The sequence below is a fragment of the Doryrhamphus excisus genome, linkage group LG11 (genome assembly GCF_037039965.1).
Source record: "Doryrhamphus excisus strain RoL-2023G ecotype Guam linkage group LG11, RoL_Dexc_Guam_v1.1, whole genome shotgun sequence".
Taxonomy (NCBI): Eukaryota; Metazoa; Chordata; class Actinopteri; order Syngnathiformes; family Syngnathidae; genus Doryrhamphus; species Doryrhamphus excisus.
The window spans coordinates 14,268,950-14,803,389 of NC_136367.1; the positions used below are offsets into that span (position 1 = coordinate 14,268,950).

General features: G+C 40.7%; 15 protein-coding genes and 3 long non-coding RNA genes across 33 annotated transcripts; 6 read left to right on the forward strand and 12 right to left on the reverse strand.

Annotated features, from left to right (window-relative positions):
* Window positions 1-17,940: 17,940 nt before the first annotated feature.
* astn1 (astrotactin 1) lies at window positions 17,941-293,032 on the forward strand. Of its 5 annotated transcripts, none has more exons than XM_058065280.2 (24): window positions 17,941-18,555; window positions 56,318-56,499; window positions 77,354-77,604; window positions 77,693-77,835; window positions 79,132-79,281; window positions 85,885-86,034; window positions 114,638-114,790; window positions 118,138-118,305; window positions 122,658-122,742; window positions 123,277-123,351; window positions 130,764-130,901; window positions 144,537-144,687; window positions 150,031-150,197; window positions 158,144-158,338; window positions 163,912-164,039; window positions 186,835-186,939; window positions 193,550-193,738; window positions 257,734-258,011; window positions 264,757-264,890; window positions 266,131-266,282; window positions 278,882-279,017; window positions 282,756-282,856; window positions 283,774-283,957; window positions 289,820-293,032. In XM_058065280.2, exons 1-24 carry the CDS (start codon window positions 18,255-18,257, stop codon window positions 290,055-290,057), a joined length of 3,954 nt encoding a protein of 1,317 aa, XP_057921263.2. In that variant the 5' UTR covers window positions 17,941-18,254; the 3' UTR covers window positions 290,058-293,032. The 5 variants fall into 5 exon arrangements, with proteins under 5 accessions (XP_057921263.2, XP_057921264.2, XP_057921267.2 ...); XM_058065281.2 differs by having other exon boundaries at window positions 114,641-114,790; XM_058065284.2 differs by having other exon boundaries at window positions 85,885-85,992.
* Window positions 293,033-294,037: 1,005 nt separating this feature from the next.
* pappa2 (pappalysin 2) lies at window positions 294,038-333,728 on the reverse strand. Its single transcript, XM_058086583.2, has 27 exons — window positions 332,840-333,728; window positions 328,317-328,549; window positions 326,708-326,929; window positions 326,008-326,606; window positions 325,643-325,791; window positions 324,653-324,792; window positions 323,847-324,000; window positions 323,499-323,691; window positions 320,884-321,017; window positions 320,203-320,385; window positions 319,482-319,788; window positions 318,594-318,722; window positions 318,422-318,507; window positions 316,784-316,980; window positions 316,015-316,128; window positions 315,045-315,180; window positions 314,718-314,892; window positions 314,494-314,559; window positions 314,336-314,432; window positions 313,058-313,235; window positions 308,185-308,398; window positions 307,468-307,636; window positions 306,568-306,700; window positions 306,148-306,269; window positions 302,647-302,718; window positions 300,241-300,339; window positions 294,038-295,641 (listed from the first exon to the last, which is right to left on the reverse strand). The coding sequence occupies exons 1-27, from the start codon at window positions 333,552-333,554 to the stop codon at window positions 295,531-295,533; spliced, it is 5,127 nt and encodes a 1,708-aa protein (XP_057942566.2). The 5' UTR covers window positions 333,555-333,728; the 3' UTR covers window positions 294,038-295,530.
* A 6,611-nt stretch (window positions 333,729-340,339) lies between these two features.
* Window positions 340,340-358,014, forward strand: cop1 (COP1 E3 ubiquitin ligase). Of its 2 annotated transcripts, none has more exons than XM_058090988.2 (20): window positions 340,340-341,052; window positions 341,565-341,624; window positions 342,978-343,075; window positions 344,712-344,776; window positions 344,845-344,967; window positions 346,628-346,696; window positions 346,777-346,836; window positions 347,138-347,217; window positions 347,935-347,998; window positions 348,101-348,215; window positions 349,249-349,384; window positions 349,704-349,847; window positions 350,301-350,409; window positions 351,113-351,194; window positions 351,305-351,421; window positions 352,754-352,871; window positions 354,297-354,421; window positions 354,508-354,668; window positions 355,989-356,033; window positions 356,308-358,014. In XM_058090988.2, exons 1-20 carry the CDS (start codon window positions 340,703-340,705, stop codon window positions 356,323-356,325), a joined length of 2,139 nt encoding a protein of 712 aa, XP_057946971.2. In that variant the 5' UTR covers window positions 340,340-340,702; the 3' UTR covers window positions 356,326-358,014. The 2 variants fall into 2 exon arrangements, with proteins under 2 accessions (XP_057946971.2, XP_057946982.2); XM_058090999.2 differs by having other exon boundaries at window positions 344,848-344,967; window positions 356,308-358,013.
* Window positions 358,015-359,872: 1,858 nt separating this feature from the next.
* xrn1 (5'-3' exoribonuclease 1) lies at window positions 359,873-384,356 on the forward strand. 3 transcript variants are annotated; one of them, XM_058088203.2, is made up of 40 exons: window positions 359,873-360,077; window positions 361,063-361,295; window positions 362,078-362,175; window positions 362,993-363,102; window positions 363,209-363,319; window positions 363,395-363,480; window positions 363,863-363,950; window positions 364,772-364,940; window positions 365,607-365,674; window positions 366,659-366,796; window positions 366,873-367,042; window positions 367,130-367,219; window positions 367,876-368,032; window positions 368,364-368,483; window positions 369,218-369,387; window positions 369,478-369,595; window positions 370,798-370,893; window positions 370,980-371,083; window positions 371,850-371,984; window positions 372,059-372,221; window positions 373,333-373,446; window positions 373,522-373,620; window positions 374,339-374,454; window positions 374,561-374,707; window positions 374,783-374,872; window positions 375,258-375,393; window positions 375,489-375,545; window positions 375,965-376,097; window positions 376,796-376,865; window positions 376,958-377,153; window positions 377,219-377,290; window positions 377,379-377,462; window positions 378,585-378,680; window positions 378,760-378,900; window positions 379,582-379,711; window positions 379,895-380,067; window positions 380,870-380,983; window positions 381,101-381,206; window positions 381,849-382,027; window positions 382,715-384,356. In XM_058088203.2, the coding sequence occupies exons 1-40, from the start codon at window positions 360,003-360,005 to the stop codon at window positions 383,024-383,026; spliced, it is 5,064 nt and encodes a 1,687-aa protein (XP_057944186.2). In that variant the 5' UTR covers window positions 359,873-360,002; the 3' UTR covers window positions 383,027-384,356. The 3 variants fall into 3 exon arrangements, with proteins under 3 accessions (XP_057944186.2, XP_057944195.2, XP_057944204.2); XM_058088212.2 differs by having other exon boundaries at window positions 379,898-380,067; XM_058088221.2 differs by having other exon boundaries at window positions 370,798-370,885; window positions 370,978-371,083.
* A 1,152-nt stretch (window positions 384,357-385,508) lies between these two features.
* Window positions 385,509-388,746, forward strand: LOC131131253 (uncharacterized). Its single transcript, XM_058075777.2, has 2 exons — window positions 385,509-385,976; window positions 387,346-388,746. The coding sequence occupies exons 1-2, from the start codon at window positions 385,781-385,783 to the stop codon at window positions 388,287-388,289; spliced, it is 1,140 nt and encodes a 379-aa protein (XP_057931760.2). The 5' UTR covers window positions 385,509-385,780; the 3' UTR covers window positions 388,290-388,746.
* Window positions 388,747-388,902: 156 nt separating this feature from the next.
* On the forward strand, window positions 388,903-407,189 carry LOC144901294 (uncharacterized). Its single transcript, XR_013629468.1, has 3 exons — window positions 388,903-389,257; window positions 389,445-389,535; window positions 406,739-407,189. It is a non-coding gene; the product is annotated as an uncharacterized LOC144901294 (long non-coding RNA).
* cntnap2b (contactin associated protein 2b) lies at window positions 389,306-428,074 on the reverse strand. Its single transcript, XM_058074037.2, has 25 exons — window positions 427,505-428,074; window positions 423,644-423,754; window positions 421,590-421,783; window positions 420,242-420,389; window positions 419,544-419,747; window positions 419,277-419,461; window positions 419,048-419,191; window positions 417,470-417,728; window positions 416,578-416,727; window positions 415,427-415,589; window positions 414,141-414,247; window positions 413,952-414,071; window positions 412,705-412,820; window positions 411,636-411,720; window positions 410,775-410,931; window positions 409,393-409,520; window positions 409,129-409,299; window positions 408,804-409,022; window positions 407,030-407,266; window positions 406,718-406,951; window positions 404,988-405,121; window positions 403,902-403,995; window positions 403,527-403,754; window positions 403,376-403,450; window positions 389,306-391,292 (listed from the first exon to the last, which is right to left on the reverse strand). Exons 1-25 carry the CDS (start codon window positions 427,575-427,577, stop codon window positions 391,093-391,095), a joined length of 3,936 nt encoding a protein of 1,311 aa, XP_057930020.2. The 5' UTR covers window positions 427,578-428,074; the 3' UTR covers window positions 389,306-391,092.
* A 27-nt stretch (window positions 428,075-428,101) lies between these two features.
* On the reverse strand, window positions 428,102-434,231 carry ccr12a (chemokine (C-C motif) receptor 12a). Of its 2 annotated transcripts, XM_058074061.2 has the most exons (3): window positions 434,152-434,231; window positions 433,228-433,368; window positions 428,102-430,163 (listed from the first exon to the last, which is right to left on the reverse strand). In XM_058074061.2, the coding sequence occupies exons 2-3, from the start codon at window positions 433,335-433,337 to the stop codon at window positions 429,068-429,070; spliced, it is 1,206 nt and encodes a 401-aa protein (XP_057930044.2). In that variant the 5' UTR covers window positions 433,338-433,368; window positions 434,152-434,231; the 3' UTR covers window positions 428,102-429,067. The 2 variants fall into 2 exon arrangements, with proteins under 2 accessions (XP_057930044.2, XP_057930054.2); XM_058074071.2 differs by lacking the exons at window positions 433,228-433,368; window positions 434,152-434,231 and adding an exon at window positions 432,986-433,089 and having other exon boundaries at window positions 428,103-430,163.
* A 28-nt stretch (window positions 434,232-434,259) lies between these two features.
* On the reverse strand, window positions 434,260-436,990 carry coa1 (cytochrome C oxidase assembly factor 1). The gene is made up of 5 exons (XM_078794790.1): window positions 436,950-436,990; window positions 436,276-436,396; window positions 435,521-435,672; window positions 435,378-435,454; window positions 434,260-434,625 (listed from the first exon to the last, which is right to left on the reverse strand). The coding sequence occupies exons 2-5, from the start codon at window positions 436,367-436,369 to the stop codon at window positions 434,529-434,531; spliced, it is 420 nt and encodes a 139-aa protein (XP_078650916.1). The 5' UTR covers window positions 436,370-436,396; window positions 436,950-436,990; the 3' UTR covers window positions 434,260-434,528.
* Window positions 436,991-437,967: 977 nt separating this feature from the next.
* On the reverse strand, window positions 437,968-447,926 carry blvra (biliverdin reductase A). The gene is made up of 7 exons (XM_058074391.2): window positions 447,752-447,926; window positions 444,438-444,557; window positions 444,225-444,344; window positions 443,522-443,619; window positions 441,888-441,995; window positions 441,400-441,568; window positions 437,968-440,459 (listed from the first exon to the last, which is right to left on the reverse strand). The coding sequence occupies exons 2-7, from the start codon at window positions 444,554-444,556 to the stop codon at window positions 440,204-440,206; spliced, it is 870 nt and encodes a 289-aa protein (XP_057930374.2). The 5' UTR covers window position 444,557; window positions 447,752-447,926; the 3' UTR covers window positions 437,968-440,203.
* A 1,331-nt stretch (window positions 447,927-449,257) lies between these two features.
* Window positions 449,258-459,610, reverse strand: tgs1 (trimethylguanosine synthase 1). The gene is made up of 15 exons (XM_058091325.2): window positions 459,371-459,610; window positions 459,181-459,248; window positions 458,289-458,413; window positions 458,082-458,163; window positions 456,698-456,790; window positions 456,094-456,543; window positions 455,115-455,238; window positions 454,705-454,791; window positions 454,451-454,598; window positions 453,980-454,256; window positions 452,555-452,710; window positions 452,319-452,465; window positions 450,962-451,178; window positions 450,243-450,321; window positions 449,258-449,539 (listed from the first exon to the last, which is right to left on the reverse strand). The coding sequence occupies exons 1-15, from the start codon at window positions 459,475-459,477 to the stop codon at window positions 449,426-449,428; spliced, it is 2,274 nt and encodes a 757-aa protein (XP_057947308.2). The 5' UTR covers window positions 459,478-459,610; the 3' UTR covers window positions 449,258-449,425.
* A 389-nt stretch (window positions 459,611-459,999) lies between these two features.
* tmem68 (transmembrane protein 68) lies at window positions 460,000-469,486 on the forward strand. The gene is made up of 9 exons (XM_058091674.2): window positions 460,000-460,145; window positions 460,501-460,653; window positions 462,161-462,334; window positions 462,827-462,926; window positions 463,252-463,419; window positions 464,501-464,694; window positions 466,762-466,822; window positions 467,152-467,291; window positions 468,238-469,486. Exons 2-9 carry the CDS (start codon window positions 460,594-460,596, stop codon window positions 468,340-468,342), a joined length of 1,002 nt encoding a protein of 333 aa, XP_057947657.2. The 5' UTR covers window positions 460,000-460,145; window positions 460,501-460,593; the 3' UTR covers window positions 468,343-469,486.
* On the reverse strand, window positions 460,108-463,754 carry LOC131142464 (uncharacterized). The gene is made up of 3 exons (XR_013629469.1): window positions 463,668-463,754; window positions 462,218-462,327; window positions 460,108-460,620 (listed from the first exon to the last, which is right to left on the reverse strand). It is a non-coding gene; the product is annotated as an uncharacterized LOC131142464 (long non-coding RNA).
* Window positions 469,487-473,478: 3,992 nt separating the features above from the next.
* LOC144901295 (uncharacterized) lies at window positions 473,479-477,644 on the reverse strand. Its single transcript, XR_013629470.1, has 2 exons — window positions 477,102-477,644; window positions 473,479-476,506 (listed from the first exon to the last, which is right to left on the reverse strand). It is a non-coding gene; the product is annotated as an uncharacterized LOC144901295 (long non-coding RNA).
* A 10-nt stretch (window positions 477,645-477,654) lies between these two features.
* xkr4 (XK related 4) lies at window positions 477,655-485,605 on the reverse strand. The gene is made up of 4 exons (XM_058074280.2): window positions 484,439-485,605; window positions 481,173-481,372; window positions 480,011-480,365; window positions 477,655-478,401 (listed from the first exon to the last, which is right to left on the reverse strand). The coding sequence occupies exons 1-4, from the start codon at window positions 485,125-485,127 to the stop codon at window positions 477,804-477,806; spliced, it is 1,842 nt and encodes a 613-aa protein (XP_057930263.2). The 5' UTR covers window positions 485,128-485,605; the 3' UTR covers window positions 477,655-477,803.
* An 89-nt stretch (window positions 485,606-485,694) lies between these two features.
* Window positions 485,695-508,175, reverse strand: rnf31 (ring finger protein 31). Of its 7 annotated transcripts, XR_013629472.1 has the most exons (25): window positions 508,047-508,175; window positions 507,159-507,357; window positions 506,809-506,955; window positions 505,743-505,898; window positions 504,631-504,687; window positions 503,891-504,092; window positions 503,435-503,621; window positions 502,196-502,329; window positions 501,758-501,930; window positions 501,154-501,387; window positions 500,928-501,083; window positions 500,392-500,832; window positions 498,383-498,589; window positions 498,110-498,283; window positions 496,694-496,792; window positions 496,533-496,622; window positions 496,156-496,270; window positions 494,590-494,702; window positions 493,875-493,985; window positions 493,668-493,716; window positions 492,161-492,257; window positions 490,635-490,800; window positions 489,578-489,719; window positions 489,408-489,484; window positions 485,695-486,252 (listed from the first exon to the last, which is right to left on the reverse strand). XR_013629472.1 is itself a non-coding variant. In XM_058074260.2 (24 exons), exons 2-24 carry the CDS (start codon window positions 507,354-507,356, stop codon window positions 489,669-489,671), a joined length of 3,267 nt encoding a protein of 1,088 aa, XP_057930243.2. In that variant the 5' UTR covers window position 507,357; window positions 508,047-508,175; the 3' UTR covers window positions 489,545-489,668. The 7 variants fall into 7 exon arrangements, 4 of the variants coding, with proteins under 4 accessions (XP_057930243.2, XP_078650917.1, XP_078650918.1 ...); XR_013629473.1 differs by lacking the exon at window positions 489,408-489,484 and having other exon boundaries at window positions 485,698-486,252; XR_013629471.1 differs by lacking the exon at window positions 485,695-486,252 and having other exon boundaries at window positions 489,289-489,484.
* A 1,775-nt stretch (window positions 508,176-509,950) lies between these two features.
* Window positions 509,951-526,057, reverse strand: kcnb2a (potassium voltage-gated channel subfamily B member 2a). The gene is made up of 3 exons (XM_058087693.2): window positions 525,802-526,057; window positions 522,419-523,134; window positions 509,951-516,364 (listed from the first exon to the last, which is right to left on the reverse strand). Exons 2-3 carry the CDS (start codon window positions 523,001-523,003, stop codon window positions 514,508-514,510), a joined length of 2,442 nt encoding a protein of 813 aa, XP_057943676.2. The 5' UTR covers window positions 523,004-523,134; window positions 525,802-526,057; the 3' UTR covers window positions 509,951-514,507.
* A 1,484-nt stretch (window positions 526,058-527,541) lies between these two features.
* dnajb6a (DnaJ heat shock protein family (Hsp40) member B6a) lies at window positions 527,542-533,962 on the reverse strand. Of its 2 annotated transcripts, none has more exons than XM_058073069.2 (8): window positions 533,787-533,962; window positions 532,453-532,558; window positions 531,500-531,609; window positions 531,335-531,400; window positions 530,378-530,488; window positions 530,152-530,292; window positions 529,868-530,075; window positions 527,542-528,548 (listed from the first exon to the last, which is right to left on the reverse strand). In XM_058073069.2, exons 2-8 carry the CDS (start codon window positions 532,515-532,517, stop codon window positions 528,443-528,445), a joined length of 807 nt encoding a protein of 268 aa, XP_057929052.2. In that variant the 5' UTR covers window positions 532,518-532,558; window positions 533,787-533,962; the 3' UTR covers window positions 527,542-528,442. The 2 variants fall into 2 exon arrangements, with proteins under 2 accessions (XP_057929052.2, XP_057929046.2); XM_058073063.2 differs by having other exon boundaries at window positions 530,152-530,298; window positions 533,787-533,960.
* Between the last annotated feature and the right edge of the window lie 478 nt (window positions 533,963-534,440).

The following is a 534,440-nucleotide window of genomic DNA, read 5'->3' on the forward strand; positions in this document are numbered from 1 at the left end:
ATATTTTATTTTAGTATTAATGCAGATAATGTCTTAATAAAGCTGATTCTTCAGCTTTCAGGATGAGGATGTTGAGTCCGAACGGGCTGTATCCTTGGCTGATCTGTGGTCACAAGGCAGTGTATGCCAGGCATGACAGTACCGCCCCAACTTGATAGAGGACACCAGTGGTTGGGTGGGAAGTCTTACTGAGCATGCATGGTCTGTGGAGCAAGTGGTACCTTTGCATCGGTCAAACTTGTACCAACTCGGGTGTGAGAGAATTTTGGTAAGGCCACCATTTTCAGCATCATTTTCAGTTGGCTCGCTGCAAACCGTCCGACCACTGCTCTGTCCACACTGAGGCCTACTGATATGAAATGGGGTTAGAATCCAGTGATGGAAGGACTACTTTAAGGCCCTTCTCTATCCCATTGACATACTAGTCATAGACAAAGCAAAGTCTGAGTTAGTGAAATAAACTCCTGAATGACAAAGTTCTGTGGGTGGATGAGTTTTGCCCTGAATTTGTTAACACTATAAATGTTGGCGGACTGCCTTGTTGACACATCACAACATTGCGTGGAAATCGAGAACAGTATCTTTGAATTGGCAGACGATGTGATGGACCCTTTTTTTTAAGAAGGATGACCGGACGTGGGCTGCACGGCGGTCGAGTGGTTAGCTCTCAGACCTCACAACGAGGAGTTCAATCCCACCCTCGGCCATCTCTGTGTGGAGTTTGCATGTTTTCCCGTGCATGCGTGGGTTTTCTCCGGGTACTCCGGTTTCCTCCCACATTCCAAAAACATGCTAGGTTAGCGACTCCAAATTGTCCATAGGTATGAATGTGAGTGTGAATGGTTGTTTGTCTAAATGTACCCTGTGATTGGCTGGCCACCAGTCCAGGGTGGCGACCCCGCCTCTCGCCCGAAGACAGCTGGGATAGGCTCCAGCACCCCCCGCAACCCTCATGAGGATAAGTTGTAGAAAATGAATGAATGAATGACCGGACGGTTGTATTACCGAGAAGGATATTTTTGTATGTGAAACCTCAGCTACAGAAAATGAAATGTGGTTTTCATCCTGGTTTAGTAGAACACTCTACAATCTTGAAAGGGTACTGGGGGGTGCATGGGAGTTTGCCCAACCGGTCCACATGTGCTGTGTGGATGTGGAAAAGGCATTTGAATGTGTCCTTCTCAATGTCCTGTTGGGAATGCTGCGGGATTAGTGGGTTTGTGGTGGGTCACTAGGGGCCATTCAGTCCTTGTACAGCTGGAGCAGGAGCCTGGTTCACAAGTCCAGGCTCCAAACAGTGAACACTGGCCTCAATCAAAGCTGCTCTTCTGGGTTGTGGGTTCTGGCTAGGTTCTGTCCATTCTTTTTATGGGCAGAGCCAAGGCGTTGGGGCCATCTTTAGGCTCTCATCTCTGCTATTATTGTACTGGTAATGGTTTAATTTCATTTGAACATGCATCAGATTACAATTGAATGCATCACATAATCAGTTCCCAGTTCCACATGTCCAAAAGGAGTAGGAAGAAGCAAAGCTTATTAAATCCTTCCCCTTCATCTGATGTGGATTATTAGTGGATGTTGTGGTCCGGTGGCCTCAACAAGCTGTGCCCTTTAGCGTTTATCGGAGCAGCTTACAGCTGAGTGTGAAGCTTTTGGGATGAGACACAGAACTTCCATATCTGAGACCATGATTCCCGGCCAGAAAATGGTGGATTGCACCCTTTGGACTGGGAATAATGGGGTGTTATGGTTTCAAGCATGTTGGGCTCGGAGCAGCATCAGCAGTACTGGACCATCGTGGTGAAGAAAGCGCTGTGCTGGAATGTAAAGCTTTCGACTTATTGGTCGATCTTTATTCTTATACTCAACTACGGTCATGAACTTTGGGTTGTGATCGAAATATCAAGATGGCACATACAAAAGGCCAAAATAAGATTCCTACGTAAGGTGGATGGACCCTTGTTCATCCGTAGGGAGATCAGAGTAGAGCTGCTGATTCACCACATTGATAGCAACCAGTTGAGGGGGCTCGAACACCCAGTTCGGATGCTTTCTGGGAGCCTCCTTGATGAGGTGTTCAGACATAGGACATGCTAGAGGGATCATATCTCACAGCTGGGCTTTCCAACCGCTGGTGGAACTGAAGTGGCTGGAGACCTAGAAGTCTGGGCTTCCCTCATGAAACTGCTGCACTGTTCCTAACCCGAATAAGCGGAAGAAAATGGAAAGTGGTTATTATATTGTTTTTTTACAGCAAAAATGACTAAATGTTATATCTTGCTAATGAAAAGCATTATTGCGATGCATATTATTAATAACTGTATGCACAAAAGTGTCTTCTTGAAATTATTCACATAGTGCTATAAAAAGTGTTCATGGACGTACATTCTCTTTGCAATCGCCATTTTGCACTTTGACTTTAAGTGACTTAAGTGTATTTATTGTAAAAATCCTATGCTTCCTTGCTGTTTTGCTATGGACTACGGCCTTTTCACATGTTCACATGTTTTTCACATAAACTGAGCAATTTTAAGTATAAAAAAATATACATTCAGAAGATTACAGTAAAGTCTCGTTATATCGATATCGGTTATCACGAATTACTGCTTATTACGATACTATTTTCATTTCCCGACAAATTTCTAGTCTTTTATGATATAATTAGTTCCGTTAGTACGATACCCGGTTATTATGATAATCCGGTTACTACGATGCCCTTTTCAACTCCCGCCAGCCAATTTGGTCTGCTTATATCGATACAAAAGCATCTTAAATCAATCTGTGCTTAAGGATTTCAATACCAAAAAAGAACACGGCGAATGGCTGCTTCCAGTCAACTTTATTTTCTATTTATTTTCTATTTATTTTTGTATTTTTTTTGGAATAGGTGTGTATGCTATGTCAGTTGGTTCTTCTGTTGCAGGCATGTGTTTGGCCAGCTATGTGGGGCGGGTTGAGCATGACCTGTGAACCAGGAAGTGCGGGAATCGGTGTGTGTGCTGTGCTCTGGTGGTGGAAGTGTGAAAAATAAAGTTGACTGGAAGCAGCCGTTTGCCGTGTTCTTTTTTGGTATTAAAATCCTTAAGCAAAGATTGATTTAAAGGGAAAGACCAACGGATTTTCACCAGCTTTCAGTCTTTTCGAGTTGTTTTTTAAGGTATATTCGTGCCAACGACGCCAGAAAATAATTAACCTTAACTAAGTAATCATTTTAATTACCTTCCGGAAGTGACGCACTGGGTTCATCTCGCCCAATACAACAACAACTGTCCGCCTCTTCAGCCGCTCTTCTCCTGGCTTCTACTTCTTCTGCTGTCAAGTTTGGCTCAAATTGGTAAGGCCGAATGGTTCCTCGATGAAAAAATTCATCTTCAGAAGACGAACTATTCCCAGAAGACGCCATAGTCTCATATGGCAAGTGAAGTTGGTCGGTCGTGTGTAGCGTGTTAATGGCAGTCAGTGTGTTATGTTGTTGTTGTATTGGGCGAGATGAACCCGGTGCGTCACTTCCGGAAGGTAATTAAAATGATTACTTAGTTAAGGTTAATTATTTTCTGGCGTCGTTCGCACGAATAGACATTAAAAAATAACTCGAAAAGGCTGAAAGCTGGTTAAAATCCGTTGATCTTTCCCTTTAAGCTGCTCGACATTGTTCTATACTATAGAACAATGTCGAGTGCATTATTGCCCACTTTTAATGCAGTTCGGCGCAGGATCAGATATATCGACAGTCCGGTTATATCGATATTTTTTCAGACTCCCAACAATATCGATATAACGAGACTTTACTGTAATTGAAAGAAGTTGTGTGGATAACAGTATTCTTTGTGCTTTTACCTTGTGTTTCTGTTTGGGGGTACGTCCGGTTTCTGTTGTTATTTGGACTCTTACTGCTCTCTTTGTGTATCTTCAGATGTGGACCTCCCTTGAGTCGGGCGGAGCTACCTGACGGGCGCAGCTGTTGCCAATCGTCCTCATTTCCGGTCTCCTTCTTAAGGCACTGAGCTGCGGCAGGAGGGTGCTGGATTATTTCTTTGTGGACGTGACAGATCAGGTCCTAGCTGTGGCCCTGCTTCTGTGCTCCTCCAGCGCTGCTCACGCCTCGGCCACACACCCTCCTATCCGTCCGGTAGCCCGCTGGCCTCTAAGACTGCTCACTGTTCTTTCTGGTAATTTTCTGGTAATTTGTGTTGTTGAGCCCCCTTTTTTGTGCTCCGTCTCCTTTAGTTAATTGCGTCTCGCTCACCTGGACAATTAAAGCTGTAAAACCTTACCTGAGCGTGCTGTGTCCTGCATCCTGGGACCATCCGACCTCTCCGCCACGCGGCGAAGTCGTGATAATTCCAGACTGGTCAGCTGTCAGCAATGTTACTGTGATGTTCACGTTCCACCATTACGTCTTCATATCAGCTTATATTGAGCTCAGGGTTTGAAGGTTTATTTTTATTAGTAATTGTGAAGATAGTGAAGAGGTGTTTTTTTTGGATATTTCCAATATTCTGTTCATACAGGAAGGTTGTGTGATGGAGACGAAGCACAAGGATAGAGAAGGACAAGGCAGAGGAGCAAGTGGGATGAAAGTCGAGTGAAAGATAAAGGCCAGTGTGGCAGAAAAAGAATAAAAGAGTGTGAGACGGTCATGACGTGTGTGAAGCCAAAGGAACAGGCTGGATGATGAAAACCATAATCTTTGTTTTTTTGTTTCCTTTCACTGTACTTTAACAAATACGTCTAATGTACTTTCATACTGAAATGTCATCACTGACTGAGCAGAGGCATCTCTTCTCCTTCTGCTTTCTGTCCTGCTGGCGCGGCTGTGATGAATAAGTAAGTGGGTGCAGGGAGGAGATTGGAGTGTGTGTGTAGAATCTGCTGCCTTGGGCCGTTGGGAGGGAAATAAGTACCAGCAGCAAATGAGAAGCTGGGATATTGCTGGATATCTTTTGCGGCGCAACCGCACGCGGTCGCACGAGAAGGCAGACAAAAATCACATGGCAGCTCCTCAGAGAGTCTTTGATTGATGGCGACGCTTGAGGGAGTATTTCAATATGAACGTGGTTTAACTCTGAGCCACATGAGGCATTCATCAGCAGCTGCCATGCAGGAGTGAGATGCTGACTAAATAGTCTTTGATTTGTAAACGCCACCAGGGGAACCTCAACGCAGACACAACTCTACCTAGTTCTACCTCATTCCAACCTCTCATCCATAAATACCCAGCCCACTACCACCGGGTATTTCACAAGGATGAATGATCTGTCAATATTCGACTGTATATTCATTATGAGTCAACTAAGAACCTCGACCCAGCAACTATTCTTTTTTTTTAATGTCACGTCCTTGAACTTAAGTAAAACTAAAATCATGCTGTTTGGTAACAAACAGATACAAATAGACGGTGTCGACATTGAAATGGTGAAGGAAAATAAATTTCTGGGGATCACAATAGATAGAGCTGGAAACCTCGTATTACAAATATACAACATAAGGTGGCCAGAAATATTTCAATATTGAAAAAAGCAAAATTTGTTCTCAATCAGAAATTACTCCACACTCTTTATTGCTCTCTGGTTCTACCATATCTTACTTATTGTGTGGAAATATGGGCTAATAACTATAAAAGCAATCTTCACTCGCTGAATGTACTGCAAAAAAGGTCAGTAAGGATAATTCATAATGCCGCCTACAGAGAACATACTAACTCCTTATTTCTAAAATCACAAATACTTCGACTAGCTTACAATGACAACTATATTAAAGAGGAACTGCACTTTTTTTGAAAATTTGCCCATCTTTCCCTTTTCTGTGCGTTCCAGCACAAGAAAACAAGTTAATATGAGCTAGCTAACAATGGACATCATGGGAAGAACCTATATTGACACTAAAGCCCTCACAAAAAAACAAACAAAAAAATGTGAACAGTGTTCTACTTACATAAAGGACTCCTATATTATATGGGGTAATAACTATAAAAGCAATCTTCACTCGCTAAATGTACTGCAAAAAGGGTAGTAATGTCGCCTTCAGAAAACACACTAACTTCTTATTTCTAAAATCACAAATACTTCAACTTGCTGATATAGTTAATTTTCAAACAGCTAAAATAATGCATAAGGCTAAAAATAACCAATTAGCTAAAAATGTCATCCAATACTTCTCTACAAGAGAGGAGAAATATGATCTCAGGGAAGAAGTACATTTGAAACACTTCTATGCTAGGACTACGTTATGCTAGCCATAGCATTTCAGTATGTGGAATCAAACTATGGAATGGATTGAGTAAGGACCTCAAACAATGCACAACGATGAGCCAATTCAAGAAACAATACAAGCAGTTGATGTTTGCTAAATACAAGGATGAAGAGTCTTGAACCAGTCATGATGTGCTATATATATCACTATATTGACACTTACTATGGTACCCATTATGTCATTGGATGCTCATATCACCTTGTACTTCAGTACATGAAAAAAGACAACAACAAAAAAAAACTTCAACTATATTAGGAAAGCAGGAAGTGAACAAATGTAACAGTTACTGATTGTAAAAGTACCAGATGGAGGGGTAGGATTTAATAAGGATGAAGAGTCTTGAACCAGTCATGATGTGCTATATATATCACTATATTGACACTTACTATGGTACACATTATGGCATTGGATGCTCATATCACCTCATACTTTGGTACATGAAAAAAAAAAAAAAAACCCTGAAATTATATTAGAAAGCAGGAAGTGAACAAATGTAACAGTTACTGATTGTAAAAGTACCAAATGGAGGGGTAGGATAGTTTATACCCGATGCCTTACATGCAGTGCAAACTGCGCGTCTCCCATGATTTCGATTGACTGCCAGATTTAGAAGGAATTTTGGGGTATCAAAGTAGTTCAGAGGAGAAAAAGCGGAGTTGATGGAGTACTCTTGCTAATATAGAAGATAAATGTACATACTATATACTATCTGTGTATATTAAATTTGAACTCATGTTCGGGTGTTGAATACTCAAGCATTGCTAAGGGATCCACAACAAAGACGGTGAAGAGCCACATGCGGCTCTGGAGCCTTGGGTTGCCGCCCCGCTGGGTAAATGAACTAAACCACCACCCCACACTTTTATTGCAGGTGTTCCAACCTTCTACATGTTCGGATTGGCCAGTCAGGTGCGTAGCCTGAGGGTAAAGCAGCAGAGGTGACACGGCAGAGCACCACAGAACCAACCACAGCGTATTCGCCACACTACACCGGCTGAACCATCCTAAGCACGCTTCTTTCATTATGGACTCGGGTGAAGGTCACTTGTTGAATTCCTGTTTAACTTATTGCCAGGGGCTAAGCCTTTTTTTTTTCATTCATTTTCAGGTTTGCTATGCTAGCAAGGAAGGAATCCTACTACTTTGCAGAAATTCACTTCTGCAACCAATTCATCACAATAAACCAGGGATTCATAATTAAGAAATGCATTATATATGTAATAATAAATGGCATGTGTGTGGAGTTTGCATGTTCTCCCAGTGTGTACGTGGGTTTTCTCCGGGTACTCAGTTTTCTTCCCACATTCCAAAAACATGCTAGGTTAATTGGTGACTCCAAATTGTCCATAGGTATGAATGTGAGTGTGAATGGTTGTTTGTCTATATGTGCCCTGTGATTGGCTGGCCACCAGTCCAGGGTGTACCCGGCCTCTCGCCCAAAGACAGCTGGGATAGACTCCAGCACCCCCACGACCCTCGTGAGGATAAGCGGTAGAAAATGAATGAATGAATGAATCCTACTACTTTGCAGAAATTCACTTCTGCAACCAATTAATCAAAATAAACCAGGGATTCATAATTAAGAATTGCATTATATATGTAATAATAAATGGCATGTGTGTGGAGTTTGCATGTTCTCTCCGTGGGTATGTGGGTTTTCTCCGGGTACTCCGCTTTCCAAAATTTCAAAAACATGCTAGGTTAATTGGCAACTCCAAATTGTCCATAGGTATGAATGTGAGTGTGAATGGTTGTTTGTCTATATGTGCCCTGTGATTGGCTGGCCACCAGTCCAGTCCTCTCACCCAAAGACAGCTGGGATAGGCTCCAGCATGCCCGTGACCCTTGTGAGGATAAGCAGTATAAAATGAATGAATGAATGAACAAAAATATATATAGATCATGAGATTACATGCAGCTAGATCCTGGTGAGATTGAATCCACTAGTGTTTTCACCTTCTTTATGAAGTTGCTGGCACTCCTGACTTTAATATTGCCCAATGGCAAGTTATTTAGTTGTCACACACACACACAAAAATAATAAATACACAGTGAGTCAGCAACACTTAAGATGCATTGTTTTTGCACTGGGTTTCGCGGAATGATAATGTGCAGAGCATACAGACTAGTCTGTTCCGTGCAATATCATCCTGAAGGCCAGACAGTGTAAAGGCAAAATATTTCATTGGAAGTCAGCTGGGATAAACGCTTGATGACAAGCGCTTTCGAAACATTCCAGCATCTTCTTGCTCCTCCTACATGTTCTTCTTGATTTATAGTGTTTGTTGGAAGCGTTAAGAGTTTCTAGTTAAACATGTTTACTTGACTGACTGTCTCATTTCCCCCTTAAACCAGACTTCACGGCCATAACCATAGTAACTATTTTACACCTTTCCAATGACTGCCACTCCACCCACTCTTCTTTTTATTGGTCTTTCAAAGTGACTAGCAGAGGTGAAGTTATTTATTTGGGGCGACTTTAGAAGAACAGTCCATGCTTGTTTGGCAGAGCAATAAATAAATGGATTCCTGCAGCAAAATGTTCCAGCTAGAAAGAGATCAGTCCATGTCAGTCGGGTATTGGGTAGATTCTTGGGCTTGTTTGGGATCACGTCAGCGGACAATTCATTCATTCATTCATTCATTTTCTACTGCTTTTTCCTCACGAGAGTCGCAGGGGTGCTGGAGCCTATCCCAGCGAGAGGCGGGGTATGCCTTGGACTGGTCGCCAGCCAATCACAGGGCACATATAGACAAACAACCATTCACACTCACATTCATACCTATGGACAATTTGGAGTCGCCAATTAACCTAGCATGTTTTTGGAATGTGGAGTATGTGGACTTCGGAGTACCCGGAGAAAACCCACGCATGCACAGGAAGAACATGCAAACTCCACACAGAGGGTGGAATTGAACCCTGGTCTCCTAGCTGTGAGGTCTACATGCTAACCACTCGACCACCGTGCCACCCATCAGCAGACAAAGGAGTGAAAAATTTTTTTTTCAGAAACCAGCATGCTGTTTTTCGTACTTGTACAAAGACATGATCCTAATATTCCATGTGAGCATTCACACTCCACTTTTTTTGACTATGATAAAGCTAAACTCAACGTTCCAAAGCCCAAAAACAATTCCTAATGGCATTTATATGATTATGAAAGTCCTTTCATCACAATGCTTTTCCACTTCCTTGCTTTCCAAATAAATGACGGATTAAAGTAGACACGTCCAGAAGAAAGATAATGACTGCATTTCACTCAAATCCTTCAGCGTGTATGGATTGATGCTAAAAAGTGCAACATCCACTCAGTCACTCTTCCTGATCTCTCATTTTTATTATGGATTGAGTTTGTAAATGCTTTATTCATCTGGGAGCGTGTTTTAGCATACAATGCGTAGCCTCACATATATTTCTCTAATACACTTCATCCCATGGATGCTAAGCTCGGTCGGAAATAACTCGACAAGCACTTCACACACACTGCTAATGGTTTATTTCAGGAGTGTCCAAAGTCCACACACACACACACACACACATATCTTCACTCCGCCTGGGGCATCATTCCAGCCAGGAACGCCACTGCTCCCATCATAACATGCTCACACATCCACCTCTATACCAGTACTGACGCTGATAGCCATATCCTATTGATTTTCATTCATTCATTTTCTACCGCTTTTCCTCACGAGGTGGGTGCTGGAGCCTATCCCAGCTGTGTAGGTATGAATTGTCCATTCATACCTATGGACAATTTGGAGTGGCCAATTAACCTAGCATGTTTTTTGGAATGTGGGAGGAAACCGGAGTACCCGGAGAAAACCCACGCATGCACAGGGAGAACATGCAAACTCCACACAGAAATGGCCGAGGGTGGAATTGAACTCCGGTCTCCTAGCTGTGAAACCTGCACACTAGCCACTTCTTCACCGTGCAGCCAGCTTGTAATTATTCATTCATTCATTCATTTTCTGCCGCTTTTCCTCATGATGGTCGCGGAGGGTGCTGGAGCCTATCCCGGCTGTCTTCGGGTGAGAGGCGGGGTACACCCTGGACTGGTGGCCAGCCAATCACAGGGCACATATAGACAAACAACCATTCACACTCACATTCATACCTATGGACAATTAACCTAGCATGTTTTTGGAATGTGGGAGGAAACCGGAGTACCCGGAGAAAACCCACGCATGCACGAGGTGAACATGCAAACTCCACAAAGATTGAACCTTGGTCTCCTACCTGTGAGGTCTGTGCGCTAACCACGAGTCCGCCGTGCCGCCCCCTTTTGATTTTCATTCATTCATTCTTTTTCAACCGCTTTTTCCTCACGAGGGTCGCGGGGGGTGCTGGAGCCTATCCCAGCTGTCTTTGTGCGAGAGGCGGGGTACACCCTGGACTGGTGGCCAGCCAATCACAGGGCACATATAGACAAACAACCATTCACACTCACATTCATACCTATGGACAATTTGGAGTCGCTAATTAACCTAGCATGTTTTTGGAATGTGGGAGGAAACCGGAGTACCCGGAGAAAACCCACGCATGCACGGGAGGAACATGCAAACTCCACACAGAGATGGCCGAGGGTGGAATTGAACCCTGGTCTCCTAGCTGAGAGGTCTGTGTGCTAACCACTATACCACCGTGCCGCCCCCTTTTGATTTTCTGTTAAGATAAAAGCAACAAAACCAGCAGTTGTCAGAAATATTAAAAATGTTCAAAGTTTGGAACGGCTTCCTCTATCTGTCAACGTCAAAATGAAGACGTTATGAAGTTGGTCCCACCAACTCGCTGCTCAGTTTTATTTACAAGCGTTCGTTTCATTTTTATGTGTTCATACATAAGCCTCCAAAAGTAACATTTTATGTCAACCTTAGTCTCGCTTTTGTTTTATATCTTCTGCAAAATACACTCAATGTCAGAGCAGCAAGGCAAAGACAATTAAGGTGTATAAATATGTAAATATGGTCTCGCCAGCTCCGTGTAATGACATTTTCTGCCCTCATTTGGCTAATCCCCAAGACACCTCCAAATTAGAAAGCTTAATGACAAGCAATAACGCACAGATGGTCAAACTCTGGGGGCACCCTGGCACTTCTGATCCTGGCCTGGCTCCTTGTAGCATCGCTTCTGTTGCCAACAACAACAACACACACACACACACACACACACACACACACACACCAAGAACACATATGAGAATGACACGTGTCACCCCATGCAAACAGGCAAGCTGGTACTGGGAAGCAAACTAGCGTGATGCAGAACACAGAGACGTGCACGACCTGGCCTAGCCAGATGCCACTCGTGCCCATGGGGGTGATCACCATCGTAACTAGAAGGTCAGGTCTTAGCAGGGCCACATGACCCGGGCGCTTCCTTCAGTGTTTTTTCACTGTATGTGTCTGGGGGTTTATCTTGGTGTCTCAGGTAATGTGTTCATCCATGCTTTGGTGCAGCTGCTGTCCATCCATCTTCTAAAGCTGACAGCCTGTGGCCACCTCTCATGAGACAAAAACCACGTATACATGGACCCAAATATTCCAATTCCATTCCGGTTATTTACTCAAACGGAAAGAATGTAACCTTTGTATACACCTCATTCCCAAAGAAAAGTGCCAATCCGAATGAATATATAATGGGATTCACAGGGGTGGAATATTCCTTTCCCCAATCCGATTGAGGTATCTTGTACCCGCTCAATCGGAAAGTTGTCAGACTGCGTTCTTCTTCGTGGTGTTTGTCTTTTTCTGTTGTTTATTGGCGGTTGGCAAGCAGCTTTCGTGTGCATTAGCGCCATCTGTGGAACAGAATCTAAACCCTCCTGATGTGCTGAGCTTAATTTGAAAATATTAGCATCAAAATATGCAATTCTCATGACGGCCATTGTTAGCTAGCTCATATGACGTCCATTGTTAGCTAGCTCATATTAACTTGAAGATAAGGGAAGGAAATATGTCTTCTTGTTTCACATAAGGAGTGCGGATGATGGGCAACATTCCAAAAAAGTGCCGTTCCCCTTTAAGTCCAGGATTAGTTGGAGGTTTTAGTCGGCAGAATTGCGAAATAGAATAGCTAAAAGCCGTGCTAACCAAATATTTTATTTAATAGCTGCTAGCCAAATACTAGCTCTTGCTGTGGCTTTGTGTCAATTTTGTTTAAAATTTTATTAGAAAAAAGAAACGCAGCTGCAGTTGGAGGTCGTTTATAGCAAGTAGGTTTGTAATTACCTCTTAAAAATAATGCTGTAAGAAAGAGCAGTGTTTGCTTGTAAAAAAAAAGGCACAGAAAAAAATGTATAAAACTTATAAAGCTATAAAAGCAATTAACAGCGGTGGGTGGAGAAGCGGATATTATCCTCCTCCTAGCTGTGAGGTCTGCGCACTAACCACTCAACCGCCGTGCCGCCCCTTTTTTTAAGTTCATTCATTCATTCATTCATTTTCTAACGCTTTTCCTCACGAGGGTCGTGGGGGGTGCTGGAGCCTATCCCAGCTGTCTTCGGGCAAGAGGCGGGGTACACCTTGGACTGGTGGCCAGCCAATCACAGGGCACATATAGACAAACAACCATTCACACTCACATTCATACCTATGGACAATTTGAGTCGCCAATTAACCTAGCATGTTTTTGGAATGTGGGAGGAAACCGGAGTACCCGGAGAAAACCCACGCATGCACGGGGAGAACATGCAAACTCCACACAGAGATGGCCGAGGGTGGAATTGAACCCTGGTCTCCAAGCTGTGAGGTCTGTGCGCTAACCACTTGCACACCGTGCCGCCCCGCAGGTTTGAAAAAAAAAAATAGCGGCTTATGGTCCTGAATTTATGGTAATATCTTGTAGATCTTTGTTTTTTGTCCAAACCAGACTTGAAATCGGTCCTGGTTCAAAATAGATTCACTTATTTGTGAATCCATCCCATAAGTGGCAGATTGCATACTTCACTGCCTAACACTGCTTTCATTTAAGCACGTTCAGCAGCTTTTGACGACACGACCAATACCGTCCAATATGTCCACATGCACGTACAGTATATTTATATGCTTTAAGAGGCTCGTTGAGCTGGATGAAAAGGTGGAGGACATGAAGAGGCAATCGTAACTGCAGGATGATTGGAAGTCCGAGAGCATGATGACAAAGGCCTTTTCTGGGCCGTAATCAACGGTGCAACCCACGCAGAGTCTGATGGGCGAGCAAGCTGAAAAGATGAATCTGTCTGGTCCTGATCACAAAACAAGTCTTCCAGCGGGGCCCAAGCCTCGCCAGTTTGGCAAAAGGAAGACTGTGAAGATGAAACAGTGAGATCTTTCTCTTGATCACAGCCCTCGGTCTACCCTCCCCGCCATCCTCACACCTGCTCGTCACATCCTTGATATATGCTCTTTTCTTGCACTCGCTCACTGTGTCTCACAACCTTCACTCAGTGTCTTTCTTCTGCTTTCCTCTTCACACCTTTTCACTGCTTTTGATTACCCACATGTATTGGAATTTCATCTCTACCTCGCAATCACTTTCACACTTCCTGCATGCATTAGATGGCTGGTCTTCATCTTTTCTGGAACACACACAAGTTTGTCTCTTAAAGACTTTTGTTGGCTCTTTCATCAAAACTGTTCATCCTACTAGACTTCTTGCTCATTTCCACCCTGTGCCCTAGCAAGGACAAAACAATACCACAATAGAAGTTGTGTTAGAAGACATTTTTAACTCAATTTAAAAATTAAAGTGGTCTAATTTCGTGGCGCAGCGCAAGGAGGCGCAAAGTGGCACAGTGTGGCGGAGTCAACTGCCGCCCACGCAGTGGAAATGTGTTCCACTGCACCACTATGCGCAGCCCATTTGGTCATTTAGTAGACTGGACTGCACCCAGATGAGCATGGCGGTGCACCATGATAGGAGTCTACATTTTCAGCTTGGCGCAGTAACAATTTCGTGACAAAACAGGCCACCAAAAGGGGCGACCTGGTCTATTCAGGGTACAAGTGCGGCCCACGGCTGTTTTTTTATTGGCCCTAGTCACATTGTAAAAATATAACAGGAAAAAAAATACCATCAAGAACAACAGCAAAAATGGAAAAATCAGCAATAAATTCACAATAATAGCGCACCATGGCGCACCATGAGAGGAGTCCACATTTTCAGCTAGGCGCAGTAACAATTTTGTGACAAAACAGGCCGCCAAAAGGGGCAATCTGGTCTATTCGGGACGCAAGTGCGGCCCACGGCTGTTTTTTCATTGGCCCAAGTCATAAAAAAATACTATCAAGAACAACAGCAAAAATGGAAAAATCAGCAGTAAATTCACAATAATAGATCAAAATTGTTGGAAAAAAAGTTGGAATCTAAAGAAAAAAAGTCTTCAATTTTACAAGAAAAATTTTTATTTTTACGAGAATAATGTAAGGGAAAATCAGTAGCATAATATTATTAAAAACAACCAAAACAATGAATAACATTGTATTTTTGAAAAATTATTCATCATTGAGCTAGTACAGCCCTCTAGAGATGGAATAACACTAATAATAGTCATCTTTCATTCAACATTTCAACATTCATATTACCCAATAATGTAAAAATATTAAGTGAAAATAAGATATAAGACATAATATAGACACACAATGCAAAAAAGGGCTAGTCAAATGTAATGGTAATGGTAATGGTAATGGTAATGGTAATGGTAATGGTAATGATTTTATTTCATTTGAACATGCATCAGATTACAATTGAGTGCATCCCATAATCAGTTCCCAGTTCCACATGTCCAAAAGGAGTAGGAAGAAGCAAAGCTTATTAAATCCTACCCCTCCATCTGGTACTTTTACAATCACTAACTGTTACATTTGTTCACTTCCTGCTTTCCATAATACAGTTTAAGGTTGTTTTTTTTTTTATTTTAAAATTTTGTAATTTTTTTCCCGTACTGAAGTACGAGGTGATATGATACATACAAACGTAACATAAAACATTCGATTTTTGGAAAACAAAACCACTTAAATTAAGATTTGTGAGAAGAAGGGCTTGCCATATATGAGATAAACTGTCAGGATGTAGGCGTTACCCACTTGTGACAGCTCTTTTAGTTTCCTTTCCTGCCTTAGTTTCTGGTGCATGCCCTTATTTTGTATTCACTTCCTGTGTTGCTCTGTTTTGTTGTCTGTTGCGTTCCATTATTTCACGCACCTGTTTCCCATTTTCTGTGATGCCTATTTAATTCAGGTGCGCGCTCCTTTAGTGTCGTTTTTATGTTGGACATGCTAGTGTGCTAGTTGTGCTGCTGTATTGCATCTGCAACAAATACGTTTTTACCTGCAATTGGGTCCTCATCTCTGCATGCTGGGGTCGCTACACTACACGGCCATGCTCGCACGTGACATAAACAGATGAGATATTATGAAAAATACAAAAAAAATTCCAATACAAAATATCAGAATGATGTACATATGCAGCTCATTCTCATTCTCTTAACTCATACTATTAAAATCACAAGTGCTAATTGTTTGTGTAGCGCTTTTCCACCTCCAAGACACTCAAAGCACTTTGACACTGTTAGCACACTTACCTACTTAACGTAACATCAGGGGTTTCACTATCTCAATGGAGGATTGAACCCGCAACCTCCAGATTGTGAGTCGACCACTCTACCACCTCATTGATATTTCCTTTCTTTAACCAGTATACCAGTTTGCCCTACAAAATCTGTCCTGTAGTCATTGGTCTGTACTGGTCAACAGAAATGGTTTGTTTGTCTATATTATTATCTATAATATTGTTATCTATAATACTATGTTTCTGTTGAATAAACGTAATGTTAAAGAATTAAATGAAGCATCCCGTAGATATTGTAGAATCTTTTAACAAGATTTTATATTTTGGGAAAACCAAAATAACTTATTTGCTAAGCCTATTCTATAACGGCAATAATTACATACGTAGCTATTAAAACCAGGCAAATTATCCTACATGTCTATAAATATGATTTAACATTTTTGAAAGTGGCAAATAATTTGCAGAGTATAAAAGTCAGTCTCATGTGATTACATATAAATGTGCTTTCTTGAGGTCAACATGAATAATGAATGTAAGATAGTTGATTTCACTCCTCTCCAGTCACTGCACGCATTTATTAATATTTCATTGTGTGCCCTGCTGCTGTTTTTTAGGGAAGCCTCCGTCCCAAATGTTTCCAACTTTAGGCTTTATTCCTGCTGGACTGACGGAGGAGCGAAATGGAAGTTAATGAGAACACGGAGCTTAAATATTCAATGTGGTGACACAAAAACACAATCATCTTTTCTTATGGATTTGCCTCCAAATCCAAATGGCAACAAAACTGTCACGGGATTTAAAGTGTCTAAGCTCCATGCAATTTTTAGTCTTAATCCAATTTCACTGAAGATTTGCTGTGTATTTGTGTTGTTGCTATGGAAAAACATTGAACATTGGAAAAAGAAGTCCAGCCACAGTCCAAAAAAGTGTGTGTGTGTGTATCCCAAACATTTGAGCGGTAGTGTATATATATATATATATATATATATATATATATATATATAATGTGTTTGGGATTTTGGGATCACTTGCAAATGTCTTTGCATTTCACAAACAATTTCCCATATCACAAACGTTTTTATTAATTTCCCAAACAATTAAAATGAATCAGATGATATTCAAAGAAGGATGTACATTTTTGCATAGAGGCCTACTATCAACAACTGACAGTCCTCTGCATCAATCTCCTGGTATGGCTGCTAATCCAAGTTCATCATTTTATAAGACTAATAGATGATTAGAAAACCCATGTAAAAAAATCTCTTACCATGCTGTTAACTACTCCCTTCAGAGAGCACAAACTGGGTCTAACAAGGACAGAAAAACGATGCACAACTGTGCAAGAGGACAAATATCCGAGAGTGTGTACTTTAGTATAGTTATAGTATGTATATATATATATATCACAATGTGAGTGTGAATGGTTGTTTGTCTATATGTGCCCTGTGATTGGCTGGCCACCAGTCCAGGGTGTACCCCGCCTCTCGCCCGAAGAAAGCTGGGATAGGCTCCAGCACTCCGCGACCCTCGTGAGGATAAGCGGTAAATGAATGAATAAATGAAAAGTAACTAGGTGGGGAGGGCAGGAATTGAACTACCAACCTTCCACTATCTAGACAACCTGCTCTACCTCCTGTTCCACAAACTAACATTTTTTTTGCACATGTTCATTTTCCAACAAATCTCTGGCGAACAGGAAGTGGGAGGTTCAGACATTATTGCAATCTAATTGATCTATATCTAAGATAGGAACCATGTATGCTACACACAACATAACAACATGAATCAGGAGGAATTACAAACAAAGATAACTTCATGTTATGCCATGTTACTTTTCTTCATTAAAACACTACAACTACTCCAGTGCAGGTAAAACGGTTACATATTGTAATGACTCTTAGGGGTATTATGTGTTGTATTTGCGCATGTGTTGCAATGGAGAGATATGTTCCGGGGTTGGGAAGGAAAAGGGGTGACGGACAGGAAGTGAGGGAGAACCCGCATGTTGGAAAGTTGTAGGCGTAGGTGACGAAAGCGACAGTAGCCCTTGTTAAGGATTAATGTTCTTGGACCTTATTAAAAAACCCGGCTGAGCGTGGAGTGTTGTATTTAATTATTATTAATGTTATTAATTGGTAAGATAACTCTCGTGAAGTCTTGTTATATTTTACTAATTGTTACTAAACAACGTACTTCCGCGAATGTGAATGCTATGATGTAAAATATATTGTTAGTATATTTTTTCAAACAGTCAATATTTCAACTTCAATGTCATATATAACTTTAACTTTAAAGTTTAGAATATTTGGAGACGTAAAACTGGACGTGGCGAGTACATTTCTCTGTATTGGTGAGTGTAAAAAAAGAAGCGTTTGTTTCGAGCACCGTGAGAGCCCGCCGCAGCATCCCCCAGTCCTCCGCACCCTGCTCGCTTCTCTACCAGGAAACATCCATGATGGCGCGGACAGAACCGGTACCGAGGCGGCAGCTGCTGATCTGGCTGTTTGTCGGCGTCCTTTGGGCCGGCGTCCAGCGTGTGAACGGGGACGAGGACCAGAACCAGGACACGGACTGTAAAATGAAGAGCGTGACCGTGTCTGCGCTGCCTTTCCTGCGTGAGAACGACCTGAGCATCATGCACAGTCCTTCCGCATCCGAAGCCAAGCTGCTCTTCTCCGTCACTAACGACTTCCCTGGGAATGTCGTCGTGGTGGACGACCTGGAAAACACCGAACTCCCCTTCTTCGTCCTCGGTGAGTTGGTCTCAGCCAGCCACATGTGTGTTCCTCGATGAAGCCATAGCTTAGGCCTGCTAACTACTACCATAATACCGTTACAATTCATATACTATCATGACAACAAACACTGAAAACATCGTGACAACCAAATGATAACACAGTAAAATACCACATAATTATACAACAACATAATTGTAATGAACTCATATCGCTTTATAATACAAGAAAACATAACATTATTGTCATAGGAATACATTAAAAATGTCCACAAACAATACAATAAAACAGTACAGTACATAATGTCATAATTATATATCCTAAATGTTGTTACTGATTGTAAATACACAAGTTTTCAGCATGCAGATCACTGTAAATCATATTTATTTACAAAATGTACATACATCAGTCAATGTTATAAATGATTGCATATTTTAGACATAGGTATCATAACCAGTGTTAATAATTAGATATTAAAACTTTCATAGCTTTTGGCGACAACGGGGGTGTCCAAAGTGCAGCCTGGGGGCCATTTGAGGTCTGTGGCTGATTTTTTATTGGTTCTTGATGAAACAAGAAAACTACAAAAAAAATAATAGTCCAAATTTAAATACTCCAGTAAAGGCATAATGTTAAGGAAAATGTCATAATGTGACAACAAAAAGAATAAAGTTGTAATGGATGGGGAAAAGTTATAAAATTATGATAATTAGAAAAGTAAAATATTCTGAGAATAAAGATCATTTTTTAAAAATCTTTATAAGTATCTGCAAAGAAGTTAATTTAATGTGAAAAAGTTTATACTAATAATGTGTTTCATTACTGATAACAGAAAGTTAAGATGCAAGCAATTTTTTTAAAATAAAAAATAAAAATTCTGCATATCTATATTGTCTTTATTTAGTAGTTTTTAAGGGTAATAATCTCGCATGGCGACTTCATTAAAGTCTATAAAATGCCTTTTACTGTTCCTACTGCCGATGCTGAAGTTGGAAGATAAGATGGTAACTGAAAACTTTTATTGGTAGCTGTCCATGGTGCTGAAGTCCACACTAACATGCTAGCTGTATGTCTCGTGTGACTTGGTTGATTTGGCTTGTGGCAGGCTTTTCCTCCTGTATGAAATCAACACATCCATGTGGAAGAAGATGTTGTGTGTGTCTGATGTCACTTGTGTTGTTATTGTATATTCTGCTTTCTTTTGGGTTGTTGAACCCCAATACCACAATATTAAGTACACTATTATTAAACTATAAAAGACAATGAGCTTGTTCCAGTGTACACGGTGTTGTGGTTAATGTTGATATTGTCTTCAAAGGGATTCGGAGCTGATTGTTTCAGAGACCTAAAATGATATTGAATCCCAGTGGGGTAATATAGTATGTTTATTATTATAAAATACAGTCAAACCTCATTTTTTGTACTCCCCGGTTTTTGTATGATTCGGTTTTCATACGCTGTCTTAGTTTTCACACAATATTACAAGTAACAAACTAGTCCGTTCCCCCTTTCCTGTATCATTCTGTGAAATTGAATTCCCAAACAAAGCACCTTACGTGTTGCTGTTTGTGCATTTTTTGTGCATAACCCACCATGGGGCCCATGAAAGTTGATCCTGCCAGGATATATGGGAAGTTCATCCATTGCTCAATTAGAATTATTTCACATTGCTTTTCCTCATTTCTGTGTTTATGGAATGGATTGCAATCATCCCTTGTTCATTGCTGTGAATTGGTTCCAGAATCGAACATCGAACACATAATAAGTGAAAATAAGTCATATACAGGGCTGCACAGCGGGCAAGTGGTGAAATTCCACCCTAGGCCATCTCTGTGTGGAGTTTGCATGTTCTCCCTGTGCATGTGTGGATTTTCTCCGGGTACTCCGGTTTCCTCCCACAGTCCAAAAACATGCTAGGTTAATTGGTGACTCAAAATTGTCCATAGGTATGAATGTGAGTGTGAATGGTTCTTTGTCTATATGTGCGCTGTGATTGGCTGGCGACCAGTCCAGGGTGTACCCTGCCTCTTGCCCGAAGACAGCTGGGATAGGCTCCAGCATCCCCCACGACCCACCAGGATAAGCGGTAGAAAATGAAGGAATGAATGAATAAATTATGTACAGTACCCCTTCCATCGGCTAATAAACAACCGGTTGTTTTAATTTTTATTGTAATTGTTTGAATTCATATTGTGCATAGGAACAAACTGTATTTTCTTGAGTCTGCTAGACAATATGATAGTGCTTTTGTACTGTAGATTTAAAGTAGACTGTAAAAGTATGTAGTAGTTGTACTTTGATCAGTATCCACTGATATCAGTGAAAAAAAGCATGGTATCGACATTGGATGTTTCTGGCTAAAATGCAGATCCCCTCTGCCGATCAGCTCCGCCCCCACTGCTGCAGCATCCCGAACAAGCACGTCTGCCATGTGTCGGATTTCCTATTTTTGTGACAGTGCACAAAAATGTCTCTTTGAAATGTCGCTTTGAAAAGCTTAAATTGGTGCGCCATTTGGGGGTGAGCACTTGGCAGGGTGTGGTGAGTTTGAGGTTGGTGATGTGATCATCCGTCAGGCAGTGGCTAAAGACCCGTCCCAACTCGCTGTACTTGCTAGTGTGGGCAAAATTTGGGGATGAGTACCACCTCAGTACGGATTTGGGAGCATGCAGACACTATGTAGCACTTTCAGGCTATGGATGACGTGTGATGCGCGTACCCTCTGTAACCACTTCTGACTCTGTGAGCACTCACGAGGTGGTCGGCCGATTTCACTCATGGATTATCAGGATCGGCATCAGAGATCGGTATCACCTCCTTGTTCCATCAGACAGTATTGTCTCCTAAAAATGAGCAGCTACTAATTAGTGAGATAAATTGTTTTTATTTTTCATCTTCGTAGTTCACAGCACAGTTACTATCGGAATAAACTGCCACACATTCAGTAGTCATAATTAAGAGAAAGCCAGCCCTCCACACAGCTAATGTTATCTTCGTAAGGTACTGTATTTTCCGGACTATAAGTGTCACTTTTTTTCATAGGTTGGCTGTTCCTGCGACTTATACTCCAGAGCGACTTATAAATAAAAAAAGTGTTTATGTTACATAAACACTGGACACCTTTTCTGTTCATGTTTATTTTTTGTGTGGCTGAATAAGCATTGTGTTAGCATATCTTACACCTATTCAGCCTATTCTCTATTCTTTTATTGTTAGAACTTGCCTTCCAAGAGGACGTAATGTCTGTTTTGGTCAAGTAGTTTGGAAAATAAATTACCAGCTAAAAATGCGACTTATAGTCCGGTGCGACTTATGTATGTTTTTTTCTTCCCAATTATGCATTTCTGGCCTTGTGCGACTTATACTCCGGAGCGACTTATAGTCCAGAAAATACTGTACATAAAATTTAAAATCAAGACAGTAACATGTCAGAGCAACATGCAACAACAACAGCTCATTGAGGAACAAAAGAAGAAAAAATAAATGACAAAAAATAACGTCTTTCCTAACAACTACAGACCATTTGCCTCATGGATAATGGACAGCTGTACTCGTTTCATACTTGTAATCTGCAAAAAAAATGCATTTTCCGTAATGGATACTCGTTTATAATATCTACTGTGTCTACAAATATCATTTAAAATTTTGGCAAGTGAAAAAAAAAAAATTGCAGCGTACAGCTTGATGATTTACTTTCCAAAAAATAGAGCTGCTGCCCACATATTTTTATTAAGCCGTCTCGCTCAGAAGGATCAAGGCAAACAAAAAGTCATCCGTATCTGTATGCAGGCTCACAGAACCCAGTGGAAGCTGAACAAACAGCTGGAAAAATATATATATTTATATATACTTTAGCTTTAAGATTACCATCTGGTAATGTATGGCACGGCATGGACATGCTGCCTTTGAGAGTTTGTGAAGTAAATCCAGTGAAAAGATTGAGAATTGTCATTATTTTGTGCACACAAGCATATGGCAAGTGTTAAAAAAAGCATGAAGGAAAAACTGGCCAGAATTACATACAGCCTCATTTTAAAGATGCAGGCAGCGTGGCATTTCTATGTCGAAAGCAGCAGAGCAGTTTGTTCGTTTCGCCTTCTAATGCCCTGATTTCATCAGGCTGCAAAAAGCAATATATCTTAATTTTCTTCTGTCATCACACGCTGCCCTCGATCTGTCAATTTGTCAACCTTGGAGAGTTTTCACAAGAACAACATCAGTTCAAACGCAATGCAGCTCTCAAGCACACAATAGCTCCGAGCTTTTACTTCTTGACTTGTGGGGGTTCATGGGTGAGCATTGCCTGCCTTTGTTGTCATATACAAGATTAGAGGCGTTGTACTGTAACTGGATTTTTTCAGTACAGAACAATTGGTTCTGTAGCAATTTTTCACTCATTAAATGTGAGAGACACTAAGGGCTCTATTTTCGTGGAAGAGTGTGGTGCACTCCATGCATTGGTCATTTTTTTCCAGTGCACCACAAATTGAGTAGCCAATTTGATAATCTGGTAGACTGGGCTGCTCCGAAATAGGCATGGCGGCGCACCAGGTGGAGGTGTCCACATTTTCAACTTGCCGCAATGAACACGCCGAAAGCTCACCAGCTCCGACCTGGACTATTCTCGGCACAAGCGAAGCGCACCCGGCAGTTGTTTACCAGTGGTAAATTGGCACCAAAACCTCACAGGCAGGTTTTTCGGATCGTCAGGCAATAATGCAATTGTTTCAATGCAATAAACAATCACAGCAACCAACGCTTTAATGTACCCGCCTGAACCAGCATGTATATTTTTGTATGAACTGTTCCATCACATCTCATGTCAGATCAAAGGCGTCACACATAATGGGCAATTCAATCTGACGGCAGGTTTAAATTATGATGCCAACGAATTAGTTCACATCTCTCAGCCAACCACAAACAGCCACAACATCCAATATGGAGGATCCATTATAAGAGATAAAAAAGAAGAAACAAGAGAGAGACGCTTGTTGAATAAATGTAAGTCAGTTGGTGTCTTAAGTATTGACCTGTGATTGCCCATATTTCTGTTTTATTATCGTGACCTGAAAAGATGGAGTACATTACAATAAGGACGGAGAGGAGGACATATCGGGATAAAATATAGCATCAAAGGCTCTCCTATTTGGGGACAGCAGAGCAGGAATGCAAGTGGATCACAAGCATGACACCTGGATTAGCCTACTGCTGTGTTTAATAAAAAAATGTCACTTAATTACAGTATGTACTCTAGGGGTGTGCAACGCAGCCCGTATTTGTATTTGTTGAAGTCGTAAAAGTATTTATATTTGTCTTAGAGTAAAAGGCAACTCCCCCCCCACCCCCTGGAAAAATATGAATAATAATAATAATTACAATAATAATAATTATGAATAAATTAACCAATGTTTTTGTCATAAATCCACCAGATTTAACCTGAAGGAAATAATAATAATAGCCATAACCTCATGGATGGCTTAACCAAAAACTAATAAAATATAATTGTGAACATGAACCCCCCCCCCACTTAACCTCACACTAACTTAAAGGTACCAAATACCACCCAGAAGTGCATAGAATTCTACACAAGTTCACAAGCGTTACTTACTTAACCGTTTAAAGCCAATGTGAACGTTACACTGTCAACAGCCTTAACGTTAGCAAGCTAACAAGCTAATGCTAACAGAGCCAACAGGAGAACGGCCAACTGCAGAAGTAAATAGCAACTAAATGCAGCCCAATGGAATCATCTCCTGTTGAAAACAGCATCTGAAACCCAGTTGAGGTGAAAGGTAGTGTGTTTACAAAGCAAAATATGGATGCTAACTTCAGCGTCCTCTGTTGCTGTGGGGGGCGGACGGACTGCTCTCTGTGGCTCTGCTGAACACCAGTCACTCATTACATTGGCTGATCCGGACAGAGAGTCCCACAGAGAAACACAACTTTCTGATATGATGTTTGAATTGTTTCTGAATGCAAATATATATATTTAAAGTATTTGTTCTAATAATTTTTTTGTAAAAAAGTCATTATTTGTGCCGTTCTGAATACCGAATATTTGTGTTTGGCTCCACCTAATGTACTCCTATTCATGACAAAAGGACAGATTACATGTGTTCTGCGAGGTGGTCCACGTGGTGACGGGCATTGTGGCTTCTGATGTGCAGTCTGGTGGGCCCTACGCATTTAAAGGCAATGACAGGTGTTGATTTGATCGGTACACTTATACTCATACTTAGATGTGTTAAACCAGGGGTCTCAAACACGTGGCCAGTTCGTGACTAGTTTGAGGCCCCCGCCTTGATATGAAAGTTTAATGTCCGCGTCCGTGCAAGTTTGATATGGATGCTGTATGGTATCATGTACCCAGAAAAAAATATTACATTTGATTAATGTTCATGTTAAAGGTTAAATAACTGTTAATAGTTATCCTCCCTATCCGTGTGGAAGTGGTAAGTTTTTGGCTATTTAAGTTTAAAGGAAATAACTTGAAGGCTACCGTTTAGGTCGCTAGCTCTCTAGTTTGCGAGTTAGCATGTGTTTCAAGACCCTGCAGTTGCGCAATATGTTGTAAATAAAAAGAGTATAAATGTGACGTGTTTTGTCATGTCTACAGGGCTCTAATAATGCTTTGTTCATTTTAATCTGAAAAAAATAATTTGTCTACTCACCAAGTATGTGCGGTTTCTTAAGTTTTTATTATTTGCCGTTTTATTATTATTATTATATTTATTTATTACTGATTGATTGATTTTATTTTTTTATTTGTTTATTTATTTTTCATCTTATTTTGTGCAGAAAAATAAAAATTAAGATATTTGAGAACAGTGGAATGTTTTATCAGAGCTTTTATTGTAGAAAATCGGAAGAGCCAGAACTGGAAAATCCTCTCCTGTGGTTAAAGACTTCTTGGTGAAATCTGTCTCTACATATACCGTTAAACCCTTGCTGCTGACATGTAGACTGTTAGCAAGTTGTTGTTAAGGAAGATGACACACACACACACACACACACACACTGACAGTGTTAAAGATATATTGGCCTGCTTGGGGTTTCTGTCGTCAATTTGCCATCACCGTTGTCGTTGTTTGTGTTAGATTTCCAAGGTTTTCTGTTTGGATGTGCCGTGTACGCTAACAGATGCAATCGTCTCGGCCAAGAGGAAGAAGACAGACGACCTGTCTTTTCAACTCAAGCTGAGATATTGCTTTTTTTTTCTTTCAAATTTGCACTTTCTACTCCAGTAGCTTCCACCAGAGCAAGGCCTTTTCTCTCTGACACCGTCAGGAGAGGAAATGTTTAAATGCCACTTTCAAGGCTGACAATGTGCTCAGATTCCCACAATACATCGTCTAATATTGCTTGAGGCAGCTAAAACAGAATTATTTTCATAAATGTAATTATCATCAAACACAAGAAGGCACTTATAAGTCCCTCGCGTAGCTTTAATAATATGACACAATCTCCTCGCGTTATTTCTGGACACGATGCCAACACTGCTTGCTTTATTTACAAGACCATCATGTTTAATTAATGTGCCAACAATTTAGAAGCACAAGCTCCTCTCAAGGAAAGAACTGGCACTGCTTAATTACTGCAGGAATGAAATTTTAATAAAGCTAACAGAAGAACTCGACACGCAATCAAGCCATTAAATAGATGAAGGTAATCCAGCAAGACTGCACTCACATTAGAAACAGGCCATGCAACACAACGCAAGCGAGCAACAAGGTCATGTAGAATGGAATTTGCATTCAAACTTGCCATGAAAAGTCTGTGGCTTTGTGTGTCTATATTCAGGAAAAAAAAAACAAACTTGACCACTAATAAAAAAAAAAAAACATTAAATAATAAAATGCATTATGTCATTGTATGGTCATATCACTTCGTACTTTGGTACGAGGTGCATAATTTAAAAAAACAAAAAAAAACCACTTTAAACTGTATTATGGAAAGCAGGAAGTGAACAAATGTAACAGTTACTGATTGTAAAAGTACCAGATTTAATAAGCTTTGCTTCTTCCTACTCCTTTTGGACATGTGGAACTGATTATGGGATGCACTCAATTGTAATCTGATGCATGTTCAAATTAAATAAAACCAATACTATTACCATCTCGAAGTTTTTATCAGCTTTATAGTTTTGCAAATTATTGGTGACTATAATCTATATTTTATTGAAAACTCTTCATGTTTCTAAAAAAAAAAAAAAAAAAAATTCAGTGTTCCCAGGTCAAGTGCAAGACATAGTCCCTCCAGCGTGCCCTAGGTCTGCCCCTGGGCACCCTCCCAGCTGGGCCGCGTAGGACACCGCACCAGCCTTGATGACCGAGCCAACTCAACTGGCTCCTCTTGATGTGCAGGAGCAGTGGCTTTACTATGAGCCCTTCCCGAATGAACAAGCTAGGGCAGGCATTGACCCAAAGCTCATAGCCATTTGTTTGTGTGACCTAACACCGATAGAAACCTTCTGGATCGGCCACTGTTTGCTAGCATGAACTAACTTGAAGTTTGTGCACAATAACAATAACATCAACATTCATTAATTTATTCATTTTCTACCGCTTATCCTCACGAAGGTCGCAGGGGTGCTGGAGCCTATCCCAGCTGTCTTCGGGCGAGAGGCGGGGTACACCCTGGACTGGTGGCCAACCAATCACAGGGCACATATAGACAAACAACCATTCACACTCACTTTCATACCGATGGACAATTTGGAGTGGCCAATTAACCTAGCATGTTTTTGGAATGTGGGAGGAAACCGGAGTACCTGGTGAAATCATGCAAAACATTTAGGCAATTATCAAGAACACCATGGAAGTGGGTAAACATCAGCTCTTAAATTAAACCCTTATGAGCCATTTTTGTTATTGAATTTGTCCAAATTGTATTTTGTTTAGTTATAGTACTAATATTAAAATGGATGAACTCAAAAAACAAGGGTGGTCTAATAATTTTTTTCCATGGCGGTAGATTAGAATCGAATCGTCCATCACAAAGGGCTGTTCCAACCAAGGAACAGCCTATAAAACACGCATTCATTGACATGTCAAATTATCCAGTCCGGCAAAATCATCAACTTTGTTTTTCATCGTTCTATGATCGATTTATCGATGATTGTGACTACCGTACCTGACATTTTTTCCATTTCCATTTCCTGTATTTTTTAAATATTACTTCTAAAATCTAATTTATCATTATTGCTGTTTAATTAATTCATTTTTCTTCTTTGCTCCACTGGAAAGCACTGGATGTATTCCTCATGCATGCATGCATATTTCAGTCAATTAAATGTTGAGTCATTGTGTACAAATTTGATATTCATTCTCTTTGTCATTTCCCTTAATAAGCAATGAGGACACCAGCAGTCTGAGTATCTGATTATTAACACTAATTAGTCATCCTGATTGGCTCTAATTGGCTGAGATTGGGACGGCCATGCAGCTTCATGAGGTCAGTGACATGCAAAGGCCAGTCAGCGCTGCCGGTCAGATAATAACGTTTGAATGTTAATCGATGCAAGCACATACTGGCACACATTTATTGAGGGAGAAACACAAGTCATTTCATTGCGTTGAAAGACACTTTCTCAGTATTATCCAGAGCAGAGGCCGGGAACCTATGTTCGAGCCTTGCAAGCCATATGTGGTTCTTTTGATGTATCTGTCTGGTTCTGAAACATTTTTTAGCCTAATTTTCAAGTTCAATTTCTTAATGTTTTTTTTTTTTTTGCCAACAATTTCAAGTAAAACCTTCCGAATATAAAACATTATCATGTATTTTAATCTCTCTTATGTCTATTTTTTTTACTGGCAGTGACTGTTCTTCATATTTTAATACATGATTATAGTTGGATAACGCAATAGCCTACCGGGTCATTGCGTGGTCAAGGGGTGATCTTCGCGCCTAGCTAGTGCAAGCACGTTAATAATAATAATTATTATTACTATTATTTTATTATTATAGCTATTATTATAAATTATTATTATTGTTATTAAATAATTATTAAATAATAGTAATTATTGTATTAATTATTGTTAATAATCAATAATAATTATTAAATAATCATTAAACAATTATTATTATTAATACAATAAAAATGACAATTATGATTAAATAATTATTAAATATTAATTGTTAATATAATAATAACAATAATAATAGTAATAATTACTACTATTATTATTATTCTCTTTATTATAAGTGGGTAGATAATAATAGTAATTATAGTAGTAATTATTGTTATTATTATTATTATTATTATTATTATTATTATTATTATTATTATTATTATTATTTTATTGTTATTATTATTATTATTATTATTATTGTTATTATTATTATTATTATTATTATTATTATTATTATTATTATTATTATTATTATAACAATGTGGTGTACCAGTGTAAAATACACGCAGTTACACTGTGGTACATCACATTATTATAAAAATTATTATTATTATCATTATTATTATTATTATTATTATTATTTTTATTTTATTTTATTGTTATTATTATTATTATTATTAGTAGTAGTAGTATTAATTATTGTAAGTAAGTATTGACTCTTCATGCTCTGTGATTGGCCAGTGACACACAGCGGCGGCCCCTTCCCTAGATGAAGGAATCCAACTTTTCGGAAAACCAATTAGGCGTGATGAACAAGGGATTACTGTATAGAATAAGGTACAAAGAGAAATCATGACAACCTGACTTAAAAAAAAATACAGTATGAATAAAGATGCATCCATCATATCACTTCTGTGTTGAATATCCCTCGGTTCAGAAAATCACAGAAAAAAAATGCTACCATAGATTTGGATTACAGGAGGACTTTGCATTTATTTTTACATAAATCGCTTTGTTAAATGTGGGCCAAGCTTTGTTTCTCTTTTCAAGATTACAAATGTGACTTGGACAGAGTGGGTGTTATTTTTGTAAGGGGTATTAGTGTTTGAGCATGTCGTCATGCAGTCTTTGTCATTATCATGATTGTGGCACATCATAAATATGGCAACAACCCAACAAACTCACAGTACTTGCTTGTTAACAATTTGCTGTGTGACTGTGCTGTGAACACAAATGCCATTGTTGACTTAACATGTTTAGATATGGTGGGTCCGTGCATCTCCTTCAAATAGATTACTATGAGCCTGGATTAGCTCTTACACAATTGGTCACAAGATTCTTTTCAATTTGCTCATGTAAATACGTTCAGTGACATTCTAAACCTGTGCAGTAAACAGTTAAAATTACAGTTTTTTCCTTTGGATTTAGGCCATGTTGACGCATACGTGTATATTTTCAAAAACATATTTTTTTATGTCTTTTAGTCTTTCATCCACATCACAATTAGTTTTTTGAACAGGAATTACAGAACTACAGTTTATTCAAAATATAATTTCTTTATTTGTTAAATAATTTTTAGGTATTTTTTCCCCCCAAAAAATAATTAAAAAAATAAAAACATTTTAAAAAATGTTCTATTATTTTAAATACACCCCCACAACCTCTCGTAAGGAAAAGAGTTAGAAAATGAATGAATGAATTTTTCTTGAATAATTTGTCTAATTTTATCTGTAAAAGTGTTATACTATCAGCTGTATGTTCTTGTGCCTTTTTTCAGGAGCACTTTAAACATCAGACCACAACTATGTCCTTTAATTTTACTTTTTTTTTTTTTTTTTTTTTTTACTAAATAAGACATCCGACTTGCAAGTTATGTTGCCAGTTTGTATGTTAAAAGTTGAAATACTTTTGAAATAGCAACTGGCGGGCCGGATTCAAACGTTTGGTGGGCCGCATGTGACCCCCGGGCTGTAGTTTGCCCACCCCTGACATCGTACATACACATTGTCACACCTTAGGTAGGTTCCCGTGTAACAGTTTGTTTATGTTCCCTTTTTGGGCTTTAGTTTCTGTTCGGACGCTCTTATTTTGTATTCACTTCCTGTTTTGCCTTGTTTTCCCTGTGTTGCAATTATCACCACACCTGTTCCTAATTTCTGTTGTCTATTTAGTTCAGGTGTGTGCTTCTCCGTTTTGTGGGATCATTCTCGTTTGTTTGGTTTGCTCTACTCAGTTGCTGTTTCCTGTCGCCGCAGTTATTATTAAAAATAAACTCTTTACGTGTACTTGGTTCTGCTCTCTACATTCTGAGGTCGCATCCCAACGCCTACAAGCCAGACCGTGACACACATGTCCAATAAGAAGTAGGAAGAATCAAAGCTTATGCAATCCTACCAACTACCTGTTTTACATCAGTTGCAAAAAATTAGTTTATTTTGGGGGTAGGATTTGATAAGCTTTGTTTCTTCTATTGAATTATATCATGTATTTCATTGCAACTTGATTAATGTTAAAATAAAGTTAAACCATTATCAAAATTGGATATTACTTCATCAGAATAAAATAATTTTTATATTTTATTTTGGCTAGACAGTGTAATAATTATATCCATATTTGCCTCCACATTTTACCTTGTACTGTAAAAAAAAATATATATATATATATAACTTGAAAAAATGTGCAAACTTGCTGCCTCACAAAAAGTAATTACATAGATGAAATTACATAGATTAAATAAATGATTGTATGTATTGTATGCAGTAGTTAAATTAAACTAAATAAAGTATTATAGTAACTTGCTTATTTTAAGTTTGTAGTACTAAATTATCCTAAATATTGTGATTAGAGTAACTAGTTTATTTTGAATAAGTAGTACTCAAATGAACTTGAATGAATTAAATGATAGTAACTTATGCATTGTGTGCTGCCAGTATTCAATATCAATATAAATATTTACCCATATATTAAATTCTCTTTAGTGTTGCTCATCCATCATATTCAGATCAACCTAATGTAATCTATTGCATGGTTTACAAAGACTTTCAAAATAAATGTCTTAGTAGGTAAATATGGGACTTAACTCAATCATGGCATGGGAAATAGATCTTTTCTGTTAAAAAACGTTACAGGAAACCATCTTACGAGAACAATACAAACATGATGTTCAACGCCTTTGTCAAAATTTAAGTTTATGTAGTTTAAAATGAAAAACATTTTAAAAAGCTGGCCCCAACAACATGGCACGTTAAGTTGTTGAAGTTGTTAATTGTTGAAGCTGATTAATACATTTAGTGACAAGTGATTTCCCTTGATGAACCTAAAGGCGCTGATTTATTTTGGGCTTTGTGTGCTTAGCAGCAGGGAGCGCTCATTATTGGAGCAGTTTTGTCTTTTCTTAAGACCTGTGTCACATCCAACTCCATTACCGACTTTTCTATCACCTTGAATGTGAAGCCGAGTTGAAGAGGGTATCTGATGATTAAGGTGTAAAAAAAAAAAATAAGTCCAAACATCAAAGCTGTTGCAATAACCACATTATCCATGATGATGATGATGATGATGATGATGATGATGCCAGCATCCTTTTTTTTTTTTTGATGGCACAGTGCAGTGGGCTGTTATATCCTGTTTAAGATGTAAAGACATTCAGATAAATAGGTGACATTTTTTGATACATCTGCATATACATACACATGTATACATACAGTACACACACACACACACACACACACACACACACACACACATTAAATGTGGTCTACAAATAAGTCTGACTTGGCTAAACAGTTGAAGTCGGCAAATAAATAAATCAACATTTACCGGTCAACACACATACACATTTGGAGGTATATCCTGACACGGCGGCACGGTGGTCGAGTGGTTAGCGCACAGACCTCACAGCTCCTCCCACATTCCAAAATCATGCTAGGTTAATTCCTCCAAAATTGTCCATAAGTATGAATGTGAGTGTGAATGGTTGTTTGTCTATATGTGCCCTGTGATTGACTGGCCACCAGTCCAAGGTGTACCCCGCCTCTCACTCAAAGACAGCTGGGATAGGCTCCAGCACCCCCTGCGACTCTCATAAGGAAAAGCGGTAGAAAATGAATGAATGAATGAATATCCTGACATAGTCAGGATATCTGGAAGACCCGGGTTCGATTCTCCGCTTGGCATCTCTGTGTGGAGTTTGCATGTTCTCCCCGTGCATGCGTGGGTTTTCTCCGGGTACTCCGGTTTCCTCCCACATTCCAAAATCATGCTAGGTTAATTAGCGACTCCAAATTGTCCGTATGTATGAATGTGAGTGTGAATGGTTGTTTGTCTATATGTGCCTTGTGATTAGCTGACCAAGGTGTACCCCGCCTCTCACTCAAAGACAGCTGGGATAGGCTCCAGCACCCCCTGCGACTCTCATAAGGAAAAGCGGTAGAAAATGAATGAATGAATGAATATCCTGACACAGTCAGGAGATCCGGAAGACCCGGGTTCGATTCTCCGCTTGGCATCTCTGTGTGGAGTTTGCATGTTCTCCCCGTGCATGCGTGGGTTTTCTCCGGGTACTCCGGTTTCCTCCCACATTCCAAAATCATGCTAGGTTAATTAGCGACTCCAAATTGTCCATAGGTATGAATGTGAGTGTGAATGGTTGTTTGTCTATATGTGGCCTGTGATTGGCTGACCAGGGTGGACCACGCCTCTCACTCAAAGACAGCTGGGATAGGCTCCAGCATTCCCGCCACCCCAGTGAGGATGAATTGATGGATGAATATTTGGAAAACTTTTTGGCAGTCCGAAACAGATTAATAAAATTTTCAGTGCATGATTATGTTCCGGTTTGAGTCGGACCTTAATGATGCTAAGCTACTCGCCAGTGGTTTAAAGCACTAACTCCTTAGACTTATTTCGTTCTGGAAATTTGCATAGAAATGAGGATAGTCAAATGAGGATGCTACCCAGCACAACTACTGGTTTCTCAAAACCCAGTCAGGATAAAAATGCTATAAATATTAGAAATGTAAATGCAACTTAGAACAGAAACTGTAAATCCAATCATGGCAAAACGTTTTTTTGTATCATGAAATTATGCATGAACTGCTTACATCTTCTGTACTCTTCTAAATTAAACAGAAAGGAAAAGCCGGAAGGCACAATCTGTAATTGTGATACTTAGGTAGTTGATAAGTTATAAGCTAAGATGAAAACATAGTCTGAGATGTAAGGCGAAATGAGCTCATTTAAATTGCAAAAGCAAAGGCTGGGAAACAATTTCTATGTAACAAGCTGACGCAGATCCATTTAGGGGCACAGTGTGTTCCGTGGTCTTTCTTATTACAGTCTGTCAGATGGAGAGAATGAAGACTTGCATTTGCCTACTGCAGCCTGTCAGTGCAGTTATTGAAAATCACCTTCAATTTGCTACAGATTGTGAGGTGCAAGACACTGTGTTCTGTTTGATGTGACGCCCAATCCCTCTTCTCCATTTGACAGCATGGGTGAATCAGGGAGTATATAGCAAAATGGTATTACTAACACCTTCATCAAACTTGGACTGCTCTCAGCGCTTATCTGATGGTAGGAACAGTCACAGAAAGAAAATTGTGCTCCCAAAATCCCATTATAGTAGGCTTTAAACGCTTTGCTATGTCTCATATACAGCCGGAATGATTTATTTGCTGTCTACAGTGAAACATCTCATCTAATATCTGTGACGTCAAATGAAGCACAAAGCTGTTTTGTTATTTCGGTCACTCCCGTTTCGGGAAATTATTCTGCATACTTTAGAAATGACCCTTTTTTATAGTGGCGTTTAATCTTTCACCGTCCAACACAAGGAACGCAAACAAGAACGCCATCTTGATTGGGGGGCAATGATGCAGAAAATTTGTGGTTCGGTTGGATTTGATACTTGCGTGCATGTGTGCTATGGCATTTTTTTGATCCAAAAATAACCTTTCATATCCATAATATTAATAATAATTAATATTTTTCAAGCATTTTTTGGTTGAGGGTTTGCATAGAAGAATGGATACAGATTGAATGAGGATTTTTAGATGGATGGATGGATGGATACTTTATTTATCTCCAAGAAAAAATCACAAATGGTAATGGTTTTATTTCATTTGAACATGCATCAGATTACAATTGAATGCATCCCATAATCAGTTCACAGTTCCACAGTTGCCTTTCTGATTTCCTTTTTTTTTTTTTGCATGTTTGTCAACTTTTATGTTTCACAAAATGCAGTTTTTAAATGATTTTTTTTATTCTTAAAGGGGAACTCAATTTTTTTTTATTTTGCCCATCATTCCCAATAATTAATACCGAAACGTGAAAACATGAACACGTGCTTATTTCCCTTTTCTGTGCATTCTAGCGTGAGAAAACAAGTTCATATGAGCTAGCTAACAACGGATGTCATGGGAAATACTTATTTTGAAGATAAAGCCCTCACAAATAAAACAAACAAAAAAAAATACAGTGTTCCATTTACATACCTGACTTTTATATTAACCAAGCTACAGCCATGTTATTGTTATTATTGTAATGGTTTAATTTCATTTGAACATGCATCAGATTACAATTGAATGCATCCCATAATCAGTTCCCAGTTCCACATGTCCGAAAGGAGTAGGAAGAAGCAAAGCTTATTAAATCCTACCCCTCCATCTGGTACTTTTACAATCAGTAATTGTTACATTTGTTCACTTCCTGCTTTCCATAATACAGTTTAAGGTTTTTTTCACATATTTTTGTATATATTAAATATATATTGTATATATTACAATATGTACAGTATAAGGTGCACTTAAAAGTTTTTACCGTATTTTCCGTACTATAAGTCACACTTTTTTTCACAAGTTGCCTATGTTCTGCGACTCTTCAGTCTGTTCCTGCGACTTATACTCCAGAGCGACTTATAAATGTAAAAACTGTTTACGTTACATAAACACTGGACAACTTTTCTGTTCATGTTTATTTTGGTGTAGCTGAATAAGCATTGTGTTAGCATATCTTACACCTATTCAGCCTGTTCTCTATTAATTTATTGTTAGAACTTGCCTTCCAATAGGATGTTATAAAAATAAATAAATTACTCACAAAAAAATTTGACTTATACTCCAGTGTGATTTATTTATGTTTTTTTTCTACCTAATTATGCATTTTTGGCCTTGTGCGATTTATACTCTGAAGCGACTTATAGTCCAGAAAATATCGTAATTTACTGAGTTCCAAAATCTGTTGTTGTTGCGCTACTTCGGTACCACATTAATACTGCGCTGATGGCGATAAACCAATCAGAGAGCAATAAGTAATAAGCATAATACATACGCTAGCAGATGTCCGCCATGCCTCTGGAGCTGCAAAACAACATTGTCCCTGTCCTTCTGCTACTGTGAAAAAACAAGTAAAGCCAATGAATTGGGAGCTCGTCATAATTTCAGGAGGATTAACTAAATAACTCTAAACTTTACCGTATCCACTCTGGTTCCCAAATTCTAGCCAATGGCAAACAGCCAAAACTCTCTAATAGGAATATCCGTGACAGGAAAACCATGGAGTTTATAGGGTGACACAGCCCGGATAATTTCAAGTACCTAGCATTTTTTAAACCATTACAGCTCTCATGTTGTCCTGATCCGTGCATCTAATAACTGTGACCTAGGTCAGCCTTCTACCGGCTGGGCATGCCCAGAACACCTCACCAGGGAGGCGTCCAGGAGGCATTTGTACACAATTCCAGAGCCACCTCAACTGGCTCCTCTCAATGTGAAGGAGTAGCGGCTCTACTCTGAGCCCGTCCAGGTTCACTGATCTTCTCGCCTTATGGAGGAAACTCATTTCAGTCGCTTGTATCCGCAATCTTGTTCTTTTGGTCACAACCCAAAGCTCATGACCATAGATGAGGGTCAGGACAAAGATCGACCGGTAAATTTCAAGCTTTACCTTCCGGCTCTGCTCTCATGGTTATCTTGAACTACTTGAATTATACCCACAATCTTAAGAATATGTGGTTCGTAGTTTAGAAGCCCTTTGGGCGCGTGGCCATTCACAGCAGAGTGGGCATGCCTGGAGACGGGCCGTGGGTGGAATAAATTAAAACAGACAGTTTTGGCTGGAAGCACAAAACCAAGGAAATACAGCCGGATAAAGTTCAGATTCTGTTCTGCAAAATCTAAAAGTTTTTCCTGTGCTGGTTATTGTGTGTAGCTGCTCTATAAGAGCCGAAAAAAAGGGTGATAAAATTAGTATAATAGGTCCGCTTTAAAGCTAGTAACTGATGAGATCTGCTTGGATATCAGGTGAAATGTCTGTTAAGACAACTTGAACAGTCCAGTTGCGATCAAGTCAATGTTCGGAGAAGACAACGGCCTGGATAAATGACGATATTCGATTATTTTGACACATGAAATATTAATGAATGGGGTGCAAGCAAATGTTATTGACCTGCTTTGCTTTTCTGCAGTGTATGACTGGGTGTGGAAGCTGAACCCCACCCGGACAAAATCTTTTGGGGAAGCATCATGACACTGTACTAGTGATGTGGTACACTTTTGATGCACACTGTTTATGTTTTTCTTCATTGCTGAAATCATAAAACCTTAGAGATTTGCTCCAGAAAGTTTTTTGTCCTGAGTCTCCTGTTTAAACTTGTAAGTATACTCCAGTGGCAGGATAACTGATTTGCCAACAAAGCAAAAGGAAGGAAGAGAAAAGCCTTGCTGCAGGCTTGAGTAGAGCTTCAATCAACTTCCTGGAAGCTAGTTGACATGCGGGGTGTAGAGGTCTTTGCAAAGTTATTGAACTTCTCTCCATGCATTTTCCCTTTTTTTTCCACCAGCAGCATTTTATCTTACACAGCTAGCTCATTCTTTCTTCCTATGCCCTTTCTCTTTTCCAAAGCACAGGCCCGAGGTTTGACAAGCTCAGTGTTCTCAGATTAGGTTCTGCTGGTGTGCATGGCCAATGAACCAGAGCCGCCTGGCGGTCATGGCAGCACAACCGGGTTGCAGCTACGTCCCACCAAGTGGCCAGATGATAAGTTTATTGTTGTGCATCCTGCTTGCCCAAGATAAAACCCAACTCGTGAGGCGCTCGTCACGCCGAACAACATCGGCAGTCCCGGTCTAAGCCTGTTATGCTGGACAGACTACAGCACCCCTGCCGAACCACTCCCGCCTCACGGGGTATTAGTCCTAATTTACCAGCCTGATTAGAGGTTGCATTTAACACACTGCATCAATTCTGTACACTCTTTCATTCTTTATGCATAAATATGGCATAAAAACATCCAATTACTCACTCAAAAACTTTTTTATGCATGATAGAAAAGTCTTACCTTTTTTAAACCTTTAATGTTTAAGTACACCCTTGGGGCTGCTAATGGCAAAGTAGTCTTCACTCAAGTACTTTAATAAGAGAAACATAATGTCAAACGTACGTCTGCATGGAGGTACATGTACAATGGACAATGAATGAAAGTTGTAAAGGACACTGTTTTAACATTGTCCACATAGCATTTTGATTTTACAACCATTTTAAGCTGTCTCTCTCGGTAATGGCTATTTTTGATGATTTTGACAGATTTTTCAAGGCGTACAGAATATTGTGTTCTTGGGTTTTTATAGACACGGAATATATAAAAAAGAAAGATTAGACTCTCATCTTTCATCAGAAAAAAATATATATTTCTATATTTTTCTGTTCTTTAGTAATCAGCGGTAGAACATAGGTACGTTTTCAACAAAAAATGAAGAAAAAAGGCTTTCAAGTCTAACTTCTACTTGAACACCAATGTAGCTATATATTATATTTAGCCAAAATGTCTAAACAATGATGCCACAACATAAGCAAAGCATGCTTACATCATTCATTCATTCATTCATTTATTCATTTTCTACCGCTTATTCCTCACGAGGGTCCCTGACATCAACGTTAAACAAACCTTTGGACGGATACTGCATTATCATGATTGCTAAACTTCCCTCTTCAATTTGGTGTGAAATGAATATGCAGACTTAAACCATAGCCATCCTGAGAGGACAAACAAGTGAAACTTAAATTAAATCCATTCAAATTAAATGGAAGGATGCCAACATCAAAGTGGAAAGAAAAATATGTAGGATAATAACTTATCTATTTATAAGTGCTCATGGTAAACTTTATCCTAATATCACCATGTAAAATAGACATTTTTCACCCAGAATTATTATCAAATAAATGTTCTGGGTTGTTGTGACTGTTTGATGAAGTTTAGAGCGATATACCGGATCAGTAGTCACGTTTACATGGACCCAAATATTCCAATTCCATTTGGGTTATTTGCTCAAACAGAAAGAATGTAACCTTTGTATACACCTCATTCCCAAATAAAAGTGCCAATCCGAATGAATATGTAATCGGATTCCCAGGGGTGGAATATTCCTTTCCCCAATCCGATTGAGGTATCTTGTACCCGCTCAATCGGAAAGTTGTCAGACTGCGTTCTTCTTTGTGGTGTTTTTCTTCTTCTGTTGTTTATTGGCGGTTGGCAAGCAGCTTTCGTGTGCATTAGCGCCATCTATGGAACAGAATCTAAACCCTTCTATACGCCTTTCACAAGTCCAGTTTTATTAAAAAAGAAAATACATATCTATATAAAACATGTGCCGAGCTTAATTATAAATTATTAGCAAGATTGAACTTTATCTTTTTCTGTTCCCGGGTGCGTTCTTTCAGCGAATGCTGACATATGACGTAACACGCAGCTCGATTTATAAAATGGAGGCGAGCAATCGGTACTGGACTGCTGTGGAAAGTTTGTTTTTGATTCAAATTAAATTCCAAGACTTGACGAACGGACAACTGGCAATACGGAGTTATTCCAACAAGTGAAAGAAAAACTCGAGGAAGTCGGTATCACGTGATGTTGGTGTTTACGTTTTACTGGGCATGCCCCATTGACTATTCTGGTTGATTATAGCGGCACATGTAAACACAGGATTGGAATATTCTTTTCCATGTATACCATTGCTTTCGGAAATGTCATTCGGAAAGATTCCATTCGGAAAGAGAAAAACTCAGCCAAGCATTCATGATAATAATTGACTGTGTATGTGAAAGCATGAAACTAAGGTGTAATTTTTTTTATATATTTAGTTTGTTTTGTGTGTGTTTCACCCAAGTGATGTATTTCAATACAGTATCACTATTCTTAAGTTTTTCAATTTTCTTGTTTTTTTCCTATTACACTGTAAATTAAATTGGTACATTCTATACTGATTTGGAATTATCCACATATCCGAACCCAAGCACCTGACATTTACTACATACCGTCGAGTGGCACGGAATTATATGACGATATGGCCCAGTTGCATAATAAAGAATACATTTCCAGTGGAGGCCAAGTCTTTTTCAGTAGTATAATTCTGCTGAGGTTGTTCATGCCCTGCTACAATGTGACTTGTAAGCTTCTGTTCTTCTACCAATGTTTGCCTCCTGGCTTCGTTTGTCTGACTTTCTTTCATCAAATCTCTGAGTGAGCAGAACATTTGATTAGCTGCTGTTACTGTGCTGGATGTAGACCATAACAAGGATTACCCAAAGTGTTATATACTGTATATTTCAATGTGTTTGGAACTGCTTTTGTACTGTAGTACTAGTAACTAGGGCTGTGTTCGAAAGTGCATACTTAACGAGTACTCATATTAACTTTTTGAGTATGCAGTGTGTATACAGTTCCCGGATGCATTCTGCATTCGCCAGAAATGTTGAGAATGCATAATCAACTTACTACTCATACCCAAATTACCCAGGATACAACGCAACGTGATGTCACGTGATGTTCGTTTCTCGTTTTCAGAGTAAAAGTGTGTTTTATTTTGTTAAAATAACCAACCGGAAGTGCGTTGTTCATTAGCTAGCTTAAATTTTGCCGGATTTGTTCGACCGAAATTGTAAACGGTTGGTATTTGGACAAATAAATGGAACACTTGGGATCTAAACGGCCACTTTCTCGGCCGATTTAAAAAAAAAAAAAAAACTTAATAAAGTGATGTATCTAAAGAGTTTAGAGCTAAAGTGAAATCAGTCGATTTCAGCTCGGGTAGGCGTGCAATGCATTGTGGGTTATCATGTAGTACTCTGTAGTGTAAACGCTTTGGATACTGTCTGATGGATTGGGTATTCAGTATAGAGTGTGAATAGTATGGGCATGGAAGTATGTAGTAGTTAGTATGCGGTTTCGAACACAGCCTAGGTCTAGTAACAGTACATGACTGGAACTTGTAACTTGAATATGCTCAACACAGCTAACTCCATGTTTTAGGACATTTTGGATAATAGGAAAAACACAGTCTGGTTGAATTTGATTCCATTATGTTAGTGTCACAGTTCTCTATGTAAAAAAAAAAATCTTTATTAACTTAAAAAAAGGAGTGGTTAGCGTGCAGACCCCACAGCTAGGAGGACCAGGGTTCGATTCCACCCTCGGGCATCTCTGTGTGGAGTTTGCATGTTCTCCCCGTGCATGCGTGGGTTTTCTCCGGGTACTCCGGTTTCCTCCCACATTCCAAAAACATGCTAGGTTAATTGGCCACTCCAAATTGTCCATAGGTATGAATGTGAGTGTGAATGGTTGTTTGTCTATATGTGCCCTGTGATTGGCTGGCCACCAGTCCAGGGTGTACCCCGCCTCTCGCCCGTAGACAGCTGGGATAGGCTTCAGCACCCCCCACGACCCTCGTGAGGAAAAGCGTTAGAAAATGAATGAATGAATGAATGAACTTAAAAAAAGGGGCGGCACGGCGGTTGAGTGGTTAGTGCGCAGACCTCACAGCTAGGAGGACCAGGGTTGGATTCCACCCTCGGCCATCTCTGTGTGGAGTTTGCATGTTCTCCCCGTGCATGCGTGGGTCTTCTCCGGGTACTCCGGTTTCCTCCCACATTCCAAAAACATGCTAGGTTAATTGGCCACTCCAAATTGTGAGTGTGAATGGTTGTTTGTCTATATGTTTGTCTGTGATTGGCTGGCCACCAGTCCAGTGTGTACCCCGCCTCTCGCCTGAAGACAGCTGGGATAGGCTCCATCACCCCTGCGACCCTCGTGAGGAAAAAAGCTGTAGAAAATGAATGAATGAATGAACTTAAAAAAAAACAACAACATTTGTTTCCAATCAAAAGTACCGTTTTCCATTAAATGAAAATGGCGCAGCTGCCTCACTTTCTGCTATGCATGCTTAGAATCATAGAAGAAGCGTATAAGAACCGTATAAAGAGGGGAAAAATTGTTTAAATTATTTGTAAGAGCTAACTCAGCCACTTTGCCAATGTTTCATCAGGTCAAGCTAGAAATGGGCTTGAAGTCCATTTAGGGAAAAAAAAAAAAACCTTTGCAGCTGAGAAAACAGCATCAAGGTGACCCTGCTGACTGACGTTCCAAAAACCACATTTAGCATGCAAGGACTTCAGCAGTGCCTGAAAACTACTCTACCTTCATCGTATCAAGCGTTCTATATTTTTTAAGTGCATGAAGAAAAACAATTATGGATTTGAAGCAAAGAAAATAACTCATTTTTTTGTGTGTGGTCTTTCTACATCACTACACACATGAAAAAAAGTGAACACTGAAAACATCATTTTATATCAAACACTGAGAAGACGTGCTTTGCTAAGCGGTGTTGGCGAGGTCTAGTGTGTAGAAATACACATTATATAACATCCATCTCTGCCCACTCCTACCTCCTACCACCATAACACTTATTTATTCTACACTTTTTATTATGTCCTTTCCCCAAAAGTAACATCTGACAAGTTTCGACTGGCTTTTTATAATCATAAAAATATCTTTTCATGTATTACCCAATGTGTCACTCAGTAATACTAATAAAAGTGTGGGGAATTTCCTTCATTCATTCATTCATTCATTTTCTACCGCTTTTTCCTCACGAGGGTCACGGGGGTGCTGGAGCCTATCCCAGCTGTCTTCGGGCAAGAGGCGGGGTACACCTTGGACTGGTCGCCAGCCAATCACAGGGCACATATAGACAAACAACCATTCACACTCACATTCATACCTATGGACAATTTGGAGTGGCCAATTTGGGTAACCTAGCATGTTTTTGGAATGTGAGAGGAAACCGGAGTACCCGGAGAAAACCCACGCATGCACGGGGAAAACATGCAAACTCCACACAAAGATGGCCGAGGGTGGAATTGAACCCTGGTCTCCTAGCTGTGAGGTCTGCGCGCTAACCACTTGACCACCGTGCCACCTGTGTGGGGAATTTATAAAATAAAATAGCGGCACGGCGGTCGAGTGGTTAGCGCGCAGACCTCACAGCAAGAGACCAGGGTTCAATTCCAACCTCGGCCATCTCTGTGTGGAGTTTGCATGTTCTCCCCGTGCATGCGTGGGTTTTCTCCGGGTACTCCGGTTTCCTCCCACATTCCAAAAAAACATGCTGGTGGTTGTTTGTCTATATGTGCCCTGTGATTGGCTGGCCACCAGTCCAGTGTGTACCCCGCGAGGCCCTCAAACTAATGTTTGAGACCCCTGATCTAAAGGAAAGTTTTGCTGCTTAAAAATTCAAAGTTATGTGTATGAGTGAGTAAAAATGCAGTCTAAATACTGCATAAATTATAAATCATCTAATGACTCAACTAAAAAGTCCTGCGGGAGCATAATGCATGGATAAATAGCAGCAAGATATTAATGAGGCAAAATGCTCAATCTAGAACAATCCCTTGCAGTCGGTGAATGGCGAATGCTTTGACGACACGGTGCTAACATCAGGTCATTTGCAGTTCCCCTTTATATTTGTTTGCCGTGTTATTTTTTCCGTTTTTTTGGAACGTTTCTGTACTACACCGATGCATTCCATCTGCTGTGACTGACTGTGTTGTTGTTGTTGTTGGGATTCGTCTGTGTAATCACATTTACAGAAACTCAGCAGGGTGTAGACGTTGCTCAAGTGGAATTTCTCATCTCAGTCAGCCGGGTCAGTCTGGTTGAATCTCATCACACTGAATCCTCCATGCATTGCACTGCAGCTGCTTCCATAATCTCCTATCATCTCACCTTCAAGTGGACCATGGTGCCTGTCGTCTGTGTACAGCATCCTGTGTCGTACTCCGTTCTGAAATGATAAGAAAACAGAATGCAGACTTCATGATTCATTTGAGAGCCAAATAGAGTGGCGTCCCAGGTTTTGCATGATTGTTTTTCGACAAAAATGTTATTATACAATCATACAATAATGTGTGTAGTAACCGAGTATGCTAACTAGTGCACTTCGGGGAAGAGGCGGGGTACACCCTGGACTGGTCTATTGGCCTATGGACGATTTGGAGTAGCCAATGAAGCTAACATGTTTTTGGAATCTGTGATTGGCTGGCCACTAGTCCAGGGTGTACCCCTGCCTCTCGCCCGAAGACAGCTGGGATAGGCTCCAGCACCCGGCGACCCTTGTGAGGACAAGCGGTAGAAAATGAATGAATGTTTTTGGAATGTGGGAGGAAACCGGAGTACCCGGAGAAAACCCACGCATGCACGGGGAGAACATGCAAACTCCACACAGAGATGGCCGAGGGTGGAATTTGTGCAGTTTTCCTCACACACATGCAAGAGGTTCTTGACTGTATCGGAACAGGAAGTTCAAGTCCTTTATTTTGGAGACTCAAAATAAGTATGACGTTTGGTAATGTTAATGGTAATGGTTTTATTTCATTTGAACATGCATCAGATTACAATTGAATGCATCACATAATCAGTTCCCAGTTCCACATGTCCAAAAGGAGTAGGAAGAAGCAAAGTTTATTAAATCCTACCCCTCCATCTGGTACTTTTACAATCAGTAACTGTTACATTTGTTCACTTCCTGCTTTCCATAATACAGTTTATATGTGTTTTTCCACATATTTTTGTAAATATTACATATTTATTGTATATATTACAATATGACTGTATTTTCCGCAGTATAAGGTGCACTTAAAAGCTTTTATTTTATTTTATTTTATTTTATTTTATTTTATTTTATTTTATTTTATTTTATTTTATTTTATTTTATTTTATTTTATTTTATTTTATTTTATTTTATTTTATTTTATTTTATTTTATTTTATTTTATTTTATTTTATTTTATGTACCGACTATCCAGTGACATAATGGGTACCATAGTAAGTGTCAATATAGTGATATATATAGCACATCATGACTGGTTCAAGACTCTTCATCCTTGTATTTATTATATATACATTGTATTTATGAATGTTTTTGAAATATTTATGATATTTCTGAATTTTTGTAGCAAAAAGGTGTAAAGGAATTGGTCTCATGGTTCCATTACTTCTGGAACCAACATCATCCATGTACACCTTGTGCATACTCAAGTATATATAGTATATATATATATATTTTTGTTTAACCGTTTCTTTCTCAGATTCTTTGCTTAATGCTTATCGTTTTCAGGCAAGGTTTGCTGTAATCTTCGTCCACTTCTGTACGCCCGCATTCCACATCTAATCCTCCATCTCTACCATCACCATGCCAAAGCTGCTTCTTGCTCCAAACCTCTCTAACCCAAAGATATGACTGCAAGAAGTTTTAACAAGCGGGGGGGAAGCTTCTCCCTCACACTGCATGAGGATGTGATTGGAATAATGTCAGCGTTAACCCTCTCATCGCTTCATGAATGCACGCTCTTACAAGAAATCTGATGTTAGAAACCACAAAATCTCCATGGATACTCAGTTACTACAGCTTTTTTTGTTCTCCCACTATATAGTTATGACCTGCCTTACCTTTATGGTAATGGTAATGGTAATGCAAATTACACTGGAATACATCACATCATTCACTACACACTTCCTCATGTCCAAAAGGAGTAGAAAGAAGCAAATTATTTAATCCTACCCCCTCAACCCCCATCTCTTCCACGTCTGTTGCAGTACATTTATTCACTTCACATATCAGTGTAATAATAAACGAATAACAATAAATTGCTGAACATAACAAAACAAGTTATGACCTTGACCTGCTTTTCACAGGGCTTACATACAAACAGTGATTGGCGAGAAACCATGGTAGTTGGTGCTAGTTATGGTTGGTACTCTAATGGCTAATATTATAGCTGGCACTATTTGAGATTATTTTTAAATTGTCAATTTATCTGAACAAATAATTTCAAAGACCGGTTCTTGTATCCGTGTATTAGTAAGCTGCTAACTAGAGACTTTTGGGTGAAAAAAACAGAATATGGAATACTAAATACAAATTTGTATATTATATAATTGTGTTTAGAAGACATTATGCAAACAAGACATGATTTTATCCAGGGGTGGGGAAACTTTTTGACTTGTGGGCGGAATTGAGTTAACATTTTTTTTTTGCATCTGCTCTCTTCTAACTTGGCTGGTAAAATAAAGTCACTTGGAAAACTTTGATTGAAGTACTGCATGCTGTGTTTTTAAATTTTTTTTTTTTAAGTAAAATAGGTGAACAGATTATTTCCCTGTTTGTCATCATTGCATGTTTGCATGAATCACCAACTTCACTCAAATGATTGAAGTCTTACAGATCACTTACATACATACACAGTACACATCCATCTATTTTCAATGCCGCTTATCCTCATTAGGCTCGCAGTGGTATGCTGGAGCCTAAGTACACATTATAGTGGAATAATACATATACACAATACAATACACATAATACAATACATATAATAATCAGCAATAAACATTTGCTATATCGATCAATGCATGTCAATTTCAGACATAAGTTGTTCAGTTGTCCACTCATTTTTCATTTATAATTATTTTTGGGGGCTGCACGGTGGACGAGTGGTAAGCAAGCAGCCCTCACAGCTAGGAGACCCGAGTTCAATTCCACCTCTCGGCCATCTCTGTGTGGAGTTAGCATGTTCTCCGTGTGCATGCGTGGGTTTTCTCCCACATTCCAAAAACATGCTAGGTTAATTGGTGACTCCAAATTGTCCATAGGTATGAATGTGAGTGTGAATGGTTGTTTGTCTATATGTGCCCTGTGATTGGCTGGCCACCAGTCCATGGTGGACCCCGCCTTTCGCCTGAAGACAGCTGGGCTCCAGCACCCCACGTGACCCTCATGAGAATAAGCGGTAGAAAATGAATGAATGAAACTATAAATAGTGTCCATGAAATCTGTTTTGTGTTTACATTGTTGGTGTCCGGAACAGATTTACATTATTTTCTATGGGAAAACTTGCCTTGGTTAGAGTCCATTTTGCTTTGAGTTGGACGGAATGACAAAACTTTCATTCATTCATTCATTTTCTACCGCTTTTTCTACAGTTGGAGCCTATCCCAGCTGTCTTCAGGCGAAAGGCGGGGTACACCCTGGACTGGTGGCCAGCCAATCACAGGGCACATATAGACAAACAACCATTCACACTCACATTCATACCTATGGACAATTTGGAGTCACCAATTAACCTAGCATGTTTTTGGAATGTGGAAGGAAACCGGAGTACCCGGGGAGAACATGCAAACTCCACACAGAGATGGCCGAGGGTGGAATTGAACCCTGGTCTCCTAGCTGTGAGGTCCACCGCTAACCACTCCTCCACCGTGCCGCCCATGACAAAACTTCAGCTGCTTTAATTGTGAGAGGTTGTACTGTCCTTCAGCATTAAAGAGACCTTGAACAGCCCACTGACATTGAAGCCACAGTTATTAATGTAAGACATTTACAGCGCAGTGCAAACAAAGTGCTTGACAAATGACAAAAGTACAAGAATGAAATGGAGAAACACTAAGCTGGAGCCTGAAAGGTCCCAGTGGGCTTGTAGGAATCTGCTTCAGCTGCAGCTTAACATTCTTTTTTTTCCAGAAGCACTCTCCTATAAAAGAAATGATTTAATCCCATAAATAACACTTACTGTGATATTATTGCTTGGAACCCAACACAACCTTCCCTATGGGTGTTAAAATGTGAAAGTGTTTACTGAGCAGCTTTGCTATTTGAATGTATTTCATCATCAAATGTTCATCTTGCCACACGAGCTGAAAAATCACTGTCCTTTCTAGTCCCTTTGGACGATTCTCTTTTTTTTTTTTTTTTTTTAGTTGTGCTTGAATAAACAAACAAGTTGCTTCTGACTGAGTCACATAATTTTTTTTGTTAAATTTTATCAAACAAGCCAGACATTTTAATAGCGTAATGTGCACGCAAGCGAAAACACGGTGCCAGTTCTACAAGTCTATTACACTAAGTGCCCTGTCAATCAATTAGTCAATGCTGAAATCAGATCAACTTCTCCAAAGAGTCTTTTTGTTCTTGGACTTTGTGAAGCATCTTGTAGAGGCTGCTTGAATTTACTTGTAAAGCAATTTCAGTTTTGGACAGGGAGTGGGGGGGGGGCTCTTTCACTGTAATTTCTCTTTTTTATGCTCGCTCATCCTTTTTTTTCTTGTTTTTTTGTTTTTTTATGGGGCTCTATTCTGCTCAATCCAAGGGCTTTTAATGTGATATCAGATCCCAGTCAGGTGCTATAGTAAGCTTTTTTTTTCTTAATAAAATACTCCATGAACAGGGTAAATCGTCATTGTCCACTCGGCAAAATGTCGTATATGGACTTCCTGACTTCCTATAGTTGCACGAGAGATGTTCAAAAGGTGTTGTCGAAATCACATTCTCATGTTCTCATACATGAGTAATAATGAAAGCAGTCATAATTTAAAACACAACAAGATCTATGGAACTTCTACATCATGTACAGCAAGAGTGCAACATTTGAAACATGTACATTATGTAAGTAGTAGGATAACACTTTTAAGTATATTACATATTTAAGGATTAAAAAAGGATTAGAATTGTTTTGATGTAGAATGTTCTGTATGTTACACAGGATCAAGCTTCAAGTCTTCACGTCCTCTGAACCTGCTGTTTAAAAACCTGAATTTAAAGTTGAGGTGGATTAAAAAAAACTATTATTCTTAAAAAAATAGTGGCAAAATATTTGCGATAACAATTGATATGATCGGACACCAAATGATTTAAAGATATTAAAGAAGACCTATTATGTTTTTCCACTTTTCTAACCTATAAATGTTGTATTATTGTGTTCAACAATGCCAAAATTTCAGATAATGAGGTTTGCACATTTAGAAGAAAGCCCAGAACGCTTGGTTTCAGGAGGTTTTTTTTAACACAGACTCTTTGTGATGTCACAGTGAGCCTTGTGAGAAATCACCACTCCATCCAGCCAGTGACTTCTTCACAAGCTGTACAAGCTGTGAGCTGTCCAAGGTGAGTGGGATCAATCACAGTGGATGTTGGGCGTTGGTGAAATAAATTAAAACCGACAAAATACAGCTGGAATAGGTGCGGATTCTGGAAGATCTAGAAAGTTTTCTGTGCCGGTTATTGTGTGTAGCTGCTCTTTAGGAGTCCACAATGCAATACAAAAGGCCAACAATGAGCACAAAAGGTCTCTTTCAACATACAATTAAATAATGTAGTCAATTGACCCTATAATATTATATATATATATATACAGTAAAGTCTCGTTAGATCGATATTCTCGGGAGTCGGAAAAAATACTGATATAACCGGACTATCCATATATCCGATTCTGCGCCAAACTGCATTAAAAGTGGGCAATAATGCACTCGACATTGTTCTATACTATAGAACAATGTCCCCACATAGCTGGCCAAACACATGCCTGCAACAGAAGAACCAACTGCGTTCGTGGTTTCTCTCGTGTGTATAGATTCTATACAGGCATGTGTTTGGCCAGCTATGTGGGGCGGGTTGAGCATGACCTGTGAACCAGGAAGTGCGGGAATCGGTGTGTGTGCTGCGCTCTGGTGGTGGAAGTGTGAAAAATAAAGTTGACTGGAAGCAGCCGTTCGCCGTGTTCTTTTTTGGTATTGAAATCCTTAAGCAAAGATTGATTTAAGCTGCTTTTGTATCGATATAAGCAGACCAAATTGGCTGGCGGGAGATGAAAAGGGCATCGTAGTAACCGGATTATCATAATAACCGGGTATCGTACTAACGGAACTAATTATATCATAAAAGACTAGAAATTTGCCGGGAAATGAAAATAGTATCGTAATAAGTAGTAATTCGTTATAACCGATATCGATATAACGAGACTTTACTGTATATATATATATATATTTTTTTTTAAATTAATTTATTTATTTTCAAAACAGAAGGCGTTCAACGCACTTCCCACACTAATTAACGTTCAGCGAAGAACACGAACGGTACGATTGTCATTGGATTTTTAAAGATCCTGTACTTGGTCATTAATATTTGTGTATTTTGCAAAATGCACATCAATAATGCAGTTTTCTGTAAAACATTTTACTGGATACAATTATATTTCAGACAGACAGAATACTATATTAATCCCTTTGAGATTCCCTCAGGGAAGTTTTATATCAGAAACACTCAATAAAACCATACCATCTGTCAGGTTTTTGTGTCCTTTTTCCCCACAATATCCAAGATGAAATCCTCACTCTAGAAAAGAAGAAAAAAATTAGACATTATTCCTCAATAATGTAACAATTACAACCATGCAATTTCCATTTTACCTACAAGGGACAATTTGAAAATACCGGTATACATACAATAAAAGATCCTTGTACAGATCTTTGCAGGTTCGGAGTATGTGTTGTTGTGTAATAATGGGCCCTTTAAAACCAAGGTATGAACCACACCGTGATTATAGCACACTGCCACACACATCCTTGTTTTCTTTCCTTCCCACTTTGGTCTATCACAGTTTTACTTAGTTTGTTCTTCTCACTCTTGGGCGACTGATTAAACCACACGTACTGGAACTCTCCTGCTATAAATCTCATCAGCTTGTACAGTGAATTATTCCTGCACTTCCTACACAAACATTTCAATGTTGGCAGCATTTGCATGTAAGGTAAATCCAAAATAGGCAGTTTTCACTGTAGCATGAAGCCATCAGCTAAATCTTATTACAGATACGCTGTTTTGTTTGTAGACAGGGTCTAATCTTCATAAGGTTCCTGATGATTTTCCAGCAAGCCTTTGACAGTTATCAGTATCATCTAAAATTATTCTGATGCATAAACCTATTCAAATAAATGTCACGTTCTGTGCTTTAACTCTGTAATTTGAATTACTTTGCATTTTACCAATAAAAATCAACACTGCCAATCCCAACTTTAGAATGGTTTTTTTTTTCGGTGTAGGTGTTGGTTGGACTAAGCTTTTCCAACATATGATAGTGCTTAGTGTATGGACTGCTGTGAAAAAAAATATAGTTTAGATTTAATTAAAGCATTATAATTTGATGACACAATTTTGACAGTGATCATCATTTTACAATCATTGATTTATGAACGCAGTCATATCCAAGGTGCAGCAAGCTGTGCATACACTTTGATCAATTATGGAATAGAGAGTCAGTGTAGCTTCAATGGATTTTTTCATTAACAGCCGAACTACACCCGTGTTCAATCTGACATGTTGCTATGTATAACGTATAGAACTAGGAGAACATAGAACATACATCCTGAATACATACAGTACATCAGTGATCAGTTGGTATGGACTACATCTGAATTTGTCCCGAATTTGACCCGAATTTTGAAATCATCATTCTTGGACAAATTTAGTGAAAAATCCTGCTTCTCCTTGAATCATCACGTTATCCTAGTGGAGGGATTTGAGTGCAGAAGTGATCCTTGTAGCTATGTAGTCTGGAGATATATGCCAGATGGTAGGGTCTCCCAAGGCAAACAAGTCCTAGATAAGGTGCCAGACCAAGAGACCAACGCAAAAACGAGGGACTGCACCACGCCCAGAGATGGGATACCGTGGCTTCACTCTGGACCCTGACCACGCCTAGCCCTAACATGCCACACAAGATCTCCCCCCCACCTGCGGAGGCAAGCATAAGGGTCCAGGGCACTGTGTTTTGGGTGGCGGTCGAGAGCGGGTGCCTGGGCGACTTGGTCTTTTGCAGTCAAATTGGTTTCTTAGGACATGGAATGTCACTTCCCTGGTTAGGAAGGAGCCCAGACTAGTGTGAGAGGTTCAGGCATTCGGACAAGACATAGTAAGACTCACCTCAACTCATAGTTTGGCTTCTAGAATCAAACTCATCGAGATGGGTGGGAACTTATTCCTCTGGTGGTGCTGCAAGGGCGAGGTAGCTAGCTGGTGTGGGCTTAGTAGTAGCTCGCCAGTTCAATGCCTCTGTGTTGGAGTCAACTCCAGTAAACAAGTAATTTCACTAGGAACTAGGAACAAGAGTTCTGAGTACCCAGCCTTCTTGGAGTCCATCCAAGGTGTGCTGAGCGCACCTCAACTGGTGCCTCTATTCTCCTCTAGAGGTGCTGCAAGGGCGAGGCAGCTAGCTGGTGTGGGCTTAGTAGTAGCTCGCCAGTTCGATGCCTCTGTGTTGGAGTCAACTCCAGTAAGTAATTTGCCTAGGAACTAGGAACAAAAGTTCCGAGTACCCAGCCTTCTTGGAGTCCATCAAGGTGTGCTGGAGCGCACCTCAACTGGTGCCTCTATTCTCCTCTAGAGGTGCTGCAAGGGCGAGGTGGCTAGCTGGTGTGGGCTTAGTAGTAGCTCGCCAGTTCGATGCCTCTGTGTTGGAGTCAACTCCAGTAAACAAGTAATTTCCCTAGGAACTAGGAACAAGAGTTCCGAGTACCCAGCCTTCTTGGAGTCCATCAAGGTGCGCTGGAGCGCACCTCAACTGGTGACTCTATTCTCCTCTAGAGGTGCTGCAAGGGCGAGGCGGCTAGCTGGTGTGGGCTTAGTAGTAACTCGCCAGTTCGATGCCTCTGTGTTGGAGTCAACTCCAGTAAGTAATTTCCCTAGGAACTAGGAACAAGAGTTCCGAGTACCCAGCCTTCTTGGAGTCCATCAAGGTGTGCTGGAGCGCACCTCAACTGGTGGCTCTATTCTCCTCTAGAGGTGCTGCAAGGGCGAGGTGGCTAGCTGGTGTGGGCTTAGTAGTAGCTCGCCAGTTCGATGCCTCTGTGTTGGAGTCAACTCCAGTAAACAAGTAATTTCACTAGGAACTAGGAACAAGAGTTCCGAGTACCCAGCCTTCTTGGAGTCCATCCAAGGTGCGCTGGAGCGCACCTCAACTGGTGACTCTATTCTCCTCTAGAGGTGCTGCAAGGGCGAGGCGGCTAGCTGGTGTGGGCTTAGTAGTAACTCGCCAGTTCGATGCCTCTGTGTTGGAGTCAACTCCAGTAAGTCATTTCCCTAGGAACTAGGAACAAGAGTTCCGAGTACCCAGCCTTCTTGGAGTCCATCAAGGTGTGCTGGAGCGCACCTCAACTGGTGGCTCTATTCTCCTCTAGAGGTGCTGCAAGGGCGAGGTGGCTAGCTGGTGTGGGCTTAGTAGTAGCTCGCCAGTTCGATGCCTCTGTGTTGGAGTCAACTCCAGTAAACAAGTAATTTCCCTAGGAACTAGGAACAAGAGTTCCGAGTACCCAGCCTTCTTGGAGTCCATCGAAGGTGTGCTGAGCGCACCTCAACTGGTGACTCCATCGTTCTACTGGGAGACTTCAATGGCCATATAGGCAATGACAGTGAGACCTGGAGTGATGTGATTGGAGGAACAGCTTCCCCAATCAGAACCTGCGCAGTGTGATGTTATTGACTTCCATGTGAACCACAGTTTCTCCATAACAAACACCTTGTTCAAACATAAGTCGATCATAAGGTCTATGATCGACTTCGTAGTCATCATCAGACCTGCATTTGCATGTTCTGGACATGCAGGTGAAGAGATGAATGGATGCTGGACATACCTGGGAGACCAAAACGTGTGGTGCGGGTGTACTAGGAACGTATGCCAGAGTCTTCGTTCGTCGAGTCTTCAATTCCCGCCTCCGGCAGAGCTTCGCCTGCATCCTGGGTGAAGACAAGTATATCTGAGTAGCCGGTCGGAGCTGTGGCCGCAAGGTGGTCAGTACCAGGCATGGTGTCAAGCCCCGAACGTCTGGTGTCCACAATCGTGTTCGGGGCTGACATCAAACTGAAGAGTCCTATCAAGCATGGATGGCTTGTGGGACTCATGAAGCATCTGGCAGGGGATAAGCGGCTTAGGCAGTGGTCAAGGCCAAAACTTGGGTTTGGGAGGAGTTCGGTGAGGCCATGGAGCGTGACTTTTGGTCAGCCTTGACGAGGTTCTGGCATACCATCTGACACCATAGAAAAGGGAAGCAGTGCCAAGTCGATGTTGATTACAGTTGGGATGGGGGCATGCTGACTTCGACTGAGGATGTATTTGGACGGTTGAAGGACTAGGACTAAAATTTATGTCACTTTTTTTCTGACTTGTATTGAATTTTACAGTTTTGGTCTTTTTTTGCACAAACAGTGTTCAAATGAACACCAGTGACGACACTGCAAGACGCAAATTTACACGATAATATGCTCCAAATTGTACGAGCATCGAGGCATTTAGAAGATACAAAATCCTCCACTTTCAGTCTTTCAATTAGAATAATTCCAATCAGTTATGCAGACTGAGCGTTGCTTTTAAATGTTTTCTCCGACAGACTTTGCTTGATGGGAAAGTTGTGCATGCAAAACACCGCAAAATCAGAAATGCATCTTCTTCAGTCGGTACGTGAAGGTGAAACTGATTTATTTTAGAGGTCTGCGTGCACTCTGTGTGATCCTGCCTGTGAATTGATGACTTCCTGTCACTGCACTGACTGCTCTTGACGTACGAGCTTGCTACATCTTTGCACGTTTATACAATCTATCTCATAAAGCCTTGTCATGCATTTCTAATGCTTTTTATTTCTGCGACATACATCAGGAATATGTCCAATAGTTTGCAAAGACATTTACTGTGCACAGTGCATGGGAGGAATATTGTGTATTTTTATGCTTGATCTATTTCATCATATTTTTACTGCCATGACGTGTATTTGACCTCTTTAATGTGCAATTGTGAAGCAGCAATTTTGTTTTTTTCTTTGTTAGAAATAATTTACTGGGGAAAATATAAAAATATAGAATGTACTGTAATTGGGGCTGTCAGATTAATCACACTTTTCACATTCATTAATCATGATTAATCACCATCTATCACCATTTATGTCTGAAATATGCCTATCAAAATAAATGACAGGCCAGGATTAATATACACTCCTGACCTTTTTTTTATTTTTATGTCATTTGGATACACCTACTTCGACTATGAAGCTATGAAACTTTTAACTACGTTGCAGATACCTTTGATATACCTGCTGTGACCATGCATCAACAGGTACACTGATGATAACCTGATACTTGCAGTATCTTGCCGTATTTTGATGAAAATATTATCTGCGTGTTGATACACATACTTACGCTATTTCTGTCACCTTATTTTTTACTGTGCTGTTTTTGTTGTTTCATAGAAGTCAACAACCTTTCAGATGTTTGAGATGTCACTACATCACAAAATATCCACACCAGTCACCGTTCTGCTTGAAAAACGTAATTTTTTCAGTTTTTTTTTTTGTCAAAATCAGGTATTTTCCCTGAAACCACTCTTTATAAAGACCTACATAGTCTAGATACAAACTCTCTTTTTTTGGCAGTCTAAAATGTCTTTATATAGTTTCAATGTTTATGTAATATCCAATGTCAGTGTTCTGTGGGTCATGGAAGTACAGCAAATATTCCCCCAAATTTATTAGAGCTGTCAAAAATAACATGTTAATGGCGGCAACTAATTTATTTAATTAATTAAGTTTGATTTTTCAGTGTAATTAATGTATGCGCACCAGAGCAAAGTGTGCCTTGGGTCCGACGTCATACACACAGTGGTGCACGGAGCACAGAGTGGGAGGAGAGTGGAATGTCCTCCCACAGTCACACAGAGCTGGCACTGTTTAATATCTTCATACGGCAGTACAATTCCAACATTATATACTGGATGTACCTCAAATATGTTGGCGGTACGATGTTCTTACCGCTCACTTTGTAACTCCTAATGAGTTAGTGTTACATGCTGCTTAATGCCATTTAATGTGCCGCTACACAGAATATACATAGACTTAATGGTTGCTGTGATTAATCATGATTTATTAGTTAAAACTGTGGTTAATCTGATTTAAAATAATTTGACAGCACAAACATTCATTTAAAAAAAAAAATCATCGCAGTTTTGTGGTTGACTTTTACCTAAATGTTAGCCTGGTTCAGGCTGCACGGCGGGTGAGTGGTTAGTGCGCAGACCTCACAGCTCGGAGACCAGGGTTCAATTCCACTCTCGGCCATTTCTGTGTGGAATTTGCATGTTCTCCCTGTGCATGCGTGGGTTTTTCCTCCCACATTCCAAAAACATGCTAGGTTAATTGGCCACTCCAAATTGTCCATAGGTATGAATGTGAGTGTGAATGGTTGTTTGTCTATATGTGCCCTGTGATTGGCTGGCCACCAGTCCAGGGTGTACCCCGCCTCTCGCTCGAAGACAGCTGGGATAGGCTCCAGCACCCCGCGACTCTTGTGAGGATAAGCGGTAGAAAATGAATGAATGAATATATAGTTTAAGAGTTGATGTGCTATTAATACAAAAAGAATATAAGTTAGACAAAAATATGCTTGCTGACTATATTGCATTATATATTTATATTGTTTGCTTGTTTATGTCTGCGTTAAATGTGATTAATTGACTCTTAACTGTGGCCAAAATGCGATTAATCACAATCAAAAAGTTATACTCATAGTCTCATAGTGTCAAAGATGCTGTGATGCAGTTGATGTTGATGCTGTGATGTGATACACTTCTGTTTTTTTGTCTCCGGCCATAGCTTGTTACAGGGTGGTTGGGTGGATTTAATCAAAAAGCTGTTTATTTAACTGCCATCACAACATGGAAAAGCATGTTTCACAATTTCTTTTGTCAATTTTTGCACCAACATTTTCTCTTTTCCCTTTCCTGTGCCCTTAGAGATTTCTGGGAACTCTGAAGACATACCTTTGGTGCGATGGAGGCAGCAGTGGCTCGAGAACGGTACTCTTCTCTTTCATATTCACCATCAGGATGGCAGCGTCAATCTTCCAGAACCAACTGATGATCCAGCAAACAGTTCTGCCAAGGAGGAGATCCGCATTCTGCACATCTCCGTCATGGTAAAATATATCATTTATATATCAAGCAAAGCCATTTGCATGGGATTGTTTATTACTAAACTATAAACAATAGTAGATTCTTTGACGGTTATTGTAGATGTGGACAAGAGTAAATTAATTTCCATAATTCTTGTACACATCCAGTTTGCTATTAAACATTACTAATTTATGTATCTATAATCTATAAATGAAAACAATTATCAAAATGACAATATAGCCAAAGTCAAGGCAAAACCATAAACAACTCATAGATAAGAATGAGAATACTTTATAAGAATATTTTTTTCAATTAATTCATTAATTCATTTTCTACCGCTTTTCCTCACGAGGGACGCAGGGGGTGCTGGAGCCGATCCCAGCTGTCTTGGGCTTCGGGCGAGAGGCGGGGTACACCCTGGACTGGTGGCCAGCCAATCACAGGGCACATATAGACAAACAACCATTCACACTCACATTCATACCTATGGACAATTTGGAGTGGCCAATTAACCTAGCATGTTTTTGGAATGTGGGAGGAAACCGGAGTACCCGGAGAAAACCCACGCATGCATGGGGAGAACATGCAAACTCCACACAGAGATGGCCGAGGATGGAATTGAACCCTGGTCTCCTAGCTGTGAGGTCTGTGCGCTAACCGCTCGACCGCCGTGCCACCCTTTTTCAATTCAATATAAAATATACAGTAAAGTCTCGTTATATCGATATTCTCGGGAGTCGGAAAAAATACCGATATAACCGGACTATCCATATATCCGATCCTGCGCCAAACTGCATTAAAAGTGGGTAATAATGCACTCGACATTGTTCTATACTATAGAACAATGTCGAGCAGCTTAAATCAATCTTTGCTTAAGGATTTCAATACCAAAAAAGAACACGGCGAACGGCTGCTTCCAGTCAACTTTATTTTTCACACTTCCACCACCAGAGCGCAGCACACACACCGATTCCCGCACTTCCTGGTTCACAGGTCATGCTCAACCCGCCCCACATAGCTGGCCAAACACATGCCTGCAACAAGTGGTGGAAGTGTGAAAAATAAAGTTGACTGAAAGCAGCCGTTCGCCGTGTTCTTTTTTGGTATTGAAATCCTTAAGCAAAGATTGATTTAAGCTGCTTTTGTATCGATATAAGCAGACCAAATTGGCTGGCGGGAGATGAAAAGGGCATCGTAGTAACCGGATTATCATAATAACCGGGTATCGTACTAACGGAACTAATTATATCATAAAAGACTAGAAATTTGCCGGGAAATGAAAATAGTATTGTAATAAGTAGTAATTCGTTATAACCGACATCGATATAACAAGACTTTACTGTAAATTATTATACAGTCATTAAAATTATACATTATACACCATTTTCTTGTCAGTAGGAGCTTATTTTGTTTTTTTTTTATTTTGCAATAATATTGACACCTCAAAAGAGTCTCACTGAGTCCGCGGTGCTGGAACTGTTTATGTTGGAACATTTTCAGCGCATGGTGTGAAATCTATCCTGTTGTTTTGCCAGCTGCCCTGGAGTATGAACCCATACCATATGGGGTATGAACCCACACCACACGTAGTGTATAACAAAAGGCTTGGATTAAAACGTCTGACTTTGGATGACTTGTCCACCTTTCCTTTCAGAGAAATATATATATTTACATATTTCACAACGGGCATTTGTAGCAGCCTACAATGTATCAAAGCTTATCTTTTATGTTGGCACGGTAGGAAATGAATCCTTAGATGGCACAGCTTCTTGCTCTTGCCCAAGGAAATGTATATTTATTAGATCTTAGATATGCCACATCTACTCCCGGTGCCCTTTTCCAACCCAAAGACATTGCAGTTGCGCTTTGATGGATGATCTATATTTCCACACATTGAAAGCAAATTATAGCTGCATATAAAAATGATTAGTCAGCTGGAAGAGAATTTTGCCAGCAGCTACATCTCCTTAAGAAAGAGTTGTTGACCTTGGGATGAATAACCGCCTTTGAGGATCACCGGAAGGTTTTGCATTGAGAATTGCTTGAATGTGAGCGTTAGTTTTTGTCCATTCGTGATGGCATGGCGATGTTTTCCGACTGTGGAGATGCTAATAGCCATTTCCGACCACAATCAGCGGGTCTACTCAAGTTTCTTAAACACCGGTATCCCGCAAAAAACATTAAAATGACCACATTACACGTTACTGAGGTTGTACGCTAAAATGTTGCTTACCATTCAGAGTCGTCTTGAAGTAACCTCTTTTCTCGAGAAACTTCGGATTGTCCAGTCTCTATTTCCGGATCAGATTCGGGACCCAACACGTACTTTATTGCTGTATGTTAAAAGCGGACATATAAAAAAAGCAAAATCGGCGTTTATTATCAATTCCTATAAAGTTGGGTTCCACAGCAATCCAGAAGTCCTCATGAGTACTTGGGAGTGTGGCCAACCACAGCAGAGCAGGCGTGCCAGGAGGCAGGCCGTGGGTGGAATGAATTAAAACAGACCGTTTTTGCAGGAAGCACAAAATCCAAAGAAATACATCTAGAATAGGTGCAGATTCTGGAAGCCCTAGAAATAATTCTGCACTGGTTATTCTGTGTAGCTGCTCTATAGAAGTCCACAACTTAATACCAAGGGTTGAAAAATGAGCATAATAGGTCCCCTTTAAAATCTGATGTTGCAACATATGTTCATGTAGTGTGATGCGGAAATGAATACAGCATGCTGATACATGATTCTAATAATGAAGTATTTTTTCAATTAGTCGAGTAATAAAAAAATAAATAAAAATTGCATTGTTAAATAGCAATTATAAATAAATACACAAGAGAAAATAAATCCTTTCACAAAATCATGAACAAACATTGGCTTAATTTTTTGATATAATCAACTGTTTTGATGCAGACCTCACAGCTAGGAGACCAGGGTTCAATTCCATCCTCGGCCATCTCTGTGTGGAGTTTGCATGTTCTCCTCGTGCATGCGTGGGTTTTCTCTTGAATTGCCAACATGACAGGACATGCCCCAATAATTCAGGCTAAAAAAAATAGTTGCATGGTCAAAAACTAGATAAGTAAGGAGCATACACACTGTTTATCTCGGTTCCCCATGGGGGCAGTCCCGGGATTGGAACATGTTTTTTTTTTTTTTTTTTTATAGATTAAAGACACCTTTTTAATCAGGCTTTTAACTAATATTTTTAAACTTTTCTTATATTTGTATCTTTTTAGTTATATTTTATGCTTTTAGTCTTTAGCTTTTAACTCCAGTGTGTTTAACTCCAGGGTCCTCCACACTGGGGGCTGTGTCGGGTCTGTTGAGGGGGTGCCATTCTTGGGTCCCTTTGACCCGGCTGGCTGGGGGTTCCTCCCTTTAATGTGGGGGTCCGCCCGCTGTCGGAGTCGGGGGGCCCGGGTGCTGGTCCCCCAATGGTACGGCCTGCGGCTCCTCCCAGTGTGGACGGCCCCAAAGGTGGCGCGTTTCCTTGATCCTCAGTGCTATGCCATGTCTCCCTACTATGTGTGATTGTGTGTGTGTGTGTAGTATGGAGGGAGGGGCTTTCTTAGTAATTGTTTTTCTTTTTAATTGTGGTAATTGTTTTTAATTCTGTAAAGCACTTTGTGTTGCATGTCTTTGCAGGAAAAGTGCTATACAAATAAAGTTGATTTGATTTTGATTTGTTATGCATCCTTGTGCTTGCATGGAATGGGCAGATTATGCATTTCCCAGCATGCTTTGGTGTTGTTAAAACAATCACTTTTGACTCTTACTGTGTTATTTGAGGTGTTATTTTGTACAGAGTGTGATAGTTAACTGCCCTTTTTAACTGCGTAGAGTTAACTTATTGTGACTTTTGGTCTGAATGTGGCACCTTCATTAAAAAACGGCGGTGGATTTCGTGCTTTACACAATATTATTTCCACTTTCATACGTTTAAACTGGAAGAATCGCTTAATTACGCAGAACTTTGACAAGGTTTATGAGGCGCGCCAACTCACTGTTATTTTCCAGATAGTTCCACAGGCCATATTTGGCTCCTCTGCCCGAGTTTGACACATGATGGTGCTTTTGTAGATTAATTAATTCATCCCAGAGTGTAACTATTTACTGCAGAATGAGAGAAATGATAATGACTTTGCTAAGACTAAATTGCATATTACATTATGTTGACGGATATGCATTTATAAATCCTAAATGTAGACAGGCTGACTAGAAATAAGACTAATATTTTTTGTAAGATATTTTGTTTTCAAAGTAAAATAAAGCCATCTTCTGTAGTGGAACACTAAGTGATTTAGTTGAGAGTAATACTTTGTTGTGAAAGTAATACCTGTACTCGTTCCATTACAATTCAATGTTTTTACGTTCCATCACAGCGCTGTGTTTTGGCACATGAAATACCCTCGTATGAAGTCATATTACCATCGAAATAAACTACCACACATTTGACAGCTGTCATAATGAAGAAAAAGCTAGCCCTCTACATGGTTAATGTTATGTTCATGAGGTACATTAACCTTAATCTCACTGATTTGCGCTACGTTAATTTAACTTTGTTGTGGCTCTATCCGCTCTATCCGGGAGGAGAGTTAGTGGCGTGTTACAACACGTACATGTCAGGGTGTTCAACGCTTTCTGTTTTTATATTGTTTGGCGACAAAATTGCAGCATAATCTGTTTTTCCTTCATTCCTCTTGTTGCCTTGTCGCATTCTATCACCTTTCAATCTTCACGTGTCATCTACTTCCTTCTTATCCTCTGCGTGGGTAACATGAGTACGTTGGTGATGGAAGTGAAAAAAAAATCCTCCATTATTTTTTGTAATTGAAGTACTCCAATTATTTAAGCATTTTTTGTTGTTGAATTAGGTTTCAGGCTGCACGGTGGACGAGTGCACAGGCCTCACAGCTAGGAGACCAGGGTTCAATCCCACCCTGTGCATGCGTGGGTTTTCTCCGAGTACTCCGGTTTCCTCCCACATTCCAAAAACATGCTGGGTTAATTGGCCACTCCAAATTGTCCATAAGTATGAATGTGAGTGTGAATGGTTGTTTGTCTAGTATATGTGCCCTGTGATTGGCTGGCCACCAGTCCAGGGTGTACCCCGCCTCTTGCCCGAAGACAGCTAGGATAGGCTCCAGCATCCCTGCGACGCTCGTGAGGATAAGCAGTAGAAAATTAATGAATGAATTAGGTTCCGAGCTGCACGGCGGTCGAGTGGTTAGCGCACAGACCTCACAGCTAGGAGACCCAAGTTCAATCCCACCCTCTGCCATTTTTTGTGAAGTTTTGTGAACATGCTAGGTTAATTGGCCACTCCAAATTGTCCATAGGTATGAATGTGAGTGTGAATGGTTGTTTGTCTATATGTGCCCTGGGATTGGCTGGCCACCAGTCATGAGAGGAGTGGAGTTGGAATTGGAGTCACCAATTAACCTAGCATGTTTTTGGAATGTGGGAGGAAACCGGAGTACCCGGAGAAAACCCACGCATGCACGGGGAGAACATGCAAACTCCACACAGAGATGGCCGAGGGTGGAATTGAACCCTAGTAGTGAGGTCTGCGCGCTAACCACACGACCGCCGTGCAGCCGAGTATGTTTATAAAAACAAAAAATATATCTGTTGTGATACAGTAGCCCTGCCCCGCCCTGCCCCGCCTCTTTATAAAATGGTAGCAGGAAGACAAGTTTTATGTTTAAATGAGTTTGCTAGCATGTCAATTATGTTTCTTAGTACCTCTTTGATTTTTTTCTTCTCTAATCTCAGACGTTTGCTCCTTTGTACCCTTTTTAATCCGCATTCCACCGACCCCAGGTCTGCCTTTGTGTTTGCAAATTCGTCATCCTGAAAGACCCGCAGTCACCTGGGTCCTTTGATAAAGGTGTGGGTACAGAAGGATTAGTATGCAAATATGAGCAGACGGTGACAACAGATGGAAGCGGTCAGACCCCTCCGTAGCCTGGCACATGGTGGAAGGCCCTGACCTATAAATCCAAATTCATGTTGCGTTCAAGCTCCTGGTGGATGCAAAAATATTCTACAAAGGTTGTTTCATGGCTATTTTAGCTGAAGCACCTCCTGTCGTACGATTTCTCTCTGCTGTCTGAGGTTGGTTGCTGGCAACACAAGACGTCGTTCATGGTTGTTCCAACGCATTGTCCTGAACAACAGACGCAGCTGTTGCTTTGACTTACAACGTCAAGTGTATTCTCCAATAGATTGAGTAAGGACCTCAAACAATGCACAACGATGAGCCAATTCAAGAAACAATACAAGCAGTTGATGTTTGCTAAATACAAGGATGAAGAGTCTTGAACCAGTCATGATGTGCTATATATATCACTATATTGACACTTACTATGGTACCCATTATGTCATTGGATGCTCATATCACTTCGTACTTCGGTACGAGGTGCATTATTAAAAAAAAAATACCTTAAACTGTATTATGGAAAGCAGGAAGTGAACAAATGTAACAGTTACTGATTGTAAAAGTACCAGATGGAGGGGTAGGATTTAATAAGCTTTGCTTCTTCCTACTCCTTTTGGACATGTGGAACTGGGAACTGATTATGGGATGCATTCAATTGTAATCTGATGCATGTTCAAATGAAATAAAACCATTACCATTACCATTACCATTACCATTACCTCTTACCTGCATGTTACCTGCATGTTAGCTTGATTGGCCACTCCAAATTGTCCATAGGTATGAATGTGAGTGTGAATGGTTGTTTGTCTATATGTGCCCTGTGATTCGCTGGCCACCAGTCCAGGGTGGACACAACTGGGATAGGCTCCAGCCTACCCCTGACCCTGGATGGATGGATGGACAAAGCATACAGCCACTTTTCTTTATTCTTGCTGAGCTTGACTTGCTGTGGTGACCCCTAACAGGGAGAAAACTGAAAGTGAAAAAAAATAAACATAGTGCAGTGAAGTTCACACTTTGAAGTGTGCCGGAAGAATATTTATTGAATATTTTTTTTTTTTGCTTTCCCTGACTTCATAACTAAAATCCATGCAGTGCAGTTCAAAACATGCTATTCAACAAAGCCTTCTCTGCTCTCCTATGCACGATTAGCAGCACTAACCTACAACTTCAATTTCAACGTCAGTGTTTCTTGGCTGCAGTGCTTCCACTAGTATATGTTTTTCAGCTTCTATGTGATCCCATATCTATGTAATCTGACCAGGGCCTTCAGAACCACGACTGCTGGCCCAGGCACATATCACATATAAACTGTTAGCAATGGAGCTGTTTTTATTTTGCCAATCATTATTTCAGATTCACCTTACAAGGCCAGCAGGCAGGCAGACGGTCACATCAGCATTTTCCCGTCCTGTGAAAGCCCGTCCTTACAGTTACCAGTGCCCTTGAATGTATCATCACATGAACAGCGCAGTGCATAATTGATCCTGTTCGGACAAAATGAAAGGTGACAGGCATGGTGTTGTTCACTGCTCTGTGTGCGGGTACGTAAACAAATACATGAGTTTATTTTATTTTTTAAGTCAAACTGGGAAAGGGTTTGTTCGCCTCTTCCACTTCAGATTGATTATAAGTAAGTGGTTGTCATGTTATTGGATAAATATTGATTCAGAACTTCTCATGATGATTCTAGTGTAGAGGTTTGTATTTTAAAGTAGGGTATAAAGGGTTAACTGGTATCTGTAGTAATTGCTCACGAGGGTTGTGGGGGATGCTGGAGCCTATCCCAGTTGTATTTGGGCGAGAGACGGGGTACACCCTGCACTGGTGGCCAGCCAATCACAGGGCACATAAAGACAAACAACCATTCACACTCACATTCATACCTATGGACAATTTGGAGTCACCAATTAACCTAGCATGTTTTTGGAATGTGGGAGGAAACCGGAGTACCCGGAGAAAACCCACGCATGCAACGGGAGAACATGCAAACTCCACACAGAGATGGTCGAGGGTGGAATTGAACCCTGGTCTCCTAGCTGTGCGGTCTACACGCCAACCACTCGTCCGCCGTGCAGCCCATCTGTAGTAATAATGTAATATCACGTATTGCTATATTGCCTTTTTGTATGCATTGATAGTTTGTGTCATTGTGACCTCATAGTTGTGGTATTACAGTGTGGGTGCATGAATCCTACACTGAAGTCCCAAGTATGAAATGCACCGCCGACCACAGGTTGTTAGCTATTTTTAACTTTGCTGTAGCTGACAGAGCACATAGTTTGTAATTGTCAATTTTGTGTTGCTGCGGGCTGCAAATGTCCCCCGGGTCGCACTTTGAACACAATTGAAGTCATGCTTCTGTTGTCCAATATGCTTCAAGCCTGGAGTCGATTCCTTGCCACCATATTTTAAAATGATGGTGTTTGGTCATTGGACAATGGAAGCATGTGATTGATGGGAGTCCACTGACAGAGTATTTACAAAAAGCTGCACTTTGCACCTTTCACTCTCACCAATGAGTTCCATGAGTAAAATATAGACAGGATATATTTTATATATGTATCAAGATATTAATATCAATACATGTTGTACAGTGGATCACCTCACAGTTTTAGCATCTAATCTGAATGAAATGGCCAGCATGGTTGATTAGTGGTTAGTATGTTTGCCTTAGGGCTGCACGGCGGTGTAGTGGTTAGCACGCAGACCTCACAGCTAGGAGACCAGGGTTCAACTCCACCCTCGGCCATCTCTGTGTAGAGTTTGCATGTTCTCCCCGTGCATGCGTGGGTTTTCTCCGGGTACTCCGGTTTCCTCCCACATTCCAAAAACATGCTAGGTTAATTGGCAACTCCAAATTGTCCATAGGTAATGAATGTGAGTGTGAATGGTTGTTTGTCTATATGTGCCCTGTGATTGGCTGCCCACCAGTCGAAGTCGGCTGGGATAGGCTCCAGCATACTCGCAATCCTAGTGAGGATAAACTGCCCTGTGATTGGCTGGTGACCAGTCCAGGGTGTACCCCGCCTCTCATGCGAAGACAGCTGGGATAGGCTCCAGCACCCCCGCGACCCTCGTGAGGATAAGCGGTAGAAAATGAATGAATGAATGTTTGCCTTAGCTATGATTGGCTGGCCACCAGTCCACAGTGTACCCCGCCTCTCGTGCGAAGACAGCTGGGATAGGCTCCAGCACCCCTGCGACCCTCGTGAGGATAAGCGGTAGAAAATGAATGAATATTTCCCTCACAGTCAGGACATGAAATCAGTTAGAACACCTCTGTATGGGGTTAGCATGTTAGCATGACGGGGGCCCCACACGCCCACCCCGCAACACAGCTGGGGAACACATGACACATGCTGGGGAAAACTATGGGCTGCAGGGCCCTCCACAGGCCCGACCCGGCCCGCCATGGCAACCAGTCCAGCTCGCCCAACCCCCCAGGGGTGGCCCCCCAACACAGGGGACCCCACCAGAGATCACGCCGGACACTCTCCCCCACGTTTTTTCTGAGAAACGTGCTAGCCATGGCCGCCGCAATAAAACACGCAGAGCGGGTTGTGACCCCCGCTTTCAGAACATTCCGGGCAGGCACCAAAGCATCTGATCTTGAGTTTAACTTTATTTCCTCGCCTCCATCATCTGCAGAGAAAAGAAGCATGAACTTAAACAGTTTTCCTGTCGTCAACTATTTCCAATAAACTCGACCCAAAGAGAACCAAGATGATAAGAACTTTTTGGATAGACAAGCCACACAATTATTCATGCCGGTTACATTTAAGCCCATGGTGTACCTTTGAATCTCATCAATTTTCAACTCGTATTTTTGTGTTCCTGTCATAAAGTTCCAAGTCCCTTTTCCAGCAAGGTGATCGTGCTGTTGCCTCTGGCGATGGCTGGTCATCCATAATACATGACCAACCTTGTGCCAACACCAGGTGAGAGACTTGGCAGTTCAATCAATCCGACATCAACTCAGACCTGACATAACAGACAATTAATCCCAAGCCTCTGTGATGTTAAAGTAATTCTGTAATCTCATCAATTTTTATGTGATGTATGATGTCTGACTTTACACGGGTTGGAATTTGCTGTTGTTTACTCCCATCTGCTCAATGTAGGCAACACCCTGCCTGTTTGTTTTCATCATGTGTGTTTGATACGGTGTGGTAGGGGTGTAACATTATGCTAGAATCAGGGTTGGGTACGCATTTTAAGTTCAAGGTTTGGTTAGTTTTGGGTCAGGAAACAAAATGCAAAATTATTATAGAATTTTATTTTTATTTTTATTTTTATTTTTATTTTTATTTTTATTTTTATTTTTATTTTTATTTTTATTTTTATTTTTATTTTTATTTTTATTTTTATTTTTATTTTTATCGTTTTTATCATTTTTATCGTTTTTATCGTTTTTATCGTTTTTATCGTTTTTATCGTTTTTATCGTTTTTATTTTTTTATTTTTATTTTTATTTTTATTTTTATTTTTATTTTTATTTTTATTTTTATTTTTATTTTTATTTTTATTTTTATTTTTATTTTTATTTTTATTTTTATTTTTATTTTTATTTTTCAATGCAAATTGCAAATGCAATTGGAATATTTGGGTCCATGTATACATGGATAGTGATAACATTAACAGATTGACTGGCCACAACATTAGGTACACCTGCACAGGAGCAGCATCAAACATTTCTTCTACGTTCTCTTTCTGCTATTCCAAAACAAATTATACAAACACAATATATAAAATACAATATGCAGGGCGACTGAAGAAGAAACCAAATCAATAATATATATTTTTTTGATACGATGGTTTATTGCTCAAGATAAAGATTATTTTTAGCAATAAATTTCAACTCAAAACTGAAGGACATCCCTTTACACCGATCTTAGTTTTAGTGAAGGACAATATTATTACAAGAGTAGTAAGTTTTCATGGAGTGAAGTTTTTCGAAACATCAATACAATCCACACACACACACACACACACACACACAGCAGTGACAAGCATGGGTTGCCATAAAAGGAACGGTCTTTGTGACACAGCTCATGTGATATTGATATTGATGTTGCAAACATTCCCTCCTAAAATGGCTGTTGGTTGCACTGATGGCGTAAAGCTTAAATCAATGTGACCCTGAGTGTTTGTAAACCAGCAGTTCCAATCCCTGATGGCAGAGCAGCTCTGCTTTTTAAAAAAACCATTCGACCGAAACATGCCAATCTATAGCCTTCACATTTTTCTATGGGCTGTGAGCAAGGCCGTGTTAACTTCTTTATAGCATTGCTGCAGACTTCATGCCACGACTTAATCACTCAATAAAAAAAAAATATCCTCGTTTAATAGTGCTCTGGGTTTGTATAACAGCATTGAAACATGTTTAGGTATTGGGTAATGGGAATGGTTTAATTTCCAGTTCCACCTGTCGAAAAGGAGTAGGAAGAAGGAAAGCTTTTTAAAATGTTGCCCATCATTCATAATCCTTATGTGAAACATGAACACATATTTATTTTCCTTTTTTCCGCCGGGAAAATAAGTTTGGGTAGTGTTTTAAATCATCAAAATACAGCAAGATACTGCAAATATTACATGTTATGATCAATAGCCACGTATACATGGACCCAAATATTCCAATTTCATTCGAGTTATTTGCTCAAACAGAAAAATGTAACCTTTGTATACACCTCATTCCGAAGGTAAAGTGCCAATCCGAATGAATATATAATCGGATTCACAGGGGTGGAATATTCCTTTCCCCAATCCGATTGAGGTATCTTGTACCCGCTCAATCGGAAAGTTGTCAGACTGCGTTCTTCTTTGTGGTGTTTTTCTTCTTCTGTTGTTTATTAGCAGCTTTCGTGTGCGTTGGAGTTATTCCAACAAGTGAAAGAAAAACTCGAGGAAGTCGGTATCACGTGATGTTGGTGTTTACGTTTTACTGGGCATGCCCCATTGACTATTCTGGTTGATTATAATGGTACATGTAGACACAGGATTGGAATATTCCTTTCCATGTATACCATTGCTTTCGGAAAGGTCATTTGGAAAGATTCCATTCGGAAAGAGAAAACTCCTAATGTAAACGTGGCTATTGACAGCATTCTAAGTTTGTTGAAATAAACGTATTTTCTTGTGTTATAAGGCACAGAAAACGGAAATAAATGTGTTCATGTATCGCATAAGGATTGGGAATGATGGGCAAAATTCCCCAAAAAGTGCAGTTCCCTTTACATCCTATCCCCTACCTTATGTTACATTTTGATGCATATGGACACTTTTTGTCACTTACTTTTTATTTGCAAAATATGGGAAATTGGTGTGCCTACAAATGACGAGTGGGTACTAAAAAGTCTAGTGAAAAATACACATAGTATTTTATCAAATTACCATCATCTGATACTCATGGCACTTATTATTTAGGGAGTAGAGAACACTCATGGTGAAACAATTCTTTCTGTCTTTCAGTGGTGACCAGATTGGAAAATTGAGGTCAAATAATAGATAAAAATGACAAACTGAAGAAGGATCTCGGGTAGACAGACAATGGCCAACCACAATGAATAATTCATAATAAATCGACTTTAATCCATTGTAATTAATGTAATAGGAACATTTAGCGCTCGTCTGCGCAGCTGCACACTGCTTGGATTTGTCTTTTTGTTGAAGTATTTTGGAGCTATATGCAAATTTTGGGGGGTGTTTCATCATATACGATGGCAAGGAGTGATCACATTACAACAGTTGTATGACACATATGCGTGTCATAAGTGTCATATGCTCTGACCAAGCATGACGGAACATGGCCTACTTCTTCTCAGCATCCCAGGATCAGGAAAGTGTACCAGACATGAACACAGATAACACTCACCCAAACCAAAGTGGCCCAAGCATGACAGGATTGCAGACTGCACACATCGGTAAAGTACGGTTCTTTGACCTTTTTAGCCGTCCTGCCAAAAAACAACCAATGATGCCAATGATTTATAATACTATTTTTAAAATACCAAACGTATTGAACCATTTGTGCTAGCTGAATAATTATGTCGGCTTTGATACAAAGTAGAGTGGGGGTTTGTTTGCAATAGAGGGTTGCAGTGAAGTGGTGGAAAAGTGGTATTACAATACCCCTTTTTTTTGTCAGCACATCTTCGACATGTTTTTGTTTGATTGCCATAAGAAAGTTGATACAAACTGTTGAACTGTATTATGGAAAGCAGGAAGTGAACAAATGTAATAGTTACTGATTGTAAAAATACCAGATGGAGGGGTACGATTTTTAGTTTTCTTTACTCCTTTTGGACATGTGGAACTGGGAACTGATTATGGGATGCACTCAATTGTAATCCGATAAGATAAGAGATTAGATAAGATATGCCTTTATTCATCCCTCAGTGGGGAAATTTGCATTGCACAGCAGAGTACAGAATCAGTTAAGCAGTACAAAATACACAATATAGAAAAACAAACAATATAAAGCCCAAGTTTTTTCCAGAGTTATATACAAATACAGTATGCATATAATATGAAACGAGATTAGATATATGACCAGTCTATACACTGAGATCTTGAGTTAAAGTGAGTTTAAAGTGAGTTAATATGAGGTATTATGGAAATACTTCACATAGAACTTAGAATATTGCATTTAGAGCCCTTAATATTGCACATGCATGTTCAAATGAAGTAAAACCATTACCATTACCGTTACCATTACCAAAGCCAATTCAAGGACTTATACTCTGTAGCCCAGCCAAACTATAGAATTGTAAAACTTTACAACCCATTGTGGCCTGGGAGTTACCAAGTCTGCCCACCTTTGGGCGGGTTTGAGTACATGCTTAGTTCATGTTCTGTATTGCGTGTCAGTGAGCATCACTTCTGCTCTGTTGGGTTTGAAGCAGTCTGTGTCTTATGAAGCAGAAAATAAATGAATTTTGCTCAGGAAATGAAAGGCTATATGCTGCTTGGCTGCTTTAGTGTCCTTTTCCAAATGTGAAAGGTATCAACCTGGCCCCATACTGACAGAGAGAAAATGAGCTTCGGACTTGAGATGAATGTAATTTGTTGGACAGAAACTATTGAAAGAAGGTAAAAAAAGCAGAACAGGAATGTAAGTAAAAGTTGACTTAAGTCGAGTTGACTTAAGTCATGAATAATACAATATAGTAATTATATTTTTGTTTCTAAAGATATGTTTAACAGTGATTTCCCGTTCATCAGACAAAGGCCATCATTGTATCCGTCATATCTGAACCACTTCCCCAGTGGTAATTGAATATCCTGCCTTGACTCGCTATTATTTTCTTTGCAATCTACGGTATATATTCCTAATTTTCTCAAGTATTTGGAGAAACATGATGAATTGCTGCTACACATTCTATGCCACCAAATGAATTAGTCACACCTGAACAAGTACAAAAATGAGTTTTGCAGTTGTGCAAATGAAACTCTAGAAATGAAAGCAACTTGAAACCAGTTTAGTTTTGTGCAGTGTAAGGCTTATAATATGAAAATATATGCATGAACCAGCGAAGTGTTTAGAAGATATTTGAAACCTGCAGGTACAGAAAAAAAAGAGTTGTTTTACAATTTAAATGTATTTATTTGTGAAAATAACATAACTTTTTTTGGCAGTAGCATTAGGTTTTATTAGCATTGATGACATGTTAAAGCTGTGGGCAATGGAGGCAAATGTCTAAGCCTTATCATCAGCGCAACATATGACGTGCTTCCTTCTCCTATCAACTGGAATCTCTGGTTGGGAGAAAATCCAACTTGCCCTCTGTGCTCTGTGTCAGCGTCACTCAAACGCATCTTGGTTGTATACAAGACCAGCCGGCTCAGGGGAGACGCACCTGGTAGCACAACAAAGTTCTAAGATGTTCTAATGTCAGTGGAGCCGGAGACCACAAGATTAACAATTAAAGCCATGCCTGTCCATACCCGAGATAAGATCATCCAGGTGATACCATTTGTCCGTGAGGGAGAGAAACAAACATCAAATCCTTCCTGATGCTGGGATCCAGGTTTTGGGAATAGCATGTAGACTTGGATAAGTGACTATTATTTTTGCAACCACACTACGAACAGATCCGGTCTTTTGGTTAAAGTCACGTCAGAGGACCTTCGTTTGTAGTGGTCCGCCGTAGGACCTGATGTCAGACAGCTGCTGGGATCCAGGTTTTGGGAATAGCATGTAGACTTGGATAAGTGACTATTATTTCAGCAACCACACTACGAACAGATCCGGTCTTCTGGTTAAAGTCACGTCAGAGGACCTTCGTTTGTAGTGGTCCGCCGTAGGACCTGATGTCAGACAGCTGCTGGGATCCAGGTTTTGGGAATAGCGTGTAGACTTGGATAAGTGACTATTATTTCAGCAACCACACTACAAACAGACCCGGTCTTCTGGTTAAAGTCACGTCAGAGGACCTTCGTTTGTAGTGGTCCGCCGCAGGAGAGACCTTTGAACAAAAACATGAGAGTGACTTAGAACTGGTGGCGGAAGCTGCAGCAAGAAGACAAGCTGGAAGACTGAGGTGGGGTGCAGAGGCTTTTTTCAACAGTTCAGCCAGAAGGCTCCTGAAGGACTTGGCAATCAGTGGGCGAGCCTAAAGGAAAGCGATCAAGGTACTGGCGGGTGTACCAGAAATAAGTACCCACTGTCAATGAATATGGAGGAATTATTCCTTCTGGGTACCCAAGATGACTGAGAGAGGAACCAACAAGTCCACCACAAATACAGGTCTGATCAGTGGTGGTCCTCATCCTCATCGGAGGTTGTATTTTGATCATGGATGGGAATTGAACAATAACCGGTTCCCATTCCTTGCCCTGCCCAACTCAGGAGAACCAGTGTCTGAGAGACCCAAAACAGAATAAGCCGACAGAGCTACAGTTGCGTACTCCTTTCGAGCAGCTAAACACGAAAACCAACACAGAAAGCTTTTTAGATCTTCCAGAATCTGCACCTATTTCAGCTGTATTTTTTTTTGGATTTCTTGTTTCCGATGAAAATTGTCTGTTTTGATTTATTCCAGATGATGATGCAATGATAAACAGTATAGGAGTTGATAATAAATTATCTTTTAAGAGTTGGATCCCAAATCCAAACTGGAAGTACAGACTGGATAGTCCAAAAGTTACTGGACCTTACCTGGATTTGACTCGTATTTGCATCAATTCGGAAAGATTGATGCAAAGACGAGTCAAATCCAGGTAAGGTCCAGTTAGTCTGCCCAACTCAGGAGAACCAGTGTCTGAGACACCCAAAACAGAATAAGCCGACAGAGCTACAGTTGCGTACTCCTTTTGAGCAGCTAAACACGAAAACCAACACAGAAAGTTTTTTAGATCTTCCAGAATATGCACCTATTCCAGCTGATTTTTTTTAGATTTCCTGTTTCCCATGAAAACTGTCTGTTTTAATTTATTCCAGATGATAATGAGATGATAAACGGTATAGGAGTTGATAATAAGTTATCTTTTAAGAGTTGGATCCCGAATCCAATCTGGAAGTAGAGACTGGATAGTCCAAAGTTTCTCAAGAAAATAGGTTACTTCAAGACTTCTCTCAATGTTAAGTAGCTTTAGCATTTTTGCATTTCTACAACATCTGTAGATTTTTGTGGGACTACCAGACTCTGGTGGTAAAATCTGGTATAGCCAATGATTGTGGTGAGAAATGAGAAAATCACAAAAGAACAGTTTTGCAACACCCCCTGAAACCGAACGTTTTGGGCCATCCCAACTTATTTCAGGGTTCACCCCCAAATGCGAAAAACTAGAAATTATTTGAAACTTTGGCATCATTTAAAACGAGAATACAACATTTTAACTTCATTTATAGGTCAGAAAAGTGGAAAAAGCACAATAAGTCCTCTTTAAGCAATGCATGTTTTGTTTTCCTAGTAAAATATTGAATGGAAGTGATCTGCTGTTTGTCGTTATATCCAATAGAACAAGTAGTCATTTCCTGTTTGTCTTGTTGCTGTTATGGAGTCTCTGGAAAGAAGAACAATGGAACCTAAGTGACAGGTTGATAGCTCAGCTCTCATATCATGGCCGCTCTGTCACACTGAAGGAAGCCATGTCTTCTGTCTTCTATTCAGGACTTCCATGACAGGAGTATAAATCTCAAGGAGCCCTGCTACCATTACAACGTCATCCTTATCTGTTAGAAAGTCGATTATGGGGCTGGAGCACTGGCATGGTTTGATGTGTGGTTGGGTTTTATTGGCTCTATTAGCAGATATGAACCACTTAGTCCTCACTGTGATTCCAAGTAATGCTAAGGCATTAAAGTGTTTTTTTTTTTCCACATCTTCTTTTAGTCCTCGCTGTTCGAGAGCGCTGATGTTGTTTGATGGGGAAGAAGGAAGAACATTTGTCCATTTGGTTTACAACTTTGTCAAATATTTGACATTTTTATGTTATTCCTATTTCATCTTGGATGACAGGTACATTTACTACGTTCTCATTGAGATACTGCGTGTATTTGTAATTAAGGTGCTTAGAAATCCAATACTAACATTTTAAATCTGTGATAATTATTTTGCACACAGACAATATTGTATAGTGATATACTGGAAGTGTGTGTGTGTGTGTGTGTGTGTGTGTACAGTCACCCCTCATTTATCACAGTTAATTGGTTCCAGACCTGACCGTGATAAATATATTTCCTCGAGGTAGGGTTCCTTTTTTTTGTCCTTTTCAGCCATTGGGGATGTTACATGCTAAACAGATTTGTTCTCCTCTGTTATATACATTTATATTTGACTTTATTTGATGTTTTGTTTTTGTGCAAATTGAGTGGAGTGGCCGTACCGGAGCAGGAGGGGATAGAAAAGAAGCGAAAAGAAAACAGAGAAGGGATTCAGGGACAAAATGACAATAACAAAACAACAAAAACCAAACAGGAATACGTCAGCAAATGTCTGTGATGGGTATAAAAAACATAAATATATAAAGCATAAAAATAATATCAACAGTTGCAGTGATAATACTGAATTGAAGGAGACAAATATATTAGTGGTAAGAGTAGTAAAGAAAATCTTAACCATGACAGTTAATAGAATGACAATAACTGTAATGCACACAATTGTAATAACTATAATATTAATACCGGCTTCACCATCACTGTAATAAAAGTAATCATACCATGGATAGGTCAGAGAGTTAGAAGGGGAAGTACTTATGTACTGTAAGTGTGTACATAAATGTGCTCAAATGTGTAATTGTCACAATTACTGTACTTCACATCGAACAACAACAATTATTTGTCCGTGGTTGATCTTAAGGGTTGGTGACTGCTGTATCAGAAGTTCTGAGAAATTTGACAAAAATTATTAATAAATTACTACACTTCAGTTTGATAGCGAGGAAATTTAGATTTATGACTGGCCTCCTTTTGTGTACAGATCAATAGTTTATTATTATTAAATAGCGCTTAATTACTCCATATTGTTGTTAGTTCTTTCACTGTACAATGTCGATATATATAGTCCAAATGGGCACTGTAACTATTATCAGTTTCTTGTATTGATATGATGATGATATATGATATGAGAGTGCTCCGGTGTCTGCAAAAAAAAAAAAAAAAAAAAGACCCCAAACAGATTATTTTCGTTGTGTCGCACAGCTGACAGATACAGAGCTGCAAAGCACGACCCGAGTGTGAGCCTACAACAGGATTTCAACCTTAACTTCCTGATCAGCTCCATCAGTGAAAGCAACCATAAATAACTGGAAATGGACGAATACCATCATGTTGCATCTGACATTCCACATGGAATAAGTCTAAAACCATACTGCATTTTTTTTTTGTGATCTTGTTATTTTCTGTGCCCTCTATTGACCTTCACAGCTGAATAGACACTAATCTGCCATTTTTATATGTGAGCTGCTGTAGATCCCTCGGATCCAAGAAATGGCTCATATGTCACTAAAATTAGAGCGAAAGGGAGGCAAAATAAAAGTGACCGAGCAGCCTGACCTAGTCATCCGCTATCAGTGCCTGCTGGGATACATGCCAGCAGATATTCGTCACAGTTGACTTCTGTCTCGTTTCCTTTGGCTGTGAACTGTTCTGCATCACGTGCGACTTTTACACTTCGGTGTTGTCGACATGTATGCACGCTGTGATCGTTGAGTAATCATTGTTTGAATATATGTGCCCTGTGATTGGCTGGCCAGTCCAGGGTGTACGCCGCCTCTTGGCCGAAGACAGCTGGGATAGGCTCTAGCATGCCCACCACGGTAGAGAATGAAGAGTGAAGCTGTTCAATTTGAAGCAGAAAGTGGCGAGGAATTACTATATTCCCAATATTGTTGCAAATTATATTATGATATAACAACAACACACTAACTCTAAAAAGACAAAATGTTTGCCGTTATATAATGTTTTGTTGTGTCATTTTCTTATGAAACACATAATTTTATAAAGTAGTCCCTCATTTATCGCAGTTAAGTGGTTCTTAACCCCATCCTGCAAACGAGGATTCCTTCTTTAAAATTTGAATACTTTTGTAGATATGGCATAGAAAACCTGTTTACAACATTGTAAATGTGCTTTAACAGCTTTGCATTCATATTACCCAATATGGCAATATGAAATATTACTATAATAAGTGAAAACGAAACAAGGTGTTCATGCAAAATGAATAATCTATATGCTGAAACTCAACCAGAAGTGATAATTTTATAAGATGTTAAATTATTGGGAGGGCTGCGGGGGGTGCTGGAACCTATCCCAGCTGTCAATATCAACAATTTGGAGTCGCCAATTAACCTAGCATGTTTTTGGAATGTGGGAGGAAACCGGAGTACTCCCACACACAGGGAGAACATGCAAAAAGATGGCCAAGGGTGGGATTGAACTCAGGTCTGCGCGCTAACCACTCATCCACTGTGCAGCCCTTAATATTAACACTTCTGAACTAAACTAAACAATGAATAATTCCTCAGTCTAAAGGTTATACTATAAGGTTATACTATAAGCATTTTTTCTAACATATCTAGAAATATGATTTCCATTTCTAAACACTTTTTTCTCCCACAGCTTCCATAAAAATGACATGCGCATGCGTCATGGCCAATTATCCGAATTATACGCTATTAGCTTGACACAACATAGTCAGAGGCAAACGGCAACTAGCTGGAGGAGGTGTTCTTTATATGCAGTGAAACAGCTTGATACTTAACACTCTTACTCCACAATACACACCAACAATACACACCAAGAGCTTAGCAGCCCAAATGCCTCCCTCATGCATGCAACCAAAAATAATACAAAAAAAACACACAAGAAATACACAATGTCACTGTAACACACAGATTATGCATTCATTCATTTTCTACCGCTTTTTCCTGGGTGCTGGAGCCTATCCCAGAGAGGCGGGGTACACCCTGGACTGGTGGCCAGCCAATCACAGGGCACATATAGACAAACAACCATTCACACTCACATTCATACCTATGGACAATTTGGAGTGGCCAATTAACCTAGCATGTTTTTGGAATGTGGGAGGAAACCAGAGTACCAGGAGAAAACCCATGCTTGGCAGAGGGTGGAATTGAACCCTGGTCTTCTAGCTGTGAGGTCTGCGCGCTAACCACTCGACCACCGTGCCACCCACGGTTTAGAAGCCCAACAGGAAGCTACCCATCATGCCTTGTGTGTTTTGAATTAGTATATAAAAGTAGTACACTCTATGGATGAGTATTTTCATGTATATTAATGTGTAAGCATTTCTTTAAAAACCAACATCATATGCGTGGTACAGTTACATTGCATGCTTCAACTGTGTTATTTTTGTTGCACCGTGAGTGAGGTAGGCATTTTAATTTTTGGGGGCTATCCAAGCAGGCATCCTTAATACCGTCAGGTTTCTATCATTTATTGCTTTGTCTATAAATATGCCGCTCTGTCCCTCAGGGTGGGATGATCGCCCTCCTGCTGTCCATCCTATGCCTGGTACTGATCCTTTACACTCGCCGGCGCTGGTGTAAGCGTCGCCGCATCCCTCAGCCTCAGAAGAGCGCAAGTGCCGAAGCGGCAAATGAGATCCATTACATACCCTCCGTGCTGATGGGAGGCCAAGCCCGAGAGAGCTTGAGGAACTCCCGGGGTCAGGGCCCAAATTCCAGCGGAACTCTCAGCATCCGAGAGACGCCGATTCTGGATGGGTACGAATCAGACTGGGACACATGATCACACATACGAAGACAGTTGGGGATACTTTTATCTGATTTGTGAATGTTATGATATCTGCAGGTACGAATATGACATCACAGACCTTCGCCACCATCTACAACGAGAGTGCATGAATGGAGGTGAGGAATTTGCCAGTCAAGTCAGCCGAACGCTGGACTCTCTGCAGGGCTGCAATGACAAAAATAATATGGACCTCACTCCTGGTGAGTTTAGCGTTAGCTCTTTTCCTTGTTTTGTCCAAGTCAAGTGAAGATGAATGGAGCACAGATGACAATGATTATTCGTTATACCGCTCCTCACGAGCCTATCCCAGCTGTCTTCGGGCAAGAGGCGGGGTACACCCTGGACTGGTGGCCAGCCAATCACAGTGCACATATAGACAAACAACCATTCACACTCACATTCATACCTATGGACAATTTGGAGTCGCCAATTAACCTAGCATGTTTTTGGAATGTGGGAGGAAACCGGAGTACCCGGAGAAAACCCACGCATGCACGGGATGAACATGCAAACTACACACAGAGATGGCCGAGGGTGGAATTGAACCCTGGTCTCCTAGCTGTAAGGTCTGCGTGCTAATCACTCGACCCTATTCTGGATTTTTTATTATCATTTTATTTATTATTTAAAATAAATAAAATGAAAATATAAAATAAAAATAATAATATAAATAAATAAAATATAAAAAATTATATGTATTCATTATCAGTCAAAATATTGAACTTTTTCTTTTGCTTTTTTTTATCTCCTTTAAAAGTGACGCTCAAACCCACACATGCACGGGGAGAACATGCAAACTCCACACAGAGATGGCCGAGGGTGGGATTGAACTCATGTAGGATCTGCATATGTTTGGCTAGTTTATGGCCAGTGACTGTCAGCTGAGGCCACAATATTCTTCCAATCTCAGAAAAAACTGAAAAAATTGTTCACTATTTAGATAACAGTTATACACCTCTTCACCCAATGAAATTTGTCTTTAGAGCTGTAAAAAAAAAAAAAAATTACAAAAGGGTATAAAAATCCCAATAATCCATGAGTGAAATGGACCGATACCAATACCGATACAGATACCAGTGTAAATGTTTAAATGTACTACTAGCTATATTAAGGGCCAGCAAGCTTTTTTCTTGCCAGAACTCCCTTTAATCAATGAAAATGGCCAACTTTGCTGACAAGAACTAATACCATCACACACATTCACAAGACAGAGCTTCACGGCACAACACGTCACATTGTTGTGACTCAGCAACCCTACAGCCGTATGCTACAATTGCTACTACATATCTTTGGCTTTCCTGGTGGGTTATTTTGCAGTTGCACTAAAAAAACAAACAAAAAAAAAACAATTTTCAACACTCAGTGACGCAGTGCACTTGATGCTTCATGAAGTGTAAAGGACTATTTTATTCTATTCTATTCTATTTTATATAAATTGATTGATGCTGCTATTTTGTGTATCCTTGTTTCTAGCATTTGTTCTTTCTCCTCTGCAGTGATTGACAACACAAAGCTGGCGCTGATGAACAAATACAAAGACAACATCATTGCCACGAGTCCAATTGACAGCAACCACCAGCAGAACACCTTGCTTCCCCACAACACCTCCACCAGCCAGCGCAAACGTCTCTCCAGCAACACTCGGGGTGAGTCACTCACTCCCACTGATGTCGCTTTTTCACGGAGAGAAGAAAATATCTGCAATCTCACACCAGCATCCACCACAATCTTATGTGCTATACTGCCATGTTTTTATACTGTAACAGTTGAGGGCTTTATTTTGGCTTTTGTCTGTGCTTTATCCAAAATTGAACCATCATTTGGTGCTTTTAAAACCTTGGAGAAATAAATACAGCTCTCTATTTTGTTGATGCTTAAAGCGGTGGCCATATTTTGTGTTGCTGTGGAGATTATAAGGATTGCACAACATTGCATGAACTTAGACAGACGGCTGAGAGACTAATTTCCATGCCATAAGAATGGCCCACATTATTTTCCAGACAATGCACATTCCCAATGCTAACATGAGTTACTATAGCTTACGATGTCAACTATATTAAAGATGAACTACACTTTTTGGAAATTTTGCTCATCTTTCCCTTTTCTGGACATTCTAGCACAAGAAAACAAGTTAATATGAGCTAGCTAACAATGGACCTCATGGGAAGAACCTATATTGACACTAAAGCCCTCACAAAAAAAACAAAAAAAACGTGAACAGTGTTCTACTTACGTAATGGACTCCTATATATCCTATATCCTATATATCACGATATTGACACTATATGTATATTATTATATATTATTGACACTATATTGACACTATGGTACCCATTATGTCATTGGATGGTCATATCACCTTGTACTTTGGTACAAGGTGCATTATTAAAAAAAAACAAAACCTTAAACTGTATTATGGAAAGCAGGAAGTGAACAAATGTAACAGTTACTGATTGTAAAAGTACCAGATGGAGGGGTAGGATTTAATAAGCTTTGCTTCTTCCTACTCCTTTTGGACATGTGGAACTGTGAACTGATTATGGGATGCATTCAATTGTAATCTGATGCATGTTCAAATGAAATAAAACCATTACCATTACCATTACCATTACCATTACCATTACCATTACCATTACATTACCATTACCATTACCATTACCAAACTGCTGGTAGGTAGGCCTCCAATACCTACAATTCCAATCATCGTTTATCAATGCTGCTTATCCTTATTAGGGTCGCAGTGGGTATCAGGGTATGTTTCAGCTGACGTCAGGCGAGAGGCGGGGTACACCCTAGACTGGTGGCCAGCCAATCACAGGGCACATATAGACAAACAACCATTCACACTCACATTAAAATCTAAGGACAATCTAGAATCGCCAATTAACCAAACATACATGTCTTTGAAAAGTGGGAGGAAACCGGAGAACTCACGCAAAAAACCCACAAAAACCCACGCATGCGAGCTGAGAATCGAACCTGGGTCTTCCCGATCTCGATCCTGATCTCAATACAATTCTCAAATACAAATACAAATAAAATACAAATAGAATACATACAAATTAAAGGATGTCATCTCCATTATAATTAGTCGACCGCTGCCTGCCTGTTTTCGTCCTGTACCGGTCTGCCTACTCTGTTTTTCTGCAAGTCTGTCCACCATGGCCCCACTCACCTCTGCTTACAGCTGCCCTAACTGTTGGATTCTCCTTGAAAAAAAATCCACAAAGTGAAGGAACACATTTCCACAATATGCAGGGTCTGTGAGGCTGAACTCCTAATGGACGCCATCACCTCCCGTCTTCCTTCTCCACGCTCCGTATCAAACACTCCTCCAGCCTCCTCCGCTGCCTCAACAGAAAGTTGAGGCTTTTGATCGGCGGAGTAAATATTAAACCGAACACCACAAAATGGTCTGCATTCATAGTGCCATGCACGGAAAGTCTCCACGTGCGCCTGACACCATTCCTGATCAAACAGACGCTCCTCACGCTGTCTCCCGACACCCCAGGCACCCTGCTGAAACAGGGGGATAAACCAAAGTCCTTGGTGACCTCCACTCCAGCTAAACTGCCATCCTGGCACCAAGATTATCCTTGCCTCTTCATTGTGAGTTTCACCCCTTGCCCCGCGGCGCCATCCTGCTTCCTTAATGCCTCCACCCCCTCGTGGCCAACATCTCCTCACCTTCTCTTTCATGCGACTGCTTGGATTATTGGGGACTCCGTGATTCTTCTTCAACGTGATGTTATCCAGGAGCCACTGTCACCGACATTGTTGAACCATCTCTTCCCCTTCCATACATAGAATAATCAATAAATAAGTAATAAATAAATAAATAAGGCCGCATCGATGGCTTCCGCCGCATGAAATCACCAAAGCACAGCTCAATAATGTCTTTCGGTTCCTTCACAATACTGGCAAGGCCATCTTCATTAGTGGCCCTCTCTCACCTCACAGCCCTGTTTATGGTATATTCCATCATATTGTATCCCTTCATGCATTGCTTTGGTCTACTACTAACACTTTCTATATTACATATACAATTTTAACATTTTGGGGGGCAGAAAATCATCTTTTATTCCTTACGGCCTCCATCCAAGCATGTTGGGAATTTTAACAGTAAACTTATAACATGCATCAATCCATTTTCTGTACCACTCGTGGATATGCTGGAGCCTACACCAGAGTTCAATTCCACCCTCGGTCATCTCTGCGTGGAGTTTGCATGTTCTCCCCGTCCCTGCGTGGGTTTTCTCCAGGTACTCCGGTTTCCTCCCACATTCCAAAAACATGCTAGGTTAATTGGCCACTCCAAATTGTCCATAGGTATGAATGTGAGTGTGAATGGTTGTTTGTCTATATGTCTATATACCCCGCCCTCTCGCCCAAAGACAGGTGGGATAGGCTCCAGCCCCCCCCCCCCCCCCCCGCGACCCTCGTGAGGAAAAAGCGGTAGAAAATGAATGAATATGTAAACTCATCATTCAGACCGCATAGTAGATTTATTTGTACTGCTGCACGGTGTTAGAGTGGTTAGCGCGCTGGCCTCACAGCGAGGAAACTCGAGTTAAATTCCACCCTCTGCCATGTCTGTGTGGAGATTGCATGTTCTCTCCAGGTACTCCGGTTTCCTCCCCCATTCCAAAAACATGCTAGGTTAATCAGCGACTCCAAATTGTCCATAGGTATGAATGTGAGTGTGAATGGTTGTTTGTCTATGTGTGCCCTGTGATTGGCTGGCCACCAGTCCAGGGTGTACCCCGCCTCTCGCCAGAAGACAGCTGGCATAGGCTCCAGCACCCCCGTGACGATCAGCGGTACAAAATGAATGAATGAATTTGGCCTAAGCCACATTTGAAGTAGTATGTGGTTTTTGTTTTCCATCTATTATTTCATTTTCTATGCCGCTTATCATTTTGAGTTAATTTATTCATGTTTCTTATCCCATTTTAATTTTGACACCAGGTCATAAGTAGATTGCAGGTCTGCCTTGTAACGTTGAAGAATCTCACCACAAAATTAACAGATTCCACATGCACTGTTAAATTGATGACATGTTGATGGTAATTTGGTGTTAACTGTCCACAAGTTTTAGAGTCATCTCCCCATTAATTAACACCCTCAGGAGTGGCTTGCTTTAATGAATTTATTTTTATGCTATTCTCTAACAAGGGTAGGACTTGTCAGCGCCTTGAATCGCAGTTTTTGTGTCGGAAGCTGTCACCCGGCAGGGTCCTTTCTATTTGAAGTGTTCCAGGCTTCAGTGTGTGCCTGCGTGGGTGGGTGTGCTCTGAAAGCACTGGCTTCTTCCCACAAGATAAATTGTAAAGTTTAAAGTTGTAAAGTATTGAAAATGTGACTTGGTTCTCTGGTAAGATGTCAAATTTATGGAATATTATAAAAAGACTCTCATGTGATACCCGCTGGGATAGGCTCCGGCTCTCTTCAATCCTGCCAGGTCAAGCTGGATAAAATAATTCATGGACAGAGATTAGGTTATCTTGTACTGATTAGTTTTATATCACTGAGTTTTCCAGATTAAAACACATAATATACCTCTCAAATTTGACTTCCAGTAAATAATGGTTGCTGTGATTGTGTATTGCATTCAAATGTGTCTAACACTGAAAAACCTGCCTGTGACGTTTTGAATAATTGGCTGTCAACCAAATTACTACTACGCCGGGCACGCTTTGCCTGCGTGGAAAATAGAACCACGTCGAACCTGGCAAAATTTCAGCTCACCTTCCGTGCACTGTTTTGTCACGAAATCGGCACTATGCCAAGCTGAATCTGTGGACTTATTTCTAGATAGAAATCTTACTTCATTTGATTTGTTATCAAGTCAAATGAACGATCTGCGTAGACAGATCAATTCACGGTTTTTGGAATATTATTTCCTCATACTTAGTCTGTTTATTTCATATTTGGAAAGTCCTTCTTTCATTTAAGATGGATTTAGGCTTATGTCAATGTCTGTCAACTAGTTTCAGGATACTTGTTAGGTATTAAGAGATGCCTTTATTAGTCCCTCAAAGGGACATTTCAGATAGATTATAGTCTGATGTAGTACAGTAGATGTAGTACATGAGCGGGACGTGGTGCAGGACGTAGCAGGTTGTCCAGGAAGTGGAAGGTTGACGTTTGAATCCCCGCTCTACCCACTCAGTCACTGTTGTATTTCACTTGCTTATTGGTTGTAACAAAGTAAAAATATTGGTATTTTATTCTCAATAAATATTTATTTATTTATTTATTTATTTATGTATTTATGTATGTATTTATTTATTTATTTATTTATTTATTTATTTATTTATTTATTTGTTTATTTATTTATTTATTTGTTTATTTATTGTTTCATACATAAAATATTCTTAATAATACTTAATAAGTATTAATTCTTAATAAGTATATAAGTATTCTTTATAAGTATTTTTTGCTTATGTTTAGGTGTAAAAATCTTAAATCAAGGATTCCGGTCGTGATTATTTCTAAATCTAGAAATCTTAATTGAAGATTTCTTACCAAGTAAAATTTGCTAGCTGCAAGGACAGATAATTTCACAAGTTTTAAGTATTTTTTTTTTCTTTCTATCTTACATTTTGCCAGCCCCTTTTGCAGTGTAGGCTGTGTTTGTATTAGGGATTATTGTGCCTGATGGGAAAAAAATGCAAAAAAATCCTGTTGTGGCTGGAAGTGGCAACTATATAGAGTTTTGCTTGTTGTCGTATTGTTGTATCAGTAATATTTACTTTTTGATGCGTACTGTAAGCACATTAACCACATAATGAAGCTGCTGTCATGAAAACGCACCTCTTTGTTGTCAAAATAAATCTGTTGCCAACATTGTTTGGCGTCTCCCATTGTTCCAGAAGGATCTTGTCAACTTTAATCAAGCTGTGTCTTGGTTTAGGACTTTTAAAGCTTTTGTCATAGAGCAACATAAGCTTGAGTTTTATTTTGTGTCACACGTATATCTCACTGAGACAGCAAATCATTGCTGCTTTGATGGATTCCCCCCTTAACCTGTCAATGGCAGTTTGTTGTATGAATGCCTCTTTCAGTTGGAATGTGTTATGGTAATACCGGAAGAGTGGTCTGATCATCATAATGCATGTTGGAAGATTATAGTTTACTTTGACGCTATTTGCTTAGTCCTGCCAGGAGAAAAAAAACAACAAAAAAACACACATTTGCTGGATCACACTAATGCAACCTCAGCAACATCCAAATGGGATGAATATTCATGACAACACACTGGCTTATGCAGTATTTAAGCTTCAACTTATACTTGCTTTTGGGAAACTATAGTCACAAAGTCACTGTAGTGACATGTTAAATAACAAAACGTATAGTGTTACCTTTGTTTTTGTTATTGCAGTCATCCCTCATCACTTCGGTTTATCAAAATACATATTAATTAATTAACCATTTTGTTTCATGGTTGAATATAGCCTATCCATAGTCATATTTAAGCAAATGGTTAAAGAAAAAGACGTCATGATAATATGTAGTCTTCACCATTGGTCACTAGGGGTCAGTAATGTTACTAAAATTAAAAAGTAATAAAATGTAATAAAACATATAATTATAATTTTATTATAATATAATATAATAAAAACTAACTATTACCTTATTACCTTTACACGGGGCCGTTTCTGGTTTAAATTGAAATACAACAGAAAATGAGGCTGCATTATATACATTTCATTGAAAAACTCTACTTTTCAGTTAAAACAAATAATAATAATAATAATTAAAATAATTAAATAATTAAATAAGAATATTAAAAATGAAATACAAGTTTTTAAAAAAAAGACAAAAAAAAGTTTTGTATTGAAAAATTATCGCACTGTGACACTAGAGTACTATATTCACGCTGTATTTTTGAGAATATAATTATGCTGGTCCAGTACTTAGTCATAATCGGCAGTGTAGAAAATGTAATTTCCAATTCTGTATTTCATTTGCCTTTTGCATGCCAGCTACTGACTGCAGTCAAGTTGGAAGTGAAGTCTCACCGAGGGTTCATTCAGATGCAGAAACTGCTGCAGCGGCTGCATGCTCGCACCCGCTGAGCTACAGCAGCGTTAACTGAATTTCTATTCGTCTTCACCTTGTTGGGGGGAAACATTTCAAGACGAGTTTGAAAACTCCACCTGTGGCTTCAGCTTCCTCTCACAAAGTTGAGAAGAAAATCAGGACTATTTTTTTCATATGCGATTTACTTTGTGTGAATCCAACAGCGGGTTCAACCTTCTTGAACCCAGACGGAGACTCTGGCACCGAGGCCGACAGCGAGCCTCAGCTGGCCTTTTACACCGACCCGAACCGCAGTCGCCGCCGGAGTCGAGGTATGAGAAACGGTAACGCCAACAGCGCATGGGGCTCAGGGGGTAAGGAGGAATTCTACTTCAATTTATTCCGCTGTTTGATGGTGTTTCCACCTCCACGACGCATGCCAAGTATCCTGAATGGTGGTTGTGGAGCTGCTTGGCTGCGGTGTTGTGTGCTCGTGTTGAACAAATACATCGCTGGTTTCCGATGTTTTTTGGATGTGAGCATGCACCCATTAATCTCATTGCATCAACACGCTGTTGTTCAGTAAAATAAAACAGAACAAGATCAGTGCTTTCATATTTGAAAACACATTGCATTTTGAGACACCACGTTTGGAAATAATATCACACGTGAATATTATTTCTACCAGGTTTTTTTTTTTTTTCAAATGCAAGTGGTGCAGCACGCTTTTTTTTTCTGTCAGCATGCCGTCGTCTTGCAACTTTGATGTACGGTAATGAGGTGTGGAAATGACGGAGAAAAAATAAATAAATACAATGATAATGCTCTTAAAATAATAACTGCTGTCAGAAGATACAAGCCTCTTCGGCGCTTCCAAGCCAATTATTCCCGTGTAATGTGTCACAAACACGGCAACACTTTTAGACGTACAGCCAACACCTTTAATTAAAGCAGGCTTTAAGGATGGAATAAACAACTCACAGTGCGGCTTTTCATACATCTAATTTTCTTTTAAAAGATGGATTCAAAATATTGTAATCTGCGTTATGTAAAAATGCAACACAAAAGTGAGGAAAGAAGAGTGCTAAATCAACACTGACCTGGAGTAAACTAGTGTGTAGACTGAACAACACTTTTATTTTCGACCACTTTTTCCTCACAAGGGGTCGCGAATAAATAAATAAATAAATATAAATATAAATATGAATATAAATATAAATATAAATATAAATATAAATATAAATATAAATATAAATATAAATATAAATATAAATATAAATATAAATATAAATATAAATATAAATATAAATATAAATATAAATATAAATATAAATATAAATTCATTCACTCATTTTCTACCGCTTTTTCCTCACGAGGGTCGCGGATAAATAACATTATTTATATATACTTGCATACAATATATTTTTATTTAATACTAACCTTTCATATAATTATAAGTGTAAATAGAATGTTTTACTATACCAACACTCAGCAACAGGTGATTTGAATCATGTGGTTTGACTGTGATTCTGTGCACCCAATCAGGATTTCACACCTTGATCACATGACACACAATAACCAATAAATAGCCAACAGGAAGCCACTCACCAAACACACATGGGGAAACACTTGCTACACCGGTAGGCTTGCAAAATTATTTCTAAGCAACAATATGTTTTAACACTGCTGCATCTAAATATGTTATAGGCACACACTACCACTGGGAGTACCACCTAGGAGTATTTCATGTCTTATATATTGAAAGGAACTGGTAAGTGTTGCTAAAAATTGGCTTCACTTAGCTTAGCCACCTAGCCTCATTGTGTGGGCTGGTTAGCATGAACAGCAAATAAGAATTATGGGGTGAATAATATAGTACTATATTATGTCATAGATTTAAATATATTGTTATATTCTATATACCTTAGTAACATTTGATTTGGTTAACTGATGTGGCCCTGTGTTTATATCAGCTAGTTTTTGGTACAGAAAAATAATGGCGAGCTAAGCTAAGCGAAGGAGGCCTAGAGCCTAGCTTAGGCCTAGACTCCTTGTTAATGAACTGACGACCCACCTGCTCCTTCAGGGCTGGTAGGAGGTTGACTGCACTGCAGCCAACCTGAACTGGTCCCCTGTTTTTTCCCCTTTTGGTCACTACCTCTGACACAAGGTTCTCATTATCGAGTCACCAAGACTCGATTGGGCTAGTTATCAGCTAAAAGAAACAATTGTGAATCTCACACATTGCATACCTTGTATATTCTTGTAAATGGCACCCCTTCGGTTGTTGGTTCCTTGACCGATTGTCCTTAGTTTGACGCTAGTTATTTTGCAAATCTTTATTAAAATCATTATTTTTACCTGCAAATGTTCCTGTGTCTGTATCTTGGGGTCACGACCATGCCGGCCCCTTAACAGATAAAACTCAGTAAGGTCGTCAAATCTGACCTTTAATCATTCCCACATTGTATCGGCATTTTGAACCAGAAAATGGGTTATAAAATAAAGAACACAGTATAGTAGTAGCAGTACTGTGCAGTGTGGGACAAAGTTAGAAGGTGCATTCAAGGACTGAAATGGGGAAAAAAACACTGCTTGAATTAATCATGCCAAAACTGATTTGTAATAGTATCAATATTCAATTCAAACACTTGGTATCCGTGGGGGGGATTTAAGACACACAAAGAGCAGCATACACAATAAAAATTTAAAAAGACAGACACTACTGGACACATACCCATAAAAAATAAATAATATGAAGAGGGAGGGGTCCACACTCAGAAGCCGGACTGCTGTGGAGACAAAGATTGCCTTCCTCCTTTGTGTTTTGCAGCATGGGCATCTTAGTCTACGACCTGATGGAACCCACTCAAACAAAGAGTAGTGGATGTCAGGGGTCCTGTATGGTCCTATGAGCAGTATTTGCTGATCACAATATAAAGAGCTCTAACAGGATGGCCAATGATTTTGGAGCAAACTATTATGATGCTGTATAAGTGTGTCCGGTCCTGAAGATGTAGTGAATAAAACTATGAAATGAATGAAAAGGTCAATCTGTTCTCAATAAAAGCGTGGTAGAAGGTCAGCATTTGTTCACTCCAAAGGAACTCAGCCTCCTTAAGCGGTACTGTCTCTAATGGCACTCCTCTGTATTGGAGGAAAACCTCAGAAGGCCAGCAAATATTGTGCCTAGATACCTATACCCCTCAACCGTATATTATTTTTTGAATAAAATAATGGCCCATATTTCCAAAATTGACATCCCTTTACATGACATTTTATGGAGTTATTGTTGTATATTGAATCTATTAAGACAGATTTACATCCCTACTTATGATAGATTCTCTGTCATAGCCGCACCCAGCAGCCTCGCCTCTGAAACATCTCCCACTGACTTTCACTAGCCACTTGCCTGGCAGCTGTAAACGCAACATCCTTCTACCAATATATTCACTATCTCTCCTCTGGACATGTCCCAAACATCTCAGTCTGGCCTACAGGACTTTGTCTCCAAGGCCTCTAACATGTAATGTCCCTCTGATATACTCCTTCCTGATCCTATCCATCCTGGTCACTCCCAGTATAATACTTCCTGTATTTTCTTCAGTGGCACTGTTTCTAGACCAAACAACATTGCTAAGTGTCTATGCTACCAAAATCTGGAACGGTCTTCTAGATGTGCCACAATCCTCAATCTTGGCAAAATTAAAATCTAACCCGAAAACACTTCTGTTCAATTCAACTGTGCATGTAGCAACAGAAAGTACTTTATCTGCGCTCTTCATTTTTGTTTTATGGAATGATTTGTGGAAGTTTGTTTAATGATTTTAGCATGATTTTATGAAGCGATTTTACCCTTTTCTGTAAAGCAATATGAATTAAAACTGCAAGCAGTGATGAGCGGGCTCGAGCACCCCGACGCGCTCGGGGGTACGCGCGGGTCGGGGGTACGCGCGGGTCGGGGTCGTGTGCGCGACCGGACGGGCGCGCGGACGCGCCGTACGAAAAACCGCGGCGAGCGGATAAGCGGTAAGGGAGTCACGGCACTTGCAATTTTCCGCCAGGAGGGGGCGACAGCGGCGGCGAGGCGGGTGCGCGGTCACGTCCCGTCCGACGCCGCGAACCGCCATAAAAAAATTCACGACGATCGGACCGCGCGGTAGGTCCTTGCGGCGGATATACGTTTCCGCCTGTGGGTGGCGCTATAGAGTGGTTGGCCCACACGGTAACGGACCGGAGGGTACCCCGAACCAACAGAAAAAATTAGGGGCCGATCCGACCGTGCGTAAGGAAGTTACGGCAGATATACATTTCCACCAGTTGGTGGCGCTATAGCGTATGTACACACACAGTCATAGACCAGAGGGTACCCCAGACCACCAGAAAAAATTTGGGCCTGATCCGACCATGTGGAAGGAAGTTACGGCTATATACATTTCCACCAGTTGGTGGCGCTATACAGTCTATGTACACACACAGTCATAGACCAGAGGGTACCCCAAACCACCAGAAAAAATTTGGGCTTGATCCGACCATGTGGAAGGAAGTTACGGCTATATACATTTCCACCAGTTGGTGGCGCTATACAGTCTATGTACACACACAGTCATAGACCAGAGGGTACCCCAGACCACCAGAAAAAATTTGGGCCTGATCCGACCATGTGGAAGGAAGTTACGGCTATATACATTTCCACCAGTTGGTGGCGCTATACAGTCTATGTACACACACAGTCATAGACCAGAGGGTACCCCAAACCACCAGAAAAAATTTGGGCTTGATCCGACCATGTGGAAGGAAGTTACGGCTATATACATTTCCACCAGTTGGTGGCGCTATAGAGTCTATGTACACACACAGTCATAGACCAGAGGGTACCCCAAACCACCAGAAAATTTTGTGGGCTGATCCGACCATGTGGAAGGAAGTTACGGCTATATACACTTCCACCAGTTGGTGGCGCTATAGAGTCTATGTACACACACAGTCATAGACCAGAGGGTACCCCAGACCACCAGAAAAAATTTGGGCTTGATCCGACCATGTGGAAGGAAGTTACGGCTATATACATTTCCACCAGTTGGTGGCGCTATACAGTCTATGTACACACACAGTCATAGACCAGAGGGTACCCCAAACCACCAGAAAAAATTTGGGCTTGATCCGACCATGTGGAAGGAAGTTACGGCTATATACATTTCCACCAGTTGGTGGCGCTATAGAGTCTATGTACACACACAGTCATAGACCAGAGGGTACCCCAAACCACCAGAAAAAATTTGGGCTTGATCCGACCATGTGGAAGGAAGTTACGGCTATATACATTTCCACCAGTTGGTGGCGCTATACTGTCTATGTACACACACAGACATAGACCAGAGGGTACCCCAGACCACCAGAAAATTTTGTGGGCTGATCCGACCATGTGGAAGGAAGTTACGGCTATATACACTTCCACCAGTTGGTGGCGCTATAGAGTCTATGTACACACACAGTCATAGACCAGAGGGTACCCCAGACCACCAGAAAAAATTTGGGCTTGATCCGACCATGTGGAAGGAAGTTACGGCTATATACATTTCCACCAGTTGGTGGCGCTATACAGTCTATGTACACACACAGTCATAGACCAGAGGGTACCCCAAACCACCAGAAAAAATTTGGGCTTGATCCGACCATGTGGAAGGAAGTTACGGCTATATACATTTCCGCCAGTTGGTGGCGCTATAGAGTCTATGTACACACACAGTCATAGACCAGAGGGTACCCCAAACCACCCGAAAAAATTTGGGCTTGATCCGACCATGTGGAAGGAAGTTACGGCTATATACATTTCCACCAGTTGGTGGCGCTATACTGTCTATGTACACACACAGACATAGACCAGAGGGTACCCCAGACCACCAGAAAATTTTGTGGGCTGATCCGACCATGTGGAAGGAAGTTACGGCTATATACACTTCCACCAGTTGGTGGCGCTATAGAGTCTATGTACACACACAGTCATAGACCAGAGGGTACCCCAGACCACCAGAAAAAATTTGGGCTTGATCCAACCATGTGGAAGGAAGTTACGGCTATATACATTTCCACCAGTTGGTGGCGCTATACAGTCTATGTACACACACAGTCATAGACCAGAGGGTACCCCAAACCACCAGAAAAAATTTGGGCTTGATCCGACCATGTGGAAGGAAGTTACGGCTATATACATTTCCGCCAGTTGGTGGCGCTATAGAGTCTATGTACACACACAGTCATAGACCAGAGGGTACCCCAAACCACCAGAAAAAATTTGGGCTTGATCCGACCATGTGGAAGGAAGTTATGGCTATATACATTTCCACCAGTTGGTGGCGCTATAGAGTCTATGTACACCCAGTATAACAAACCAGAGATTGACCCAACACACCAAAAAAAATTTCAAGACAATCTGACCATGAATCAGGAAGTTACGGCAGATATACATTTCCACCAGTTGGTGGCGCTGTGTTTTGAACATGGCTTCTGGAGCGTTAAGTGCGTCCTGTCATGATAGACGTCTCCACCGAAAATCATAGTGATACGTGTAACGGGTGGCGAGGGATAATGAATTGAAACTTCTAGGTGGCGCTAGTGTGTCAATTTAGATTGGTGTCACATGGGAGCACCACCAGGGCGCTCAGGCCTGGATTAAGGCCTCACGTTTAAGATTTCAGCAGCCTGTGACCTTCTGCAGGCAAATGATGACCTTTTGATGGTCAATGGCGAAGGCTGACCATTCGCCGTGGCCACGCCCCCCACATGTGCTTTACACACATCATAGTCCATCAACTGACTTCAGCAGTCTGTCAGTCAAACTGTGTATTGACTTTGATGTACATTGCTTCAAGGCAAGGCCAGACACCAGGCAGGGCCAGATATGAAATGGTCAAAGTTTGGTGGCGTGCCACGCCCACATCCTATGGAGCGGCCCAAAATCCTTCGCAATTTAACGTGGGCCATCCGTCTAGTGTCCGTTGATGCAACAACGGACTCATTCAGTCAAACCCCCTAGGAGGAGTTCGTCGAGATACGACCCCTACATCCTCCCCCAAATGGCCGCCGCCACCTAAAATGGCCGACTTCCTGTTGGTTTTTGAACATGGGTTCTTGAGACTTTTTTGTGCGTCCTGTCACGAGTGATGTCTCCTCCGAAAATCATGCCGATACGTGCAACGGGAGGCGAGGGATAATTATTTTAAAACTTCTAGGTGGCGCTAGTGAGTCAATTTGGCTTGGTTTCATATGGGGGCCACACCAGGCCGCTCAGGCCTGGATTCTGACCCCCCCTATGAGTTTTCAAGCCCATGCGACCTTTTGCGGGCGAATGATGAGCTTTTCTATGTAAATGGCGAGGCCTGAGCATTCGCCGCCAGGCCACGCCCACCACGTGCGCTTTTCCTGCATCATGGTCCATCAACAGGCTTCACCAGGCTGTCAGGCAGTGACCTTGTGACCCTGATGTTCATCTGATGAATCTCCTGGCAGAAAAGGCCTCATGTAGATGACACGCCTTTAGCCTGTCGCCAATAGGTGGCGCTGCGACGAAATCAGGAAGTGACCTACGGGGACCTTCGGGGCGGGGCCATGATCACATGTACCAAGTATGATGAAGATCTGACCACGTGGAGCCAAGTTATTCACGTCTACAGTTACGCTCAGCGTGCAAGGTCCGGACATATGAAAATGGGCAAAATTTGGGGGCGTGCCACGCCCACATCGTATGGAATATCCCAAAATCCTTCGCAATTTAACGTCGGCCATCCGTCTAGTGTCCGTTGATGCAACAACGGACTCATTTGGTCAAACCCCCTAGGAGGAGTTCGTCGAGATACGACCCCAACTTCTGGCACGAAAAAGGCCGCCGCCATCCAAAATGGCCGACTTCCTGTTCGTTTTCCAATATGGGTTCTTGAGACTTTTTGGTCCGTCCTGTCACGATAGACGTCTCCACCAAGTTTCGTGACGATAGGTGAAACTGGTGGCGGGGGCCAATTTTTTCAAAAATTAAAGGTGGCGCTAGAGAGTCAATTTTGGAACATTGTTTTCGGGACCCCCACCAGATCGAAATTTTCGCCAGACCTGACGCGCTTGCAAAATTTGGTGAGTTTTCGGGCATGTTAAGGCCCTCAAAATGGCCGTCCTTTCGTCAGAATAATAATAAAAAAAAAAATAATAATAATTAAAACTGCAAGCAGTGATGAGCGGGCTCGAGCACCCCGACGCGCTCGGGGGTACGCGCGGGTCGGGGGTACGCGCGGGTCGGGGTCGCGCGCGCGACCGGACGGGCGCGCGGACGCGCCGTACGAAAAACCGCGGCGAGCGGATAAGCGGTAAGGGAGTCACGGCACTTGCAATTTTCCGCCAGGAGGGGGCGACAGCGGCGGCGAGGCGGGTGCGCGGTCACGTCCCGTCCGACACCGCGAACCGCCATAAAAAAATTCACGACGATCGGACCGCGCGGTAGGTCCTTGCGGCGGATATACGTTTCCGCCTGTGGGTGGCGCTATAGAGTGGTTGGCCCACACGGTAACGGACCGGAGGGTACCCCGAACCAACAGAAAAAATTAGGGGCCGATCCGACCGTGCGTAAGGAAGTTACGGCAGATATACATTTCCACCAGTTGGTGGCGCTATAGCGTATGTACACACACAGTCATAGACCAGAGGGTACCCCAGACCACCAGAAAAAATTTGGGCCTGATCCGACCATGTGGAAGGAAGTTACGGCTATATACATTTCCACCAGTTGGTGGCGCTATACAGTCGATGTACACACACAGTCATAGACCAGAGGGTACCCCAGACCACCAGAAAAAATTTGGGCCTGATCCGACCATGTGGAAGGAAGTTACGGCTATATACATTTCCACCAGTTGGTGGCGCTATACAGTGTATGTACACACACAGTCATAGACCAGAGGGTACCCCAGACCACCAGAAAAAATTTGGGCCTGATCCGACCATGTGGAAGGAAGTTACGGCTATATACATTTCCACCAGTTGGTGGCGCTAAAGAGTCTATGTACACACACAGTCATAGACCAGAGGGTACCCCAAACCACCAGAAAAAATTTGGGCTTGATCCGACCATGTGGAAGGAAGTTACGGCTATATACATTTCCACCAGTTGGTGGCGCTATAGAGTCTATGTACACACACAGTCATAGACCAGAGGGTACCCCAAACCACCAGAAAAAATTTGGGCTTGATCCGACCATGTGGAAGGAAGTTACGGCTATATACCTTTCCACCAGTTGGTGGCGCTATAGAGTCTATGTACACACACAGTCATAGACCAGAGGGTACCCCAAACCACCAGAAAAAATTTGGGCTTGATCCGACCATGTGGAAGGAAGTTACGGCTATATACATTTCCACCAGTTGGTGGCGCTATAGAGTCTATGTACACCCAGTATAACAAACCAGAGATTGACCCAACACACCAAAAAAAATTTCAAGACAATCTGACCATGAATCAGGAAGTTACGGCAGATATACATTTCCACCAGTTGGTGGCGCTGTGTTTTGAACATGGCTTCTGGAGCGTTAAGTGCGTCCTGTCATGATAGACGTCTCCACCGAAAATCATAGTGATACGTGTAACGGGTGGCGAGGGATAATGAATTGAAACTTCTAGGTGGCGCTAGTGTGTCAATTTAGATTGGTGTCACATGGGAGCACCACCAGGGCGCTCAGGCCTGGATTAAGGCCTCACGTTTAAGATTTCAGCAGCCTGTGACCTTCTGCAGGCAAATGATGACCTTTTGATGGTCAATGGCGAAGGCTGACCATTCGCCGTGGCCACGCCCCCCACATGTGCTTTACACACATCATAGTCCATCAACTGACATCATCAGTCTGTCAGTCAAACTGTGTATTGACTTTGATGTACATTGCTTCAAGGCAAGGCCAGACACCAGGCAGGGCCAGATATGAAATGGTCAAAGTTTGGTGGCGTGCCACGCCCACATCCTATGGAGCGGCCCAAAATCCTTCGCAATTTAACGTGGGCCATCCGTCTAGTGTCCGTTGATGCAACAACGGACTCATTCAGTCAAACCCCCTAGGAGGAGTTCGTCGAGATACGACCCCTACATCCTCCCCCAAATGGCCGCCGCCACCTAAAATGGCCGACTTCCTGTTGGTTTTTGAACATGGGTTCTTGAGACTTTTTTGTGCGTCCTGTCACGAGTGATGTCTCCTCCGAAAATCATGCCGATACGTGCAACGGGAGGCGAGGGATAATTATTTTAAAACTTCTAGGTGGCGCTAGTGAGTCAATTTGGCTTGGTTTCATATGGGGGCCACACCAGGCCGCTCAGGCCTGGATTCTGACCCCCCCTATGAGTTTTCAAGCCCATGCGACCTTTTGCGGGCGAATGATGAGCTTTTCTATGTAAATGGCGAGGCCTGAGCATTCGCCGCCAGGCCACGCCCACCACGTGCGCTTTTTCTGCATCATGGTCCATCAACAGGCTTCACCAGGCTGTCAGGCAGTGACCTTGTGACCCCGATGTTCATCTGATGAATCTCCTGGCAGAAAAGGCCTCATGTAGATGACACGCCTTTAGCCTGTCGCCAATAGGTGGCGCTGCGACGAAATCAGGAAGTGACCTACGGGGACCTTCGGGGCGGGGCCATGATCACATGTACCAAGTATGATGAAGATCTGACCACGTGGAGCCAAGTTATTCACGTCTACAGTTACGCTCAGCGTGCAAGGCCCGGACATATGAAAATGGGCAAAATTTGGGGGCGTGCCACGCCCACATCGTATGGAATATCCCAAAATCCTTCGCAATTTAACGTCGGCCATCCGTCTAGTGTCCGTTGATGCAACAACGGACTCATTTGGTCAAACCCCCTAGGAGGAGTTCGTCGAGATACGACCCCAACTTCTGGCACGAAAAAGGCCGCCGCCATCCAAAATGGCCGACTTCCTGTTCGTTTTCCAATATGGGTTCTTGAGACTTTTTGGTCCGTCCTGTCACGATAGACGTCTCCACCAAGTTTCGTGACGATAGGTGAAACTGGTGGCGGGGGCCAATTTTTTCAAAAATTAAAGGTGGCGCTAGAGAGTCAATTTTGGAACATTGTTTTCGGGACCCCCACCAGATCGAAATTTTCGCCAGACCTGACGCGCTTGCAAAATTTGGTGAGTTTTCGGGCATGTTAAGGCCCTCAAAATGGCCGTCCTTTCGTCAGAATAATAATAAAAAAAAAAATAATAATAATAATTAAAACTGCAAGCAGTGATGAGCGGGCTCGAGCACCCCGACGCGCTCGGGGGTACGCGCGGGTCGGGGGTACGCGCGGGTCGGGGTCGCGCGCGCGACCGGACGGGCGCGCGGACGCGCCGTACGAAAAACCGCGGCGAGCGGATAAGCGGTAAGGGAGTCACGGCACTTGCAATTTTCCGCCAGGAGGGGGCGACAGCGGCGGCGAGGCGGGTGCGCGGTCACGTCCCGTCCGACGCCGCGAACCGCCATAAAAAAATTCACGACGATCGGACCGCGCGGTAGGTCCTTGCGGCGGATATACGTTTCCGCCTGCGGGTGGCGCTATAGAGTGTATGCGCCCACACGGTAACGGACCGGAGGGTACCCCGAACCAACAGAAAAAATTAGGGGCCGATCCGACCGTGCGTAAGGAAGTTACGGCAGATATACATTTCCACCAGTTGGTGGCGCTATAGCGTATGTACACACACTGTCATAGACCAGAGGGTACCCCAGACCACCAGAAAAAATTTGGGCCTGATCCGACCATGTGGAAGGAAGTTACGGCTATATACATTTCCACCAGTTGGTGGCGCTATACAGTCTATGTACACACACAGTCACAGACCAGAGGGTACCCCAGACCACCAGAAAAAATGTGGGCCTGATCCGACCATGTGGAAGGAAGTTACGGCTATATACATTTCCACCAGTTGGTGGCGCTATACAGTCTATGTACACACACAGTCATAGACCAGAGGGTACCCCAGACCACCAGAAAAAATTTGGGCCTGATCCGACCATGTGGAAGGAAGTTACGGCTATATACATTTCCACCAGTTGGTGGCGCTATACAGTCTATGTACACACAGTATAACAGACCAGAGATTGACCCAACACACCAAAAAAAATTTCAAGACAATCTGACCATGAATCAGGAAGTTACGGCAGATATACATGTCCACCAGTTGGTGGCGCTGTGTTTTGAACATGGCTTCTGGAGCGTCAAGTGCGTCCTGTCTTGATAGACGTCTCCACCGAAAATCATAGTGATACGTGTAACGGGTGGCGAGGGATAATGAATTGAAACTTCTAGGTGGCGCTAGTGTGTCAATTTAGATTGGTGTCACATGGGAGCACCACCAGGGCGCTCAGGCCTGGATTAAGGCCTCACGTTTAAGATTTCAGCAGCCTGTGACCTTCTGCAGGCAAATGATGACCTTTTGATGGTCAATGGCGAAGGCTGACCATTCGCCGTGGCCACGCCCCCCACATGTGCTTTACACACATCATGGTCCATCAACAGGCTTCACCAGGCTGTCAGGCAGTGACCTTGTGACCCTGATGTTCATCTGATGAATCTCCTGGCAGAAAAGGCCTCATGTAGATGACACGCCTTTAGCCTGTCGCCAATAGGTGGCGCTGCGACGAAATCAGGAAGTGACCTACGGGGACCTTCGGGGCGGGGCCATGATCACATGTACCAAGTATGATGAAGATCTGACCACGTGGAGCCAAGTTATTCACGTCTACAGTTACGCTCAGCGTGCAAGGCCCGGACATATGAAAATGGGCAAAATTTGGGGGCGTGCCACGCCCACATCGTATGGAATATCCCAAAATCCTTCGCAATTTAACGTCGGCCATCCGTCTAGTGTCCGTTGATGCAACAACGGACTCATTCGGTCAAACCCCCTAGGAGGAGTTCGTCGAGATACGACCCATACTTCCGCCCCCAAATGGCCGCCGCCACCTAAAATGGCCGACTTCCTGTTGGTTTTAGAACATGGGTTCTTGAGACTTTTTTGTGCGTCCTGTCACGAGTGATGTCTCCTCCGAAAATCATGCCGATACGTGCAACGGGAGGCGAGGGATAATTATTTTAAAACTTCTAGGTGGCGCTAGTGAGTCAATTTGGCTTAGTTTCATATGGGGGCCACACCAGGCCGCTCAGGCCTGGATTCTGACCCCCCCTATGAGCTTTCAAGGCCATGCGACCTTTTGCGGGCGAATGATGACCTTTTCTATGTAAATGGCGAGGTCTGAGCATTCGCCGCCAGGCCACGCCCACCACGTTCGCTTTTCCTGCATCATGGTCCATCAACAGGCTTCACCAGGCTGTCAGGCAGTGACCTTGTGACCCTGATGTTCAGCTGATGAATCTCCTGGCAGAAAAGGCCTCATGTAGATGACACGCCTTTAGCCTGTCGCCAATAGGTGGCGCTGCAACGAAATCAGGAAGTGACCTACGGGGACCTTCGGGGCGGGGCCATGATCACATGTACCAAGTATGATGAAGATCTGACCACGTGGGGCCAAGTTATTCACGTCTACAGTTACGCTCAGCGTGCAAGGGCCGGACATTTGAAAATGGGCAAAATTTGGGGGCGTGCCACGCCCACATCGTATGGAATATCCCAAAATCCTTCGCAATTTAACGTCGGCCATCCGTCTAGTGTCCGTTGATGCTACAACGGACTCATTCGGTCAAACCCCCTAGGAGGAGTTCGTCGAGATACGACCCCAACTTCTGGCCCAAAAACGGCCGCCGCCATCCAAAATGGCCGACTTCCTGTTCGTTTTCCAATATGGGTTCTTGAGACTTTTTGGTCCGGCCTGTCACGATAGACGTCTCCACCGAGTTTCGTGACGATAGGTGAAACTGGTGTCGGGGGCTAATTTTTTTTAAAATTCAAGGTGGCGCTAGAGAGCCAATTTTGGAACATGATATTTGAAACCCATAAAATATAAAATTTTTCGCCAGACCTGATGCGCTCGCCAAATTTGGTGAGTTTTCGGGCATGTTGAGGCCCTCAAAAAGGCCGACGGTTGGCAGAATAATAATAATAATAATAATAAACGGAACGATTACAATAGGGCTTTCGCACTGGTCAGTGCTCGAGCCCTAATTAAAACTGCAAGCAGTGATGAGCGGGCTCGAGCACCCCGACGCGCTCGGGGGTACGCGCGGGTCGGGGGTACGCGCGGGTCGGGGTCGCACGTGCGACCGGACGGGCGCGCGGACGCGCCGTACGAAAAACCGCGGCGAGCGGATAAGCGGTAAGGGAGTCACGGCACTTGCAATTTTCCGCCAGGAGGGGGCGACAGCGGCGGCGAGGCGGGTGCGCGGTCACGTCCCGTCCGACGCCGCGAACCGCCATAAAAAAATTCACGACGATCGGACCGCGCGGTAGGTCCTTGCGGCGGATATACGTTTCCGCCTGTGGGTGGCGCTATAGAGTGGTTGGCCCACACGGTAACGGACCGGAGGGTACCCCGAACCAACAGAAAAAATTAGGGGCCGATCCGACCGTGCGTAAGGAAGTTACGGCAGATATACATTTCCACCAGTTGGTGGCGCTATAGCGTATGTACACACACAGTCATAGACCAGAGGGTACCCCAGACCACCAGAAAAAATTTGGGCCTGATCCGACCATGTGGAAGGAAGTTACGGCTATATACATTTCCACCAGTTGGTGGCGCTATACAGTCTATGTACACACACAGTCATAGACCAGAGGGTACCCCAAACCACCAGAAAAAATTTGGGCTTGATCCGACCATGTGGATGGAAGTTACGGCTATATACATTTCCACCAGTTGGTGGCGCTATACAGTGTATGTACACACACAGTCATAGACCAGAGGGTACCCCAGACCACCAGAAAAAATTTGGGCCTGATCCGACCATGTGGAAGGAAGTTACGGCTATATACATTTCCACCAGTTGGTGGCGCTATAGAGTCTATGTACACACACAGTCATAGACCAGAGGGTACCCCAAACCACCCGAAAAAATTTGGGCTTGATCCGACCATGTGGAAGGAAGTTACGGCTATATACATTTCCACCAGTTGGTGGCGCTATACTGTCTATGTACACACACAGACATAGACCAGAGGGTACCCCAGACCACCAGAAAATTTTGTGGGCTGATCCGACCATGTGGAAGGAAGTTACGGCTATATACACTTCCACCAGTTGGTGGCGCTATAGAGTCTATGTACACACACAGTCATAGACCAGAGGGTACCCCAGACCACCAGAAAAAATTTGGGCTTGATCCAACCATGTGGAAGGAAGTTACGGCTATATACATTTCCACCAGTTGGTGGCGCTATACAGTCTATGTACACACACAGTCATAGACCAGAGGGTACCCCAAACCACCAGAAAAAATTTGGGCTTGATCCGACCATGTGGAAGGAAGTTACGGCTATATACATTTCCGCCAGTTGGTGGCGCTATAGAGTCTATGTACACACACAGTCATAGACCAGAGGGTACCCCAAACCACCAGAAAAAATTTGGGCTTGATCCGACCATGTGGAAGGAAGTTATGGCTATATACATTTCCACCAGTTGGTGGCGCTATAGAGTCTATGTACACCCAGTATAACAAACCAGAGATTGACCCAACACACCAAAAAAAATTTCAAGACAATCTGACCATGAATCAGGAAGTTACGGCAGATATACATTTCCACCAGTTGGTGGCGCTGTGTTTTGAACATGGCTTCTGGAGCGTTAAGTGCGTCCTGTCATGATAGACGTCTCCACCGAAAATCATAGTGATACGTGTAACGGGTGGCGAGGGATAATGAATTGAAACTTCTAGGTGGCGCTAGTGTGTCAATTTAGATTGGTGTCACATGGGAGCACCACCAGGGCGCTCAGGCCTGGATTAAGGCCTCACGTTTAAGATTTCAGCAGCCTGTGACCTTCTGCAGGCAAATGATGACCTTTTGATGGTCAATGGCGAAGGCTGACCATTCGCCGTGGCCACGCCCCCCACATGTGCTTTACACACATCATAGTCCATCAACTGACTTCAGCAGTCTGTCAGTCAAACTGTGTATTGACTTTGATGTACATTGCTTCAAGGCAAGGCCAGACACCAGGCAGGGCCAGATATGAAATGGTCAAAGTTTGGTGGCGTGCCACGCCCACATCCTATGGAGCGGCCCAAAATCCTTCGCAATTTAACGTGGGCCATCCGTCTAGTGTCCGTTGATGCAACAACGGACTCATTCAGTCAAACCCCCTAGGAGGAGTTCGTCGAGATACGACCCCTACATCCTCCCCCAAATGGCCGCCGCCACCTAAAATGGCCGACTTCCTGTTGGTTTTTGAACATGGGTTCTTGAGACTTTTTTGTGCGTCCTGTCACGAGTGATGTCTCCTCCGAAAATCATGCCGATACGTGCAACGGGAGGCGAGGGATAATTATTTTAAAACTTCTAGGTGGCGCTAGTGAGTCAATTTGGCTTGGTTTCATATGGGGGCCACACCAGGCCGCTCAGGCCTGGATTCTGACCCCCCCTATGAGTTTTCAAGCCCATGCGACCTTTTGCGGGCGAATGATGAGCTTTTCTATGTAAATGGCGAGGCCTGAGCATTCGCCGCCAGGCCACGCCCACCACGTGCGCTTTTCCTGCATCATGGTCCATCAACAGGCTTCACCAGGCTGTCAGGCAGTGACCTTGTGACCCTGATGTTCATCTGATGAATCTCCTGGCAGAAAAGGCCTCATGTAGATGACACGCCTTTAGCCTGTCGCCAATAGGTGGCGCTGCGACGAAATCAGGAAGTGACCTACGGGGACCTTCGGGGCGGGGCCATGATCACATGTACCAAGTATGATGAAGATCTGACCACGTGGAGCCAAGTTATTCACGTCTACAGTTACGCTCAGCGTGCAAGGTCCGGACATATGAAAATGGGCAAAATTTGGGGGCGTGCCACGCCCACATCGTATGGAATATCCCAAAATCCTTCGCAATTTAACGTCGGCCATCCGTCTAGTGTCCGTTGATGCAACAACGGACTCATTTGGTCAAACCCCCTAGGAGGAGTTCGTCGAGATACGACCCCAACTTCTGGCACGAAAAAGGCCGCCGCCATCCAAAATGGCCGACTTCCTGTTCGTTTTCCAATATGGGTTCTTGAGACTTTTTGGTCCGTCCTGTCACGATAGACGTCTCCACCAAGTTTCGTGACGATAGGTGAAACTGGTGGCGGGGGCCAATTTTTTCAAAAATTAAAGGTGGCGCTAGAGAGTCAATTTTGGAACATTGTTTTCGGGACCCCCACCAGATCGAAATTTTCGCCAGACCTGACGCGCTTGCAAAATTTGGTGAGTTTTCGGGCATGTTAAGGCCCTCAAAATGGCCGTCCTTTCGTCGGAATAATAATAATAATAATAAAAAACGGAACGATTACAATAGGGCTTTCGCACTGGTCAGTGCTCGAGCCCTAATAAAAAACGGAACGATTACAATAGGGCTTTCGCACTGGTCAGTGCTCGAGCCCTAATAATTAAAACTGCAAGCAGTGATGAGCGGGCTCGAGCACCCCGACGCGCTCGGGGGTACGCGCGGGTCGGGGGTACGCGCGGGTCGGGGTCGCGCGCGCGACCGGACGGGCGCGCGGACGCGCCGTACGAAAAACCGCGGCGAGCGGATAAGCGGTAAGGGAGTCACGGCACTTGCAATTTTCCGCCAGGAGGGGGCGACAGCGGCGGCGAGGCGGGTGCGCGGTCACGTCCCGTCCGACGCCGCGAACCGCCATAAAAAAATTCACGACGATCGGACCGCGCGGTAGGTCCTTGCGGCGGATATACGTTTCCGCCTGTGGGTGGCGCTATAGAGTGTATGCGCCCACACGGTAACGGACCGGAGGGTACCCCGAACCAACAGAAAAAATTAGGGGCCGATCCGACCGTGCGTAAGGAAGTTACGGCAGATATACCTTTCCACCAGTTGGTGGCGCTATACAGTCTATGTACACACACTGCCATAGACCAGAGGGTACCCCAGACCACCAGAAAAAATTTGGGCCTGATCCGACCATGTGGAAGGAAGTTACGGCTATATACATTTCCACCAGTTGGTGGCGCTATACAGTCTATGTACACACACAGTCACAGACCAGAGGGTACCCCAGACCACCAGAAAAAATTTGGGCCTGATCCGACCATGTGGAAGGAAGTTACGGCTATATACATTTCCACCAGTTGGTGGCGCTATACAGTCTATGTACACACAGTATAACAGACCAGAGATTGACCCAACACACCCAAAAAAATTTCAAGACAATCTGAACATGAATCAGGAAGTTACGGCAGATATACATGTCCACCAGTTGGTGGCGCTGTGTTTTGAACATGGCTTCTGGAGCGTTAAGTGCGTCCTGTCTTGATAGACGTCTCCACCGAAAATCATAGTGATACGTGTAACGGGTGGCGAGGGATAATGAATTGAAACTTCTAGGTGGCGCTAGTGTGTCAATTTAGATTGGTGTCACATGGGAGCACCACCAGGGCGCTCCGGCCTGGATTAAGGCCTCACGTTTAAGATTTCAGCAGCCTGTGACCTTCTGCAGGCAAATGATGACCTTTTGATGGTCAATGGCGAAGGCTGACCATTCGCCGTGGCCACGCCCCCCACATGTGCTTTACACACATCATAGTCCATCAACTGACTTCATCAGTCTGTCAGTCAAACTGTGTATTGACTTTGATGTACATTGCTTCAAGGCAAGGCCAGACACCAGGCAGGGCCAGATATGAAATGGTCAAAGTTTGGTGGCGTGCCACGCCCACATCCTATGGAGCGGCCCAAAATCCTTCGCAATTTAACGTGGGCCATCCGTCTAGTGTCCGTTGATGCAACAACGGACTCATTCGGTCAAACCCCCTAGGAGGAGTTCGTCGAGATACGACCCATACATCCGCCCCCAAATGGCCGCCGCCACCTAAAATGGCCGACTTCCTGTTGGTTTTAGAACATGGGTTCTTGAGACTTTTTTTGTGCGTCCTGTCACGAGTGATGTCTCCTCCGAAAATCATGCCGATACGTGCAACGGGAGGCGAGGGATAATTATTTTAAAACTTGTAGGTGGCGCTAGTGAGTCAATTTGGCTTAGTTTCATATGGGGGCCACACCAGGCCGCTCAGGCCTGGATTCTGACCCCCCCTATGAGCTTTCAAGCCCATGCGACCTTTTGCGGGCGAATGATGACCTTTTCTATGTAAATGGCGAGGTCTGAGCATTCGCCGCCAGGCCACGCCCACCACGTTCGCTTTTCCTGCATCATGGTCCATCAACAGGCTTCACCAGGCTGTCAGGCAGTGACCTTGTGACCCTGATGTTCATCTGATGAATCTCCTGGCAGAAAAGGCCTCATGTAGATGACACGCCTTTAGCCTGTCGCCAATAGGTGGCGCTGCGACGAAATCAGGAAGTGACCTACGGGGACCTTCGGGGCGGGGCCATGATCACATGTACCAAGTATGATGAAGATCTGACCACGTGGAGCCAAGTTATTCACGTCTACAGTTACGCTCAGCGTGCAAGGGCCGGACATATGAAAATGGGCAAAATTTGGGGGCGTGCCACGCCCACATCGTATGGAATATCCCAAAATCCTTCGCAATTTAACGTCGGCCATCCGTCTAGTGTCCGTTGATGCTACAACGGACTCATTCGGTCAAACCCCCTAGGAGGAGTTCGTCGAGATACGACCCATACTTCCGCCCCCAAATGGCCGCCGCCACCTAAAATGGCCGACTTCCTGTTGGTTTTAGAACATGGGTTCTTGAGACTTTTTTGTGCGTCCTGTCACGAGTGATGTCTCCTCCGAAAATCATGCCGATACGTGCAACGGGAGGCGAGGGATAATTATTTTAAAACTTGTAGGTGGCGCTAGTGAGTCAATTTGGCTTAGTTTCATATGGGGGCCACACCAGGCCGCTCAGGCCTGGATTCTGACCCCCCCTATGAGCTTTCAAGCCCATGCGACCTTTTGCGGGCGAATGATGACCTTTTCTATGTAAATGGCGAGGTCTGAGCATTCGCCGCCAGGCCACGCCCACCACGTTCGCTTTTCCTGCATCATGGTCCATCAACAGGCTTCACCAGGCTGTCAGGCAGTGACCTTGTGACCCTGATGTTCATCTGATGAATCTCCTGGCAGAAAAGGCCTCATGTAGATGACACGCCTTTAGCCTGTCGCCAATAGGTGGCGCTGCGACGAAATCAGGAAGTGACCTACGGGGACCTTCGGGGCGGGGCCATGATCACATGTACCAAGTATGATGAAGATCTGACCACGTGGAGCCAAGTTATTCACGTCTACAGTTACGCTCAGCGTGCAAGGGCCGGACATTTGAAAATGGGCAAAATTTGGGGGCGTGCCACGCCCACATCGTATGGAATATCCCAAAATCCTTCGCAATTTAACGTCGGCCATCCGTCTAGTGTCCGTTGATGCTACAACGGACTCATTCGGTCAAACCCCCTAGGAGGAGTTCGTCGAGATACGACCCCAACTTCTGGCCCAAAAACGGCCGCCGCCATCCAAAATGGCCGACTTCCTGTTCGTTTTCCAATATGGGTTCTTGAGACTTTTTGGTCCGGCCTGTCACGATAGACGTCTCCACCGAGTTTCGTGACGATAGGTGAAACTGGTGTCGGGGGCTAATTTTTTTTAAAATTCAAGGTGGCGCTAGAGAGCCAATTTTGGAACATGATATTTGAAACCCATAAAATATAAAATTTTTCGCCAGACCTGATGCGCTCGCCAAATTTGGTGAGTTTTCGGGCATGTTGAGGCCCTCAAAAAGGCCGACGGTTGGCAGAATAATAATAATAATAATAATAATTAAAACTGCGAGCAGTGATGAGCGGGCTCGAGCACCCCGACGCGCTCGGGGGTACGCGCGGGTTGGGGGTACGCGCGGGTCGGGGTCACTCGCGCGACCGGACGGGCCGTACGAAAAACCGCGGCGAGCGGATAAGCGGTAAGGGAGTCACGGCACTTGCAATTTTCCACCAGGAGGGGGCGACAGCGGCGGCGAGGCGGGTGCGCGGTCACGTCCCGTCCGACACCGCGAACCGCCATAAAAAAATTCACGACGATCGGACCGCGCGGTAGGTCCTTGCGGCGGATATACGTTTCCGCCTGTGGGTGGCGCTATAGAGTGTATGCGCCCACACGGTAACGGACCGGAGGGTACCCCGAACCAACAAAAAAAATTACGGGCCGATCCGACCGTGCGTAAGGAAGTTACGGCAGATATACATTTCCACCAGTTGGTGGCGCTATAGCGTATGTACACACACTGTCATAGACCAGAGGGTACCCCAGACCACCAGAAAAAATTTGGGCCTGATCCGACCATGTGGAAGGAAGTTACGGCTATATACATTTCCACCAGTTGGTGGCGCTATACAGTCTATGTACACACACAGTCATAGACCAGAGGGTACCCCAGACCACCAGAAAAATTTGTGGCCTGATCCGACCATGTGGAAGGAAGTTACGGCTATATACATTTCCACCAGTTGGTGGCGCTATACAGTGTATGTACACACACAGACATAGACCAGAGGGTACCCCAGACCACCAGAAAAATTTGTGGCCTGATCCGACCATGTGGAAGGAAGTTACGGCTATATACATTTCCACCAGTTGGTGGCGCTATAGAGTCTATGTACACACACAGTCATAGACCAGAGGGTACCCCAAACCACCAGAAAAAATTTGGGCTTGATCCGACCATGTGGAAGGAAGTTACGGCTATATACATTTCCACCAGTTGGTGGTGCTATAGAGTCTATGTACACACAGTATAACAAACCAGAGATTGACCCAACACACCAAAAAAAATTTCAAGACAATCTGACCATGAATCAGGAAGTTACGGCAGATATACATTTCCACCAGTTGGTGGCGCTGTGTTTAGAACATGGGTTCTGGAGCGTTAAGTGCGTCCTGTCATGATAGACGTCTCCACCGAAAATCATAGTGATACGTGTAACGGGTGGCGAGGGATAATGAATTGAAACTTCTAGGTGGCGCTAGTGTGTCAATTTAGATTGGTGTCACATGGGAGCACCACCAGGGCCCTCAGGCCTGGATTAAGGCCTCACGTTTAAGATTTCAGCAGCCTGTGACCTTCTGCAGGCAAATGATGACCTTTTGATGGTCAACGGCGAAGGATGACCATTCGCCGTGGCCACGCCCCCCACATGTGCTTTACACACATCATAGTCCATCAACTGACATCATCAGTCTGTCAGTCAAACTGTGTATTGACTTAGATGTACATTGCTTCAAGGCAAGGCCAGACACCAGGCAGGGCCAGATATGAAATGGTCAAAGTTTGGTGGCGTGCCACGCCCACATCCTATGGAGCGGCCCAAAATCCTTCGCAATTTAACGTGGGCCATCCGTCTAGTGTCCGTTGATGCAACAACGGACTCATTCGGTCAAACCCCCTAGGAGGAGTTCGTCGAGATACGACCCATACATCCGCCCCCAAATGGCCGCCGCCACCTAAAATGGCCGACTTCCTGTTGGTTTTAGAACATGGGTTATTGAGACTTTTTTGTGCGTCCTGTCACAAGTGATGTCTCCTCCGAAAATCATGCCGATACGTGCAACGGGAGGCGAGGGATAATTATTTTAAAACTTGTAGGTGGCGCTAGTGAGTCAATTTGGCTTGGTTTCATATGGGGGCCACACCAGGCCGCTCAGGCCTGGATTCTGCCCCCCCCTATGAGTTTTCAAGCCCATGCGACCTTTTGCGGGCGAATGATGACCTTTTCTATGTAAATGGCGAGGCCTGAGCATTCGCCGCCAGGCCACGCCCACCACGTGCGCTTTTCCTGCATCATGGTCCATCAACAGGCTTCACCAGGCTGTCAGGCAGTGACCTTGTGACCCTGATGTTCATCTGATGAATCTCCTGGCAGAAAAGGCCTCATGTAGATGACACGCCTTTAGCCTGTCGCCAAAAGGTGGCGCTGCGACGAAATCAGGAAGTGACCTACGGGGACCTTCGGGGCGGGGCCATGATCACATGTACCAAGTATGATGAAGATCTGACCACGTGGAGCCAAGTTATTCACGTCTACAGTTACGCTCAGCGTGCAAGGCCCGGACATATGAAAATGGGCAAAATTTGGGGGCGTGCCACGCCCACATCGTATGGAATATCCCAAAATCCTTCGCAATTTAACGTCGGCCATCCGTCTAGTGTCCGTTGATGCAACAACGGACTCATTTGGTCAAACCCCCTAGGAGGAGTTCGTCGAGATACGACCCCAACTTCTGGCACGAAAAAGGCCGCCGCCATCCAAAATGGCCGACTTCCTGTTCGTTTTCCAATATGGGTTCTTGAGACTTTTTGGTCCGTCCTGTCACGATAGACGTCTCCACCAAGTTTCGTGACGATAGGTGAAACTGGTGGCGGGGGCCAATTTTTTCAAAAATTAAAGGTGGCGCTAGAGAGTCAATTTTGGAACATTGTTTTCGGGACCCCCACCAGAGCGAAATTTTCGCCAGACCTGACGCGCTTGCAAAATTTGGTGAGTTTTCGGGCATGTTAAGGCCCTCAAAATGGCCGTCCTTTCGTCAGAATAAAAAACGGAACGATTACAATAGGGCTTTCGCACTGGTCAGTGCTCGAGCCCTAATAATAATAAACGGAACGATAACAATAGGGCTTTCGCACTGGTCAGTGCTCGAGCCCTAATAAAAAACGGAACGATTACAATAGGGCTTTCGCACTGGTCAGTGCTCGAGCCCTAATTACCTTCTGTGCTTATGACGTTATATAAACAAACTTGACTCGCCTTACAATCCCGCATCAAGTAAGGTGATTTGGGGAGGAAAATGTGACATTGTTGTTTTCAACTAGATTGGCATATGACAATAATAATGCTGGGTAAATAACCTGCTAAAAATGGTAACTACTACACGGTATTTTGACAGATGGCAGCATAACTGAAATGGGAACCAAAACTAACTATTGCTTGCACATTTAATTGTGACTTTGTCCGGGGGAATAAAGAATGGGTAATAAAGGACATGTTTCCTCCATTTGTGCATATATTTGTTTAGACTCTTTTGTTTTCATGTAAAAAATACTGTTTTCACAAACGTTAATCATTTTGTTCTGTTACTGCACCCAAAATTAGCTGAATCATGACCTTTAAACAGAACCATGATGACGGCATACAGGAATATTGCTAACAGGAATGGTACCGTTTCATAAGGTGGGAGTTTTTTAGATTTTAAAATGCACTGATTGTATCATCAAAAGAGCAACACAATTGTTAAACTGTGAAGAATACAAAAAAAAAACCTCAGTGTTTGAAACGTTAACTGAAATCTCATGAAGCAACATAAAATACCACGCATAAAAAGTGCAAGCGTTTTTAATTCAAGGTTATTGTATGTGTTTGTGCGTGTATTTTGCAAGGTCGCATTTAACACTAGGTACAGCACTCCTGAGTAAAAGAGATAAGAGGAATATTCCTGCTTCCTTTGCCCGAGGGGGTGAAAAGAGAAAAATCAAGTGAGGGACAGAGTGCTAAATAACCTCTAACATGCATTTTACTTGGAGTCACAATTGTATTGTACGTTCCACATTGCTGCTCAGACCCAGCAGACGTGTTTGCGTGCCACCAAACCTTGTCTCAACCTCCCAAATTCTTGTTTTCATAAAATGTTGACTCCACTGCTATGTACAGCAAGCACATGTTTTTGTTTAATTTGTAACGTGACTGTGTTATGTGTTATATGACTTTAGGTGACTGTGACTTGCATCAGGTAGAACAGGATTGACTGTGGCTGTAGAGCCCTTTTTGTGAGTGGAATTCTCTGCCACTCCTGGTGCAGGTATGGGTGGTTGGTTATAGGGTCATTTCGCATGTGTGTGCTTTCCGTCTGGCTCCCTTCTCTTCGGCCAGGCTCAGCAAAGCTCTGGATCCTCTCCTCACCTTTCATGAGTTGCCTCTGGAGTGTACCACTCGACCTACTGCGGCCAGTGTCTGTGGCCAAGGCCTTCATAACACACTTAGGGATGCCCTTTGATTGGGCAGGGCAAGCTCTCTGTCTTTTGGTATACGGCCTTCTTCAATCTGGTGGACAGTCTGAGGCAACAAAGTTCTTGTTGTGTTGTGAACGTGGTAGCGAAGCCAGTATATTTGGCGTTTTCTCCGCTTGTTTTTGTTGCACAATTTTTCAATGCTTTACTGCCATACATGAGTGTTCTGATGATGCAGGTGTTATCCACTGACATTCATAATGGCGTTGTTAATTTAGACTTCGCCCTTCAAAGGTTTTCCTCCCAATGTTAGCAAAGGCTGAATGGTTTCCCAGAGATGAACCCGTTTCTCAGAGGCAGAGTTGGGTGGTGGTCTGCAGAGAAAGCAAAAGACTTACCAGAATCAAACACGTTTATGTTGTTGATGTTGTAGGAGAAACAGTCTTCAGTCTGATCTGACTGCATACTAAGGAGTGTTCAGTAGTAGTCTGCACTGTGGTAGGATCAAGAGAGGCTTATTCGTCTGACTATGATCGTGACCTTGGCTGATGCCAGTGCTTGGAACGTGGGTGCATCCATGACACTTAGGTAGGAGTGTAGGAGCGGAGTTTCAACAGGAACTGTTGTCATTAATCTTGCAAACATTTGAGTGTCGAAAAAGGTCAGGAATAATAGTCAGCACCGACTCTGGCATTGCCGTCACCAAGGTGGATCAGGTCTTCTTTTTCAGGAATGTTTGATTTCTCTGAGGTTTAAGTAGAACTCATCCAGTCTTAACTGGGTCGGTCATAGTTGGTTCATAGGCACTGACCAGGGTGATAGGGCCATCAGAGGTTTGAAGGATGAGAATTGGTAAGTAGTTAAAGCGGACCCTTTCATTCATTTTCTACCGCTTATCCTCACGAGGGTCGTGGGCGTGCTGGAGACTACCCCAGGTGTCTTCAGGCGAGAGGCGGGGTACACCCTGGACTGGTGGCCAGCCACTCCCAGGGCACATATAGACAAACAACCATTCACACTCACATTCATACTTATGGACAATTTGGAGTGGCCAATTAACCTAGCATGTTTTTGGAATGTGGGGGGAAACCGGAGTACCTGGAGAAAACCCATGCATGCACGGGGAGAACATGCAAACTCCACACAGAAGGCCAAGGGTGGGATTGAACTCAGGTCTCCTAGCTGTGAGGTCTGCGCGCTAACCACTCGGACGCCGTGCAGCCTAAAGGGGACCTTTTATGCAAAATTTTGTGGACTCTGGTAGAGCAGCTTCACACAATGACTTGCACAGAAAGCTTTCTTGATCTTCCAGAGTCTGTACCTATTCCAGCTTTATTTCCTTGGCCTTCCAAATCGGTCTGTGTAATGTATTCCACCCACGTCCCACCTTCGGGCACTCCCACTCCGCAGTGATTGGTGACATTACGTGATAACACGGTGAAATCCCCACAGTGCTGCAGAGCTCATATACGCTCATATTAGGAAGTCCGGCTCGCTGTGATGTCACAGGGAGCCGGTGTTAGAAAAAACTTCCCAAACTTCTTTCAGGGCTCACTTCCAATTCTGCAATCCTCATTATCTGAAGCGTTGGCATCGTTTAACACAATTCTAGCAACATTTATAGGTCATACAAGTCCCCTTTTAAGTATTAGTTCAAACCCCCTCTCAACCATGGCCGGTAGGGTAGTTTTTGATTGCAAATGCCACTTCATTTTTTCTGTGGTTCGATGTGTTTTTCCTTACAAGAAAGTATTGTTTCTGTCCTACAGTGATGTCCACCTGTAATTGATAAAGGTCATGATTTATGAAGAAATGAATTGTCTTTGATGTCTTGAAGTTCAGCAATATAGTAATTTTATGATGGTTGGTTTTAGAACAGGTTTCATACATTTTTCTTCTGTTCTTGCCTGGTGCAATTGTTGCACACTGCTTGTTGGTGTTAACCTAATCTCCATGCATCCGATGAAGAAGGCAGGACAACAACTAATTGGTTGGAGGCTGCCCAGCTTGATGCAGACAGTGGCTCATCCAATGATCCCTCCTACTGTCAAAATCAGCCCTTGGCTCCAGCTCTACGCCAAGTGAGCACTTGGCTTATAATCAGTAGACTGCTGCTTTGTGTGTTGGTTCACCTTTGTGAAACAAAGCTGGAGTGGCCTCTCCCAGAGTGCAAATGAGAGCGGGGTTATATGAAGAACCAACTGTTACCCCTGTGGTAGGCTTCCACCTCTGTTCGCTGGTGATGGACCCAAAGGATCAATAAAACAGATCGCTGTAGGTTGTGGCACCAACAGAGCTGCAGGAGTTGCATGAAGACCTCCCCTAGACTTTCTCATCAGTGGGTGTCCTGGAAGGCAGAGGCAATTGGAATCAAGGTTTCCTTTCCATTTGGTGACTTGCCTTCTCCCATCAAGCAGTTGCACCGGACTTGGGGGGCTAAGCCACTCAAAGGCCAGGATTTTGACTTCATTGTTTAGGGTTTATTAAAACGGAAAGTATTTTTTTTAGACAGTGGGAGCTTATCCTTACTCTCACCTCCAGCAATGGCAAATCTTGGAACCATCTAGAGCAGGGGTCTCAAACTCAAAAAAAAAAAAAAAAAAATTATTAAAAACAGAAAAAAATAAAAAATACCCTAGAAAAAATTATTTTTTCCAGATTCAAATTATTTTTAATTTCGGTCGAGTGGTTAGCGCGCAGACCTCACAGTTTGGAGAGGGTTCAATTCCACCCTTGGCCATCTCTGTGTGGAGTTTGCATGTTCTCCCCGTGCATGCGTGGGTTTTCTCCGGGTACTCCGGTTTCCTCCCACATTCCAAAAACATGCTAGGTTAATTGGCCACTCCAAATTGTCCATAGGTATGAATGTGAGTGTGAATGGTTGTCTATATGTGCCCTGTGATTGGCTCGCCTCTCGCCCGAAGACAGCTGGGATAGGCTCCAGCACCCCCGCGACCCTTGTGAGGATAAGCGGTAGAAAATGAATGAATGAATGAACTTTAACCACATGTTTGATGAGCTGCTTTATCTTGTGACTTGTATTTAACGTTTTTTTCCAACTCATTTCCTGCATTTATTTGTACCCAGCGTTATAAGCCTGTAGCTTGACTGCTAATCCAATGTTGTAGTTGTTGTTGGACCAGACAGCGCATTGACAGGGCCTTATTTATTGATTTGGACACAAACACCGCTATACTCACCAGAGACAGGTGGACTGGCACTTAGCGGCTGAAATAAAGCGCCTATAGTTGGTTTCCTGAGCTCGGAGCTTGGACTTTCAGAGCAGTGCAGCGCAGTGACGGCGGTGATCTCAGTCATGGATGATGAGAGGAAAAAGCAAAATGGGCGGGGCAAAATTGAGTCAATTGGTTCCGGTGTGCATACAGCTTTAAGCTGTCATTTCTGGGTACATGGGATCATACAGCATCCATATCAAACTCGTGCAGGCCGCGCTAACATTAAACTCTCATATCAAGGCAGGGGCCTCAAACTAGCATCATGTGGGCCGCAATTGGCCCGCGGGCCACAGGTTTGAGACCCCAGATATAGAGGAAGTTAAATTTCCTGTAGAACCTGCAGAAGCATCATTACTTGTATTTGACTGTTATATTATTTTATTTTATGTTTGTTTATTTTATGTGCTTTGACTTTACACGACTGTAGGGAATGCTACATGACTTGACGTGTCTGTTATGTTTATGACTTTTTGTGATTGTTCTATTTACATATATATATATATATATATATATATATATATATATATATATATATATATATATGCGCGACTATATGTTGCATGTGTAATGAGGATGTTGTGGATATCAGACGAGTTCATCAGGCCATATGTTAATGTATGTTTGTTTTTCTTCCCCACCTCCTTGTGTTTGTTCCCAGTAGCAGGTTCCCCTCGGAGCCCCATCAGTAAGACCACACTGACTCTAATCAGTGTGATCAGCTGTGTCATCAGCCTGGTTTACTGCTCTCACCTGTCCTGCAACCTGTCAGTACGTGTCATCCTACACGTGCCGGAGCACCTCATCGCTGACGGTAAGGCTTTCACACCAACCCTCTGAACTTGGATTGCCTTTGTGCATGCAATCATAACCCTTCTACTGCGGACTTTCTGACCATGAACTGACTCGAAACCACTTTCACTTTGCATGTTCCTTTGCGGCTGTGTCGTTACGTCACAGGCATTAAGTAGAGTTGCTTGGACAGATATAACAAAGACAATAAAAATAGCTGATCAGAGTTTCAATTATTTGGAAGAACAATCTTGTAGTTATTAGAAAACCCTGGGAGTTGCTTGATATCATCGCTTAAATTAAAGCTATTTATGTATGCTTTAGATGTACCAGGTAGCTTTTAAGTGAACAAATAAGTAGATAAGAACAAGGGTTGGTATATATATATAATATATATATATTATTTTCCATGACTGTATATAACAAATATGAGATGTATTTTTTTCCCTCGAAATATACAGTATATAGCATATTTACCAAATATCAAAGTGGCCATTGCATCCTTTAATTTGTCATTATGTGGCTCTCGCTGGACAATGTTTGAACCAATGTCAATGTTCACGCTAAATTTAAGTATGAAAATGCAATTATAAGGCATTCAAAAGACACATTCATATATGCTGTGAATGATACATATTATTCTATACTGGTCATTAGGTGTCGGTAATGTTCAGTGGGGGACACAAATTCCAGATTTAATTGTCGTAACAGATTTTTATTACATGTTTTAAATCTAACATATACAAAATGAATAAAGCATAAAAATAAATAAAGCACAATAAATGCTAATAAAAGCACAATTAATTCATTTATCTTATTATGTAATACTATATAGGGTAATGGCTGCAAGGTGAGCGAGTGGTTAGCCTCACAGCTAGAGGACCCGAGTTCAATTCCACCCTCGGCCTCTCTGGGTGGAGTTTGCATGTTCTCCCCGTGCATGCGTGGTTTTCCTCCTACATTCCAAAAACAAGTTAGGTTAATTGGTGACTCCAAATTGTCCATAGGTATGAATGTGGCTCTCGCTGGACAATATTTGGACACCCCTGGCATAATTAGACATTAAAAAGCCAGCATTTGCTAATTAATGCAAATTCTGTCTGGGGACAAAAAAAAAGAAGCAATGTTGAAATAACATGCAGCCAGGTCAGGAGATTCAAAGTTCACCACTTGACAAGCCAGTTGATCAGCCATCATCGGGAGTCGAGTGAGAACCTGGGGGTGTGGGGCAGCGAGGGGGACACATCCAGCTGGGCACCCCTGTGGCGCCTTGTTAAAGGAAAGGGAAAACTCCCCAGGAACTGACTTTGAAGCACCTCACGTCACATTGGAAAAGGGATATGATTCCATATGGGGTTGCTGAGGTGGTGTTTTTCTACAGCACGAACCAAGCCTCTAAATGAGTGCAGGGAGAGCAGAATAGAATGAATAGGAGTTGATCTGTGGCTTTGCTTTGTCTGGGAGAGAAAAGGTAAATAGCAGGTCAGGTAGCGCTTTGTCGTGTGAGACAACACAACACGTGCGTTCTCAAACATCAAATCACACAGAGGCCAGGTCACAAAGACCCCCCCCCCCCCCCCCCCCCCCCCACAGGGAGTCTTCCATCACCTCTTGTGTTTCCTGGTTTGTTTGAACTTCCTTCTGCAGGCCATGTGATGAAATGTAAAATGATGAAGAAAGTGCAGCACTACTTGATGTATTACTTGCGCATATGGCCATTTTTAGCGGTCATGTGAGCGAGCTGGCAGATGTGATGCATGATAGAGCGACCGGCCTCACTCATCTATCATCTGTGGTCTGATTTGATTGTGCGAGCGGCTGCTTTCCAGGTTATACACTCGCCCGCCAGGGTAACATTAAAATTCAAGAGACTTGTCCAAGGAGGGGAACTTTTAAAGGAGAGATGAAAGATAGCGAATTCGCCTGTTGAATTACAAAACCACGATCGATTTAGAATGTTTCCATAAATGCCTTCACAATCTTCTCGGGCTTGATTTGATGTCACGCTGAATCAAATGATGAATCTAAGCTATTCGTGCAAGCAGCTGGCCTCACGTCTGCCCACAAATGCCATGAAGACAAAATGACTTTCTTTACTGTTCACACAGAGATAAGTCAATGTAGTTTATGATAACAATATTTCCTCCTATTCAGGCACATGGCAACACAAATGACAAACTTTTTTTTCTGATTAACCTGGAGATAGGGCTGCACGGTGGTCGTGCCGAGAGTGGAATTGAACTCTGGTCTCCTAGCTGTGAGGTCTGCGCGCTAACCAGTCGTCCAACGTGCAGCCCAGAAAAAGAAAATAATAATTCAAATTACAAATAACTGGGATCTTACCGTTTATCTCTGTATACTACATTTATGTATTTAATACAGGATTTAAAGTCGTCCCTCGCACCTTGTGGTTCAAATTTTGCAGCAAGTTTCTGGCTAAATTAAGCATTTTCAAGCATGAAAATGCAAATATAAGGCTTTCAAAAGACACATTAATAGATGCTGTGGTTATGAGGTATGAATGTGAGTGTGAATGGTTGTTTGTCTATATGTGCCCTGTGATTAGCTGGCCACCAGTCCAGGGTGTACCCCACCTTTCTCCCACATGTCACTTTGTACTAAGTAGGGATGTTTCGATCAGGATGTTATGCTGCCCATATGTCCCTGGTAAGGTCTCCCAAGGCAAACTGGTCCGAAATGATGGGCCAGACCAAGAGTGGGTTAGAAGACCCTTTGTACAAACACAATAGGCAGTACCACACTGGACGTGAGATAGAGGGACCTCACCCTGAGGAAACGGGTTGCAGGCGAGCACATGGTGATTGGGGCCCAACCGAAGAAGCCACACGGGACCTCCCCTCGTAGACCCCTGCGGGGGCAAGCGTGTTTTGAAAGGTGCCTGGTCTATCTGGTCTTCTATCTGGTCCAAATCTGGTTCTTGGGACACTTCTTATTACTTGCCCACATGTGTGTGTGAGAGGTTGAGGTATTCCGACTACACAAAGTCGGATTCAACCCTTTTCTGGAACCAAACACATAGTCGGACTCTGCTCAACGGAGTTCTGGAATCAAACTCCTCGAGCGTTGTTGTCAGTCATTGGTGAATCGATAAGGTGGCACTGTGGTCTGTTATTCTACTTGGTCTTAGTTTGGGAAATAGTTTGGGAAATAAACTCAAACATCGTGTCTATGAAGGCATGTATTACTGTAATCTATTATTAATGGTTGTGAATGATAGGCACATTTCCAAAGTTTTTCAGCTGGTCTAAAAAGTTTCATCAGGAGTGTTTTTTTGGGATTTTCTTTTCCAAGCTATCTGCAATGTTTCTTCTGTGCAGCATCGCTCTGATGTGCCTCCTCCATTCTCAGGGTCGAGGTTCATTTTGCTCCAGGGAAGCCAATTGGATGCCTCTGACTGGCTGAACCCAGCACAGATCTTACTATACCACCAACAGAATGCAAGCGGGCCGTGGGTGAAGGAACTGTGTGGACGGCGCCTGCTGGACCCGTGTGAACACCAATGCGACCAAGAGACAGGTCAGCTGTTGCATACAGTCACATGATATCTCATATACACCGTTTATTGAAAAAAATCAAAATAAACAGTCAGGTTTTCACTGAATAACGGTTGACATAAATGAAAAGAAGTTGATTTTGATGTATAGTCGATCCCCACTACTTTGGTGAAAAATTACCAGGAATACAAAGAAAAAAAACAAACATTTTCAAATGTATGCCTGATACGCCCCGTCTCCTGGCAAAATAATCAACTTCGCATTGGCAGGCCTAGTCTTATATTGATGCTTTTCTTGCTCCTAACTCCCTTAACATCATCAACCAGCTCCCCCCGGGTCCCTGTCAATCATCCTTACCCCTTCAGGTGATATCTTGCATGGAGCTCAAAGCCAGGGTGGTTGACTGTTTTTTTTGGATTTTTTTCCATTTATCAATAATTGCACCAGTAGTTCTCTCTTTCTCAGCAACCTTCTTCATGCTCTTGTAGTCCAGTCAGGTCATGTGCAGGTCTATAATCAGGTCAGCTTTGAGACAGGTGTTTTTTATTCACATAAAAAGCTAAGATTAGGAGTACTTTTCTTAAAGGAGTGCTTGGACACTCTGTGGGGGGGTCATAGTACTTGGGTAGTAACCTCTATCAAATACAAATTAATGTTTTTGGTGATTTCTTTCACATTGTGTTGCACTATTTTAAAACATGGGTGATTCTCCTTCCATGAAACACAGACTACAGTGAAGTCATGACGTTATAACTATATAAAAATATACTACAAACTAGCGATTGGAAACTCAATTCCTTGTATTCGAGTCACTTACTAAGGTGAATCAAAGACTTGATACAGTTGAGTCAGGTATCACAACGCACATGCCGAAAAAAAAAAATGGAGACTTGCATATATATTCATGGAAACACGTCATTGCAATGGTTGGACCGTCATACAAATACATTTGGATGTGGAAGATCCGTGCAGCCAAGACAACAAATTATTTTCAATAAATTGGCTGCACAGTGTCCTAGTGGTTAGAGCACAGACCTCACAGCTAGGAGACCTGGGTTCAATTCCACCCTCGGCCATCTCTGTGTGGAGTTTGCATGTTCTCCCCGTGCATGCGTGGGTTTTCTCCGGGTACTCCGGTTTCCTCCCACCCTTGTGGGACCCTTGTGAGGATAAGCGGTAGAAAATGAATGAATGACTGAATGAATGCTATAATGGTCAAATACAATCAAAAGTATATTTTTGGCCTTGTACTCCTGAAACTTACTTCTTTTTGAGATCTTTTTTGGACTGTATACTGGTTGGGACAGTTCCATGCGGAACATTAATTAGGCCTTGTTCTCTCTTGCCCCTTCCAATATGGCGGTGACGTTGATGTACAGTATGAGTCATCACTCAATGTGGCGTCTCCATCACCAGAGAAATTTGCACATGCACAACAAGTCCACCTACCCTACCCACAAAATTTGTGAGCCCAGCTGAACACTGAACTATGTAGACTTTTTTTTTGTTGTTCCTGGAACAACTTGGTAAAATTTGTGTTCAATTAAAATACATTATTGCTTAAACTATATTAGGAAAGCAGGAAGTGAACAAATGTAACAGTTACTGATTGTAAAAGTACCAGATGGAGGGGTAGGATTTAATAAGCTTTGCTTCTTCCTACTCCTTTTGGACATGTGGAACTAGGAACTGATTATGGGATGCATTCAATTGTAATCTGCATGTTCAAATGAAATAAAACCATTACCATAATTTCTTGTTTATTTATTTTTATTTAGGGTATAGATTCTGTGATATTTTCATGAAAGACTCTTTCATGTACGTAGTCTCCATCTGTGAAGTGCTTCCTCCTCCTTCCGCTCCCCGGTGCAGTGAGTCTGCTACAACACTAGCAGCTGCAGTTGAGTGTGGATCCTTCATCCACTCCTTAAATTATGTTTGCTCTTCTCAACCTTCCGTAGTAGTTCCCAAATTGCTCCCTTACGCCCGTCTGCAGTTGGTTTTTTTTTTTTTTTCAGAGAAAGCTGAGCGCTTGTTTTGAAAATGGCATTCATCTTGACATTTTCTGTTGTTTGCTAATTTCTTGCAGCATATAACAAGCAAAATAACATGTCCATTCAGGATTAGACATTTTCTGCTAACATTTTTATTTTTAGGTACAAATCCATAGTTATAAGTTTCCATGGGGGCAGCACACTCTCAAGACGTCTCCTTCCCCTTCGCTTGGTCATTCAATCAGCAGTCAGAATGCAGTGTAGATGCATTGACGGAATGCACATTTAAAAATGCACTTAAAAAAATAAATTATAGTAGAGTCAGCATGGGAACAGCAACAAGGGGGGCTGAAGGTTGCTGACCACTAGATCATAAACAAAATGTACCGTACAGTACTTGTACACATCATATCAATGATTGGACATTTTAGTTGTATTTGAGCTGACAGTAATTGTCCAACCTATTGTAATTGCAGGGAGAAAAGCACATTTAAAGAGGCAGAAGCATCTTATTTTGCATTCATGATTTAGGAGCCTAACTCTCTGTGGCATCCTCGTTAATGTGACCTTTCCATGACTGAGGAAAGCTACATCTCAAAGTTGACCGTGTCGTGAGAATATGTTATACTTGTACACACGGCCAAAACCAACTTCTCAATATTCCAAGCCGGCAATTTTGAAATCTGTTTTGATATTTAGCACATTTTCCCAAAGCGTATTTGTGATAATACCACGGCGGAAGTCTGCCTGCTTGTCGGCATGGCTTGTGTGCACATGTGCAGGAGCTGTAGGGAGATTGCCGAGCTGCTATAGATAGCTTAAGTCCAATCCTCTTTTCTGCTAGAAAAGATACTGATGAGAGCTGAGATGGGCTGTGGAAACATCTGTGCTGCTTCTGCAAGACCTTGAAAGATGCTGGATGCTTGAACACGTAACTAGGCTGTTATGCTGCACCATTCTGGCAGAAATGTCAGGCACTTTTTTTTTTTTTTGCTTGGAATTGAGATTGCAATTCGCTAGAATGTTTTTTTTTTTCTCATGGACACCATGTTTTGTGTTTCATATACAATTCAACACTAGTCATTCCATTAATTACGGTGGATATGAGTATATCGTCCACTTAATTAATTGTAGAGCCTCAATTGCCAATATGTATGAATGTGATCGTGAAATGTCTTTGTGTACCTTGTGATTGACTGTTATCAAGCTTTTATGATGAACTGCCGGATAATAATGCTAATAAGATACTCAATAGATGCCACTGTTTAAATGATTCCATCACATGAATGACATTTGTTGCACCCCCATGCCTTGCGGTCAAAATGCTATGGTAGGATGGATGGCATTCATTTTTTAGATACCACCAACATTTTATAGCAATGAGGCAAATAGCCAATGACTTATGGCAGCGTCCCCCTTTTGGAGATAAAATGATCTTCAGCCCCAAGTTTGACATACGTGCTTGTGATGGCTGTGTTTTTACGACAATCTTGGGAATATTCAAGTGAAATTGTTCTATTTGACCTTGTGGAAAGGAAAATATGACACAGCCACACAAACCTTTCCATTTAGTTTGGAAAGAGCAGACTTCAAACTGTGTATTAAAATGGTAAACATTAGTCAAGTAAAACTCTGTTTATGATTGTAATGCTCACCATAATTTTGTCATTGTTGTCAAGTTTGTCATTTGTAAGCGCTTTAAAAAAACATGCAACCACTTTTCTATTGGTGGAAAAAAGCTCATCAATCAATCAAAGCCTGAACATCCATTTTGCTGCTGAGAGTGACTACATTTATTTACTTGTTTATATGAAGGGTTTGCTTGCATTAGATATTTTTAAAACCGACTCATGTTTTAGACATTTGGGTCATTGCAGATGAAAAAAAAACTGAAAAAAACAACCAAACAAAAACAAATGTATTAACTGTACAGTCACACAAGGTACAAAAAAAAAAAAACAACGAAATCAACCAATGCAAGATTCAGTCCTTAAAATAATATATAAAAGGTAAACACAAATGTACCTCATCAACAGCACTGCATCGATTCCTTTCTTTTGGTCATGCCACACAGCTTATTCCTGGGCAGACATCTTGGAGCATGATATTAACTGTTCATTGGTCAATAAAAACATACATTTGGCAGCAGGAACGGGAAGTCAAACAGATACAACCTAATGAAACAAATAATAATAAAACTAAAGTAAATAAAAAAAACATGTAAATTAAAAAAATATATACGTATGTATAAAAATTGTTTTATAATAAATACTTGTACCATTAAAAATTCAGTCTAAGCTCCGGATTAAATATCAATGACATGAAGAAACTGCTGGACAGTATTGATAAATGACTGAATGACTGCACTTCCTTTTGACAGGAGAATGCCTTTGCCTCAATGGATACATGAAGGACCCGGTCCACCAGCATCTTTGCATCCGGAGTGAGTGGGGGCCCAATCAGGGGTAAGTTAACATTGCCACCTACTTTTGGTTCCTGCTTGCTCATGATCAGTCAAAAAAAAAGGAAGCCAAGAAATCGGGAGGGTAGGGAGAGCAATAAAGCATTCTCATTCAGATTCACCTCAAACATATCAACCCCACCCAGTGGTTTATTTGGTCTCAAGAAGTGTTGACAATATTATCATATATTATCATATATAGTGTCAGTTTGTGGGGCAATCAACCTGCATTCTTTTGGGACTCAATATAAATGTTTTTTTCATTGTACAATTTTTTTAATTTTATGTTAAAATATCGTCTTGTTCTTGTTGGACTCCTACTGACTGCTATCTACTTCTACTTGTTACTCACCTACAGATCCATACTTCTTATTCCAATCTTATATGGAAATGTGTTTATTTGTAATTTAACAGGAGTTACACGGACTGCTTTGTTTATACCATCTTGATCATTCATACCAAAGAAATCCTAAAGTATTTGCAGCCACTCGATGTCTCGCTTTTTCCTTTCCTCTGATCCATTCTTTTATCATCACAGTCCTTGGCCTTACACCATCTTCCAGCGTGGTTTTGATCTTGTCATGGGAGAGCAACCCTCTGATCGCATTTTCAGGTAAGGCACACCTCAGAAAAGTAAATTTTGCAGGCAGGAAAAAATGGATCATTCCGAATGTCTGTTTTGTATAGTAGTGAAAAGTTATGTCTCGCTCGTACCTTCACTTTTCATTGTTGTTTAGGAAATGTAGAAGATCCACTTTTTCTGTTGCTCTGTTTTGAATGAGTTTATTGTTTTTATGCTTTTAGCATATCAGTGGCACTGACCAGTCAGTGCATCAGTCATTATTAAGATTGTATGTAATTGGTCTACGGACATTACAAATGAGATGACTATTGTTTCATGTACACAGCAGACGGGGTAAACAGTTGTCTGTTGGGTTGAGTGAGGTTCCGGCCAAAAGTTCAACATTTCGAGTTGTTTAGTTGGTGTGGCCAATGCATCCATGCTAACCAAATGTAACTCGAAGCAAAAACTGCACTGAATTGTACTCATCATTTACAGTTGTTATGTGGAACAATTCTCAATGTGTGATTAAATCATATATATCACATGATAAACCGTTCCACTAAAAAGCTCATCATGGGAAATGTGTGTTCATATTTCACATAACAGAACCATTTTTGTATGATTTGTATTGGCTTCTGTCCATTTTTTATTTGACTGGTCAACATTTGTGTTTAAGCAAGTCTACAGATATAATTGCGTCTAGGAATGCTGTATATTATCAAAAATTCAACAAATTACACTTTCCAATTCCAATTTCCAATAGAATTAAAGCATTACTTCATGCACAGAACAGCACAGTATTGAGTTATTTTGCAGTCTCAGCAAAATATGGCGATGTTTACGCTCCATGCTCTCAATGGAAGATCCCAATAGCATTATCATCACTATCACATTTTTATGCTTATATAATAATCAGTACCGATTATTATCGCACATCCCTAATAATAATAATAATAATAATAATAATATAATAATAACACTGTTGTAGCAAAAACCCATTCAAGTCCAATTGCAGCTCTGAACCCCTGATGTGCAGTTCCTGTCCTTTACACATCTGGAACACATTTATGGCAACACGCATGATGACAAGTGTTATTTATTATTTTCTCTGATTATATCTGCTGTATTTGTTATTACCCACATTTAACTATATCAGTCTTATTTTATATCTGGGGGTGCTAATATTGTTTAAAAATGCATTTAGAAGGTCATCAACAGGTTTTCTACACTCTAACTACAAAAATATGTATATCATGTGTAAAGGAAGAATCCTACTTCACAGGAATTCACTTATCACTGTTGTGTCTGGAAGCAGTTGGCATTATAAGAGCGGGATTGTACAGGCTTGCACGATTAGAATAGATCCAAGATGGCTGCCTCGGTTACTTTCTCTCTAGTTCTCCAGTTTCTGATGTTGTTAAGATTGTGACTATGGATATTCTCATTGTTGGGACTATTCAGAGTTGTCCTCATTCGGATCACAAGAGCACAATGGAACCTATCCCAACTGTCTTTGTGCAAGAGGGATACAACCTGGACTGGAGAATCTGAATCACAATCTGAACAGTCCAATTACGATGGATTTAAGTTCCCGCTGGTCACATACAGCATAGAACAACGAAAAACAATGAACGTTTCTCTAGCGTTTTCACTGAACCAGAGATGTTTACAGAGATTTTAGTGAATGCAGCAGCAGATCTCATGGATTTTTTTAGAAGGAAAACTGTTTAAAATCATGTTACAGCACTCAACTGCGTTCCCGTCTTGTCCATCTCGCCAACGTTGACTCTCCTGATTGATGAATTGCTGCTTCTCTCCAACAGCAACACAACCTTTTACCAAACCCGGACACTGTAACATCATACATCCGTTTATGTGAGGATGTACAACAACAAACAGGGAAAACTCAGGCAGCTCCATTCAGCCAAGGAAAATGCTTCCAGGAGGGGGGGTCGTACCCAGGCCTGAAATTTTAAACATTTTAAACCAGGGTGTCCAAGCTGCAAAGGTCTGCACTCAGAAACTGAAAGAAGAAATACAGAAAATGTCTGTCTTTGACCCAGCAACAGTGTGGAAAAGGCTTGTTAAACCATGACTGACTACAGGAAACATCCGCCCTCCCCAGGCGGTGGCAAGCAAAAGGCCGACGATGACCTGAATGATTTTTACTGACTTACATACGTCTTCTCTTTCCTCTGACTGCTGGCTATTAAAAAAAGGGTTTAAGTGGCTGTTAACACGTGCTGTGGTCCCCCCACTTAAAATTCCAATAACAGGGAATTGAGGTATTGCAGCTGCTTACATGGTTTGACATGACATTGTAAAAAATATATATTCACAACCTCCTACGTTATGAAACTATTGACATGACAGCTGACATGACCTGTTTCAGAAAACAGTTTAGTTTCCAAATCAATTTAGGAAAGAGCTAAGAGCTTTTCAACAAATAATTGTACCCTGCCACTTAAGAGTAAACCGCATGGAGGTGGCAAGCTGCCAACTTTGCATTTTATTTCTTCTTTTTCTACCCATAAGCTTTTAAATGAGGTAAAAAGTGTTCTATACCTTTTTGTTCTTGACCATATCCCTAAGTGATGCATTAGAAACAGTTGGGATTTTTTCAAGATATGCTGTGTCATTGTGTGATTTCTTTTTATATTTCATAGCATTTTTTATGACTTATTTATTTAATGTTTTTCAACAACTAGTCAGACATGAAAACATTGCAAAACTGGTCATTTAATAACAAAGTTGGTGAGAACACTTAAAAGTCTAACATGTCAAGCCTCCTTTTGTTATCTAATCTACAGTATGTAGTTCAATAGCACTGTGTCTATTAGTACACAATTACAACATGTACTATTTTACAAAACTTGAAATTTAATTTGATATTTTAGAGTAATACAGGTACACCCAGGTGAAAAACTTCATTATTTATTTCAGAATATATTATACAGGTGCTTTACACACAGAGTGACACATTTCAAACTTATGTCTTGAAATGTTGATGTTGTGGCTTATAGATCATGAAAGTCCAAAATGCAGTGTCTCAGAAAATTAGAATATTACATAAGATCAATGAAAAAAATCATATTCTAAATATGTCAGAATTCTGACACGTATGTTCATTTATATGCGCTCTATACTAGCTTGGCCTACCTTTTGCATGAATTACTGCATCAATGCAGTGTGTCCAGTTGTTAGTGCGCAGACCTCACACCTAGGAGACCCGGGTTCAATTCCACCCTCAGCCATCTCTGTGTGGAGTTTGCATGTTCTCCCAGTTTCCTCCCACATTCCAAAAACATGCTAGGTTAATTGGCGACTCCAAATTGTCCATAGGTATGAATGTGAGTGTGAATGGTTGTTTGTCTATATGTGCCCTGTGATTGGCTGGCCACCAGTCCAGGGTGTACCCCGCCTCTCGCCCGAAGACAGCTGGGATAGGCTCCAGCACCCCCGATTCACTCATTTTAGATCTATTTAACAATTGTAAGGCTTTAATAGGGTGTGTCAAGTATTGAAATTCAACATTATTAATAAAAAAACAAGCGAGGGAAATATCGCTATCAGGCTGTTAGCCTTACAAATGCTATGGGAAGTAACTTGGTATATTTGTCACAAAAACAAAATATGCTAATAAGCAACTCAATAAATATCGCAGTTTTATTGATTATCAAAGAATATATGCTCTTTTATTCAATTATAAGTACTTTTGTGCAACACAGAGAAGAGTCAAGTTAAGAATATATTTAGCATGAACAACTTAACATATTCTATAGGTAATGTCACACATCTTTCACATTAATTAACAGTATTTTATAAAAATATCACACGTGTTCTGTGTGTTACATCCACCATCATTTTATTTTAAGCATGGAAAACCATTGTCCTGTGTTAGCAATATTGATGTTAAATCTGTTCTGAGATTTTAGTTTTTGCAGCTAGCATCAAATTGATTTGTCGATTTGTCTGCCATTATTCTGTATTTGAAGAGCTTGCAACCAAAAGGCGCTAAATCCAATTTTCACTAAGTTGCATGTTTTTCATGAGTTTAATAGACCTCTGTCATGTGTATCCAAATCACATATTTTGGTCTTGAAAAAATATGAAAAAAAGTGATATGAAATTTATGCTTTCAACCAAAAGGCGCTATTTCCATTTCAGATTTCAACCAAAAGGAGCTAAATCCTTCTTTTTTCTTTATTCTGATTGGCCCAAGTTTCCCATCTATTGATAATCTGACCAATCAGAGAGAAGAATACAATTGGCAGAAAAAAATAATAAAAAATATATATAAAATACATGGTGTGTGCAGGATTTTTATAGCATGCATTTTTATGACCTATATTGATAGCTCTTTCATTTGCAATATAGACTGGATGACCAAATAGATTGATATGTGTGTAATTAAAAATCATTGATTTTCTCGAAATCAGTCAAAATGGATTTAGCGCCTTTTGGTTGCAAGCTCTTCATTTATAAACACTGAGATAAAAAGCAGGGTGGTAAATTTGTCCCGCCATTGACATTACCAAAGTGTGTTAATGTCACAGAGGTGCCTCCTGGATCTGAGCGGTTTCAGAATTAAAGCTCAGACTCCTCGGTCTCTTTACCACCACAATGCAGTCCAGCGACCACATTACTGAAAAACGCAATGCCTATGTTCTTATCAAAATGTTCGATCCCCTCCACCTGGGGCAAGACCTCGCTCCCAACCTGAAGGGTGCATTTATTTTTGTTAGTTTTCCCAGCTTAGAACTATGACCTTAGATTTGGTTGTTCTCAGTCTCATCACAGAAGGTTCACGCTTCGCTGTGAACTGCAGGTCCAGGCATCCCATGTCCCAAGTTCTTTTCCATAATCTCTCCCGAATCACTCATTGATGATCAGACATTTAATGTTCTGATTGTTGGATGTGTCGCTGCATGAATATACACTTTTTTGTATTATGCCACCTTTTCTGGCTTCTGGGTAGAATACAAAAATAAATAAATGTCAGATATTCTGTCTCAGGTATGATGAGTGCATTTTGCTGGTCTTTGTGTAAAAGAGGCTTGTGATTCATTCATTATCGCATATCAAAAACAAACTAAATATTATTGTAGAGTGTGCAGTTCCTTTGTAAGACTCTACTGTCTTTTTTTCTGGAATGTGTCCTTAATAGTGAGTTTTCTAAACCCCAACACTTCAATCCTAATTAACTTGACTTGGAAACAAATAAAGTAATTGAGTGGATGATCATTAAAAGTTAATTTACTCAGGGTTTAATCTTTCATTTCTTAAACAGTCCTCTATTGGAATGCTGTTCCCTTGTCCTTAATTTATTTATGTATCAGTTTAGTGTGAATTTGGTTAGTCAGGTGATAAGTAGATCAACAAAACACCGCTTTAACAAATTTAGCAGCGCTTGAAAGGTAACGGTTCAAATATCATTCTTCGACTTCTAAAGTCACTGAAGAGTACTTTTCTTTTTCTTTTTGTTAGAAGATTGGAGGGGTTTAGTTATTTGCTCCCTGCTTTGCATGTTGTTTGTAACTGAGTTAATCTTTTTTTTTTCTTTTTTTGCAAGGGATCTTGCTTTTGTTAGAATAAAACTGAGAAGTGGGAGCCTGTTTGGTGATTTTTATGGACATGCTAGTACACTAGCTCTGTGCTTCCACAGCGTCTTTGTGGTTAGGACGATCCACAGAGCTCCTGAAGCCATTGTTATCTCAGTTGGTGTTTTTGTATGAGTATAGAAACTCGGATGTAATAGCCTGTTCACTTTTAAATCCGAGTGTTTCCAGATCGTCTTGACTGGAGGTGTATTCTGACCTGCAGAATCTGGTCAAATGCACACCCCAGACAAGCAAACAAAGCAAAGCAATTAAATTTCAGGGGAGAGCACAAACTGTTTTCTGTTATACCTTAAATTCATTGTACAAGTTGTTGCAGTAACAATAATAATTGTAGTTATTTGTGGCATGACTTCAAGTCATCTAAGGCGCAAAACTTTGACCCACAATTAGTGTTTTGAAGACAAGCCATATGTATTATTATGACAAGACGAGAAAAACGACACTTTAAATACATTAAATTGTGATGCCGTGAACGTATTAGCCAGTTGTAGCGCCAAGCTAGCTACATATAAACAAAAATGCCAGAAAGTCAAATCAGCATGTGACAAGCTTATCTTTTACAATGATACAATAATATTCTGTATGCCTTTTTGATTTACTCATTTTAAATCTATAACAATTGTCAGGCTTTAATATTGTGTCAAGTATTGAAATTCAACATTATTAATAAAAAAAAACAAGCTAGGGAAATACTGCTGTATTTTAGCATTAGTTAGCATTACGAATGCTATGGGAAGTAACTTGGTATATTTGTCACAAAAACTAAATCTACTAATAAGCAACTCAATAAATATTGTGGTTTTATTGATTATCAAAGAATATGCTGTATTGAAATTCAACTTTATTAATAAAAAACAAGCTAGGGAAATATCGCTATCAGGCTGTTAGCCTTACAAATGCTATGGGAAGTAACTTGGTATATTTGTCACAAAAACTAAATATGCTAATAAGCAACTCAATAAATATCGCGGTTTTATTGATTATCAAAGAATATGCTGTATTGAAATTCAACTTTATTAATAAAAAACAAGCTAGGGAAATATCGCTATCAGGCTGTTAGCCTTACAAATGCTATGGGAAGTAATTTGGTATATTTGTCACAAAAACTAAATATGCTGATAAGCAACTCAATAAATATCACGGTTTTATTGATTATCAAAGAATATGCTGTATTGAAATTCAACATTATTAATAAAAAAACCTAGGGAAATATTGCTATCAGGCTGTTAGCCTTACGAATGCTATGGGAAGTAACTTGGTATATTTGTCACAAAAACTAAATATGCTAATAAGCAACTCAATAAATATCGCGGTTTTATTGATTATCAAATAATATGCTGTATTGAAATTCAACAGTAATAATAAAAAACAAGCTAGGGAAATATCGCTATCCGGCTGTTAGCCTTACGAATGCTATGGGAAGTAACTTGGTATATTTGTCACAAAAACAAAATATGCTAATAAGCAACTCAATGAATATCGTGGTTTTATTGATTATCAAAGAATACGCTGTATTGAAATTCAACATTATTAATAAAAAAACAAGCTAGGGAAATATTGCTATCAGGCTGTTAGCCTTACAAATGCTATGGGAAGTAACTTGGTATATTTGTCACAAAAACTAAATATGCTAATAAGCAACTCAATAAATATTGCTATGTTATTCCAGAGCTTCAGACCCTCTACAAATATGAGAAATAATATACTGTATGCAGTCACCCGTTTTTGCTTCCATACAAATGATGCCTTCAGTTACATCATCTTGCTGTTGGGTTGATATTTGACTGACATGTTGTCAATGGAACCAGTAATGTTATTTGCAATTTCTGTCTTTTGCAGATTCACCTACACGTTAGGAGAAGGAATGTGGCTGCCTTTGAGTAAAAGCTTTGTCATCCCCCCAGCAGAGCTGGCCATCAACCCTTCTGCCAAATGCAAGACTGACATGACCGTCATGGAGGATGCTGTGGATGTGCGGTGAGATATTGAATATAATGCTCCATTTTTCAATGGACCCCCTTACGAAAAGAAAATATATTTATCAATATATTACTTTAAATATATTGTATTATATTATTTTTCTATTATATTTGTAATTAATACATTATATATTATAAATACATGGAATAATATATTTTTGTACATATATCATACAGTATATTATATATTCATGTAATATATGGCAATATATTGCAGAATATACAAATGAATGCTTTCAATATATAGAAATATATTAAATCTAAATATATAATATGAGTTTATATATCCCAAATTATATGCAATTTTATATATGTAAAAATATAGTCCTTTTTTGGTGTTGATCGCAAGATATTTTTTTGGAAAATATAAACATAAGATCACATATATGGAAATATATTTCCTAATACATTGCATTATATTTGCCAATATACTGCAATATATTTTTTTTTCCCATAAGAGCCTTACATTTTCCTTAATTATTACACGTTACACATTTGTCAACTGATTTGAGCCATTCCAACATGAAAACTGCTCACTTAGGACATTCGGATTAACATTTCTGAAATTCCACATTTTCATGATGAAAGGCTGGATGCTACAAGGAGAGGTCTGAGACTTGAGAAGTGCCGATTAAACTGGTAAAACTGTGATCTGATGAAAAATATACAAAGCCAGAATCCCCCACAAAACAATATCTTCAAGATTTAGAATCATATACTGATTTTGTATTAGTATGAGTAAAACTTTTCTAACCTCCAATCATTAAATGGATGGGCAGCAGTGAAGAACATCGACTTTGGTCAGATTCATTGTATTTGAAGAAAACACTTTCGAGAGAAAAGAAAGGAAGTCTTACAATTGTTGTAGAGTTTGCTGACCCACGGATTAAATCCTTGTTTATGGAAAGTGTAAAAGAAAAGGGAACTACTTTTCTTGGGGGATGTCCTCAACACTTTAAGCACCAAAGTCACAAAACTGTTACAAGCAACATTGCTTGAATTTAACAAGCCATTTGAGTAAAAATGGTCTCTTATGTAGTTAATACTTTACACCAGGAGGTGGCGGACGTTAATCTAAGCAACATTTGTGGGTGTGGTTTTAAGTATAGGAGTTTATAAACTACTATGTATGTGTGCCACGGTCCACAAGCAGCATATACCATGTTTAGGGTTGCTGGGGGGCATTGTGGGTTGTGAAAACACGGTTGAGAGAGAGCTGGTGAGACGGATAGTGGGAATTTTAAAAAAAATGTGGGGATCGTGGCATAACCGGTAAAATCCATGATAGAATCCTTGACAAAAAAAATGTACTACCAATTGACTTGAAAATACAATAATCTGGGTCAATGAAAATATTCAGAGGCATGATAGACAGTGATGTCCAATTCAAATTAATGTCCTTGTTAAAGTCATTTGGAAAATTAATATTTCTCTATTAGAAAGTGCTATTAGAAAATGTCATTACAAATGAAACAAATAATTTCAGATCATATAGAAAACAATTATGATTCAGTCTCTGACTTTTTCACAATATGGGACACACTTAAGTTGTTTAAGATGAGAATTTATGACAATGGCAAGTTTAAAGGGGACCTATTATGCTCATTTTCTGCCTTTTGTATTGGTTTTGGAGTCCAAAAGAGCAGCTACATACGATAACCCGCACAGAAAGATTTCCAAACTTCTAGAATCTGCACCTATTCAGTTTACTTTTCTCTGATTTCGTGCTTCTCGCCAAAACTATCTGTTTTCATATTTTCCACCCACGGCCCGCCTCCAGGTAAGCCCACTCCACTGTGATTGGTCACACTCCGAAGAGCTCCAGAGGACTTCCGGGCAGCTTCCGAACTTCATTTTTATGATAATAAATGAATAAACCCTTTGGGGAGCTACTTGAAAAGTGGTTAAGTTACTATCACCATAAACAGAGCAAAGCAGAGTTTGGGGGAGGGCAGGCCTACAGAGTATCTGGGCATGCCCATATAAAGATATCCAGATCACATTGACGTCAACCAGGTCCTTGTTAGCAAGAATTCAGAGCCTTCCCAAACATCTTTCAGGGCTCACTTCCAAATGCAAAAATTCTATTACCTGAAACTTTGGCAACATTTAACACAAGAATACATTTATAGGTCAGAAAAGCGGAAAAAGCATGATAGGGCCCTTGTCAAGAATATTAAAAAAAAAACAACATTCTGAGGAAAATAAATTATTGAATTAAGGACTAAAAGAGGTCTGAAAAATACAATCAGGATGCCTGGATCAAGCTTGTTAGCAAATAATGAAGTGACAATAATGATAATAAAGTTGACTATCAAACTAATCGAGCAAGATTGCAATTCCATGAACATGGCAAGCAAACAGGAAAGCTTTGATGTTATTTATTTTATTTATTTATGCTAAAGAATTGGTCAAATGTCTATACATTTTCATGAAAAATTCACGACAAGAAATTCAAAAAGTGGTACATTTATTTTAAAAAAAAAATCTATTTCCTGGCCCTTAGTTATAATGCAGAATTGTATTAAATAGTCAGTGATTAATTGTCTTCTCAGTTATTACAAATGTAGCAATCATCATTTGGTTAACAATTTTGTCCAGCTTTCTAATTTTCTCATATCACAATAATACATGAAAAAAGGACCCATTAATTTCCAGTAATTATCACCCTATATCCCTTTTTAATGGCCAATAAAATTCTAGCTATGTGTTTGTCAAGTGTTATTGGAATAATAATGCATACTGATCAAACTGGCTTCATGCAAGGCCGACATTCATCGGAGAATGCAAGGACATTATTTCATGTTATACGCCATACGAAATGTCTCTCTCATTCTGCAGCAGTTTGTACTGTTGATGTGGAGAAGGCTTATGACCGCATTAATTGGTCATTTATCTTTGGTATGCCATATTGCAGAAATTTGAATGTGGCACTAATTATATGAAATGGATTATGAGATTTATTTTAAAGAGAGGAAGAAAAGAGGGATATCCTGTGTTTATAACGAGTATCCGGCTCATCCCTACTCGATATCTTATTTTTTTTCCTACCATCTTCTTTTAAAAAGGGTTGGCGCTGCATAATTAGCTGACTTTGATTAAAAAGGGATTGACCTTTCCATGACCCAGGTAGACTACTGCTTTATCCAGTATCAATCAGGTTTTGGTGTCAAATGTGGACAACATATTAAGTACAGCTGACACTGGTTCTGGCCACCCGCATTGAAAATGCAATGAAAACGAATGGATGCATTTAAATGCATAAGAAACTTTTATATTTTTAATGTTGTTTTTAGTACTGTGGTTTATGTAATATTAGACTTTAAAATCATCCATCTGTTTTATTTGCCGTTTATCTTCACTGGAGTCACGGGGGAGCCTATCCCAGCTGACTTCCAGTGAGAGGCGGGCCACACCCTGGACCAGTCGCTAGCCAATCACAGGGCACATATACTCACCAGCAGCTAATTATATATTAATATGATGCAGTTATAATTACTAAAAGTTGTTTTAAGGAATCACATTACATTATAATAATTCCACATTATATAAGGTGTGGAAAAAAGGCTAGATGTTTTTAGTCTGTCTATAAAACTGTCTAGATCAGTGATTTTCAACCACTGTGCCGCGGCACACTAGTGTACCTTGAGAAACCGTCAGGTGTGCCGTGAGGAATTATCCAATATCACTTTTTATAATTAACATTTATTAATCATCATTTGCAAATATTATATCAATAGCCATTATGTCAATAGTATACATGGACCCAAATATTCCAATTGCATTTGGCTTATTTGCTCAAACGGAAAGAATTGAACAGGGATGGAATATTCCTTTAACCCAGGGGTCTCAAACTCGCGGCCCGCGAGACATTTTGTAACATTTTTGGTTAGTGGTGTGCCACAAGATTTTTCCAATGTAAAAAAAACTGTCGTGGCTCAAAAAAGGTTGAAAAACACTGGTCTAGATTATGACATAGTATATTCTTTAGCTGTGGACAAGCAAGCCAATTATTCCACTCCACTGAAGACAAAGACTGGATCACAATAGAATGGAAAATTTTAATGACTTTGGAGTTTATTTTAAATGAAAAACATACCTAATAAATTAAGTGTCCAATTGAAGCTATGTGTACTATTATACAATTATGTCATAATATACTTGGAATCAATCCATCTGAAAACATTTTGATATAAACCTAATGTTTCCTTCTTCTTTAAAACATGCAGCAAATTATTTGTTGAATTGTATTAATTGTCAATGGATTATACACTTTTTTTATCAAGATATAATTAAGACAAATGTAGTTAAAAAGGTGCAATAATACATAAACTTCAAACTAGGAATGCAAATAATAAATGTAGTAATAAATGTATGACTGATTTAAATATTTTAGAAAATGAAATGGAATATTTGGAAAAATGCCAAGCAACTCTTCAGATGTTTTAAAAATAGGCTGTGACAATGTAAAAATTTAAATAGAATGCATTTTATAACGTCTCTGTTCTGTCGGTAGATAACAAATTATACATAAAGTACCACTCAGCTGAGGGAACTCTTATGCATCTATTGCAGGAATGCCAGCAAATAAAAGAATTGTGGTGTACAAAAACTTCTTAAATATAGACACTTATAGACATTCATATAGACAAATAATACAAAATAATTATAACAAAAAATTAATATAAAAAAATGTATAGAGTGTGATAGAAACTGCATTTACATTGTTAGGGATACATCTCTGGGGCACATCATCAGTTATGTTCCTGAGATCATTGGGTGTTTTGGGTCTTTCAACATCAGACACCCTTCTTAAGGTGACCCAGCCAGACTCCAGCTTGTACCCCAGCAGCACTGCCCCACTGATCCAAAGCCATCTGGAGTCCATGGCTTTCTTTTTTGCAGGTCCCCTGATGCCCAGAAGAGAATAAACTCTGCACAACGAATGTCCTGCAAAGCTACCCCATTTCAATGGCCTTCATCCTCTTCCCTGGCATTGCTCCACAAGCTCGTGGGACTTTTACCGTTTCTGCTCATTCGGCTCCTCAATGTGGTCCTCACATGGAACTGTTACTTCAATGAGTTACCATGATGTATTCTGGGAACTTGAGTTGCTTGCCCAGGTCTGTTCTTAATTCCCAGTCTGATCCTGCACTTAGTAGGTCAGCTACTATTTTGAGCTGTGGCTGTTCTCCTACCCTCACAAAGGTGATGTTCCTCTTGTCATGATGTTGCTTAGCACTGTTCTAATTTTCTACCACCTTGGAGATGGTTTCAGCCACTGTCTTCAACATCTGGGTGTGCCACCAGCGATAGAGACCCCCCCCCCCCCCCCCCCCGTGCTTACGGCCAGCTCAGATGAACCTCTCCCATAGCATAGCCCACATACTGGAGAGTTGTTCTTGCCTCATAGATGGGTAAGACATCATACACTGCTTATATGGTGAACCTGATGCGATGGAGCTCTACTTGCCGGATCTCAGCCCAGGGCACTTTCCTGTTCAGCACCTCCTCCCATGTCATCCAAGCTCTCTGCTGCTGCAGGCCTACCATTCTGCTGGTCCGTTGTTCCTCCATTCCTACCCACACCTCCTTCTGGTGTTTGTCCTTGCCTTCTCACATCAAGGCTGCAGAACTGCTCCCAGCCCTGCCCGCTCTGTTGTTACTGAGTCCAGTAAAGTCCTGTGCCTCGGCCGGGGTTCTGCAACCTCAAGACCTTCCAGGGATTTCCACTTCCTGTCTATTAAAACCTTGATGCCTGGCAGCAAAGATGGCGCCAGCGGTGTGCATGGTGACGCATCTGCGGACGTTGCTTTGGTTACTGTGTGCTTTGCCTCTTGTAACCTTCCACGGTTCAGGCACACTTGTGTATGATTGCCAGACTCTTTTAAACATAAAAATATCTTATGATTGGCGGTTGAAACACCTTCCACCTTCCACTTTACGGGTGCTAGTGCTAGTACTAGTGCTACACCTTGGAAGAAACGCAGGCGTAAACCCGGAAGGAGAGCCGGCGTGCTCGTGCGAGCAAGAGCTTACCTTCGCTCAACGCGAGCAAATGTGGAGTGCTCCCTTTGATGGATCCTGCCTGTTCTTCCTGCGGCATCCAATCGGCTGCTCCCGGCAACCTGCGGCTTGGGTCTCGTGGACGTGCCGTGGAACATTCTTTTCTCCGCTCCCTGGTCCGTGTATGTTCCACAGCCAGCGAGGTGTTTTGTTCCGCTCTCTGAGCTTTTCCCTCCAGACTGTTGCTTTTTAAACTGTCCTCGATCATCAGGTAGAGGTGGAGGATTAGCCACGATTTTCAAACATCGTTTTTGTTGTCAGCAAATTTTACAGTTTTTAATAATAGTATCCATGAATTAGCTGACTTTGTGTCAGAGATTATTCTTAAATGTGATCACCTCTTAATTGTTGGTGATTTTAATATTCATCTTTGTTGTGATTCTAAACCCTTTGTCAAGGATGTTTTAAATATTATTCAGTCTTTTAATTTGGTACAATGGGTTACTGCCCCAACCCATGAAAAAGACCCCATTTTGGACCTAGTGCTATCTCATGGGCTGGACGTGTGTATCAGAGATGCCGGATGTGCTCATTTCTGATCGCTTCCCTGTGCTGTTCACTATTTCGCTGTGCTGTTCTTTGGAGAAGCCCCCCCGAGGCAGCAGGAGGACCTTCAACGCCCGAACAGCATCACGGTTTTCTGTGACCTTCAATGACACTGGACTGCTTAACACTTCTTCTAAGAGTATTACGGACTTGGCTGATCATTTTAACTCAACTTGTTCTGATATTCTGGACTTGATTGCGTCCTTCAGGATTAAGCGAGCTAAAGTTGCATTGGATCCATGGCTGAATGTGAACACACGCCGCCTCAGACGAGAATGCAGACATGCTGAGAGGCGTTGGAAGAACGATGGGTTGCATGTGTCCTTGCATATGTTGAGAGAATGCTTGGCTAATTATCAGCAAGCTGTCAAGACTGCGAAGTCTCAGTTCATGTCTAACCTCGTGTCTCTTAATAGTCACAGGCCCTGTGTTTAATGCCATTGTGAAACCCTGTAACATTGTTGGCATGGTCACTTGACCAAGTATCTGATCAGTTTTTGGTGTTTTTTACTGACGAGGTTGCAGCTATTGGACCCGCTGTGTTCCTCCAGTGTACTCAGAAGTTTGAGCCTGTTTCTTTGAAGGAACTATCACAGGTGCTTCATGATCTTGTCCCTTGGATCGTCTTCCAGCTAATCTGCTGAAATATGTTTTTACTACCATTGGGCCTTATATTCTGAGGCTTAATTAATGCCTTTTTCGTCAGGCTGTGTTCCCCCATGTTTTAAACAGGCTATCGTACAGCCGCTCATAAAGAAACACACAGTTTTGGACCCCAATGTGCTGTCCAATTACAGGCCAATCTCTAAGCTCCCATTTCTTTCAACGGTGTAGAAGAAAGTTGTTCACTCCCAGTTGCAGCCATACCATAACACTAATGGCATTTCTGAAAAATTCAATCAGGTTTTAAATTGCAGTATAGCACAGAGACTGCACTTTTAAGGGTTTTTAATGATCTTCTTTTAATTACAGATTCTGGCAGCTCTGCTGCCCTTTTATTGTTAGACTTATCAGTAGCCTTTGATACAGTAGACCACATAATATCCTCCTTTCACGTTTGAACCTATACATAGGTCTTAAAGGAACTGTTCTCCATTGGTTTTGTTGCTATTTATCTAGAAGGTCTTTTTCTGTCAATATGGGCCACTTCAATTCAAAGTGACTAGTTTTAGTTCTGGTGTGCCTCTAGGCTCCATTTTAGGCCCAGACTTGTATGCTTTGTATATGTTGCCCTTGGGGTCTATCATCTCCAAATATAATATTACATTTCATTGTTTTGCAGATGATCTCTCAGACTCCCCACTACAGACTCCCATTCTGCCCTTTTAAATTGTCTTGATGATATCAAGAGGTGGTTTTCTCTGAGTTTCCTTAAGCTGAACAAGGGAAAACAGAAATTCTTGTCTTTTGACAATCCAGCTCTTTTTGATGGTGTCGACTCTGTACTTGGCCCATTGGCTTCATACCGCCAACCGTATGTTGAAAACCTTAGCGTGTTTTTAGATGGCTCTTTTAAATTATGTAAACAAGTGCTGTGGTCCAATCTTGCTTTTTCCACCTGAGACAGTTGGCAAAGGTAAAACCTTACCTTCCTGTTGATGTCTTTGAGCATGTTGTTCATTTATTTATTTCATGCCCCTTAGACTATTGTAATTCATTATATTGTGGTCTGGACCAGTCTTCCATACATTGTCTCCAGTTGGTGCAAAATTCGGCTGCCTGCCTGCGAACGGGTACCAAGAGACGGCATCATATAACCCCAATCCTGGCCTCCTTGCATTGGTTACCTATTACTTACAGGAAGCAATTCAAAGTTGGCTCTCTCATATTTATCTGACTTATTGACTGTTTATGTTCCTACCAGAACTATGAGGTCCAGCAATTCCTTTTCACAATGCCTCGGTCTAAACTTAAATCTCAGGGAGATAGGACCTTCTCTGTCGCAGGTCCAAGACTCTGGAATGACCTACCTCCTGAACATTACATCTGCACAATCACTGGAGCATTTTAAATCTTCATTGAAATCTCACTTTTATGGTCTGGCTTTTAACACAAGTTAACCTGGGCAGTGTGTGCTTTTATTGTTTGTATTATTTATTTATGATTTTGTTTTTATTAGTGCTATTATTCTGTGCACTGTTTACTTTTACTTTTAGCTGTACGACTTCTTATTACGCACGTGTGTTTTGTGTTTTATTGGCTGTTGTACAGCACTTTGGGCGGTTAACTGTTAGAAATGTGCTACATAAATACATTTCACCTTGACCCTGACCTTGCCAGCTCTTGGAGTCTTGATACTGCCACACTTCTCGAGTTCGTGAGACCCTGAAATCCTCATCAAGGCAGCTGGAATTTGTTGGTCTTCTCAAACAGAGCCGTTCTGCAGAGACTATGAGGCTGTGTAAGCCATCTTAGTGTCGTTAGGTGAGATGGATTTGCCCTCTTCAAGACCAAACCATTTTGCCCCAAAGGTGACAATGATGAATGTTGTCATTGTTTTGTTGTTGTCATCGGAGTTGTTTGTTAGCATCCCCAGTAAAATCGGTGGCATACTTTGTCCTGGTTAGCAGGAGGCCACTTGAGGCGAGACTGATGAACTGTGCTTCTAGGAACTGGAGAGCTTGGCACGTGGAGGTTCCGCTTTGTGGTTTGTCTCCTGGCAAAGCTCCTCCATCTCATTAAAGGTTGATCCAGCACACTGTGTCACACTCTCTTTTTCCAGGTGTTTCATGCAGGTCTGTTGTATCTTCAGGCATTGTTTGTTCTTGCAGACGTTCTTGCACTTGCATCTTTCTGTTGACATCATTGTTAAGCAGTTTGCCGATGTCGTCACTACATCCATCGGATTGGGAATTGATCTTCCTCCCATCGTGGTCCTCTGAGGGAATATTTCAGCAGGACGATCTGTAGCGTCTTATGGAAGATACAAGTAGAAATGCTTCCCCTTCCTGCCCCAGTTGCAGTATTTCCAAGCTGGCAACTGTCTCTCCAGTAGTCGCCAGATTGATCCTGGAGCCTGTTCCTTGTCGCCACTGGCTGTGCCAAATTGCATTGTTAAACATACATCTATGGATGCACTGGAGCACATCATCAGTGATGTTTCTGATCAGTGATGGGGCATTTTGGGTATTTCAACATCAGACACCCTCCTTCAGGTGCCAGGGTTGATCAGAACTCAGCTTATGCTCCAGCAGTGCTGCCCACTGAGCGTTCCTCCTGATCCAAAGCCATCTGGAGGCAGGCTCTGCAGCCTCCATGGTGTTTTGTTGGCTCTCCTTTTTTTTGTTGGCACGCTGATGCCCCAGCAGAGAATAAACTCTGCACAACGAATGTCCTGCAAAGCCTCTACACACCACTTCAATGGCCCTGCATTGTGCTCCATCCTCTTTCCAGGCATTGCTCCACAAGCTCTTGGTACTTGGACCGTTTCAGCTCGTTCGCCTCCTCCATGCGGTCCTTCCATGGACGTGGTAGTCCGATGAATATGGTTTGCCTTGAAGAGGCAGACAAAAACACAATATCTGATCGCAAGGATGATGTTGCCATGATGTCTTTGAGGAGCTTCAGTTGCTTACCCAGATCTGTTCTCAACTTAGTGTCTGAGTTGCACCAAGTTTTGCTGTTTTCCTGCCCTCACTAGGGTGATTTTACGCTTGTCAAGATTAGATAGCAGATTATATCATGTAATGTAATGTATTATTATGCTATTATACTTTTATTATTTGTATTAATATGGGTATTATTTTTTGTATTTGGGTGTCTTCTCTTTTCTGTGTGGATTTTAGCTTTTTGGGTACCATGGAGCTGGACTAGGGTGGAGTTGGTGCTGTGTCTTCTTCATTTTTTTGTTAATTAAATACATGGGAAGCATCCGCATTTTCCTACAGGAAATTCTCTTTGATATTAATAATTCTTACTGCTTCCACATTTTTCAAACAATTCATACCATTCCAACTCCAAAACCTTCAAGTTATTGAACTCCATGATGCAGGACATTCATTTGTTCATTCATTTTCTACCGCTTTTCCTCACAAGGGTTGGGGGGTTGCTGGAGCCTATCCCAGCTGTCTTCGGGCGAGAGGCGGGGTACACCCTGGACTGGTCGCCAGCCAATCACAGGGCACATATAGACAAACAACCATTCACACTCACATTCATACCTATGGACAATTTGGAGTAGCCAATTAACCTAGCATGTTTTTGGAATGTGGGAGGAAACCGGAGTACCCGGAGAAAACCCACGCATGCACGGGGAGAACATGCAAACTCCACACAGAGATGGCCGAGGGTGGGATTGAACACTGGTCTCTTAGCTGTGAGGTCTGCGCGCTAACCACTCGACCACCATGCCGCCTGATGGACATATTACAAAAATATTTATTGTTATTATTATATTATAAATTACAAAGTAACAGTGGTCTTTCACATGTATAGCACTTTTCCACCTCTAAAGCATTCAAAGTGCTTTGATATTGTTAGCAAATGTGCCTACTGATGACGCAGTCTCAGGAGCAACTGGGTGGGGGTTCAGTATCTTGCCTAGTGGTCCCAGTAGACAGTGGATCGAACTTGCAACTTGCAACCCTCAGGTTTGGAGATGACTACTCTAGCACCTGAGCCTGACCACTTTAAAGGATTCTTCGACTACAAACCTAAAGCTAACGTAAAGTCACCATGGAAGATCGGGAAACATGAACAGGGCCCATGAAAGCAAATAAACATTCAAATTCAAACGCTTACTGGGATGTAGCAGGATGCATACAGCATTAGACATGAAACGACAATGCAGTGACTCAGCAATTAGCTGAAAACGCCAGCTGAAGTAAATGGTACACTGATTACTAATCAGTACCAGGCGTACTCCCAGCACTCTTTAGCACCATTCAGCCTCAGCTCTTCAGTATTCACATACAATTTTGACACTAAATTACCTTCTCATGTTTTCTTTATTTTTTTCAAGATTTTGAGTTTTTTGTCTCAGAATGGAGTAGTGTAGTGGTTAGAATGCTTGCCTCACAGTCTGGATTCTATTTCTGTTTACATGTTCTCCGCGTGCTTGTGTGATATATATTTATATACATACACACACATCGTCATAACATGGATAGCTGATCACAACAGTATTCTGCACAAGGTTGATTTCTAAGGTGATTTACATTTTAGGCTTTGGGAGATCATACTTGCATATGCAGTTTGGTCTCATCTGTGTTTATTGGCCCACAGCATTTTGCATCACCCAGAGATGGAGCATGACTGCATGCCCTTGCACAATGTGTGAACAGGATTAGTTTAAGCAGAAGAGGTGGGATCATGTAATTAGCAGTGAGAACTGACTTTTTAGTGCATGCCGGAACATGCTCTGTAAACAAATTAGCGTGCACAACCATGTCCAATTTGCAGATTGTTATTTGCCTTGTGAAAATTATGACAGCTAACATTAGCTTGCTCAAACGAATAGCCTCACATTACTTTATTATAATTAGTATTCAAGGAACAAGATGATTTGTTTTGTTTTTACTCTGCCATGGTTTCAAGATCAATCAAGAGTTTCCTGTTGAGTTGAGATGTCAGTCAAAAGCGCAACGTTCAGAGATGTTTGGGTAGTGTCAAGTGGCTAATGCATCCATGCTAGCCTAATTTAAGATCAACAAAATGTGAAAAACATCAAAGTCTGCAGCAGCGGTTAGTGTGTCTTCATGTTTGTGTGAACTTTGGTGTGTAGCAACTTTATTTTACTGGGATACATTACTAGGGGGCTGGCGACCAGTCCAGGGTGTACCCCGCCTCTTGCCCGAAGAAAGCTGGGATAGGCTCCAGCACCCACGTGAGGAAAAAGCGGTAGAAAATGAATGAATGAATGAACATTACTTGGGTACATTAATACTGCAAAAATCAAGATGAGTTGCATTCATGTTTATGTTCAGACTGGTCTAACATTAGTGTCTACCACGCATGCAGTTATAATTGTATCCTGGTGTGGTGATTCATTTGAATCTGATCAAATTACGTCTAAATGAACCTAAGAAACAGTTGGATGAAGTATCAAACGGATTACTTCACACGGGGAATTGAATTGCACTCCACTTGAGTAATTGACCAGGCAATAAAGGAGGGGAACTTAGTCTCGTGGACGCTTAAACATTGCTTAAGTGAGACATGAATGCCCACCCACATGAACGGGAACATGAATATGACTTTTTTCTGTTAGTATTTTGACTTTAGTCTTGTATTTTTTTTTTCCTGTTTTTTTTGTTCCAACTGTTTCAGCTTCCTTCTTGTAAATGTTCTTCTGGTAATTATGACTTCATGGCCATCATATTTTGCAACATTATACATTTTTCTGCAGCAAATTTTTTGAAGTAATTACAACTTTGTTACTTTGCTTTTCATAATATTACAACTTTAGAAAAAAAACTTTCAACTTCATGCCATTGAAAGGAAGCTATCAATGCTATTAAATTATCATAATAATACATTAATTGATTAGTTTTTTGTTTTCCTAATATTTTGACGTCATTCTTATAAAATTCTTACAAATTTTTGTCATTTTTGCTGAAGTTTTTTTTTCCTTGTTAAATTATATTTTTAGAATTCACTGTGGGGCTATTTAAAAAAAAAAAAAAACAGCCATGACCTACACTTTGGGTAACCGCTGGGTTAGGTTGAGAGACAAACTTGTAGAGCCTAACAATCAATGCTCCTAACCTTGTGCAAAGCCATTCTAACAATACAGAGGCTCACATATTACCATTGCACGTCTTAACCAAGGTAGAGAGAGTCCAGTGTGTTGCTGAATGTGGGAAGACACAGGATAAAAATGGCCTAAAACCTCCCCATAACATAGGGTGAAATGGACTAAAAGTACAAAAAAGTAGTACAGAAAAAAAGTACAGAAGACCAGGAATAAAAACATGGAAGCTACAAACAAACAAGTAGAGACAGGAGACAGCAGAAGCTCAGTCCTCCTTGCTTGTTATAATAGTTATCAAATATTTCATGTGATTTTTGTTGTTGTTCACAGAGAAGAATTGATGATCAGTTCATCCTTTGACTCTTTGGAGGTGCTTCTGGATTCCTTTGGACCTGTCAGAGACTGTAGCAAAGACAACGGAGGTTGTAGCCGTAATTTCCGCTGCATCTCTGACAGAAAGCTGGACTCCACAGGATGTGTGGTAAGTCATTTTTGTTGTGTACTTGATCAAGTACACACTCTTAAGGATGCTGTCTTTCCTCTCAAGTCATCTTGTGTGGAGAGAGATCTCATTAGACTGGGGGTTGGCAACCTTTTACCCCCTTGCTCACTAAAGAAAATGAGTCTGAAGCCGCAAAATATCAGTTTAATACAACATTTTAAAAGTCTGAATCGTAATGTAGCAGTTTCCAACAAATAGAAGTTGAGTGTGTACGTAACTGATGCCAACTAGTAGGGTTATGATGGTATCTTCTTGGCTAAACATCACTGCCTGACACCTGAAGAAATTTACAGTCTAGAACCGATTAGGTGCTTTGGAGGGAATTTTGGGGTATCAAAGTAGTTCAAGAAAAAGCGGAGTCGATCCGAGTACTTTTACTTGTATTGGATCTAAATGTCTGTGTAAATTAATGTAAACTTACCTGGTATGTATACTCTGGCACCAACAAGGTCCCATGTTGTTGTTTTTTTTCTTTATGTACAGGTGTTTTTATTTATTTTTTAATAAATCAGACGCAGCAAGTATATTTTTTTCCTTACTTAGCATCCTGTCCGCTTATTGGTCGGACAATAAAACTCTTGCTGATTGGTTCCTTCCCTGGGCAACAGCCATGAAACTTGACACTGAGATTGCATTACGATTCGCAAGCCAGCTTGTGCACAATGACATGCACAAGCATAACATTATTTTAAAAAAAAACACGTATGGATTTGGGCTGCACGGCGGAGGAGTGGTTAATGCACAGACCTCGCAGCTAGGAGACCGGGGTTCAATTCCACCCTCTGCCATGTCTGTCTGGTGTTTGCATGTTCCTGTGCATGTGTGGGTTTTCTCCGGTTTCCTCCCACATTCCAAAAACATGCTAGGTTAATTGGCCACTCCAAATTGTCCATAGGTATGAATGTGAGTGTGAATGGTTGTTTGTCTATATGTGCCCTGTGATTGGCTGGCCACCAGTCCAGGGTGTACCCCGCCTCTCGCCCGAAGACAGCTGGGATAGGCTCCAGCACCCCCCACGACCCTCGTGAGGAAAAAGTGGTAGAAAATGAATGATGTCAAAGTTGTGTGATGTTACATATACAATAGCCATGCAATAAATATAGGATGAACACTTTCATTGCAATATCTGACACCCTATTAAAAATACAGTTGGTAAATGGATTTAAAATGAGCTTTCATGGTCAACAATCCAATTAATCTGTTCCAGAAAGCCCAAAAAATGCTAAATGAAAATTGAAGGGGATGAATATAGCACTACACTAAAAACATATGGAACCTTGAGCTAAAAAAAAAAAAAAAGGGGTTCAACGAAGCAGAATATGTTTTATATTTTAGAATCTTCAAAGTCGACACTTTTTTCCCTGATGGCAGCTTTGCACATTCTTGGCATTCTCTCAATCATCTTTATGAGGTAAGCCAGTTGGAATGGTTTAAAAGAACAGGTGTGCCTTGTCAAGACCTACTTTCTGGGATTCCTCGCCTTCTTAAATTTTGCTGTGCAGAGGCAGGATTAGTGCTCATGTCAATAGCATTCAATCACAATCTCAATGACTATAAGCCAATCATTTCACACAAACTTTTGTGTTTTATCTGAAAAAAAAAATTAAAATGTATTTTTTTTCTATCAAGAGAAGTCTGGTTCATCTGGTGCAATTTCCCGATGCCAGTTATCTGCAAGCATAAACGTGGGGATGTCCAACCACCATACCATTCAAAAGAAAGGGACCGAGTTCTGTGACACAAACATGTTTTGGTCCAAAATGTGTGAAACTGTGTAAACCTGAGAAGACCATTCCAACTGTGAAGTATGCCTCTGGTACAGCTCCATGCCTTAGTTCCTGTTTCCATGCCCTTATTTTGTAGCCACTTCCTTTGTTGTTCCTTTCCGTTTGCTCACACAGTTACTTGTTTCACACACCTGCCTCTAATTTTCTGTCTCCTATTTAGTTCAGGTGCGTGCTTCTCCCTTTGGTGGTTCATTGTCTATCATTTGTTTAGTCTGCACTGTTGCCAGTTTCCTGTCACTGCCAAGCAAAATTATTATTAAAAAGAAATTTTTTACCTGCATCTGGGGTTGCAACACAACGTTGACAACCGCATCATAACAATTAAATGTTGAGACCACCGGGTACAGATGAATGCCCTCACATGATCCAAAGGTTCCCGACTCTAGCGACTTCAAGCAAGGTAAAGTGTGACTGGCTGACTTATACCATTAGAAAAAACCACTCTAGTTCCTCCCAGTACATTTCTCATAGTCTTGTCAGTTGGTACTACCAACAACATACTGATGACTAAATCCATAGCATGTGGGTAAATGATAATGGTACAATAGTAAACAGTGTTGGTATTTTTTTCTTTTTCATATCATTTTGAAGCTTGGTGACGTCATCCCAGCTGAGTTGTCTTCATTTACACAATCTGCCTGAAAGCCATCCCCAGGTGCAGCAGCTGCTGCTTTGGTCTGACAGCCTCTAATTACACACAGATTGCATGCACAAATTGAATGAAACCCTCAGCGCGCATTTGCCCTGTAGTTTTTATTAATGTAGACAAAAAAAAAACACTGAATGTACACAGTTATTAGTTCCAGATGTAGATGAAAAGAGGCAGGTAAGGTAAATTTGTCTTTTTTCCCGTGGGTGTCCTAAAGTCTTGACTAATGCGCAAAAATGCACTTTTGAACATCGTGGGTGCTTGTGCAAGGAAGCACGAAAGGAGGAAAGGAATTTTAAAAATTTTAATATACAGCATATTCTGCCATCATACTTACCATATCCATATCATTGGTTTGCCATATACCCTGGTCTGAGAAATAAATCAGTCGCATGAAAGTGTATTGTTCAGCACCTTTGTTGAGCAAGCATGTCTCCAAACGTGAGGACCATGCCTACCCTCTCAACGGCCGAAAAGAAAAGGGGGCGCCACAATCATATGTGCAAATGGATTTGTATGATTCTTTAGTGACAGAATTAATTAAAATAATTATCAATTATGTGTAAGATAAAGCATTGAATTTGATGAACCATTTGACTGATTTTGTCTCGTTTTTATTCTATGCACTTCATGTGGAATTCACTGGAATTACATGTCATGATTACAATTAATTGCCAGATTAAATGCAATGAGTAATAGAAAGTGAAAGTGACAAAATTTTGGCGGTCTTTTTACTGGAACAGGTTGGTTTTATTCTTGTGCAACTCAAGTAAAACATTAAGTAAAATATTTTTTGTAAGCAATAATTTTAATATAAATGATTTATCAAAATAGAAGACAAAAAAATCATTTTGACATAGTAAACACTGCTGACTCCCAATTTTAATAAATATTAATAATCCCTCAACAAAAAAAACACCCTTTTGGGAGTACTTTGTACAAAAATTAATGAAAAACCTCCATTTGAAATCTTTTGCTGTTTTGACAGACACTCACACTCACATAGCACAACTAAAAATGCACCACACTCATAGATGTCCCTCAAAACAAACAAAAAAAACACCCTTTTGGGAGTACTTTGTACAAAAATTCATGAAAAACCTCCATTTGAAATCTTTTGCTGTTTTGACACTCACACTCACATAGCACAACAAAAAATGCACCACACCCATGGGAAAGTGTTGAGAGAAGCTAGTAAACGGGCAAAGTAATCAGGACACCTGGGCAAATACTACGTTTATGGTAATTAGTCCATACAGCTGTATTAGAATGTTACATTTCCCTAACTGGTAATTACCCTCATTATTGATCAACAAAAATACACCATGGAAGGTTTTCTTAACTTAACTTTCCGATTCGTCATTTGAGTTTGCAATAATCTCTAAACAATATCATGCAGGCTACTACTGCAAAAGCAGTTCCTACTACTTTGGAATGCAATTCCCCTTAGGTTGTAAAAAGCTATCTTGACTGCTATCACATTATGAGAAACGAAGTAATGTTGAGTGGAGTCAATACCTGGTGGAGATAAACCAAGACCCTGGCCCTAAGGAAGAGTTGGAGCACATCAAATTGTCACTACGGATGTTTTCTCCCCCAGGTCATTTGATTTATGTGATCTCTGTACTTTCGACTTGAAAAGAAGCCGTAGTGGATTCGTTCAGTTGGTGAGAACAAACATGGTGCTTGTGAACAAATGTGGTATTATCAGGCAGAAGAGAAAAGAAGTGGTGTGAAGTGTGACCCAGAAAAGATTGTAGCTAGGGATGAGCCCAATACTCATTATAAACAAGTATCCGTTACGGATACTAATTTTACAAGTGTGAGTATGAAACGAGTACATTTCGTCATTATCCGCTGCTGAAACTCTTATCCATGCATTCATCACGTCCAGAGTCATCATCCTCGATGGCTCATCATCCAAAATTCTCAAACATTTTTGCTGCTTTTAATGTTTGTAATGATATTTTTTTTTCATTTGAACATGCATCAGATTACAATTGAGTGCATCCCAAAATCATTTCCCAGTTCCACATGTCCAAAAGGAGTAGGAAGAAGCAAAGCTTATTAAATCCTACCCCTCCATCTGGTAGTTTTACAATCACTGTTACATTTGTTCACTTCCTGCTTTCCATAATACAGTTGTTTTTTGTTTTTTTTGTAATAATGCACCTCGTACCGAAGTACCAAGAATTATCAAGTCCATTAAATCCTACCCCTCCATCTGGTACTTTCATCTGGTAATCAGTAACTGTTACATTTGTTCACTTCCTGCTTTCCTAATATCGTTTAAGGTTTTTTTTTTAATTTTTTGTCCCGTACCGAAGTATGAGGGGATATGACCATAACTTGGACTTTTCTTCTGTGTGTCTTAAAGTGTCTTTGAGTTTCTAGAAAAGTGCTATATAAATAAAATTTATTATTATTATTATTATTATCAACTGATCCTGGATCTCGTCTTTACTGCAGTCATTCTCGGCTCCTCATTAGGGTTATGGGTGAGTTGGAGTCTTACCGCAGCCAAAAAGGTGTGGTACACCTTGACTGGTTACCAGTCTATGGCGGTTTATTGTCATCCTCCCTTTTGTTAATGCTTGAAATATGTATGCAGTAAATGAAAGATGTGTGTATGTTTGAGGAAACAGCTTAGCTTAGACAGCGTTTACACAGGCCACACTAATGGGAAAAGAGATAACTGGCACAGATGTTATCAAGTCTGTTCATCCGAACCACCTGGGATTGCTGATCATTTGACATCTTTTCACATTTAGTCTCATGCGTCTGTTTAGAGAACAAAAAAAAAAAAAAAACACAACATTACACTAATGAGTTCCATGTTTATGTTTTCTGTTTTAATGGTTTCAAAAAACAATTCTCATGTTACAGTGCCCCCCAGGATTGAGTCCCATGAAGGATGGCAGTGGATGTTATGATCACCACATCGGCATCGACTGCTCCGACGGCTTCAATGGAGGTTGTGAGCAGCTGTGTCTCCAGCAGTTGGCTCCTTTGGAGGATGACCCCACCCTTTATAACATCCAGATGTTCTGTGGGTATGTATGTATTATTTTATCGCTTTAGCTATGATACACTATTGGACATTAATTGTTGCATTGTCCTGGAGTTACAAAGGAGTTCCTTTTTACGAGGCTTTGGAAGGCTAAATTTCAATTAAATAAAACCTGGGGAGACAGAGCCTTCTCCATTGCTGCCCCCACCCTCTGGAACTCTTTGCCCCATTCACTCTGTGCTTGCCCTGACCTTCCCACCTTCAAAAAACAACTCAAAACCCACATCTTTAAATCTGTTTTTAATGTATAACTTTTTATACCTGACTGCTGTGCTCCGTCCGCTTTTAGCCTTATTTTTAGCTCTGAATTAATGTTTGGATATTGTATTTTAATGCATCGTTTACTTTGTTTTACTCAACTCTATTTTTATTTATTTTTTCTTCACTGTAAAGCGTCTTTGAGTACTCTGAAAAGCGCTATATAAATAAAATGTATTATTATTATTCATTCATTCATTTTCTACTGCTTTTCCTCACGAGGGTCGCGGGGTGCTGGAGCCTATCCCAGCTGTCTTTTTTTTGAGCTGTCACAATTTGGAGTGGCCAATTAACCTAGCATGTTTTTGGAATGTGGGAGGAAACCGGAGTACCCGGAGAAAACCCACGAAAATCAAATTCAAACACGGTTACTCCATGCATGGATTTCAATCAAAATAAAACAAATAATAAAATGTGATTTTTTTGTAAAAGTACCTTGTGCAAAATGTTATCAGAATAAAATTTTAAAAAATGATACGAAAGTCAGAATTTTGAGAAGGAAAATAACAAGTAAGTTGAAATAATTGGGGGGACAATTCAGAAATCCCAAAAATATATTTCCAAAATAAATTCAAAAGTTGTAACGAGGAAAAAAAAATTATTTTACGAGAATAAATTGTGATATTATGAAGAAAAATGTCACATTAGTCTCATAGAGTTGAACTATTAAAGCTTATTTGTATTATTTTGCAATATTATGAGAGAGGGCCGCACTGTGTGTGAGTGGTTAGCATGTAGGCAATGCAGTCAGGAGATGGGAAGACCTGGGTTCGATTCTCTGCTTGGGCATCTCTGTGTGGAGTTTGCATGTTCTCCCCGTGCACGTGTGGGTTTTTGTCCGGGTACTCCGGTTTCCTCCCACATTCCAAAAACATGCTAGGTTAATTGGCCACTCCAAATTGTCCATAGGTATGAATGTGAGTGTGAATGGTTGTTTGTCTATATGTGCCCTGTGATTGGCTGGCCACCAGTCCAGAGTGTACCCCGCCTCTCACCCTAAGTCACCTGGGATAGGCTCCAGCATACCCCGACCCTAGTGAGTATAAGAGGCATAGAAAATGGAGAGAATGGATGGAAAGTGCAGCTCAACATTGCAGCTGCGGTATTTAAACCGTGCGTGATGCGTGGAATAGAAATAAGTGCCAGGACCAGAAAAATAATTTGTTGCTCTTGTCTTGGGAACTAAGATCCCTAAAGTCTCCCGTGTCAGAAATGAACAGCTTCATAATCTCACACACATCGCCAAACTCTCTCTCTCTTTGGGTGTCACTCTCCATGTTTCTGTCGGCATCTTCCCCCTCTTCATCTGGTAGTAGTCCAGCCTAGTAGTCCAGTAATCCAGCCCTATACTGACAAAGGTTGCTTTTTTGTCATGTGGTTTCCATGATGGAAGAGTGTGACTACCAGATTTCACTACACATCTGCAGAACGTGTCAACATTCGGCCTGTGGCGCTACCTACATTACCGTATGTAGGTAAGGTTTGCATTAGGTTACTTGTAAAATTGGTGGATATTACACATTTTTTCTGATGGACTTATCCATAAGTGGCATAGCACCTGGATTCTCATTATTAATAACGGACTTTGCAATATTGACAGTATATTTATGGTGTTTATTGAACTCAAAATCTGTCCATGTTTTACATTTGTTTATAGTATGAACTGATTAATTGTTGCTCATTCAGTTATTTGCAACAATAGTGACAGTTGGCAAACACAGAGAATTCCGCCATTTCTTACTTTTTTGTGTCGTTATGGTAATAACGCTTTCCAAATTGCATATTTATACAATTAGTAGTAGTTTTTTGTAAGCCCCAGGGTTCAAAGTTTGTGGAAAAAGCTGCGACTGACACAGGAAGTTACAGTAACACCTATCACTCACTGTGTACACAACAAAGATATATAAAATACAGTAATATAAACATATACAATTAAATGACACACTAATAAAACTAGTGTGACCAATTCCTTACCCCTATCTCTTTTATCATCTCAACATGCTGCTTTATCATTCCCACCAGCAGCTTCTTCTAAATACCTTAAAAAACGTATTTAGAAGATCCTAAACAGGTTTTCCATGCTCCAACTACAAAAAACATTAAATTTGTAAATGAACAATAAATACAGGAATGAAATGAGATAGTAATAACAAGAGTGAACAATTCTTTCCCCATTTTATCTTATAGTCTCAGTGTTGCTGCTTTATCATCTCCACCAGCAGTTCCACCTTCAACCTTTAAGGTTATGCAAATTGCCTCCTTCCATACCGCCCATAAACACTTCACTTTAACTCCCTCCCCCTTTTTGTGTTTCAAGGTTTCCAACAATTCTTTTGCTTCCTCCTGAATCAGCATACAGCTTACTAGGATCCAACCTTGATTCTGGCCCGACACTCAAAACAGTAGCAACCTTTTTATCTCAATAACGAGACCACTATGCTGCTTTATAGGAGATGATCCTTTCACATGCTCCTGGATGCCATCTTCATTATGCCAATATTGCTCTTTCAGCTTTTTATGATGGCTTTCATATTTTTTTTTTGGCATCTAGCAACCGGAAAAGCCTGTGCCTTATGTCAGATCATTATTACATCACATGACAGTAATCCCTTGCCACTTTGTCCTTCAAATTATGTGTCTTCACTATTTAAGAAAATGTGATGTATTTTTGCTAAACATTGCTAAATGTAGTAAAATACAAATACAGTATAAGGCATAGGAAGATGCATTCAAAGAGCTTGTGATGATATGTAGTATTCTACACAGCTCACTGGGTGTCAGCAATGTTAGTGCAATGTTTATTTTTAAGGATATTTCATTTTTAGTCAATGAAATGATGAATAAGTATAGTTTGAAACTATAAAGTATGAAACAACTTATCTATAACATGAAGTAATGGCGGTCTGCACAGTGGTTGAGTGGTTAACGCGGAGGCCTCACAGCTAGGAGACCCAAGTTCAATTCCACCATCAGCCATCTAGTGTGGAGTTTGCATGTTCTCCCCGTGCATGTGTGGGTTTTGCGGTATTCCGGTTTCCTCCCTCATTCCAAAAACATGCTAGGTTAATTGGTGACTCCAAATTGTCCATAGGTATGAATGTGAGTGTGAATGGTTGTTTGTCTATACATATGTGCCCTGTGATTGGCTGGCCACCAGTCCAGGGTGTACCCCGCCTCTCGCCCAAAAACAGCTGGGATAGGCTCCAGCGCCCCCATGCAAGATATCTTCCATATGCAGATGCAATGGCATGGGTGACTACATCTTCTTTAACAAACTCGGGCATTACAGTTGGTTGAAGATTTAGTAGCAATATGTGCATAGGCTGACATCCATTAGAAAAGATAGCCAGATTGTTACCAATAAATACATATGCTTTGACTTCAAGTTTGAAGCTTTTTAAACAAACTGCTGAATTTAAATTTTGGATTGTCTTATATCATCATATCATGATAAACCTACATTCTGAAAATATCAGGATATATGCTAAGGTCCATATCGTCCAACCCTAATTATATTATCTTTTTTTTTTTCATGGACTAGGGGTCTACTACTTTACTTTCACTCATGGGTCCTTACAACCGTTGTCACGTTTCTCCGTCTTACGCCCCAGCTGACCCGTGCCCATGCCTCAGTGTTTCCACATTGGAGATTTGCAGTAGAATGCCACATTTGTCTTTCATGAAGAAGCTGCTCTCTGTATGAAGCCCTGACAAATCTGATACATATCTCTTTCTTTCTAACACCTTCCTCGAACCTTCGATGTAGGATTGACCCCGGGATGCAGAGACAGAAGCAGAACTGTCAGAAATGCAGGCTTTAATAACCAACTCACGTAGAGGGCAATAGTGCACAGGAAAAAAACAAAATAATCGCTATTTTTTCAATAGGAAAAAAAAGTTGGGGTTTCTACCCCCATTCCAAAAACATGTTAATTTCATTGGCCGCTCCAAATTGTCCATAGGTATGAATATGAGTGTGAATGGTTCTGAAAATTAGTTGTTTTTCCCAACAAATCAGATCTTGTTTAAATATTACACATCAACAGGATGCTTCATTTAAGAACATTTAGATTATTAAACAGAACAGTAATAACATACTGTAAACAATTTTTGATTACCAATACAGACAAATGACAAAATGACATATTTTGCAGAGAAAACATTTTTGACCTACTTTAATTTTGGCTTATTTCAAGGTGAGCGAGCTTCAGGATAAAGCTTCTTCATTTTGCACTAATGTCATTCCATTTTCACTTATTTTAATAATATTTCACTTCTTATCAGCTAAGTATTTTATGCTTATTTCAAGGTCTGTCAAATACTTTCAGCACACGGCTTTGCATAGATACACTAATATGAGTTATTAGGTTGGGGCGGCCATTTGTTGAAATTGAATGTTGATGGCCTCCAAAAAGTCAAACCCAGCTCCAAATTTTTTATTGGTTCTAATAAGGTAAAAAAAAAAAAAAAAAGAATTTTATTCTAAAAATAAGAATTTCCAGCTTAATGCTCCTGTTTATTTTTAATATAAAAAACTTAAATCTAGGATTTCCGTCCTGATTATTTATAGACATACAAATCTCAATTCAGGATTTCTTAAGTAAAATTTACTTTCACTAGTTTTTGTTTTTTTTTTTTTTTGTTTTTTTTCAAAAAAAGTAGTATTTTTATCTTATATTTGGCCAACTTTTTTTTGCAGTTCAAACATCGTACTGTCACTCGATCACGTTTTACAAAAAAAAAAAAAAATCATTAATAAATGATCACTGCTAAGTGGTTGAATATGATTTTGTTTGTTTGTTTTGGTGTTTTCCTGATTACGGAGTCGCCTAAGTGGAAAATCATAAAAAAATACATAATCAAATTACACATATTAATTACCTAAGTTAAGCATTTTCAGCATACAAATGGCTAAATTCATGAAAATAATGTTTTGTTTGCACCTTTTAAGAAGCAATGACATACAGAAAACTAAATACTTATATGTTTATATACATATATATATATATATAATTTTGTGGGTAATTTATTTTCCAACCTACTTGACCAAAACAGACATTACGTCCTCTTGGAAGGCAAGTTCTAACAATAAAAGAATAGAGAATAGGCTGAATAGGTGTAAGATATGCTAACACAATGCTTATTCAGCTACACAAAAAATAAACATGAACGGAAAAGGTGTCCAGTGTTTATGTAACAAACTATTTTTTTAATTTATGAGTCACTCAGGAGTATAAGTTGGGGGTTATGTTGCAGCCACAGTCAACAAAAAAAAAAAACAGGCAAAAAAAAAGCCTTTGGCTATGTTCACCCTGCAGGTCACTTCCGATGTGTTGTGTTGTGAACTGATTTTGTTTCAGTGTGAGCAGTACAATTCTCACATACGACTTGGTTTGTATGTAGATCTTATATGTAATCTTATACGTAATCTTTACTTGTGTAAAAACACAGAAATGTGTGTGACATCGCATTCTTATTAACAAGTTGCATTTTATTGGTAGTGTGAGTTGAATTTTAACAAAAACATCAGAATCGGTCATCCTACCCTGCACGGTGAATGTAGCCTTTGAGAGGTTTGTTCTCCTATACCCAAAAAATGGAAGCAAATGAGTGCGATGATATCATCAGGCTTCAAACTGACACTACCCACACAACTTTGTCACATATTCACAGCCAGGTGTGAACGCACATCAACCCTTTAATATCTACATCTACATTTTATCACTCCCACCGCAATTTGGAATAAAGCCTCCACAAAAGATAAATTGGTGTAATTCACATGCATGAGAGTTGCATTTGCAAGCGTGTAAAACACATAACTCCACTCAGAATACATGTGAAGATGAAGGAGAACCACATGTTGCAGACTGTAGCAAAGTACGGAACGTGGGCCACATCCGCCTCTTTATCTGTCCTTGAGCAACCCACATTAGGTTCACTGAATTTTGAAAATTAAATTCAAAGAAGGTTACTCCATGCATGGATTTAAATCAAAATAAAACAAATAATAAAATATGAATTTTTGTAAAAGTACCTTGTGCAAAATGTTATCAGAATAAAATGTAAAAAAAATATAGGAATAAAGTCAGAATTTCGAGAAGGAAAATAACAAGTAAGTTGAAATAATTGGGGGGACAAAAAAACATCAGAAATTCCAAAAAATATATTTCCAAAATAAATTGAAAAGTTGTAATGAGAAAAAAATCTTAATTTTACGAGAATAAATTGTGATATTATGACGAAAAATGTCACATTAGTCTCATAGAGTTGAACTATTAAAGCTTATTTGTATTATTTTGCAATATTATGAGAGAGGGCCGCACTGTGTGTAAGTGGTTAGCATGTAGGCAAACGCAGTCAGGAGGAACACCTGGGTTCGATTCTCTGGTTGGGCATCCCTGTGTGGAGTTTGCATGTTCTCCCCGTGCATGCGTGGGTTTTTCTCCGGGTACTCCGGTTTCCTCCCACATTCCAAAAACATGCTAGGTTAATTGGCCAATCCAAATTGTCCATAGGTATGAATGTGAGTGTGAATGGTTGTTTGTCTATATGTGCCCTGTGATTGGCTGGCCACCAGTCCAGGGTGGACCCTGCCTCTCGCCCGCCAGACAGCTGGGATAGGCTCCAGTATAACCGCAACCCTCGTGAGGATAAGCGATAGAGAAGATGGATGGATGGAAAATTTTTACTTATTACATCACCAATGATGTAACATCACACATCTTTTACATCAATAAGTAATATTAAACTATATAAATAAAACATGTTATCAATGTCCGACCAACATTTGACTTGAAACGTTACCGGCTTCTTATGGGTTAAATAAGCAAATACATATAAAACAAATGTAACTACTATCAAAGTAAAAGTATGTGCATTAGGGGTGCAAAAACGCCTATCCCCTCCACTGATCAGCTGACTGTCTTTGTGAAAGTGGTGTAAGTGATTGGCGCCCTGCAAAGCTTTGGCAGTAAGCACTTGGCAGGTTTGTGGTGAGTTTGAGGCTCGCCATGTGATCATCCATCAGGCAGCATCTATAAAGCCCAAGTCCCAACCCGCTGTACTTGGTAGTGTGGGCAAAATTTGGTGATGAGTACCACCTTAGCAAGGATTTGGTAGCATGACTGTGGCATGCAAACTATGGAGCACTTTTAGTGGAGGGGGAACTTTTGTTGTGTGCAGGGCTGTATCGGGCTCTGGATGATGTGATGAGTGAGCGTTTGTATGTCGGCCGATTTTACTCATGGATTATCAGGATTGGTATCTGCAGCATAAAATCCTGATCAGAGCATCCCTAATATGCATGGTTGCAAGAGCCGAAAAGATATGCCAGCTACAAGTCTTTTGCTCTGCAAGTTTTTGCTCTTAGGGTTGCATAAATAAATTGTGTATGTATATTAAAGTAAATGTCTGCTTTAAACTACATATTGCATTTTGTTTTCTGTGTTTCCATATCCAATATTCTTTGGCACATGAGGTATGGTACTTTTTATTGAATTATTATCACATGCGCTGTACTCCAATATTTTTATCAGACAAATCATGTTTTATTTGAACCCATCTGAATAATAAATCTGTTTCCTCATAGTATTAATTGAGTAATGTTGTCCTTTCCATATTTTTCCTGCGAATTAAAAAAAAACAAAAAACTGTTTGGTCTGTTCAACCTAGATGTATTGAGGACTACAAACGGGGACCAGACGGGAGATCTTGTCTGCCATTATCTGAGTCCTGCACAGAGGGGATCGACTGCGGGGAGGCTGTAGATGTTCCGGCAAACCAGACGGTGTTTGGAGACCTTTTCTATGGATACAACAACCATACCAAAGAAAGCACTTCTGGACAAATCCTCAAGGCCACGTTCAGGTACACTGCAAATGATTATGATGATTATTATTATTTGTATATTTGTATTTATTATGAATGTTCTATTGGTGGAACTACAAACACACAACTTCACAACAATATTACAACGTCCCACACTCTATTTGTTTGTCGTAAGCTACTAAAGCAACTGTTGTGTTTACAGCCAATGTTTGAACCCCAAAAATCCAAAAACAAACAAAAAATACTGCTGGCAAGGCCGTGGCACATGCACACATAAGGAACACCGGCTCCTTGTGATGTCACAGGGAGCCAGTGTTAGAAAAAAAAACTACATTCTAAAAATATATATTCTATATTCTATATAGTCAGGAAAGTGGAAAAAAGCATAATAGGTCCCATTTAAAGGAAAAGTGCACTTTTGGGGCAATTTTGCCCATCTTCTACAATCCCTATGTGAGACATAAACACATGTCTTTTTGTGTGTTGTAAAGGTATAACAGAGTGGTCATTACTGCAATTATCAAGCACTTATTCCGCCTATAAAGCGTTCTTAAAAAGCACCATCAATGCTCCATTTACATATAACGAGGAGATGCATATAACCAAGCTACTGCGACATTATTATTGAGTGAATGCTGAAATGATGCTCCATTTTTCTTCTGCTGCTTCTTCTCTTTCACAATTCTTCTTATTCAGCCTTTTTTTAAAACTACTTCCCCATTACTTAACCAATTCAAAGAAATGTTCAGCTCAGCGGGGACAAGTGTGCTACCAATTCAGATTTTAAAAATATCCTTAGTCTTTTCTGTGAAAATGTTCCCATTGGAAATGAATGGGTAATAATTTAAATGGTGCAAAAGTCATCGGAGACTTTCCCTTACTGAATCACTCTGTTGATTCTATGACTGCGACACAGCTTAGGTGGTAAGAGCCGTTGGTTCCCAAAGGTAGTCAGTTTAAATCCAATGCATACCGTCATCATATCGCCAATTGACCTGGAGAAAAAACACGCAGAACCCACAGAGAACATGCAAAGTCCACACAGAGATGCCAGACACCACTGCTGAGTTTGGAAACTTTAGCTTAGGTGCAGGCATCCGTTTCTGTATTTCTGTGTGATATCTTACTCTCCAGCACGGTCACTTAGGTCCGAGGGCCAGCTCCAACTTGTGGTGCCCAAGACGACACTTAAGACCAGGGGAGACCGAGCCTTTTCTGTGGTTGGCCCCAAGCTATGGAACTCTTTCCCCTCCCAAGTAAAAAAGGGCACCAACATCGAAAGTCACGTCTTAAAACCCACTCTTATTCTCTGGCTTTTAACTCGGAGTGAGTCGTATGGTCCTGTGTCTTTTAATTCTTTCTTTTTATTTTAATTGGTTTTATTTTTTATACTTTTATTGCTTTCCGTCTTGTTTTTAATATTTTAATATCTATTTTACTATTTTATTTCTTATTTAATCTTTTAGTTTTGGATTAAATTCAATTTATACCTTTTATTTATTGTATTTTATTTTTACTTTTTATTTCACTAGTCTGTGCAGCACTTTAGAAACTCTGTTTATAAAATGTGCTATATAAATAAAGTGGATCGGATTGGATATCAATGCCCCGACGACACAAGTTCCTGCTCAAAAATGGTCAAAACATGCAAAATACTGTAAGTATTATGTTTTCATGAATGTACCTGTTACTACAGGGGCACAGCATGTACATAAAACCATAAATGTTGGAGTTTTTTGGAGGTGTTTTAATCTTAGTCTTTGTAGGATCCCATTATGTGCAGTAACAAGCTATTTTATCTGTTTTTTTTTTTTTTATCTCTTTAGAACACAGAAAAGAGAAAGGACGTGTGTTCATGTCTCACATAAGGATTGTGGACAGTGGGCATTCAAAAAAAAGTGCAGTTTTTCACTACCCTAACCTGGTGCAACTCATGTGGGGTTCCCCAGGGATCGGTGCTTGGACTCAATCTATTCACTCTTTCCCTTCACTATGCACAATAGTCTCAACAGTACCACTAACTACTAATTTGGCACAGCTCCGAAGTCAATGGGTGGAAACTGAACACAAAACAGGAAGTGATAAGTGAAATCACATCACACAAGTATACAGTATTCTTTCTTTTATTTATTTAAGTGTGCTTAACTCTCATAAGCACTATTATTTCTTGGAGAGGCCAGAAGGTCAGCAAAGTCATGGGATATCTCCATAAAGATTTTTAGCGGCTTCCAAGTCTGCCTGCAGGCAACCCACCCTCCAAGGGACCACCAGAAGAGTTGCAGAGAAAGCAATTGAGGGCTGATATCATCAAGAATGTAAATCTGCAATGCTCTGATCTCATTTGAAAGTGCTTGAGAAAAGAAGTCTTTGAAGAGTGCCAAATGCTTCCTTTGCACGCAATGTGATGAAAGAGTTGGGTACATACTTTCAGAAGGCAAACTTACTGCATGCTTCAATTCAAGAAATTTATATAACTCTGAAATAACAGCAGTACAAATCTGAAAACTATATATTTGGATGCGAGTGAGTGTTTTGTAAGTTTCTAATGCCAAGTCCAGTCAGTGAAATTTGAGTCCTTCCATGCCTTACATACGTGTACTGTAAGTGCTGTTTATTGTCTCCCAAACAAAATGCTAGTTTAACAGTGTAACAATCTATTTATTCTTACAGTGAATGCATTTTTAATTGTTTTATTTTTTTTTTTTTATAAAATAAGACCAGTGCAGCAGGGAGCAGTAGTGAAAGAAATGCAGCAAAAGATATAAACGACATGTCCCGCCAAGGTCAGTGGTAACAAAAAGCGTTGTGTCCTTATTGGAGTCGACTGTTAGCCCTGGAGAGACATTGTTTGAGAAGGGGACAGATGGAAGCATAGCAAGGAAACCTCTCAGTGATGTTTGCTGGCATCTCTTCAAAGGCCGATACCCTTGTTTCTGTTGCACTGTGGAGTGGCGCTAAACATCTGTTTCCATCTGTCACTCATCATCAAAAGATCATATGAATATGTTTTAATCATGATATGACTCTTAAAAGGTGGCAATGCACATGCAGATACTATCTTTTTTTGGTTAATTGCTTCCAACTTGACCGTGATAAATGAATCTGTTTAGGACCTTTTCAATATGTTTTTTTAAAATTACTATAGCCCTCTGTCAAATAGCCACGTTTACATGAGTTTTTCTCTTTCCGAATGGACTTTCCGAAAAAAGCAATGGTATACATGGAAAGGAATATTCCAATCGTGTGTCTACATGCGCCGCTATAATCAACCAGAATAGTCAATGAGGCATGCGCAGTAAAACGTAAACACCAACATCACGTGATACCGACTTCCTCGAGTTTTTCTTTCACTTGTTGGAATAACTCCGTATTGCCAGTTTTTCCTTTGTCCAGTCTTGAAATTTAGTTTGAATCAAAAACAAACTTTCCGTAGCAGTCCAGTGCCGATTGCTCGCATTTTTTTTTAAATCGAAGAACGTCTCGAGCTGCGTGTTATGTCATATCTCAACATTCGCTGAAAGAACGCACCCCGGGAACAGGAAAAGATAAAGTTCAATCTTGCTAATATTTTATAATTAAGCCCAGTACATGTTTTATATAGATATGTATTTTCATTTTTAATAAAACTGGACTTGTGAATGGCGTATAGAAGGGTTTAGATTCTGTTCCACAGATGGCGCTAATGCACACTAAAGCTGCTTGTCAACCGCCAATAAACAACAGAAGAAGAAAAACACCACGAAGAAGAACGCAGTCTGACAACTTTCCGATTGAGCGGGTACAAGATACCTCAATCGGATTGGGGAAAGGAATATTCCACCCCTATGAATCTGATTATATATTCATTCGGATTGGCACTTTTCTTTCGGAATGAGGTGTACACAAATGTTTGATTGGCTGGCCACTAGTCCAGGGTGTACCCTGCCTCTCGCCCGAAGACAGCTGGGATAGGCTCCAGCACCCCCTGCGACCCTTGTGAGGAAAAGCAGCAGAAAATGAATGAATGTTATTTTTATATTTACTGTACAAGTCATTTTCCATCCAAGCTGAGTAGGAACAATGCCGTCTGTTCTGAGCTTCAGTAAATTTAACATTCCACTCTGCTTGTTCCGTCCATTCACCCTCCCAAAGTTTTAGTTTTAGATTTGCTTTCTCATCGTCTTCGCAATTTTATTGAGCCCACAGGGTCGTTTGTCAAAGTTCTTAATGATTTGCAACTAGGAGGAACTTCCAAAAATGGACCCGGGTTGGTAATAGAATACATAAAATACATAGTTTTTAAAATTAAGCTATCATGAATAAATATTGAAAATGAATCACATTTTATAAAATCCCTGCACGTTGTTGTTGCAAGTTGTTGTCGGAATGAACCTTACTGGCATCGTAAGACTGATGGAGGCGATCAAACGAGTGAGTTCAACCAAGAGTCATCTTGGCAACAATCTGTCTTCAGAGAAAAGATGAGTCATGTTGCAGCAAATATTTGAACATAATGACAAACGACTGTGCTAAATTTAATACTTGTCGAGAAATGAAAAGCTTTTGCATAATTGGCGCTCTGTACTGATTTCCTGTTAATACTGTGCCAAAAATATTACATGAAAAACACAAGAATTAATTTAATGGATTCAGCTGTTTATGCAGCAGCATGGGGGGGGGCTGTAGCAGCATGTGTGCTTCACAGCCTGGAGGCTCTGGGTTCGAATCGGCTTGGGTGTCTGTGTGGTTTTCTTCTGGTACCCGTGTGGTTTTTGCCTTTTTTTTTTTTGTTGGTTCATATTTAACTGTTATGATTAGCTTTGATTGGACGTTGGCAATGGTTCAGATTGACTTCAGGTGGCTGTTCAATACTGTAAAATACCATGTACCCCCCCAGTACCCTGGTACTCTTGCTCTTATAAAAGGTGAATTGATGGTAATCATTGGTGATACTACCCTAACCTGGTGCAACTCATGTGGTATTCCCCAGGGATCAATGCTTAGACTCATTCTATTCATTCTTTCCCTTCACTATGCACAATAGTCTAAAAACTGAACAGTTCCAAACGCACCCCACATGAAAACCAGACCTCTGCCAAAACCAGTGTCGTTTTGATATAACATACAACAGACAAAGACATAACTCATAACATTACCTTGCACCGCTACGTTTTCGTCTCCCCCAGATCAGACTCCGCTATTCCAATTCATACATTCATTCATTCATTTTCTACCGCTTTTTCCTCACGAGGGTCGCGGGGGTGCTGGAGCCTATCCCAGCTGTCTTTGGGCGAGAGGCGGGGTACACCCTGGACTGGTCGCCAGCCAATCACAGGGCACATATAGACAAACAACCATTCACACTCACATTCATACCTGTGGCCAATTAACCTAGCATGTTTTTGGAATGTGGGAGGAAACCGGAATACCCGGAGAAAACCCACGCATGCACAGGGAGAACATGCAAACTCCACACAGAGATGGCTGAGGGTGGAATTGAACCCTGGTCTCCTAGCTGTGAGGTCTGCGCGCTAACCAATTTATACATTTTTACAAATCTCTTTTTCCTTTATTACCTGCCTTGTGATACCTCCTCTCTAAAAAAGGACCTCCTCTCTTTTCTCTTTTACCAGGCAGAAGAACTTTGCTCGTAGCATTGAGCAGCAACTCCCAGATGGCATGGTGGTGGCATCTGTGCCAACAGAGGTTGAGTGTCGCGAGGAACTTTTGGACCCTGTGCCAGACCCAGAGTACCTCACAGGTAAAAACACTTGTATTGCAGGGAGAAATTGGGCGGAAATGGGGAAATTTGTGATTTTCTGACTGCAGGCATGAACTGTATAGATCAGGGGTGGGAAAACTACGGCCCGGGGGCCACATCCGGCCCGCCAAGTGTTTGAATACGGCCCGCCCAATCTTTCCAAAGTATTTCATTTAAACTCAACATACAACCTGGCATCATGGCCTGAGCCAACCTTTTGATGGTTTTATCAATTTCGTTTTTTGACATGGTCTGTTGTTTACAAAGTGCTCCTGAAAAAAGGGACACAAGCACATAATACTAATAATAATAATAACAATAATATTAATAATTATTATTAGATAATTATAATTATTAGAACTATTATGATTATTATAATTATTATATTAATGCTAATTATTATATTAATTATATATATAATATTATTGTTATATTTGCATATTTTACATAATAATAATAATATAATAATTCTTATTTTAATTTTATTGTAATTATTATAATATTTTATTATTTGTAAAATATTTAAATATAAATATAAAATAATAAATAATAATAGCAGATTGCATGACAATTTTACAGATACAATAATACCAGGTGGACTGGACCTGCCCGGACTTTACGTGTAAAATATATAGTCTGCCCCCCCCCCCCCCCCTGTAAATTTTGTCATATCAATGCGGCCCGCGAGTCAAAAAGTTTGCCCACCCCTGGTATAGATAGATCGGCAGAGTGATGGGACTGTGCAGAGATGTCATGCTTCTGAGTAACTAGGAGTGCTTGGTGTCTTGCTCAAGAGCAACTTGGTGGCACATAGGAAGTCATCTGTTGTCTCTCCAACAGCAGAGTACTAAGTCAAGTTTTGTATCGGGATGTTATTATGCATATATTTCACTCAATCTAATACATATAAATGAATACCATTTTTACATTGAAGTCTCTCCCAGTTACAATACAGATGGCGTCAACCTATATTTTACTCAATCTAATACATATAAATAACATTTTTACATTCAAGTCTCTCCCAGTTACAGTACAGATGGCGTCAACCTATCTTTTGTCAGAAAATCAACTTTTTAAAAAAATCAACTTGCCTTCAAATAATTGTTTCCACAGTGTAGTTCATAACAATTGTCGCTTATAAATAGATTTAGCCAATTAGCGGAGAATGACCCAAAAGCCAATTGCTTTCCTCCTCTGCAAATTAATTTTGTTAGAGCCCTCAAAATGTGAATACCCTCGAAGACACAATATACGCTGCAATGGTGGCCAAGCTCGTTAGTGTATGTTATTGCAAAGCCATGCTGGCATGCTTAACAGATAAATAGATGGATAGATTGATTACTTGATTAACTGACAAACAAGGCAATACATAATAGAGATTATACAATAAGAATAAATAAATATGTAACACATTATGTAAAATCTGTAGTGCAATAATGAATAATAAATATTAATAACTGCACTGCTCTGTCCAGAGTCCTTGTTATTAAGCAACATAACGAAGCTCAGCCTAGTAGTCCCCAATTAATGTGTGGTCCGGTTACCATATGCAACATCAAAAATGGCCAGCGTATAATATGCCGACCATCTTGTTGTATTATTAATAGACTGCATGAGTCCAACTGTGCTCGTAATATATTTTTATCAGAAAACGAATGATCAACTTCCTGTTGACTGGAAAAGATGCTCATGGTCAGAGTTCTGTTTTTGCTACCAAAGTTTTGAACTATTTTGGGATCTCCCTGACCGCACTTTGATAAGAAGACTAGAATACCTGGAGTGTGCTGACATCTCGAAATTCAACTTCGGACTGCTTAGGAACAATTCCGAGGAAAAAAACAATCAGGATTCCTAATAGTCTGGAAAGGCCATCCCTGTAAAAAAAAAAAAAAAAAAAAAGCTACCAGCAACAGAACCATTAAAAGCTTTGGAGCATCCAAGATGTGTGAAGACGGGGCGCCATTTATGCGGTCTCAGCCGTTGACCCAAGTGGAGCTCTCGATATATAATTACTTAAGGAATCTATTGATGGTGCAAATGGAGGACCAACCGCAGGAAATCACGGCACATACTGCGGCACAACTACCTATGATCTAAAAGGCCTGCAAAAAAAATATAGAACTCTACAACAATCAGAACTACAGTCTCAAAAAGAGTTTTGAAATTGTATCTGAGATTCATGAGGAGGTTAAACACCTGAGAGCGAAAAGTGGAGCACTGCGCAAAGAAATCAAGAAATCTGCCTTGAGCGTCACTTTTAAAGGAGATTTAAAAAAGCAAAAGAAAAAATAATTGAGGAAATCAAGAACACAATTGATGAGATGGATCAGAATGCACAAGTGAAGGGGCTCCAAATTAAACTCGGGTCATATGCCAGGGCGGTCAGGAACAAAGAAGCATATGAAATGCATATTGTTTCAACAAGCAACAAATGGTCAAAATAAATAATAATAAAGTTCAATATTTTTGACTGATAGTCCCCAGTCAACCACGAAACAGCAATCATTTATTCATATTTTTTTTAAAACTTGCATTAAAGCAAGGAAGTGATGTACAAAACAAACTTTTTATATCTGACTGCTGTGCCCCGCCCCGCTTTTTTCAACTGTGTATTAACCAATCAATGTTGTATTTTGGTGTGTCTTCTACTCTGTTTACTTGCTTTATTCAACTGCATTCTTCTGTAAAGTGTCTGAGTATTATGAAAAGCGCTATACAAATAAAATTTACTATTATTATTAGAATTATTATTAAATAGAAATATCGCAAGGGAGGACTGTAATTTATAAATGAGGAATTCTACTTCACTCATCACGGTCGGGTCTGAAACCAATTAACCGTGATAAACAAGGGGATACTGTAAAGTAAAAATAAAGAAATAAAAAATCCAGAATAGGGGCTGCGCGGTTGTCAAGTGGTTAGCGCACAGACCTCACAGCTAGGAAACCAGGATTCAATTCCACCCTCGGCCATCTCTGCGTGGGTTTCCTCCGGTTTCCTCCCACATTCCAAAAACATGCTAGGTTAATTGGCCACTCCAAATTGTCCATAGGTATGAATGTGAGTGTGAATGGTTGTTTGCCTATATGTGCCCTGTGATTGGCTGGCCACCAGTCCAGGGTGTACCCCGCCTCTCTCCCTAAGACAGCTGGGATAGGCTCCAGCACACCCGCGACCCTTGTGAGGAAAAGCGGTAGAAAATGAACGAACGAAAATCCAGAATAGGGGCTGCACGGTGGACAAGTGGGTTCAATTCCACCCAGGGTTCAATTCCATCCTCTGCCATTTCTGTGTGGAGTTTGCATGTTCTCCCCATGTATGCGTGGGTTTTCTCCGGGTTCCTCCCACATTCCAAAAACATGCTAGGTTAATTGGCTGCTCCAAATTGTCCATAGGTATGAATGTGAGTGTGAATGGTTGTTTGTCTATATGTGCCCTGCGATTGGCTGGCGACCACTCCTGGATGTACCCCGCCTCTTTCCCAAAGACAGCTGGGATAGGCTCCAGCACAACTGCGACCCTTGTGAGGATAAGCGGTAGAAAATGAATGAATGAAAATCCAGAATAAATAACATGAATAAAAATCCATCCCTCCATCCATTTTCTATGTCGCTTATCCTATGCTGGAGCCTATCCCAGCTGTCCTTGGGCGAGAGGCGGGGTACACCCTGGACTGGTTGTGAAATAAAGATGTGTAATTCAGTAGGTGTTGGAGAAAGTATTGTTGGCAATCAGGCTGTATACATCTCAGGGGGATTTGGTGAGAGAAGCGCCGCCAAAACAGAATGTTTCCACCTCCATGTTTGACAGTAGGGATGGCGTTATTGGACACTCACCATTTCTCTGCCTCCAAACAATCCAATCCATCCAGATAACCACTCATTTGATACCAGAGAGTAGAGTTGTCGTTTTTTTTGTTGTTGGATTACTTTAAATTGTGCTGCAGAATAACATATTTATTAATTAATTTGATAAAGACTTTGAAATTTCCTACTTTGACACTTTTGCCGCGTTGAAAGTTGTGGAAAAAGGAAAAGGCACTAGCTCCGAGCATCTTTTATATTGAAGATGTTTCTCAATAAGCGACACGCTGTTCTGCCACCTTGTCAGAAATGATCCAAGTGTCATGCAAATGCTTCATGGAAGCTGACAAGCGTTCCCTCCATGAATGCACCCAGCACAGCCGCAGGCACAACAAATGTGTTATTTCAGTTCAGAGCCTGGACACAACACTGTACATTGTAGAAGGCTTTTTGCTTAGTACACTATATCCTCTTAGGTTTTTTTTTTTTTTTTTATACTTATTTACTTTTTTAATCTACTTTAACTTTTAATTGGCTGTGACAGTAAGTCAAGCTAAAAATCGGTAATACACTACGGACTTAATAAAGGTGAACTCATGCGTGGTCATTAAAACCCCGACTGGTCGCCCATGCTGAGGTGCGAGCTTCTGACAAAACAAAACATTTTTTTGGCACCCAAACAAACATCATCAACTTTACATTTACAAGGTGGATGATATCGGTATGGATTTTATCGGGAGTACTCATTTTCCGAGAGCCTTGTGGTAAAATTGGGAGGAATGGCATCTCTCCAGAGTCTGGGCAAAATTTAAAGCAATTTTTTTCCAAAAATCTTAAAGTATTCAAGAGTTGAGGAATCGATTGTACTTATTTGTGATGCTTGTTCAATTACTCGCAAAAGTTTTTGCCCCTGATTTCATTTTTGCTTGTTTGTCACATGTAAACATTTCTGATCGTCAAATTTTTTTTTTTACATAAACAAATTTAAAATGCAGTTTTAACATAAAACTTAAGGAAGAAAAAAATAAAATACTTAACTTTGGTTTATCACACCTGAGTTTAATTTCTCTAGCCAAGACGTCATCTTACCTTACCTTGCATCCGTTCTTTTGGCCGCCATCTGACCTTACCTTGCATCCGTTGTCTTGGCCACCATCTTACCTTACCTTGCATCCGTTCTCTTGGCCGCCATCTTACCTTACCTTGCATCCGTTCCTTACCTTGCATCTGTTCTCAAGGCCACCATCTTACCTTACCTTGCATCCGTTCTATTGGCCGCCATCTTACCTTACCTTGCATCTGTTATCTTGGCCGTCTTCTTACCTTACGTTGCATCCGTTCTCGTGGCCACCATGTTACCTTATCTTGCATCCGTTCTCTTGGCCGCCATCTTACCTTACCTTGCATCTGTTCTCTTAGCCGCCATCTTACCTTACCTTGCATCTGTTCTCTTGGCCGCCATCTTACCTTACCTTGCATCTGTTCTCTTGGCCGCCATCTTACCTTACCTTGCATCCGTTCCTTACCTTGCATCTGTTCTCAAGGCCACCATCTTACCTTACCTTGCATCCGTTCTATTGGCCGCCATCTTACCTTACCTTGCATCTGTTATCTTGGCCATCATCTTACCTTACCTTGCATCCGTTCTCGTGGCCACCATGTTACCTTACCTTGCATCCGTTCTCTTGGCCGCCATCTTACCTTACCTTGCATCCGTTCTTTTGGCCGCCATCTTAGCTTACCTTGCATCTGTTCTTTTGGCCACCATCTTACCTTACCTTGCATCCGTTCTCTTGGCCACCATCTTACCTTACCTTGCATCCGTTCCTTACCTTGCATCTGTTCTCGTGGCCACCATCTTACCTTACCTTGCATCCGTTCTCAAGGCCACCATCTTACCTTACCTTGCATCTGTTCTCTTGGCCGCCATCTTACCTTACCTTGCATCCGTTCTCTTGGCCGCCATCTTACCTTACCTTGCATCCGTTCTCTTGGCCGCCATCTTACCTTACCTTGCATCCGTTCCTTACCTTGCATCTGTTCTCGTGGCCACCATCTTACCTTACCTTGCATCCGTTCTCAAGGCCACCATCTTACCTTACCTTGCATCCATTCTCTTGGCCACCATCTTACCTTACCTTGCATCTGTTCTCGTGGCCACCATCTTACCTTACCTTGCATCCGTTCTCAAGGCCACCATCTTACCTTACCTTGCATCCATTCTCTTGGCCACCATCTTACCTTACCTTGCATCTGTTCTCTTGGCCACCATCTTACCTTACCTTGCATCCGTTCTCTTGGCCGCCATCTTACCTTACCTTGCATCCGTTCTCTTGGCCGCCATCTTACCTTACCTTGCATCCGTTCTCTTGGCCACCATCTTACCTTACCTTGCATCCGTTCCTTACCTTGCATCTGTTCTCAAGGCCACCATCTTACCTTACCTTGCATCTGTTCTCTTGGCCACCATCTTACCTTACCTTGCATCCGTTCTCTTGGCCGCCATCTTACCTTACCTTGCATCCGTTCTCTTGGCCGCCATCTTAGCTTACCTTGCATCCGTTCTCTTGGCTGCCATCTTACCTTACCTTGCATCCGTTCTCTTGGCCGCCATCTTACCTTACCTTGCATCCGTTTTCTTGGCCGCCATCTTACCTTACCTTGCATCCGTTCTCTTGGCTGCCATCTTACCTTACCTTGCATCTGTTCTCTTGGCCTCGGCATTTCTCCAGAGTCCTAACATAACTGTCCACCACAATGCTAACCTACATCAGCAAGCTGGCAACCCGCTGCTTCCTCTCAGCTCCAGGCATGCCTTCAGTATTATCATTTTAAGCCACAGTAAATCGAGTCAGGTTGCTGTCCATCGGGTATACGTACAGACTGTGGCTCGGTCAGAAAGTGGAATATCTGTTTAGCCACAATGAGCGCTTGCCGCCCCCCCCAATCTCATGCTGATTAGGCCAAGTTGGGTTACTCTGGTCAGTGTATTTGTCACAATGTCAGCAGTCCTTGTTCCAGCTCTCTCTGGCCCCCATAGAGGTGAAATCATTCATCTTCCTATTCATCTCCAGGCTTTAAAGCCATTCATCACAGGACCAGAGACCTGCATCAATTATTTCGAAGGGGAAAAGAGTGAGGAAAGGGAAGCTTTTGAAAGGCAAATACATTTTAATTTAATTGGAAAGCTCGCATGCTCTAGGCTGCTAAGCAGATTTCCCCAAAGATGGTGCACAGAGATTGCTGATCAGTACAGGACCGATAGAAAGAAAAGAAAACAAAAAGGAAACAATGGAGAGGAGAAGAATGGAAAAACATACAATTACAGTCTAGCACAGACAGGAAGCACAAAAGCCCCAACAAGTCAATGTTGAAGATCAGCGCTGGATGATGGGATTGTTTGGACGGGATGGAGACATGGCAAAAAAAAAAAAAAAATCAACAAAAATGACTTCTTACCTACTTTAGTGATTGCTCCTTCCTTTTCAGAGCAGCACACCACCCAGTGTCAAAAGCAAGGAAGTAATAACAATCCTTGTTCAAACTAGATGTTCTGATGCATGCTGTGTTTTTTTTTATTTTCAGAGCTGAAATCCCGACAGAACTAAATTGCTCAAATGAGCCCTGAACACTTTTGAAATAAACGTTGTAATCATTCACTCAGGAAACCGAATTTAGTTTAGCTCAGACAAATGGTTCCTGCTTCCAAGTGAACATTTACATGTACTTTACCAGTTTTATGTACTCGTAAAATGTATTCACAAAGTTTTGAAATTGCAAACTGTGCTCTCAATTAAATATCTACTAATCAGCCAGAATCACAGTTTGGTACATACCTCAGTGTTAAGATAAAGGTTCATTTTGGGGAAAGTGCTTAACCTTTATAGATACAGTTTTCATGTTTTTAAATGAAACAAAAACTGCAAACTGCTTACCAATAAGTTTCCAATAAATAAATACGAGACATGATCAGAATCTTAAGACCAGATAAAAAATAGCTAGAATGTACCTTTTGACTTTGTCCATTTTCAAATTTAAACTGGAAGGCCAAATGGTCCCAAATAGGATATTTTATGCACGGAAAAGTTTTTTCAAACTGAACTATACTGCATTTGTTTCCGACTAGACGCATCACGCCATGAGGACTTCATGTCCCTCACTGTTGATGTTTCTCATGTAGCAAATTTGCACGAAAAATCTGATTGGACCCCATGGGAAATTTGTAACATCTTTAGGTTGCAGATGACCTGGCTTATTTGAGTCTCTGAGATCTTTCCCAAAACACTTAAATCAGGCTGTGTATCTTGAATATGAAGACACTACCTCTGTATCGTGCAGGAAACATGGAGGGCAACCAAGAGTACGATTAAGAAAGTACAGACTTCAATGATTAGCTGCCTCAAAAGGTTTCTACAGATGATGGCCAGACCTTATGATAATTGATAATGGTAATGATTTAATTTGATTTGAACATGCATCAGATTACAGTTGAATACATCACATTATCAATTCACAGTTCCACATGTCCAAAATGAGTCGGAAGAAGCAAAGCTTATTAAATCCTACTTGCTGGTATGATTTTTTTTTTCACCCATACAGAAGTATAAGGTGATATAACCATATAGTGACATAATGGTAAACATACTAACCATAACAATCAGTTATCACAATTATCACACAGAACTAACTGTGGCAAAGAACCAACCGATTGCCTGTACAAAATTAGGTTAGGAAGCGATGGATTGGTCACTTATTACCAAAGTCACCGACCAACATCTTACACAGAATCCTGCAAATCAGAGAAACCCAGGACGACCAAAAGACTCATGCCGAAATGACATCAGGTCTACACCTGGAAACTGCTTGAGAGACTTACCCATAATATATTCAATTTGGTCTGTTTTAAACTTCAGTTATATTGTTTTGTATTAATTTTTTTCCATATATGTGTGTGTGTATTTGTAGTAGTAGAAACAATGCAATACCACACATTTTGAATACAGTACTTAGCTACATAAGACAGTTCAAAACACCCCAAAAATACACTCAGTAATGACATTTTTGAACAAAGTGTGTTTGTCAGTCAAAACCTACACAATATACCGTATTCTCTGGATTATAAGTCACTCCAGAGTATAAGTCGCACAAGGCCAAAAATGTATAATTAGGTAGAAAAAAACATACATAAGTCACACTGGAGTATACGTCACATTTTTGCGGGTAATTTCTTTTATAAATTACTTGATCAAAACAAACATTACGTCCTCTTGGAAGGCAAGTTCTAACAATAAAAGAATAGAAAACAGGCTGAATAGGTGTAAGATATGCTAACACAATGCTTATTCAGCTACACAAAAAATAAACATGAACAGAAAAGGTGTCCAGTGTTTATGTAACATAAATAGTTTTTCATTGATAAGTCGCTCTGGAGTATAAGTCGCAGGAACAGCCAACCTATGAACAAAAGTGCGACTTATAGTCAGGAAAATACAGTATACAGTAAAGTCTCGTTATATCGATATTCTCGGGAGTCGGAAAAAATACCGATATAACCGGACTATCCATATATCCGATCGTGCGCCAAACTGCATTAAAAGTGGGCGGATCTTTGATATGGCATGTAATTTTCTCCTTGAGTTCATGGATTGTGTATCTAGTATGCTTTTGTACTACAATAAATGTTGTACTACAGTAAATAAAAATAAACTTACGCTGTAGTGATTACCGGTTACCGGGACATAATTCACCCCGGAACATAATTCACCCCGGAACTATCGATAGGGAAGGTGTTGCCACCCGGAGGGGTAGGCGCGAGGGACGGGTGCTTTCCGCTGTGTGTGCTGCACTCTGGTGGTGGAAGTGTGAAAAATAAAGTTGACTGGAAGCAGCCATTCGCCGTGTTCTTTTTTGGTATTGAAATCCTTAAGCAAAGATTGATTTAAGCTGCTTTTGTATCGATATAAGCAGACCAAATTGGCTGGCGGGAGATGAAAAGGGCATCGTAGTAACCGGATTATCATAATAACCGTGTATCGTACTAACGGAGCTAATTATATCATAAAAGACTAGAAATTTGCCGGGAAATGAAAATAGTATCGTAATAAGTAGTAATTCGTTTTAACCGATATCGATATAACGAGACTTTACTGTATGTGTACTTGTTTCTTTGGCTAAAAAGTATCTTAATTCTAAAAAAAAACTCACTGTTGGAAGAAGCCAAAGCCTTCTCTTATTACAATTTCATTTGACATTTATGCTGAAAGGTTAAAACACTTAAATGCCTATTGTTCCAAAGTTAGCTTCTGTCCATTAATAAAACATGCTTCTTAGTACAGATTGCTGTGTAGGGAATCATGAATCATGAATGACATTGCAATCAGTGCATTCCAATATGGAGTCCCTTGATTAGAATTAAATTGATCACAGAGCAGTAAGGAGATGAAGCTCCTTATTTATTGTTCTTGTCTTAATGCTAGTATGCAGAGTTGTCTCCGTCAAGGCCATGATCCCCAGCTCTGTATTTGATTGCCCTGATCTTGTCATATTTAACCTGACCTCCTACGGGTCCCGCACATTTTTTTTTTCTCAGCACACACCCAATAACGTGAACCTTCACACGTGTCAGCACAGAGATGGCACGTAATCTATTTTTCATGAGGCCTTCATATAATTGGTCACACTATGGGAAGGTCATACCTTGAAGGTCCTTTGTGTTTCCTCCAAATGTTTCCAAGACAAAAACCTCAAAAAAATGTGGTTGGCACCTCTTTTGTATGTGAGTGTTCTCTGTCTTTGTCTCTCATTGACTGTAAATCTTTTCAGGTTGAACTTTACTTCCTGTTCTACAATAGTAAAAATTGTACTGACTAAATGTAGTGAATGAGTTAATCAACAGTGTTAAATACCCACCGGTGACACATTCGTGCACAATGGTAGGACGTGTGAGATCAAGTAGCTATTGTTAAACCCTGTAAAAGTCACTTATAGCTGTGCCAGAAACAAAGCTGCGAATAATGTTTTTTTTTCCAAGACGACATTTACATAGTCGGTAGGCTCGATTGTTTAACCTCGCAATGGTGCTGAATGGTAATTGTGTAAAAAGGGTCTGGCAAAGGAGGCCATGCACGAACTCTTAACAACTTACAAACTTCCCTGCATGCATTGTGTTTCATTCATTTATTCATTTTCTACCGCTTTTTTCCTCACGAGGGTCGTGGGGGGTGCTTGTTTGCTTGGAGGACGTTCATCGCGGTGGTTAACGGGGACCTATTACGATAATTTTTCAGTTCTTTGTATTAAGTTCTAGTCTCTTACAGAGCAGCTACAATAACCCACACTGAAAACGTTCTAGATCTTTCAGAATCTGCACCTATCCCCGCTGTATTTCCTACTCATTCATTCATTTTATTTTTTATTATTTTTTTTTATTTTATTTATTAATTTATTTATTTATTTATTTTTATTTTATTTATTTTTTATTTTTTATTTTATTTTTTTTTTAGTTACTTTAAAGAGCACCATTCATACACAAGGTCATTTAAATTGCTTTTGATTATGAGTTGATGGTGGCTCCCTAAATTTGTTTACTTGTGAAAGTTTATCAGTTTGAAGGCACTTTAAGTGTCATTTTCTTTCCCGACGGTAATCATGATTGCTTATTACGAGGAACATCTGTGTTCTTTAGTCGACTTTGCATTGCAACAAGCACACGTTTGTGCAGCACCTGGAATGGTTATATGATCTCAACGGAGGAAACATACTGCATGATGAAATACTTGTGTGATCCTCTCTAGGACAAGGCTCTTTGTCATCAGCTCCTGGTCTGAGCTTGTTGATCTTCAGTGGTTAAGGAAGGGCATCTGCAGCCCCATCGTTTCACCAGCTTCATCATCACTTTGTCTCCTCTTCTCCCGTGGGAGACAACCCGTGTTGCTGACGTAGTTGATTTGTTTGTGGAAAAGGCGTTGATGCAGACACGGCCTCAAAGCAGGGCTGCTGTGTTTTCAGCAGTAAGCTTAGTCTCCCTATGGAAAATCAAGTACAAACAAGTTTTGCATCACTCCCAATGTTCAGGGATTCAAACAATCCAACATGGCGTTATTCTCCCATTGATAAAAAATGCTGGCTTTTGAGGATAAAACTTGTAAACTTCCTAGTAAACAACATTCTGGACATATATAAATTCAGCATTAAGTGTACAGAGTACAACAGTTTAAAGCAAGGTAACTCACAGGCAATCTCTTTTAGAGCCAAACACAGTGTGGGGCCTTTTTAGATGAGGTTAAACTCCCTGTGCTTGGGTTTCCTCCAGGTACTCCGGTTTCCTCCCACATTCCCAAAAACATGCTAGGTTAATTAGCCACTCCAAATTGTCCATAGGTATGAATGTGAGTGTGAATGGTTGTTTGTCTATATGTGCCCTGTGATTGGCTGGCCACCAGTCCAGAGCGTACCCCGCCTCTCGCCTGAAGACAGCTGCCAGACACTCCCGTGTAGGCTCCAGCATACCCCCGAGCCTAGTGAGGAGAAACTGCATAGAAAACGGATGGATGGATAATGGCAGGCTCTTGTTTGACATTATCAAACGCCTTCAAGTACCCGTGACTAGCATAGCATAATAAACCAGCCCGGGGGTGTCTAAACTTTTCCCACCAGGACCAACATAATGAAAACTGAAAAGATGCAAGGGTCACTTTTGATTTTTTTTCAAAACAACACACATAAATATGCTGAGAAGTTATACAATTTAAAAGTTATTAAATTTTTTCTTATGTCATATTTCTTTTGGTTTGAAGGCAACTTTTTTCTCCTAGTATTTTGACTTTATTCTCTGAAATTTACATGTTTTTTATTTAAAAAAATCAACTGTTAAAACTTTTTTTGTACATTTGTTATAATCATGACTTTATTCCCATAATATTTAGACATATTTTTTTATTTTTCCACAAAACAAACTGTCCAAAAATTACATATTTATTCTGTTTTTTGTTCCTCATACGATTAAAATTACATATTTTATTATTAATATTAGTAATAGTAGTATTAGCATTATTATGAATAATATATATTAATAATTATATATAATATAAATATAATAATTATATAATAATAATAATAATAATAATAATAATTAATAATAATAATAATGATAATAATAATCCTTTATTTTTACTGCTGGGTTGTTTTTTTTTGGCGCAGGCCCCGGTCCCCACTTTGGACTCCTGCACGAGCCTGTTAAGTGGTGATTAGTTTCTTTGTGGCTACTGGAGGAATAGCAATTTAGTGCCAGATATTGCACACATTTAAAATAAATCAAGCTTTGATAGATATGAGGCAATAGATGGATTTTTTTCAAATCAGATTCAAGCTCAACACAGAAGTTGCAGCTGGGTACACGGTGATTTCCACAGCATGAACAGCACACTCTGCCTCCATCTCAACCTACTTCCGATTCAGCTTGAACTGCCTGACAGTACCAACCCAGTGGAAGGATGAACACTTAAATTGACAGCAATACAACAATGAAACACTTAATGGGAACTTAAGATACGATAGATCAGGGGTCTCAAACTCAATTTACCTGGGGGCCACTGGACCTAGGGTCTGGGTGAGACTGGGCCTCATCAGGGTTTCCCCAAAAAAAAACGCATTCATTAAAAACAAAAAAATTAAAAAAAACTTTTTTTTGGTTCCAATTTTCTACAAAAGCTCTGATAAAACATTCCAGTGTTCTCAAATATCTTAATGAAAAATAAATGAACAAATCAAGAATAAAGAAAATATATCAGTAATAAATAAATAAACATAATAATAATAATAAAACGGCAAATAAATAAAACTTAAGAAACCACATATAGTTGGTGGGTAGACAAATTATCTTTTTCAGATTAAAATTAACAAAGCATTATTAGAGCCCTGTAGACATGACAAAACACAACTATAGTCACATTTATACTCTTTTTATTTACAACATATTGCGCAACTGCAGGGTCTTGAGACACATGCTAACTCGCAAACTAGAGAGCTAGCGACCTAAACGGTAGCCTTCAAGTAATTTCCTTTCAACTTAAATAGCCAAAAACTTACCACTTCCACACGGATAGGGAGGATAACTATTAACAGTTATTTAACCTTTAACATGAACATTAATCAAACGTAATAATTTTTTCCGAGTACATGATACCATACAGCATCCATATCAAACTTGCGTGGGGGTCGCACTAACATTAAACTTTCATATCCGCGTGTTTGAGACCCCTGGTTTAGAATAATCCCTGAGTTCATTTTTCATCAGGGTCATCGACAAGGCTGATGCAAAAAAGTCCAGTTAACTGAACAAAAATATTTTGGACTGTGGGAGGACACCAAGGATTTAAGAAGGAACCCATGCAAGCAAAGGGAAGCATGTAAACTGCTTGTATTTCCTGTATTAATATCTCTGTATATAATATTTCCTGTCTGTTTAGAGGAATGATAACTTCCCACTCACAGTGCTCGATGCCGAGAAGCGTAAAGAAACTCACTCTACACAAGCCTTGGACGCAGATGTCATTGGTATCAGGTCACTAACATTAAACTTTCATATCAAGGCGGGGGCCTCAAACTAGTGTCCTGCGGACCACATTTGGCCCACGGGCCGCGTGTTTGAGACCAATGCTACAGATAGATCACTTTAGAATTGGAAGCAGCGATCAAATCACCATTGCTGAATCGGACTGATTTCCATTGTCATTATGCCATCATTATTTATACCATAATTTATGGCATTTTTATATGCCATAATGTATTTTATTTTAAATAATAATTGATCTACATAAAGATGTTCTCAGCTGTAAGAAGATGGTACCCTGAAAGTGATCAGCAGAGACCATATCGGACATACAGGACCTCGCCAAGTAAATACTGGGAGCACTCGTGTACTTTGTTAGCAAATCTCCATCCAACTGATGCATCTAAAGCAAGTGAGCATGTTCCTCCCCGGCTAAGGGAAAATGTGCAGAGCTTAACATAAATAGAAGAGGTCCCAACACTCCCGAGTCTCAAATAGCCACTTACACAATTCCTAGTGCTGTACAGAGCTGTATTACACAAAAAGAAAAGCGAAAAACAGCAAGTAGTTGAAGAGAAAATGTCTAAATGAAAACACTTTTGGGAGTCTGTTACAGCAACATCCACAAAGCTGTCAATCCTCGGGCTGTTCCTGCGCTCCTTTTCTTCATTTCAACCCCAACTCAAATACCAACCGGAACCATACTTAATTGCACACCCGCAGTGCATATAAATCATTTTTTAACTCCTCAAAGGATAATTACTTGGGTGTATTTCCAACCATTCACATGTGTTAAATGTCAAGTAATTAGCTGACAACATAGGACAGGATCATTAATAGAGTTCTTGGTCACAGCATGGCACTAAAGGAGAGGACTAAAAAAAGATGGCGATGAAGTGACAGGAGATGGGCATTTTGGTATTATTTTTGATGCGAATGCTTACATTTATTTGGAATTAGCTCAACTAAGTTACATTAAAGCATTGATTTTTACTACCGAAAGGTCAGCCATTGTCCCAAATGGACAGAAGAGAGATTAAAATACATAATTTTTGCGACACTTTGAGCAAGTCATGCACACTTTTATTTCATCACGTTTGGACTACTGTAATGCACTTTATTCTGGAATTAGCCAAAAGTCTCTCTAGTCCAGAACTCTGCAGCACGGCTTTTAACAGGAACCAAAAAGTAGAAGCACATGACCCCAATTCTGGCCTCCCTGCATTGGTTGCCTGTTGGCTTTAGGATTGATTTTAAGATTTTATTGTGTGTTTTTAAGGCGTTGAACGGACTGGCCCCTAAATACATCTCGGACCTCATCTAAATTTATTCTCCATCGCGGTCACTGAGGTCCGAGGCCCAGCTCCAACTTGTGGTGCCCAAGACGAGACTTAAGACCAGGGGGGACCGAGCTTTTTCTGTGGTTGGCCCCAAATTATGGAACTCTCTCCCCTCCCAAGTAAAAAAACATCGAAAGCTTTAAGTCTCGTCTTAAAACCCACTTTTATTCTCTGGCTTTTAACTCTGAGTGAGTCGTTTAGTTGTGTCTTTTAGTTCTTTCTTTTTATTTTAATTGGTTTAATTGGTTAATTTTTTTTATACTTTTATTTCTTTGCTTCTTGTTTTTAATATTTTAATATCTATTTTACTATTTTATTTCTTTGATTTTTTAGTTTTAGATTAAATTCAATTTGTAGTTTTATTTATTGTATTTTATTTTTACTTTTTATTTTACTCGTCTGTGCAGCACTTTGGAAACTCTGTTTATAAAATTCATTCATTCATTCATTTTCTGCCGCTTTTTCCTCACTAGGGTCGTGGGGGGTGGCGGGGTACACCCTGGACTGGTGGCCAGCCAATCACAGGGCACATATAGACAAACAACCATTCACACTCACATTCATACCTATGGACAATTTGAAGTCACCAATTAGCCTAGCATATTTTTGGAATTAATTTTCTGCCGCTTTTTTCTCACGAGGGTCGTGGGGGGTGGCGGGGTACACCCTGGACTGGTGGCCAGCCAATCACAGGGCATATATAGACAAACAACCATTCACACTCACATTCATACCTATGGACAATTTCTGTGGCCAATTAACCTAGCATGATTTTGGAATGTGGGAGGAAACCGGAGTACCCGGAGAAAACCCACGCATGCACGGGCAGAACATGCAAACTCCACACAGAGATGGCCAAGGGTGGAATTGAACCCTGGTCTCCTAGCTGTGAGGTCTGCACGCTAACCACTAGACCGCCGCCTGTTTATAAAATGCGCTATATAAATAAAGTGGATTGGCTAATGTTTCATATTTTTAACATTTTTAACACCGTGTTTTGCTTTAAAATGTCAATGAAAAAAATGATAGTTTAAAAAAACACACATATTCTAACGTGGGTGTCATGAATCACTTGCTCCCGAAGTACGACCCTTCTGGCTCCCTTACTTCCTCTACGGGATGGCCACGGCGAACAAATTTCTCAACAATCGCAGAACCCAAGCGTGTAGTAACCCGTACGTCGGGACGTCACACCCACTTTAGCACTTCCACCAAGACATGGTTTAGTTCAGTTGTTGGCTTCTTCTCCTTATGTGGGGCCAGTTTTGGAAACCGGAAGACTTTGTAGGCAGACATAGTGTCAGTGATTCATAGTTCAACCCCAAGTCCCTTTCTCCCCAAGTCCCTCATAATTAAAGTTGAAGCATATGGCCTCGTGACCACACAAGCTCAGAGGTATCTGCGCAACTTTTTTTTTGGCGTGCTGTTTTAAATTGCTGACAAAAACGGTCCCCCTCGCCTTCCTTTGGCACTGCGCAAATGGAAAATGTGTCACCTTGAGTGCTTACAAGCCACATCTGCCAGCCTCATTATCAAGTTTGTAGCAGTGTTGCTTATGTGAGGATCAGGACGACTAATGAGATTCATGTGGATATTTTTACATCGAAAAAGTTAGTGAGCACACCTGCCATACTTGTGTGCAAAATCGCTTACATGGACAACAATGATCCAACTACAGTACTGACCCTATTCTAAATAAGATTGTCCATCATCACTATGTACAATAAGGATTTCATAAAAAATATGGTATTTTAAAAAAAACACCTTTTTATGGTAATGGTAATGGTTTTATTTCATTTGAAAATGCATCAGATTACAATTGAATGCATCACATAATCAGTTCCCAGTTCCACATGTTCAAAAGGAGTAGGAAGAAGCAAAGCTTATTAAATCCTACCCCTCCATCTGGTACTTTTACAATCAGTAACTGTTACATTTGTTCACTTCCTGCTTTCCTAATATAATTTTTATTTTTGTAATTTTTTAATTTTATTTTTGTCCCGTACTTTTCCACTTCCTGCTTTCCTAATATAGTTTCGATTTTTTTTTTTTTTTTTTTTTTTTTTTTGTCCCGTACCGAAGTACAAGGTGATATGAGCATCCACTGACATAATGGGTACCATAGTAAGTGTCAATATAGTGATATATATAGCACATCATGACTGGTTCAAGACTCTTCATCCTTGTATTTAGCAAACATCAACTGCTTGTATTGTTTCTTGAATTGGCTCATCGTTGTGCATTGTTTGAGGTCCTTACTCAATCCATTCCATAGTTTGATTCCACATACTGAAATGCTATGGCTAGCATAACGTAGTCCTAGCATAGAAGTGTTTCAGATGTACTTCTTCCCTGAGATCATATTTCTCCTCTCTTGTAGAGAAGTATTGGATGACATGTTTAGCTAATTGGTTATTTGTAGTTTTATGCATTATTTTAGCTGTTTGAAGATGAACTATATCAGCAAGTTTAAGTATTTGTGATTTTAGAAGTAAGGAGTTAGTATGTTCTCTTGTAACATAAACATACCGTAATTTCTCATTAACTGTCGTAGTCTATGAAGGGAATGTAGACATTCTGGAGGCTGCCATGTTGCCGATTTAGCCAATATGGTCTTTTTTTCCCCAACGACACATTTCACTACAAAGCCCAAAATAATAGATTACTTCTGTCCTACTATCAATTTAGATGTCAATGACATGTCATCCTTCATTTATAGCAGCTAATTGGCTCCACGCTCCATCCATTTTCCTCCGCTTATCCGGGTCCGGGTCGTGGGGGCAGCAGTCTCAGTAGGGTAGCACAGACTTCCCGGTCCCCGGCCACCTCCAGCTCCACCGGGAGGACACCAATGCGTTCCCAGGCCAGCTGTGAGACATAATCCTTCCAGCGTGTCCTAGGTTTGCCCTGGGGTCTTTTCCCTGCTGGGCATGCCCAGAACACCTCACAAGGGAGGCGTCCGTGAGGCATCCGGACTAGGACTCAATGTTTGTAAATGGAATATTTTACAATAGGCTGCACGGCAGTCAAGTGGTTAGCACGCAGACTTCACAGCTAGGAGACCAGGGTTCAATTCCACCCTCGGCCATCTCTGTGTGGAGTTTGCATGTTCTCCCCGTGCATGCCTGTTTTTTTTCCGGGTACTCCGGTTTCCGCCCACATTCCAAAATTATGCTAGGTTAATTGGCCACTCCAAATTGTTCATAGGTATGAATGTGAGTGTGAATGGTTGTTTGTCTTTGTGTTTGTTTGAAGACAGCTGGGATAGGCCCCAGCACCCCCGCGACCCTCGTGAGGAAAAGCGGTAGAAAATGAATGAATGAATATTTTACTATATTTTTAAATTACATTAAACCTCGGATATATCGGACTCGGATATATCGGAAATTCGCTCACAACGGACAGATAAAAAAGAGCCAATTTTTCTGTAATGCATTTCCATTGCCTGCGCGTCCAGGTACATTGGAAACATCGTCAAGGAAGTGCCTTTTTATAACGGATAATATCCGATTCACGCATATACCGGATATAAATCCGATATATGCGTAAAAAGGACATTTTCCGGTATACGCATATAACGGATTTCGCTTATATCGGACAAAACCAGTGGGAACAATTGAATCCGATATATCCGAGGTTTACTGTAGTTAATCAATTCCTGAAATTTGTATGAGAATGTTTTTTTTTCACATACTTGCAATACTATCTACCGACCCTTTTTACGACCCATTTTACGTGAATTGGTGTTCGGTAGTACTGATGAAATTCAGTCGGTTCCTATGAGAGTACTGTTTTCAGTAACCATCCCGACAGCACCCACTAGAATCGGTGATGGCCATATGTTGCACACTCCGAACTGGACCGGATGAACCGGTTTGAGCATCATATCCGCATACGGTCTGTGAATGCTCATCAATCTATCATGACTAATGTGGCTTCCATTGATGAAAGTAACACAGATATGAGCTTGTTCCCGATCTTTGTATTCCCATGTTTTCATCATTGTATGTACTTTGATGTGTTTGACTCATTGTGGTTGTATTAGCGCACGCATTTGACATTTTATGAATCCAGGCTGCTTCCAATAGAATCCCCTGGCACTGTCTGCATGAAGAGAGATTACCAACTTGGATGTTTGCAAAGTGAAGTGCCGTCAAATTAATCATTGTGTCAGACAATGAGAGCAGAACGCCCCAGGGCTAAAAGGGAGACAAGGCCTTTCAGCGAGAAAAATATCCTGCGGTACTGTATGTGTTTTAGCCGTGTTGTTCCTTTTAACTGCCAGAGATGAGGTTGGCCATGGGAAGGTTATGAAATGAGGTGTTCTTTCCGTGTTGGGGGAATCAGTCATTCCAGGGAACTATGTCCCAGACCACGGGAAAAATGAATGGAGCTGAAGGTGAAGACAATGCTGGAACATCTCACTGAAGGCCTTATTCATCAATTTCCTAGGTCAGGCCTTCGCCAAATGTTGCATTTTCACTGTGTTGTCGTCGAGGGCCTTTTCACGCATACATTTAATGTTCTATGTTCATACAACACTTCACCATTCATATATTTTAACTGCCTTTCTAATATAATTTTATTTTTTTTATTAAATTTTTTAAATTTAAGTAAAAATATTTTTTTTGTTTTTAATTTTTTATATTTTTTAAAAAATGTTTTAAATTGTTTTATTTTATAGCCTACCAGTTAACATTCACACACGACTTATGCCGGCATTACTTCATCTTGTTATACATGATACTCATATTTCCTATTATATTCTTTTCATATGTCTGCTCATAGTTTATTATTGCATATTTTTCGCTGAGACGCTCCTCAATTTGTGCCATTGTCATTTGTTTTTTTTTTTTTTTTGGTTTCAAGGAGAGGAGCCACCCAGTGACCCTTATAGCTGGAGCCATGATGCAGTAGCATATTTGCCATTATCTTCTGTGTTGACACTGGAAGTCAATTCAGATTTGTTTTGCTTTCATGTGACCTGTATCGGATTTTTTGTCACGCCAATTTGAACAGTACATTTCACATTTTTTCGAATGCGACCCAGGCTGCTTTCAAAAGTCGATGCTTCATTCTCCTGAAAGGGGTATCATAGCAAACAAACTAATGTACTTATTAAAATAAAGTATAATCTATACTGAAGTCTGTATATAAAGAAAAACATGAAAGAAAATAGCACATTTTGGTATATACTTCATGGCAAAAAAAAAAAAAAAAAACGTTGGCTGAACACAGCAGCAGAATGGACCAAACGGCGGTGTCAAGCAGGATATATTGCGAGGTGGTTCGCTTCTTGTTTTCAAAGTAAAAGCAGTGATTTATCACTATGGGTGTTTTGTATGAAAAAACTAAGGGGGTGTTTTAATTTGTGAAAATAACTGAAAGTGCGTTGCTCACTTTGGCATTTTGGCTAAATTTTCCTGAATTTGTCCGAACAAAATTGTAAACGGTTGGTATTTGGACAAATAAATGGAATCTAAATGGCCATTTTCTTGCCTGATTAAAAAAAATGTGAATAAAGTGATGTATTTAAGGAGTTTAGAGCTAAATTGAAATCAGCTTCAGCTTGTCGATTGCGTGCGGAGTGCAGGAGCGCAATGCATTGTGGGTTATCATGTAGTACGCTGTAGTGTAAACACTTTGCATACTGTCTGATAGATTGGGTATGCAGTATGGAGTGTGGATAGTATGGACATGGAAGTATGTAGTAGTTAGTATGCGGTTTCAAACATAGCCTGTGTTCCTCGAGGATTACTCTTGGGGAGTACTCTGGGAATTGTATTGATATGTTTATTTTTTTTGTGAAAGGTAAAAAGATGTGATGATGCAACTGTACAACAGAAAAGATCATGTCTGGTGCAGTTTTAAGCCATAAAAACAGCCACAAAATGGCAGAAGTGCATTTTCTAAGAGCTTGGCATGCATCTTTCTCATGTAATAGGGTGCTCCACAGCAAACAGGAAATCAAAAAGCATGGAGCCATGTAGCGTGCATGAGGTTACGCATTGCAGGGAAATTTTAATACATGTGCACATAACACACGTGCAAAAATGTGTGGACACACATTTCAGTTCAATGTGAAAATTGTAAATAGTTCATTGGAATGAATGTGAGTGTGAATGGTTGTTTGTCTATATGTGCCCTGTGATTGGCTGACCACCAGTTTAGGGTGTACCGAAAACAGCTGGGATAGGCTCCAGCACCCCCTGTGACCCTTGTGAGGATAAGCGGTAGAAAATGAATGAGTTAGTAGTTCATATGTGAATTAATTGAGATTTTCATTTAAAACAGCCATTATGTGTGTTTTTGTGTTTATGTTGTGGCATAGTTGTTGAGTGTTTTTTTTATATTTTGTCTAAATATATATGGCTAAATTTGAGTCAAAGGGAAAAGGTTCTGCTTGAAATGTCTCTTTTCCATAAAAGCCGTTCCTCCCTTTTCTTATTTTTTAAGAAGTATGAGAGTCTAATCTTTATTTTGGCATTTACCATATTTACATTGCACTAGAACATACAGAAGAATCTTCTGTATGCCTTGAAATATCAGGTTAATAAAGTGGCCGGTCGGGATTGAACGGGGCATATGCTAACCGACGTTCCACTGTATGCTTTGTGAAGGCATGGGAATACAGTTTGTTTAAAATGTGCAAATTAGACAAATTATGTTTGAACTGTGGTTTTTTTTTTTTCAAGCGGGTGCATTCATAGCTCATGAAATACCTAGCAACCTACGTTACACCACCACATTTCTCACCCTCATCTAAATAATTACATCTGCTGGATGTTTCTGGGGAGGCTGAGCTGTACTTTGCTTTTTTTTGATCCGAAGCCAAGAACTCTAACACACATCTCTCATCTCTCATCTTCTCTACATGAAATGTTCTCCCAGTTCTACAGGTCAAGTCAACTTGAACGTGTATAAGTCAAGTTTCATCTTATACTCAGCCGGGGTATCCAATCAACTATGGAGACTTTGCATTTAAATGATACATTTCCTGCAAACGTTTACATGTGAAGATGTAAAGTACCACAGGCCATTGTCCATATGGTAACAAATACTGCGTCAGTATTAGTAAATGTGTTTATCTCGTGTCGTTGCAGGCATGGTGAACTACAGCGAGGTGACTGGCTATCCTCTTGTACAGCGTTGGAGTCTTCGCTCCGTGCTCTACCATGTCAAACTCAATCAGTGGGTCTTATCTCAAGGTGGGTGTGGTCTCAAGGTAAACCCCTTTCAGCAAATGACAATTAATTATTGTTAGTTAAAACTGAAAATACAGTTTAATGTTGGAGATTTAGCTTCTGGATTGGCATTCTGAGGGACTGTTGACAAATAATTTGTAATTAATTATTATTATTGGCTGCACGGCGGTCGAGTGGTTAGCGCGCAGACCTCACAGCAAGGAGACCCGAGTTCAATTCCACCCTCGACCATCTCAGTGTGGAGTTTGCATGTTCTCCCCGTGCATGCGTGGGTTTTCTCCAGGTACTCCGGTTTCATGCTAGGTTAATTGGCCACTCCAAATTGTCCATAGGTATGAATGTGAGTGTGAATGGTTGTTTGTCTATATGTGCCCTGTGATTGGCTGGCCACCAGTCCACCTCTCGCCCAAAGACAGCTGGGATAGGCTCCAGCACCCCCCGCGACCCTCGTGAGGAAAAGCGATAGAAAATGAATGAATGAATTATTGTTATTGGCTACATGGCGGTCTAGTGCCATGAGGGACTGTTGACAAATAATTTGTAATTAATTGTTATTATTGGCTGCACGGCGGTCGAGTGGTTAGCGCGCAGACCTCACAGCTAGGAGACCCGAGTTCAATTCCACCCTCGGCCATCTCTGTGTGGAGTTGGCTTGTTCTCCCCGTGCATGCGTGGGTTTTCTCCGGGTACTCCGGTTTCCTCCCACATTCCAAAAACATGCTAGGTTAATTGGCCACTCCAAATTGTCCATAGGTATGAATGTGAGTGTGAATGGTTGTTTGTCTATATATGTTTGTCTATAGGCTCCAGCACCCCCACAACCCTCGATATATTGTGAACATAATTGATTCTAGCTGTAAATTCTAACAATTCTGTACCATACCACTGTCCACAATTTAGGAAAAATAATATAACACATAGAAAGAAAATACTTCATTGGGGACCCATTCCAGGGACCCATTCAATTCACTATTCACCTTATCATTCCAGCAGGCAAGTTTTTTTGCAAATGTTGATCCAAAATCAGTAGAGAATGCTAAAGTCAAGCTAGTAGGAGGGTTTGGAGCAGGAAGAGGGAGCCATGTGTCAAAACTAGGCATTTTTCAGGGCATATCAATTACTCGCAGATTCGCCGATGGTCGTACTGAATTGTACTGGACTATAATTAGCAGTACCAGTATTTATTTTGAATGGCAAGTTGAGCTTCTCCCTCGACAAGACCAAAGTTATTTTTTTATCTCCTGTCACTGTGAGTTGTCACAAGAGTACGTAGGGTCTCCAATGCCACTTGCTGGCCTCTGATGGAGAAACTGCTCGAGCACTGCGGGTATTTTTATGGTCATTGACACGGTGTTAGCTGAGCATGCAAGTGTTTGTTTTTTTTTTGTTGTTTTTTTACAAGCAGTCTCTCGGCCCTGAGCTCAAATTTACAAGTGTTGTAAAATGTGTTTAAAAGAGTGTTTGTCTGTGTATGTCTCTGTAAAAGAGTGTTTGGAAGTGAAGTCTAAGCTATAGCCTGACTGCACTTCAGTATGTGGGCGCAGTCCTAGTCCTAGTTCTGGAAACTATTGACTGTTCTTGAGCACCTTTTTTATTGTAAATTGTGTTTTTCTTCCATTGAGGTCTATTTGTATTGAGTTGGTAAAAACAAATTAGGGTTTTACATTAAAACTAGTGGCTGCACGGCAGTCGAGTGGTTAGCATGCAGACCTCACAGCTAGGAGACGAGGGTTCAATTCCACCCTCGGCCAGTGTGGAGTTTGCATGTTCTCCCCGTGTATGCGTGGGTTTTTTCCGTGTACTCCGGTTTCCTCCCACATTCCAAAAACATGCTAGGTTAATTGGAATGAATGCGAGTGTGAATGGTTGTTTGTCTATATGTGCCATGTGCACCCCTGCGACCCTCATGAGGAAAAAAACGTAGAAAATGAATGAATGAATGGTTGTTTTCATGTAAAACAACAATTTTTGTGTTACTTATGTTATGGCGGGCTGCACAGCAGATGAGTGGCGCGCAGGCCACACACAGCTAGGAGACACAAGTTCGATTCCACCCTCAGCCATCTCTGTGTGGAGTTACCATGTTCTCGCCATACATGCGTGGGTATTCCGGTTTCCTCTCACATTCCAAAAACATGCTAGGTTAATTGGCCACTCCAAATTATCCATAGGTATGAATGTGAGTGTGAATGGTTGTTTGTCTATATGTGCCCTGTGATTGGCTGGCCACCAGTCCAGGGTGTACCCCGCCCAAAGACAGCTGGGATAGGCTCCAGCACTCCCTGCGGTAGAAAAAGCTGTAGGAAAAGCGGTACAAAATGAATGAATGAATATTAAAACTGTTTAAAATCAAATATGTTAAATATTATATTTAAAAGAAATTGTGCATTAAATATTATATTTAAAAGAAATCGCCCAGTAAATACCCAAGTATAAGTCACTGGACTGGATGAAAATGACACATTTTTATCGCTTGAACACTGAAATGTAAATTCAGCCTAGTTTTCTTGAAACACTGAAACACAATATTCCGCCTGCTCTTTGCACAATTCTAGCACTACTCAGACAAGATAAGAATTTAATTATCACTGATATCCAATATTCCTCCATGCATATGAGTACATGGAACAAATAAAAACCATTATATTATTAGCCAGTGCAACTTGATAGCTTTGACTCTCTGAAATTTCATTATAGCTACCTGAATATGAAAAGACCATTCTTTGCAAAAAACACTTTTTTCTCTTGGTATTGTACAGTATATTGAGATGAACAGATTGCTGGATGGAACCATGGGCGAAAAGCTAAAACGAGGCCACCAAACACAAATGCATATATTTTTTTAATATCTTTTTGTATTTCACTGACAGCCTATCATATCAGAGATGTGTGTCACAGCAAGACCAATGTATTCAGACAGCCGACGCTACACGCACTTCACAGAACTGTAGATAGGTGTTTAGTCAAGCATCCTTTTCTCCTGGCTGCGGGTATTTTTGTGATGATTGTACCAAACATTGTCAGAATGATGAATGATGATTTTTTTAAATGAAAATATACAGTGAGGAATACAAGTATTTGATCCCCTGCAGATTTTACAGACCCTTAAAAGGTCCATCACTAGCCAAGTTTACATGAGGAGTTTTTCTCTTTCCGAATGGAATCTTTCCGAATGACCTTTTCGAAAACAATGGTATCCATGGAAAGGAATATTCCAATCGTGTGTCTACATGCGCCGCTATAATCAACCAGAATAGCCAATGGGGCATGCGCAGTAAAACGTAGTCCATTCCAGTGTTGTGCTGGTGCACAATCTCTGATAACCCCCATCCATTAAATCAAAGTGCCTTACCGATATTTTTCTTGTTGACTGTGCTGCCAACTCCCTTGACATCAACCAGCTCCTCGCTTGTCATTGTGGGCTTCACCTTTGTCAAAATCATCCATGGTCTGGATGTCAATTCCAGTCTGGTGCAAGTCTACAATCTTGTTGAAGGGCTTGTAGTCTTTTCTAGTCCTGTGTAGGTCTACAATTTTATGTCTTTTAGCTGATTCTAGTCTTGTCCAGGGCTACAATCTCATTGTGGTTTTGTAGTCCATTCCAGTGTTGTGCTGGTGCACAATCTCTGATAAACCCCATCCGTTAAATCAAAGTGCCTTACCGATGCGTTTCTTGTTGACTGTGCTGCCAACTCCCTTGACATCAACCAGCTCCTTGCTTGTCATTGTGAGCTTCACCTTTGTCAAAATCATCCATGGTCTGGATGTCCATTCCAGTCTGGTGCAAGTCTACAATCTTGTTGAAGGGCTTGTAGTCTTTTCTAGTCCTGTGTAGGTCTACAATTTTATGTCTTTTAGCTGATTCTAGTCTTGTCCAGGGCTACAATCTCATTGTGGTTTTGTAGTCCATTCCAGTGTTGTGCTGGTGCACAATCTCTGATAAACCCCATCCGTTAAATCAAAGTGCCTTACCAATGTTTTTCTTGCTGACTGTGCTGCCAACTCCCTTGACATCAACCATTGTGGGATTCACCTTTGTCAAAATCATCCATGGTCTGGATGTCCGTTCCGGTCTGGTGCTAGTCTACAGTGTTGCTGATGGGGTTGTGCAGGTCTACAGTCTTGAGGTCAGCTCTTTGGTCTTGCCCATGTGGGTGGTTAGGTTTGAATCTAAGAGAGCATTTGTATGTCAGGTGTCTTTTATTTACATAACGAGCTGAGATTAGAATACTTTCTTAAAAGGGACTGTTAAAGCTACGATAAAAACTGTTCATATCTTAGTATGTCAAATACTTTTCCACAGTAAGTGTCTAGTTTCAAGATAGCTCCCAGCAGCTTCCTTCCTGGTATTGATGTACTGTATTTAGATCGGTAATGCTGAAACTTGTACTTACATCCACCGAGGGCACAGTTGTTGTTTTTTTTTTTTTCCTTCGGTCTCCACCCGACCTCTCCTTTCCTGCCATTTCCCTCTTTAGCTCGTCATATTTCAAAAGCCACCAGAGGGTTGAAGCTTACAGGGGTTTTACATCCGAAAGCAAAGAACTCATTGCTCATCCACCTAACGATATATGTCTCTCACTTGAGTGAGCTCCTAATTTATTTTTAGAGGGGAAATAAGAGCAGACGGTGTGTGAGAGCTTGGTTATTAATACTACTTCTCCTGGAAATGATAAACCTCCCATTGCTGTGTGATTTCTATTATTTGCTGTAGCGATTCTCCTGTGCACGGGGAAATAGTGGATCTACGCGCAGCAGTGTTGCCAACTTGGCGATTTTGTAGCTAGATCGGTCGAAATTTCAACATTTGTTGACAACATTTTCTCAACTGCAACTAGTGACAAATGTAGCAACATTTTCTGGGGTCCTTAGAGTTTTTTTTTGGTATTTAGGGACTCAAAAGTGAAAGCATGTATTATGTGTTCTCACTTAGGCAACAGCAGGTGCTGCAAAATGTTTTTTTTTTTCATCTACATTGACTACATGTCGCATTTGCCAAAAATTGCACAACCAAAAAATCTTGTGTTTGGTTTTGACTGTAGCTTAAAGCAGAATATACTTTTAAGACACTCATGATCAGGGTGCGGGGACTTTAAATTACATTCTGATGCATTCTGATTACAGAATCTTGTCAGTGTCTTTTTGATTAATATTCAAATCTTATTTGCAATTGCTTTTTCACATTAAAAAAATATAACTTTGTCTCGGAGCTAGAGATGATAGTTGATAGAACCACTGCCGTGGTTCATGTGCAGAATGCTGCTACCAGGCTGCTGACAAAGACCAGTACATTCTGTTGTTTTTGGTTTTTTTTATTTAGACAAAAGAAAAACATATACAGTAGGGCTGAAGCTATTAAATATTTTACTACTCGAGTATTCTACAGAAAAAAATGCTAACATTTCGATTAATCAAAAGAAATATTTTACTTGGTTAAAAGACCAAAAATAAATTCACAAGAAAAAATGTCACTTAAATGAATGACCAATTAGTTTCATTCTATAGATTTAATTTTATAGATAATCAAACATTTTATTTCTTAAATTGACATTGTTAATAATAGTGTAACTGGTAGTTATTTTTAGAGCTACAGTATATGTATGTACACATTATATGCAATCTGACTGCACACACAAGAAACAATGAAGCAAGCAAACTAGAAGACAACTAGGATAGGCTCCAGCACCCCCGCGACCCTCCTGAGGATAAGCGGTAGAAAATGAATGAATGAATGAAAAAGGATATTGTAATTGTTTTGGAATGGGGTAAGTTTTTGGAATGTGCATTGGTGACATACTAAGTGATTCCTCAAAGCAGAAAAAAAATCATATCCTTTTTTGTAATCAAGGTACTCAAATTATTTGAATAATTGTTGCAACTCTAGTGTACATCAAATGTGGCATCATTTTTAAGTACATTTTTAGAATGAAATAGTGCCAGAACAAGCTGCTGCAAAACAGGAAATGCAAGTCATTGCAATAAAATAAAAATAAAATACATTGGAAAACAGAAAAGACATGGAAAATGAAATGATAAAGATTCAGATCACTGATTGGATTTAACTTGACATTGTGAAATACGCTTTGCTGACCTTTTGAACTCACTCACAGATAAAAAAAATACTGCAAAATAAAATTTGGACTACCTCAAGGTCTCAGGTTAACACATTTGATACTACAATTGTGCACATCTGACTGCACTCACAGGCGCCCAAGGAATGTGTTTTGTGTGTATACTCATACACTTGAAAAATGAGAGGGAATACTGCTTCCAGAGCCTTAGATGGGCAACCGCCTGTATATCTTCAGGATTTACTAAAATGGTATGCTCCCCGAAGATTCCTGAGGCCATCTGATACAGATTTGTTGTGTGTCCTTCCAGAAAATATAACAACTAAAAGGTCTACAGGCCTTTGAAAGGCCCTAAGTCTATGGAAGTCTTTGCCCTTTTCCATGAGGACTGACACCTCTGCTCTAAAAAGTCAGCTAAAAACACTTAAATATCTGACTGTTGATTTTGACTGATGATTTTGTATTGTACTGCTTCACATAAGTGCAAGAATCAATTTGAATTCATTGAATGACTCCAATAATTTTCCTCATTTGCGTTGCAGCCTTTAGTGCGGCGATCCACTCCCTCGATGGCGCAACGCAGCGGAGCGACTTTGAGGTCATTCTGAAGGAGTTTGGGAACCACTACGTACAGGAAGCCATGTACGGATTCCAAGAGTCCTGCACCATTTGGTACCCAAACAAACAGGTTCAGAGACAACTGTGGCTAGAATACCAGGACATCAGTAAAGGTAGGCTCCGACACATAAAGAACATAAAAAACACGTACAGTAATGTCTTTAGTGGGTGATCAAGGAACACCAGCTGTATCCACAGTGGACTATGGTATTGTTGTGTGTCTTAGTGTGTGTCTTAGTGAGGATAAGCAGCATAGAAAATAGATGGATGTATGAACCTTGCACCTTGAAGCTTTTTGGAGAGTATGTTGCTTGTTTCTTCTGCAACACTGACATGCATACCCCCGGCCTATGGTTTCTTTTTATAGTAATTACAAAAAAAACAAAGAATAATTACACACCGGGCTGCACGGCGCTCAAGTGGTTAGCACGCAGGCCTCACAGCTAGGAGACCTGCGTTCAATTCCACCCTCAGCCATTTCTGTGTCAAGTTTGCATGTTCTCCCCGTGCATGCGTGGGTTTTCTCCGTGTACTCCGGCTTCCTCCCACATTCCAAAAACATGCTAGGTTAATTAGAGACTCCAAATTGTCCATAGGTATGAATCAAATCAAATCAACTTTATTTGTAGAACACTTTTCCTGCAGAGACATGCAACACAAAGTGCTTTACAGAATTAAAAACAATTACCACAATTAAAAAGAAAAACAATTACAAAGAAAGCCCCTCCCTCGCACCCTCCATACTAGACACACACACACACACAATCACACACACACAGTAGGGAGACATGGCATGGCACTGAGGACATTTGGGGCCGTCCACACTGGGAGGAGCCACAGGCCGTGCCATCGGGGGACCCGCACCCGGATTCCGACAGATGGCACCCCCTCAGCAGACCCGACACAGCCCCCAGTGTGGAGGACCCCCTCTGAGGAAACACTGAGTGTGAGTGTGAATGGTTGTTTGTCTATATGTGCCCTGTGATTGGCTGGCCACCAGTCCAGGGTGTACCCCGCCTCTCGCCCAAAGACAGCTGGGATAGGCTCCAGCACGCCCACAACCCTTGTGAAAAGAAGCAGAAGTAAATGAATGATTGAATGAATAATTACATTTTTTTCACACAACAATTAATCTGTGTAAATATTACATCTTGTTTGATTGACTGACTAAGTAAAAAATAAATCTTATCATTAGCTGGACAGTGTTCCTTATAGTGTTATATGTAGTTACCGCTGGTTGTCACCTGTCAGTTAGAGGGTTGCATTGCTAAATGGTACAGAATCCATTATGTGTTTGTTTTATTTACACTTCATGTTGGATTTTTCTTGGTGCGTTGCTTAAATTTGCTGTGTACTGAGTCCGCAATTGTCCGCAAATATTTAAAGTTAAAGTAGAGAGCATGTGTTTTGTCATCATTGGCGCATGGCGTGCTTGCCAGTACTTCTCTGCCTGTTGTTTGCAGTTGACGAAACTACATTTTGCAGTTTCCAAGACATACGTGCATTTAGAGTGAACATGAGTGTGAGCGGTTTCAGTCTGTCTGCTTGTTTTCCGAGTTACTAGTAAGCATTAGTAAGCATTAATAATTGCCCGGTCCTTCATGCTGCTTCACCTTCTTGACGCCACACTTTTCACAGATGGTTCCAATGTGCACAGCCATCATTTATGTTCACTTGCGTTCATTTGTCCAAGGACAGCATGGCTGCACTGCTGTTTTATCTGCTTCCATGGATAAAAAAACAGTTAACCATAACGTAACCCATCAATAACAATAGTTAATAATAATAATAGTTTTTTTCTACTTTGTGTTTGTATGAATGAGTAAAAATATATTAGAAGATATTTGTTTTGATGAGACGTGCAATTTTATTTCGTTTACCGCTTTTCCTCACAAGGGTTGCGGGGGGTGCTGGAGCCTCTCCCAGCTGTCTTTGGGCGAGAGGCGGGGTCCACCCTGGACTGGTGGCCAAACAACCATTCACACTCACATTCATACCTATGGACAATTTGGAGTGGCGGGAGAAAACCCGCGCATGCACAGGGAGAACATGCAAATTGCAGAGGGTGGAATTGAACTCTGGTCTCCTAGCTGTGAGACCTGCACACTAACCACTTCCTCACAGTGCAGCCAGCTTGTAATTATTCATTTATTCATTCATTTTCTGCCGCTTTTCCTCATGAGGGTCACGGGTATGCTGGAGCCTATCCCAGCTGTCTTCGGGCAAGAGGCGGGGTACACCCTGGACTGGTGGCCAGCCAATCACAGGGCACATATAGACAAACAACCATTCACACTCACATTCATACCTATGGACAATTTGGAGTCGCCAATTAACCTACCATGTTTTTGGAATGTGGGAGGAAACCGGAGTACCCGGAGAAAACCCACGCATGCACGGGGAGAACATGTAAACTCCACACAGAGATGGCCGAGGGCGGAATTGAACCCTGGTCTCCTCGCTGTGAGGTCTGCGCGACCACCGTGCCGCCCATATTATATATATTTCACTGAAATTTCTGATCCCTCTCCTCGTGAATGCGTGGGTTTTCTCCGGGTACTTTCTCTGGCAACCAGTCCAGGGTGTACCCCGCCTCTTGCCCGAAGACAGCTGGGATAGGCTCCAGCACCCCCGCGACCATCGTGAGGAGAAGCGGTAGAAAATGAATGAATGAATTTCTTATCCCAACAAGCAGTCATTTAATAAGGAAAATTTGAAATTTCCGGAGTGCCTAAACTTGTCATACATATTACATAATGGTACATGTGTGTTTAGAGATTTTTATGAAATACACATTTATTTTGATATTAATATTTTACAAAACAATGAAAGAAATGTTTAACTTGAGTTAAAAATAACTTCAGTTATTCTACAAAGTTTCTGAGCATGTAAATACATGGAATGTACTATGTTTCTCATAATGATCCTGTTCTGATCAGTTTTAGAGGAATTGTTAAATATTCCAGTTGCCCTGGATGATATGTCTGAGGAAAAGGAATTGTTTTCAATGGGAAAGACTTGAAACCAGAGTCATATTTCTTAATCCCCCCCTGGCATCTTGCAAACGTCCTGGCCTTTTGCAGGGAATAATGAGCTCGCTGGAGAGTTTGATGATCCATGTCCTCACCCCTTCCTCCAAATATGAGGCCTGCTTGACTGCAGCCTCCTTTTTCTATTCCGTGATGGGCAGGCTGATCATTCTTTTCATTGTGATTTCATTCTTTTTTAGCTTTGGAGGATGCCAGTGTCTTCTTCGGTATATTGATGTGCAGGTTAAATTAATTCAGCAGTGGTATTTTATTAGTTGCGGGGAAACCGGAGACTATGAAACTATGAAAAAAACAACACAGAAGTCTGTTGGATTCATCTCATTGTTAGGGTACGGCTCTGATGTATCTGGGTTATGTGATTTCATATCGCTCATTCACATTTCACAAACTTAGAAGTGGTCCTCCGGAATGTAACAGGGAAGCTCCCATGAATGCAAGTGAATTCCCATGAATGCATCGTCGCTAGTCTGAGTTCTGGGACTTTTCATACCCAAAGCATGAATGTAAAGATGTTCTTGAACCATTTAGAAGCGGCATGGCTGTGGGCTCTGATTTTTTGCAACTGGCACTGACTATGCTACAGCAATCCACTAAATCAGGGGTCGGGAACCTTTTTTTTTTTTTTTGCTAAGAGAGCCCTGAAAGACAAATTTTTCAAAATGTATTTCCATTGCAACCTTTCGTAGGACCATCCATTCCCTCGATGGCACAACTCAGTAGAGCAACTTTGAGGTCATTTTGAAGGCTTCACTTGACTTGCCATCACGATGGTACAATCTTGAATAGTTCTTGCTGACAAAGGCATGTTTTTTATTCCTTTAATTATGATTAATTATAATTATAATCATGATTATTATCCTTGTATTTAGCAAGCATCAACTGCTTGTATTGTTTCTTGAATTGGCTCATCGTTGTGCATTGTTTGAGGTCCTTACTCAATCCATTCCATAGTTTGATTCCACATACTGAAATGCTATGGCTTTTTAACATAGTCGCATATTTAAAATATAATAGGATTTAAAAAAAACAACAAAAACTAACACGCACCATAACTTATGGAAATGACAATACCCCAAATGCACACAAGCTGATGTTGCATAATTAAAGCCATCAGTTATTCCCTCATCACAAAAAGCACTGATTACGCTTACATGCACTACTAAAATGAATAATTGAATGAATTGGGCTGAAAGCATCCTTTTAAAAGGCACATAAACACCTCCATTAGACGGTGTTACACAGTTAGACGATGTGATTGTAAAGCAGATTGATGTTGCGTGTGTAGACTTTGATGGATGATCACAGTCCTCCTGCTATGCATGCACCGTCTCCTTGGAGAACTAATGGTGGAGCATTAATAACATTACATTCACCTGTCACATTTGTGTGTATTTGACTTCTGCTTAAACAAATAATGACTTTGCAAAGGCATCCAAGGCTGACATTTTGGAATTTGTTGAATTTCAGATCAGATTCAAATTTCCCTTTCATGTTGACACATATGGGAATGGTGTGTAAGCAGTCAGTACATTGCATTCATGAGGGATCAAACCCAGTGGTACTGAGAGAAAGTAGTCGAGGTAGGATGAAAAATGAAAATGTATGACTGAACCAACCCAACCAAAAACACAAGGTTGCATCACAAAAACAGGATGAAGACTAAGATGGGATTCAAGCTGCCAAGCGACAGGTTATCAAAGGCATCGTGTTGACAGCAGGTCCACAGTTTTTTACAGACAAAAAAAGAGGAAATGTGTTTTTCCCAACAGCTAAAACTATGCAAACTACAGTTTAACTATTTTAAACTATGATCTACTATCAAAGACTTTGCACAATACACAAAAACAAGCACCCATATTGCAAAATACATCATATATCTTACAAAACAAACAAACTGACCAGATTTTTGTCTAACCAAGGTTACACTATTGGGCATAATGACTGTATTTTCATTTTCATTTTTTTGTTACCCTTAAATAAATATTTTCACATTTATAATAGATATTTAGCTAGGAAAATAGAGTTCAATCCCATCTCTGTGTGGAATTTGCATGTTCTCACATGTCCCACATTCCAAAAACATGCTAGGTTAATTGGCCACTCCAAATTTCAAACCCATAGGTATGAATGTGAGTGTGAATGGTTGTTTGTCTATATGTGCCCTGTGATTGGCTGGCCACCAGTCCAGGGTGTACCCCGCCTCTCGTCCAAAGACAGCTGGAATAAGCAGTAGAAAATAAATGAATGAATGAATGAATAATAGATATTTATGCTTCCTTACTCTTGCCCTACTAATAGTTGTTTCATTGTATTAAATGATTCCGAGGAAGTGTTTTTTAAGTATGTACTGGAAAACAAATCAAGGTCATAGCGTGAGTTCTTACCTAATCAAATTTCAAATTTGAAAATAATCGAAAAGGCATTCCAAAGGAGGTCCGTCAGCATAACCATTTTATTATGATTGTTTTTAAAATGAAAAACATACTATTGACCGTTCATGTTTTCCATTACATCCATGTACCAGAATATCACAGCGTTCTTGATCTCGTCTCTGCTAATGACAACTGGAAACTGGAGTATTCATTCATTCATTTTCTTCCTCACGAGGGTCGCGAGGGTGCTGGAGCCTATCCCAGCTGTCTTCGGGCGAGAGGCGGGGTACACCCTGGACTGGTGGCCAGCCAATCACAGGGCACATATAGACAAACAACCATTCACACTCACATTCATGGACAATTTGGAGTCGCCAATTAATCGAGCATGTTTTTTTGGAATGTGGGAGGAAACCCACGCATGCAAACATGCAAACTCCACACAGTGTGGAGATCGAGGGTTCGATTCCACCCTTGGAATGGTCCTCCTAGCTGTGAGGTCTGTGCGCTAACCACTCGACCGCCGTGCCGCCGAAACTGGAGTATTGAAAATGATGGAAGATTGTTCATTTTTCTAAAATATACAAGTATGAAAAACCTTTTTTTTAAAGGATGTTTCTTATTTTTTCTGATTTTTTTGAATTGTTTTTCCTAAGATGTTTGTGTGACAGCTCACAGTGGGTGACACGTCTCGGAAGATTGAAAGTTGAATGGTCAGCCCTCTGCTCTTCCATCCCTATGTATGAGCTACAATCTCATGGAAATTATACGCTGACATAATGGGATACATAATATCAGAATATGGAGAACAAACAATTGCCTCCATAATTTCTTTACACGATAAGAGGACTGCAATTAACCATTATTTTCATAGTTGATTAAGCTGACACTTGTCCTGATTAACTGAGTAATCATATCAGTTCTCATTATAAGGAATATCCGATATCACCCGATATCAGATTTTTAGGCTGATAATCAGCTGATAATTATCGGTGGCCGATATGTTCGTCCATCCGTAGATATAACACGGATGGATGGGTAAATTATTCAACGTTTTCCATCTGGAAATGTCTCTGCTTTTCATCCTGACTTTCTATTTCGAAAAAATTGCTTTGACCTCATTTTCCAGCCTCTCCAGAAGCTACTTGTCGGCTCTTTACCAGTATGTAGGTGCGATTACCCTGCCGGCAGCGTATATAAAAAAAAATAACTGTCTTATTTATTCTCTTAGGGCTTGTCATTTGAAGAAAGACGCTGCAGAGAGAGTCCTGCTTGGGGGGGTTAGAGAGCAGAGGAGAGGAGGCAATGAGGAAGAGCAGTAAAGACATGGGAGTAATTATTCTGAACTGGCTCTCACCTCGGCGATCTGTCTTCCCAAACACACGTCATACACACCTAAGATTAGCATACCTGTCGTGTTCGCTCACCACAGCAGGGAATTATGTAACGCTCTGTTTGCATCACACTTATTTAACCCTACCTCTGTGATTAACAAAGCATCACATTTGTATTGCAGATACGTTTTTTTTGGCTACACTACAAAAATGTGTGGTCAAATATTAAATAAAAAGAAAAAAGTTAAAACTAGTGAAATTATCTCTCTTTGCAGTAAGTATATATATTACTTGTTAAGAAATCCGAAATGAATATTTCTGTATCTATGAATAAACAGGACCAAAATCCTAGATTTAAGATTGAGTAAAAATAAGCAGGACCTTAAAGATGGTCTTGTACTTATATAGCACTTTTCTACCTCCAATGCATTAAAAGCGCTTTAACACTAGCCACGTTTACATGGACCCAAATATTCCAATTCCATTCGGGTTATTTGCTCAAACGGAAAGAATGTAACCTTTGTATACACCTCATTCCCAAATAAAAGTGCCAATCCGAAAGAATATATAATCGGATTCACAGAGGTGGAATATTCCTTTTCCCAATCCGATTGAGGTATCTTGTACCCGCTCAATCGGAAAGTTGTCAGACTGCGTTCTTCTTCGTGGTGTTTTTCTTCTTCTGTTGTTTATTGGCGGTTGTCAAGCAGCTTTCGTGTGCATTAGCGCCATCTGTGGAACAGAATCTAAACCCTTCTATACGCCATTCACAAGTCCAGTTTTATTAAAAAATAAAATATATATCTATATAAAACATGTCCCGAGTTTAATTATAAAATATTAGCAAGATTGAACTTTATCTTTTCCTGTTCCCGGGTGCGTTCTTTCAGCGAATGCTGAGATATGACGTAACACGCAGCTCGAGACGTTCTTTGATTTTAAAAAAATGGAGGCGAGCAATCGGTACTGGACTGCTGTGGAACAAACTAAATTTCAAGACTGGACGAAGGAAAAACTGGCAATACGGAGTTATTCCAACAAGTGAAAGAAAAACTCAAGGAAGTCGGTATCACGTGATGTTGGTGTTTATGTTTTACTGGGCATGCCCCATTGACTATTCTGGTTGATTATAGCGGCGCATGTAGACACAGGATTGGAATATTCCTTTCCATGTATACCATTGCTTTCGGAAAGGTCATTCGGAAAGAGAAAAACTCCTCATGTAAACGTGGCTAATGTTAGCTCATTTACTATGATGCAGCATCAGGAACAACTGGGGGTTTAGTGTCTTACCCAAGGATACTTCGACATGATCACAAAGGGTTGTAGGATTGAACCCGCAACCTCCAGGTTGGGAGACGACCAGTCGACATGAAGGGAAAAGCCCAAAGAGAATAAAAATAATTAAGATATACGTTCTCCCAATATGACAATAAATTTAGTCTGTTCTGCATCTTCCAACCACAAAACTAATTACAATGTGAAACAAGCATCTGCTTTACTTTAATGCTAAGCCCCATATTAAGAAGATTAACATCAGCATGTTAAGATTATTTTTGTGATGCTTATCACAACAGCTGGTTTATCATCAAATCGGAACCATGAAGCGTGTTAAATCAGAGACCCCCCCCCACACACACAAATCTGCATTTTACAGTCATGGAAAACAAGGAAAGGCAGATACAAAAAAAAACAAAACCAAACAATCAACTTTGATTAGCCTTGTAAATTGTTTCATCATTCTCTCACTCTCTGATTTGAACAATAAAATGAAGAAAAAAGTTCCTTATTTGTATTATTATAAGTACTTATAATATTTTGTATATTATAAGTGAACTGTTTTTTTTATGGTCCACCTCAATTTAAATCACTTTAAACACTATTTGTAATGGTTAAATCAGTCGATGTCTGTCCATCCATCCATCCATCCATATCTGCATCATATGCTTCAGTCAGAGTACCCCAAGGCTCAGGAATTATTGCAAATTTAAAACTCTATGTAAACAGTTCTGTTCAGAGCAGCTGGAATGACTTGTCTTATGCAAATGATCCACATTCCCTTGTTGCGGCTGTATTTGTATAGTCTGAATCCTGGAGGTCTAGAATCAGTCTTCTCAGTGTATTTGTTTGTCCAATAAGGACTCCTCAAAGTCAGATTATCCATCTTCCATTTGTTTCAGTGTGGTTGATACAAGTGATACAAAAATGTTCAATCTCATGCAGCCCCCTCAAGGAGGACGGACATGTTGGTGCATCATGGTTGTGCTCCAGAAGCGCTGCTTCTCTTTTGGGTTTTCTTGAATCTCCCCATTTGGCTTGGGATCCCATTGCACTGCATCCTTTGGATCTGGGGTCTTATCTTCGAATACATACCCTATCTGGAAACGTCATATTACAAATATACAACATAAGGTGGCCAGAAATATTTCCACAATTGAACAAAGCAAAATTTGTTCTCAATCAGAAATCACTCCACACTCTTTATTGCTGGGATAGGCTCCAGCACCCCCGCGACCCTCGTGAGGAAAAGCGGTAGAAAATGAATGAATGAATGAATATCTTACCATATCTTACTTATTGTGTGGAAATATGAGCTAATAATTATAAAAGCAATCTTCACTTGCTAAATGTACTGCAAAAAAGGTCAGTAAGGATAATTCATAATGCCGCCTACAGAGAACATACTAACTCCTTATTTCTAAAATCAAAAATACTTCAACTTGTTAATTTTCAAACAGCTAAAATAATGCATGAGGCTAAAAATAACCAATTACCTAAAAAATGTCATCTAATACTTCTCTACAAGAGAGGAGAAATATGATCTCAGGGAAGAAGTACATTTGAAACACTTCTATGCTAGGACTACGTTAAAAAGCCATAGCATTTCAGTATGTGGAATCAAACTATGGAATGGATTGAGTAAGACCCTCAAACAATGCACAACGATGAGCCAATTCAAGAAACAATACAAGCAGTTGATGTTTGCTAAATACAAGGATGAAGAGTCTTGAACCAGTCATGATGTGCTATATATATCACTATATTGACACTTACTATGGTACCCATTATGGCATTGGATGGTTATATCACCTCGTACTTCGGTACAAGGTACATTATTTAAAAAAGAGAGAAAAAAACTGAAAAGCAGGAAGTGAACAAATGTAACAGTTAGTGATTGTAAAAGTACCAGATGGAGGGGTAGGATTTTAATAAGCTTTGCTTCTTCCTACTCCTTTTGGACATGTGGAACTGTGAACTGATTATGGGATGCATTCAATTGTAATCTGATGCATGTTCAAATGAAATTAAACCATTACCATAGTTTTATGTTTACTTTTACTGTAAAGTGTGTGAGGCTTTTAGCCTTACTATTTGGGCTCAGGGGGAACAATTATTTAGATAACTCTGTTTAAAATTGTATCCAACACCAGCATGCAGTGATATAGTAGCAACATTCAATATATTATTCATTTCATGGGTATTATACTTGAGCATGCGAATATTTATATACTAATATATTCCATAGGAATATGGAGGCCAGCTGTGTTGCCTATGCTTGTGCCTGCTACCATGTAATAATAAATGTCGTATTTATGTGCTGCGTTGACAGAACGCTATGTTTATGGCACGTCAGTACATCCAAGTTAAGTTGCAGGCAGTTGCAAATAAGTCACCGGGTGGATGTTTGCCTTTTACCGAATGTGACGGAGTTACTTACGCTGTGCAAATCGTTCCTGTTTGCCAAATGAAAGCAGGACCTAAAAGACATTTCCCTTCAGGAGAAGCAAGAAGGCTAATGCTGACTGCAGATGAGCTGCTGAGATGGAAGGATCGATACTTTATTCATCTCCGGGAGAAATTCACATGCGGAAGATGCGCTATGGAAGAGTCTGACTGGTTCACATCCGTCAGAAGCTTAAACTCATTCTCCCTTTTACATGAAAGAGGTTGATGAAACAGTGAAAGTATTGACATTATCGAATATAAAGCCAGACTTCTTTTTTATGATTTAATACAAGGCAAAAACTCTAAATATTTTAAACCAAAATGCCAAATGCATTCATTCTTCTATGCTGCTCATCCTCACTAGGGTCGCAGGGTAATGTTGGAGCCTATCCCAGCTGACTTTGAGAGAATGAAAGAGTACAGCCTAGACTGGTGGCCAGCCAATCACAGGGCACATATAGCCAAACAACCATTCACACTCACATTCATACCGATGGATAATTTATAATTTAGTGGACATATGGGAGGAAGCCTCTCTACAGAGAGATGCCCAACAAGATTCACACCCAGATCTCTGGACTATGTGGCCAATATGCTAACCACTTGGCCATAGTGTGTGTGTGTGTGTGTTTGTGTGAGAGAATTAATCCAAACCTGAAGTAAAAGCTTTTGGTGTGTCTCACCGAATATTACAGTAACATTATTGACACTAAGTTTGCATTGGTTATATGTATTGTATCTATATATATTGAGCTGCACGCTGGTCGTGTGGTTAGCGTGCAGACCTCACAGCTAGGAAACCCGAGTTCAATCCCACCCTCGGCCATCTCTGTGTGGAGTTTGCATGTTCTCCCCGTGCATGTGTGTTTTTTCTCCAAATTGGCCACTCCAAATTGTCCATAGGTATAAATGTGAGTGTGAATGGTTGTTTGTCTATATGTGCCCTGTGATTGGCTGGCGACCGGTCCAGGGTGTACCCCGCCTCTCGCCCGAAGACAGCTGGGATAGGCTCCAGCACCCCCACGACCCTCATGAGGATAAGCGGTAGAAAGTGAATGAATGAATTAATGTGCAAAGGTGATTATAGGGGTGCTATTTCATGTCTAGAGGGCTCTAATAATGTTTTAAAAACATATTTAGCAAACATAGAAAATGAATGAATGAATGAATATCTGTATATATCTATGTTTTTATATCTATCTTTAACAAGCAGTGGCAGTTCTGGCTTTCAAAGCTGATATTTTCCCAAAATACAAACATTCATTTTCATTTCATTTTCTACCGCTTATCCTCACGGGGGTGCTGGAGCCTATCCCAGCTGTTTTCGGACAAGAGGCGGGGTACACCCTGGACTGGTGGCCAATTAACCTAGCATGTTTTTGGAATGTGGGAGGAAACCGGAGTACCCGGAGAAAACCCACGCATGCAGGGAGAGAAGATGCAAATTCCACACAGTAATTCCTGAGGCTGGAATTGAACGCGGGTCTCCTAGCTGTGAGGCCTGCGTGCTAACCACTTGATCATGGTGCAGCCCAGTGTGTAATTATTGATATTCTGAAAAACTAATATTATACATGCATGTATTAAGAATGTAATTCATCTTTATTTGTCTCCTCATAATACAAACGGATGTTAGTTATTGTGTTATTGGTATAAATATGTCACTTCCTTGGCTTTGCTGTGTGTCCATGGCCGCGTTTTGATGAGTGCGTTGAGTGCTGGAAAGCGTCCTCAGCATAGCGTCCCGGCCAAGATGGCGGCGGTTCAGAAAACTCGGTGGGCCGTTTGATAATCGCAGCTTCATTTCACTGGTTTTACAGTTGTTTACTGGCGGATGACAGCAGTATGGCAAAACGTTTGATTATGTGAATACTTTCATACTGTTTTTGTTTTTTTTTCTAATATTGTCATGGGCCCTTTTAACTACACAACCATTAGCATCAGCACACCTCATTGTACATTCAGTGGTATAATAGAGTAATATTTGCCATGTTTATGTTTGAAGACAAACCAGACACGTATTAATCTTTTTACCTTTAAGGTCTGTGAGTTGGAATATTGCAAAACCACGTCTCTTTTTTCCCCCTGAAGCTGGCTTTATTGGATAATGGCTATTGTCAAAGCCCTGCAGAAAACTCCACAAATGGGGCTTTTAATAGCATGAGAAAATCCATGACTAAACGACCCTTCTTCCCAGGAGTGCCGTGCAAAGCCTAAAATTGCAGCCATAATTTGTTCCTCATCAAGTGATTGCAGCTTTACAGCCTCCTGCTGATGTTGGCTCTCGCCACACGTCTTCATTTTGTGATACGCAGCACTGCAGTGGCGTACGGTGAGCTTCGTATGGCTGGTGAGGCACTGAATCCTTAGGAGGATTTTCTTAAATGTCAATACAGGTTGCTAATGAAGAGTATAACACGAACACACAACAAATAATGTAAATAAACTATGGTGGCTTCAATTAAGGTCAAATTAACCTTAATTTATCCTTTTCATTCATATTTTATGTGCATTTAGAATTGTTTTATGCATGTTAAGTTCTATTTGGCGGTCGAGTGGTTAGCGTGCAGACCTCACAGCTAGGAGACCAGGGTTCAATTCCACCCTCGGCCATCTCTGTGTGGAGTTTGCATGTTCTCCCCGTGCATGCGTGGGTTTTCTCCGGGTACTCCGGTTTCCTCCCACATTCCAAAAAACATGCTACGTCAATTGGGCACCACAAATTGTCCATAGGTATGAATGTGAGTGTGAATGGTTGTTTGTCTATATATGTGCCCTGTGATTGGCTGGCCACCAGTCCAGGGTGTACCCCGCCTCTCGTCCGAAGACAGCTGGGATAGGCTCCAGCACCCCAGCGACCCTCGTGAGGAAAAAGCGAAAGAAAATGAATGAATGAAGTTCTATTTGGGCTGCACGGTGGGTGGGAGAGAGTGGTTAGCGCGCAGACCTCACAGCTAGGAGACCAGGGTTCAATTCCACCCTCAGCTTGCATGTTCTCCCCGTGCATGTGTGGGTTTTCTCCGGGTACTCCGGTTTCCTCCCACATTCCAAAAACATGCTAGGTTAATTGGCCACTCCATAGGTATGAATGTGAGTGTGAATGTCTATATGTGCCCTGTGATTGGCTGGCCACCAATGAATGAATGAATCAATGAATGAATGAATGAAGTTCTATTTGTATAACTATATGAATATGGTGTTATATTTTTTTTAACTTGTGGTATAACTGTGTTGGTTACCAAATGACTACAGGGTCACTACATGATGGACAGGTGACGGAGATGACTTCCTCTTTCCATGTGCGCCCATTCTTTGCCACATTGCGCTTCAAATTTTGCATCTTCATTGGATCAGGGATTTTCTAAAATATATTCATGAATAAATCATGGTGTTTTTTGTTGAATATAGCAGATTACTGAAAGACAGTGGTAAGATGTGCTGTAAGTGTGACAGAAGAGTTCAAGGTGGAGGTGGGACTGCATCAAGGATCAGCTCTGAGCCCCTTCTTGTTTGCTATGGTGATGGACAGGCTGACAAATGAGGTTAAACAAGAATCTCCATGGACTATGATGTTTGCAGATGACATTGGGATTTGTAGTGAGAGTGGAGATGCTAAAGAGTGGCGGTTTGCCCTGGAAAGGACAGAAATGAAGATTAGCCGCAGCAAGACGGCATATATGTTTATGAATGAGAGGGACCCAAGTGGAAGAGTGAAGTTCCAGGGAGAAGAGATACAGAAGGTGGAGAATTTGAAGTACTTGGGGTCAAAAGTCCAGAATGTGGGTAGGGTCTGGAACCAATTAATCAGCTGCTAACTACAACTTGTGATAAAAACAATTATTAAGAACACAGTTGGACTGTGTGGAAAGACGTGCGCTCACCAGAAAATGTCCGCAAACCAAACAAAATTTGCGCAAAAATTTTCACCATGAGAAAAAATTTGGTTCCATTGTAATCACATTTATTTTTTTGGAAGATATTTTCTGTCATACCTTTATCTGTATATGAAGTACATATTCTCCAAGCAGAAGCTCTGATATTTATTTATAAAAGTCTGCTCCCTTTCTGTTTATTCTGAAAGTCCATTTCGGATACCTTTTTGGGCTTGGATATATAATCCTTCATCTTGGCTGGCAAATGTATTCTTTCATGCAGCAGAGCATAGAAATGTCTTTATTGCATTTCATATGTTGCTTAATCTACTTCCAGCTGATGCTATGGTTTGTGTGTTTCAATAAGGTTAAAAAAAAAAAAAAACACTGGCTTTTGGAACATGAGCTGATGATGGCTGTGAATGAGCCTCAAGAACCGGTCATGGAATCTCCATGCATTCAAAATTCCACTTTTGTTGCAAAAACGGGTCTGTCCAGAATTCCTGGAAGCTGAAAAAGCGCTTTCATGGTCAGCATCCTCACCAGACGTGTCACCCACTCAGCATGCACAGTAAAAGAGCACACTTTAGAACGGCCTTTTATTGTAGCCAGCCTAAGGCTCACATGTGTAATAATCATGCTGTCTTGTCAGCGACTTGATAAGGGTGGCATACCCTTGTAAGGTGGATGAATCATGAATTCTGAATTTCTTTTGTGTACATAAAAAAAAATCTACATTTTTTAGTGCGGCTCATGAAAAATAGGAACAAAAACAAGTGTTGTTTTTATTTTTTTGCGTGGTAAAAAAAAGACACAGTCTGTGGTGGTTATTCAGAGTATATCCCTGTTGTGTGTTATTTTATAGCCGCCGTGTTACATGGTATGGTTGCACAATATTGCTTCTTTGCCCTCTGCTCTCAGCCAACACCGGGAAAGAAAAGTTAGCTTGTTAGTGAGGCTGTGCATCGCGCTCATGCTGTTATGTATGAGATGCTCAAGTGTTATTATACAGTATATACACAAGTGCTGGCTTAAAGTATTTGCATAGAATTTGTGTATTTCTGAATGCACAAGTCAACCAGCAAAGGGTCATTCTCCGGATTTACTCATCTTCGCCATTCATATGTTGTTTTCTCACTCGTACTTTCTAATATTTATTATTTAATAAATGATCGCTGATTTGTGGTTGACTATAGCGTATTATTCCATCCATCCATCTTTTACCGTTTATCCAAGGTTGGGTCATGGGGGCAGTAGTTGGGAGACAAAATGTGTCCTGGGTTTTCCCTGAGGTCTTCTACCGGTTGAACGTGCCCTGAACACCTCCTCAAGTAGAGGAGTAGTGGTTCTACTCCGAGAGAGATACTCAAGATAGTCATCACTAATGGATGATCGTTTATCATTTGGCGCTAATTGGCTGGCACACATAGACGTACACTACAGCAGTACTGATAGCTTTGTTTACATTACATTGCATACATTACATGCACAGGCTACCGGATCTTTGAAGTGACAAAAGAATAGCACAGCAATATGCCGAGATCACTAGTTTTCCTACATTCATGTATTGTAAACATAAGAATGGGTCAACGTAACAGCAATCATTTATTTATTCATTTTCATTTGAAAAAACATGGTAGAGCGAGGGAGCCATTGTCAGTATCGATATCGAGGATATGCAGAGACACGGACAGTAGCGTGCAAATGAAAGTCTCTTTATTAGGAACGGGTAGGAACTCACAGTTGTTCAGGAACAAAGAACAGAAGGCGACAGAGGGAAAGGCTTCTGTGAAAAACACAACTGGTAGTAGCAGCCGGTATGGAAACTCTTTTAGGCAACATTAGGTAACAAGTTGAGGAGATCAGTGGTAATGAACCAGACGCTGGGCTTATAAACTCAATTACGGTATTTTCTGGACTATAAGTCGCACCGGAGTATAAGTCGCACAAAGCAAAAAATGCATAATTAGGTAGAAAAAAAAAATACACAAGTCGCACTGGAGTATAAGTTGCATTTTTTGCGGGTATTTTATTTTACAAAAATTAATGGGAATGGATTGAGGAAGACCCTCAAACAATGCACAACAATGAGCCAATTCAAGAAACAATACAAGCAGTTGATGTTTGCTAAATACAAGGATGAAGAGTCTTGAACCAGTCATGATGTGCTATATATATCACTATATTGACACTTACTATGGTACACATTATGTCATTGGATGCTCATATCACCTCCTACTTCAGTACGTGACAAAAAAAACAAACAAAAAAAAATCTAACCATATTAGGAAAGCAGGAAGTGAACAAATGTAACAGTTACTGATTGTAAAAGTACCAGATGGAGGGGTAGGATTTAATAAGCTTTGCTTCTTCCTACTCCTTTTGGACATGTGGAACTGGGAACTGATTATGTGATGCATTCAATTGTAATCTGATGCATGTTCAAATGAAATAAAATCATTACAATTACAAACTACTTGACAATAACAGACATTAGGTCCTCTTGGAAGGCAAGTTCTAACAATAAAAGAATAGAGAACAGGCTGAATAGGTGTAAGATATGCTAACACAATGCTTATTCAGCTACATAAAAAATAAACATGAACAGGAAAAGGTGTCCAGTGTTTATGTAACATAAACACTTTTTTCATTTATAAGTTGCAGGAACAGCCAACCTATGAAAAAAAGTGCGACTTATAGTCCGGAAAATACGGTAATTGTAATCGCCAACATCCGCGCACAATTCCTCCTAAACTGTAGACTCATCTATTAGTATCTAGAGTACTTCCTGCGGTGGCTGTTGTGTCATTAATGCAATATTACTGCCACCTAGTGACCAGTGTATAATGCTGCATATCATCCCAACGGCATTGAATGTGTGTTTTGAATTTTTATTTTAGTTCATTCAGCCTTTTTTATGATGAGTTGTTGAAAATGCTTAGTATGTTAATGCTTGTTGAAATAAATATGTAACATTTGATAAAAGCATAATCTAGAGGTTTTTATCTTTAAATGGCATTTAAGCACGCTTGATACAATTATTATTATTATTATTATTATTATTATTATTATTATTATTATTATTATTATTCATTTTCTACTGCTTTTCCTCACAAGGGTTATTATTATTATTATTAGTAGTAGTAGTAGTAGTAGTAGCAGTGGTAGGAGTAGTATTAACAATTTAAAATTATTAAAATTATTAAAATTAGTAAAATTAGTAAAAATATTAAAATTATTGAAAATATTAAAATTATTAAAATTATTAAAATTATAAAAATTATTACAATTATTACAATTATTACAATTATTACAATTATTACAATTATTACAATTATTACAATTATTAAAATTATTATCTCACATTATTATCTCAAAGTACCTGTGGCTTGCAGACTAGTGAATGATTATGGACTCGGACCCAAAGAAATCAACATTTGAACATGAACTTGAAATGAATTTTTAAAATTCAGTGGACTAAAAATCTTTCCTACGTTATTTTGCCCCAATCAATTGTTCCCTCGAACCGTATTTCCTCATTTGCATACATTTGCATATCCCACTCACATTGATTCTACTGAGCCTGGAGATCCAGCTGTGATCATGGCGCTCCCACTATCCTTTTCCAACCTGATGATGCCTGATTCTCAGGTTCCTCCCGTCTTCAACCCGCATCCTTCCCTGGCTTGCTGCCTCATTTGCATATCCCAGGTGTGTTCGCACGGCTGATGGCCATACGCTTTTTCTCCTCCACATGTAGCAGGGAATGTTGCAAAGAAGCACTCATCCTGCTACTTCTTTTCTTCCATCCTCCGGGGCTTTTTCTAATCTGCCTGTCCTCTGTCTCTACTTTACAGCCTCTTCCTGTTTCCTTCCTCGACTTTTCTAACCGTATGTTGCCATTTCCCATGTGAGCGTGTTATCAGGCCCTTTTGGAGCCAGCTTGTAAAACCCACTGTTCCCGCTTACGGTGGGAAGAAGATCTCATCCACAACAGCGAATCTTTACCTGGAGGCATTACATCTCCTCCTCCTTGTCTTCATTCCATCTAAGCTCCCGTCCCAGCCTTGCTCGAACCTCCACACTCTCAGCATCCTCCCACCTACCTGTCCACTCACCCTTTTCCTTTGCATGCTGGAAAAGGAGAGGTCTGAGACCGAGGTGCACAACGATCCCTTCCTTGGTATGCAGGTTTATACTCTTTCAGTGCTTGTGTGCAGCAAACTCAAAATAAAGGAGACTGTGACCCTAAAATAAGAAGGAGATGATAGTGCCAAGGAGAATCCAGAGCCAAATTCTGCTAAATCTGAAGTAACACCCCATAGTCATATTTACTTTTGTATTAATTATATATCATATTGGTTCATATATTACGTCCACAGAAAGTGGAACAGTGGAAGTGATGTTGGGGGTTCAGATTGAGTAGGGATTATTATGCCTGTTTTAGGTCATTCTAAATTTGACCTGAGGTCTTAAACTACACACTCTCAGATATTTGTCCTGTTGCACAGTTGTTGCGTTGTTTTTCTGTCCTTGTTAGACCCAGTTTGTGCTGCTCTCTGAAGGGAGTAGTTAACAGCATGATGATAGATTTTTTACATGAGATTTCTAATCTATTAGCCTTATAAAATGAAGAACTTGGATTAGCAGCCATACCAGGAGATTGATGCAGAAATGGATTGTTTGTGAAATGGATAAAAATGTTGTGAAATGGAAATGCATGATTTTTTTTTTTTTTTTAGACAAAGAAATTTGCAAGTGATCCCAAACTTTTGAGCGGTAGTGTATAAATAATATTATATATATATATACTATTATCAAATACTATATTATATATTATTATATAGCATGCAGACCTCACAGCTAGGAGACCCGAGTTCAATTCCACCCTTGGCCATCTCTGTATGGAGTTTGAATGTTCTCCCCGTGCATGCGTGGGTTTTCTCCGGGTACTCCGGTTTCCTCCCACATTCCAAAAACATGCTAGGTTAATTGGCCACTCCAAATTGTCCATAGGTATGAATTTGAATGTGAATGGTTGTTTGTCTATATGTGCCCTGTGATTGGCACTATATTATTGGCATATATATTATATATAGTATTAGTATTTCTAATAACATGACGGGAAATAATTTTGCCTTTTTTTGAATGTTTTATATTAAAAATCACACAAGAAAAACGTTCTATTTGAAAGGTGCCATTGAATTACTTTGGCGTGACAATACAACATAAATAAAATGTAATTACTTGACCTTCTTGCAGAATTAGCAGGTGTGAATTCATGAGAAGAGCTGACAAAAGACAAAAGTAGAAAAGGCGAGCGCTGTTTGACAGAAGTGTAACATGAAACATTTGAAGTCGAGATAAAAGCAAATTGTAACTGGAGAGATCTGGTCGGGGAAAATGAGAAGAAACATATTGCAAGGAAGACATAAGAGAAAAAAGAAAAAAATGATGTCCAGCAGAAAAGAGGAGTTTAAAGATGGGGCTAGGGGCACTGAAAGCCTAAGTAGTATAAAAAAAAAAAGCATAAGTAGGCCAGTAGACATTTCTGCAAAATTGATTAGCATTGAAACAGACACAGTAGGCTGGAAGGCTGCTATTTATCAGAACATGTCTCACATCGCCTGGCACATTGACACACCCAAAGGCATTGAAAGGCAGGAAAAACCAGACCCACAGATGGGAGAGATGTTCCTCCAGCAGCAGCAGCAGCAGGAGTGAAATAGACGTGGGACAAGCGGAGGACGGATAAGGAAAGTGACTGTCACGAGGCAAAGGGTGGAGCTTGGTTCACACATCCACGGGCTGTGCTGTGCTTTGTCGCTCTGCTTGGTGAAAAGAGAAAAGCTTTCCCTCGCCTGCCTTTGCCCAGAGATGTTGTTGTATTATCTCTTTGTGCAATCCCTGGGGTGTGCCCCTGCATTAATAAGCAGTACACCGCTAGACACAGCAGTACCAAAATCACTATATACTATACATACCGGATATATGGGGTTTTATATAACAATCGTTAGACAACAGTAGCTTTGTTTATAACATCATTTTTGCCATATCTGTCATTAATTTTGCTGTTTAATTAATGACAAATGTTTCATTTAACTTATTAGAATGCTGACGTGCAGGGTGTCCAAAGTGTGGCCCGTGTTTGTTTTTTATTTTTTTAATTAACCTGCAACACGACCTCACAGCTAGGAGACCCGGGTTCAATTCTACCCTAGGCCATCTCTGTGTGGAGTTTGCATGGGTTTTCTCCGGGTATTCCGGTTTCCTCACACATTCCAAAAAAAACATGCTAGGTTAATTAGCGACTCCAAATTGTCCATAGGTATGAATGTGAGTGTGAATGGTTGTTTGTCTATATGTGCCCTGTGATTGGCTGGCCACCAGTCCAGGGTGTACCCCGCCTCTCGCCCGAAGACAGCTGGGATAGGCTCCAGCACCCCCCGCGACCCTCGTGAGGAAAAGCGGTAGAAAATGAATGAATGAATGAACCTGCAACACGACCTCGCAGCTAGGAGACCAGGGTTCAATCCCACCCTCGGCCATCTCTGTGTGGAGTTTGCATGTTCTCCCCGTGCATGCGTGGGTTTTCTCCGGGTACTCCGGTTTCCTCCCACATTCCAAAAACATGCTAGGTTAATTGGTGACTCCAAATTGGCCATAGGTATGAATGTGAGTGTGAATGGTTGTTTGTGCATATGTGGCCTGGGATTGGCTGGCCAGTCCAGTCCGAAGACAGCTGGGATAGGCTCCAGCAACCCCCGCGACTCTCGTGAGGATAAGCAGTAGAAAATGTATAAAGAATGAATACATTCTAAAGCTATAATTTAAGGAAAAACTCAATAAAAACAATAACAAAAATTTAAAAAAAGCTGTCAAAAATAACTAATTCATTCATTCATTTTCTACCGCTTATCCTCATGAGGGTTGCGGGGGTGCTGGAGCCTATCCCAATGTGTATATAACCACTCGACTGCCATGCAGCCCAAATAGAATTTCATTCATTCATTTTCTTCCGCTTTTTCCTCATGCGGGTCGCGGGGGTGCTGGAGCCTATCCCAGCTGTCTTCGGACGAGAGGCGGGGTACACCCTGGACTGGTGGCCAGCCAATCACAGGGCACATATATAGACAAACAACCATTCACACTCACATTCATACCTATGGACAATTTGGAGTGGCCAATTAACCTAGCATGTTTTTGGAATGTGGGAGGAAACCGGAGTACCCGGAGAAAACCCACGCATGCACGGGGAGAACAGCAGTGCTTGTTTTTACTTTGGGAAAGTTTTTTTTTCCTACCCTGAGGGGAATTTTACAATAATAATACGTTTCCATACGCATGATGGACAAATATTTGCACATTAGACAGCAGGGGGAAGTAAGGTAGAAGGAAATATAGGAAATATGTCCTGTGCTCAAAGGAAGTATGTCGTGAAGTGTGTTCTGCAGCATTACGCCAAGAAGCTTAAGACTGCTGCATTTGTGTTTTTTTAAACAGAAAAATGCTAAACATTTGAGTAATTTATGTAGATTTATGTCCCATCTCTTGGCTTGCATGGGTGTCTGCATATTCATCATGACATTGGTCATCAATAACGCCTGCATGGTATATTTGACAACGGTGAAATATCAGCTTGGTGGAGGAATGCTGGTCAGTTCTAGTTCTCACTGACCCCCAACCCCAACCCACCCTGCAGGCCTATTCTACACATGAAATTGTGTACAACCGCGAAGTTCACTTAAGCAAAAAGGAATTATAAATGCTGTGTAAGTCCAACTTCTTCACGGAAAGCCATGTATGCATGCCCTACAGCAATCATTTGGCATTTGCAGATACTACGTCCCAAACAAAGCAAGGTTCTCCATGAATTGTATTGTCCACCAAAAATGCTGTTGGGTTCTGCAGCAGGACAATGACCCAAAACACACCAGCAAGTCCACCTGAATGGATGAAGAACAACAAATGAAGACTTTGGAGTTCCCTAGTCAAAGTCTGAATCTGAATCTGAATCCTATTGTGAGGCTGTGGTATGACCTTAAATTGGTGGTTCATACTGGAAAAGCCTCAAATTCTCCAAAGATGACAGGGCCAAAAACCCTCCTCAGCGCTGTAGGAGACTCATTGCAAGTTATCGCAAAACCTTGATTGCAGTTGTTGCAATCAATGTGGACCAACTGTCTTTGTTGTTTTTGTGAGAGTGATATAAGTTTCGTACCCTGCAAAACGTGCCTCAAAAATGTCTCGCCAGGGTGACGCATTGAAAAGCTTTAAATTGGTGCAGCATTTGGGGGTGAACACTTGGCAGGGTGTGGTGCGTTTGAGGCCGGTGATGTGATCGTCTATCAGGCAGCGGCTAGGTTCCAAATCGCTGTACTTCAGAGTGTGGGCACAATTTTGAGATACCGCCTCAGTACGGATTTGGGAGCATGCAGAGACTATGTAGCACTTTTAGTGGAGGAAGCACTTTCGTTGTGTGCGGGACGATACACAAAGGAAATTCTCTGGAAGACCCCTTTTGTTTTTTCCTTAGACAAAACAGTTATTCTAGACGGATTGGTTAGCGGTCTCCCTGCTGGCTTCATCGAGCCGTCACCAACTCTCACTGGATTGGTTTGTAGTTGACTGAAATGGCTGGGATGAGACTCAGTACCTCCAAGTCCAATTCCATGAGTAAAGGGTAGAGTACCATCTGCGGATCGGGGATGAGATCCAGCTCCAAGTGAAGGACTTTAGGTACCTTGTGGTCTTGTTCGGCAGTGAAAGAAGAATGGAACGCAAGAAAATTTGTTTGGGAAAATTAGTGATAAGAGAATAAAGTCACAGATTATAGTTATGGTTTGTAACAATGAAAAAGTGAGCAGTTCGTCACCTACAATGGTGTTTTCCCGTCCTGATTTCTTTTTTTTTTTGAAGGTGCGTCACACTTAAATGTGTCAGATCATCAAACAAATGTAAATATTAGTCAACGATAACACAGCTGAGCGCGAAATGCAGCTTTTGAATGAAACTCTCCCGATGCATTAGCAAGTTGGACTCACTATGCAGAGAGGAGGCCAATGTGGTTCTGGAATTAGGTTTATTTGGCTCACATAATCTATCTGGCAACTCTGGTAAAAGGTTGAGGTCAGTGGGCTGCAGGGGGCCAGAGAAATCTACGAGACTAATGAAGAGAAACTAAGAAGAGCTTAGCAAACACTTAACGAACTGACTAAAATAGCAAGCCAGGGACGCTGCGTGCAGGCGGGAAAGATCTGGAATGTCGGACTCCACTCAAACGGAGGAGGAACAAACTGGCAAATGCCAACAACAGAAGCAGAATCCAAGAGCTGAGGTCTAATTAGCTAAAGTGACTGCAGTTGTCTCTAGTGGCTTCACTCAGGCCAGGGACTGAGGTATCTATGGCAGAGGAGAATAGCCAAGGTCATCAAAATCCACACAAGGTCAACAGGACATAGAAAGTGACAGAAATCTCATTATAAAGGGAGAGAAGGCATTACCCCCTAAACACAGCAAATGGTTGGGTCACCCTTAAAGGGGAATTTTGCCCATCATTCACAATACTTATATAACACTTGGACATACAAAAAAAAATGAGTTTATATGAGCTAGCTAGCAACGGGCGTCATGGGGAATACCTATTTTGACGCTAAAGCCCTCACAAAAAAACGTGAAAAAAAACGCTGTTCCATTCACATAACAGACTTGTATATTAACCAAGCTACAATATTAATATTGTAGCTGCTAACATGAAAAAATGTTTTTATTTCGCCTTGCTAACCGCTCGTCTCAGCATCATTCATAGATGGAAGAGTGGATAGCTCGCTCTTTATTTATACTACCGCTTAAAAGTTTGGTATCACTTGCAAATGTCTTTGTTTTCCCAAGAAAAAACACCTTTCATGCATTTCACAAACATTTGTATCCATTTCACAAACAATTAAAATTAATTTTCAAAGAAGGATCTACATTTTTGCATAGAGGTGTACTGTCAGTCCTCTGCATCAATCTCCTGGTATGGCTGCTAATCCAAGTTAATCATTTTATAAGGCTAATTATTATTAGAAAACCCATCTAAAAATCAAAATTAAAACTAAAATCTCTTACTTACTCTCTTACTACTCCCGTCAGAAAGCAACACAAACTGGGTCTAACAAGGACAGAAAAACACTGCACAACTGTGCAACAAGACAAATATCTGAGAGTGTGTAGTTTAAGACAAAGACGCCTCACAGGTCGTCACCTGCCAGCTGCACTAAATAGTACCCGCCAAACACCAGTGTCAGTATCAACAGTGAAGCGACCACTTCCGGATGCTGGACTTCATGGCAGGATTGACAAGAAAAAGCCCAAAAAAATTCCAAGTAATCCCAAACTTTTGAGAGGTAGTGTAGCTACAAAGACTCAACAAGATGCTGGTTTTCCGTGAGCATTTTTGACCTGAGGACTGGCGGACAAGTTTTGTGCTGGAAGACACAGCCATCCCAAGGGGAGCTGACATTGTTAGTGTACTCATTTGCATAGAAAAGAAGTTTGGGTATTTTTTTAGCAAGATACTGCAACTATGTTCAAGCATGGTCACAACATGGATATCATACGTATATATATCATATATTTTCAGGGCTTCTTAGTCGAAATGTGTGTATCCCAAAGTCTTCATTCTGTTGTTCTTCAGCCATTCAGAGTTGGACTTATTGTTGTGTTTTGGATCATTGTCCTTCTGCGGAAGTTCGTTTCAGCTTGAGGTCACATTCTCCTTCAGGAAGATATCGTCATAACCGGGAAAAATAGGACACAAAAATTGTGTCCTATGAAAGTGTACATTAACTGTCGCTTGTCCTTTTCCATTGTATCCAATCTTTACCATCTTAATGCCTTCGTCCTTTCAAATTCATACAGGACGACAGGAGGGACATGGTTCCATCATGGCGTACAATTGTGGCTCTAATGAAATGATCTTTCATCATTCCCTCCACACATCTGTGTTAGATCAGTCCGATCATCTTCCATATGGATTTGTGTAGTAATGAGACACATTTCCTTAGATGAATGCGTAGGCGGACTAATTACATCAAGCTTTTTAATTGGCAGCATATTGTCATGCCTAATTGTTATAGCATCATAAAGGCTGATGAGGCTGCGCCTGCTCTGAGGTAGCACATGAAGTACGACAAGAGAAAGTAGTCATTGGAAAATAGGTGTTCAGTTACTCCTCTTTTGTACTTTAGTTCCTGATCCACGAGCCCCTCAATAATCATTTTGCATTAAACTCCCCAAAGTGCATCCTGCCACCTTTGCATCCATGCCAACCTGGGGGAATTTCATCAGCTTAATTCTGCTTAATTACCCCGGTGTCAATCTTGTGTAATTACAACTCAATTCACAACATTTAGTCTCTGAAGATTCTGAATTGAGACGTGAAACTTCACGTTACTTCCATGACCTCTGGAGCTCCCTCGGTATAAATACAGTAAGACAGATGTTGTTGTTCTCCGAGGGAAACATTTCACATCCACATTTACATACGCTCAGCCATTAATGCCACATGCATTGTCTATTAACTTGGAAATAGACACAGGAACCAATATGCGTGTCCTTTTTCAACCACCTGCTGTAAACGACATGCATAACCAACCTTCTTCCATCATTGTGATGCAGTCATAAAAAACATTGGTAATGATCATACAATTATAAACTGGTCACTAGTTATCAGTATTTTTTTTATGGTTTTTATTGCAGGTTTGACTGAACTCACAACAGTCCCATTCCAAACTAAAATTGGACCCCAAAATCCCCACCATGACTTCCTGTCCACCTCCCACTCAGCTCTCCTAAGAAAACATTTATAGCAACACACATGAGCAAGAGTCCTCTTTTCTCTTATTATGCCTGCTATGTTGGGTAATGAGTGTAATGGTGACTCTAGGGGTGTTATTTCATGTATAGAGGGCTCTAATAATAAATGTATTTTATTATTGTATGCATTTAGGTCACAAACAGGTTTTCTATGCTCAATTTATAAATGTGGACTCTTAACTTTCCAGAAATTCACTTATCACGGTCAGTTAACTGTGATAAATGAGGGATTACTGTAATCTGTTCTGCTCACTTAAAACTTAAAAAACTTCTAAATGCATGACTGAAACGGATCAAGGATCTACACGTACACCACCATAGTTTTTGCCATAAGTAAGGCATTGTTTCAATTTGATCGGTTCCCGTTCCAATTCATCGTTTTGATTCTGGTTCGAATTTTTTTCGAAGAGGTCATTTGACTGCCAAGATGCCAAGTTTATATATCCAACCAGTCACTTCCTCTCAAGCCATATACCTCATATATATAGTATATACCTCACCATATACTGTACATATAGTAGTTGCACTCAAAGTAGGCTTTGTCTATGAAATTGTACTTTGTTCATTAATACCATCTAGAAATATGCGGTAGTAATCATTCATTCGTTTTCTACCGCTTATCTGTAAAAGGGGATGCTGGAGCCTATCCCAGCTGTCTTCAGGCAAGAGGCGGAGTACACCCTGGACTGGTGGCCAGCCAATCACAGGGCACATATAGACAAACAACCATTCACACTCACATTCATACCTATGGACAATTTGGATCCACCAATTAACCTAGCATGTTTTTGGAATGTGGGAGGAACCCTGGTCTCCTCGCTGTGAGGTCCCCCCTGAAGAACATCTATTTTGTCAGTTTGCAGGGGACTTGTTGACCAGGACCGGACCACCCTATCTCACCCAAAGTCAGCTAGGATAGGCACCAGCATACCCCCTGTGACCCTAATGAAAATGGATGGATGAATAGTATGGAACTTGTATACATTGGCGTGCGACTGTATATGCATATTTCTGTGCATGCATGCACTGAGAGGAACACTTGCCTTGCAAACCTCCTTGACCTTAAGCGGGTTGCTCTGCATGCATATGCAATTTATTGCAATAATCACACCAAGCGATGTTCCGGCTTGATCTCATGTTAAATTCATGAACAGATTGGAAAGTAATGTTCACCATGACATTACTATACCAGCAGAGTAAAGCAAGGGGAAGGCCTGTTCTTTACATTTGCCATTGATTAAATGTAGAATGACTATTGTCACATTATCATCAGCGATTTACATGGCAATTTATTACACAGCGTATGAGCACATGGTTAAGATATGCTGTGCAACTATTGTCCTTTTGGATGTTGAATGAGTTATAATTAAGCTATCAAATATGATGAGTAATTATTGAAGAATAACAATGTGCAATTTACAAAGCTTGAATGCTGAGGCCGGTAATTGCGTAACACCTTAGCCCATCTTATTATTGGTTGTTACGTGCTTGATTACTTGCGATTCATTGTAACAGTGGTCAGAAAAGTCAGAGTCACGTAATAACTCCATAATAATTCCCTGTGTGGTGTGACATGCTGTGTATGAACGAATGGATCACGATTCAACCAAAAATATAATCAAACATTAGCCATGTTTACATGGACCCAAATATTCCAATTCCATTCGGGTTATTTGCTCAAACGGAACCTTTGTATTCACCTCATTTCGAAAGGAAAGTGCCAATCCGAATGAATATATAATCGGATTCACAGAAGTGGAATATTCCTTTCCCCAATCCGATTGAGGTATCTTCTACCCGCTCAATCGGAAAGTTGTCAGACTGCGTTCTTTAAGCGCATGCTCAGCTGTGACGTAACACGCAGACGTCTCTCAGGTTTTGAAAAAGGCGGCGAGCAGTCATCACTGCACTACAGCGGAAAGTTCGATACAAACTTTAAAAGAACTGTAGCAACAGTCCCAACAACCGTTGTAATCACACTCTCGTCCGCCATCTTGGATGAATCACGTGATGTTGTTTACGTTTTACTATGCATGCCCCATTGAATATTCCTTTCCATGTATACACTGTTTTCTGGTACGTCATTCGGAAAGATTCCATGCGGAAAAAGGAAAATCTCATGTAAACGTGGCTATTGAGTGTACACGTTTTGTAAAGAGAGTCTGTGCGGACGTCCTTAAAAAAGCAATTTTTTCATATAATATTGAGCGTATTTTCATTCATATACATATTGTGGTGGACATTGGGGGGCATGTCTCTCACCCAGTCCCCAGTCGGGTTGGGGGCGTGATTTGTATCCCAGGTTTTGGGCGTGCAACTGAGCGCTATAAAGAGATATTCCGTCTTTGTCATGCCGATGTTGTGAGCAGTCGGGACACATTGGTTGTCAGGGTGCGTTCTTTCAGCTGTGACGTAACACGCAAAAGTCTCTCAGGTTTTGAAAACGGCGGCGAGCAGTCATCACTGGACGACAGCGGAAAGTTTCGTTTTTGATACAAACTTTTAAAAGAACTGAACGTTCAAGTTGCTGCTTTAAAAAAAAGCGTAGCAACTGTCCCAACAACCGTGGTAATCACACTCATGTCCGCCATCTTGGATGAATTACGTGATGTTGTTTACGTTTTACTGCGCATGCCCTATTGACTATTCCGTCTGATTATAGCGGTGCATGTAGACAAGAGATCGGAATATTCCTTTCCATGTATACACTGTTTTCTGGAAAGATTCCATTCAGAAAAAGGAAAATCTCATGTAAACGTGACTAATGACTGTATGTATATTAGTGAGGGAAAAGTACCAAAGTACATCGAACAGACTCATGCTGGGTAAAACACTGCCAAAGTACAGTGTCTTATACGTAGCCTCTCTTACCAACTGTGCAGTATTCTCTCCTTTTTTAAAATAAAATATTCATGTTGGTGATGTGTAGCATATGAATATAGAAGGATCCTCACTGCAAGGAGATGAGGATATGAATCTGGGTTATGTCTTATCCCACAACAAGCTTTCGGCAAAGAAATATGTTATCTTTGGACATGTATGAGTTTCTAGTAGGTTTACAGCTTTTTTGAGTTGGGTTGGGTTGTGGGGGGGAGTGGGGGGTGCAGTCACACAGCATAGTTTCTCTACTGTTATATTTGGAGTGGACTGTGTGTATGTGTGTGATTGTAGGCTGTGTTGGAAGCGCATACTTACCTACTTCTCATACTAACTCTTTGAGTGTGCAGTATGTCATTACTGGTAGTATGCATTCGCCAGAAATGTTGAGTATGTATCATCAGTTTAATACTCGCACTCAAATTACCCAGGATGCAACGCGACATGACAAAAAAAAAAAAAAAGTTGGCTGAACATTGAGCAAACGGCGGTGTCAAGCAGGATATATTGCGAGTTGGTTTGCTTCTTGTTTTCAAAGTAAAAGCAGTGATTTATCACTATGGTTGTTTTGTATGAGAAAACTAAGGGGGTATTTTATTTTGTGAAAATAACCGAAAATGCGTTGCTCACTTCGGCTAGCTTAAATTTTGCCGAATTTTTCCGAACAAAATTGTAAACGGTCAAATAAATGGAACACTTGGGATCGAAACAGCCACTTTTTAGCCAGATTTTTAAAAAAAATGTCAATAAAGTGACGTATTTAAAGAGTTTAGAGCTAAAGTGAAATGTCGATTGTGGAGCGTAGGAGCGCAATGCATTGTGGGTTATCATGTTGTAGTGTAAACGCTTTGCATACTGTCTGATGGATTGGGTATGCAGTATGGAGTGTGGATAGTATGAGCATGGTTTTGAACACAGCCTATGTGTATTGCTTTTGGATTACTGTAATATTATACTATGTACATCATTGCATATAATACTGTATATTTATTGGAACTCTTTAGGATCAGTTTTGCTTATCTTGTATGTTGCTTAACTGATTACGGAGCAACAAGGTAGTCCAGGAGGATGCTGGAGAAACAATAGTAATACTTATCCATATTGAAGGGTGAAAAAAACCCCACTAAACATACAAAAACAAGGAGCAAGGAAGCAAACAAGGAACCTAGGAAGTACAGGCATCTTTCCTTGGTGACTGAATTTCCATGAAGTAGGAGTCCTTATTTAAAAATGGAATATTTTCATAGTTTATATTCACCTTTATACTCCTAATAGTCAATATAGTAGCTATTATAAGGGAAAATAGGACATGAATAAAGAACTATTATGAAGAATAAAGAACTATTATGTTATGTTTCAAAGGTTGTAGATGAGTCCCCAAAAAGTGCAGTGTCCCTTTAAGAGTCGGTGTGTTTATTTCATATTATTATTTGCTTTGCTGAATATGAAGCATTGCAAGAAAAAACATTCCAAGCATCAGTTTGAAGCAATTAAGGTGTTTCCCCTCGAGCCCTATTATTTCAGCCAAGAGTCTCTCGTCCATTTACGCCGCCTCCGTTTCCCCCCCACCCCCCCTCCGCCGCACCTCCAGCACTGTAATTGTGAGCAGCTCTAATCAGTGGTGGGACTCGTTTGGTAAGTGACAGTATCGATCGTCTGGGATTGAAGAGTCCGTCCGTCCTAATAGTGGCTGCTAGCAGCAGTGGACTCCTGTCAGGGCGTGAGGGGTTTTTATAACGAGGATGGATGGATGGGTGAGGGGGGGGGGGAGCAATACTGGTGTCTCCGCTAGTTTGAAAATGTCCGTTTCCGTCAGAAAACACCGTGGGTCACCATGGAACCCTAACTGTTCCCTCCCCAGCTTCGCCAAGCATGATGGGTAGAGATACAATTACAGAGATAAATTTGTGATGTTACATAAGATTTCAATGTATAAGCTTAGATGTGTTTTGTGTATGAGACGGGTGTTCAAAGTGCAGCCTGGGGGCCATTTGTGGCTCATTGCCCATAGCACATACTAAATATACAATTTAAACAATACAAAAAAAAGGAAAATCAGCATTATTCATTCATTCATTCATTTTCTATCGCATATCCTCACAAGGGTCGCGGGGGTGTTGGAGCCTATCCCAGCTGTCTTCGGGCGAGAGGCGGGGTACACCCTGGACTGGTGGCCAGCCAATCACAGGGCACATATAGACAAACAACCATTCACACTCACATTCATACCTATGGACAATATGGAGTCGCTAATTAACCTAGCATGTTTTTGGAATGTTTTTGGAATGTGGGAGGAAACCGAAGTACCCGGAGAAAACCCACGGGTGCACGGGGAGAACATGCAAACTCCACACAGAGATGGCGGAGTTCGATTCCACCCTCTCTGTGTGGAGTTTGCATGTTCTCCCCCTGCACCCGTGGGTTTTCTCCGGGTTTCCTCCCACATTCCAAAAACATTTTAGCTTCATTGGCCACTCCAAATTGTCCATAGGTATGAATGTGAGTGTGAATGGTTGTTTGTCTATATGTGCCCTGTGTATTGGCTGGCCACCAGTCCAGGGTGTACCCCGCCTCGAGCCTCAAGACAGCTGGGATAGGCTCCAGCACCCCCGCGACCCTCCTTGAGGATAAGCGGTACAAAATGAATGAATAAATGCATACTGAAGCAAAATGTTCATGTATTTTTTGCCTACATTAAGTATTCCCAAGGAACGGGGGGCCATGAAGTGCTGCAAAGTACTTCACTCCCAATGCAGGTCCCATTTTTACTTCAATGTATTAATGCTAATTGTACTCGGTTGCATCATGCAAGAAGCCGATATTTGTTAGGACATGGAGCTGAGGATGAATCTGCTGCTGCTGGATTGCAAGTGAAGTGTGATGACATTTGTGACACCCTGTTGTGATTGTGGTGTGCTTGAGATAGTTGTCTTGTCACTTTATCCAGTAAGCCGATAGCGTCCGGATATGACAGGGACACATTTTATTTTATGTCGAGGAGACAGCCCCTAGTAGAAAGCATCCATACAAACCAAAAGCCTTCCGGGCAGTAAAGAATCTCCGAGTACCACCGGTGTGCCCGATGTGGGGCAAACCTGCAATAAAAGCCTGTTGTTCCAATAATCAAGTCTGGTGCGTGTGTGTCTTACCGAACGTTACAGTGACTTTACTGACACCCACTGTACTACATTCCACAGCTTGAATGTGTCTTATGAATGCCTCATATTTGTATTTTAGTTCATTTGACATTTTTTATACTTGAAAAATGCTTGGTCAAATTGCAAAGAAATATGCATCTTTTATACTTTAATAATCGGTTGTAGGCTGCACGGCGCACAAGTGGTTAGCACACAAGCCTCACAGCTAGGAGAACCAAGTTCAGTTCCACCCTCGGCCATCTCTGTGTGGAGTTTGCATGTTCTCCCCGTGCATGCGTGGGTTTTCTCCGGGTACTCCGGTTTCCTCCCACATTCCAAAAACATGCTAGGTTAATTGGCCACTCCAAATTGTCCATAGGTATGAATGTGAGTGTGAATGGTTGTTTGTCTACATATATGTGCCCTGTGATTGGCTAGTCACCAGTCCAGGGTGTACCGCGCCTCTCGCCCGAAGACAGCTGGGATAGGCTCCAGCACCCCCGCGACCCTCGTGAGGATAAGCGGTCGAAAATGGTAATGCTAATGGTTTAATTTCATTTGAACATGCATCAGATTACAATTGAATGCATCACATAATGAGTTTCCAGTTCCACATGTCCAAAAGGAGTAGGAAGAAGCAAAGCTTATTAAATCCTACCCTTCCATCTGGTACTTTTACAATCACTAACTGTTACATTTGTTCACTTCCTGTTTTTGAGGTGATATGAGCATCCAATGACATAATGGCTTCCATTGTAACTGTCAATATAGTGATTTGTATAGCATGAATGAATGAATGAATAATCGGTCGGATTCAACCACAAAACAGTATGATTCAGTATTTTTTTGTATCTTAACCCACATTATTATTTGTTTCTTACATAAAATGTGTTTGTTTATTTCACTTATTTGTCCAATAAATAGCAAAAAACATTTTAGTTATTGAAATATTGGGGGAAAAAATCCCTGTAATCACTGTTCTATGGGTTGTTTTTAGCATTTGTAATGTACAAAGTTGGTTAAAATGGAGGGGGGGGTAGCCTTAATGAGCAAGCATGTTGCTTACATGTTTGGACACAGTTAGGATAAAAATGAGATCATCAAGTATCATCAAATTTGTATGAAGGGAAAAAAACCAAAAACGTATCTGTGGTGTTTACTTGTAGCTTAAAAACACATGAATGACTCTTGTTTATCCAGTTTTGGGGGGGGGGGGGGTTATTCCCTACCTATCTCACAAGTGCTACACTATAATGGAAAAAGTGATTAGCACACTTAAATGGCACGGGAGACAAGCAGAGCCTCGGGGTGAATTGTTCCGCCATAATTTCTTTGTTAATTGCTTCTCTGGGGAAACGTGAGTTTAGAGGAAGCCCCGAGGTAACTCAGTCTGCCACACTCACACACTGGCCTGTTTTCACTCATCATTGGATTAGTCCCTCTTCCTCCTTTTTTGTTCCAGTATTGCAAACACGCCTGTTGATCCCAATCTTCCCGCTCCTATCGCCACCTTTTCCACCCTGCCATGCATCACTTCCTTTTCACACCTTTTCGTTTCTTTCTGCTCAGTTCTTTCTCTTCGTTTTTTTTTTTGCACGTCCCAGCTGTGAGTGTATCATATCACCTTGACAGAAGTGTGCATTAAGATGTACATTAAGCATGCAATACAGCGTCCTGACAGCAACACATGAACTATGATTGGAAAAAATACATATACTGTACTTGTATGGAATAATCCATAATAAGTGTTGTCTTGATTCATCCACTGGGGGCCACGGTGTCAGAGTAGAAAAGGTTAGGTGTGTACACTCGCCATTTTCGAATTCGACAGCTTCACTCTATTCCGGTTTTTGAAAAATCTGTGCCATTAATTTTACTGTAATGTTTGGTGAGACATACAAGATACATAAATTGCTGGAAAAACACTTTTATTAGTTTTATAATCCCTAAAATGGGCTACTTTTGCATACGTAACCAATGAGAAAGCTAAAACTGAACTCTTCTTCTCAAAACTGAATTAAAAAACATAAAAAAATGTAAGCAATTATTAAAAAGTCTCCAATTAACTTAGCATTTTTACACTAGATTCAAATCCAGTTCTCCTGACTGTGCAGCCAACACGCCAACCACTTTGTCACCATGCAGCCCACTTCAAGCATTGATAACACTATTGATTCATTAATAACGGCTGCAATTTCTTTTTAAAAAGCTGCATTTTAGGCCACAAAAAAAAAAAAAAATCCTACAAGGACTGAATAGAACATGTATTAATGTTTCTCACCATTCACACGCACACAGCCATGCTACTTATTACGGAATCGGCATCGAAGCAACGTATAAAGGCTTATGGCATATGCACTATGACCCGTTTATCATTGCACTAAAATTAATATATCTGCAATATGTCTGCTCCTGCATATGCTCCTGTGCAATACTATGTGTATATTTTGGATATCTTGTATATATCTTGTATATATCTTGTTAAATTGTCTTTTTTTACTCTACTTTTGTATACTTTTTTAAACTTGACTACTGCACTGAAAGGAGAAGCTCTCCAATCTCGTTGTACATCTTGTATAATGACAATAAAGGCCATTCCATTCCAGCATGCTCTCTAGGACTTCCATGACTTCCATGGTGCGGAGGCTGGCCCTTTAATGCTGGCCCTTTAATGCTGGCCCTCTATGCCTGGCCCTTTAAGCCTGGCCCTTTAAGGCTGGCCTGCTAAGGCTGGCCCTTTAATGCTGGCCCTTTAATGCTGGCCCTCTATGCCTGGCCCTTTAAGCCTGGCCCTTTAAGGCTGGCCCTTTAAGGCTAGCTCTGGCTGGCCCTTTAATGCTGGCCCTTTAAGCCTGGCCCTTTAAGGCTGGCCCTTTAAGGCTAGCTCTGGCTGGCCCTTTAAGGCAGCGGTGGTGTGGCTGTGGCACTAAGCCAGAAATTAAACCAACTGCATTTGCTATTAGGGTTTTTTTGCAATAAGTAGACTTTATTGCTATCAAAGATTCTGGGTTGTTGTTGGAACACCCCCCCCCCCAAAAAACGACCATACCACCATGCATCCTATCACTGGTAGCTAGGATGCACCTTCATCACGTTTCTGTTTGAATGAGCGATGCATGAAAGACTAGCATCCTGCAGAGGCTGCTGCTCAACTTTCCCATTTCCGTGCCGTTTGGGGGTTTGTAACATGCACATCCAAAACTTCTCTTTTCCCCCCAAGAGGAAGCAGGCTGGTGTGGCTAAACTTGTACTGGGGTGCTCCTGTACCAGCACCTCAGGGATTCCCATCTGAATGGAAGAAAAGTGTGTGTGTGTGTGTAGCCATCTGTCTTAATTACTTCAATGAAAGCAGTACTTAACAAATCAATTGTCCATCTGCTGTCGTTTTGCTGCAGTTTTTTCACAAAATATCAAAAAACACGGTTGTCTTCTTTATCTGTCACTTTTATGTAGTATTTGCAAATAGTCTCAGTAATACATCCAGCATCGTCATTGAAGTGACACTGTCCGTTTACACAGCTTCAGACGTCAAAATTAGTGAAATTAAATATATTTAGCTAACTTATCGACTTACCGGTCATAGTCAGCTAATTTGGTTACAGCAAATGATTGGTGAACATGATGTTTGATGTTTGTCATGTCAAATCTACAAGCAAATGATCACTCATATAAGAACATAAACGTATTGTTTTGTTGTGCTTGTTGCTAGTAAGTGGACATTCAAATATATGTCATTAGGTCTATACCACCACATCTTAGTTTGTCAGTGGTACATGCCATGCAGGGGCTTGTCTTACCATGAAAGCCCATCTGGCTCCTCCCCTTACTTGCAGGTGGTCCGTATCTTCTGGCTATCTTCTGTATTTTTATCCTTGGAGGCCTGTTGTTTCCTTCTGGATAGTACATGTGATGCTCACTAATATTAGATATACTTTTTTATTTTTGGGCTGAAAAGAGAAATAGCTTTCTTTTTCGCATTCTCTCCGCCATGAATTCTCCATTCTTTCATTTTGGTTCTCATTTCAACTCTTTCCATGGGAAGAAGGTGTGCATGTGTAACCTACACAGTACAAATCTATCTGATGCAATGGATTTATTCTTAATTGATTCTTGGTTTGATTTATTCATGTTTAATAGATACTTTTTTTATATAAGTAACTACAAATTATTTCAAGTAGGTTACACAAATCTGTAAAAAGTTCATATTAATCAAAAATTACAAGTTAAATAAACTGAAAAGACAGATAATGCAACTGGCAATCAACATTTATAAGTAGAACTTTTAAGAAAATTTTAAGTTAACTATACTTATACCAATTAATTATTTTGAGCATTCGGATTTACAGTGTCTTAAGTTGTATGTAAACTATGTTTTTAAGTTAATCTTACTTATATATATAGCCATAGTTCAATTTAATCAAAACATATTAGTGAAAAGTACTCAAAATGGAACAACATGTTCAATGAACTTGACATAATTAAGTTATTAGAACTTTTTAAAGAACTTTGAATATGCATAACTTCATTTATTTAAGTACTTTGAACATTCGGGTTGACAGTGTACATACATACATGTAGTATATCCGGGCAAAAAATAATAATAATTTTGCACAATTCAATTTTTATGAAATTTTGTCTGCACATAGATATTATAGTAAATTAATATTCCATATATGTTTTTTTCCATAGCTCTGGTCCCTGAGTTTGAACGACTGAAAAATGTGTATTTAATTACAAGTATTAATTAACTTGATGTGGTCACTCAATATAAATTTGATACAGAATTTTCAAGTCAGTTGCACGTCCTAAACCTGGGATACAAACCACGCCCCCAACCCGACTGACCAGTGTCCACCATACTCCACTCCCCCTCCCCCCAAACAACCAGAAGGACCTATCATGGGGCCTCATCAGCCCCCACAACGGCTGCATTGTGGCCCTCAGGCCATCTGTTGGTCCGATCCTCCATCATGAGCAGGTGTGTAAACCCTTGCAACGAAAGCGGAGGACCTACCAGGTTCACATGCACATGGTCATACCACCTGTCAGGGATCAGGAATGGCTCGAGGGTGGCCTTCGGTGCCGGTGGACCTTGGCATGCTCACACGCCACGCATGCAGCTGCCCACTCCAAAGGCCAATACTTCCGCCTGTTATCCCACAGCTTATGGCTGACATCCGCAAGTGGCTGCCAAAAAACCGACCACTGGCTGCTCGACGACTGCACAGACGACAATGTCCGGCAAAGCCAATGGCGCTGCAGCCATGAGGTGAGCGAGAAACGCAGCATCGGCGAGGGCAGACTTAACCTGCTGGAAAGCCTGGACTCACTCAAAGGTTCAGTCATTAGACTTTCATTCATTCATGTTCTACCGCTTTTTCCTCGCGGGGGTCCTGGAGCCTATCCCATTTGAGCGAGTGGAGGTACACCCTGGACTGGTCGCCAGCCAATCACAGGGCACATATAGACAAACAACCATTCACACTCACATTCATACCTATTGACAATTTGGAGTGACCAATTAACCTAGCATGTTTTTGGAATGTGGGAGGAAACCGGAGTACCCGGAGAAAACCCACACATGCAAACTCCACACAGAGATGGCCGAGGGTGGAATCGAACCCTAGTCCTCCTAGCTGTGAGGTCTGCGCGCTAACCACTCGACCGCCGTGCCGCCCTGTCATTAGACTTCTTTTGCCCAAATTCTGCGTAAAGTGGTTGCAGGAGGTGGTCCGCACAAGGAAGGGACAGTTGTAAAAATTAACCATGCCCAAAAACTGAAAATTAGTCACTGCCTGTACCTTGGAAAGCAATGGAATTGTGCCCTGTGTGCCCAAACTGGCCTGGCTAACAATCAGCCATACTCATCAAGAAGCCAAAAAAAACCTGTGTGAGATGCGACAGGTGTTTCTCAGTTTCTCAGGACTGGCCACCAATATGATGTTGAGATAGACGAAGACCAATTGAGCTGACACAGCACAAAATCAATCATCCTCAGAAAAGTCTAAACGCCCCCAGTTAAGGCCAAAAACCAGAACGGGGTAATCACCATCGTCAGCACGCACAGATACCAACCTAACCATAGGCCAGGTTGACCTTGAAAAAAAGTGTTGCACTGGCCAGGCGTTGTTAAGGCAACGGAAATCACTACACGGCCACCATGACCCATCTGTCCGATGCACCTTGTGCAGGCGTGAGGCCCCGTGGGCCTAATTTAGCGGTGACGCACACAAGAAATTTGGGTCGATAATAGGGACAGTTAATGAGGCAGTGACACAGTCCCACCTGAAAGTACGCCCTTGGAAACTGTCACTTAAATCGTGCCAAATGTTTTGAAGGAAGTTTCCCAGAACCACAAAGGTGCAGGGACGAAACACAATGCGGAGCCTTGAGAAACCACACCAGCCACCACCGCCGGGTCCGCATCCTGTGTCGCCTACATCATGCCCCATGAACCACTTTGTAGCAAAAAAATCCATGCCAGAGGCCAAACAGCAGGACTTAGCCAACAATGCTCATTACGGAGGGGGGAGTAAAATGTGTGAGAAAGGAACTTGACATCCTCCAAGCCCAACGGTGTCAGCATATTGTCCATCAATTCCACAGCCGTGCCGTTACCCAAACCCGGCAAGGAAAGCAGTTTGTCTGCCCACTCTGTGGGAGACAGATTGTACCTCCTGAGCAGAAACTTCTTGAGCAGTTTTCCAATATGTGGAGGTGCAAGCAACAGCCGACACGGCGAGTGGTCATCTGGTCGAGATCAGCAACGACCAATTTGTCGTAGAGATACTTAGCAATACCGTGTTGACATTGTTCAGCAGGGATTCTGATGGTACTTATTTCTTTAGCCTTGGCAAGCAAGAGTTAGCTGAGCTCCCCCGGGATTTGTTCTTGATGTTCTCTCTCAAGTCAGTCGCTGTTATGTGGAGATGTTCTGTTTGTGGGGCTTACTACCCAAGTTCGACTGTTTGGGGGGTGATAATGAAACCACCACCAAATTGACCTGTTGTCCTGGATCTCCCTTGTCGTAGCATCTTTGTACCATAAATAATACACAGCACAATCTCCCACTGTGATAGCATTTCAACATTGAGTGAGTAGTTGTTTCTTATGGAACATATCACTCCATCAATACTGCGTTTTCGCCCAAAACCTCAGTTCAGCAGAAACACAAACACACATATATATTGGTGCACATAGTACAAATACTAAATGAGATGTAAAAACGCAAATGCAAAACATTTTCCTTATTATCAAATATTTTCATATGTGCATTTTGTGTTCAGTCCTATGGGTTCTACAGATAAACAGCAATAAGGGTATCACTAAGTAAGGGTGGCAAGATAGACAGATGATTGGAAAGGATAAAGGATAGAAGGACATTTTTTCAAGTCCACATTCATAAGACTGTTAATGCAATGTGTGTGTATGTATGTGTGTGTGTGTGTGAGAGTGAAAGAGAGAGTGCGTGATGTCAATCATACACACAGAATTATGACACAAATGCACACCCATTCCACTAATGAGGTAAGGCAACACGGTCCCCCGGCTTCATACACACAAATAACACATATTGATATGAATATATAAAAAGTATGCTGCTGATGCCACCAAAGCTGTCAAGTAGGTCAGTTAACGTTTTGCCTGTCTATCCTTCATCAGAGGGGACAGCCTCAGCATCATTATTAACAGCGTATAAGGTAGGTGTGTGTGTGTACGCATGTGTGTGTGTGTGTGTGTGTGTGCACCAGTGCTTCAATGCTTGAAGATGATTAACGGGTGAGTGGGCTCATGCATGCATGCCAAGTTTTGGCACAGTCATTACTGTAACACTGTTCTTATACGCTATCTTTAATACAAAGTGGAAAGTTTCTATCTCCATGAAATATATATTTCTCTTCAAGAAATTCTTTGTAGGTGTGTGTGCATGTGTGTGTGTGTGCATGTGTGTGAATGAACTTGACAGTGGTAACACAGAACTGGTAGCGTAAAAGCAGGGTGTTCTTGCATAATGGTGAGATGGTAGAAAGTAGAACATAGGAGTTCACTCTAAGTGGGTGGATAGAAAAAATGACACGTTATGTTTTTAAAAGCCACAGAAGGATATATATCTTATATAATGATGTGTAGGACATATACTGGACATTTTTATTGCAGTTAATTGGTTCCTGGCCCAACCGTGTTTTTCCTGACTGTGAATTTCCGCGTAGCGGGATTCTTTATTTATAAATGGAATATTTTCTTCTTCTTCTTAATTTTTTCCAGACATGCATACTATGTTACATTAATGTATCTCACATATACACTTACAATATAATGCACTTACAATATCTATTTATATACTTACATATATAGATATACATGCAGCATACATACACATATTCATACATATACACACACATATACATATATACACACATACATACACAACACCTCATTACTACACATGTCTGAAAAGGAGCAGGAAGAAGCAAAGCTTTTTAAATCCTACCCCTTCTCCACACTCTTTTCTGATATGTTGCAGACCAAGCCACTCATTAGCCACGTTTACATGAGGAGTTTTTCTCTTTCCGAATGACCTTTCCGAAAGCAATGGTATACATGGAAAGGAATATTCCAATCGCGTGTCTACATGCGCCGCTATAATCAACCAGAATAGTCAATAGGGCATGCCCAGTAAAGCGTAAACACCAACATCACGTGATACCGACTTCCTCAAGTTTTTCTTTCACTTGTTGGAATAACTCCGTATTAATAACTCAGTTTTTCGTTCGTCCAGTCTTGAAATTTAGTTTGAATCAAAAACAAACTTTCCACAGCAGTCCAGTACCGATTGCTCGCCTCCATTTTTTTTAATCAAAGAACGTCTCGAGCTGCGTGTTACGTCATATCTCAGCATTCGCTGAAAGAACGCACCCGGGAACAGGAAAAGATAAAGTTCAATCTTGCTAATATTTTATAATTAAGCCCAGTACATGTTTTATAAAAATATATATTTTATTTTTTAATAAAACTGGACTTGTGAATGGCGTATAGAAGGGTTTAGATTCTGTTCCACAGATGGCGCTAATGCACACGAAAGCTGCTTGCCTACCGCCAATAAACAACAGAAGAAGAAAAACACCATGAAGAAGAACGCAGTCTGATTGAGCGGGTACAAGATACCTCAATCGGATTGGGGAAAGGAATATTCCACCCCTGGGAATCCGATTATATATTCATTCGGATTGGCACTTTTCTTTCGGAATGAGGTGTATACAAAGGTTACATTCTTTCCGTTTGAGTAAATAACCCAAATGGAATTGGAATATTTGGGTCCATGTATACGTGGCTATTGTTTGTGTTTGGTTTATCTGGATTTGGACCTTTTAGGAACTAACTGATTTCTCAATTAAAAACAACAAGCTTAAGATTAATCAATCAACCAAGAAAATAACCTTTAGTTGTAGCCCTAAAATGAATAGTTTGCCCCTGCCCCAAAGCACTTGGGGCAGTTTAACGACTTATTTGTCATCAACAACCTGACTGACGTTAAATATTAATACAGAGCAGACCGTCCTATCTTGTACCTTCTGCTTGTCCTCAGTGTGTAACTTCATGTCCCAACTGGGTCAACCTGGTCTTGAGGTCATTATCACCTCACATCGAAATGGTTTCTGTCTCAACCCCTTACATTTACCATTTCCAGCCACGGTGCTGTGGTAATGCATCTTCAGCCCCCACCCCCCACACCCCCCGTTCTCGCTACTTCATCTCTCCTCTGTCTTTCCAATCCATCTGTCCACACCAGTATGTCTAAAAGGCTTGAGTTAGCTTGCTGTGCCACGGCAAGGATAATCACTGTCTGGAGATATGTCTGAGATAACAGCTATCGTCACTCTCCCCCGGCCTCGGCTACCATTGTGTGTGTGTGTGTGTATGTGTATGTGTGTGTGAGTGTGTGAGATAACCCCAAAGTCTCTTGGTCCAGCCCATGCCATCTGCTCTGTACAGCTGATAAGTGACCACTAGGACTTTCCCACAAGTAGACACCTTGAAAAAGATTTGCAAGAATGGTTAGACATGCAGGATTTGCTAAAGACGTCATGCAATAAAAATGACTTTCAGATAAAAATATTTACTGACATTTGGAAGCATGTGGGCACCTCATCCTCTCTAAGGAAGGATGGCGGTGGATGGCTCCCATGAGACTCGGTACTCCACGGTGGAGACAGAGGCCCTGGCCATTAAGTGGGGCCTCAAGAGTCTATATACTGTACCTGCTGGAGGGAGAGTTTGACCTGGAGACTGACCACCTGGGTCTGACTTGGATTAAGACCATGAAAGACTCACTCACTCTGTCTTCTATCCTACCAGTTCCAAATTCATCACCAAGCAGGCAAGGCAAAGATTGTGGCAGACTACCTTTCAAGGTTGCCACACATCGCCAACATCAGGGAGGGATTGGGTAATGTTACATAGTAAAATGAATAAATTCACAAAAATTACACCCAGGCGGCACGGCGGACAAGTGGTTAGCATGCAGACCTCACAGCTAGGAGACCAGGGTTCAATTCCACCCTCGGCCATCTTTGTGTGGAGTTTGCATGTTCTCCCCGTGCATGCACGACTCCAGTTTCTTCCCACATTCCAAAAACATGCTAGGTTAATTGGTGACTCCAAATTGTCCATAGGTATGAATGTGAGTGTGAATGGTTGTTTGTCTATATGTGCCCTGGGATTGGCTGGCCACCAGTCCAGGGTGTACCTCGCGTCTCACCCAAAGACAGCTGGGATAGGCTCCAGCACCCCCGCAACCCTCGTGAGGAAAAAGCGGTAGCAAATGAATGAATGAAATTACACCCATGTCCCAAGAACCGCCACCCAAAACACAATGCACGAGTCCTTTATGACCCGCAGATTGTGGGTCTACAGGGTGGCTTCTTCGGGTTGTCAAGGCCCCACGGGTGAAGGCCTGACTACCACCAGGCTCCCACCTGGTGGCACCCATTTTAGGAGACCCCGGGGCAGACCTAGGACACACTGGAGGGATTATGTTTCACAGCTGGTCTGGGGACTCCTTGGTGTCCTCCCTGTGGAACTGGAAGTCGGGAAGTCTGGTTTTCCCTAATGAGACTGCTGCCCCTGTGACCCGTGACATGGAATTGAATGAATGGAGTGGAATGGCTCCACCAATGACGAGCTAGCATCTCCGGAAGTGACGTCATTGGGGTGACACCTCACAGTTAAAGCAGGCTAAATAAACACTTCTCAAGGTAGATTGTTGACTTGGTTCAGTATATTTTTCATCAAAATAGTAATCTTGCCAAAGGTCACAGTATTCGAGTGATACATAATGGTACCCATTATGTCATTGTATGGTCATATCACCTTGTACTTCAGTACGAGAAAAAAAAAAACTAAACTATATTAGGAAAGCAGGAAGTGAACAAATTTATGATTGTAAAAGTACCAGACGGATTTTAAAAATGAAATTAAAAAAATAAAAAATAAAAAAAATTAACTATATTAGGAAAGCAGGAAGTGAACAAATGTAACAGTTAGTGATTGTAAAAGTACCAGATGGAGGCTTAGGATTTAATAAGCTTTGCTTCTTCCTACTCCTTTTGGACATGTGGAACTGGGAACTGATTATGGGATGCATTCAATTGTAATCTGATGCATGTTCAAATGAAATAAAACCATTACCATTAGCATACTGTATAAGGGTGTTGCCCCTGATGATGTCACTTTCAGAAATGACACAGAACAGATAGAACTACCTTTTCATGGGAGGCGCAATAAACTAGAAATGTCATTTTTGGTTCGGTTTCAAAAATTGAACAATGTAGAATATAATCACAAACAACATGTTAACACATTTAAGCAAAGTTGCTAAATCATGTTTGATTTCTGATTTGAAACATTTAGGTGTGACAAGCATGCAAAAAGTAAGAAACGAGACCTGCATTTTGTGTTGATTCGGGTCCTTGTGTTATGCTGAGTAAATAAGTATTAATTTGTGATGATGCTGATTTCTGTCTGAAATGTAAATGAGTACACAGCAATTAGGCAGCGAGAACGAAACAGAAAAGCAAATAGCGGATAACAAGAAAGTTGCAAGTGCAGTAAATCTCCACTATTGCTATCACAAGCACTCATTTATAACCGAGTTCTACTCTGCACACTAACAAGCTTAAACAATGTGATGCATCATGCGATGCACTTCTCGCTGTCAAATTAACAATATTTCCTGATGCCCCAATTGTACCTGTACCACACAGGGAGGATGTAGTGCTGAGTTATTAGTGTACTATATTTAGTAGGACAGCTCCTGCAGCAGGGTGGCGGGACAAAGAGAAAATAACCAATACTAGAACAAAATTGTTTGTTTTATTTTAAAAACTTTGATTTATTTATTGCAAATTATTTTATTTATTTTTTAAATGTTTTAATGTTTTAATTTTTTATTTTTATTATTTTTTATTATTTTGTATTTTTTTATTGTTTATTTTTTTATTTATTTATTTTTATTTTTTATTTTTTTTTTTTTATTTATTTTTTTTATTTTTTTTTATTGTTTTATTTATTTTTTATTTTTTTTTTTATTTCTATATTTTTTTTTTTTTTTTTTTTTTTTTTTACTATCCCTTATTTCATACTGCAGTGTATCATGGTACATTTCCAATCTAAGCCAGAGGGAAGCAACATGATTCTGAAATGCATGCCATAGTCCTATAGGCTTATAGTCCGGAATTTACGGTAGTCAACCACCTAATTCTAAATCCCAGAAAAAAGAACCCCATAATAATTTTGTGTCCTGTGCTTTTGCCAGGCAACACTTATGTCCATGCAGGGATCCCGCAGCCTGTGATGTAAACAAAGAATAATAAATGTTAAACCCATATTTAGAAGGTTTTCTCTACAGAAATATCAGTTTCTTAATATTGAATGCTACTTTTCGATTATCACGATTATAACTACTAACTACTAAGTATTATATAAGTACTATATTCTACACTGTATGTAGTTTTGTGTTGAGCTCCCAGTAAGTGGTTCAGTAGTAGTACTACCATGACTTGAGATATCCAAGTTTTTCCAAGTCTGGCATTACGGACTTGCCTCCAAGGATCCAAACTAATCATGAGAGAATGAATTGAGTTGTTAATTTTCATCGAAAATGGGATTGCCCCATTGTGCATCTGGCCACTGCTTTTCAGTCGCTGAGCCCACATGAGACGCGTGAGCTCCTTCTGTTGAGGGACTCGGAGGTAAACACTTTTTAAGACTCTCCAAAGCTGTCATAAGAAATAAAAACCAATCGAGAAAAGCACATACGGCGGTTTATTGTATGCCTGATTATGAAAACGTGACTAATCGAATGTTTGCTTGGAAAGAAGAGATTTGACTTCAACTTCCTAACATTTTCAGGTGTGGAACAATGAAAAAAAACACAGTTTATATTCGAAGTGAACACAAGCAAGCTAATATTTCTTTTCATATGAAATTAATCAGTTTGACTTGCAGTTTACCAGCTTTGCACAAATTAACAGTAACAAAGACTAAATGAGCACAGTGTAAGACGACAGGAGCCTGTTTGAGTATAATTGCAACGGAAATAGCCTCCCTGGGGAGCAGTGTTTTCTCATTGCTTTGATTCTGCTACACAGTTGGAGATTTGATGGTAAAGCCTATAGCATGTCAACAGCCCTCAGCAAGCCTCTGCTGCTGAGCCTCAATAATGAGAAGTCATTTCAACACACCGTGGATTAAAGCCCTTCTCCCCTGCGACCGTACTCAACTTTTCACACTTCGATCAGTGAACTATTAGATGATTCTTACAAGATCTGTGCATGTTCTGCACATGAGGGGGGCACCCCCCCCCTGCTTTCCCAAGGAGGATAACTTCCATTTTATTTCTAATTTACAGTAATCCCTCACCACTGTGCGCTTCCAATTCTCCCGTTGAGCTCTCACGACTTCTCAAAAATATATTAATTAATAAATTCCTTGTGGTTGAATATGGTGTATTGGTGAAAAATATGTACTATATTTAAGCAAACATTTTTGTAAATTAAGTATTTTCAAGCATATGGAGTAAAATACAAATATAAGGCATTGAAAGATTATATTGATTATATTGTACAGTGGTCAGTGAGTCATTCATTCATTTTCTACCGCTTTTCCTCACGAGGGTCGCGGGGGTGCTGGAGCCCAGCTGTCTTCAGGCGAGAGGCGGGGTACACCCTGGACTGGTGGCCAGCCAATCACAGGGCACATATAGACAAACAACCATTCACACTCACATTCATACCTATGGACAATTTGGAGTGGCCAGTTAACCTAGCATGTTTTTGGAATGTGGGAGGAAACCGGAGTACCCGGAGAAAACCCACGCATGCACGGGGAGAACATGCAAACTCCACACAGAGATGCCCGAGGGTGGAATTGAACCCTGGTCTTCTAGCTGTGAGGTCTGCGCACTAACCACTCGACCGCCATGCCGCCCGGTCAGTGAGTCATGTTACTGTAATGTTCGGTCAGACCCTAGCACCAGAATTGATCACCAAAGCAACAGGCTTTTGTTGCAGGTTTGAATGATCTTACAACAGGCACAATATTCCAATCAAATAGAAGCCATTTGGAACCTTCTGTGGTGAAAGAGAGAAGGGATCTAATTCAGGTATGTCATAACTAAGGCAGTTTAATATAAAAAAATTTGATTCATTATTTGTAAATATTTGTTATTTTGCGGGCGTGATCAATAAGAAAAGCAGAGGCTTGTGACATAATTGCCGCCTACAGAGAACATACTAACTCCTTATTTCTAAAATCACAAATACTTCAACTTGCTGATATAGTTCATCTCCAAACAGCTAAAATAATGCATAAGGCTAAAAATAACCAATTAGCTAAAAATGTCATCCAATACTTCTCTACAAGAGAGGAGAAATATGATCTCAGGGAAGAAGTACATTTGAAACACTTCTATGCTAGGACTACGTAAAAAAGCCATAGCATTTCAGTATGTGGAATCAAACTATGGAATGAATTGAGTAAGGAAATCAAACAATGCACAACGATGAGCCAATTCAAGAAACAATACAAGCAGTTGATGTTTGCTAAATACAAGGATGAAGAGTCTTGAACCAGTCATGATGTGCTATATATATCACTATATTGACACTTACTATGGTACCCATTATGGCATTGGATGGTTATATCACCTTGTACTGTGGTACGAGGTACATTATTAAAAAACAAAAAGAAAAAACCTTAAACTGTATTACGGAAAGCAGGAAGTGAACAAATGTAACATTTAGTGATTGTAAAATACTAGATGGAGGGGTAGGATTTAATAAGCTTTGCTTCTTCCTACTCTTTTTGGACATGTGGAACTGGGAACTGATTATGGGATGCACTCAATTGTATATATATATATATATATATATAATTATTAGTATTAGAACCAGTCATGATGTGCTATATATATCACTATATTGACACTTACTATGGTACCCATTATGGCATTGGATGCTCATATCACCTCGTACTTTGGTACGTGACAAAAATAAAATAAAAAAATAAAATTAAACTATATTAGGAAAGCAGGAAGTGAACAAATGTAACAGTTACTGATTGTAAAAGTACCAGAAGGAGGGGTAGGATTTAATAAGCTTTGCTTCTTCCTACACCTTTTGGACATGTGGAACTGGGAACTGATTATGTGATGCATTCAATTGTAATCTGATGCATGTTCAAATGAAATATTATCATTACCATAATTGTGTTAGTTAGCAAAGCGAAGATGGACAATGACTTCCAATGTATTAATAACACGAACAGACATGCAGCATATTGTCCCTTAACTTGGAAATGTACACTTAAATGTACATTAAAATGTACACTTAAACCAAAAAATGCACTAACTGGGCTGTACACTAACCAAGGTTCCACTGGACAGTGCTCTTTTATTAAACTAACTCCCGGAATATATTCTTATCTTATGTGTATTTTTTATCTGTATCGCATATAAAGGAGTGATTGCATTCAGTTACCACAAATGTAAGACTGCGTTATAGTTGACCGCCATACACGTACGTGTTTGTGTCAATGTCCCCTCAACTGCCACCCCAAGTCATAAATAAAGAGCAAAGACAGAAAAATCGGTTGTTGATCAACGAGTCCTGTTCAATATAAAGGCTTGTCTTGACTTTGATGGGGAAGAAGTTCCACGTGTGTTTAGATGTCCTACACTTTTCAATTTAAACTTTGTCAGTTTCCTCAGCTCGTTTTGAGGATGGAGCGCCGTCGACGCCACAAATGAAGGTCAGAGCTATGTCCGATAAAAAAAAAAAAAAAAAAAAAAGTACAGGCATAAAACTTCCTCTCCCCCCCCCCAGCGGGCACCGTGTAATCACGGCGTGAGCAAAATGCCAGCTGCCAGTCTCATTGACGGAGATAAGGGCCAAGCCCTAAACACACCTGCTTACCCACGGCAGAATAACAGTCAGCGAGGAAAAAATATGGAGATTACAAAACCGAGCAAGGCTTTCAGATGATAATATTCCGACTCCAAGCTGGCGGGTCCCACAGAAACTATAACCAGGTGGTGTTGTTATTTTCTTCCTAACGCGCATTGCATGCGCGTGAGCGCAAAGATTGCCAAGCCGTCTTGGACAAAGTGATCACTTTTGTTATAGATTTTGAGCTAAAAACATCTTATATCATCTGACTAACAGCCTCACAAGCTGAAATTGATCTTAGTGTTTAAAAAAGGAAAAAAAAAAGCACCCCTCCCCGTGTATTTATCGACCTTTACAGTCCTTACTTTTTATTAGTGACTTTTTCCCTCCCAGTGTGTGTAGGTGTGTGTGTAGGTGTGTGTGTGTTCCCCTAAAATTCAGTGGAAAGCCTTAAAGCCTTAAGGAGAGCAATTTGTGGAGCATTCACTATGGTAAGCATGTCCAAGGTGATAGCACTCCAAGTCGTACTCAGATAGGAAGAAAATGCTGTTTTTTTTTTAATCAAAAATCGAGCAAGGACCTTCAGGCTGCGTCAAAGTAATCTGCCTGCAAAAAATATCATCAACATAAATATGATGTCGCTCCCATTTCCAAGTCTCATGAGAGGAAAAGTTATACTTTGTGTTGGCTGACAAATATTCTTTTATTCATATTTTTGCCTTCATTTAAAGTCATTCTGGGTAGTAAGCGTACATCACATACAATGTCACATTCGTAAAATCAGACCATATAACTCATCTTTGTAACATTTACATGACATTTCCTTTTATTGATAGATAGACATCATTTCAGTACCACTTTAATATTTTCTATTGACTTTGGAATTCAAAGTCATTCATTCATTTTCTACCGCTTATCCTCACAAGGATGACGGGAGGTGCTGGAGCCTATTCCAGCTGTCTTTAGGCGAGAGGCGGGGTACACCCTGGACTGGTGGCCAGCCAATCACAGGGCACATATAGACAAACAACCATTCACACTCACATTCATACCTAGTGGCCAATTAACCTAGCATGTTTTTGGAACATGGGAGAAAACCCACGCATGCACGGGGAGAACATGCAAACTCCACACAGAGATGGCAGAGGGTGGAATTGAACCCTGGTCTCCTAGCTGTGAGGTCTGCGCTCTAACCACTCGACCGCCGTGCAGCTCGGAATTCAAAGTCAAAATATCCAATTTAACTCATAAGAAGCCAGAACCATTTCAAGTCAAATGATGGTGATATATCACATAGAAGACATGAGTGACGTTTATTTTATTTTTATAAAATACAACTAAACAATATGCAACGGGTTATATGTGCAGTTGTACCGTGCCACTTCGCACTTTGGTAGTTCTAAATATATTAATTAAATAACAGATCACTGTTGTACGCTGTTTTGTGGTTGACTGCGGCCTGTTATTAGTCAAAAATATGCCTGTGACTAATAGGGCTGTTATTTCATGTCTAGAGGTCTCTGATTATATTAAAGGGGACTTATTATGCTCATTTGTCGGCCCTTTGTATTCTGTGGTGGATTCCTGTAGAGCAGGGGTCTCAAACTCAATTTACTTGGGGGTCACTGGAGCTCGGGTCTGGGTGAGACTGGGCCGCATCAGGTTTTCCAAAAAAAAAAAAAAAAACAAACGCATTTATTAAAAACAAAACTTCACCTTGGTTCCAATTTTCTACAAGAAAAGCTCTGATAAAACTTTCCACTGTTCTCAAATATCTTACTTTTTATTTTTCTACACAAAATGAGATGAAAAATAAATCAACAAATCAAGAATAAAGAAAAACAATCAGTCAGTAATAAATAAATAAATATAATAATAATAATAAAACAGCAAAATAATAAAAACTTAAAAAAACCACATATAGTTGGTGGGTAGACAAATTATTTTTTTCAGATTAAAATGAACAAAGCATTATTAGAGCCCTGTAGACATGACAAAACACGACTATAGTCACATTTATACTCTTTTTATTTACAACATATTGCGCAACTGCAGGGTCTTGAGACACATGCTAACTCGCAAACTAGAGAGCTAGCGACCTAAACGGTAGCCTTCAAGTTATTTCCTTTAAACTTAAATAGCCAAAAACTTACCACTTCCACACGGATAGGGAGGTTAACTATTAACAGTTATTTAACCTTTAACATGAACATTAATCAACAAGGCTAAAGGCTAAATGCTAACCCTTTCAAGCCAGCCATTCCAAGTCTCTTGCTCACCAACTCCCGATCACTCAACAACTAAATGAATGAGCTAAAACTGCAGATTACCACTAGCCACATGGATTACTGTACCACGGCAATAAAAAGACTTTTGGACTCTTTTATCCCAGACTGGAATTAAGCTAGCAGTCCACACACATTCCACAGCAGAAAGAACCACTGAATCCAGTAAGAAATGCATTAAATTTAGCGTATATGTGAACAGTAGTTGTTGCTCTGACAGCACAGTTAAGCACATTTGCTTCCGTCCAAACGTTGAGTATGTGGTGTTGAAGTGTAGGCCTTTTTATCTGCCGAGAGAGCTCACATTGATCATTACAGCGGTCTATGTGCTGCTGCATGCTAACGCTAAGGTTGGCATGGAAACGTCGCAGTGCTCCATAGAGATGCAAAGGTCGGTGCACTCAAACTGTGTGCAGCAGGAGACTTTAACCAAGCAAACCTGAAGTCTGTCCTGCCCTGATTATTTAAAAACTTGAGCTTTTCTACCAGAAAAAAAAATAACACTTTTGATCAGGTCTATACAAAAATATCGTGTGCCAACAAAGCCACCCTGTGTCACAGCTCCATGATCCCTCCTTATACACCTAAAATCTCCAAACAAAGACCAAAAATCAAGAGAGTTCAGGTGTGGACTGAGGAAGCCTGCGGTGGCAGGACTGGAATTGTAATGCATCAGATTACAATTGAATGCATCACATAATCAGTTCCCAGTTCCGCATGTCCAAAAGGAGTAGGAAGAAGCAAAGCCTATTAAATCCTACCCCTCCATACTACTTTTACAATCAGTAACTGTTACATTTGTTCACTTCCTGCTTTCCTATATACGTATATTTCCGATATATACGTATTTTATGTTTTTTATGTTTTATTTTATTTTTGTTTTATTTTTTATATAAATATCATATTTAAAATATTTTTCTATAAAAAATTTTTATATTTAAATATATTTAAAATATTTTTCAAATAATTAAAAAAATACTTATTATTTTAAATATCATTTTAGTATCTCATAGCTGGCCAACTGTTCTGGTTTTTGGTGGTCAAAATCTGGTCTAGCTGTGCTATGTTCTCCATTAAAGGCGAAATACAAGATGAGGTAGCAAAGTTAACAATGTGATGACGCTGGTTTGTTTGCCCTTTTTCCGAGACTTTAATAGACCACACACTAGCAGATACAATTTGTCAAGATCTGTCATTTGTCAACAGCCCTTTTAATGGCTTCACTTACAAGGATAGATGGTGTGCCATTTTTTTAATTTGAAAGATATAAAGTTTGTCAGGTTTTGCATTGTTGATTTTGCAGTTTTGTAATTGGAAATGCTGTATATCAGGTAAATGCTCGGGATGTGCAGACTGGCCTCCCAGGAGAGGAAGATTGAAGATGCTGCAGACACTACAGCTAAAAGACATCAGACATGTCTTGATTAGAAGTGCTGCAATAATCAACAGTTTGAGCAGACAGTAAAGCACGTAGAAAAATAAGAAAAGGTGCCGAGTTTCCCACATCTGTTTTGCATAATTGATCATAGGGATGGTTGAAATGGCCGAAAATCCATATTATTATTTGCATGTGTTGCAGCCTCTTCCGATAATGATGTACACTATATCACAATATTTTCTTTGGCCTGTAAATTACAAAAGAAATGGCTTACAAAGACTCGTATTGCGTTATCGTATATAACACTTTGCATAATTTCCGTCTTTTTAGAACATGTGCATATACAGTGTTGTTGATTTGTGTATTTGTTGTGTATTAAAGTGTACAAAGCAGTTATTCTTCTGTTACTTCGCTATAGTACTGTCAAGCTATTTTAGCAGTTAGCATGACATATTCTCTTGCAGTAAAGCTATTTCTCAAGTGATAACGATACTAGTAAGAAATATAGTTCGTTTTCTACCATATCATACTAACTCCTTATTTCTAAAATCACAAATACTTAAACTTGCTGATATTGTTAATTTTCAAACAGCTAAAATAATGCATAAGGCTAAAAATAACTAATTACCTAAAAATGTCATCCAATACTTCTCTACAAGAGAGGAGAAATATGATCTCAGGGAAGAAGTACATTTGAAACACTTCTATGCTAGGACTACGTTAAAAAGCCATCACTATATTGACACTTACTATGGTACCCATTATGGCATTGGATGCTCATATCACCTCCTACTTCGGTACGAGGTGCATTATTAAAAAAAAAAAAACTTAAACTGTATTATGGAAAGCAGGAAGTGAACAAATGTAACAGTTACTGATTGTAAAAGTACCAGATGGAGGGGTAGGATTTAATAAGCTTTGCTTCTTCCTACTCCTTTTAGACATGTGGAACTGGGAACTGATTATGTGATGCATTCAATTGTAATCTGATGCATGTTCAAATGAAATAGAACCATTACCATTACCTTCCAGAAGCAAGGATTAGTACCATGGAGGTGGAGCTTGTTGCTGTCAATGCAGGACATCAATGGATTACATCAAAATACTTTATCGCGAGGTCTATCATAATCGCTATCACAGGCCAAATTATATTGTTTCTGTATTGTTAGGTCTTGCTTTGCGGGTTAAAATTTCATTTTATGCAAATGATAGACTTCCTTTATTGTCATTACACAATATCACAGCAGTGAAATTGCCAACAAAATGTCATTGCCTGGTTCCCGTATAATAATAAATGATAATAATAACAATGTGGAGAATAGATTACATCAAATATGAACAACAATGTACAGTGTAAACAGTAATTTGGACAAATAATTTACATAAATTTGAATAAATAATAATAATTTAAAGTTTTACCTGTGCATGTGGACAGGTATTATATTATATATTATATATTATAATATATTATTAATTCATTCATTCATTTTCTACCGCTTTTTCCTCACGAGGGTCGCGGGGGTGCTGGAGCCTATCCCAGCTGTCTTCGGGCGAGAGGCGGGGTACACCCTGGACTGATCGCCAGCCAATCACAGGGCACATACAGACAAACAACCATTCACACTCACATTCATACCTATGGACAATTTGGAGTGGCCAATTAACCTAGCATGTTTTTGGAATGTGGGAGGAAACCGGAGTACCCGGAGAAAACCCACGCATGCACGGGGAGAACATGCAAGCTCCACACAGAGATGCCCGAGGGTGGAATTGAACCCTGGTCTCCTAGCTGTGAGGTCTGCGCACTAACCGCCTATAATATAATATATATATATAATTATTATTATATTATTATTATATATTATTTGGCATTTAGCAGTGTACAATGTTATGTACATGTAAGTCAAGTCAGTGTATATATATATATATATATATATATGTATATATATATTATATCTGTAATCATGTATTATGTATATCACTATACTGCTGAATAGTGGCATTATAATAGTTGCTTTTTCAGGCTTCTGATTGGACAATGACAGATGGTGAATGTGATTTCATGTCGACAGACATCCACTGGTGTGGATAGACATATTTTTAACACTTGGGGGGGAGAAAATGAACCTTTTTGAAAATATCTGTGTTGTTGTTGACGTGACCTAAATGTATGCAAAGCAAGCTATCATCGTTATTCCCGTGAAAGCCAGGCGCTCACACCTTGATGCGTTGCTCTTCTAATGACTAATCCTGGAACAAATGATGATGCGAACAGAAAAACAGTTTTACAATGGTAGTTTTACAAACAGAAAACAATTCAAAATGCATAGAAATAACCAATGAAAAGGATAAACGAACATTTAACGTTATGTGAAGACACAGTGTGGCAGCGAGATCAACACGGATACTTCATGTTTTATTCCTGTCAACTATGTTATTCATCCCTTATATATATTCATCATTTATATATATTTATATACATTTCAACTATACAGTAATACCTAAATTATAGTAGTTAACACCCAACAGTGATAAGTGAATTTCCACAAAGTAGGATTCCTTATTTATAAATGCAATATTTTCATAGTTAGAGTGTACAAAACCTGTTTGTGACCTTCTAAATATGTTTTTTTATATATATTATTACAGCTATCTAGACACAAAATAACACCCCATAATTTCCCAATATAGTAGAGTATATAAGCCATTCAAGACATAAATCCCAGTGCTAAAGGAGTTGCGTGAGGGACGGACAGGAAGTGATGTTGTGAAATCAGAGTTGTATCCAAAAAAAAAAAAATGTAATTATTTATTAATGGATATATTTTGACGACGCGGGATAGAGTGAAGCTGTGAAATTCCAAGTGTGCTGTGGCGTGGGACCACTCTTTTGTTTCTTAATTGTAAAATTCCAAAAATTATTTTTTGGCTTATTGGCTTTTTTGGATCAAGTCAGCTGGGATAGGCTCCTGCATACCTGCGACCCTAGTGAGGGTAAGCGGCATATGGATATAAGTGGAAAATGGATAGATGGATTGGTTTCTTATGGGAAAAAAATATATTTGGTTAGAGTTTGTTTCAGTTTAAGTTGGGCCTTTTGGAATAAATGAATAACACTAACCAAGGTTCCATTTGGTGTTACATTGTTCACTTTCTTGTACAGCACAAATCAACATTGTCCTACTTATGTTACTTACTTGTTTACCTTTTTTCTAATTCTCTCATTTTGTCCCTCGGAAGATAAATATTTTTGTACAAATGTACAGTCTGGCTGCTTTTCAATTTTGAGGTCGAGTGGTTAACACGCAGGCCTCACAGCTAGCAGACCCGAGTTCAATTCCACCCTCGGCCATCTCTGTGTGGAATTTGCATGTTCTCCTCGTGCATGCGTGGGTTTTCTCCCGCATTCCAAAAACATGCTAGGTTAATTAGCGACTCCAAATTGTCCATAGGTATGAATGTGAGTGTGAATGGTTGTTTGTCTATATGTGCCCTGTGATTGGCTGGCCACCAGTCCAGGGTGTACCCCGCCTCTTGCCCGAAGACAGCTGGGATAGGCTTTGACTTGACATTTCTCCCCTGATGACAAACAATAACTGTATCATTAGGTTAAAGTTTATTTTTATTCAGAATAATCTTAATCTCGGGCTAACACAGTAGAAATGTTAGGTGTTCTTTCTCCTGTCTGTGTGATGAACAGAGCATGCACAGGGCTTGGTGCCGTAAGACACCTTGGGTCGTGTTAGTGATGCACCAGCAGCACCTAGTGGTAACAATGACGGAGGTTGCAGTAGTAAGGAACTGCTGGTACTCCCCACTGAGCAGCCGGGAGAAGTATATTGGCAACAGTGGAAAGCACAGCTGAGTTCAGATGAAAATATTGTGTAAAAGCCTCCATGATACGGAAGGCTTGAATATCATTTATCATGCTGAACGGCATCATGTAGTTCTTTTTGAACCATTTTTTTCGGGTCAAATGAAATTCACAGCATTCTGTTCCTGTGAAGGTGATGTCGGTGGAGTTTTCATGTACATCGGAATGTAACTAATTACTAATTTTTCAAATTTTACAACCTTGAGGAGATTAATTACTTCTAAACAAACGCTCTAAGTCACTCACACTGTACACAGAACACATGCAGGACATCATATATTGTAAATATATATATTGTATTGTATAATATATTGTCACAAATATCCAGTTTTTCTTGCACACTGGAGGAGGCAATGCAAAGGAAGCACAGACAGACTCATTGGGAACAGGAAGAGTCAATAATGAGAACACTACACTGTTTAGTTATTACTGTCCCTTTCCTAGGACCACATCCTTTCATATGTTGAAAAATACTACCTTTATTACTTCATCACTTTCTGAAATTTTTACCATGTACCATGCAGAACATTCATTGCCATTGAAGGTATTTTTCTGAGAACCTTGTTTTATTAGTTGCCCTCTAAACATTATTAAACATTATTTCTACATTCACCTTTACAGTCTTATGATCCGATATACAGGTACTTACTTAAGAACTTTATTTATCCTTTAGGAACTTCATTTGTGCAGAGCATCAAAGCGTGTGCAGTTCATGTACCCAACAATACAACATAAAACAACACATACAGTCAACAGATACAAACAATCAATCAATCGAAGGTAGTCGACGTAACGAGAGAAAATAAGACATAATATCAACTCACATCATATCTTCACGGAGGACTTCTGCCTTGGCTATTGTTTTCATCAGTGTGACCTTACTGGCACCTAGTGGCCAGTGTACAGTACTGCATATCATTACGTTTTTGAATGTGTCTTATAAATGCTTTACATTTGTATTTTAGTTCATTTAGTTTATGCATAAAAATACTAAACTTTAGCCAGAAGTACATAAAATGTTCTTAAACATGTATATTGTTTGACTAATGTCAAGTTATTATCATAAAATTATGACTTATTAAATTACAGATTTTTTTACTTTTAATTATTTTTATTTTTTTAAATTTGTGGTGATTTTTTTTACATGTTTGCTGTTTTTTTATTTCTTCTTACATGATATTTTTAGAATGTGCTGCTAATCAGTAAAAAAAAAACAACCACTTCACTAACCAAATCAATGTGTAAGAAACAGCACCAATCGGAAAAGACGCACAGATGTTAATGACTAAATATAATAATATAATTTCTAATTAATTATTTAATTATTTAATTAAATTATTTAATTATTAAATTATTTAATTATTTAATTATTTAATTATTTAATTATTTAATTATTTAATTATTTAATTATTTAATTATTTAATTATTTAATTATTTAATTTAGGGTTAGGGTTACTTAATTAACATTTTTAATTATAATTATTGTAAATTATAAAATAATGTCATAATTTATTAATAATTATATAATATAATACAGCATGCCTGTGAATAGTCGATCACAAGTGGGCTGTTCAAATTGTCTTATAAGACGTTCATGCTCATTCTTACGTTCATGCTATCAGTTCCTGCTTGAGGTGGAACAAACACTAGTCAGACTAGGTAGGATACTGGAGTCCTTGTCTGGTGTACTTTCATGGATGAATAAGGAAATATAAGAAATATTTACATTTAAGACCCAGAAAAAAACCTGTAATATTTACATTTTTATATTAAAAAAACAATGAATCCACACCAACCATCAATGAATTGTATAATCGATTCCGCGGTTCATTCTGTAACGCTGTAATGATACACACCATTTTAGTATGGAAGTCTGGAAAAAGTCTGGAATTTTGAAATATCAAATCCGTAGGAACCCTGTATTGAAAATTGAGGTTAAAAAATACAGAAAAAGCAACCTTTTGTTCAACGCATGCTTGAATGCCTTCTCAAAAACGGATTAAAGCGAGCCTGCTATAGGATCCTTTTCCATGCTTCTCCATCTCCTAACTGTAGAAATGTGAAAGCATTTTGTAAATAGGAGAAATGACAAATGCTGTTCCCTTACTGGAGAGTGTGGGAGGAAGGCATGAATGGCGAGCCATTATGTGAATGTGAGATACAGGAAGCCCCAAATAGCATAGCACACACACACACACACACACACACACACACATCGAAAGCCATGCCCATCGTGGAAAAACCTGCAGTTTAAGGACGATTATTATAAATTGCTCTTCATCGATATCATAAATTACTTTCCACACCAGGCTTCCGCTGCGGAAAATATATCCAAATATGAACTGCAGTGAATGGATGCTTCATCTTTACACTGGCAGGAATGGAGGAGCATTTCTTTATCAGCGACAGAGCTGCTTATCTAGCGGCCAAAGCACACACCCGACACTCCCTTGAGAAAAAAAAAAAATCATTGACTAAAAGGGCAAATGCTTATTTTATCACTTTTGCTTTCCTTTTCGATTCAACCGTCTTATCGAAAAGAGTACTGGTCATTCACTGCCAACATAGATTAATAGCTTGTAGATGTTATAGCCCATCCGATTCGTTATCGCTCAATTTATTCCAATGTAGAAACACCCAACAGTCACACACATGAAAAGCCCTGCTAGACGATACATGCATGTACCTTATGCAGGTACCGCACTGTGGAGATTCCCTGGTTGGAATCTGTCTACAAGCGTCCCAACTCGAAAAGAACTACTCGTTCGTCATACGCTCACCAAGGAGTGAATGCTTTATTTGGCAATGTAGGACAACAGAGTATTTTTTGGAACGTAAGAACAAAATCTACCTCTGTGAAACAGATGGGAATATCAGATGTTCTTCTATTTAGCTGACTTTTCTGTATTAGCTGACTTTTCTGGTTGCCATTTTGTTTATCTAATTGACTGCTAACAAGAAAGGATGTTTTCTGCTAAAAAGAAATACACAAAGAACACAGTTGTATGAACACGCCGTATTAATGTCTTATTTTATGCACGCAAACTGAGGCAAAATTGTGGTATACATTTTCAATACTAACTGGGGCAGATTCTAAACTAGGTTCAACTGTAAAGCATGAATTTTCTATGATTTTTAATAAATAATTACAGATTTTTTTGATACAACTCTGAATTCACAATGTCACTTCCTGTCCGTCCCTCACACAATTCATCTACACATTGCTCCTACATTCACATTTACACTCCTATGACCCAGTATACAAGTAGTAGACGTAATGAGAGAAAATAATAATATCAACTCACATCATATCATCACAGAGGAATTCTGCCTTGGCTATCGTTTCATCACTGTGACCTTACTGACACCTAGTGGCTAGTGCACAGTACTACATATCATTACGTTTTTGAATGTGTCTTATAAATGCTTTACATTTGTACTTTAGTTCATTTAGTTTATGCATAAAAATACTAAACTTAAGCCAGAAGTACATAAAATGTTCTTAAACGTGTATATTGTTTGACTAATACACTAAGAACACAGTTGAATGAACATACTGTATTAACAACATGATGAAATATGATCTCAGGGAAGAAGTACATTTGAAACACTTCTATGCTAGGACTACGTTATGCTAGCCATAGCATTTCAGTATGTGGAATCAAACTATGGAATGGATTGAGTAAGGACCTCAAACAATGCACAACGATGAGCCAATTCAAGAAACAATACAAGCAGTTGATGTTTGCTAAATACAAGGATGAAGAGTCTTGAACCAGTCATGATGTGCTATATATATCACTATATTGACACTTACTATGGTACACATTATGGCATTGGATGCTCATATCACCTCCTACTTCGGTACGTGACAAAAATCAAATAAAAAAAAATTCAACTATATTAGGAAAGCAGGAAGTGAGCAAATGTAACAGTTACTGATTGTAAAAGTACCAGATGGAGGGGTAGGATTTAATAAGCTTTGCTTCTTCCTACTCCTTTTGGACATGTGGAACTGGGAACTGATTATGTGATGCATTCAATTGTAATAATTAAATAAAACCATTACCATTACCATGATTTTAATAAATAATTACAGGGTTGTTTTTTTTTATACATCTCTGGATTCACAACGTCACTTCCTGTCCGTCCCTCACGCGACTCATCTAGCACTGGAATTTATGTCTTGAATGGCTTAGTTACTCTACTACTGTAATAATGTTAAAAAACATATTTAGAAGGTCACAAACAGGTATGTGCACTCTAATTATGAAAATATTGCATTTATAAATAAGGAATCCTACTTTGTGGAAAATCACTTATCACTGTTGGGTCTGCAACCAACAATTGGATGCACAATTTTTTGCGCGCAGACCTCACAGCTAGGAGACCAGGGTTCAATTCCACCCTCGGCCATCTCTGTGTGGAGTTTGCATGTTCTCCCCGTGCATGTGTGGGTTTTCTCCGGGTACTGCGGTTTCCTCCCACATTCCAAAAACATGCTAGGTTAATTGGCCACTCCAAATTATCCATAGGTATGAATGTGAGTGTGAATGGTTGTTTGTCTATATGTGCCCTGTGATTGGCTGGCCACCAGTACCCCGCCTCTCGCCCGAAGACAGCTGGGATAGGCTCCAGCACCACCCGCGACCCTCATGAGGATAAGCGGTAGAAAATGAATGAATGAATGCAACCGGGAAAGCCATATCACGGAAAAGTCACTAGACCAACACTCCAAAATGACATCATTTAGGGACCTGATGAGTTCAAGTACATACAGGAGACATTTGAAGTGTCGTTATGCGTTCAAACGGCCCTGTAACGAACACTGCTGTTAATCCAAGCAATTGAAGCAGTACTAAAGCCAGCTAATCAATGCCAATCTGCTCTGCCTTGAAACGCATGCATCCGTCCTAATGGAGGTGCCACATTTCATTTGCATGTGCCAGCATGAAGTGAAGTGAAGACGGAATGAAGAATGATCAGCCGCTGATTTAGTTGGAATTAATGAGATACTTTGGTAAACATTGTCCACTTATATTCCGCATGAGAATCATTCTCTTTGGTTTGTCGGGTGGGATACACAAATATATTTGACTTGAGTCTCTTGCTCAAACACACACACACACACACACAAAGAGGTCAAGACGTCGAAGGTGTGGAAAGGAATTCTTGATGCGACCTGTCTCCCCCCCATCAGACTTCACTTAGCAATACAGCCTTCTGATTGGTCGCAGCGTATGTGTCGATTGGTCCCAGTGGCCTCGTTGCAAACTCCTGTGCCGCATGTTCAAGAGCTCAAGGACACCATCATTCAGAATGCATCACACACATCCAATATATACACACACATACAATCACAGCTATTCCTTTGGTTCTTCTCTCACCATCTCTTTATTACGAGACATAATTGCATATTTAGCTTTTTGCTAGTATTATGCACAGCACAGATTATATTAGGTTATCTGAAGTTGTTTTGTTGGCCTCAGATGGTCTTGTTTTTTTGTTGTTGTTGTGCGTTAAAACTGACTTTTGAGACTTTAATGCCCCCTAGCGGTTATATGAAAAAATACATAGCTCCTACATTCACCTTTATACTCCTATGACCCAATATACAGGTAGTAGACGTAATGAGAGAAAATAAGACCTAATATCAACTCACATGTCAGAATTGGGCATCATATCATCACAGAGGACTTCTGCCTTGGTTATCGTTTTCGGTACCTTACTGACACCTAGTGGCCAGTGTACAGTACTACATATCATTACGTTTTTCAATGTGTCTTATAAACGCTTTACATTTGTATTTTAGTTCATTTAGTTTATGCATAAAAATACTAAACTTAAGCCAGAAGTACATAAAATGTTCTTAAACATGTATATTGTGTGACTAATACACGAAGAACACAGTTGGATTAACGCACTGTATTAACAACATGACAAGACACGCCCCGTATCGTGTCTTATTTTCTGCACGCACCTCGTACTGCAGTACGTGACAAAAATTTTTTTTTAAATTAAAATAAAAAACTAACTATAGTAAGAAAGCAGGAAGTGAACAAATGTAACAGTTACTGATTGTAAAAGTACCAGATGGAGGGGTAGGATTTAATAAGCTTTGCTTCTTCCTACTATTTTTGGCTATTTGACTATATTATATTAGGTTATCTGAAGTTGCTGTGTTGGCCTCAGATGGTCTTGTTTTTTTGTTGTTGATGTGCGTTAAAACTGACTTTTGAGACTTTAATGCCCCCTAGTGGTTATATAAAAAAATACATAGGTCTAAAGAGGTCAAAACTGAGGTTAAAAACCTGTTCACTCTGATATTCTGTCATTTGGTGGCTAAAAGGCCAAAAAGTCATACTTAAAGTGAATGTAAAGTTTGGTGTCACAATTGGCATCTTGGGGCGGCACGGCGGTCTAGTGGTTAGCGCGCAGACCTCACAGCTAGGAGACCAGGGTTCAATTCCACCCTCGGGCATCTCTGTGTGGAGTTTGCATGTTCTCAGTTTGCATGTTCTCCCCGTGCATGCGTGGGTTTTCTCCGGGTACTCCGGTTTCCTCCCACATTCCAAAAACATGCTCCACTCCAAATTGTCCATAGGTATGAATGTGAGTGTGAATGGTTGTTTGTCTATATGTGCCCTGTGATTGGCCACCAGTCCAGGGTGTACCCCGCCTCTCATCCGAAGACAGCTGGGATGAGAGCACCCCCGCGACCCTCGTGAGGAAAAGCGGTAGAAAATGAATGAATATGTATTTGGCTGCACGGCAGACGAGTTGTTAGCGCGCAGGCTTCACAGGTAGGAGACCCAAGTTCAATTCCACCCTCAGCTGTGTGGAGTTTGCATGTTCTCCCTGTGCATGTGTGGGTTTTCTCCGGGTACTCCGGTTTCCTCCCACATTCCAAAAACATGCTAGGTTAATTAGCGACTCCAAATTGTCCATAGGTATGAATGTGAGTGTGAATGGTTGTTTGTCTATATGTGCCCTGTGATTGGCTGGCCACCAGTCCAGGGTGTACCCCGCCTCTCATCCGAAAACAGCTGGGATAGGCTCCAGCACCCCCGTGACCCTCGTGAGAATAAGCGGTAGAAAATGAATGAATGATATATTCTCTCATTTTTCATGGTTAATTGGTTCCAGACCTGAATAAGCTTAAACATGGCAGGTGAACAGAAACAATACCATTGTGTTCCACCAATCAGCATTTAGCACAGACTGCCCCACAAAGTTCCTGAAACTTCCAGGGAAGAGGGTAGCTGGAAGGAGGAGAAATGTTGGTCTCTGTGGATTTTTTTTTTTTTTGTGGAAATGCAGCATCCTTTTGTCAAACCTCAGGGAATAACAGAAGTTCCTGGAAAAAGTTCCTGTGGTGGAGAAGCGGCTAATGGGAATTACTTTGTCCCATTTCTGTTAGATGTTGGAATCCCGTCGATTTATTAAGATGTAGTGAAGCTTTGTGACAGCACTCGTCATATTTGATTGTTTTGTTATTGGAAGACATCGTTCTCCTCATCCATTCACGTTTTCCGTACGGAGATATTTTTGGCCCAAATGTTTACTCTGCCGCTGTGAAGTCAAAAGCTAAGTCTCCGAACGGGTGGTGCGGGAATGTGGGAGTGCATGAATGCATTTTAGCTGCTATAAAAGAAAGAAATATACTTCCAGTTCAGCTTGGTTCATTCCCTTGATCCCTTGTCTCATTTCAGAGATCAGGCAAACTCTCCGGTTGAAATGATGAAGCTTTTATGCTGCTTTTCATGGTATTAATATCACTTTATTGCCATTTTCATGACTCCCACTCCTGCAGCTACTGTATAGTATGATTGAAATGTTTACACAAATGTCATTATGAATTAAACTCAGTCACTAAATTCACTTCCTGTGTCCTCCCAGGGAACTCACCTTCCGAGGAATCGGAGGAGCATGAAAAGGAGCCCAGAAGTTTGACCTACCCAGCTTACATAGCCAGTCTGCTGGACACAGGAGCCAAACGGATGGCAGCGGGAGTCCGGATGGACTGTACCAGCCAGGGCCAGTGTCCTCGATCCTGCCATCTCTGCCACATGAGCCCGAGGGCGACCCAAGGGCGACAGCAATCCGAGCCTGTCCTCTTGCAAATCACCAAGGCGGCACCCATCTATGAGTTGGTGTCCAACAACGAGACTTACCAGGTGAGCTGCAGGGGATTCTTTACGATTCCAAGGAACAATTATCTCCAATGTTTATCGATGATACTTTTCACAGATGGTATTTCACAAAAGTGGTCCTCGTGGGCCACGGTGGGTTCCAGGTGGCCGGCTTAATGCATTTGTTAAGTCAGGGGCATCAAACACATTTTCAAAGTGGGCCACATTGCAGTTATGGTGACCCTCAGGGGGGCCACCTGTAACTGAAACCATATAATTGGATCATCACCTTAGCACAGATTAGCGCACAGGCCTCACAGCTAGGAGACCCGAGTTCAATTCCACCCTCGGCCATCTCTGTGTGGAGGTTGCATGTTCTCCCCGTGCATGCGTGGATTTTCTCCAGGTACTCCGGTTTCCTCCCACATTCCAAAAATTGGCCACTCCAAATTGTCCACAGATATGAATGTGAACGGTTGTTTGTCTATATGTGCCCTGTGATTGGCTGGCCACCAGTCCAGGGTGTACCCCGCCTCTCGCCTGAAGACAGCTGGGATAGGCTCCAGCACCCCCTGCGTCCCTCGTGAGGAAAAGCGGTAGAAAATGAATGAATGATATATTCTCATATTTAATGGTTAATTGGTTCGAGACCTGACCTGAATATGTGAATTTCCACAAACTAGGATTCCTTTATTTATAAACAGAATATGTTTGTAGTTAGAGTGTAGAAAAACTGTTCTTGATCTTCTAAATATGGGTTTTAACATTATTAGGGCCCTCTAAACGTGAAATAACTGTCACCATGTGGGGGTCCTCTCAATGTTTTATGGCTCCTGTTTCCATGCCCTTATTTTGTAGCCACTTCCTTTCTTGTTTGTTCCTGCTTTTACTTTTTTGTTGTACTCATTCATTCATTCATTTTCTACCGCTTATCCTCATGAGGGTCGCAGGGGGAGCTGGAGCCTATCCCAGCTGGTTGCCAGCCAATCCCAGGGCACATATAGACAAACAACCATTCACACTCACATTCATACCTATGGACAATTTGGAGTGGCCAATTAACCTAGCATGTTTTTGGAATGTGGGAGGAAACCGGAGTACCCGGAGAAAACCCACGCATGCACGAGGAGAACATGCAAACTCAACACAGAGATGGCAGAGGGTGGAATTGAACCCCGGGTTTCCTAGCTGTGAGGTCTGCGCGCGCACACGACCGCCGTGCAGCCCTTTGTTACACTCATCTGCCTCTAATTTTCTGTTGTCTATTTAATTTGGGTGCGCGCTTCTTTCACTTGACCTTTATTTGCCATTTGTTTGCTCTGTGGTCGGTTTCCTGCTGCTGCTTAGCCACAATTAGAATAAAAAATAGGTTTTATGGCCTGTTCTCTGCATCCTGGGGTCACATCGCAACGCCTCCATGCTGAAATGTGACAGTAACTATTACACTTTTTCACCTTAACACTGACGAATCCTTATTATCCTTATTTGGTGGATCTCCATGCATTCAGCATTTACGGACCCACAAATTTGTGAGTTTTTTTTCTAAAAAAAAAAACATTTAATTCACCCTAAGGATCATTTAAAATGTGATAATACAAGAATATTGGCTTTTAATATTTGAAAACATTTTTACATGTTTATGTCTTTATGCTTTATTGATCATGTTTTTTTCTCCAAGCACTGAGATTTCGCACTTTATTTGATGGTCCCTGAACACACCATAGTTTCTGCGATAAAATGTTCAATGTTTAGGATCTCCAAACAAACGACAACACAACAGTACACAAAATGTAGTTTTTAAATGAGTGATTAGCACGCAGGCCACACAGCTACAAGACCTGAGTTCAAGTCCAGGAATGGTTGTTTGTCGATATGTGCACTGTGATTGGCCGGCCACCAGTCCAGGGTGTACGACGCCTCTTGCCCAAAGACAGCTGGGATAGACTCCAGCAGGCCCGCGACCCTCGTGAGGATAAGCGGTAAAAAATTTAAATCAATGAAAGAATAAATGAGACTTTCTATTATTAACTCAACTAACAATTAACTCAATTAACTTATTAACTTTCTATTATGACTGCCAAAGACGTCTATAAACATATTTTCAAAAAGTAACGTTGAGTGTGGCCGTCTGGCTTTTTCTTGTGTTCAAGACTCCACCATAAGAAAGACACTGGGCAAAAATGGCATGTATGATTCCAAGACCAAAACCACTGCTGAACAAAAATAACTTGAACTCATCTCAGTTTTGCCAGAAAACATCTTGATGATGCGTAGGACCTTTGGGAAAATACTCTGTGGTCTGATGAGACAAAAGTATCCCCACATTTCAGAAAAGTAAAATATGGTGGTGGTAGTGCGGGGTTGTTTAATTACTTAAGCAGCCTGAAGACTTGCTCTAATAAATAGAACCATGATTTTTGATTCAAAAAACACTAAATGAAAATTAACCCTTCAGTTTTGCAAAGAGTGGGCCAAAAACCTCCACAGCGCCGTAAGAGACTCATTACACGTTATCCCAAATGCTGATTGCACTTTGTATTTTGATTCCACGGTGGCCAAAGCAGTTATTAGGTTTGGTGGCAATCACTTTTTCACACCGGGGATTTTTTCTACCTTAATAATAAAACGTTTCTTCGCCATACCTCTTCATCACACATTCTTGTGCTCCTTTGTCTTCTGGGAGCTGCTGTGATGCAGCATATAATGATATGCCCTGTAAAGCACTGGGAAGCCCAGAACCTCTAGTTTCAGAAAGGTAATACATAACTAATATATTTTTTTTAACATTACAGTGATCCCTCACAAATATATTAATAAATCATTTTTTTTGTCTAACTGAAGCATTGTAAGAATACAACTGGCTAAATGAAGTAAAGTAAGAATATAAGTCAATGAAAAGACTCATTCAGACACACAAGAACAAAACTCGATTGCTGCAACAGCAGGCTTTTATTGCAGGTTTGAATTAGCTCACAACAGGCACAATCATTTCTAACACGGACGCTATTGTTGCAGCCGTAAACCACGGCAAGCTAAAACTTCCTGTCCGCCCCCCACTTAGCTCCTAAGGGTACTAATAAGGGTATATAATAAGGGTCCATAAGGGTACTAATTAGGAAGAGCTGCAGGGTTCCGGTAGCTCCGCCCAGATTAGGAGTTTTTCAGAATCTGAACAGGGAAAATAGAAGGGAAACACAAGAATACCATAAGAGACTGAAGATTATGACAATACAAACATAAAGGTGTTACTTCTTGTCGAGAGGGCTCTTAGATTGTTAAAAATATATATATAATATTAAGAAGGTGGTAATCAGGTTTTCCAAACTCTAACTATAAAAATATTCAATTTATCACCTCGTACTTTGGTAAGTGACAAAAATAAAATAAAAAATAAACTTAAACTATATTAGGAAAGCAGGAAGTGAACAAATGTAACAGTTAGTGATTGTAAAAGTACCAGATGGAGGGGTAGGATTTAATAAGCTTTGCTTCTTCCTACTCCTTTTGGACATGTGGAACTGGGAACTGATTATGTGATGCATTCAATTGTAATCTGATGCATGTTCAAATGAAATAAAAGCATTACCATTACCATAAATAAGGGATTCTACTTTGCGGAAATTCACTCATCACTGTTGGGTCTGGAACCAATTAACCTCGATAAATGAGGGATTACTGTAGTACTCAAGTGTAATGACGTAGTAATGTAGTACATGTGTCAATGAGCCTCGTCTCCTCCCAACGAATCAAACATGTTACAGAGAGCAGGAGCTTTCTTCCATCTTTGCCATGTTTTGTGTTTGAACCCATGAGCCCACATCAATACTGCAGGTCGATACTGCTGCTTTTCCTCCAGCAGAAGTACATGTCAATATGGTGCAGGGTTCCCTCCTGGGCTGTCAGCACGTAGCAAGTGGTATTGACAGTACTTGGCAAGTGTGTGGGAGTAACAATGAATATGAAAACCGTGTTCGTACTGAACATTAAAAAACTGTCAAGAGAATAATAATCATGATAATCATTTTTTTCACTTGCATTAACATGTATTTTATGTACAATACAGAGTAGATTATTATGAATTTACTCCATAAGATCCCAGAGCCATCACCAAATGGAGGACCTCAGCCTGGATCCAGACCCATTGATGGCCCTTTGCGGACCCGTGGCCAAGTAAAATAATGGGAAATATAATAAAATTATCATGCTCACGGACCGATCGCATCGGCAGTTTGCAGGTGTAATTACTGCAGGTATTACATTAACATGTGACCGCAAATGCGATGATGTCATCCAATAGAGATAGCTGATATAGATGCATCATCAATCTGAATCAATCCATCCATCCAAACAGCCTTTTTGCCGCTAATCTTCGAATGGAAACGTAGCTTGCTCAAAAGTAAGCTTGAGAAAAGCGAACATTTAAAAACCAAAATGCGTTGATTTTTCCAGAATCCAGAACCACAAGGCTGTGCTTGTGTCTCATATGATTTGTAACTGTAGCGTGCAAATGAGACTTCACTAAGGATTGTATGGTTATTGGAGCAAAACAACATCTTTTGCTGACGGGGGTGTGGAGTTCTGCTGCAGAGATCTTAGTCAAAGGCAAACAATGTACTGTTGCAGCTTTTCTGCTAAAGAAACACTTTTGGAGAAACCGGTGCAATTTATTTTCACTTCAAAATAAGCCTTATTCACCCCGCCTCTCGCCCAAAGACAGCTGGGATAGGCTCCAGCACCCCCGCGACCCTCGTGAGGAAAAAGCGGTAGAAAATGAATGAATGAATGAAAAATTGGTAATGTAAAATTGACTTTCTTTTTTTCCTTTAATTGCAATTTAGGCTAAAATAAGTGTATCGTAGGGCAGTGGTTCTCTATTACCTTCTGTCATCCATCCGTCTTGGGCATGCTGGAGCCTATCACGGCTGTCATGACAAATATTTTCACTCCCCCTTCCCCTCACGCACTAATATCTATTTATTTGATGCATACAAGCATATCAAATTGCATGCCGAGTACCACAAATTCAGATATGTTGGCAGGTCTGCAATAATACTGAGAACTGAGAATGCTCCATGCATCATGTCAGTCGACCCCGCCCCCTCAGGGGCCATATTTAATATGTAAAACTCCATACACATACTGTAATATGCACCTTATATGTGTCGAATATGTCTTATTTGTATGTTATTATGTCTACTATATTGGGAAATGAGTGTAAAGGTAATTATTATTGTTATTGCATGTTGAAAATATTCCATTTATAAAAGAGAATTCCTACTTTGCGGAAATTCACTTATTGCAATCAGATCTGGAACCAATTAACGGTTACTGGAGTAGTACATATATATGTATTTTATACAGCTTTAGTTTTTCGTTAATTGAAGCTATTGCATAGTGTAAATGAAGCTTAATGTAGAGTTAGTGTGTGCAAGCCTTGTGGTCATTTAAATGGCGGATTGCTTTTTAAATTTAAAACTGCTATTATTAATTATTGACTATTTAAAGGTATGTTGTGGTAAGGGTATTTGCCGGTATATTTGATTTAAGATCTTTTGGCATTTATTTGTCATATGTGAGGCATTTACTCCGGTTTCCTCGCACATTCCAAAAACATGCTAGGTTAATTGGCGACTCCAAATTGTCCATAGGTATGAATGTGAGTGTAAATGGTTGTTTGTCTATATGTGCCCTGTGATTGGCTGGCAACCAGCTGGGATGGGCTCCAGCTCCCCCTGCGACCCTCGTGAGGATAAGCGGTAGAAAATGAATGAATGAGTTGGATGGAGGAGATTGGTTTGTTGTGACCCAAAGAGAAATTTATAAATGGAATATTTTCATTGTTAGAGCATACAAACCCAGTTTATGACATTCTAATGATGGCTTTTAACATTAGTAGAGCCCTCTAGACATAAAATAACATCCCTATAGTCACCTTTGCACTTTTTTTTTACCCAATATGTATTTTAAAAGAAAATAAGACATATTTGAATATAGACTCACACATTTTTGCACTGGGAACTTGTTGGTTTTTTTTTCATTTTTTCATTTTTTTTTGTTCATTTTCACAGAAATATGGTGCATTCAGGGACCGCCGAACATAGATAGATAGATAGATAAATAAATAATAAATAATAGGCGGCACGGCGGTCGAGTGGTTAGCGTGCAGACCTCACAGCTAGGAGACCAGCGTTCAATTCCACCCTCGGCCATCTCTGTGTGGCGTTTGCATGTTCTCCCTGTGCATGCGTGGGTTTTCTTCCTCCCACATTCCAAAAACATGCTAGGTTAATTGGCCACTCCAAATTGTCCATAGGTATGAATGTGAGTGTGAATGGTTGTTTGTCTATATGTGCCCTGTGATTGGCTGGTGACCAGTCCAGGGTGTACCCCGCCACTCGCCCTAAGACAGCTGGGATAGGCTCCAGCACCCCCCACCCCGACCCTTGTGAGGAAAAAGCGGTAGAAAATGAATGAATGAATGTGAGGCATTTAAATTGGTTGACAGGTTATCTTCCAAATGAGACAACAGTAAAAGTAATTAGCATCCGTCGTAAACATATGTAAATGGTGAATGAGGGGGGGTCCCATGTACAGTAAATCTCAGCTTATAATGTAACATCACGCATCTTTCACATCAATTAGTCGTATTTCACCAGAGAACATAATAATGTCTGTAATATCCACCATCATTTGACTTGAAATGGATTCTAATGTGTTAAAACTTGCATGTTTTAAATCCCAGTGTTCTATTTTCATGTTGCGTCATAGTCGTATCTTTTTTTCCACACAGGCCCTCCAGGAGGCGATGATGAGCATGTTGTGGTGTTCAGGGAAGGGTGACGTCATCGATGACTGGTGTCGGTGTGATTCCAGTGCCTTCGGTGCCGACGGACTCCCGACTTGCGCACCTCTTCCTCAACCAATGTATGCAAGCAATGCATGGAATAATTCAGTTTAAATTAATGGGCTGGGCGGCACGGCGGACGAGTGGTTAGCGCGCAGACCTCACAGCTAGGAGACCAGTGTTCGATTCCACACTCGGCCATCTCTGTGTGGAGTTTGCATGTTCTTCCCGTGCATGTGTGGGTTTTCTCCGGGTACTCCGGTTTCCTCCCACATTCCAAAAACATGCTAGGTTAATTGGCGGATTCCAAATTTAAAAACATCAGTCAAACAATGCGTCATGAAGAGGAAAAAACATACATAAGTAGGACTGGATCATAAGAACAGACATTTGACAGACATGTTGTTACTCGGCTCCTGTGTTGCACCACACATGGACTTACTCAAGTACACAATAGCTTAAAGAGCATACTGGGGAGGCTGAATATGCTAAATCGGCCATCACCAAATGGCAGATCTCGGCCTAGATCCGGACCCAGTAATGGCCCTTGAAGGACCCGTTACAATTAAAGTGAATGGGAATCATAGTAATAACATATAATACTGCTTGCGGACTGATCCCAGTGGCAGTTTGTGGCTGCGATTACTTCAGTCACTATGGTTACGTGACCGGATTGTATGGCTATTGGAGCAGAACAAAACATCTTTCACTGAGAGTTTGAATGGAGGAATGGGTCTGCTGCAGAGATCTGAATCAAAGGTGACCAAGAAGAGGAATTGTCTGACAAATTCAAGCAACTCCCGATGTCAGCTACAACAATAACAAGAAAATTAAACCTTAATAATGATATTATTTAATATTATTTTTTCTGAAAATAGTGTGGTTTCATTCCACTTGATATCCATCGGAGCTACTCCATTTGATGAAATTTAAGGTCAACTGGACCTTCACTGGAAAAAATGGCATAAATGGACATTATTCAGTTTTGATTGAAGACCCCTGCGCTAAATAAACATAGCAAACTCGGAGCTAAGGGCTCCAACAAGCAAGTTCCTGGTAGGCAAGTTCACCGAGCTCCCGGTCTCAGTCCACATCACGAAGGCCATTTAATTATTGGCATTGAGAAGATTCAAATCGATTCAGTCAAGATGAATTCAAGGACGTTGTGATGATGTTTTCGACACTGACCACTAGGTGTCAGTAATGTTACAATTCTGCAAAATGTTGTGCAAGATATTGTATGTCAGCTCTCCGTATGTCAAGATGTTGCGAATATTGTTTTTCACACATTGTGTGTGTTGTTTTTATCTGTGTTGCTAGATTGAAACTGTCCTACACCTATGAGCCCAGCAGCTCATTGGTCATCATGGAGTGGAACCACACGGAGCCACCGATTGGTGTTCGGATCATTGATTATCTCCTCAGCCAGGAGAAGGTGACAGAGCGGACGGACCACTCCAAAGTTGAGACAGGTATACACACACGTCATTTTGACTCATCTGCTATTCCACTAAGCACGATACTCATACGTCACCTTCTCAGGTTGCATTTTTTGGCGCATTGTCACCAACAGATGTCACTGACTCGGAATGCATTTATATTTTTATTGCAAATGTTTCAATACTAATCTGGCAGGAGGGTTTGGAGAGGGAAGAATGAGACAGATGCAGAAGACAAAAATAGACAATTTCAATTATATTTGGGTTTTTTTTCCCTTATTTGTGGATGGTCTAGGATCATAACCCTGTGACAGGTTTTCAATATAAAGCTCTTTGGGTTTTCAAAAGGTGCCATATAAATATTTTTCTGTTATTGTGTGAATGCTGAAATTACTGTTTTTATAGTCGGCCATGTTCATCTATTTATTCCTCTTTTTCCTACCACTTCTTATTCCACCTCATTTTTGTCCAATAACTACTCCTCCATTGCATTTTTCAGTTCTGTTCCTACCGCTTGACACAGAAGCGGTAATGATACCGGGGGTCGGTACAGTGGTTGGTGGTCACTCATGTTGATTAATAGGCCGCTGGCTCTCTTATTAACATCAGCAGCCCATTGAAGTGTTTGTGAGTTTAATTTAGCCGATATTGCAGTTACGTGCATGTACAGTATGTGTATATTGATATTACAGTCATGTAAACAACACAAATGCAACCTCACTGCCCCCTGAAGTCGTCGTGTCTGACACTTTTAAAAGGTTCAATAAAGAAAAGCATAGTGTGCATTAAACACAGCAGCAGCACCAATACCGATAGCTTTATCATCATTAGAATGAACTACTGCACATTTGGCTGAGCTTGTATAACAAGTGCAGTTTATTTTGCACGTAATGACGCGATCCATAATGGCGACATCTTCACCAAAGAGAATCAGTGTTTGTTGTTGCCTAATGAGAGAATGAACGATTTAAGTGAGAGTGCAGACCCACTTTATCAATAGTTTCTTTATTTGTGCCTAAATATTAGCCATAGGTGCGTCCGGTTAATGGTTAGCATAACAGCTAATGCATATGACGTGGAGTTGAAAGTACAAGCTCAACTTCTCAATGTTATCCATCAAAGATCTCATCTATAAAGCTTGTGTACGCACAAAACAGGACAAAAAGTTGCATCCAGCATTTTCCATGCAAACGTGAGAGTGCACAACAGTACCCCACCTTTGTAGCTGGCGTATGTACTTTTTTGGAGACATGGCAAAAAGACTTTAAATGACAAAGTGAAATCATATCTTAGAAATAAACATACGTACGCACAAAACAGGATAAAAAGTTGCATCCAGCATTTTCCATGCAAACGTGAGAGTGCACAACAGTACCCCCACCTTTGTAGCTGGCGTATGCACTTTTTGGAGACATGGCAAAAAGACTTTAAATGACAAAGTGAAGTCATATGTTAGAAATAAACATACGTACGCACAAAACAGGACAAAAAGTTGCATCCAACATTTTCCATGCAAAGTATCTATGAAAACACAACCGAAGTGAGAGTGCACAACAGTACCCCACCTTTGTAGCTGGCGTATGCACATTTTGGAGACATGGCAAAAAGACTATAAATGACAAAGTGAAGTCATATGTTAGAAATAAACATACGTACACACAAAACAGGACAAAAAGTTGCATCCAACATTTTCCATGCAAAGTATCTATGAAAATACAATCAACATGAGAGTGCACAACAGTACCCCACCTTTGTAGCTGGCATATGCACTTTTTTGGAGACATGGCAAAAAGACTTTAAATGACAAAGTGAAGTCATATGTTAGAAATAAACATACGTACGCACAAAACAGAACAAAAAGTTGCATCCAACATTTTCCATGCAAAGTATCTATGAAAACACAACCGAAGTGAGAGTGCACAACAGTACCCCCACCTTTGTAGCTGGCGTATGCACTTTTTGGAGACATGGCAAAAAGACTTTAAATGACAAAGTGAAGTCATATGTTAGAAATAAACATACGTACGCACAAAACAGGACAAAAAGTTGCATCCAACATTTTCCATGCAAAGTATCTATGAAAACACAACCGAAGTGAGAGTGCACAACAGTACCCCCACCTTTGTAGCTGACGTATGCACATTTTGGAGACATGGCAAAAAGACTATAAATGACAAAGTGAAGTCATATGTTAGAAATAAACATACGTACGCACAAAACAGGACAAAAAGTTGCATCCAACATTTTCCATGCAAAGTATCTATGAAAACACAACCGAAGTGAGAGTGCACAACAGTACCCCACCTTTGTAGCTGGCATATGCACTTTTTTGGAGACATGGCAAAAAGACTTTAAATGACAAAGTGAAATCATATGTTTGAAATAAACATACGTACGCACAAAACAGAACAAAAAGTTGCATCCAACATTTTCCATGCAAAGTATCTATGAAAACAACCGAAGTGAGAGTGCACAACAGTACCCCCACCTTTGTAGCTGGCGTATGCACTTTTTTGGAGACATGGCAAAAAGACTTTAAATGACAAAGTGAAATCATCGTTATTGACTTAAAAACAAGCGTTGCTATTTTACATGACAGTTTTGTCTCATTTGCACTGCTAGGACAGAGGACATATTGCTGTCACTCAGTTTTTTTTTTTCCACAAAAGTCAACTTGTTCATCCTCTTCATCTTCCCACCGCCTTTGGTCCAAAGACAGCTGGGATAGGCTCCAGCTCCACTGTGACCCTTGTGAGGATAAGCAGTAGAAAATGAATGAATAAATATATATATATATAGTTTTCTGAATCTGAATATCCAAAATATCAAATAAAATACTATAAAAGTAAAATATATAAAAGTATAAAATACAAAATTTATTTACAAAATTTCAAAATTATTTGTTCACTCTCCAAAATGACCTCTTTGTCACAATAGTGAGCAATAATAAAACCCAATGGGCTATAACATGGTTGCACAGCGCAGGGTGGCGGAGTGAGGCACCGCACACACAGTGGTAATTCGTGGTAATCACCAAAACCTCACAAGGAGGATGAGGAAGAGATACCGACAATATACCATGAAAGGTTCTCCTATTTTGGCGATGTAGAGCATACAGGTGGATCATAAATAAAATGCCTGGATTAGCCTGCTGCTGTGTTTAATGTAACTGTCTGGAACCTATGACGTGTCCCACAAGGTGACGTACGTGATGAATGACACTCATTGTCCAGTGGGCCCAGTGCATTTAAAGGCAATGAGAGGCCTTCATTTGATTGGTTAGGATGACACTCGGTTGTGTTAAATCCTCTGACGCCTCCTCACCTCCGTCTTGTGATGGTGGGAGGGGCGGGGAACCGGGTGTGTCGCACTGCGCCAGATAGCACTACCCACGAAAATTGCCTGGTCTCCAAGTCAGTTGCAGGCATGTGTCGTTCCTTGGGTGCGGTGAGGGCTACAAACCAAAATGGCCACCTCAGTAAGTCAATTTGGGTACTAATTTGGGTACTCACGAATCCTTATGACTGGTTAGCGATATCGGATAACGTGTGGATGACGGATCTCCTTGACGTTAGAAAACTTAGCATCCGATAGCAAGTCAAAACCCAGACGCCCAGAAACAGCCGAAACACAGCAGTACAGCACACAATTCTTATTTTTAAAACTCATTGAAGATAAGATGTGTTTTTTATTATCATTTCAGCCTGGGAAAAAAAGAACAGAATGTAAAGAATGTACTGTATGTACACTTTTAACCAACATGGTACTTTATTCCATACTTACATACTTTTGCATCCAATGTGAGAACTCAACTTTTTGTTTTTAGGACATGATTGATGACTTTCAGGGAACACATCCCTATGTGAACGTTGACGCAGATATGGCAAGTGGTGTATGATCAGAGAGAAGGAGAACGAGGGGCTGAACGAGACCACCAAAAAGAGAAGTGATGGACAGGAAAGAATGAAAGACAGGTGCAGATTAGAAAAGGTCTGAGAACAACTTCAACCGTGTGGTTTTCATTCCGACTTTCTTTCGTTCCACACAATCACGCTCATCTACATTTCCCCACGGGCCCACCTCAGCCCCCGCCCCCATGCTTTCTATTACATTTATTTGTTATTGATTTTTAGGTACAGAATCTTTGGTTTAGTACTGAGGTACACACATTTTTCTGTGTTTTCTTTTGGGTCTCTCTTGGGTGGCGGTCAAGGGTGGGTTACCTGAGCGACCTGGTCTTCGGTGTCCAAATCTGGTTCTTGGGACATGGACCGGATGCCTCCCTGGTGAGGTGTTCCGGGCATGCCCAGCCAGGAAAAGGTCCTGGGGCAGACCTAGGATACGCTGGAGGGATTATGTCTCACAGCTGGCCTGGGAACGCCTTGGTGTCCTCCCGGTGGAGCTGGAGGAGGTGGCCGGGGACCGGGAAGTCTGGGCTTCCCTACTGAGACTGCTGCCCCCGCGACCCGGACCCAGATAAGCGAAGGAAAATGGATGAATGGATGGATGGACTTTTGGAAAACTCGGATCAGAGTGAAGATTTTCCAAAATGTATGTTTCAACATTTGTGTGGACGGGTACAACTGAGCTTTTTGATTTGGGTCATTAAAACTTTTAAGTCTTATTTAAGTCTTATTTAACAAGAGAAAATGGATGGATGGATGGATGGATGGCTGGATGGATGGATGGATGGATGGATGGACTTTTGGAAAACTCGGATCAGAGTGAAGATTTTCCAAAATGTATGTTTCAACATTTGTGTGGACGGGTACAACTGAGCTTTTTGATTTGGGTCATTAAAAATTTTAAGTCTTATTTAACAAGAGAAAATGAAGTTAGTGACTCAATTATATTGATTTCAATCTTACATAATAATAACAATATTATAGCTTCATGGCTCAGTTAAGACTGCAAATGTTTATGCTGTAATATCCCCCTTTAAAAGTTTCAGGCACACAGGATGAGCTCATAGTATAAGTGCGTGCCTACATGGATCTAATAGAGTAGAAATCCTGCTTTAAGTCACGGTACCACTTAGCTGACCTACAGATCCCTTCAGGTGTGAGCCAAACAATGATGTAACTGTTTTAAAAGCCATTGACCTACCTCATAATATTTTATCATTGCCAAAACGACCCCTTATCTCCAGAAAAAGCACAGTACAGCAGTACAACTACATATAATACCGTTTGTACATTGAAGATGCTATGCCAAATACTGTAGGTGAATATTGTATATACTAAACTATAAACACTATCCGCTACAAACAACATCAACATTTTAGATTTGTGTTACAGATGACAAAGCAAATTAGTGTAACATCTGACAAAATTGCTAATTATTATTAATCCCAGCCATTTTTCAAAGGAGGATTTGGATGATTTTAGATGATTTTGACTGACGTCTGACGGCAGACAGAATGTTGTGTTATATACTACCTATGGTAATGGTAATGGTAATGGTAATGGTAATGGTAATGGTTTTATTTCATTTGAACATGCATCAGATTCCAATTGAGTGCATCCCATAATCAGTTCAAAGTTCCACATGTCCAAAAGGAGTAGGAAGAAGCAAAGCTTATTAAATCCTACCCCTCCATCTGGTACTTTTACAATCAGTAACTGTTACATTTGTTCACTTCCTGCTTTCCTAATATAGTTTTTTTTTTCCATTCATTCATTTTCTACCTCTTTTCTTTTTAATTTAATTGTTGTCACATACCAAAGTACGATTCTTATGTGGAACATGTGGAACAATTTTATTTTCCTTTTCTGTGTATTATAAGTAAAGTAAAGTAGCTTCCACGATAACAATATTGTTGTAGTTTGGGTAATACACAGAACAAGTCAGTTATCAACACAACTGACTGATGGCATTTAATTTTTTTTTTTTTGTCAGGGCTTAAAATAGGTATCTCTCATGACATAAATTGTTAATAGCTCAAAGAAAATCGGCACTGCCTCTCCCAATAATTTTGTAACTTGATTGTGCTATGGGTGTGTGTGTCAAGTAGGCCTTCTATGAGAAACTAGACTGACTCTAAAGATGTAATAAAAACACACTATGGTGTTAAAAAGATCAGACACCTTCATGAGTGACAAAAAGGAAAATATTGTGGCAGGAATGAGGTCACCGGACTCCCAATTAGATGTGAAGAGCTCAATCATCTGGTTGGAGTAGAGTCGCTGCTCTACATTGAGAGGAGCCAGTTGGATTGGCTCGGGTCTCTATTTTGTGTGCCCCTAAGTGTACTTTCATTCATTTTCTACCGCTTATCCTCAGGAGGGTCGCGGCGAGAAGTGGGGTACACCCTGGACTGGTGGCCAGCCAATCACAGGGCACATATAGACAAACAACCATTCACACTCACATTCAAACCTATGGACAATTTGGAGTCACCAATTAACCTAGCATTTCCCCCTAAGAAACAATTTGGGATTCTCGGAATGGGTTCTCTAACCTCTTTCACATCAGGGGTCAATAAGTCATCTGCTGTGATTCATCTCACAGATTTTGCTGCAATGTGGAATCCTGGAGCCGGAGCATGCCCGTACTATGCCCGATGATCACAAGTCAGAATTTCACTTGCATTTTCCTCTCTTAGCCTTGACATTCCATGCCTCATTATCCACTATTTCTGGCTACGGTTCAATGCACTAAACATGCAATAGTTTCTACCCTCAAGCACCCTCCAAGGGCCTATCTCACTGACCTAATTTACCATGAAATACACTACCATTGCTTATTGTTCCCTGTTACAGTGCCGTAGCGAGTGTTTAATTGTATTACAGATATATATATAGAGAATCATCAATCCTCAGGTCCAACAACGTGTTGTTGTGTATCAGCCATTTTCTCGAGCAAAGGACACATACTCAAAAATGAAAGGAGACAAAAGATATTTTGTAAATGTACATATTGAAGATGTGCATATGAAGTTATATGTACAGCATTTCAGGAAAAATAAAACTACAGCTTTGTGATATCACTGAAAAAGATTATTATTAGTATGACTTTGCTGTTTTTTTTTTCAATTTTGTGTGTTTGTTTTGAATTTGATGCGCACTAATCACTCAACCGCCATGCAAAGAGGTCATTTTGGAGGGTGAACAAATAATTTTGAAATTTAGTAAATAAATGTAGTATTTTATTTGGATATTTGATATATTGAGAAAACTTTATATATATTTATTTGTTCATTTTCTACCGCTTATCCTCCTTCGGACGAGAGGCGGGGTACACCCTGGACTGGTGGCCAGCCAATCACAGGGCACATATAGACAAACAACCATTCACACTCACATTCATACCTATGGACAATTTTGGAGTCGCTAATTAACCTAGCATGTTTTTGGAATGTGGGAGGAAACCGGAGTACCCGGGAGAAAACCCACGCATGCACGGGGAGAACATGCAAACTCCACACAGAGATGGCCAAGGGTGGAATTGAACCCTGGTCTCCTAGCTGTGAGGTCTGCGCGCTAACCACTCGACCACCATGCAGCATAATATCAGTTTTTCGTAAAATATTTGCTGCTTTGTTTGAATTGAAAAAAATCTTTCTTTAATATTTTAACTGCTTTTAATTGTTTTTCTCATAATGACAACATAATTCTCATAACTGTTTGAGTGCTGTGTTGTCCGACAAATTCTCTTTGGGTTGTGTTTCACTTACTGTGAAAAAGACACTTGGATCACTCCACAGAGAGTTGTTTCTTTTTTTGTTTTTGTCATTTCACTCGTCTGTGTAGCGCAATTGATGGACAGCCTAAACACATCAGACATGCTTTGAAATGCCTCCAGTATGGACTGGGAAAAAGAGAACAGAAAGTTGCTGTGAAAGGCGAGAGAACAGAGAAGTTGAGGATAACAAAAGACTTCTAAAGCATGTATACAATAGATCACAAAGCGCGCGCCCTTTCAGACGCAGCCTGTAAGCAATCAGCCGATATCGTCTTGCATTCTTTTATTGACGCGTTTGGCAAAGCTGTCTGACAGAAACTGCTATCAATGGATCAGGGCCAATTCCATTCCATTTAGGGAACTTTGGAACAGACCAGAGAGTCATGGATGTTGGACAAAAGCAATTTGATGTGCAAAAAGCAAATTAAGCGTCAAGAACAAAATTGCAAACGAGGCTCTGCAGCTCTGAGTTTGTTCGTCAGAAAGTCAAGAACAAATAATAATTATAACTTCTGAATATTTTTTTAACATTATTCGGTCCTGTAGATATGGAATATAATTCTATACAGATATAGTCACTCCTATTATTCTTTGTTTAGACATTACATGGAGATAAAGTCAGAGAGGCCAGACTGAGATGGTTGTGTTAGTGAATATATTAGTAGAAGGTTGCTGCGTTTCGAGTTGCCAGGTAGAAGATGAAGACCAGGAAGACCAAAGAGGAGGTTTATGGATGTAGTGAAGGAGGACATGAGGGTAGCTGGTATGAGAGAGACAGATGAAGAAGACAAGAGTTGGATGGAGGAGATTGGTTTGTTGTGACCCAAAGAGAAATTTATAAATGGAATATTTTCATTGTTAGAGCATACAAACCCAGTTTCTAATGATGGCTTTTAACATTAGTAGAGCCCTCTAGACATAAAATAACATCCCTATAGTCACCTTTGCACTTTTTTTTTACCCAATATGTATTTTAAAAGAAAATAAGACATATTTGAATATAGACTCACACATTTTTGCACTGGGAACTTGTTGGTGTTTTTTTTTTCATTTTTTTCATTTTTTTTTTGTTCATTTTCACAGAAATATGGTGCATTCAGGGACCGCCGAACATAGATAGATAGATAGATAGATAGCCTGGCTCCCGTATAATAATAAATAATAATGTGGATAAATAAATAAATAATAAATAATAGGCGGCACGGCGGTCGAGTGGTTAGCGTGCAGACCTCACAGCTAGGAGACCAGCGTTCAATTCCACCCTCGGCCATCTCTGTGTGGCGTTTGCATGTTCTCCCTGTGCATGCGTGGGTTTTCTTCCTCCCACATTCCAAACACATGCTAGGTTAATTGGCCACTCCAAATTGTCCATAGGTATGAATGTGAGTGTGAATGGTTGTTTGTTTATATGTGCCCTGTGATTGGCTGGCCACCAGTCCAGGGTGTACCCCGCCTCTCGCCCAAAGACAGCTGGGATAGGCTCCAGCACCCCCGCGACCCTTGTGAGGAAAAAGCGGTAGAAAATGAATGAATGAATGTATCTACTTGGTTTTAATTGAATTGTAAACTGTCCCCGAGACTCGAGATTTGTTTTTTGTTGTGTAAAAGTGCCGGTCCGAACAGTGTAAACACAATGTAAACCCTCTGGCCTCATCTTCTTCTCTTGTGAAGTCATTAGTGACATCACGATGCTCGTTCTGATGATAGCGCCATCATAAATACAACTAAATGCCACCTGCAGTTATGTGCTGCTTATGTGGTTGTGATGCATTTTTGACTGATGCAACAGTACATAAATAATACAAAGTGGTAATCTTCCTGTGTAGGACTTTATTCCCTGACCTTGAGTCATGTCTATAAATGCCTTGGCAGCACACTATGTTCACTATTTTAGACGTTCTCCCTTAATTGGAAAACACGTTGGAGGTGAAAACTGTGTACTCCGTGTTCCTCCGGCCACCCACATGAAGCTTTCTTCTCGGCATGATGGTGCACAGTGGCGTTCCTCAAATGTTGTTAATGGGCTTCTTGCTGCAGTCCAGCTGTTTCAGATTGAAGAATAACGACACTGACATTAGACAACCCACACACGGGTAAATGGCAGCACTTGAAGTAAGCCAAAGAAAAAGTAGATGTGTCTCAAGGAAGATGCTACATGACTTCGTATCAGATTATCAGCATAAATGTTCTTGTTATATTATATGTCAATCACACTCGTCTACATCGTCATAATCGAAATTAATAGAAAGACGCAAATTAATAAAAAATTCAAAATCCATGAATCGTTCACCTGCAACATAGCTTGCATAACAAAATTAATCACTCAATTAATTCATGACAACCAACCACCGTCCACAATATTCTCCTCCATGAATCACAACCTTTTCGTGGTGGAGGGGGTTCAGTAGGGTCGGGCATCGTTTAAATTTGAGCAATTCCGGTTCCGATTCTGATTCCTCATTTCTATTCCGGTTCCTAACAATTCTCGATTCAGATTCTTTTCAGGGGGACGGTCCTAAAAAGTTGAAATGAGGGCTCTAACCAAAGTTCTTGGATGAAATGTCCATGTATTATAAAATAATACAGTAGTAATACAGTAATGTACAGTAGTATAAATAATATGACCTTCTTATGAATTAATAACCAGTATATAAGTATTCATTCATTCATTCATTTTCTACCGCTTTTTCCGAGGGTCGCGGGGGGTGCTGGAGTCTATCCCATCTGTATTCGGACGAGAGGCGGGGTACACCCTGGACTGGTGGCCAGCCAATCACAGGGCACATATAGACAAACAACCATTCACACTCACATTCATACCTATGGACAATTTGGAGTCGCTAATTAACCTAGCATGTTTTTGAAATGTGGGAGGAAACCGGAGTACCCGGAGAAAACCCACGCATGCACGGGGAGAACATGCAAACTCCACATAGAGATGGCAGAGGGTGGAATTGAACCCTGGTCTCCTAGCTGTGAGGTCTGCGCGCTAACCACTCGACCGCCGTGCCGCCGTATGATGCCACAGTGATTGCCAGCATTTTACATTATCACTTCATAGACCAGCCATATTCTTCATAAAAAGTCAAATTTAATTTTAATAATGCCCTGCACCCCCGCCTAAATAAGACTACCCATATGATTATCATATAGCAGTTATGTGATTACCAACTGTACCTTGGTGTAAATAAATTCCCCAAATTAGATTTCATCATTTACATTTCCCATGGAGAGATCAACTTGCGTTCCCCCGAAAAAACATTTAACAGTGCCTCCTTTCTCCATTTTTACCACAGATTGTGTCAACAGCGGAGTAATTAACATGCTAATTGGTGCCCTTTTCACAAAGTCACTTTTCATCCCAAGTACTGTTCCGCTACCTCCACTCTTGTCAATTTGAACTTTGTGCAAACACATCTCTCTGACAGCTGCTCAACTTTTTCTTCCTCCTGTTGGCACCAACTAAAAATGTATTTAGCAGCAATTTGCCAGGAAAGACATATCTGACCACCTGTGAGCACCATCAGTTGATTTCACTTACGTCCGCACACACATGTCGACTCGGCTTCTCCAAGCAAACACACAACCTGTTGAATGTTGTTGACGCACGTTGAAGCAGCTGGGAAAACATCGAGATTTGCATGTTCCACCATCAACTTCAAAACATCCCACAAGATGAGCGGGAGTGTGGTGGGGGTGGGGGGGGGGGGGGTGTTCCTGTAAATGTAGTGCTTCAAATATGAAACCACTGTGACTTGTGCAGCTTCCATTAGACCAGGGGTCTCAAACTCAATTTACTTGGGGGCCACTGGAGCTCGGGTCTGGTTGAGACTGGGCCGCATCACGTTTTTCAAAAAAAAAAAACGCATTTATTAATAACAAAAAATGTTTTAAAAACTTTGCTTTGGTTCCAATTTTCTACAAGAAAAGCTCTGATAAAACATTCCACTGTTCTCAAATATCTTACTTTTTATTTTTCTACACAAAATAAGATGAAAAATAAATAAACAAATCAAGAATAAAGAAAATCAATCAGTAATAAATAAATAAATATAATAATAAAACGGCAAATAATAAAAACTTAAGAAACCACATATAGTTGGTGGGTAGACAAATTATTTTTTTCAGATTAAAATGAACAAAGCATTATTAGAGCCCTGTAGACATGACAAAACACGACTATAGTCACATTTATACATTTTTATTTACAACATATTGCGCAACTGCAGGGTCTTGAGACACATGCTAACTCGCCAACTAGAGAGCTAGCGACCTAAACGGTAGCCTTCAAGTTATTTCCTTTAAACTTAAATAGCCAAAAACTTACCACTTCCACACGGATAGGGAGGATAACTATTAACAGTTATTTAACCTTTAACATGAACATTAATCAAACGTAATAATTTTTTCTGGGTACATGATACCATACAGCATCCATATCAAACTTACGCGGGGGTCGCACTAACATTAAACTTTCATATCAAGGCGGGGGGCTCAAACTAGTGTCCTGCGGGCCACATTTGGCCTCAGGGACACCTCATAAAGTAAAATATTGAAGTGTATGTTATCAATGGGAAAAATGTCACTATAGAATTATAGAAAATATAAAAATTGAACAGTTGCATGAAATGCATGCAGCCTACATGAGCTGAAGATGTTGATGTTGGAATAGAATGCCCTGGACTGACAACACAACAGCACTTTCAAAATTTTTTCTCCTTTAATAATATAAAGTTTGATTGAAAAATATGTTGTATTCATTTGTGTTGTCATTGACTAATATGTAAATTTGTTTGATGATCTGAAACATCTAAGTGTGAGTGACATTAAAAAAAAAAAACTAAACAGGAAGGGGACAAGACTCTTTCCCACCACTGTACATAAGAAGATGTCATTGAACTACAACATGGGTTTGATCATGTGACCGTCTGTGTCTCTTTGTGCTTCAGAATCGCTTTTGAGCTTTGTGGATGACATCTGGTCTGGTGCCAGGTCTCCATGCGTGATGTTAGGAGACATTCCCAACCTCCTCTCCTCATCTGTCAGCATGATCGTTCGATGCCTGGAGCCTGACACCACATATATGTAAGATACTCTCTTTTTCTACTTGGAACATCTGGCAGTTGTTTAGCATGACTGCATGCTAAAAGTGTTATACCAGGGTGTAATGACAACGACTTCAATTTTACATTTAACATATGTACACGAATAAAGGATTATGTATTTACACTTTGAAGTATGAGATGTAAAACTTTGAATATCAAGAGTGTGCAAACTTGCCTCCTTGTTTACTTCCTAGATGACAGCAAAGTCATGACAAAACACAGCAAAACTGCAAAAAACACATTTATTTATTACAAAATAAATCCAAAACATTGGATAAAATATGGTAATAATGGTTTTATTTCATTTGAACATGCATCAGATTACAATTGAATGCATCACATAATCAGTTCCCAGTTCCACATGTCCAAAAGGAGTAGGAAGAAGCAAAGCTTATTAAATCCTACCCCTCCATCTGGTACTTTTACAATCACTAACTGTTACATTTGTTCACTTCCTGCTTTCATAATATAGGTTTTATTATTTTTTATTTTTATTTTATTTTTGTCACGTACCAAAGTACGAGGTGATAAATTGAATATTTTTATAGTTAGAGTTTGGAAAACCTGATTACCACCTTCTTAATGTATATTTTTAACAATCTAAGAGCCCTCTCGACAAGAAGTAACACCTTTATGTTTGTATTGTCATAATCTTGTATTCTTGTGTTTTCTCCATCTCATTCCTTCTATTTTCCCTGTTCAGATTTTGAAAAACCCCTGAGCTGGGCTCGGTAACTGTTACATTTGTTCACTTCCTGCTTTCCATAACACAGTTTGAGGTTTTTTTTTGTTTGTTTGTTTTTTTAATAATGTACCTCGTACCGAAGTACAAGGTGATATAACCATAAAATGACATAATGGGTACCATAGTAACTGTGAATATCACTCACTAAACAGCTTGTCCAGCTTGTAGTAAGGATAATTCATAATTGCCACCTACAGAGAACATACTAACTCCTTATTTCTAAAATCACAAATACTTCAACTTGCTGATATAGTTCATTTTCAAACAGCTAAAATAATGCATAAGGCTAAAAATAACCAATTACCTAAAAATGTCATCCAATACTTCTCTACAAGAGAGGAGAAATATGATCTCAGGGAAGAAGTACATTTGAAACACTTATATGCTAGGACTACGTAAAAAAGCCATAGCATTTCAGTATGTGGAATCAAACTATGGAATGGATTGAGTAAGGACCTCAAACAATGCACAACGATGAGCCAATTCAAGAAACAATACAAGCAGTTGATGTTTAAACTTAAATAACCAAAAACTTACCACTTCCACACAGATAGGGAGGATAACTATTAACAGTTATTTAACCTTTAACATGAACATTAATCAAATGTAATAATTTTTTCTGGGTACATGATATCATACAGCATACATATCAAACTTGCGCGGGCCGCACTAACATTAAACTTTCATATCAAGGCGGGGGCCTCAAACTAGTGTCCTGCGGGCCACATTTGGCCCGCGCGCCGCGTGTTTGAGACCCCTGCTCTACGGCATCTGCGGTGCAACACCAGCTAAATGTGCTTTTCATCCCAACAGCAGGACTCCTGAATTCTGAATTATCTGTCTATCTCCTAATATCTTTTAGTGGCAGCTGCCTTCCAACCACTGAGAGGAACTATATGTACAGTATGTGCATACATTATGTCATCATGTGTGGGATACCTTTGTATTTCTTCCAAACAGATCAGGCTCCGAGGTTGGAAATGTGATGAAATCTCTTGTTCAAAACTAACTTTTTCTTTTTCGACTCGGGTTTCAGTCAAGATCCCTGCAGGCCATGTCTGTAGACTGAGGATAACGCAATGTTCTTTTTCTTCTGTGTGTTCCTCATTCTCAGCTTGCAGTGCAGGAAATGCACGTTTCAGCCACTAGGTGGGGATATATTTCCTTCAGAGAAATGCTGGCATTTAACCTGGCGGGAGGAGGAATGCAAGTTCTTATCATACAAGTTGAATTCCCTTCAATCAGAAACAGAACACATTCTCACTCTGGCATGTGGAAACTACGGCCTATTAATCTTTTAAAACTGCCCTGCCCTACTTTTCAGCATTTTTTTTTTTTTTACAAAATCTTTAATACAGACGCTGTTGTCCATTTGTAATGCTATCTTTAAGCCATGAAACATTTGCTCATTTCAGAATAATTTCTGACCCTCAAGGCAATGACCCTCAAACAATGCACAATGATGAGCCAATTCAAGAAACAATACAAGCAGTTGATGTTTGCTAAATACAAGGATGAAGAGTCTTGAACCAGTCATGATGTGCTATATATATCACTATATTGACACTTACTATGGTACCCATTATGTCATTGGATGGTCATATCACCTTGTACTTCAGTACGTGACAAAAAAAAAAAATTTTTTTTAACTATATTAGGAAAGCAGGAAGTGAACAAATGTGTCTTTTGTTATTTGTGCAGAGATCACCGTGAGAACCAAAAAGCCAGAAAAGTCCCAGGCAAAAAATATAAAATAAAATAAAAAAACCTTAAACTGTATTATGGAAAGCAGGAAGTGAACAAATGTAACAGTTATTGATTGTAGAAGTACCAGGTGGAGGGGGTAGGGTTTAATAAGCTTTGCTTCTTCCTACTCCTTTTGGACATGTGGAACTGTGAACTGATTATGGGATGCACTCAATTGTAATCTGATGCATGTTCAAATGAAATTAAACCATGGGGGTAACGTACCATCAAATGAGAGGGGTGTGGAATTATGACAACCGCTGACCTTCCCCTATCACATAACCTTCAGAGAATGTCGGAACTGAAACATTTCATTGATGACTTTTAAACATGTGACTGTGCACCGTGTATTGGAAAAAGACACGGAATAGTTGAAAACAAAGCGAACTCGGCGTACAATTTATACAATACCAGTCATAAGTTTGAGAACACTCCAATTTGTCTGGAGGAAAAACCAGTAAGTGCCTGTTTTCCATTCCATTCAAATGTATTCAAAAGAATTAGCAGTATCAAAAAAGTGTAGTCATTTTCAACATTCATTCATTCATTCATTTTCTACCGCTTTTTCCTCACGAGAGTAGCGGGGGGAGCTGGAGCCTATCCCAGCTGGTGGCCAGCCAATCACAGGGCACATATAGACAAACAACCATTCACACTCACATTCATACCTATGGACAATTTGGATTGGCCAATTAACCTAGCATGTTTTTGGAATGTGGGAGGAAACCGGAGTACCCGGAGAAAACCCACGCATGCACGGGGAGAACATGCAAACTCCACACAGAGATGGCCGTGGGTGGAATTGAACCCTCGTCTCCTAGCTGTGAGGTCTGCATGCTAACCACTCGACCGCCGTGCCGCCCCATTTTCAACATCAAAACTTCAATTTTCAGTTTCAAAGTATTTTTTCCAAGTAAAAAACTTCCTACTATACATAGCTTCATAACTGGTCTGCCTCTGGTCTTGGAGTTTTTTGTGAATCAACAACTTTGCTTAGCCCTGTTCAAGCTGTAGTGCATGTGAATGAAAGGTTTCAGCCATTAGGTGTAGACATTAATACGTGTTCATCGATTGGGACGGTAGGTACTCATCACAAACTAGAGTCAACAAACTCAATTAACTTCAACTAGAAATGCAACAGATTATGGTGAGATGGTTAGTGTAGCCTACATCGCCTTATATAACTTAATATTGCAATGTTTTGTGTGTGTGTGTGCGTCGATGTAGGTTTCGACTGTGGGCAGTAGACAACACTGGGCGCCGCTCCAGTCCAAGTGAGGTCACCATCAAAACTCCATGCCCGACTGTGGATGACGTCAAAGCACAAGGTAGGGGAAGAAGCACAGTTGAAGGGTTGAACCATTGGTCAATACCCTTCACATGTGCCTTACAGAGAACAGTTTGGTTTGTGATGTGATGTGTAGCTTCTCATTATTTGATTTACTGTGTAAAGAGATCATATCCCATGTAAACGTGCAGTATTGAACTCCTTTGAAAGCTAAGAAACGGATTATTTTTTTCTCCCCAACAATCGGAAAGTGCCACTGACACTGACAAATAGGATTTGTTTGTAACTGACCAAACCTGCAATTATGATTGTATCCTGGAATCGTGCATATCATTAAAATCTTCCAAGTGACATATAACACATCTAACGCACAAACAGGGGGCGGCAAAAAAATAATACAGAAGGACAAAGGGATTAAAAATTCATTTTCTTTTGGGCAGCTGTAGTTTTTTTGTGGGTCCAATTGTGGATTCAAGTGTGATTAATCAGTCTGAGAGTCTTTTGTTCCAGAAAAAACAGAGACACGGGGGAGGCTCTTCGTGTTCTGTGACCGATTTACAAGACAAACATGTTCTTTGCTGATTATAAATGATGATAGCACATGGTTTAACAGTCAGTCGACTGCTGATTTGTTCATTGAAATGAGCTGTTGCATTATGCACCGATGACTGAATTATGCGCCATTCGGGCCACGCTGTTGTCAGTTTTATTGCCTGGAAATGGCGTGTTGTGAAATATAAATCCGACATTGGCCTGCGTTTATATTTGTCTTGAACAGACTATTACTGGCATCCAAAATATCTCGATTGTAGCTTGTCATGAAAAGCACCGTTTACAACGTGACGGCCCAAGAGACGACGTTTCTGCAAAAGTCACATTGATGTTCGAGAGTATTTTTTGCCAAAGTCCATCATTGCCGCATTAAGCGAATTAAACGTTTTGTTTGTGCCTTTCCAGAAATAGCAGATAAAATTTACAACCTCTTCAACGGCTACACCAGTGGCAAGGAGCAGCAGACGGCGTACAACACGTTGATGGACTTGGGCGCCCCGACACTGCACCGGGTGCTCTACCACTACAATCAGCGTTACGAGAGCTTTGGAGAGTTCACCTGGAGGTGCGAGGATGAACTCGGACCAAGGTGCAGTCATTGTTTACTTCCTGCTTTCAAAACACAGTGGTAGTATTTCCAAAAGCATTCTAGCAACGGTGTGGGGGGGTGCATTTGGTACCTGAGCCTTCAATAGTTTTTTTTGGTTTGGTTTTATTTCATTTTGAACATGCATCAGATTACAATTGAATGCATCACATAATCAGTTCCCAGTTCCACATGTCCAAAAGGAGTAGGAAGAAGCAAAGCTTATTAAATCCTACCCCTCCATCTGGTACTTTTACAATCAGTAACTGTTACATTTGTTCACTTCCTGCTTTCCTAATATAGTTTAAGTTTATTTATTATTATTATTTAAAATTTAATTTCAATTTAATTATTTTTAATAATATAATATTATAATATTATAACAGTTGTTTTTGTAGACCAGTGATTCCCGAAATGTGGGCTGTGGTGGTACTGCAGATGGGCCATGAGAGGTCAAAGAGGTCAAAAAAATATGATTCATTTTTGCAAATATTTTTTTTTATTGTAAAATATTTATTGCATGATTAAAAAAATACTTATAGGCCCAAGTAATAACCTTTTGAGTGTTATTGACCTGCCACAATATTTTAGGAATCTTATACACTTTTTTGGTTTGGTTTTATTTCATTTTAAACATGCATCAGATTACAATTGAATGCATCCCATAATCAGTTCCCAGTTCCACATGTCCAAAAGGAGTAGGAAGAAGCAAAGCTTATTAAATCATACCCCTCCATCTGGTACTTTTACAATCAGTAACTGTTACATTTGTTCACTTCCTGCTTTCCATAATACAGTTTAAGGTTTTTTTTTTGTTTTTTTTTTTTTTTTTAATAATGCCCCTCATACCAAAGTACCAAGAATTATCATGTCCATTAAATCCTACCCGTCCATCTGGTACTTTTACAATCAGTAACTGTTACATTTGTTCACTTCCTGCTTTCTTAATATCGTTTAAGTTTTTTTTTGTTTTTTTAATTCTTTGTCCCGTACCAAAGTACGAGGTGATATGACCATACAATTACATAATGGGTGCCATAGTAACCGTCAATATCGTGATATATATAGCACATCATGACTGGTTCAAGACTCTTCATCCTTCATCCAGACTCTTCAATAGGGACTTAATCAGAATTTTTCTTGGCTTGTCATGTTCAAAAGTATGAATGAATGAATCTGAAGAACTGGTTTGAACCAGTCTAGTGACAAGCTATAAGCTGTGATGCTAATCATCTTTGACTCAAGGGTCGCCAACCTAACCTGACAAGCGTCTGTTTACAGTTCATGCATGAAATAAAACTCAAGAAAATGTACGGACGATCTTCTCAGCCTCTTCAAGTGCAGGCTGGCTTTAGTCCAAAACAACTTGACATCTATAAAAGTGGAGTATGCAGAAAAGAGGGCAGACCATTGTGTTTTCCAAGCATTGTGATCCATAAAAACGGTGCCGTTGTACTTCCCAAAATGCTGTCTTCGTTCGTTTGAATTTGGAAAATGTATTGGAAGTTTTCTTCAACTGTGATCATCACCAAAGGTCATTTGGTAAAGCTCCTACTGGGAGGGCCCCAAACTTTCCGTACAAACAAGCAGCATATAAAATAGTACCTTCATGTTTTATAAGCAGACATGTGTCTCATATAAAACCTAAATGGCAGTTTGTGGTACACGCTTTTATTTTGGCAGGTTGGCAGGGGAAACTGATTAGTCAAGGCTCCCCTCTTCCTACCGTTTATTGGTGGATCCCCCTTGTAAATGTAAGGTACTTGTTAATGGTTCCACATTGGAAAGTACTTGAAGTGTTCTGTTAATATACACGTAAATTAGCTGTATTATTAATAGCAGTAGTATTATTAGTACAAGCCAAGGTGTGACAACAACAGAATCTCTTTTTTTTGACGGTGCAAAAGGAAAATGTGACTTACCGACAGAATGCGTGCAGTTCAGTGAAAGAAAACATTTATCATCCAATCTCCGCTTGGCATCTCTGTCGGAGTTTGCATGTTCTCCCCGTGCATGCGTGGGTTTTCTCCGGGTACTCCGGTTTCCTCCCACATTCCAAAAACATGCTAGGTTAATTGGCCACTCCAAATTGTCCATAGGTATGAATGTGAGTGTGAATGGTTGTTTGTCTATATGTGCCCTGTGATTGGCTGGCCACCAGTCCAGGGTGTACCCCGCCTCTCGCCCGAAGACAGCTGGGATAGGCTCCAGCATGCCCCCACCATAGTGGCATAGAAAATGTATGGATGGTATTAAACCATTTTGGGTACAGTGAGGGAACATAAACATAAACATAAACTTTTGTGTAAACAACAATGTTTAATACATAAATAAATACAAATAAATCAATAAATGCAAAAATACATTTGAAAAAAAACTTACTAACATACAGTACATGCAAAACTATACATCATATAACATTGTAACATTGAATAACAGATTTTTATAGTTTAGAAATTCAACTTTTACATGCAAAAAAAACATTTCAAATAGAAAACATGACAATTGAAAGGGATAAATTAGCATTTAAGGTTACTTTTACTTTCATTAAAGATGGGATTCTGGTGGTGGTTGATCTCGCTGCCACACGGTGTCTTTGGGAAATAGTCCCATCTTCAGTGAGGGTAAAAAGAACCTTAAATTCTCATTTAGCCTTTCATTTATCATTTATATTTGTTTTATTCTTGTAAAACGATATTGGTAACATTTTTGACAGTCAACAGTGATGACATCATAGGCGGGTGACGTAACTTCTGGTTGCACAGTTGGACTCTGGTCTAAATTTGTACATCTGGTGTAAAAACTGGTGTAAATTTTCGATGTTAACCGGAAAAACATGCTAACCAGGGCAGACACTAACCAAGGCGCCACCGTATATACACATACACTGTAATAGTACGTCAAATGTTGAGAAACGTGAAGAAAATATCACATATTTTTGGTATAAATTGAACATTTTCAAGCATAAAAATGGCTGAACAAACTAAAATACAAATATAAGAGATTCAGAAGATGCATTCAAAGACGTGATGATATGTCGTATTCTACACTAATGTAATGTTGGGTGAGACACACAAGCTTGATGGCCCGATAATCCCGAATACGGCCTGCTGTGTTCAGTCGGACCCCACGCCAAGCTAAAGCTCAACTCCGATCACCTGACATCACTTCCTGTCCATCCCCTCAACTCATATTTAGAGCAACAAGCACAAGTCAATTTTATGTCTTATTTTCCTCTTATTATGTCTCCTATATTGGGTGAAAGGAGTGTAAAAGTGACTACGGGGTGCCATTCCATGTCTCGAGGGCTCTAATAATGCCAAATAATGTATTTCATAAAAGTATAAAGAAGCTTTCTATGCTCTAACCAAAAAAAAAATATTCCATCCTTAAATAGGGAATGCCACTTTATGGAAATTCACTGATTACAACTGGGTCTGGAACCAATTAGCTGTGATAAATGAGGGATGACTGAAATAATAATAATTCTAAACGATAATGTAATAATAATAATAATAATGTAATATTAATCTAATGAATGTGATTAGTTTGTAACTTATTTTTACCTCTCATGTTTGGCATTTGGGAAAAAATGTTTTCCATCCAAAAGTGTACGTGAACAAGCGTAGACGGTAAACAACATAGCAGATGGACACTTGAACGCACCGTAGGAAAAACTGAATACGTAACATCACACACACACACACACAGTCTCATGTTGCCAAAGCAGCTAAAAATGTTGTGAAGAAAACCTCCTAACGTCTTAGTCACAAGCAATGCTAGTAAGTAGATTAAGTTTTGATTAATTAATCTTTTATTTATTAACTAAGTAGATTTTTATGAGCTGATAAAAAGAAGCCGTGTAGGCTTTGATTCAACATCAACTCCAAATAAGCAATACCGGGAAACTAATGAATGACTTTGCCGCTGCCAAAGATATTCGGACATTCCTGTTTTTCGAAACATGTTGACTCACACCGACCGTACTCTTTGGCCTTTCTTGGTTTTCTGCTTCGAAGTCGAAGTCGAACTCACACCAAAGGTTTGACAGGTCTTCTAGCGGGGGGGCCAGACCTTGTCATCACGACCGGGAGTGCCTGTGATTTAAGGCTCACCACTCGGCTGCTTCCTCAGAAATTGAAGATGCTTTGGCAAGACGGAAGAATACGTTTTCTGCTCACTCACCATGTCCTTGGTTGCGCCCGTAGTGGAGTGCAGACGTTAATAAAACATGAAATCCATATTTTTCCATGTGCTTTTTCCACGTTTTGAAGTGCCTTTGGAGTTTCTCTCGGGAAATTTTCACCACATTTATGACATTTTATGGATGAGCACAAGGACAAGTACATAGAGGGTATATTTGATGGAAGTTTGACGGAATGTAAACCTGTACCACTGCTGTTCTACACCATGCAAATCCCACAATCCTTTGGCATTGGAGCACTGAGCATGTGCAATAACCACCATTTACCTTTTTATATAAGCCAATTTGGTTCAAGACCCAACTGTGATAAGTGAATGTCCACAAAGTAGGATTCCTTATTGTTTTCCAAGTTAGAGCATAGAAAACCTCTGTACTATTTCTAAATAGAGGTTTTAACATTAATAGAGCCCCGAGACATGACATAACACCCCTATAGTCACCATAGCAGATTCATTCATTCATTCATTCATTTTCTACCGCTCCCAGCTGTCTTCGAGCAAGAGGCGGGGTACACCCTGGATTGGTCGCCAGCCAATCACAGGGCACATATAGACAAACAACCATTCACACTTACATTCATACCTATGGACAATTTGGAGTCGCCAATTAACCTAGCATGTTTTTGGAATGTGGGAGGAAACCGGAGTACCCGGAGAAAACCCACGCATGCACAGGGAGAACATGCAAACTCCACACAAGGATGGCAGAGGGTGGAATTGAACCCCCCGTCTCCTAGCTGTGAAGTCTGCACGCTAACCCCACACCCACCATGCAGCCCCACCTTAGCAGATAATAAGCCATATAAGATATATATATATATATATATAATGTTCGGTGAGACACTGACACCTAGTGACCAGTGTAGATTAGTACATCTTTGAATACATCCTCTTAATGCCGTATATTTGTGTTTTACTTTGTGTAGCCATTTTCATGCCATTTTATGTGCTTGAAAATGCTTAATTTAGGCAACTATATAACAACTATATATTATATATGTATACTTTTACTAATAATAATCTGTATTCAACCACGAAACAGCATAATAATAATAATAATAATAATACATTTTATTTGTATAGCGCTTTTCAGAGTACTCAAAGACGCTTTACAGTAGAGAAAAAGTAAAAAAATAGAGTTGAGTAAAAACAGAGTAAAAATGCATTAAAATACAATATCCAAACATTCATTCAGAGCTAAAACAAGGCTAAAAGCGGGGCGGCGCAGCCGTCAGGTATAAAAAGCATGATTAATTACCGTATTTTCTGGACTATAAGTCGCTCAGGAGTATAACTCACATTTTTTGCGTTATAATTTATTTATTAAATTATAGACATTACGTCCTCTTGGAAGGCACGTTCTAACAATAAAAGAATAGAGAACAGGCTGAATAGGTGTAAGATATGCTAACACAATGCTTATTTAGCTACATGAAAAATAAACATGAACAGAAAAGGTGTCCAGTGTTTATGTATCAATAAACACTTTTTTCGCTCTGGAGGATAAGTAGCAGGAACAGCCAACCTATGAAAAAAAGTGCGACTTATAGTCTGTAAAATACAGTATTTAAGAGGTCCATTGGAATTCCATGAGTGATAGAGAGAGATGGATGGATGGATGGATGGATGTGGTTTCATTATCTGTGTATTGTGTTCCAACAGGAAGGCTGGCCTCATCCTCTCCCAGCTGAATGAACTATCCCCTTGGTGTAAAGGTCTTCTTCAGGAACCCAAGATCGGCCTTCGCAGGATGTCTCTCAAGTTCCTTTCCTGCCGCTACACTGACACCAAGACCTTTGGCATGAACTGGGCAGACATGGGCCAGGACGTACACAAAGCCTGCGATGAGCAGATGCTCACCGTCATGTACAACGACTACGGCGAACCCAAGGAGTTCTGACTGGATTTCCCTCAGAATATTCCAGCATAGTCCAGCAAAGGCAAATGTTTCTAACCTTCCACGTTTGTGTCACTGATAGGAGCCTTGCAGCTTTACTTGTCTTGACTGTGCTTTTTCTAAATAGAGGCCATTTATACACTTTAACAGCTAAGTACAATACTTCATGTATTTGATCTAGTCGTGTTAACCATACAAGAATGGGATGATGACTTGCTGGACGATTTCTCAAGTGCTTCACTATCCCGCTATCAAGCGACTACAGATGCCGCTACATCGTGCACATTATATCATCACAAAAACAAATACATGCATTATTTTTCTAGAGGGTTGTTCTCAGCACGGGGCTGCACGGTGGGCGAGTGGTTAGCACGCAGACCTCCCAGCAAGGAGACCTGAGTTCAATCCCACCCTCGGCCATCTCTGTGTGGAGTTTGCATGTTCTCCCCGTGCATGCGTGGGTTTTCTCCGGGTACTCCGGTTTCCTCCCACATTCCAAAAACATGCTAGGTTAATTAGCCACTCCAAATTGTCCATAGGTATGAATGTTAGTGTGAATGGTTGTTTGTCTATATGTGCCCTGTGATTGGCTGGCCACCAGTCCAGGGCGTACCCCGCCTCTCGCCCGAAGACAGCTGGGATAGGCTCCAGCACTTCCCGCGACTCTTGTGAGGATAAGCGGTAGAAAATGAATGAATGAATGAATGTTTTCAGTACGCTTTCTTCAACAATAAATAATTATTCAGGTTCTTTAGTGATGAAATAATTCCATATTTGACATGTTCTTGTAATAACAATGAATGATTATACTGCCATCATGACGCCCATGATGCTTTCACTGGCCCCCACTTAGCATCCAACCTGTATTAGATACAGTCAGGAAAAAGAAATAGTATTCAACGGAGGGAAATAAGTATTTGATCCCAGTACAAAAGTTTTTTTTAGTAGTCCCCACTTCCATTTTGGAGTATCATCGGAGTATCCCCCCCATTTCCTGTCAATCACCACGACAGCAAAGTGTCTTATTAATGTCTTATTATCTTGCTGACTGGGCTCCCAACTCCCTTGACATCATCAATCAGTTCCTCCCTCGTCATTCCGGGCTGCTGCTTCACCTTTTCTCGCAAATATTCTTACCTCACCAGGATGAAATCGTGCATGGAGCTCCAGTGCCAGGGTCTTTGGTCTTGCCCACGGTGTTGGTGTTGCAAATCTGTTGAGATTCGGAGTCCTTTCTTAAAGGTACAGGACTCATTTGTGTGTTTGATGGACACATAACCGATTTGTCGGCATCCGAATGTTTGCTGGTTGGTATGGGGATCAAATACTTATTTTCAGCCACAAATTGTTTTATACTGGTTTTTTTTATGCCTTAAATAAATAATATCACTCTGTTGGCATAAATCTGCTGTTCATAGGAAACGTAATAAACCGGCAGGGGATCGAATACTTATTTCCTCCAGTGCTCATCAAAGGCATGCATACATTTACAGCTTTCTATCAATTTAGAATAAAATTACATTTTTTTGTTTCTTTTTTTGGTATTAAAATTTTATGAAGACAGCAAATGTGAGTCAAAGTCAACAGAAAGAAAGCCGGTGTGACGTTTACACGGAAAGTTGAGTTTGATGCGTATTGATGATGCAACAGATGGCACGGGTGATTGTTTAACGACACGTAGCATTTTTCCAAAGTAATACGTTTACATCCAACCCCTTTAGCAAATTTGGAATGAAGTTGTAACCGATGTGGACTTAATGGTCATTACTGTTCGATGTATTCCTGGAACTGACTACTAAAAAAAAAAAGTGATGATTCTGTAATCGTTTACATGAGCTTTGTCTTGATCCCTTTCTTTTCCGTTGTTTTATTTGATGTTATGTAATTCTACTACTATACAGTTTGGTGTCAAAGAAATGTACAGATCAGAAGTTTACATTTATTTTGCGACTTAATCCTTTATTTCACTTATTCTTTCTGCAGGATTAAATGATTTTTTAAACACTCATATATGTCTCCTTTTGAAATTAGACAAAAAAGTAAAAAAAAAGTTAATTAAAAATTGTACACCCAATTCATGTTCTTCTGTAAAAATGCGTATTGTTATTCCATCCTGCAAAAGGAACATCTCAAATAAATGATTAAGGGTCCAGTGACGACTTTTGACCACCATCTGTATATCCTGAACAAAGTTCATTTCAACTAAATGCTTAGATAGAGTATACGTATGTAATATCAAAATATCATACCTGCATTGTATCACCACAGAGTAGTATCTTCTGGATGTAAAAACATGTACAGGTGGGATCAATGAAGATATGTGCTTGAGTAGATCATGTTAGCTGCTAAACGGTATTGTAATATTTGCTGTGGCGTTCTAATGTGAAAAGCAGATTTGTTGAATTTTTAAATATGATCAAAATATTGTTGGATATTTTACCTAACTCAAGAAACATATACCGTATTTTCCGGATTATAAGTCGGCACTTTTGTTCATAGGTTGGCTGTTCCTGCGACTTATACTCCAGAGCGACTTATCAATGAAAAAAGTGTTTATGTTACATAAACACTGGACACATTTTCTGTTTATGTTTATTTTTTATGTAGCTGAATAAGCATTGTGTTAGCATATCTTACACCTATTCAGCCTGTTCTCTATTCTTTTATTGTTAGAACTTGCCTTCCAAGATGATGTAATGTCTGTTTTGGTCAAGTAGTTTTTAAAATAACCCGCAAAAAATGCGACTTATACTCCAGTGCGGCTTATGTTTTTATTTTTCTACCTAATTATGCATTTTTGGCCTTGTGCGACTTATACTACGGGGCGACTTATACTCCAGAAAATGCAGTACTGTAATATTTTCAAGTACATGTCAAAGGTAACAATCTGCATGGTCCTGTCTATCAATGTATGTGGCTTTTTCACTTTGCTACTTCAACAATAAAGATGTGAAATATGCACTCCTATCTACTTCATAATGAAACATATACATTTTCATAAGTTTCTGCTAATATACACCACCGCTCAAAAGTTTGGGATCACTTGCAAATGTCTTTGTTTTCCAAAGAAAAACAAATTTTCTTGCATTTCACAAACATTTTTTTCCATATCACAAAATTTTTTATCCATTTCACAAACAATTAAAATGAATCAGATGATCAACATTTTTGCATAGAGGCCTACTATCAACAACTGTCAGTCCTCTGCATCAATCTCCTGGTATGGCCGCTAATCCAAGTTCATCATTTTATAAGGCTAATAGATTATTAGAAAACCCATCTAAAAAAATCTCTTACCATGCTGTTAACTACTCCCTTCAGAGAGCAAAGAAGGTGTCGATCTTGCTGACACATCATGTCTTCAGGAACAGTCACGTCAAGAACCACATCTTCAATGAAGGTAAAAGCAACCTTAAATGTCAATTTGTTCCCTTCTGTCATTATTTATATGTATTTATATGCATTTCAAATAGTTTTCTGCATGTAAAGATAGAATTGTAAAACTATAAATAGTTGTTTTGTCATTAAATGCCTGTTAGGTTTGGGATGTAACCAATGTCCAATCCTCATTGAAGTCGCAGGGTATGCTGGAGCCTATCCCAGCTGTCTTTGAGCGAGAGGCGGGGTACACCCTGGACTGGTGGCCAGCCAATCACAGGGCACATATAGACAAACAACCATTCACACTCACATTCATACCTATGGACTCCCAAGCCCAAGCGGAGAATCGAACCCAGGTCTTCCCAATCCCCTCACTGTGTGACAAGCGTGCCCTCTAAGCCCATTTGCAGGAATTAGAACAATCGTCGTGCAATGACCCGAATTTTACAAGACTTCAACTCAGTAAGCATCAGAGAATTAACAGTGCATATGCTTTGCTTTTTCTTTGGCTTTTTGGTAATGAACATTCTGCCCAACCTTGTCACATGCAACAATAGAGTGCCCGAATTCCACTCAGGCTGTCCACTACCTTTAGTTTCCGTACCTTAGTTTACGTTCTTCCAGTTTTTGTCACAGCAACCAACACTTCCTCCATTGTGTAAATCGGAAACAATAAGCAATGATCACACAATTTAAAATGTTTTTAAATTGTATTAAAAAATACAGGATGCAGCACTGGACTCTAACGTAGACAAGGATGAAGTGCATAGAATGAAAGTACACATTTATACAAGGTTTACTATGTTGGTACTGGTACCTTGTCTTTTTGCCAACTTCAATAGTCTAAGAAGAGAAGACAGAATATTTAAGAGCATCTATTCTATTCATGGACAAAACATGAGCCAGTGATGGTGAATATGACAATAATATACACGACCCATCATGTACTGTGTTGTTTACTGTGAATACTACGTTACTTGACTAGAAAGAAGTGTTAGGTCTGAACAGTTACTAGTTTGAACAGAGACATTTACATGCCGAAAGCTAATGTTTCAGCAAAGAATTGCTAACCCGAACTAAAAGCAAAACCCGATAAACAGAAAAAAAAAATATCAACCAGTTAAAACAGGGGTGTCCAAACTTTTTCCACCGAGGCCCACATTCTGAAAAATGAAAGTTATAGATACAATAAAAAAAATATATGCTATAGGTGAAAAGGCTGATTATTAGTATAAGCTATCAACCAATTATGTTTTCAATTTTCTTCTTAAATAAACGTTGAAAATGTTCTTCTCACAAAATTATGACTTTATTCACATAATATTTTGACTTTATGTCCATGATATTAGAACCAACCGAATTTTGTTCCGACTTTGTTCTTTAATGTTTCAACTTTTCAACTTTTTTTCCTTTTTCCACTTTTTGTCTTAATAATTTGACTAATTTTCCAACTATTCTCGTAATTAGGATTGATTCATTCTTTATTTTATGACATCTTGACTTACTCATTCTTGGAACATTATAACTTTTATTTATTTTTGTTTATTAATATTAATTATATATTATATACTAATTAATATTAATATTTTTGGGGTTGTTCCTTTTAGTGTTCTGTATTATTTTTTTTTATATTCTTAGAATTCTTTTTTTTTGTGTATGGTTTTGGCATATGGTATTGTTGATCTAAATGCCCTTACATGCTAAACAGATTTGCTCTTTGTAAGGAAAGATGTAAGTAAAGATATAGATAGATGTAAAAAAAAAATTTGAAAAAATAAGAATGAGACACCCCTGATTCGCGTCTGTGTGTTAGCATACAACATTTGTATGGGATTGAAAAGTGCAGTATTAAAGTATAAAAGTACCGCTATGCCACACATCACGTTTGAGAATGTTACATGAGGAGTAAAGAACATATTCACCAAATCACATACATGCAGTATTCCCACTATGACCTTTTTTTTCATAAAAAATGTCCCCAAATTTAAACACATTGCACTCATAATCTGAGATTGTTGTTTGTTTATATTACTTCTGCATTTCCTTTTTTATTTTACAACACTTGAGCTCTTTCTTTCAGTTGATCTCATCTAACTTATCCTCCCACCTCCTGGTCCTTGGATTTTTTCTTGTTCTTGTTCTCCTCAGCATCCAGATCGAGGCACGTGCACTCATCTTGATTGCAGTCGGCGCCAAATTGAATAACCTGACCAAAAACAAGCATAACCTCACTTTCTGAAAATGACAACACAACATTACATTTTTGCTGTACAGTAATCTCTCGCCACTTTGTCTTTCAAAGTTTGCGGCTTTATTTGCTTTTTCCAAAAGCAAATAAATCATGGCTGTTTGGTGGTTGAATATAGCCTATTATTAATACATATTATGTACTAATATTGTGTGGATTTTTTTCCCTAAATTAAGCATTTTCAAGCATAAAAGTGGCGAAATAAACACAAATATAAGGCGTTCAGAAGAGACATTTTCTACACTGGTTAGTAGGTGTCAATAATAATAATAATAATAATAATAATAATAATAATAATAATAATAATAATAATAATAATAATAATAATAATAATAATAATAATAATAATACACTGATGAGACAATCGCAGTACTGCACAGAACAGGAAGTAACACAAAAAACAACAAGGAATTCTCACAATGCTAACGTGTGAGTTTATATTATGTCTTATTTTCTCTTATTACCCCGACTATATGTGTTAATATTTTGAATAAGAGTCAAGAGGTGACTATTGGGGTGTTATTTCCTATTTAGATGGCTCTAATAATGTTAAAAAGTGTATATTGAGGGTCATAAACAAGTTTTCAATGCTCTACCTACAAAAATATGACATTTTTCAAAAAGGGACCCTACTTTGTATGCAAAGTATGTATATGCATACATACATACATACATACATACATACATACATACATACATACATACATACATACATACATACATACATACATACATACATACATACATACATACATAATAGGATTTTCCACCCATATCACACAGCTGAGACACAGTTTTTTCCTAATATATATAACTTCTTATCATATCCACATGTGTTGTTTTACAAAATATAAAAGTGTCTCTATAAAATCAAATATTACTTTTGAGTAATCAAGATATGCTGACACATTGACATGTTTTACATTCGAGGCACACCTTGTCATTTGGCAAATAGTAGCCACGTTTACATGAGGAGTTTTTCGTCGTTCCGAATGGAATCTTTCTGAATGACTTTTATGAAAACAATGGTATACATAGAAAGGAATATTCCAATCTCTGGTCTATTATAATCAAACAGAATGGTCAATGGGGCATGCGCTGTAAAACGTAAACATTTTCTTTTGGAATGAGGTGTATACAAAGGTTAAATTCCTTCTGTTTGAGCAAATAAACCGAATACAAGCGAAATATTTGGATCCATGTATACTAAGGGTGTGGAAAATAATCGATATTAATATATACATCAATGCGCATGCGCGCGATGCAAGCGCATCGGCTCAATCACCGGGTATGGATGCAACTGACGGGTGAAATCTAGATTCATCGCGATGCGTTTGTGGGTATCGGTAAAAATCCGATGTAAGCGCCGTTTTATTAATGTTCAACTTCACAACATATGCTGTTCCCCAGGTGCCATGAATGCACCATCATGATTTGACGTTTTGTATTGAATACTAACGGCAGCCGTGAGGCACATACAACTACTAGTAAAACAGCATGGACGTTCCTAGCAAGCAGCAGCGAGGAAGTTTCTACATTAACCCCCACCCCCCCACCCCCGCCGCATTTAAATGGTATGTTTGGAAACACTACGGATTATCAAAGAACGACGGAAAACTCGACAAAATGTCCGTCATTTGCAAAGAATGCCGCGTTAAGAAGCCGTCAAGTCTACTGCAACCCCCCCTTCTAGTTCCTGGTCGGACACCGAGGAAGAACCAAGCAAATCAGGTCAGTGGATCTTCAGCTGCTTTCTAAATAGTCCAGGAGCTATTTGTCCGTCCCTGCAACAAGTGCCCCCCCCCCATCCCAATTTTAAAAGGGTAGAAGTTGTTTTCCACTTTCTGCTGTATTAGTCTACCTGCTAGTGCATTCATATTAGCAGTATGTTTAGCAGACAGGAATATAAACAAACATTGGTTCCACTGTTGAAAGTGTCACTTTAACTTTAATTTTTTACAGCGGTAATTATTGTTAATTGTTTGACTCCACCACTGAACCACTGCTATTGGAATTGCATAGCCGATGTGAAAGTGTGAGGAAAGTTGTTTTTGAAAAGTTGTTGCTGTTTTAAGAAGGCAATAAGAATGATCACGAAGTGGTGCATAGTGAAAAAAAAAATAAAAAAAAGAAAGAAAAACAGCACTTTAGTTGAATTTACTGCCAAGTGCTTGGAAGGAATAAAGCCAAATCCTTTTTGTAGGACCATACTGAATTCCATTTTTTCCCTTTGCTTATTTGCATCATGTTGAATTGCATCATATCGGATTGCATTGATTTGAATTAAATGATTATTGCATCGTATCGCCAGAAAATTCCATGTATGGTTAAAGTATGGTATCGCTGTCAGTGCATGGAGATGTGTATGGAAATGTTCTCAGTGCTGGGATTCACACCCCTAACATATACGTGGCTTGTGGCATTCTTCACCACAACCTATGTAGTATTCTGGTCAATAGGGATCAATAATGTTACATTGATGACATTCAGGACATTGCATGAAGTCAGCTGCGTTGCATCCGACATGACAGAGAGAAAAAAGTTATCCTCCCATTATGTGTGGAAGTGGTATGTTTTGGACTTCTTCCATTGTCCTTCTTCCCCAGTCGTTTGAAACGCTAAGAATAAATTAATTGGAGACTAACTAGTTAGTTTGGGAGCATGCTATGTTTAAAGCGGTTTAAAGTCATAATGTTGCAAGAAGAAAATTGACAAAGATTATTGAACAAGAAATTTTAATTTTTAATTTTCCCACTAATGTGTCTTTTGTTATTTTCTTATTGTTGTTATTTTATTAAGTTATTAGCATATGGCAAAATATCAATTCTTGCATCCTTTCATTTTTCAGTATAGAAAGCTAGAAAACGCTCGGACACCGCTGGATTAGTGTTGGCCCAGGATGCAGATACATGGCGGAAGGTTGGTTAAATAAAGTTTTTCAAAATAAAAGATCAGCTCACATGGAGTGGAATGACACACTAAAAGGAAAAGTACCAAAAAAAAAAAAAAAGTCTCAGAGTTACAGCTAAAGCAAACCTAAAAACTCAACATGGGGGGGTGGAAAACAATAACAGGAAAGAAAGGAGACTGGAAAACAGCGGCAATGCTGTAGACTGCGTCGAACGCACAGGTCAGAGCAGTCCAAGGAAAACTAATAATCAAACAACTAGCAGAAGCAGCAGCTGAAGTGAATCGAACCCTAAATCCAAATCAAAGACAGGTGCGCTCCCCGGCTCCCTCTGACCAAAGTAATGGTAATGCATTCAGTCCAAATAGGAAACAGACCTAACTAAATAATCCACATCTGCATCCACGGCTGCCAAACAAACAGTCAACACCCTTTTGGTTTGTCAATGACTTCTAATAAAACCGTAAAAATGTACTATAACTGTACTGTGTACTGTTACTATGTGTTGGCTATTCTAATGCCTTGACTTCCTGTAGTGGCCGAGAAAAAGTAAGAAAAGTCTCAGGTGGTCAAAAGCTGCTTATTTTCTATTCCGGCTGAAAAGCCGGAGGGCAGAAGTGCAGAGAGATGAAATAGACCATGTTTTTATCGGGGGGAAAGAGGGAATAGGAACGATCTGTATTTGCTTTCAGGAGGTCTCCTGCATGGAAGCACAGCACTGATGCCAGACATACATTTCTACGACTAGAAAGTCGAAGAATCTGGTGATTCTCCAACCAGTCACCAAAATCCATCTTGCAAACCCATCAATAGCCACGTTTACATGAGGACTTTTTCACTTTCCGAATGACCTTTCAGAAAGCAATGGTATACATGGAAAGGGATATTCCAATCACGTGTCTACATGCGCCGCTATAATCAACCAGAATAGTCAATGGGGCATGCCCAGTAAAACATAAACATCAACATCATGTGATACCAACTTCCTTGAGTTTTTCTTTCACTTGTTGGAATAACTCTGTATTGCCAGTTTTTCGTTCGTCCAGTCTTGAAATTTAGTTTGAATCAAAAACAAACTTTCCACAGCAGTCCAGTACCGATTGCTCGCCTCCATTTTTTTAATCGAAGAACGTCTCGAGCTGCATGTTACGTCATATCTCAGCATTCGCTGAAAGAACGCACCCGGGAACAGGAAAAGATAAAGTTCAATCTTGCTAATATTTTATAATTAAGCTCGGCACATGTTTTATAAAAATATATATTTTCTTTTTTAATAAAACTGGACTTGTGAATGGCGTATAGAAGGGTTTAGATTCTGTTCCACAGATGGCGCTAATGCACACGAAAGCTGCTTGACAACCGCCAATAAACAACAAAAGAAGAAAAACACCACGAAGAAGAACGCAGTCTGACAACTTTCCGATTGAGCGGGTACAAGATACCTCAATCGGATTTATATCGGAATATTCCATCCCTGTGAATCCGATTATATATTCATTCGGATTGGCACTTTTATTTGGGAATGAGGTGTATACAAAGGTTACATTCTTTCCGTTTGAGTAAATAACCCGAATGGAATTGGAATATTTGGGTCCATGTAAACATGATTTGTGATGTTATGTACAGGTATAGCATACATAGAAATGTACCTTTCTGGACGATAAAGTAGATGGGCAGCAATCACCTCCGTCATACTGGCAGTAGGCACGGTTGTTGATGGTGTCGCACCAGCCATCACCACCAAAAGGCTGCATACAAGTTGTGAAGAAGAAAGACTGCTGTTTGTTACCATTGTACAATTTCATATGGGAGAATCAACTTCTGACCGAGGGTCGTTTGTTGTCCATGGCTGTTTTGGGGTCTTTTTTTTTTTATCTGGAAAAATATAATAATAATAATTATTATTATTACGAAACAGTAATTCACCCTGAACTATTCAAGTTTGAGGGTGTTTCCACCCGAACGGTTCAGGCAGTAGGAAGAACCTGTTGTGTTTTTTTTGGCCTCTCCTTTTGTTGCAGCCAGAGAAAACTTTAATTGTGATGTTGATTAGGTAGGTCCTTTGTCCTGAACAGGTTGGAAAAAAATGGATTATTTGATTATTTCATTATTATATCAACTGTAGCTCCACTTCCTGGTATACCTAGTAGATTATAAATTAGTACAACATATTGTTTTGCTTGTGTATGGGTGTGTGTTTTTGTGGTAATTACATTGTGTGTTGCACATGTTGTGTTACTTTTGGTGAGCGAGGGTTGGGTGTCTGAGTTGATAAGATCTTGTTGGTTCCTGGTAAGTAATAATCTGATCCATTGTATTCAAACCAATCAAGCAAGCCGAGGTATAAAATAATTGAAAAAAGAATATGCAGGGATCCACAGTACTGTCGACTTTTTTTTTTTCATTTCTATCCTTTCAACTCTGAACCAACATTAACTTTTAATGATACCACTTTTCTTCAGTGGATTAGCCCATTAATCACAACTGCAGGAAATAAAAAGCCTGCAGATATTCTGGCAGCAAAGTGGCAATTTATAAAGACCTTTAGCTGAGTAGCACAGTGGCCCATGTCTGGGATGACATTTACACTAATTGTAATGATTTGCAGTTTTAAATAAGAGGGGGTAGCTCATGGAGGGTTATGGCGTCTGGGTGAGGATAAGAAACACACACGGATATCATTTATTTGTTTGTCTGTTGTCATTTGCGTTGTTATGGAAGAGCGGGTTTTAGGGAATTGCAACATTCACAGCAAGATGGAAGGAAAAAGTTTGCTGGCATGTAAGAATATGTTTGATCAACGGTTTGTGTTCCAACGGTAGTTCCAGGATTTCTCTCAAGCAAACAAATGGAAGCTAAATGAAAGCTTGGGATTAGAAATGGACAGGTTGGAGTAGAATAGTGGTCACCAAAAATGTATATTAAATAAATGATCAGCAACAAAATCTATTTGTAGGTGTGTTCTTGATAAAGTACACTACAGACGGATTGGAATCATGAAGTCAATGCCTTTATTTTTGTTTTGAAAACATCAGGGTTTGATAGAATTGATTGAACAGTCCAGCTTTTACTCCCAGGTATTTACATCTGGACCACGAAGACAGGCTTACCACCCCATAATGTGCCAAGTAGACCGGCCATAGGAGCCGTTTAGGGCTGAAAACAACACGAAACACTAAAACTGTCTATTGGTGGGAAATAAACTATTGTCAATCTGAGAGAAGAAGCTAATTTGACCAAAAACTACAGAATATCCATTCATTCATTCATTTACCTCACGAGGGTCGTGGGATTGCTGGAGCCTATCCTAGCCCTCTTCAGGCGAGAGGCGGGGTACACCCTGGACTGATGGCCAGCCAATCACAGGGCACATATAGACAAACAACCATTCACACTCACATTCATACCTATGGACAGTTTGGAGTGGCCAATTAACCTAGCATGTTTTTGGAATGTGGGAGGAAACCGGAGTACCCGGAGAAAACCCACGCATCCATGGGGAGAACCTGCAAACTCCACACAGAGATGCCAAGTGGAGAATCCAACCCAGGTCTTCCCATCTCCTGAGTGTGTGGCCTACATGCTAACCACTCAGTCACCGTGCAGCCCCCAAATTAAACAGAAATATTACTTTTTATTTTTCACTTTCATATATTTTGACAAAGTATGAATAAAAGTAGGGTGGCACGGCGGTCGAGTGGTTAGCGCGCAGACCTCACAGCTAGGAGACCAGGGTTCAGTTCCACCCTGAGTTTGCATGTTCTCCCCGTGCATGCGTGGGTTTTCTCCGGGTCCTCCGGTTTCCTCCCACATTCCAAAAACATGCTAGGTTAATTGGCGACTCCAAATTGTCCATAGGTATGAATGTGAGTGTGAATGGTTGTTTGTCTATATGTGCCCTGTGATTGGCTGGCCACCAGTCCAGGGTGTACCCCGCCTCTCGCCCGAAGACAGCTGGGATAGGCTCCAGCACCCCCGTGACCCTCTTGAGGAAAACCGTTAGAGAATGAATGAATGAATGAATGGATAAAAGTATAGGAACATAACGCCCTTACCTCACATGACTGGATGCAATAAATGCTTTCAGGCGCTGGGTACCACTTCTTCATCCCTGTGCAGACGATGGTCTGGAAATCAAAGCAAAAAAATTAAACAAGTTGACTAATTCTGCTCCAAGAAATGTCATGGCGACACAGGAAACGCACAACAACAATGATTTCCCACAGCCCCGAACATGTTTTGGTTGCAGCAAAACAGGAGCTGATGGTGTAAACAAACATTTTTTTTCAAGGCCAGTAACAAGACAACGGCATTATCAAAGACACGTTACAGACTGGAAAACTTTCTGTTTGACTTGGAAGAAGTTTGCTTTGCAAACAGCTAAATATTCCCATTCCCATTTCAGGAAACATTCAAGTGCTGGAAAGGATGACTGTAACACCGGTTCAGCTTTACAGCACAGTTGTTGTTTTATTAGCTGTATTATCAAAAACGAGTAACACGTGTGAGTGTTTATTGAGCAGAAGTATTTGGAAGAAAGAGTAAGTCATCTCAGCGATGATAAAGAGGTGTCGGAGAAATATTTCTTTTCCAAGACTAAGTAAAATTCCCGGCGTAAATATTCTCAGTAATTTCATATTAATCCAGACAATAAAATGGAACATGTATGCTAGATCTGCTTTCCCCAGGGAGATCGAACTCATGGCACAGCTAGCCAAAATCATAGTAGTTGTGTTACATTCCACTGTTGGACTATTATAAGTATGAGTGAGTACTCGTGGTGTGACGAAAAGGCTCTGGAAGTACACAAGACAAAAAGGTTGGGAAACACTGCTGCAAGCAACCAAACCTCCATCCAACTATTTGACTTTGGCAAGGTCACATTCGCTGGCTGTCTGGCAGGCTAACCGACCACCCGAAAGGAAAAAAAAAAAGCAAAAAGTGGATCAGCGTTGACAAGACTCACTTAGAAGCTATTCATGAGATACGATACGTGTAACATGACACAACATTCCAGCAAAACATGGCTGTACTGCAAGTTTATTCGTGGTGGTGTTTGTCTTTCCTTAACCTTTTACTGCCTGGGCTTGAGAAGACAAATCTTATTTGAGAGTGCATTTACTGGATGTTGCTGTGAAAGTAAAAACTGGTTATTGTAGATTAACAAATTAGAGATAAATTATTCAACAATCTTGAAAGACTTCAAGTAAAAAGTATTGATATTTGAGATTTGTCTGCATCTGTATTTATTTGGTTGGAAATCAAAACCTAAGTTTGCAGTATTGGCCTGAATGTAAAAGCTGATTGTGTCGTCACAAAGCTTGCATGTGACAAAAAACAGATCCCGCCCTTACATTTTAAATTGGCCAATCGTTTTGTCAGGAATTCCCGAGGCAAGATGTTAGGAAGTTCGACATCATGGGTCGACCAAAAGGGAAAGCATCGTTGTTTACAATGGAACAACAAACAGTGGACGAACATAAATAGTGAAAATACTGCAATAAGTAATAAATACTCTAAATAAATACACCGTTCAGAGTCGTTGACGTTAGCTTCAAGCTAAGAGGTTTGTGTTATTTGTAGTTATTCATGGAATATGCTGGTTTTTGGAGCGTTTTCTTGTTTTTGACATTTGTCCGTTTCAGTCTGGGTTATCCAAAAGTGCAGCCTGGGGTCATTTGTGGGCCGCAGCTGCTTGTTTATGGCCCGTGCCACATTTTGGAAGTAAAATTAAACCCCCAGAAACAGCATCAATGGGGAAAACAGATAAAAAGACAAACAAGCTAAAATGTTGACACTAATAACGAGGGATGTCCAATATTGGTCTGAAAACCGATATGCCGATATGGTCCAACAGATGATCAGATGATACTGACATGTGTAACATGACATATATGTTGTATACAGAATGAAATACCGGTTTTCATGATCGGGTTAAAAAAAATCCGATATTGATATTGACCGATATCACGTTTTGATACTGATATCAGACATCCCTATTATAACACAAAGCTTTGTCTTTAAAAATGTATGTATATTTTTGTTTCATCCTGTTCACAGAATTTTTTAATACATACAAATGTTAAATTCCCACCCTCGGCCCTCTTTGTGTGGAGTTTGCATGTTCTCCCCGTGCATGTGTGGGTTTTCCTCCCACATTCCAAAAACATGCTAGGTTAATTGGCCACTCCAAATTGTCCATAGGTATGAATGTGAGTGTGAATGGTTGTTTGTCTATATGTGCCCTGGGATTGGCTGGCCAATAGTCCAGGGTGTACCCCGCCTCTCGCCCGACGACAGCTGGGATAGGCTCCAGCACCCCCGTAACCCTCGTGAGGATAAGTGGTAGAAAATGAATGAATGAATGTTAAATTCCCCCGGTACTGGGGTATTAGAGCACATTAAAAAGGTTATTAATAACTAAAATAGGATATATAATTATGTGTTATGCTTATCAGAACATCGTACGTGAATTATGAAGCGGTAAACCTCCTCCGTATCTGACCTAGCAATGTTTTGTATCTGTTTGTGTGTGTCATCTGTTCCACAAACTAGACTTGTCTTGATTTAATATTCCTATCCCATCCATAAAGACGGCTCAACCTGGAGCGGCACTTTGTTGTTCTGACCACCAGCTGGTCCAGTCAGTGCATTATTTATTGTGATTTATTAGTTCTTTGCCATTTGTCAGAGGATCGGCTTTCATAGCCGTCCAGATTGGTTACATGGCAACGCAGAAACAAAACAGACACTTTGCACAACCTGCTAATGGTTTACGAATTTCACTGCAGTTGACCCAACAACACCCTCACATCAGATGATTGGTAGCACGAAATAGGATCATGTACGCCTCCATTTTTTATTGGCTTCCCAGCATCTTCTCGACATTAAGTGGAACATTACGAAGTAGGTTTAGAGAAAAGTTACAATATTTGACATTTGACCTAGATATAAAATAATATTGAACAAAGTTCAATATTAAGTAAACGCGGACCTACGTAAACAGAAGTCCTCGGGAGCGCTTAGGAGTGTGACCAATCACAGCAGAGTGGCCGTGCCTGGAGGCATAATTTAAACAGACCGTTTTGTGTTGGAAGCAGGGAATCCATGAAAATGCTGCACAAAGAGGTGCAGAATCTGGAAGATCTAGAAAGCTTTCCATGCAGATTATCATGTGAAGTTGCTCCAAAGGAGTCCACAAGTCGATGCAAAGGGCCAGAAATTTGCATAATAGGTTCCCTCCCATTACCATATGTATATTTCAGCTTTGAAATATCTCAGCTTTGTGGTAAAATCGCTCTTTGAGATCTCGTTGTTCCTTGATCTTTTCCCTTCATTTTGAGTCTACCCTTGACATCATGCGATGTCTGTGGACTTTGGATTTTTCCACTCGGCCAGGACATCCTGGGGCATATGGCGGTTGTCTTGTTTTGCGATGTGTCATCGTGTTGCTCATCCATCGTTTTCAATTTTGGCAGTTAGCCTCAATCGTGCTATGATGGAATGCCAGTCACATTTATACTGTATACTGTATATCATTCATATCTGAATCTCACCTGTACTTTCATAGGGAGCATCCAATGTTTTAAAGAGCCAACTGTGGTGCCATTGGGTAAAACCACTGGGTCATGAAGAGACATATCTGGGGTCAAGAGGCAAGTAGGGTAGCAAACAGCACCTGCATGGAAAGACATAAATATTTAATATCAATATATATGCATATCTCAAAAGGTCATTCTCTCTACTTCCACTTGGGGGTAAAAATGACCACATACCAATTGTCATCATAAAAGTTATTAGGACTAATTTTGAGAGGAAACCAAGACCTCAAATTGTTCTGAGTAGTCTGCAAAATAGTGAGCTGGAAAATGTGTTCCTTGCTCCTAAAAAGCCTAGAAATGGGACATGTCTGTTTATATAACACCAAAAAGGCTGCCCACCAAAGGCTTCCGGTTTGTGGTGTTAATTATACTCACCAACATGCATGCCCTCAGCACAGCTGTACTCTACAGAGTTGAGTTGAGCGGGCGCAACGCAGGATCCATGGAGGCTGGGACACATGGTGAAATGTGCTGTCCAATGACCATCCTTAGAGCACTGAATCACACGCTGAAAGCCAGCAAAAGAAATCACTCATTTATGGCGGTTAATTGGTTCCAGGCCCAAACGTGATAAGTGAATTTCCACAAAGTAGGATTGCTTATTTATGAATTGAATATACAGTATATTAGTTAGAGCATAAAGAGCTTTTTATGGCCTTCTAAATGTGTTTTTTTTTTTTTTTTTTTTACATTATGGATGCGTGGGCTCAGAGTTGACTGTCAGGTTTCTGTGGATTACGGCAAACATGGAGTAGTCCATGTTTTTTGGGGGGGATTTTTTATTCGAGATTATTGTTGTAAAAAAAAAAAATCTGCAATAAAAGCTCTTATTCTGGGGAAGTCAGCCGCTTGTATGTCTAACTAACACCTGATGACCAGTGTAGAATAATTTGTCATTCAATGCGTCTTTTCAATACTTTATACTATTTGTATGTTATGCCTGAAAATGCTTCATTTAGACAAAAAATATGTAATTTGCTTAAATATGCATATATTTGAATAAGAATAATTACGTAATTGTTATTATTATCATATTATTGTATAAAGTGAAGCCATGAAAACGGTGAAGTGGCGAGGGAGGAGTGTACAGTCATTCTTTCACTTTACAAACAAATTGGAATCGCACTCCAGAAAAGACCTCCTTCAAGGTTTAAGTTCAAGATTTACGTGAAAAATTTTCTGCACCACTTTTGGACTCCAACTGCTAAGGCTAATTTGCTATACACAGTACTATACAGGAAAAACAATAGATGTGCTTTACTGTGGAAATCGTACATTTTCTGCCGCATCCGGGCACTGCAGAGTACAGAGGCTGTCGTAGTAGAAGCCATTGGTGCACAAATACATGCCCTGGAAAACATCAGGTAAAGCTGGACACGATACAGGCTCGCACGAGACATCCTCCCACTGGCCTCCCTCCTGGCACTCCAGCTTGAAGTATTTCCTGAAAACAACAGGAATGCGTGACAAATGTACATAAGATAAATGTTTTTGTTGCTTCAAGGAGGTTGGTAGGTCATAAACAATGCAGCCATTTTGTGTCAGATAGTCCAATTGCATAAACAAGTGATTCCCACATTACTTCTGGTTTGTAATCAGCCTTACAGTTTGTGAAACGCATTGAAATAATGATTAATAAATATTCAATTAATTTTCCCTATTTTTAGCCATAAATGATGTAGGACTTTGTGCGCTGAGTAGTTTGAAGGATGCACAGTGACACCATCTGCACAAAGATCATGTTGGAGGTCTTTGGAGCTGGTCTGTGGGTTGAATTTGACTGTTCTCGCCATCCTCGGCTTCTGCATATCTCAGGAACCGTACTAGAACTGTACCTGGTCTTCCATTTCCTCATTATGTTCCTCAGAGTGGAACCTGACAGCCTTTGTATCCTTCCCCTAGACCATGATGTTCAACAATCTTTGTTCTCAGGTCATGTGACAGTTGTTTTGCGGTGTAATGAGCCCATACCAAAAGTACCAAACCACTTACCTTGGTGTCTTCTTTTTGAAGCTCCCCAATACATAGAAACCTGGATTGCATTTGTAGCGACAGAGGGAGCCAACATCGTGGCTTGAGGCCAGGCACTCTGTTGTTAGCAGCTTTGCATTGAGGATGTTTGGGAGGTCTGAGCACTCGATTTTACAGTAGGCTTCTGGAAAAGACCACAGACCGTCCTCCAAACATACCAACCTGTCATTGTCGCCTGAGGAGAGATAAAAGCCAGAGAAAACAGAAGTGGAAGAAGGATAGACAGCCTTTGTATTTCCTCCCTGACACTCCAACTACACAAAACAATTGTTGTTTTTCTAACTTTGCTTTGATCCAAGTATCACAAGTATCGGAAGTACTGGTTAGAATTACAAATTGTCAAAATACTCCGTAAGACTTCCTAGAATATTATTCTAGGATGCTATTTGTTTATAATTAGGGGTGTCCGGTGTTGGCTTTGCCGATAAGTGATATGCCCATATTGTCTAACTTGCCAATTACCGACTTCGATATCAACCTATATCTGTAACATCGCATGTATTTTTCTTGAGTAAAATTGTAAAGTACCAATACTCTTAACTGAGTACAGTTGTTTTGCTGGGTACTCTACCCACCTCTGAGTAAATAATTCATGTATTACATATTTTATATACGAGTTCATTTGTGTTTCTTGTGGCTTGATTGACTTGTTTTGTGTGAAAAGATTGAATAGATTTTTAGTTAAATGCATTACTTTGTGCTCTATAGAGGAGTATTATTACTATGTACGTACTTAACTTATTTTGCGTTATGATGGGTAACCATCATAACGGGTACAAATGTACATAGATAAATGTACATTTGATGGGTAACCATCATAACGCAGACATTTTTTACAGGTCTTAATGGAAAATGATGGTGGTTATACCACAGAGCCTTGAGGCACACCACAGGTAAGGCGTCTGTGATGTGTCGGGATATTGATATCGGATATCGGTCCGATATCAGCAAAGTAATGACTTCATCTAAAATGTCGGCTATGGGCTCTCCAATATAGGCAGTCCCTTCCAGACTCCACTCCCACTTCTACCTAGCAATGGCCGAATCAAAAAAATCCAAAAAAGGCATCTAAGCAGAATGCAAGACCTGGAATGTACAAGTCCACCATGGTGGCACAGAACCTGGGACCAGCCAGACCAGCCCTATATATCACTCAATTTAATACAAATTCATTCATAACCTTTATGGGATTATTGTTTCTTAAAACATGATTAAGAGGGTACGAGGGTAAACTTACAAATCCTTACATTCCCCTCTCATTGCCCCCACTCAAACCCAGGGGAAAGTGAGTGTTGGGCACGAGGGGAATCCTAACATTCAAAAGTGATCATAAACCAATCTAATCTTGACATATACATTTATTTAGACTTGATTGCACAGATATAATCCAAATCTGATAGGATTGTACTTTGAAGTGGGGATGGTCTTGTGAAACACACCATGCTTTGGCTGATTCCGACTGCATCTGAATGTAGACCCAAAAACCACAAATTTAATTAATTCTGCACAATGTGTTTTCAGATCAGAAAAACTGGTCGTACTGCTGACTCTGCGGTGAAACTTGAGCCTTCCCTGTGGCTCCTGTGGATTGCCTTTGTTCATTCTGATGATATGTATAGAATCACCAAAGCAGGAAACAGGGCACAAAAATAAATAAGAATGATTATACACCGTAAAACCGTGAAATTAAATTAATTTTAAATACATATTTAATTTGTATTATGATAGAGTGTAGGTCCAAGGAAATCAGTCATTGGTAGCAACAAGGCAAAATAGCTGAAAGTTACTCTGGAGCTGACTGTAAATGTCCTTATTTCACGATATTCACTTCCATAGGCATTAGGTCAAAAACACAGAGGAAACATCCTAAAGTTGCAACCAATAATGATTCAAATGACAGCCAGCATTTCCTCCTTATGCAATCAAGGATTACAGTGAAGAAAATAAGTATTTGAACACCCTGCTATTTTGCTATTTCTCCCACTTAGAAATCATGGAGGGGTCTGAAATTTTCATCGTAGGTGCATGTCCACTGTGAGAGAGATAAACTAAAAAGAAAAATCCAGAAATCACAATGCATGATTTTTTAACAATTTATTTGTGTGATACAGCTGCAAATAAGTATTTGAACACCTGTGTATCATCTAGAATTCTGACCCTGAAAGACCTGTTAGTCTGCCCATTAGAAGTCCACCTGCACTCCATGTATCATCCTGAATCAGATGCACCTGTTTGAGGTCGTTAGCTGCATAAAGACACCTGTCCACCCCATACAATCAGTAAGACTTTAACTTGTAACATGGCGAAGACCAAAGAGCTGTCCAAAGACACCAGAGACAAAATTGTACACCTCCACAAGGCTGGAAAGGGCTACGGAGCAATTACCAAGCAGCTTGGTGAAAAAAGGTCCACTGTTGGAGCTATCATTAGAAAATGGAAGAAGCTAAACATGACGGTCAATCTCAATCGGAGTGGAGCCCCATGCAAGATATCACCTCGTGGGGTCTCAATGATTCTAAGAAAGGTGAGGAATCAGCCCAGAACTACACGACAGGACTTGGTCAATGACCTGAAAAGAGCTGGGACCACCGTTTCCAAGGTTACTGTAGGTAATACACTAAGACGTCATGATGTGAAATCATGCATGGCACGAAAGGTTCCCCTGCTTAAACCAGCACATGTCAAGGCCCGTCTTAAGTTTGCATATGACCATTTGGATGATACAGAGGAGTCATGGGAGAAAGTTTTATGGTCAGATGAGACCAAAATAGAACTTTTTGGTCATAATTCCAATAAGCGTGTTTGGAGGAAGAAGAATGAAGAGTACAATCCGAAGAACACCATCCCTACTGTGAAGCATGGGGGTGGTAGCATCATGCTTTGGGGGTGTTTTTCTGCACATGGGACAGGACGAGTGCACTGCATTAAAGAGAGGATGACTGGGGCCGTGTATTGTGAGATTTTGGGGAACAACCTCCTTCCCTCTGTCAGAGCATTGAAGATGGGTCGTGGCTGGGTCTTCCAACACGACAACGACCCGAAGCACACAGCCAGGAAAACCAAGGAGTGGCTCCGTAAGAAGCATATCAAGGTTCTAGCATGGCCCAGCCAGTCTCCAGACCTGAACCCAATCGAAAATCTTTGGAGGGAGCTCAAACTCCGTGTTTCTCAGCGACAGCCCAGAAACCTGACTGATCTAGAGAAGATCTGTGTGGAGGAGTGGGCCAAGATCCCTCCTGCAGTGTGTGCAAACCTGGTGAAAAACTACAGGAAACGTTTGACCTCTGTAATAGCAAACAAAGGCTACTGTACCAAATATTAACATTCATTTTCTCAGGTGTTCAAATACTTATTAGCAGCTGTATCACACAAATAAATTGTTAAAAAATCATGCATTGTGATTTCTGGATTTTTCTTTTTAGTTTATCTCTCTCACAGTGGACATGCACCTACGATGAAAATTTCAGACCCCTCCATGATTTCTAAGTGGGAGAAATAGCAAAATAGCAGGGTGTTCAAATACTTATTTTCTTCACTGTAACTGTTTCCACAAAATAGTACCCTGCAACTGATTGGGACCAGTAAGGACCAGGCTATTTTAAACCTACAACTTGAGACTTGACTCGAACTGTCTTATCTTGACTTGAGACTTGACTTGGACATGCACGCTTTTACTTGAGACTTGACTCGAACTGTCTTATCTCGACTTGAGACTTGACTTGGACATTCACGTTTTTACTTGAGACTTGACTCGAACTGTCTTATCTTGACTTGAGACCTAACTTGGACATGCACGTTTTTACGTGAGACTTGACTCGAACTGTCTTATCTCGACTTGGGACTTGACTTGGACATTCACGTTTTTACGTGAGACTTGACTCGAACTGTCTTATCTCGACTTGGGACTTGACTTGGACATTCACGTTTTTACTTGAGACTTGACTCGAACTTATCTTGACTTGGACATGCACGCTTTTACTTGAGACTTCACTCGAACTGTCTTACCTTGACTTGGACATTCACGTTTTTACTTGAGACTCAGCTCGAACTTTCTTACCTTGACTTGAGACTTAACTTGGACATGCACGTTTTTACTTGAGACTTGACTCGAACTTATCTTGACTTGGACATGCACGCTTTTACTTGAGACTTGACTCGAACTGTCTTACCTTGACTTGGACATTCACGTTTTTACTTGAGACTTAGCTCGAACGGTCTTATCTTGACTTGAGACTTAACTTGGACATGCACGTTTTTACTTGAGACTTGACTCGAACTTATCTTGACTTGGACATGCACGCTTTTACTTGAGACTTGACTCGAACTGTCTTACCTTGACTTGGACATGCACGCTTTTACTTGAGACTTGACTCCGACAAGCACGTTTTTACTTGAGACATGACTTAAGACTTACTTGAGACTTGCACAACACTGACTTTCTCCAACAACCTTGTTGATAAAGATGTGGACGAGTGTGTCTTTGTGTAGATAATACTGGCTTCTGACATTGTAATTGTCATATGTTTCAACTGCTGGCTGTGTAATTGTAATTATTAGATAAATGTTTGATGGATGTGGTACTTCATTTTGGTTGCTGCTTGTGTGTTACATGGGGGTGGCTTGCAGGCTCTGAAAGTACTGCAACAAGCCACAAGGCGGCGGAAGCAATGTTTTATTTGAGAAGGGATTTACTGTATTAGGCATTACTGTACTAGCGCTTTTCTAAATCCAGATCATCATATTTAATTTTAAAATTGATGATACAGTTGATGATTAGACTGTATTCTGCATTCTAACAAAACACCAGACAAAAGGAGACCCGTTGGGGGTTTACCTTGAAGTACGGCTGGCGTCCCACAAGTGAAGGAGCACTGTTTGCCAAAGGTGGTCCCCCAGGGACAGCTGAATATGGCATGGTAGACATGAGACTGATCAGGCAGACCGCAGTCTACAGGCTGACAGCTGACTACACGATCCCATAAACCATGAAAACACTCCATCTCCGTCTGTCTCTGGAAGAAGAGAGAGGAATAGAATAATGGTATTGCTCTCCACACAATAAAAGTAGTTATTGATATAACATGTCAGGGAACATGTGACAAATGTAAACGCTGGCTCGACACCTTCAAAAATCTTCACCAATTAAGGACTTTTTTCCATCTAATAAGTTCTCACATTGTCTATATCATCCATCCATCTTCTATACCACGTATCCTCACTAGGGTGGGGCTATGCTGGAGTCTATCCCAGCTGTCTTGGGGCGAGAGGCAGGGGTACACCCTGGACTGGTGGCCAGCCAATCACAGGGCACATATAGACAAACAACCATTCCCACCCACATTCATACCTGTGGCCAATTAACCTAGCATGTTTTTGAAATGAGGGAGGAAACCGTAGTACTCAGAGAAAATCCCAAGTGAAGAATCAAACCCAGGACTTCCCAATCTCCTGACTGTGACCTACAAGGCCTGCATACTAACCACTTGCAGCGTGCAGCCACCACTCTATGAAAATATTCCATCTCTGATGAGATGAAAATACTCTGGATTTTCAGTGAATGTGTTGAGTAAAATGGGTCCCCAGTCAAAGTAGTCAACTAACGCGATGGTTATTATGTCATTTCCAGCAAGAAATGTTTTCACTCAGAGTCTACCCCCATTGAATGCATCTATTAATGCCCAATCAAAGAAAAACAACGAATATGTAGAATACATAATTCCTGAATGCTACGTCAGCACTCCTTTTCTATGGCAAAGTCTAATTTGTTTATTTATTTTTATAAAAATATATATATAACCAATTCAAATGGATGAATTTTATTTGTCAAATTTCCTAGATTTGTTTCCTTGACAACTTGACGTAGACTTGCTCGTCTTGACCTGAGAGTCGCAGACCGACTTTGTCGCACGTCTGCTATTTTCCTGCATATCCACGTAAAGAGCAGCCATTTACACTAAAATAAGTAGTTTACCTTTTCATGGACGTACATAATACTCGGAAATGTCTGATGGACTTATGTCATTATTATCGATATTTCCTACATTGAATATAAAAGCCAGTAAGAAAATAGAACACTGTAAAAGAAAGAAAACAGTCACATTAGTCATTGTACCTGGTGGAGTGGGATTTGCTTCCCGTTGATGATGGTGATGCTGAAACCACGATGACACTGAACGGAGCAGAGAGACGACTCTCCTCCTCCTGCACACCTGCGACAATATGTTGAGATCTTATTTGTTTGCATGTTATTCATCTTTAATAGGAACCTACCTGACAAAGGCATGATCAATTTGGGGGGGGTGGCAGCTGTCCATCTGACATGTCTGCCTCAAGCAGCTATCGAAAGGACACAGGGCACAATTAGGGGCACAAGACAGAAAAAAACAACCACCAGTAAGAATCTATGCTAAGGAAAATAGTTAGTCAATGATATTCATATTGTATAATGTATTGTAAGTAGGTAGCTGTGGGAGAGCCCACCCTCTGATGCGCACCCGGTCTTGGCGAAGGTGCTGAAGTGGCAGGAGGTCCTCAAGGCCACGCCCCTGATTGCCACAGAAGGGGAGGAGAAGAGGAGGATAACAGACGCTGTCAGGAAGAAGGGCTGGGAGAGGTCATGGGTCACGTTAACCATCAAGGGGTTCCGATGGCATGAGAGGTTATGTGTGCCTGAGAGATGGAGGGAGTAAACATAATGTGGATCTTTGCTGTTAAACAGCTTTTCTTGCTGCTGCTGTTGTCGACTTATTTGTAATTCAACAATAAGCAGATCAATTCCAAAATACAAATGAGTACATAGACGTTAACAGCAGCCAAAGTACCTAATGAGTGATTCTTTCCAGTGGTATCCAAAAGCACAATGGTAGCTGTCCTGTGACAGTGCTCCCCACTCCATGATCCGTCTAAAGCCAGATAAACGATAACAGAGGCAGCCACTCCAGAATGGACAAATCCCACCTAAAATATAAGTGGAAACGTTACAAATGGTAATAATGCTGTATCTGCTTATTAGTATTATTAGTATGTCACAATATTTTTCATCATCTGTTTGTATGTTCTCCCAGAGCATGAGTGGGTTTTCTCCGGGTACTCTGGTTTTCTCCCACATTCCAAAAACATGCTGGGTTAATTGGCCACTCCAAATTGTCCATAGGTATGAATGTGAGTGTGAATGGTTGTTTGTCTATATGTGCCCTGGGATTGGCTGGCCACCAGTCCAGGGTGTACCCCGCCTCTCGCTCGCAGCTTTCTAATAAGATATTTTCCCCAATAGTAATATTTATAATATATTTGTTCATAAAAAAATTATTATTAGTGCCTTTCCGAATACTGTATTTGGGTTCAGCTCCACCCCTAATACAGAGCATACCAGTTCTGGAATACTTTCTAATATGCTTCTGCGTCTGTAAGTGATGTGCAACTGTAATAATACGATACTTGTGTAGTTTCTGTCCTTTGTGAAAGTGAAAATAGGCTGTCCATCAGCTGTCATCAAAACGTCATCAAAGGCCTTGTCCCCTCCTCACATCACAAAAGTGTCCATTTTAAAGACTGATTTCAGCTCAATTCTTCTTTACAATAAATTGCTTATTGAAAACGTTGCCTTACTCCAATTTCTTCTTAAGCTCCAACAATGTGAAATTAATTTCTTGTAGTTTTTCAACTGGTTTTCAAATTTTGATCAGCAGTGCATTCTGTATTTATTCATGAAACGGACATTGATTGTTAATTAATAGTCAGTATTTAGTCATGTCAACATGTTTACACACATGTACATATGCACACACTTACCTTCAACCAGAATGGATGTTCCAGGTCATTACTTATGTCTGAATTAGCTGTGCAAGGGAACCATGCATCAGTGGGAAGGTTGTCACTCACATCCATGTACTGGTACCTACAGAGCTTTATTAGAACATATGTGAGTGTGTAATTTGGCCAGGGCATTCATTGTCTACAACAGGGGTTCTAAAACTTTACCAACTCAGGGCCCACTTGAAAATCTAAAAAACGTCCACGGTCCACCTTTGTCCTATAAACAGGACATAGACAAAAGGTTGCATTCTCAGAGCATTTTTATTTTTATTTTTATTTTTATTTTTATTTTTATTTTTATTTTTATTTTTATTTTTATTTTTATTTTTATTTTTATTTTTATTTTTATTTTTATAAAAATAAGGGAGATAAAGGAAGCCCAAACTTTTAATCTAATTATTTCTCAAACTTTTCATAACTGCATTCAAGACTAGCATGATGACCAGAGAGCTACGTTCCAATCATAAACTGTATAAGATTCCTAAAATGTTGGCAGGTCAATAACACTCAGAAGGTTATTACTTAGGCCTATAAGTATTTATTTAAATCATGCAATAAATATTTTACAATAAAAATAATAATATTTGCAAAAATTAATTATATTTTTAATGGCCTCTCATGGCCCACCTGCAGTGCCACCACGGTCCACACTTTGGGAATCACTGGTGTACAAAAACAACTGTTATGATATTATATTATTATAATATAATATTATATTTTCCTTGTGGTTTATCCCTATACATACCTTTTTAAATGATGGTTCGCCGGTGGCCGCATGGGCGGGACAGTGATCAGGGTCTTGATGAGAAGCTGTAGCACTCGATGCCCACTGGTCTGTGTACCCCAAAGGTGTGAAATATCCACAATCCTGCACACTGGAGACCCGTTCAAACTCTTCGCACACACCGTCCCCTTCAAACACATAACACTGGCTAGGCTCACCTGTTGGAAAAAGAGAATAGGATAAGACGATTTATGAAAGAATACAAATCCAGATTTTCAAATCTGGCAGAACATTTCATCCAAATCTTTTTGTCAGTCAAGCAAATCTGAATAAATCTTGACTGTGTTTTTGTTGGCCACAACTGATGTTCGCCACGTCAACAGTACCATATCGGACTTTCTTTGTTGTCAACAGACACAAATATCCAAGGGCGTATTTTTGGGTCCACCATTTTTTTTAATAATTAGCATTTTTAAAAGGAGTCAGGGTAATTTGCATGCCTGTATTAGGAATACACTGTGATACTTTTACTGTGATTTACTTGGCATTGTTGCAGCTCTTAACTATTTACGCCGACTACTATAAAGAAAATATTTGCTATTTCGGTAATCCCAAGTATGCAGCGGAGATTGCTGGCCAATGATATAACTACAGAAAAAAAGATATTAATGCAAAATAATGCATATTTTGATTAAATGGAAATATTGTGATTATATTCAGGGGGCTTATATTGGTGAAATAGGTGTGTCCAAGTGATATGTATTGTTAGCTAGCTCATATTAACTTGTTTTCTGGCATTCTGGCACAGAAAAGGGAAATAAATGTGTTCATGTTTCACATAAGGATTGGGAATAATGGGAAAATTCCAAAAAGTGCAATTCTCCTTTGAGTTGGATAAGATAAGTATGATGAATACGGATTCTTTATATTGAAATAGTTTTGGAGTTAAGCTATACCACCCTGTGTTCATCCTGATTTTGTATTGCTTTGGAAACTACTTTCCTTGTACTCATCATTAATTTATTCTTAAGTATGTCAGCATTATTAATAATTCATACCCGCAATGGGAATTTTGGGAACTTCACCTGCACTGTCCAGTATTCCACTTTGTGGATAAAACCAATAAGACCAATAAGAGATCAGAGATGATCAAAGCCTTGTACATCACTGTTCATTGATTAGGGCTGCACGGCGGTCAAGTGGTTAGCACGCAGACATCACAGCTAGGAGACCAGGGTTCAATCCCACCCTCGGCCATCTCTGTGTGAAGTTTGCATGTTCTCCCCGTGCATGCGTGGGTTTTCTCCAGGTACTCCGGTTTCCCCCCCACATTCCAAAAACATGCTAGGTTAATTGGCCACTCCAAATTGTCCATAGGTATGAATGTGAGTGTGAATGGTTGTTTGTCTATATGTGCCCTGTGATTGGCTGGCGACCAGTCCAGGGTGTACCCCGCCTCTGGCCCGAAGACAGCTGGGGTAGGCTCCAGCACCCCCAAACCCTCGTCGTAAGATTTACTTATTTCCGCAAAATGCAATTTCCGGTGGAAGTAGAGGATGCAGTTCTTGTCAAGTAAATAATAGATTTTCTGAGTCCTAAAAATGAACCGTTTTTGGAGATATTGAAACAGGCAGCCCATAAACACTTCTTGACACTCACCAAGGCAGCTGAAGCCCTTTTCTTTGAGGCACTTTTTAGAACAGCCGTCTGCATCCAGCAGATTACCATCGTCACACTCCTCTGCCCTACAGAGACCAGACAATCGTCATCAGCTTTATCTTCGTGTACTCAACATTTACATGCTTGTCATCTGTTAAATGCACATACGTACCCATGAATGACGCCATCCCCGCAGTAGGGCTGACCGTGGGTGTAATAGAGAGACGGTGAGAGATCGCTGAGATGACCTTCTGTCTCAACCTGGATCATGTACTCATATTTTTCTCCCCTCTTTACTGTTCTGGTGAGAAGAAAATGTACTCATGCTTAGATTTGTGGTTACAGACTTACTTCGTTAACTGTAGAAAATATTGTAAACAATCCCCTCAATCTACCCAATATTGCCCAATCTCCGGGGCCACTGGGGAGTGTCTGTCCTTTTGGACAGATGAATTATTAGTAGATGTTAAAATATCTGCTGTTTGTTATCTTAAACTTGTATTGGTATTGTATATTTTCTTGGTAGCCTTTGAGTGTTAGGCTGCTGTGTGATGAATTCAATGTTGTGAGTGCTATATTTAGTTATTACTTCATTCCTTTCCCGATGGGTTGACAAGCTTCTTTTCAGTATTTTCATAGCTTATGATAGGCGTGGAGTTGTACATGTCACAATGTCTTTTTATGGCGTGGACGCATGTGGCTGGTACACCGATACATTATACCTTTAAATTTAGTGAGCATGGCTAAGACACCAGAATTTACATGTATGCATTTCGAATAGTTTTCCTCATGACAAACTATCATTGCTTTATGTGATACAGTCGGAATGACTGTATTCTCAGATCTGCACAATAACAACAACAACAGTGTTGTAATGTTTGAAATAGTAATTAAATAGATCGGTAATGTAACGTAATTGTAATAGTCACTGAATAGATCAGCCACTACTGGAAAACACAAACACATAGATAACTTAGTTTTGAACGGTATATTGACCTTAAAGTTGTGGTCATCATAGAGATATGATATCATGCAAGAATAATAATCACGTAATCGTCACCTGTCCGTGAATGTCTGCTGGGTCTGAGGCGATTGTGATTTGCTGATGAAAGGTGGCTGTCTATGAATCCGATACAGCAAAGGTCGGCAGCCTGAGCACAAAGGACTGCCAGGGCCAGAAGACAACATTGCGGCATCAATCTCCATCCTCTCGTCAAAGGTGTAGAGCTTGATGGCACCAATGGCAGCGTTGGAGTTGGAGTCGAGGCGCAGGGTGAAGGGCATGTCGCAGAAGACGTGCTGGGGTCCAAGGTTTATGCTTTTACCCGTGTCTGTAATCAGCTCAATGTCAGCTATGGCTGGATTACCTGAAAGGAGGTCAAAGAATAGTGCGGCATCAAATGTAATGAAACCCTGCATATCACCCTACAACACCACCACTTTGCCACATAAATTGCATTTAAAAGAAAACAAGACCAAATGTCACGTAAATAATAAAAAGTTTAACTGTATAAATAATGAATGAAAACTGAAATGAAAATAAGTGGTTGGGCCACCCTTAGCAGCAACTACTGCAATCAAGCGCTTGTGATAACTTGAGTGTCTGATAGCGCTCACTTATTATTAAAGTAGATGGAAATTGCCTGTGAATTCATACTGCATGACAATTCGGTACCTTTACACCACGAAAAAAGCAAGCCAAAGAGAGATAGGACTTAATAAGATATTTTTGTTGCTGTACTTTGCTGTAGTACTATAATATGTAGTATTATAATACTTACTTATTGAGATGTATGTGACCCAGAGGGTTAGAGTGTGTGGGACCAGAGGATGGAGGAACTTCAGTGTGAGGGTGCAGCCCTCTGGTTCAGGACACGGTGACGTCACATTGGTGTCATAAAGACTAAGTTCAGGACTCCACGCTTGGAGACTCGGTTCACATAACTGCTCCACATCAGGTTGGCCTAAAGTTGGAAAACACCACACAGAATTCAGATGGTTAAAGAGGACCCACTATGCTTATTTTTGGCCCTTTGTATTGATTTGTTGACTGCTATAGCGCAGCTACACACAGAAACCTGTCTTGATCTTCCAGAATTGACACCTATTCCGGCTGTATTCTGTTTTAATTTATTCCACCCACAGCCCTCTTCCGGGCACACCCACTCCGTGAAGCTAATGTAATATAAAGTCATGTCTCATCAGTGTAAGATTACTGATTCGACTAATAATAGTCCATATTATTTTTTAAAATGGGCAAGACCAAAGAGCTACCAAAGCTCAGGGAAAAGACTGTTTAATGATTACATGAATGAAATGTAACTTTTTTCCATCAGTTGCGTTGCATCCTGTTTATTCCTCAGGGCGTGGTCAGCACATGTACGTATATGCTAAAGGCTACTTTTATGAAACACAACAACACTTATCAGAACAAACAAAAGGACTCATCAGGTTTGACTGACCAATGGCTTCATCGGGTGCCCAGTAGCCAGACGTGTCACAGACGCGGGTCGAGGTGGCCTCGTAGGCGTATTGGTGAAAAACACCGTCCTTCTCGCATTCCTTACAGCTGACCCCAGACACATGGGAGTGGGAGCTAGCGGAAAAGAAAAACATACCATTGTCTCAAACTTCCACAACATCAGAAATGCTTGCTATTTATTGTTCATTAGCTCTTTTTTCTGCTCAACCTGTTAGTATAATAATGGAACCACATACAGTGCATGTACACCAGGGGTCTCAAACTCACTATATAACCATCATATATATAATATATACATTCTTGATCAAAATTTTAATTTGAAAAATCGCATTAATTTATATTTTATGTGCCATTCTTGTCAATCACCTGAAAAATTGTTTTGGTCATGCTTGATGCCAATGTTTCCAGGAGGCTGGTGGGAATGTTATTCCATGTCAGGAGTCAGGAAAGTCATGAAAGTCATATTTTTTATATATTTTTGTGAGAGCTATATCCATCCATACATCCATTTTCTATACCGCTTATCCTCATTAGGATGGGACTGGCCGCAGGGCACATATAGACAAACATAATTGTGAATCCTCCACACTGGGGGCTGTGTCGGGTATGCTGAGGGGGTGCCATCCTTGGGTCCCTTCGACCCGGCCGGCTGGGGGTTCCTCCCTTTTAATGTGGGGGTCTGCCCGTCTGTCGGAGTAGGGGGGCCTGGGTGCTGGTCCCCCGATGGCACGGCCTGCGGCTCCTCCCAATGTGGACGGCCCCAAAGGTGGCGTTTCCTTGATCCTCAGTGCCATGCCATGTCTCCCTACTGTGTGTGATTGTGTGTGTGTGGGTGTGTGTGTCTAGTCTGGAGGGTGGGATGGAGGGGCTTTCTTTGCAATAGTTTTTCCTTTTAATTGTGGTAATTGTTTTTAATTCTGTAAAGCACTTTGTGTTGCATGTCTTTGCAGGAAAAGTGCTATACAAATAAAGTTAATTTGATTTTTAATTTGAATGCTGCCAAACATATATACTGTATGGAGCTTGAAAAGCACCGGTACAATGTCTTAACATGGAGGCACCCAGATGAGAAAATGAACAAGGGCAATTGTGTGCTCGAGGAAGAGAATGAGCAAGAAGAAGAAGAAGAAGAAGAGGAGAAGGAGTAAATATGCATGGTGGAATAGGGGGAAGAGGCCAAGGATCACAAGGACACCATGCTGTCCTGAATGAAAATCGGGTCAAAATGAAAGACCAATGTTATCAACTATCGACTCACATTGGTGGAGGCAGGTCACCAAGTGCAGCCTAATGTGCTTCGTTCTACAGTCTCCTCCATCCAAACCTTTCGCAGGGAAAAAGTGTATACTCAGTCAATGACAGTCAAAGCAAGAATTGTCTTTATTTACTTATCTACCTATTCGTTTAGTGTGAGTGCATATCCGTGTTATAGGACAACAGTAACATATTACCTCAGTGGGCTCATGTTAGTATAATAATGTGCATACAGCTTACGACGGTATTCCTGTCACTGTGCTGTGATGCATTGGTATTGTGGTAAAGTTACTCATTGCAAAATGGCATAAATTACAAATGGTAAGAGCATTGTCCTTTGACTTCTATGTCAAGGACTGGACAATGACCTCACATGGATGGCAGAGCAAAACTTGAGCAACAAGAACAATCTGTACTAAAGTAATAATAATAATAATCCCATCAGATAGACACAAATCCATGCTGCAGTCCTAAAGGCAATGGCATATTCCAAAATTTCAACTACAATAAAAACTATCATTGAAGGACTGAGTTGTGATTCGAGGAATATTTAAATAGTTCTGGAGCATTGTGACAAAACATCCAAACATTTGAATGCATGTTAGCTTCATTGGCCACTCCAAATTGTCCATAGGTATGAATGTGAGTGTGAATGGTTGTTTGTCTATATGTGCCCTGTGTTTGGATGGCCACCAGTCCGGTGTACCCCGCCTCTTGCCCTCTTGACCTTAATGAGGATAAGCAGCATAGAAAATGGATGGATGGATGCTTACACAATGCCAATGGGTCGATACATTTTAGGAGCACTGACAACATAGATGAGAAAAAAAAATAGTTTTTTGGAAGAGATACAAGCTTTTGTATTTCGCAGAAAGTACAAGTTGTGGTGAGAAAGTCAGATCGATTTCATGAAATGAGCCCAAGCAATTGAGAAGGATGGTGGTATTGCCAATTTGAAAACTGTCATGACACTACAAAACTCACATCATAGTGAATGCTAATCAAAAAATGCAGGCAAACCGAGGCAAAATTTTGGCATATATTTTCAATGTAACTGAAAAACTTGATAACCAGGGCGTACACTAACCGAGGCTCCACTGTACTTGAAACCTTTTTTTTGTGGAAAATTGTATTTGACTCAGCCTCACCCACCCACCTCCAGGGGCACCAAGCTAAGTCGAGTATGACGAACATGGTCATAATTATGTATGTAATGTATATAATTATGTGCATTTACAAAATCTGCTCTACTGTAATTAATTTATCAGATTTTTTGTCCAGTTTCAATGACTCTAAATTGTATGTTCGGACATTTATAATACACTGCAAAATGAAGCATACCTTTGATATAGTGGTCCTCTTAATGGTGCCAGCCAATAAATTGAAACAGAATCTGGACTCTGGTCGGTCACTATTGGTGCCATAGGAATGGAACCAGGTAGATGTTCTGTCAGCCAGTTCTGATAGACCAAGTCAACATAACAGTGCATCCTGGCAACTTGGTTGGGAGTGAAACGATTGGTGCAGTTGTCGTCTACGAAGGAAATGTAAAGAATCATTGAAGAGGTCATCTTTATAGATTAGGTTCCAATTCCAGATCATTTGCTTCATCCTATAGTTGGTATGGGATATCTCTGGGAGTATCTTCCAGATACTCCAGTATTACTTTTTTTTTCATAAATACGCTACCTGTGTAACTCATGTAGTTGTTAAAAGGGGTGTCCTGGTACATGGTGTTGCCGCATGTGTCATTAACAGGCCCGGGGTCATGGCAGGTTTTGGACTTGGGTGTTGGTGCCGTGTCTGCACACAGATCTCCTGTTTCCATGGATGGGGTGGTCTCCTACAGTTGGCGAAATAAGTCGTATCTGCTCATTTTGTAAGTAATAGTAAAAATAAATATGGAAAAAGTGGTCAATTTAGCAAGTCAGGTACATTTAAATGGCGAGACATTAACATTAAAAGGCGAGTGGTTGGCACGCAGGCCACACAGCTAAGAGACCTGTGTTTGATTCCACCCTCGGGCATCTCTGTGTGGAGTTTGCATGTTCTCCCCATGCGTGCATGGGTTTTCTCCGGGTACTTCCTCCCACATTCCAAAAACATGCTAGGTTAATTGGCCACTCCAAATTGTCCATAGGTATGAATGTGACATCTGGTTCTTGACACATGGAAGGTCACTTTTCTATTCCGCTACCGGTGGCGGGAGTATGCTGGAGCCTATCCCAGCTGACTTCGGACGAGAGGTGGAGTACACCCTGGACTGGTTGCCAGCCAATCACAGGGCACATATAGACCAAGGACCCACACACACACAGGGAGAACATGCAAATCTCACTAGCGAAGCGAAGAATCGAACCCAGGTCTTCCTGATCTCCTGACAGTGTGGCCAACATGTTAACCACTCACACCTAAATCATGAGACATGGTTCTATTTTCTAAGGGCAAGCTATTTGATGATAATGAAGTGACTCCATTTGTCAGCCCACTTTTACCTGACAAGGGTCATCGCAGGAGTCTCGTTCACTCACTCCCTTGAAGACATGGTACAGTCCAAATATATGGCCCATTTCATGGATCATCGTGTTGTGGTGACCGCTTGTGCCAAAGTAGGATGGGTTAAGTACCATTCCACCTGAGGAAAAAAACTAAATCTGTTAAAAATGTTTTTAATATCAGTTAAACCATTAGACCATTAAATTAATGAATGGTATTCATTCATTTTCTACCGCTTATCCTCACGAGGTTCGCGGGGGAGCTGGAGCCTATTCCAGCTGTCTTCAGTTGAGAGGCGGGGTACACCCTGGACTGGTGGCCAGCCAATCACAGGGCACATATAGACAAACAACCATTCACACTCACATTCATACCTATGGACAATTTGGAGTGGCCAATTAACCTAGCATGTTTTTGGAATGTGGGAGGAAACCGGAGTACCCGGAGAAAACCCACACATGCACGGGGAGAACATGCAAAATCCACACAGAGATGCCTGAGGGTGGAATTGAACTCGGGTCTCCTAGCTGTGAGGCCTGCGTGCTAACCACTAGACCACCGTGTCAACTCAACTCATTTTTGATGACATTTACCTCCCATCCTTACAGTCATACTGTATGTTTGTCGTCTGTTTCTTACATTCTTACTTTCCCGATACACCGTACATTGGGTGATCCCACCCAATGTTTCTGTGTTTTGTTGTTGGGTTGCTTTGATTTTCCCAGTGGATAATTGTGTCATGATCGTGAGAGGATAATGACAAAATGCCAGGAAAATATCTGCCATTTTGTTTTCCATCCAATGTGAATGCGAGCAAGCGTACAGCACAAGAGGAGAAAATGAAAAGCACATTTCACCATATCGCAATTCTCATATGAATGAAACCGCTGGTTTGTAAGACTTTGCTAACATCAGAGCATTAACACCAAAAAAAGCAAGATTATGACAAAAACATATTGTACTTCCTTGTTTGGAGGTCACTGAATTACCTTGGTGCGTAAGAGCTTCCTTTGCCCATGGCCAGGTTGCAGCTCCTGCTAGCTCTTCTCGTACAGAGTTGCTGGCAAAGAAAACGTTCAGAATGTCTGCGCCACTCAAATGAAGCTCCTCCTTCAGTTCTTTCACACTCATGTAGGCCCTGTGTGAGTGAATCATGGGGGCAGGGAGCAAGGGGGGCGGGGGTAACAAAATGACTTTTGATGAATTTGAATCAAACAGACCAAACAAAAAACTGGTGATTCTTATCGTCCCCGCTGTGGTACGCAGTTGTGCATTTCAATGGTATACCGATGAGTAAATTGATCGTTAAAGGGGGTGAAGTGTAAACTGTGCAGGGCCACTTGCCAGTCCCCACCTGTAAGCGGACTCCGGATCAAAGCAGGTCTTGAGGACATCCGTCACCTCCGGGTCGCAGCAGTCTCCGTCGTCGTAGTCATAATGTATACTGTTACATTCCGTGTTACAAACTCCATCCTGCCTCTTCCAGCTGGAGCAATGCCCCAACCTCAGGCAGTCGCCCCCATCGTGCCCCGTATTTGGGTGGTCACACTCCGGATCACACTGCCGGTTCCCAATTTTCCCAATTCGACAGTTACTTAGAACAAACCTCTGGCGAAGACTAGAGTTTCTGACTGGGTACACACTCAAGTCAAGGGTGATATTGTAAGGATTAAAAGCGTCCATCAGGGCCCGGTGCTGGAGGTGAATCTGGTCTTGTGACACGGTTGGGTCACCACCATCATCATTGCAAAGGTTGACGATCCTGTAGCGGATACGTTTGTGAGAGCGGAGGTGCCAATAATTATTGTAGCCAGAAATGATGTCGGTGTTATCACAAGGCGTGAGACCACAGGGTGGTGGCGAGAAGGAGGAGACAAGTTCCGGATCAGGGACAGGAGTGGCAATGATAGCTGGGTGAAAGCCAACTTTGTATGGAGTCCACATCTTTTCTACCTGCAAAACAGGAACATATTTACTTATTGTTCCGGTAAACTCCAATAGATTTGTTAGTAAAGGACAATGAGAGCTGAGATCTTCAGAGACCAGAGACTTACATTTGCAAAGTCAGCCCATAAAGCCAGAAGAGGACTTGTTTGTTGGAGTGGTCGCATCAGCAGGTCCTCATGAGACACAGCATAGTCCCACAACACCACACCTCCAAGTAGACCTCGAAAGCTCTGTCCCTGCTCTGACTGGTTACTGCCCAGGAAGAAGCTTCTACAGGTCTTCATAAAGGTGCTATACAGATCCCCCTGCTGGACACTGCTTTCTCCCACCTGAAAGAAAAATAATTGCAAAGACGGTACTTCATTAGGCAAAGGTGCAGACTTGGATAAGATGCCACTTGATTATACAAAGTCTGAATCTGAAGCCTGAATCTGATCTAAAATTCCTAAAGTTCCAAGACCAAAACCATTGCTTAACAAAAGAACATTAAGGCTTGTCTTAGGTTTTCCAGAAAACATCTTGATGATCCCCAAGATCTTTGGGAAAATAGTCTGTGGTCTGGTGAGACAAAAGTTGCACATTTTGGGAGGTGTGTGTCCCATTACATCTGGTGTAAAAGTAATGCCAAAAAAGTAAAACAGTAAAAGAACATCATACCGAGAGTAAAATATGGTGGTGGTAGTGTAGTGGTCTGGGGCTGTTTTGCTGCTTCAGAACCTGGAAGACTTGCTGTGATAAATGAAAGCATGAAGAAGAATGTCCGGTTGTTGGTGACCACAAGCAGAATGCAACTTCCAAAGATCCGAAACACACCAGCAAGTCCACCAAACCAAATGAAGACTTTGGAGCGGCCTAGTCCAAGTCCTGACGTGAATCCTATTGAGATGCTGTGATATGACCTTAAAAAAGGCTTCATGCTGGAAAAGCCTCCAATGTGGCTGAATGACAACAATTCTGCAAAGAATGTGCCAAAATTCCTCCACAGCTCTGTAAAATATTGCAAGTTTTTGCAAACGCGTGACTGTAGTTGGGTGGCCCAACCAGTTATTAGGTTGAGGGGGGCGATCACTTTTTCATCCAGAGATGTAGCTTTGGATTGTTTTCCTTTGTTTCCATGAAGTTTCATTTAAAAACTATAAATTGTGAGGTTCTATTGAAGATGAATTATCTATCTATTTATGTCTGTCATTCTGTCTGTCCCGCCTCCTCTATTTTGAACTTGTAGGACCATAATCCTTCTTGTTGAAGTGTGCACCACACACACAAACACACTTCGGCCCCCACTTTCGGCAAGAAGCTAGACTTGTTTTACAGATTATTACAAGTCTCCACCACTATTTAGAATTTTTTTTAAAAATTTCCTCGCTTTGACTTTAACTCCCTGGCGTTGCAGCAGTCGTCATCCACACATGTAAACACTGTGAAACGCACTCAATACAAAAGGTAGGGAAAATATCACAGAGCGATTATGAGGTCTGACATCACGGTTTTGTAATGCCTGCGATTGGCTGGCTAGGGTCCGCTAGGGTAGGCACCAGCAAACCTTTGCAGCCCTTCGTAAGATTCGAAATTAGATGGATGGATGGGGTTTGTGATGCAGACGTATTAGTCCTCTGAAGGCACGCTAATGCGGATGTCATAAAACTGCATGTCACAAAATCTCCACTACCCCTTTAAGAGTGCTGTCAAAGGCAAATACGTAGCAAAAGCACTCACCTTAGCTCCATCAACGTACAGGGTCATGTTGTGACTGTTGTAAGTGGCAATCAGGTGAGTCCAGGCATTGGCTCTGTACTGCTGGTGGCTAAACACGGTGGTGGATTTCAAGGCTCGATCCGTGCGAAGCGTGAAGTAGAACCGTGCGTCCTTGGTGCCGAAAGAGTCCGTGGTACCAATACCTACTGACCATCCCTTTTCACTCAGAGAATGGGAGCAGTTGTCATACACTCCTGAAGAACAGAGATAACAGTATTTTCCGGTCATGTACGCACAAGTGAGAATAGACAGAGCCGAGACAGAGAAGACAACAGAGGTATTTTTCCATGTGCTCTTGCAACAGACAGACATCTGCTGTACAGATGTCAAACTGTGGGACAACAAGAGGTCAGGGAACCCCTTCTCTTGCCGCAACGATGTCTGCAGGCGCGTGTGAAAGGAAGGAAAACAAAATGCAAAAACATCCTCACGGAGATGAGTGACTCGGACTGGTTCAATCCATTTGTAAAAAAGCAGTGGTGTCAACAGCACGGGACTGCAGAAATACGCCACACAGTCAAATGTTTATTTTACGAACACCCCCACCCCACCCTCCCACCCAGTTTTTGCATGATTCTCGCTTTATCCACTACAATTGTTTTTATTTTAAACAGTTTTTCATCTAATATCGCTGCATTTTCCTGTATCATTCCACTAAACAGGGTGCCCAAATAAAGCGTCCTACATATTACATGAAGTTTACTCACTGCATTTTTTAATGGACTGCTAAATAACCTGCCATGGGGTCAAACAAGGTACAAATACCAGCAAATTGAAAGAATATACAGGAAGTCTACATCAACAATAATCCATTCATTCCTCTTTTATAATTATTTCGCATTATTTTTTTGCATGTATAACAATAAATATTCTCTATATCTGTATTTTCTAGAATATTCCCCATATATTCATATAGTCGTCCCACGCCACTTCCCGCTTCAACCTTTGTGGCTGCACCGTATCATTGCTGGATTAGCATGCATCAAATGAAACAAACCGTAGGCTAATGGAGTGTGTGTGTGAGTATACATTATATATTATTTATGTCTTAAATATTTTTTCTTACTCTGTTTACTATATTGGGTAATAAAAGTGTAAATGTGACTTTAGGGCGGTGATCCCATGTCTAGATAATAACATCTCATCCATAATAATAACATCTAATAATGTTAAAAAAACATATTTGGAACTGTTCTACACTCTAATAGTGAAAATATTCCGATTATAAATGACTCCTAATTTGTGGAAATTAATTTTTATTACAATGGGGTCTAGCCGTGATAAATGAGGGATAGCTCTAACTGGATTTACGTTATTTCCTATGTGAAAATTTGCCTTAAACACGATCCAAATGGGAAAATCTGACCTGGTCTTTGGTATTAATTACTAAACATAAATCTGTGATAAATATCACAGTTAAAATTACCAAGTTCTTGCATGGGTTCTTCACAGGGCTCATTTTACATGAAAATATTGGTTCCAAGTTCCAAAAATTCAAAAGCATTTGACCTCAGGTTCCTGTGTTGTTCTCTTGTTGGTATCATTTCCCTGGTAGTTTATGTCTTTGGTGATAGATATTATTTTGTAATAAAACTATTTTCTATCAATACAAAGGAGGCATTTGAATGCTGATTTTTGGATCATCTTTGGATTAATTTCATGCAGAGGGTGCCATAATAACTTGACTGTTGGTAACTGTTGGCATTGTAGCATTGTAACATTTGAAATCGCAACTCGATTACCATGATTGGAAAACAATAACTGCGTCAGTACGAAGTGGACCTTTCTTGACCTTCTTTCTATCAACAAAACGCTTCACTGCCTTTAATTATGTAGCCTTTAATGTGTTGTGACAGCTAAAAGTCTTGCCAATAAAATATAACGCGATCCATGAGAAGAAACTTCAATGTGACTTCCTGCGTTTGCTTTGCAAGTTTTGGACTTTTTTCACTTTTCTGCACCACAGATCTTGAGTATTTTTTGCTGACACCCTTGGCTTGGCTTGAAACGCTGTCTGGTGTGAGGAACTGATTAGTTGAAAAAGTTACGATTGCTGCGAGCCGCTAGCAAGCCAAGTTAACTAAGACAGCTGGGATAGGCTCCAGCACCCCCCCGCGACCCTCGTGAGGAAAAGCGGTAAAAAATAAATGAATGAATGAATAATCTGACCAAGTTCAAAGAGAGAAAGCTTTTTAGCCTTTGCCATCAATAGATCATTACAGTGTTAATACCTGACAGAAAATGATATTGAATCCACATGTTTGCCAAAATTTGGGCTTTTAAAGCCAGTGGTCTTAAACTTCGATTTAGATTATTTCACTTTAATGCTTGTCTGCGATAAAATCCTTCCTGAAAATCTTTTTGCCTCATTCCCATTTCTTATTTTTGCACTTTGAAGCTGTACTTAGAACCTATTTTAGATCAAACAGTGCAAAATGTAAATGTAATTTTTTCTCTAGTCTCAAACTTCAAAATTTGGTACACATGATCATGTTGAAGCCACCTGCAACGATCGTAAAACGTCATTGCTTCTCTAATAACTCTCCAATAACTTCACCAAATGTGAGCAAACCACATTATGCACCATGTTTTTCTCACATGTTTTCATCGGATGCCTGTGGTCAGTGTGTCATTCGCTACCGCAGGAACATTGCTTTTGGTTAGAGCTCAAAATATTTGTTTTCTGCAGGTCAGTCTTTTTTTTTTTTTTGTAGATGTGCTGAAAGTGGAGACTAAAACAACAGCCTTCTAAAAGTAAGCATGTATACACTCACCACACACTTCATTAGGCCACTTATTGGCGGTAGGCCATCACGGCTAGATTAGCCTTGAAAAATAGACTTACTAATGCATGATATAATAGAAAGAATAATAACTATGAAATACATACAAATAATGACATGGATTATCAATAAATTATATCTATTTCATTATATAATAAAATAAATAATACCCACAATAAAAATAGGGCTCTTAATCAAGTAGCTGCTTTAAACTTTGTTTATCCAGGAAGTCCACATTGGTACATTGTAGCACACAATGCTACCAAACATAAATAAAAAAAAACTTTATTGCTTCACTTTAATGCCTGATACATTTAAAAATTAAATAAATAAAATAAATAAATAAATAAATAAATAAATAAATAAATAATATATTTAAAAAAAATACAAACTTAAATTATATTAGAAAGGCAGGAAGTGAACAAATGTAACAGTTACTGATTGTAAAAGTACCAGATGGAGGGGTAGGATTTAGTAAGCTTTGCTTCTTCCTACTCCTTTTCGACATGTGGAACTGTGAACTGATTATGTGATGCATTCAATTGTAATCTGCAATCTGCAAGATGTACAACCACAGGTACACTTGTTTAGGCAGATATAATGACATAACATAAATAGCTCATAAGAGTTTCATTTAAGACAGGGGTCTCAAACGCGTGGCCCGCGGGCCAAATGTGGCCCGCAGGACACTAGTTTGAGGCCCCCGCCTTGATATGAAAGTTTAATGTTAGTGCGGCCTGCGCAAGTTTGATATGGATGCTGTATGGTATCATGTACCCAGAAAAAATTATTACGTTTGATTAATGTTCATGTTAAAGGTTAAATAACTGTTAATAGTTATCCTCCCTATCCGTGTGGAAGTGGTAAGTTTTTGGCTATTTAAGTTTAAAGGAAATAACTTGAAGGCTACCGTTTAGGTCGCTAGCTCTCTAGTTTGCGAGTTAGCATGTGTCTCAAGACCCTGCAGTTGCGCAATATGTTGTAAATAAAAAGAGTATAAATGTGACTATAGTCGTGTTTTGTCATGTCTACAGGGCTCTAATAATGCTTTGTTCATTTTAATCTGAAAAAATAATTTGTCTACCCACCAACTATATGTGGTTTCTTAAGTTATTATTATTATTATTATTATTATTATTATATTTATTTATTTATTTATTTATTTATTTATTTATTTATTTATTTATTACTGATTGATTGATTTTCTTTATTCTTGATTTGTTTATTTATTTTTCATCTTATTTTGTGTAGAAAAATAAAAAGTAAGATATTTGAGAACAGTGGAATGTTTTATCAGAGCTTTTATTGTAGAAAATTGGAACCAAAGTGAAGGTTTTTTTTTTCTTTTTTAATAAATGCATTTTTTGTTTTTTGTTTTTTTTTGGAAAACCTGATGCAGCCCAGTCTCACCCAGACCCGAGCTCCAGTGGCCCCCAAGTAAATTGAGTTTGAGACCCCTGATTTAAGAGATGATATCTAGCAACTTCCATGGTGTTTTTCCCAAATCCCATGTATTTTGACACAAATAACTAGAACATTGGATAACGGAAATTGTTACTCTGATGACCTGTTTTTGTTGCCATTGTTATATTTGTCCAAACAACCGGCCATTAAAGTGAACAAGAAACTGTAGAAACAAAGTTATGACATATTTATAAGAAAAGGAGTGAGTGAGTGATGCTGCTTGTTATCTTGACTCACCTGCAATGACTGCGGGATTGCTCTGCCCCCCTTCCGGGTAGACCCACAACTCCAGGCTGAACTTAGTCCTCGGTAGCTCAACCTGTGCGCTCCTCTTGAGCCTGATCTTCTCCTGGCGGCCGCTGAAGTGGAGTACCGTCATCCAGGAGGGGGGCGCCCCTTGCACAGCTTTACCCCACTGAGACGTGCCTCCGGCGGCACGGCTTGTGGTGGGACCCCCGTCTTCCACCTCCCAGTCCTCCTCCGGGCCATTAGAAGAAGGATGAACCCCTGCTCCGCTAGAATGATTGTTTCTGTTGGCGGAAGTGGAGTTGTCCCGGTCCCGGTCGTCATGAGTCACATGGACGCTTCGAGCAAACCTGGAGGCGCGAGGTGGTCGTCCTGGGAATACACCAGACGTTCTTTGCTTTCCAGGCAGGTCTTCTAAAGCACCGTGAGATACCGCCTTGAATATGCAATCACCGTCGCAGAAGGTGGTGTGGAGCTTTCTCCGGGTCGTCCTCCGAATGGCCACTGGGTGTTGCTGAAGAGCCGGTAAGGGCCAGCTGAAGTGCCGGGGGAGCCTCCAAGACAGCGAGCAGGGTTCATTTGCCTGGCGTGAAAGCTCCCTGTCCGCCCGGCCCGCCAAGGCGCGTTTGTACCGGCTCAGTGCACCGCACTGGAGCAGCATGGTGTTGGAAAGCACCACCATAGCCAGCAGACTCACCGATAACATCTTTTTTTATATGTGTGACAGATAAATAAATCACAGAAATATGTATTAATTTGAGATCCTGACTACTTTTCAACTATATAAAAATATCCAAATATTTTCTAATTCAATTGAATGAAATCAATTCCAGTGAAGTCCATTCATGTTTTCTTCCTGGAGGGAAAATACTTTGTCATTTTCACAAAAAATCAACTTGACAAGGAAGTTGGTTATGAAATAACTTATTTCTTCCAGTGTCCTTTAGTGCTGATGTACTCAATGAACTGATGGGCATACAGAGCACACGTCTAGTGGGCACAAAATACCTGACCTTTGTGATGTTTAAGGCATCCCCTTTCCAAAATCAATGAATAGAAAATGCTAAATGGTGCAAAGTGTGAATCCAAAGTCCTTTCAAGTCCGTATGTCTTGTCCCGTTGCTTCTGCAGCTTCTCCACGGTCCATGCAGTTCTGATGTCCTCCTTCATCTCCCCTCTCTTTCACTGGGGAGTCCCAGTCCTGACATCATTGCTGCTGAGGAGGCCGTCCTACCTTTGCCTCATCGTTTTCTCTTACTAGGACATCCTCCACCCTCTCCTGCCAGCAGCGCATTCCCCCGACATCTGCAGGGAAGACGTGAGTGCTCATAAAGTATATGTGTCTCTTTTTAACCTACTTTCATCATTTGTTTAGCGGGTTTGGGTTCTATTTTGTTTTTAGGACTTGCTTGTTGGGCGAGAGGCGGGGGACTGGTCGCCAGCCAATCACAGGGCACATATAGACAAACAACCATTCACACTCACAATTTGGAGTCGCCAATTAACCTAGCATATTTTTGGGAGGAAACCGGAGTTTTCCGGAGAAAACCCACGCATGCACGGGGAGAACATGCAAACTCCACACAGAGATGGCCGAGGGTGGAATTGAACTTGGGTCTCCTTGCTGTGAGGTCTGCGCGCTAACCACTCGTCCGCCGTGCCGCCCCATTTTTTGAAATTATTTAATTTATTATTTCTTTATTGTGAATTAATTAAATTCAAATTTTGTATAGGATATATATAGATATAATATAATATTATATAATATATTGTATATTATATTATATAATAATATAATATATATTATATATATATTATATGTGCACACCTTAGAAACACTGGGAATTCTGAGCTTCACAGGGAATTCTGAGCTTCCTTCTGAGGCTGAAGCTCAGAATTCCCAGTCCTGGAGTCACATCTTCCAGCTTCACTGGGAGGACACCAAGGCATTCCCAGACCGGCTGTTGACATAATTCTTCCAGCATGGGGGCCGGGGCCTCCTACCAGCTGGGCATGCCCAGAAAACCTCACCAGGAGGCATTCCGAACTAGATGCCACCTCAACTGGCTCCTACCGATGTGAGAGAGCAAAGGTTCTACTTAGAACACACCCGGGGGAGGAAAAAAAAAAACACACCTTCCTGTCACCCTTTATGAAAGGGGCGGACCCCCACCTTGGTTGGCCAATACAGTGGTACTGTTCCTAACGTCAAACAAGACAATACCACAACATCCAGAGTCTTGAGGAATTCAAGAGTTTTTTTTGACGACCTCAGATACCTCAACTTGACCTTTCCAACCTTTACTTTCTTGTAGGGCTGCACGGCGGTCGAGTGCTTAGCGCGCAGGCCTCACACCTAGGAGACCTGAGTTCAATTCTACCCTCTGTCATCTCTGTGTGGAGTTTGCATGTTCTCCCCGTGCATGTGTGGGTTTCCTCCCACATTCCAAAAACATGCTAGGTTAATTGGCCACTCCAAATTGTCCATAGGTATGAATGTGAGTGTGAATGGTTGTTTGTCTATATGTGCCCTGTGATTGGCTGGCCACCAGTTCAGGGTGTACCCCGCCTCTCGCCCGATGACAGCTGGGATATGCTCCAACACCCCCCGCGACCCTCGTGAAGATAAGCGGTAGAAAATGGTAGAAAATTCTCGTAGTTTTGACTTTATTAACATAATATATTGAATTTATTCTTGAATATAACTTCCAAAAATGACTTGAAACTTTTTTATTGTTTTGTTTGTTTTTTATAATTGTATGTAGTATTACGTTATTCTTATGAAATGATGACTTTGTTAAATTACAACTTTTTTTTTTAATATTTTGACTTTATTCTTGTACAATTGTATCTATATATATTTCCTATTTGCTTTGGTTAAATTGTATTTTTAGAATGTGCGTAGACCAATAAACAACAGCTTAGTGCTGCAAATGGCCCCTGGGCCGCACTTTTGACATCCCTGGTGCAATGTATAGATATTATATGTGTACATTATATGTTAAAACTTTATGGTAAGTATTTAAATGAAGAAACAAGTCATACCAGGTGGCAGGAATTCTTACTGTTTACGTTCTGTCTCTCTCTCACACACACACACACACACACACACACACAAATGTTCCTAATGTTTGCGTAATCTCTCTCCCTTTCTTTCTTTTTGTCCTCCTACTGTATCTATCCTTCATTCTTTGGCTCCCCTCACTGCTACCACACCAACATCTGCCTCGCACATGAAAATTCTTTTTATGTGCGAGGCAATAACACACATGCAAACATGTTGGATGCAATGACTCATGGGATAGATTATTGACTTGATCATTACAATCCACTCCAGACTTGACTGAGTTATCACTGAGTTCCATATGAACCACCTTAAGCCACAGGAATCCGTTCCGAAGAAGAAGGGTGGCTATAGCACATACGAGACATGTGGGTATCCTGGTGTGTAGAAACAGCTGTATTTGGACAACAAAACTTTATTTTTGTATTCACAAAAGAATGAATATAGACTGAAAATGATGGTTGTGTATTTAGGTAGTCAGTCGCTGACCCATCATTCACAGTCCTTATGTCAAACATGAACACATATTTATTTCCCTTTTATGGTCATTATAACACCAGAAATCAAGTTAATATGAGCTAGCTAACAATGCATGTCATTGGGATGTACCTATTTCGACATAAAAAAAACTTTATAATAATAACGCTATAATACTGAAATGTATTTCTAGGCACATTGATCAACAACAGCAGCATGGATACAGCAACAACACGATGTCCATTCTCCTTGGGATGGCTGTATCTTCCAGCACAAGACGTGTGCTCCAGTCTTCAGGTCAAAAATGCTGACGGCAAACTAGCATCTTGTTGGGTCTTGGTAGCCAAATGGAGAGCTAGCTATCCACTCCTATGTCTGTGAATGATGCTGATTCTAGCGTGTTCGTCTGCGAAATCAATATAGTTTTTGATGTTAGATGCTACAATAGCAATATAGCTGTTGCTTGGTTAATATAGAAGTCTGTTATGGAAATTGAACATCGTTTGTGTGAGGGAGCTGCCAATCCTCCCTCACTGATCAGGTGTATGCCCCGCCTACACTGTCCGTTTTTTTTGTGTATATAGTTGGCTTTAGTTATTTACATATATTTTGGTTAGTGCTTTAATTATATTTGTTTGCCATTTAAGTTTCAGCGCCACTTTAGTTAGTTAGTTTTTCATTTAGAAGTCATTTGTGTTCCTAATTTCTCATCAGTTTCTCCTTTTGTTTGAGGTGATTGGTCGTGGCACAAACATGGAGGCGCGCCCATGGGAGTGCAGGCCAGAGGCTGATCACCTCAATTGGACTCTCTCAAGTGTCACCTGGAGGAGGGGGGATTGACTGGGTGGTAGTTGGTTGGGGAATCCAAGTTGTTAGGTGTACGTGAGTGTTTATACAGTAAAGTCTCGTTATATCAATATCGGTTATATCGAAGTACTGCTTATTACGATACTATTTTCATTTCCCGGCAAATTTCTAGTCTTTTATGATATAATTAGTTCCGTTAGTACGATACCCGGTTATTATGATAATCCGGTTACTACGATGCCCTTTTCATCTCCCGCCAGCCAATTTGGTCTGCTTATATCGATACAAAAGCAGCTTAAATCAATCTTTGCTTAAGGATTTCAATACCAAAAAAGAACACGGCGAACGGCTGCTTCCAGTCAACTTTATTTTTCACACTTCCACCACCAGAGCGCAGCACACACACCGATTCCCGCACTTCCTGGTTCACAGGTCATGCTCAACCGGCCCCACATAGCTGGCCAAACACATGCCTGCAACAGAAGAACCAACTGACATAGCATACACACCTATTCCAACGAAGACACAAGCGTACAAATACAAGTATTTAATTGTGTTGTATTCAGATATCTTTTTATCGCTTGCAATAATCACTGTTTTTCATATGTACATGCTGGCGTTCGTGGTTTCTCTCGTGTGTATAGATTCTATACACACGAGAGAAACCACGAACGCAGTTGGTTCTTTTTTGGTATTGAAATCCTTAAGAAAAGTTCTATACTATAGAACAATGTCGAGTGCATTATTGCCCACTTTTAATGCAGTTCGGCGCAGGATCGGATATATCGACAGTCCGGTTATATCGATATTTTTTCCGACTCCCGACAATATCGATATAACGAGACTTTACTGTATATATACGTATATATACAGGAAGTGACACATCAGTGGGGGACTCCTGAAGGACTTATATTTAATATGAAGGGTGTTGGGAATGTAAATCGGGTACCTTTTGGACTTGCTTCACTCTCTCATTGGGAACTGTGGTTGGCCCTTCACAGGTAAAAGGGGCTGGGTGAAATTGTTTGGGGGAGGCCTGTTGTGTGTGCTGGGGGAAATGCTGCTGCACTGTCTTGTAAAATAAACTCGAAAAGCTCTCAAGCCCTGGTCTGGTGTAGCTTTCAGCTGCTATAGCTATCCCAGGCTAGTAAGAGGCCATTGTTTTTCAACTCAAAATCTTACATTTTGCATTTTTTGTTTTTTTTGTAAATACTTTAGTGTCAAAATAGGTACTTCCCATGACATCCATTGTTAGCTAGCTCATATTAACTGGCTTTCTCAGAGTAGGGAACTGATATTTTCCAGAAACTTACCTATTCATTCAACACACAACTACAACGATAACTATATCAAATTTGTGCAAAGGGATATTGGACGGGCCATTATTTTCTTATTTGCTTCCATGCCTGCTGAGTACTTTAAGTTGAGGTACAGTTTTTATGTTACATGTATATTTGCTATTACATATTTATAGAATATTTGTATTGCACTGAAGAATGTTGGAGGCACATGAATACTTTGAATAAAATATATAGCCTTGGTGAGTAGGAAAAGGCAGGTGGAACCCCCCGTATATACAGTATATATTCTCGGTGTATATACTGACTGTCTGGTAAAATGTTCTCTAAGCAGAAGTGGAGGTGTAGGTACGAATGAAGGAGGCGGGTGTCAGCAATGGTTGGGGGGCCCCCAAAGGGGCAAAAAAAAGGCTGAGTGGGAGGTAGGAATTCCACAATCCCAGCTTGCTTGTCTGGGGATCCTCCTCAACATTCAGCTTCTCCTGCTGGACTTTGAAAAGAAAGGATGAGGAGAGAGGATTTGGAGGAAGAAAGAAAAGGTGACAGGGAAGGAGGATGATGAGGAAGTGAGAAGCTCTGATTGGTCCATCTCTCCTGGGGCCTCACCCCCACCCGCTGTGAGAGACCTCCAAAGATTAGCCTTCATCTTGTCTGCCTTGACCCCCCCCCCCCCCCCCAACACACACACTTTCTTTGTGCAACACACACACACACACTTTTCTTGCTGCATGACTTCCTCTTGGCAGGGTACCTCGACAAATACTTCATTACTGTTGATGTTGTTGGGATGATGATGTTGGGAATTCCACTGTTCCTAAATGCACCGTGGCCTGAGTGTGAATGTTGCTTCCCCAGAAAGGACACAGGACAAAGATTTAGGCAAAACTTTATTTTATTTGTGAGCAATTGAACAATATTCATTCATTTTCTACCGCTTATCCTGGTCGCCAGCCAATCACAGGGCACATTTAGACAAACAACCATTGACACTCACATTCATACCTATGGACAATTTGGAGTCGCCAATTAACCTAGCATGTTTTTGGAATGTGGGAGGAAACCGGAGTACCCGGAGAAAACCCACGCATGCACAGGGAGAACATTCAAACGACATACTAAATACATACTACATACTACATACTAAATTCAATTACAAAACAGTATAAGCAGAATTACAGGACCATAAAAGTGCAATTCTACAGAACAATAACATAAATAAGAAAAAGTAAATAAAGAAAGAAATGTGCGAGGGATATTGCTTGAAAATAAGAACAACAAAAATAAAACAATAAAAAACACATCACTTAAGCATGTTTTTCATATAAATTGTTTTTAGAACATTCTCCAATGTATGAAAGGTTTTCACTGCTTTTCTGTGTTTGATTATCAACTTCAGTGATTCATATATCTTCAGTTCAGAAAGAAACTGGTGAATATTTAGCTTACATAACATCACTCTGGATTTGTGAATATGGAATTTTCCTCATAAACAACAGAAATTTCACAGCATTCTACAAATCTTTATGAAGGTTACATTGTAGAAACAGGAAGTTGTTCCTCAACCCCTGATCTATGTATGTCTATGTCTGAAGCCGGTAAAATCAGGCCTTCAAAATAAAAGACACAAGACTGACTGTGTGGCCTACATGCTCACCACTCACACACCGTGCGGCCCGCTGATAAGCTGACTTTCTGTTAATAAAACATTGTGTTAATGTTAATAATACTTTAAATTGTGCATGTAAATAACCTCGTGTGATACTGTAAGTACTATTTCGAGCAAGCTGTATATTATTTCAAATACTGTAGGTACTGCACATGACACTCCTATCCACTAGAGGGCGGCCGTTAGCCAGCCAGGCGGAAATGACGTGTCTGAGAAAACAAGGAAACTTGAGCTAACCCTCTGTGTAGCTAAAAGTGGCTAGCCGGCTAATACCCGCCTGCACAACGCAGTTGCCGTTATTTGTGTGTTCCAATGCTGAAGTATTTCATTTTATTTTATACTTATTTTCAAGTCGACCTCCGGGAACTAATCGGCGAACATTAAGCTGCTTGAAATAGTCTCAATGATGTTCCAGTCTTGCCAGGATGTTAGCATCTGAAGCAGTCAGCTAGCTAACCGGACAGCCTGCTCAATTAGCCAAAGCTGTGATGATTTGACGAGGATTTTGTGGATTATTGGGAGTTTCGAGTGGGATTTGCATCATGTCTAATAACCGGTCCCAGCAGATCGCTGGCGGTGCGAGTTCTGTGCCCAGCACAAGTAGCAGCAGCGGCGGCATAGGTGGCACCGTGAGCCCCGGTGGTGGAAGCAACGGCGTCGCAAGCAATGGGAACAACTCTCCAAATGTTGTGCCTTCCCGGACCCTGGCAGCGATCGGAGACGGCGGACTGCCGGTGCCGAACTTGGTCGCCATGTCGTCGTTCCGAGGTGGCTTCGCCTCACTCAGCAGACCCTCCCCGTCCTCCGGCAGCAGGAAGAAGTCCCTCCACCAAGCACCTCTCTATAACGGCCTGCTGAATTCATACGAGGACAAGAGCAACGATTTTGTCTGGTTCGTGTTTGACAATAGCACACAATAATAACAAAATACTTCAAGAATGTTAATGTTGACATCCCGTCTATGTATACAAACTTATCGAACCTCCATCCATTGTAGTCCTCTTGTTAGGCTTGGGTATGTTGACATGTTAAACTATAAAAATCATTTCTCATCAGGCATTCTTATTATGTCTCTTGAGAAAGTGCAAGCTATGGATAGTTGATGCTATTATGACAACCGCTGATGTCGACATTAGTCAGCCAATCCAGTAGCTGTTGACATAAACAGATTCTACTATATTAGATATGTCTATTTTTCTTCTGCTCATCATGTGGCTTGCAGTAGATATTACACTAATTAGCATTGCCAACTATAACACAGTTAAAATTGGTGGGTTGGCAACCAAATCAATCAAATGAGATTTTTTACCGATTCGATATTCAATCTCATTAGCGGCAGCAAAAGTTCCTGATGAGATGAGATGAAATGAATGTTTGTGTAACGTGTCAATTTACTTTTCCCAGCCCCATTTGCTTCGAAATGATAGAAGAGGCACACATGACCAAGTGTGGGCACAGTTTCTGGTAAGTGGATTCACACACACACACACACACACACACACGGCTGCTGCCAGTTTCTTCTGCAAATGATGACAAAATGTGGTGTAGTCAGTGATATGTTTGATTTTACACAGTGCCCTCCAGGCGTATCGGAACATTAGCCATGTATACATGGACCCAAATATTCTGCTTGAATTGGGTTTGTTTCCTCAAACACCTCATTCCGAAAGAAAAGTGCCAATACAAATGAACTTATCATCGGATTCACAGGGGTGGAATATTCCTTTCCCCAATCCGATTGAGGTATCTTGTTACCCCCTCAAACGGAAAGTTGTCAGTGTGCGTTCTTCTTTGTCGTTTTTCTTTTTCTGTTGTTTATTAAGCAGCTTTCAGTGTGCATTTGCGCCACCTTCTGAACAGGAGTGTGGAACACAATCTAAACCTTCTATAATCTATTCATAAGTCCAGTTTTTCTGGAAAAAAAGTATTGACTATTTTGTTTAATTATAGCAGTGCATGTAGACCAGAGATTGGAATATTCTTTTCCATGTAAACCATTGTTTTTGGAAAAGTCATTCAGAAAGATTCAATTTGGTAAACATGGCTATTGAAGCTAATTCCTTTATTTTTGCCAAAGACTTGGCATGTTTCTTATGCAAGTATGGAATTTGATTTTATACATTTCCAGGTGGGGGCTGCACGGCGGAAGAGTGGTTAGCGTGCAGACCTCACAGCTAGGAGACCAGGGTTCAATTCCACCCTCGGCCATCTCTGTGTGGAGTTTGCATGTTCTCCCCGTGCATGCGTGGGTTTTCTCTGGGTACTCCGAAAAACATGCTAGGTTAATTGGCGACTCCAAATTATCCATAGGTATGAATGTGAGTGTGAATGGTTGTTTCTCTATATGTGCCCTGGGATAGGCTCCAGCACCCCCGCGATCCTTGTGAGGATAAGCGGCAGAAAATGAATGAATGAACATTTCCAGGTCTGGGAAAGGAAGATGTTTTAGAGAGCACAAGGTGGGCGGCATATTTCGGAAAGGTTGTGAAACGTTCAAAATGTTTTGATTAATAGAGTAATGTGGTGGGCCCTAGACCAGTGCTCTAGAGAGCTACGTTTACACAATGAAGATTGCCAAGAGCTACTTATTTTAATTTAATTTCACATTTTATTTTAACCCAAACAAAGTAGATCTGCTTGTTTTAGCAAAACATTACCAAACAGTTGTTTTTGGCAGTGATATTGAACTCTTCATCACATTACATAATAATGAATTGCTATTTTGGTATGATGTTGTTGATGATCATTGAGGTGTACTTCCCACTCACATTGATTCTCCTATAAAAATGCATTTAATGCTTTACTCCCCCCTTGCAGCTTCAAGTGCATCCGCCAGAGTCTGGAGGACAGCAACAGGTGTCCCAAGTGCAACTACATTGTTGACAATGTGGATCAGCTGTACCCAAACTTCCTTGGTAGGTGAAGACTGAAATGTGCTTTAGTCAGTAAGTTCTCATCTGCTGCTCGGACAGGGGAACCCTTAAGGCGGTCTTTGCCTGAACAGGGAAAAAAAATGATGAAATGACCCGATGTCGGTGCAATTCATTTGGTACTCTTTAGCAGCCCATAACCGTTGCAAACAGTCCCTACAAATATAATATGTTTGAGGTGGAAAATGTTTCCACAATTTGTGTCGCGTTTGTAACTGAGGAATGACGGTGCATCCACTACTCAGAAGTCCAACACAATCCATCCAATCTGGATTACCACTCCAAATCTAAATGGCAATCATCCTCTAAGCTAATTATGGGTGTAAAGGTACACCACAAATACAGGTCAATACTTACCTCACTCACAGTTTGGATCGTTTTGGGTACAGTAAGGGGACAAATTGCAAAACATTAAACAGCTTAGCTTTTGCGTAACAATTTTGTGCTGCTAATTCTCCAAAAAGTCTCAATTCTCTAAATCGAAAACCATTGACAAAGCATACAGAAACATGAAAGATTGGGGGTCCACATTATTTACATTACAGATGCTCAAAGTTATCTGATATGTATGTATTTGTCTGAATAAAATACCCACATCTTAGTTTTGTGTTATGTTGCTATATCTGATGAATAAGACTATGTCGAGGACCAATTAAAACATAAAAAGAAAGAAAAAATGGCCACTGGTCTGCGCTTTGACACCCGTGGTTGGAGAAAGGAAACAAAAGAAAGTAAACACCAGTACAGTAATCTAATTTTGTGCCTTCATTCTATCACAGTTTAAAAAAAAAAAAAAGTTATTGCTGTCTCGTAGTTGATTATGGCCTATTATTAGTGGAAAAAATTGCAAGCAATACATATATTTAAACAAATGTTACTTTTTTGTCCTGAATTAAGCATTTTCAAGCATAAAAATGTCAATTAAGTAAAATGCAAATACTGTATAAAGCATTCAGATGACACATTGCCTTTAGGATGATATGCAGTATCATCCACTGGTCACTAGGTGTCAGTAATGTTACATGTGACGCACCAACACATCCTCTTTCAAAATGCATTTATACTTTACTTTCAAGCCAAATACTTTTTGTGAAGGTGTTCCTTCAAAGCAGGATGGAACTTGAGGTGGGCCTCCATTTGTTTCTCATTCTGAGCACTTGCTTCGTCCATTGTTTCTCAAACCTTCCTCTTTGGAAAAGAAAAACGTACAGCATCACTCGGATACTATGAACATCCAGCAGCAGTGCGACGTTATGGCATGACTACTATTTTGATGAAAAATAGACTGCACCAAGTCGATTCGTTTGTTTACTTTAAGCAAATATTCACATTTGGTCTTATTTTCACTCTATTTTTGATAAATACAGGACTTGAACAACAAATGCATAATCTTAGATATTGGACTAAGATTTCATTGTTTTTCTATGTTTAAAAGAAAACTAAAGCTATATGATGTCTTTTCATTTTTACTTTGCCTGGAAAAGATGTGTAAGATGACCCTGTGAGGAGGTCATGGGATAGTTGAATGTACTAGACTGCTTGGTTGTTTTCTGTGTGTATTGTGTACTCATCAGAGTTTTCCTCTTCTTCGCTGCCACCTGTTCCATCCGACCTGTACCAGTAAACGAACTTATTCTTAAACAGAAGCAAAGATGTGAAGAGAAGAGACTAAAATTGGATCATCCAGTAAGTATATGACGTACACAGATGTTTCAGAGACAAGTTGTGTTGCTGATCAGCGTCTTGTCACCCAGCAGAATGGATCCAGGTGGCAGGTTTTCCAGGACGTGTTGAGTCCTGACCAAGAGAACTTGGACCTGGCAAATGTCAATCTCATGCTGGAGCTACTGGTTCAGAAGAAGAAGCAGCTGGAGGCGGTAAGCAAGGCTTTTTAGGGCCTCATTGTCTTTAGAAATATTCTAACTTTGTTAGTTATGCACTGTAGCCAAGTCACACAATGACTGGAATCCCTGCACTTTTGTTCCCATATATTTGCATCTGGATTTGATGCACAACATTGAAAACACTTTTTGTTTCAAACCACCCATTTTTTTACAGTGGTGAAAAAGTCGTTGCCGCCTTTTTGCATGTTTGTCACAAGTTCATTTCAGCTTGAAGTCATGAACGGATGGGACCGGAAGCAGAACTGGAGGTAGCAGTGATGAGAATGCTGAGGTTCTCATTGGGAGTGACCAGGATGGATAGGATCAGGAAGGAGTACATCAGAGGGACATTACATGTTAGAGGCCTTGCAAATAAAGTCGGAGAGGCCAGACTGAGATGGTTGGGATAGTGAATATATTGGTAGAAGGATGCTGCGTTTAGAGCTGCCAGGTAGGATGCTGAGGTTCTCATTGGGAGTGACCAGGATGGATAGGATCAGGTACATCACAGGGACACTACATGTTAGAGGCCTTGGAGATAAAGTCCTGTAGGCCAGACTGAGATGGTTGGGACATATCCAGAGGTGAGATAGTGAATATATTGGTAGAAGGATGCTGCCAGGTAGGAGGCGTAGAGGAAGACCAAAGAGGAGGTTTATGGATGTAGTGAAGGAGGACATGAGTATAGCTGGCGTGAGAGAGACAGATGTAGAAGACAGGGTTAGATGGAGGAGATTGGTTTGCTGTGGAGACCCCTGAAGGGAAAAGCCCAAAGAGAAAGAAGAAGAAGAAGAAGAAAATAAGCCATTTCAGTTAAGGAACAACCAACTGGTTTCATTTTTTTTTATTACATAATCAGGTTTTAGTTTCCAAATTCACATTGTGCATTAGATTTTTTTTACAAGAACATTTCCAGTGGCAAATGTAAACACACAGGGAGAACATGCAAACTCTCAAGCGGGGAATCGAACCTCCTAGCTGTGTGGCCTGCGTTCTAAACACTTGTCCACTGTGCAGCCTAAAAAAAATCCTTATTTTGAAAATATTTAGGTTGCACTTCTTTCGTTGGCAATTTCACTGCTGTGATATTGTGCTATGACAAAGAAAGTATCTATCTATCTATATGTCAAGAAATATACATCATACTATTGAATATCTTCAGCCAAAATATCCCTTTATTTGGTATCTGAACAACACTCTTTGCCTCGTCTCTCATACTCAGCAGCAGGGTCGTACCTGACCACATTCCAACAGTAGTCAGCCAGCAGAGATGGATTCAACTTTCCCTGATATCTTTTCTCCATAGCTGAAATGTCCTGATGGAATCGCTCCCCGTTGTGCTCATCACTGACTTCTCCACAGTTCAGTGGAAGAACTCTATATGGGAATGCAAAAAGCGTATCTTCGGTGACATATTGCAGTCAAGGGCTTTGTAGGGCTTCAGGTGTGCCACCAGCTGCGTATAATTATGCTGCATTTTGCAAAATGCATTTTGTCCACTTCCAAAAGAGAATTTTGACAAATCAAAACAAAACATTTTATTTCAAAACTTGATATTGGCGCCACTGTATAAAAAAAAAATTAGTCTGGAGTTCTGGGTGAGGTTTGAATTTGGTCACATCTGTGTTCTATGTTATGTCTTTGTATCCACTAGGAATCCCAAGCAGCTCAGAGACAGATCCTCATGGAGTTTCTGAATGAAGCCAGGAGAAACAAAAGAGAGGTAGCGTTGCTTAGAAATGCCATGAACATAAATTTGTTCAAAGAAATAAAGGCATCTTTTCTTTTTCCGGGTGTTGACAGCAACTGGAGCAGCTACAGAAGGAGCTTAACTTCCTTGAAGATGACATTAAGCGTGTCGAGGTAACATGATAAACAATCTAAGACAAAGTAAGAAGTCAAAAACGTACAAATGTCAGGCTCATGTAAATAAGGTAAGACTAGTTTGTTTAATAACAGAACAATGTATGCACCTTTTCTACAGAGAGGGTGTTTTTATATATAGAAAATAAAATAGAATTAACTGGACCTTCTCTGGGGAGTCCTGTTGGTGGTGCAATGCGCACCCAAAATATGTGATTATGTTAAATGAAATGGTGTCTACAATTATGGCTGACATGAAATGCTCATCCTGAAGTTATTTGATGAATATGTGTCTTCCAAGGAAATGAGTGGGATGTATTCTCCAAAGATGGAGGCAGAGTGCACTGTGCCCAATGTGGAAGCTCCCTCACCGTCACGCAGGTATCATGCATGACTTCGACTTCCTTATGTAGAATACTAGATGAAGCTTCAAATACTGTATATGTGAATGCTACCCAAGGATCAAGCAGTGTAGCCATGACAACATATTCACACAAATCCATGAGACTTAATAATTAATAACCTTCAATGGTTGACCTTGACCAAACACCAGATCTGGATACACATACAGGACAGATAGAACAGCAATTTTTCAAGTCCTCCGATTAATTGAAAAATGTACCTGTATTACTGAAACGTTTTTAATATATGATATGATATGGCTCAGGCGGTACAGCACTTGGTTCCCAAAACAGATGTTGCCAGTTCAATTCTTGTATAAGTGTAACGTCACCAGCGACACATTTCCACAGCATTTCAGTCCAGCTTCGGCTTTCCGTCTTCCAAACAACTTCAACTTTCATTCTACATTTCAGCTTTGATTTCTTTTCAAATTGTTTCAGTTTTGCTTCAACTTTTCAGAAATTATCTCTGAGGAACATAGTGAGGAAATGAAAGACCACTGTAACAGTTTTAGTTAAGGCCCGGAGTGGCAGGCCAAGAAAAATGTCAGATAAACACTGTATATATCTTGTATATATCCGATTCAGCTCCACTGTACAGTATATTGTAGTTCAAACATCCACTATGTATAAAAGCATGTTTTACTTGATTTTTTTTTTTTTTAAATAATGGTACCTTTTTGTATTTTATGTGTAGCTGTAGCAGTATCATTGAATCGCCAGACTATAACCCACCTCATGGATTTGGTGGAACAGCCCAGGTAAATAATAATAATAAACACATGCACTTTTATTCACTTCAACTTGTCTGCACATCCTGCTGAATTGTTGAAGCCTGACCCAACTCCTCTCTTTAAATGCAGGGCAAAAGGCAGACCTGGTACAATAGCACGCTAGCATCGAGGAGAAAGAGGTTGACGGCTCACTTTGAAGATCTGGAGCAGTGTTACTTCTCCAGTAAAATGTCACGCATCTCAGGTGAGTCATGCCACGTGTGCATGCCAAATTTTATTGTAGAGGTGCGATCACATGGCATCAGCTTCCGTTGTGTTTGTGTACACTAAGTGTTCATAGTATCTGTTACATACTTTTAAAAAAATTATGTCTTTTTAGCGGTTGCACAGCAACTGAGTGGTTAGCACGCAGGCCTCACAGCTAGGAGACCCGAGTTCATTTCCACCCTCTGTGTGGAGTTTACATGTTCTCCCCCCGTGCATGCGTGGGTTTTCACCGGCTTCCTCCCACATTCCAAAAACATGTTCGATTCATTGGCCATTCCAAATTGTCCATAGGTATGAATGAGGGTGGGAATGGTTGTTTGTCTATATGTGCCCTGTGATTGGCTGGCCACCAGTCCAGGGTGTACCACCCCGCCTCTCGCCCTAAGACATTTGGGATAGGCTCCTGCACCCCCTCGACCCTCTTAAGGATAAGCGGTAGAAAATGAATGACTTTTAAGCACCTTTCAGATGATTCATCCTATGCAGGCCACTGCATGCTACCTTTGAAGGACACTTGGAATGTGGACAGGGATCACATGATTTCTAAAATGTAATCCCAGTCTGGATTATTAGAAGTTATCTGAGATGAACCAAGAAGTAAATTGTATTTCTCTTATCAAAATGCTGGCACTTGCAACTAAATAAGTCATGCCAAAACAGGAAATGGTGGTGGTTGAGCCTATTATTAGTAAACCCACTCTGTTCCCCTTGTACTCGAACACATTTGCAGCAACACACACACGTCTTAACTGTCGTATTTTCTCATATTGTGTTTGCTATGTTGGATAATACAAATGTAAATGTGACTATTGGGGTGTTATTTCATGTCTAGAGGGCTCTAATAAGGTTAAACACCATACTCAGAAGGTCAAACAGGTTTTCTATGATCTTACTACGAAAAAATTCAATTTATAGATTTTGTCGTTTTGATTTTGGCAGTTAGAATCCAACTCTTGGTAGATTGTACCTATTATACATTTGACATTAACTGTGCCTGTGTGGTGTTTCAGAGGAAGGCAGGAACTTGAACCAGCTGGATGACTTCATGGAGTGTCTCTCAAAGTTCACGCGCTACAATTCTGTAAGACCCCTCGCCACTCTGTCCTACGCCAGTGACCTCTACAACGGCTCCAGTATTGTCTCCAGGTAAGATGAGATGTACAGTGGGAAAAGTAAGTATTTGAACCCATACTGATTTTGTAACTGAAAGTGGAAAAATACGCTGACGAGGCGTACACTGAGCAAGGTGGCACTGAATTAGATGAAGTGGAACAATGATTGATGGTTCACATCTGCAGTACATGGAGTTCAATTTACAAAATCAACACATTATCAAATACAAATGTCTCCATTTTTTGTGTTTGTTGTTTTGCCCTCCAAATTATGCAACCATGTTCAACATTATGTTTAATTGTTATTTTGAAATGGAGAGTTATGTATGTGTCACTCTTATTTTTCTCATCAGCATCGAGTTTGATCGAGATTGTGACTACTTTGCCATCGCTGGTGTGACCAAGAAGATCAAGGTGTTTGAGTACGGCACTGTGATCCAAGATGCAGTGGACATTCACTATCCTGTCAATGAAATGACGTGCAATTCCAAAATCAGGTAGCAACTCCCCCAAAATAAAGTCTTCTTTAAAGGAAAACGGCACATTGGGGGGATTTATGGTCATCATCCACAATCCTGATGGACAATCCCTAATCCTGATATCCATTCTGTAATGCATTAACAGGTACATTCATGAAAACATGTAATAGAGTATTGTGATCATTGCAAACATTACCGCAACTTCCTAGTTGGACATATTGATTTCCACATAGCCCATAAGAACTAATGCAACTGCTGTCAACTAACCTCATAGAACCAACCTAGGTTCCAAAAGAAGGTGGGAATGAAATAGGCAAATTCCATTATGTGCATTGTTAGCTCACACATGCTATCACAAGGATTGTGGGTGATGGGAAAAATCCCCCCCAAAAGTGCACTTTTGCTTTAAATGTTATTTGTCCAGATTGCCACTGTTACCGCTGGAAACCATCACATCCTTGTTCATTGCAGCTGTATCAGCTGGAGCAGCTATCACAAGAACCTCCTGGCGAGCAGCGACTATGAGGGTACTGTCATACTATGGGATGGATTTACCGGTCACCGGTCCAAAGTGTACCAGGTACTTGCATAGCTCCATTATTCAGGCGCTGCTGTGTATGGCTGACCACAAATTTTCCCCTTTAAAACTTTAAAACATAGTTTAGTTTGTCAGACGTGCTTAATAAATTCACAATAAGCGATGGACCGTATGATAAGATGGTATCATACGGTTCATACTTCATGATTCAACAAGCCTGAAAAGAAATGGGAAGAAGCAAAGCTCATTTAGACACCTTACCTTCTCTGTATCTCAGTAACAAATCACTCTTGTCAAATTTCCATTTAATAAATAACCTGATGAATGAATAAGGGCCGGAATATATAATAACTTATTCAATTATACAAAAGTAATTCAGGAGCTGAAACAGAATTGATGAGTATTAATGAGTAATGAAACATATAATTAATGAGTAAATACAAGAGTACAGTGGAACTCAGGTGTTCATCATTAATCTCTTACAAAAGGACCGGGAGAATAATAATAGAATAATAAAGAATAATTGTAGTTTCTCATGCATAAGACAAAGAGTGATGCATTCATTTGATTAATGTTTTTGAGTTTGTGGTCCAAGTATGTTGACCTTAAGACACACACTTACTGGCTATGTTGGTCTGTTTTGGTTCCGTTTTAGCATTTCCCATTGTTGAATTTATGACGTCCAGTTGGGTGGTGATATTTCTTCCATTAGGATTCATAAATGGTTATGTTGTTGTATGTGCAGGAACATGAAAAAAGGTGCTGGAGCGTTGACTTTAATCTGATGGACCCCAAGTTGTTAGCATCGGGTTCTGATGATGCGAAAGGTAAAGAGAATAATCTTTCCAGTGTTTCAATTTTTTTTTTTTAAAACCTGCGTTCCATATGTTACTTTTACATGTGATGAAATGATATCTTGTGTGTTTTTGATTATCAGTGAAGTTGTGGTCAACGAATCTGGACAATTCTGTGGCCAGCATTGAAGCGAAGGCTAATGTCTGCTGTGTGAAATTCAGTCCAACCTCCCGGTATCATCTGGCCTTTGGTTGTGCAGGTAAGATTGCCGGGCACTGAGAGAGTGATGAAGAGGTGGTCAATCAATAGTCACTGTATTGAAACTAACAACTACACCAAAACAGCCATCGTTGTATACCTGCAGTCTCTGAATGTAGACATTTCCAACATAAATGAATGGACCACAAATAATGCACATTTAACTCTGGGGTGGGAGTGGGGGGGGGCAAGATCCAGTTCGGCCCACAACCTAAAGTAGGCTTTGAGTTTTGGCATTGAATCGTTTACATCCCTGCTTATTATGGATAAAAATGTGATTAATCAAGTTAAATGTGATTAATTATGACTGGCCAATTTCTGTGAAAAAGTGTGGTAGTGGCATACCTGCCTTATAAGGTCGATCAGCTCCGCCCCCATTGCAGCATACAGCCTATAGCCGTCTCCCTCCTACTATCCCTTCACAAAGCCAAAACAAGCATGGCTGCCTTGTATGAGTGATAAAACAATTGCGCCTTGAAAAACATGCATTGAATGGCATTTGGGGGGGGGGGGCACTTGGCAGTGTGTGGTAAGTTATGGAGGTACGCGATGTGATGACTGCTCAAGCGGCGGCTAATGTAACGCCCCTTTGGACAAACCAATGCGATCGGCGAAACCACGCACACCGCAGGAAACAAGCACACACATCTAGAGCGAATTGTACGAGATACCCACAGTTTAGATTCCCTGTCAGCTGTGGAGGGAATTTGGGGTTTCAAAGTAGTTCAGCGGCGGAAAAGCAGCCGCTGTGGATGCGTCACTCACCGGTGCAGCCAGCCACAGCCGCCCACCCACCTCCCCCGAGCATGGCGAGCCACGCCAACCACAGCTTCCTGAGTGTGGCGCTCATAAGGCCGATAGCCCAAAAAGTGATTGGCCCCCTGATCTCTGAACCTTATGAGGGCATTGACCAATCTGGCCCAATATTCATGAACATATATACGGTATATGAAAAAAATCACAGCCAATTGGCAAGAGTTGATGTGTGAGATGATATTCCTCGGCCCACACACACACAGGGCTAAAGGTTCGCTCACTTGGCAACAATGTACAATTCAGCAATGTACTTATACATCACCATGGACTGAGGGGGTGCTGACCATAAAAGTAGCTTTTGCTCCAAATGAAATCTGCAACTGCCCACATGGACAAGATAAATGTCTTCTGGACAAAAGTTGTGGTCTAAGTAGACAAAGATTGAGTTATTGGTACATTGACATTAAGTTTGTTTGGAGGAGTCAATCCGAGGGACTGTCAACCATGGTGGTGGTAACATCACACGTAGCATTACATAAGCATTAACAGTAACACTAACAATAATCTCTTTTTGCAGACCATTGCGTCCACTACTACGACCTCCGCAACACAAAGCAGCCAATCATGGTGTTCAAAGGCCACAGGAAAGCAGTCTCCTACGCTAAATTTGTTAACGGAGAGGAAATTGTTTCAGCGTAAGTCTGTTATGTTATGTTATGTTATGACATGGATTCTTTATGTTTTATTATTATTGTGAATGCTGAGGAGTCACATGGCCCGGGCAGGAGAGGGTTGTTTCCCAGGTTGCTGGTTCGATCTTTGATCGAAGTGGCTGACACAGCTGTAGATGAAGCTTTAATGTTGAACGTCAGTTGTAGTCAGACAGCAGACCATAACGGAGTCCTGTGCAGGGGCACCAAACAAGTGCGATCATCTCCAATACGGAGCAAACCATGCACAAATGTGGAGGGAATTTGGGGATATTAAAGTAGTTCAGAGGAGGAAAAGAAGTGGTACTCTGCTAGTACCAGATCTTGCTAGTACCAATGGGTTCCCAAGCCACTGCTTTTTTCTTTCTATCTTTATATTGTTTTTTTAAAAGGGAAGTTTTAGTTGCAAGATCATATTGATTAGCATGATGTCCACTCATTGGTCGATCATTGGCCTTGGCACTTTTCCAACCTTTCTTCGACTGTTACATCGTCTACAGCTGGTCAGCTGCTTCTTCATTTGAGCCATCAGCCATTTCCGGCTGGTCTGATTCCCTTCTTGTTCAGACTGGATGGGTGGAGTCTTAAAGAGGAATGAACACACGAGCAACACACACAGTCGAAACTAAAAAAACCACTTATTTTGTCTTTTATTAAAATGTCAAAACTACCATCAGTTATCGTAGTTTATCACCCAGACCTATCGCCAGTTTATTTATTCTAAACTTCTAAACTTACCAAAGGGTTAGAAACCGAGTGGAGGAAGAAGGCCACAGTAAGAAGCCACACAAGCCTCACTTTACACGGATTAGGAGGAGACCTTTTCCCCCACTATGCATACATGGCTGACTCTATACCATGCAAGTTCAGGTAATGTCATGTAAGGTAATGTTACTGACACCCTGGTGGCCAATGTAGAGTACTACACATGACTTGTCTTCCAATATTTTTGGACTAATAGGCCATAGAAACCACATTTATGCTATTTCTTTTTTTTATCCCTATATTTAAGTGTTGTTCTTCCATGGTGGGCGAGTGGTTAGCATGTTGGCCACACAGTCAGAAGATCAGGATGACCTGGGTTTGAATCTCTGCTTGAGTATTTTTGTGAACAGTTTGCATGTTCTCTCCATGGGTTTTCTCCGGTTTCCTCCCATATTCCAAAAACATGTTAGCTTCATTGGCCACTCTAAATTGTCCCTAGGTATAAATGTGGGTGGGAATGGTTGTTTGTCTATATGTGCCCTGGCCGCCAGTCCAGGGTGTACCATTGTCAGCTGGGATAGGCTCCAGCATACCGCAACCCTAGTGAGGATCAGCAGCATAGAAGATGCATAGATGGGTTCTTCCATGGTCGGATGCGGTCATTACGTCAATTCCTAATGTGCTCTTGTGTGTATTGCATTTCAGGTCAACAGACAGTCAGCTGAAGTTGTGGAACGTCAACAAACCTCATTGCCTGCGTTCCTTCAAGGGTCACATCAACGAGAAGAACTTTGTAGGCCTGGCGTCTAACGGAGACTATGTTGCTTGTGGTAAACATTCGCTTTTTGGCGTTGTGCGTTTTCTTGATTTGCTCCGATGAAAAGCTGAAATACATAATTTGTATTTTTGTATACAGGCAGTGAGAACAATTCCCTTTACCTGTACTACAAAGGACTTTCCAAGACACTTTTAACGTTCAAGTTCGACACGGTGAAGAGTGTGCTAGACAAGGACAAGAAGGAAGACGACACCAATGAGTTTGTCAGTGCCGTCTGTTGGAGAGCCCTGCCGGATGGCGTGAGTTGCTATTAGGATGATAGTGATTGGTGTATGTTTGCTGGAACTTTTACTCACTTAACTATTAGTTATTATTAGCTTTACAGTTACTTTTGTACACTTTTAATCATCAATGGGAAATGCTTATATAACTCCAAATGGCCCGTATACGGCATATGGCCATTCAGCCAAAAAGCAGCAGAATCGGAAACTTCAGGCTTACATCAGTGGTGGCCAAAGTGCGGCCAGGGGGCCATTTCGGACTGCAGCTGTTCTTTTATTGGCCCACTGCAGATTTGAAAAAAAATGTACTAAAACTTTTTTTTAAATGCATTCAATTTCACTAGAATAAATTGTAAATATTCAGAGGGAAAAAATATATTTTACCAGAATGTCACAATATGAGGAAAAATAACAATAGGAGCATAAAGTTCAAATATTGAAGAGAGACATTCTTTTTCCAAGTGGTAGTACAGTATGAGAAACAAAAAAAAAACAAAAATGACATTGTAATTTTTATTTTTTTTTTAAATACTACTTTTTGGAAAATCATTTTGGTGGAAAGTTCTTATATTATGGGGAATAAATTTATACTATTACCAGACGACAATCATAAAATGGAAAAAAAAAACAGCAAAAATAGGGGGAAAAGAGCAAAGACTGAAGTCCATACTCAGTCTTCTATCAAAAAATCTATTGTATCTATCCTTATCACTTGTTGCAGGGACGGACAAATAGCTACTGAACAATTTGGAAAGCAGTGAAAGATCCACTGACCTGATTTGCTTGGTTTTTCCACAGTGTCCGACCAGGAACTAGACCGGGAGGGCGGTAGATTTGTCCGTGTTGTGGTGTCCCCTTTTTAAGGGGGTCTGCATGTTTGTAGTGTTGCCGTTGTACAGCTTCTTAAAGCGGCATTCTTTGCAAATGACGGACGTTTTGTCGAACTTTCCTCCGTTCTTTGAGAAGCCGTAGTGTTTCCAAACATACCATTTAAACGTTGCGGGGGGGGGTTTAAATATAGAAACTTCATTGCTGCTTGCGTGCAAATGTCCATGCTGTTCCGTCTGTATTCAATACAAAACACCAAATAATGATGGTGCATTCATGGCACCTGGGGAACAGCATGTGTTGTGAAGTTGAGCATTAATAAAACGACACTTGCATCAGATCTTACCGATACCCACAAACGCATCACGATGAATCTTGATTTCACCCGTCAATCGCATCCATACCCAGTGAATGAGCCGATGCACTTGCATCGACGTATCGATTAATATCGATTATTTTCCACACACTTAGTGTGTATGTGTTAAACTAATGCTTCCTTTTCTTTTTTAGGAGTCAAATGTGCTGATTGCTGCTAACAGTCAAGGAACAATTAAGGTGAGCATACGTCACTGCTATGGAGGATCAAATGGGACGGAATAAAAGGAACAGATTCATCTTTAAATCCTAACTTCCATGTGTCATTAAATACAATCGGAATGTGCTTCATTAATAAAACTGAGTGACCAGCCAGCTGTTAGGATCCGCCCGCTAACTTTGATGAGGCCGTTCTTCATCAGTTAGCAAAATAATAAGCCCAATTTTAAAGAGACATTTTTTGGCGTCACACAGCAAAGTCAATTAGCTTTATTTCTGTTTCCATTCTTTGCAGGTACTTGAGCTGGTCTGAAGACTCGTCATGTGTTGAAGCCCACCGAGGTCCAGGCAGAGGTGCTGTACATGGAAATGACACAATGAATATTTAATGAGCAATAAATGTTCAACGCTTTATAAAAGAACAGGTGGCACTGCAGCAGAAACGTAAGAAAGACACAAGGGGTGCCCAAATTCCATCCGGGGGCTTGGGCTTTATTGGCCTGTTGCATTTCTTTTAAACAGCAAATTAAAGAGAACAATTGCAAACCATACTCCTAAGTTAAGGGGGAAAACATCGGACCTTATGGGAAAAGTTTGGAGGAAAGTGAGGCATCTCTTCCTAGCTGACGGACATTTTAGCTTTTTTTTTTCTTTTTTTTTTTTTTTAATAAATGTACTCCTAAATGGTACACATCCAACAAATTGCTATATTGTTTCCCCAGTGAGGGCCAAATTACAGGACTAATGTGCAAAAACTTTGGGTTTTATCTCAGCCTCAACGTTGGCCTCATTTTGTTCTTTTTCTAAAACGGAAGAAACCAATGTTGTACCAATCTAACTTGAATTCCATCCTGTGTTAATGTCAATTTGTCTGCGTGAAGGCCAGGAAAGGCTGTGTGCACACTAACACAGGGTTTTTAAAAGGGGCATGTTTCTGTCTTTTGACATTAGAGCTTGCAACAATTCATTGATTATCAGCAATCAACAACAATTTTGCGATTCCAACAACTGTTTAGTTAAAAAAACATAAATATCCTCAGATTTCAGCTTCTCAAATGTGAATATTTGTACGTTTTCCTTCATCCTCCATAAAAGCAGACCTGGTAAAAAGTTGTGGACGTCGACAGCCTGTCTAACAAATGAAGGGGGAAAGGTTTTTTTGTTTGCTGGCAGACTTCTCACACGTTCTTTCACCCCCCCTTTCCAAAAATCAACAAAATGCACCATTTACATTTAGCACCAATGGAGGAAAACACACACCAGTCAGCCAATCTGATGGATGTGACCGTTGTTGACGCATATTGACAATCGCACCATGATATTTTTCAACCTTGCAGGTGAACTACAATGAACAGGATAAGCGGGGAACGTGCTTTATTATATGTTTGGGGTTTATTTTTACTATCCGTGTTGGTGTGGACATGGCCTTAAAGTATGGCGCCTGAGGTTGAAACATGTGTCATTGTTGTCTGATGTATTGAAGGAAGGAGTGGGGGATGGGGGGGCTTGACACAAGGACAGCAACAGAGCAATCATTCTTGCTAGAGTTTGAAAGCGCGACTCCCAAGTGTAAGTCCCTCAAACATAGTCGTTTTTCTAAATTGTCATGTTAACACGCAGGTAACGCCCAATGTTTTATGATGAATGGAAAGAGACAGGTGTTTTCTATTTGTATAACTGAATAAATTATTTCAAAACTAGTTTGTTGTACCATCCCATTGGTGAAAAAAAAAGATCTTTTTTGATTGAAGTGTTTAGGATTTGTATAATGCTTTCCAACTTTATTTAACGTGAACATGTTTAAAAATGCTGTTTGTGTTACTGTGAACCAGTCTTGTATAAAGTACTGGTACACAAAATTCACACTAGTGTAAAAGTAAGCTTTCAAGATAATGACTTGTGAAAGTCAAAGTTTCTTGTCTGAAAAAGTCCCATCTTTCTGTATTTCATTATTATTATTATTATTTCATTTCATCATTAGCCTTTTGACCATGTTGCTAGTGGAGGACAAGTCGGTGATCACACAATTCCAAAGGGTTTCAAATTGTAATGAAAATAAGAGCAATATACAGACTTGATCAAAATCTTAATGGGGACGTATTATGTTCATTTTTAGACCCTTTGTATTGAGTTGTGGACTCCTATAGAGCAGCTGCACACAATAACCAGAACACAAAGCTTTCTTGTTAATAAATGACTTTTTCATTTTCATCTGGTTTTAAGATTTTGATCAGGGCTGTATTTGGTGACAGCAGTGGACTGTCAGTACTGAGCGCGCTCAATTAATGACCCCAGAATGGAGGCACTCCAATATAGCAGTTGCTGCACTCTAGAAAGTGAAAGTAATGTTTGTGTAGGAGTTAGAGTTCAGATTGTGTGAGTCAAAACAATGCATCTATTGTGTCTCCCAGTATTTATTTGTCAGTCATATGTAAGTGTTGTGCAACTCTGATTGTGTGTGTGTGTGTGTGTGTGTAGTGAAGTGAACTCTATGAGAAGAGAAAAGCGTTATAATAATAATAATAATAATATCTTACTAGTCAAAAAATGCACCATGAAGAGGGAACTCTTCCCACTGTGTAAGTGCTCCTGGACTGGACCAGCACCAAGCCAGAGAGAGGGGGCCAACAAGTACACAAATTAAAGCTACACATGCTGAAATTGGTGACGTTTCTGAAGTACACGGCTACAATAAAAAAAACCTACCTGTTTAGTAACTGTCAGAACACTGCTGTCTAAAATACCACCTTTCTCAATCCACACAGGTATCCTATGATTGTATTTGCACAGTACTTACAGACACTCAGTCTCCAAGGCAGAAGCGGATGAGTATTCTCGAAAAAAATGTACCCGTATTCTCTGCATCATTCAATTAATTATTGCAGCCACAAACCAACCAGCACCCCACTTGAACCTAAGGACAAAACATTATTTTTGGTGGCAGCTGAACCGTGAGTCACAAGGCACCTCAAATTATGAAAAGTACTATGTATACTCGCAAAGATATGCTACTTTAGTATCAAAAAGTATGATAACTACAAATGTAGAAAGTACAAGTCATAGTGTTCCAAAATTCTATACACAATGTTTGCACTAAAAAAAAAAAAAAAAAAAACATGCAGTATTCACATGTACATGAGTATTCACAGCTTGAAAATGTTCTTGTAGGTATTGTCTGGGAATTAAAAAAAAAACATCTAAACTGATGGTGTCTTTGTCAAGGCGTTCCTCTGTGGAGACAGAACCTCCCAGAAGGACAAGCATCTTTGCAGCAATCTGCTAATCAGGCCTGGATGGTAAAGTGGCCAGATGGAAGCTGCTCCTTACTAGAGGAGGCCTTGTGGAGTTTGCCAAGAGGCACCAGAGAGACTCTCAGACCATGAGAAACTACAATTTCCGGATTGATGGGAACAGACTGATGACAATAAAGTGACAAGCTTGTGAATCATATTCCAAAAAATTGGAATTACTGTAGGTATGTCAACAAGGTAATGAGCAATGACTGAATTCTTGTTTTTAAATATGCTTGCATTACTCATCTGTCGTAGATAATTTCCCCAATAATTTGCCAGTAGTGTTAATTTGCCTGAAAATATGCGAGATTATATGAACTTTGTTTTTTTCTCATTAAAAATATACTGAGATCAAAGTAAAAGTTGGGCCTGACAGAAATGTTAAAGTATTTTGGATTTAGAATGACACAAATTGGTATGTGCCAATTTGAGTCCACAAGGGTGTGCTGTGTTCACAATTCAAAAAAAATTTATAATTATTATAAAATGTGTCTTAATTGGAGTGTGGTTTAAAAAAATACTAACCGAACCACTGTGAGGTGGAACTAAAGTGAATGGCAACACGGCGGAAGCATTTAATGGACGCACGACGGACAATTAGCTGGAAACGAAACCCACTGGTCTCGTCCTGCTAAACGTAGAAGGATATTCTCCCAGTTTTTACTTGACGACAAAGACATTGAGCTTTTCGGCGAACATGGGGGTCCCCAAGTTTTATCGATGGATTTCAGAGCGGTACCCTTGTCTCAGTGAAGTTGTCAAGGAACATCAGGTGAGCGGTATTAGCTTAGCAACGCTAGCTTACATGACTATCCTCTAAACCCGACCAGTTTTCATTCAAGGAGATAACGCTACACTGCAATAAATACAATATAATATAATATAACAGTAGCAAGTTCATGTAGCCGCACACATTCGAACCAACTGAATACAAACTGAACAACCGGCACCAATTACGCAAGGACATTTGTTTAATTAGCGCATCTTTTTATATTTCAATTGGACTGATGAACGGGTTTTAAATATTGATTACCGAAACATGTTTTTCTTCATTTGTCCTTGTGGCCGAGATAGCTTCTCATCAACAACATGTAAACTACTGTTACTATTGTGTATGTTGTGTTTAGTGTGGTCAGCATCTCAACCACAAAGTTGTTCATATGTGATGGATGATTCAATAGTTTTTTTTTTTCAGTTTATTACAATTCAAGTTATGGCTAATTTATTTTCTTGTGCGGGTAAACAAAGCGTGAAAAACTGTTTCATCGTGTTTTGCGTGGATGGTGGATGGGTTTCCGTGTCAACAGGTAAGGAACCATGCAAGAGTGATGCAGTTTTTGCTGCTCAGCCAGTACAAGTAACACCCCCGCAAAATATTATGTTAATATTATCACTATGATTGTCTCAATAAGAACCAACTGGAAAATATTTTGTGGCAAAATAAAGACTGACACACATACTTTTGCATGCTCTGTCAGTAAAAGTGTCATGCAATCTGTTATATGTGCACTTTGAAATCATTTATTTGATGCAAAGTGCGTTATAAATTACATTTATTGTTATTATTATGTGCTTGTGTCCCTTTTTTCAGGAGCACTTTGTAAACAACAGATCACATCAAATAACGAAACTGATAAAACGGCTACTTAAACCATCAAAAAGTTGGCTCAGGCGTAATAAATATAAGAACATAATGACACAGTGGACCATGGAATATATTTTAAAATTATTACTCTTGATACTTTTGTTGACTTCAGATTCCAGAATTTGACAATCTCTACCTGGATATGAACGGGATCATCCATCAGTGCTCCCACCCAAACGACGAGGACGTCCACTTTCGCATCTCTGAAGAGAAGATTTTTGCAGACATTTTCCATTACCTGGAGGTGCTTTTCAGAATCATCAAGCCGCGTAAGGTCTTCTTCATGGCTGTTGATGGTGTGGCACCACGGGCAAAGATGAACCAGCAGAGAGGGCGGAGGTTCAGGTAGACCCAAGTACACATTCTCAGTCCGATTCTTGATCCCATTAAAGAGGTAGTTTAACATCTCCATTAGCATCGTTGTGCATTAGCAAGGATGTTGGATTTCTCTGATGAGGAATGTCCTTCCAGTTAGTTGGTGGGGCCATTTAAGTAAAGAGTTAGGCTTCTCAAAACAATATGCGTTCAAAAGAGTAATACGTTTGCTATTTTTTGTACTCATTGATAATGTAGTTATAATTAATAGCATGTCAGCATTATTAATCATTTATACATGATTCACTTACCAAAACTGGAATCTAAGAAAGTTCAAATGCACTGTCCTGTGTCCAGGTCCAAATGTCACTGTCACACTGGTAGAATTTTTGGCTAAAAAGTTACAGATTTTTTTAAAGTTTACTGAACCATTTTGGATCGTATCGTTCCAAATGAACCAATTTAGTTCTTGGATCGTATCGTGTCTTTACTTTTTTGTATTTTGGACCATTTTGCACACGACATCCTGGTTTTAGAGGATTGTTTTTTTTATTATTTTTATTCCATCCCCATTTTCTGGGGGGATTCTTTATTGATCTTCCAGGAATTACGTACATAAGTTTCCTTTGACCAGTGTTTATCCCAGCCTGGTATTTTTTTCTTTCTTAAACTTTGTTGGGCCCGACGTACCCTAGACACCTTTTGGAGCACAACACTGGTCGACATAAACAGAATCCACTGTCTAAACATTTTTATGCTTGTGTGTTGAAACAGTGTATTGATTGATGATGTGTGTGGTTGTATGAATCAAGGTCAGCTAAAGAAGCAGAAGAGAAGATCAAGAAAGCGCTGGATAAAGGAGAGGTCTTACCCACAGAAGCTCGCTTTGATTCAAACTGCATCACTCCAGGTGGGTGCTCTGGTCCAATCTTACAACTTAATCTTTATCAGTGAAGTCAGTGAAGAATTAGTGATTCATTGTTTATTGGATTTATCACATTAGTGTGCCCGTGGCCCCTTGCACCAAAGTAGGATTCAGACATCCAGGATAAATGACCGAGGAGGACACAAGGAGGCAAAAGAGCAACTAAAAAAGAAAGGCAGAACGCATGGCAGAGTATTACAGAGGCGGTCTGCAATACTTTTTCTGCAGAAGTAGTACACAAATACATAATGCCCTATCTATGAACTGTATAGCTTTATTTTATTAACACTAGGGATGTCCCGATCAGGACTCAGCTGTATTTGTATATACTGTATTCTCACGACTTTTTATCAGATCTATATGCGGTGGTACAGAGTGAGACCTCTTCACTCCATACAGCACAGTAACAGCTGCGTGTACGGCATGACATCACTTTCCTGCAGAATTGAAGAAGCTTGGCACTGTGTTTCTTCGTGCTTCTGTATTAAATTTTTTAAATGTATTATAGAAATATCGGATCAGTACTCGGACTCAGGGACAAAAAAATGAATGAATGAATAAATGGTTTCCATTTATGGTGAGAGCTGACCGAGATATAGCATGAGACTAAATAGATCCCGGACTTTAGCCTGGTCTGGTCTGGAACAGGTTCACTGCACAAAAAAAATCTCTATGACAAACAGCAATGAAAACACAATTAGATAAAAACACAGGCACTTCTTTCTAAATATTCTTTCTTTCTATATATTAATACTAAATATAAGTTGGTGGCAGTTGTTAGTTGTCACTCTTCTCCTTCCAGGGACTGAATTCATGGTGAGACTCCAGGACCAGCTCAAGTATTTTGTCCACAACAAGCTCTCCACTGACAAGCTGTGGCAGAATGTCAGAATCTACCTGTCAGGTCATGAGGTGTGTGCGTTTTTGCAAATGAATACTGTATCCGTGTGGTGCTCACCACAGTTTGTAAAGAAACTATCTGAGCAAACCTGAAAGTTTCAGTATCTGTCTTTTTCAGACCCCTGGGGAAGGAGAGCATAAGATCATGGAGTTCATACGCTCTGAAATTGCAAAGCCAGGTCATGATCCCAACACCCGACACTGCTTATACGGCTTGGATGCCGACCTGGTATGACTTTCACGTGCGTGTGTTTCAATGTGTGAATCATCTCTGAATTCTCATCTTCTTTGCCTGCTTTTCTAGATCATGCTGGGTTTGACCAGCCATGAACCAAATTTTTCTCTGCTCAGAGAAGAGGTGCGCTTTGGAGGAAAGAAGTCCCAGAAAAGGTTTGAATTGCTGGCATGCTCAGTATCTTTACAATATACTGTATATGTTTGAATGCAACAGAAGTATGTGTATAAATAGCCTAAAATCCCTATCCAGGCAATTGAAGCATTTTTAATGATTTGAAGGTTTTGAAAAGTTATTGAATTCAAGATAAAATGGTCGAAATAGCTGACTTACCTTCTTTTATAACAAGTAACTACAGCATCTGACTGAACAGTGCTTGTTAAATGGCTGAGAATGACATATTTGTAAGTATTACACCAGTGTGTATGTTCCCATGATCGGTTTAAAAGAAGGCATGGGAAAGATGTTTTCTAATATAATGATAGGGCAAACTGTGGATAATATTTGTATGAACTACAAAGTTACTTTTTCATCCAGGATCACCGCTCCAGAGGAGACAACCTTTCATTTGCTTCACTTGTCTCTGATGAGGGAATACATTGACTACGAGTTTTCAGCGCTCAAGGTGCGATACACTCATTCATTCATTCATTTTCTACCGCTTATCCTCACGAGGGCCGTGGGGGTGCTGGAGCCTATCCCAGCTGTCTTCGGGCGAGAGGCGGGGTACACCCTGGACTGGTGGCCAGCCAATCACAGGGCACATATAGACAAATAACCATTCCGACTCACATTCATACCTGTGGCCAATTAACCTAGCATGTTTTTGGAATGCCGGAGAAAACCCAAGCATGCACGGGGAGAACATGCAAACTCAACACAGAGATGGCCGAGGGTGGTGCGATACACTCCTGTTTCAAATGTTAAGAGCAGTTGGAAAATTGTTAGAATTGACATTTTCTACTGATGATTCATTTGGGCCGAGGATCGTCCCGGGGCCAGTGCCGTATCTTTCATCTACCACATGGCTTTCTTGTTCCATAGCCCTCAGGATCTTTGCAGAAGCTTCAAATTACTGTCTCTCTGCATCCAACCTAAGTAGCAAACTCACGCTGTGAGAGGCCTTTCTTATGCAGCTCAACAATCCAACCACGTTCCGAGAGGAAGGTCTTTGCCTTTGTCATGAAGTGATCATGACTGTGTAAAGACCTGAAGGAAAATGACATTGAATATATAATTATAGGCTGCGCTCTTTAACTTTTGATCAGCTGATGAACAGCAGATTTCACTTGAATGCTTGTTTGCAATACATTACTTACTCACTACGCTCACTTGTTTGTTTTTTGTTTGCATTGCGAAGCTCCATTCAGAACCTCCTAAAGATCTAACAGTCAAAAACATGAATTCTTGCCATTTTTCAAACGGTCTTAACATTTTGATTTTTAGACCCAAATGGGCTCAGATTACGACTTGGAAGGAATAATAGACGACTGGATTCTGATGAGCTTCCTTGTGGGCAACGACTTCATCCCGCACCTTCCTCATCTCCACATCAGCCACGATGCTCTGCCTTTGCTGTATAGGACCTACATCAGTGTGCTGCCTGACCTTGGTGGTGAGAAAAGATTGTAAAACTTCACATTGTGTTCACTTATCTAGCAAGATGCTGACTCACCAGTAAGCCCCATCTTCTGTAAATGTTGGTGTAAAAGCTGATACCTTTTCTTAAAGGGAACTATTATGCTTTTTATGGATGTAGTTAGAATGTTGTATTCTGGTGTTAAACCATGCCAGAGTCTCAGATAATGAGGTTTCCGCATTAGGAAGTGAGCCCTTAAAGGAGTTTGGGACGGCTCTGAAGACTCGTTTTCAGAGAGCGTGGTAAAACTGGAGTTGAGGGTGTTAGCAATGTCTCCCAGGAAGCTACATTTGTTTACAATTCCTAACAAGGAAACTCTCGGGTACAGGTGGTTGGAGTTATTATTCCCTACCAGCAAAGAAAATTAATCATAATAAACAAGGGGTTACTGTACTGTGAAGTTCTGAAGCAGGGCAGCGTCCGTTCCCATTGGAAAGAGGAGCGCTTGGCACAGTTTGGGCCGACTCGAGCGAGTAAGAAAGTATTTGCATTTGTTTGGGCCAGTCAGAGAAGCACAAAAAAAGATCCAGTAAATAGAACTTACTGTATTTGAAGGAATGTACAGTTACTAGGGTTATACACACACTCAAATCTGGCCTGATGACCTACGTTTTTACACTTATGCCTTTATATTTTTTTCAGGTTATCTGAACGAGAATGGCCACCTTAATGTTGCAAACTTTGAGAAATACTTGGAGAAACTTTCTGAGGTAAGTCATGCATCAAAATGAATGGATTTTAGTCTTTAATTCTAAATATCTATGGCATTCGTATCACAAAAGGAATGATGTAAGGATGTCCCGATCACATCTTCTGGATCGGGGTCCGAACCGCTGTATTTTTCAAAATCTGATCATATCAGCTTCTGGCACGATATCAGGATGATCCAGTTGCCGTATCACGTTCGTAACCAGTTTTCCAGTTTTTTATATATATAAAAATATAAATAAAAACTGGACTTGTGAATGGCGTATAGAAGGGTTTAGATTCTGTTCCACAGATGGTGGTAATGCACACCGAAAGCTGCTTGCCAACCGCCAATAAACAGAAGAAGAAAAACACAACAAAGGAGAATCCACCCTGACAACTTTCCGTTTGAGCTGGTACAAGATACCTCAATCGGATTGGGGAAAGGAATATTCCACCCTTATGAATTCAATTATATGTTCATTCGGATTGGCACTTTTTTTCAGAATGAGGTGTATACCAAGGTTCCATTCTTTCCATTTGATCAAATAAACCCAATGCAATTGGAATATTTGGCTCCATGTATACGTGGCTATATAGACAAACAACCATTCCCACCCACATTCATACCTGTGGCCAATTAACCTAGCATGTTTTTGGAATGTGGGAGGAAACCGGAGTACTCGGAGAAAACCCACACACGCATGGGAGAACATGCACACTCCACACAGAGATGGCAGAGGGGAGATTCCAACCCAGGTCTTTCCGATCCCCTGTGAGACCTACATGCAAAAGCTTATTACTTAAAAAAAAAAAAAAAAAAGAAAAGTTTGGGTTGCAAGACTATTACAAAAAATCATATCGGATCAGCCAAAGGTGGATCGGGACATCCCTTATGAGATTGTTGAGTGCCGTTATGGTCGTTATTCTGCCAAGAATAACAAATCTTGGGCCCCCATGCATAACCTACACAGGGTCTGTAAGTGCCTTTCTTTACCTCCATTCAGTTTGACCGGGAACACTTCAGTGAGGTTTTCGTGGACTTGAAGTGGTTTGAGAGTAAAGTTGGTAACAAGTACTTGAATGAAGCAGCCGGCCTTGCTGCAGAGAAGGAAGCTGCCAACAAACACAACAACAAGGAGGATGTAAGAACACTTTGTCTAAAATATATAATCCAACATTGTATGCTTTTAATAACAGCACACGTCTGTGCACCTTCAGAATGCCTCCCTCTCTCTGGCAGCTCTCACCTCATCAGATGAGGTGCCAGGAAGTGGGAAAGGAGCCGTGGTGGAAGAAGAGGAAGAAGAAGATGATATATTTGAGACTGAGTTCAGACAATACAAGCGCACGTACTATATGACCAAGATGGGGGTGGATGTGGTGTCTGAGTGAGTTTGTTGCCGCATGCACCGCACAACATGCACGAGAAAGAGCTTACCGCTAACGTCCGATGACATATGTTCATTATTTTGCAGTGATTTTCTGGCTAAACAAGCCAAATGCTATGTGGAAGGTATCCAGTGGATTCTACACTACTATTACCATGGCGTTAAGTCTTGGAGCTGGTGAGAAGTAACACATCCTGTTTATCATCATCATCATCATCTACTACTGCTGTTATGCTCCTCATAGAGGAGGGGTTGAAGGCAGACACCAATTTTACGCTAAATTGTTTTGGTGATAAAATAAAATTTTTCTCTCTTTCTTCTTCCGGCTCACTTCTTTCCCTTTTCTTCTTCTTCGTCTTATTCTTATTTTTTCCCTCTTCTTCGATATGAATTTCTCTGTACCAGGGAGGGTTTACAAAGAATGCTCTTGCAGATGGAAATGGAGTAAGAGTTCAGCTGTCAAGTTGAACAAACATGCCTTGACATCCAGTTTACAATATATAGTATGTAGTATGTTTACTCATGCCACAAATAGTGGGTAGTTAGTCGGGTTGTCACCTGTCACAAGGAAAGTATAGAAATGCTGTTTGCAAGTCAGAATCCTCATCTTGCGTTGCATGTAGCAATTCTGGTACAGTCCTCCACCATCTAGTCTGTCCATTCATTGTGTCCCGTGTCCATTGCCATGCTATCATTCTTCCTCCTTTCTTTTTCTTCTCGTTTCTTCTTCCTTCCTTTCTTCTTCGATTCCGTCTTCCTTATTCACAGACAAACGTGGTTGATTTCTCAGCCCACTGAGCTGATGAACACCTTTTATATCTGTGCCTCCCCAGGTTTTACCCCTACCACTATGCACCCTTCCTGTCAGACATCAAGAATATATCAGAGTTGAAGCTGAGTTTTGAGCTTGGAAACCCCTTCATGCCCTTCCAGCAGCTGTTGGCAGTCCTGCCTGCTGCCAGCATGGAGCTGCTGCCTGAGTGTTACAGGGTAAAACACACACCTTTTTTACCTTTCACACACACTACATGAAATTATTTGAAATGCACACATTACTTGGACTGGTTTTGGTGCAGATCCGGGTTAAGGCATTTTCACACTGTAGAAGAAACGCTTTGCTTTGCACATTACTGCTGCCTACTGGATTTTTGGAGTGGTACTACCAAGCATGTCATGATGTTTCACACTAGACACGCAAACACTCTGCTCTAGAGTTCTTGTTTTGATATTTTTACTTTCGTCTCATCAGTTTCGTCTATCGTCTTCTTTTAAAATAACCAAGTGCAAACATGATCTTAACGTTGGTTTATCTATGTTTTAGCACCTGATGACCAGTGAATTGTCGCCCATTATTGAATATTACCCAGTTGACTTCAAAACTGACCTCAATGGCAAGCAGCAGGAGTGGGAGGCCATTGTACTCATTCCCTTCATCGACGAGGTACGTACTTACTTGCAGCAGATCCGTCTATGCTAATCAATGAAGCCAGTGTACACTTTGTGGTTAGAGGTTGAAATACATTCAAATTCATTTGAGCTGTTCTTTCTCCAGAAACGTTCATTAAATCTACCGCTTATCCTCAAGAAGTTCACGGGGGGTGCTGGAGCCTGTCTTCAGGCGAGAGGCGGGGTACACCTTAGACTGGTGGCCAGCCAATCACAGGGCACATATAGACAAACAATCATTCCCACCCACATTCATACCTGTGGCCAATTAACCTAGCATGTTTTTGGAATGTGGGAGGAAACGGAGTACCCGGAGAAAAGCCACGGGAGAACAGAGAGATGGCCGAGGGTGGAATTGAACTCGGGTCTCCTAGCTGTGAGGCCTGCGTGCTAACCACTCTTACATAAACTTTACGCACGGTAATGTACGTAAGGTTTATGTACCACGAAAACCAGGCATACACGTCATATCCGCTGACATAAATTAACAAAAATACAGAAACATTAAATATACACATAAAATATCAAACAATATAAAATGCTGCATTCGTGTCTGTGGATTTGACCACTTCTCTGTCGTTTAAATTGGTTAGAGGTCCTGGCGCACCCCTAGCTTTGACTCAAAGTTTGCCTTTATCCATTCTAAAACCGTATCTGATGTGTTTTTTCATTGTCCTGTCGGAACACTCTGTGAGCCTCACCATGTTATCTTTTATATGTTTTTAACAGAGGCACTTGCTGGCAGCCATGGATGCCTGCAATCATAAGCTAACAAAAGCAGAGAGGGACAGAAATCATCATACAGAGTGCGCTCTCTACACGTACGAGGCAGAGAAAGACTTCACATACTCCTCCACTCTGCCTCAGCTCTTCCCAAACATCAGCCACTGTCATGTCAGGTGAACAAACTCATCACGAGATCCACAGGCAGATTTTGACACTGTTGTTCATCTGTGTTGACTGTATGTTCATGTTTTGGGGTTTCATAGGGAAGAAAACATTCCTATGGATGCCTGGCACGTTCCACTGAACCATATCAGCAAGAGTGTGGATCGCTCCGCCCTGTATTTCTGTGGCTTCCCCACACTGCATCACATCAAACACAAGGTATGGATGTCCGTACCCTCACATGCACAACCTTTTGTTGTAGGACTGGATGGCAATCATAATTACGATCTTTAGGTAGGTGTGCCACAGGGCACCATCATCGTGGTTTGTACCTACCTTGGTTTTAAAGGACTACACTTTTTAGGAATGTTGCCCTTATACAAGACATGAACACGTCTTTCTCTTTTATGTACATTTGATAGATAAACACAGACCACTAATTACAGCACGTATGGGACATCTGAAAAAGTCTCCAAAAAGCGCCAACAATGCTTCATTTACATATAATCTGACATGCATATTAACCAATCGCAGCCACAGTGTTATTCATTCATTCATTTTCTACCACTTATCCTCACGAGGGTCGCAGGGGTCGCCAATTAACCTAGCATGTTTTTGGAATGTGGGAGGAAACCGGAGTACCTGGAGAAAACCCACGCATGCATGGGGAGAACATGCAAACTCCACACAGAGATGGCCGAGGGTGGAAGTGAACTCCGGTCTTCCAGCTGTGAGGCCTGCGTGCTAACCACTCGGTCGCCGTGCAGCCCACATTGTTATTAAAATGTTTACGTCAATCAACCTACACTACTGGTGCATTGAGACTTCGTTATACCACACCGAGTATACCACTAGCCGGCTACCCAGCACGTCAGCACTGCTCTCACAATGCCCCAGACCACTACCATATCTACGCTATTCCAGGGCTTAATGTATTCCGGCATCGTGCCAGATCTCCGGCGTTTCAATATGACCAACGAAAAAAAAGAGTGTGTTGTGTTGTGTAGCGTATTGGTCAAGAGACATCTGGACAATCTTGGTTTAAATCTCATTGTGGAGTCTGCATGTACTCCAACTTCCTCACACAGCCCCACAACATGCATGTTAATGTGGTGGTTAATTGGAGACTCTACGTTGTCCATAGGTGTGTATGGTTTTTGTTGTTTGCAATTGGCTGTGTTCCCCGCCTCTTGCCGGGATACCCCCATCAATCATAGAAAGTGAATGAATGATGTATTATTTACTATCAAGTGGTGGAAATGTGTTTGGTGGGACATCCTATCACATGAGTATTGTGAATGTATATACTGTATGTATAATGTGTATATATGTACTGTGTGCATATACAAACGGTTCATAAAATTAATAATGAGCATTTCTTGTGTTTATTCTCCCTCATGCATGGCCTCAATCAATCTTAGTTTAACATGAAGAAGAGTGGGGTGCTGGTGTTCCAGCAGCCTAGCAGAGGTGAGAACATGATGTTGGACATCCTCCCTGGTGAGCAAAAGGAAATGGTAAGCTTGATCTTGCTTCTAAAACACACACACTACCAGTCGAGAGTTTGGATTCATGAATTATATTTAATAATTACATCTTCTAGCTTTGTGATCACGTTGCTGAACAAGTACTGGGGAAGGCCGTGTTTGTCAACTGGCCACATCTGGAGGAAGCTCGCATCGTCGCTGTGTCAGATGGAGAAACGAAGTAAGGCATGGTTGATATAAATTATATCTACGTATGAAGATGATTCTGCAGACAACACAAACAGTGTACAGTTATCTTTTGTTTATTGTTGTTAATTGGTTGCAAACCCAACCATAGAGTAGGATTCCTTATTTATAAATTGAATATTTTCATAGCTAGAGCGTAGAAACCCTGTTTATGTCCTTCTTAATGCATTTTTTGAACTAGACATGACACCCGATAGTCTCCTTTATACTAAGGGTGTGGAAAATAATCGATGCGCATGCGTGCGATGCGAGTGCATCGGCTCATTCACCGGGTATGGATGCAATTGACGGGTGAAATCTAGATTCATCGCAATGTGTTTGAGTATGGGTAAAATCCGATGCAAGCGCCTTCACCCCATATGCTGTTCCCCATTATTATTAGGCGTTTTGTGTTAAATACAGACGGAAGCCGTGAGGCACATACAACTACTAGTAAAACAGCATGGACGTTCGTAGCAAGCAGCAGCGAGGAAGTTTCTATATTTAATCCCTATACATTTACATTTAAATTTCTATATTGATTTTGCATGGAGACGCTGCAGGAAACATTATTTTTTTGCCATGAAAACTAATTTTAAATCTATTGAACAATTATAATGCTTTAATAGAGTGTTAAATACTACATTTCACAAATGACTTCTCTGTATTCCACTTGCTCTTTTTCTATATTCACCATCATTTGACTTTAGGCAGACATGACTCTGAATTTTATTTGAGTTATATACTTTTTCTGCTGACAGGTTTTCTTTGCATGAACCGCAAGGCGTCCAAAGAGTCTACGACAGACCATCCACACCTCCCCCCATCAAAGTCACTTTCCTCTCGGACAAGGAACAACGGGAATGGGAGAAAGAAGTCCAAGGAATCACTGAGCAGTAAGCATTCATTTTATTACAGTTCAGGTGTATGTGGGGGAGAGAGATACACACATATTATTATTTTTGCACAGGTTTCTGAAGAGGAAAGGCATCATAGTGAATGAAACATCAGTGGTTTTATATGGGCAGCTGCTAACAGGAAGGAAATACATCCCTAAAGCCAGCGGTGTGGTGGAGCTGGAGAAACAGTGGGCAAAACAGGTCATTGCTTTTGCCCACCAGACTGTGGTCAAGGTACAGTACATTGAGAACACTTGCAGAGTCGCATAAAAACTGCTGTAATGTAGAGTGTCACAAGACACCCAACTCAAAAGACAAAATTATGCATGATATTGGATCCACAAGAAACAGAACGAGAAAAGATTTTAACATTATTTTGAATGAATGTGGAAAAAAACGTGATAAAATAAAGCTGTGCAATTTGAATCTCACTCTCCACTAGCCCGGCGCATCCATGTTCACATCAATTTCGCCGTCAAACATCCGGGTTCCGGCCAATCATTGTCAGAGTCTGTCATCGTTAGGTAGTCCTCCTGACAGCTCCACCGTCATGGCGTCATTTGCACCATCAAACATGCCGGGTTCCACTGTGGGAGTCTGTCGTTGTTGGGTGGTCAGTGGTCACCGGGCGCAATGTCACTTTGAACGCCCCTCCTAGCATGCTAGCAAGCTTTCAAATCACTTGACTTTCACAGGAGACATAGTAGCAGTGTTGTTGGACTGTCCCAGAGGCGTGGCGGACGTTAGAGTACATGCTGTACGTAGTATTACTGTACGTGTAGTTCTCTGATTGGTTTATTGCTCTCAGTATACTATTACTTCCCTGAGTCAGCAGAAAATAGCCTACACTCAGTCAAGTGGAGAGCTTATCTAGCAGTTTTAGAGATTTTGGAACACACATAAGGCGCACCACATTAAAAGGCGCATCATCGATTTCTGAGAAAATTAAAGACTATTAAGTGCGCCTTATAATGCGGAAAATACGGTACATGAAAACCGTAGAAAATAAGTGAGTGTACAAGTTAACGCGTTGTAATATGAATGGTCAGTGTCGGCGGGGGCCGGCAGAGGGGCGGTCCATCATGGTGTCAATGGTTCAGTATGAGTACCACCCAAGGCTGTGATTCTTTCGGCTTTAGCCATTGAATGCACATTATTTTGCCGGAGTTGCTTGAAGGCAGCATTTATCAATACGGTTGTCTGAATTTGTTGTGATTGATTGATTTTTCCCATCCCTTGTGAACCTTGGTAGTTCTTTATTTGTAACTCACTCTGCGTACAGACATTCATGATGTCAACATTGTAATTATAATGTAATAATAATCCCTGTCCTCACTGTTTCTAGGACATTAAGGCCTTTTATTCATCTTTGACCAGTTTCAAGCGCCTGGAAGACCTCTTTCCTCCTCACAGTACTGTATTCATGGTGGGGAACCCCTACTATGCTGCCATGGGAGAGGTCTGCCTACTTCAGCGTTCATCACATCCAAATCAGTCACTAGACTGCAATCACTTATGCATTCGTTCTTTACAGGTGCAAGATTCCAGTGATGTCATCAAAGATGGCCGTGTCCGTGTGATTTTCAACGTGCCACATGAGCCCCAACTCGAAGTCTTAATCCAGAACCAGCATGTAAGACACACACACTGTACACTTAGGAATAAAATATTTTCCCTGTGTTGTAAAATAAGTGCCGAAAGTCATGATACAGAACTCAAGACCATCTTTGGCAGGAACAAGCACCCCCTGGTCTTTGTAGTTCCACAATGAGTCACCTTCAGCCACCTCGCCATACTGGTGGAAGCCGCTCATAGCAATACACCAACAGTTTGCTTTAAGTTGTTATTTACTATCAGGTGTAGTGTCAGTATTTCACATTCACACTTTCAAAGGTTACAGGTCATCAACATAGTTTATATCATTGAGTAAATCACATTTCAAATCAATAGTTCCTCATTAGTTGTGTACATGACCTGAGTAGGATGTCAGTGAAAATACTGTCGCTACATAGCGTTCATTTCAGTCAAAGTCAAGGGAACAGTAAAAAGTTTAACAAACACACCCGTGAGAAAACACATTCATGACGCACAGCGCAGCCGTGAAACTCCTTTTTGACATACAGTAACTACCCCTACAAGTGAACTGTTAATGATTGTTATTGATATAGATAGCTTATTGATATGGCCATCTATCACTGTGTTGGTACGCTATATAGTATATTTACCTGGAATGGCCAATCCCAACAACCAGTCATTTATTATTAAATTATATGGCCAAACTTTTTCATACCATTGTATATATCTAATTTCCAAGGTGTGTTTCTGCATTGACTGCCTTTTGTATTTTATAGAAATATTGCGTGAAGTACAGCCCTGGATATGTTGTGGCATCCCGTCTTGGCATTACGAGCTACCTTGTGTCCCGCTTTTCTGGAAGCATCTTCATTGGCAGAGGGTCGAAAAAGAAGTTGAGTATTAAGTCTTCTCTCACAAGCACATTGAATGCTGCTAAATACGTCTGCTTGTGCTACTGTGTATCTATTGCGCTTCATTAGCTCTCTTCTCTTTCTTAGTCCCTGTGGGGAGCAAAAAGCAAATGTTGGCCTCAACCTGAAGTTCAATAAGAAGAATGAGGAGGTTCCTGGATACACAAAGAGAACCGAGAAGGAATGGCTCTACTCCGCTGCTGTGGAGGAGCTTTTGGCTGAATACTTGGAGAGGTGAAGACGGAGAATACTGTCATTTTTTTTAATTGGATTAGAATCATTGACATGTTCCATTTGTATGTTGAACAGATTTTCAGAGGTGTTTGACACAGTTTCCAGAAACTCTCATGACGACATCTTCTATGAAGACGACATCTGGCCTGGAGAGGACCAGAATGGGTAAATGCATACTTTTGTGTTCAAGCTTACTTATATTAACCAAAATGCTACAGTGTTTACAGCTTTGGGGGTTGAGGAAAGTTGATTCCAATTTCTATATTCTGGCTGTAAACTGAAAACATTTGGGTTTTGAATGAGGACAGAGAGCAGCAGTTTAGTCTTTATTTCCAGGCATTTACGTCTGAATTGGATGCAAAACCTGGATCACAGCACCTTTTTGTGTGAAGCCACCCAGAAGTATTGGAATGTGTGGCTGGTTGTAACCTGGCAATCACATCATAAATAGTTGTTTTGTTTTCAGCCATTACTGCAGCTAAATCATGCATTACCATCCATGCTTTCAGTATGTTTAATTCCTTGGTGATTGTGAATGGATGATCCACAGGGCTGAAAAGGTGACTGAAATCACTGCATGGTTGAAAGGTCACCCTGTCAGCTCCATCAGCAGGGCATCATGTGACTTGCAAGTGCTGGATGCTGCTATCGTGGAAAAAATTGAGGAGGCTGTGGAGAAAGCCAAGGTGATAGACACAGCCTACTCCTATACTCTAAGTACACCTTTCCAAGTGTTGGCCTTCCTAGAACACATTTTCTCTGCTGGTGTTCTCTCTCACAGGTGAAAAAGAGCACCAAGAAAGTTCGTGTCACTGTCAAGCCACATCTGCTCTTTAGGGTTAGTAGCTTTTCTTTATACAATAGGAATGTGAAATCTGTCTGCTGGAGTCGCATATTCATCCTTCTGGCCACATCAACAGGAGAGCTGTGAACATATTTCATTTTCTTAACCAATCCATGCATATGCTTGGTCAATGAATAATACAATACTTTATTTTCTGATAATAACCATCATCTAGAGGCCTTCCCTTCTGATTCAAAATGAGTACCTGAAAGTGGAGTTATTATTTATTGTTCTTTTTGACTTTTCTCTGACTTTTGTCAGGCACTGCATACTGCCTTACTGGACACCACCATAATTTTAATGAAATGAAATGAAACCGGATAGGACCCTTTAGGGGCCCAAAGTATGACATTCATTCTTATTTATGAGTGTTTGGTAACTTGTGCCATGTTGTCTGTTATTTCCACGCATAGCCTTTGGAGCAGCAGCAGGGAGTGGTCCCAGACCCTGATGCAGAGTATCGCCTATTTGACAGAGTCATCAATGTCAGGGAGAGCTTCACTGTCCCGTTGGGTCTCAGAGGAACAATCATTGGCATTAAAGGAGGTAACATGCCATTATAAATAGATTTACAAATCTACAATATGTGTACCTGGCTGCAAGGTGGTTGAGTGGTTAGCGCGCAGACCTCACAGCTAGGAGACCAGGGTTCAATTCCACCCTCGGCCATCTCTGTGTGGAGTTTGCATGTTCTCCCCGTGCATGCGTGGGATTTCTCTGGGTACTCCGGTTTCCTCCCACATTCCAAAAACATGCTAGGTTAATTGGCGACTCCAAATTGTTCATAGGTATGAATGTGAGTGTGAATGGTTGTTTGTCTATATGTGCCCTGTGGTTGGCTGGCAACCAGTCCAGGGTGTACCCCGCCTCTCGCCCGAAGACAGCTGGAATAGGCTCCAGCACCCCCGCGACCCTCGTGAGGATAAACGGTAGAAAATGAACAAATGAATGAATAAGTGTACTTATGAAAGCTGATTTTAAAGGGCTATGAAACTAAACCTACCTTGTCCATTTCTGCTCAATATTTGTTCTGCCTTGTGGCGCCACATCAACTGCCACCTCGCTGCCTTGTCTCAGACTTTGGTGTGGGTACGCTACACCGTGGGTACGCTAACCGGAAAATGTATGCAAACGAAAGCACAGTTTTGGCGTGAATTTTTTTACATTAACCGAAAATTATCCTAACCGAGGTTCCACTGTACATGGATCTAGTCAGTGACTTGCACGTGTGTTTGGCCTTTCAGCGGAGCGCGAGGATGAGGTTCTCTATGAAGTGGTGTTTGATGAAGAATTCGCTGGAGGCCTTAACATCAGGTATTCAGCGCCACATGCTCAGTGTTGGAAATGCAGTCATACAGTCAAACATAGTAGAACATCTAAGACGGAAATATATGTCATCTCCTCAGGTGCACATCACCTCGTTGTTACCGCCTCCCTCCATGCGCTCTGATCAACCTCTCCCACGGTAGCCGAATGGATCCCACGTCCCACAAACTCACCGCCATTGTCAAACCTCAGCCCGTCGCCGCTGCCAACTTCAACTCACACCATCACCTGGGCAACCTCAACCACTCACCGCGGTCACCGTTTATAGCCACACAAGTAAGAGATATTGTAATCTTTGCATTGACTTGGTATTAAGAATATCTGCTCAACCTTATATTCAGCATAACAAACACGCTGGGGTCAAAGGCAATGGCTCTACCTCGAAGGCTTCCATCCAGAAACAACAGGCCAAGGTGAACTTTTGTCTGCCCTCTTTGCCCATTCATGCAGTATGCAGTGAAGACAGATTTTACATTAGCGTTACTTTTTCTCCACATGCAGAGTAAAGAGGCGTACGCAAATGTGTGGCAGTCTCTGCAGAAGTCTGCCCCTCCTCATCAACCTCCTGCTCACTGGCAAAATAATGTAAGTTTTCCATCCTTCGATACATTGTGGGACACATTTTCTAGTGGATGCTATGCATTATTGTATCACCCTCTAAAACAGTGGTTCACAAACTTGAATAGATTATTGGGAAAAGGAAGCATGTCCCTTCATGAATGTACGCACACACACCCGGACGTGTGCTAGGCCTGCTATACTGTATGTGTTGACTCCTCCAGCCCATCTGCCACCATGTCATTGATGCACTACGAAATAGCCTTGTTTGACCAAGGCATGGTCTATAGTTTGTCTGGCTCAAAATAAATCCTGTGTCTTATTTTTATTTGTTTCTAAATACCTGAGCAAACGTGAAGGTGAACCTTTGCACATTGCCCACAAGTACAGCGGTTAGTGACACACACAAGTGCATTTTCTTAACATAGGATTCCTTATACAATACAGTATATAAATCAAATATGTTTTCAGTTAGATCTTGGAAAATGTGCTTACGACCTTCTAAATGTCACTTTTTTTAATATTATTAGAACTCTCATATTGCCCAATATTGTAGATAAAAAGAATAAGATGTTAAAGACATAAATAAGACTCATGCGTGGAGGAGACAGGAAGTGATGTCAGGGGTTTGGCATGGGTTACAGCCGCTAAAATCGCCCTTTTATGCAGGGTTGGGAGATAATTCAACCTACAATAAAAGCTTATTGTTCCAGGGATCAAGTCTGGTGCTTGTGTCTCACCACAACATTACAGTACCATTACTAACTAGTAACCAGTGTGGAATACTACATATTACGTCTATGAATGCCTTATATTTGTATTTTACTCCAGTTATTTTTGTTTAAAAACTGTTTATTTCAGCCAAAAAAACAAAACTTAAAATGTATTATGTGGCCGAATTCAACCACAAAACAGCATGCTTCATTATTTAAGATATTTTTGAAACTCCATGATGGAGTGAAGTGGCAAGGGATTACTGGGTGATGTTGGAAATGTACTGCTGATCGGGTTTTATCAATTGAACAAATGAGTTAACATGTTCTGTGTTGAGCCTACATACTGAATATACGTACAAACTAGAATGTGTTCATGCTGTTTGTTTGTTTCTTTCAGCTTTTTCCTGATTTTGTATCTGTGTTTATTTCCTAGGCCTCCATGGCTCCCATCAGATTGTTGAAGAAAAATGAAGATGCCATCTCCCTTTTGCCTCAGCAGAACAGCGTCAACAAGATACACAGTTCTAAAGTGAGTTCGACACACTTGCCTATTTAGTTCTGGGGTGTTCTGTAGAATATCAGGTTTCTGAACATATTATGTGTCTTAGACATCTGCGGAGTTTGAGGACCTCATAGCCAGCCTGAAGATCTCGAAGGAGAGCCAGGAGACACCAAACCCTTCTTCTACCCCTGCACCAACCACTACCATTCAATCAGATGGACCATTGTCCCCACAGTCCTTTGCCATGGTGAGTAGTGTTCCCTCATCTAGACTGCATCTTAATGTCCTTGTTTTATTCTGGAAATATGATAATGTAATCTACAGTATCGGTTTGGTTTTTCTTTTGAAACAGAACTACTAACTAATACAATAATGACCTTTGACGATGGTACATGTTTCGGCACAGAGGCATAGCGATTTCCCACACACAATTAGGTGAGAAGGACAGGAAGTGTTTATGGCATCTGGTCCGTAAAGAAATACATTGCTGTCCGCTGACGTCTTGGAAGTCTGGTATAAATAAAGGACAGGAGGCCCCTAAGTCGTGTACACAGCTTGTCTCTTTAGGGACTGTCAAGAGACCCCAACACGCACGTCCTGTTTCAGGTGGCTGGTACGGGTCGGTGTGTTGAAGCCTGTTTTTTCCCCTCATTATGATATGTTTGAAGTACAAATGAACCCGGGGGAAGTTACCACAGGCACGTCGCATAAAAGGAGTGATTGATTTGTTCACAACACAGTCCAGGTAACGGTGCCTCCTTGGTTATTGGAACAGTATTTCTGATGTTATGGGGAGGACGTCATCATTCCTCATTTTGGCCCAATATATGATGATGATGGCACCACTCTACTTGGCTACTGTGAAGGTTTTACTGGTCACCAAGCTCGCATAATTGGCTAAGATCATGTTTCAACTCTGTTGTTGTAGAAGGGCACCAGGGTGTTGAAGGAGATGCTGAAGATCGACAGCGCTGGATCAGGAAGCACTTGCCCTCAAGAGGCAGGCACTTTCTCTGAAGGCCAGACGCAAAACCCGAGGAGAAAGTCTAAAAAACTAGGTACTGTTGTTGTCCCTCTTGATTTCACATTACTGTATAACCGTCAGCCTTACGTCACAATCTGAGCAAAGTAGTTCAAATAATATCTTCTTTTGATATTGTAGTAGTTTTAGTAAACCTCCGCTACATATCAAGTGGACACATGTACAATTTAGTGCAACCAGCCTTTTCTTCTCCTTTCAGCAGCAATGATGACCATTCCCCACGGAGATCCAGCTCAATCATCTCCTGATGTGCCTGTCACCCCTGTAAACCAGCCCAACTCTCTAATGGCCAGCAAGGTGTCAGAGCTGGCCTGTGTGTGTGTCACTTTAGACATGGCGCCACCGGAGTTCAGCTTTATGCACAACAGACAGGTAACACCGTAAAATGTTGCTCTTTCTTTGAAAAGCTTGGAACCTGAAATGCACTCAGCCACCCCAACATGTTTTTAGTTAGAAAATCAGATCCTCCACTGACAGCCAGCCTTTGACTCTGCAGTAAATACACATGTTGTGTAGGGGAGTAATGTCACCTGTATTTGTACATGTACTATTTATCAGATATTTTTTTAATGAAATTTTTGGTTTGATACATAGGCTTACTGATGGATGCAAATTAAGAGAAGGACAGGAAGTGTTTATGGTGTCACCGATCAACTTGGTAAACAAATATGTGTCCAAAACAAAGTACAGAGCTAATTAATTATGAAACATTCATTCAACACAGCACACAGCTATGGTCGTTAAACAATGCCTGATGCGTGAAATATGAAGAACAGTGACCTACCAGAAAAGTCATTTGTCGATGTACGCGGACACACACATGTATATTAGGGCTGTGAATCGATTAAAATATTTAATCCGTATTAATCACATTTTGTCCATAGTTAGCTGCACCGCGCAAAGCTAGTGTGAGCCTACAACAGGGATTTCAATCTGCTGTAATGCTTACGGTAGCCCTAATGGAACTGTGACAGATTCAGTGTGAGCCCGGGGTTACTGTGTCCAAAATGAACCCAACCATCACCTTAAACCTAAAGTATGTACCAAGTTGCCGTGCTGGTCTACCATTACACCCCTACTGGTATCTAATGTGGAGATGGGAAGTGGGATACGTTGTGTGTAGCTGGTGTATGAGACTTTATACAGTATATGATGTGTGTGTGTGTGTGTACAGGGTGTGGTGGTGTGTCAAGTCAAGCTGTCCAATGGTTTGATTGTTCACGGGCCGCAGTGTCAATCAGAAAACGACGCCAAGGAAAAAGCTGCCTTCTTTGCCTTACAAAGACTGGTATCACACTCTTTTTGTTCAGTGTTTGTGTGTGTGTGTGTGTGTGTGTGTGTGTGTGTAGCACTTCAATATGTTGTCAATGAGAAGTAATGCAGTGGAACCGTTTTTCTTTTTAAGAATTCACTGGGGTCAGGCTTCCCTCTTCAAACTCCTCTCTACCATGGTGTTGGACGCATGCAAGCTCCGCCCATCAGAGCCATGCCGCCTGTCTTTAACCAGCCAGGTGAGGACCTGAATCCTCATACAGGTGTTCCTGTGAAGCGTATACACACACACATTCCTATGAAAACAAGTAAGCAGTTTGATGGAGCAAAGATGATGCCCAATACTGTTACAACCTTGAAAGACCTCCGACTGAAGCATTTGTGCAACTTGATTAGCATTAGCATTAGCCCCAGACACTAACTTCAATGGGTGGCTTTGACAGATGAAATATATCCATGAAGTGCTGCAACACAGGTCCATGAAATAATGTGGTCAATAGTAAAATCAATTGTTTTCACCCACACATTTTCACAACACATTGATGTCTTTATTTAATGGTGTATTTATTCATTTCAGCAATGAACTCCACATTTAATAACACATTTATGGATTTCATTCCAATTTAATTTCATTATTGACACATTGAAGTAATTAATCCATTATGATGGAGTACTGTGTAACAATTGGTGTCAATATGTTTTAAGTGTACAGGGTGATTCAAAAAGAACGTGCCAAAATCATCAAACAATATTTTAAAAAACCACACACGTTGTACATACGTACCTTCACGTTTTTATTTCATGTTTTGGAAGAGTGGCCTCCACCGCCAGCAGCTCTACTTGTGTAATACCTGTCCGTGTTTTCCTCCTGCTGCTTGTAGGTGGCTTGCTGATGCCCCCACAGGGTTGTGGTCCTGCCCCCATGTGGGGAATGCCTCTTCCTCCCCACCTCCACCACCAGAACCAAGCCTTCTACGGAGCACCAGGAGTGTTCCCTGTGCGGCCACAGCCTGTGACCACACTGCCTGTTGGCTCACACAACCAGTTCATCCCCTTACAGGTCGCTTACACATCATCATAATCATAATCAGACTCTTTGTTTATGGGGTGCGTTTCAACATTCATACTTGTCAGTGTTTAGTTCCAAACTTCAACAGTAGTCATATTATATTTCAATAAACATGTAAAAATAAAATAAAAATGTAAAAATAAGTGAGGTGTTACCACCCTTGCTGGACAGAATCATAACACATCATTTTAATAAGAATAATTGAGGCCACCATTTTGTTTTTATTTTCATGATGGGAGTCTTGGAGTCTCTAGTCGTTCCAAAATGTCTCAAACTGATTCGACAATGCTGACAGACGCATATTATTATTATTATTAAAAATATTATTATTAATAATTATTAAAAATAATAATTATTAAAAAGTAATTATTTAAAATAATAATTAGAATTAATAAAAAATAATTTATAAATAAATACATTTTATAGTTAATAATTATTAAAACATAATATTATTAATAATCATTCAGAAATAATTTCTCATAAATAATTATAAAGACCAATATGAACCATTTATTAAGAAGAAATATATTGAATACTAAGGAATAACAGATGTTTTCATATCAAAGAATAATAATTATGAAGAATATTAATATAGGAAAAAATGTGAATGATCATATCATATTTTTAAAGAATAATAACGACAAGTTCAATGTTTACGTGAATGTTTTCTGTCGACAGGTGACCAAGAAGCGTGTGTTGGCCAACAACAAGAAGAAGCAGGACACACGAGAGTTCTACAGCGCCGCCCAGACTGTGGCCAAGAACCAGAGAGGCCAGGACACCCGCTCTGGCCAATCACAAGCTCACAACGTCAGAGAGACCCAACCAACGTCTAAGGTAGAAGCAGCTTCCAAGCCCACGCCGGACCCCCACACGCCCCCCCAGCAAAACAAACCAACAGCAGCCTGCCACACATCTGGCTCCGCCTCCAAAAGGAAACACAGAAAGCTGGCCGTCACCTTTGAGTCGGGTAAAGTGTCCGAGCAGTGAGCTCCTGAAGCCTCACGTCTACTGCATATTGCAGTTTCGCACTGCCCCAGTAGATGGTATTGCAGTATTACTGCCACACTGTCACAGTCATTGATTTCCACAACACCCATTTGGATTTATGACGACTTCAGTGTCCACTTCAGCAGGGGTGTCCTAACTTTCACCACATTGAGAAAAATACTCTAATTTGTATCACACACAGTAAAAGGTTGAAGATATTCCCCGCCCGGCGATTAAATAGAAAAACTGTTATACTATGCCACTAACGGCCCCCCCAGCCACACATGGGACACCCCTGCTGTAACATGTCAGCATGTTGGAAAAGAACGCTGTAAATGTAATGATGCAGCCGAGTCGGCCATGCTTCAAACTCCAGTATTTCCTTTTATATTCAACACTAGATGACATCATTTGGAATAGATTTACCCTACGTAATCAGAAAATTTTACGATCCAAACCCCCTTGGGGGGGTCCCAAAGTCATTTGCAGCCCACAGCTCAATTTCTGTTGGCATTGTGAAAATAAACATAATTGGAAAAAAAACATAATTGGGGAGGAAAAAAAAAATACTTGTTTTTCTGAAAAAGTTAGTATACCCCTGATGTGTGATGCGAACATGATTTTTACGGTCTTCCAGCGAGGTGAAATGTGCCTACTCAGCAGTGCACGCCTTTTTTTTTTAAGGGAGTGTTCATGAATGGAATATTCATGCAAAAAAAAAAATTGCCCATGATTTCCTTTTCACTTTTTACAGTCTTTTATTTCTTTGAGCGGCAACTTTTTTTTTTATACTTTTTAATGCAATGTCATAAAGATGTGGAATTGAAAAGTCGGGCTGTAAACTTGACTGCAGAAGAGCAGCGCAAGCTCACTCACTGACTTTTTCTTTCTTCCATTCTGACTTTTTAGAGTTGATTTTAATAGGTGACCTTTAAAAAAAAAAAAAGGTAATATTTTCTTTCCAGATGCATCTTCCCACCTTTTTTGAGTCAGTACAACGTGATGGTGCAAAACAATTGGTTATAATTGATTTGCCAACGTAAATGACAAGTGATGGACGTCCCAATGTAATGTTTACGATAGTGTTTGATGTGTTTTAGGGAATACAATGAAAAGCTTCCATGTTTTTACTTGTATTGGACGTGTGTACAAATCTTTGTAAATGCAGTCAGACCATCGGTCATGTGATCATATATTAATCAACATTTCATCATGAAATGCTCAAAGGTTAGATGGTATTGGACAAATTTACTGAGTCCGAGTTTTGATTGTATGATTTCATCCTTTGAAATGTGTGGACATATTTACCAAATTAAACCTTTCGGTCAAAGATTGTTATGGATGCTTTTTACACTGCATTTTGCATTTTGATTCAATTTTATGTTAACATATGTTAACATAACATTACGTCTGCGCTCCGTACTTGCGTATGTTTTTGCGTAACCCATTCTCAGTGGATGTCATAAGACGTTATGCTAACGAACTCTTTTAATAATAGTCACAAATAAAATAACCCCCAATATATTACATATATGAAGTATGGTTAGTGATCTATTACATTTAAAAAGTAATTACCACAGCACGTGATTTCGCCGAAGCGTTTCGTGAAGATTTGCTAAAGAAGGAAGTGACGTAGACGTCGCGTGGTGACTCCCCGGATTTAGACATATAGCGTTTGTGCTAGGTTTTTTTTTACTTTAAATACTTTATTAACAAACAGATTGGCATTACAAATGAAACCAAGTACTACAGAACATATTGACATAGAAATAGCCCCTTTACATATATAACCAAAGCAAACTAAAATAAGTAAATAATTAAAATAAAACAAAAACGGGGGATACAAAATCAAGGTTAGGCCAGATTGGAATAGACCGGATGTGCATTTTTGGTCTTGATTACTTTCAAGGATTTTAAGTATAATTTAAAATAGTTTTGAAAAGTAGTTATATGTAGTAAGATCACAAAAATCTTTGAAATTCTGATCTATTTTTCGAATATATTGGCAAATACCTTCAAGAAAAGACTTCTGATCATTGGTTGCCATCTTGAAGCTATATAAGTTCTGGTAGAAAGTTAAATCTGGTATTTCCTTTTCGTCTGTGACCTCAAGGCCATTTATGATTAGTGATTTGATGCTATTATTTTTTTGCCTTTGCTTCTCCAGCCGACAAAAAATATGCTGAAAAATTCATTTTTTCTTCTTCTGTCCATTTGGCCCTGGATCTAATAAAAGCTCATTTTGCTTTATTCATGTACATTTCATCCAGTTCAGACTGTAACGTTAATGATTTGTTTCCGTCATCTTTTGTGGGATTAGGAAGGTATCACAGATGAAATTATTCCCTTTCAAGTGATTTGTTTTTGATAAACGTATAAATAAATAAATCAAAATATTTAAAAATAAACAAACAAAAAAGTAACGTCGCAGAAGCTCTGTCGTAAACATTTGGCGTGGAGGAAGTGACGTGTATCATGCGCATGCGCAAATTGGACCGTTTTGTGACTGACAGAAGAAAAAAAGATTGGAAAAAAGCTTCGCAAAAAGACGAGATTGTTTGCCGGTTTTTCTTTCCCGGACATGTTCCTCGCAGGTGAGCAGACGTCGTTAATTACAGCTAAAATAAAAATGGTCTCTGCGTCGCTTTGGCGCTGCTAAGGCTAGCTTAGCTTGCTAGCTGCTAGCAAACAGCCTGGGAAGTTACCGACAAGCAGAGCTCAGGTGTGAGTGTAAAGTGTCGGGATTGTGTGAAAATGTGTAAAGTACAAATGCTGAGAGCCTTGGTGAGTCGGCGACTAAGTGCGGCTGTCGAAGAAATATTTGTAGTGTTCGAAAGGGCGATAGCAGAGTTGGAGGAGGAACTTTCTCGAGCAAAAGAGGAGAACGAGCATCAACGTCAACTACTGGACGCTGTCTTCAAGACGCCTGAAGATGTGCTACACAAACCAGGTTTGGTTCTTTCTTTCTGGGGGGGCACACAATGTAGAGGCTGACTGGAAAATGGAGCAGCTACGATAAGCCTTTTTTCATCTTCCAGAATCTGCACCTATTCCAGCTGTATTTCCTAGCATTTCCCAAACTCTCCGTTTTAATTTATTCAACCTATGGCCCGCCTCCGGGCACGCGCACTCTGCTGTGATTGGTCCCACTCTATGAAGTCTTCACAGTGCAGCAGAGCAGGGAGAGGGCGGGTCTATAGCGTGTACCCGGCACACCCATATAGCGAGGTCCGGCTCTCTATGACGTCACTGTGAAACATACTGTTCTCTTGATAGTTTGACTTTATTCTAGTCAAAATACTGATGATAACATTAATAATCTGACACTGCAAAAACACTCTTTTATTACCCGTCTTCTGTACATCTACCCCCTAACATTTACTATATGGAACATTCATTCATTCATTCATTTTCTACCACGTTTTGTAGCCTGTCATTGCTAACAGCCGTGCGGCCGCTAAAGAAGCCATGCATCAGTGTAGCCGCACTTGAATCTCATTAAACTGCTTCAGATTTAGGAAGTGAGTGATAAGAATATCTTATCACTTATCTTTTCTTGATCTTCCTGATTATTTACACACACGCGTTATTAAGCCGTTTTTGTGATGTTCAGAGTGATTGACTGGCCACCAGTTCAGGGTGTACCCTGCCTCTCGCCCTAAGGTAGCTGGGATAGGCTCCAGCACCCGCGCCACTCTAGTGAGGATATTGAATGAATTAGTTACCGCCATTAACACTTTATTTTTGATAGACCTAAATAATAATAATAATAATAATAAACCCAAGGAAATACAGCTGGAATAGGTGCAGATTCTGGAAGAGCTAAAAAGCTTTCTGTGCTGGTTATTGTGTGTAACTGCTCTATAGAAGTCCATAACTCAAAATCAGCATAATAAGTCCTCTTTAAAGTCTCTATTTTGCTAGCATAAACTCGCAATCTTATGATGAAAAATGTAATTTTAGTAGTAGTAATTGACTTGACAAATGAAAGAAAAAATATTTTCTGTTTTAAAAATCATCATACTGTATTTCAGCAGTCTTCTTAAATAATCGGTATACTTTTATTGTTGTTATGATTGTAATAACTAAATTTGGACTTTATTCTCCTAATATGTAAATGTTCCCACAATGTTCCCAACATTGCAATGTATTTTTATTTGGTTGGATTTCGGTGATGGTTTGGCCCACTTACGTTTTTAGAGGTTTAGAGGTGGGGGGGGCTTTTCACTCCGCTGTACATGTTATGACTAAAAGGCATTATTCATATGCGGATCATGAAAGTTGACTTTGACTAAAGCATGTGTGTCTTCTTGTGTCAGATGTCGGTGAAGAACATCTCACCCCTGACCAGGAGGTGAAGCAGCAGGAGCCACAGCCCCCCCACATTAAGGAGGAAGAGGAGGACCACAGCATCGGCCAGGAGGGAGAGCATCCTGAAGGAGCGGAGGAGTTCCCAGTCATTGTTGTCGTCTCCGTGAAGAGCGAAGATGATGAAGACAAAGGTCAAAGTGAGATTAACACAGAGGCGGAGCTCCCAAGCGCCAGCTCGCTTCAACACATAACAGAACCTGATGGAGACCAGGGTGGAGGATCACAAGCTGAAAGCCTCTTCGCTCCACTGTCGGACAGTGACGACACGACGTCACACTCTCCTGACACCGATGATGAAGACTCTGAAGATGATGTGACGTGTCCAAGTAACAACACACACTTTAAATGTTCTCACTGTGACAAAACCTTTAATCACCGTTGTTATCTAAAAATACACATGAGATATCACACAGGTGAGAAACCATTTGTTTGCTCCGTTTGTGGTAAAAGATTCACAGAGAAAAAGGTTTTGACAATACACACAAGAATACACACCGGGGAGAAGCCATTCATCTGCTCCGTTTGTGGTAAAAGATTCACAGAGAAAGGAAGTTTGACAAAACACACGAGAATACACACTGGAGAGAAACCTTTCACCTGTTCAGTGTGTGGGAAAGGTTTTGCACATAATCAAAATTTGACAATACACATGAGAAACCACACCGGAGAGAAACCATTCATGTGCTCAGTGTGTGGCAATAGATTCATACAGAAAGGGAATTTGAAAGCACACATAAGAATACACACAGGGGAGAAACCGTTCACTTGCTCAGTGTGTGGTAAGAGTTTCACACAGAAAGTCAATTTGACCAAGCATGCAAAAACACACACAGGGAGAAACCATTCAAATGCTCAGTTTGCAGTCAAAGATTCACGGCCAAATGAAAACTGACAGAGCACTCGAGTAATGTTAGCCTAATGACGTTGAAATGACCGCTGATCTCATTTTAAATAACTTGCTTTACAAGGTGCACCATCGTTGCATTGGCAGCTGGCAACACCCACACTGCCTCAACATCACAGCCGCATTTGGCAACAGTTACTATGGTTACCAGTGATGCTAATAATGGATGCTATTGACATTGGAGGGTCAACTTGAAAAAATATTATTAATTATTAATATGTATGTTTAATTAACAAAAAAATGTCATGACTTCAGTAATTGGTGGGGAGGGGGGTACTCAGCTCTTTGATTCACGACATTCTGTTGAGTTGCATCTACTATCGCATGCTGTATCTAATGGTGACCACTTGGTGGCAGTGTTGACTTGCCTTTTCACTATTTTTTCACAGGTTCTTCCCTTTGGAATAAAATGTGCCCTACGTGACCGATGCGTCAGAGTTCTTCTTACGCCTAAGTAACAAGCGTACACACTGGGGGGGAAACCCGTTCGGTCTCAAAGCAATGATAATAGATAGCAATAGCAGGTTTGTTAATATTGATAGTTTTTTCAAAGCTTTTAGTTCTTCCACCTATTCAGTTGTACTTCGTGCTTCCCCTAAAACCGATCTGTTGTATGTATTCCACTCATGTCCCGCCTCCAGACACGCCCACTCTGCTGTGATTGGTCACATTCCCAATAAGGGAAGCTGTTCCCCAGGTGCCATGAATGCGCCATCATTATTTGACGTTTTGTATTGAATACGGACGGAAGCCGTGAGGCACATACAACTACTAGTAAAACAGCATGGACGTTCGTAGTAAGCAGCAGCGAATAAGTTTCTATATTTAACCCCCCCGCAAAGTTTAAATGGTATGTTTGGAAACACTACTGACCCTCAAAGAACGGAGGAAAGCGCCACAAAATGTCCGCCATTTGCAAAGAATGCCGCGTTAACGAGGCGTTGTTAGTCTGCCAGGTAAAATAGTTTTTTTAATGTCAAATGCTCGAATAATAATATCAATAATAATATCACTGTAGTTTGGTTGATATAGAAGATGTGTTTTTGTGTGTAACACAATCTTTTATGAGCTCCTCTCATTCAAACTAGCCTGTCTAAAAGTATCCATAACAGTGACGTCATGTCTCCTTTACCATCCATGAAGGTCCTGTCTTCTTCCAGTCATCCATGGGACCTCCTCTTACTCCTCCTCCACACCGTCGGTGGCCAGCCATCTTCTGTCCTCCTGACTCCAGGTAAGAATGCTAGCTAGCTTCGCTCTATTTGCCACTAACAGTAGTTTATAGTGTTTGTACACCAGTACAGTACACCAGTTTGCTAGCTCGCTAGCTCGCTAGTTGTCAGTGTGACTTGTGTTCCACTTAGCAGCATGAAATAAATCACGAGACAGAATAAATGCCAAGTCAGATATGAAAAGAAGAGTCAGGCATCGAACATATGAAGTACAGTAATACTACGAAGCATTGTGAAGCATGCCGTTACATCACAATGAAGTACAACGAAATACAATCAAACGCCAAAAAGCAATCAGTCATCGTTTGTATGGAAAGTTCTCTGACATCCACAGAAATAAACAGCTGCTTCCTTCAGACCTTTTCAAAGTAAAATTCCAGTGCACTTCCTTACAGGAAATACTCACTTTTTTATCACACATTCAATGTACGTGCGTGTGTGTGTGTTTGTCAGGACAAATGGAACTAGTGCTTTTTGTTTTTTTCATGAAAATAAACTTGTTTAGGCACAAAAAAAGCATGACACACATGTATCAGACTTCAGTCATGGATCAAACAAGGCAAATTATTCACTGGGCTCAAATATATTAGACAGATAAATATATCAAAATAAACTATATAAAAAAATGATGAAGAAATAAATAAAGGCATTCATAAAACAAACGTAAAAATATCCAAATATACCAAATAAACAAACATATAAAGTAATGAAATTTACAAAATACATAAATATATGCAAAATAAACATCAGAAAAATAAACCAACATATAAATATATAAGATAAATGTGTAAAAGAAATACATAAAATAAAAAACAGAATAATAATTATATATAATATAACAGAATATTTGACAATAAAATATCTCCAAAAATAAAAGATAAAAATAAAAGCTCTAACATGAAATAGTGTCGTTTGTGTGAAGAAGGCGTGTAGCAAGAAAGCTTCGGTGATGACAACCCACAGGAGCGTTTGAAGTGAAAGGATGGTGTGGATGCAGCACATAAGACGTTGAAGGATGTGCGATGTTACGTCTTACATTCTTCATGCTCAGGTGTTCTTTACGTTTACGACAAATTGACTCTCAATTGCAGCAAAAAGTGATTTTTCTTCCTTGTTTGTTTGTTTTCTATGAATTAATTGAAGAAATACCATCCAGTAAAGACTTCATATTTGTGATATTTGACAGCCTATTAAAATATTGTAATGACTTGAAAATGATCTTCCCTGGCAACCAATCAGCTTTAGCCGACCGTTTGGGGACAGCCACTCCAAAGTGCTTCCTGTACGTCACTCGTAAAGATGTAGAGGTCACGTTCCTGGTTAAAATATGATGGATGCTAAGTAAAGAAATAAAAGAATCATCTATTGCATACGTATCATCCCCATCAATACTTCAAATAAAACCCAGATGGCGTCATGTGTTCGTGTCCATAAAGTTTAGATACAAACAAGCCGTCGTCCAGCTCCCAGTATTTGTGTTTTAGAAAAGAGTAGAGTACCGTCCAGTACTACTACAGTACATCCTACAGTCGTGAGTCAATCATTGTTGTCGGGGGGTTTCAGATGAACCACTCCTTCTTGCTCTCGTCGATGCTTTCGGTGAACGCGGGGTCGTTGACAATAATGGCGGCATCGGCGCAGTCTGCCGACTCGGCCCCCTTGGCCTCGTTGGTGTGGTAGGATCCTTTGTGGCGGAACATGTGACGGATGACAAACACCATGATGCACAAAATGGCGAATATCACCACGGCGACCACACCTGGAAAAGCAGACATTGACTTAGGAAGTTGGGAAAACTGCCAACGTGCGAAGACGAGCCGTGACTGGAAAAAAGTAAGTTGGGATGATGATGATGATGTATGATTGATGGGTCCCATGAACGTGATAACTGCTTGTAGCTCGCCCGTGGGACAAAAGAAAGCGAGGCAGCTGCTGGCAGAAAAGAACCAGGAAAAAACGTAAACGCAAAAAACGAAAGATGGTGTGGAAAATGTGGAAAAACATCATCACACACGCTGGCACATTATATGCAAGAATACGATGAAAACGTAAGGGGTTAGTATGTCGTTTTTTTCATTTTTTCAACTTGCTTCTAATGCACTTTTCTGGTCAAATAAACAGGGGAAACCTCACACACACTCAACAGGGGCCCCAGAAGCATCCAAAAATGGCATAAAATGCCAGAGTTTTAATTTTGTTATTTTTGAAAAAAACGTAAGGGGTTAGTATGGCGTTTTTTTCATTTTTTCAACTTGCTTCTAATGCACTTTTCTGGTCAAATAAACAGGGGAAACCTCACACACACTCAGCAGGGGCCCCAGAAGCATCCAAAAATGGCATAAAATGCCAGATTTTCAGGGCGGTGATTTTTGAAAAAAAACGTAAGGGGTTAGTATGGCGTTTTTTTCATTTTTTCAACTTGCTTCTAATGCACTTTTCTGGTCAAATAAACAGGGGAAACCTCACACACACTCAACAGGGGCCCCAGAAGCATCCAAAAATGGCATAAAATGCCAGAGTTTTAATTTTGTTATTTTTGAAAAAAACGTCAGGGGTTAGTATGTCGTCTTTTTCATTTTTTCAACTTGCTGCTAATGCACTTTTCTGGTCAAAAAAACACGGGAAACCTCACACACTCAACAGGGGCCTGAGAAGCACCCAAAAATGGCATAAAATGCCAGTGTTTGAATTTGGTGATTTTGACAAAAAAACGTAAGGGGTTAGTATGGCGTTTTTGTCATTTTTTTCAACTTGCTTCTAATGCACTTTTCTGGTCAAATAAACAGGGGAAACCTCACACAGACTCAACAGGGACCCCAGAAGCATCCAAAAATGGCATAAAATGCCAGATTTTCAGGGCGGTGATTTTTAAAAAAAAACGTAAGGGGTTAGTATGTCGTTTTTTTCATTTTTTTCAACTTGCTGCTAATGCACTTTTCTGGTCAAAAAAACACGGGAAACCTCACACACACTCAACAGGGGCCTGAGAAGCATCCAAAAATGGCATAAAATGCCAGAGTTTTAATTTTGTTATTTTTGAAAAAAACGTAAGGGGTTAGTATGGCGTTTTTTTCATTTTTTTCAACTTGCTTCTAATGCACTTTTCTGGTCAAATAAACAGGGGAAACCTCACACACACTCAACAGGGGCCCCAGAAGCATCCAAAAATGGCATAAAATGCCAGATTTTCAGGGCGGTGATTTTTGAAAAAAAACGTAAGGGGTTAGTATGGCGTTTTTTTCATTTTTTTCAACTTGCTTCTAATGCACTTTTCTGGTCAAATAAACAGGGGAAACCTCACACACACTCAACAGGGACCCCAGAAGCATCCAAAAATGGCATAAAATGCCAGATTTTCAGGGCGGTGATTTTTAAAAAAAAACGTAAGGGGTTAGTATGTCGTTTTTTTCATTTTTTTCAACTTGCTGCTAATGCACTTTTCTGGTCAAAAAAACACGGGAAACCTCACACACACTCAACAGGGGCCTGAGAAGCATCCAAAAATGGCATAAAATGCCAGAGTTTTAATTTTGTTATTTTTGAAAAAAACGTAAGGGGTTAGTATGGCGTTTTTTTCATTTTTTTCAACTTGCTTCTAATGCACTTTTCTGGTCAAATAAACAGGGGAAACCTCACACACACTCAGCAGGGGCCCCAGAAGCATCCAAAAATGGCATAAAATGCCAGAGTTTTAATTTTGTTATTTTTGAAAAAAAACGTAAGGGGTTAGTATGGCGTTTTTTTCATTTTTTCAACTTGCTTCTAATGCACTTTTCTGGTCAAATAAACAGGGGAAACCTCACACACACTCAACAGGGGCCCCAGAAGCATCCAAAAATGGCATAAAATGCCATATTTTCAGGGCGGTGATTTTTGAAAAAAAACATCAGGGGTTAGTATGTCGTCTTTTTCATTTTTTCAACTTGCTGCTAATGCACTTTTCTGGTCAAAAAAACACGGGAAACCTCACACACTCAACAGGGGCCTGAGAAGCACCCAAAAATGGCATAAAATGCCAGTGTTTGAATTTGGTGATTTTGACAAAAAAACGTAAGGGGTTAGTATGTCGTTTTTTTCATTTTTTTCAACTTGCTTCTAATGCACTTTTCTGGTCAAATAAACAGGGGAAACCTCACACACACTCAACAGGGCCCCAGAAGCATCCAAAAATGGCATAAAATGCCAGAGTTTTAATTTTGTTATTTTTAAAAAAAACGTAAGGGGTTAGTATGGCGTTTTTTTCATTTTTTTCAACTTGCTTCTAATGCACTTTTCTGGCCAAATAAACAGGGGAAACCTCACACACACTCAACAGGGGCCCCAGAAGCATCCAAAAATGGCATAAAATGCCAGATTTTCAGGGCGGTGATTTTTGAAAAAAAACGTAAGGGGTTAGTATGTCATTTTTTTCAACTTGCTTCTAATGCACTTTTCTGGTCAAATAAACAGGGGAAACCTCACACACACTCAACAGGGGCCCCAGAAGCATCCAAAAATGGCATAAAATGCCAGATTTTCAGGGCGGTGATTTTTGAAAAAAAACGTCAGGGGTTAGTATGTCGTCTTTTTCATTTTTTCAACTTGCTGCTAATGCACTTTTCTGGTCAAAAAAACACGGGAAACCTCACACACTCAACAGGGGCCTGAGAAGCATCCAAAAATGGCATAAAATGCCAGAGTTTTAATTTTGTTATTTTTGAAAAAAACGTAAGGGGTTAGTATGGCGTTTTTTTCATTTTTTTCAACTTGCTTCTAATGCACTTTTCTGGTCAAATAAACAGGGGAAACCTCACACACACTCAACAGGGGCCCCAGAAGCATCCAAAAATGGCATAAAATGCCAGATTTTCAGGGCGGTGATTTTTGAAAAAAAACGTAAGGGGTTAGTATGGCGTTTTTTTCATTTTTTTCAACTTGCTTCTAATGCACTTTTCTGGTCAAATAAACAGGGGAAACCTCACACACACTCAACAGGGGCCCCAGAAGCATCCAAAAATGGCATAAAATGCCAGATTTTCAGGCCGGTGATTTTTGAAAAAAAACGTAAGGGGTTAGTATGGCGTTTTTTTCATTTTTTTCAACTTGCTTCTAATGCACTTTTCTGGCCAAATAAACAGGGGAAACCTCACACACACTCAACAGGGGCCCCAGAAGCATCCAAAAATGGCATAAAATGCCAGATTTTCAGGGCGGTGATTTTTGAAAAAAAACGTAAGGGGTTAGTATGGCGTTTTTTTCATTTTTTTCAACTTGCTTCTAATGCACTTTTCTGGCCAAATAAACAGGGGAAACCTCACACACACTCAACAGGGGCCCCAGAAGCATCCAAAAATGGCATAAAATGCCATATTTTCAGGGCGGTGATTTTTGGAAAAAAAACATCAGGGGTTAGTATGTCGTCTTTTTCATTTTTTCAACTTGCTGCTAATGCACTTTTCTGGTCAAAAAAACACGGGAAACCTCACACACTCAACAGGGGCCTGAGAAGCACCCAAAAATGGCATAAAATGCCAGTGTTTGAATTTGGTGATTTTGACAAAAAAACGTAAGGGGTTAGTATGTCGTTTTTTTCATTTTTTTCAACTTGCTTCTAATGCACTTTTCTGGTCAAATAAACAGGGGAAACCTCACACACACTCAACAGGGGCCCCAGAAGCATCCAAAAATGGCATAAAATGCCAGATTTTCAGGGCGGTGATTTTTGAAAAAAAACGTAAGGGGTTAGTATGGCGTTTTTTTCATTTTTTTCAACTTGCTTCTAATGCACTTTTCTGGTCAAATAAACAGGGGAAACCTCACACACACTCAACAGGGGCCCCAGAAGCATCCAAAAATGGCATAAAATGCCAGATTTTCAGGCCGGTGATTTTTGAAAAAAAACGTAAGGGGTTAGTATGGCGTTTTTTTCATTTTTTTCAACTTGCTTCTAATGCACTTTTCTGGCCAAATAAACAGGGGAAACCTCACACACACTCAACAGGGGCCCCAGAAGCATCCAAAAATGGCATAAAATGCCAGATTTTCAGGGCGGTGATTTTTGAAAAAAAACGTAAGGGGTTAGTATGGCGTTTTTTTCATTTTTTTCAACTTGCTTCTAATGCACTTTTCTGGCCAAATAAACAGGGGAAACCTCACACACACTCAACAGGGGCCCCAGAAGCATCCAAAAATGGCATAAAATGCCAGAGTTTTAATTTTGTTATTTTTGAAAAAAACGTAAGGGGTTAGTATGGCGTTTTTTTCATTTTTTTCAACTTGCTTCTAATGCACTTTTCTGGTCAAATAAACAGGGGAAACCTCACACACACTCAACAGGGGCCCCAGAAGCATCCAAAAATGGCATAAAATGCCAGATTTTCAGGGCGGTGATTTTTGAAAAAAAACATCAGGGGTTAGTATGTCGTCTTTTTCATTTTTTTCAACTTGCTTCTAATGCACTTTTCTGGTCAAATAAACAGGGGAAACCTCACACACACTCAACAGGGGCCCCAGAAGCATCCAAAAATGGCATAAAATGCCATATTTTCAGGGCGGTGATTTTTGAAAAAAAACATCAGGGGTTAGTATGTCGTCTTTTTCATTTTTTCAACTTGCTGCTAATGCACTTTTCTGGTCAAAAAAACACGGGAAACCTCACACACTCAACAGGGGCCTGAGAAGCACCCAAAAATGGCATAAAATGCCAGTGTTTGAATTTGGTGATTTTGACAAAAAAACGTAAGGGGTTAGTATGTCGTTTTTTTCATTTTTTTCAACTTGCTTCTAATGCACTTTTCTGGTCAAATAAACAGGGGAAACCTCACACACACTCAACAGGGGCCCCAGAAGCATCCAAAAATGGCATAAAATGCCAGATTTTCAGGGCGGTGATTTTTGAAAAAAAACGTAAGGGGTTAGTATGGCGTTTTTTTCATTTTTTTCAACTTGCTTCTAATGCACTTTTCTGGTCAAATAAACAGGGGAAACCTCACACACACTCAACAGGGGCCCCAGAAGCATCCAAAAATGGCATAAAATGCCAGATTTTCAGGCCGGTGATTTTTGAAAAAAAACGTAAGGGGTTAGTATGGCGTTTTTTTCATTTTTTTCAACTTGCTTCTAATGCACTTTTCTGGCCAAATAAACAGGGGAAACCTCACACACACTCAACAGGGGCCCCAGAAGCATCCAAAAATGGCATAAAATGCCAGATTTTCAGGGCGGTGATTTTTGAAAAAAAACGTAAGGGGTTAGTATGGCGTTTTTTTCATTTTTTTCAACTTGCTTCTAATGCACTTTTCTGGCCAAATAAACAGGGGAAACCTCACACACACTCAACAGGGGCCCCAGAAGCATCCAAAAATGGCATAAAATGCCAGAGTTTTAATTTTGTTATTTTTGAAAAAAACGTAAGGGGTTAGTATGGCGTTTTTTTCATTTTTTTCAACTTGCTTCTAATGCACTTTTCTGGTCAAATAAACAGGGGAAACCTCACACACACTCAACAGGGGCCCCAGAAGCATCCAAAAATGGCATAAAATGCCAGATTTTCAGGGCGGTGATTTTTGAAAAAAAACATCAGGGGTTAGTATGTCGTCTTTTTCATTTTTTCAACTTGCTTCTAATGCACTTTTCTGGTCAAATAAACAGGGGAAACCTCACACACACTCAACAGGGGCCCCAGAAGCATCCAAAAATGGCATAAAATGCCATATTTTCAGGGCGGTGATTTTTGAAAAAAAACATCAGGGGTTAGTATGTCGTCTTTTTCATTTTTTCAACTTGCTGCTAATGCACTTTTCTGGTCAAAAAAACACGGGAAACCTCACACACTCAACAGGGGCCTGAGAAGCACCCAAAAATGGCATAAAATGCCAGTGTTTGAATTTGGTGATTTTGACAAAAAAACGTAAGGGGTTAGTATGTCGTTTTTTTCATTTTTTTCAACTTGCTTCTAATGCACTTTTCTGGTCAAATAAACAGGGGAAACCTCACACACACTCAACAGGGGCCCCAGAAGCATCCAAAAATGGCATAAAATGCCAGAGTTTTAATTTTGTTATTTTTTAAAAAAACGTAAGGGGTTAGTATGGCGTTTTTTTCATTTTTTTCAACTTGCTTCTAATGCACTTTTCTGGCCAAATAAACAGGGGAAACCTCACACACACTCAACAGGGGCCCCAGAAGCATCCAAAAATGGCATAAAATGCCAGATTTTCAGGGCGGTGATTTTTGAAAAAAAACATCAGGGGTTAGTATGTCGTCTTTTTCATTTTTTCAACTTGCTGCTAATGCACTTATCTGGTCAAAAAAACACGGGAAACCTCACACACTCAACAGGGGCCTGAGAAGCACCCAAAAATGGCATAAAATGCCAGTGTTTGAATTTGGTGATTTTGACAAAAAAACGTAAGGGGTTAGTATGGCGTTTTTGTCATTTTTTTCAACTTGCTTCTAATGCACTTTTCTGGTCAAATAAACAGGGGAAACCTCACACACACTCAACAGGGACCCCAGAAGCATCCAAAAATGGCATAAAATGCCAGATTTTCAGGGCGGTGATTTTTAAAAAAAAACGTAAGGGGTTAGTATGTCGTTTTTTTCATTTTTTTCAACTTGCTGCTAATGCACTTTTCTGGTCAAAAAAACACGGGAAACCTCACACACACTCAACAGGGGCCTGAGAAGCATCCAAAAATGGCATAAAATGCCAGAGTTTTAATTTTGTTATTTTTGAAAAAAACGTAAGGGGTTAGTATGGCGTTTTTTTCATTTTTTTCAACTTGCTTCTAATGCACTTTTCTGGTCAAATAAACAGGGGAAACCTCACACACACTCAGCAGGGGCCCCAGAAGCATCCAAAAATGGCATAAAATGCCAGATTTTCAGGGCGGTGATTTTTGAAAAAAAACGTCAGGGGTTAGTATGGCGTTTTTTTCATTTTTTTCAACTTGCTTCTAATGCACTTTTCTGGTCAAATAAACAGGGGAAACCTCACACACACTCAACAGGGGCCCCAGAAGCATCCAAAAATGGCATAAAATGCCAGATTTTCAGGCCGGTGATTTTTGAAAAAAAACGTAAGGGGTTAGTATGGCGTTTTTTTCATTTTTTTCAACTTGCTTCTAATGCACTTTTCTGGCCAAATAAACAGGGGAAACCTCACACACACTCAACAGGGGCCCCAGAAGCATCCAAAAATGGCATAAAATGCCAGATTTTCAGGGCGGTGATTTTTGAAAAAAAACGTAAGGGGTTAGTATGGCGTTTTTTTCATTTTTTTCAACTTGCTTCTAATGCACTTTTCTGGCCAAATAAACAGGGGAAACCTCACACACACTCAACAGGGGCCCCAGAAGCATCCAAAAATGGCATAAAATGCCAGAGTTTTAATTTTGTTATTTTTGAAAAAAACGTAAGGGGTTAGTATGGCGTTTTTTTCATTTTTTTCAACTTGCTTCTAATGCACTTTTCTGGTCAAATAAACAGGGGAAACCTCACACACACTCAACAGGGGCCCCAGAAGCATCCAAAAATGGCATAAAATGCCAGATTTTCAGGGCGGTGATTTTTGAAAAAAAACATCAGGGGTTAGTATGTCGTCTTTTTCATTTTTTCAACTTGCTTCTAATGCACTTTTCTGGTCAAATAAACAGGGGAAACCTCACACACACTCAACAGGGGCCCCAGAAGCATCCAAAAATGGCATAAAATGCCATATTTTCAGGGCGGTGATTTTTGAAAAAAAACATCAGGGGTTAGTATGTCGTCTTTTTCATTTTTTCAACTTGCTGCTAATGCACTTTTCTGGTCAAAAAAACACGGGAAACCTCACACACTCAACAGGGGCCTGAGAAGCACCCAAAAATGGCATAAAATGCCAGTGTTTGAATTTGGTGATTTTGACAAAAAAACGTAAGGGGTTAGTATGTCGTTTTTTTCATTTTTTTCAACTTGCTTCTAATGCACTTTTCTGGTCAAATAAACAGGGGAAACCTCACACACACTCAACAGGGGCCCCAGAAGCATCCAAAAATGGCATAAAATGCCAGAGTTTTAATTTTGTTATTTTTTAAAAAAACGTAAGGGGTTAGTATGGCGTTTTTTTCATTTTTTTCAACTTGCTTCTAATGCACTTTTCTGGCCAAATAAACAGGGGAAACCTCACACACACTCAACAGGGGCCCCAGAAGCATCCAAAAATGGCATAAAATGCCAGATTTTCAGGGCGGTGATTTTTGAAAAAAAACGTAAGGGGTTAGTATGTCATTTTTTTCAACTTGCTTCTAATGCACTTTTCTGGTCAAATAAACAGGGGAAACCTCACACACACTCAACAGGGGCCCCAGAAGCATCCAAAAATGGCATAAAATGCCAGATTTTCAGGGCGGTGATTTTTGAAAAAAAACATCAGGGGTTAGTATGTCGTCTTTTTCATTTTTTCAACTTGCTGCTAATGCACTTATCTGGTCAAAAAAACACGGGAAACCTCACACACTCAACAGGGGCCTGAGAAGCACCCAAAAATGGCATAAAATGCCAGTGTTTGAATTTGGTGATTTTGACAAAAAAACGTAAGGGGTTAGTATGGCGTTTTTGTCATTTTTTTCAACTTGCTTCTAATGCACTTTTCTGGTCAAATAAACAGGGGAAACCTCACACACACTCAACAGGGACCCCAGAAGCATCCAAAAATGGCATAAAATGCCAGATTTTCAGGGCGGTGATTTTTAAAAAAAAACGTAAGGGGTTAGTATGTCGTTTTTTTCATTTTTTTCAACTTGCTGCTAATGCACTTTTCTGGTCAAAAAAACACGGGAAACCTCACACACACTCAACAGGGGCCTGAGAAGCATCCAAAAATGGCATAAAATGCCAGAGTTTTAATTTTGTTATTTTTGAAAAAAACGTAAGGGGTTAGTATGGCGTTTTTTTTCATTTTTTTCAACTTGCTTCTAATGCACTTTTCTGGTCAAATAAACAGGGGAAACCTCACACACACTCAACAGGGGCCCCAGAAGCATCCAAAAATGGCATAAAATGCCAGATTTTCAGGCCGGTGATTTTTGAAAAAAAACGTAAGGGGTTAGTATGGCGTTTTTTTCATTTTTTTCAACTTGCTTCTAATGCACTTTTCTGGCCAAATAAACAGGGGAAACCTCACACACACTCAACAGGGGCCCCAGAAGCATCCAAAAATGGCATAAAATGCCAGATTTTCAGGGCGGTGATTTTTGAAAAAAAACGTAAGGGGTTAGTATGGCGTTTTTTTCATTTTTTTCAACTTGCTTCTAATGCACTTTTCTGGCCAAATAAACAGGGGAAACCTCACACACACTCAACAGGGGCCCCAGAAGCATCCAAAAATGGCATAAAATGCCAGAGTTTTAATTTTGTTATTTTTGAAAAAAACGTAAGGGGTTAGTATGGCGTTTTTTTCATTTTTTTCAACTTGCTTCTAATGCACTTTTCTGGTCAAATAAACAGGGGAAACCTCACACACACTCAACAGGGGCCCCAGAAGCATCCAAAAATGGCATAAAATGCCAGATTTTCAGGGCGGTGATTTTTGAAAAAAAACATCAGGGGTTAGTATGTCGTCTTTTTCATTTTTTCAACTTGCTTCTAATGCACTTTTCTGGTCAAATAAACAGGGGAAACCTCACACACACTCAACAGGGGCCCCAGAAGCATCCAAAAATGGCATAAAATGCCATATTTTCAGGGCGGTGATTTTTGAAAAAAAACATCAGGGGTTAGTATGTCGTCTTTTTCATTTTTTCAACTTGCTGCTAATGCACTTTTCTGGTCAAAAAAACACGGGAAACCTCACACACTCAACAGGGGCCTGAGAAGCACCCAAAAATGGCATAAAATGCCAGTGTTTGAATTTGGTGATTTTGACAAAAAAACGTAAGGGGTTAGTATGTCGTTTTTTTCATTTTTTTCAACTTGCTTCTAATGCACTTTTCTGGTCAAATAAACAGGGGAAACCTCACACACACTCAACAGGGCCCCAGAAGCATCCAAAAATGGCATAAAATGCCAGAGTTTTAATTTTGTTATTTTTTAAAAAAAACGTAAGGGGTTAGTATGGCGTTTTTTTCATTTTTTTCAACTTGCTTCTAATGCACTTTTCTGGCCAAATAAACAGGGGAAACCTCACACACACTCAACAGGGGCCCCAGAAGCATCCAAAAATGGCATAAAATGCCAGATTTTCAGGGCGGTGATTTTTGAAAAAAAACGTAAGGGGTTAGTATGTCATTTTTTTCAACTTGCTTCTAATGCACTTTTCTGGTCAAATAAACAGGGGAAACCTCACACACACTCAACAGGGGCCCCAGAAGCATCCAAAAATGGCATAAAATGCCAGATTTTCAGGGCGGTGATTTTTAAAAAAAAACGTAAGGGGTTAGTATGTCGTTTTTTTCATTTTTTTCAACTTGCTGCTAATGCACTTTTCTGGTCAAATAAACAGGGGAAACCTCACACACACTCAACAGGGACCCCAGAAGCATCCAAAAATGGCATAAAATGCCAGATTTTCAGGGCGGTGATTTTAAAAAAAAAACGTAAGGGGTTAGTATGTCGTTTTTTTCATTTTTTTCAACTTGCTGCTAATGCACTTTTCTGGTCAAAAAAACACGGGAAACCTCACACACACTCAACAGGGGCCTGAGAAGCATCCAAAAATGGCATAAAATGCCAGTGTTTGAATTTGGTGATTTTGACAAAAAAACGTAAGGGGTTAGTTAGTATGTTGTTTTTTTCATTTTTTTCAACTTGCTTCTAATGCACTTTTCTGGTCAAATAAACAGGGGAAACCTCACACACACTCAACAGGGGCCCCAGAAGCATCCAAAAATGGCATAAAATGCCAGAGTTTTAATTTTGTTATTTTTGAAAAAAAACGTAAGGGGTTAGTATGGCGTTTTTTTCATTTTTTCAACTTGCTTCTAATGCACTTTTCTGGTCAAATAAACAGGGGAAACCTCACACACACTCAACAGGGGCCCCAGAAGCATCCAAAAATGGCATAAAATGCCATATTTTCAGGGCGGTGATTTTTGAAAAAAAACATCAGGGGTTAGTATGTCGTCTTTTTCATTTTTTCAACTTGCTGCTAATGCACTTTTCTGGTCAAAAAAACACGGGAAACCTCACACACTCAACAGGGGCCTGAGAAGCATCCAAAAATGGCATAAAATGCCAGATTTTCAGGGCGGTGATTTTTGAAAAAAAAAGGTAAGGGGTTAGTATGGCGTTTTTTTCATTTTTTTCAACTTGCTTCTAATGCACTTTTCTGGTCAAATAAACAGGGGAAACCTCACACACACTCAACAGGGGCCCCAGAAGCATCCAAAAATGGCATAAAATGCCAGAGTTTTAATTTTGTTATTTTTGAAAAAAAACGTAAGGGGTTAGTATGTCATTTTTTTCATTTTTTTCCAACTTGCTTCTAATGCACTTTTCTGGTCAAATAAACAGGGGAAACCTCACACACACTCAACAGGGGCCCCAGAAGCATCCAAAAATGGCATAAAATGCCAGATTTTCAGGGCGGTGATTTTTGAAAAAAAACGTAAGGGGTTAGTATGTCGTTTTTTTCATTTTTTCAACTTGCTTCTAATGCACTTTTCTGGTCAAATAAACAGGGGAAACCTCACACACACTCAACAGGGGGCCCAGAAGCATCCAGAAACGGCATAAAATGCCAGTATTTGAATTTTGTGATTTTTGACCGAGGTCCATCATTTGTTGATGGCTGATCGAGGAATCGGTAAACTCAAGCAGAAAAAGCAATAAGTGAAGAAGAAGAAAAAGAGGGTGGGCAATTGGAAGGGGTGGGATGACCTTTACCTCCAATCACGGCAGAGTTGCGGTTGACGCCATGACTGCTGGACGTGTCCTCACTGAAGGGGAAGACGGCTCCAGCTGGAAGTCAACATCAAAAGCTGTCAAGTCAGCATCTATACATACGCCTTAGACCGCATGATGCACGGCCCCATACCCGTCTCTACGTGCCACGGGTCGCTCTCCGCCAGTGGGGAGATGGTGAGGGGAGAGGCTCCGCAATTGGAAGGGACCAGGATGCCGTGGGTGCTGATGGGCGCGGCCTGACCGGAGCGCAGGGCGGCTTTAAGCGGTGCCACGCCGTTCAACTCCACCCTTGACAGGCAGCCCACGAAGCCCGGAGTGTTATAGCGCTCGATCAGGATGGGGTCTATCTGTCCCGTTTCTACGAGCACCACCAAGACAACACAGACAATAAAAACACAGCAGGAGGGAAGGGACTTGAAGATTCTCACACGGCTCCGTCTTTTAGGTTATAAGGAATTATGCTAATTGGACATCATGACATCAACTCCACCCCTCCCCCACTCACCAAAAACCTTCCCAAGGAAGAGACTTTTAATCAAGTTGAATTCAGAGTCGGAGGCAGCAGGCAGGGTGTATGTGGACGCCGGGTAGTGGTCCAGCTGCAAACATGGAGGCTTCATGTAAGACCACATGGCTCCATGCTACTACTGTTAGCAAACAACTTTTTACCACATGGGCAATTTGTTTGTTTGTGGGCAATAGTCAAAACGTCATAATAATTAAATTTTAAAAACCATCAAGGACTGTTCATAACGTCAGCGGAATTGAGCATGTACCTTTGCACATTCTACTGACCAAACCAAGTACACATTCATTCATTCATTTTCTACCGCTTTTTCCTCACAAGGGTCGCGGGGGTGCTGGAGCCTATCCCAGCTGTCTTCGGGCGAGAGGCGGGGTACACCCTGGACTGGTCGCCAGCCAATCACAGGGCACATATGTATAGACAAACAACCATTCACACTCACATTCATACCTATGGACAATTTGGAGTGGCCAATTAACCTAGCATGTTTTTGGACTGTGGGAGGAAACCGGAGTACCCGGAGAAAACCCACGCATGCACGGGGAGAACATGCAAACTCCACACAGAGATGGCCGAGGGTGGAATTGAACCCTGGTCTCCTAGCTGTGAGGTCTGCACGCTAACCACTCGACCACCGTGCCGCCCAAGTACACATACAGACACAAATACTGTATACACCGGAACCGTTAGCATGTTTTTCTGTTATACTCAAATTATGCCTTGGTTTGCGTACATGTCCTGGTTAGCATACAATATGGTGTGCATTGGTTCTTAATGTATTTGAATGCTAAAACCTGTTCGAAGCTGGTAGCTAGCATCTTGCTAACTCAGAAAGGCTCTTGCTGCCCGTTTTTGGCAACAGACGCGTCTTCAAATTAACATTCATGTTCTTTTTTCAATAACATTGAATGCTATTTTTTCCTTGGCATTTTTTTCTAAGTGTAAAATCATAAAAATGTGTTTTCTGAATTATTTGGATTTACATGAAAAATTGACTTTTTGGTTAGGGTCCGTCCTGAATGAAGGAAGGCTCCACTGTACCATTTTGTGTTGTTCTTCACCTACCTGTAATCGTATCTTCCGTAGGTTTCGTGTCAAGTTAACAGTGTGAGGTTGCCCGTTAGCCATGTTGCGGTGGTCAATATTTATGGTGAAAGGTTCCGGTAGACCACCGAGTCTGTAACGGATCTGGAGAGTACCTGGAGAGACACACACAGACGTTTCATCACAGACGTTACTGCACAGAAACACAACATGGAGCTAGAAAGGTCAAATTGGATGTGAATGCTGGAAATGGATGTTGGCATATCCTAAATCCCACTCTCATCCTTCCCTCATCCTTCCCTCATCCTTCCCTCATCCTTCCCTTCTTGTTGGCATTTTTCCACACACTGTTTGGGCTGTAGATTTGAAATGTGTGATAATGTGTGATGGATGAGTGGATGGATGGCTGGGGGGCTGGATGGATGAGTGAATGGATGGGTGGATGGATGGGTGGGGGGCTGGATGGATGAGTGAATGGATGGATGCCTGGGTGGATGGATGGATGAGTGGATGGATGGGTGGGTGGCTGGATGAGTGAATGGATGGGTGGATGGATGGATGAGTGGATGGATGGATGGCTGGGTGGATGAGTGGATGGATGGATGGATGGATGGGTGGGTGGCTGGATGGATAGATGGATGGATGGGTAGATGGATGGATGAGTGAATGGATGGGTGGATGGATGGGTGGGTGGCTGGATGAGTGGATGGATGGATGGCTGGGTGGATGGATGGATGAGTGGATGGATGGATGAGTGGATGGATGGATGGCTGGCTGGGTGAGTGGATGGATGGGTGGATGGATGGATGGCTGGGTGGATGGATGGATATGTTGATGGGTGGCTGGATGAGTGGCTGGATGGATGGATGGCTGGGTGAGTGGATGGATGGGTGGATGGATGGATGGATGAGTGGATGGATGGCTGGGTGGATAGATGGATGAGTTGATGGGTGGCTGGATGAGTGGATGGGTGGCTGGATGAGTGGATGGGTGGCAGGATGGATGGCTGGGTGAGTGGATGGATGGGTGGATGGATGGATGGATGAGTGGATGGACAGCTGGGTGGATAGATGGATGAGTGGATGGGTGGCTGGATGAGTGGATGGGTGGCTGGATGGATGGATGGGTGGCAGGATGGAAGGCCATTGGTACAGTGGAACCTCATTTAGACTATGCCCTTGCTATTTTATATGTTTTGGTCTTATGTATACAATTTTGGCCTTGGTTTGTGTTAGCGTACAATACAGCACACATCTTAGTCGTGGTATTAATACGCTGATTGAGTCCAACTGTGTTCAAAACGTCCTTGTTGGCAGTCTGTTACCATGGAAACCACAATCAGAAGTCGTTTTTTTTCACTCCTGTCTTTCAGAATCAATCTGCGCATAACACTGAATAGGCCATATCATGAGATGGGGGGGTTAACATAGTTAACAGTTGGGGTGGGCTGGTGAGTGTTTTGGTGGGGGTGGGCGGGGCCTACAGCATGTGCTCACCGTCGGCACACTATGACGTCACGTCCTGATCCCATGTATGAGCAAGGTTAATGAGGTTAATTAGTGATAATGCAATATATTAATAACAGGATAAGTTATTGTATTGTAAGTATTGTATGCTAACTGGAAAATATACACAAATGTTGGTGCGTATTGTCGACATTACAGAAAAAGATGCTAACTGTATTGTACGCTAAACGAGGTCCCACCGTTGTGGAATGGATCAATGACACCAAGAGGTTCACTGACTGTTACCATTGTGTCTCAACACCACAGCCAGGTAGTCCTGAGTCCTGGAGCTGATGTAGACCAGAATGCTGGGAGCGCTGGAGGTGCTGAAGCTGAAGATGAGCTCCTCGTGAGTCAGGTTGGCTTCAATGGGAACACCCACCCCCGAAAGGCTTTTCCCCTCCTGCACCACTGAGGGTGCCACATCCGGCAAGAAGTCATACCGCACCAAGGTCCCCGTCTCGAAGTAGGCCCCCACGTCTGCCAATACACAAACAGCAACAGAAAGGATCGGTCGTTGGCTCTCATCTCACTTGAAGGCCTGTTACAGTGTCACACCTTCAGTACAAAAGGGTCCATCATACGCCGTGAGCGAGCAGTCGCAGGAGTACGTGTTGTACTGCTCCACACATTTGCCTCCATTCTTGCACTGCGTCCCGTAGCTCTGGCAGTGGCCCTGGCAGCCGGGATTCACTCCCGGAGTTCCTCTCGCCTTCTCCTCCAGGTTCAAGGTGAATCCATTCATCTTCAGTGCTCTAATGCAGCCCAGAAAACCTCTCTGGCCTCCTGAGGCACCTGGATGGAGAAACCACAGGACTGAATGATTGGGTGTATCTAGACACACTATAGTTCATTCATTCATTCATTTTCTACCGCTTTTTTCTCACGAGGGTCGCGGGGGGTGCTGGAGCCTATCCCAGCTGTCTTTGGGCGAGAGGCGGGGTCCACCCTGGACTGGTGGCCAGCCAATCACAGGGCACATATAGACAAACAACCATTCACACTCACATTCATACCTATGGACAATTTGGAGTGGCTAATTAACCTAGCATGTTTTTGGAATGTGGGAGGAAACCGGAGTACCCGGAGAAAACCCACGCATGCACGGGGAGAACATGGGAACTCCACACAGAGATGTCCGAGGGTGGAATTGAACTCTGGTCTCCTAGCGGTGAGGTCTGCACGCTAACCACTTGACCGCCGTGCCGCCCACACTATAGTTACGTTATGAAAATATGTACATTTTAGGGCTGCACAGCAAACAAGTGGTTAGTGCGCACAGGCCTCACAGCTAGGAGACCCGAGTTCAAGTCCACCCTAAGCCACCTCTGTGTGGAGTTTGCATGTTCTCCCCGTGCATGTGTGGGTTTTTTTCCGGGTACTCCGGTTTCCTCCCACATTCCAAAAACATGCTAGGTCCAACATTTTTTCGTTTTTTTCTAAAATATATGAATGAACAAATCATGCTGTTTAGTAGTTGAATACGGCCTATTAATAGTCAGAAATATGCAAATTAAAAATCTTATATACGTATACACACACTGTATATATATTTATATATTGCCTAAATTACGCATGTTCAAGCATGAAAATGGCCAAATGAAGTAAAACACGTAGTAAAAATAAGATGTGATATGTAGTATTCTATACTACACGCAATAACACCAACCTGCAAAACAGCAACACAAGTTACTGTTATGAATTGATAATTCATAACAACATGTTTGTTCCCTGTCACTCACTCAGTTGCATTGCAAAATAGCACAGAATAAATTGTTACGTGTTTAGTTCATTTACAGTTCAAGCTGGATTGCATTTTGTGTTGTACGCTGGATAGATTTTTTTTGTGCGTGACTTAGAGGGAACGTTGCAAGTTATGAAAATTAGCAGGGGATCAAATACTTCTTTTCCACTATATGTACAAATGTTTGATAAGAATTGACCAACTTGTGGCAATCTACAATCCTCCTCTTATAAAAAAAATTAATGAATTAATGCAGCCTTGACATGGCCGCGCGGTAGATGGGTGGTTAGCATGTTGGCCACAGTCAGGAGATGGGGAAGATCTTGGTTTGAATCTCCGCTGGGTCTCTTCTGTTTGGAGTTTGCATGTTCTCCCTGATCGTCTGTAGGTTTTCTCCAAGTACTCCAGGTACAAAAACCCTGCTGCATGTTAGCTTCATTCAGTGCTTCCCCCCCTTTCACTGCACTAGTAAGTACTTATACTAGTACTTACACTAGTATTCAACATGCAATGTGACTCGTGAATACGCTTGTATGCCCTCCATTTTGTAGCATTTTCCACACAAGACGGAACACGTGTGTTTCTTACCGACATACAGGTTGCTGTACAACTCCAGCTTGGTGGGGCCCTGCGGAGGGGTGAGGCGGACCTCTCGGTGCAGTCCGTCGAGCTGCAGCACCACTTCTTTTACGTTCTTCTCCGCCTCCACGCGATGCCACTGGTCATCATTTAGTGGCAGCGGTGAGCGGACAATAAGCTCCATTCTCTCACTGCCCACGTCGAAGGAGAAAGACACCATGGAGCCTCCTGAAACACCAGGATGGCCATCAAAACATCAATTTATGATGTTCCTGGTGAGGAAAATCCACATATACGGATTTTCATTCAGTTTACGGAGCATGCTCAGACACACCTCTTAGTTCAATGCGAAGAATGTCAGAGCTTCCCGAGTTCTCCAGAAAGACTCCATGACTGGAGGACGTCTTAAAGTAGAAGGAGACGTCAATGCTGGTTTCGCCTCTAAAGGAAGAGAAGTGGAGGAAGGAGGCAGGACTGGAGAAAGATGCAGCATTCCAGTAGTTTCCTTTAAAAAAAAACAAAACAAAGGCATGATGTTTTAAGCTGTCATTTAACACCCTATCCTCTCTCGAAGAGTCTTGCTGAGATTGTGACTCACGGTCCCCCTGGCATCGGAGTGGTCCCACTGTCAGCTTGGCATCGGATCCAGCTCTGCTGGTATCACCAACCACAACCTGCCTGACTGGCAAATGGTCCTTGTACACCAGCAATCCTGCATCCTCTCTCCTGCACACACATAACGTACACATTGTCAAGAAGCATGACTTGTTGACTACTATTTTACCTATTTTAACTATAATAGTGTCAAAACAACAAAGCATAAACTCAAAACCAAAAGTATCAAATCTAGACATCCATCTTGTGTAGTTTCACTTTGTCTTTGTGGGTGTAAACTAGGCGTGTGGTCCAATATGACTACTTCACTGCTGATACGAAACCGATATTGCAGTATTGAGTATCAACTGATTTCGATAAACTATATACCGTATTTTCTGTACTATAAGTCGCTCCGGAGTATAAGTCGCACAAGGCCAAAAATGCATAATTAGGTAAAAAAAAACAAAAACAAAAACATAAGTCGCATGCCTCCCGGACGCCTCCCTGGTGAGGTGTTCTGGGCATGCCCAGCCGGGAAAAGCCCCGGGACAGACCTAGGACACGCTGGAGGGACTATGTCTCACAGCTGACCTGGGAACGCCTTGGTGTCCTCCTGGTGGAGCTGGAGGAGGTGGCCGGTGACCGGGAAGTCTGGGCTTCCCTACTAAGACTGCTGCCCCCGCGACCCAGACCCGGATAAGCGGAGGAAAATGGATGGATGGATGGAAGTCGCACTGGAGTATAAGTCGCATTTTTTGTTTTACAAACTATGTTACGTCCTCTTGGAAGACAAGTTCTAACAATAAAAGAATAGAGAGCAGGCTGAATAGGTGTAAGATATGCTAACAAGATATGCTAACATATGCTAACACAAAAAAATAAACATGAACAGAAAAGGTGTCCAGTGTTTATGTAACATAAACAGTTTTTTTTTTTTTTTCATTTATAAGTCGCTCTGGAGTATAAGTCGCAGGAACAGCCAACCTATGAAAAAAAGTGAGACTTATAGTCCGGAAAATAAGGGAAATATATTTTTATTACCATCCTGTGGGAGTTTGAAATGCTATGCAAATCTTTCAAATAGAATTGGTTGTTTGACGGAGCCATGGTCTTGGGAATATTCTAGATATATTTTTGGTGATGCTGTTTCAGATGCGTGATGAGGTTGGGAACATTAAACTTGCCCGGTATTGCGCCACCATGGTAAAGTTGCTAAAGTGGCGCATGCTAAGTTGTGCCCTCAGCTTCAACCACACACACACACACACACACACACACACACACACACACACACACACACACACACACACACACTAGCTCATGCAACTAAGTGACTTTTTAACATTTTTAACTTCTCACAATAAATGTTGGACATCCACTCACCAGACGTGCGAATCGGCATCGCAATTGCAGTCGTGTTTGGGGTCAGTGCAGTTGTGTTCAATTCCACATGCACACTTCTGTATGCCTGGACCCGAACCTCCCCAGTAAGAATGCTTCTCATTGGCTTGTCCTACCCACCAAGTAAACGCTTCACCGTCTACAAAACACAAATCCAACACAAAGAATTCAAATCACATTTCAATAGAACATATGTAATTCATACCTTTGATATAAAACACGTCTAATGTTATTTCATTATACAAACCAAATAGTAACACGGATGCTTATTTTAATAACCGATCAATCGGTCAATTATTTATTTAAAAAATATATATATTAATTTCTGTCTCTTTATTTAGATTTTAACTAACAGCAAACAACACCAGGGTGCCACTTGAATATTCTGTTGAAATAATGTTGAATAATAACTAGGGCTGTCAAATGATTTACATTTTTTTATTTAAATCAGATTAATCACAGATTTTAAATGCATTAATCATGATTAATCACCATTAACAACTATGTCAGAAATATGCCAATTTTTGCTGTATTGAATGAATAGAAAGATAAATGATGATACAAATTAACTGACTATGCCAACAATCAGTGCTTCATTCATTCATTCATTTTCTACCGCTTATCCTCGCGGGGGGTGCTGGAGCCTATCCCAGCTGTCTTCGGGCAAGAGGCGGGGTACACCCTGGACTGGTCGCCAGCCAATCACAGGGCACATATAGACAAACAACCATTCACATATAGCCACCTCATTCGTCATGATTTTATTTTATTTTTTTACCACTTCTCCTGTTCAGTGACAGAGTGATGGCGTCACATTTTTGATGCTGAGAAATCGGATTTTACCTGGGGTGTTGAGCAAACGTGACATTCTGCAGGCGTAGGCCACGTATTGTTCACACTTTTCAGCACTGCTGGTGACCAAAAACAACTGAAATAAACACAAGCAGCAATAATTTACTTTTCATTTGAACATCTTACTTTAACAGTAAAGCAATGGATTTCACTTTCTTGTTACAGTTTTTTCATGATTGATCATATTTAATGGTTCAGCTGAATATGGGACTTTATCTTTGTAAATCAGACACACTCATCACACTCCAAATCATTCACAGGGGTGTCCAAACTTTTTCCATTGGATGCAGAGGCCACCCACAAAAAAAGCTTTGTCATATCAGACGAAAAAGTGAATTATCTTTGCTCTTTTTTCCCCACGTTCGCTGTCATGAAATTTTCCAACTATTCATTTTTCTTCTGAAAGGTTATTTGTAAATGTTGTGATATTATGACTTTATTACCATAATATAACTTTGTCTTTGACCTAATTTATTTTGTTCCACATGACAGTGATTCCCAAACTTCCAATAGCATCGAAAGCAGCGCTGGTGTTCAGTATCCTGCTGTAAATAATAATGATTTGTTGGGTAGGGTGACCCGCCTCCCGCCCAAAGTCAACTGGGATAGGCTAAATGGGCCAAACCAAATACGCGTGTCAAGTGGTTTTATTTAAATAAATGCTTAACCCGAGGATGCTATATTTATTTCAAAGCTCCATGCAAGATTTACATCATAAATCTCATCTAAAAATAGCTGTTAAAATAAACTGTGCCATTTCTTTTTCTTTAAATAAATATAGAAAAAATCAAATGTAATCTTTTTCTAACAAACCTTTAGCTATGCTCAAATCCTCAGCTAGTAACAAAATAACGGAGTATCTGGTTTAAGAGGACATTTCAAAACGTCAGCAATTCTAATATACTTTACTTTAAACTAAATAGTAGTATTTTTAAAACTTTTTTTTTTTTTTTTTTTTTTTTTAACAACAAACACTGATCACGTTTCCATCCCCAAGAGACAACAAAGTGAAGACTGTTCCATTCATTAAACATGCCATCTTATATTAAGCTGTTTGTACCTGTTCATGGGTCACATTGTAGGAGATCTGCAGCACGACGCTCTCCTCCCTGCCGGCAGTGGTGACCGATGTCTGAGTAGCAAGGTTGTTCTTCACTGTGGTCCAAACCTTTTCCTCTAAAACAAAGGATACATTATTCAGTCACTGTAGCCGTTATTAAGAGTTATTAATCTGTGACATTACAACGTAGCACAAGAATGAGGGCTTGGACAAGGTGTACAGCGTTATAGCTCACACAGCATCGTCCACTAAAGTCATCACTCCTCTGCAGCACACACACATGCAGAAGCTACTGTTTGTGTCGCTGATTTACTGGCCAATTATAGGATTTTGTATTGATTGTGACTGCCAAATAACCCACCATGGGGACAAAGAAAGTTGTGAGTGACAGCAATTTGATAAAAAAAAAATCATAGAAACACGACTTAATTCAATCTCACCTGGATGCATGGAAAGTCTGCATAAAAAGTGAGTAAGTGATCAATAATCAACAAGTCTGGGTGTAGGTTAAAATGTTTGTCTAAACAAATAAGTATTTAGATCCTTTGACAGGCATCCATTTAGTCCATATATATATATATATATATATATATATATATAAACTCCTATGCCCACCATATTAGAAAGTGGCGCTCGTTTAAAATCAAATCAACTTTATTTGTAGAGCACATTTCCTGCAAGGACATGCAACACAAAGTGCTTTACAGAATTAAAAACAATTACCACAATTAAAAAGAAAACAATTACAAAGAAAGCCCCTCCCTCCCACCCTCCATATTAGACACATACACACACACACACATGCACACACTTCCACCCACCCAGTTGTAGTTAGGAAGCACTTTGGGCACCACTGGGTGGAATAAATTAAAACAGACGGTTTTGGCAGGAAGCACAAATGCAAGGAAATACAGCTGGAATAGGTGCAGATTCTGGACAATCTAAAAGGTTTTCTGTGCCGTTTATTGTGTGCAGCTGCTCTATAGAAGTCCACAACTCAATACAAAAGTGTGGACAAATGAGCATGAGGTCGCCTTTGTGTAAGCTTTGTTTCTTCATAGTCCTTTTTGAACATGGGAAACTGTGAACTGTACTAACTGTACTGTAACTTGTATGCATGTTCAAAATGGATTAAACCATAACCATTTTGTCCTCACTGTGTATGTCGGGAAAAATGATTGCCTTTTGATAAATGTAACTGAGGATCCCTGAGGATCCCTGAGGATCCCTTCACTTATTCTGCTCACCTGTCATGTCACACATAACTTTGAAGGGCCTGATAGGACCGCTGCCATCAGGGTCGATCCAGTAAGTCCCAGAGGTCTTACCCTGGTGCTTGTAGTCCTCACACGACTGCTGAAACATGGCTACAGAGGAGACATAGCTCAGCAGTCAAAGCACAGACATAGGCCATGTGTGTGTGTGTGTCTACTTACACGTATGGCAAGTCGCTCCGGTGTATCCAGTACCGGTACAGTTGCAGCTGAATGCATCCCATGTCTGAGAACAGCGGGAGCCATGCTCACAGTGGTTGGGAACACACCTAGCGTGGCACACAGGTGAACAAAGTACTTACTCGACCGATCACTCAATACTGGTACCCAATCACTAAACTGCCTCCTCCTCAGAGCGTGAGCCGGTACCAGTTGGTGCCAGTTGGCGCCAATGCAATTTGCTGTGGCGCCTACTGTCACCAATAAGGTTCCGAGTGGCGTTCAGTGGCTCAAACTGCCTTGTGGTGGTTCCGTAACGTAAATTGAGTTTGCCGGCAAGAAAATTTTAACATTTTTAAACTCTCCGTCGCACCACTTGCATCAAGCAATTGGCGTAAAGTGTCCACCAAGTGGAACCAAATGTCATAAACACATCGCCTATTGGAATCCACTGGAATGTAATGGCGCAAATAATCCACTGGAATGTAATGGCACAAACAATCCGCCTATTGGAATCCACTTCAATGTAATGGCGCAAACAATCTGCCTATTGGAATCCACTGGAATGTAATGGCGCAAATAATCCACCTATTGGAATCCACTGGAATGTAATGGCACAAACAATCCGCCTATTGGAATCCACTTCAATGTAATGGCGCAAACAATCTGCCTATTGGAATCCACTGGAATGTAATGGCATGAGCCATGCTAGGAGTCCACTGGGCCGGCGCCAGTTGGTGCCAGTTTTGCGCCAAACATTATGTGATTGGCGCGTAGTGGCTCACTGTGGTGCCGAATAACGGCAACATGGCAACATGCCGAGTGAAAATTAATTCGGCGCCACATGGAGACACTATGCGCCAATCACATATCCTTTGGCGCGAACTGGCACCAACTGGCGCCGGCTCAGTGGACTCCTAGCATTAGTTTAGCATGCTAGCGTGGTTTGGTGCGTGGAAGGAGCGTAATGCCCCATGACGACGTGCAGGTTCTGGGTGAAAATGACAGGAAGTTTATTTTTGTACACAACCGGTCATACAGACTTTCTCAACACACAGGCGACACACTACCACCATTCCACACTATTGGACAAATGCAGTTGGAATTGCATGGGTGGCTACATCTTCCTTCAGCAGGCATTCCAGTTTTCAATTATATGGCTTAAGGCGTGTAGCTTTTTAAGCAAGACTCAGCTGAATTTAAATAATATATCCTTTTATATCGTCATTTGGTGATACTACATCCCTAAAACATGGGCATATCACCCAACCCATTACGTAATAGTTTACCTGTCAACGATAGCACACATATCCAGGCTAACATTTTCAAAGCTTCCGATGAGACCTTGTTCCACAGCTCTGAGGTCAGCCAGATGGTCATCGATGTGAATCATCTGCATGCAGCCCTGAAAGGGACGCTGGGGTGTGTGTGTGGTCGTCTGTGGGAAGTAACCTTGAAAACAATATAGTGGTACTTTCACTTCCCTCACACAGTAGCAATAGAGTATAAGTTACAGTCATCATCAGGAACTAGCACACAGTGTCCTAACTTCTTCCAGTCAGGAAATATTGATGCAAGCGCCACTTCGGTGTACAGCAACACATGTAGATATGTTAAGAAGTTACACAATATATTTTAAATGGGACCTATTATGCTCGTTTTATTGTGTTGCAGACTCCTAATCTTCCAGATTCTGCTTCCGAACCCGAACAGTCTTTTTAAATTTACTTTACCCCCGGCCCTCTTCTACGTAAGCTGATTGGTCACACGCCTAAGCACTCCAGAGGACTTTCGAATACATAGGTCTATGTTTACTGAGTGCAGACCATCTGCAGCCCATATAAGGAAGTCGGGAACGCATTGATGTGAGTAGAACTCACATCAATAGAGCATACCGAGCCATCCAAACCTTCTTTCAGGGCTCACTTCCAAAAACACACACCTGATTATCTGAAACTTTGGCATGATTTAACACCAGAATACACTCTAACTACATTTATGGGTTAGAAAAGCGGGAAAAGCATCATAGGTCCCCTTTAAAAAAAAACTGCATCTCTGCTTTGAGATGTACTAGTTGGTCAACACAGTGAAGCAACACTACACTAAAATGAAGATATTCATTCATTCATTTTCTACCGCTTTTTCCTCATGAGGGTCATGGGGGTGCTGGAGCCTATCCCAGCTGTCTTCGGGCAAGAGGCGGGGTACACCCTGCACTGGTCGCCAGCCAATCACAGGGCACATATAGACAAACAACCAACGACATTTCGCAATTTCACTGCTGTGTTATTGTGCAATGACAATAAAGGAAATTCATCCATCCATCCATCTAGTTATGGAATATTCTGTGTATACATACTGTATATCTCACAAATATACACCAAAATCTGAAAATCTGAAATCTTCAAACACACAAAGAAATGTAGTGGTAACACCATACCTCCAAAGTAGTACGTTCCCCCCGTCATGATCTGGACCGGGATAGCTGTTCTGACTGTGGATGCCTCGTCTCCATCCACTGTCAGCATGGCATAGTTCTCCAAAGCATTCAGGTGGACGCTGTGCCACTGGCCATCATTCAGACTGGAACCTGAAAGACAAAATGACGGTATTATGCACACTGGGGAGGGGAACGATAAACCGATACGATCAGATATCTGCTTTGGCAAGCGAGAGATATGATTGCACCAGTAGAAGCCTCCTGGATCGTTAGACCAGTGGTTCCTACATTTTTTACTTCAGACATTTGACCATATACCCCCCTATTCATACACACTGACAAAACATAAACCTTATTATGTTGATTAACGTGAAACATAATTCAATGAACATTCATTTTATAGCAATTCAGGGTGAAAATGTGTATTTGCATGGTTTGCATAAGTTAAGTGAAAAAAGTTCATTCATTCATTTTCTACCGCTTTTCCTCACAAGGGTCGCGGGGGTGCTGGAGCCTATCCCAGCTGTCTTCGGGCAAGAAGCGGGGTACACCCTGGACTAGTCGCCAGCCAATCACAGGGCACATATAGACAAACAACCATTCACACTCACATTCATACCTATGGACAATTTGGAGTCACCAATTAACCTAGCATGTTTTTGGAATGTGGGAGGAAACCGGAGTACCCGGAGAAAACCCACGCATGCACGGGGAGAACATGCAAACTCCACACAGAGATGGCCGAGGGTGGAATTGAACCCTGGTCTCCTAGCTGTGAGGTCTGCGCGCGACTAGTTAGTTAACAACATTAGTAACAGCGTTTTAATAAACACCATCACTGTGTGTCTAGAAGAGACTTCCACCCTAATGCAGACGTACGAGTCGAGCTCACCTGAGGAGATGTCAATATGCGTGTTCTTCTTCTGCGTCACATTCATATACACGGTGATCTTGCCCTCTGTCATCCCCACCTCCACCCAGCCATCGGCCAGGGCTGTGAAAAGCAGCAGTCCATTTGGGTTCCACGTCCTGAAAGACAGACTGACAGACAGGGTGTCACTGTCAGTCTGACCAGGAAACTGCAGAAAGGATGAGGAATTGAAGAAGACGGGGAAGGAGTTGGACTCGGCACATGAAAATGTTAGGTTGCGCTGTAGGGAAGAGACAGAGGAGAAAGGAGAGAGGAGATCCAAGAGTTAAAGCGTCACCATTGAAGGACAATTCACTAATTACCTTTTTTTTTTATTTCATCAGAATATTTTATTTCTTCAGATCCTTTAGTAACAATGTGTTACTTTTATTTTGTTGTGCAGTATATTACATATCAAGTTTGGCTGTTGACCATTTATGTTAATACATTTAAAGAATGATAACTACCACAGCACGTCATCTTGTTGTAAAAATATGCAATAGGATGAAGTGACATAGATTTCACACATGTGCAGAGATGATCGTGTTTGCGGTACGACTTGTATCATGACACTAACTATACGCTCATCTTGCTAGTTTCCTGACTGCCTGGCAATCTTTTCTGTGTTTTTTTTGTTTTGTTGTGTTTCCGTCATGCAGACTTTTGAGGGGTTGTGTACATTTGTGTACATGTGCACCATTTGTCTTATGCATTTGTTTTTGATCCCAGTTTTTTTGTTTTTATTTCCAGCATTTTCCCAATACACGTGTTTGATAATGTTTGTATATTTTGGCTTAAGATCATTCAATGTTGCTGCGTGTATCTCCCTGATTGCCACTGTATTTACTGGTATTTACTTAATGAACTTAAACATGACTTTAACAACAAGAACGGACGTACCGATCTGTTACTTATCTGTTATCACATTGTTTGTCTGGTATCAGGCCAGGTATCATGCCCCCAAGTGTCAGTATCAGCTCATACTGGCACGCGATTGCAAAAATATTTCAACAATAATATTTTATCAACAGTCTTATCTTATCAATGTCTGACAATTAAAGTTCCATTAATCAAGTTTGGTTTTTTTGGTGACTGGAGAAGCACTAGGCACTAAGCACTCGTGTGCTGTTCTCTGATTGGTTGTTTCACGGGCACGATACCAGAGCAGCGCGCTCTGAGTGGACAGCTACGGGGGCTGACACTGGACATGGTTAAACTCTATATTTTATCAGTATCACTGTCCTGGGCTTTGACACAGTATCATTTCAGCCTTTTCCCGTATCATTCATGGGCGGTTTCTAGGGTACAGGGCCAATTAATACTGTAGTATGTGATAAAACAACATACCATTCCACCCTGTGTCATATGTAAAGGTAAGGTAAAACAATCCTGCAGATTACATTACATACATCCTTGCATTATTGTAATGTATTTATGTATTGACATGTGCGCTGACCTCTTGGCCAGGTCACCCTTGCAAAAGTGATCTTCGATCTCAATGGGTTTTCTACCTGGTTAAATAAAGGTTAAGATACATACAAGAAGAGAAGGTTGTCTTACAAAGCTGGACGTGTCCACTTTGCCTCTGCGGACCAAGTTGGTTATGTTGTCGCCATTGTAGGTGATCCCCTCCATGCAGCCCACAAAGTTCTCTCCACCCCCTGAGCTCGACTTTGCTGATGGAGGCAACCCCCCAAAGCTAATCTGCAGGAAGACAGCAGTGTTGCATTCACTTGTTCATGACTTGAATTCCAAAATAGAACGAGGAGCGAGGGATGAGTTGTTTTACCTCATAGTCCAAGTCCAGGTGGCCAAACTCTCCATTGGTCCTGAAATTATGAACATGATGATCCAGGGTGAAGTTGACGTTCCTTCGGTAACGCTGTATGACGACGTTGTGCCAGTGGTCGTCATCAAGTAAACTTCCACTGGTCACAGACGTATGACCCTGGATAGAGCCATACTGGTTACTGCCTGGGAGGGCAGAAGAATGTTTACAGGTCAAACGTACGAGACACCGTTCCTGTCCCTGAACGTGTATGAAAGTGACGCCTACCAAGGTTGATGCTCAGCTGAAGCCGAGCCCTTTGAAGCTCCAGAGAAATGTAGTCTCCTTGTTGTCCCTCTCCGTGGAGCAGCACGCCATCTCCAACTGTGGTTCTAAACTTGAGAGCAATGACATCCTTGGCAATCTTCATCTTTTTACTTCTGAAGCGGTAGGGGATGATTCCATGGCCGTCAAAACTGATCACATCAGCCCCTAAAAAGGTTGGAAAAGTACAGAAGATATGAACTTGGACGAGTCGACACGCTCAAGGCTGTAGGGACTCTAGTATGTTAGTTTCTTTCTGGTTTTAGTTCCTGTGTGTTCATTCGTCCCGTTGCATGTCATTGTGTTGTTTCCCAGCATCACACCAAGTACTCACACAATTGGAGCAACTCAACTCAATGCAATCTGCAATATATTGTATAGTACAAATATGCTGTGTATGAGGTCATATTGAATAAGCACTCCCCATGTCTTCATGTCCATATATTATTGCAGCCATCACTCCACTTGAGTTGAAAAGCCCCCCCTTAAGTTGAATTATATATATATATATATATATATATATTCATATATATAATATACCAAAACAAACAACTCAGATAGAGCAGATGCTTGAACTCCAAACGACAGTGAGGACAGAACGGCTTCAAAATTGGGTTTGTAGTGTGAACATCAGCCTGGGAAAGTTCATGAAAACCACTCACAGTATGAGCAGCCGTAAAGCTCCAGACGTACTCCGACGCGCCCCCCTTGGCTCTTTTGAAGTGGGACAAAGCGGATGTAGCGGGCCAGAATGGTGTGCTGCAGCTGGTAACGAACCACGCCCTCGCTGTTCACGTTGCCCTCAAACGTCTGGAAGGAGACAGAACCACAGGCAGGTGGTGATTTGACCACTTTTATGACCTATAAAAGTAGTTAGAATGTTGTATTCTGGTGTTAAACCATGCCAAAGTTTCAGATAATGAGGTTTGCGTATTTGGAAGTGAGCCCTGAAAGACGTTTGGGATGGCTCAAAACGCTCCGTTTCAAAAGGCGTGGTAAAACTGCCCCTTTGTGATGTCACAGAGGGGCGGACTTCCTTATATGCTTCCTAATTAAGAAGCACTTTGGGTGTGTGACCAATCACAGCGAAGTGGGCGTGCCCGGAGGTGGGCTGTAGGTGGAATACATTAAAACAGACCGTTTTGGCAGGAAGCACAAATGCAAAAAAATGCAGATGGAATAGGTATAGATTCTGGAAGATCTAAGTTTTCTTATGGTGAGTAGCTGCTCTATAAGAGACCACAACTCAATACAAAGGCTAAAAAAATGAGAATAATCCGTTTGCTTTAACTCAATGCTGCCCACAAGTCAAAAAGTCTCCTGTTGTGGTCATTGTAGGCTAGCAAACTAGCTAACAGTGCTGTTTGCTCACCATCAATACTGTAAACAATAACCAACAGTGCGACTCAGAACGCTGCACGGTCACAAGCCCTCACCCCCCTGACAAAACCCAAAAGCTGGGAATAAACATGACAGCAGGAGCAACACGCTTCAACAAGGACACAAAAACGCCACACAGCCGAACAGCAAAGGGCCGTGAGAGGTGCTGCGAGTCCATAACTTCTTGTGTCCAACCAAGTAGGTTGTTCATTAAAATTCCAACGACATTTAAACAAGAGAGAAATACATTTCGACATTTCGTTGGCAATTTCACTGCTGTGTCTTTGTGCAATGTCAATAAAGGAAGTCTTCTAAATATGAGGAAATGCTAATGTATGTATAGTGTATAGAATGTCTGGTGACGGGTGTTGTAGTTATATTATTATTATATAATAATATAAATAATAATGTGGTTTATTAATAATAATATAATATAAATAATAATAATATAAAAATATTTTATTATTATATTATTATTATTATTTATATTTCACTTTGACAGCTTCTTTTTTATATCAGGGGAAAAGTCAGAATGTTTTATATATATATATGTATATATAAAATCTAAAAATAATTTGTGATGTACAGAACTTTAAAGTAACAAAATCCTTCCAATACCAGATTCCTTACCCAGATGTTCCCATCCTGTAGATAAGGCCTCCAGTTTTTTTGCGTGTCACTGTAAAGAAGTTGGTATTTGCTGGTCCAATCAGAGCTGCTATAGCGGCCCTGTGTCGCTATGGCAACAACTTGCTTTCTCGCACCCAAGTCCACCTGTAACCACTGGTAACGGTCTGTGTCTGATGGAGACCAGCCTCCAGCACCTGGTTTTGGAGGAAAAAAATTAATGTTCAAGCAACAGGAACCACTTCAAGGAAAACTGCACTTTTGGGGGGAATTTTGCCCCCAAATCTGATATGAAACATGACCACACGTCTTTGCCTTTTCTGTGTGAGACCAACAATGTGCTATTTACATAACTGACCTGTAGTGTGTCTAAATTAAGAGACAGTAACATTGTTATTGTAGCAGCTAACACGCATTACTGTAGCAGTTAGTTGTACACGGCTAGATGGAATGTGTATCAATTCTTTGTTCATTGTGATGCAGTCATGCTGGTGTCCTGACTCATCTGCTCCCCATCTGCTTCAATGTTTTGATTTTCTTCTTGCCTGCTTAACTTATAAAACTTGGAGCTCATCCTCTGTCGCTTCAGGCTCAAAAGAATAAGGTTCCAGTTCCTGATTTGACCAAAAGTAGTCGTTGTCTGCGGCTTTCACAGAATCTGCCATGATTAGGAGTTGCAAACAGACACTCACGTTACCCACTGCTGTAGGTCCTATCTAGGGGCTCTGTGAAATCAATGTTAGACGTTCCAGTCCCATGTTTAAAAAAAAATTATAAAAAAAAAAAAAACAAAAAAAAACCCTTAAACTGTATTATGGAAAGCAGGAAGTGAACAAATGAAACAGTTACTGATTGTAAAAGTAAACTGTATTAAGGAAAGCAGGAAGTGAACAAATGAAACAGTTACTGATTGTAAAAGTAAACTGTATTAAGGAAAGCAGGAAGTGAACAAATGTAACAGTTAGTGATTGTAAAAGTACCAGATGGAGGGGTAGGATTTAATAAGCTTTGCTTCTTCCTACCCCTTTTGGACATGTGGAACTGGGAACTGATTATGTGATGCACTCAATTGTAATCTGATGCATGTTCAAATGAAATAAAACAATTACCATTACCAGAGAATTATCAAATATGGCAAAATTAAAACATATTACATGTTATCGTGAATGTACCTGTTATTGCATTTACTGTATATAAAACGCTAAAATGTTGTTGGACATTTGTGCATTGTTAGTGCCCTTTAGGCCACAGTGAAAAGAGAAAGACATGTTCATATTTCATAGAAAAATTACAAATGATGGGCAAACCTCCAAAAAACGTGCAGAGAATTTTCAGTATGAGAAGCATAGAACCACAGAATAAAGTTCAGAATGATCTACAGTAGGTTGGGGGTGTCCAAAGTCGCTCATCAGCGCCTCCAGAGAGTGAGACAAATTAGTGCCCATTTACTAGGGTGTTCTGATTGACAGCTAATCCAGCACACACGTCATCCTAAAAATAACTAGAGAGACTATGCTGCAAAATGCACAGAAAGGTTTGTCGGACCCATTGTCTGTGGATGTGGCCATTTGTTGGCCCACACTCCTTCTACATGTTACAGGTTTTTTCTAGAACAGGAGCATCCACACTTCCCCACCCTCAAAGGTCTCCATACTGACAAATTAAAGGATGCTGGCCAACCCATACATATACAATACATATGCAAAGATGTTTATTAGTTGGGTCTTTTTCTCATTATATTACACTTTTTTGGTCCTTTTTCTTTGTTTACAAATATTTAAATTTTCTTTTCATAAATGTTTTCACTTTGACTCCATTATCAGAACTTTTATCCAACATAATTTCCCTAAAATTGCAACTTTATTCTTTGTTATGTTTCTGATATCTCAACTTTTCCCCCTTCATTTTGCTCCTCGTAAAATGGCTCTTTTTGTTCCTTTTTGCTGTTTCCTTTGTGCCGAGGGCCAATAAATGTTGGACACTGCTGTTCCAGGATAAATCATAGCTAATAAAGAAACAAGCCGCGGGTGACAAAAGGCCACACACAGTACTCAAACCTTGGTTGCGGTTCAGCTTGGCATAACCGGCTCCGTAGCTTTGGCCGTACACTGATGAGCTGGTGAAGGAGCTGTAGGGAAGAGGCGTGGCCAGAATGTCCTCACACCGCCCTAAAAAGAACACACAAAGTTGATGTACACTTGTCTAATTTGGAGACGTTCCCAGAATAATGTTCTTGTAAGGTCTAAGCTCGGCTCCGCTACCTCTGCAGTCTATCTGTCATTGAAATTAATCCGTCATAGAAAATAAATGAATTAATGTTTTACTAGTGGCGGGCACAGTGGTTGAGTGGTTAGCATTTTGGCCAGAAGACCTGGGTTAGATGGGATAGGCTCCAGCATACCCTAGTGAGGTTAATTAAGCGGTATAGAAAAAGGATGGATGTTTTTGTAGTTAGAGCAAACAACCTTCTACAAACAATTTAACATTAGTTGAGCACTACAATAACACCGTTACACTCATATTACCCAATATACTACTTATTCTCCACATTATTATTATTATTATTTATTATTTATTATTACACGGGAGCCAGGCAACGACATTTCGTTGGCAAATTTCACTGCTGTGTTATTGTACAATGACAATAAAGAAAGTCTATGTCTAAATGAGACATGAATAGGACTAACAAAGTGAAATGCTTGAAATAATCCTAAAAAAAAACCTGGGGACAAAACAAAAAACTCAAAACTAGGATGCAAAACTAGGGTGCAAAACTAGTGAAGCAAAAGTTACCAAAAATACCCCAAAACTTACCAAAAACTATCTGAATAAAGCTCAGCACACCATGCGAAGCAATTAACACAAACTATACAGTACCTGCAAAATGGCCGCACAAACAGTACAGAGCTCACACGGCACTTCTGGCTTGGTCACACTCTCTCTGTCACTCACTCTCACTCACACTCTCTCACACCCACGTTTGGAAGAGCAGGAAGAGAGCGGCGAGCCGTCTGCCTCCTTTATGCCAGCTCCACCTGATTTCCAATCAGGCCCGCCTGGGATGCACCTTGCACCTTGCAGAAGAGGCCCCAAGAGTCCCCCACCTTCAAGGCCCTGATTGGGCACGGGACACATCATGCTTGATGTTGACTGTTTTTGATGAGGGCGTCTAGTGTTGAAAGGCCGAAACGCCCATGAATCAAAGGTACACTAGCGATGATGCGTCCCAAAATGTACATCCTTCCCATGTGAGTTAAAGTCTCCAAGTCACTCTCAACATCCAAACAATACAACTGGCGGTCATTCCTGATGGGGGAGGGGTCACAGACCTTTTGTGTGTGTGCATGTGTCGGGCGGGATGCATTATAATGAGCTACTAATATGCATAACAAAAAACCCTAAGATGGGCACGCACTTTAAAAAGAGACAACAAGGATTATAAAAAAAAAACAACGACTTCCAAAATGAGTCTAAAATGTGCTTTTATCAAAATCAAGTATCTGCTCTATATTTAGAAGCCCGTCGGTGCAAAGTACAAAAGTTAGCATCAGCATCAGCCTTTGCTTGTTTCAGGCTTACTACCTCATCACATCTTCTAGTCCTCTATCATTTGTTTCTTAACACGATAATCCCAAACATAAATTATCACCACCAATTGTTTCCACAGCTGACCGTGTTAAGTGAATTTATAAATCAAATGCTTTTGTAGTTAGATCATAGAAAAACTGTTTACAACCTTCTAAATATAGTTTTAACATTATTAGAGCCCCTTAGACCTGACATAACAACCCTGTAGTCACATTTACACTCATATCACCCAATGTAGTAGACATAGTTAAAGAAAATAAGACATATTAGATACAAATAAGTTATAACGTACACAGACTAAAAGGTCAGCGAGTTCCTTGATTTGTGTGGACAGTGTACTTCCTGTGGTGGCTATTGTCTCATTCATGTAAAGATGGCTGAATGACATCACGTCAGGATGGCTATCTGTGCGATCGCAACAACACATCATCGGTAGGGTAAAGTAACGTTCCCATTCCTCACGTTCCCAATTAGTGGGTTAATAATCAACCCTTGGTGAAGTCTGCTTCACAAATAGCCATGTACACATGATCGCAAATATTCCAATTGCATTGGGTTTATTTGCTCAAACGGAAAGAATGTAACCTTTGTATACACCTCATTCCCAAAGAAAAGTGCCAATCCGAATGAACATATAATGGAATTCACAGGGGTAGAATATTCCTTTCCCCAATCTGATTGAGGTATCTTGTACCCGCTCAAATGGAAAGTTGTCAGGGTACGTTCTTATTTGCCGTGTTTTTCTTCTTCTGTTGTTTATTGGCGGTCGGCAAGTAGCTTTCCATGTGCATTAAGTTTGTTTTGGATCCAAATAAAATTTCAAGACTGGGCGAAGGAAAAACTGGCAATACGGAGTTCATTCATTCATTCATTCATTTTCTACCGCTTATTCCTCACAAGGGTCGCGGGGGTGCTGGAGCCTATCCCAGCTGTCTTCGGGCGAGAGGCGGGGTACACCCTGGACTGGTCGCCAGCCAATCACAGGGCACATATAGACAAACAACCATTCACACTCACATTCATACCTATGGAAAATTTGGAGTGGCCAATTAACCTAGCATGTTTTTGGAATGTGGGAGGAAACCGGATGCACGGGGAGAACATGCAAACTCCACACAGAGATGGCCAAGAGTGGAATCGAACCCCGGTGCTGCAATACGGAGTTATTCCAGAAAAAAAAACTTGGTTAAGTCGGTATCACATGATGTTGATGTTTACGTTTTACTGCACATTTCCCATTGACTATTTTGTTTGATTATAGCGGGGCATGTAGACAATAATTGGAATTGAAATATTCCTTTACATCTATACCATTGTTTTCAGAAAAGTCATTCGGAAAGATTCCATTCGGAAAGAGGAAAAACTCATGTAAACGTGGCTAATGACACTGAAGGATCAAACACGACATGAACAGTTCAACACGTACCCCCATCGTTCTCCTCTACAGACTTATTTACTATAGGCTAGCTCTAACCTAGCATCAGCAGCTCAGAACTACACAATGCAGTCGTCATTCCAGTCTAAAATACTACATATTATGGCTTTACATGTGTCTTCCCAATGCTTATTATTTGTATATTTAGTCTTTGCGCAGATCGATCAGACATCAATCAGTATCGGCCAATTTCGGTGAAAAAGTATGTGATCAGGATACTGTGCAGCTTGTACAGCTACTGTGCAGCTTGCATTCACAACAAACAAACGTTGCATTGTTTCAAATAAATGAAACCACGACCATTTGAAGCCGTTTATGTCTTGTCTATGTGCTACATTGAAATACATTCTTTGAGAACCTATGAATTTAAACGAAGTTAGGATCTATTGCCGCTGTGGTCTTTGGTGCACAAGCGGCACAGACTTCCTGATGTGCTTCCAAGAAATGCTGTGTATTGCACAACACCTTTTTTTCATCACACTGCTTTGCTTTGTCAGCTTTACACTTTCTTCCACGGTTGCAGAGTCCGACTGACGTATACGGATATGGCCCTGCAAAATAGAATATCATATCCCATACAAGAAACATATGACAAATATTGCTTACCAAAATAATGGTCAGATCCGATAAACAAATTGATGTTCACTGCTCTTTCTGTTTGTGTGTGTGTGTGTGTGTGTGTGTGTGTGTGTATACTGTATATCACTTATTTCAAACTGAGCAGGCCTGCTTTGATTGGATGACAGGTGACATGAAATGATCATTTGAAATAATATAAAACTATATAGATGATAATCATGAAGTCAAATGAAACCTTTTCGTTTATCATCACTGGTATACTCCAATAAAAAGCCAGCTAATTAATTCTGTTATGTGTGCGTTTAAGATGACTTACGTGAAACAGAGGATGCAGCCTTGCAGGTGATGATGATGCTACACAGGACTGGCAACAGCAAAGAAGACATCATTATCGGATAGACCAAAAAACTCACAATGCTGATATTTCCCGTGTGAGCCCGTGATATTTTTTTGTGTTGTCCGGTGGAAAAAAGCTTATTTTCTGTTGTAGTTCCGAGACAATGGTGATATTTTGTGTTGTTCGGTGACACAGCAAGAAGCTAGCTCTTTCTTCCCACCGCTGAAAGGTAGGATCAACCAACTTCCCGCCCTGATGGTATTCTTATGCATTCTTAACAACGTTCTATGATTAAAAATGAACGGTAATCAGGGCGGTAATGTGTTTTTGTACTCCCTTCAGGAAAGCAAACACATGTTGTGGTTTGCCTTGAATGCCACGCAAGATTTCCCACCTTATTCATTTAGTATTGTATCGACACACACCCCTATCGCTACTACATTGGTACAGTCCACCTCTCATCCAAAACAGATGGGCCAATATGGACCCTTGGGAACAACACAACCATGAAAGGTTCTTAGAAGGTAATCAAAAATAAAAAAAATAATCACAATCTTTCCAATGCTACAAATGTTTTAAAAAATCTTTACTATAATTAATAATTACAATATATATAATTATTAAGTGTTTGTAATGTTTGGTTGTGTCCATATCAGTATATAATATATTGAAAAAGACCTTTATAGGCATATGTACCCTCTATCACCCCTCAACCATTTTTATTATTTTTATGACACTTATTTAAGGAATACTACTCGAAATGAAGCATGGATATCCTTTAGAGTCACCAGTGTACAGCTGGCATTGAAAGCATCATTTAATATCCCTTGAGAGTATTTGCACAGTCTGGTTTTCAGCATCAATTATGTTTAACTGTGAAACGGTTTAAGTATTTTTGTTATAGGAACACAAGTGCACCTTGTTGTGGCTGACTGAATGACCTCTATTTGTGTGTGCCATGGTGCTAAGGTGCTTTTAATGTACGCCCCTTTTATTTCTGGGTGCTACTCTGCTTGTCAAACACACTTGCGCAAACCAATATCAACAATATCACAAAAAATATTTGGCAGTTTTACAGTTAACATTGGGAACAAACGTGTATACATTTGATCATATTACTTAAGATCAATTTTGCATCTCAGCACACAACTATGATGCGTTCAGGACAGCTGTACAAAGTGTGACATTTCAACACTTGAGGAAAAAAACAGTGAAACAAAATTGAGTTATTTTTTACCAATGCTACATGGTTGCTGTACATTTATATGTTAGCTACATCGGGTGAATGAGATTGATGAAAAAATAAAATATTATTATGCTGAGTAAGGAATCCACTGTGCAAAAATGACACGATACGTGACAATCAGCAAAGAACGTATACTGGAAGATGTACAGGTACAGTACTTTGGGGGGGCTATTTGTACTCATATATTTTTTGGTGTGGCCAAAATACTACTTAATAATAATAATAAGTACTTGTTTCATTTGATCGAATTAAAAAAGTAGTGGCTTGCAGTTTGGACACCCTTGGCTAAGCTTTATCTAGTACTCGTTATCGGAATGCGGCGTCCTCTGTGACGTGGATCTGGTACTCTGGCTGCTGAGACTGAAGCGTCTCCCCAAACACGGGATTTTCTTGGCGAGCATTCTTTTAAAGTGACTCTGGAACTTCTTGCCCACGAAGGTGTAGAAGACTGGACTGATGCAGCAGTACAGGTAGGCTACGTTACGTGTTACAAACATGGCGTAGTCCAGCTTATTGGCGTCGTCGCACCGCTCTTCTGTCTCGGTGTTCTGTATGGCTTGGAGGAGGATGACAATGTTGTAGGGGGTCCAACATATGAAGAAGGTGAAGATGATGACGAATATGAGCTTAATGGCGCGGCATTTCTCTTTCATGCGTGTGGACAGGATGCGGATGGTGATGCTGATGTAGCAGTACGTCACCATGAGGAGAGGGAGCAGGAAGAACATAAGGAACTGTTGGTAGTAGCTGACCAGGCGCCAGAAGGCCATGGTTGTCGCCGAGTACCCGGACTCCTCACACATTAGTCCATTGGATTGACTCTCAAACACGTTCTGGAAAACTAGCTCCTTGACGCTGGCTAACATACTAACACACCACACCACCACGGAAGAAACCACCGCGTAGCTCCTCTTCCTGCTCCTGGCAGCCGCCACCGCATGAACCACCGCCAGGTAGCGATCAAAAGTCATAAGCGTGAGGAAGAGTATGGAGCTGTAGAAGCCAATGAAGTAGGCGCTGCTCACCATCTTACACAACACGGCACCAAAAACCCACTCAGACTGATGATAGGTGGCCCAGAAGGGGAGGCTGGAGGCGAAGAGGATGTTGGAGAGCACCAGGTTGAGCAGGAAGATGTTTGTCACCGTGTTGAGCTTCTCGTACTTGAAGATGATGTAGAGGACCAAGCCGTTGCCCAGGTAACTCAGGATGAAGTTGACATAGCAGAACACCGGGTTGAATTGGGAGCCGAAGAGATTGACGTACTTCTTGTCGCACAGTTTAACAGTGTCGCTCTGCACATAGCTCGGGTCATACGTCATGTCAAAGTTATTCAGAAGCTCCTCGAGGAGAGAATATTGGCCTTCACCCGTGTTCATGGCTGGGATCGTCCTGCAGAACACAAGGAACAATAATAATAATTGGTTTGATTTGTATAGAAAACAAGGAACGTACAGTAAATGCTTCATCTTGTTGACCTGCTGGCGCTGGAGACGGGCCAACTGACCCCCACTGAAAACAGCGCTAGCTAACCAGCTAAAGGGCCAAGGTGTCACCTCATGGTCAGGGACCGAGGTTTGCCTACCTGTCTTTGAACAGCCATTCACTGCTTCCAATATGAATAACAACTGAGGATGTTCCGATACCGATCCCCGTAATCCAGCAGAGAAATCAGACGATACCGATACCAATGCCGATTTTTTTTTTGTCTTGAGAGAGCCGCTTTTACAAAATGGCCGATTTTACAAGAGGCCGATTTATTGGCCAATAAATGTTACCAAATGTGAACACATTTTTGGCAACATTAATTAGTGAAAACCTGAATGAAAAGCAAGTTTATCCTCCTCTGCTGCGCCCCTCCAGCCGCATACGCTGCCTTTTGAGGCACAGATGCACCCGACTGCCTCTTCTGGGCTCGGAGAGGAGATACAATATCAGTGTGATATCAGTGTGCACAACGCCGGTTTTAAGCACGGCGCAAACGCAAACGTCCGACGCGTCTGACACACAACCAAAGTTCCTCCTGCACTAAAAGGGCTACATCGTGTCTGCATGTTCCCAAATCCGTACTGAGGTGGTACTCATCCCCACAGATTTGCCCAGACTTGCAAGTACAGCGGGAGCATCGAAAACTCACCCAACCCTGCCAAGTGCTCTATGAAGCAAGTATCCGCCGATATTAATACCGTGTTTTTTCACTGGTATCGGCCAATCCCAATCAGTGGCAGATAGATCGGCGGAGTCCAAATAAAAACCATTGAAAACATTCATTCATTCATTTTCTACCGCTTTTTCCTCATGAGGGTCGCGGGGGTGCTGGAGCCTATCCCAGCTGTCTTCGGGCAAGAGGCAGGGTACACCCTGGACTGGTGGCCAGCCAATCACAGGGCACATATAGACAAACAACCATTCACACTCACATTCATACCTATGGACAATTAGGAGTCACCAATTAACCTAGCATGTTTTTGGAATGTGGGAGGAAAACGGAGTACCCAGAGAAAACGCATGCACGGGGAGAACATGCAAACTCTGTGGAATCGAACCCTGGTCCTCCTAGCTGTGAGGTCTGCGTGCTAACCACTCTTCCACCGTGCCCCCCGAAAACAAAACAAAGAAACTTTATTCTTTTGAATGTCAATGTTGTTGAATTAGTCTTTTCATGTCACAAACAAATCTGAGCTGCCTCTCTTTAAAACGTCATACGATGGCAAAGCCACATTATTCTTTTAATATCATAAAACGGAGCTGGCTTCGTCTTTCTTAATCAAGATGCAACTGTATGCGGTACAAAAGACAAGAAGGAGCAACTTTTGTCTTTTTTTCTGTTTTGCATTGTGTTCCCTTGCTGTACCCAAAACAAACCGTGGCCTTAACAAAGTACCAAAGCGTGGTGATGATGGAAAGAAGAGGATCTGCAAAGCGTTGATGTACTAATTATACTTCGATATATCCTGCGTGGCGGAGTAGAGTGTGTTGTGTACGTGTTATTGTTACTCCCTTCAAAAAGAGAAGTGAAAATGCTGACATGTCCTGACTCTCCCATGGAGTGTGCAATACCATTCTTCCCAAAAATGACGCATTAGGACTTGAGACATTATTACTCTTTATTAAGTAACCGCTGGCAGCTAATTCCCAAACCAAGTGAGGATAAGCGGTATAGAAAATGGATGGATGGAATAGAAATGAAAGGATGCAGGTCATTAAATGTGCCAAAAAACAATCCAATGAAGGTCAATATGATATGATACTATATATCCATAATGCAACCTGGAAGCCATTTTTGGCCCATTGCTGTTTTTTTTTATTAGCCTGCTTTCAACAAGGAAAAAAGGGGTAAGAAAAATAGCAAAAATGTAAATCAGCAGTGATTCTGTAGTCAGAATATGTAAGTCAAAAAGATGTAATCTGATAAAAAGAGGTCATAATTTGCCAAGAATAACATGGTAGTGTTGTGAGAAATTTTTTTTTTAAATAATTTAATTTTTATAAAATTTTATTTGAGTACCATCAAAGAAATATTAAAGAAAAAAAGATGTCATGGTTGTAATATTTAAAGAAACTAAATAATAATTGTGACAGGAAGACTGTGTGTTGACCCAGCCATTGGAAAAGATTCTTGAAATGATCAATTTTTGTTTTTAAAATCCTAAACAATTTGATTCATATGAGGAAAATCCAGTTTCAAAATAGCTTCAAAATAAAAATATGGCCTCAAAGTTTCTACTGTAGTATTAAGAAAAAGAATAAGGAAAAATACAAGAATAAAGTCATATTCAATTCATGTTATGAGTGTCATTTTAGTAGCATAGAGTTGAAGTAGTACAGCAAAAATATATGTTTATATATTCACTAGCTAACACGTAGTGAAGTCATAGTCATATCCTGTTTACTGGACATATTTGACTTCCGACAGATAACAGATAATATGCGCTTTTCTCTTGCATTGGGTGTCCCTCATTCCACGTTAGCATTAATTACCAGTGTTATCTTTTCACAAGCACCATCTCAGACACTCAATAAAAACATCATCCTTGGCCATTTCTCTGTGTACCATTTTTGGTCAGAGGTTGATGAATCTTTGATGAAATGAGGTTACCATTCGCCCACTAAACAAATGAAAATGACCTTTTCACCACCCTGCCCTTGTCAAACACACACGTTTCAAACAAGGACAGTGACTTTGAAATACTTTCACCCCAGATACAACTCACCAATGCTGATTTTTAAAGAAGGCAGGGAGACTTCAGAAGGTCAGTCCGGCATCCACAGGGGACGTACACACACTGGTACGTGTCTGCTGTGTGTGTGTGTGTGTGTGTGTGTGTACTCCAGCATGTACTCATTTGAAACCACTGGTTGCAAGTTCACTTCATAGTGCTGATATGAGTGGGGGGGGGGGGGGTTGATGTGTTTGATGTGTGTGTGTGTGTGTGCATACATACATACTACATACTTGGATATATATACAAGTTGGATCAGCCTGTAGCGTGTTTTTTCCACTTTCATTTTGACAATAACTCCAAGTCCAGGCCTCCATGGGTACATTTGATTTTCATGGATCATTTTTGGATGATTTTGTTGTCAGCACATTCAACTATGGAAAGAAGAAAGTATTTCATCAACATATTTCATTCATCCAGATGATACTACAATGTGTATCATAAAACTATATATATATATATATATATATATATAGATAGATATACATTCATTCATTCATTTTCTACCGCTTTTTCCTCACGAGGGTCGCGGGGGTGCTGGAGCCTATCCCAGCTGTCTTTGGGCGAGAGGCGGGGTACACCCTGGACTGGTCATATATATATATATATATACATATACATACATGCCGGCGGTCTAGTGGTTAGCGCGCAGACCTCACCGCTAGGAGACCAGGGTTCAATTCCACTCTCGGCCATCTTTGTGTGGAGTTTGCATGTTCTCCCCGTGGATGCGTGGATTTTCTCCGGGTACTCCGGTTTTGTCCCACATTCCAAAAACATGCTAGGTTAATTGGTGACTCCAAATTGTCCATAGGTATGAATGTGAGTGTGAATGGTTGTTTGTCTATATGTGCCCTGTGATTGGCTGGCCACCAGTCCAGGGTGTACCCCGCCTCTCGCCCGAAGACAGCTGGGATAGGCTCCAGCACCCCCCGTGACCCTCGTGAGGAAAAAGCGGTAGAAAATGAATGAATGAATATATATATATATATATATATATATATATATATATATATATATATATATATATATATAGAATGATTACATTTATATATTTTATAGTACTTAACGTTTTGGCGTCACAGGCCCAGATATACACACATTTCATATGCAAATAATACACAGAGTGTAAATATGTTCTATTTTATGATGCATACCAAAGTTTAATCACACAAATGAGGTCATCAATGTCTGGGCCATCAACAGCAAACTGAAGGACACTATGAATAAAGAAACCGTTTAGTAAGCACCAGCGTGTCAGCTTGAGAAGCTGTGTGCTATGACGACATCCATGAGCGTACTATGTTGTGTGTGTTGTGTGTGTGTTGTGTGTGTGCCAGGAAGAGGAAACTGTGGTTAACACAGTCGGTGAAAGTGTGTGTTCTCTTGTCCGCACACAGAGGGGATCATTTTGTCCCACATTTCTTCCAGTTATGACATTGACTCAAGATGCTCACGTTTAAAAAGAAAGGTGAAAGGTTGAATGATAACAGACGTTGTTGCAGGTTCGAATTGCATGTTTTCTCCAAATTTGTCACGGGGCGACTTCTGCCCACACTGGTGACGGAGCGTTCATCAGGTTGATGGTCTGTCCTTCTTTCAGCCTCAGAACGGCCATCTTAACACTCCATCTGCGGGGATGAACACCGACATACAAGTTTTTAGCACAAACTCATGCCTGCCTCAGGCATGGGTGTCCAAAGTGCAGTCGGGGGCCAAGTTCCAAAGACAGCATTCATTGACATTATAGTCACTGGCCACATTTACCAGAGAGCGACGCGAAATTGATGTAGATGACTTGGTTACACAGCGGCCTGCACCAAGAGCAGACCAAATATGAGCCAATACGCCATATTAAGACAGGCTCATGCTCATGTGTGTTACTATAAACCTGAAAGAGCACCAGACAGGAAGTGACATCAAGGGTTCAGAGTTGATTTTCACCTTAGCGTGGCTAACTGCAGCAAAAATAGCACCATTATGGTCATTTGTACACCCTTTGTATTGAGTTGTGGACTCCTGTAGAGCAGCTACACACAATAACCCACACGGAAAGCTTTCCAGATCTTCCAGAATCCGCACCTATTCCAGCGGTATTTCTGAAAGCAGTCACATCTAAACAGTTTTATTTCAAATCCTTTGCAATGGTTTACAGAGTGGGCATCTAAACCTATTGGTAATACTGGGCCCAGTAGTATTTTTCCTACTGCCGTTATGGATGCATGAGTGCTTTGCACTGGTTCGATTCTTCGAAAGGACTCATTAGGACAACCTAAAATGTAGGATGTGAACGCCGGAACCAACAATTCATTAATACAACAATGTGTGCCTGCATAAATGTCACGAAATATGGTACTATTACAATACTCAACGGTGTACTAACCTGTTGGTTTCGGGGCCTCTGACTGAACTTGTATATAAATAGCCTCCAGTTTTGGAGCCGGTCACTGGGATCTTGATCTGTAAAAACAGGGAAGTTGTTGTCAAGGTCTGTAAAGGTCAAATATTAGCAAATGACCCTGTTACCTGTGCTGTTTGTTGATCTATTTGATTGTGTCTGTCTGTCAGATGGATGTTGTGAACCTTTAAAGGTGGAGCCCCCAAACTTTCCATGGCTACCGTACACACCTGCAACTTCTGCACAGCCAGTTTGTGGTAGTCCGACTCAGCAAATTTCTCTTATAGCACACAAAACACAAATGACAAGGCTTGTTGAAGCAAAACATGTTCCTCCTTAATAAAAAAAAACACCAAAATGTACTATATGCTTTTTTGGGTATATAAGCATCATTATTACATGCAATCATATTCACTTACTCATCCTTTAATATGATGATGAATTAAATACCACTTGCAGTTGAATGAGTGTCCAGCTAGTGTTCCTTTCCTGTGGATTTGGCGCCCTCAGCAGGAGATACAAGGTACTGTATAAACTCTGCTGTATTATGCTGCTATTTTATGCTTTATTATAACATATTTACACCATGTGTAGTATGACATATTCATACAATGTTTGTACCATGTATATTACCAATAATAACCAGTAAATAAACCCTCTTTTCTGAAAAAAAACGGCTATTTTGGAGGTAAACAGTACACATTTCCAGGTTTTTCCAACAAATAGACATTATTTTTAATCAAAAATCGGGAAATGTGCAGGTATCCAGTGTAATTGTGTGAAATTGTTGGATGAGACAGCTGTGTAAAAAGGTAAAGAGCCAAACTTGCACCATTTGGAGTGTTATCATCAGTAAGTATATCTTTGAGTACAGTGTACTTACTCTGCATCAGATAGTACATAGTGCTGACCCCTCCTCCTGTCAGTAAGGTGGTGAAAATGGTGAGCTGTTGCAGTTTACTGGTGGGAACCCCCATTTTGCATGTACCACACCTGGCTTCACACTGACAGAAAGACAGAAAAATCACTTGCAGTGATCACTTATGTCACAGACCATGTTTGGATAGCATCAAGTTATGAAACTTCAGATAAAAACTCAAACATCTTAAAAATGCTACTATTCTAATGTTACCATGCTAGCCATGCTAACACCTAGCATGATAGTGCAATGTACTAGGAAGGCTAAAATGTCCCGAATAAATTGAGAATATTGACTTTGGAACATGCCCTGTGATTGGCTGGCCACCACTCCAAGATGTACCCTGCCTCTCGCCCCAAGTCAACTGGGATAAATCACAAATTAATTCAATTATCAAGTAAAATAGTAATAATAATCGCATGACTGACCATGACATTTGCCCTTGAACATTTTCGTAACGATATACAGTAGATATATTACACTATACATTACTTACACTGCTTGAGACGTGTAAAACGCCTCGTGGATAACTAGATATGACCGAAACGGAGATAATATTATTTCTTTCCTAGACTTTTTGTTTTCTGCCTTTGGAATAATCCGCTATTTGTTAAATGTGACATTTGAACAGACGTTACCTGTTATTCCTCACGAGGACGAATCTGCTTCCGCAAACGTCACAGTCGGCAAGCATGCGCTCCAATCATTCACAGCGGTGTGCCGGTCCATGTCAGGGTGGGCGGGTACTACTTTTAAATATACATCCATAACATCTTTATTTCACCTATAGTTGTATAAATACATCTCAATTACTAGACTATATATTATGTAACATAAATATGAACTAGATATTATATTATATTACTAATTTATAGTATATGATTATTTATTCTAAATTATTTAAATTATTTGTACAAGTTACTGTTTACGCTGTACATTGTTCATATTTGATGTCATCTATTTATTCTCCACATTGTTATTTATTATTTATTATTATATGGGAGCCAGGCAACGACATTTTGTTGGCAATTTCACTGCTGTGTTATTGTGCAATGACAATAAAGTCTGTCTATCTATCTATCCATCTATCTATCTATCCATCTATCTATCCATCTATCCATCTATCTATCTGTAATGACATGTATTTTATTGAATATATTTGTAATCACAGTACATACGACGTGATTAATTTTATTTGAAAAAATGTATATTTTTTCATTGATACTTTTTGATACTTTTTCATTGATACAATGGTTGAAAACATTGAAGGTGAAGTTGAATATTTCTATATTTGTATTTCCCCAAAAAAGTCTGTTTCTAAGTTTCTATCTTATCTATACAATTCAGCCCAGTGTGGGTGGGGTTGTGCTCTAACTGAACTCCCCTACAAAGGAAGACCAAAAAACACCCTGTGGAATACCAAATGAATTAGTAATATTAGCATTCGTACAAATTAGTATTATTTCAGTCATCTTTGTATCAACATTTATGGAGGTTTTTTTTAATGCATGTTATTGTACGTTTAAAATAATAAAAAACAGCTTCAGGCACTTTTAAATGAAGTGACATATACTAACATGAAGATATTTTGACATGGTGACACTTTAGGTGTTCAAAAATGTCCTATACAACTTTGGGCTAAGTCCCTAAGTGATGTGTAGAAAACAATTTGGAAAGGTTCTCATGGGACTATCCCAAACTGGAAGTGTGTCAGGTAAGCGAGGTCATGTCTTGGCATTGGACTTTAAACGGCTCTGGCTTTTTATGGGTTAAAAAGTCACAACAAAATTGAAAAATGATACAATTTTTGTAAGAATTACTCTTAGCAACACACATCATTTGAATGTAATTCAATATAAGCCACTGTTATATGTACATGAGGCTAATCATAACAAAGAATGATTGAAAATGATGGCAAGTAGTCAGGCCAGTTTATTAAATATCATGTTTCATGTCAAGTATTCCATTTCTTTGTGGTACAAGTTCCTGTAACAGCGCTAACTCCAGTAATGCCATCATATTAAAATGTTTTGCAGCACATCACTACATAATGAAAATAAATAGATTATGTTTCAAGTAAGATGCACAGAACAGCAGAATGCTGCATACAGCAGTTAGTTAGTCAGTTATTAGCACTATTCAAGCATGTAAAAATGTCCGGGTATCTGTCATACGTAGTTGCAATGGTGCTTTAAGTTGTCCTGTATTCCTCATTACCATGTTATCATTCTATAGTCACTGTCAATAAATAACGAGTTCTCTGGGTTGTGTTCCACTGTATATAATGCACACACGGTATAAAGCAATGCACATTGTTCAAAAATGAACTATGCCTCTAATGTTACTTCAATCACTGAAGTATACTGTGTACTCTGTGTACGAATGTACTGTTGTCTACGGGTGAGCGCATCGATGGAAATATCAATAATATTGATACCCATGATGTTAGTGTCTGGATCCATATAAGCACAATGAGATTAGTATTTTCAGGGGTGGTTGCAACAATCCATAAATCAATAATATTGATATGAGAATGAATAGTGAGAATAGAATCGAGTCCCAAGCCTGGATAAATACATAGGGTTGGGTCAGGAAGGGCATCCGATTTGCCAAACCAATTATGCTAATTGAACGCATGACTTCCATAGCAGAGCGGTCAAGGCCCGGGTTAACAACGACCATCATCGGTGCTGTTCACCTACAGGGTGCTGGTGGAAATTAGGTTACTGTTGGTCAAAGAAGGGGAGGAGGGAAATGTGTCTGTAAGAAGAGAGAAAAGAGAAGCGCCAAGAACCTAGAACTAAGAGTAGGGACTTTGGTTGGATGCACCCCAATATCCATAGTGTCGATACTATGGATATTGGAGTGTGATGATATGAGCTGTTGTTTATTTATTACTGTTATTTATTGATTATTATTATTATTATATGTTGTTTATTTTAATATATACTGTGTGTCAGGGGTCTCAAACTCAATTTACTTGAGGGCCACTGGAGATCGGGTCTGGGTGTGACTGAGCCGCATCATGGTCCCCCCCCCAAAAAAATAAAAAAAAACTTCGCTTTGGTTCCAATTTTCTACAAGAAAAGCTCTGATAAAACATTCCACTGTTCTCAAATATCTTACTTTTTGTTTTTCTACACAAAATAAGATGAAAAAGTAAATAAACAAATCAAGAATAAAGAAAATCAATCAATCAGTAATAAATAAATAAATATAATAATAATAATAATAAATCCTTTAAACTTAAATAGCCAAAAACACATGGGCCGCGTGTTTGAGACCCCTGCTGTATGTGTTTTGTCCGGTTTCCTCCCCTATTCCAAAAACATGTTAGCTTCAAATTGTCCATAGGTATGAATGGGAGTGTGAATGGTTGTTTGTCTATATGTGCCCTGTGATTGGCTGGCCACCAGTCCAGGGTGTACCCCGCCTCTCGCCCAAAGACAGCTGGGATAGGCTCCAGCACGCAACCCTCATGAGGATAAGCACTAGAAAATGAATGAATGTGTTTTGTTGTTGTGTGGTATTTTGTTATATTTTAGGGCTGTCAAAAATGTTAAGAATGCTAATTTATTTCATTAATTATGTCAAATTTGAATCATGGCAAGCCACTCCCCTCTGTTATGAAAGAGGCTTTATGCTGAGAAGATTCTCTCTCTCTTCAGTGTTGATTTCATATAGAGGCAATGCACAGAGTGAACCCTCTTGTCATCCAGCCTGTGTAGCACAGAGACAATTTATCCAGTGCTCATAATTACCGACCTGTTTTTTTCCCCCTGATATATCCATTATCATGACCGGCCTACCTTAATTTCTTATCAATTTACTGACAAAATATGAAACTTGTATGCACGGTGACGTAAAGTACACTCGAACCTGTCAAACCTACTTATTTCTGGCACAGTTGTTGTACTCTCTCTGCAAGCTGCAAACAGTGTAGAACCCTCCATTTCTCTTTCTGGAGATCCTCTGGAGTCACCTGGCCAGTGAGCTTGGAGGAGAAGAGGATCAAGTCCTGCATGAAGAGGCCCACTGATCCTCTGGGTGACGAAGGGATTTGTGTCAGCGTTCCAGAGTCAAAGTGAAAGTTGATATTCTTGGTTCTTCGGAGGCCCGGTCCCCGTTCTTCCGTCCATGTCAACGGTCTAGGGCGCAGATGACATTTTTGCGGAAAGGCATTATTTAACATACTAGCTGAGCGCTATTAACTCGTATTTAATCTTTAGTCCCATTTGAGCACTAATTCTTCGGTGTTGAGTTGTTTGGTACTGACTGTGGGGGCGAAGTTCTCATCCTGTTACTCAAGACTGACTAATAACATCTTTCAGAGGAAACCAGGCGTGTCTTATACGTCACTGACTCAACCATTTGATTCAACTACCACTCTTGCAATTGAATCAGATGAAAATGTCATGTGATCAAGATTGTACCATTCGGAAATGGTCGCAAGCGGCGTCAAGAACCTAAACCAAGGCGAGGAAGGCATGGACGAGTACAAGCTATGTTCAAGCTAACACTATACAGACTCCCCTTATCAAGCATTTTCCTTGATAATGTGTGGCCTTCAGTGAATAAAATGGACGATTTACGACTCCACAGCACTCACAGTAAAAGACTGCAACGTCATCATTTTCACGGACACATGAACCTAAACCGGGGCTGCACGGCGGACAAGTAGTGAGCACTCAGACCTCACAGCTAGGAGACCAGGGTTCAATTCTACACTCCGCCATCTCTGTGTGGAGTTTGCATGTTCTCCCCGTGCATGCGTGGGTTTTCTCCGCGTACTCCGGTTTCCTCCCACTTTCCAAAAACATGCTAGGTTAATTGGCCACTCCAAATTGTCAAAAATCCAGAGAGTTAGTGACCTAAACGGTAGCCTTCAAGTTATTTCCTTTAAACTTAAATAGCCAAAAACGTACCACTTCCACACGGATAGGGAGGATAACTATTAACAGTTATTTAAGCTTTAACATGAACATTAATCAAACGTAATAATTTTTCTGGGTACATGATACCATACAGCATCCATATCAAACTTGCGCGGGCCGCACTAACATTAAACTTTCATATCAAAGTACTCACTTGTTGTCAGCAGTTTGTAGCTGGGCAGTCATCTTGCTGTAGTTTTTACTAGAGTCCTCCTCCATGGTTGCCGCTGTTACGGAAAGCTCCCCAAACAAGTCAACCAACCAGGTGAGGCGAGCGATGCCACTGAATGCCAAGAAACCAAATCCAGGCTTCAGAACACCGCCTTTAAAAAAAACAAAGAAACAGACCAACATATTGTAATTTGGGTCATGTCGGTCCATCCATCTATTGTACAAACTTGGAATGACGAGCCACGTTCACAGAGAGTCCCGTTATAATGTGTTTATCAGCAAGGGCCACATTTATTAGTGGTGGTTTATTCACGAGAGGCATAAATAACATAAATAACCTGTTCTTGTCCATGAAACCACCATTCATAAGATCCAAAACTGCATGCATGAATGTGACATAATGAAGTAGAAGAATCAGCGCTGCTATAAAACTACAAACGTATACATGTACTGCAGTACCAAAGCACAAACCTGTAAAATGAAGACTTCCTTCCTGCAGGATGTTTCCTTGGACCTCTCGCTTCAGCTGCCTGTAATCTTCGGACATAAGCTCGATGTGTTCCTCATGGAGAATAACACCTAACACACAACGTTGACATATGTTTACGTTTAAGAAAAGCCTTTCCGACACAAAATAGAAATAAAACACATTCAACATCAGAAACACTTGTTGCTTGTTTTTTCTCTCAATGTGTTGAAAAAAATGTTGAATTGTCTCCTTAAGATTATTACATACAATTGTCATAGGGGTATATGAACAAAAATGAAAAACGATGAGTGCATAACACTCATAATTACGAGTGCACCTGAACACCTCACAGCACAAGCAGGAAGGAGACAAATAAGTATGTTTGAATGATGACCGCACGGCGGTCGAGTGGTTAGCGTGCAGACCTCACAGCTAGGAGGACCAGGGTTCGACTCCACCCTCGGCCATCTCTGTGTGGAGTTTGCATGTTCTCCCCGTGGATGCGTGGGTTTTCTCCGGGTACTCCGGTTTCCTCCCACGTTCCAAAAACATGCTAGGTTAATTGGCCACTCCAAATTGTCCATAGGTATGAATGTGAGTATGAATGGTTGTTTGTCTATATGTGCCCGGTGATTGGCTGGCCACCAGTCTCTCGCCCAAAGACAGCTGGGATAGGCTCCAGCACCCCCCGTGACCCTCGTGAGGAAAAGCGGTAAAAAATGAATGAATGAATGATGACTTTGCACATCGAGTGTTTCATCTTGAAAATTGTGTTCCAATTCATCCCCGCACGTCCCCGACGGTGACAATCTGGCACTGTGAGTGGAGATTCACTGGAACATGAGGCTTTATTGTTGGTTGTATGTATTTTTGTATTTCAGATCCTGTTAAGAAGGGGTCAGGGATCAGTGGTTTTAGAGTTGGGATTCCGTGATTCTATGGAAAGATTCCAGATAATGGACACTTCAAACTTAACAAGCACGATCAAAACTAGCAAACTGCTGTTAGTGCTGCATTTGGGAATAACAGCAAACACACCCAAAGTATGTGATATTCACAAAAAAACAAAAAAAAACAGACATTGGGCTACATTTTGCACTTTATGAGAAGCACAGTCTGGCGCAGCGGGCCGCACCCACGCCAAATGTAATCTTAACCAATCAAATGAACACCTTTCATTGCCTGGACTGCCACCATGCGTCATTCAGCACATACGCCCCCGGATGGGACATGTCATCTGTTCCTGACAGTTACATTAAACACAGCAGCAGGCTAATCCAGGCATTGGGCTTTTGATCCACCTGTATTCATGCTCTACATCGCCAAATAGGAGAACCTCGGATGGTATATTGAACAAAGAATGAACAGTACAAATATATATCCTACAGTCAGATTTGACATTTTCCAAGTACTTTGCCTTCATTGGAAAAAGGTTGTGGACTCCCTTGGTGTATGAAAAAAGAAATTAGCCATGGCATCTCCATGAAGTGAAAATGCAAGAAAGTATAAAGTAGATCAGGAAATACTTTGAACAAGACTCCAAACTCTTGGCACAAATGAACGTTGGGTTGGACTATGAACACCCCATGGTATCATACTTGTATCATACTTGTATCATACTTGTATCATACTTCACCTTTTTCCTCAGCCAGATTCCAGAGGTCAACGGCAGCCTTGTAGTTGAGCGTCATAGGATACTCCACGCAAACGTGTTTCCCTGCCTGCAAGTACATTCTGATGGTACAGAAAATAAGACCTGACTTTCACATTGATTTAGTGCCTTACGTTGAAGTAGTAGAAATGTGTATTATGAAGTATAAATGACATTTTTAGGTCATTGCTTGTTTTTAGCCTTATGCATTATTTTAGCTCTTTGAAGATTTTAAAAAGATAAATTGCCGTTTATCAACTCCTATAAAATTGGCGGCACAAACCGGAAGTCACTTATGCACTTGGCAGTGGGCGAAATTGCCGTTTATTATCAACACGTATACCGTTTATCAACTCCCAACCACAGCGGAGTGGGTGTGCCTGGAGGCGGGCCGCAGGTGGAATACATTAAAACAGACCGTTTTTGCGGGAACCACAAATCCAAAGAAATACAGCTGAATAGGTGCAGATTCTGGAAGAACTAGAAAGCTTTGTGTGTTGGTTATTGTGTGTAGCTGCTCTATAGGAGTTCACAATTCAATACAAAGGGCTGCAAAATTAGCATAATAATAGGTCCCCTTTAACATTGTGCCAGAATAAGTATAAATACAATTCAAATATTATAATACATTTATAATAATTTGTAAATTATAATACAAAATAAGAATTTTTGAGTCCCTCTCTGTTACCTGACACTGTCCTCATGTGAGAAATTCTCGGTGCAGATGAACGCGACTTGAATGTCACTTCTGTTCAGAGCCTCCTCTTTGGAGATCTGACTAACTCCTTGCTGACTCTCCAGGCGTCTTCTGTTGACAAAATGTTGCAACGTGACCATAAATGTGGAACGATTTGTAGTACCAGTGTGTGTGTGTGTGTGTGTGTGTGTGCATGTGTGTTACCTGGATATGAATCCTCTGACTGCGAGTTTCTCGGCAGAGCTGCCTTGCAGTGGAGTCAACATATCTCTGATCCTCACCCCACCTGCGATTCCAAAGCCCACCACCACTGCTCCAAACATACTGTCAGAAAGAACGAATGTGAAGAATAATTCATAAATTATCAAGTTCCTTTGAGGAGACCAGTAAAACCAGTTCACCCAAAAACAAAACAATGTGGTCTATTGCTTACATCAGTCAAAAATGGCATCCTGAAGAGGAACTCAACTACGTAGTAGCACAGGGGTGGCAGATATTTTGACTTGTGGGCCGCATTGAGTTAACAAAATTGTCTGTGGGGCCAGAACATATTTAACACACACAAGCACTATTTTATGATTATAATTTTCCTTGAATTATTTGTCTAATTTTATCTGTAAAAGTGTTATAATATCAGCTGTATCAGGAGCAATTTAAATATCAGACCACATCAAAATATATAATTTAATTTGACAGTTTTGTTGTTTTTTTTACTAAATAAATAATAATAATATTTTATAAAATGTATAAATATATGAAAAATAATAAATTAAATTAAATTAAATTAAATTAAATTAAATTAAATTAAATTAAATTAAATTAAATTAAATTAAATTAAATTAAATTAAATTAAATTAAATTAAATTAAGCGGCACGGCAGTCTAGTGGTTAGCGCACAGACCTCACAGCTAGGAGACCAGGGTTCAATTCCACCCTCGGCCATCTCTGTGTGGAGTTTGCATGTTCTCCCCGCTAGGTTAACATGCTAGGTTAATTGGCCACTCCAAATTGTCCATAGGTATGAATGTGAGTGTGAATGGTTGTTTGTCTATATGTGCCCTGGGATTGGCTGGTGACCAGTCCAGGGTGTATCCCGCCTCTCGCCCAAGACAGCTGGGATAGGCTCCAGCACCCCTGCAACCCTTGTGAGGAAAATGATTAAATTAAATTAAATTGAATTGAATTGAATTGAATTGAATTGAATTGAATTGAATTGAATTGAATTGAATTGAATTGAATTGAATTGAATTGAATTGAATTGAATTGAATTGAATTGAATTAAATTAAATTAAATTAAATTAAATTAAATTAAATTAAATTAAATTAAATTAAATTAAATTAAATTAACATCCAACTTACAAGTCATGTTGCCAGTTTCTATGTTAAAAGTTGAAATACTTAGAAAGCAACTGGCGGGCCGGATTCAAACGCTTTGTGGGCCGCATGTGGCCGCCGGGCCGTAGTTTGCCCACCCCTGACATAAGCCGAACAGTAGTGATGTTACAATAGTTGCCGGGGCTTCAAAGCGTGTACTGAGAATTTATGATATCCGAAGCCTCGCTGCCCGGCTGTACCATGTGACGGATTCGGGAAGTGGTTCCGAATATGTTGCCATGTTTGCCATGACACTCAGCAATATTAACCCCTCAGGCTTAAACATTAAAATGTGGGCTTTTGTGGTGAGAGTCAGTCAGTTGAGCGTGCGGATAGTGTTTGTCGATAGTTTGGAGGGTTTGGTTACTATGGTTACGTTAGCTTGGAGTTCAGAGACAGAAGATATGGATGGCGCCAGCTAGAAAGAGGAACATTTTGACTTGATCAGTCTGAATAAATAAGCCAAATCAAACACTATTAAGAGATGGTATGTTTACATTTCAAAACCTGTATTTTCACTGTTTCTCGTTATTATTGAAATGTGAAGGGCTTATTGTGTTTCAAGGAGTTGGGGTACAATAATGACACTAAATCCACGTTCAGGCATTACCGTCCCTCGTGAACATAAAGATGAAACCGGACCTTCACCCATCTGTGGTAAGGTTAATATTACTACATTATAATATGAATATATTACAGTATAACTAAAACATCTTTTCCAGGTTGACTTAGTATGTTCATTGTGCAAATGAAAGATCACACCTTTTATCAGCCACAAAAAAACAAGTTGGATGAGGCCCTTGTTGACACATTTGTCAAAAATACATAACCCTAAAGCATAGTGGAGATGTATAAAAAAAAAAACACTGAGGTCATTTCAGGTGACATAAAACCATGATGAATCACATGATATTGAAGCATTTATGGACAATAAAACATTCAGCATTTTATATATACTGTATATTTTATCTTACACTTTGTCGATTAATCATTTGGTTATACAATTTTTTGTAGTACATAATCATTTCCGCCATCTCTATGTGGAGTTTGCATGTTCTGCACTCGTTTTTTTTTCGGGTACTCCGGTTTACTCCCACATTCCAAAAACATGCTAGGTTAATTGGCCACTCCAAATTGATGACGACGACAAGTTACGACGCTGCTCCTATATGTAACGATGCTAACTTGCTAATTAGGTAAAACGGTTATGTTTCATTAATGTTCATGTTAGTTTAAATAATAAAGTTTAAATAACTGTTAATACTGTACTGTTTCTCCACCCACTAATTATATTTGGTTTCTTAACTTGTTCTTATTTTTTTTGTTTTTCTTGTTTTATTATTTTATTTATTGATTACTGATAGATTGATTTTTCTTTATTTTGTCGTCTTATTTTGTGTAGTAAATAAAAGTTAACATATTTGAGAACAGTGGAATGTTTAATTAGAGCTTTTCTTGTGGAAAACCAGAACCAAAGCAGTGAAAAAGTGTAGGTTATAGCAGAAGCAAAAGCATTGAAGATAGTTTTTTTTAATTTTATTTTTCAGTTTTTAATAAATGTGTTTTTTTAACCTGATTTGCCCCAAGCCTCACCCAGACCCTCCAGCTTCAGTAGCCCCCCAGTTAAATTGAGTTTAGACCCCTAATCGACAATAATAATGTATATCCATAGGATCCATACAGATGAATGTATACTGTCCCGTTTATGAAAACATATTCATTTTGATTCTGTGAAATTAAGCAGGACAGATTTCTATTTCAGATGTTTTGTCAGTTACTTTGGTTGTTTATCCCCCCAAAATAAATGATTGAACAATTTACAACATCTTACTAAAGACTACAGTCAAAATAGTATAAATAAAATATAAAATAGTAGAAAATAATCACCACTCAGAAATCAAATATATACAATATCGAATAAGCACGACATCGCCAGACACGAAGACAATCTAGATGTCAATTTTCTTAATTACCAGGCAGTTAGTAAGACTAAATATGTTAGTTTTATCTTTGAAAGGAAACGCAAATACGGAAAATTCATTCATTAACTTCCACCTCGTTGATAACATTGGTAAATATCGTTCATGAAATATCCTTTTATCACTGCTTCAACATTTAAGTCTTTTAAGTCAGGGTGTTCTTACCTTTTCACGGCTCCCTTTGTAACTCACACCGGAAGCAGATGTTGATAAACTCGATTTATATTCACCCTTGCTAAATGCTAAAGCTAAAGCTAGTAGTTTGGGTTTGTTCTGTAGTGTCTACAATGAAGACAACCTTAGCTGTTCTCCGTTCAACACTTTACCACGCTCAGTGTTATACAACAGCCATAGGGGCGGCACGATTCTAATAGATATAGCGTCGATACCAGAGGCTATGTCGATTGGTATCGGGTCGATATTCTTTTTATAGAAGACATTTGTTTAGTACTTATGCGCGTATAGACACAGGACCTGAATTGAAAAGGGGTTCTTCGTAGCCAAAATATGTAAGTTGTACTTTTTAACAAAATATATTATAAATATTATAACTATTGATTATAGATAATGCATTTTTGGCCGATACGAGTATGATACCAGTACATTTCGTCATTATCCGTATTGGTGTTTAAAGAAAATGCTCATTATGTATTCATACTTCAAGCTCTGTGATTGGCCAATCCTACACAGGGACCCGCCTCTCTCGAGACAGGCGGCAGCCATAGAGGAGCTCAGCTGCTTCACACGTGCAATCGGGAAGTTGAAAATGGCCCGGCGTTTGTCACAATGTCTCCACTTTATTAGCTTTTCTTCAGCTCGCCTGTATTTTGCTTTGTATCTAAAGTTACTTGTTCCGTAACATGCGCGTTTGTGCTGCGCAGACACTCAATACATATAACTGGCACTGACTGGACATAACATTAGGTACACTTAGGTACACAAGAGCGTGTATGCTTAAACGAGCCATACATCAATACATCAATATTACTCCCCTCTCAATGTTGCAGTATTCTCCTTGTTTCATAACTACACGGTGCAACTGCTTGGAATACTGAATTGGGTGCTTCTGTGGAAAAATACAGGCAGCAAGGCTGACATTTGTTATGTTTATTGCCATGTTTGCATGAATCAAATTTCACACAGATCATGAATATGAAATAATTATATGTAGACAGTGTGTGTGTGTGTGTGTGTGTGCAGGGTGGAAAATAAATGATATTGGAAAGCAACATCAAATAAGGGATATGAATAATTTAATTTGTATGTGATTGAATTGTATATGGGCGGCACGGCGGTCGAGTGGTTAGCGTGCAGACCTCACAGCTAGGAGACCAGGGTTCAATTCCACCCTCTGTGGAGTTTGCATGTTCTCCCCGTGCATGCGTGGGTTTTCTCCGGGTACTCCGGTTTCCTCCCACATTCCAAAAACATGCTAGGCCATAGGTATGAATGTGAGTGTGAATGGTTGTTTGTCTATAAGTGCCCTGTGATTGGCTGGTGACCAGTCCAGGGTGTACCCCGCCTCTCGCCCGAAGACAGCTGGGATAGGCTCCAGCACCCCCGCGACCCTCGTGAGGAAAAGCGGTAGAAAATGAATGAATGAATTGTATGTGCTTGGAGACAGAGACGCGGTGAATATGAGCAGAACAAAACCATCACTACCATCAAACATGGAGGTAGAAACATTCTGCTTTAATCAATAAAAATGACAATACGACACGTTTTAAAAAATGTCTAAAAGAGTGTACTTAAAAAGTAGAAAAAAAATAGGTTACTCTTGTGAAGTTCTCCATTAGGAGATGATGAGTTGGACAGGAGCGTGTTCATTTCCTGCGGTTTTCAGGTGTCTGACTTGATCAAGCTGCCAAAGTAAGCGGTGATGGTCTTGAGTTTGTTGTTGAGGAAGTTCTGCTCCACCTCCACCTTCCCTCCAGGGCCCGCCAGCGAGGCCACCTAGGAGGACGTTGGAATCCACACACGTTATTATAGGACTATTGATGTAGAAATATATGACTTTGGTGTAAGTCCATATTAGCAAACACAATTATGTTTTGTCCTTCAATAATAATAAAGACATGTGCATACCTTTGTGCAAGTGTTCATCAAAATAATGACTTATGGAAGCAATTTTGGATGTCATATCGGACTGTACTGGTGTACTGATGGTTCCAACGCTGAGTGTCAATATCCAAGGGTAGTACCATTATTGGATTGGACTCACATTTGCCCGTTTTTTTCTGTTTAGTTTCATATATATGTGTGGGGTTTTTTTTAACATTCTTTTTCATTTATGTGATGAGTTACTTCTTGTGAAGTCGGACTCCTTATTTCTAAAAGGTAAATAGTCTGTCATAGTTGGTGCGTTGAAAAACTGTTCATCGAAACACAGTTTTGAACTTCATTAGAACTCTTGACACATGAAATAACACCCCTATGTCGTAGTATATACTTACCATATATAGTATTGTAATAGCATGATGTTGATATTGTTAAATTGTCTTATAGTGTTATAAATTGTTCATAAAACATAAGTATCAGCCATACTGTCTTTGTATTTACTTGGCATCAAAATTTGCAGTATCCCCCATGTTAAACTGTAGGTTGATCGTATGTTTAAATATAAAACAATAATAATGTAATGTTTGAATGTTCTGACCTGCTCCATGTCGGCGTTGCGAGGCAAGAAGTACACAATGCTGTCCGTTATTTGCTTAGCCAGATGGAAAATCTTAAAAGTTTCTCATGTTAAGGATGAAATACAATACTATTTGATTTGAAAATTGTTATTTTTAAGCCACAGAGACACAATGGGCTCAAATTTCGCGGTGCAGCGCAAGGTGGCTCAGGGGGGTGGAGTCCACATAGTGGTAATTTGGTTCAGTGCGCCACTGTGCACAGCCATTTTGGTAATTTGGTAGACGGGACTGCGCCGAGATGGGCGCGGTAGCACGCCAGGGAAGGGTGTCCACATTATCAGCTTGGCGCAGTGACAATTTTGTGACAAAACATGCCAGCTCGGTCTTGGCCTATTCTTGGCGCAGGCAAAGCGCAGTCCGCGGAGACACTTGCGGCAGTGGGAGGGATGGCGCGGGTGCGCAGCGCTACTCACGAAGTACGCTGGCCACACCCCATTGGTGCTGCATAGGTGCCTGGACTACAAAATTAGAGTTAAAAAGTGCTATATACAACTTTTGTCCTGTCCCTAGGTAACATATAGTATAGGAAACATTTTCAATTGCTTTTCATATAAGTATCATAGAGCTCCAGCAAAAGCATGAAAGCTAAATTTAACAATTGTACAATGGGGTATCAAATATGAAACATTTGCTCCCAGGCAGCACTTTAAAGTACTGTCAAATGAGCATCAAAGGATATCCATCTGGCTCCATCATGGTCTTGAGGTCAAAGATGTCAGCAGTCAGGTAGTCTGGACCCCCCCACGGCGGTGACAGGAAGACGACATCCCCACAGAGACGGGGTGCGAGCTGGAGGAAGTCTCCTTGCAAGTACTCAATTTGATGGCCGACGCCATAAACGGCAGCATTGTGGCGCGCTAGGTCCAGACGTACCGGGTCTATATCGATAGCAAGGACTGAGGTGGGACACAGGACAGGAGAAATAAGAACAATACCCTGTCTGTTATGGATGTATTTTGTATTAGCTTTCTGAAAAATTGGTAATGGTTTAATTTCATTAGAACATTAACCTGATTACAATTGAATGCATCACATAATCAGTACCCAGTTCCACATGTCCAAAAGGAGTAGGAAGAAGCAAAGCTTATTAAATCCTACCCCTCCATCTGGTACTTTTACAATCAGTAATTGTTGCATTTGTTCACTTCCTGCTTTCCTAATATAATTCAAGTTTTTTTTATTAACTTCTTTTTATTTTTTGGGGAAACAAAAAACAGTTTTTTTGTCTCACTCCTATTTTTTATTTTTGCATTTTGACGCCCTATTTGGAACATCCTTAAAATCCAACAGTGCAAATTGTAAATTCTTCACATCTTTTAAACTGGTCCAAAAATTGTGAACATGAGTGTATCTAAATACATACAATTAAATAAACATTATAATGTATATTGTTTATATACAGATAAATAGTATAAATCAATATTTCCTTCTTTTTAATTTAACGTTCTATGTTTTCTACTCATACAGGGTTTCTGCAGGTTTCAACAAATCAAATTAAAGACTTATATCATAATGAATACAATTTAAGACCCATTTTGCATCCATTCTGACAAAACGTCCAAATATGCACACAACACAGCTGATTTAGTTCCATTTTGTAGTCATGTTATAGCGTCCTCAAAAACTAAACACTCAAAAGCAAGACTTAAGTTTATGTATTTGTTTGAGATTAAAGTCAAACATTTTAAGGTTCAGGTTGAATTACTGGATTTTAATCTGTTATTTTCCATAGAGTTCTAATTTCATCAATTGAAAAATGGAATCTGATAAATATGGTAATTTATGGTCATTTTGTATTTAAACCTCTAGCTTGTCATCTTCTTGTTAAAGCTGAAAGTTGGCTGCTGTGCATTCAGACGCGTTCCAGTGGATACGTAAGACAACAAAGGGTGTTAGAATATTTTTGAATTACGAATGTTGTGCATATTACTAGCCTATACTAGGATTTTAGTGTCAAACTATTGCTCGTCAGTAAACCTAATGCCACAACGCACCGTCATAATCTTTGTAAACATGCAGACGTCTAAACGTTTCACCTCTCTTCCCAGTGAGTGCAAACTGGATGGCGTTTCCTCCAACCCCACAGAAGGCATCAATGACCAGCTGAGTGCAGGGAAAGCTGCTTTCCACTCGGAGGGCAATGTGCTCTGCAATCTTCTCAGGCGTCACAGAGAACCAGCCCTCTGGATGCAAGCACGCATACAAGCTTTAAAGCCAACCAAAGATTATTCCCTTCTCATTTACACACAAGCAAGCCAAGTTCCTTACTGACCTCGGTCCAGTCTGATCCCCTCGTCAAAGCGAGAGAAGAGTCTGTAGCGCTGAGCCCAGTATTTTGCCAGGCCCGGTTCTGCTGCCATGTCTGCTGGTACCTGCCGCTTTCTAGCTCGTTTGCTCTTCTTCCTTGATTGCTTGGCATCTTTCACATCTTTCACAACACACACAATTGAGGTCACATCATAACAGCAACATCTCTACCACAAAGTCAGAACCCGAGGGCTTCCATGGCCGACTTAAAGCAAACTGCACATTTTGGGAGGGGAATTTTGCCCGTCATCCACAATAAAACACGCCTCTCTTTTGCGTGCGTTCCGTCTAAAAAGTAGGGCTGTCAAATGATTACACATTTTATTCAGATTAATCACCAAAATGCCAATTTTTACTGTATTAAATGCATAGAAAGACAAATGATGATACATATTTGTGTGCCACATGAACACTAGTTGTGGAACACTTGAATCACACTTTAAAAAGGTGTGATTATGAGCAATGAGGCGTTGTGTTCAAATACCTTTTTCGGTGTGATTTCCCGGCATACTTAGCTTAATACGTAATTAATTACACTAGGTGTAGTGTTGGTTTCTATGTTGCTATGTGATACTAATATGGGCCATGGTAGCGGCCACATCCCAAGCCAAGCTAAAACTAATGTAGTCGGATGGGTGTAACAATCTTAATAATAAGAACAATGTTGCTGTAGCTGGCGATATGTAGGGCTGCATATATAGCCCTAAACATAACTACCACTTACACAATGTACTATGTCCATTTAAGACATATACTATATATAGTATATAAACATAAGCACCACTTACACTATGTACTATGTCCATTTAAGACATATAGTATATATAGCCGCTGCACGGCGGTCGAGTGGTTAGCGCGCAGACCTCACAGCTAGGACACCAGGGTTCAATTCCACCCTCGGCCATCTCTGTGTGGAGTTTGCATGTTCTCTCCGTGCATGCGTGGGTTTTCCAAAAACATGCTAGGTTAATTGGCGACTCCAAATTGTCCATAGGTATGAATGTGAGTGTGAATGGTTGTCTATATGTGCCCTGTGATTGGCTGGCCACCAGTCCAGGGTGTACCCCGCCTCTCGCCCGAAGACAGCTGGAATAGGCTCCAGCAACCCCCGCAACCCTTGTGAGGATAAGCGGTAGAAAATGAATGAATGAATGAGTATATATAGCCCTAAACATAAGCACCACTTACACTATGTACTATGTCCATTTAAGACATATACTATATATATAAAACCCTAAACATAAGCACCACCTATATTAATTCATAGTCAGATTTGTGGTCTTTCCAGCATTATATACTGTAGTATAGTATATACCGTAATGCTCTGTCTATGGCCATAAAAAGAACATGTCAATGGGCCATGTGAAACTGAAATGGACAATATACTCACCACTGTTGGCTGCAGGTCTGTTAGGCAGGAGAAAGTCTGGGATTTCCACACACTCTAACCGCCTTGTTTCCTCAACATGAGGGAGGAGACTGGTTTCAACACTCGTCTCCTTCTCAGTGCCGAGCAAAGCAGGACTTTCCTCTTCTATGGGGCTCTCATCATCTTCTGGAAATGCGGGCGTTTTTTCAGAGTGTGGCATACTTTCTCCGTGAATCTCCCCCGGATCACGTGGACTCATGTGTGTCTCACTCTGAATCTTTGCAAGGAAGTTATGGACCTGCGAAATCCAAAAAAGTACAATTTGACATTGGATCCATTCAACCATCTCCACCATCATTGGCAAGAACAAAAGGTGTCAAAATGTTTCTAAGTACTGAGTACCTTTTTGTATGTGTTCATATCTTTGTAAGTGGGTAAACTCAGAAAGTCATCAGGGTATCAGAGGAGTCCATGTCCACATACAGTACCTACCTTACGGAGGGTGGTGCTGCACTCCGGCTGTGGAACGTCTTCATCCTCTGTGAATCTGATGTGTTTGTTGATGCCGGTCCTCTTGGAGCACCAACGCCTCTGGCGTTTTTGACCTGAAATGTCTTTAAAGTTGAACACACTTTCAAACCTGAGACGAAAGAACAATCCATCAGTGGATGATGGAATGTAAATGGACTACAATAAACACACATTAAAATAACACAATGTCATCATCAGTACATCGCCAAACTCACCGTGATTCTGGATTGTGTTTGAGTCCAAGTTTCTTCCATGCTTCATCGCCTGATAGATGAGGGATTTCCTCCATATCAAGCTCATGACTGCAGACAGCAAAACAGGAAGTCACACAAGATACATGATTTTCAATACAAGTCTCATAAATGGTGCATACAGACCCCCCCCCCAGAAGTGTTGGAACAGTGAGGTCAATTCCTGTATTTTTGCTATAGCCTGGAAAACTTGGGGGTTTGTCATTAAAAGGGACCTATTTTTTTGGCCCTTTGTAGCCTTTTGAGTTGTGGACTCCTATAGAGCAGCTACACACAATAACCAGCACACAAAGCTTTCTAGTTCTTCCAGAATCTGCAAGTGAGCAGTCAAACTGTCAACTAGCCAACCGAAATGATGATGATAATGAACTCACCTGCGTTTGACTTTTCCGAGTCCTCTTGAAGGATTTTCCTCATCATCACCATCATCTTCATCATTTGATATCCGGTGCGTTGAAGATGAGGGCCTGTTGAAGCTGCCAGCAGCCTGTTGGTCATCTGAATCAAAGGTGTGGTCATTGTACATGTCAAACATACCTAATGAATGATATGAATATGACATCAACCTTATTCATCTGAAACCACAAGAGGAAAAGTTGGAAAACAAAGAGCAACACGGGTATTCTAAACAGTATTATCAGGAATGGTTCAAGAACGCAAATTAGCCTCAATGCTAAAAATGAAGATATGAACGATGTAGCTGTAATGTTCAATAAATACTTCAATAAATATTGGACCAAACTTGGAAGAAATGACTTGTCAGCAGAAGAAGGGGATGAAAGTATAGACCGGAATCTAACCCCCATGTTCCTCACTGATGGGATAAAAAATATATATATATCATGAAATGTTGGAATGTGCGGCACGGCGGGCGAGTGGTTAGCGCGCAGACCTCACAGCTCGGAGACCAGGGTTCAATTCCTCCCACATTCCAAAAACATGCTCGGTTAATTGGCAATCCAAATTGTCCATAGGTATGAATGTGAGTGTGAATGGTTGTTTGTCTATATGTGCCCTGTGATTGGCTGGCGACCAGTCCAGGGTGTACAGCTGGGATAGGCTCCAGCACCCGCCGCGAGGAAAAGCGTTAGAAAATGAAGGAATGAATGTTGGAATCTAAGACTGGAGAAAGGTTGTTGAAATGATAAACACTTCGAGCCATTACATGAGGACTGAGGGGGCGAACCAGCAACCAACAGTTTGGGATCGGACCATCCTATCCCCCTGTGTTCTATTTACTTGTCGCGGCGCCACAAGGTGCGTGCTATAATTCATTGTTACAGAACAATGGCGTGTTGTGGACGCGGAGAGTAAATTAAGCTATCACATGAGTGAATGAAATCCAACTATTACCTGTATGTTGTGTTGTGTCCTGCTGCGGGGCAACATCAGATTTCTCGCCACGAGTCCCCGCATCAGACGGATCCTTGGACTTGGGTCGTTCGGAAATGTCGGCCATATTTGTTCCAAAGTCAGCTGATGTGTTCCCAGCTGACTCTAAAGAGCATATCTGTTCAAAGATGTGGTTCAACCCTTCCATTCCGTTCATCTTCTCAGATGCTGCTTCTTCTCCCCCGGTGGTCTTCTCACAAGGTAGGTCAGCGGTCCAGCCCTGCGCCGCCCAGTACGAGTATTGCTCCCAGTAGTAATAGTATGTGTCTGCAGCGTGTTGATCCCAGGCAGGCTTTGTGTTTGGGTCGTCCCACGGAGCGGTCACAGTTTGGGAACCTTCTGAACACTGTAGGTCGTGGTCAGCATGTTTCTCCAGCCAGCTGCTCCACAGCAGATGTTCTCCTTGTTGAGCTGCATGACATACAGAAGAAGAAAAGGACAATGGTTAGCAACATTGGCAGCTTATTTTATTGTGATAGGATTAAAAACAAACAATAATATTCTATGTGCAGTAGTTGTATAGGATTTTAGTGTGCATGTGTGTCTACAAGTGTGTGTATTTTACCCCAGTATGCCTGCCAGCCCGCATCATCAGCAGACTGGCTCTCCAGCCCTTCACCCGCCGTTTTCAGTTCTTCTTCCAAACCATCTTTAATGTCTGGGCAAAAAATAAAATTAAAAATCAGACGATGCAATGTCAACAGACATTGCGTGTGAATACTGAAAAGCTGAAAATGAAACATTGTAAGAAGATGCCAAAATCGATATTTAGAATGATCACAGGAGCCATTTGGAGGCTGAAGCTGGACTCTAATGCTGTGGAAATACGCTAAAACATAGAATGAAAGCTCTTAAATGGGGAATTGGACCAACCATCCCTGGGTCAGGACCTAAAGACTACCAGCTGCGCTATACAACTTTTACTAATTTGCCACAATTGGGGTAGCAGTAAGATGTAACATCTGTTTGATCATGTACATGTATTTAGTTTTTTTTTTTTTATCACATGTACATATATAAATACTGTATGTGTGTGTATTTAAATACAATGTGTGCGTTTACTTAACCGTTCTCTTCTATTTATCTGACACCGTGACTGTGCGGTTGTCCCGCCTTCCTCACCTTCTGCTTGACGTGTGATTAGCAAACACTTCAGTACTCTGTGCATTTTTTGTGTACTTTTAGCAGCAGGTATGAAGGAGCCTATTCCAGTAGGCCTTGAGCAAAAGGTGGACAACATTCGGTCATTGTTAAGAACATAGTGGTGTGCCTTGGCAATCCAAAAAGTTTGTTTACTGTCATTTCCGTTCAACCACTGCTGAATAGTTAGTCAGTTAACCTTCCACTTGTGTTAGCTTTCTGGTATCTGGTATTTTGACCAGTGTATTAAATCAGCTATAAAATACAGTAAAAACAACAAAATTTGCTTCTCATGTCTTGGTTACCTTCTTAGGCTTCCTCGTCCGTGAAAATGTTGGTTTTAATACTTCTGGTGTGGGCATGGAGACCTTTTTTTGTCACTATACCCCTCGATTTCAATTTCCAAAAATGGTAAAATGAACGTCAAAAAAATCATATTAATAAATTGAAGGTTCTTTTGTTATCTAGCTATTACTGATGGCTCTTTTGGTTTTATTTTGTTGAAATAGAGTTTCCTGACAAAGTCAAAAGGCCTTCATGCAATAAACAAATGTTATGTGATTTTTTTTTTTATGCATTAAAATGTAAAACGCGTCGGTTGCAATCAGGAATTCATGTTAATGTTGCAGCATTCACACAATAATTGTGTATTTAGGTAAAAGATGTTTTATGCAGTGTTCCGTACGCCCAAATGTCGCCATGAACCCCCCAACATTGACGCTGCAAATTGTGCAGGCTGTGTAAAATCAGTAATTGCTGATTAATCGCTGTGGCGCTACTTTGACACTTGCATGATTGTAACTTATTACCTTTGTTGGTAAACTGTAGGTCTTCCTCCTCGTCTTGGAGAGACCCAGTCAGATATGGAACAGGCCTTTTGGTCGATCGCTTCTGCCGTGGCATCAAGAAAAAAATGGCGTTAGATCTACAACCACATGTCCAACCTTTCGTGTCATTACTGTGGTACCTGTAAGGTGGTACTCTTGTCAGTTAGCAGTTGTACAGATGTACAGTACCTCTTTACGCTGGCTGGAAGAGCTGGCAAAGGCAAGAGGCAGACCCATGCTAGCCATCAGCTGAGCCTCTTCATCCAACAACTCATCTTCCTCATAGACATCCTCGTCTTCTTCTTGGTCTGATTCTACAGAGAAAGGAATTACAGTATACCATTTGTAAAATGTAAACATAGTTTTCAGTGACTTTTTGGTTGTGCCTCAAATTGAATATTTCCGTCAGTTTACTTTCATAAGTATGTTGTGCTGTGTAGGTTCCAAAAACGGGGTACGAGTACCTCGGTGTACGCCAATTGGCAACTGAACACCTCCTAATTAACCAATGAAACATGTTCAGGGCTGCACGGCGGACAAGTGGTTAGCGCGTAGAACTCACAGCTAGGAAACCAGAGTTCAATTCCACCCTCGGCCATCTCTGTGTGGAGTTTGCATGTTCTCCCCGTGCATACGTGGGTTTTCTCCGGGTACTTCGGTTTCCACCCCCATTCCAAAAACATGCTAGGTTAATTGGCCACTCCAAATTGTCCATAGGTATGAATGTGAGTGTGAATGGTTGTTTGTCTATATGTGCCCTGTGATTGGCTGGCGACCAGTCCAGGGTGTACCCCGCCTCTCGCCCAAAGACAGCTGGGATAGGCTCCAGCACCTCCGCTACCCTTGTGAGGAAAAAGCGGTAGAAAATGAATGAATGTATGATCATGTTCAGTATTTCATGTTACTTAGGACAAAGGGATCATTTTTTAGTGTGCAAGAATGGGGGGTCCATAGCTTCAGGTCAAATGTCTGAATCACTGCTGGACTGTGTACACGATCAACATCAACATCCGGGTACTGACAAACTTATGCTTTGCATTTGGTCGTAGAGCAGTTAAAGAAAATGCATTATTTCAATTACCTTCACGTGCAGTTTCTGTTTGGCGAACGGAGAACAGTCTTTTATCTGAGCGATAGAGTTCTCGGTCCCTAAGAGGAAGCAAATAAATAAAAAAATAAATAAATAACCAACCCGATTAACACCACCAGCACCTGCAATGTTTTAAATATTTGTCGACATTTGATTACAAAAGTATCACAAAAGTACTCACTCCACAAAGACTCTCGAGCAGCAGCAGTGGATCCCTTCTCCAGGTGAATGTCTGTTACTGAATAAGATGTCTGCCACAACCGTCACACGACTCTTTTCCAGCATCATGACGGCCTGTCGCTAAATTTAGACTAAAAACATAAATGTACAGTAAACAATGTGTGTAATGTACGAAATTTATCCAAACACCGCCACTACCGCATGCGATGGCAACACTTCCGCATTACGGAAGTAACGCTGATGTTTCCGGAAACGAAATGTCAAAATAAAAGTTTTAAAGGCTACTGTTTAACTGTGCTCATCTTTGAGAAATGATAGACCTTTGCGAAATGCATTAACGTCAAAAATTGGGTACTTGTTTTTTTAACTTAAGCGAATAAATAATTATATATTTGTATGCATTATGTACACCGGGGAGCCGGTTATTGCAACAAAAGTAAACGGAAAATGTAAAGTTTTACACTGAAATTCTGTAATGTAAATGTATATTGGTGTTAAAATCGGTAATATTCATATTCATATTTTCCTTTCAAAGGAAAACGGACATTCTGGTATGTATGGATGATGGGGAAAGTCACATTCCTATTCAGAAGGTGGCGGTAATGGCCACGTAAAAGCTGCCTGCCAGCCGCCAATAAACAGTAAAAGAAGAAGAATGTGTTACACCGATATCGCTCCGGCCGGAATCATCAAGGTGGCTTTTGCTAGCTAAAAGTTAGAGCAAGAAGAACAGTGGATTTAAGTGAATGAATCTGCACGCAAGGTTCCCGTCTTTGGTAATTCTTTGTATTTATTCTGTTAATCATGGTTATGTTAACAAGTGCATGGTTTACTGTTACGAGTGTTATCAGTGTGTCAACATAACCAGACGACTGCCCACCATTTATGTATGCTATTATTCTGATCCATATTCCAGTATGTTATTACGTGTTTAATAGTGTCTTTGTTCATAGCTTGTGTCATACATTTTAACTAGCTAGCACCATGTAATCATGTCAGACTTCTCTTGTCATGTGATCAATGCTGGATTTCGTGACGTCACGGTGCGGCTAACCATGAAACATGACATTAGTTGTACTTACTCATAAGCCACATCATTGTCTTATTCAATGATTATCTCCATTCATGTAGTATGATCGGCGGGATCCACGCTTAAAGAGGCTCAGCTGATCCTATCGGGGGTGTATCGACTGCGACATCTTCAGTGACTGACAGGGAGGAAGGATGCCAGATGCTGGGAATCAGTCATGCCTGATGGGAGCTGAGGACACGGTTAACTTCCTTGTATGACATTTTCCTCTTGTCTTTGTACGAATCAGAACTCGTACCTAAATAATAACTAAATGAACTCAAATGTTGATCACACTGTACACAAAAACACATCAACAAAAGTAACAAAAAAGAGAAATTTCTAAAAAAAGAGATACTAATGAAATTACTATGTCATCAATGACCCCAAAAGCCAGTTCAAATAGCTACTGTCAATGTAGCTAATATTAGATTATATAATACAGATGTGTGTACATCAGTCTGGTCTCTGTGTGGGGGTTGCATATTCTGTGGCTCTTAAAACAAATGATTGTTTGTTCAATGGAAAGTTAATTAAGATGGTTTGTTTACTACATGCATCCCTTGTTTATCGCGGTTAATTGGTTCCAGACCCGACCTTCTAAATATAGTTTTAACATGAATACCACCCCAATGGTCACATTAACATTCATGTTACCCAATATAGTAAACGCAATGATAGAAAATAAGCCATTTAATACATCAATAAGATTTGTATTCTTCTGTGTTACTATAAATGTGTTGCGGTACTAGTGCGTGCGTTGGCATGTTTACATCCACAACAATAGCCCTGGTTAGAGATTATTGTGCTTGTTGGCATGTTTACAGCCACAACAATAGCCCTGGTTAGAGATTATTGTGCTTGTCGTGAGAGCATTCCAACCTGCAATACAAGCCTTGTTGTTCCGGCAACCAAGTCCGGTGTCTCAACATTTATATTTTAGTTAATTAAGTGGATATTGTGCTGGAAAATGCTAAATTGAGGCAATGCATCCCTTGTTTATTGCGGTTAATTGGTTCGAATGTCCTCTAAGTAGGATTCTTATGACCTTCTAAATATAGTTTTAACATGAATACCACCCTCTGTACATGAAATACCACCATCATAGTCACATTAACACTCATGTTGCCCAATATAGTAAATGTAATGATAGAAAATAAGCCATTTAATACATAAATAAGATTTGTGTTGCTGTAAATGTGTCGCGGTACTCGGGCGTGGGTTGGCATGTTTACATCCACAACAATAGCCCTGGTTAGTGCTTGTCGTGAGAGCATTCCAACCTGCAATACAAGCCTTGTTGTTACGGCAACCAAGTCCGGTGTCTCAACATTTATATTTTAGTTAATTAAGTGGATGTTGTGCTGGAAAATGATAAATTGAGGCAAAAATACAGAAAATGTATGTAAATATGCTTTGTTTTGACTTATAGTAGGCTGTATTTCACGATGAAGCTGCATGATTTGTTAATTAATACATTTTAGACAAACCGTGACAGAGTGAAGCTGTAAAATCTGAAGCGTGAAGTCACAGCAACTCCCATTCCAATTTGGGGGGAAAAGCTCTCAAGAAATCAGGCACTTTAGGCCGCAACAATCTGAAAAATGACCCAAGTAGACTGTGTAAGACCTAAGACACCTTTTGTTTGTCCTGTGATGAAGCAGCTACATTTTGTAATCCAAAATCAAGCCTTCAATACTTGATGTCTGTCTTTCCTTACAGGTGTGTGTCTTTCATGCGTGGGAAGAATGGGTGGGCCTCGGACAGTTGGAGGACTACCTGAGTGTTTTGGAGTACTTATTGTGGGTCTTCACTCCTCTAGCTATTGTCTTCATCCTGCCCTTCCTCATTGTCATCCTTCTTTACCTCTCCATTCTTTTTCTTCATGTCTATAAGGTAAGCAAAAAAAATGTTATACTCACTTGCATACAATCACATATGCACGCATACATGACACAACATAGCAATAGAATGAACATAGGGAGCCGTTCGGAGCTGAAGCTGGACTGAAATGCTGTGGAAATATGGTAAAAAGTAGAATTTGAGTAAGAGTAGTTTGAGCCAGACTGTAAAATTGAACCAACAAGCTCCGGGTCAGGAACCAAGCAGTCCCCCAGATGAGCTATACAAATCACTAGAATTGGGGTAGTAGAAGGGTACGCCAAATAAGTCTAAGGTCATCTCCCATTTTGTTGACACAAAGCAGTTTGGCACTTGAGCTTGATACTGGAATTGAATTCACAACCTCCAGCTTAAGAACCAAGCACTCTACTAGGTGAGCTATACAGCGTCGGTAGACAATGCAGAATGTTGGTAGTAGTCGCCTCTGTAATTCCACTGCTAATTCCCATAATGCATCGCTGCACTGCTGCTGCTCTGTTGCTACAGAGAAAGAACCAGTTGAGGGAGGCGTATTGCAACAACCTGTGGGATGGAGCAAGGAAGACACTGGCCACACTGTGGGATGGACATGGATCCATATGGCACGGTAGGACAACACAAATATGCACAAATAATAATAGTTGGTCAAATCTTGAAGTACTGTAGACTCACAATAGTAGAATAACTATACCAGATTAGAATGAATATGAACGCTGCACGTTTTAGTAGAGATGTTAGAAGTGGTAGGTTGCATGGAGGGCAGACTGCCAAAGTTGCATCAGCATTTTTTTTCTTTATTATGACAAATAATTTTCATGACTTATTACTACTTATTTAGCTTTCTTTCAGCAAAATATGACAGGGTAAAAAATGTTAATTTAATGGATAATGCCTCTGAAGGCGTCTCCTTGATTATGTTGATTATGTTTCAGGCTACGAGATCCATGGAATGGAGAACATCCCCGCCAAAGGACCAGCACTGATCGTGTACTACCACGGAGCCATTCCCATAGATTACTACTACTTCTTAGCCAGTGTTATTATCCAGAAAGGGCGAACCTGTCACTCTGTAGCTGACCACTTTCTCTTCAAAATACCAGGTATTTTGGAATGTCTGACAGTACTGTGTGAACATTTCTGTTTCTGTTTTCATTGGATATTACATGCAGTAGTATATATTATATACTATAAATATTATGTTTAATAATGATTGTGTAAGTGTAAACATGTAACATATGTTGTTGTAACTCTGTTAAGCATGTTCACTGATCATTCTAAGAAAAAATACTGTCAATGTATCCCCATTGCATACGTCTACTGTATATCAGGGGTCTCAAACTCTACCTACCTGGATGCGGCTGGAGACGGTTGTTATAATATATATAATATTAATACGAAACAGGAGCTGCACGGTGGACGAGTGGTTAGCGTGCAGCTCGGAGACCAGGTTTCAATTCCACCCTCGGCCATCTCTGTGTGGAGTTTGCATGTTCTCCCCGTGCATGCGTGGGCAAACAACCATTCACACTCACATTCATACCTATGGACAATTTGGAGTGGCCAATTAACCTAGCATGTTTTTGGAATGTGGGAGGAAACCGGAGTACCCGGAGAAAACCTACGCATGCACGGGGAGAACATGCAAACTCCACACAGAGATGGCCGAGGGTGGAACTGAACCATGGTCTCCTAGCTGTGAGGTCTGCGCGCTAACCACTTGACCGCCGTGCCGCCTAAAATATAATAATAACAATTGTAATATAACAAAAACATGTTACAAAGAATGTTGCATGTTTACACTTACACAATCATTATTAAACTATAAACACGTTTAGGTCCAAATTGTCCATAGGTATGAATGTGAGTGTGAATGGTTGTTTGTCTATATGTGCCCTGTGATTGGCTGGCCACCAGTCCAGGGTCTACCCCGCTTCTTGCCCCAAGACAGCTGGGATAGGCTCCAGCACCCCCGCGACCCTCATGAGGAAAAGTGGTAGAAATTTAATGAATGAATGAATGAATGAATACGAAACACCCATACCGTGTGAGCTACCACACTAATACTGAACTGTGTATATAATACAATATTTACGTTGAGCATTCCAGAATAAAATGTCATAACACTACAGAAGGACAAACACTGTTTGTGTTTTTTTTTTTTTTTTTTTTTGCTTCCTGCAGGGTTCAAGTTATTGTTGGAGGTGTTCAGTGTGATGCACGGCCCTCAAGAAGAGTGTGTGCAGGCTCTGAGGAATGGCCACCTATTGGGAATCTCTCCAGGAGGTGTTCGAGAGGCTCTGTTCAGTGACGAGACGTACCCTCTTCTCTGGGGAAAACGCAAAGGCTTTGCCCAGGTCGCCATTGATTCTAAAGTGGTACGTAATTGGTCATTCTTGTGTATCTGAGTAACGAAAATTGTTCAAAACGGGGCTAATTTATGACATCATTTGCTATAAATGTATGTAGAAATTCCCAATACTGATTTCAACACTTTACCCGTCTATATATTTGTTTCTGGTAGGTTATTTTATTCATTCATTCATTCATTTTCTACCGCTTATCCTCACGAGGGTTGCGGGGGTGCTGGAGCCTATCCCAGCTGACTTTGGGCGAGAGGCGGGGTACACCCTGGACTGGTGATATTTACTCTCTATTAAAATAACATTCACCAGTCCAGGGTGTACCCCGCCTCTCACCCGAAGTCAGCTGGGATAGGCTCCAGCATACCCCCATCCTAGTGAGGATAAGCGGTATAGAAAGTGGATGGATAGAGAGTAAATTCATTCATTTTCTACCGCTCTTCCTCACGAGGGTCGCGGGGGGTGCTGGAGCCTATCCCAGCTGTCATCGGGCGAGAGGCGGGGTACACCCTGGACTGGTCTATGTTATTTTAATAGAGAGTAAATATCACCAGTCCAGGGTGTACACCGCCTCTCGCTCCCCGAAGTCAGCTGGGATAGGCTTCAGCATACCTCCATCCTAGTGAGGATAAGCGGTATAGAAAGTGAATGGATAGAGAGTAAATTCCTTCATTCATTCATTTTCTACTGCTTTTCCTCACGAGGGTTGCGGGGGTGCTGAAGCCTATCCCAACTGTCTTCAGGGGGCGAGAGGCGGGGTACACCCTGGACTGGTCTATGTTATTTTAATAGAGAGTAAATATCACCAGTCCACGGTGTACCCCGCCTCTCGCCCCCCGAAGTCAGCTGGGATAGGCTTCAGCATACCTCCATCCTAGTGAGGATAAGCGGTATAGAAAGTGGATGGAGAGAGAGTAAATTCATTCATTTTCTACCGCTTTTCCTCACGAGGGTCGCGGAGGTGCTGGAGCCAATCCCAGCTGTCTTCAGGCAAGAGGCGAGGTACACCCTGGACTGGTGAATGTTATTTTAATAGAAAGTAAATATCACCAGTCCAGGGTGTACCGCGCCTCTCGCTCCCCGAAGTCAGCTGGGATAGGCTTCAGCATACCTCCATCCTAGTGAGGATAAGCGGTATAGAAAGTGGATCGATAGAGAGTAAATTCCTTCATTCATTCATTTTCTACCGCTTTTCCTCACGAGTGTCACAGGGGGGCTGGAGCCTATCCCAGCTGTCTTTGGGCGAGAGGCAGGGTACACCCTGGACTGGTCTATGTTATTTTAATAGAGAGTAAATATCACCAGTCCAGGGTGTACCCTGCCTCTCGCCCGAAGTCAGCTGGGATAGGCTCCAGCATACCTCCATCCTAGTGAGGATAAGCGGTATAGAAAGTGGATGGAGAGAGAGTAAATTCATTCATTTTCTACCGCTTTTCCTCACGAGGGTCGCGGGGGTGCTGGAGCCAATCCCAGCTGTCTTCAGGCAAGAGGCGAGGTACACCCTGGACTGGTGAATGTTATTTTAATAGAAAGTAAATATCACCAGTCCAGGGTGTACACCGCCTCTCGCCCGAAGTCAGCTGGGATAGACTCCAGCATACCCCCATCCTAGTGATGGATAAGTGGTATAGAAAGTGGATGGAGAGAGAGTAAATTAATTAATTCATTTTCTACCGCTTTTCCTCACAAGGGTCGCGGGGGTGCTGGAGCCTATCCCAGCTGTCATCGGGCGAGAGGCGGGGTACACCCTGGACTGGTGAATGTTATTTTAATAGAAAGTAAATATCACCAGTCCAGGGTGTACCCCGCCTCTCGCCCGAAGTCAGCTGGGATAGGCTCCAGCATACCCCCATCCTAGTGATGGATAAGTGGTATAGAAAGTGGATGGATAGAGAGTAAATTCATTCAATCATTCATTTCCCCCCCATAGTCACCGTTCCAGTCCTAGTACCCAATGTAGTATACTGTATATAATCAAGTGAAAATAAGGCATTTAAGACGTGTGCTCCTGTGTGTTGCAATAAATGTGTTGAAGAAAAGAGTGCCCTTAATTATTTTTTTCTGTTTCACTTCCTGTTTCAGACCATAATTCCGATGTTTACACAAAATATCCGAGAAGGCTTCAGATCTCTAGGAACATTGAGTAAGTGTTGATTGCATCTGTTTGGCTTACTTTATGGGGAAAGTGTAACTTTGTCCGGGTACTCCGGTTTCCTCCCACATTCCAAAAACATGCTAGGTTAATTGGCCACTCCAAATTGTCCATATATTGTCGTTGGAATAAGACCACGGTGGAGCAGGACTTGAGTTGGTCCAGTTGTCAAAATAAACGGGACAGATTTAAACGGGCTCCCTTATGCTGAATGATAAAGAAAGGAAATAGGCCAGAAAGAACTGTACTGTATTTTTTGTAAGTTAAAATGTGTTTAAAAAAAATAATAATTTTTGTGTGTTTTGATTTTTTTTTCCCAGGATTTTTTCGTTGGTTGTATGAAAGATTTCGTCTACCTGTAGCTCCGGTTTACGGGGGATTCCCAGTCAAGTTCCGGACTTTCCTTGGCGATCCAATCCCATATGACCCCAACATAACTGCCACTGAGCTGGCAGAAAAAGTAAGCTCAGTTCTACCACTTATTGATTAGGGCTGCACGGCGAACGAGTGGTTAGCGCACAAGGCCACACAGCTACGAGACCCAATTTCGATTCCACCCTCGGCCATCTCTGTGTGGAGTTTGCATGTTCTCCCCGTGCATGTGTGGGTTTTCTCCGGGTACTCCGGTTTCCTCCCACATTCCAAAAACATGCTAGGTTAATTGATGTTGTCGTTTTTACTACATTTATATTTCATTCTGGCAGGTAAATGATGGTAATGATGTTGTAGTTTTTACTACATTATTATTTCTTGTATGATGTTGTAGTTTTTACTACATTTATATTTCTTGTATGATGTAGTTTTTACTACATTTATATTTCTTTCTGGCAGGTAAATGATGGTAATGATGTTGTAGTTTTTACTACATTTATATTTCTTTCTGGCAGGTAAATGATGGTAATGATGTTGTAGTTTTTACTACATTTATATTTTTTTGTCGCAGGTAAATGATGGTAATTATGTTGTAGTTTTTACTACATTTATATTTCTTTCTGGCAGGTAAATGATGGTAATGATGTTGTAGTTTTTACTACATTTATATTTCTTTCTGGCAGGTAAATGATGGTAATGATGTTGTAGTTTTTACTACATTATTATTTCTTGTATGATGTTGTAGTTTTTACTACATTTATATTTCTTGTATGATGTAATTTTTACTACATTTATATTTCTTTCTGGCAGGTAAATGATGGTAATGATGTTGTAGTTTTTACTACATTTATATTTCTTTCTGGCAGGTAAATGATGGTAATGATGTTGTAGTTTTTACTACATTTATATTTTTTTGTCGCAGGTAAATGATGGTAATTATGTTGTAGTTTTTACTACATTTATATTTCTTTCTGGCAGGTAAATGATGGTAATGATGTTGTAGTTTTTACTACATTTATATTTCTTTGTGGCAGGTAAAACAGGCCATCCAGAGTTTGATAGACAAGCACCAGCAGATTCCAGGGAACATCCTGAGAGCTCTTCTGGAGAGATTTCAACGTAAATACAAAGGCCAATAGCGTCTCCACGGCAACAGTTTTCTTATGGCCAATGTCAATTTGCAAGAAATGAACAACTTTTGATGTCACTTTGAAGTAAAAATGTGTCCGGAGCTTTAAATGTGAGCCAAGAAGAGGGAACATGAGAGGGAACATGCACTCTGATCTTAAGACGTGTATTTTCACGTAGTTGCTGCATCTCGCCAGAGAACAACTTGAACGTTATGGACTTATACGGCGCCACCTTTTGGGAGAATTTTAATCCTAGTCCATCATTCCTGCGTCCTCCATTTTTAAACATTTATTGATCATGTTTGTCCACACTGTGGTTTTGAGATGTAATTTATTACAAAGAAGTATTTGATCCCCTGATGATTGTGTAAGTTTATATTCTTCATCAGCGCTTTCTTGTGGTTGCTCACCAGGCTTGGACGCAAATTTCAGACTTGTAGTCCATTCAAGTCGACAATCTTATCCCAAAGGGCAGCCCTTTGGTCTTTCCCGTGGCGGTGGAGAGGTGACAGGTGTCTTTAAGCTTTAGCGTCACTTCATTACGGTTTTTCCAAAGTATATTTATTAGGGCTGTCAAAGTTAACGTGTTAATGACGCGTTAACGGAAGTTCCCTTTAACGACGGCCAATTTTTTATGTGCGTCCTGTTTGACCCTTGGCCCCCACCATAGTTTGGTTGAATTACGGTAACTCCGTAGCCCCAAGCTGGAAGAAATATTTATGGGAAATGGGGAAAGAAAAGAGTATTTAGATTGGTAAAGTTAGCTCTTGTAGCAAGACCAAAGTTATTAAGTTGTGTTTGACTTAATACGGATTCCATAGCCTGCCAGAGACTGGAGCAGTGCAGGTATTGTTTTTATTGTCATATACAATGCTACCTTGGCATAAGAATGGCCCTAATATTTACATTTTTACATCTCTATAATGATTTTGGCATTGAACTGCTAGCTAAATTAGACTTCCAGCTGCTATTGACTGCTATTTTCAATGTGATGACGTGGCTGAAGTCCGGTGTTTTGCTAGCTTTAGCCATTTAGCATCGAACTACCACAATGATACACATTAGCACTAAAAGTCATCAAATCTTACCTTTATGCGTTCCCACATAGTGTCAGCATTCAGGAGCAAGTATGAGGTGAAAGAAAAAGGATGAAAATACAAATACATCCGTCTTTGCATCCGAGAACGGTGCAGTGGTGCGTTCAATGACCGACGAAAAAGTAAGACAAATCGCATTAAACATTAAAAAAATGTGGAAATAGAGTATAGTAATAAAATAACATTTACTGTAATGATCATGTTTAAAACCTTATTTAGAATGAATATGAATGAATTTCTCTTGGAGATGAATAAAGTATCTATCTAGAAGGTTGTAAACAACTAAAAAATTTCATGTATGAATCACTAATCATTGAAATTCACTTATCACAGTTGGGTCTGAAAAAAGGTTAACTGCAAAAAACGAGGGATGCTTAAATGGACAGGACTAAAATAAAAATCAGTCTGTGGGAGTCACAAGGCTTGCTGGTAGGTAGGGGATCAAATACATATTTAATTAATACTAATTTATTACCTTAAAGGGGACCTATTGTGCTCATTTTTTTTTACCCTTTGTATTGAGTTGTGGACTCCTATAGGGCATCTACACACAATAACCAGCACACAGAGCTTTCTAGAGCTACCATAATCTGCACCTATTCTCTGATGTGATTGGTCCCACTTTGTGCTAACAAGGTGAATTCTTCACAGTGCAGCAGAGCAGGGAAGCGCAGGCCGAGAACGCTAATAATTGCAAGCCCGGCACTCTGTGACATCACAGCAAGCCATCCCAAACATGGAAAAGCATCATAGGTCCCCTTTAAATTCAGGGGTCGGGGGGTTAAAGTACCATGGAAATGATGGGCTGTTCATATTGCATGTATATACTTTTTTTTAATGAAAGATTTTTGCATACAAATGATTTATCAAAAAATGTCTTTAGAGGTGTTATTTTAAGGATGTGTTGTTCAACTGGAGGGATTTCGTGTGCATACTTTATTAGGCATATTTGAGGTTCTATGAACATCGAAAGACCTTTATATCTGAAACCTTCAAGTTGAAAAATGGCCGCCATTTTGGTGGGGGGCAGTGGGTCTTGCAGCCAAACGAGTTGAGAACCACTGGTCTAAGCAGTGCACTTTTAAATGTTGAATTTGGACTTTAATAAAAGTTTGGGTTTTTTATTTAAAAAAATAAGTGTTTCATTGTGTGAAGCATTCACAATCAGCCATTTTTCATTTATTTATTTCTTATCAATTTCTTATTCTTCCTCATTTTTTGTCTGCTGATACGACTACATTCCTTAACCATTCATTCATTCATTCATTTTCTACCGCTTTTCCTCACGAGGGTCGCGGGGGGTGCTGGAGCCTATCCCAGCTGTCTTCGGGTGAGAGGCGGGGTACACCCTGGACTGGTCGCCAGCCAATCACAGGGCCATTCCTTAACCAATTCAAACAAATCCAACATCAATTCAGACCTTTCCAAATATTCCCACCATTAGTGTTATTTCATATTTTCTGTGAAAATGTTCCAATTGGAAATGAATGGTCATGAATGAATGGCCAAAGATACAACATTAACACCAAGTCAACTAGATGGTGCAATCGCAGCAGGTGTTGCATGTGAATACTGAAAAGCTGAAGCCAATATGAACGCTTTGAAAAAGTGTGAAAATCAAAATTTATTATGAGCAACTGTTCGGAAGCTGAAGCTGGACTGAAATGCTGTGGAAATATGCTAAAACGTAAGAATGAAACTAAGATGAAATTGCTAGTTTGAGCTCAAATCAGGAATTGAACCAACCATGTGGGTGTTTTATATTGGTACATATTTATTTATAGTACCATATGAATCAGATTCATCGTGGAAGTGAACTTGCTAACATTAAGAACCAAGTACTCTGCTAGCTGTCAGCAGTCAGGTGCTATAATTCTGTTCCTAATTCCCATAATGCATTGTTGCACTGCCGGGGGCTTGGTAGGGAGACATTTGCTAAGGTGTACTGTAGTCGGACACCTGCTCCAAGCAGACCCGGTACCGCCATTGTGAATGTTGATGGTGATTAACAGTAACAGTGATTGACTGTGCAGACAAGTCAACAACATTTGCGTGTTTTAATCTGATTAATTTAGTAAGTTAATCACGTGTACAATTATGTCTGTTTGGATATTAGCACGCGTTTCTCTTCGACATCTCATGGAATGTAAAACAGACAATGAAACAAAGGAAGATTACATCAACAACAGGGCAGAAAATGGACCACAGTGTACTTTATTTAATGAATTTTGGTAGTTTGTGTTGCATTAAATTCAAATAAAAATGTACAAAAAATTCCTTATATACAAAAAAACATGTTTTGATCCTCTTCATAACCGGATTCTTTTTTTTAAATTATTTTTTATTTTTTTACAATTATCTTTTTCATCCCTTTGAACACATTTGAAAACATGTTTGGACATTTGTTTCACTTTCATCACACAATGCCATCTTTATATTTTTTTTGAAAAAATACACCACATACAGCACATGTATTGTTTTATATGCTCATAGTTACATCATCATGGCATCCAAAGACGCCCGTCACAGTCACAACTCAGGACGAGATCTTTTTTTTTTTTTTCACATGTACACTTTGCATATGTTTATTTACACTTATGGAGTCGACCTCTGGGGTCATTCAGCCGACCATCTTATTCACGCTGATAAACCACTTCCGCACCATCCACCCCTCCAAAATCATCCTTTTCTTCATGTTGTATTAAAAGCCCTCCTGTAGGTCAAATATGCTAAGATGTTCCACATATTTGAATGATTGGAATAATGGACATGATTATTTTTAGAGTGGAACGCTACATTTGTATCCCTAATCGGCTTTTTCAGTGGAACATTCATCCACGCACACGTGCCGCCATTGTTCAGTGGGAAAAGCGGCCCTTAAGGACGTACACGTTGATGATGGCGTACCGTGACACCAGGACTGTTTCGCCATCTCCATATACATGGCCGTATAATTATCAAAATATCAAATGTGATATTTCATATTTTGTACACCAGCACATACTGTATATATATTCCTAGGAAAAAAGCCTGCATCTCAGCTTTGTGATACGGGTGACAAATCTATTTATTAGCATATATATATATATTATTTATCGACTTTTTAAAACCTCAGTAGGTCAAAATATTAAGAGTGTAAAGTGGTAATCAAAATGGGAAAAATACCCCAAAAAATGTACACAAATACATTTGTAATATTATCAGGAAAAACAACATGATTTTAATATTAGAGTTAGAGTTTTTTTTGTTGGAATATTAGGATAAAAAAAATTTGGGTGCAGAAGTTGTAATATTAAAGTCAGAATATTATGAAAAAAAAATTGTTTTTGAAAAAATTTAAATACTTGGAAAAAACACAGCAAATGAAAAAATTTAAATACTTGGAAAAAACACAGCAAAATGGGAAGGGGGAAGTTCAGCCTAATGTAAGGCTTATTCAACTATATCACAAAGCTGATATGCAAGGGTTAAAAAGATGTATATACGTACAGTATATATAAGTTCTCAGCATAATGTGGCCTTGCATCCTATCGTCTTCGTCCTCAATTACACTTTTTTTTGTCATTTTTCCACTTCTACTCTTGTTTTACTCCCACATTTTCTTATATTATATTTCAATATTATGACTCTATATGATAATCTATAATATTTTGACTGAATTCTCACAGTATTAGCATTTTTGGCCCAACCTAGATAACTTTAGAAATGAATATTTCAACTTAAATCTTATTCATTCATTCATTTTCTACCGCTTTTCCTCACGAGGGTCGCGGGGGGGGGTGCTGGAGCCTATCCCAGCTGTCTTTGAGCGAGAGGCGGGGTACACCAATCACAGGGCACATATAGACAAACAACCATTCACACTCACATTGATACCTAAAAACGGCCAATTAACCTAGCATGTTTTTGGAATGTGGGAGGAAACCGGAGTACCCGGAGAAAACCCACGCATGCACAGGGAGAACATGCAAACTCCACACAGAGATGGCAGAGGGTGGAATTGAACCCGGGTCTCCTAGCTGTGAGGTCTGCGCGCTAACCACTAGACCAATAACGAGTTATTTCCTCATAATATTATGACTTTATTCTGCTAATATTTGAAGAGGCTGTGGCCATAATCCTTGACCTGATTTCAGGACATTGTTGGAGATGCTGACATATTTCCTAATTATTTAGATGAACAGTCTAATTGATTGATTATCCAGTTGCTTTGTGTTGTGCTTTTGAGAAGAATTACAGTGCATTGTACTTATATTTAAAAATCAATAAATAAATTAAAAAACTACTACTTTGTGCAAAGGTTGTAAATAGAATTCCAGTGTAGTGACGGACAAGTAATCTAATGTGCTTTTGGTGCTCCTAGATCCATGGAGCTTCCGTTCAGAGGGTCGGCATCAATATGGAAAATGACATCAGTCATTGCAGCAACATGAAATAACAGGCCACCAAAATTGTATTCAACAATTAAAAATGAATTAAATCATATGTAGAAATAATGACTAAAAAGCGTAAATATGATGATTTAGTCATGTGCTGCTTTGCTGCCATCTGTCTGCCATTTGTGGCAGTACACTTCCATCTGGGTTGTAAGCACGGCTAGCAATCTCATCTCGACTATTCAGGCCTGCATTTCCTCAGATTGCCAGATTGTTGTGCAGTGCCGCCCCCCTTTCATTCCCATAATCAGACCACCCTGGTTCCCCGGTATTGGACCCTGTGGGCTAACCCACTTGGGTGCATGACGTGACCAAAGTTGGTTCTGTTGAGTTTTTTTGCTGATGTTTTTCCAGTTGAATGTATCGCATATTCCAGAGATGTATACTCCAGCAGTTACCACAACAAGCATGTAATTGTACTGCTCAGTACGTACTGTACTGTATAGCACTGTGGGTTCCACCGTATATAAGAATAAAAGCTTACTTACTCTGCTCAGACCATATGTAAGATCTAAGATGTAAATCTACCGTGCAAAAGTCTCAGGCCACCTCTTTTCCGTTTTCACAGTAGCTAAAATACTAAACCGATTCTGTGTAGTACTGCAGTCTCGTAGCGCAGTGCATCGTGAGTATGACTTCCACACTCACATAGCACAATCAGAGCTGGGAAACACTTAGACAGGACCTAGGGGGTCAGAGATTTGGTTTGGAGTCTGATTGGACTAGCAATCTCCCGTCCGATCATATCAATCTGTCATGTGATCAATTTGGAAATTTGAAGTTGTTTCTATTCTAGGACCACTTCCCTGATGTACGCCCAATTTTGTTGGTTTTGCCCAAAGGGTTAAGGTACTTGGTGCACATCGACCATTCTTATTTGTTTATCTGAACAGCTTTCTTTGAGATGGAAAAAGTCGGAAAAATTGTCTTGAACTCTGATTCCACTAAAACTGTTGACTACGGACAGAATCTACCAATGGAAGGCATTCCCAGATACGGCTGATGGGAAATGACACAATAGATGAATTGTTCTCTTTCACACCAACTTTACTTTCACCTTCCAGGCACACCAGCTTAAGTTTCACTTCCTAAAGGGACGTGGCAACCTCCTTGATGCTAAGAACCGGTGTTGTAACCGACTATTTTTAATACCATTTGGAAAAACCTTCTCCGACAGAATCCAAAAGAAAGGCTAATGAGAGGAATGTTGTTCGGAGTCACGTGGCATCGATGGAAGCGTCAACATTGTTAGCGTCTGTTTGTGTCCTCGTCAAGCAGGAAGTACAAACACATCCAATGGCGACATAAGACGCGTGCACAGTACTTTACACACAGACACAACGACTTGTAAGTACCTCGATCATCTCCAAAAGTACAAAAATGCTGCATGTCAGAGTACTACTACTGGTTCCATTTGGCGGAGATGGTTGCTTGGTTGTGTCCTTTATCCTTGACTCCTTTCCTTGTCAGTTCTCATCTGTTTATATCTGTCTGTTTATATCTACCGTTTCCTTCCTGAACCCATAAGAATCCATTCCAAGTACTGATGGTGGCTACGGTGTAGACCACATGGGACACATAGAACCTGCCTGTGATCCACAAGGCTTGGATGGAAGCAACTGTTTATGTCTCCGGGGGTGTCATGAGTGGAATGAGCCAATCTTTGGGGGACGAGAAGACAAGAAGCTGCTTCCTATGCAGCGCCATGTGTTTGTTGTTTGGGCTCAACTAGTATTTTATGCTAAAATCATGATTTAAAATGAGCTTTCATGACAAAATAAGTATGAATATATGTCAATCAAAGTGTATTAAAAATGTATTTTCTGTATAGTTTTTAACATTGGACACCATAAACCTAACAAGCTACTGTAGGTTTATACTCTGCTGAAGGAATGAATGAATTTGACCGCCAAGATGGAGGATGAGTACCGTATTTTCCGGACGATAAGTCACACTTTTTTTCATAGGTTGGCTGTTCCTGCGACTTATACTCCAGAGCGACTTATTAATTAAAAAACTGAACACCTTTTCTGTTTATGTTTATTTTTCATGTAGTTGAATAAGCATTGTGTTAGCATATCTTACACCTATTCAGCCTGTTCTCTATTCTTTTATTGTTACAACTTGCCTTCCAAGAGGACGTAATGTCCGTTTTGGTCAAGTGGTTAAAATAAATTACCTGTAAAAAATGCTACTTATACTCCAGTGCGACTTATGTATGTTTTTTTCTACCTAATTATGCATTTTTAGCCTTGTGCGACTTATACTCCGGAGCGACTTATAGTCCAGAAAATATGGTATATATCCAAGCTCACCAGAAGGTAATGCGACTTTTACAACAAAGTATCAGAACTGTTCCTGGAGACGGATAGAGTGCAAATAAAAGGTAAGAAGAAATAAAGTACTAAAGTATGTAAAAAAGAATATTTTTAAGCTAAGTGGATTATTCCCTTCTTCTTGTGAGCCTCTTAATGAAAAACCTGGATGGATTTTAAAAACCAAAACACCTGACCCACATCACTAGCCACCAGTTTCAGACCTTTAAACCAGGGATGTCCAAAGTCTATTCTATTTTATTCTATTGTAAGAATGTAGGAAGCGGTAAATAAAACAGCAACATGGACGAATCAGCAGTCATTTCTGAAAAGAAAAATGGTGTCATCGAATGAGAAAACGTTTTTATGGTAATATCGTAATAATATGATGAAAAAATAACATCAGTATCGCAAAGTTGAAATGTTTAAAAAAAAGTATGTTATTCTTTAAAGCTGTAATATAAGAAAAAAAAAGTTGGCATCTTTGGTAAATCATTGTGTAGATTATGAGAATAAAGTCAAAATATTACAGGGAAAGTACGTTGAAATGGGGGGCAACAGAAAGGAAAAAAAGCTTTTTAAAAAAAATAAAATAAATAAATTAAAAAAATCATAATACTGTAATACCAAAATAGAATGTACAAAATAATTTAAGAAAAATGTTTTTTAAAAAAAGGAGCAAAAGTTGGAGAAAAAGAGCAATGTTTGTACTATTAATACGCCTTTTCACCTATGGTGGAATAAATACAAACACACACACACACACACACACACACTATATATCTCATCTGTTGCTTTTTGCTGTGTAGGCTGAGCCCTTGTCACATTGAACCATCCTCACTCATCACATATCATATCCAGGTCCTGCATCACATTATTATATATTATTATATATTATATATACATCATCCATTGCTTACCTTTTGTGTTTGTGCGCTACATCGTGCGTTGATTGGCTGTTTGTGTTTGCGAACAGCCGTGTATCGAAGGACTCCAATGATCCTCCATCGACATGTCTGAGGTGATTGATGGTGCAGACGGAGTAATAATGATGCTATAAATAGCATCATTATCATCCATCAACGCAGCTGTCACATGACAACCACTACGAAAGATGCACAGCACACCAGGATGGATTCTTATGGGTTCCAAGCGCACGAATGCTGCTTTACCTTCTTGCTTTTCGGACCGCAATGATCTTCCGTGTGTGAGGGAACTACCAGGCCATCTGGAGCTCCACAAGCGAGACAACATTTCCCAGGAATGTTTTTGGCACCAAGAACACGAGGTCGTCAGAAGGTCACCTGAGTGGACACAGGTGACGTTTCTGACGCAGGGATGATTTATTCATCACGCTGTGCAATGAAGGGGGATTCAAGTGTCATTCCAGTCAAAGGTCATACTTGTCTGGAGGGATGTGTTGGTATGTTTGGATGTTCTGACCCTGAACGCATCAGCCTTAGGGTTGCTGTGGGCTTCCCCGATGAGACTTACAAAAATAAACAGGAGATGTTGAATGGTCAGATGATTGAGCAGGCCAGCATTCTCCTTGATGGCCACCACCGAGTTGACACGGAGGATGTGGAGATGAGAGCGGTAGAAAGGTCTTCTATTGCTGGATACTATAACGTGGTTTCATACTCCAACCTCTCCTGTACCAGAGCGTCGTCTTTATACTGCAGCCGTGGAGTCAAGGAGCAGTCTATAGCCAGGATGGCCTTACGTATACTCCGATCCAGGACGTGGCGCTCCCAGGCCGGGTAGCGGTTCCTACAAAGATCGATCTTGATGACCGTCTCCTCCAGGCGTGGTGCGCGAGACGACGGCGTGGACGGCACGTTGTGTCGCACCTGAAACACCGGCATGCACCCATCCCTTTCTGAGTGTTTCCCATCACGCTCTAGTGTGGCGGTGGCGCCCCCCAGGGTGGAACGCAGGGAGTTGGTGGCCCCCTCGGATGGCAACGTGGAGAACTGCGCGGTGGAGTCCAGGTCTAAGCGCTGGCAGCTTGGCGAGTGTCCGAATCGTGGCCCGTTGGGGTGGAAAAAGGCGTAGTACATGAGCAGGAAAACCACGCCGGTGAGGAAGCTGCTGAAGATGACGCAGAGCGCTGGAACCGCAAAGGAGTCAGTGGGGTGAGGTGAGCGGTAGATGTACCACAAAGCGCTGAGAGCGGCGTTCTCCACCAGTATCACCAGGTAGTAGATGAACAGACGACACCTGCACCACCGTGGAACATAAACACAACAGTCGGTCACGCTAGCCTGCATCCCCCACTAAGGGTGTGGAAAATAATCGTTATTAATCGATACATCGATGCGCTCATTCACCGGGTATGGATGCAACTGACGGGAGAAATCAAGATTCATTCGTTTGTGGGTATCGGTAAAATCCGATGCTATTGTCGTTTTATGAATGTTCAACTTCACCGCCATACGCTGTTCCTTAGGTGCCATGAATGCACCATCATTATTTGACATTTTGTATTGAATACAAACGGAAGCCGTGAGGCACATACAACTACTAGTAAAACAGCATGGACGTTCCTAGCTAGCAGCAGAGGAAGTTTCTATATTTAACCCCCCCCCACTCACATTCATACCTATGGACAATTTGGAGTGTTTTTGTTTTTAGAATGTGGGAGGAAACCGGAGTACCCGGATAAAACCCATGCAAACTCCACCGACGGTGGAAGCTGGTAGAAATATTGATGTGAAATGGAGAAAGAAAAGAGTATTTAGATTGGTAAAGTTGGCTCTTGTAGCAAGACCAAAGTTATTTGTATCTACTGTCGCTGTGTTTGACTTAATACGGATTCCATAGCCTGCCAGACACTGGAGCAGTGCAGGCATTGTTTTTATTGTCATATACAATGCTACCTTGGCATAAGAATGGCCCAACTAACCAGTACTTTTCACATTTTTACATCTCTTTAATGATTTTGACATTGAACTGCCAGCTAAATTGGACTTCTAGCTGCTATTGACGATCTGTCAATGTGATGACCGTGGCTGAAGTCCGGTGTTTTGCTAGCACTAGCCATTTAGCATGGATTTAGCATGGAACAACAGTGATGCACATTGACACTAAAAGTCATCAAATCTTAGTACATAGTATATCAGCATTGTTATCCGTTTACATGAGAATAAGCGGTATAGAAAGTGGATGATAGAGAGTAAATTCACTCATTCATTTTCTACCGCTTTTCCTCACGAGGGTCGCGGGGGTGCTGGAGGGGTACACCCTGGACTGGTCTATGTTATTTTAATAGAGAGTAAATATCACCCGTCCAGGGTGTACCCCGCCTCTCGCCCAAAGTCAGCTGGGATAGGCTCTAGCATACCCTTATCGTAGTGAGGATAAGCGGTATAAAAAGCGGATTGATAGAGTAAATTCCTTCATTCATTCATTTTCTACCGCTTTTCCTCGCGAGGGTCGCGGAGGTGCTGGAGCCTATCCTAGCTGTCTTGGGGCGAGAGGCGGGGTCCACCCCAAACTGGTGGCCAGCCAATCACAGGGCACATATAGACAAACAACCATTCACACTCACATTCATACCTATGGACAATTTAGAGTGGCCAATTAACCTAGCATGAAACCGGAGTACCCTGAGAAAACCCACACATGCACAGGGAGAACATGCAAACTCCACACCGAGGGTGGAATCGAACTCGGGTCTCCTTGCTCAACCGCCAAAAGATTTCCCCTACTTATTATAAATAAATAACGCTGACCCCCTCCGCCCATCAGCTCCGTCCCCATGCAGCATTCAAAACAAGCAGGTCTGCATGTGTGGTTCTACAAATCAAAGAAAAACAATCAAGCTCACCTTGTGCGTCCCTCCTTGACATTGAACCAGGAGAAGATGTAGATGATGCCCACCACCATGTCAAACACAATCTCCTCCCACTTGCTGATGCAGAAGTCGGTCTCACAGTGGACGATCCAGAAGGTCATGATGCACCAGTGCAGCACGATGAAGATGCCGAAGTAGAGTTGGAACACAGACGCGAACAAGGCAAACGTGATGACCCGCGCCGCGATGGTGAAGAAGTGCCAGCAGAACTGAATGATGACAGCCAGGTAGCTGATGGGCTTCTTGTCGTCCCGAGACTCTCGCAGGGCCTTCTGGTAGGAGGCCAGCGCCCAGGCCAAGGAGACCAGGGACGCTGCTGCTGTCATACCTGAGACACAAAATTAACGGAACACATTTCTGTTGTCCCCGCCCATGTCATGTGCTCAGGGCCTTCAAAATCAGGAGTGCTGGCCCATGTCACATACATATTATTAGCAATCAGATTTCAGATTCGCATCACGGGGCCAGCTAGCAGGCCCCCAGTGACGTCAGAAAGCTCAAAGGCACCGAGTTGCTCCGTGTCACAGTATACGAACAAACTGGTGACTTTGTATGTACTTTGTATTTCCACTGATATATTTGATTTTATATTTGATTTCATTTTAATGTTTGTGTCACATAGAAGATAAATACCGATTGTGACTGCATCAAATGATGGTTTAGTGTAGAGCAGCGCTTCCCAAAAAGGCTTTACAGCTATATAGCCCTTCAGACATTTGATGTTATAACACTAAATAAATGCTGTTTTGTTGGGGAAAAACATTATAATATTACGGGAAAAAAAGTCCAAATGTTTTGGGATAAAAATAAAAAATGATCCACAAGAATAAAGCCGACATATTCGTAAATTGTTTCATTAAATGCAAAAATTTGCAAAAAAGAGTTTTTTTGTTTCATGTACTTTCCTGGCAGATTTATATACACCAGTGGCCTTTGACCTTTGACCTTACAGGATGTGGACACCCCAGGTATAGACCTAACCTCAGTCTAAAAGATCTAAATCTGGTCTACACAGAGGCTGGGCCACCAAAGCATGGATGCTTTGTTGAGATTGTCCATTCCGAGGAATTCCGAGGAATTATACTCTGCGGGGCCACACAACAATAACAGGCGTGTGTGTGTGTGTGTGTTGTACCTTGCACAGCTTGTAGTTTGTGAGTCTGTATGATGATGCACAGTTGCAGCACCAGCTGAGGAGCGCTCTCCAGAAAGGTGGCCAGCAGATGCAGCATGCTCACGTCTGCAAACTCATAGATCATTCTCCAGTAGTAACGCCACCGCTCCGTCTCAGCGCTCTGACGACTACGAATGCCCAGGTAGATGGTATTGAGATACCTGGCCCGGGACGGAGAGAGGAATTATCATGACAATACGTTGAATTGAGGATGTTTACACAGAAAGTCATTCTCATTGTTATTGTCTTTCTTTCAGGTTTCTAAACCCTCATTGGTGTTTGTCAGGAACCTTGCTGCAGCATTTTGGACTACCTGCAGACGAGCCAGGTCGTCACACATGTGAAGAGGCAGTTGCAACTGAAAGAATGCTCTTTGATTATTTAGTCACCTCCTGTCTTGATAAATGTTTGAATGCCCACGTTCCAAGAGTTGCAAGGTTTAATAATAATTACAATCATATTAAATACAGTAAAGTCTCGTTATATCGATATTGTCGGGAGTCGGAAAAAATATTGATATAACCGGACTGTCGATATATCCGATCCTGCGCCGAACTGCATTAAAAGTGGGCAATAATGCACTCGACATTGTTCTATAGGTGGAATAGGTGTGTATGCTATGTCAGTTGGTTCTTCTGTTGTAGGCATGTGTTTGGCCAGCTATGTGGGGCGGGTTGAGCATGACCTGTGAACCAGGAAGTGCGGGAATCGGTGTGTGTGCTGCGCTCTGGTGGTGGAAGTGTGAAAAATAAAGTTGACTGAAAGCAGCCATTCGCCGTGTTCTTTTTTGGTATTGAAATCCTTAAGCAAAGATTGATTTAAGCTGCTTTTGTATCGATATAAGCAGACCAAATTGGCTGGCGGGAGATGAAAAGGGCATCGTAGTAACCGGATTATCATAATAACCGGGTATCGTACTAACGGAACTAATTATATCATAAAAGACTAGAAATTTGCCGGGAAATGAAAATAATATTGTAATAAGCAGTACTTCGATATAACCGATATCGATATAACGAGACTTTACTGTAATAATAATAACAACAAGTAGATGATGCGATGTCAGTAGACATTGCGTGTGAATTCTAAAAATCTGAAGCAAAATTGAAATGCTTTGAAAAGGCTTGAAAATTGAAAATTTGAATGACCATACAAGCTGCTCGGAAGCTGAAGCTGGACTGAAATGCTGTGGAAAAATGCTGAAACGTTGAATGAACGTCAGAATGGTTCAGAAGCAAGGGGACTTTTCATCTGTGGTGTACACACATGACAGAATTAATTCTCTATTTTTTTTTCTCAAATGCGCTCCATTTTTTCCCGCCACTACATACTACGTCCTCCTCCTTTAATGACCCCCTGGCATGATGACCAGAAAGCTACGTACATTCCAATCATAAACTGTATAAGGTTCCTAAAATATTGTGACAGGTCAATAACACTCAAAAGGTTATTACTTAGGCCTACACATATTTTTTAAAATCATGCCATAAATATTTTACAATCAAAATAATTTTAAAAATATTTGCAATGACCTCTCATGGCCCATCTGCAGTACCACCACGGCCCACACTTTGGGAATCACTGGTCTAGAGTGATGTTTCAGTGACATGTGAAAAATCACTCGCAGGTTTCTCGGTTTGGTTTTAGCCGAGAGGCTCAGATCACCTAAATGATGATGATGAAGCCCTTTATTCTTGTCACTTATACAGAAGTACAAGCCAAATATTGCAATCATCCGTCCATACATATACAACATACTATGCAGTGACACAAGGGGTGACAGGACAGGATGATTGGGCGATGAATGGGGTGAAGAAGGGGGACAACAGTAGGAGAGGGGAGGGAAAAAACAACAACAACTAGACTCCTAAATGAAGGAGTACAGTGTGGGACTGTTAAAAAAATTTCGGCATACAATTTGGCAGAAATGATCGATGAATCACACTTTTGAAGATAGACAGTGTACATACTGTAGCTAGCTAATGCTACGTATGCAGTTATAGAGGTACCGCAGACACTCTCTTCCTGTGTTAGTGTCATGGATATACACACACACACACACACACACACACACACACTGAAATATTCATTCCAGTTGGGGTTTCCTGGTGGAGTTACGTTACTGTAGAGGTGTCAAAGTGCAACCCGGGGGCCATTTGCAGCACACAATTAGTTTTTTTATTGGGCCGCAATATATTGTACACACCTAAGTAAACTAAGACTACATTATTAATGAAATGAAAATGCAACCTGCAAACCAGTATGTCCATCTTACTGTCTTACTTATTTGGTCACCTCCTGTCTTGATAAATATGTTTGAATGCCCACGCTCCAAGAGTTGCAAGGTTTAATAATAATTACAATCATATTAAATAATAATAATAACAACAAGTAGGTGATGCGATGTCAGTAGACATTGCGAGTGAATTCTAAAAAGCTGAAACAAAATTGAAATGCTTTGAAAAAGTTTGAAAATTTGAATGAACATAGGAGCCGCTCGGAAGCTGAAGCTGGACTGAAATGCTGTGGAAAAATGCTGAAACGTTGAATGAATGTCAGAATGGTTCAGAATCTGAGCTGAAGCTGTACTGACAGCTGAAGCTGTAGAAATGACTTCCATCTTATGTAAACATTTACATTTTTTTATCATTTATCATTATTGCTGTTAAAGATGGATCTATACCGGTCTATCATATATGTAGAAGTTTTAAACCTGGTGCATGGGGGTGCTTGGGGAAACTGTGGCTGCATATGTGTTGCTATGGTAACTGTGGTAACTGCTATGGTAACACAATCGATATAATCAAACTAGTTTTACACAACGACACCACAGCGATGTGGGTCACATAGAATAAATAACTTGAACTTGAACTGATATTTTCCTAGCTTGTTTTCTATGAATTGAAGCAATAACGTAAGAGTAAGCTAGCTCTCATGGAGGAAAATAAGCGTTTGTAAATGAACTAGCTTCCCCTAAGCTGCCATTTTAGGGAAGCCATAACCTGGGGCAGTCACGTGACTGTCACATGACAACGGCTCCTAAAGGTTCCTATAAAGGTTCATATTAAGGGTTCCTATAAAAGGTTCCTATTGTCACTTTGAAGTCCAGCACAAAAGGTGCATAGGAGACTTTTCAACAGGTGGACGGCGCCACTCGGAGCAGGTTGGATGGATTATTATTGACGGTGATGAGAGCAAACATCCATAAAGGACGAGCAAGCTCTTACCTCCATATCTGTCCCAGTTGGAGGATGTGGATGAGGGCCTGAGAGAAGCACACGCAGAAGGAGAAGGAGGTGGACGGTTTCCGGGTGCGGGCGGGCACGGCGGTGCTGGTCGTGCTGGTGGTGTTGGTGTTCCTGCTGGCGGTGGACGCCTGTCTCTGCGGGGTGGCGGGGTGGTGCTGAGGGCTCACGTCTCCGCTCAGCAGCTTGTTCCCGTCCACGTGCGGACCGTCGGCGTGTTCCGTCGCGTCCTCCGGGCCGAAGTCGTGAACAAACCACCGGAAGCTGAAGAGCTGCACGGAGAAGGAGCCCAGCACGACGAAGACGAGCGTGAGGCCAAACCACCAGTAGTCCCGGTGCAGGTAGTAGTCCACAGACAGCCACACGTCTGTGCCCACGTCCGCCATGTACACCAGCATGGCGGTGAGGATCCACAAGCAGTCCCACACCGGGTTCTGGTGCGGTTCCTGGCCCGGACCCACATAAGTCGACCTGGAGCCGCCTCCTCCGCCGCCGCGGCCGCAGCATCGCGACTCCCCGTTGGCGAAGTCCGCGTCCCCGGTGCCCTTGCAGTCGGGCTGGACGCTCGGGTGGAGCCCCTGGATCGAACCGGAGTGCTCGGAGTTCTGCAGGGGAGTGAAGGCCACGTCGCTCTTGTTCATCTTCAGGACGCCGTCAGACTTGGCCGCCATGATGACAAGACTGTGCTGCCTCACCGACACCCCGATGTGTCTCCTCCTCCTTTCTGAGCAGAACCAGAACCGATACACTGCCGCCTGCTCATCACACACACACACACTCACACGCGCGCAGGCACGCAACCATCCACACTTCACATCATCTCGTCATCGTTCCGCTCACATCCGAACTCCGAATCCGTTTCGTGTCTGGAACTCGACCCGATCAGATTCCGGTTCTGGGGCTTTGTCACGATACATCCATCCCGAGCGTGGACAAAAGAAGGAGGGATGCCGCCATCATCATCATCATCTTCAATGGCAGCGACTGGGAACTATGACGTCATTTCAATGACGTCATCTCCTCTCGTCTTCCTGGCTGCCGTGCGGCTCTCGGCCCGTTTTAGACCTGCAACTAAGGTCTTCTTGGTTCCAGAGGGTCCGTTTTCCCAGCGGGGCCATAACTGAAACATAAAAGGCTGAAAGATCTTCTGATATATATATATATATATATATATATATATATATATAAGAAAAAAATATATAAGAAAAACAATGCATCTTAGCAATGGGACTCAATATTAGTTCAAGTCGGCCTTTTGCCAACCCTCTTTTTGCTGTTTAGTTCAACCTTCCTCTGAATTTTATTTTCATAATAACATGGCTTTATTCCCAGAATATTACAACTGTTTTAAAATAGTTTTTCATATAAACTTTTACGAAATATGTCTTAATATTTTGACTTTTCTTGACTTATCACTGGTTCTACAATCTCAGTAACTTTTATCATGATGTTGACATATCAATATGAATGATTTACTTTTTTGTCCCGTCAGTGAGGAACATGGAATTGGGATTCCTGTCTAGAATTTTGGTCCAATATTTATCATATTTGGCATTTTTGGCCTTTCCATCTGTAAAATAATGAGGGTAATCTGCTTTATTAGTACCATTTTTAATAAGACCATTTAGGATGTACCATGTTGGAGCCCGCCTTGGCGTAGTGGTTAGTGTTCTGGACTCTGGAGCGGACGCCTCGTGTTCAAATCTCCACTAGTAAGCACCATGGGTATTCGTCAGGAAGGGCATCTGGTATGTAAAGGGCTCAAGCCAAAAATCAGTATGCGGATCAGGAAAAAGCTGAAAAACAAACAAACCGTGTTGCTGTCATGTTATTTTTGTTCTTGTCTAATAGTGGATTTTAGTATTCTTTGTTATTCACTCTGAAAATATTTGTTTGCATATTTCTGAATAGCTTATAGTTTTTTTCTATGCTCAAGTATGATGAATAACTGCGAGTGCAACATTGATGTGGTGGAATAAATCAATCACACGTTGATTTGAGCTAAATGAATGTCATTTGCAATTTTTTATATAAACCTTTAATAAAGACGAGATGATTTTCAATCCAACATGAAATAACACCGTAAAAGAAACAACCATTTCATATCCGGTCCCAACAAAGAGTCCCTGTATGAAAAATGCTAACTGCTGTAAGAGTATCCGGAAGGTTAGGAGGCCAAAAATGCCAATTAACGTGAGCCATAAATCAGCAATGAATTACTATAGTATGTCTGTAAATCCATTCTCATCAAATATGCACAGAGATAAACATGCACCTGCATGCAATAGTACAATATCTTCTTTCACATTTCAACAACAAATTGCTCGAGGCAGCGTGCACCAAATCATATTGTGACCATGGCATTAAAAAGATCACTACCAAGGCTTTGCTGCTCACTATGTCTGCTACTTCATCCTGTAGTACCTTATTAGTGCTCCCCTACCATTGTACTGTATTAGGGTAATCATAAGCTTATCGTAGTAAGAAGTAGGGCTGCAACAGTACCTGCATTCCTTATCACATCTTCATTCAGAAACATATCCATTTCCCACATTTAGTCAGGTGTTTATGGCGTATAGTCGGTAAACGTCTGGTGTTTGGATAGCAACAGTGCTAAAAAGAAGAACGGAACTACAAACTGCAAGCTTGGTTATGAGTTCAAGACATGACCATCAGTCATATTAAATTATTTTTGTACTTAATAGTTCAGAAAACCTGATTAAGACCTTCTGAATACAGTTTCTGACATTATTAGACATCCCTGGACATGACGAAACACCCCATAGTCACTTTTGCACTCGTCTTACCCAAGAGACATACCGTATTTTCCGGACTATAAGTCGCACTTTTGTTCATAGGTTGGCTGTTCCTGCGACTTATACTCCAGAGCGACTTATCAATGAAAAAAGTGTTTATGTTACATAAACACTGGACACCTTTTCTGTTCATGTTTATTTTTTATGTAGCTGATTAACCATTGTGTTAGCATATCTTACACCTATTCAGCCTGTTCTCTATTCTTTTATTGTTAGAACTTGCCTTCCAAGAGGACGTAATGTCTGTTTTGGGCAAGTAGTTTGGAAAATAAATTAGCTGCAAAAAATGCCACTTATACTCCAGTGCGACTTATGTATGTTTTTTTTCAACCTAATTATGCATTTTTGGCCTTGTGCGACTTATACTACAGGGCGACTTATAGTCCAGAAAATACGGTAATATACAGTGAAGAAAATAAGTATTTGAACACCCTGCTATTTTGCTATTTCTCCCACTTAGAAATCATGGAGGGGTCTGAAATTTTCATCGTAGGTGCATGTCCACTGTGAGAGAGATAAACTAAAAAGAAAAATCCAGAAATCACAATGCATGATTTTTTAACAATTTATTTGTGTGATACAGCTGCTAATAAGTATTTGAACACCTGAGAAAATGAATGTTAATATTTGGTACAGTAGCCTTTGTTTGCTATTACAGAGGTCAAACGTTTCCTGTAGTTTTTCACCAGGTTTGCACACACTGCAGGAGGGATCTTGGCCCACTCCTCCACACAGATCTTCTCTAGATCAGTCAGGTTTCTGGGCTGTCGCTGAGAAACACGGAGTTTGAGCTCCCTCCAAAGATTTTCGATTGGGTTCAGGTCTGGAGACTGGCTGGGCCATGCTAGAACCTTGATATGCTTCTTACGGAGCCACTCCTTGGTTTTCCTGGCTGTGTGCTTCGGGTCGTTGTCGTGTTGGAAGACCCAGCCACGACCCATCTTCAATGCTCTGACAGAGGGAAGGAGGTTGTTCCCCAAAATCTCACAATACACGGCCCCAGTCATCCTCTCTTTAATGCAGTGCACTCGTCCTGTCCCATGTGCAGAAAAACACCCCCAAAGCATGATGCTACCACCCCCATGCTTCACAGTAGGGATGGTGTTCTTCGGATTGTACTCTTCATTCTTCTTCCTCCAAACACGCTTATTGGAATTATGACCAAAAAGTTCTATTTTGGTCTCATCTGACCATAAAACTTTCTCCCATGACTCCTCTGTATCATCCAAATGGTCATATGCAAACTTAAGACGGGCCTTGACATGTGCTGGTTTAAGCAGGGGAACCTTTCGTGCCATGCATGATTTCACATCATGACGTCTTAGTGTATTACCTACAGTAACCTTGGAAACGGTGGTCCCAGCTCTTTTCAGGTCATTGACCAAGTCCTGTCGTGTAGTTCTGGGCTGATTCCTCACCTTTCTTAGAATCATTGAGACCCCACGAGGTGATATCTTGCATGGGGCTCCACTCCGATTGAGATTGACCGTCATGTTTAGCTTCTTCCATTTTCTAATGATAGCTCCAACAGTGGACCTTTTTTCACCAAGCTGCTTGGTAATTGCTCCGTAGCCCTTTCCAGCCTTGTGGAGGTGTACAATTTTGTCTCTGGTGTCTTTGGACAGCTCTTTGGTCTTCGCCATGTTACAAGTTAAAGTCTTACTGATTGTATGGGGTGGACAGGTGTCTTTATGCAGCTAACGACCTCAAACAGGTGCATCTGATTCAGGATGATACATGGAGTGCAGGTGGACTTCTAATGGGCAGACTAACAGGTCTTTCAGGGTCAGAATTCTAGATGATACACAGGTGTTCAAATACTTATTTGCAGCTGTATCACACAAATAAATTGTTAAAAAATCATGCATTGTGATTTCTGGATTTTTCTTTTTAGTTTCTCTCTCTCACAGTGGACATGCACCTACGATGAAAATTTCAGACCCCTCCATGATTTCTAAGTGGGAGAAATAGCAAAATAGCAGGGTGTTCAAATACTTATTTTCTTCACTGTAGTAGACTCACATATTAGCACTGGGAATGTTCCTTGTTGCTGACCGTTTTTCACTTCCTGTTTCTGATATACAATTTGCTACATTTAAGTATACTGGAAATGACACTGAAAAAATGACATTTACCTTAAATCACATGATGTCAGTGAACACAACCCTTCATTGCTCATAATGGTTTCAAGTGGGATTCATCTGTTCTACTACTATTAAAGAGATAAGGAGATGTGTACTTATTTACTGTTAACTTATCTGCATCCTTGCACTTTAAGAAATGTATTCATTGAAGAATGACCCACCAGCAGGTTGCCTTTTGTTCCTCGACTGTAGCAACAAGGGTTGTATATTTTGCCAGCGTTGCCTCCATGAGCCATTTCTACTGTAATGGAGCTATTTCTTGCGAGGGACCTTGTCACCCAAGGGAACTTCATCCATCAGTTTCTGCAGATAAGTCACAGAAAGGTGTTAGTGGAGGAACACATACCGCTAACAGTGCTTCCGTGAAGCATTCACAGTGCTTCACTTTTCTACATTTCTTTATGCTACAGCCTTACAGACATAAAATAAATGTCATTCTATTTTCCCTAAAAGTTGCACACACAACACCCCATAATGACAACGTAAAAAACATTTTGAACTGTATTAAAGGGGAACTATTACCTATTGGAAGGAGGAGATAGCACCTTTGTGATGTGACAGAAGAGTGGACTTCCTTATATGGGCGTGGCTGGAGCGCTTGTCTGTGTAGCATTATAGAGTGTGCATACAGGGAGCGGGGTTGCTAATACCCGTTCCCACCATAATTAGTGGCTCTACTCGAGTTTTCTACACACTGGTAATTTGGGACTGTCCAGTCTCTACCTCAGATTGGATTCAGGATCCAACACATATGGCGTTATGTTCAAAGCCATTCATCAACTCCTATAAAGTTGGGCTCGCAAGCTAGTGGCACAAACCGGAAGTCCTTCTAAGCACTTGGGAGTGTGACCAACCACAGCGGAGTGGGCGTGCCTGGAGGCCGTGGGTGGAATACATTAAAACAAACCGTTTTCACAGGGAGCACGAACTACAAAGAAATACAGCTGAATAGGTGCAGATTCTGGAAGATCTAGAAGCTTTCTGTTCTGGTTATGGAGCGGAAAATGAGCATAATAGGTCCCATACTAGGTCCACTAAACAAGTAAAAACACTCTTAATACCTTTTCAGAAATCACACTCAGTATCAGGTATTGTGTGTAGACGTTTGAGGAGAACAATTGAATCCATTTTGGAATAAAGCTATATGATAAAATGTGAAAAGGTGAAGCGATATGAATCATTTTTGGATCCATCATCAACACTCATCCATCCAGTTACCTCGAGGAGTCGGCTGTAGTAAATGAATCCATCCTCTCCATCCTTGCGGGCGTCGTCTACCTTGTACCTCCTGCAGGCCAGCAGCAGTTCATTGGAGCTGTACAAGTGTGCTGGATCGATGGAGTAGCTGTTGATCAAGCTGACCAGGTATTCTCTGTAATGCTTCCTGGATAGCGTACAGTGGCCATATACAGTAGAACAGGACAAATCAGTCTCATTCACGTTGGCTTCTCACAGTTACTATAGCGTGTTTAAGGACTGCTGAAAAAGTCAGAAATCTATACTGTAGTCTTGTAGAAATGGTGGTATTTTTTGAAAAAGTGCTGCGTGTATGTAGTTCATTTTACCTGAATAATAATCACTCGCCACTTTGTGCTTTGAATTTTGCAACTTCACTCAGTAACAGTTTATCCAAAATATATTAATGAATAAATAGTGTTCTTTTGTGGTTGAATTTGGCCAATTATTAGTAAAAAAATGCATTTTAAGCATAAAAATGTCAAAATTACAATCTACAGCATTCAACAGCATTCAAAAGTGTTGTGGTGATATGTAATATTTTACACTGGTCACTAGATATCAGTAATTCATTCATTCATTTTCTACCACTTATCCTCACAAGGGGTCGCTGGCGTGCTGGAGCCTATCCCAGCTGTCTTTGGGCGAGAGGCGGGGTACACCCTGGACTGGTGGCCAGCCAATCCCAGGGCACATATAGACAAACAACCTATTGGACAACCTATGGACAATTTGGAGTCGCCAATGAAGCTAGCATGTTTTTGCAATGGGGGAGGAAAGATAAGAGTAATGTTACTGTAATTCCTCAACGTCACTTCCTGTCTGCCCCCACACTCAGCTCCCTTATCACTGGAACACCCATCAACGTCTCTCATTGCCTTTCAATGCGCCGGACTGGACAGCCATCAGAGGCCTCCATGCGTCATTCAACACATACGCCCCCTGGTGGGACACATCATCTGTTCCTGACAATTACATTAAACACAGCAGCAGGCTAATCCATGTATTTTACTTGTTTTCCACCAGCGTTCCTGCTCTACATTGCCAAATAAGAGAACCTTTGATGGTATCCTTGATCAAAAATTAATACTAAATGAAAAGATCCTACAGCCAGATATTAACAACCTATGTTATATTAATCTTTTTTAGTTGTTATTAATTATTAGTCATCTAATGGGTCACCTTCTCTGTTTTTCCACAAAGTCGCTGCTGTGGTTTGGCTCATGTGCATACTAACAGTGATTGGATGCTTACTGAGGGGAGGGAATTCTGGCGGAATTTTCACTTCTAAAATGTTGATATGGGATGGCAAGCCATATAAACTATCTTTCAGGGCACCTTTGGCGTGCTGTTTTGTCCAGAAATATTCACTGCTGTGAAGTGCTGTGACTACTTCCTGGATTAAACTGTCCATCATGACAAAGCGCCTGCACTGAGGGGTTGAGAGGACACAAAACATGGCTTCTGTGAGCACAACAATGACACTGATTGAAGTGAAGGTTTCATACTCGCAAAGTCCAGCGTGTCCTGGTTGGGTCTGTGCACCGCAAGCCGAGTCAGGTTGCTGGCCTCCGTCATCCTTCTGCTCGATCACCCCACAAAGCCCTTGGAGAGATAGGGACCAGAGGTGAGAAACCATGTGGCCACTGCAAGTATGATGCCGATTAAGTATTTAGTATCAGAAGTATTTGGACAACGGCACACTGTAGTTCTATCGATGGCTTTACGATGAAACCAAATAATGAAGATGTGACCGACGTGGAGACTTTCACCTTTAATTCAAGATCTTTCACACTAAATGTGACATTCAGCATCAATTCACAACACGACTTGGTCTGTGGGGGTCCCAATGCATGCTGGATGGCAGGGATCAAATACTTATTTCACTCAGTGAACATCCATGAAATGGTATTTTTACATTCTGTGTCTACCATAAAACAATAAACAATGCAGTGCTCATGTCTGTATACACTAAGTGACTAAACCCGACAAAAGTAGCTGCCAGCTATCGTCAATCATGATCATAAATGAGAAGTCAATAGTGCTGGACTGCTATTGGAGCCTGTATGTGCAGTATCTCACACCTCCCATCAAGTATGATGGGGTGTAGTTACATGGTGCTGCCAGCAAGTATCTCAATCCTGGATAAATACTTGCTATTGCGCTCTTGTATTACCATACCTAACGTATTGTGTGGAGATATGGGGATATAAAAGTACAGTTCTACTATTTCGGATAATCCATCCATTTTCTATGCTGCTTATCCTCATTAGGGTAGCAGGGCTATGCTGGAGCCTATCCCAGCTGTCTTTAGGCCAGAGGCGGGGTTCACCCTGGACTAGATCCATCAAGATAATCTATATTGCCTTTTATAGAGAACATACAAACCCTTTATTCCTAAAATCACAATTATTAAATATGTTATATTATAAATTAGCACCCAGGCCACACAGCTAGGAGACCCGATTTCGATTCCACACTTGGCCATCTCTGTGTGGAGTTTGCATATTTTCTCCGGACACTCCGGTTTCCTCCCACATTCCCAAAAACATGCTAGGTTAATTGGTCACTCCAAATTGTCCATAGGTATGAATGTGAGTGTGAATGGTTGTTTGTCTATATGTGCCCTGTGATTGGCTGGCCACCAGTCTCGCCCGAACACAGCTGGGATAGGCTCCAGCACCACCGCAACCCTTGTGCGGATAAGCGGTAGAAAACGAATGAATGAATGTTGGGAAAATTATGTTGGGAAAGTAAAAATATTATGGCAATATGAAAAAAAGAGTCTAATGAAGGATAAAAAGTTGATACTCAGAGCTGAGCTGTTCTGATATTGAAATACATATATACGTATATCACATCTTAGTGTATCTATATGGCTTGGTATACAATGTCAAATGTCAAGGTGGCCCCCCAGCCTTTCACTTTTCAGTATGCGGCGCTGGATGGAAAACAAGTTCGGCCCCGCCTGGGACCCGCATGGTATGTAAACAAAGCACCGCTGTGATGTCATACCTGTCTGTGTTCCAGGAGGAGGATCGGTATTGAAGGCCACTCCGTTGTTCTGTCATTTGCAGAGAAAAGAGGAGCCATTTTCAAGCACTCAAGCACTCTGGATAGAATGATTACATACTTGATGGAGGTATTACCACGATGATACTCCTTTCTACCAGATGTTATCCCTCCCACCGACAAACATGGAAAATACTAGAAATCAGGTACCTCCAGTAAAGCTTGGAGTCTGGAAGGCTCCCAGTCTCTCAAATAGAAGAGACAGTCTCTGGGGTGATGGGCATGTAGTCCGGATACGGTGCACTCATCCACAGCACAAGTCTGGTGGAAAGGCAGGAAATCCGAATAGCTTTATTAACAAAATTTAGGGAAACCCATTACTTCAAACTACATAACACAGTTATCTTTTCATCTCCATGAGGTATGATTGCTAAAATATGCAACTAGAGGTCTAAAATAATCTCTAATCATATGCGGTAACACATAGTATATTGGTGGTAGTACAGTGTTAGTGGTACAGCAGTACAGAATGGAGCTGTATTATGCTGGGAAGAAGTGGTTGGCGAGCAGGCCTCACAGCTAGGAGACCCGAGTTCAATTCCACCCTCTGCCATCTCTGTGTGGAGTTTGCATGTTCTCCCCGTGCATGCGTGGGTTTTCTCCGGGTACTCCGGTTTCCTGCCACATTCCAAAATGTAGGTTAATTGGCCACAAATTGAATGTATGAATGTGAGTGTGAATGGTTGTTTGTCTATATGTGCCCTGTGATTGGCTGGACACCAGTCCAGGGTGTACCCTGCCTCTCGCCCGAAAACAGCTGGTGTAGGCTCCAGCACCCTCGCCACCCTCGCCACATTTTCTAAGTGGTAGAAAATGAATGAATGAATATTCTATGGTGATCAAGTGAGTGGGGAGGTTAGCATACCGTGTGAAAAGGGTTGTTGCAACCACTGCAGAACTGGTAGCGACACTGAGAGCAGCAGAAGTGCATGCAGCCCCCTTTGGACAGCGCATACTGGAAGCGACAGTTAGGACAGGCTGGAAGAGAAGGAGTGGAAACAGGGAGGGGGACATTAGCAGGAAACATTTAGGACAGGGGTGTCCAAACGTTTGACCAACCTGTATGGATATGCAAGGATACTTTTTTATATTTAAAGAGAAAAAACAGCCTGCATCTCAGCTGTGTTATCAGTGACTTAGCACATTATTAGGATGACATTTTTCTTATTGCATTACACATTTTGCTCATTTTTCACTGTAACTTTCTTCTTTTTTATGAATATTTAATGATTTTTTTTATTTAATATTATAATTTATTCACATAATATTTAGACCATATTAGTGTAATATTGGGCGGCACGGCGGTCTAGTGGTTAGCGCGCAGACCTCACAGCTAGGAGACCAGGGTTCAATTCCACCATTGGCCATCTCTGTGTGGAGTTTGCATGTTCTCCCTATGCGTGGGTTTTCTCCGGGTACTCCGGTTTCCTCCCACATTCCAAAAACATGCTAGGTTAATTGGCCACTCCAAATTGTCCATAGGTATGAATGTGAGTGTGAATGGTTGTTTGTCTATATGTGCCCTGTGATTGGCTGGCGACCAGTCCAGGGTGTACCCCGCCTCTCGCCCAAAGACAGCTGGGATAGGCTCCAGCACCCCCCGCGACCCTCGTGAGGAAAAAGCGGTAGAAAATGAATGAATGAATGAATAGTGTAATATTTTATCTAAGCCAATTTCCCCAAAATTGCAACTTTTTTTTGTTGCTCATATGATAAATTTTTTTTCCATTAATTTTGTCTTCTTCTGCTCCCCCGGCCCTTTTTTTTTTTTTTTTTTTGCTGTTTTTGGTTTTCTTGTTCAATCATATTTTTACAATGTTCCCGGGGCAGACATGGACAATAAAATTGACACGTCCTTCATGATTTTTCTTTCTCGGAGAAAGGAATTTGTGGGTGGCAAATAATCGCTGTAAACATCAGTAGAAATACATAATATTCATTTTGTTGTCCGATATAATCAAGACAGCAGAATCCATAGTTCCGGTTATCACAGCAAGTCCTGAAGGAGCAAAACAGCCCCACACCATCACACTACCACCAGGCCAGACTACGGCATGCCTGTGCCAGAACCATGCTGGTCAGCATCTTGATGTGAGGTGAATGAATTATCAATGCTAACATAGATTTCAACAGATTTATGTGAACAATATTTAAGAGAGAGACGGGCCTTTTATATAAAAAAAAAGCTTGACATCTTTTAGTTTCGTGCAAGCCAAAATCTAAATCAAATGACTTGGGGGCAAAAAAACCTAATCAGGACATCCCTACTATATTGAAACTAAAAGTTGAATTAATTAACATGAGCTTCTTGTTCTTTAGACCAAATGTAAGTGAGGTAGCTTCTACTAAAGGTTAGCGTGAATGATGGCCAACTGCAAAGATATGTACATGGTATTGCAACAAAGTGCGTGTGTGTGTGTGTCACACTCACTAATGCCATTGTCTCGTAAGTAGCCAGCCAGGCCCTGTTTCTGATACTCTGGATCGTTCTCTCTCTTCCAGGACTGGTATTGTTCACAGGATAAACCTGCATGCTGAGATTCCCACTGCACACACACATGCAGACATGATATACAGTATAGTGGTACATATAGACTGGTTCAAATATGATTATACTGTGTATGAACATGGTATGGGGTGGTGAAAATACTGTGATGTGTGACATGTAAACATTGATACGGAGTATGCAAATAATTTTCAAGATGTTCCTTTCTAAATGACTGGTTGTTGGGACCGGCCATTCCAGGTAAATATATTATATAGCAGGTGACTCGTTACAAACTGAAACTGCTGATGTATAATACTTACAGGCTTTTTACACTGGGCACAGAAACTGTTGCGACACTGAAAACAGGTGACTTTAAGTTGGTCTCCATCATAGATGAACCCATACGAACACTGTAAACAACAAATCCAGAATCCATTGAGTTTTGATGACTAACGTGCTAAACTATTCCTTAAGAACTTACATGGCAGCACCACAGGAACTTGGGGTCCTTGATAAGAGCCTGCTCTGTCAGCTTCTTATGGAAGAGCTCATAAACTTCTGGCTCCAGACATTCCCTCAGCTGAAACATTTAGATGTACAATCATTGGCAGTCAATTAGAAAATATCAGTGTTTCAATGAAATCACCTCCTATAACACACACGCACACACAAACGGCCAAACCGGATTTCACATTTTAGCTGAATCTAGCTGAATTTCAGTGGTGGCTTCTTTCTTGGTCGGCATCTGGTTTTGGATAAATCTACATTTCTCTTGACTTTCTTGGAGTTTCCCATTGTTTGGACTACTGGTTGAGCCAATGACTGCTATCAAGAAAAATGCTTTATATTCTCAAAAAGACAAAAAAAAACAGTTATTATCATTCAAAGATCATTGTGTCAAGTCACATTTGAGCCACTCAATGGCACGCAGGTGTATTGTACCTGTGTGAGGCATACCATATTAGCTACGTGGAGCGTCACCACATCACACACAAATCCTACTCCTGGTGTCGAAAGAACTACACAAACACAGTAATAGGTGGATAAAAACAGACAATACACTACCAACGTATAATGCAGAATATTAACCAACTACTATGTGAGCTCTAACCATGTGTTTTCCAGTCTTTTTTTTTTTTTACAAAAACTGTATTGCAAAACACTCTGGGAAACAGGAAGTACTCCCACCAATGCTACACAATATAGCTTGCCTCTGTTAAGAAAAATACAACCTACACATACAGTTGTGTTGTGTATTGTTAAACTACCATGGGGGTCATATTTGAGCATTCTTGTACATTACAAGCTGAACCAGAGCGTGCGAGATTGAACATGCAGCATTTTGCACCATTTCGTTTCATATTTACTCTGCAGATCAAAAGCCTCAGTAAGTGTTGACTGTCGGGAGGAAGGCTGTGCTGCACATCCACATCCTGATTTTTTGTTATATTGATAAATCAATACATCAATATATCCATTATCGTGACAGGCCTACGAACAAGAAGCTAATATGGCTGGGCCTGCTCAAGTTAAAGGACCTTAAGTTAAGTTAAGACCTTCTAGAACGTTCAACACTAATGCTGTAGATTAATTTATGTATATATAAATATGTACGTATATATGTACATATGTATATATGTATGTATAATTATGATGATGCTGATTAGGAGAGAAAATCCCAAATAAATTCAAAATTGTGCACTTCTTATTTGTAAAAATCCTTGAATATGTGCATATATATATATATAATATATTATATACGTACGTAATATATATGTAAATACGAATATTCCACCCTGGAAAAAAACAATTAAAGGGGACCTATTATGCTTTTCCAACTTTTTAGGAGAAATAAGGCGAATTCTGGTCATCCTCCGGATCAATAAATATTTCCGACCTGGATGTCCAGGGTGGAGAAGTAGCTGTTGAGGTGTTCAGGGTCATTGATGTCAGGCTCCCAGCAGACTGGACATACCATGTCTCTGATATGTTTGTCCCTTACAGCGATGGTAAAGTGCTGTTGGAAACAACCACAACACACAGAACACTGGCAAGATGTCAGGGACTGCATCTGAAAAGAGAACAGAGATGATCTATTTAGAAAACTATGATATCTAGTTATCCGTGATGAATCCGCAGACGAATGGACACATGAACAAACAAGCTTTACCTTGCTGTGGGGGAAGACAGAGAGGCAGATGGGGCATTCTTTGGCCAGGACTCTTTTGATGAACTCCCTGTCATGAGACTCCCGTACGGCCTGTACTACATCATCCAAGGAGTAAGGGGCATTGTGTTCCAGAAGCAGAGATAGTGCCAGTTCACAGCGGCCCCAGCTTGGAAGATCGTAAACTGCTAGTAACCTCCGACATGTACGCTGAAAGTGGAAGAACAGTTTTTTGACCTGTAAATGTAGTTAAAATGTTGGATTCTGGTGTTAAAACATGCCAAAGTTTCAGATAATGAGGTTTGAGCATTTGGAAGCGAGCCCTGAAAGAAGTTTTGGATTGCTTCTGAACGCTCAATTTCATAGACTTTGAGCCTGACTTCTTTATATGGGCATGCCCGCCCCGGATACAAACTGTACAAGTTGAGTGGGACCAATCACTTACTTGTCGGGCCACAAAGCTTACTTGCTTTCAAAGAGCCCAAAGCCATGCTTCTGCTCTAAATGGTACAAAGATAGCTTTATATTTACAGTGGAACCTTGGTTAGCACCATTAATTCATTCAGAGAGTCTGACTGACTCTAACTGAAAAAAACGCTATCAATTTTCCCAACGCTCATTGTTTCCTTCCTTTTTCTGTGAAGTAGTATGAGATAGCTAACAATGGACATCATGGGAGGTGCCTATTTTGACACTAAAGTCCTCTAAAAAAAAAAAAAAAAAACCTCAAAACAGTGTTCCATTTACATTATTTGTACATTAGCCAAGCTATAGCGATATTGTTATTGTAGCATTGTAACACGAAAAACTATTTATCTGGCGAATGAACACGACGGGCCACTCGCCCGTGTGGATAGCTAGCAATTTCAATTTCTACAAAGACCAAACCCCTGTGATTCCATATAAAGAATGTGTCCTGAATTCTGTCAGGTTTTAAATCATCAAAATATGGCACCATATTGTTAGTATTACACGTTATGAGCAATGTACTTCTTGTTCTTGTATGTTCAGCATGTACAAAAAAATGTTCAAGGTTATTTTTTTAAAGGGCTTTGTAGTTGAAATAGGTGTGTCCCAATGGCTAGCTCATATTAAGTAGGTTTTTCTTGTTAAAATGCACAGAAAAAGGGAACGTGCATTTGTTCATGCTGCACATAACGATTGTGGACGACGGGCAAAATGTAAAAAAAGTGCAGTTCTCCTTTAATTTAAGGTGACGATGACGATGTGCAGGTTCTGAATGAAAAAATACAAGAAGAACGTTTATTTTGGAATGCGACTCGTCTTAGGCATAAATCCACATTCTCAACACACACAGAACACACTTCTGTGGTCGTCATTCAAAATAAGAGCGTCTGCATAAACATTTCTCCATATGCAGTTGGAATGGCATGGGTGACTACATCTTCCTCAATCACAAGCACAGGTATTACACTTTTTAGAGGATTTTTTAGCAATGTGTGTTAGCCACTTTGTTACGAATAAATAAATGTGCTAAGTGTATTTCGCTATAATGTTTGTAGTTTTAAGGTTTGTGTTTTTTATGCACGATTCCGCTGAATGTTAATTTCATATTCTTTTATATCATTATATTGTGGTACATCCCAAAAATAGCATGTTATATGCTAAGATCCATTTAGCCCAACCCTTAATTGGAATGTACATTTAAATGACATAATGTCGTATTTGGAGGTGTTGGAAATCGCTACGCATATCGCTCATTTCCAATGTAAATTAGCATTATGCTAGCATTTGCTTAAAAGTATTTATTTATTGGATGTAAGTACCACCCTCGGCCATCTCTGTCTGGAGTTTGCATGTTCTCCCCGTGCATGCGTGGGTTTTCTCCGGGTACTCCAGTTTCCTCCCACATTCCAAAAAAACATGCTAGGTTAATTAGCGACTCCAAATTGTTCATAGGTATGAATGTGAGTGTGAATGGTTGTTTGTCTATATGTGCCCTGTGATTGGTCTAAAGAATAAAGTGTTTGGATGTTAAGGAGCTTTCCAACCTGTTTGTCAGGGTGACGTATGTCGACGGCAGGCTCAGGTTTGTCGCTCCAAATACGTTCATGAAAGGGTTCCAACATGGGGCGCTGTAGCAGAGCCAGTGCTCCTCTCACATCTCCAGCGCTTTGACTCAGGACCTCATGACAATGAGCCTCATCATTAAAGCCCAGTGAGCACAGCATCTCTACCTGGGAAATCAGGTCAAAACAGACATCACAATAGCTGCAGCCTTGCAAGTGGGGGTAGTGGGATTTCTGGAAAAGTGAACATCTCATGACCTTGGCTAGTCTGTCTTGCAGAGCTTGTCGAGCAGCTCGCTCAGTATTGCCCCCTGCTGTAAGCCAGGCGAGTTTAGCTTCTGCTCTAGACAGTTGGAGCACACATCTGCTTTTGGAATCAGTCACTTTTCCTGAAGCTTCAGCGGGGCCTTCAAACAAGATGTTCTGTGTTGAAAAGATGATTAAATGTAACTATTGGTTGCGAGTCATTGTGGAATAAATCCACCAGACAGTGATGAACGTGAGCTCGTCTCACATACAGACTGATGAGACAACGTTGCTGCCAACGTGATGATCTTGTCCAATTGCAGAGGCAGCTCTGACTTCATCCATCTACACGGGAGAATGCTTCTATCTCCAGCTACCCTCACGCAGGTATACACCTCCTCTGGACTGATGCCATTCTTCTCTCCATCCTGACATTAAGAGCAGAAAATACTAGAATACAAACAGCAAGAAGAGCAAGAAGATCCAACTTAGACGTACCCTAATCAGCTGTATGAGCTTTAGCCCCTCCTCCTTCAGCCACCTCTGCCTACAGGAGTTCAGGTCTTCTTGGGCCGACTCTTTGGGCTTGACGGGCAGAGCAGGGACGCGTCTGACTGGGTAAGGAGGGCGGAGTTTCGCTGGCAGGGGTGCGGGCTCCGGGCGGGCCAAGTCACACATCTCACACACGGTAGCAGGTGAGTAGTTCAGGTATGTGCAGAACTGACACACCCACTGGTTGGTTACAGGGACACATGATGGCGAGAGAGTGAAGAAGACTGATCGCATTCTGAAGTAGTCAATTTTTCTACGTCAGGGGTGTCCAAAGTGTGGCCCGGGGAAACATTAGCAATCATGTTACACCAAAAAAGTCACAATATTAAGAGAAAAAAGTTTAGATTTAGTGAGAACGTCATAATTCGATGAGTATATCTTCACAAAATAATAGCATCATTTTAATAGTTATATTTTTAGGAATCACAATATTATATGAAAAAAAAAGTTATTTTTGGTTGGGAACAAAATGAGAATAAAGTCAATCTGTAGTCTTACAAACATGTAGAAGGAGAAAGACATCATTAGAAGCAAGAATAATCCAACCCACCTGGCTGTCAGGGTCTCCGGGCATGCCCAGTACAGGCGCAGGCGGTCTGGGCGGTGTGACTGGTGGGTGTGAAGGGGTCACCGGAGGTCGTGTTGCCAAACGAGGCCTTTCACACACCTCACAAAGAACACTGCTTGCTGCATTGACCACAGTGCAGCTCTTACACTGCCACTCTATGAAAGAATGAAAAAGGTTCACGATGTTGGCTTTTAGAATCATTGTGAAGAAATGCTCCAAATGTTTGACAGACAGTAGGAATTGCCTGGGAGTATAACATATAACTGAGTGAATGAAGAAAACGTATGTGTTTTGGGCAAACCCACACAGTAGTAAACATGAGGGTAGGCTGTCCAGTATGGTTACAAACATGACTCCAATATGCGAGAGGACAGCAGAACGGAAGTACTCGGATCATTAGGATCAAGAGATAGAACATGCCTGTGATGGTCGCTGGCTGATATTCATCGGCTGCAGAGCCGTGTGATTCACAGCGAGGGCACTCACATTCCTCACAGAGCACATCCTGGGACGAGTTGACGTTCGTGCAGTGAAGGCAACGCCAGGTGGAAGAGCTGAAAGGGTAATGGTAATGGTTTTATTTCATTTGAACATGCATCAGATTACAATTGAATGCATCACATAATCAGTTCCCAGTCCCACATGTCCAAAAGGAGTAGGAAGAAGCAAAGCTTATTAAATCCAACCCCTCTATCTGATACTTTTACAATCACTAACTCTTACATTTGTTCACTTCCTGCTTTCCATAATACAGTTTAAGGTGTTTTTTTTTTTTTTAATAATGTACCTCGTACCGAAGTACAAGGTGATATGACCATCCAATGACATAATGGGTACCATAGTAAGTGTCAATATAGTGATATATATAGCACATCATGACTGGTTCAAGACTCTTCATCCTTGTATTTAGCAAACATCAACTGCTCGCTGAAATGGAAATAAACATTTGGAAAAGGAACTGGAGTCTCAATTGAGTGGCGGCACACGTAATTGTGACTATAGGGGTGTTATTTCATGTCTAGAGGGCTCTAATAATGTTAAAAAAATTATTTGAAGGTCATAAACAGGTTTTTATGCTCTTCAATATGAAAATATTATAAATATTATAAATAAGAAATCCCAATTTGTGGAAATTGACTTATCATGATATATATATGAGGGATTACTGTCATGAACAAAAGTGAATTATTCTCTTCTTTTTCCTGTTATCCTCTTAATGAGCAACCTGTAAAACATAGAAAACCCTCCAAAAGGTGTCATCACATCACGGGAAATCAGGTATTTTAGGTGGTAAAAAAAGACAAGGCAAATCCTTGAGGGATTGAGTACTAATACATTTGCTAAGCACTGGAAGTCAACATATGCACACTACTGCTAGCCTTGCTCTCACAACCTTTTTTTATCCTGTTACATCGGACCCTCAACCTATGGGCCAGGATTCATTTGGTTCTTGGAAAACAAAAAATTGTGGGTTGCAAATGACACTCGAGCTGCACTTTGGATACGCTTGGTTTAAGTAAAGAGAAGCAGGCAGAGCACCAGCAAATTGAATAATATTATTCGCGTGCTAACCACTCATCCACCGTGCAAAAAACACATCTTTGAAGATATTTGCAAACTATATGAATTTTTCACGGTGCTCACTGTATCCAGTCTAACCTTTTACTATTGCCACCTTTGGAAGATGATGAGGAGGAGGAGGAGGCGGAGGACGTGACAGCCGTTCGACGGTGCTTGGACCTCTCGGGGTAGGAATGGTAGAGTCGGTCGCACTCTGCACACAGCCCTTGGAGGCAGGTCAGGCAGTGGACAGTAACGCGAAATATTCCACAGATGGTACAGTTCTCTGAAAGAAATAACACACCATGACATTGATTAACGTCACAGTGCTAAAAATGATCGAACCCACTCCAGCATGACAGATGTTTATTTGAAACATTTGCTGTTAAAGTTAGCCAACTTTCTGGAATGAAAGGAGATGGATGAGAACATTGATAGGTCCATTCCAAGGTGGAGCGGCAACAGCTGAAACAGAAGCTGGAAGGATGAGATTCAGCACATCAAGTGGACTCCTCCTCCATACTGGATGAAAGAATTGAGTGCAATGGAGCTGACCTGGGTGATTCTTGAAGGGGGGCAGCACAGCTTGAATGGGCTTGAGACTCTGATGGTTGGAGAGAGAGCGAGCGTGGCTGCTTTCCTTCATGGAACAATGCTGGAGCGGGAACGCCAATGACTTGGTTTGACTGTCTGAATGGCGTTTAGTGCAGCTGACGAATGAACGGCTGACCACAGCATCCGTGTTCAGGCCCACTTCCTACAATCATAGAATATGGTGAGGGGCAGTCATTATAGGTTATCACATGGTTTGTCTGGTATCAGGCCCGGTATCACGCCCCCGAGTGTCAGTATCAGCCCTCGACCTTGATCTTATTATCACATACTATTTAATCTTGAGCTTATTATCACGTACTATTTAATCAAAAGACCATTTTGTTTCCACAAAATGTTCAGTTTATTACATGTATTATATCTAAACAGTGTAAACACAATAATTGCAAAAATATTTCAACAATAATATTTTATCAACAGTCTTGTATTATCAATGTCTGACAATTAAAGTTCCATTAATCAAGTTTGGGCAGCAAAACAAACGCTGTGTGTTCACGCTTGTGTGCTGTTCTCTCCATCTGGTACTTTTACAATCAGTAACTGTTCACTTCCTGCTTTCATAATATAGTTTAAGTTTTTTTTTTTTAATTTTATTTTATTTTTGGATTTTATTTTTTTATGGATGGATGGATGGATGGAGAGTATTACACTGATGGGGGACACGTCTGTGGGAATGATGGCACCTTGTGTCTCAGCGTAGGAATGATTCTCTCATAGAATTCCGGATGGGGATGAGTCTCCTGGAATCAAACAAAATAAGACGTTATTATTAGCTCCCCTTGGTGAAATTGGTAGTCTTCATTTAAATTGCATAATCAACATATAAATAAATCGTGTGGCGTCTTGCTGTTAATTTGAGGTTGATGAATTACGGTGCACCGGTATCACTGAGTGTCATGCTACACCGGGGGTGTCCAAAGTACAGCCGAGGGGGGGGGGGCAACTGAAGCCCTGTACCCCCTTCTCCTGCATACTCAAAAAAAATAAGCCTTTTTATCTTAATGAACTTGAGACAGTTGACATAATTCATTGGTTCATTCTATAATAAGGAGAAAATTCAAAATGAAAAATGAAAATTCATGTGAAAAATTTGTATTTTTCATGGTGACATTTGTATAAAGTTTGACATGAGCACTGATTACGTAAGTTATGATCCTACATATCTTTTATTCCACCCTGATGTTGGCATCCTTTCCTTTGAAGGGATTGAATTTCGAGGTGTCCAAGTGCCTAAGTGTCCGTGCATGCAGTGGCAACTTGTGCCCGAGGCGTTATGTGATGCACCTGAATGCACCATTCTTAGAAAAGCCTAGCTGAGCACTGCTAGCAGTTTGCTTGTTTTCATCCAAGAAGTGTCCATTATCTGACTGGAATCTTTCCATGGTGTCCCAACTCTAGAAGAACCACTACCCGTTCTTAATAGAATCCAAAATACAACAATACAGACAAAAAACAATAAAGCCTCATTTGGCAGTGACAGATTTTCATAGCTGTGCCGGGGAATAATTGGAACTCTAATATAAGTGAAATCTTAAAGATGAAACAGAAAATAAACATTGAAACTTCCTTATGTGTTATGTTGCCCACAAGGCAATGAATAACTCGACTCCATTGTCGCCATGAGGCGTTCAGGTGCAAGCAAACCACGAGGGGTTTCATCATGATTCACAATCATAGTATTATGGATACATACATTCATTAATAATGTTGACATAACTAAATTAGGTCAAGTATTGCAAAAATAACTCTTTAGCAGTTGTAGGTGGGAAAGAATGATGCGATGAAGGAGACGCACCTTGATGAGCATGTCCAGCTCCATCCTGAGGCTCATCACCTCCAGAGTGACTGCAGCAACTCTGCCGACATCAGGATCTGTGACATCATCGGGGAAGCTGAGTCCATCTGGCTGCTGATTGGAGTAACCGTAGAGACAAAGCACCGCCCGTCCTCCCTGGTGGAATAGGGAGAGATCAAGCAGAGTCAAAGGATTGGTTGCCATGGTTGGATTTCACCGCCGACAGAGATTAGACATTTGATATCATGTATGTATTGGTGTTTTTTTCTCTAGTTCTGCTATCTCATCAGTATTTTGTAGGGTGCAGCATACTGTATGTCACAAAGTAAAGAATGCAGCTGAAGGCATTTTGGATTTACATAATATCGATACGATTACAGTAGTAAAAGTACATTATCCGTGATGGATACTCGTGTACAAAAGTTAGAAAACTTAGAAAAGTATATCAACTGTATGAACTTCACTCTTGCACTTTGTTTCCCCATTTTCCGATTATTTTCCAAATAGTTTTTGGAATTTTTTTATTCATCAGAATATCAGACTTTGCATCACTTTTTTATTCAATAAATGTTAACATTTTCTTATTCCCGTAATATGTGGACTTTTCCCCCATATTATAACCCCCCCTAATTTTCCAAAAATTACAGCTCAATTTTTTCCCATAATATTATGACTAAAAAAATATTATTTATTTATTATATCAACTCCATGCTACTAAAAGAAAATTATTTTTCCTCATAATATTAATATAATAATATTATATAAGTTTTTTCTCATAAAATTCTCTTGAAAAATCTTTTCACAGTTCAAATTTATTTCTGCTGGGGCCCCCCCCCCCCAACAATTCCAATTTTCTTCTTGTAAAAGTTCTTGTAATTCTGACTTTCCCGCAATGTTAGGACTTTATTCTTGTTATATGGGACAGTCAGCAACACCAACCCTATTGTAAAAAGAAATAAAAATAAATAGGGAGAGTCCACATCTAAAACATTTAGAAGTGAAGAAACCGTTTGGATGAAAGGTTGCCAAACATTGTGGAACTTACCAGTCCTGGTCTTTATCTCACCTGAATAGCATCAACGGTGGCACGAAACACCGGATTGTTGTGTTTGACGGTTCTCCAATATTTGGGTCTGTTGGGATTTGTAAGGTTACAGCCATACTTTTCCAGGATATTCAATGCTGTAGATAAGCACTGCAGAGATGCAAGTGTCTGAAGAGAAGTAAAGAGACAGTAGCAAGCAGGTAGAATAGTTTAGAGTAGTATCTTGACCATCCTGTAAGTCATTGAGTTAATGTAGGATTACATTTATCAAGAACCCGTGCGGCATGATGTTGTTGGACTTCTGTGCGAACCACAGCTTGTCCATAACTAAAACCGTGTTCCGTGTACATGGGATGTGTCTTGTCTTTTACCTCCTTCCTGTTGCTGCCAAAGCTGTTTTCCATCACCATGGTCTCTGCAGCAATGTGGTGATATTTGGAGCAGGGCGGTAAAGGCAGATGAGCCATCGCCATCACCCCGGCCCGTACCTCCACCACACGGCTGCCCGAGTACAGACACACCTCAGCCTGACTGCGTGCCTCCCGCAGCTGCTCCGATAGGGACGGCATCCTACACACACACACACACATATATACAAGCACAAGGCTCAATGACTAACAGTTTTGTTAGAAATCATTTGGGGTAGTTAGTTTTCCATGAAGTACTAATGATGTTTCCCCTAAGTTTACACATTTGAGACACTGATCTAAATTCAACAAAAATTAAAGGATGCTGGGACCTTTTTGATACATTTTATGGATTTCCTGAGGGGATATGGATGGAAAAAAAATTGATGGATTAAAAAAAAAGACATCCCTACTGTGAACACCGACTAGTGGAAGTACAATTATCTTAATGGGTAACGTTTTTTTGTGATATCTCGGGGCTTGGTAACATTTGGTACATTAAAGATGCTAACTGTATGAACAAAAAAGCCACAAAATGGCCCGGGGACCGCACTTTGGGCATCCCTGGTATGAAGTCATCATCAGGTCAAAGCGTGAGCTTCCATTGAAAAACAACAACAACTCAACTGAATGGAAGCTGAATGACAAAGCCAAATATTTATTATATTATATTATATATTATATTATTATATATTAACATTATTAACATTTACCATGTCATATTAAGTATGAATTGTTCGGCACCGAAGTCAGTGACATGTACCTGCCTAAGCTAGCAAGCTGCTGGTATAAAATGGAAGCAGGTGAGTGTGATTTAAAACAAGAACAACATATATGATCTTGGCTTCCTACCTTTCCCCAGCAACACGGCAGACAACAGTCCTGTCTTCTGCAACCAAGTGATTTTATTCACAATATCTGAGCAGTTGACAGCTGCAGCGACATCAGCTAGCTGAGAGTGACTTGTGACGTCATAGGTACGTGACGCCGCCAACAATCATTGCAGATATTCATATTGCTGGCCGTTGTGGCTTCTCCATAGATCCACAAATGTCATGTACTATCGCAGATTGATGTATATTTTTTTAAATAAAAGAATTAATGGGAACAACGACAAACACGAAAGCTACTCACTGTTTGATGAAAAAACAAATTTTTATCTAGTTTTATCATTTTTATCTTGGATTATAGTTCCCAGTGACGTCACATGCGTGGGACAGAGTTACTCAAAAATAGGATTAGGAAACAGGTTGATTGATAAACAGGAATTTTACCATTCAAAGCCAGTACCAGTACCAGTATAAATACATATTGGAAAAATGGACAAACGGCACCACCTTCTGGTTGTAATGACATACTGCACCATTTCCTGAGCCTAAAGTCGTCATTGAATGCATGGGCATTATAGATATCATGCATTTAAAAAGGTATTTCTTTAAGTATTTGCTCAAGGAAACGAGAAAGGACATGATAACCGCACGTAAACAGGTGAGAAGTTTAAATTATATGGGGGTGTAGAGGGAAAATGTATGGCTATGAAATGTACCAAAATGTACAGAGGCGGGCATTATGGACCGCAGTGTTGTCCTGTTGAAAAAGCCACCCCACTTTCTTTTCTTTTGCATTTAAAACTCTACTTGGAATCTCCTAAAGATGCCCATTATTGACAATCCTTATGTGAAACATGAACACATATTAATTTCCCTTTTCTGTACATTATAACACTAGAAAAAGTTAGTATAAGCAAGCTAACAAGTACCTATTTTGACGCTAAAGCTCATCAGTGTTCCATTTACATAACTGACTTGTATATTAACCAAGCTACAGACATATTATTATCATAACAGCTAACATGAAAAACTAATTCTTACCTGGCAGACAACATGACGCCTTGCTAACCGCTAGTCTCAGCGTCATCCATGTCGCAGACTGAAGAGTGGCTAGCTAGTTCTCCGTTTGGCTACCAAGACCCAACAAGATGCTAGTTTTCCGTCAGCATTTTTGACCTGAGGATTGGAACACACGTCTTGTGCTGGAAGACACAGCCATCCCAAGGATGTGGAAGAGTCAGAAGGGCAAGCATTAATTAACAGCTAAATGCTAAAATGCTAAAGCTACTTACCATTTGGAGAGACGTCTTAAAGTAACCTCTTTTCTTGAGAAACTTTGGACTGTCCAGTCTTGAGGCCATGAGTGGAATAAATTAAAACAGACCAGTTTTGCAGGAAGCACGAAATCCAAAGAAATACACCTGAATAGGTGCAGATTCTGGAAGAACTAGAAAGCTTTGTGTGCGGGTTACGGTGTGTGGCTGCTCTATAGGAATCCACAACTCAATACAGGGCCAAAAAAAGAGCATAATAGGTCCTCTTTAAGTTTAGCTAAGCTGTATGTTAAAAGCCGACATTTTACAAATATAAATTGCTGCTTATTATTAACTCCTGTGAAGCTGGAATTCCTTCTAAGCGCTTGTGACCAATCACAGCAGAGTGGGAGTACCCGGAGGCGGGCCATGAGTGGAATAAATTAAAACAGACAATTTTTGCAGGAAGCATGAAATCCAAAAAAATATAGCTGAATAGGCGCAGATTCTGGAAGAACTAGAAAGCTTTGTGTGCGGGTTATGGTGTGTGGCTGCTCTATAGGAGTCCACAACTCAATACAGGGCCAAAAAAGAGCATAATAGGTCCTCTTTAAGTTTAGCTAACGAGTAATAATGCTTTTCTGCATTAGCGGCATAAACACAGGAGACAAAATGAGGTCATATGGACACATTTATTTCTCTTGAAAGACAAGTGACTATTGACTATGCAGCTGTTTGATTGACGAGAGATGAACCTATCACATTTCTGTTGAACTAGACAGACGAGCATGAACCTCACACAAACATGAAACAGACAGCATGACCGGGTTTGAGCGTGTGCTTGTAATGATGGTTGTTTACTTTGGTGGAACTGAGGGTGAAATGTACTATGAGGGCTGTAACACTTGCAAAGAGCCAACAAAAATATCAGCACATGCGTGGGGGGGGGGCACAGTGAAGTTGAAACCGTAGGCCATGTTCCTCCACGTCACACAGAGAACATAGAACAATGTCCAGCAAAACCAGAGGATTTACAATTCAGTATACACACACCGTATGTGTCCATTCAACAAACAGAAAAGGAAAAGAAAAGAAAAGATAGGAAAAGAACACCTTGCTCTTGCTATACCGTTTTTTGTTCACCTTCTCATAAATTGTCTATTTATGAAAAGGCACCATTTATGTGTCTAGATATTAGCAAGAAAATCTTATAAAATGCAGTTGACTGTTAATTGACACGTGGTCAATCTACACAGACTGCTTATTATGTACAACGGGAATGTCCTTATCCGTGCATTCGTTTGTACAACTTCCATTTGAAAAGTAGGACAAGTGGAAAGAGGACAGAGTGCAAGCGTTCAAGTATCTTCTGCAGAGGGCGCTCTTTACATCCATCCATCCATCCATCCATCCATCCATCCATCCTAAAAGACCATCTCACACAGCACAATATACACATGGACAGTTATTCAGAAACTCTACTGATTCCAATGCCTCATATTCATGAGTTTTCACGTGATAAACCGGTTATGTCATCTGGTCTGGATAGCACCTTGGATAGCCTATGCCAGGGGTGTCCAAAGTGCAGCTTCTTGTTGTTTTTAATTGGCCCTCGGCCTATTCTAAAAAATACAATTCAACAAGAAAACAACAGCAAAAGAGGACAAGAGCAAAAAGGCATAATGTAATGAAAAAAGTTCATGCTATTAAGACTGCTAATACAGTGGTTAGCAAATCCCAGGTTAGCGATTTTGGTCGCCTCACTTTGTGTCCATTTTCTGGTTAGCATCCAATATGGCCCGTCTTGTGGTGACGTTAATACACTGCATGAGTCCAACTGTTTTCATGATATGTTTTTTATCACAAAACCTGCAAAAACTTTGGTAACACGGTTACGCCACAAGTTTCAAAAAAAGGTAACATAAACCACATTTTTATAGTTTTTAACACACATAAAGGAGTCATGACAGGGATAAATGAACATTTAAGGTTATACATATCTAATATCTTCATTGAAGATGTCACTGCTAACAAAGACACGACACCACCTTCCTGTTTTGCTATGAGTTGTTTCTTGAATTCAACAGTGTTTCTCACCTTTTTTTTATCAAAATGCTGGCACTTGCAACTTTCCTTAGCTCTATTTTAGGTTATTTTGCAGCCGTGATCAAAAGAAAAGCACAGACTTGTAGTGAGAAACAATACAAATTCAATAAATAACTCATGGCAAAACATGAAGGTGCTGCCTCATGCTGTTGTGCACAACAATTACATCTTCAATGAAGTTAAAGAAAACTTAAATGTTAATTTGTCTCTTTTGTAAATAACTCATGGCAAAACATGAAGGTGCTGCCGCATTCTGTTTTGGGCAACAATTACATCTTCAATGAAGTTAAATAAACCTTAAATGTTCATTTATCTCTTTTGTTTTGTTACAACTGCTGATGACATCCTAGACAGGAGATGGTGCTCAATTCTGCATCCTCTATTTTGGGTTATTTTGCAGCCGTGATAAAAAAAAAACACAGACTTGTAGTGAGAAACAGTACAAATTCAATAAATAACTCATGGCAAAACATGAAGGTGCTGCCGCATTCTGTTGTGGGCAACAATTACATCTTCAATGAAGTGAAATAAACCTTAAATGTTCATTTATCTCTTTCGTTTTGTTACTACAGTCAACTGCTGATGACATCATAGACAGGAGACGGTGCTCAATTCCGCATCCCGTATTAGCAAGATCACGGGATGCAGGAATGTTTTTGTGATAAAAGTACACTAAAAACACAGTTGGACTCACACAGTGGATTCACAAGAGGACAAGAAACACGCCACAGTGTACACTAACCGTAAACTGTTTTAGACATGTATCGAAAAAACACGCTAACTGGGCGTACGCTAACCAAGGTTCTGTACTAATCATAATAGGCTTTATTAGGTATTCCAAAGATGTTTTTTTTTCGTGAAACTTGTCAGCATGTCTACACGGGATGCTTTTAGCTTGTTTTGTAAATCTTTTAATTGATCAAAATGGCGTCAGTATGGCGTGAGTATTTTTATATTTGACATTGAGTGACAATAAAAGGATCATATTGTTTGAATATGTACATACAACATCTTGTTTCTTGGCCCACGTTCGTTTTTTTTGTGCAGTCAGCCGTTAAATTCGACAAAGACAACAATAGCAAATGTATATAAGTCTCATAGAGACCAAAAGCGCCAAACACCTGTACCCTCGTCAGCGTTCGCTTTTAATGTTATTTTTGTCTTCCCAATCCATTTCCTCTTTGACATTGGAGAAGCTACTTTTATTTCAGGTATTATTGAGTAAAAAGGGCTCAAATAAATGCGATACGAGCATAAAAAAGTACATGTACAACATAGAAAGTGTTGACTTTGGGCTGCACGGATGGGTCATGGTGGGGTGGAGAAGATGTTTATGTCATGAGCAGGTTCCAAAAGTATACTTTGTCTCAAAAATATTTCACTTCATCATCAATCTTCTCATTCAGTCAAGGCTCTGTTTTGGCTTGCATATGTGCCCAAAATTATGAAGTACTCGCCCATGTTTGATGTCAAATAAATATATAACGTCACGGTTCCTGGGGACCCGGGGGCCTGGGGACCTGGGTTTCAAGGTCACTCTTCAATTCGGATACAGTAAAGGAACAAAATGCAAAAAAAAATAAATAAGATGGCTTAGCTTTTGTGGCAGAGTTGTTTCTTGCCACATTGTGGCTGCTTAGTCTGCCGCAGCCGCTAGGGGGCACCAAAACACTGGCATCATTATTTATCACCTATTATTATTACTTATTAGCATTTGTGCTTTAACTGAATGGGAAACTCTTACCTGGTAAAATACTAGCATGCATAATACTAACATTATTCGATCTCATATTGATTGGTGCATTAAAAACTTCCAAATGATCTTTCAATGGTTGTTATTTCAGACGTAATTTCATTCATTTTCTACTGCTTTTTCCTCACGAGGGTCGCGGGGTACACCCTGGACTGGTGGCCAGCCAATCACAGGGCACATATAGACAAACAACCATTCACACTCACATTCATACCTATGGACAATTTGGAGTCACCAATTAACCTAGCATGTTTTTGGAATGTGGGAGGAAATCGGAGTACCCGGAGAAAACCCACGCATGCAACGGGGAGAACATTGAACCCTGGTCTCCTAGCTGTGAGGTGTGCACGCTAACCACTTCTCCGCCGTGCAGCTTCCTTAAATTACATTTGACTTTAATAAAAGTCCCTAATGGTGATTAATCATGATTAATTCATTTAAACAACTTTGATTCATCCGATTAAAATTAGTAATCATTTTACAGTCCTAATACAAACATATATATATTTTAATCAAAAAATAGCAACGTTTTTGCCTCCCGAAACATGTCCCATTCCCCATAGGTCGGTAATAATTTATAAATATGTGATAAATATGTACAGCTTCAAAAATGTTGACGTCTTTACGCGTCACTAATCATGCCTTTTTCCCCAAGCATTGAGATTTCGCACTTTTTTAAATGCACCATAGTCGTGTGCTGAGATACCTGAGACGTGTGTTTGGCTATGGAAGCAATACCTTCGACAATCAGGGATCATCATTCATTGGGAACCCTCCATAATTCCAGCGTCTTATTCACCGTCTTTGTCCGTGTCTGGGATTATTTCACTGGGAAAGGTCAAGTGTTTCCCAGGAGACTCTAACCATCTTGGCACGATAGCTAGCCACCATTCCCGCTAGCCACAGGCTGGACTTGCACTATTGCTGTTTCCGAGTAGACGCCATAAACACTTCCTGTCCCTCACTTGAGGTGTAGCGTGGGAAACCGATAACGACTCTGTACCGAACTGAATATTCAGAAAATCTGATCTGGATTCCAAATCCATATACCGATACAGCCGATGTGAATACTCTGAACTGAATGTTCAGAAAATCTGATCTGGATTCCAAATCCATATACCGATACAGCCGATGTAAATACTCTGAACTGAATGTTCAGAAAATCTGATCTGGATTCCAAATCCATATACCGATACAGCCGATGTAAATACTCCAAAGTACCATGTGACAACGTGAGATTTCGATTGTGTCCGGGCACCCCGCATTTTTACTTCCCCGGGTGTGCAAAACGACACCCAGAGGAGGCGATAGTGGGTTTGTGGACTGAAAGGATATGGCATCAGTTCATTCAGTTCTGTGAAGGATTTGGCCTCACATGCTAGTTTCATTGGGTGGTGTCAGACTTCGGTCTAGAATGTGGTTTTCTTGTCTTTCCCTACCTAGGGGCGACGCCTCCCTAACTGTTGAGGCGGGCTCAACAGTTACCAGTTCCTGTGAGCAGTTGAGAATACCGGTCTTCCGCGGAGGACTGCTGCCTGAGCGATCCACGGGATTCCTCCCCCGATGGCTTAATCCCGTGAGCTGCCCTTCACCTTCTAATCTCTCACCTTCCAACTTAGAGTTGCTTGGACTAACAGATTGCTCCGTCAGAGACGTAGCTTGTAGGAGAGCCAACGGGGAGGTAACTTCTTGCGCTGCCGAGCTCGGAGCAAATCTACTGGACGCCGCGTCTTCTGACAGGAGCTGAGCAAGCCTGGTCGAACCAGCGGCGGCGGATGCGGAGGCGGGGGCTGCCGAAGGTGTCGTCACCGCCTTAAACGCATCCTCTTGCACTCCAATCAAGTCACTCTTGTGTGCCCTTGTCTTCTGCATGCTGATAGGATCTGTGGAGGAGCTGCAGAGGCCGCCCGTAGTCGTGCTCGATTTGGGGCTGAAGTTCTGCGGACCTTCTTTGACAGTTGTAAGCGGCTGGGTATTGTCGGCGCTCTTGGCACTAATTTGACTCAGATCCAAGGGAGGGGGCACACGTAGTTGTCTGCTACTAACACCGGGAATGACAGAACTTCCTTTTCTGGTTTCTCCGCCCTCAGTTGTGTTGGAGAATGTCCTCGACTCTGCACTTGAAGTTTCTTGGCTTTGGGCGGAGTTCATCTCGCTCATCTCCATCTCCTCTATAAGTTTATTATGCTTTGCTGTCTTGTCGTCGAGGATCGTAATATTTGAGCTGCTTTTGTTGGTTAAGGGTTTGATGCATTCATGGGAACCCACTTGGGCCACTTCCTGGTAATGTTTAGACTGAGTGGGGCTGCCTATCTCCATGTTGGAATACTGTTTATGGTAGCTCCAGCGACTAGGTGAGAGATGGTTGTCTGTAGGACACTTACTGTCCTCTTTCTTTTCCACCAACACATCTGTGAGCTCCATGTTCCGTGCAAAAGCATCTTTGGGATTAATCGAAATGATACTTCCACTTCGTTTAGCTCTTTCAAGAGCTTCTCTCCTTTTGATGGCTTTCTCTTGTCTCTTTTGCTCCCGATAAAACTCGGAGAAGTTGTTCACAATGATCGGAATAGGAAGGGCAATAACAAGCACACCGGCAATACAGCAGAGTCCTCCAACAATCTTTCCCAGCAGCGTTTGTGGGTAGATGTCTCCATAACCAACAGTGGTCATAGTAATGGTCGCCCACCAGAAAGAAGCGGGGATGCTGGTGAATTTGGTGGAGTCTTCATCTTTCTCAGCAAAGAACACCAAACTAGAGAAGATCATGATGCCCATAGCTAAGAATAGAATCAATAGACCCAATTCATTGTAGCTCCTACGTAAAGTGAAACCCAAAGACTGCAGTCCGGTGGAGTGCCTGGCCAACTTCAGTATCCTGAGGATCCTCATGATGCGAAATATCTGCACCACACGGCGCACGTTGTGGAACTGCATGACGTTCTTGTTGGATTCGGTGAGGCAGAGAGTCACAAAGTAAGGCAGAATCGCCAGCAAATCGATGATGTTCAGCGGCGCTTTGATGAAATTCCACTTATTGGGCGCCGACAGCAGGCGCAGCAGGTACTCCATGGTGAACCAGGCGATGCACACCGCTTCCACGTGGGCCAGGTTTGGGTTGTCATTGAACTGGCCGAATTCATCCACAACCTGCAGCTCTGGCAGCGTGTTGAGTGACAGTGAAATGGTGGAAATGATGATGAACAGGATGGAGATCATAGCCAGGATCTGTAAGACAACGAGAGGACACCAGGTCTGCGTATGAGCTTGGTTCACAAACTTGTGCATGAGGCCCGCAGGACACTAGTTTGAGGCCCCCGCCTTAATATGAAAGTTAGTGCGGCCCGCGCAAGTTTGATATGGATGCTGTATGGTATCATGTACCCAGAAAAAATTATTACATTTGATTAATGTTCATGTTAAAGGTTAAATAACTGTTAATAGTTATCCTCCCTATCCGTGTGGAAGTGGTAAGTTTTTGGCTATTTAAGTTTAAAGGAAATAACTTGAAGGCTACCGTTTAGGTCGCTAGCTTTCTAGTTTGCGAGTTAGCATGTGTCTCAAGACCCTGCAGTTGCGCAATATGTTGTAAATAAAAAAAAGTATAAATGTGACTATAGTCGTGTTTTGTCATGTCTACAGGGCTCTAATAATGCTTTGGTAATTTTAATCTGAAAAAAAAAAATTGTCTACCCACCAACTATATGTGGTTTCTTAAGTTTTTATTATTTGCCCTTTTATTATTATTATATTTATTTATTTATTACTGATTGATTGATTTTCTTTATTCTTGATTTGTTTATTTATTTTTCATCTTATTTTGTGTAGAAAAATAAAAAGTAAGATATTTGAGAACAGTGGATTGTTTTATCAGAGCTTTTCTTGTAGAAAATTGGAACCAAATTTTTTTGTTTTTAATAAATGCGTTTTTTTTTTTGGAAAACCTGATGCGGCCCAGTCTCACCCAGACCCGAGCTCCAGTGGCCCCCCAAGTAAATTGAGTTTGAGACACCTGCTGTACATTGATATCTGTATCGACCATGAACTAAACATTTCTGAAGCCGTATATCTACGCATTACGTGGAAATACTAGATGTTTACAGTTGGAGCACAGACAACCTGTATATGATATGTATCAGAGCCTTCTTGACATGAAACAACACCAGTACCAGTACCCAAGATAGAGTAGATAAGATATAAATACAGTATGGCTCATAATGTGTGTTCCTGTAAATGTGCTCAAGCGCTAAAGAAGCCGAATTGTGAGCGGGCAAAAGATGACATCAGGAGTTCAAAGTTGACTTTATACTTGCTTGGGTTACGTCTGCTACAGCAGCCCATGTTAGGCCGTGCTCAATAAAAGTTCAACATAACAATAATCCAAGATTCATATTGAAATCAAGTGCAACCTGCATCTCTTATGGTTGAATTAACAGGACCAAAGCTGTTCAACCCCCCCCCCCCCCAACAGTTTCAAACACGTCCCAGACCCCCTTCTCCCCACCTCAGAAAACTTTTCCAACCATGTTTTTATTCCACAAGTTCAAGCTCCCCTGAAATTACATTCATTCATTTTCTACTGCTTATCCTCAAGGGGGATGCTGGAGCCAATCCCAGCAACAAACAACCATTCACACTCACATTCATGCCTACGGACAATTTGGAGTCGCCAGTTAACCTAGCATGTTTTTGGAATGTGGGAGGAAGCCGGAGTACCCGGAGAAAACCCACGCATACACAGGGAGAACATGGGAACTCCACACAGAGATGGCCGAGGGTGGAATTGAACTTGGGTCTCCTAGCTGTGAGGCCTGTGTGCTAACCACTTCTCCGCCGTGCAGCTTCCTTAAATTACATTTGACTAATAAAAGTTCATTCATTCATTCATTTGCTTCCGCTTTTCCTCACAAGGGTCGCGGGGAGTGCTGGAGCCTATCCCAGCACTGGACTGGTCGCCAGCCAATCACAGGGCTTAATAAAAGTTTCATTCAAGAAAAGAAATGAACAGGAGTTAGTCTATAGCCACCAAGTAACGTTAGCTTATCTGATCATATACATCCCATAATGTGGCGTATCCTATAGCGCCATACCTTCATCTGTGGCCCCCTTTCTTCTAAACTGCACACCTGATGGCTTAGACTTTGTCTTTTCCATGTTTTGTTGACACAAACTGATTATCATTTCCTACCATCACCCAACCGGCAGCCAATGCTAAGCTAACTCATCGACTGAGATACTTGGTCTATTAATATAATATAAACAATTCAATCTTTACTATAACATCCAGTTTTTATCTTTTTACTAACCTGGGGGACTAAGGTCCAAGGGCACCTACCCCCCTGCTATACTTCTTTGGTTTCATCCACATCACATGGTGGATCGTTTGGGCAATTGCCCATATGGCCCCTGGCTAGAACCCTAGCCTTTGCTACTGCACACGCGGCGCTGTGTGAAGTCCTACGGCACTGTTTACCGTGGTATTTTACTTGACCTTCAAATGCCCTACAAACAGCCAGCGCCTCTTTGCCAAAAGCCAAAGTCTTTCAACACATCGGACCGAAAAGTGGCTTCGTTATTTCTTGCTGGATGGCTAGTCCTCTGTCAATCAACAGCCGTGCTACATTTCATTATCTCTGACCCCTTCGAGTGACGTCACCGCATCTCTATCGCTAAAAACCCACATATTTGCATATTTCTCAGTAAGTGATGGCTACTAAGTTGATGGTTTTCCGGGTTAAAGAGGGTTGGCATGACGTCCTAAGGACTGCGTCCATAAGCATGAGTCGTTGCTGGCTGCAGCCCTTGGTAGGACATTTCAGGATAATTCTAATAGGATTATCTTGCTATCTATAGACAGGATAGAGGTGGTACAAGTGGTTAGTCAGTCTTACCCCCCAGCAAGAGGAATCAAGTCATAGTAGTCCAGAGAACAAATACAATACTCTTCTCAAAAAAAAGCAATGAAGTATGTTGATAAATGATGACCTCCTGCAGTGTGTGTGTGTGTGTGTGTGTGTTGGGGGGGTCGATGGGATTAGTATTTCCAATGAATGCATACTTCATTGCAAAATAGACACAAAGAACACAGAATAGGAAAAACCACAGCATGAAATACTAAATGCTTCCGTTCTCGAGTGAAAAACTGAAAAACTCCTGGCTATTTTGAGGGGAAACCTCTGGGCTTAAAGTGGATTACAGAAGGTCACATGAGGTAGCAGAGGATCCAGCCCACATGGCCGGCCTTCCTATGGAAGCCCCTTTTTGCCATTGAAAGACAAAAAATATCCTCATGGTAAGTTTGAATGATCTGTGATGATCTACGTGGAAAAAAGGTTACTAAGAAAAAAGCTAACTAAGAAAGGAGTGGGTGCCACCCTTTGGACATCAGTCATAATCAAAAATACTGGAGGTGGAAGAGTAAACAAAGCAAGTCAGGCTCCCGCACTGGAACTGGACCAGGAACTGGATGCCCACCAGGAACTGGATGAACACCAGGAACTGGACACCCACCAGGAACTGGATGAACACCAGGAAGTGGAAGTACACCAGGAACTGGGAGCACACCAGGAACTGGATGAACACCAGGAACTGGATGCCCACCGGGAACTGGATGCACACCAGGAACTAGATGAACACCAGGAACTGGATGAACACCAGGAACTGGATGAACACCAGGAACTGGATGCCCACCAGGAACTGGATGAACACCAGGAACTGGATGAACACCAGGAACTGGATGCACACCAGGAACTGGATGCCCACCAGGAACTGGATGCACACCAGGAACTGGATGAACACCAGGAAATGGATGCATACCCTCAACTGGATGAACACCAGGAACTGGATGAACACCAGAAACTGGATGCACACCAGGAACTGGATGCCCACCAGGAACTGGATTCACACCAAGAACTGGATGAACACCACGAAATGGATGCATACCCGCAACTGGATGAACACCAGGAACTGGATGAACACCAGGAACTGGATGAACACCAGGAACTGGATGCACACCAGGAACTGGATGAACACCAGGAACTAGATGAACACCAGGAACTGGATGCACACCAGGAACTGGATGAACACCAGGAAATGGATGCATACCCGCAACTGGATGAACACCAGGAACTGGATGAACACCAGGAACTGGATGCACACCAGGAACTGGATGAACACCAGGAACTAGATGAACACCAGGAACTGAATGCCCACCAGGAACTGGATGCACACCAGGAACTGGATGCACACCAGGAACTGGATGCACACCAGGAACTGGATGAACACCAGGTACTGAATGCCCACCAGGAACTGGATGCACACCAGGAACTGGATGAACACCAGGTACTGAATGCCCACCAGGAACTGGATGAACACCAGGAAATGGATGCCCACCAGGAAGTAGATGAACACCAGGAACTGAATGCCCACCAGGAACTGGATTAACACCAGGAACTGAATGCCCACCAGGAACTGAATGCCCACCAGGAACTGGATGCACACCAGGAACTGGATGCACCATTTTTCCTCCTCACAGTCACCATGATGGCCGTAAAAGGAGATTACTATTCTATTACTATTCTCAGCCAGGTGTGTATGTGTGTGTATGTGTGTGTGTGTGTGTCCTCACTAGCTCTACCATGACCCCCATTATGACCCCAAAAACATCTGAGATGTACGTGTTATCCCTTTATTGTGTGCCATTATTCAATTATGAATATAATGTGTTAAAATATTCAAATCCGACTTGGCTAAATATTGCAGAATTTCTGGCCTTAATTGATTTGGAAAATCAATTAATTAACACTCACAATTCACACACTGGGGAACACACACTGTACACAGTGTGTGTATACAAGTATTCCAAAGAGAACCCCAGCATGTCGAGTGTTAAGCAGGAGGAGCCTGTCATTGGTTAAGAGCTGAGTGACACACAGCGTCATGGCGCACGGCTTAAGAGGCTTCCTTGGCGCTGACACAACACTTCTGAAATAGTCACAAGCACTCTGTTATATTTAGTAATCCTGGCCTTTATTCTTTATGCTCATTTATGTCACTGATGGATCCCGGCTGACTTGGGTGACTGAGGCAGTCAATGTGCTTGTTTGTCTCTACGTGCGTTGGAATGTAGTGGACACATTGTAGTAAAATGTAGTGGACACATTGTAGTAGAATGTAGTGGGCACATTCCACTCATGCTAAGATGGGGTTGCCTCCAATGCTCACAACCCTGACAGGGTAGGTGCTATAACATGGATAGATGGATGGATGGATGGTAGAGAGGTGGCTGGCTAGATGGATGATGGATGGATGCATGACGGGTTATGGATGGATGATGATAGACAAATGAATGGACAGATGTTGGTGTGATGGATGGATAGATGATGGTGGATAGATGATGGGTGATAGAAAGATGGATGACAGGTGGTAAATGGATGGATGGATGATGGGTTGATGGGTGATAGAAAGATGGATGATGGGTGGTAAATGGATGGATGGATGATGGGTTGATGGGTGATAGAAAGATGGATGACGGGTGGTAAATGGATGGATGGATGATGGGCTGATGGGTGATAGAAAGATGGATGACGGGTGGTAAATGGATGGATAGATGATGGTGGATGGATAGATGATGGTTTGATGGGTGATAGAAAGATGGATGACGGGTGGTAAATGGATGGATGATGGGTGTATGATAGATGGATGGATGATAAGTAGTGAAAGATGCATGGCTGGATGACAATAAATGGACGCCAGATGATGGGTGACGAATGGATGATGGTGGATGATGGATGGATGGATGGATGGATGGATGATGGGTGATAGAAAGATGGATGACGGGTGCATGATAGACGGATGGATGATAAGTAGTGAAAAATGCATGGCTGGATGACAATAAATGGACGCCAGATGATGGATGATGTTGGATGATAGACAGACAGATGTTGGATGGAGGATAGCAGATGGATGGTTGACAGGGTGAGGAACGTATGGACGGATGATGTAACGTGGTTTCATCCACATGCGTTACTTGCTGTTTTGTTTCGGTCAAGTTAATATGGTGCGTTCAGGGTCATCATGAAGGAGAGAGGCGTGAGGTTGGTAGTCTTGTGAGCGTATGGACATGCTATGCTAGCAAGTCCAAAGACCCAGAAGACTGGCCCAGACCCCCAACATAGACTCTGAATGACTCGGGGCGCGCATCTGCTGGAGGCTAACTCATGATTACTGAGCGGGTAGCAACATCATTTTGGGGGTACACCAGGAAGGGTGAGCTGATGTTACCTTTGCTGCTACAGATGAGCTGGGTTTCTCCAAGAGGTCCCAGAGCTTCTGTCTCTGGTCGGGACAGCATCCGAGGTCCTGCTCCTCCCCTTCCTTGTCTCTCAGAGTCTCCGCCTCCCTTCTCAGCTCCTCGTTCATCTGCTCTTTCTTCTGGTGATACCGCGCCTGGCAACAGGACTCCAGGTAGATCTCATCGATGCCCCAATAGTCCAGCTCCTGTCCGAAAGACAGGGCGCACATCTCCTCCATCATGTGCAGCTTGCCCGTTCTGTAGAAGTTGAGAATGGAGGAGAAGGCCACAGGATGGCGGTCAAAGAAGTACTCGTTCTCAGAGAGGCTGTAGTCATCGCAGACTTCTAGCAATGACTCGTGGGTGTTGCAGTCTCTTAGCTGTCCCAGACGGGTCCTGGGTAGGCGGTCCAGGGTTCGCCATAGAACTTCATGTGTTAGACCCCCAACGTTGAGCCTGACTCTCCGAGAGCGGGCCTTGACGCGAATGATGTCTATGGGTTCGGGGGGCAGTATAGGAGCCCCCGGGGTCCGGGCGCTGACCTTTGGCGCGCTGTAGAGCACTTTCTCCGTCATCGTTTGAGGATGCTCGTGGATGCGACCTTTACTCGGGGGTGGCGGGGGCTGGTGGGCACAACGTGGCTTCGGCCCACCGAGCTCACCTGGCGCTTTTCAGATAGGAATACAGCTTCTGCTTGGCTCCATGGCTAAAAAACAGACAAGTACAAAGTAAAAGTATGATGTTAGAGTACAGCGATTATATATCTGAAATACTGCAATTTGACTTAAATACAGTACATAAAGTATTTTAGTAAAACAGCAAATTGGAGGGCAGTATTACATCACACTGATGTGATATGATTATTGACTTGAGGTTGAAGGCGTCTAGTCCTCCATATGCTCAGCACCTGATTCAAATAACCATGGCTGTCTCGGCATGCGAGTCTGGTCTTCATGGTCTCTTGTGGAAATTGAACTGTATTGGTCGATATTTAGCTAAGAAACAATGGACTATCACGACTGTCCTTCTAGATGAAGATGGAGTCCTAAAAGAGACAAACAGAAACGAAGGAGTCCATCCTTAGCCCTGATGGTTTGTCTGAGGAGAACACATTGGTGTGGAGCACTGCAGGCTTATGCCGCCATTAGATGTCCTTTGACAGTGGGACGTTATCTGATTGTATAATGGCCTTCCACAAATCCTCCTCCAGGCATTAGGCTTCGTCTGCCCTGGCTCAAGTCTGCCTCAGTTAATTATAGTCGGTCTATCTTCTCCTGGGACACCCGTAGGGCACACAACTATGTCACCACCATCCTACCTAAAGGTATCAGATCATGGAGGGGTGGCAGGAAGTACTGCCACGACCGCTTCCAGTCTTTCATTGTCATCTCAGGTCAAGGAGATGACATTCTCATAAAGGAAAGATATACAGTACATAATAGACGCGTATAAAACGGCTATACAGTAACTATACTCATGGTTATCATTAGCAATAATCAGTTAAATTACAAACAATTATTATCACTTCAAAGTTACTATAAATACATTCTACTGTATATCATAATGGCAATACATTAAATCTTGCATTATTTTCTAAATAATTACAAAAATATTCTACAATTTTTTATTTAAAATATATATATAGGTATATAGGTATTACTATAAATATAATAATAAAATATAAATGTTTATATTGGCAAACAATTATTAATTATTATTAATAAACTCTAATTAAAATCATTTAAAAAAGTTCCATCATTTACAAACTATGGTAAAAAAACATTTTATATGGCTATATAAGCATATTAAACCATTCATTATTTACAAATTATTATTATTTAAGAATTATTTTCTATGCAAATACAAGTATATAAAATAATTGAAAAAAAATGACAATAATGCTAAAAATTCATAGAATTTACAAATTATAAATAACATTTGTTCTATATTGCAATTTAAATATAATACATTGTCAATATAATATAAATAATATAAATATAATATATAATAATAATGTCAATATGAATATTTTGTCAAAACAATGACAATATTAAAAAGTCATATAATTTCTAAATTACTGCCATGCATACACATACACACACACACACACATATATATATATATATATATATATATATATATATAGGGTGACAGGGGTATGCTGGAGCCTATCCCAGCGTGTCTTTGGGTGATAGGCGGGGTACACCCTGGACTAGTGGCCAGCCAATGGCAGGGCAGATATAGACAATTGTGTGTAAATAATGTCCAATAAATGTAAAATGTCTAACTGTAACTGTACCACACACATCCATCCATCAATCACCCGTCCATCCATCCATCACTCCATCATCCATCCATCTTCTATACCACTTATCGTCTATAGGGTGGCGTATGCTGGAGCCTGTGTGTGATGACATCAGATAAAGTTTTCCTGGAGCTATTGACGCTATGTTTTATTGATACTATTAAAATGTTTATATGGATAAGATGACTTCCAAAGCAAGTATTTTAGCTCAGATCTGGACATGACATGTTTTAATATATCGTAAAAAATGTTTTTCATACTACATTTTCTTCACTGCATGATCTGGTTATAGAACATACTCATGAATGAAGTACTTTGCTTCCATCGAGCACATAGATTTGGAGCGTTTCATGTGTATTTTACTATTTCCCTAAGAAAACTTCAATGTATTTTGCTTTACAAAGTACACTGAACGTCTCAATTTGTACCCTGCCTGGACACAACAAAAGGCCACACACACACTAATATTTGGAAGGGGTGCCTTTATGGTTTCATGCTTAGCTTACTTCCCACTGAAACATAACCATCCACGCACAATCATCTTACTATTTAATGTTGACTTTTGTTGTGGCCAGGAAGTGTATTTCATTCGTAAATGACCAGTTGTTTAAGACTCAACATCAACAGGTATACATTACATGCATTATTAAATAAACACAAACACAAAGAAAATTGTGACAAATTCTACCAACACTGGAATAATTTTTTTTTTTAATAAAAATATTAAGAAGCGCTTAGACGAGCAATAAACAAAGACCGAATCAGCCTCTGCTGATTTCTACCCATTCAACTGGAGATATTGTGTATTTTACTATTTCCCTTTTTAGAAAAAGCTTTTTCCCAATTGAACAGTCCCGGATTTATCTCCCAGAATTAAAGTCTAAAGTGAGAGCGTTCATTTCTAATTGGTTGTCAGGAGATTAGGCAGGCTTGGCTTATCCTGCGATTACGCACCTGAATGCATCAAGTTGAAAAAGTACATGGAGCACAAAAGGTAGAGGCTAAAAAAAAAACGGCTTTCTAAAATGAAATGAAGTCATCAGTTTCCTTCACAAATGTGAATCTTACCTGTGTGGATTCTGCTGAGGAACTCATCGAGTGGAGCTTTGCCTCATCCTGGAAGTCCCAGCACAGCGGGCCAGGTTGCTAAGACAGCGTTTCTCCGCTCCGTGCTACACGGAAGCTGTGGTAGATAGGAGGAAACACCCGCATGTTGGCCAGGAGAAGAATCATCCAGGAAAAGCCTTTCTGTGCACTTCCTTGAGGAGCCAAAGGGTGAAGACGCCAACAGAGAACTGGTTCATCCAGCCTCATGGTCAAGAGACTAAAGGATCAGTTAGACAGGCGGAGGGGGAGAGAGAGAGAGAGAGGGAGGGAGGGAGAGCGAGAGAGAGAGAGAGAGAGAGAGAGGAAGGAGACCTTGCAGGCTGTCTTCAGCACTCAGGACAGCGCCACACCGCTACCCCTAACAATTAATGTGGATCCACACACCTCCCCTGAACGCACCACACGGGCTGTGAGACGCAAATGTTTAACTTCTACGAGTTCGTGGATCATCTCACATTATCAATAATTAGTAATTATTAATTAGTAACTAGAGCAGCTACTATCAACATTTGATACTTTAAATGTGTTTCAGAAGTGCCCGAGGTAAACAAATGACAATTGAAGAGAGAAGGAGGAAGGTTCAGCATCTAATCTAATCATGACGACAGTTACTTTTATTGCAAATGTATCAATTACTTCATCTTTCACTTGCGCCATTATATAACCCCCACAAAAAGCAGGGGTATTATCAAAACATCATTCATAAATCATGCTGTTCTGTGCTTGAAAACGGCCTATTGGAAGTAAGAAAAAATTATGCAAATTTGACATATCGGTGGGCGGTGGATGCGTGGGTTTTCTCCCCCATTCCAAAAACATGCTAGGTTAATTGGCCACTCCAAATTGTCCATAGGTATGAATGTGAGTGTGAATGGCTGTTTGTCTATATGTGCCCTGTGATTGGCTGGCCACCAGTCCAGGGTGTACCCCGCCTCATGCCCGAAGACAGCTGGGATAGGCTCCAGCACCCCCCGCGACCCTCGTGAGGAAAAAGCGGTAGAAAATGAATGAATGAATGACATATCGGTTGCCTAATTGAAACATTTGCAATGAAGTGGAATACAGTAGTCCCTTGTTTATCACTGTTAATTGGTCCCATAGTGAGTGAATTTCCGCAAAGTAGGATTCCTTATTTAGAAATGGAATTGTTTCATCATTAGTGCAAAAATTCCAAATACATTTTTGAACATTAGAACCCTCCAGTCATGTAATAACACCCCTATAGTCACCTAGACATAATGACAGAATGACATGAATAAGATCTGTGTTTGTGTGTGTTGCTGTAAATGGGTGCTGGTGCTTGGGGTGCTGAGCAGGGAGCGGACAGGAAGTGACGTCGGGGATTTAGGGTTGAGTTTACCTTGAGGTTGATTAGTAGTCTTGGTCACGGCCAGTTTGCGTTAGTGATATCAATGATTTCCTTTCCGATGTGATACCGAGTAAAGGGCGAATGGCATCCGGACTAGACGCCTGAGCCACCTCAAATGAGCAGAAAAAATAAAAAAATTATTATTGATGAAGTCATACACTGGTTTTCCATGATGGAACTACAGAAAAATTCAAAATCCTACTTTGTGGAAACTCAATCAGTCAGGTTTGACAGCAATGAAGTAGTACCTCTTGAACCCGCGTTTCACTACTTTTTACACAACATTGTCCTAAATGACGACATTCACGCTAAGTCACATAAACGCCTGCCCAAACCTGTACACACAAGTTTATTCTTACATTTTTTTAAACTGGTGACATAACAGGAATCAAATCTCACTATCCATGGAAAAGCAACATCTTTCCAAGTGTGGCTAAAATGACGTGAATAAAGTAAAAAAAAAAAAAATGTAATGACTTTACAGCAGAGAATAGACCAAAAGCACAAGATCCCCAAAACAGAAAAAAACTCCAATGTATTGCTTTACAAAGTACACTGAATTTCTTAATTTGTACCCTGCCTGGACACAACAAAAGGCCGCACACTATTATTTGGAAGGAGTGCCTTTATGGTTTCATGCTTAGCTTATTTCCCACTGAAATATAACCATCCACACACAATCATCTTATTATTAGATGTTGACTTTTGTTGTGGCCAGGCAGTGTAGTTCATTCGTAAATGACCAGTTGTTTAAGACTCAACATCAACAGGTATACAGTACATGCATTATTTAAATAAACACAAACACATAGAAAATTGTGACAAATTCTACCAGCACTGGAATTCTTTTTTTTAATAAAAATATTAAGAAGCGCTTAGACGAGCAATAAACAAAGACCGGATCAGCCTCTGCTGATTTCTACTTTTGGGATATTGGTCATATTTACAAAAAAAAAAACTTTGTGGAATGCAGGAATACTGGAAACGAGGCGGGGTCCCAAACACGGAAACATCAACACCAACCTGAGCCCCATGCTAAGGTTGCTTTCTATGACCAATATGGAAGGAAATGCATAGTTGCTGATGGGAATGAAGCATGAGACCACGAAGGGAAAGAAAGTATGTACAACCGAAACCAGGTCAAGCAGGATTTCTTGTTGCTTTTTTTTTTTTCTTCTTCTTGATGATACTCAAGTTTGTGCTGAGGTTCAACATGTCCAGGAAACATCTTCTCTACTTGTGTTCCAGTCGCAGCAGCTGCTCTTTGCCGTTGATGGTCAGCGACCGTAGCTGGCCGTCCTCCTCCACCTCCACCCGCTCCTGACCGTTCTCCACGATTCTGCAATGGGACAGCAGATGAACATCTCATCTCGCCATACTTTCTGAAGCTGCTGGTGTCAACTAGGGATCGACTGATATGGTTTTTTTTTTCGGGCTGATGCCGATACCGATTTTTTTCCCCCATCACACTTAGCCGATGGCCGATTTTGCTTGGGCCGATTCTGCTTTTGCTCCCTAAATTTACATGAAAAAATGACAATGATAAGAAATATTACAGGTCTCAAGTTTAAACAAATATTTATTTAAATGTAAACACTGAACACAGTAGGATTCAGCTTTCTTAAACACACATTTAAACAGCATAGGAATAAATATTCAACCATGTGCAAAATATTTCTGTCGTAGTTTAACTTTTATCTAGCATCGATGTGATGACTGCTCCTCCGCAGTGAGATGCACCCCCCCCCCCCCCCCCCCCGCCCGTCTCCACCACCCTCAACAAACTACAATATATTCAGAACTCCGCTGCCCGCCTCCTCACCTCCACCCGCTTCCGTGAACACATTACCCCTGTCCTCCAAAACCTCCACTGGCTTCCCGTTCCCCAACGCATTCACTTCAAAATTCTTCTCATCACCCACAAAGCCCTTCACGATCTGACCCCCCCCCCCATATCTCACAGACCTCCTCCATCCATCCACACAATCCCCCGTGTCCACTTCGCTCCTCAGACTCAAACCTCCTGGCACGCCCCCTGTAAGACCAAGCTCCGAACCTGGGGAGACAGAGCCTTCTCCATCGCTGCCCCCACCCTCTGGAACAGGGGCATTATTTTTAATGTCTAACTTTTTATATCTGACTGCTGTGCCCCGCCCCGTCCCGCTTTTACTCATGTTTTAATTGTGTATTAACCAATGAATGTTGTATTTTGGTGTGTCTTCTATGGTTATGTGAATAACCACATTCTATGTGAATGGTTGTTTGTCTATATGTGCCCTGTGATTGGCTGGCGTCCAGTCCAGGGTGTACCCCGCCTCTCGCCCGAAGACAGCTGGGATAGGCTCCAACACCCCCGCGACCCTCGTGAGGAAAAGCGGTAGAAAATGAATGAATAAATAAAGTAAATAGAAAAACTGGGAATGTCCCATCACCGATAATCCATGAGTGAAATCGGCCGATACCAATACCAATATTGATCCCATACATACAGTGTAGATGTTGAAATGTACTACTGGCTATACTTTTATACTACTGGAGATACTTTTACCAAATGAAATTGGCCGATAGCTACTAATCCTTGGAACATTTATTTTCCTAGCTTATTTCAAGCCGGGTCGGATCAAGCGGAATCAATTTCCTTGCACAGAATGACTTTACCTTTTAGTTGTGATCTTCCTGCCATTGACGATCTTCGTGGACGTCGACACGGAACGAAAGTTCCCCATTCCTCCTCCGCCGCCGCCTCCCCCAAAGGAGCTGCTGGAAAAGGAGGTGAAGCCCCCGCCCCCCAGACCGCCCATGGTCGCCATATGGCCCATGTGACCCATGTGACCAATGGTGCCCATGGAGCCAAATGAACCAAAACCTGCGAAGCAGAAGCAGATTGAAAGTATGAATGTATATTCATACAGTATAGATATTTGCTGATAGTTTTATAGTACCTGTATCAAAAGGTGAGAAGCTGGCCCCAAAGGGCGTTAAGCCCACAAAACCCCCTAAATATGAGCCACCTGTTCGACTCCGACTTGCCCGGCTTTGGTGTCGCCGGCCGCTGCCGAAGAAAGGATCATCACTAAATGGATCTGCACCTTGAAGAAGAAGAGAGTCAGCTTTTTTCACAGACGACAACAACAACAAAAACCAAAACAAACCCCAAAAATTACTCACCGAAAAAGTTTGCAAATGGGTCCCTGCCGCCAAAGAACTCCCTGAAGACATCTTCCGGGTTTCGGAATGTGAAGGGTTCGTGGAAATGGTCTCCGTTATGGTAGTGGCCGCCTGGAACACATCAGAATCATAATTCATTCAATTTATTTCTCATGTAATTCAATGAAAATGTATTTTACCTGATTTTTTAAGCTAACTATTATATAATGCACTTTAAGGATATACTTGTATGACCAAATATGATTTTTATGGGAGTGGGGGGGGCCTAGCCTAGCCTTCCTATTACTTCTTGCTAGTAAGCATCTTTGGTGTGGCTTTTGTTCAAATCAAATCAACTTTATTTGTAGAGCACTTTTCCTGCAGAGACATGCAACACAAAGTGCTTCAGTAATAAATAAGTAAAATAATAAAATAACAGCAAATAAAAACGTAAGAAACCACATACAGTTGGTAGAAAAAATTTTCTGATTCAAATGTACAGTATTAATTATTTAACCTTTAACATGAACATTAATGAAACTTAATAATTGTACCCAATTAGCAAGTTAGCATCGTACTCAGTTCCATCTGGCAGCAGCGTCGTAACTTTAACAACATGTTTGATGAGATGCTTTATCTTGACGTGTATTTTCCGTTTTATTCCAAATCATTTCCTGCGTTTATTTGTACCCAGCGTCATAAGCCTTTAGCTTCACTGCTAATCCAAAGCAAAACAGGGCGGGGTAACAGGGTAGGGGAACAGTATGTATGCAAAATCATGTTAACACCCAGCTTTAAGCTGTCATTTCAACATTAAACTTTGGTATGAAGGTGGGGGTCTCAAACTAGCATCTCACGGGCCGCATTTGGCCCGCGGGCCGCGAGTTTGAGACCCCTGCTTTATGGTGTGATTCATTCATTATTTATTGTCAGGTTTTAATTAACAGCCTTGGGCTCGTGTGATGTGATGATACTAACCTCTGCCTCCAGCGCTACCGGTCAGCCCTTCTTTGCCGTAGCGATCATATGTGCTCCTCTTGTTGACTAAAAAACACAAAGATCACCAGCAGTTAAGAGCTGAAATATGTACAGTCCACACAGATCTTTTAGTTTCAGGTTTAAAAGGTTTGTGGTGTAACCAACCATCAGACAGGACTTCATAAGCCTCTGACAGCTCCTTGAACTTCTTCTCCGCCTCGTCTTTGTTTTCGGGGTTTTTATCAGGGTGCCATCTCAGGGCCAGTTTTCTGTACCTGAAAGGTTGGACGGAAGATGGGACCACATTAGGCAAGGTATCTGCTTAAACCTTTGCAAAATACGGCATAGGTGAACAATAGCAGGTCCTATTCTTCACCACGTCACCTATGCCATATATGGCACCAAAATGATTAAATGAACTAAACATTGTAATATGTAGTACTCTACACTGGCCACAAGGGTTCAGTACTGCAGTCTTAGCCACCGCAGGAAAAACTGAACAGACAAGAATCATACCTAGAGGGCTCTAATTATACTACAAAAAAACCACAGTATTTAAACACGTTTTCTGTTGTCATTCATTCATTAATTTTCTACCGCTTATCCTCACAAAATGTGCTGGAGCCTATCCCAGCTGTCTTCGGGCCATATATAGACAAACAGCCATTCACACTCACATTCATACCTATGGACAATTTGGAGTGGCCAATTAACCTAGCATGTTTTTGGAATGTGGGAGGAAACCGGAGTACCCGGAGAAAACCCACGCATGCACGGGGAGAACATGCAAACTCCACACAGAGATGCCTGAGGGTGGAATTGAACTACGGTCTCCTAGCTGTGAGGCCTGTGTGCGAACCACTTGCCATGCAGTCGGTTTTCTGTTCTCTTGCTACAAAAACATTCATTCATTCATTTTCTACTGCTTTTTCCTCACGATGGTCGCGGGGGGTGCTGGAGCCTATCCCAGCTGTCTAAGGGCGAGCTTGAAATTGACGCGGTCTAGAGAATAACACATCAAACCATCTTTTTGTCCGATGTTGATCAAGGAAATGTAATCAATCGGCCATCCCTGATGGATAAACAGAAAGACCAACGTGTATGACTTATCAACTGACGCTTTCTTGATGTCATCTGCAGACGCATCCCTCCGCACTCCAAGAACCTGGTAGTAGTCCACCATGGTGTGAGCGAATGAAGGGAACTTCTACAAGCCTGATGAACCTAGAAGGACAAAGGTTGCTGGTTAGATTTCACACTCTACTGGTAAAATATTTCAAATTTACTGTCAGTAATGTCAACATTACGGTTTGCATTAGAAGTGAGCCCTGAAAAACGTTTGGGGTGGCTCTGAACGCTCGGTTTAAGACGGTTATTTCCAACATAACGTATAAGGGCGTGCCCGGATACGAGCTGTGGGGGCGAATCTAGACTATCCGCCAAATTGAGCGGGGTGCAAACGCAAGCTCACCGATGTCTGGAGTTGCTAATAGCCTTTTCCCATAGCAGTCAATGGTGTACCCGAGTTAAACATGGTTAAAGGCACAAAATGACCACATTTCTATTGTGGATGTTGTCGGAAATCTACGTTACGTGAGCTATCAATAGCTCGTAACCACTTTTCAATTAACTTTCCCAAGACATCCTTTATTATCAAGTCCTATATGCACAAAATTTGAAAATAAGGCTCGGCAGTAGTCCGGAAGTCCTCAGTAGCACTTGGGAATGTGACCAATCCCAGCAAAGACAGCGTGCCCGGAGGTGAGCTGGGTGGAATAAATTAAAACAGACCGTTTTGGAAAGCTAAGGAAATACAGCTGAAATAGGTGCAGATTCTGGAAGATCTATAAAGCTTTCTATGCAAGTTATCGTGTGTAGCTGCTCTATAGAAGTCCATAACTCAATACAAATGACCAAAAATGAACATAATAGATCCCCTTTAAGTACACTGTACATGTACTGTACATGAGTATTTCACATTCACACTTTCAAAGTTTACAGGTCATCAACATAGTTGATATCATATAATATAATTAAAAATTCCTAAATGCTCAAATGCGAGGAACCAACGTAAAAAGGGCATTAAACTAAATAAAAGTAAAATGCAATGGTGATGTATTGACATTCAATACAAACATAGCAGACTATTTCCTGCCTAAGTTCAAAACGCAAGCATCCATGACACCAATCATACATTTTCTTCCTTCAGCTGCGGCTACCAGACTAAAATAAATCAATATAAACGCAGCAGTATGTTTGTTTTTTTTCCCTGCATATATTTTTACATGCAAGATGACTACATTTATGCTCATTTGTGAAATCAAATCTCACATATTTAGCATTGTGTTAAAGCTTTTAGCTTACAGGCTACCTGTCTTCCGTGCAGTGGGTCGCCGCTAGCTTAGCACACCGAATCAACAACACATCGCAGAGATTGTCAAAGTCGTTTTACCTCAAAAAGGTTCGGCGATTTATGGCGTAGGACAGAAGTGTCGCACAATCTCTTGTATGGTTGTGCTTAAAGCTACTAAACCCAGACAGGTTTCTTGACGCCAAAACAACCCGCAGCTTGTTGGATTAGTCGCATCGTCCTGTTAACGCATCTTCTTCGCGCGCTTTTTGTTGAAGGCATTTTGTCAGCTCCTGACACACACTGTCACCACCTGGACATAGGCGGTATTGCAAGGTACTATTCGGGCTAAAATTGTTACGTTACGGGGTTCCATAATGAATATATTCTTTAGTAATATTACTTTACAAGTCGTTAAGTCTACCATTGCAATTTTTCGTCTGTCATTAGAAAATGCGTAACCAGTATACAGTAATGTCTCGTATCGGTTCACAGCGCTAAATGAAGTAGGATTAGGGATTATTCGTACCGTGTTTAGGGCCCCCCAGACATGAAATAACACCTCTATAGTCACCTGTGCACTCATATTACCCAATATAGTAAATATGCTCTGAGAAAACAAGCCATTTAATACATAAGTAAGACTCGCGCTCAAGTGTTTCAACAAACATCCGGTATGGACCGGAAGTAACGTCAATTGGACAATCCGTAGTGCCCATGTGATCAAATCTGTTGTGTGTAACAATGACACCTAGT

Bases quoted from the DNA above. Each gene is read 5' to 3' on its own strand.
- astn1 (XM_058065280.2), top strand. From the start codon at position 18,255: ATGATGGCGCGGACAGAACCGGTACCGAGGCGGCAGCTGCTGATCTGG. The intron at 18,556-56,317 runs GTGAGTTGGTCT...CTGTGCCCTTAG, and splicing joins ACTCCCCTTCTTCGTCCTCG to AGATTTCTGGGAACTCTGAA. The intron at 130,902-144,536 runs GTGAGATATTGA...TGTTGTTCACAG, and splicing joins GAGGATGCTGTGGATGTGCG to AGAAGAATTGATGATCAGTT.
- pappa2 (XM_058086583.2), bottom strand. From the start codon at position 333,554: ATGTTATCGGTGAGTCTGCTGGCTATGGTGGTGCTTTCCAACACCATG. The intron at 315,181-316,014 runs GTAAGTGTGTGC...CTTATATTTTAG, and splicing joins AACATCCATTCTGGTTGAAG to GTGGGATTTGTCCATTCTGG. The intron at 314,893-315,044 runs GTACTTTGGCTG...TCCATCTCTCAG, and splicing joins TGGAAAGAATCACTCATTAG to GCACACATAACCTCTCATGC.
- cop1 (XM_058090988.2), top strand. From the start codon at position 340,703: ATGTCTAATAACCGGTCCCAGCAGATCGCTGGCGGTGCGAGTTCTGTG. The intron at 347,218-347,934 runs GTATCATGCATG...TTTTATGTGTAG, and splicing joins GCTCCCTCACCGTCACGCAG to CTGTAGCAGTATCATTGAAT. The intron at 351,422-352,753 runs GTAAGATTGCCG...CTCTTTTTGCAG, and splicing joins TCTGGCCTTTGGTTGTGCAG to ACCATTGCGTCCACTACTAC.
- xrn1 (XM_058088203.2), top strand. From the start codon at position 360,003: ATGGGGGTCCCCAAGTTTTATCGATGGATTTCAGAGCGGTACCCTTGT. The intron at 376,866-376,957 runs GTATTCAGCGCC...TCATCTCCTCAG, and splicing joins GCTGGAGGCCTTAACATCAG to GTGCACATCACCTCGTTGTT. The intron at 377,154-377,218 runs GTAAGAGATATT...CCTTATATTCAG, and splicing joins CACCGTTTATAGCCACACAA to CATAACAAACACGCTGGGGT.
- LOC131131253 (XM_058075777.2), top strand. From the start codon at position 385,781: ATGTGTAAAGTACAAATGCTGAGAGCCTTGGTGAGTCGGCGACTAAGT. The intron at 385,977-387,345 runs GTTTGGTTCTTT...TTCTTGTGTCAG, and splicing joins AGATGTGCTACACAAACCAG to ATGTCGGTGAAGAACATCTC.
- cntnap2b (XM_058074037.2), bottom strand. From the start codon at position 427,577: ATGATGTCTTCTTTGCTGTTGCCAGTCCTGTGTAGCATCATCATCACC. The intron at 419,748-420,241 runs GTGAGTGGTTTT...CAACCTTTTTAG, and splicing joins GCTTTACGGCTGCTCATACT to GGGCTGATGTGATCAGTTTT. The intron at 407,267-408,803 runs GTAAGAAACACA...TTCTCCATCCAG, and splicing joins GTACAGCAACCTGTATGTCG to GTGCCTCAGGAGGCCAGAGA.
- ccr12a (XM_058074061.2), bottom strand. From the start codon at position 433,337: ATGATCCATGAAAATCAAATGTACCCATGGAGGCCTGGACTTGGAGTT. The intron at 430,164-433,227 runs GTATGTAGTATG...TGTGTTCTGCAG, and splicing joins CAACTTGTATATATATCCAA to GACGATCCCAGCCATGAACA.
- coa1 (XM_078794790.1), bottom strand. From the start codon at position 436,369: ATGGGGGTTCCCACCAGTAAACTGCAACAGCTCACCATTTTCACCACC. The intron at 435,673-436,275 runs GTAAGTACACTG...GTGTGCTATAAG, and splicing joins TATGTACTATCTGATGCAGA to AGAAATTTGCTGAGTCGGAC. The intron at 435,455-435,520 runs GTAACAGGGTCA...CTGTTTTTACAG, and splicing joins TAGATCAACAAACAGCACAG to ATCAAGATCCCAGTGACCGG.
- blvra (XM_058074391.2), bottom strand. From the start codon at position 444,556: ATGTTTGGAGCAGTGGTGGTGGGCTTTGGAATCGCAGGTGGGGTGAGG. The intron at 444,345-444,437 runs GTAACACACATG...TTTTGTCAACAG, and splicing joins GTCAGAGGATTCATATCCAG to AAGACGCCTGGAGAGTCAGC. The intron at 441,996-443,521 runs GTGAAGTATGAT...GTTGTGTGTTAG, and splicing joins GAATCTGGCTGAGGAAAAAG to GTGTTATTCTCCATGAGGAA.
- tgs1 (XM_058091325.2), bottom strand. From the start codon at position 459,477: ATGATGCTGGAAAAGAGTCGTGTGACGGTTGTGGCAGACATCTTATTC. The intron at 455,239-456,093 runs GTAATAGTTGGA...CCTTTGATTCAG, and splicing joins GGACACAACACAACATACAG to ATGACCAACAGGCTGCTGGC. The intron at 454,792-455,114 runs GTGAGTTCATTA...TGCTGTCTGCAG, and splicing joins CTCGGAAAAGTCAAACGCAG to TCATGAGCTTGATATGGAGG.
- tmem68 (XM_058091674.2), top strand. From the start codon at position 460,594: ATGCCAGATGCTGGGAATCAGTCATGCCTGATGGGAGCTGAGGACACG. The intron at 462,335-462,826 runs GTAAGCAAAAAA...CTGTTGCTACAG, and splicing joins TTTTTCTTCATGTCTATAAG to AGAAAGAACCAGTTGAGGGA. The intron at 466,823-467,151 runs GTAAGTGTTGAT...TTTTTTTCCCAG, and splicing joins CAGATCTCTAGGAACATTGA to GATTTTTTCGTTGGTTGTAT.
- xkr4 (XM_058074280.2), bottom strand. From the start codon at position 485,127: ATGGCGGCCAAGTCTGACGGCGTCCTGAAGATGAACAAGAGCGACGTG. The intron at 480,366-481,172 runs GTACAACACACA...TTTGTGTCTCAG, and splicing joins CAAACTACAAGCTGTGCAAG to GTATGACAGCAGCAGCGTCC. The intron at 478,402-480,010 runs GTGAGCTTGATT...ACGGTGGTGCAG, and splicing joins GTCAAGGAGGGACGCACAAG to GTGTCGTCTGTTCATCTACT.
- rnf31 (XM_078794791.1), bottom strand. From the start codon at position 507,356: ATGCCGTCCCTATCGGAGCAGCTGCGGGAGGCACGCAGTCAGGCTGAG. The intron at 506,956-507,158 runs GTAAAAGACAAG...ACTTCTCTTCAG, and splicing joins TTGGCAGCAACAGGAAGGAG to ACACTTGCATCTCTGCAGTG. The intron at 501,388-501,757 runs GTGGGTTGGATT...GTAACCAACCAG, and splicing joins CCGGAGACCCTGACAGCCAG to TGGGTGTGTCAGTTCTGCAC.
- kcnb2a (XM_058087693.2), bottom strand. From the start codon at position 523,003: ATGACGGAGAAAGTGCTCTACAGCGCGCCAAAGGTCAGCGCCCGGACC. The intron at 516,365-522,418 runs GTAACATCAGCT...GTTGTCTTACAG, and splicing joins GCTCATCTGTAGCAGCAAAG to ATCCTGGCTATGATCTCCAT.
- dnajb6a (XM_058073063.2), bottom strand. From the start codon at position 532,517: ATGGTGGACTACTACCAGGTTCTTGGAGTGCGGAGGGATGCGTCTGCA. The intron at 530,299-530,377 runs GTGAGTAATTTT...TTCTTCTTCAAG, and splicing joins CCCATTTGCAAACTTTTTCG to GTGCAGATCCATTTAGTGAT. The intron at 530,076-530,151 runs GTACTATAAAAC...TCTGCTTCGCAG, and splicing joins CTTCTCACCTTTTGATACAG to GTTTTGGTTCATTTGGCTCC.